The sequence below is a fragment of the Bubalus kerabau genome, chromosome 11, assembly GCF_029407905.1.
Source record: "Bubalus kerabau isolate K-KA32 ecotype Philippines breed swamp buffalo chromosome 11, PCC_UOA_SB_1v2, whole genome shotgun sequence".
In the NCBI taxonomy this organism is placed as follows: Eukaryota; Metazoa; Chordata; class Mammalia; order Artiodactyla; family Bovidae; genus Bubalus; species Bubalus kerabau.
Window position 1 is genome coordinate 63,174,382 of NC_073634.1, and position 576,716 is coordinate 63,751,097.

Here is a 576,716-nt window from a genome sequence, read left to right on the forward strand (position 1 = left end):
TTTTATTTCAAGAATGTTATATAAATGTAATCATATATATTAACTTTTTGGGATTGGCCTCTTCCACATAACATTATTCCTTGGAGATTCATCCATGTTGTTGTGTCATGGCATTTTTTTACCACCTGATATACAAACATATATTTTTATTTGCTTATTAGGCTAAGTGAAGGACAGGGAAGCCTGGCATGCTGTAGTCCATGGGGTTGCAAAGAGTTGGAAACGACTGATCGACTGAACAACAAGGCTAAGTTTCCTGAGAGCAGGGAATCTATTTTGTACACTGTACTATAGTGTAGATATAAAATAAACATTTGTTGAATAAATTAAATCCAGACTCTTTAACATGACTGATAAGACCCAAATGAAGCATGCTTATCTTTCCAACCTTATCTTTCATTTCCATGACTCCTCCACGCTGCCACACCACTCCCATCCAGATACACTAAATAGTGAATAATGCCATTCAATTACACTAAACATCTTGCCATTTATAGCAGATTGCCTATGTGCTCTGATTTTTTTCATATTTACTATTCATAACAATGGGTCTCAAACAGTAGTGTACCTCAGAACCACGGGGATGATCAGGTTTATTAAAACAGACTGCTAGGCTCCAACTTCGGAGAAGGCAATGGCAACCCACTCCAGTACTCTTGCCTGGAAAATCCCATGGACGCAGGAGCCTGGTAGGGTGCAGTCCGTGGGGTAGCTAAGAGTTGGACACGACTGAGCGACTTCACTTTCACTTTTCATTTTAATGCATTGGAGAAGGAAATGGCAACCCACTCCAGTACCCTTGCCTGGAGAATCCCATGGACGCAGGAGCCTGGTGGGTTGCCGTCTACGGGGTCACCCAGAGTCGGACACGACTGAAGCGACTTAGCAGCAGCAGTAGCAGGCTCCAACTTCAGAGTTTTAAATTCAGGAAGTCTGAAATAAGTCCTGAGAATCTGCATTTCTGACAAATTCCCAAGTGATGTTGATTCAGCTTGTTGATGAATTGTATGTGGAAAATCACTGTGTCAGAACATTTTAAAATTTCCCTCCCCATTTCACATGCCTAATTTCTTGGTTAACTTCTAGTCCTTCCCTTACCCTAGAACATGGTGTTCATGGTACACTGTACTTACCCTATCACATCACTTATCACAGGATATTATAATGTCCTATTTATGTGTGCTTCTTTTCCGCCAAACGATATTCTCAGCACTTAGTACAGTCTGATACAGACTAAGTACTCAATGTATATGATGACTGAATAGGTTCCTTAATTTTGACACCTTAAAAGACTCAACTGAAATAGTATCTTTACAGTCATAGGATATTTAGAAGGAAGTGCTTCTATATGCTAGAAATAAAAGATGAAAACACCAAGGATCATTTAAGGCAATTTTTAATATTAAGATTTTATAGAAAGTATTATTGTTTATTGCAGTTCTTTTCAACCAAAAAAATATACCACACATTGAAATAATGACTGATGACAAAGGTTAAAAATGCAAGTTAAGGTACTTTAAACATTATTTTTTCAATAATTACTTCAAAGTCTGTATTTTGTTCTTCTAAAAGTGTACTCTCTTGCCTTCAGACTAAACACCCAAACCACAGACTATCTAACCCAGCCAGGACTTCAAAGAACACTGTAATTGACCCCCAGTGCTCACCAGATGTTGAAATCAGAACATATTCACTTGTACAGATCTATAGACTATTACTAAAATTCCAAAATCCAAAAAATCTTTAGAAACCTAAAGTTTTTCACAAGTTTGAGTCAAATTCATTTAGCAGCAAAATCTTACCTGAACATATATGTGGTTACTATATAGGTTATATAGCTTTATCCAAATTAGTGTTAATACTAACGCATTTTTTGTGGCATGTTTGATGTTTAATTTTAAGATGCTGCTCTAGACCCCACTGAAGTGTTACAGAAAATATGGTATATACACTATATTCCTGCCTAAAATCCCAACAATTTTGAATTCTGAAACACACTTGACCCAGAGGGTTTGGACAAATTTACTTGACTATATTAAGAATGAGAAGTCAATTTCTCTAACCCTTACATTTTTGTCTACTATATTTGAAATATTTATCCAAATAATGTCCCCTACTATTTTATCCAATTTTCTGTTGATGGGTGGGGCTGTGTTCCCTCCGTTATTTACCTGGGGCCAAACTACGGTGGAGGTAATGAAGACGATGGCAATGGTGACCTCCCTCAAAAGGTCTCATGCAAGCGCTGCTCATGACGGTGTGATCATCACCTAGAGCCAGACATCCTGGAATGTGAAGTCAAGTGGGCCTTAGGAAGCATCACTACAAACAAAGCTAGTGGAGGAGATGGAATTCCAGTTGAGCTATTTCAAATCCTAAATGATGATGATGTGAAAGTGCTGCACTCAATATGCCAGCAAATGTGGAAAACTCAGCAGTGCCCACCGGACTGGAAAAGGTCAGTTCTCCTTCCAACCTCAGAGAATGCTCAAACTACCACACAATTACACTGATCTCACACTCTAGTAAAGTGATACTCAAAATTCTCCAAGCCAGGCTTCAACAGTATGTTAACTGTGAACTTCTAGATGTTCAAGCTGGTTTTAGAAAAGGCAGAGGAACCAGAGATCAAATTGCCAACATCTGCTGGATCATCAAAAAAGCAAGAGAGTTCCAGAAAAACATCTATTTCTGCTTTATTGACTATGCCAAAGCCTTTGACTATGTGGATGACAACAAACTGTGGAAAATTCTGAAAGAGATGGGAATACCAGACCACCTGACCTGCCTCCTGAGAAACCTGTATGCAGGTCAGGAAGCAACAGTTAGAACTGGACATGGAAGATGAGTACATCAAGGCTATATATTGTCACCCTGCTTATTTAACTTATATGCAGAGTACATCATGAGAAATCCTGGGCTGGATGAAGCACAAGCTGGAATCCAGATTTCCAGGAGAAATATCAATAACCTCAGATATGCAGATGACACTGCCCTTATGGCAGAAAGCGAAGAACTAAAGAGCCTTTTGATGAACGTGAAAAAGGAGACTGAAAAGTTGGCTTAAAGCTCAACATTCAGAAAACTAAGATCGTGGCATCCCATCCCATCACTTCATGGCAATTGATGGGGAAGCAATGGAAAGTGACAGACTTTATTTTGGGGGGCTCCAAAATCACTGCAGATGGTGACTGCAGCCATGAAAAAGACACCATTAAAAGACACTTGCTCCTTGGAAGAAAAGTTATGACCAACCTAGACAGCACATTAAAAAGCAGAGACATTACTTTGCCAACAAAGGTCCATCTAGTCAAAGCTATAGTTTTTCCAGTAGTCGTGTATGGATGTGAGAGTTGGACTATAAAGAAAGCTGAGCAGCCAAGAATTGATGCTTTGAACTGTGGTGTTGGAGAAGACTCTTGAGAATCCCTTGGACAGCAAGGAGATCCAACCAGTCAATCCTAAAGGAAATCAGTCCTGAATATTCATTGGAAGGACTGATGCTGAAGCTGAAACTCCAATACTTTGGCTACCTGATGTGAAGAACTGACTCATTTGAAAAGTCCTTGATGCTGGGAAAGATTGAAGACGGGAGGAGAAGGGGATGACAGGGGATGAGATGGTTGGGTGGCATCACTGACTCAATAGACATGAGTTTGAGTAAACTCTGGGAGTTGGTGATGGACAGGGAGGCGTGGCATGTTGTAGTCCAGGGGATCTCAAAGAGTCAGACATGACTGAGTGACTGAACTGAACTGAACTGATTGTTTTATCGTTTTGTATCTGAAAGACTGGTCTTAATAAAGAGAGTTTTCAGAGCTGTGGTACATATACACAAAGGAATATTATTCGGCTATTAAAAAGAATGCATTTGAATCAGTTCTAATGAGGTGGATGAAACTGGAGTCTATTATACAGAGCAAAGTAAGTCAGAAAGAAAAACACCAATACAGTATATTAACATACATATATGGAATTTAGAAAGATGGTAACAATGACGCTATGCAAGACAGCAAAAGAGACACAGATGTAAAGAACAGACTTTTAGACTCTGTGGGAGAAGGCGAGGGTGGGATGATTTGAGACAATAGCATTGAAACATGTATATTATCATATGTGAAATAGATTGCCAGTCCAGGTTTGATGCATGAGACAGGGTGCTCAGGGCTGGTGCACTGGGATGACCCTGAGGGTGGGATGGGGAGGGAGGTGGGATGGGGGTTCAGGATGGGGAACACATGTACACCCATGGCTGATTCATGTGAATGTATGGCAAAAACCACCACAATACTGTAAAGTAATTAGCCTCCAATTAAAATAAAATTTTAAAAAAGAAAAAAATAAAAATAGTTTTCAGGAATTCACTGGTGGTCCAGCAGTTAGGACTCTGACTCACTGCTGAGGGCCTATGTTCAATTGCTGGTCAGGGAACTAAGATCCTACAAACTGCATGGCACAGCCAAAAAAAAGTTTCTTCATTTTATCTAACATTACCTAAATACTGTTGGGAACTCAATGTTTCTATTCATATATGATACTTTCTTTTTAAATCAAGGAAACTCTATACTTCTTTGGGATCCTCGTGGCTCACTACCATCAGATGAATCATCATCATCCTCAAATGAATCATCACCAGCATAACTGAAAGTATAGAACTAAAAAAAAAATGCCTTGTGGGAAACATATCATTTTGAAATCCATCTCAAAGGCTAATGTCACATTTACAAGTCATTGACATTTGGCAGACTCAACTGATGAAAGTAGAATTTTTGTAGATTAAAATGTAAAGGGGACAACAATAACAGATTTATCACTGTAAAGAGGAAAAACACCTTAAATTTAGGAATGAACTGAACAAAAAACATATAGGATCTATGAAGAAAATGCCACTGGGAAACATTAAAAGAAAGCTTGGGTAAACAGAGGGCCACGTACTTCTATTCAGCATATTTGGTTTCAAAAGGAAGAGGAATCATTTAGGTGACTTTAAATTGAAAGAGAAGTTTATTTGCAGAGTAGTACCTTGTGTAGATAGGTTTAGTAGGGCAAACCAGGACCCGGAAAGTTCCAGAACCCCAGGCAACTAACTTCTCTACCACTCACTTCTGGGAACCCAGGGCTTTGTAGCTCTTCTGCTCGCTATCTGTCGCTCTCTGCAGGCCTATTTGGTCTATACACTTGCATGTGGGTCAGACATCTCTCCCTCCCTTATGTGCTAGTGTCATCACTTTCTAGGTTGAGACCAGGTAAGACTAATTGCAAATTTCTCAAGAGAGAATCTGATTGGGCCAGTTTGAATCCTACTCCTGGTCCAATCAGCTATGGTAGGGGAAGGAAGAGGGTTAAGTGGGTACCTGCTCACTAACAAAAGATAAAGACTGGAACATGAGGAAGTGGTGCAGGCAAATTGAATGGCATGTCTCTTATAGATGAGCAGACTGCATACCGTGGAGAGGCAATACAACATAAGAGGTTAACAGCACAGGCTCTGGGACCAAACTGCCTGAATTTGACTTTAAGTCAAATTAGTTGCTTGACCTTCAACAAGTTATTCAATCTCTTTATGCTTCAGTCTTCTCATCTGTAAAATGAGGATGATGATAATAGGGTTGCTGTGGGGATTGAATGAATGAACACAAAGAAAGCACTCAGTTAAAAACTACTTATGTATTATTTTTATAAAGATACCCATCTCCCCTAAATTAATCTATAAAATTAATGCAAGTCCCATCAAAATCACAACTCTTTAAATCTGACAAAGCAATTTTAAAGTTACTATGGAAGAAATATCTATGGAGAGGATGGCATAAGTAGAATGGTAAGAATATATAGACTGATGCAAGCTCATGTCATAGATCTTACGATGGTTGTTTCACATTATATTTTTTAATGTACGTATATGACAAAATTTTCTTTTATATACATCAAATATATTTTTAAAGAAACAATTCTTTAAAAATATATTCCAAAAAAGAAGTCTATTAACCATGGATTTACCCTACCAGCAGTTTAAAAATAATTTAAAAGTATATTAAAACAATAATATTATTATCCAATAACAAGTCAATGGAATAGAAAATAAAGTATATGTGGAAATTTAGTACAGTATAAACGTAGAATTTTAAATCAGAGAGAAGACTGGGTGGTGTTCAATAAATAGTGTAGGGCAACCAAGTCATTTAGGGGGAAAAAAAAATCATGCTAGATTCTTCCCTTCTTCCTCCTAACTAAACTTCAGAAGGACTAAATATTGAACTATTTTTAAGAAGATATCTAAAAATGTTAAAAGAAAATACACAGGTAAGCATGACATTAAAGCTGGAAACAGAAAAGACCTACCTAAAAATGTCTTTCTTCACAACAACCCCATCAGCTTTAACTTCTACTCATTTGCACTTATTTATGGATTCTGAGAAGGCAATGGCACCCCACTCCAGTACTCTTGCCTGGAAAATCCCAGGGATGGAGAAGCCTGGTAGGCTGCAGTCCATGGGGTCCCAAAGAGTCGGACACGACTGAGTGACTTCATTTCCACTTTTCACTTTCCTGCACTGGAGAAGGAAATGGCAACCCACTCCAGTGTTCTTGCCTGGAGAATCCCAGGGACGGAGGACCCTGGTGGGCTGCCGTCTATGGGGTTGCACAGAGTCGGACAGGACTGAAGTGACTTAGCAGTAGCATGGATTCTGCTTCTGATTAATTCTATGTAAAATTTTTACATAATACAAAATTGAACACATACAATTTTGTTATATATTTTATATAATCTTATCATGTACTTTTCTTGTACCTCTTGTCTTTCTACTTAGCCCACACATCATTGGCATAGTCCATTCTTCACTCTGCTTCTCTCTCCTCTCTTAAAATAACTTTCTTTTAAAGTTACAAACATGTAGTTTTTCTTAAGTGAATTTTAGTATTGTTTTCTTGAGCTCTATCTATAAAGTATCTTTTTTTGCATTTTAATTGAAATTGATAATGTACAAATAATTTAGAAATGAATTGTATTCTTTGCTATTTTAGTTTCATCTGGCATCATATGTTATTTTCCCTAGGCTGCCTTTTTTCCTTCAATAAAAGTTTTATTGGGGGGTGGAAGCCATACACAGAAAAAGAAGACAAGAAAAACTTCTCAGCAAATAAACACCACAAGCTATATTATAAAAGATAAATTTAAAAAGGTAAAAATATTTGTGATTACATTCAGACAAAAGTTAATATTCCTAATTTACAAAAAGCTCTCATAATTAAAAAAAAACACACATTAATATTCCAGATAGGCAGAAATCATCAACTGGCAATTCACAAAAATAGAGCCAATATATATGGAAGATGCTCAGTTTTACACTTGGTCAACCAGATGCAAATTAAAACAAGATGAAAAGGTGATAAGAGATATTTTTTAAGGTGATAAAGTTCACAAAGATTAACAATACTCAAGATCTGCAAGAAGACCACCTAGCTATCGTTCACCCACTATGTTGGTGGAAAACTACTACTTTTCAAGGGAAGAGTCTGGTAACAACATACAGAACTCTCTAAATGCGCATTCCCTTTGATCCAGTAAATGTATTTCTATGAATTTATGTTAAGGAAAATCAGGGATATGTACAGGTTTATGTATAATAATCATCTAGTATTGTTTGCACAACTGAAAAACTGTAAATACCCTAAAAGTCCAACAATCTAGAAACTGATTGAACATATTAATACTATATCCATATAGCCATTAAATCCATACAGCCATTAAAAACGCTAATGTAACCTATTTTATCTGGAAAGATATAAGGCATATGGAAAACAGAATATGCTCATATTTTCCTATTAAGAAAAAAAAGTTTATGTGTATGTATGAAAACTCTAAGTTTATACAGAACTAAGTTAATACGTTATTTCTGGGTGACGAGATTGTGGGTTTTTCTTTTACATACGTTTATGTACTTACTATTAGACAGTTTTGCAGGGAGCAGGCATTAAAAAAAAAAAAGCAGTATTCTTCTTACAATCACAGACTACAAGGACACTTAATTTGCGGAGGTAAATGGGCCTCGGGTGAGACGATCCTGCTACAGCGGGAGCTGAGGGAAAAGTTCCCAGACCGACGAGCCTCGCCCTACTGCTTAGGCGAGAGCACAGCGACCGGAAACACGCCACGCGAGATCTCGGGGATTCTGGGTATGGACGTACCCGCATTACCTCTCAAGGAAGAAAGTGTTACCGTTTGAAAACTATTTATCTCTTTCCTTTAACACAACACCTATCAGTGCAGTCAGGACGTTTCTATCCTGAGAGGGGTGCGGGGGAGGTCGGCAGAGTTAAAGTTTTTCCTGAAAATGAAAGGCTCCCCTTCTCCCATCCACCCGCCTCTTCCCGTCATTCTGGAGGCGCTTAGAGGCCGCCGCGGGGGAAGGCCGTTTCTCTGGGTGACGATTTACAAGAACGCTGCCAGCGTCAACAACGCTAGCCGACTATTGTGTGTTGCTGCTGCCGAGAAAGGTGGACGGGGCACAGCGCAGCGTGGGACGTGGAGGCGAGGTACACACTGATTGGCCCGCGGCTGCCCAGGCCGCTGCTGGGGGCGGGGCGGCGTGCGAGGCGGGATGGCGCGCGTGCGCAAAGGCTTCCCCTCGAGCCGGACTGTTTCCCGGGTGCCAATGTGGGTGTTCCAGACGCCGAACTGGGAGGAGCGAGGGGTGTGATTTTGGCCTGGCCGCGGGAATGGGGGCCGTTAATCTTTCACATACGCATACCCAGCAGGGCGCATAAATCAGCGAGGCTTTCCTTTGAGGCCTGGCCCACTGCAGGCGAAGAACTGCCGAGGAGTGAGAGGCGAGGCTCAGGCCAAAAGATCGGATCACATGCGGGCCACTGCCTGCGTAGCGTAGGGCGGGGAAGCCCTGCGGAAAAGCCAGAGTGGAAGGACCGACAGCCCAAACACTACCGCTCCCTTTGGCTAGGTACCTAACTTTATGGTGATAAATTAGTAGCTTTGCTATAGAAGTCTAGTTTCAAGTCCCAGAGAGTGGCCAAGAATCACATACTGTTTTGAGAGAGTAATACCTCCATGGGAGACCTCGAAGCCCAGTAAGGCTTCCAGATTTCCTGACCATTTGGTAAATGATGTTCAAAGGAAAAATTAAGATATGTCCATCTATGTAACTCTTCAGGCTTAAATACCTGTTTATCTTAAATTACAAAATTAAGTGAAGGAAACTTTGTAGTAGGTTATAGTGACCCATTGGCTACTATTCATTATCGTTTTAAATTTTTCTTAATTTGTAGGTATCAGAGAGCCTTTTGCTATTTTATTCTTGGAGTATTGTTGTAAATGAAAAATTTTATATCAAACTGCAAAAAAAAACGCTTAAATATAATTACATATATATTAATAAAACTCAGAGGAAAACGTAGGCAGACCACTCTGTGACATAAATCACAGCAATATCGTTTTCAATCTATCTCCCAGAATAGTGGAAATAAAAGCAAAAATTAACAAACGGAACGTACTATAACTGAAAAGCTTTTGCACAGCAAAGGAAACAATATTCTTACTGCCTGAGCCACCAGGGCATCCCAATAAGCAGAGAAAGTACGGGAAATCACATGTGATTTCTTTCATTTCTTTTCCCAATTCTCTAGCACCCAAGCCCCCATGAAAAACTATAGAGGTAAGCTGTGCATGTTTGAATCTGACCTTCCGCATCATAGCAAATGTTTTGGGAACTAATTTTACAAGATAGATTACTGCCCAGGAATTTGGCCACTGGGTGGCAAACATAGTACAGATGCAAATAACACTAATGTGTTTGCAAACATAACTGATATTGAAATCAAGACCTAGAAATTTTGGTGAAACTTACAGTCTAATCCCAGCCAGATGAATTGACTACTAAAACCAAACAAACAAAAAAAAAATCAACGTTTTTATAGGATTTAAATAAGACTCAGTATTTCATAGCACAGTTTTCAAAATATCCAAGCTATGACCTAAAATCTAGCATTCTAAAAACCAGGAAAATCTAAATTGAGAAAAGACAATCAAGAGACACCAATGCCAAAAGGACACAGATTTTGGAATTATCCAACAAAGATTTTAAAGTAGATATTGGAAAAATATTCCAGACACTCTTGAAATGAATGGAAAGATAGAAAGTCTCAACAATGAAATAGACGAATTCCACTTGTGGAAATTGGAGAAAAACACAATAACCAAAAACATGAAAAATACAATAACCAAATTTAAAAGTTCACTAGATAGCTTCAAGGACATAGTGGAGAAAGCAAAAGAAAGAGTTAATGACCTTGACTGCTAAGTTGCTTCAGTCGTGTCCGACTCGGTGCGACCCCATAGACAGCAGCCCACCAGGCTCCCCCCGGCCCTGGGATTCTCCAGGCAAGAAAGTAGATCAATAAAAATTAATGATTTAAAAGATCTAAAATAAAAAGGATAAACCCAAAGAACACCCAGACACATCATAATCAAACTGCTTAAAACTAAAGGCAAAGAAAAGTTATCAAAAGAGATTTTTGTCCAGACATCCAGAAAAGGGGAGGGAAACATGTATTATATAGGGGAACAATTATTCAAATGAAGATGAATTTTTCATTAAAAAACATAAAGGCCAGGAAACAGAACATTTTGAAATGCTTAAAAAAAAAACAATGCAACTCAGAATTCTATATCCAGCAAGAAAAATCCTTTAGGATTAAAGTGGAAAAAACAAACAGACATTCTCGGGTAAATTAAAATGAAGAGAATTTTTGTTTCTAGTGGACTTGCTTTAAAAGAATTGCTAAAGGAAGTTTTTCAGGCAAAAGAGATACGATACTAAAGGGAAACTTAGAACATTGGGAATGAAGAAAGAGCAACATAAATTAAATATAAAATTACTCTTGTGTTCTATAAAGTATGTTTCATTGTTGAAAGCAAAAATAATAATATCTGATGGGATTTTCTTTGTATAGAGGTGTTATACATAGGACAACTACAATACTCTACAAAAGTGTGGCTATATGATGGTATTCTTTTTATAATCCACTTAGAGTAGTATGTTGATTTTATCTAGGCAGTGAAAAATTAAGTATGTATATTATAATCCCTAGAGCAACCACTAAAAATCTGGATAAAGAAATATAGTAAAAAAAATCTCAAAACATTAAAATGGAACACTAAAAAATGTACAAATAAAGAGCAAAAGAGGCAGGACAGGGAAAACAAAGGAACAAAAAAAGAAACAGAAAGCAAATAATAAAATGGTTAACGTAAACTTAAACACATCAGTAATTACATTACGTGTAAAGGACCTATATGTGCTTGTGTGCTAAATCATGCTAAGTTGCTTCAGTCGTGGCCTACTCTTTGCAACTCATGGACTGTAGCCTGCCAGGCTCCTCTGCCCATATACCAACTAAAAAACAGCGATTATCAAAATTGACCAAAAAATTCATGACCCAACATGTGCTATATATGAGAAACTCACTTCAAGTATGATTTAGAGATTAAATAGTAAAGAATTTTAAAAGATATATTTTAAAGATTCTAATAAAAAGAAAATTGGAATGGCTATATTGCAATCAGACAAGGCGGCAGAGGATGAGATGGTGAAATAGCATCACCAACTCAGTGGACATGAACTTGAGCAAACTCTGGATGATAGTGAAGAACAGGGAAGCCTGGCATGCTGCAGTCTGTGGGGTCACAAAGAGTGGGACATGACTTAGTGACTAAACAACAACAAAAACATAAAGGTAGACTTCAGAGCAAAGGAAGTGACCAGGGTAAAGATTATTTCACAACAATAAAGAAGTCAGTTAATTAAGCAGACATTGTTTATGCACCTAACCACAAAGCTTCAAAATACATGAAGCAAAGCCTGTCAGAAGTAAAAGAAGAAATATACATATCAACAATCATAGTTGGGGACTTCAGTACTTCTCTCTTGGTAATATATAAACTAGGGAACAGAAAATCAACAAGAACATAGAAGATATAGATATAAAAGAACACCAAATCTTATAAATTTATCATTCTAAAACTACTGTAATTCAAATAGAATTTGGAAGGATTTGCCTAATAATCATTGTAATCAAGAATCCAAGAAGTAAAGATGCAATATAATAGTGCTAATGAATTTTTTTTAAAGAATATTAGTTAGATCTAATTGACGTTTATACAACACTCCACCCAAAAACACAATATACATTGTTTGCAAGTGCCCAGGGAAGATTTACCAAGATTGACTATATCCTAGGTCATAAGTCATAATAAATTAAAAGAATTAGAAATAATGCAAAGTATGTTCTCTGACATAATAGAATCAATAGCAGAAAGATAACAAGAAGCTCTCAAAACACTTGGAATTAAGCAATATACTTTTAAATAATCCCTGGGACAAAGAGAACGTCTTAAAAGAAATTATAAAATGTTTTGAAGTTAAAAGAGAAAATACAATCCAACAAAATTTGTGAGATGCAGCTAAACCAGTGCTTAGAGGAAATTTTACAGCATTAAAATGCTTATATTAGACAAGAAGGAGCGTCTCAAATCTTTGCCCTCAGTTTTCATTTTAAGAAAACTAGAAAAAGAAAAGCAAAAATACGCCCAAAACAAGAAGAAAGAAGGAAAAAATAAAGATAGGGGCATAAAAATTAAGTTGAAAACAGGTAGAGAAAATCTATAATCAAAAAGCCATTCCTTTGAAAGAATCAATAAAATTGATAAAACTTTATCAAGACTGACAAAAAAAAGAGAGAAGACACAAGTTACCAATATCCAGACTGAAAGAATGGATGTTACTAGACTCTACACACATTGAAAAGATAATAAGAGAATGGTATGAACAAATCTGTACATGTAAACGCAACAACTTAGATGGAATGTACCAATTCCTCAAAAACCAAATACTACCAAAACTCATCCAACATAAAACAGGCATGAAGAAAGAAAAAGCTTGAACTCATTTTATAAGGCTATCGTTATCCTGATTTAAAAGCAAAGATATTACAAGAAAAGGAAACCAGCTCATTGCCCCTCATGATCATAGAAAAATCATCAACAAAATATTTACAAATTGAATTCAGTAATATAAAAAAAGAATAATACATCATGACCAAACAAGATTTATTCTGGGAATGGAGGGGTTGTTCAGTATTGACAATTTAATCTGTGAACTTACTAGACTAAAGAAGAAAAACTACATGACCGTTTAGTTGATGCAGAAAAATAATTTGAGAAAGTTAAATTCCAATTCATGATTAAAAAAATAACTTTCAGGAACCTAGGGATAGAAGGGACTTTTCTCAACATGATGAAGGGCATCCTCAAAAAAATGTACAGCTGACATACTCAGCAATGAATGGCTGACTGCTTCCCCTTAAGATCAAGGCAAGGCTATCTCTCTCATCGCTCTTATTCAACATCATTGTGGAAGACCTAGGCATTGGAAACAAGAAAAATCAATAAAAGGTATATGGATTGTAAAGGAAGAAATTTGAAGATGATTTGATTATCTACAAAGAATATTCCAAAGAATCTATGTCCTCCACCCCAACAAATGTTTAGAACTGGTGAGTTAGCAAGGTTATAAGGTCAAGACACAAAAAAATCAGTTGTATTTTTTTGTAATGAAATGAAAAATCAAAAGTTTTAAAATAATATTTATAAAAATTCCACAAAGTGAAATATTTAGGTATAAGTTTATCAATATATATGCTCTAAAGTGGCAACTATTTTAATTTGTCTCAATCCCCTCTCATAAATGATTTTAGGATCATTGAACATTTATGTTTTTATATTATGCTTCATTTACATTTTTCTTTTTCACATACATTTTGCTTCATTTTCCATTTTCTTCAAAATGGATAGAGTCATCATGTTTATTATTTTAAGGGCTGCCTGAATGCAATTCATGGGGTCGCAAAGAGTCGGATACGACTGAGCGACTGAACTGAACTGAACTGAAGGCCAAAGAATGCTCAAACTACCGCACAGTTGCACTCATCTCACACGCTAGTAAGGTAATGCTCAAAATTCGCAAAGCCAGGCTTCAGCAGTATGTGAACTGCGAACTTCCAGATGTTCAAGCTGGTTTTAGAAAAGGCAGAGGAACCAGAGATCAAATTGCCAACATCCGCTGGATCATGGAAAAAGCAAGAGAGTTCCAGAAAAACATCTATTTCTGCTTTATTGACTATGTCAAAGCCTTTGACTGTGTGGATCACAATAAACTGTGGAAAATTCTGAAAGAGATGGGAATACCAGACCACCTGACCTGCCTCTTGAGAAATTTGTATGCAGGTCAGGAAGCAACAGTTAGAACTGGACATGGAACAACAGACTGGTTCCAAATAGGAAAAGGAGTCCGTCAAGGCTGTAGATTGTCACGCTGCTTATTTAACTTCTATGCAGAGTACATCATGAGAAACGCTGAGCTGGAAGAAGCACAAGCTGGAATCAAGATTGCCGGGAGAAATATCAATAACCTCAGATATGCAGATGACACCACCCTTATGGCAGAAAGTGAAGAGGAACTAAAAAGCCTCTTGATGAAAGTGAAAGAGGAGAGTGAAAAAGTTGGCTTAAAGCTCAACATTCAGAAAACTAAGATCATGGCATCCAGTCCCATCACTTCATGGGAAATAGATGGGAAAACAGTGGAAACAGTGTCAGACTTTATTTTGGGGGGCTCCAAAATCACTGCAGATGGTGATTGCAGCCATGAAATTAAAAGACGCTTACTCCTTGGAAGGAAAGTTATAACCAACCTAGATAGCATATTCAAAAGCAGAGACATTACTTTATCAACAAAGGTCCGTCTAGTCAAGGATATGGTTTTTTCAGTAATCATGTATGGATGTGAGAATTGGACTGCGAAGAAAGCTGAGTGCCGAAGAATTGATGCTTTTGAACTGTGGTGTTGGAGAAGACTCTTAAGAGTCCCTTGGACTGCAAGGAGATCCAACCAGTCCATCCTAAAGGAGATCAGTCCTGGGTGTTCATTGGAAGGACTGATGCTGAAGCTGAAACTTCAGTACTTTGGCCACCTCATGCGAAGAGTTGACTTATTGGAAAAGACTCTGATGCTGGGAGGGATTTGGGGCAGGAGGAGAAGGGGACGACAGAGGATGAGATGGCTGGGTGGCATCACCGACTCGATGGACATGGGTTTGGGTAAACTCCGGGAGTTGGTGATGGACAGGGAGGCCTGGCATGCTGCAATTCATGGGGTCACAAAGAGTCGGACACAACTGAGCGACTGAACTGACTGACTGAATATTTTATCATATTGCTATAGCAGTATAATATAAAAAGAAGAATGTGAGCTTTTTAAACAAGTCTGAATTCAGATTCTAGTTTCTAAAAAACTAGCAGTGTGACTAGAGGTAGGTGACCTTTCTCAGCTCAGTAATGATAAAATGCTGACTTTTCAGGAGTGTTAGGAGTTAAATACAATATGTGTAAAATACCTGATACATGGTAGGTTCCCAACAAAGTAGTCATTATTAATATCTTAATTTTAATCTTTCTCCTATTTTTCGACATTTCAGATTGTTTCTTAGCAGAGTCTTTATTCTGGAGCCCAAGAATTATTATTACTCCCTTTTTCAGGATCTTGGTTTTCAGGTTTTTAAATCTTCAAACATTATGCCAGTTTATTAATAAACTGAGCAATGCTTGTAAGCATGTTTGCCTGTAGTTTAGTTGAAGATATAGGCAGCCCTACAAAGACAGGTGAGGAAACAGAAGCATAGACCTAAGAGGCAGCCCTTCCCCAAGTGGAAAAAGTTAGCATGCAGCAAACCCATGGTGGGGAGGGGTTGGGGGGTGCAGTGGGGGGATGGGGGGGTGCGGTTAGCACTCAACCTTATTCTGCCCAACTAGATAGAGGCTACATTCAAATTCAAACTGGAGCATAGCTATTAGAAGATAATTAAAATCATCGAAATGGAAGTGATAGTCTATTGGCAGCTTTCTGCTATTGTTTTATTTGTTTTGGTTTTGTTTTTCTTTTACTTTCTTGCATTTTAACACTTTTTGACCCTGGCAGAGTAAACGATACTCTTTTTTTTGTAAGATAAATTTTGGTATAAATATTGGTAAAGAACAAGCTAAGTATGGTATTGGGCTTCCCTGGTGGCTCAGACAGTAAAGAATCTGCCTGCAATGCAGGAAACACAGGTTTGGCCCCTGGATTGGGAAGATCCCCTGGAGAAAGAAATGGCAACCCACTCCAGTATTCTTGCCTGTGAAATTCCATGGACAGAAGAACCTGGTGGATGCAGGTTCATGGGGTCACAAAAGAGTCAAACAGGACTTAGCAACTAAACAACAACAAAGTATGTTTCTAGTACATTAAAATTACCTTTAGCAATGCTTTCATAGGCTGTTAATATAAAGAAGTTAATCACACTATTATTATTTGTTCTACAACCATAACCATTAATTGGTTTTTATTAAAAACTTCTTTATATTAATAGCCTATGTGCACATTTTCAGTGAGCACAATATACAATATTTCTATTTCTTTTCATCTTTTCTATGTTATATTTGCTCTGGTTACATTTATTGAAATGTAGAAATAAAGGTACAGCTGATGCATTGTAATGAGAATTTGAAGAAAATCATAAGGTGTTTCTGATACCCGTTCAACATTTTGAGTTGTATTAAACAATGTTTAAGAATTTTAATTTACAAAGGTAGATTAATTTTACAAAGCCAGATTAGAAAAAGATAATGTTTAAGATATAGTCTTTCTAGTGACTTTAAGTAGTTTTAACTAAGGGTAATTTTTTATAGTGCTTAGGAAAAAATACATTTCTCAAATCATAAATCAGAAAGATTTATAGCACTATTTAATGAGTAAAAAATATTTTAATCTTTGAGTTTCTTTCCAGATGTTTTAAGCAAACTGTCCTTATTTGATTAGTCATATTTCAAATCAAAATTGTTAGATATCTAATTGCCAGACAATGAATCTAGTCTAGAAGGTTTTTTGTACAAATAGCTGAATGATATCCAGAAGAAATCATTTTTTTCTAGGGGACCAAAACAGCATGATCCCCCTTTCCATGATGAGCATTTAATTTCTTTCCCTTTTATGGACTAGCAAAGAGGCAAAGGGGTATTTTACATGATGATACTAATGTATGAGTCAAGAAATATTTGAACTTTATATTATCTTCATGTATTAAAAAAATCTTTAAAACTCACAGCAGATATTGTCATTTTTACAAGCATTAAATATTATGTCTTTACTTAGGTGGTTTTCAATTATACTTTCCCTGTGCACTCAAATATTTAGCACAAATAGCTCCATGGAGATGACAAAATGCAGATCAAACACAATTCAGTTCTTTCGTCTCCAGTATGTGTGATCTGTTTCCATGGAAATTTCATGTTGACCAGGAATTGTAGAAATACTATATGCAAACATATCTAAGAAGCAAACCTTTTTGGAGAATATTTGTGATTTAATTTGAGTCACTCCATTAAAACTGTTCAAATAAAAGAAGAACTTTTTTTCTTTAGCATAGACCATTTTACAATTTTCCTTAGCTTTAATGTATTAGTCTAATAGATTTGGAGACTACGGGACCTTAATAAGTCTTCTGATGAGAGTAAAATTAAATCTTAATGATTTAGGTAAATGTATTCATTTGAAAAAGATGATGGACTTATTATGAGCAAGGTATTGTTGGGATGCTGAAAGGAATACAAAGATGTACATAATATGGTATAAAATGAGGTGTCTGCAGTAAAGTTGACAATGTACTTGGTGTGTAGAGGAGGAAGGGAATGTTTCTGATTGGGAAGATCAAGGAACTCTTCTTGGATAACACAGCATTTGAACTGGGTCTTGACCAATTGAGAAATTAAGGAGAGAGTCTTCCTGGTGAGGGAAACCACCTGAGCAAAGGCACAAAGGTGGGAAAGCAGAGGGTACAAGTGGGGAATGATCAATCCAACTGGCTGAAGTGTAAATGAAACAGGGAGGTAAAATGAAAAGGAAAGTTGCAGGTAACTTTTGTAGGGCCTTAAATGCTGTGCTAATTTGGATATTGTGTTCAATAGCAGTAGTGTTCATTTAGGCGCTAATAATCTGGACTATCAACAATAATTGAATATTGGGTAATGTGAAACTAAGAAACGGAGTAGATCACTGTTTTGAGAACCATGGTACTGAAAGGGGTAAGAACAGCAAAGTAGCTTGAAGAACTAGCAAGCTAAAACATTGTTTGAGAGGACATCCATGGTGGTCCAGTGCTTAAGACTCCAAGTTTCTACTGCAAGGGGCACAGACTTTATCTCAGGTCAGGGAAATTCCAAATGCCATGCAGAACAGCCAAAAACAAAACAAAACAAACGAAAAAAAAAAAATGGTTTGAGAGATATAGTAGCTTTAAAACATGTTCACAAGTTTTTTTCAAAATTCCTTTCTTTTAAAGATGGACACTCCCAAGGAAATGGAAATAAAAAACTAAAACAGACAAATGGGACCTAATCAAACTTACAAGTTTTGCACAACAAAGGAAACTATAAAGAAAACAAAAAGACAAACAACAGACTGGGAGAAAATATTTGCAAATGATTCAACTGACAAGAGCTTCATTTCTAAAATATACAAACAGCTCATACAACTTAATAACAACAAGAAAACAAAAAACTCAATCAAAAACTGGGCAGAAGACCTAAATATACATTTCTCCAAATAAGACATGCAAATGGCCAACAGGGACATGAAAAAATGCCCAACATCGGTAATTGTTGCAGAAATGCAAATCAAAACTACAGTGATTCACATTGTTGTACAACAGAAACTAACACAATATTGTAAAGCAATTATACTCCAATGAAAAATTAAAATTTTATTTAATTGCAAAAAACAGTGGCTGGACATAAAGTCTAAAGTAGGTAAAAGGGCATGTGAAACTATAAGGGGATTAATGAACTAAGACTCTGAAACTGGGTCTTCTACAGCAACCATAATCTGTATCACACATTTCACATTTTATTCATAAACTACTGAAATTATCATGTAACTTTTTTTAGGGTGTGAGCCTAGTTGCCCTGACAATATCACAAACTGAGTAGTGATCATGGTTTATACTTTTTGTACTCTCTTAGCAACTAGCACATTGCTCCATTCTACATTTGTTGAATCAATGACTACAATCATTCCAGTATTCTGTGTATTTTCTACTGAATTTTTTTCTTCCTTCACAATAAGCCTCTGATTGAGGCTACAGATCTGCTCCTTTTAGAGAGTTGAATGTGTTCCAGCCTTGTCTCTAAGAGCCAGTATTTCTGGATGTTTTTAAGAAGCATTACATAGTGATGAAAAGGGGGACAATACCTAGTTGGTTAAAAATAATAAGCCTAATTATGCCTATGTGAATTAACTTGAAATAAATCTTGGATGATTTCTCTTCATTCTGACAAAAGTCACAATAAAAGTGAAAAGGTTTGGGGAAAAACAGATAGATGAGCATTCTCTGGAAAACCAGGGGAGGCAGAAGCCCCCGTTAGAAGAATCTCACAGAAGCTAGGATTTGAAGTGGTTCCCCAGCTGAATGGGACATTTCTGTATTCTTTACCTGGTGCACTCTTCTTTCAATTGTTTTCCTGGAAGCAATAAGCTTGTTAAAGTCTGATAAAACTGTTGCAAATAGGCAAAAAGAAAAAAATGCAAGTAGGTTTCTAAATTACTGAATAGAGTCAGTGATTGCAATGATATTAGTATATAAGTGGTTCTTCAGATCTTTACCACCTGCCTTTCTGCTCACACTCCAACTCACCTTTCCCTCAGTTCACATTTTTCTCTATCAGTTAGTGAATGAACATTTTGATGATAGAACAAAGAGGTTCAGTTTTGGAAGTCACTACCTTTGTTGATAGTTTATGTAATCATTTGAAGGTTTTATTCAAATGTTAAGTATTTAAAATCAAATATTTGAATATTTATTTTTATTAAAAGGAAGAGAACTTGGACTTCCCTGGTGGTCGAGTGGTTGGGAATCTGCCTGCCAATGCAGAGGACATGGGTTCAATCCCTGGTCCAGGAGGATTCCATGTGCCGCAGGGCAACAAAGCCCAAGTGCCACAACTACTGAAACCTGCACACCTCAGATCCCATGCTCCACCACAATGAGAAGCCTGAGCACCACAAGTAGGGAGTAGCCCCCACTCACTGCAACTAGGAAAAGCCTGTGTGCAGCGATGAAGACCCAGCCCAGCCAAATAAATAAATTGGAAAAATTAAAAAAATAAACTGCGGAGAAATCAATAAGGAATGCGTTGATTCCAGTGAGAGCAAATTTAGGATTTATACATTCAGTACAATTTAGACAAAAGTCTAAATTATTTGACTGTCTAAAAGGACCAGAACTTTGCCACAAACAAATGCTCATTGTAAAGAAAAAGAAACCAATGAAAGAACACATAAAAAATGCTGGGACTAAATTACTAAAAATTGTATCTGAAATTGAAGTATAATTAGGGATTGTATAATTTTTAAGTCTTCTATCATGTTAGTCCTACTTTCAGCCAAATAATATTTGTGGACAAAGAAAGAACTGTATTGTGTTATTCTGTGTTCCAGGAGGTCACACTGGAGGTACCACAGAGACAGGTAAGCAGAACTGCAGGCCTCCCACCTCTGTTTCAGCTTCTGCCAAAATGAAGCTCATTTTCTGATTTACATTCTGGATTCTGAAAAAGATGTCTTGCAAAGAAAGAGTTTCCGTGCAACAAAACTCTGAAAATTATGGCCCTATCCTGATACAGTGTTTATACAAGAACATATAGTGGTTCAGTTTTTTGGAGGGACTATGTAGCTGCTGCTGCTAAGTCACTTCAGTCATGTCCAACTTCTAAGCCATCACATTGTTTGACTCAGCAATTTTACCTCTAGCAATTGTTGTTGTTCAGTCACAAAGTCTTTGCGACCCCATGTACTGCAGCATGCTGGCTTCCCTGTCCATCACCAACTCCCGGAGTCCACCCAAACCCATGTCCATTGAGTTGGTGATGCCATCCAACCATCTCATCCTCTGTCGCCCCCTTCTCCTCCTGCCCTTAATCTTTCCCAGCACCAGGGTCTTTTCCAATGAGTTGGCTCTTCATATTAGGTTGCCAAATTATTAGAGCTTCAGCTTCAGCATCAGTCCTTCCAATGAATATTCAGGGTTGATTTCCTTTAGGTTTGACTGGTTTGATCTCCTTGCTATCCAAGGAACTCTCAAGAGTCTTCTCCAGCACCACAGTTTGAAAGCGTCAATTCTTCAGCATTCAGCCTTCTTACCGTGCAACTCTCACATCTGTACATGACTACTGGAAAAACCAAGCTTTGACTATATGAACTTTTGTTGGCAGAGTGAAGCCTCTGCTTTTTAATATGCTGTTTAGGTTTGTCATAGCTTTCCTTCCAAGGAGCAAGAATGTTTTAATTTCATGTATTTCATACAAATAATCATTCAAGGATAAAAAGATATATGTACAGGATTTTTATTGCAGCATTGTTCATAATAGCAAAAGGTTGAAAAATTGAAAGTATTTATACATATGGAATTGGTTACATGAATAATGATATTCATGTATTGGGATATTACATATTCTTTTGAAAGAATGACATGGAAAGATGTCCAAGATATATTAAGCCTAAAAAGCAAGTTATAAAACATTATGTTTCCATTTGTAAGTCAAATAATGTCAACAAATAAAACCATTGCTTTGACATGTACAAATGGGTAGGTGTTACCTTACTTCTCTCTCTTTTTGTTTGGCCATGCCCAGTGGCTTGTGGGATCTTAGTTTCCTGACCAGGAATCAAATCCAGTCTATTTGCAATGGAAGTACAGAGTCCGCCAGAGGGAATTCCCTTTACTCCTTAAAATTACTGAAAAATCATAAGTTTACTTATTTTAGTATCTTTATCATTGGGCTTCCTGGGTAGGTCAGCTGGTAAAGAATCCACCTACAATGCAGGAGACCCTGGTTCGAGTCTTGGTTTGGGAAGTTCCCCTAGAAAAAAGGGATAGGCTACCTACTCCAGTATTCTTGGACTTCCCTGGTGATGTAGATGATAAAGAATCTGCCTGCAATGCAGGAGACCTGGGTTGGAAAGATCCCCTGGAGGAGGGCATGGCAACCCACTCCAGTATTCCTGCCTGGACAATCCCCATGGACAGAGGAGCCTTGTGGGCTACAGTTCATGGGATCGCAAAGAATTGGGCATGACTGAACAACTAAGCACAGCATATCTTTCTCATTGGCAAGATATTTTCTTATTTAAGTACAAGATTGTGCATGCATGCTAAGTCGCTTCAGTTGTGTCCGACCCTTTGAGACCCTTAGGAATGTAGCCTACCAGGCTCCTTTGTCCATGGGATTCTCCAGGCAAAAATTCTGGAGTGGGTTACCATGCCCTCCTCCAAGGAATCTTCCCAACCCAGGGATCTGAACCTGTGTCTCTTAGGTCTTCTGTGTTGAGAGGTAGGTTCTTTACCACTAGTGCCACCTGGAAAGTCCAAATACAAGATTATCTTTATTCAACTTTGGAACCATGTTGGGGTTTTCCATAACCGCTCTGTCTGAAAGTCTAATTTCTTGTTATGAAAGAGTGATTAATTAAACTTATAGTATTGTGGGTTTTAGAGAGTGAGAAAAATAACTTTAAAGAGTTTTTGTAATTCTATAGGTTAAGAAGATTATCAATATCAACTTATGGAATTTAGTGACATGGTGTAACAAAAAATAAGTTGACCCCTCAAACCCTCACAAACACAATATCTTAATCACATTCAAGACAACAGTGATTTTTGCAAATTGGCGCAAAAGGGATTTCCATAATTTAACCTTAGAGAGCTGCTCTGTCTTTGTTTTTCAGTCACTAATTGGGTTGACCAAAGATAACAGATTTTGTTCATACAAACATATTGCAAGGAACTGTGAAATCATGAGACTTTGTTGTTGTATGTGTGATCGTCTTTCATGCCTTAATTTCACATTGGAAGATTTCTTTTTCTCTGCCTCACTACCTCCATCACAGAAAAACACAGGAAAAAGGGGTGTTCAGAACACTGGATGTTTCCACAGACATGTGGGGCAGAATTGTCAGGATAAATTTTACAAATCAATTAAACCAACACTGTCAAAAGTAATAACAGAGAAAGGAAAAGTATACATTCCTTGTCTCATTCCAAACCCTAACAGTGCATTGTAAGGGCTTTAAAGACAGTCCATTAGAAAACAGACCATGGTTTTACTTGGCTTATTTTAACTAGGAAGATTGCTGTCTCACTCTATACATTTTGCTCCCTGGAGAGGTCACAATGGTGAGACCATGGAAGGCATAAGGAACGCTCATCATCTGGAAAACAATTTAAACTATAGGTTGTTGTACAACAGAGCTCAGGCAAATTCACAACGTCATAGACAGGAACAGGCTTAAGTAGGAACTTTACCAACCAAGAATCTGCAAGAGAAGGTATAGACAGAGGTCACACAGGGGCAAGGTGCTCTGTGTCATAAGTGAGCATTCCGATGAAGGGACATCCTCTTTTCTTCCAGACCAAAGCTGTAAACATTCTTGTCAGTGGGGTTCATGCAGACCACTTGCTATCAGACTGTGTAGATGTCAACTGTCAAGAATTATCTGAGAGAGCCAGCTGCTTGTGTCTGGACTCCTTGGGTGTCCATGGGAAGCTGTGACCCCTCCTGCAGGGAGGGAGGAAGTCACCTGTGCCAAGGAAAGGGGAATTTGGAAGAAATAGGGAGACTGCTGGTCACAGCTGGTTCGTTGTCCAGACAACCCAGAGTGGTCTCCTGAGGTCATCTGCAGACTATTCTGTTTCACCATTGGGACTGGTCAGACATCTCTTTACATTAAAAGACACAGAGTTTAGAATTATGTTTTTATTAAAAATTTAAAATGCTCATTTCTGCCACAATTGTTTGTAATCCTGAGAACCTTTTGAGGGGCTTCTGTTTTATGCCAATTTAAACAAAATTTAAATATTTTAAAAACTGGCCTTTAATTACGAATTTTAAAGATTCTTAAAGATTTCAATGCCCTTCTGGCTTTGGCTCTCAATATTTCTCCTTGGAGTTTTGTCACTTACTCATTGCCACCTGCTGGTTAAATAAAGAAGTGCAGCTGAACATTTGCCTTTTCTTTAACATACCTGTCAGCCCTTCTCAGTTTATAAATCAGACCCTGTCCTCCAAGGAGTGGCCCCTTATTGCCCCAGGTGAAGGCAGAGGAATGTAGTTCGGACTCAGGAAGAAAGAGGTTCTCTGACCTTTCCACTCCTGAGTGTGTTCTGCAACCTGCATTCATCCCTTCACCCCAGGGGTTGGGGGTGGGTAACTTGATGAACGGGATAGCAGCCGGTAAGTTCACTGACTGCTCCCGAGAGCCAAGAGAAGTGCCTGTGGTGATAATACTGGCTGCTTGCATACATCCGCTGTTGAGATCAGAGCAGCTTTGATAGGTTTCTGTACCCTGTGGACAGGTTGCTGCTGCTGCTGCTAAGTCGCTTCAGTTGGGTCTGACTCTGTGCGACCCCATAGACGGCAGCCCACCAGGTTCCCCCGTCCCTGAGATTCTCCTGGCAAGAACACTGGAGTGGGTTGCCATTTCCTCCTCCAATGCATGAAAGTGAAAACTGAAAGTGAAGTCACTCAGTGGTCTCTGACTCTTAGTGACCCCATGGACTGCAGCCTACCAGGCTCCTCCGTCCATGGGATTTTCCAGGCAAGAGTACTGGAGTGGGGTGCCGACAGGTTAGGTTTACTTATTTAGGCTAATGTCAGATGACCTTAGGAATAAAAATTAGAGAAAGCTATTTTCAAGGCTATTCTTAAGATATAAAATTAGGCTTAAACAAGAGATTTGAAAACTTGTTCACCACAGACCACTAAAAGTTTTCATGGCTCCATGAACACCTTTAACTTTTTGTTTCAAGAATATTGTTGTTGTTCGGTCACTAGGTCATTTCAGAGTCTGCGATCCCATGAACTGCAGCACGACTGCCTTCCTTGTCCTTCACTATTGAAAATTATTGTTCAAATCTGTCACCTTTCCTATTGAGCTCCAGTTCAGGTAACCACAGTGTGTCCCCTGGACCTCTCTCATCCCAGCCTGACAGGTCTCGCTTCTGTCTTAGCCACCACCAATCCATTTTCTCACTGCAACCAGAACAATCATCATAAAATGCAGATGTAAGCATACCATTGCCATTTTTGAAGTCACGACTTCAATAAGCTTGGTGTGGGGGGCGGGGGCGCGTCCCTGGTGGCTCACTGGTAAAGAATCCACCTGCCAGTGCAGGAGATACGGGTGCAATCCCTGATCCGGAAGATCCCACATGCCTCAGAGCAACTAAGCCTGTGTGCCACAACTATTAAGCCTATGCTGCAGAACCCGAGAACAGCAAATACTGAAGCCCACATGCCCTAGAGCCCAGGCTCTGCAACAGAAGAAGCCACTGCAATGAGAAGTTCACGCACCACATCTAGGGCGTAGCCCCAACTCGCCGCAACCAGAAACAAAGCCCGATCAGCAATGAAGACCCAGCACAGCCGAAAGTAAATAAGTAAATAAATAATTAAAAAAAAAAAACATTGCGGCCCACTCAGAGGCTGTCCTAGCCTCCCTCTTTCTTTTATTTTAACCTTTTCCTGTCATTTTCAATTCTTGCCATGTTAACCCACTTCCATTTCCCAAGCACTAGCCTCTCTCTCATTTCTGGGCCTTCACATGCGCATACTCACACACACTGCAGACTCTCTGACCAACTGGCCGACTTGTACTCACTCTTTAGGCCTCAGATTCCTTTCACAAGAGGTATCTGGTCTCCCAAGGCTGGTGGGGCTCTGCTCCCAGTCCACACCCTGGCCAGCACCAGGAAAGCACCATTTTCACACTGTCTGTGAGGAGCCATGTTCTTGTCACCACTCCATTTACACTGCACAGCTCTGGAGGGCAGGGAATGGGTCTTGTTTCCTTTTGTATTCCCAGTGCCTAGTACTGTGCCTGGCAATAGTAGGTGTTCAAAAAACAAATGTTGCATGAATACATGAAATAGCATATTTGAGACACTTTTAAGTTCCAAGAAAAAAAATGTATGCTGTCAATTTTACAGAGTAAATCAGAATCAATGTCTTTCTTTAAAACTGCTGCTGCTGCTGCTAAGTCGCTTCAGTCGTGTCCGACTCTGTGCGACCCCATAGACGGCAGCCCACCAGGTTCCCCTGTCCCTGGGATTCTCAAGGCACGAACACTGGAGTGGGTTGCCATTTCCTTCTCCAATGCATAAGAGTGAAAAGTGAAAGTGAAGTAGTTTAGTCGTGTCCGACTCTCAGCGACCCCATGGACTGTAGCCCACCAGGCTCCTCCATCCATGGGATTTTCCAGGCAAGAGTCCTGGAGTGGGGTGCCATTGCCTTCTCCGTCTTTAAAACTAGGTTTTCTAATTAAAGAGAAATTCACAACTTACTCTCATAATTTTACTTTAAAAATACTGAGGCAAGAAATAAAAATGTACCCTGAGCCCATCATAAATGAAATGACTCATCAGACTCATTTAAATCTTTCTTTCCCAAGACTTAATCAACAGAATGTATTACTTAAGAACGAGATTTTCACAAGACCAAATACTATTATGAAAAATAAGTGTGATTTTACACACTGATTAAAACTGGCCATATTTATCTAATCCATAATACTCTTTCCCACTAAAGAAACTGTCAAAATACTTTGAATAAAGTTGTAGAACACTTGTTTCTTTCTTTCTTTGTTTTTTAGTTTTTTTTTTTTTTTGAGCTTTTCTCCTTTTTCAATCAATGACCACCTTATACAGCTTTGGAAATCTGGACAAAGAAGAGGCTGAGAAGAGGCCTGGTTCTGTGTCTGAGGGTCTCCGAGTGAGTCTGCATCAGCCAGTGGGCCCCAGCTAGGCCTGTCCATGGTTTGGGCACAGCAGTTTCCTGAGTAAGAGCCTGCCCCACCCTCAGGGTAACACCCCAGTCAAAAAAAAAAAAATCAAGGCCCTCCAGGGTTCAGCCTCTTTCCAAGGCCCTCAGGAAATAGGTTAGATTCTGAGCCCGGCCTGGGAGGAGGGAGTTTACAAAGGGCAGGCAGGATCAAGTACCCAGGGATCCCAGTGATTCCCAGGCACTCTCCTGCCCTTTCCTGACAAGGGAGCAAATAAATAGACCTCCAACTCAGGAACAGAGGTGTTGGAGCAGGGACGCCCTCCCCTGGGAGTTAGTAATTAAGTCTTATGTTAAAAACAAACCATCCCCAGCCCCTGCCAGTGTCTACAAAATCCTAAAGGATTGGGTGAAGGGCTAGGCTGCCTGGGGGTATACAGCACCCAGCCCTGCAGGCTCCTGGAGGGGCTCTCATGTCTGTTCTGCAGCTCCTGGGGCTCCCACCTCTTTGGGGGTGGCTCCAAGAAGACTGATGGTGGCTTCTTCATTGAGTAGGGAGAGGCAGGGACACCCACCGTCAGGAAGTGGTTCTTTTTCTGAAACAATCTCCATAGGCCCCGGTGGTTGCCACGCACATCCAGGTCCCAGATAATGGAGGCACTTGACAAGCTGTGTCCAGGTGATGAAGTCATCATCTTTCTCAATTCGGATAAAGGCCGTGTAGGTGTGGCCCTCTGTGCCTGGCAGGAAGAGTCTTCACAAGGGTTCTTGCTGTGGTTGAGAACCTTGGCTTCATTGAGCAGCCTGTGAACTTCCACTACATAAGCGTGCTTCTTCAGACTGTCCATGTTCCTGAGCTGGACACCTGGAACTGTGTTGAATTGTGCTTCCGGAAGTAATCCTCATGGAAGCAGCTGTTCATGTTGAGGCCAATGATGCCCAAGTGGTAGGATCAGGACACATAAGGGATGTTGCACTCTGTACCTTGGCATTGTTCCAGCATCGGCATCCACATATCCCAAGCCCAGAGCTTTTCCAGTGTGGACCACTGGGGCTCAAGCTTCTCCTTGTACAAGGATCTCTGAGCACCCAGCCCAGCCTAGGCATGGTCTCCATATGGTACAGCAGTGCTGGGTCCTCAGCTGTGTGCTCACAGCCCTGGTCATTCCAGTGAGAGATCCAGTACAAGCCGTCATCCTCCTCTAGCAGCTGGATGGATTGGCTCAGGAAACTGAAACTATCCACAGCAGTGTCCAGGTCCTCCTTCCAGAACCACAGCAAACCTGGCTTCCGGAAACAGGTTGAAAGTGGCAGTGAGGCTGGCCTCGTTGTGCTGAGACACAAGGGTATTCTTGACACCGACAGAAGTGTGCTGGATGCCCCTTGGACCAAACAGCAGCCACCACAGCAGTTGGTTCCTCATAGTAGCCATCGATGAAAACTGTTCTCATTTGGGAAGACAACCCCTGGGCTGAGGGTAGAGAGCACAGCATCCTGTACAGGTAACTGGGCCGGTTCCCCGCAACAACAGCCACAGGCGCGTTGAGGACCTTGTTGTCTGGGGCTGGGTCAGGGCTGAACTGGGAAGGTGTGGGGTCCTTGCAGCTGTACATGTTCCCGTCGCCCTTGATTTTGCTGCAGAAGCAGCGGCTGTGACGGTTCAGCTCCATGTCTGCCCAGTGGCACATCTTCATCTCTGCCTCTTCAGCTGAGCTTAGTGGCACTTCTGTCTTCAGCAGAACTGAACCCCCGCAGGAGGAGAGGGCAGGTGAGTCAGAATGTTTCTCCCCAAGGATAGGACCTCCTTTTCATCCCACGAAGGCCCAGGTGTCTCTCCAGCCCAGGGCAGGGCCAGCCTGGCTGTCGCGCCTCCTCAGCAGAGCCTTGGCTGTGTCCTTGAGATGGAAAGAGCCCTTGTCCTTAATGATGCAGATGAACCCTTGGCCAGGTGCCATCATGTTGAGGAACAGCACCACGGCCTCATCTATATGAGGCGCGTGCATGCCTGCTAAGTTGCTTCACTCGTGTCCTACGCTTTGTGACCCCATGGACTGTAGCCCGCCAGGCTCCCCTGCCCATGGGATTCTCCAGGTAAGAAAGTGGGTTGCCATGCCTTCCTCCAGGGGAATCTTCCCAACCTAGCTATCGAACTCAGGTCTCCCATGTTGCAGGCAGATTCTTCACCGTCTGAGCCACCAGGAAAGCCCAGGTCAGTTTCTACTTCCCGGTAAGATACCACTCCACTTTTTCCACACCCCAAAGGGCTTGATGAGGGGACTGGGCTTCCAGTTATCCATGCTGTATTGGGGGGCGGAGGGGGCAGGGGTGGTCACCACTGTCCTGGCCAACCCATACCTGCAGGAATGGCTCAGGGAGCCCAGGCCCCGCTGAGGCCCACACAGCTCTGCCCAGCGCACTGCAGCTTCCATCTACTCCACGCCCCTGGTGGCCCCACCCTGGCCCACACTTGTTTTTAAGAGGCCAAAAAGCAGGACAAGTTTAAATTCTTGGCCTCCAAATCAAATTTTGGAAAGACTTAACAGCATCAAAATTACATTATTGTTAGTCATGCCTATTCTTCTCCTATCGTGGGGGCCCCCAAATACCCCTAAATGCTGTAGGACTCCAGCTCTAGCTGTGAAGCTGACACGGTTCTGTGCCCTGGCACGTGGCAAGGACTCTGAGATCACAACCTGGTTTCATGATGAGGAGATAATGACTGTAAGTGATGAATGGTAAGGGCTTTATGTTCTGTCTGCAAATCATGATGGGAATCTCATGGTACAAGATATAAAACAACTTGTTCTCAAATATTGCTTTGCCATCTCCACTGCTCATTAATTTTGTGGGAGTTTCTGGATAGAAGCCAAACACTTATATGAACGACTCACAAATATTATTATATAAGTCTTTGGAAAATGCAATTCTATTGTTATATTTGAAAATAGTCATTGCCTTTCTTTGTTTTCCAGAGATAAATATGTTTTCCAAGGACAGCAAAGGACAAATGCAAAAAGATACCTCCTGGTATTCTCGTGGGAGCTTCCCTTTAGCTATTAATACAAAAATGTCAGTGTAGTGGGCTAGGTGATGGCCCTGGAGATATCAGGTCAAACACCCGGAACCTGTAAATGCTGCTTTATCTGGATAAAGGGACTTTGCAGATGTGGGGTTTCTTTTTTTTCTTCCAGATTTCTTTTCAGATTGGGAGATAATCCTGGATTATTGGTTGTCCTAAATGCCATCACATACATTTTTGTAAGAGAGAGGGAGACAGATATTTGACAGAGACATAGCAAAGGTGTTGTGACATTTGAACATCACAAGCAAGGAAGGTCACCAGGAGTTGGAAGAGACAAGGAACGAATCTTTCCCTAAAACCACCAGAGCAAGAAGGCCCTATGACACCTTGATTTTTGACCCAGTGACACTGATTTCACGCTTCTGGCCTCCAAAACCACGAGAGACTGTTTGTAGTGATATGTGACACAGCCGCAGGAAACTGATACAACCAGGGTTACCGAGGGGCTACATGGGCTTCCCTGGTGGCTCAGTGGTAAATAATCCGTCTTCAATGCAGGTGACACGGGTTCAATCTCTGGATCAGGAAGATCCCCTGGAGAAGGCAATGGCAACCCACTCCAGTATTCTTGCCTGGAAAATCTCGTGGACACAGGAACCTTGCCGGCTACAGTCCGCGGGAGCTCAAAAAAGTCAAACACGACTTAGCAACTAAACAACAACATGGAGATAAATGTTTATTTTAGTGGATTTTGATTATAATCCTGAGGATTCATTCAACAAATACTGATCACTTACCATGTGTGACTAGACTATAAGCTCCACTGGGCAAAGATTTTTGTTTAGTTCACTATATGCTCAGCATCTGGAACAGTGCTTGGCACATAGCAGATGCTCATAAATATTTTGGAATGATATTTGCTTGCCTCTCTTCTAGGCCCAAGGACACAGCAGTGAACAATGTAGATGACATCTCTGCATTTGGGATGCTTACATGTTAGTGGAGAAGAGACAATAAATACACAAATAAATATGTTACATTATGCCTAGTAATGATCAATGCTTTATGGGAAAAGCAGAGTAAGAGAGACTGGGAATGTGAAGTGGTGCCTTTTTAGATATAGAGGTTAGAAAAGGCTTATCAGAGGTGACATTTGAACAGAAGCCTGAATGAGGTGAGAGAGCAAGTCTGGTGACAATCTGGGGAAAATGTTATAGGTATAAGGAAAGGCATGTGCAAAGGTCCTGTGGTGGTTAAAGGTTTGGTGTGTTGGAGGAACAGGAGGACCAGCAAGACAGTCAGTGTGGCTTTGGAGTGGAATGTCTAACAATGGGGCTCTGGGAAATTAGATCAGAGAGGTGGGCACGGCAGGATCTAGGTCATAAGGGACCTTTTTTTGGTTAGGACTTGAGGTAGGTATATCTAATTCTCTACCAAGAATTTATTTGTTGTTCAGTTGCTAAGTTGTGTCTGACTCTTTGCAACCCCATGGACTGCAGCATGCCAGGCTTCCCTGTCCTTCACTATCTCCTGAAGTTTGTTCAAACTCATGTCCATTGAGTTGATGATATCATCCAACCATCTCATCCTCCATCACCCTCTTCTTCTCCTGCTCGCAATCTTCCCTAGCATCAGGGTCTTTTTCCAACGAGTTGGCTCTTTTTATCAGGTGACCAAAGTATTGGAGCTTTAGCTTCAGCATCAGTCCTTCCAATGAATATTCAGTGTTGATTTCCTTTAGGATTGACTGGTTTGATCTTCCAGTCCAAAGGACTCTCAAGAGTGTTCTCCAGCACCACAATTCAAAAGCATCAATTCTTCGATCCAACTCTCACATCTGTACATGACTACTGGAAAAACCATAGCTTTGACTTTTGTTGGCAAAGCGATGTGTCTGTTTTTTAATACTACTTTAATGACTAGTTTGTCATAGCTTTTCTTCCAAGGAGCAAACGTCTTTTAATATCATGGCTATAGTCACCGTCCACAGTGATTTTGGAATACAAGAAAATAAAATCTGTCACTGTTTACACTTTTTCCCCATCTATTTGCCATGAAGTGATGAGACCAGATGCCATGATCTTCATTTTTTGAATGTTGAATTTTAAATCAGCCTTTCTACTCTCCTCTTTCAGCCTCATCAAGAGGCTCTTTAGTTCCTTTTTGCTTTCTGCCATTAGAGTGGTATCATTTGCATACCTGAGTTATTGCTATTTCTCCCAGAAATCTTGATTCCAGGTTGGAATTCACCACCCTGGCATTTCACATGATGTACTCTGCATATAAGTTAAATACGTAGGGTGACAATATACAACCTTGACGTACTCCTTTCCCAATTTTGAACAAGCCCATTGTTCCATGTCCGGTTCTGTTGCATCTTGACCCACATACAGCTTTCTCAGGGATAGGTAAGGTGGTCTGGTATTTCCATCTCTTTAAGAATTTTCCTCCATCAAGAATTTATAAGTGATCACAGATTTTCTGACTTTAACTAGTTAAATGTTTTCACTTATCTACCTTTCTCCTCATCCTTTTCTCCTTCCAGGCCCTAAGTTTTAAGTTTGTTGTTTGCTTTATGGATGGATGGTGAGTTAGGTTGTCTCTTTTAGTGGGAGCAGAGACTGGATTTACAAAGGCTGTTAATAGTATTGTCTTTTAATGAGTAGCACTGTTGTTCATCATGACACATTTAAAGTATATGAAAGATTCTGCTCAGACCCTGCTTGGTGAGAGGAATTAGAAAAGACTTGCTCTGTGGGATAAATTATTTCCAGAATTCATTTCAAACAGAACATATGATTACTTGCAAAGGTTAAAATGACTTCCCTCGTACAGAAAACACTACAATGCACAGGACTTTTCTCTGTAGCTAGGTCATTTATGTGATAGTATTATTTTCATTACTCAATCCCCTCCCCTTTCCCAGTGGTTTCTGTCAGAAATGGACATTAGTCATCTAAGTTAGGATTTGCATTATTACTGGCTAAAAATATTCTAACGAATAACACTAATGTTGGGAAAATTACTTAACAGTCCAGCATCAAGTGCTCTAATCTATAAAACTGGAGTGATTCCATTTGCCCTATCTACTCAGTATACTCACTGAAAAAGTGCTCTTTTTATTTTGCAAAATGGACTATATCCAGAAGATGGTATTATGTCAAAAGAAAGAAAATTAAGTTGAGTAGCTTGGGGCATTTCCTATAAATCATTAGAGTACTATCAAATTTGCAAATAACAGAAACTGTTTTTTAAACAACTATTTCAAATACATGCATTCAATGAGTATCACAGAATTAGCACCATTGTCAATTTTTGCCTTTATTCAGTCATTCAACCAATATTTACTGAGCACCCACAATGTACCAGGTACAGTAATTGGCAAAATGGTCACAGGCTCTGCCCTCGGGGAGCTTCAGAGCCCAAACACTTACAGATCCATCTCAGAGGTGACTTCTGAGCAAGGTGAGAACACCAGTCTGGTTATTTTGCTGTTAGGTATTTTTTGAAATGAATGCCACTACTTTGACTACTTATCTTATTCACTAGTCTTGTCAAGTTACTTTTGTCAGTGTTTTAAAAAATTAACTTGTTCTCAAAGAAGAAATATTTGGCACCACTGAGATACTCAAAAGAATACACCCTAAGCTCAGAAATCAATTTCAAACCAGAAAGAGTGTTCTAAGTATGTGCTTATCCACAGTGGCTCAAAATATACTGAGAACTATTCCTCTGAAGGAACCATCACTTCTTAAATAAATGGATGTTGAGGTTCTATTTTAAAACTCATGTTACTATTTTTAGCCCCTGCTTAAGACTCTGGCGGTACTTTACATGGAGCAGGCTTCAGATTCGGCAGGGACTGCAGTTGCTCCTTATTATTCTGTCAGTGTCATTGTGAAATCTTCACATTAAACATCTGGGGAATGGCAACATGAACCATGTCTTAAAATCAGAGGAAAGATTAATGGTCTTGCTATTTTAATAATAATTCTCAGTTTTTATTTAGAAGCAAATCTCTAGGGAAACTATTATGAGCAACTGATTTGAAAAAATTTAAATCATGTGTATTTTTCACATGAAAGCAATTTTGCTTTCCACATCTTTATTTGAAAGAATCAAATCTCACATTTGTCAGATGAAATTGCTGCTTAAATTATCTGAGATGATTTTCACATTCTTTTATGGAAATCAAATTTTGTGAGGTTGTAGAATTACTTTAGAAATGACTGTGGAGTGTTCACTCTTCCAGGAGAGATTGCTAATTGGAGTTGAAGCATTATTAATAAACATCCTCCTGAAAGTACTCAAGCTAACCCAAAGCTCAGACAAAAATTAAGCAAAGTAAGTTAGTTCTTGAAATGAAACTCTTGAAACCCCAACTTGAGAAGATAAAGAACCAGGGAAAAAAACATATAGAAAAAAGAAAAAATTGACAGAGTATTAAAATGACAGAATACTTATTAGAAGTATTTTTTAACTACATATTTAGTTTTTCAATTACACACATGGCATAGATTATACTATAGCTTTGAAGTATATCTGTTCATTGTGTCTCTCACTGCTTGAAAATGTAAAACAGAAAAATTTCCACGTGCCTGCACCTCACATGTGCAGAGCTCCACACTGAGATGCCTGCTCGGCCACCTCCAGGGAGGGCTGTCCAGAGTGAGGGACACATGGCCATGCAAGAGTCAGCTGCCTCTGACATCGCCCTTTGTTGCCAGGTGAAGTGCAGGCCCAATGCTGCCAGACATTCCAGATGTTCAGAAGACCACTGTCTTGGTTGGGCTTTCCCCAAAGCAGACCCTGGGATGAAGATTTGGGTACAAGTAATTATTTGGAAGGTGATCCCAGGATACTCAGTGGAGAGGGGCAGCTGCCATCTGACAACCACTGAAAGGAGGGAGAGCAAAAATTGCCTTGTTTTCAAAGGAAGTATTTTGAGATTTTAGTTGTTAACAGTAAACATATTTAAAGCTTCTTAGTAATTGTTTACAGACAATGGAAAAAATTTTCTAATTATGAGCTGAACCCAGGATTTAAGGTAGGCTCTTTTTTTCTTTTAGGCATAGAATGTGCTATCCAGGAAACTACAGCATTACTGTATCTGGGATGCACGATAAGAATAAGTTCAGGCAGGCTTAGAGGGGAAAGGTACGTTGTTACTCCTGGGGGAGAAGAAGGGACTACATCATTAAAATGACATGTGAAAGCGAATTCCCTGGCCATTCAGTGGTTAGGACTTGGTGCTTTCAATTCCCAGGCCAGGGTTCAAGTCCCGGTCAGGGCACTAAGATCCTGCAAGCCACAAGGCACAGCCAAAAAAAAAAAAAAAGTAAGGTGTGAAAAGCACAACACGATAGATGGGTATATGGGGTGGGGCGGGATGGATGATGCCTAATCACAGGGTAGTTGTATATAGATAACATGTTGACTTCCTTTTAAATAAGAATTTTCAAATGGCTTGATCCTCTTGTTCCTTTTTAAGAACTATGGTAACTCCATATCCAGCCTAAAATGTATAAAAATCATGAAAAGTTCCCCCGAGCTGCAGAGACTGGTTAAACTTGTTAGTGTGCTGAATTTGAGGGCTGTTGCCTCTCCTTGGCTCCCTTCTCAGCATTTTCCACGTTAACAGACCCCTCTTCCCACCACCAGTAAATGGTTTCCTTACCTCTGCCTTTGAGGCAATGGCACCCCACTCCAGTACTCTTGCCTGGAAAATCCCATGGACGGAGGGCCTGGTGGGCTGTAGTCCATGGGGTCACTAAGAGTCGGACATGACTGAGCGACTTCACTTTCACCTTGAGTTGTAAAATAATTCTTGTGTGCTAAGTCACTTCAGTCATGTCTGACTCTTTGCGGCCCTATGGACTGTAGCCTGCTAGGCTCCTCTATCCATGGGATTCTCCAGGCAAGAATACTGGAGTGGGTTGCCATGCCCTCCTCCAGGGGATCTTTCTGACCCAGAGATTGAACATGCATCTCTTGCATCTCCTGCACTGGCGGGTGAATTCTTTACCACTAGCACCAACTGGGAAGCCAACCTCCCTAACCCGTTTTATCCCAAGTCTTTCCCATTTCAGCAAGTGGCAATTCCATCTTCTAGTGGCTCAATCTAGAAACTTCATCTGTGGATTCATTAATTTCTTTCACATTCCACCTTAAATTTCTTTTAATGTCACCTTTAAAATAATCCAGAATCTGAATATTTCTCATTATTGCCTCTATTACTACACTGGTCCAAGCCACCATCATCTCTCACTTGGATGATTGGATCATTGAAACCACCCTCCATGGTCTCCTATGCACCAGCCGGAGTGGCCATTTCAAACTCAAGTCCCTCTTCAGTTCTCAGCACTTGCAGAGCACCCCATCTCATTTAAAACAAAATACAAAGGCCTTACTGTGGTGTAGAAGGCTGCAGGGAATCAGGGCCCCACTATTTTCCTAACCTCACATCTTATAACTCTCTGTCCCTCATTGCTCTGGCCTCACTGGTTTCCTTGTAGTTCTTCAAAACCCCAGGCTCACTCCCACCTCAGGGCCACTGGACTTGCTGTTCCTTTATCTGAGATGCCCTTTGCAGTTATCCACACACTTTATGACCAACCTAGACAGCGTATTAAAAAGCAGAGACATTACTTTGCCAACAAAGGTCCGTCTAGTCAAGGCTATGGTTTTTCCAGTGGTCATGTATGGATGTGAGAGTTGGACTATAAAGAAAGCTGAGTGCTGAAGAATTGATGCTTTTGAACTGTGGTGTTGGAGAAGACTCTTCAGAGTCCCTTGGACTGCAAGGAGATCCAACCAGTCCATCCTAAAGGAGATCAGTCCTGAGTGTTCATTGGAGGGACTGATGTCGAAGCTGAAACTCCAATACTTTGGCCACCTGATGCGAAAAGCTGACTCACTTGAAAAGACCCTGATGCTGGGAAAGATTGAAGGCAGGAGGAAAAGGCGACGACAGAGGATGAGATGGTTGGATGGCATCACTGACTCAACAGCCATGGGTTTGGGTGAACTCCGGGAGTTGGTGATGAACAGGGAGGCCTGGAGTGCTGCAGTCCATTGGGTTGCAAAGAGCTGGACATGACTGAGCAACTGAACTGAACTGATACAGTGCTTACTTTCTTCATGTTTTTGCTCAAGTGCTGCTTTATTGGAAAAGCCATCCTTGACTCTAATTCTCCCCAGTCATTTATTACCCCCTTACCTTGCTTTATTTTTCTTTATTCATCAGCTGACATAATGTTTTAATATATATTATTAAAATTTTTCATTGAAGGATAATTGATTTACAGAATTGTGTTGGTTTCTGCCAAACATCAACATGAATCAGCTATAGGTATACATGTCTCCCGGAGAAGGCAATGGCACCCCATTCCAGTACTCTTGCCTGGAAAATCCCATGGACGGAGGAGCCTGGTAGGCTGCAGTTCATGAGGTCGCTAAGAGTTGGACACAACTGAGCGACTTCACCTTGACTTTTCACTTTCATGCACTGGAGAAAGAAATGGCAACCCACTCCAGTATTCTTGCCTGGAGAATTCCAGGGACGGCGGGGCCTGTTGGGCTGCCGTCTATGGGGTCGCACAGAGTCGGACACGACTGAAGTGACTTAGCAGCATACATGTCTCCTCCCTCTTGAACCTCCCTCCCCATCACCCCCGACTAGAATGTAAGTTCCGTAAGAGCAGGGATTCTTTTTTGTTGTTGTTTACTGATGTGTTCTCAGTACCTAGATTAAGCTCTTATTGACTGAATAAATTAGTATGTATTATGGAGCATTCTGATTATCTTATATAGATTATTTATAAGCTAGCTCTCCAGTTAAAATAAAAGAATCAGAAGCCTTCAGTAAAACAGCTTGCTTTAAAAGAAGGATGCTTAGGGGCTTCCCCGCTGGTCCAGTGGTTACGAATCTTCCATGCAAAGCAGGGCACAACAGTTCGATCCCTGGTCTGGGAAGATCCCACATGCCACAGAGCCAACTATGCCTGTGTGCCACAGCTAATGAAGCCTGAGCGCCTAGAGCCTGTGCTCTGTAACAAGAGAAGCCACTGCAATGAGAAGGCCATACACCATAACGAAGAGTAGCCCCCACTTTCCACAACTAGAGAAAGCCTGCGTGCAGCAATAAAGACCCGCCACAGCAAAAAAAAAAAAACAACAAAAAAAACACTAAACTAAAATTAAATAATTTTTTTAAATGCTTAAATCCTGTACTTCAAGAACAAGTTGGTAGTGAAAACCCTTGTGTTATGCTCAAGTAAAGATTAGTGTAACAATTTTAGAAAAAATGTTATTCTTAGAGTAATACTTTTATTGAAACATATTGTGCTTTATATGCTTATTGAAATGTTTATTCAATGTTTATTGAAACATATTTTAGATTTATTCATTAATCAGCCACTCAAAAACACAGACTGAGCCCTTCCTGTATGAAGGGTGATGGGCCAGTCCTGGGGATTGAAAGTTGAAAGAAAAGTTTGGCCCTCAAGGATTGACCATCACTATCAATTACAACAGAACAAGGTGAGGTTCTGAGTTGGCAGGTGTGTATGCTGCTTGAGAGTCAGAGCTGCTACATGTCAAGGTAACATCAAAGGCACCAAAAAGACCCCTGGAAAAAGTGACAGGGGTAAAGATGCCCAGACCCCTGGGGAGTCAGGCAGGGAGAGAAAGCGGAGCTCCAGATGGGGTAAGCAGAAGGCAGCCAGAGAGACGAGGGGGCAAGGTTTGTTGAGGCCGTGAAGTGGCTCAGAATGGCTGGAGGGTCCCCTGCCAGTGAGCAAATGACTGCTTTAAAGATGTGCTGGGATGTGGACTACTGAACTGAAACTGGTGGCTTTAAGTCTACGTGAACAATTTCTGTTACAGGAGATGTAATGAGGTAGCACAACTCTTTGGGAAACTTTCTGGTTTCTTTCGGAGATGTAATTGAATTGTGGTACCCAGTGTTTGAGATTCAGAGGTTTGTTCATTGGTTTTTCAACTGGAAAGCACCTAAGGTTCATCCAGAATTTATCTCCATTTCCTCTGAGTTCCTAGGTTCCTGATAGTTTGCACTTTGAACTCTTTGGCCACTTACTATCAGTTCTGTTAGATTTCAACTGCTTTTTACAGAATGCCTTGATCAATGCATTCACTTCCATGTCTTGTCTTCTCTCCTTCCTCTCTTCTCATTTATCATCTCTGTCACTCATCTTTGTAAGACTTGGATTCTCCTGGTTAGTTGTGATGTCAGTTCCAAATGGTAATTAAACCATTGTCTATTTTAAGGAAAACTCTGAGTAATTGAAATGCTTACTGTAACATTAATTGAAATGCATGTAATAGTAGATATTTTAAAGGATACGATTAGAATTAGAATATAACATTATCTTTAAAGCAATTTTTAAAATACCTTCTCTGTACAAAACATATTATGTAATGTTCAGCTGTTACCACCTGGTTGTCACCCTCTGCAGTAAGATCTTATCTTCAAGTGTCTGAGCAGACGCAGTTTCCTCACCTTTGCACACATTCCCCTTTCAGAGGGTGGGTGCGGCACACACTAGGCTTCTGACCCTTTGTGTGTGCTCTCCTGGGGCAGAACCATGGGCCACCAGGACATCAATCATAACTCGTCCCCTCCTTGAGGCTCATTCAATCAGCAGGTTCCTTTCAGCTCTCTAGGGGTGCCATGAAGCATGCTGGCACAGTTTTCTAAAGTTTTCCACAGGGCCTTGCAATTATACATCACTGGACATGGGGGCAGTGGTGGACCGGGGAGTTCTGGTTGACTCTGCCTCCACCCGACTCACTGCAAAGTGTATTTATCACCAAGTCTAATGATATATGTTGTGTGTATTCCTTGACTTTGAACAACCGGCTCTTTTATTTTCTGCCCTACTTGCCTTGGTGACCCCATCCCTAAATTCACTCTTGGATCGAGCCACACTGACTGACCTCAGCAAGAGGAAGCAGGGACCCAGAGCAGTATTTCTGAAATGGGATGCACACACAGGAGCAGGAGGGAGCAAGATGCCCCATTTAGTGTGGAAAGAAGTGACTACTAGAACATTTCTGCTCATTTTGTTTGAAAAAAGTCAGTTTTACCAAATTGACTGTGTGGATTGTCCCTGGCTATTCACATGGTCCGGTCCTCAGACAGCCAAGTGCCAGTCCGGGACACGGCCTCTACTTTTGTTCCCGTGACTATTGTGGCTATGCAGCTCAGGCTGTGTGTGCCCTGGCAGGTAGCTTCACAGATTGTATCAGCAGCTTTCCAAAACCAATCCTCACAAAACAGACAAGTGGCTTTAAAAGAAAATCCTGCAAAGACACCTCTGACTGAGGCTAATACTCTCAACACAAGCACAAGGGACAGGAAAATATCAGAGTGCTTCTCCTATACCTGGTATGAGCTCTTAATCAGCTACATAAGGAGGCAAAAACAATGATGGTCTAACCAGTCTTGTTTGGAGTGAGCCAAAAAGTTTAAAGTTAGCAGATGATTGAAATAAGCATTTATGTCCACTGTGATCAATAGCAAACCTCATCATACGTGGATACTGAATACTAAGCATGGAGTCTTGTGCAGTATCTTTCTCAGCATGACGGGCATTCAAGCCCATTGCTGAGATACACTCAGCTTAGAACCATCTTTCAGACTGCTTTATTATCAAGTGTTAAACCAACATTTCCAAAATAAGACACCATATTCAACCACCTTCTTCTAATAGGGCAGAAGTTTTAAAAATAATTATTACATTTTAAAAACTACTTTTAAGGGACTTCTCTGGTGGTCCAGTGGTTGAGACTCTGTGCTTCCAATAGCGTTCAATCCTTGGTCAGGGAACAAAGATCACACATGCTGTGTGATGTGGCCAAGGGGGAAAAAAAAAAAAAAACCAACTACTTTCAAGACAGTGTTATAGACTAATCTTACCCAGAGCAATGAAGACCCAGAACAGCCAAAAATAAGGTAATTAAATAAAATAAAGGAATTTATATAACAAAACAGAAACAGACTCAAAGATATAGAGAATGAACTTGTGGTTACCAGTAGGGAGAGGGAAGGGGGAGGAGGAAGATAGGGAAAGAGTTGATTAAGAGACACTAACTACCAGGTATAAAATAAATAAGCAACAGGGATATACTGTACAACACAGGGAAATATAGTCATTATTTTGTAATAACTTCAAATGGAGTATAATCTATAAAAATATTTAATCATTATACTGTATACTGAAATGAATATAATAGTGTAAATCAATTATACTTAAATTTATTAAGAAAAAATAGTAAGTGGTTCAAATATCAGTTCAGTTCAGTAGCTCAGTCGTGTCCTTTTCCTATTTGGAACCAGTCTGTTGTTCCACGTCCAGTTCTAACTGCTGCTTCCTGACCTGCATACAGGTTTCTCAAGAGGCAGGTCAAGTGGTCTGGTATTCCCATCTCCTTCAGAATTTTCCACAGTTTATTGTGATCCACACAGTCAAAGGCTTTGGCATAGTCGATAAAGCAGAAATAGATGTTTTTCTGGAAGTCTCTTGCTTTTTCGATGATCCAGCAGATGTTGGCAATTTGATCTCTGGTTCCTCTGCCTTTTCTAAAACCAGCTTGAACATCTGGAAGTTCACGGTTCACAACTGCTGAAGCCTGGCTTGGAGAATTTTGAGCATCACTTTACTAGCGTGTGAGATGAGTGCAACTGTGCGGTAGTTTGAGCATTCTTTGGCATTCATTGCCTTTCTTTGGGATTGGAATGCAAACTGACCTTTTCCAGTCCTGTGGCCACTGCTGAGTTTTCCGAATTTGGTGACATATTGAATGCAGCACTTTCACAGCATCATCTTTTAGGATTTAAAATAGCTCAACTGGAATTCCATCACCTCCACTAGCTTTGTTCGTAGTGATGCTTTCTAAGGCCCACTTGACTTCACATTCCAGGATATCTGGCTCTAGGTAAGTGTGAGTGATCACACCATCGTGATTATCTGGGTCGGTTCAAATATAATTTCTAACAAAATAATATTTAAATAATTTTCTATCTCATTTAAATAAAAGAAGGTCTAGTTAAAGTTAAAAGTTTATTGAGGACTATTCTGTCCTCTGACACTGTCCACTTGAATACCCTAGCTTACAAAGAACTTTCTGTATATTACGCCAGTCTTACCCACAGCCACCCAAGATAGGTAAAGTGGAGAAAAGTGGAAGTTGCTCAGTCATGTCTGATTCTTTGCGACCCCACAGACTATACAATTCCCATTTTTAAAGAAAACTGAAGCTTGGTCGTGAAACCAAGTCCTATACACTGCCCAAAAAACTGAGAAGAAACAGAATGCAGAATAAATCCTTAGGAAGCAAGTTATGTTTTAAATGTTACAATTTGTGAATTGTGGTTCAACAGGTTCTCAATAAATTGAAAGGAAAATGTTTTCAATCTGTGTGTACTCATTTTGAAGTAATTATAAGTAAAATTTAAAACTATATCCATCTATTTATTCAAGCCTTTATTCAGTACCTACTATATGGACAATCCTGTGCAAAATATTCAAGGAATAGAAAGATGAATTTTTAACTAGTGCCAACTCTCAAGGAGAGTTTTCAATCTAATGATAATGAGTTTAACACAAACTGTAGGAAAGGAATTAGGAGTAAGCATTTGCCCGTAATTGAGAAAAATCACCTTATTTTTGTAGTTTAAGGCATAAATTGCCAGTTGGTAAACAGTACTATTATACATACCTTTATTAGTTCATCATCTTTAAAGGAGGTAGATCTTTTTCTTCTAAAAACATCTTACTCAATCACATCTTTATGACTGGTTTGAATTTTTAAAGCAAAAGTTTGCTCAAAGAGCAAAATAAGATTCATAAAATCAAACTAACATTATGCACAGAAAGACAAGTATCTACAACAGCATGTAACGGTTCAGTATTAAAGGGTTAAATCTGAGTTACTTTGGAGACTTGTCCTGAACAAGTTGTTATGTACAATTTCATCATCTACAAAACAGGAGTGATATTTAATTCCAATTAAGATTATAACTCAGATGCTACAATTATTTCCACCTGTCATAATAAACAGAGTTAAAAAACTAGTATAAAAACTTTTCTAATAATTTATGTTTTAAAAATAAACTGGAATGAAAGGTAAAAGAAAAAGTGATGATGGTGTGGATAATTTAACAGTAACTCTCAGTACATAAATGAATGTAAATGTGCAAGTTATCTATTTTTTCCTACGTCTTATTACTTTTTAAAACATGGCTCAGATAAGAAACTTAAAATACCTAGTAAAATAACTTTGAGGATTCATTTTGTGAGATGTATTGAAGAGAAAAAGAAGGAGAAAATAGTATAATTTAAAAATATTTATTTTTCAATTCATGCTTTCCAGAACACTTTTTCCAAACAAATCACCAAAGGCCAATACCTCTCTCTACTCTCAATGTTAAGTGATTTTTCCACCCAAAATAATGAAGTGATGTATACTTTTATATCTAATCAGTTTCTGACAGCTGTGATTCTCAAACATTTTTAAAAAATAGATCAAAGTTGCAAACAGACCATATATAGTGATTTTAAAAACTGGAAGGCAAAACCTGACTCTAAATGATCAAATGACCCATTAGCTGGATTTGACCTTTGCAGGCCACATGAGGACTTCGCTCAAGAGGCCTGCACACAACAGATGGGTTCTCATAGATGTCCTTAACACCACAAGCACAGCTTCTGATGCCCAATGCTGCCAACAACAGCAGGGGCACAGAGAGGCGACCCTGCCAATTGACTCAGTTTTATTCTTCAACACATTTCTCTTCTCCATTCTCTTCATTGACTTCATCTGTTTCCTTGCAAGAATCTTGGCTGTTGGTATCAGTAAGATAATTTTCTTCCCCATTCTCTCTTTCTTCTATTTTTTCTTCTTCATTAAAGCTAGAGGAAGAAATTTATCAATCTTTCAAAGGAAAATGGATTTGGTTTAAAGGTAAACAAACCCTCTGCAATGTATGCCATCCTGCAGCCAGTCTTCCTCAAGTGTATAAGCTCCAATTTATCAAGAAAAGTCTATAAAATACCAATTGGGAAAGTAAAGATTGACTCTTTAAACTTCATTTGAAACCATGTTATTGTTTTCATTATTTATGTCAGAAATTTACATTATTTGACTTTAAAAAATACTTCATCACCATGTAATATTTTGAAGTGTCAAACATGTTAAAATGTCAATATGTTTTACAACACTTCATGTGTGTTCCATTAGATAAAACAGCTTTTAAAATCTTATAGAACAGATTTTTATGCTTTCCTGCAAGCAAGAATTTTTTCAAAGGTTAACCATTCAGACATCTTATATATGTTACCTTTCTTTATCTTCAGTGAAATTTTTCATCTCTTGATTGCTGAAGTACTCAAATATTTTTCCACTTTGGCCTTTCTTTGAAACAAACTCATCAGATATTCCTAGTGCTTTTAAAGTGTTAGAATAATGCTTTTCTGCTGCCATTCTTGCATTTTTCTATAGGAAAGACAAACCTTTTTAGAGGAGGACAAAAGACTTCAAGTTTCATTAAAAATGTTAAAAGCTCCAGTGAAAATTAAATTCAATAATCACAGCAGGTTGAAAAATATGCATACTCTGACCAGCAATTCCACTCCTAGGTAGGTGCCTAGAGAAACTCCAACCTATGTGCCCATCAGAGACACACCAAAATGCTCAGAATAGTACTGTTTGTAACAACTCCAAACTGGAAACAACCTAAATATCTATCAACACTAGATGGATAAATAAATATTGGTGCGTTCATATAACAGACTAAAATTAAGCAGAAAATGAACTCTAGCTATATGTTACAACATGGATGGACCTCACAAACATTGAACAAAAGCAGCATGCCACAAAAGAGTGCACACGGTATAGAACACCCGAAACAGGCAAAACTAAACCATGTTGCTCAGGGATTGGTACATCGGCGGTAAAACCGTAAAGAAAAACAAGGAAATGCTCATCTCAAAAGTTAAAATGGTGGTTACCTCTAGGTGAAATAGTTTTGATCTGGGCAGGGCACACAGCGTTTCTGGGGTACTGGCAATGCTCTAATGCTATATTTGTTAACATGGGTAATAGTCACATGAGTTTTGAACTATAATTATTCTTTACACTGTACTGTTTCATGACTGTCCGAGGATATCTGAAAGAAAAATCAGTAAGAAAATAAGATCATGTGATAGTTGTCAGAGGGTTCTTTATGTGCCTACTATAAATTTTACTCTTTACAAGCCATGTCTCTAATCCACTGAAGAGTATAAATCATCAATGTTGTTATCTTTACTGTGTGGGGGAAGCAATAGATACAGCAGGAAAAACATGAATTTAGAATTGGGTTCAAATCTCCAGACTGTGACTTCCTGGCTTTGGGGCCCGTGGGAATCGTGATGACCCTCTCATACCTAAAGCAAATCAATTATCACAGCTCCTGAGACCACAGGCTTTACAGATTCACAAGATGACTGAGGTTCACACGAATGCCTTGACTTGAGTCCACTTTTACCTCCTATGCGTGGGTGTGAACTAGCACAGGGCCAAAAATCACTATCTGAACCTGGAACTAAAGGACAGTGATGAGGAATGGCCCAGTCCCAATGCACCAGTGGCATCCCATCCTGAAAAGGGTGTGGAAGAGCACAAGGTCTCACCCCAAAATTTAACACAGAAGAGGAAACCAAGATACTCGGTCCACCCTTCCTGAGGTTAAGTGGTTTGCTTAAAGTCACAGAATATACTGAGGGAAAAGCAAGTCTCCTAATCCTTTCCTGGGTCTTCTTCACTCTACCATGCTGCTTCCTCTAAGTGGTAGTGGTCATCCAACGTGGCCTGAAGCCCGACTTCAGTAATGCAGTGTCAGATATTTTCCTAACCCAGAGATTCCAGGATAAGGAAGGACCCTGGAGTCTAGTGTTCCATGGGAGAAACCAAAATGGCAAGGGCTGATTACAATGGATGAAACTATCACTAGTGCGTTTCTAGAAAACTGAAAAAGAAGCACTCAAACTGCTGCCGAAATGCACCCACTGTGGATGATGATTTTCAGACAAGTAAGTAAAAATGCCACCAGAGGCTACGAGTACCAATATACAAGCCTTGGGCAACTGAAAGGCATGGGAAAGTGACCTGAGAACAATGCCCCAAAGACTGTAAAGCAGGATAAAGAAACCCCAGACCTAACTCAATGTGCTACAAAGAATATATTCTGATTTAAGCAAATGAGGTATAAAAGATTTAAATGATACTACTCAATGTTACTGCTCTTAAACCTTCATCTGAATTTGATTTAAAATTTGATTTAATGCTTTGTTTAATATTTGGTTTGAAAGTCAAAGTCGCTCAGTCATGTCCGACTCTTTGCGACCCCATGGACTATACAGTCCATGGAATTCTCCAGGCCAGAACACTGGAGTGGGTAGCCGTTCCCTTCTCCAGGGAATGTTCCCAACCCAGGGATCAAACCTAGGTCTCCCATATTGCAGGCAGATTGTTTACCAGCTGAACCACCAGGGCAGCCCCAATATTTGGTTTAAAATCTGATTTAACATATTCAGTTAATAAATCCTGTGATTTTTAAGAAATAGGAAAACATGGTTTGTTCTGTCCTAGATCACAGCCTAACTCTGCTAGGGGGATAACTCAACAGCAGCAAGAAAATAATTAACACTTATAAATGGGTAATGCATACCGTTGTGAGTGAATTTATTAAATAACAGCTGTTAATTAGCAGTAATAGTAACTGCAAGAAAAAAAGTACTAATTTATGTTAACAAAACCAAAATAATGGTGAGTCACTGCCAGTCACTCTGTATATAGAATTTATTATCTTTTAATATTTCATATCAAGGTGAATAGTATGTAACTGTTCTTTTTTAAAACAAACATGTCCCCCTCAAGCTTCACCATGCAAAAAGAACTGTAAAGACTATGAACTAAAAGTGGTTAAAATAACTGAATGATTATTTTGTTTTTGTATCTAAGATACTAAAAAAATAAATTATCTTTGTTTCTTCAGGCAATTTGTCTACAATCACTACTCTAGTTTGAAGAGGAAAAAAATACTTAGTTTTAAAGCCGAAGTTTATAGCAATTCTTTCCTTTAATATTAATTACTGACTACTTATTTTGTGACAAGCCCTCATGGGAGGTAGAGGTATATGGGGAGAAGATAGCATATGTGTTGGCTGAAGTTGGTTGAAGAAAATATCAGCTATGAAACTAACCTATGCTTTCAATATTTAACACTTCTTTATGGGTTTAATTTCACACACACCACTATTTTGCCACATTTTCTCTGGTGACTAGAAAGACTGGGAATTCACAGCACTGCAGAACTGCTTCTTACTGCTGAGACTCATCACTACTGTGTTAGGGTAGTGCTCTAGGCCTGGGCTAATCCCAGGAAGAAATAGTCCAGTTCGGGTTCAACAAATGTTTATGAACATGTCCTCTGTGCCATATGCTGTCTTAGGAGCTAGCAACACAAAGATTTGACCAACACCTTTCAAAGTAACTAGCTGAAAGAGAAGAGAGAGCATTAAACAGATAATTTCCACACAATACATAGGAATAAAGACAGAAATGCACAAAGGGTAATAAAAGAACACAGAACAAATAGCATGTAACTCAACCTGGAGACACAGTGCAAGAAGTGATTTTATACTGAGCCTTGAAAGACTCAGAGGAAAGATACAAAGAAGTTATATGGGTGTTGAGAAACAGTCTGAATAAAGATTTCAAGTTTGAGGGACTTCCCTGGTCGGTCCAATGGCTAAGACTCTGCACTCCCAATGCAGGGGGCCCAGGCTCAAATCCTGGTCAGGGAACCAGATCCCACAGGCTGCAACTTAAGAGTTTACATGCTATAACTAAAGAGTTTGCACACCACAGCTAAAAAGATCCCACATGCCACAACAAAGATCAAAGATCCCAACTGCTGCAACTAAGACCTGGCACAGCCAAATATATAAATAAATATTAAAAAAAAAAAAAAAGATTTCCAGTTTGAAACTAGTGGTGTGGTACAGTCTACAAGTAAAGGGTGTACACAGAAGCGGGTGGAGGTGCGCAGTGGTCGATGAACTAAAGAGGTCAACAGGGATCAGATAAGAGAGGATTCGGTACACCATGTTAAGACTTGAGGACTTATCTTCTGGGAGAAAGCAGGACAGCTTAGTGCTAAGCATTTGGAAGCAGGCCAACTAGGGTTCCTAGTTCCATTATTTACTAACTATAGACATTAAGAGTTATTTACTTTCTTTCAACTTCAGTTTCTTCCTCTGCAAGACAAGAATACCCATCTTGCAGCACTGTTTGGAGAAGCCAATGTCAAGCTCCCTTGATACCATTTACTGAAAATGAGAACAAATGGCATCAGTGAAGTGCATGATTGCCACCGTTACTGGGGTGAACACTGTGGCAAGGGAATGGGAATGGCAAAGAGAAGACAGAGTGAGTGGCTTTGCAAAGAACAAGGCAAGAAAACCAGTCAAACCATAATAATAACTCAGAAAATAACAGTGGCTTCACCTAGCATTTCACCATCAGGAATGGAGAAAGGTAGATCCAAAAGTTGTTTAGACAGGAACTTCTCAGGTCTCAGTGAGAAGTGAGAAAAAGTGGGGGGAAAAGTGGCTTCCAGTCATCTAAATTGCAGCCCAACAAAAACACGAAAAATAGAGAGGAAGGTCTATTCTTCCCAGAGAGGAAGGTCTACTTTGTGGCAAGATGAATATAAGATGCCTGTAAGAAATCTGGGTAGATATATCCAGACCAGTGGACATAAAACCTGCAGTAGAGAGTCGGGAAAAACTATGTGAAGCAAAAGTCAATCACTTCATGCTGAGTAACGTAGAACAGCTTATGATCATTTTTCTCCCCTAAAGCTGAAACTGGGATGTGAGAAAAAAAATCCCTTAAAGTGAAAAGTGTTACATAAAATTATATCCAAATCAGTAAGTAAAGGGTTCCCATAATTTTGAGAGACTGTAATATGCCACAGCGAATGTCCTTTGTCCTCAGTGAGACTCTGACAAGGACAGTCCTACAGGACACTCATCTCTCCCAGACACTTGCTGGCAGCAAGCTCCAAATGTAACAGCTTGAAATTCACAACACAGCACCTGTAACCTCTAGTGATTTTGTCTATTTTTAAATTACGTGGCCCATAGGAGCTTTTCCCTTATGGATACAAAAAAGATCACCTGACATCAACACATTTCTCTTAAGGGAAAGACTGAAAAACTGAGTATAAATCTAGTAAAATTATAATTCATTGTTCATAGCACCAAGCTTTTTTTTTTTCCCAATAAAAAGGAAGTCGTTCTCACAGACACAGAAAACAAATTTATGGCTACCAAAGGGGAAAGGGAAGAGGTGGGATTAACAGATATACACTACTTTACATAAAATAGATAAATAACAAGGTCCTACTGTATAGCACAGGGAACTACATTTAATGTCTTGTAGTAGACTATAATAGAAAAGAATCTGAAAAAGAATATATATATATGTATGTGTATGTATCAGTTCTGAATCACTTTGCTGTATACCAGAAACTAATACAACATGGTAAATCAACTATACTTCAATTTTTACAAAAAGGAAGTAATTTCACTAATTATAGCTAAAACTAAAAATTATAGACTCACTTAAAAAAAAACTGATCAACAAAACAAAAAGGCAACCTACTGAATGGGAGAAAATATTTGCAAATCATCTATTTGATAAGAGGTTAATATCTAAATAATATCCAAGTAGAGGAGCTACTCCATGTTCAAGGTCAGGAGGGGCGGCGGTGAGGAGATACCCCTTGTCCAAGGTAAGGAGCAGCGGCTGCGCTTTGCTGAAGCAGCCATGAAGAGATACCCCACGTCCAAGGTAAGAGAAACCCAAGTAAGACAGTAGGTGTTGCAAGAGGGCATCAGAGGGCAGACACACTGAAACCATAATCACAGAAAACTACTCAATCTAATCACACTAGGACCACAGCCTTGTCTAACTCAATGAAACTAAGCCATGCTCATGTTGGGCAACCCAAGATGGGCGGGTCATGGTGGAGAAGTCTGACAGAATGTGGTCTACTGGAGAATGGAATGGCAAACCACTTCAGCATTCTTGCCTTGAGAACCCCATGAACAGTATGAAAAGGCAAAATGATAGGATACTGAAAGAGGAACTCCCCAGGTTGGTAGGTGCCCAATATGCTACTGGAGATCAGTGGAGAAATAACTCCAGAAAGAATGAAGGGATGGAGCCAAAGCAAAAACAATACCCACTTGTGGATGTGACTGGTGATAGACGCAAGGTCCAATGCTTTAAAGAGCAATATTGCATAGGAACCTGGAATGTCAGGTCCATGAATCAAGGCAAATTGGAAGTGGTCAAACAGGAGATGGCAAGAGTGAACGTTGACATTCTAGGAATCAGTGAACTAAAATGGACTGCAACGGGTGAATTTAACTCAGATGACCATTATATCTACTACTGCGGGCAGGAATCCCTTAGAAGAAATGGAGTATCCATCATGGTCAACAAAAGAGTCAGAAATGCAGTACTGGAATGCAATCTCAAAAACGACAGAATGATCTCTGTTCGTTTCCAAGGCAAACCATTCAATATCACAGTAATCCAAGTCTATGCCCCAACCAGTAACACTGAAGAAGCTGAAGTTGAATGGTTCTATGAAGACCTACAAGACCTTTTAGAACTAACACCCAAAAAAGATGTCCTTTTCATTATAGGGGACTGGAATGCAAAAGTAGGAAGTCAAGAAACACCTGGAGTAACAGGCAAATTTAGCCTTGGAATACGGAATAAAGCAGGACAAAGGTAAACAGAATTTTGCCGAGAGAACACACTGGTCATAGCAAACACCCTCTTCCAACAACATAAGAGAAGACTCTACACATGGACATCACCAGATGGTCGACACCAAAATCAGACTGATTATATTCTTTGCAGCCAAAGGTGGAGAAGCTCTATACAGTCAGCAAAAACAAGACCGGGACCTGATTGTGGCTCAAATCATGAGCTCCTTATTGCCAAATTCAAACTGAAATTGAAGAAAGTAGGGAAAATCACTTGACCATTCAGGTATGACCTAAGTCAAATCCCTTATGATTATACAGTGAAAGTGAGAAATAGATTTAAGGGACTAGATTTGATAGAGTGCCTGATGAACTATGGAATGAGGTTCGTGACATTGTACAGGAGAAAGGGATCAAGACCATCCCCATGGAAAAGAAATGCAAAAAAGCAAAATGGCTGTCTGGGGAGGCCTTACAAATAGCTGTAGAAAGAAGAGAAGCAAAAAACAAACAGGAAAAGGAAAGATATAAGCATCTGAATGCAGAGTTCCAAAGAATAGTAAGAAGAGATAAGAAAGCCTTCCTCAGCATTCAATGCAAAGAAATAGAGGAAAACAACAGAATGGGGAAGACTAGAGATCTCTTCAAGAAAATTAGAGATACCAAGGGAACATTTCATGCAAAGATGTGCTGGATAAAGGACAGAAATGGTATGGACCTAACAGAAGCAGAAGATATTAAGAAGAGGTGGCAGGAATACACAGAAGAACTGTACAAAAAAAAAAAAAGATCACCAGCATTAGGGAAATACAAATCAAATCCATAATGAGATACCACCTCACACTTGTTACAATGGCTGGTCTCAAAAAAAAAACAACACATAACAAATGCCGGTGAGGATGTAGAGAAAAAGGGAACCCTTATGCACTGTTTATGGGAAAGTAAATTGGCACAGCCATTATGGAAAACAGTATGGAGTTTCCTCAAAAAATTAAAAATAGAACCACTACACAATCCAGCAGTTCCACTCCTGTGTATTTATTAAAAGGAAGTGAAATCATTATGTCAATTCACTGCAGCATTATTTACAATAGTCAAGACATGGAAAAAACCCAAATGATCATCAAAAGATGAATGGATAAAGAAAATGTGGTAGATATGCAATACTATTTGGCCACAAAAAAGGAAATCCTGCCATGTGTAACAATACAGATGGACCTTGAGGGCATAGTGCTAAGAGAAATTAGTCAGACAGAGAAGGACAAATACTATATGATCTCATTTATGTGTGGAATCCAAACAGACACACAGAAACAAAACTCACAGAAAAAGAGATCAGATTGGTGATTACTGGAGGAATCGGATGCAGGTGTCAAAAGGTACAAACTTCCGCTTATAAGGTAGGAAAGTACTGAAGGGTAACGTACAACGTGATGACGACAGTTAACACCGCAGCGTGGAACATGTAGACGTTGCTAAACAAGTAAATCCTAAAACTTCTCATCACAAGGAAAAAATTTTTTTTGGTAACAATGAGGCTGATAGGTATTAACTAACTGTAATGATCATTTCCTAACATATGAATGTCAAGTCATCATACTGTACATCTTAAACTTATACCTGCCGAATGTCAATTTTATCCCAATAAAACTGGAAAAAAAAAAAACTGGCAGAAATAAATCTGATTCAGTTAGCCATTTTGTTTCATTTTTTAATTCTTCAAAGACTTCCAATTCATATCATGAAGCCTCGCCTCAATATCTGGCCAAGTTGGTACTGAAAAAAGACTAGCCATTAAAAACAAGTTGTGAAACTATTATTTTGAAAATGAATGGATTAGTAGCATGTTCTTTATCAAGCTTATGAACCTCATCAAGATACAGTGCTCAAATTTAAGCAAATTACTTACTGATGTGGTGAAGCTGTCACAGAAATAATAATGTCTCAGTAAATTACATAACACAAAGAAAAATGGACGATGAAAATTAGGAGCTAGAGAGGTTAAAAAAAAAAAAAGGCTGACAATAGCTCTCAAATTCCAACAAACACAACCTGAGCAACTCTTTCAAATAGCAGCGGCCTGTTTTTTAATTTTTCTTCTCTTTCTTCTAGTTCTCGTCGGTATTCTCTCATCCTTTCCTTTTCACTCTTTCTAAAATCAAATAAAAGGAATGGAATTTTTAAAAGAAACAAGAACTTGCACATATAACATTTAGCTTAGATGACAAATCAGAAATTAGATCATGAGCACAGTTTATCACAATTTCTTTTCTGGACTGGTAGATTTTTTTTCCCCATTAGACTGGTAAATTTTTAAGGAATGCAGAATACAAATTCTAGGTTTTGAGAGCACACATTTTACATCTCAGGAACAGTCTGGGTATGCTGTGATTCCTGAAATCTTCAAAACAAGAATGGATTAAGGGGCTTCAAACTGGCCTCGGGAAATTAATCAATGCCCTCTCATCTCATTTATAAACCAAAAAATTTGGTCCAAATTAGGTATCTTCTCTTTGAGGAATTTCTTCTGAAAATTAGACGGTGCTCTTCTTTTTTCCCTAGATGAGATCTCCTATAGGCTGGTGGCACAGTTAATTAAATGGGAGAAGGGTAGGGGAGAAACAAGGAGTATGGAAATAGCACATATAGAGAAACAGGAACCAAAACACAAAAACTCACAGTAAGTATACTCACTGTTTGAACCAGATCCTATAATGAATTAAACTATGCTATTTTCTCTATGTAAAATACACTAATTCTACCAAGATCATGACTTCCTGGATTAGAAAAAATAATTATACCATAAAATGATAATTATGCTTAAATATACACAATTTAGCATTATGGAAAATCCAGTTTACTTTCTAAAGATGAACAGTATATTTCTAGAGAATATTTTGCTCAAGTTCATCAAATCAAGCTCCTTCTATCAATGAGTTACACTTATACGCATTATAAGGTGTATATATATATATATATAATATACATTATAAAGGAATATAATAATTATTATATATAATATACATATTTAAAGGAATGATCACAATTAAAAGCAAATATAGATTTGGGGGGTACTTATAAATCAGATTAAAAATTAATAAATCATATTACTTACCCAGCTTTGAGGGAGATACTTTACTACTTAAACATGAATATTTTTATGTTGCAACATAAAAATATTCCTCTGGAACACTGATTTTCAAACTTTGTACTGCAGAATTCCAGTGTCACATACCACTAAACCTTAACACACATGTTAATTGACACATCACATAACTGATGCTAACATCAATGTGCTAATCTGTGTTATCAGATTTTGTGTAGACCTTAGAACAAAGGTCTTGGACATATTTGTTTACTGAACAATATTTTGAGATTATACAGCAAGCTGTTAAAAAAGAGCTTTGTGTGAATCAAGATTTTTCTCAATATCACACTGTACAATAAAAAATAACATAAATAAAAAGTTTAGATGCTGATACAGGATTACAACTGTGAACTGTGGCCACAGTATAAAATGCTTCTGCCCATCAACACGGCATCATGGTCTTCATTGTGGGGTGAGTATGCATGTTGGTTCTTACCATGAGGTGAGTGAGTGTGTGTGCATAAGTAAACTGTAAGTAATTGATAGTAACTTGAATCCACAAACTGAAATATTAACGCTATTCTTCATTCATTCATATATTTGAGGGGCACACTGATGAAAAAAAAAAGTTTGAAAACCAGTGATCTGGAGGGTCAGGGTTCTCTCGTGATACCTGAGAGCTTTTATTCTGGATTTAGACATTTGAGCTAAACTCTCATGTGAGTCATAAGCCTTAGCCCGGGTTGTCAGGAGTTTCTGCAATTCTTTTATTCTTTGCTTCTGCTTAGTTAAGATCCGATGTCTCTCTTCTTCCAACATTTTCTTTTCCTCAAGTGATCTCCTGAGGGCAACAAACTAAGGCTTAATTCACTTTAAGCCAATGAGAATGTTGTTTAGTAAAGATTTAGCACAGGATAATTCAATGGCTGAAAAAAAAGGGCAACCCTTTGAGAAGGATCTGAGTTGTAACTAGAAATCTATAGGCTGACTGTAACCGTTTCTAGCCCCAAAGATTCATAAAATGGAAAATATATTTAGTTCTTGGATCTTCCTGACCCAGGGATTGAACCCGTCTGCTGCACTGCAGGCAGATTCTTTACCATCGGAGCCGCCAGGGAAGACCTCTAAGCACACCTTCTGGCAAAATGTTCTATATTTTATAGTAAAATATGTTACCAGATAACATAGCATAGTATTTTCAAATCCCCCAACACAAAATCACTAGAGCAACCGTGAGTCAGTCCTCACTGTATTGGTTATTTACCTTGTGGCTTGCTCTCTTCCTCGGGAGGACACCGTGGGCGTTGGAGGGTTGCAGCTACAGGGTGCAGGCTTTGTGTTCGCAGCCCTTACTGGTGACTTGTGCCTTGGAGACAGATAAGGCCAACGTGTTTCTTTTAAATTCTCTTCATCTGCTTCAATGTCTGCCAAAATTTTCTCTCTTTTAGTGGATGAGTGTGAGGCTGCCTGAAGGTCACATGGTTCACAGACTGTCAGGAATTTGTGATACTTCTGTTCTGAGTGGTGTTTCTGATACCTCTCAGGTAGGTCTTCAGAATCAGCAGCCTGGCGCCTAACCCTGTGTTTATACTTGGACTTCTCAGCCTGTTCAGGACCCCTGGACTTCCTTGTAGCAAAAGTCCTGCGAGCTGGACTGTAAGGCAGAGGGGATGGATTCTGTAAAAAGTCTTGGGTTCTCTGCTGCGCCCTAATGTTTTTATAGACTTCTTCTTCTGTTAACTTGTCGTTGATAGTTGAACCGTAAGTAGATCGAGGTACAGGTCTGGCTTTAAAACGATTTGTTTTCTTTTTAGACTTAAAAAAGTCTTTCAGCTGCTTTTCCCGAACTGCTTGCTTCTGTTCTTCCCTTGCAACAAACTTAAAGGGCTTTTGAGAGGCCAAAAGAGCTTCTTTGTTTCTCTCCTTCATAGCCCTCCTCCTTACCTCATTTTGCTTGACTATATCACGATAAAGGGGGAGAAAGACGAACGCAGGAACTGGGTTGGCTCGGAATTTTTTCTTACACTCTGAGTCCTCTTCTTGTTTCTTGAGCAGTTTGTGTACCAATTCAATATCTGATTTCGATTTCATGTTCTCTTCTTTTTTCTTCTGCTCTCTAACTGTCATTTGAAAAGGCTCAGGTACTGTAATCCTTGGCACCCATTCTTTTGGTTTCTTTCTTTGTTTTTCAAGTACTGGCAGGTTGACATCTTCATGCTGGATATAATCTTCTACACTGAAGTTTGTCCACATGTTGTTGATGAGCTCCTTAGCATAGGTCATCATACTGCTTTTCTCAGAATACTTTTTTTCTAAGTTGGGCAACTCTTCTTCAGATGAAGACACAATCAAGGAGGAAGACTGACTTAAATCAGGTTCTGAAATTGATGTCATTAATGAGATAGGGTGATAGGAGTTCTTTTCTGATAAAGACCTAAGCAAGTAAGGAGAATAATCAGGTTACCTTTTCAGTTGCATGTGACCAAATAGAAAAATTTTAAACTACATAATTTCTAAGATCAAGGTAAAATCAGTTAGAAAACAGGAACTGGACAGGGCTGATGAAAACGATCAAATTTTTTTTAGAACAGAGCCTGGGAGATGCCTGAAATTGATCTAAGTTGACTCCCTCATTTTACAGGGGAAGAACCTGAAACAGCAGAGTTTCCTTATATCTAACCACTATTGAACTCTCCACATGTTTTCCAGAGTCACCATCCTAAAATAGACATCTGATCACATCACTTTCTTTCCTGAAACTTTCCCATGACTTGCCATTGTTACCAAGCTTAGATTATAAAGCCCCTCAAGACTAGCTCCTGCCTACCTTTCCAGCTTCACCTCTTGCCTCTCCCTACCCAGGTCACCATTCTTAAGTCAGATCCAATCATAGGAAGTTTCTCCCACACTGTGGTGATTTCTCAAGGCACTTTGTACACATGGTTCCTGGTGCCTAGAAGGGCACTCCCCGCTTCCTACATCTGCTTCAGCTATTTCTCCTCTAAGACTGAACTCCGATATGATACTTCACTTGCCTGTATCCCTCCACTGACACTCTGACATGTTCAACTGCCCTTCCTCTCTCTCCATGATACTGTTACACCATGCTGTATTTCTGGATCTCAGATTGTCTTTGATGTCCTTGAGAGCATCTTGGTTTTGAATCCTCAGTGCCCAGGCAACGTCCGGTGCCCAGGAGATGCACCATCAGTGCTGACTAACTGGAGGAGTGGCCTCAAGTTTCAAAAGGAGGAGGTTTATGGCAAAAATGAACATTTTGAAAACAAATCAGATTTACGTCTTAGTTCTGAACAATCTGTGTTGTATCTGTAATGAGCTCATGTTAATCCACATATTATATTTTAAAAAAGACATTTAAAACTGAATTTTAATATTCAACATTTGAAAATAGCCCAGACTAAATATTTTGATACATGTCTAAGAGTGGTGCACCAGAGAGAAAGGACCTAAATGGCCACCAAATAACCCTCAAAGCAAGAAGCTACCTAGTAGGTTGATAAGCCATCAAACAATCTGAATAAAAACCCACCTCCATATATCATTAAAAGCACAAAGGGATATTGAGAGAAAATATTTTGAAATAATTTGTTTTGCACTTTTAAGTATACATTTTATCTTACAGTCCACAGATAACAATATGGACAAACTTACCCGGAAGAGACACTAGCAGCTTCTTCCCTGGTGACTGCTGGCTGAACTTCCTTTAAATTTAATTTACTCTGGTACAATTTCTCTAACTTTGCCATAGTTTCTATGTGGGCTGCCTTCAGCTCTTCTAGTTTCCTGAAATACTCTTCATTAGAGTGGTAAATATCAGAAAAGTCCACAAAATCCTCATGGCTTATATGCTTTTGTTCATTCACCCTAGAAATGCTGGTGTTAAAATCAGCCTGGTAGGATGAAAAAAACCTGTTATATGATGTCTGGAGTTGAAAGACAAATTAAGTTGACACTTATTCCCAATGCTGCTTTTTTAAAAGTCCACTTAATGAGGTTATATGTTTACTTGTGGACTATGTACATATAACATATTATAAGTTACTCGTGGGCTATATACGTTTTCTCCTAATAAATATTTTATTAAGAATAAGAGAGAGAGAGAGGGAAGGAGAGAGACCAAGTTGCCAGAAAATAAATACTGTTTAATCCATCTTTTAAAGAGTGCTTAGATTCTCAAATTATGTACTAAGAAACACTACGGCAGGATCAAACCATGCTTTATAAAGAGCCTCCTTCTCAGCGCAAGTTTATCTGAGACGAAGAACACAGTTTCTCCTGCTGCAGACCAAGCAACCATAGCCCAGTGCCCTCTCTGAGCTGGGCTTTGCAGTGTGGGCCCCAGGGGTGTTTCAATAGAGAGGAAAACTGAATGAGAATTCTGGGAAATGTGGGAATGGAGGGAACAAAATTCTTGGGGGCTCATCAAGAAGCCAGAGAGAAACTTTCCTCAGTGTGCATGGGGTGGGGGTTGGGGGCAACCTCAGCAACAGTAGGAGGTGAGGGTAGGAGGGACTTCCAGAATAGCCACTCCTGTGGGCAACAAGAACAGTAGCTCCCATGGTGACAAGGACTGTGGGGGTGACAAGAGAACGAGAACACGTAGGGCGGTTATTCTGTATACATGCCTACAAGGGTATGACTGATTCTTTCCCCCTCACTCCCTTCAAAGACCTTTCAACTTCTTTTAACTGAAGGAACTTTAAAGAGGTAAAACCCCATATCCTCCACAAGTTTATAAAAATTTCATATTTTCTCAGGTGAGAAACAATTGAAATTGTTTATGATACTATGCATAAAAGATTACAATGGTTTTAAATTTAGCTTACTGCCTGAAATAGACTCAAAATGAAAAAAGTATATTCGCCAAAGAAAAATAGAGATCCAACCTGATAAGACTCTAGAAAATAAACCTGAATAGTGTCTCCCAACAGAAAATTCAGAAGATTCAGTTGTCCATAATACTTATAGATATAACACTTTAATGGGCTCAAAAACAGAGTACACGAGGCCAGTGTTGTACCATTTGGGATAATTTAAGAGAAAACAAATGAAAGAAAACAAGTTTTCTTCAGTAGAACAAGTGTGCAGAAATTTATTACCATATAAGTTGGAGAATTGCTTTATGAGTCATGTTGCTGCTGTTGCTCAGACACCCAGTCGTGTCCAACTCTTTGTGACCCCATGGACTGCAGCACGTCAGGCCTCCCTGTCCCTCACCATCTTCCAGAGTTTGCCCAAGTTCATGTTCATTGCTTCAGTGATGCCATCCAGCCATCTCATCCTCTGATGCCCTCTTCTCCTTCTGCCCTCAATCTTTCCCAGCATCAGGGATTTTAAAATGAGTTGTCTGTTCATATCAGATGACCAAAATACTGGAGCTTCAGCTTCAGCATCAGTCCTTCCAGTGAATATTCAGGGTTGATCTCCCTTAAGATTGACTGGTTTGATCTCCTTGCTGTCCAAGGGACTTTCAGGAGTCTTCTCTAGCACCACAGTTTAAAGGCATTGATTCTTTGGCGTTCTGCCTTCTTTACAGTCCAGCTCTCACAACTGTATGAGACAACTGGGAAGATCACCGCCTTGACAATATGGACCTTTATCAGCAGAGTAATGTCTCTGCTTTTCAACACACTGTCTAGGTTTGTCATAGCTTTCCTGCCAAGAAGCAATTGTCTTGACTTCATGGCTACAGTCACCGACAGTGATTTGGGAGCCCAAGAAGAGGAAATCTGTCACTACTTCTACTTTTTCCCCCTCTATTTGCCATGTAGTAATGGGGCTGGGTGCCATAGTCTTAGTTTTTGTAATATTTAGTCTTAAGCTGGCTCTTTCACTCGCCTCCTCACGCTCATCAAGAGGTTCTTTAGTTCCTCCTCGCTTTCTGCCATTAGAGTAGTTATCATCCACATATCTGAGGTTGTTGATGTTTCTCCCGCTTATTTAGATTTCAGCTTGTAACTCATTCAGACCGGCATTTCTCAAGATGTGCTCAGTGTATCGGTTAAACAAACAGGGTGACAGCAGACAGCCCTGTCATACTCCTTTCTCCATCTTGAACCAATCAGTTGTTCCATACAGGGTTCTAACTGTTGCTTCTTGACCCGCATACAGGTTTCTCAGGAGACAGGTAAGACGGTCTGGTATTCTCATCTAAGAGCTTTCCACAGTTTGTCATGAGCCACACAATCAAAGGCTTTAGCACAGTTGATGAAACATAGAGGTTTTTCTGAAATTCCCTTGCTTTCTCTATAATCCAGTGAATGTTGGCAATTTGATCTCTAGTTCCTCTTCCTTTTCTAAATCCAGCTTGGACAGCCTCAAGTTCTTGGTTCACATAATGCTGAAGCCTAGCATGCAAGATTTTAAGCATGACCTTACAAGCGTAAGAAATGAGTGCAATTTTCAATGGTTAGCACATTCTTTGGTACTAGCCTTCTTGGGAACTGGGCTGAGGATTGACTTTTTCTAGTCCTGTGGCCACTGCTGGGTCTTCCAGATTTGCTGACATAATGAATGCAAAACCTTGATGGCAACATCCTTTAAGGGATTTGAATAGTTCTGCTAGAATTTCATCACATCCACTAGCTTTATTAACAGCAGTGCTTCTTAAGGCCAACTTGAGTCATACAACTCAATTAAGAGAATTTTCTGATATCTTCTGCTGTTTTTTCTATGTGCTCTTCACCATTACCTTCTTAGCTGTAGGAATGAGTACTTTGTTAATTTCCTCATTCATTCAATATTTAGAGACACTCAGTATTTAGCTAGCTGCTGAAAGATACAAATCAGGTAAAAACTCTACCTTCCAGAAACAGCAACCCACTTTAGTATTCTTGCCTGGAAAATTCCACGGACAGAGGAGCCTAGTGGGCTATAGTCCATGGGGTCGCAAAGAGTTGGACACGACTAAGTGAGCACATCAGCACATACTGTGATCTAAAATGGTTGTTTCTTTTTTGTATTCCTACCACAAAAGTTTGAGACTTCTGGTTCTTTCATATTCTTGCCAATATGTTTAAGTCTTTTTAAACTTCTGACCTTCTGAATAAATGTGTAGCATTAGGGAAAAAAAAAAAAAAAAAAAAGACAACTCCACCTTCCAAAAGCTTCCAGCTAGTTTAGAAGAGGACATGCAGATAAATAATCAATAGCAGGCTCTGAATGAGACAGAACTCCTGATTCCTGCCCATGATTTGCTCCAAGCTGAGCAGGGAGACAGAGAAGTGACTATGTATGTCACGATATCAGGGACCTTGAGAGCTCACAGAAAGAGCGTCTAATTCTGACCGGGGGAAAGAATAGGCAAAATTTGCAGAGATCAGAAAGACTAGAGACACAAGGCTGGATAAGGACAAGGTTTGTGAAAGACAAAAAAACTGAGGCCTAGGGCTCGAACATTCACTGTTGCTTCATGATGATGCAACTGGCAGGTCTCTGTCCTTGGTGAGCAAACTGAGGCTCAGAGGAGTCAGGTGACCTGTCTACAGTCACACAGCTAGTAAGCAGCAGAGCTGGGCTCCAATACCATGTCTGTTAGACTCTAAAGACACACCACACTCCTCCCAAGTGCAGGAGGGTTTTTTCTCTGCAAGTGGAAGTAACAAGCATGCTGTGCTCAGAGGAAGGTATACAGTCCGAGAAGGGGTGGAGAAGAGCATATATGGAGCACAGCGGAGGAGGGAAAACAAGGTGAAAAAGGCAAGTAAAGGGCCCCAGCCAAAAGCCCAGTGGGCCAAGCTACAGGCACCAGGAGCCCTGAAGGATGTGAGCAGAGAGTGACAGTCAGTAACACTCAGAAGGACTCTCTGGTAGCAAGTGAAGTGGAGGGACGGAAAGCAAGGTTGGTGGCAGTTAATGGGCTACTGGGAGATTTAAGAGGCTGAATCATTAACCTGACAATGGCCTGGACTGTGGACAAGAAACTGACAATGTTTTCTGTTTGGAGTGCTGCATGTCTAGGTAAATGACAATCTGCCATTTATCAGTAGAGGAGATACAGGGAAAAGGAGTATTTTTAGGGAAAGGAAATTAATCTCTGTCTTAGACACACTAAGTGTGAGGGGACAGTAGGGTAGCCCAATGTCCAGGAAACAGAGGGGTAAATATATCTGGAGACTTGGTAAGAAGGATGGACTGGAGATGGAAATACAGGAGCCAGCAACGCACACAGAAATGCAGGTGCAGCCCTGCGTGTAGATAAGGCTTCCTGTGGGCAGTGAGAGGCAAGAACTTGAGGATGGAAATGTTGGCAAACACTAGCATCCAAATAAGCAGTGATAGGACTTCCCTGGTGGTCCCCTGGTTGAGAATCCAGCTGTCGATGCAGGGGACACAGGTTCAATCCTTCGTGTGGAATGATTCCATGTGGCATGGAGCAACTAAGCCCATGCATCACGACCACTGAGCCCGCACTCTAGAGCCCACGAGCTGCAACTACTGAGACCCATGAGCCTAGAACCTGTTTTCCGCAATAAGAGAAGCCACTGCAATGAGAAGCCCACGCACTGCAATAAAGAGTAGCCCCCGCTCGCCACAACTAGAGAAAGCCTGCAAATAGCAACAAAGACCCAGTGCAACCAAAAATACAATAAATAACTAATTTTTTAAAATAATGTACAAAAATGTATGAAATGGTCCACTGTCACAAAAGATCACCAAGATCAGGCTGAAACAGCAGAATCCTGTGAGGCCCTCCAGGACACAACAGTCTTTCCATGTCCTTGTTTCAAAGAGCAGATGCAAACAGTTACTAATTAGAGGAGTTGAGGGACTGCAGGAAAAAAAAGGAGAGGCAGTCAAGAAATAGAGTGGGGAAGGAGGAGGGTCCTGGTTCCTCCTTAAGGAAACACAAAACAATCTGATACAGAAACTAGGGCACCCACCCAGGTGGAGGATGGTAACTTCAGGCTAAGGAGAAGCACCCGGATCCCAGAATGGTTGGAACTGGAAGAATGAGGACTGAGCTTCCTTGACCACCACCCTGTTACCTCCCATCAACCAATCAGAGAAAAGGTCACACACCCTTGAAGCCCACCCGCTGAATTTTGCTTATAAAACCTCTTCCCCAAACAAGCTGCCCATTGTCCTTGTTTGGCTCCGCAATAAACCTTTCTCTGCTCCAAGCTCTAATGTGTCAGTTTGTTTGGCTTCACTGTACATTGGGCAAACGAACTTGGATTGAGCAACGAAGTGATACCATACTTAAAGGAAGGGAGCTTTGGTTTTGTTTGAGTTTGGAAGATACTGAAAGACTTCCTGGAGGAGGTGATATTTGAGCTGAGCCAAAGAATGGGAAAACTGGAGGATCAGAGAAAGTATATGGGGAAAGAGGGAGAAGGTACTCTAGAAAGAGGAAATGACAGTAAAAGCAGTGGGGAGGGGGTTGAGGGTGGGTGGGTGGACATGGTGGAAAGCACACAGCTGCAGGCACCTGACCTGCCTCTTGAGAAACCTGTATGCAGGTCAGGAAGCAACAATCAGAACTGGACATGGAACAACAAACTGGTTCCAAATAGGAAAAGGAGTACCTCAAGGCTGTATATTGTCACCCTGCTTATTTAACTTCTATGAAGAGTACATCATAAGAAACGCTGGGCTGGAAGAAGCACAAGCTGGAATCAAGATTGCCGGGAGAAATATCAATAACCTCATATGCAGATGACACCACCCTTATGGCAGAAAGTGAAGAGGAACTAAAAAGCCTCTTGACGAAAGTGAAAGAAGAGAGTGAAAAAGTTGGCTTAAAGCTCAACATTCAGAAAACAAAGATCATGGCATCTGGTCCCATCACTTCATGGGAAATACAGAAACAGTGGAAACAGTGTCAGACTTTATTTTTTTGGGCTCCAAAATCACTGTAGATGGTGATTGCAGCCATGAAATTAAAAGACACTTACTCCTTGGAGGAAAAGTTATGACCAACCTAGACAGCATATTGAAAAGCAGAGACATTACTTTGCCAACAAAGGTCCATCTAGTCAAGGCTATGGTTTTTCCAGTGGTCATGTATGGATGTGAGAGTTGGACTGTGAAGAAGGCTGAGCACCGAAGAATTGATGCTTTTGAACTGTGGTGTTGGAGAAGACTCTTGAGAGTCCCTTGGACTGCAAGGAGATCCAACCATTCCATTCTGAAGGAGATCAGCCCTGGGATTTCTTTGGAAGGAATAATGCTAAAGCTGAAACTCCAGTGCTTTGGCCACCTCATGCGAAGAGTTGACTCATTGGAAAAGACTCTGATGCTGGGAGGGATTGGGGGCAGGAGGAAGAGGGGATGACAGAGGATGAGATGGCTGGATGGCATCACCGACTCAATGGACGTGAGTTTGGGTGAACTCCGGGAGATGGTGATGGACAGGGAGGCCTGGCGTGCTGTGATTCATGGGGTCGCAAATAGTCGGACATGACTGAGTGACTGAACTGAACTGAACTGAACTACAGGCTATAAAGAAAGTAAAAATGAACAAAGCAATTTGGGGCAGAAAGCCTGGAAAGGGAGGTTAGGGCAATCAAGATGTGGTTTCTATCTATAGATGGCTCCCGACCCCTCCCTGGTCATCTGGTTTCAGCCCCCTTACAACCCTTCAAAGCTGAAAGGGTCGGACACTTTGGAGTTTGGAACGTTCATATGGCTTGGGGGAAAGATTACAGACATGGTGTCAGAATTCTCATTCAAGCCTAGGTTCTGCACTTCTCAGTCATGTGGGGAGGCTAAGAACTTTGGAACTTCAGCTTTAAGAAACATAGAGTATGTGAGCCAGTTGTTAAACTATTGTCTCACAGCTCCAAAGTCACCCTTTTATACCCTGCTAAGTGATGCTGGGGACGGGACTCTGCAAACCACATTTCTGCTTTGCCAGAGACTTACCACTGCTCCTGCTGCTGCTGCTGCTGCTAAGTCGCTTCAGTCGTGTCTGACTCTGTGCGACCCCATAGACGGCAGCCCACCAGGCTCCCCTGTCCCTGGGATTCTCCAGGCAAGAACACTGGAGTGGGTTGCCATTTCCTTCTCCAATGCATGAAAGTGAAAAGTGAAAGTGAGGTCGCTCAGTCGTGTCCGACTCCTAGCGACCCCATGGACTGCAGCCCATCAGGCCCCTCCGTCCATGGGATTTTCCAGGCAAGAGTACTGGAGTGGGTTGCCATTGCCTTCTCCGAGACTTACCACTAGATTCTGCCAAAAGTGGGGCTAGAGGGAGACTGCAAGGCTGGAGGAGGAAGAAGGGACTATTCCTTCCTGTTAGTTCTCCATCTATTTGTCTGCTTGTATCACCCCAGCTTCCCTGGTGGCTCAGACAGTAAAGAATCCACCCACAATGTGGGAGACCTGGGTTCAATCCCTGGGTTGGAAAGATCCCCTGGAGGAGCAAATGGCAACCCACTCCAGTATTCTTGCCTGGAGAATCCCCATGGACAGAGGAGCCTGGCGAACTAAAGTCTATGGGGTCGCAAAGAGTTGGACACGACTGAGCGACTAAGCACAACAACACATCACCCCAGCAGTGTTCTTCCTCTGGGCAGCAGCAGCTCACTCTAGCAGCAGGGGCTGATTCCAGTCTGCAGGTTCTCTAGTGCTCACAGAATCAGCAGAATCACCCCGAGGGCTTACTGTTCCCTCCCCCTCGGATGCTCTGCCTCCAGATATCTGCAAGGCCCACCTGCTCACTCCTTCAGAGCTTTACTCAAAATGTCATCCTCTCCACAAGGTCTTCATTGACTACCCGTTTTTGAAATAACAACCTCTCCTCTGAGTCACTGTCACCCTTTTTTTTCCTGCTTTATTTCGTCTCATAAGTACTCACCACCAACTGACATTCTACTCATATTTGCTGATGTCGTTGTGTATTACATGCCTGTCCCTACCAAAAAGTAAGCATTACAAAAGCAAGCATTTGCTTTGTTGTGTCCCCAGTGCCTAGAAGAGTGTCACCGAAAGACACTCAATCAGTGTTTTACTAGATAAACAAATGTCCAGCTAAAACAATACTAAGTCCTCCCAAGGGGAATGAACAGGTATTCCCTCACAAAAGATTGAATCAAAGAAATACTGGCTGCTCTAAAGAGCTATATTCTACTGAGTATTAAGGAAAGGGCTTATCTTCCAAAAGCTATCATTAAAATAGGGTGGATATTCCAAAGAATCGTTTTTTAGGCAAAAGCATCCACCATTCATTCTTTTAGACTCTTCCTTAAAAGAAGGTCTTATAACAATCATTTTCACAAAAAGGATGAAGTTTATTTGAACCTGGAAAAGATGTTTGAAAACGATACAGAAGGATGTGTAACTTCTAAAGAGATGCAACAGGCCTGATAATTATACTTAAGCACTGACTGCACAGTATTCACTCCACTTCAGCTTAATGCTGGGAACACTAAACTTTTCAGATAAACAGATCTCACAGTGTTTTACCCAAAACAGATAAATGGTTAATAAGCGGCTTCCAACTCTAAATTCATCATTGTCTCCACACAGAAGGAAACAGTAGTTCAGATAACCTAGGCCAAGGACATTATTTTCCAAGAGCCTAAGATTGCACCCTTTCCCTTTAACTGTTGAGCTTTTTGTACAATGTTGTACACACAGCCATGAGATTAGAGGATAATCTTCCCTAGATTGGCTTGACCCATTTAGATGACGACTCCTTCCAACACATGTTGCTTCATTAGTAATCAGCATTCATCATTATCTGTGTTAAAGTTATCATGTATAATTCTGGAATTTTTATTAAAAAATTTTTTTTGCATTAAAGGGATTTGTAAGGAATGAGGTAGATCTACATGTAAATGATAAAAGGAAAAAACCAAGTGGCAGGACAATATATATCTACAAAATGCTACCATATATTAAAATATTATGTACACAGGAGATAGGAAAAGGCCTAGGGTATATATCTGATTCAAAACAGTGACTACTAGGACTTCCCTGGTGGTCCAGTGGCTAGGACTCTGGGCTCCCGATGCACAGGGCCTGGGTTCAATCCCTGGTCAAGGAACTAGATCCCACATGCTGCAGCTAAAGATCCTGCATGCTGCAACTAAGACCAGGTGCAGCCAAATAAAACAAACATTTAAAAACAAAACAAAATAAAACCCAGTGGCTACTAATGTGGAGGGAGGGGGGAGCCAGACTCTCTTTTTGCAGGGAGAAGTATTAAAGGGCCTTAGCCTTATTTATAACATTTGAAATTTTAAAAGGAGAATGTTTATGTATTACTTCTATAATTAAAATGTAACAACAAAAAAAATGTTTTGTGAATAGTAATACTAAATTAAAAACTGAACAATTTCTAATGGCTACTTGGTCAGCCTGGCACGTCCTGTGATCCTGGAAGTGGTTCTCACACTGCCCCCACGATCCTGCCTACCTTTTCCTTGCTATTCTACCTGCTCCCACCCCCACCCCCCAACTGCAAATGATAACACCTTTATTTCTTCAGGAAAAAAGAAACTATCACAGGGAGTTCCCTCATCTTTCCATCTACAAAACTGCCCACTTTTGTGCCCCTTTTTGCCTTCCCTCCTGCCTCAGAGACAAAATGTCCCTTCTCTTAGCAGCATCTGAGCCTTCCCCTCATCACTGAAACCAATGAATTGGAAACCTCCATGCTCCAGCAATAATTCTACCACGGGAGCTGATCTTAACCTCTTTTGCCCCATTTTCGCGACCTGACTGTTGCTGAAGGTTTTAAGAGCTCTATACTAGGCCCCTTCTCTTCTTTCTCTGCACTCTGTCCCTAAGTGACTTCACTGTTTCAAAAAGGCTGAAAACTCCCAGAAATATCCAACCCATGCCCCGCAGTTCTCCAGTTTCATAGGCCGAACTGCTTCCTACATCTTTCCACTTGCTAGTTTCACAGATATCTCAAACTTACCTGTTCAAAACTGAAACCTTGATTCCCACCCGGCCTCTGAATGTACTCCTCTTCAAGTTACTCCCAATCCAGTAAATGGCATTATCTTCCATGCAGCTGGTCAAACCAGAAATCTGGGCATGAGCACTCTTGACTTCTTCCTTGGCCTCACATAAGTCCTATACAATCTGTGTCCACTTCTGACCTGGACTCTAGGTCCAAGCCACTGCCTCTGGCCCCTTAATCACTGCAACAGCCTCCTACCCAATCTCCTTTCTTTCGCAAACCCTCCAATCATTCTCCACAAAGCCATCAGAGTCATCTTTAAAAAATGTAAACAGAAACATGCTAGATCTCTTAAAAGCCTCAAAGACTTTTCACTGCACCTGCAATAAACATTAAACTCCTTACCTTGGTCTATACGGACCTCCTTACCTCTCCGACCTTTTCTAGTTCTGTTGGCTGTCTTTCAGATTCTTAATGACACAAAACTCTTTCTCTTCCTATCTTTGGGCCTCTGCATATGCTGCTTCCTCTGCCTGGAATGCTTTTCTCACCCCCACCCCCACCCCCACCTCCAAAAATGGTTGGTCTTTCTCATCTATCAGGCATTGGCTTAAATGTTAACTCATTGAAGTAGGTCCCCGCCTATCGCATTTTTAATTTATAGAAGCCTGCTCACCTCTTTCCCAACATTTCCTGTCTTATAATCATTTGACTGCTCATTTTTTATTGTCCAACCACCCTATCAGACTGGAAGCACTGTGACAACATGAGCTATGTCTGCTAGCACTCACTTCTGAATAGTCCATTACTGGCACTTAATAAATGCTCAAAATTTGCTGAAAGAGAGAAGGCCATCCCATTAGGAAAATCCATGAAATTTTAACTGTGAATTACAGAATATTCCTTTACCCATATCATCATCAACCACAAAGCAAGACCTACGAACTGATATCTCCAACTGAGGCTAGATTCAAGGAATATGCCTTAATGCCCTTATATGGGCACAGAGTCCTGTAAGGGGTGTATATGGAGCCATGGGGGCTTGCGGGGAGTGGCTTGGCAAGCCAAAGGATTTAAAGGGGCCTACTATGACAGTGATTTTTTTGGGCTCCAAAATCACTGCAGATGGTGATTGCAGCCATGAAATTAAAAGATGCTTACTCCTTGGAAGGAAAGTTATGACCAACCTAGATAGCATATTCAAAAGCAGAGACATTACTTTGCCAACAAAGGTCTGTCTAGTCAAGGCTATGGTTTTTCCAGTGGTCATGTATGGATGTGAGAGTTGGACTGTGAAGAAAGCTGAGCGCCGAAGAATTGATGCTTTTGAACTATGGTGTTGGAGAAGACCCTTGAGAATCCCTTGGACTGCAAGGAGATCCAACCAGTCCATTCTAAAGGAGATCAGTCCTGGGTATTCTTTGGAAGGACTGATGCTGAAGCTGAAACTCCAATACTTTTCATGCGAAGAGCTGACTCATTTGAAAAGACTCTGATGCTGGGAGGGATTGGGGGCAGGAGGAGAAGGGGATGATAGAGGATGAAATGGCTGGATGGCATCACCGACTCGATGGACATAAGTTTGAGTGAACTCCGGGAGTTGGTGATGGACAGGGAGGCCTGGCATGCTGCAATTCATGGGGTTGCAAAGAGTCGGACACGAGTGAGTGACTGAACTGAACTGAACTATGACAGTAGATGGGGAAATAGTAGAAACAGTGGCAGACTTTATTTTTGGGCTCCAAAATCACTGCAGGTGGTGACTGCAGCCAAGAAATTAAAAGATGCTTACTCCTTGGAAGGAACGTTATGACCAACCTAGACAGCATATTAAAAAGCAGAGACATTACTTAGCCAACAAAGATCCATCTAGTCAATGGTTTTTCCAGTAGTCATGTATGGATATGAGAATTGGACTATAAAGAAAGCTGAGTGCCAAAGAATTTATGCTTTTGAAAAACTGTGGTGTTGGAGAAGACTTTTGAAAGTCCCTTGGACTGCAAGGAGATCCAACCAGTCCATCCTAGAGGAGATCAGTCCTGAGTGTTCATTGGAAGGAGTGATGTTGAAATTCCAATACTTTGGCCACCTGATGCGAAGAACTGACTCATTGGAAAAGACCCTGATGCTGGGAAAGATTGAAGGTTGGAGGAGAAGGGGACGACAGAGGATGGGATGGTTGGATGGCATCACCAACTCAATGGACATGAGTTTGGGTAGACTATGGGAGTTGGTGATGGACAGGGAGGCCTGGTGTGCTGCAGTCCATGGGGTTGGAAAGAGTCAGACATGACTGAGCAACTGAACTGAACTGAACTATGACAGTTAGTTCTCCGTAATCAATTTTGTGTGATGGCTGTGGTAAGCTGAGTTAACTCCATTTTACAGACGACAAAGTTGAGAGAAACTAGCATTTAAAAATCAAGGTGAGATATCAAGCCAAACTGTGAGGAAGGTAAAGCTTGGCTGCTGCACTCTCTTTCTTGCCTTTTCAGTGCTTTGTCTGCCAACCCCAGTGTCTCCATCAGGTCTACTACCGTGTGCTGCATGCTAAGTCACTTCAGTCGTGTCAGACTCTTTGTGACCCTATGGACTGTAGCCTGCCAGGCTCCTCTGTCCATGGGATTTTCCTGGAGAGAACACTGGAATGGGTTCCATTCCTTTCTTCAAGGGACTTCCTGACTCAGGGATCAAATCCACGTCTCTCACATCTCTCGCACTGGCAGGCAGGGGGTTCTTTACCACTACTACAGTGGCAGCTGATCCAGATTTGCTTTTGGTTCCTTCAAGTACCGTGGTCTTAGAATAGAGTTAAACTTAGCTTCCTTTTTTCTTTTGCAGTGAGATACTGTCCCTCAGAAACTAGTTTATTAGATAAACTGATCTCTCCTAAGGTAATGTTTCTAATACAAATTTGCAATTTTACAGGGTACTCTGGAAGTATACCTGCAACCACAGAAATGACTGACTTTTCCACTACAGCAAGCCAGAAGAGAACTTAATCTCTTGTTGTCTTGTTCTCTTTCGGACCGGTGTTTAAATAACAGCCCCACTGGCAGCTGTTGTTATTACTACTAATTTATACAAACTCTTTTAGCTATCACATATGCTCTCATTTGGTTCTCATAATAGCCCAGTGAGACAAGAAAGACAGTTATTTTAAAGCTCTTTTATAGATAAGGAAACAAACTGAAAGAAGTTACGTCTTAATGTTAACTAGCAAATGAACAGATCCTAACCCAGGACTCCAAATTGTTCTCTTCATTCAAATCATTTTTCAACATCAGTCCACCTCCTTCATTGGGTATTGAAATTTGAAGCTTTATCATGAATGAATTTGGTTGTAGGTCACTCATTCTGGTTGAAGTTCAGGGTCTTAATCTGCTTTACTCTGGATAACCTCAAGCAGTTTATCTGTTGGTAAAATACTGCCCATAAAAGGTGTTACTGCAGATTTTCTCATTAACACTTCTAGTGCAGATTAAAGAGATTAGAATCCCAAAATATCCAGTGATTTTTAATAGTCCTAGGCCACAAGATCCCCTGGAGAAGGGAAAGGCTGCCCACTCCAGTATTCTGGCCTGGAGAATTCCATGGACTGTATAGTCCATGGTGGTCGCAAAGAGTCGAACACGACTGAGTGACTTTCACTAGACCACATGTTTTGAATCTAAGATGCTTTGAGCAAACAGTATTAAGAATTTGGGGGGACTTCTCTGCTGGTTAAGACTCTGCACTCCCAATACAAGGGCCTTGGGTTCCGTCCCTGGTCAGGGAAGTAGATTCTGCATGCCACAACTAAAGAATCCACACAAACGTTGCATGGAGGCAACTGAGTCTCAGCACAGCCAAATAAATAAATATTAAAAATAACAAAAGAAACTTTACCTGGGGTTAAGAAGGTTTATATCTGCAGATTGCTGGTTAAAATTCAAAGTTCTCATTTTTTAAGGGAATAGAGCAGATGGCAGACTTGGCCCCCTACCTGGTAGACAGGTGTTCACAAAACACTTGACACTGAAAATTGATCCGTGAAAGAGCTGTTTCTCCCCACTCTGAAGAGCCGTGTGGCAACACTGGAGCCTCAGTAATTTGCATCTCTGGAGGCTTAACTCTGTTTCTGATCTACCCACTAAACTCCTGCTGGTTTTAAACATCATCTCTCATGTATTGTATTAAGATGCACTAATAACGAAGACATTGAAGTGACAACAAAACACGCCTGACAACACAGCTGATTCACTTGCATTTTTGGATTATTCTCTGTAGGACAGCACAGTTTTCCTCAAGTTAAAAAGAAAAAGAAAAAAAAAAAAAAGAAAAGCAAATATCTACTCCCAACAGTTGCTGGGGCGTAAGAATAAAGTGCTGTACTTTTCATTAGAAATAGCGTAACGTAAATGCCCTCCAAGATATTTTTACAACAATCTCTTTGGTTAAAATTAAGACTTTTCAACACCTCGGTTTTGAGTATTTTCCGTGAGGGCCCAGAGGACGTGATGGGCCAGGGTCACCTGTACGGAGGGTCAGGACAGGGTGCGCATTTCCCAGCCCGCGCCTCACCAGCGGGGGTCGCCGATCAGCCTCCAATTGCACCCGGCGCCCAGCCCCACTCCACTTCCCGCCCCTGCATTACCGGCGCCCGCGCCAGCCGTGCCGCCGCCTCTTTCTCTTCTTCTTCCTCCTCTTCCTCCATGGCCGCCGCCGCCGCCGACAGGGAATTCAAGGGGTCTTTGCGTTCGTACTGGGCGACCCGCGCTCCGGTGTTGGGATTGACCGGGGTTTGCAGACTGCTGGCCGCCAACTTCGCCGCTCGGTGCGAAGCGGCCATCACCGCGCCGCCGAGGCCTGAGCGCCCGCGCTGGCCCGGGGCGGGGAAGCCGGCGTGGCCGCAGGCGCCCGATTGCTCTTTGCTTAGGGTGGTGGTTACTAGGGGCCCGGTAACTAGGGACGCTACAGGGGCCGCGAGAGGCCAAAAATCACTTAAAACCGGCGCCCGCCGCGGGGCCCCTTGGATAGTGGGAATCAGTATTGAGTCTTTGCTGATTTAGAGGATTGGTCGGCGGAATAGGGCACCTGGTCCCTCTTCTTCGCATTTCACCCCCTAAACGCAAACTTCTCACATTACACTAATGAAACGACTTGTGGTGGTAGTGGTGGGGCTTTTTATTCATTGAAATAATATGTTTGGAGGAGGTGGCGGCGGCAGAAGAAAGCAGGGCGTCTTATTGTTTTGCGGTCTCGCGACAATGGTAACGTTTGCATCCCGCGACCTAACATGGCTCTCCAGCGAGCCAGAGAATGGGAAGCCGTGAGTTACTTTCTACCCTGACTTGAAAGCTGGAAATCGACCAATCTGGAGGAAGGTGGAGCCTGGACCACCCACCAGTGATTGACAGTGCAGGTGTGTGACTCGCACATTTGCTGCTTGGGTTCCTCCGCTTTATAGTGGTGGGTATCGGAAGGCGTGAACGCCCACCAGTAGCTACAAACAAGCCTCATCTCCACCTCACCCCCAACATCTCCCACTTGGGATTTGGGCTCTTCAAATGACGCCTTCCCGCTACACCAAGCGCCTGTTTGAGAAGCCTAACCTTAAAATAGCAGGCGTGGTGCTGCTGCTGCTGCTGCTAAGTCGCTTCGTGGTGCAGTGTCAGCCAAACCCCTACTCCCAGTATAACTTAAAACTCCCAGTGGTATGCTGGTAAATGGTTGATGACGGTCTCTCTGGGAGAAAGTGTATGTGTGATTATACTTATAAATTTTAGTAATAAAAAGAATTGTAGCACACAAGTTATAAATAATACATACTTTTTACTGTAAATCCCCCACAATTGAGTCTTCCAGAATACTTTCACTGGTTTTTGCTGAACTCATATCTATAGCCAACCTATGGTTGCAACTGATTGATGAATGCTGGTTGATATTTTTGTTTGTATTAATGACTAAAATGAAAGTAAAACAACCAACATGTACATTAGAATTTCACTTGTTTGCCAATGTTGTGAGCAACTTCCTTGATAGAATACTTTTCTAACACTAGAAGAATTTTCCTAAATTTTTGTACTATTCACAATGTGACAGCTTTAGATACCACACACAAGTTTTTTCTGCATTACTAATATTTTCTTTATTGCGTTGTTTTAAAGTCCAACTTGTAGCACAGGCTGATTTCCATGGTGTCCCCCCACTACAAGGGCCAATTTCAAGTTAACAGTGTCACATCACCAAACATGAACTTGGGGAAAGATGCCCAATAGGACATCATTACACAGTTTTCCCACCACCCAGATAGAGTAATAGTCTCGAGAGCATACTGCTGCTGCTGCTGCTGCTCCTAAGTCGCTTCAGTTGTGTCCGACTCTGTGCAACCCCCAAGACGGCAGCCTGCCAGGCTCCCCCGTCCCTGGGATTCTCCAGACAAGAACACTGGAGTGGGTCTCGAGAGCATAGGTATAAGAAAATGTAGTAACAGAAGAGGAAGTGAAGAGTTTTGAGAAATTATCTTTGTTTTGAATGTAATTTATTTAATTATAATTCAGCAAAACAATTTTTAAGAATGGCTATGTTTAACAACCAGTTTGAAACTATCCTGATATTTTTACAATCAGCTATTTCAAGGCAGTACTGACAGGCCCCTGTACACTGCAGTGTCAACTGACTGCAGTCCTCACACAGAGCCTGTCTTTAAGGGAGATCTAAGCAGCTAAGTTAGATGGCTGCCACATATGCCATGGTGAATAAGGCAGCTATGAATACTCCTGGATGTGTCTTTGATACAGTTATGTATATATGGAGGGGTGTAGATGATTTGAAGAGCACAATTACAAACAGAGAACACATGTCCATGTGAAAGTCGCTCCACCCTGTCTGATTCTTTGTGACCTCATGGAAGGACCCCCATAAAGTCCATGGAATTCTCCAGTCCAGAATACTGGAGTGGGTAGCCATTCTCGTCTCCAGGGGATCTTCCCAAACCCAGGGATGGAACCCAGGTCTCACGCATTGGGGGCAGATGCTTTACCAGCTGAGCCACCAGGGAAGCCCAAGAATATTGGAGTGGGTAGCCTATCCCTTCTCCAGCAGATCTTCCCAACCCAGGAATTGAACCAGGGTCTCCTGCACTGCAGCCATATTCTTTACCAGCTGAGCTACCAGGGAAGCCCTGGTAATATACATATTTAGAGTATACTTATTTAGTAATATGTACATATATGTTTTGGGAGCGGCGGCTGCATGGTGCGGGAGCAACTGTGAGAAGATACCCCATGTCCAAGGGCAGAGAAGCCCCAATAACACAGTAGGCACTGGAGCAGCAGCTGCTCGGTGCTTGAGTGACCGTGAGGAGATACCCCATGTCCAAGAACAATGGAGAAGCTTCAGCAAGACGGTAGGGGGGGCGAAATCTCATTTAGAATCAAACCCCATACCCGCCAGAATCACTCAGAGGGCTCAAACAAACCTTGTGCGCACCAGGACCCAGAGAACCCATAGAGACTGAGACAGAACTGTGTTTGAGTGTCTCCTGCAGAGGTATGGGTCTGCCCATATGTCAGCAGTGGCCTGCCTCAGGGGCAGGGGCTCTGGGTGCAGCAGACCTGGGTATGGCATAAGCCCTCTTGGGGGAGGCCGCCATTGAACCCACCATAGAGCAGCCAGAACTTACACAGGACTGGGAAACAAACTCTTGGCAGGCACAAACAGAACCTTGTTGTGCACCAGGGCCCAGGAGAAAGGAGCAGTGACCCCACAAGAGACTGACTCAGACTTGCCCATAAATGTCCAGGAGTCTCTAGCAGAGGCATGGGTTTGTGGTGGCCTGCTGCAGGGCTGGGGGCACTGAGTGCAGCAGTGCATGCAAGGGACCTTTTGAAGGAGGTCGCCATTATCTTCATTACCTCCACCATAGTTTGGCCCAAGTAAATAACAGGGAGGGAACACAGCCCCAACCATCAATAGAAAATTGGATTAAAGATTTACTGAGCAGGGCTCTGCCTATCAGAACAAGACCCAATTTCCCCCTCAGTCAGTCTCTCTCATCAGGAAGCTTCCATAAGCCTCTTACCCTTCTCCAGCAGAGAGGGCAGACAGATTGAAAACCACAATCACAGGAAACTAACCAATCTGATCACATGGACCACAGCCTTGTCTAACTCAATGAAACTATGAGCCATGCCGTGCAGGGTCACCCAAAATGGATGGGTCATGGTGGAGAGTTCTGACAAAATGTGGTCCGCTGGAAAGGGAATGGCAAACCACTTCAGTATTCTTGCCTTGAGAACCCCATGAACAGTATGAAAAGGCAAAAAGATAGGACACTGAAAGATAAACTCCCCAGGTCAGTAGGTGCCCCATTGGCTACTAGAGATCAGTGGAGCAATAACTCCAGAAAGAATGAAGAGATGGAGCCAAAGCAAAAACAACACCCAGGTGTGGATGTGACTGGTGTTGGAAGTAAAGTCTGATGTTGTAAAGAGCAATATTGCATAGGAACCTGGAATGTTATTTCCATGAATCAAGGCAAATTGGAAGTGGTCAAATAGGAGATGGCAAGAGTGAACATTTTAATAATCAGCGAACTAAAATGGACTGGAATGGGTGAATTTAACTCAGATGACCATTATATCTACTACTGTGGGCAAGACTCCCTTAGAAGAAATGGAGGAGCCATCATAGTCAACAAAAGAGTCCGATGTAGTATTTGGATGCAATCTCAGAAACAACAGAATGATCTGTGTTCATTTACAAGGCAAACATTTCAATATCAAGTAATCCAAGTCTATGCCCCAACTAGTAATGCTGAAGAAACTGAAGTTGAACAGTTCTATGAAGACCTACAAGACCTTCTGGAACTAACACCCAAAAAAGATGTCCTTTTCATTATAGGGGACTGGAATGCAAAGGTAGGGAGTCAAGAAATACCTGGAATAACAGGCAAATTTGGCCTTAGAGTACAAAATGAAGCAGGGCAAAGGCTAATAGAGTTTTGCCAAGAGGATGCACTGGTCATAGCAAACACCCTCTTCCAACAACATAAGAGAAGACTCTACACATGGAAATCACCATATGGTCAACACCGAAATCAGATTGATTATATTCTTTGTGGCCAAAGATGAAGAAGCTCTATACAGTCAGCAAAAACAAGGCTGGAAGCTAACTGTGGCTCAGATCATGAGCTCCTTCTTGCCAAATTCAGACTGAAATTGAAGAAAGTAGGGAAAACCACTAGACCATTCAGGTATGACCTAAATCAAATCCCTTATGATTATACAGTGGAAGTGAGAAATAGATTCAAGGGACTAGATCTTATAGACAGAGTACTGATGAGCTATAGACAGAGGTTTGTTACATTGTACAGGAGACAGGGAGCAAGACCATTCCCAAGGAAAAGAAATGCAAAAAAGCAAAATGGTTGTCTGAGGAGGCCTTACAAATAGCTGTGAATAGAAGAGAAGCGAAAGGCAGAGGAGAAGAGGAAAAATAAACCCATTTGAATGCAGAGTTTCAAAGAATAGCATGGAGAGATTAGAAAGTCTTCCTCAGCAATCAATGCAAAGAAATAGAGGAAAACAATAGAATGGGAAAGTCTAGAGATCTCTTCAAGAAACTTAGAGATACCAACGGAACATTTCATGCAAAGATGGGCACAATAAAGGACAGAAATGGTATAGACCTAACAGAAACAGAAGATATAAAGAAGAGGTGGCAAGAATACACAGAAGAACTATATATAAAAAATCTTCACGACCCAGATAATCAAGATGGTGTGATCACCAACCTAGAGCCAGACATCCTGGAATGTGAAGTCAAGTGGGCCTTAGGAAGCATCACTATGAACAAAGCTAGTGGAAGTGATAGAATTCTAGTTGAGCTATTTCAAATCCTAAAAGATGATGCTGTGAAAGTGCTGCACTCAATAAGTCAGCAAATTTGGAACTCTCAGCAGTGGCCACAGGACTGGAAAATGTCATTTTTCATTCTAATCCCACAGAAAGGCAATGCCAAAGAATGCTCAAACTACCACACAATTGCACTCATCTCACATGCTAGAAGTAATGCTCAAAATTCTCCAAGCCAGTCTTCAACAGTACATGAACCATGAACTTCCAGATGTTCAAGCTGGATTTAGAAAAGGCAGACGAACCAGAATTCAAATTGTCAACATCCTTTGGATCATTGAAAAAGCAAGAGAGTTCAAGAAAAACATCTACTTCTGCTTTGTTGACTATGCCAAAGCCTTTGACTCTGTGGACCACAACAAACTGTGGAAAATTCTGAAAGAGATGGGAATACCAGACCACCTGACCTGCCTCCTGAGAAATCTGTATACAGGTCAGGAGGAACGGTTAGAGCTGGATATGGAAAAACAGACTGGTTCCAAATCGGGAAAGGAGTATGTCAAGGCTGTAAATTGTCACCCTGCTTATTTAACTTATATGCAGAGGACATCATGAGAAATGCTGAGCTGGATGAAGCACAAGCTGGAATCGAGATTGCCGGGAGAAATATCAATAACCTCAGATATGCAGATGACACCAGCCTTATGGCAGAAAGTGAAGAAGAATTAAAGAGCCTCTTGATGAAAGTAAAAAAGGAGAATGAAAAAGTTGGCTTAAAACTTAGCATTCAGAAAACTAAAATCATGGCATCCAGTCCCATCACTTCATGGCAAATAGATGGGGCAACATTGGAAACAGCAACAGACTATTTTGGGGGGCTCCAAAATCACTGCAGATGGTGACTGCAGCCATGAAATTAAAAGACGCTTGCTCCTTGGAAGGAAAGTTATGACCAACCTAGACAGCATATTAAAAAGCAGAGTGAGTGAGTGAATGAAGTCGCTCAGTCGTGTCCGACTCTTTGCGACCCCGTGGACTGTAGCCCACCAGGCTTCTCAGTCCATGGGATTCTCCAGGCAAGAATACTGGAGTGGGTTGCCATTTCCTTCTCCAGGGGATCTTCCCAACCCAGGTCTCCTGCATTGCAGGCAGACGCTTTAACCTCTGAGCCACCACAGAAGTCCAAAAAGCAGAGAAGTGACTTTACCAATAAAGGTCCATCTAGTCAAAGCTATGGTTTTTCCAGTAGTCATGTCTGGATGTGAGAGTTGGACTATAAAGAAAGCTGAGTGCCGAATTATTGACGCTTTTGAACTGTGGTGTTGGAGAAGACTCTTGAGAGTCCCTTGGACTGCAAGGAGATCCAACCAGTCCATCCTAAAGGAAATCAGTCCTGAATATTCTTTGGAGGGACTGATGCTGAAGCTGAAACTCCAATACTTGGTCACCTGATGTGAAGAACTGACTCATTTGAAAAGACCTTGATGCCAGGAAAGATTGAAGGCAGGAGGAGAAGGGGACGACAGAGGATGAGATGGTTGGATGGCATCACCAACTCAATGGAGATGAATTTGAGTAAACTCTGGGAGTTGGCAATGGACAGGGAGGCCTGGTGTGCTGCAGTTCATGGGTTCGCAGAGTCAGACATGACTGAACGACTGAACTGAACTGAACATACATATTTAGTAATATACATATTTTAGAAAATATGTATATAAATATATTTTATATATTTTAAAGGGCTTCCCAGTTGCAGCTAGTGGTAAAGAATTTTCCTGCCAGTGCATGCAGGAGACATGAGTTCAATCCCTAGATCGGGAAGATCCCCTGGAGGAGGGCATGGCAACCCACTCCAATATTCTTGCCTGAAAATTCCCATGGACAGAGGAGCCTGGGAGCTACAGTTCATGGGGCTGCAAAGATTCAGACACAACTGAACGACTGAGCACATATATTATAAAATAATATAAATAAATTTACATAAATATATATATAAAACCATTGGAGAGTATGTATTATTTTAGGAACACATGGAACTTTGTAAAAAGAAACCATAGCACTAAGCCATAAAGCTAGCCACAAGAGACATCAAAGGATTAATATTGTACAGTCAACATTCTCTGATCAGTTAGTGCAATTAAGTTAGACAATAACTTTTTAAAAAAGCTAGAAAAAACCTTTCAGTTTGTTGACTCTGGGCTTCCCTGGTGAGTCGGAAGGTAAAGAATCTACCTGCAATGCAGGAGACCTGGGTTCCATCCCTGAGTCAGGAAGGTCCCCTGGAGAAGGAAATGGCTACCCACTCCAGTATTCTGGCCTAGAGAATTCCACAGACAGAGGAGCATGGCAGGCTACACAGTCCATGGGGTGGCAGAATTGGACATGACTGAGAGACTTCCACTTTCATTTTGCAGACTTTAAAATATTTCTAAAAAACAATTCATGGGTTACAGAAGAATTCATGACAGAAATGATAAAATACATATATATTTAAATTATATATGAAATAAATATATTACAGTTACTTTGAAACCACTTAAATGTATGTCAAATATAAAGCATATATTAATAAGTTTATATATCAATACATAAAGTATACTAATATAAAATTATATATTAATACAATAGTACATTAATGTATTTAATAACTTATTTTAAGCTGTGTTGGAGTAATTTTTTTTAGCCATGCCACGTGGCTTGTGGGATCACAGGATCTTAGTTCCCCAACCAAGGACTGAACCTGTGACCCCAGCAGTGGAAGTGTGGAGCACTAACTGCTGGACTGCCGGGTTATTCTTGTTTTGTTTTCTGATAGCAGCTGCTGCTGCTGCTAAGTCGCTTCAGTCGTGTCCGACTCTGTGCGACCCCATAGACAGCAGCCCACCAGGCTCCCCGTCCCTGGGATTCTGAAAGGGTAAGGAGGTGTTATCTTGTAGTTTTGATCTGCATTTCCCTAATGATTAGTGCTGTTGAGCATCTTTTCATGTGCTTATTGGACATTTATATATCTTCTTAGGAGAAATGTCTATTCAAGTTCTTTGCACATTTTAAAATTGTGTTGCTATGTTGTTTTGGTAGTTCTTTCTTGACATTCTAGGTGAAAAAATTGAAAAAGTGAAGGTGTTAGCCGCTCAGTGGTGTCCGACTTTTATTCTAGGTAGTAATCCCTTATCAGATATGGGATTTGTAGATATTTTCTCCCTTTCTGTGGGTTGCTTTTTACTCTGTTGATGGTGTCTTTGATGCACAGAATTTTAAAATATCACGAAGCCCAGTTTGTCTTTTTCTTTTGTTATCTGTGTCTTTTATGACAAATCTAAGAAGTGATTGGCAAAATCTAATGTGAAGCTTTTGTTCCATGTTTTCTTCTAAGAGTGTTATTGTTTTAGGTCTTAATTTAGGTCTTTGATCCATTTACAGATAATTTTTGTGCGTGGTGTTAAGTAAGGGTCCCATATCACTCTTATGCATGTAGATATCCAGTTTTCCTAGCTCTATTTGCTGAAGACTGAACTTTCCACATTGAGTGGCCTTGGCTCCCTTGTCAAAACTCATTTGACGATATATACGCTTTTGAACTGTGGTGCTGGAGAAGACTCTTGCAAATCCTTTGGACTGCAAGGAGATTCAACCAGTTCATCCTAAAGGAGACCAGTCCTGGGTGTTCATTGGAAGGACTGATGCTGAGGCTGAAACTCCAATACTTTGCCACCTCATGCGAAGAGTTGACTCATTGAAAAAGCCCCTGATGCTGGGAGGGATTGGGGGCAGGAGGAGAAAGGGATGACAGAGGATGAGATGGCTGGATGGCATCACTGACTCAATGGGCATGAGTTTGGGTGAACTCCGGGAGTTGGTGATGGCCAGGGAGGCCTGGCGTGCTGTGATTCATGGGGTCGCAGAGTTGGACATGACTGAGCTACTTAACTGATGAGGGTTTATTTCTGGGCTCTATTCTATTCCACTGGTCTAAATGTGTGTCTTCATGCCAGTGCCACACTATTTTGATTACTGTTGCTTGTAATATAGCTTGGACTACCTCCAGCTTTATTCTTCTAAACGGTGCTTTGGACATCTTTTGTAGTTCCCTACAAATGTTAGGATTATTTGTTCTAGCTCTTTGAAAAAAATGCCATTGGTATTTTGATAAGGGATTATATAGATCACTTTGGATATACTGACACTTTAACAATATTAAGGTTTTGAATCCATATAGTGTTTCCATTTGTCTTCAACAGTGTTTTGTAGTTTTCACTGAGCAAATCTTTCACCTTCTTGGTTAATTTCTAAGTATTTTTTAATGCTATAATGAATGGAATTCTGTAATTTTTTTTCATATTGTTCAGTTAATGTATAAATGCAAATAATTTTTGTGTTGATTTTGTATCGTTATTTTGCTGAATTCATTCGTCACAACAGCTTGTGTGTTGAATCTTTGGGACTTTTTACATATAAGATTGTATCTGCTGAGGCAATTTTACCTCTTCCTTTCCAATTTGCATGCCTCTAATTCTTCTTGCCTAACTGCCCTGGCTAGAACTTCCAGTACTATGTTGAATAGGGGTGGCAGTGGGCATCCTTGGCTTTTTTTTTTTCAGTAAAAAAGCCTTCAGTCTTTCACTGTCAGTCTTTACTCTCTACTGTGATTTTACTTGCATGACTGATTTTTCATATTTTGACGTCCTTTTAAAAACTGAAGTGCAGTTGTTATCCAGTGTTACCTGTGTACAATACAGTGATTCACAATTTTAAAGGTTATACCCCATAGTTATTATTATAAAATATTGGCTATATTCCTGTTGTACAATGTATCTATTTTATACCTCATAATTTGTATCTCTTACTTACCCACACCTATATTGCCCTCCTTCCTTCTTTTGCCACTGGTAACCATTCGTTTAAATTTTTTGTGATACTATAGTTTGTTGTACTCCACATAAGTGGTATCATACAGTGTTTGTCCCTTATTTCACTTAGCAAATGGTCTAGTATCCCATTGTATATATAATACATCTTCTGTATCCATTCACACTACTCATTTTTTTAATCCCAGGCACTGTGAATTTTGTTATTATTATATCCTTTTAAGAATTTTAAGCTTTGGTCAGATACAGATGTTGCTTGGGATTGGTTTGATCCTTTACAGAAATCCTGTGTTGTGATGAGTCCAGAGTGGTCTTCATGGCTAATTCAATCTTGCTATTAAGGCTGTACTCTTCTGAAGGCTCTACTCATTCCCTATTACAATGTTTCTCCAATCTAGTAAGAATTTAAACTATTTCAAGGCCACTGTAAATCCAGTCTACTACTTTTCACTGGTTTTTCTGTGAACTCGATATAGTTTTACCGGACACAGAAATACTCAGCCAAAGACTCAACTACACCTCTACACATCTCTGGGAACTATTTCTGTAAAGCTTCATTTTCTAGTACTCTGTTCTACAGCTTCTAGCCACTCAGTGTATCTGAACCTTTGATCCTTATCTTAATTCAGCAATACTGATGGAAAAGCTATTAATCTGTACCTTTAAAAAGCTCAATAAACTTAAAAAGTGATCTACACCTAAGATACATTATAGTCAAAACCATCAAAACACAAGAAATTTTAAAGTGGGAAGTGAACAACTTCAGCAACATTGTTTAACATTTGCTTGATTTCAAGAAAAGTGACTACACAAAAATGCATCCATCTGAATCAAACTGCCCCATGACACACGAAACTGCACACACCCCTCAAAAAAACCGAGACATTAACCTTTATAAGCCAAACTCAATACATCCAGTGTTGCAACCTAGGTTTCATATAACCCTCCTTCTACTACTTTGCAATGACATTAGCTCCAACAGCCACTTCAATTTTCCGGTGTTTTTTCAAGTGGCATGTAAATGGAATTCTTAACCACTTACTGTTTGTGAAACTATTTGATCAGGTTCCTTTTGTGTTGTTGATGAAGTCTTGGGGTTGTCTCCAACCACATTTCTTCTCTAAGCCCTGTGGGTACAATTTTGCGTACCAAGATTTTTAAGGATACATCATATTATAGAACTGACTTCTATGGCAAAATGTCAATAGTTGGAGGGTATAGGGTGTTCATACTGTTCTGTGAACTGTTTTTTAATGGAAAGCTAGGGTGGGAATTCCCTGCCTGTCAAGTGGTTAGGACTCAGCGATTTCACTGCTATGGGCCTGAGTTCCCTGGTCCGGCAATTAAGATCCCACAAGCCACGGGGTGTGGCCAAAAAAATAAAGAAAATGCGAGTGAAAAAATAAATAGTACTCAAGAGGAAAAAAGTATGCAAAACCTTTGTCTCATTAGGATAGTCATCATTCCTATTTAAAAGCATACCTCTTAAATATTTAACAGGATAATTTTCCTTTCATTGCTTTAGAATTATCTAACTGAATCAGACCACTATTTTTGAGTTTTGTCATTTGGCCTTTCAGTGACAAAGCACCACCACTGCTTCCGAAAACATTTATAAATTTTATAAACTTGTAAAACCCAATCAAACCCTAAGTAGTGGCTTAATTTACATCAAACTTAATGACTAACATTTGTCTTGTTAGCATTCCTGTTACAAATTTTTAAACATATTTAGATATACAGGTATAGCCTAAGACACAGACACACATAAGGGTGCTGAATAACTCTTAAAAGTTCATATATGAAAAATTCTGGCTAAAGTATTTTGACTTAAAAGTTTTTACATTATACAACATTCAGTTTTATGGCAGCTATAAAATGATTCTTTTCCAACAGCAAGGTCCTAATACCCACTAAAGAGAGAAATAATTACTGAATTATTAAATTCCAGACTATCCAAAGACTTATCTGAATTTACCACTTACCAGATTAGTCATTTTAATTAACTACTGGAGTTATCGGATACAAAGGAACTTCATACTGATTGGCTGAAGTTCTCCAAAACCTTTAGGAGTCCCCCCCTCCATCCACTGCTTTCATAATACTCTTTATATATAATACAAAAGATGATGAAAGTAATCACGGATTATGTAAGGCTCAATTTGTGATCCACCTTAAAGGTCTGGCCTTTATCCAAAGGCAATCAAAAGCCATGAAAGGAGTGCTTGACAAGTTAAAAAAAAAAGACCACTAAGCTATATATAGAATGTGTGCAAAGTTGACTAGATGGTGACTAAAACAAGGACAGAACTAGTTAAATTTTATAGTACTCTTGGTGTAAGACTAAGATGTTTTAAACCACTGAGAAAAGACTTACTTATACAAACAAAATTTGCTACATATATGGATATTTTTATTTTTAGAAGGAATCCCAATTAACACAACAGTGGTTCTTAGAAAAAGGGATAAGAATGAGAAAAACTTTCATTTTTCACTCTTTCTGTACTGATAACTTTTCAAACAGCATATGTATTACTGAAAATGGGGGGTTATCAGGGTGATGAGCATATTGGGCCAATTTTCCTTCTCAATACTTCTATCAATAAACACAAAACTGGAGACTTCCCTGGCAGTCCAGTGTTTAAGATTCTTTGCTGCCCATACAGGGAGTGTGGGTTTGATCCCTGGTCGGGGAAGTAAGATCCCACATGCCATGCAGCCAAAAAAGAGAAAAACAACAAAAAACCACAACCTAACACAAAACTTAAGAGTACCCAGCATTAAGTCCTTCAGAATTTAACAGGCAAATGTTAACTCCTTTTTTCTCTCCTCACAGATTTCTAAAGTCAATCAGAAATAACAGAATTTAGGAGTGGGAATAATGCAGACTATAGAGCAATAAATTAATCTGCTTTTTGAAACCATGTGTTTAATATTTTCATTAAACTGTGTCAATACAATTTCAAGCAAATGCCAATTGGAAGACCAGGCCCAGAAATTCATAACAATCTTCCAAACAAGGAATGCCAAGGTGCTCTTCCACTCCAGCTGCACCATTAGTGGCCATGATGGTGCCAGTCAGACAGTGTTAACCAGATTACCGAGTGTTTACCTGAAAAGAGAAAAATTTCAAAACCTGTAAGGACACAATTTTAAGGATGGAACATGTTTAAGGTAGTTATCCAAACTTCCCTGTTTTTATAGGTGAGAAAATACTAGACGTATGAACTGTTTTCACCCTCATGACTAGCAAACTAACAACATTTACTGCTCCCACCCCAACTCCTCAAAAATATGCCTTTCTGCCCTTGTAGGAAATTCACAACCTGTATATACTTACCACATCATCAATCTTCAGAATGCTCCGGACAGTTTCAGTTGCTAGAGTCAGTGCACTGACTGAAACCAACAGAGGCTGGACAACCAGTTCCTCCAGTATGTTGGAAATACCACCCTGCAAACCAGTACAAGTTGCTTTTAGTATTATAATGATACACATTACCAAATACACTGTTACCAGTAAACCTCAAAGCCTTTCAAACTTAGTTTTCCTGTAGTCTAGTCAAGAGTCAGATACTCTCTACTAAGCACTTCCCCAAGTTATAGGCTGTTTTTCAACTAAAATCTGGAAAAACTGAATTAACGCTAGACTCTCCCAATCTGAACTCCAAAACAATTCTTTTATTTTAAAATTCCTGGCAAAAATTAAGTAGATGATATAGTTATTAAAAATGTTAAGATATTTTTTGCTATATACCTGAAACTTGTTGAGTTGCTCAGTCTTGTCTAACTCTTTGAGATCCCATGGACTATAGCCTACCAGGTTCCTCTGTCCATGGGATTTTTCCAGGCAAGCATACTGGAGTGGGTTGTCATTCCCTTCATCAGGGGATCTTCCCAACCCAGGGATCAAACCCATGTCTCCTGCATAGGCAGGCAGATTCCTTACCCCTGAGCCACCAGGGTAGCCCTCAAAACTAACACTCTAAATCAACTATCTCAATTAAAGAAACAAGTTATGAAATTTAAATCATCTGATTCCTAATTCTGAATTTGGCCAAGTCTAGTCTACCTGGTCCTTCACATCATTCTCACTTTCCACTTTTAGATTCTTCCTGCCACTATTCCCTCACCTTTATCCTAGGATTACTGCTGATGTCTTAATAGGCAATCCTGTCTCCATTCTTGCCTCCTTAAAATGCTCTTTCCATCACCTTAGTCTCTTGGTTTAAACCAATACACAAAAACCCAAAAACTCGCAACTACTGGAATTAAAAAACAAACACACACCCAGCCACCCCACCCATTCATCAACAACTCAAGGGACTCTTCATTCTAGCTTTTATCCAATCTTTCCAATCTTAAAGTCCATTATATGATCAACACATCACCTCTGCTCTAGACAAAATGAATTAACTTTTTTGGTCCCTCTTACCTGTAAATCACTGCTTCCCCATTTGACACTTTTTTTATCCCCTACCAAAGTTGCAGCTTCCTAAAACTTTCCCTAACCAGGTAGTGCCCTCGAATTCTACCTGCTTCTACCTTAAAAAAAAAAAAAAAAAATCACCTTGTAGTGTCCATTTTTTCCCATTACATGTTACCTGTCTTCTCAATAAAAGCAGACGTTAATAAAACAATACAACAGAAGAAATCACTACTGTTCTATGTGTTTACCCTATGTAACTACACCAGGCTGGTGCTCACAATAGCAGCAATGGTTAACTATACACCAGGTGTCTTTGTTAAGAACTTTCTATTTAGTGACTTCCCTGGTGGCTCAAATGGTAAAGCATCTGCCTACAATGCAGGAGACCCAAGTTCAATTCCTGGGTTGGGAAGATCCTCTGGGGAAGGAAATGGCAACCCACTCCAGTACTCTTGCCTGGAAAATCCCATGGACAGAGAAGTGTGGTAGGCTATAGTTCATGGGGTCGCAAAGAGTCGGACACGACTGAGCAACTTCACTTTCACTTTAATCCTCACAGACCTATGAGGGAACTATAATAATTCCTGTTTTTACAACCAAGAAAACGGAAGCACAGATTTAAAGTTGTACAATCATAAAATGGCAGGGTTAATGAACAAAATACTATTTCTCACTTAAGGCATCATCTTCATTTTCACTCATTAGCATACATTAACTAACCTGCAGGTTTTGTATCCAAATTGAAGGTTACTCTATTTTTAATTACAAAGCCTTTCATTCCACAGACAATTATGAAGCTTTTAGTATTTTTTATTAATCAACATTTTCTGCAGTAACCAAAGTTTAAATTACTACCTTTCGGACATTAATGCCTGTAGTTTTTTCTCCCTGAGCATGCCGGTTTCTTAGTTCTGTTACAGTAGAAATAGGATTCAGGCCAGCGTTTTCAGCTAGTGTAGATGGAATGACTTCCATAGCATCTGCAAAAGCACGAATGCAGTAGGATTCCATACCACTCAATGTTCGTGAGTATTCAGTTAACCGTAGGGCCAACTCTATTTCTGGAGCACCACCTCCTGCAATAAGAGCTCTGAAATTCACAAGTGTATTTTTAGTTTATTTTATCCAACAGAAATAATAATTTATTTAAAAGCTTAATACTCTTTAAAGTTTTAATAATACAAAAAATCTTTAAAATTTAAAATCTTAATAATCAAAATATGGCAAAACATTACTTAGTAATATTACCTCTTCTTCACTAAACAGCGAATAACACAGAGAGCATCATGGATAGAACGCTCAGCTTCTTCTATCACCAATTTGTTAGAACCACGAACAACAATTGTAACTGTTTTTCCAGGGCTTGCACAGCCTGTAATCTTTAGTAAACAAACTTTGGAATTAGGTTATTTGAAGGATTAAAAAAAAAAACCCAAATCCCAAGCAAATAGAAACTTAATTTTAATAGTTACCTTGATCAGTTTGCCAGAACCATTTAAGCTGACCTCCTCAGCTAACTCAGCAGATCCCAGCATGTCAGCAGTGAACTGGTCAACATGAGCAACTGGTTTGGTTCCAATTGTCTGGGAATAACAGTCACATTCACAAACTCAGACGTCTGACTAGTGAACATTTTCACATATACAGATATTAAGAATATTTTACCTTACAAATGAATTCAATGTCTTCTCTTTCAATATCCTTTACCACCATAATCTTCATTTTGTTCAGGAAATGTAATGCAAGATCACTAAGAGCATCTCTAAAATACAGGAACAGTGATTATGTCAATACTGGTTTGGAATAAAAATTCTGCTATTTAACTCCTTAGGGTTTTCCGTAATTTTACTATCGTTTAAATGGCCAATTATTTAGTTATTTGTGAAAGGAGATGCTTTAAATAGCTTGACCAAGTTTATGAGCTCAAAATTCTTAAATAAGATTTCTAAAGGATAATATTTAAAATGTATTCCAATGGCACTTGTAAAACACACAAAAGCAATTGTCATCATCCTTCTGATAGTTAACAATTAATACTTCATGAATTTAGAATTAAGTATCATGCTAAATTATGTTTGCTGCTACTGCTAAGTCACTTCAGTCATGTCTGACTCTGTGTGACCCCATAGACGGAGCCCAACAGGCTCCCCCGTCCCTGGGATTCTCCAAGCAAGAGCACTGGAGTGGGTTGCCATTTCCTTCTCCAATGCATGAAAGTAAAAAGTGAAAGTTAAGTCTCTCAGTTGTGTCTGACTCTTAGCGACCCCATGGACTACAGCCTACCAGGCTCCTCTGTCCATGGGATTTTCCAGGCAAGAGTACTGGAGTGGGGTGCCATTGCCTTCTCCATCAAATTATGTTTAAGACCCCACAAATTTACACGTTTACACAAACTATCTGAATGACCCCGCACCCCAACAACATTGATACTGAAGGGTAGATATCAGTATCCTTGTTTTACAGATAAGTAAACTGAGTTTTGAGAGCAATTTACTACAGGTTACTAGCTATTACGTAACTTGAATTTAGAACCAGGTATTCCAACTCTTCAACAAGGTGTCTATATCAAGAGATCCACAATACTTTCTGGAATAACACATAGAGTACATGAGAATGTGTCTACACTGAAACATCAGTTTCTTCAAAAAGGCATCAGTTTCAAACTTTGGAGAATTCTTTCAATCTGTGGACTATCCAACATTCCCCCCAAAAGAACTTCTAAAATTTCAAGACAAACTATTGCATGGCCCTTTAAATAAAGAACTTCCCTGGTGGCTCAGACGGTAAAGCATCTGCCTTCAATCTCAGGGTTGGGAAGATCTCCTGGAGAAGGAAATGGAAACCCATTCCAGTATTCTTGCCTGGAAAAATCCCATGGATGGAGGAATCTGGTAGACTATAGTCCATGCGGTCACAGAGTTGGAGACGACTGAGCAACTTCACTTTAAATAAATACCTCTAAAATTTTAGCTATATTAGGTACCTTTTTACTTGATAGTAAGGATCTTGGTCAAGAAGAACATATATCCTACACTTAAATTATCATAACAAGAAGGGAACTCACTTTAGATCATTTACCAGAATACAACAATGGCCTAAAATGCAAATCTGTTCCAGATTTCTAGTGGTTTAACACACCCCTAATGCTTCTTAAAAACTGCTAGAAGGGATCCAAAATCAATTATTGTTAAGAGATGAATAAAATAAAATGCCCTATACCTTAGAATAGACTTCTGTATGAGAAGAACATTACATCCTGTTTTTTTAATTTGCTTCACTAAATTTAGAATATAAGCTCTCTCTTCTCTTAGCACTCGATCCATTTGAACATAGTCAGAAACCACTATTTGATTGTCCATCTGTTCAGAAAAAGAACATATTAATAATTTGGATTTTAAGAGTTCTTAAGCAAAAAGAGAATTTTAATGAAAATATTATGCACAATATAAATCCAACGAAAATCACATCAAACTAGATATTACATAGACACACACAGAAAAAGTCTAGAAAAATGAATATAATGAAATATAACTCAGGTTTTATATTTTTATCTATACACCTTACTGGTATTTTTTTACAATATTTTTGGAAATCATTAAATTTAAAAATGATCATCCTATTTCATGGATATGTCAATTCTCCTCATAAAAACTTACATGTTACTGAAATAACTTCAATTGCATCTCTTTTACTCTATGGTTAAAAAACATTGATATGCTGAAAGCAATTACTAAAGACAAGTACTATAATATTTAAGACCTAAAAAAGAACACTGATTTTTATATGGGTTAAAATTTGGGAAACAAACGACTCAACAGGAAACCTATATGCTAATACAATATGAAATGAGAGCAAACCTGAAATCAGGTGACAAAGATCAGCCACTCCTTCAGGGAATGGTACTTATCACTAAGAGACTTGATGTGTTAAATTAAAAAATCACCTTTTTGGAATAAAAACAATAAGCTGGTTTAAAGTTCTACTATGCAAACATAAAGACAAACATCTGGAAATCCCTCTTACACATAGCCTAGTTTTACTGTTTCATACATATCCTTATGATTGTCTTCATTTGAGAAGTCAATGCTCAATTTCAATAAACAGCCAACTGAAATTAAATTTATCACATGTGGCATCCAATATTTTATACATTTGTCTTGATTTTACTAATTATTTTTAAATCCTTGCTTTCTATCACTAGTATTAATATCAGCATTTTCTATTTTTATAATAATCAGCAAAAATCTTTGTTATTAGAAAGTCAAACACCTAAGGAATCATTTGGTTTTACTTACATCTGTTTTGGGAGCAGATAAGCAGAACTGAATAAGCCCAATCTTAGCCTTTTCAACTCTGGTTATGCCAGAATTTGCTACCTTTTGAGTAAGAACCAGACCTTCCACCAACTCACAATCATCAATTGTCCCACTAAGAAAAAAGAAAATGAAGAGACAGTTAAGAGGGGAGGGAAATCTCCAAGTTTAACAGACTGAAAACAGATAAAAAATCATCAGTCTGATAAAATGTGCTTCAACCTCACTCATATTTATTAATGGCCCATTCCTGAACCTCTCTGATCACACCACTGCTCTGCCATCACTAGGGAATATAAACTAATTCTTGAAACTTCCACATTAATATCAGCTGTCATGAAAACAAAACAACTCAATTTACGTGCCTTTCATCTACATTTTTCATTTAACTATTTTTGAAACAGCTTATGTTTACTTTGAAAATTATTTTTTATTAAAGTTATAATTAGAGATGCTTACCCAAGCTTCTTAACTATTTTAATATCTCTAAGATCTACACTAGTAGCTGTGGCTGGGTCAATCACTTTCATCACTGCATCTACACTCATTGGAGAAAGGAGACTTGAATACTGAGACACAACCTAGTATTAAAAAGAAAAAAAGTTAGTGTCATAAAATGTTGTAACAGAGAAAGTCCCAGTTCTTTAATGATAAAGATATTAAGAGAAGTGATCTCAATTACTTTTTTGAGTGGGGTGGAGAACAAGGGTCAGACACAACTGAAGTGATTTAGCACACACATGGAGTACATGAAAGAAAACATTACATATAAACTATCTTTTCCACTCAAGTTTGACTGTCACCATATAAGAATATATGTTTGCATTCCTCTTTTATTAATAGTCAGGACTGACTAGATTACTAGTAATTCAACAGGAAATCCAAAAGAACAATTTTATGCTGAGGTTTCGTACTTAAACTGAATTTATGAACGATGTTATATATGTGCACCCCTATTACTGAGGGGCTGATAAAAATAGGTAATGGTTAGAACATATTGAGCATGAATTCTATGTCATGCAGTAGCTTTAACACTTTACATTCATATACTCAATCTTCCAATGAAAAACCTAAAACATACAGCTTAATTAAGTGGAGCCAGCACTGAACCCAAGCAGTCTAGGATCTATGACCAATGCTTATAACCATTATGATATTCTGTCTAAATTAGTTCTGGGGACATTTACCAACACCATTACTTAATATCACTAATACGATCTAGATTTCCACTTAACATTTAAATAATACTGATGAAAAGGAAAAAGAATGGAGTGGGCATGTGACACACAACATAACAGAGAATAGGTGACATGAGCTTCTAAGAAACTGAAAATAACATTAATGCTTTATATTTGATTAAAAAAAAAAAAAAAAGCAACATGGTTAAGAGATGGACCATGATGGGCAGCCCTATCTGGGGTTCAAGTCTCATCTCTACCTCTCATTAGTGGGTCTTGGATAAGTTATTTAACTTCACTTTCTTTTCCCATCTGTAAAATCAACTTACCTAAAAGCCTCGATGTGAGTTAATTTTACTTGAACTAATTCAGTTATGCAAATTAGTTTAGTTACCCACTCTTGAGAGTTAATATTTATGAACTATACAGCATGAAAAACCACAGCATCAAAAACCACAGAATAAGAGTGGCAGTTCCTGATGAACTTAACTGTACTTTTACTATGATCGCATTGTGTTTGTCTCACCTTTGAGTTCAATGAAGTGGCCGCACTATTTAACAAAGTTTCTCTGTCACTCAGTTCCACAGGTCGAGACATGTCAGTCAAGATTTCAATGCCCTTTTCCAAAGCCTTCTGGAATGACTCAGAAATGATGGTGGGATGAATCCCTGTCATTTGTGATAGGGTAGTTAATTTAATAGTAACAGATAAACTTCATACTTGACATGACTTAAAATTTCTTTTTTCATTACAACATCAATGCAGTCAAATTTTAAATTCTTAATAATGGTTTGAATAACTTTAACTGCTAATGTCTAATAATTTATTTCTATTTAATTTGAAATAGATAAATTACATATTATGTGATACTTAAGACTAAAACCATTTTTTTACTTTACAAAGATTCTATAAATCTACATCATAGTAAGTGACTGAGGAATCACACACAACTACATTTAGGCAGTATGTACCAAAACAAGAATCCTTACTTTCTCTCCTAAATCACAGTTCTCATCTATAGCCTGTTTAGTAATACCACCAACCAGTCATTTCTTAAAAGCAAAATTTTACGAAGTTCCATTCAAAACAAAGTAGGAAAGCCAGGGGTGGGGTGGGGTGGGGGGAGACCCAGAAGCAAAAATAAAGTTTTTAATCCACATGATAAACATAGCAAAATTAGCTGTTTCAAATTAAATTATTAATCTCATATTACTTAATAACTTTTGCCTTTCTTCAGTAATAAAGCATGTCTTATGTCCTACCCACCTTTCTGAAGAAGCTTGGTACAGGAATCCAAGAGAGAGCCAGCAATAATGACCACTGATGTGGTGCCATCTCCTGCTTCTATATCCTGAGCCTTGGACAGCTCCACCAGCTGGGTGAACAGAACATGTCAAGTCGCTCAGTAAGAACTGGTTCATGAGAACCCAGTAACATCTAACTTTACATCAGTGACATTCACATCATGTTCACTTATAGATCTTGATTATCAGCACTGTAAGAGTCAATATACTTTTCTTCTGATTTTTTGTCCACCTTGGTTTGATTTAAAAATGATGACCTATATATTTGTGGCATGCAAAATTCTACTTACACACTTTATAAGAAGCTATATTATGATTTATAGTTCAGACTATGGGTTGTTTTTTCTTGCCACTACTTAAAAGAACTAGGGGCACTCTGTATATTGAAAAGCTATGAAGTGCAGGATTCAGATGAGAAGAGACTGTTAGTTTGAAATCCTTGGCCAAGTTTATCTAAACTGACCCTGCATGAAGCACAACCTGACTCATTTTCAGTCACCTTTACCTAATCGAAAGGGATTTTTTAACAGGAATTTCTAAGGAATTTGTTTTTGCTGATAGTTTGACTCCTCACTTGACACTAGAATCACTATTATGATTTGTAGTTGAATTAAAAATTATTTTTAAAAATAAATATCAGGGGAAGTTTAAACACAAGATTTTGCAAACAATTAGAATTCTACTTTCAGCTAACACCCACTGAATAATTGGTACAAATTTTTTTTCAACAGTACAATTTTTTTCTCTCTTCCTTATATGTGAGGCACCTTGCTGTGGAAAAGGAGAATTATGTTTTATTATGATTTTCAACAAAGAACATAATGCTAGGGATACAACATATCCTAAAAATATGCCTGATTAGCATAAAAAAGAAAAACTTTCACCATGTTTAAGCTTACCACGTGATCAAATAAAACAAATTTAACTGTTTACCGAATATCAAATAACACACTTAAAGAACACCAAAAAACTCTCGCCTAAAAATTACACTTACCATTCTGGCTGCTGGATGTAACACCTGCATTTGTTTCAGAATGGTGGCACCATCATTTGTAATGGTCACATCACCTTTTCCATCTTGAATCTGCAAAGTATAGTTTTTTAAAGGTTGTTATTTCAAAAAATTTTTTTTCTTTATCCAGTATTAATGTGAAACCCTAAAAGCTCTACTAATTTTAATACTTCTTGTACAGAAGTTAACTTATGTTTGCATAATGCTTAATTTCAAATTGTTTTCCCTTACCCTGGTGTCATGATTAAGAACATGCAGTAATAGTCCCAGTTTACAAGTGAAATACCTGGGTTTTTTCTTACTTAAAAGTGAAGGAACTAAGACACTAAAAAAGGGATACAAAAGATATTATAAAGAATCATCATAAAATATGAATTATAACTAGGTCCCGTTCATCCCAAAGTAATCTATCCCTTTCTGAACTCTCAAAGCCTTTCTAACACTTTACTTTTTAAACAGCACATCTTAACCCTCTAGACAGCTTGCAGTAGGCACAGTAGTACTCAATAAGTAATGAATGATTGAGCCTTTTACCATTTTATCCATTCCTTTTGGTCCGAGGCTTGTTCTAATGGCATCAGCAACAGCTGTAAATAGGGGGGGGGAAAAAAAGAAACCAAGACTCTTTAAAGAGCAAAGCATTTCTTCTACCCGCAAATCATCATTTTGTCCTTATTAGAATATGGTGCATAACAATTCACTGTTTGCTAAAGAAAATTTTATACCTAAAAATCTACTGAACACAGAAATATTTTACTCCTTTAATTGTATGACACTTCACTTTTTGTTGCTAACGTCACTATACGTAGCATTTGTACCCTGCACATATGGCAGAATAAATTTTGAAGTCACCTAATCCTCCTATAAATATCAATATAACTTAAGTCATGCGCTCTCAATGAGGACTGCATTACCTTCCCCATTTTCTGAAACAAAACAAGCAGCAATAACAGGACAAGCTAGATCTCCTAGTATATTCTACAGCCCTATTTGCTTTTGTATATTCCACAACTAGAATAATGCTTTCAGTAGGTTGTGTTAACAATACATAATCTTAAAAAGATTGTAAGAAAATATTTGGTGTAGTTTAAAAAATATTCTACTTAATTATTTCATAATTGGGGGCTGCATTTCCTAATTATTCAGCCATCATTAATTACTCTTTCAGGTGATTTTAGTGGACCCGCATGGCAACGATGCTACAAGCAGACCAATTCACTTTAAGAACACCCTTACAGTCATCTACAGGAAGCCTCTAGAAAGGCACACTATTCAAAAATAAAATTTTTGCTGATCACCTCCTCAAAAGTGAAGTTTAACATACTATGTAGTACACAGTATTATCTGTTAAATGACTTGTGCTGAATAGAACTACCACAACTACTTGTGTGTGTGTGTTGTTTTGACATTGTCAACCAAAGAGAAAACTGGCTCCATGAATTACACTAAAGATGCATCTGGCAACAGCTTTTCCCCACCAGTCTGTAGGGTTCTTTCTGACTTGAACAGTCTAGTATGTTCCAGGAGCTCTCCTCACTTCAGATGTAAAGGTCAGGTTTACAAGTAAGTGGCCTTTTCTTTCTATATGCATTCCTCTCTTGTCCGATTTCAATTCTCTGTGCAGGGATGTTTCCAAATTTGCCGAAGTAAACATCCCATCCTGTTACCTTGTTTGTTGAAAATCTACCATATTCTATAGCTTTTCCAGCCCCCGCAACATGGCACCAGAATTTACCTAACACCTTGTTTCTAATCAAATAAATCTAAGCTTCAATTATGGTCTCTAGATAACTATCAAACAACTTTGATTTCCTGGTAAAGACTCTTGAACTTTCAAACGACTCCTAGATTTACCATGTAGTCATTCTGACATCCTCAACTCATTTAAGCCTGACCAGAACCTATTCTCTCTTCTTCCACCATCCTTCCTTCAGTGTACCTGGTTTTTCCCAGCAGTAGCAGCACCAGCAGCACCATACCCTCAGTCCCCTGGACAGATAACCTCAAATATCTGTAAGGCTGTACTCTATGTAAACATATATATACACCTGGCTCCTCATATGCTTTCTTCTTTAAGCCTTACAGCAACCCTCCAAGGTAGCTATTATTTCATTATATTGAAAAACAATCTGTAGCTGAGGGAGTCGTGTTAAACCCTTTCCAGAACAACAACAAAGGACACCAGGCCTTTAAGATCGGGCCCCACTCTACCTTTCCGATCTCCCCTCTCATTTCTTCCGGCACCTGATGCTCTAACCCAAATGAACTACTCCCTGTACTCAAACACATAACGGGCAAGAACTCTAAGCCCCTGTTCTCACTTTTGCTTCTAGACTCTTCTAATTCAACCCGACGTCTCTTAATCCTCACCAACTTTTTTTAAGCGAACATTTCCATCCTCAATTTTACAGGGAAGAAAACCTTGGTTAAAGGTCACAAAGGCACTAAGTAACGTAACTGAACTAAACCCAGGACTTCTTGAATCCACCAAAAGCCAAACTTCATTTGCTGGCTGTACGTGCAGATAGGACATCAAAGCTCAACGCAGCCTCGTAATTACTCTCAAACAAGGTGGGTCGGTCGGTTTCCCACCCCCAACCCCCAGTTACAATGGACCCCGCCCCAATTTAAGGCGCGGAGAGTTTACCCGAATTCAATAGCTGCCCCTAGAAAAGTATCTCCCTATTTTAATAAAAACAAAAAGACTGAAGAGTATCATACAAACATTCTACGAGTAGACCGCTGCATAAGTGCCCCGGCTGCTTTCTTAAGTATGATGAAAGCAGCACGCCCCGGGACGGAAAATTATGGGCGTCCAAGACGCAGAATGGGGCCAGTCCAAAGGCTTCCATACACTGGGTCGGGAATAACGGCAGGAAGGAGGAACCCTGCACTGAGCTTATTCTATGAGAGGCCCAAAGCGGATCAATGAACGAACAGCCCACCCAAGGCTGGGGGTGAGAGTGCACAGTCAGGCCCGGCGGGCCGCGGCTCAAGCCGGGGAGCGATACCTTTGGCTGCGGAGATGTTGCTGAAGCGGATTTGGGCCGGCTTATCGCGGTCCTGATAGGCGCTCTTCCCGCGGCCGCCGGCAGCCCCGGCAGCCCCGACAGCCCCAGCGGGCGGCCCGGTCCGGGGTGCTACGTTCTCGGGCATGGCAACCTTGGATGGGTCTGCGTTAGCTTGGGAAGGACGGATGGACGCGGATTGAGGCTGACCAGGGACCAACCGTAAGCGCCCACCGCCTTCACGAACCTTCCAGAAAGCGGCGCCGGCGCCGGGAGGAGGAGGAGCCGGAGAAGGGGTCCTTCCTGCAGGCGCGGCGCGGCCATGACGTCACAGACTGCCCGCCGCGCGCCGGGTGAGGGGGCCAGCGCCGAGGAGCTGGGGGCTGGCCGGGGCTCTTGGGCCGGGGTCCTTTGGGCCGGGGGCGCGCTGAGTGAGCTCGGGGGAGGCAGAAAGGCCCACCTGCGATTGTAAAGGCTGGTGTCGGGACACCTCATCTCCCCACTAACTCCTCCTCGGGCCTGAGGACCCCTCTGTTAACTGTAGTTGGAAGTGTCACTCCCTGGTGGGTGGGGTTTTTCCCGGCGGTCGACTTGTGTTTTTGGAAAAGGAAATGGCGACCCAATCCAGTATTCTTACCTGGAGAAAATCCATGGGCAGAGGAACCTGGTGGGTTACAGTCCAGGGGGTCGCAGAGTCGGACAAGACTGAGCGCAGACCTGTATTTTATTCAGTTTTATTCGTTTTGAAAGCGAGTCGGAAAAGAGATTTGGTTGGTCAATTCAGTCGCTCAGTTGTGTCCGACACTTTGGGATCCCATGGACTGCAGCACGCCAGGCTTCCCTGTCCATCACCAGTAACTCCCGGAGTTTACTCAAACTCAGTCCCATTGAGTCGGTGATGCCATCCAATCATTTAATCTTAAGTCGTCCCCTTCTCCTTCCGTCTTCAATCTTTCCCAGCATCAGGGAGTCGAAGGGACTCGCGAGATTTTTTGCCAACACCACAGTTTTAACAAGCATCAGTTCTTCGGCGCTCAGTTTTCTTTATAGTCCAACTCTCACATCCATACAGGACTACTGGAAAAACCATAGCTTTGAAGAGAGAGACCTTTGTTGGCAAAGTAATATTTCTACTTTTTAATATGCTGTCTATGTTGGCTTCCCTGGTGGCTCAGAGGGGAAAGCGTCTGCCTGTAGTGCAGGAGACCTGGGTTCGATCCCTGGGTCAGGAAGATCCTCTGGAGAAGGAAATGGCAACCCACTCCAGTACTCTTGCTTGGAAAATCCCATGGACAGAAAGGCCTGGTAGACTAGCCCATGGGATCGCAAAGAGTCGGACACTACTGAACGACTTCACTTTCTTCTTTCTTTTCTTCCAAGAAACAAACATCTTTTAATTTGATGGCTGCAGTCACCATCTACAGTGATTTTTGAAGCCCCCCAAAATAAAATTTTGTCACTCTTTTCATTGTTTCCCTATCTATTTGCCATGAAGTGATGGGACCAGATGCCATGATCTTAGTTTTCTGATTGAGTTTTAAGCCAACATTTTCACTCTGCTCTTTCACTTTCATCAAGAGGCTCTTTAGTTCTTTGCTTTCTGCCATAAGTGTGGTGTCCTCTGCCTATCTGAGGTTATTGACATTTCACCCGGCAATCTTGATTCCAGCTTGTGCTTCATCCAGTCCAGCATTTCACATAATGCACTCTGCACATAAGTAAAATAAGGGTGAGGATACACAGCCTTGACGTACTCTTTTATGGATTTGGAACCAGTCTGTTGTTGTACCATGTCCGGTTCTAACTGTTGCTACTTGACCTACATACAGATTTCTCAGGAGGTCAGGTGGTCTGGTATTCCCATCTCTTTCAGAATTTACCACAGTTTGTTGTGATCCACACAGTCAAAGGCTTTGGTGTAATCAATAAAGCAGAAGTTTTTCTGGACCTCTCTTGCTTTTTCGATGATCCAGCGGATGTTGGCAATTTGATCTCCGGTTCTTCTGCCTGTTCTAAATCCAGCTTGAACATCTGGAAGTTCATGGTTCACGTACTGTTGAAGCCTGGCTTGGAGAATTTTGAGCATTACTTTACTAGCATGTGAGATGAGTGAAATTGTGTGGTAGTTTAAACATTCTTTGGCATTGCCCTTCTTTGGGATTGGAATGAAAACTGGGCTTTTCCAGTCCTGTGGCCATTGCTGAGTTTTCCAAATTTGCTGGCCTATTAAGTGCAGCACTTTCACAGCATCATCTTTTAGGATTTGAAGTAGCTCAACTGGAATTCCATCACCTCCACTAGCTTTGTAGCGATGCTTCCTAAGGCCCATTTGACCTCGAATTCCAGAATGTCTAGCTCTAGGTGAGTGATCACACCATAGTGGTTATCTGGATCATGAAGATTTTTTTTGTGTGTAGTTCTTCTGTGTATTTTTGCCACCTCTTCTTTATATCTTCTGCTTCTGTTAGTTCCATACGGTTCCTGTCCTTTATTGTGGCCATCTTTGCATGAAATGTTCCCTTGGTATCTCTAATTTTCTTAAAGAGATCTCTAGTCTTTCCAGTCTATTGTTTTCCTCTAATTCTTTGAATTGATCACTGAGGAAGGCTTTCTTATCTCTCCTTGCTATTCTTCAGTGTATGTATAACATAATCCGTGTAGCTTTTTAAATCCCTTAAAGATTGAAGGCAGGAGAAGAGGACAACAAAGGACAAGATGGTTGGATTGCATCACCGACTGGATGAACCTGAATTTGAGCAAGCTCTGGGAGCTGGTGATGGACAGGGAAGCCTGTCGTGCTGCACTCCGTGGGGTTACAAAGAGTCAAACGCAACTGAGTGACTGAACAGCAGCACCCCTGTCTTGCCTCTCTTCCCAGCCCCTTTCCCTCTCTGCACGGGTAACCACTAGTGTTTTTTTTTTTTTCCCCTCCTATATTTACGAGTCTGTTTCTGTTTTATTATATTCATTCACCGGTTGTATTTTTTAGAGTCCCTCACATAAGTGATAACATATAGTATTTATCTCTCTCTGACTAATTTCACTTAGCATGATAGTCTCCGGATCCATCCATATGGTTGCAAATGAGGGAATTTCATTTTTCCTATGGCTGAGTAGGATTCCATTGTGTATATATACCACCTTTTCTTAATCCATTTATCTGTTGATGGACACTTAGGTTGCTTGTTGTAAATAATGCTACTATAAACATTGGGGTGCATATATCTTTTGGAGTTAGTGTTTTCAGTTTTTTCAGATATATACTGAGGAATGGAATTGCTGGCTCATACGGTAGTTCTATTTTTTCATTTTTTGAGAATCTTCCATGCTGTTTTCAACAGTGGCTATACCAGTTTACCTTCTCACCAATATTTTTGCCAATATTTGTAATTTGTGTTCTTTTTGCTGTTAGCATTCTGATAGGTAAGGGGTGACAGCTCGTTGTGGTTTTGGTTGGCATATCTTTGATGATTAGTGTGCCTTTCTCTGATGATTGGAGAAGAGAATGGCACCCCACTCCAGTACTCTCCTGGAAAATCCCATGGACAGAGGAGCCTGGTAGGCTGCAGTCCATGGGGTCGCTAAGAGTCGGACACGACTGAGCGACTTCACTTTCACTTTTCCCTTTCATGCATTGGAGAAGGAAATGGCAACCCACTCCAGTGTTCTTGCCTGGAGAATCCCAGGGACGGGGGAGCCTGGTGGGCTGCCGTCTATGGGGTTGTACAGAGTTGGACACGACTGAAGCTTAGCAGCAGCAGCAGTGTCTGACTGTTTGTGATCTCATGGACTGTAGCCTGCCAGGCTCCTCTGCCCATGGAATTCTCTAGACAAGAATACTGGAGTGGGTTACTATTTCCTTCTTCAGGGGATCTTTCTGACCCAGGGATTGAACCCAGGTTTCCTGCATTGCAGGCAGATTCTTTACCATCTAAGACACCAGGAGGCCCCTACAATGTTGAACATCTTTTCTTGTGCTTGTTGATTATTTGTATGTCTTTTTTGAAAGAATGTCTAGCCAGGTCTTCTGTCCAGTTTTTAGTTGGGTTCCTTTTTTTAAAAAAAGTACTGAGTTGTACGAGCTATTTATATATTTTGAATATTAACCCCATATTGGTCATATAATTTCCAAATATTTTCTCCTATTCAGTAGATTGCCGATTTCCTTTGTGGTGCAAAAGCTTTTTTAATTAATTCATTAAAAATTTTTAATTTTAATTTTTTTTGGTTGCATTCAATCTTTGTTGCTGTGCATGTGCTTTCTCTAGTTCCAGAGAGCAGGGGATACTCTTCTGTGCGGTGTGTGGAAATCTAACCGCAGTGCCTTCTTTTGTTGTGAAGCACAGGCTCTAGGCACACGAGGTTCAGTAGTTGCTACACGTAGGCTCAGTAGGTGCTTGCTGGCTCTAGGGCCTGGGCTCAGAAGTTATGGCACACGGGCTTAGTTGCTCCTCAGACTGTGGAATCTTCCAGGACCAGAGATCGAACCCATATCTCCAGCATTGGCAGGCGAATTCTTATCCACTGTACCACCAGGCAGTCATGTACAAAAGCTTTTAAGTTTAATTAAGTCCTATTTGGTGTTTTGTGTTTTTTTTTTTTCACTTTTGTTGCCTTGTGACTTCTTTTCTTTGATTTAGATGTTGGAGTTGATTGTTGTATATTGATTGATACTAGGTAGCAGTTTAGAGATTTAAATACACAACTGGTTAAATACCAAAGAATCTTAATTTTTGGATCTGTGATTGCCTGCCAGGTCAGGACTGCCTGTGCAGTTAGTACAGTGCCCTTGTTTTACAGTAGCTTCTCCTGCATAACATAGCCACTGACTCTTTGGGAGCCTGAACATTTTAGTAACAATCAGTTATTAGCTCAGTTATGTGCTAATGTGCTAGTTGCAGTGCTAAACCCCTTCATGAGATGAGATTACGTCATCTCATGTAATACTCCCAACAATCCTATGAAGTAAGTGCCTTTATCTTTTTTTGGTAGGAGACAAGGGAATGAAGCACAAAGAGACCTGAATCCCAAGGTAAACCTGTAAATAAATGGAAGCAGTATTCCAATAGAGCAACTTTAGAGGTCGTAAGCTACAATGCTGGGCTTCTTTTACTTCTGTATTTTAGATTGGAGGCTTATGCAGGTGAAGTTCTTTCAATATTTGTTCACAAATAATTTCTTAGCATCCACAAAATGATGGTTGCCTGAAATAGATTCAGTGATAATTTTTCGTAGTTCTTACTCCTGTAATCCTTAGGAGATTTTACTCTCACTCAGGACACTAGCCCTAGAAGATGAAGCTTCTTAGGTGTTCCATGATCTATAAGTCTAGGGTTGATTTCTCTTCAAAGGATCAGATTATGTCTGTGTAGCCTCAAACATTGGAGAAGGCAGTGGCAACCCACTCCAGTGTTTTTGCCTGGAAAATCCCATGGACAGAGGAACCTGGTAGGCTGCAGTCTATGGGGTCACTAAGAGTCTGACACGACTGAGTGACTTCACTTTCACTTTACACTTTCATGCATTGGAGAAGGAAATGGCAACCCACTCCAGTGTTCTTGCCTGGAGAATCCTATGGACGGGGAAGCCTGGTGGGCTGCCGTCTATGGGGTTGTACAGAGTTGGACACGACTGAAGCGACTTAGCAGCAGCAGCAGCCTCAAATGTGCTATAATTATTTGTTAAAACAATTAGTGTAGTATGATGCAAACAAGTATGATGAGGACAATGGAAATAGCATTAATTTGGGAGCTCAAAATTCTGGCTTGAGTTCCATTTCTGCTATATCAGTTCAGTTCAGTCGCTCAGTTGTGTCTGACTGCGACCCCATGGACTGCAGCACGCCAGGCTTCCCTTTCCATCACCAACTCCTGGAGCATGCTCAAACTCATGTCCATCCAGTTGGAGATGCCATCCAACCATCTCATCCTCTGTCATCCCCTTCTCCTCCTGCCTTCAATCTTTCGCAGCATCAGGGTCTTTTCTAATGAATCTATTCTTCGAATCAGGTGGCCAAAGTATTGGAGTTTCAGCTTCTGCATCAGTCCTTCCAATGAATATTCAGGACTGATTTCCTTTAGAAGAGATTGGTTTGATCTCCTTGCAGTCCAAGGGACTCTCAAGAGTATTCTTCAATACCACAGTTCAAAAACATCAATTTTTTGGCACTCAGTTTTCTTTATATTCCGACTCTCATATCCATACATGACTACTGGAAAAACCATAGCTTTGATTAGATGGACCTTTGTTGGCAAGATAATGTCTCTGCTTTTTAATATGCTATCTAGGTTGGTCATAGCTTTTCTTCCAAGGAGCAAGCATATTTTTAATTTCATGGCTACAGTCACCATCTGCAGTGATTTTGCTGTTGCTGCTGCTAAGTCGCTTCAGTCATGTCCGACTCTGTGCAACCCCAAAGATGGCAGCCCACTAGGCTCCTCTGTCTCTGGGATTCTCCAGGCAAGAATACTGGAGTGGGTCGCCATTTCCTTCTCTGTGGCAGTGATTTTGGAGCCCCTCAAAATAAAGTTAGCCACTGTTTCCACTGTTTCCCTGTCTATTTGCCATAAAGTGATGGGACCAGATGCCATGATCTTAGTTTTCTGAATGCTGAGTTTTAAGCCAACTTTTTCACTCTCCTCTTTCACTTTCATCAAGAGACTCTTTAGTTCTTCTTCACTTTCTGCCATAAGGGTGGTGTCATCTGTGTATCTGAGGTTATTGATATTTCTCTGGGCAATCTTGATTCCAGCTTGTGCTTCATCCAGCCCAGCATTTCTCATGATGTACTTTGCATATAAGTTAAATAAGCAGGGTGACAATATACAGCATTGATGTACTCCTTTCCCAATTTGGAATCAGTCTATTGTTCCATGTCCAGTTCTAACTGTTGCTTCTTGACCTGCATACAGATGTCTCAGGAGGCAGGTCAGGTGGTCTGGTATTCTAATCTCTTTAAGAATTTTCCACAGTTTTTTGTGATCCACACAGTCAAGACTTTGGCATAGTCAATAGAGCAGAAGTAGATGTTTTTCTGGACTAGCTGTGTAATCTTGGGGCAGTCATTTAAGTTCTCTGGGTCTTATATTCCTCATCTATAATGTAGGAAGGTTGAATTCAATGGCTTCTAAAGCTTAGTAAACTGTACTATTTTTATCAGTGTGAAGAGTAGACCAGTTAGCTAGAAATGACAAAGCAGAATTTGGAACATGCTGTTGTTGGCTTTTGGGGACAGTCTCCATAGGTGTGATAATTGCCTTAATTATCTGAAAGATTTCAAGTTATAATTACATATTTTTTTCTGTAACAATTGATATCCGAATTATTTTCTTCCTACGATTAAGCAATAATATATACCAAAATCCAAAGGCGGGTGCTAGCAAACTTAGAAGTTCTGTGATCTATTGTAAGTAAACAAGTAACCAGGTAGTCTATCTAGAAACAGAGATGAACTAATGTCTGACTATTATAGCACTCTCCAGAGCCATAAATGTTGCAGATTTGTGGGCAGAATAGATGACTCTTATTTTGGAGGTCTAGAAAGTGTCCCATGGATGGAGGACCTGGTAGGCTACAGTCCATGGGGTCAAGAAGAGTTGGACACGACTGGGCGACTTTACTTTCACTTTTCACTTTCATGCATTGGAGAAGGAAATGGCAACCCACTCCAGTATTCTTGCCTGGAGAATCCCAGGGACGGGGAGCCTGGTGGGTTGCCATCTCTGGGGTCGCACAGAGTCGGACACAACTGAAGTGACTTAGCAGCAGCATCAGCGGGAAGTGTGGTGGGGCACAGAGCTTTAATAGGCAGCAGACACTAGATACTTCCTGGCAGAAAATGAGACAAGCTGAATCTGAGTCTAATCAAATTCCTAGATCTAACTACAAATTTACAAATTTGTAGGACACACTAGGACAGGAGAATATATTTATTTTTAAAAACTGATACCATGCGGATATAGTCAATAAAATCTAGATTATGAGAAACTCATTAGGACAAATGACCTACAAATAAATTACGAGAAAATAAAGCCCAATGAAGCTGGAAGGGGAACCTATAGCTAATTTCATTTGACTGGCTAATCCACTACTTAGACAAACCAGTAAAAAATATGAAGTTTGTAAGACAATTGGGAATTGATTGATTGATATTCTTTCATTATTAAGAAAGTGTTTTTCTTTTAGTGTGGAAAATGGAATAATGTATTATTTTTTTAAGAACCTATATCTTTTAAGAAGCATACTGAAATATTTACACATAAACTGTTATGATGTCTGGGGTTTTCCAAATGTAAGAGAAGGGTCAAGTGGATGGGAGTAGAAAGGAAACAAGATAGGTGATTTATTTGTTCAAGTTGGTGATGGGAACATGGGAGCTCATTATACAATTGTTTTTGCTTTGTATGTGTTTGAAATTTTCCATGAGAAATGTTTTTTTTTTTTAAATGTTTGGATACTCAGAAAGAAAACAAGACTAGATTTCTCCAAGTATGTCCCATCTTTCCAAAATCAATCCCATTTAAAATCTTTGAGTCTGAATTTGAATTAAAATATTTTAAAATGCAGAATGAGAGTTTTGTTTTATGGCAATTTCATTCCAAATGCTTGCTATGCTAGTTATCTTGATTAGCACAGCCCACTAAGGGGTAAAATAACACACCAGATACATGGAGAGGTAGCCTGCAAATAAACGAGCCCCTTTGTGCTCTGAACCATCGTCTACTCTGTCACCAAGGTTCTGTATTTTGGGGGAGTGTGTCCTGAATCCTACTGTTACACTCTGGGGTTCCTAGTGTTCCTCAACACACCACTCTGTTTCATGCTTCCCTATATAAGGACATGCTGTTTCACCTGCAGCATACCTGGATATTCACATTTCTTTGACCTATTCCAAGTTAGTCATTTTTTTCTTTCTCTCACCACCAATTCTGATAGCTACTTCTAGGTACTAGATAGTAACAACGCTTAGTTCATTACATTTTTTTGTTGTTCATTGCATTTTAATAATTTATTGATGTAAAGGAGGAAAAAAGAATTTTCCCTCCCACTCTTCTGTTCTGGCTGGGACACCTGTAACAAAAGACAAATTAATGAGAAAAACAAACAGGTTTACTAACAAGTACACCTCATATACCTGGAGAAGAAAATGGCAACCCACTCCAGTATTCTGGCCTGGAGAATTTCATGCAGAGAAGCCTGGCAGGCTGTAGTCCATGGTCTCATAGAGTTGGACATGACTGAGCGACCGACACACACACACACTCCTTATATGGGGAATTTCCCTGGTGTCTAAGCAGTAAGGAATCCACCTGCAATGCCGGAGATGCAGGAAACATGGGTTTGATCCCTGGGTCAAGAAGATCCCCTGGAGGAGGAAATGGCAACCTATTCCGGTATTCTTGCCTGTAAAATCCCATGGACAGAGGAGCTTGGAGGGCTACAATACATAGGGTTGCAAAGAGTCAACGCGACTGAGCAACTGAGTACAGTACGTGCCTCGTATATGCATGTGACATACCCAGGGAAAAATGAGTAACTCAAAGCAGTGGCTCAGAACTCCTGTTTATATACCATCTTCAGCCAAAGACAAAAAAAAAAAAAAAAAAGGACCATGTCCAGAAGCTCATTTTTGGAGAGATGACAGGGAAAAGCATGATAAACAAGAGTGAGGTTTGAATCACAGATTTAAGTGGGTTTCTTCTCCATTATTAAGGGTCTAAAATTGTCTTCTGGCATTTATTTTTGTACTTCCTGGTAGACAGGGAAGGAGGGACACCTTTGAAAATGTTGTTTTAGTCGCTAAGTCTTTTGTGACCTGAGGGACTTAGCCCACCGAACTCCTCTGTTCATGGGGCTTCCCAGGCAAAAATACTGGAGTGGGTTGCCATTTCCTTTTCCAGGAAATCTTCCCAACCCAGGGATCAAACCCATGACTCCTGCATTTGCAGGGGGTTTCTTTACCATTGAGTCACCAGGGAAGTTCTTTGAAAATGTATGTCCTGCTTTTAAGTGAATAGGAGGAGGGCTGTGAGCTTTCTTTGCATCTGCTTCTCAGTTGTATTCAGCTCAACATAATCCTTATGCCAAAGTGGTATATTTTGGGGTGGCATATTCTGCTACCGTTCATTTACCTATTATTTTTTCTTTCCAGAATGTAAGATTTTAGAGCAGTGTGTCTTATTCATTCTCTGTCCCCTGGAGCCTAGCAGAAAGACTGGCACAAAACTCTGAATCAGTATGTTAGTGGAGAGTGAGTGGTGATTAAAGTACGACTGGAAAAGGCAGAGGAGAGACAGGGAGCAAGGAGTTTACTGCACAACTTAGGGGCCAGGGTATTTCTACATTATCTCGGTTCACATTTTAAATTTTAATATTTTTAGAGTTGGAAAACTTTATAAAAACACATATTGATGGCCTGGGACCAAAGAGCCTGTAAGCCATAAAAGGAGTAATTTAACAGGGCAAGCGACTAGCTGCTTAATGAGACTTAAAATGGGCATCTATTTGGCCACAATGAAAAGCAAACCCATTGACCAGAAGGGCTGCTAGTTAGATGCTTTGAAACAGGGCTCGGAGTGTTTTCCTTGCTGTTGTCTTATAGCAATTAGGCAGTTCTTTTAATAGGCCTGCACCCAGGTTTATCATCTGGAAATCAGGTTGTGTTTTGAGATTTAACAAAGCTTTGTGCTTTGGTCCTTTTGTTTGAAAGGTATTCTAAAAATGCAGTCCTTCCCTGGTGGCACAGAAGTGATTTTCTTTTATCGGTCACCTTGGTGTTTTGGAACCTGTAGGCTCAGGCAGGCCCTGTATTAAAAAAGCAAAATTCAACTCAGTAAGTTTTAAAGATCTTATTGGCTTTCTTCATTGATTGATGAATCAGGCAGCATCCAGTCAAGCAAATAGAAAGTACAATAGCCCCAGGAGCTATACAAAAAAGACTTATAGACAGAAGGGAGCAGGAACATGTGTTGTACTAGACAAAAAAGACTGTTTATTAAAAGATCACCTTTGTTTAGGGGATGGCAGGGATCTACCAGTTTGTTGCTGCTGCTGCTAAGTCACTTCAGTTGTGTCCAACTCTGTGCGACCCCATAGACGGCAGCCCACCAGGCTCCCGTCCCTAGGATTCTCCAGGCAAGACACGAGTGGGTTGCCATTTCCTTCTCCAATGTATAAAAGTGAAAAGTGAAAGTGAAGTCGCTCAGTCGTGTCCGACCCTCAGCGACCCCATGGACTGCAGTCTACCAGGCTCCTCCATCCATAGGATTTTCCAGGCAAGAGTACTGGAGTGGGGTGCCATTGCCAGTTTACCTAAGTAGTATTGATTAGGAGAGTTCCTGATTGGTAATTAAGTCTCATTTTGGTGATGTGACTCCATCCTGGGCCTCCTTAACTTATTTTTAACAAGTGATATGTCCAGGTATTACATACACTGGAATGAGAGTTGAATAATGGTAACGATATACAGAATTTCCCCTGCTTCTATTTATTGTGAGGATTAATTTGACTGGGAGTACTAAGAGAGAGTTCCTAAAGCCAGTGGAAAACTGGCAGGTTTATAAAAGTTTCAGGGGGGTAAATTAACCCCTAGATATCGTAGACTGTATTTGATGTGTATTTGCATTTGGGGGAGAAAATATCTGAGGCTTCTATAAAATTCTGACTTTATCAAAATGTTTAAGAAACACTACGAAAGGTGTATAGCTTTTCTCAGTAATGTAGAACAAGTGTTCTTTAAAGCTTTTTGTTAAAAGAATTCTGATTTTAAGACATAGTTATCTTTTTAACAAACTGAAATAGTTGATTTACAGTATTGTGTTAGTTTCAGGTATAGAGCAAAGTGATTCAGATACACATTTTTCCAGATTATTTTCCATTATAGGTTATTCAGTTCAGTTCAGTTCAGTTGCTCAGTCATGTCCAACTCTTTGCGTGAACCGCAAAGAACCCCATGAACCGCAGCACGCCCGGCCTCCCTGGCCATCACCAACTCCCGGAGTTTACCCAAACTCATGTCTATTGAGTCAGTGATGCCACCCAACCATCTCATCCTCTGTCATCCCCTTCTCCTCCTGCCCTCAGTCTTTCCCAGCATCAGAGTCTTTTCAAATGAGTCAGCTCTTCACATCAGGTGGCCAAAGTATTGGAGTTTCAGCTTCAGCATCAGTCCTTCCAATGAACACCCAGGACTGATCTCCTTTAGGATGGACTGGTTTGATCTCCTTGCAGTCCAAGGGACTCTAAAGAGTCTTCTCCAACACCACAGTTCAAAAGCATCCATTTTCCTGCACTCAGCTTTCTTTATAAGTCAGCTCTCACATTCATACATGTCTACTGGAAAAACCATAGCCTTGACTAGACAGACCTTTGTTGACAAAGTAATGTCTCTGCTTTTTAATATGCTGTCTAGGTTGGTCATAACTTTCCTTCCAAGGAGTAAGTGTCTTTTAATTTCATGTCTACAATCACCATCTGCAGTGATTTTGGAGCCCCCCCCCAAATAAAGTCAGCCACTGTTTCCATTGTTTCCTCATCTATTTGCCATTATAGAATATTGAATAAAGTTCTCTGTGCTATACAGTAAATCCTGTTGCTTATCTAATTTGGTATAGTAAATTGTACCTGTTAATCCCATAATCCTAATTTATCCCTCCCCTGCTTTCTCCATTAGTAACCATGAGTTTGTCTTCTATGTCTATGAGTCTATTTCTGTTTGGTATATAAGTTCATTTGTATCATTTCTTTTTTAGATTTCACATATAAGCAATATTACATATTTGCCTGACTTACTTCACTTAGTATGATATTCTCTAGGTCCAACCATGTTGCTCTAAATGGCAATATTTCATCTTTATGAGTGAGCAATATTTGTGTGTGTGTGTGTGTGTGTGTGTGTGTATGCAAAGTAAAGTGAAAATGTTAGTTGCTCAGTCATGTCTAGCTCTTACAGTTGTGTCTGACTCTTTGTGACGCCATGGACTGTAGCCCATCAGGCTTCTCAGTACATGAAATTCTCCAGGCAAGAATACTGAAGTAGATAGCCATTCCCTTCTCCAGGGGATCTTCCTGACCCAGGGATTGAGCCTGGGTCTCCTGCATTGCAGGCAGATTCTTTACTGTCTGAGCCACCAGGGAAGCCTGTGTGTGTGTGTGTGTGTGTGTGTGTGGTGGTGGTTTAGTCACTAATTTGTGTCCGACTCTTGTGACCCCATGGACTGTAGCCCACCAGGATCCTCTGTTCATGGGATTCCCCAGGCAAGAATACTAGAGTGGGCTACCATTTCCTTCTCTAGGGGATCTTCCCATTCAGGGATTGAACCCACATCTGCATTGTAGGTGGATTCTTTGCTGTCTGAGCTATCAGGGAAGCCTGTGTGTGTGTGTGTGTGTGTGTGTGTGTGTGTGTGTGTGTGTTATGTATATGTATACATATATATATATGCAATGTATATACTACATCTTCATAAACCAGTTATCTCTTGCTGGGCCCTTTATTTATTTCTATTGACCACACAGTGCAGCTTATGAGAGCTCAGCTCCCTGAGCAGAGATTGAACCTGGGCCACAGCAGTGAAAGCCTGAATCTAACCATTAGGGCACTAAAGAGCTCCCGATGGGCACTTCAATATATCATTTCATTAAATAACTTTTTATTACAACAGTATTACATGTACACTGTACAGTTCAGTTCAGTTCAGTCGCTCAGCCATGTCCGACTCTTTGTGACCCCATGAACTGCAGCATGCCAGGCCTCCCTGTCCATCACCAACTCCGGGAGTTTACCAAACTCATATCCATTGAGTCAGTGATGCCATCCAACCATCTCATCCTTTGTTGTCCCCTTCCCCTCCTCCTTCCATGTACTGAGAAGCCTGTCTCGTCCCCTCAATCTTTCCCAGCATCAGGGTCTTTTCAAATGAGTCAGTTCTTCACATCAGGTGGTCAAAGTATTGGAGTTTCAGCTTCAACATCAGTCCTCCCAGTGAACACTTAGGACTGATCTCCTTTAGGATGGACTGGTTAGATCTCCTTGAAGTCCAAGGGACTCTTAAGAGTCTTCTCCAACACCACAGTTCAAAAGCATCTATTCTCCTGTGCTCAGCTTTCTTTATAGTCCAATTCTCACATCCATACATGACTTCTGGAAAAAGCATAGCCTTGACTAGACAGACCTTTGTTGACAAAGTAATGTCTCTGCTTTTTAATATGCTGTCTAGGTTGGTCATAACTTTCTTTCCAAGGAGTAAGCTTCTTTTAATTTCATGGCTGCAATCACCACCTGCAGTGATTTTGGAGCCCAAAAAAATAAAGTCTGACACTGTTTCCACTGTTTCCCCATCTATTTGCCATGAAGTGATGGGACCAGATGCCATGATCTTAGTTTTCTGAATGTTGAGCTTTAAGCCAACTTTTTCACTCTCCTCTTTCACTTTCATCAAGAGGCTCTTTAGTTCCTCTTCACTTTGTGCCATAAGGGTGGTGTCATCTGCATATATGAGGTTATTGATATTTCTCCTGGCAATCTTGATTCCAGCTTGTGCTTCATCCAGCTCAGCATTTCTCATGATGTATCTGCATATAAGTTAAAGAAGCAGAGTGACAATATACAGCCTTGATGTACTCCTTTTCCTATTTGGAACCAGTCTGTTGTTCCACACCCAGTTCTAACTGTTCATACAGGTTTCTCAAGAGGCAGGTCAAGTGGTCTGGTATTCCTATCTCTTTAAGAATTTTCCACAGTTTGTTGTGATCCACACAGTCAAAGGCTTTGGCGTAGTCAATAAAGCAGAAATAGATGTTTTTCTGGAACTCTCTTGCTTTTTCAATGATCCAGCAGATGTTGGCAATTTGATCTCTAGTTCCTCTGCCTTTTCTAAAACCAGCTTGAACACCTAGAAGTTCATGGTTCACGTATTGCTGAAGCCTGGCTTGGAAAATTTTAAGCATTACTTTACTAGCGTGTGAGATGAGTGCAATTGTGCGGTAGTTTGAGCATTCTTTGGCATTGCCTTTCTTTGGGATTGGAATGAAAAATGACCTTTTCCAGTCCTGTGGCCAGTGCTGAGTTTTCCAAATTTGCTGACATATTGAGTGCAGGACTTTCACAGCATCATCTTTTAGGATTTGAAATAGCTCAACTGGAATTCCATCACCTCCACTAGCTTTGTTCATAGTAATGCTTCCTAAGGCCCACTTTACTTCACCTTCCGAGATGTCTGGCTCTAGGTGATTGATCAGACCATCGTGATTATCTGGGTCGTGAAGATCTTTTTTGTACAACTCTATAGACCCAAGGAACATGTTGCAATATAAGTAACAAGCATTAGTATTACTAATGTATAAAGAGCATTTAGAAATCACTGAAGTGACAAACCTCTATAGAAGATGGACAAGGAAATGGGAAGAAATACAAGTAGTCAATCAGTATATATAAAAAGTCCTCACATAAAGGTGGTTGTTTAAAACAAGACAGCAGGACCCAAATGAAGTCCCTTATGCTAAACAAGCTCCACATCACCAAACTGAGAATTACTGTTTCAGCTCTCAAGAAATGGTATCTTAAACCAGTCAATTAGGAATCGCCTAATTGGCACCCCACTCCAGTACTCTTGCCTGGAAAATCCCACGGATGGAGGAGCTTGGTAGGCTGCGGTCCATGGGGTCGCGAAGAGAGTGACTTCACTTTCAGTTTTCATTTTCATGCATTGGAGAAGGAAATGGCAACCCACTCCAGTGTTCTTGCCTGGAGACTCTCAGGGGCGGGGGAGTCTGGTGGGCTGATGTCTATGGGATCGCACAGAGTCGGACACGCCTGAAGCGACTTAGCAGCAGCAATCAGCACTAATTAGGTAATCTGCCTGATAGATCCTTGACATCCCCTAAAGGAAGATGACCTTGTTAATAACCAACCTGATTTTTGTTTTGAGGTATAACTTCTTGTTCTCACTCCCTTTTGCATATAAAAATCTTTTATTTTTGTACAGCTCCTTTGATCACCTTTCTAGCTAAGATTGGATGCTCCCCTATTCATGAATTATTAAATAAAGTAATAAGATCTTTAAAATTTACCAAGTTGAATTTTTTTAACAGTTCAAAAGGTACAAACTTCCATTTTTAAAATAAATAAATCCTGGACTTCCCTGGTGGTACAGTGGATAAGAATCTGCCTGCCATTGAGGGGACATGGGTTCCACTCCTGGTCCCGGAAGAGCCCGGCCTGGAGCCTGTGCTCTGCAGCAAGAGAAGCCACTGCAGTGAGAAGCCTGCACTCCACAATGAAGCATAGCCTCCACTCGCCGCAACTAAAGAAAGCCTGCACACAGCAACAAGACTCAGTGCAGTCAAAAATCAATAAAATAAGTCCTGGGAATGTAATGTACAGCATGTAATTATAGTTAGTAATACTGTATTGTTTTTTTATTTATGGCTGAGCTGTAAGGCTTGTGGGATCTTAGTGCCCTGACCAGGGATTGAACACAGGCCCTTGGCCACAAAGGTGAGTCCTAAAAGTTGGATTGCTAAGGAATTCCCAAGAATTGCTAAGAGAGTTAATTTAAAAAATTCTCATCACAAGAAAAAAAAAATGCAGCTGTGTGGTGATGGATGTTAAATAGACTTACTCTACTGATCATTTACAGTACATACAAATATAGAATCATTATGTTGTATGTTTGAAACAATGTTATATTGTCAATTATATAGATTAAAAAACATTCACTCTCAAAATTTAAGAAATGCATATTAAAACAATAAGATAATATTTCTCATGTATCAGATGGCAAAGATTATAAAGAATAGTATTAGTCAGTGTTAGTAAGGTATCATGGAAATAAATGCCTACAGCTTTTCTCTTGGGTAATTTGGAAGTCATGTGCTTAATAGTGCTTTTTATCCACTTACCACCCTTATATTACTTTTTCCGTTACACAGACCATTCTCTGCAACTCCTGCAGGCACACTTAACAGAATGTATAGTTTATTTCTAGATTTGCTTTTCTTTGAGTTGTGAAAGCATCTCTGAATTTGCTTTTTAGAAAATTAATTCCTTTAGGGAAAGAAGTACCTTACATCTTTTCTAGTACAAAGAATACCTCCTGACTTCAGGTAAATGATGAGTAGATATTAAAGTAGTCTAGACCAGTGATTCTCAACCAGATGGCACTACTTTGAAAGGGGTATTTCAATTGTCCCAATTATGGAAGAGGAAGAATGGCCCAGGCCAGACAGGCACCCGGAATACAAAATGTCTTGCCATGCAAGGGACACTCAGGTAGGTGAAAAACCTACCTTTTTGTTATTGTCTGAGCCTGAAATCTAAAAATTATACCTTGAAATGCATGTATTATAACTTATTTTCCTTTTATTTTTGTCCTAAATTATGGTTAAGACATTGATTTTAAGTTGAGATATAATTCACATACTATTGAAGTTCATATTCTTTTAAAGTTACAATTCAGTGGGTTTAGTATATTCACGAAGTTGTACAATGATAGCCACTAATTCTAGAATGCTTTCATCATCCCCAAAAGAAACCCACTGACAGTCATTCCTCATTCCCTACTCCTCTAGTTCATCTACTTTCTGTCTCTATGTTTCTGCCTGTTTTGTACATTTCATATAAACAGGATTGTACAATATCTGGCCTTTTGTGGTTGTCTTCTTTCACTTAGCATTCTTTTAAGGCTCATCTATGTTGCAGCATGTATCGGTAACTCATTCTTTTTTTTTAATTTATTTATTTTTAATTGAAGGATAATTGCTTTACAGTGTTGTGTTGGTTTCTGCCAAACATTGAATGAATCAGCCATCAGATCAGATCAGATCAGATCAGTCGCTCAGTCATGTCCGACTCTTTGTGACCCCATGAATCGCAGCACGCCAGGCCTCCCTGTCCATCACCAACTCCCACAGTTCACTCAGACCCACGTCCATCGAGTCAGTGATGCCATCCAGCCATCTCATCCTCTGTCGTCCCCTTCTCCTCCTGCCCCCAATCCCTCCCAGCATCAGAGTCTTTTCCAATGAGTCAACTCTTTGCACGAGGTGGCCAAAGTACTGGAGTTTCAGCTTTAGCATCACTCCTTCCAAAGAAATCCCAGGGCTGATCTCCTTCAGAATGGACTGGTTGGATCAGCGATAGGTATACATATGTTTGGGGCTTCCCTTGTGGCTCAGATGGTAAAGAATCTGCCTGTAATGCGGGAGACCTGGGTTTGATCCCTGGGTTGGGAAAATCCCCTGGAGGAGGGCATGGCAACCCACTCCATTATTCTTGCCTGGAGAACCTGGTGGGCTACAGTCCATGGGGTCACAAAGAGTTGGACACAACTGAGTGACTAAGCACAGCACAGCATGCATACATCCCCTCCCTTTTGAACCTCCCTCCCACCTCTCTCCCCATCCCACCCCTCTAGGTTATTACAGAACCCAGGTTTGATTTCTGTGAGTCATACAGCAAATTCCTATTGGCTATTTATTTAACCTATGGTAACGTATGCTTCCATGTTAGTCTCTATATACATCCCACCCTCTCCTTCCTCTCCCCTGACCGGGTCCATAAGTCCGTTCTCTGTGTCTGAGTCTCCATTGCTTAATTTATTTGTATTTATTTTGCTGCACAGGATCTTCAATCTCTGTGGCATGCAGGATCTTTTGTGCTGATATATGGACTCTTAATTGCAGCATGTGGGATCTAGTTTCCCAACCAGGGATTGAACCAAGGGTCCCTGCGTTGGGAACCCAGAGTCTTAGCCACTGGACCAGCAGGGAAGTCCTGTAGCTCATTCTTTTTTATTGGTGAATAATACATTGATTTTTGGAAATTATTTGGGCAGGAAGTTATATTATCTATGCACTTTATTTCAGGCTAGTAAAGAGTTTACAAAATATTTGTTATAGAAAGGAACATTGAATAAGAGGCACTAAGCTAGCTGGAAACACAAGACTATGTATGTAAAAAGGCAGTTAACAACCCAAGCAGACATATTATCAAGGTAGAGTCAAATTTTGGGGGACGAAAGATACACAGGTAAGGGTTAGGCAGAAATCAGATTTGAGTGATAGATCCTATTCAGTTAAAGGACTGGCAAAGCCTGGAGGGCGAAACAGCCACCCAAAACTTAAACCGCCACCGGCATAGCATGCTACTCCATCTAAAGTAATCTTCACAGAGTAATTTCCTCTCTGAGTAGGCCCTAGGGTTGAAGAGGGAAATCAACAGAAGCAAAATGAGGGGTCTGCAACCTAATGAATTGATAGCTCTGCACTGGCAAATGTAAGGGTTGTGTTTTGCAGAGCTTGTTATTGTTGTTCAGTCGCTACGACCTGTCCGACTATCTGCGATCCCATGGACTGCAGCACGCCAGGCTTCTCTGTCCATCACTATCTCCCTGAGTTTGCTCAAACTCATGTCCATTGAGTCAGTGATGCCATCCAGCCATCTCATACTCTGTCGCCCCCTTCTCTTGCCCTCAAGTTTTCCCAGCATTAGGGTCTTTTTTTTTTTTTTTTTAAAGAATGTAGAATATTTTATTAACAATTTTTATATTGATTACATTTTGAAATGGTAATACCTTGGGTATATTTTGTTAAACAAAAAGGGTCTTTTACAATGAGTCAGCTCTTCGCATCAGGTGCAGAGCTGGGAGCTGCCAACAGCGACCTCTGCTGGCACTCCGCCGCCACTTTCCTCTCGCGCGTTCGTCCAGCAGTTTAGGCCCATCTCGGCTGCCGTAGGGCTCTCGCGCTCCGCTGTCGGTGGTCTCTGCTAACCATGGCGGCCGAACTTGAGGGTTCCAAGTCCCTGAGTGGGCTGTTGAGCGGCCTGGCTCAGGATACTTTCTACGGGCACCCGGGCATCACCGAGGAGCTGCTGCGGAGCCAGCTGTATCCGGAGGTGTCACTTGAGGAGTTCCGCCCCTTTCTGGCGAAGATGAAGGGGATTCTTAAGGTACCGCTTCTGTCCGCAGCCTTCGCTGCGGAGCCGAGTCTCTTCCCCGCCGTCCTCCGACTGGTCCCCTCCGAAGCCGAAAGGCTTCCCTCCTCAGACCTCCACTCCAGGGGCTCCATGTTATGCGTCATCAGGTCCCCGGCGCTCGCTCTGTCGCCTCTTCTCACTTTCTGAGAGCTCCCGGCAGCAGTGCTGACCGACACCAACCGAAGACTCGGGTTTTGTCTCCAGGCACTTCTCTGTTGTGCAGGTCACGATTTCGAGTTGCCTCTGCAGATCTCTGCGCTCCATACTTTTTAATATTAAGAGCGATCAAGCCAGCAGTTTTCCTGGGCCGTTGAAGTGTTCAAGAGTGTTAGTGGTCAGGTGTTTGCCGGGATAAGGGGTGGATTAGCCGAGGGAACCCCTGTCAAGCAGTATACTGTACGGTTAAGAAAGCACAGCTTGAAGTCAAAGCGTAGCTCAGCCTTTCCCAATAGAAATGCAATGAGAGCCAAACGTAACAACTTTAAAATTTCTAGTAGCCGCATTAAAAAAAAGTAAAAAGAAAAACGTGAAACTAATTTTAATATTTAACCCAATATATCCAAAGTATTTTTTCCCATGTAATCAATATACAAAATATTAATGAAATGTTTTATATTAGTTTTTTCATTAAGTCTTTGAAATCTGGTGTATATTTTGCATTTAAAGCACATGTCAAATTGGACTAGTCACTACTGCAAGTGCTCAACAGTCATACGTGGCTAATGGCTACCTTATTGGACCATACTGGATTAGACTAGGAACTAGCAATAGGACGGAATCTAGTAATGAAGTATACTCAAGAGATAATGTGTAGAAATATATTTTTGGGGGGGCTTTCTATGTGTTAGGAATTCTTCTAGACATTTTCTGTTTTGTTTAATTTGTTTCTTGCAAAAACCTAATGTGGTAGGTACACCCCCATTTTAAAGATTGGGAAACAGGCTCTGGGAGTCTAAGCATTTAGCCTAATGGTTACACTGATTAAACTCAGTGTTGAAATTTCATCTGTTATCCTTTTGCACTTGCTGTGTTTCAGAACTGCTTATGATACCTTAAAGGGCAGTTGTGTTTCTTTTTTTAAAAACTGCTTTTGCTTATAGGATTTGAATCTGGAAAAAGAAAACCAAAGCAATTATTGGAAAGAAAGTAAATGGATTGTCTTATTGAAATGTAAGGAGTAATATATGTGATTCTGGACATTTTAAGTAATTTTAGTTATGAGCCACTAGTGAAAGTCTTATGTTTCTATCAAATGTTACTCTTAAAGTGATAAGAAAAGATTTCTTAGAGAATTTGACATCTTACCTGAATTTCTGAAGTGTTTGCTAGGCCCGTAAGGGAATGAGGATAAGGGACTGAAGGCCGAAAAGTAAGAACAGCACAATGTTTTAGAATCTCTAAATATTGGGGGATATTTTGAATCTTTTGTTATGACAAAAATTGAAGTATACTGAGAAAGAATATTATGGAAACTGTCCTTTATTTTCTTTAAAATACATTGCCGTGTAATATCTAGTCTTGCTCTCACTGTTCTCAGTCCGCTGCCTGAGGCTGGATTGAGTAGCAGGACTCTTGGTATTGGGAGTAGAACTGAAGATTTGCCTGTGCTTCACAGCTCTGCACAGCTGATTAGTTTGAGGTAGGAAAGGAAAAAGCCTTTGATTGGTTGACTTAGGGCTGAAACTATGGGCTCAGGATAACATCAAGTTCCAGTCTTCATTTACCTTGTAAGCACCACTGAGGGATAAACATCTCTAATGTTTACGAAAACGTAAAAAGTAAATATGAATTTAAACAAAAAGGTTTCGAGCAGAGATGGAATGTCCATCTGCAATAGAAGAGAACATACACAAATAAACATTATATAAGGATGCATAGTATTTGGAAATAGAGGTCTGAGTGGACTACTATGGACAGAAAAGAGATATTAGCTCTTTCTGGCAAATTTCTTGGAGATGCCATTTTTGTTGCTCTTGAAGAAAGTAGAGTATTTTAGATTAAAATGAAGGGCAGCCATATAGGGCATGTAGGCTGAGAAAATAGCAGAGGTGGAGCAGGAAAATGTAGAGCAGATTCAAGAAATGGTGAACAGTCTGATTTGACCAATGCATGGTCATACCCAGTTTGGAGTACTGGTTGAGGAGGCAAGAAAAAAGTGAAACTACTTTTTATTCCTTTATTCCTACTAACTTTTTCCTGCTTTTTAGCAGCTTATACTTTTTTCCCCTTCAATTAAAAAAATTTTAGTAAAGTACACAAAACATAAAATTTATCATCTTAACCATTTCAAAGTATACAGTTCATTGGTATTAAATACATTGATAATTTGTACATCCATCTCAACCATCTCTGTATCTATAACTCTTCACCTTGTAGAACTGAAACCCTTACCCATTAAACAGTAACTCCATATAAATCACATCTCACTCCCTGACCAGCGCCCTCCATTTTACTTTGTGTCTTTATGATTCTGATTACTCTAAGTGTCACATATAAGTGGAGTCATATAGTATTTGACTTTTTTTGTGACTGGATTATTTCATTCCAGCATGCTATCTTTCAGGTCATCCATTTTATGGTGTATGTCAGAAATTCCTTCCTTTCAAAGACTAAATAATAGTCCATTGTATGTATCAGGATGCACCACATTTTGCTTATCCATTCATCTGTCAGTGAACACTTAGGTTGCTTCCTTGCTTTAGCTGTTGTTAACAGTGATGCTATGAATATGGGTGTACTAATACCTCTTTGAGGCCCTGCTTTCAGTTCTTCTGGGTATACACCCAGAAGTGGAATTGCTGGATCATATGGTAATTCTATTTTTAATTTTTTGAGAAACTGCCATCCTGTTTTCAACAGCAGCTGTGTCATTTTACATTCCTACCAACAGTGTACAAGAATTCCAATTTCTTCACATCCTTATCAGCACTTGTTATTTTCTGTGTGTGTCTGTATGTATATTTTGACGGTAGCCATACTAATGACTATGAAGTGGGCAGGGTATACGTTTTTACATAATGATGACTGCAGAAGTCAAAACAGTTTTTTCTTCTGTCTGTGGAGTCTCATCAATCTTGAATTCAACATGCAGGCTAGAAGAAAAGCAGTGAGGAAAAATACTAAAGAAAAAAAATGTAGAAATCTAAACAGAGGGGAAAAAAAACTAAGGATAAAAATGGAGTAGTGTCATACCTTTCAGTGATCTATAGAGCATCAAGTTCTATAAAGAGAGTGAAAATGAAGAGGGACAACAGAGGTAGGAGGAAAGGAAGGAAGGGATGTGTAACTCCCAGCAGGGAATAGGCAGTGGGTATATGTTAATAGTCTCCTTGTTGTCAGCTGCCTGCCTTCATTTATTCATAGGCTATGTTTCAAGTTCAGCTGCTTCCTGAGCTGTAGCCTTTCCCTTTAACCTTCACATTCTGTGCCCAGGTGTAGTGTACTGATTGCTCACATTTGTACTGGTCCCTGTTTTCCACTTGAACTGGAGCTTTTCTATCCTACTTGGCTGGGACGTGAACCCTCTGTAGCTTTGTTTGTTGATAACAGAAGGGCAAACCCTTCATCAGTGTGTAGATACATGAAGCTGACTATCCACTTGCTTTAGTTTTATTTTTTGGTATCTCCTGAGAAGCAGTGAAATCAGTGATTTGAGTTTGGTGTATTTAGTTATATATCCTATATAAATAGGATGCCATTTTTATCTAATTTTTTTGCTCATATTTATAATTTCAACTTCTCATAGATATGTGTTTGCTTAATCTCGGTTTCTTGCTTCTGCTGTTAACCTCGCAGGGATGCTTCTCAATTCTAGTTTACTAGAATTCTGAAGAAAGATCTTAACTATGAAGCTGGATCACAGTTTGTACACTTATGTTCTGTGTTCACTACTGCCCTCTGTTGGTGATGATATTATATTTCCTCACCGAAATTTCATATTAAACAAAAATTTTTAATGAAAATTCTATTGAGTTTTGTTTTGTCTATTGTTGATATAGGGCTTCCCCAGTGGTTTAGCGTAAAGAATCTGCCTGTGGTGCAGGAGGTGCAGTTGACACAGGTTCAGTCTCTGAGCCAGGAAGATGCCTTGGAGGAGGACATGGCAGCCTATTCTAGTATTCTTGCCAGGAAAATACTATGGTCAGAAGAGCTTCTCAGGCTACAGTTGTGGGGTTGCAAAGAGTTGGATGCAACTGAGTGTGCGTGCACACGCGCGTGCACACACACAAACACATATTGATATAATTCTTTGTTCACATTGTCAATCAAAAGTTAATTTTGCCATTTTGCTTTCTTGCTGTCATTTTTTTTTTTTAAATTGAAGTATAGTTGATTTACAATTATTAGTTTCAGGTGTATAGCATAGTGGTTGAATATTTTTATAGATTATACTCCATTTAAAGTTACTAGAAAATAATGGCTATATTTTCCTGGGCTGTACAATCTATCCTATTGCTTATTTTATTTATTGCTTATAAGATCCAGTCTCTATGGTGGCTCAGACAGTAAAAGCAACTGCCTGCGATGCGGGAGACCTGGGTTTGATCCCTGGGTTGGGAAGATCCCCTGGAGAAGGAAATGGCACCCCACTCCAGCACTCGGGTCTGGAAAACTCCATGGATGGAGGGGCCTGGTGGCCTACAGTCCATGGGGTTGCCAAGAGTCGGATACGACTGAGCGACTTCACTTTCACTTTTCATCTTCTCTATAATTTGTATTAAAAATATGTTTAAATTCTGTTTAGAAATCTGTAAATACATGCAGCAGTTTATGGTCTGGCTTTCCTGTTCCACTTTTGTCTCCTACAGTCTGCCTCCTGCCTCCTACAGCACAGCTACCAGTGAACCTCGTTTTCTCCCCAACTTTATTGAGATATGACAAGTAAACCAGTGATCTTTTTAAAACATACATCATACCTACTAACTGCCCTGCTTTCAACCCTGTCATATTCATGAGCTTAAAATAAGATCCAGTCCTTTTTGCCATAGCCTATAGTTTCCTGTGATCTCACCCTTACCAGTTTCTCTGATCTCATTGTCTTATTCCAGCCCCACTAACCTTGTCTTTATTTAAACCTGTTAGGTGCTTTCTGAATCTGTTCAGGATCTTTGCAGGTAGTTGTCCATATGCCTGCAGTGCTTTCCCCCCAGATGTTCATTTGGATTGTTTATTTACTTCATTCATTCTCCAGCTAAAAGTGATTTCCTAAGAGGTCTTCCCTGATCCATGCAAAGAGCCTCACCCTCCCTCCCCGACTCTTTTTGCCCTGCTTTACTTATTCTCATACCTCTTACTAACTGAAATTATGTATACCCTATTGGAATGCAAGCATTAAGAGGGCAGCACTTTATTATTACTTTTTCCCTTTTTTTAATCACTAACACCTGAAAGTGTTTTGGGCACATGGTATGCATATAATAAAAATCTGTAGAATATGTGAATGGATGGATACTGCATAAATGTGGAGATTGCCATTAAAAAAGTAATCACAGAGAGAAAACCTATATTACTTCTGTATGGGAAGAGCTGGAAGAAATCATACTGTGGAAGGTTATAATCAGGGGTCAGCAAACTATGACCCCTGGGACAAATCTGGCCTGCAGCCCATTTTTATAAATAAATTTTTACTGGAACATGGCCATGTACTCATTCATTTACATCTTGTCTGTAACAGCTTTCACCACTGTAATAACAGAGTTGAGTGGTTGTAACAGAGATCTTGTGGCCTTCAAAGCCTAAGATATATACTACCTGAATCTTTACAGAAAAAGTTTGGTGATTCCTTTCTTAGAATTTGTCCCTAAATTCATGTGTAATACTTGGAAACAATCTTGTATATAAATTATACGTTGGTTGCTGCTGCTGATTTAGTTGCTAAATCATGTACGACTCTTTGCGACCCTGTGAACTGTAGCCCACCGGGCTCCTCTGTCCATGGGTTTCCCAGGCAAGAATACTGGAGTGGGTTGCCATTTCCTTCTCCAGAGGATCTTCCTGACTCAGGGATCAAACCTCTATCTCCTGCTTGGCAGGTGGATTCTTATACCACTGAGCTGCCAGGAAAGCCCTATTTATTGGTTACTTGATAGAAATCTAAAATAGAAGTATTTAAGAAATAGTTATCATTTGGTCTTATGAACTCTTGAGGAATTTCACTAATCTTTTCTTTAGGTCATGAAGCTTGTGGTAAATGAGAAATAAGCTTTAATAATTCTGTAGTACTGCATGTGTTCTTGGTAAGACATAATTTGAATTTGGATTTTTTTCATAGTAAGAGGATGTAAAATTTATGTTTATTAATATAAAATGTATAAAATTAATGTTGTAAGCGTAAGAGTCAAGTTATACCATCAATGTATGAAAACTGGTTTACATTTATATGAGAAAATAACATCAGTAACATATTAAGATTTAAAGTAGTAAAAGATGAAGAAATATTTTTATCTATAAAAACCTGCTTTTGTTTCTACTCTTGAAGCTATAAAAATTTGTAATATTTTGAGAACTAGATTGACCGGAAAGGAAGACCTGTGGTAATACAGTTTTCGTGTGTCTTATAACAGAGATAGGTCTTCTGAAGGATGCTGCATTTAGTTAATTTTCAGTTTTGCAAACATTTAGCTACCTATATGCTTTCCCTTAATACTTTTTATTGTAAATATTATTTAACTTTACAGAAAATATAGAAATCAGATGTGTAAAAACACACAAGTATCATCTGTTGACATCAGTTCAGTTCAGTTGCTGAGTCGTGTCGGACTCTTTGCGACCCCATAGACTGCAGCACACCAGGCCTCGCTGTCCATCACCAACTCCCAGAGTTTACCCCAACTCATGTCCATTGGGTCGGTGATGCCATCCACCATCTCATCCTCTGTCGTCCCCTTCTCCTCCTGCCCTCAATCTTTCCCAGCATCAGAGTCTTTTCAAATGAGTCACCTCTTTGCATCAGGTGGCCAGAGTATTGGAGTTTCAGCTTCAGCATCAGTCCTTCCAGTGAACACTCAGAACTGATCTCCTTTAGGATGGACTGGTTGGATCTCCTTGCAGTCCAAGGGACTCTCAAGAGTCTTTTCCAATACCACAGTTCAAAAGCATCAGTTCTGTGCTCAGCTTTCTTTATAGTTCAGCTCTCACATTCATACATTACTACTGGAAAAACCAAAGGCTTGACTAGACGGACCTTTGTTGGCAAAGTAATATCTTTGCTTTTAATATGCTGTCTAGGTTGGTCATAACTTTCCTTCCAAGGAGTAAGCATCTTTTAATTTTATGGCTGCAATCACCATCTGCAGTGGTTTTGGAGCCCCAAAAAATAAAGTCTGACACTGTTTCCACTCTTTCCTCATCTATTTCCCATAAAGTGATAGGACCAGATGCCATGATTTTAGTTTTCTGAATGTTAAGCTTTAAGCCAACTTTTTCACTCTCCTCTTTCACGTTCATCAAGAGGCTTTTTAGTTCATCTTCACTTTGTGCCATAAGGGTGGTGTCATCTGCATATCTGAGGTTATTGATATTTCTTCCGGCTGTCTTGATTTCAGCTTGTGCTTCATCCGGCTCAGCATTTCACATGATGTACTCTGTGTATAAGTTAAATAAGCAGGGTGACAATATACAGCCTTGACGTACTCCTTTTCCTATTTGGAACCAGTCTGTTGTTCAACATCCAGTTTTAACTGTTGTTTCCTGACCTGCATACAGATTTCTCAAGAGGTAGGACAGGTGGTCTGGTATTCCCATCTCTTTCGGAATTTTCCAGTTTGTTGTGGTCCACACAGTCAGAGGCTTTGGCATAGTCAATAAAGCAGAAGTGACGGCGGAGCCTGGTGGGCTGCTGTCTATGGGGTCGCACAGAGTTGAACAGAACTGAAGCGACTTAGCAACAGCAGCAGCAGCGGCAGATATTTTTCTGGAACTCTCTTGCTTTTTTGATAATCCAGCAGATGCTGGCAATTTGATCTCTGGTTCCTCTGCCTTTTCTAAAACCAGCTTGAATATCTGGAAGTTCATGGTTCATGTATTGCTGAAGCCTGGCTTGGAGGATTTTGAGCATTACTTTACTAGCATGTGAGATGAGTGCAATTGTGCGGTAGTTTGAGCATTCTTTCTCATTGCCGTCCTTAGGGATTGGAATGAAAACTGGCCTTTTCCAGTCCTGTGGCCACTGCTGAGTTTTCCAAATTTGCTGGCATATTGAGTGCAGCACTTTCACAGCATCATCTTTCAGGATTTGAAATAGCTCAACTGGAATTCCATCACCACCACTAGCTTTGTTCATAGGATTATGAAATAATTATAGTAAACCAAGGGGAATTTAGCAATGCTTGTTTGTAAGCTCTTTTTTTGGCATTCCTTTGTTTTTGGAGACAAAGAATGGCTGTTTCATTTCTCTAGGTATAGTGAGGGCACCTCTCACATGAGCATTTTATGACCTGTTTTAGAGGAGAAGGATTGGTGGGGAGGGCAGGGCGACCTTCCTACTCTTTATTTCTTAGATTCCTTCACTTTATGATAGTCAATATGCCAGGGTGCCATAATTTGGGGTAGCATGTCCCCATCACCACCAGCCTCTCTCTCTCTCTTTTTTTAAAATACAAGGCAGTGAGCATACAGTACATAATTTCTGCATTTGACTTTTAAAAAATTTGTCTCTCTCTTTTTTTAATGCTATTCTCGAGTATCAGGAATTTAGTGCATTTGTACTCAGCACTGGAGAGAGTTTTTTTGTGGAGGCTTTTGAAGAACATTATATAGCTGTCTTGTTTTGGGGTATGATGTAAATTGAAGAGGTTAAATTTCTATAAAGGGATACCCTGTTTAATCTTTTTAATACTCTAGTAGTTTGATGTTTTGCATACTGTGGTGTGTGTGTGTTTACTTTTATTATTGGTATATGTTGCTGTTATTATTTATTTTAAAAAATTTAATCCTAGTCCTCTGTCATTTTAGCTAACTTGTGTTTGTATGGCAGCTTCCTTTATTTATTTTTTATTTTTTTGGCCATGCCATGCAACTTATGGGATCCTAATTCCCTCACCAGGGATTGAACCCGGACCCTTTCAGCAGTGAGAGCACAGAGTCCCAACCACTGGACTGCCAGGGAATTCCTTGGTATATATTATTTTAAAAGCACAATTTGATTCTAGTTTTGTTGAAAGTATTTATAGTAAAAGCAGAGGCTTAAAAGTGAATTTGATATCAAGTTTATAAAACAACTCAAGTTACTGCTCATTAGTGATTTTGTTGTTGTCAAAGAATGGTTTTACCAGCTTCACTTTTGAAATTTATCTTGTGGCGTATATGCAGTACTGGATTCTTATGAAAAAGCCCGTTGTGAAAATCCATCATGCTTTTGAATGTTGAGCTTTGTTGTCTCTGCAGTACAGTTTTTTTTGGATCTATTATATAATGTAGAAAGATTTTACTATGTAAGATATTTTAAAATCTGTTACTGGCCTCTCTTTTCAAATAAAGAAAAGTACGTAAAGCAGTATCTTTTTGATACTTAACTCACTTTAAGAATGAATGAACTTCACCCGTATATGTTTTGAACAACAAATAATAGGTAATAAGTTAAATTAAGTATAAAAAATGTATGCAAAATATCTGATCTTAAAATGTTTAGATCAAGAGACATGAGTAGGAGAGACTGAATGCATTTGACCTATTCTGTCATATTTTCAGGATTCAGTTGTCTTCTGTCTTAACTATAAGCAGTGATTCTCTTTTTCTACTTTAGGTGGCGGTAGAATATTGGCTTGCTAATACACTGATAAAATAGGTTGGAAGCAACATAACGTTTAAAATGTTCTTCTTGAATTGTTCTTAGTTCAGAAAACAAAGTTGCCTACTCAATAATAAGAATTTGTTATCCAAAAGAGGTCTAAATATTTGGTTAGATATTTTGAATTTAGAAATATCATTTTCTGGAAAATGTAAAGCTCTGTAAACAGATTCCTTTTGCTACAGTTCTCTAGGTTTTGTGTAAATAAATTTTGCTAATTTCATTGATGATTTTTGAGAATTTTTTAAAATTTAATTTTATTTTTATAATATGTTTTTAATTGAGGTATAGTTGATATACCATATTATATAAGTTATAGGTGTACAAGATAGTAATTCACAATTTTTAAAGGTTATACTCCTTCTGTAGTTACTATAAAATATTGGCTATATTCCCTGTGCTGTACAGTATATCCTCGTAGCTAGTTTCTTTTATACATAATAGTTTGTACCTCTTAATCCCCTACCCCATCTTGCCCTTCCCTGACTTTGGAAATTTAGGTGATAACTCATGAGATGTATTCCTGCCTCTCTGAAGGACTGGCAAACAACTGTTTGATGTTATGTTTTTATGTTACTGGACATCATATGATAAAGCAGCAATTGCATATTACCAAGTAGAGTTTGCAAAATATGTGAATAGACTCAAGTGATCTGTAATGAGGTGTTCTATAAGCTTTTTTCTTTCTTTCTTAGTTTAGAGTAAAATTCATATTAATTGAAGGCCTATTTTTGGTTCTTTTCTCAGAGCAAGTTTCTAGGTCTCCTTTTCTCAAAGCAAGTTTCCAGGTCTGAAAACTTGACTTGGATTGAAGGAGTTCCTGGGTAAGAATATATATTTTTTAATTTTAATTTTGGTTATGCTGGATCTTCACTGCTGCATGCGGGCTTTTGCTAGTTAGAGCGAGTGGAGGCTGCTCTCTTGTTGGGGGGCGCAGGTTTTCACTGTGATGGCTTCTCTTGTTGGAGCACAGGCTCTAGGCGTGCAGGTTTTAGTGGTTGCAGCACGTGGGCTCAGTTGTTGCGGTATGTCGGCTTTAGTTGCTCCTTGGCATGTGGGATCTTCCCTAACCAGGGATCAAACCTGTGTCCCCCTATGGCTGATTCATGTTGAGGGTTGACAGAAAACAACAAAATTCTGTAAAGCAATTATCCTTCAATTAAAAAAAAAAAAAATAAATGAAAAAAAAAACCCCAAAACAAAAACCTGTGTCCCCTGCATTGTCAGGCAGATTCTTATCCACTCTACCACCAGGGAAGTCCAGTAGGAATATTTTTAAAGAAAATTTCTATCTTTGATTTACCTATCAAGTGCAGTCAGTCTTGTTTATTCATGCCTTCTGCATCAGAAGATACAGAGGCACAACTATACTGTGCCATTTCATTTAAGAGACTTGAGCATCGGTGACCTGTGGACACCAAGGGATAGCTGTTTTTACCAAGTCTCTAATATGTTATATGGGCTTCCCTGGTGGCTCAGTGGTAAAGAATCTACTTGCTAATGCAAGAGACATGGTTTCAGTCCCTGGATCAGGAAGATCCCCTGGACAAGGAAATGGCAACCACTCCAGTATTCTTGCCTGGAAAATTCCATGGACAGAGGAGGCTACCATCCATGGGGTCACAAAAAGAGTCAGACATCACTTAGCAACTAAACTAAAAATATGCTGTGTACCTTGTTCTGTTTATAGAAGTGATTATCACAGCCCATGCCTTGAAGAATCCTGTATTACATGGTAAATGTCATAAGAAAGGCATAAATGATATGTTCTGCTAGAATGGATCCTTATTTATAATCTTTTACTGGGGTCTCTTGCATTGCAGGCGGATTCTTTTCCAACTGATCTATGAGAGAAGCCCCTTTATAAACTACAGACATACAATAAGTCATGGGTTTTTTGGTCATAAAGCACCTACATTTTTTGGCTTTAACTTAGATGGTAGTTTTTATAAATTTCAACCTCCATTATGGTTCATCTTTAATGAAAAATTTGTTTCAACTAATTCAGTTTTTTAAAAAAAGCCATATTATAGAAATTTTGGTATGGGTTGTGTTATGTGTGCTGTATATATGATTAAATTAATATCTTTATATGCCAGTGTGAAATTATCTCTGAAAGATACTATTCTCTGTTATGACATCTGATCTCTTCCTCAGTTTTCTATAGACCTTTGTTTTCTGTCAAACCTCAGCATGCATCAGCCATAGGTATACATATATCCCCTCCTTGAACTCCCTCCCATTTCCTTCCCCATCCCACCCCTCTAGGTTGATACAGAGTTCCTATTGAATTTCCTGAAACATACAGCAAATTGCTGTTAGCTATCGATTTTACTTGAACTATGGTGTTGGAGAAGACTCTTGAGAGTCCCTTGGACTGCAAGGAGATCCAACCAGTCCATTCTGAAGGAGATAAGCCCAGGGATTTCTTTGGAAGGAATGATGCTAAAGCTGAAACTCCAGTACTTTGGCCGCCTCATGCGAAGAGTTGACTCATTGGAAAAGACTCTGATGCTGGGAGGGATTGGGGGCAGGAGGAGAAGGGGACGACAGAGGATGAGATGGCTGGATGGCATCACCGACTCGATGGACGTGAGTCTGAGTGAACTGTGGGAGTTGGTGATGGACAGGGAGGCCTGGCGTGCTGCAATTCATGGGGTCGCAAAGAGTCAGACACAACTGAGTGACTGAACTGAACTGAACTGAATGAAAGTTTCCATGTTACTCTCTCCACACCCTCTCCTCCCCTCTCCCCATGTCTGTAAGTCTGTTCTCTATGTCTGTTACTCTACTGCTGCCCTGCAAATAAATTCTTTGGTACCATCTTTCTAGATTCCATATATATGTGTTCACATACATGTGTTAGTGTATGATATTTATCGTGCTCTTTCTGACTTACTTCACTCTGTATAATAGGCTCTAGGTTCATCCACTTTATTAGAACTGACTCAAATGTGTTCCTTTTTATGTCTGAGTAGTATTCCATTGTGTATATGTACCACAACTTCTTTATCTGTTCATCTGTCAGTGGACATCAGGTTGCTTCTGTGTGTCTGAAGTGAAGTGAAGTCGCTCAGTCGTGTCCGACTCTTTGTGACCCCGTGAACTGTAGCCCACTGGGCTCCTCTGTCCATGGGATTCTCCAGGCAAGAATACTGCAGTGGGTTACCACTTCCTTCTCCAGGGGATCTTCCTGACCCAGGGATCGAACCCAGGTCTCCCACATTGGAGGCAGACGCTTTAACCTCTGAGCCACCAGGGAAGCCCCATGTGTCTAGTGAACATTTATTGAGCACCTACTGTGTTCCAGATTAAATATTTAATCTAAAGATTTACTGAGCATGGCCCCACCCATCAGAGCAACACCCGTTTTACCCCACAGCCAGTCCCTCCCATCAGGAAGCTTCTATAAGCCTCTTATCCTTATCCAAGAGGGGAGACAGAATGAAAACCACAATCACAGAAAACTATCAAACTTATCACATGGATCACAACCTTGTCTAACTCAATGAAATATAAGCCATGTGGTGTAGGGCCACCCAAGGGTCATGGTGGGGAGTTCTGGCAAAATGTGGTCCCCTGGAGGAAGGCGTGGCAAACCACTTAAACATTCTTGTCTTGAGAACCCCATGAACAGTATGAAAAGGCAAAATGATAGGATACTGAAACATGAACTCCCTAGGTTGGTAGGTGCCCAAAATGCTACTTGAGAAGAGCAGTGAAATAGCTCCAGAAGGAATGAAGAGGCTGAGCTAAAGAAGAAATAGTGCCCAAGTATGGATGGTGAAAGTCCAATGCTGTAAAGAACAATACTGCATAGGAAACTGGAATGTTAGGTCCATGAATCAAGGTAAATTAGAAGTGGTCAAACAGGAGATGACAAGAGTGAACATCATCATGTTAGGAATCATTGAACTAAAATGGACTAGAATGGGTGAATTTAATTCAAATGACCATTATATTCACTACTGTGGGCAAGAATCCCGTAGAAGAAATGGAGTAGCCCTCATAGTCAACAAGAGAGTCCGAAATGCAGTACTTGGATGCAGTCTCAAAAATGACAGAATGATCTCTGTTCGTTTCCAAGGCAAACCATTCAGTATCACAGTGATCCAAGTCTGTGCCCCAACTACTGATGCCAAAGAAGCTGAAGTTGAATGGTTCTATGAAGACTACATGACCTTCTAAAAACAAAAAAAGATGTCCTTTTCATCATAGGGGATTGGAATGCAAAAGTAGGAAGTCAGGAGATACCTGGAGTAGCAGAAAAGTTTGGCCTTGGAGTACAAAATGAAGCAGGACAAAGGCTAACAGTTTTGCCAAGAGAACACACTGGTCATAGTAAACTCTCTTCCAACAACACAAGAGACAGCTCTACACATGGACACCACCAGATGCTCAATACCGGCATCAGATAGATTATATTTTTTGCAGCCAAAGATGGAGAAGCTCTATACAGTCAGCAAAAACAAGACTGGGACCTGATTGTGGCTCAGATCATAAAATCCTTATTGCAAAATTCAGACTTAAATTGAAGAAAGTAGAGAAAGCACTAGATCATTCAGGTATGACCTAAATCAAATCCCTTACGATTATACAATGGAAGTGACAAATAGATTCAAGGGATTAGATTTGATAGAGTGCCTGAGGAACTATGGATGGAGGTTCATAACGTTTTACAGGAGGCAGTGATCAAAACCATTCCCAAGAAAAAGAAATGCAAAAAGGCAAAATGGTTGTCTGAGGAGGCCTTATAAATAGCTGAGAAAAGACGTGAAAGGCAAAGGAGAAAAGGAAAGATAAACCCATCTGGATGCAGAGTTCCAAAGAATAGCAAGGAGAGACAAGAAAGCCTTCCTCATTGACCAATGCAAAGAAATAGAGGAAAACAATAGAATGGGAAAGACTAGAGATCTTTTCAAGAAAATTAGAGATACCAAGGGAATATTTCATGCAAAGTGGGCACAGTTAAAGACAGAAATGGTATGGAACTAACAGAAGCAGAAGATATTAAGAAGAGGTGGCAAGAATACACAGAACTATACAAAAGAGATCATAATGACCCAGATAACGAAGATGGTGTGGTTACCTACCTAGAGCCAGACATCCTAGAATACAAAGTCAAGTGGGCCTTAGGAAGCATCACTACGGACAAAGCTAGTGGAGGTAATGGAATTCCCGCTGAGTTATTTCAAATCCTAAAATAGGATGCTGTGAGAGTGCTGCAATCAATATGCCAGCAAATTTGGAAAACTCAGCAATGGCCACAGGACTGGAAAAGATCAGTTTTCATTCCAGTCCCAAAGAAGGGCAATGTCCAAAAATGTTCAAACTACCACACAGTTGCACTCATTTCACATGTTAGCAAAGTAATGCTCAAAATTCTCCAAACTAGGCTTCAACAGTACATAACTGAGAACTTCCAGGTGTACAAGTTGGTTTTAGAAAAAGCAGAGGAACCAGAGATCAAATTGCCAAGATATGTTGGATCGTAGAAAAAGCAAGATAATTCCAGAAAAACATCTACTTCTGCTTCATTGACTATGCAAGAGCCTTTGACTGTGTGGATCACAACAAAGTGTGGAAGATTCTTCAAGAGATGGGAATACCAGACCACCTTACCTGCCTCTTGAGAAATCTGTTTGCAGTTCAAGAAGCAACAGTTAGAACTGGACATGGAACAACAGACTGATACCAAATTGGGAAGGACAACGTCAAGGCTGTATTTAACTTATATGCAGAGTACATCATGTGAAATGCTGGGCTGGATGCAGCACAATTTGGAATCAAGATTGCCAGGAGAAATATCAATAACCTCAGATATGCAGATGACACCACCCTTATGGCAGGAAGTGAAGGGGAATTAAAGAGCCTCTTGATGAGGGTGAAAAACAAGAGAGAAAAAGTTGACTTAAAACTCAACATTCAGAAAACTCATGATCATGGCCTCTGGTCCCATCACTTCATGGCAAATGGATGGGGAAACAATGGAAATAGTGAGAGACTTTGTTTTCTTGGGCTCCAATATCACTGCAGATCGTGACTGCAGCCATGAAATTAAAAGACACTTGGTCTTTGGAAGGAAAGCTATGACAAACCTAGACAGTATATTAAAAAGCAGAGACATTACTTTGCCAACAAAGGTCCGTCTAGTCAAAGCTGTGGTTTCTCCAGTAGTCATGTGTAAATGTGAGAGTTGGACTGTAAAGAAAGCTGAGCACTGAAGAATCGATGCTTTTAAACTATGCTGTTGGAGAAGACTCTTGAGAGTCCCTTGGACTGCAAGGAGATCCAACCAGTCCATCCTAAAGGGAATCAGTCCTGAATATTCATTGGAAGGACTGATGCTGAAGCTGAAACTCCAGTACTTTGGCCACCTGATGCCAACAACCGACTCTTTAGAAAAGACCCTGAAGCTGAGAAAGATTGACGGCAGAAAGAAAAGGGGACGACAAAGGATTAGATGGTTGGATGGCATCATTGATTCAATAGACATGAGATTGAGCAAGCTCCAGGAGTTGGTGAAGGACTTGGAAGCCTGGTGTGCTGCAGTCCATGGGGTTGCAAAGAGTCGGACACTTTGGGTGACTGAACAGCAACAACAGCAGCTATGTTCTAGGTCCTGTGCTTGGCACTGGAAATATGAATGAACCAAACTGTCAATTGTCCTGCCTCCCAAACCTCACATTTGGTGAGGCTGGGCTATCCTGGATACAGTAAGCAAGAATATGTGCATAAAAGGATGATGGCAGAAAATGTATTCGTTTTTTACGTACTGCCTCCCTTTTGCCTCTAATAATCTTTTTTGATCTTTGAAAGTCAATGACAGACACTCCCTAGGATAATGAATCTTAAGTCATTAGTATCTTTGATTTTCTTCTGCTAGATTTTACTTGAGGTGATAGATATTAACTTTATATACATTTGATGTTTAGAACAGAATCTCCTAGTATGTTATTTTTACCATCCAGATTTGGTTGGTATATAATCAATTTTTTGGTATAGAGATATAAAGTGACTTAATTTTTCTGTTAAGGATTCCACACCTGTACATGAGGTGTATATCATACATGAGATTTACTCTTGTTTAGATCTCTTTAATTATCTGTTCCTAAAGTCAGTGGACTTTGTATCTTTTCTGGCTTTTCAGTTAGTTTCCTAGAAAGAACACTTAAATTTTATTTTAAAAAACTTGTTGAGTATTGCATACATACAGAAAGGTACATAAATCACTTGTGCAGCTTAATGAATTTTCCCAAACTGAATATACCTATATAACCAGTGCCTTGATCAAGAAACCAAGATGCCCATCCAGAGCCCATCTTATGCTTTCTCTGGGCACCTACCTCCAAGGGAGCCACACTCCTAACTTCTAATGACACAGTTTAGGTTTTTTTTTTTTTTTTTTTAATTTATTAAAAAAATTTTTTTAAGTATAAATTTATTTAATTAGAGGCTAATTACTTTACAATATTTTATTGATTTAGCCATACATCAGCATGTATCCACCACGGGTGTACATGTGTTCCCCACCGCACTCCCCTCCCACCTCCCTCCCCATACCATCCCTCTGGGTCATCCCAGTGCACCAGCCCTGAGCATCCTGTATCGTGCATCAAACCTGGACTGGCGATTCGTTTCACATATGATATTATACATGTTTCAATGCCATTCTCCCAAATCATCCCACCCTCGCCCTCTCCCACAGAGTCCAAAAGACTGTTCTATACATCTGTGTCTCTTTTGCTGTCTCGCATACAGGGTTATCGTTACCATCTTTCTAAATTCCATATATATGCATTAGTATACTGTATTGGTGTTTTTCTTTCTGGCTTACTTCACTCTGTATAATAGGCCCCAGTTTCATCCACCTCATTAGAACTGATTCAAATGTATTCTTTTTAATGGCTGAGTAATAGTCCATTGTGTATATGTACCACAGCTTTCTTATCCATTTGTCTGCTGATGGACATCTAGGTTGCTTCCATGTCCTGGCTATTATAAACAGTGCTGTGATGAACATTGAGGTACACGTGTCTCTTTCAATTCTAGTTTCCTCGGTGTGTATGCCCAGCAGTGGGATTGCTGGGTCATATGGCAGTTCTATTTCCAGTTTATTAAGGAATCTCCACACTGTTCTCCATAGTGGCTGTACTAGTGTGCATTCCCACCAACAGTGTTAAGAGGGTTCCCTTTTCTCCACACCCTCTCCAGCATTTATTGCTTGTAGACTTTTAGATAGCAGCCATTCTGAATGGCATGAAATGGTACCTCATAGTGGTTTTGATTTGCATTTCTCTGATAATGGGTGATGTTGAGCATCTTTTCATGTGTTTGTTAGCCATCTGTACTAATGACATAGTTTAGTTTTGCTTTTTGTGAATCTTATGGTACATACTCTTGTGTCTGGCTTCTTTCACTCAACATGTTTATGAGATTCAGCATTATTGCATACAGTTGTAGATCATTCATTCTTATTGCTGTAGAGCAGCGGTCAGTAAACTACACCACACAGGCTAAATCTGGCCCCCTGCCTCTTTTTGTGCAGCCAGTGGGCTGAGAATAGTTTCTATGTTTTCTAATGATTAAAAAAATTTTTGTGACATATGAAAATTATATGAAATTCAGATTTCAGGGTCCATAATAAAGTGTATGGTTGCTTTTGCTCTACAAGGGCAGAGTTAAGTAGTTGCAATGGAGACGGGATGATTGGCAAAGCCTAAAGTATTTATTGTCTGCCCTTTACAGGAAAAATTTACGAAGTCCTGCTGAATATACCACTCCAGTGTTCTTGCCTGGAGAATCCCAGGGACGGGGGAGCCTGGTGGGCTACCATCTAAGGGGTCGCACAGTTGGACACGACTGAAGCGACTTAGCAGCAGCACTGAATACACCAATGTTTGAATATATCGCAATATTCTTATCCATTCTACTGTTGATGGGGATTTGAGAAGTTTCCAGTTTTTGGCTTATAATGGATAGAGGATACTACTTCCCCCCCAAAAAATATAACCATTTTTTTCTCATGTTTCCTCCATTGAGCAGAGAAACCTTTCTTTTTATTTAAATTTTTAGGTATACAATATAATATCACTGACTGTAGGTACAGTGTTGTGTTTCAAGTCCCTAGAGGTTATTCAATCTTACTCATCTCAAACTTTATGTCTGTTGATTAATAACTCCCCATTACCCCCCTGGCATCAGCTTTCCACTCTTTGATTCTATTAATTTGACTGTTTTAGATTACTCATTCAAGTGGAATCTTGTAGTATTTGTCTTTCTTTGACTGGCTTATATCTCTTAATAATATGTCCTCAGGGTTCATCCATGTTGTTGCATATTGACAAATTCTTTTTTAAGGGTGAATAATATTATAATAATATTGTATGAGGACCATTTTTGATCAAGTCACATATAGGTTGATTTTATAAGCTTTTATATAATTTAATTGAGCTGTATTTTGTCCTGACAGATAGATTGGATGTAGGAACCTGTGCCCTGAGGTGTATTTCTTTTGAACTCCTTTATAATGGAGATATGTTCTGCTTTGAAGCTGTAAATAATTAAATATGTTTGTATATTCTTTTCTTCAGGTTTTGTACCTCTGTTATCTCTCATACATTTTAAAGCCTGCCCAATGGTTCTTTAATGGTCTTATGAATTAGTACAGCTAGTGCAGTGTTTATCTTTTCTCTTATTCTTATTTTTCCTTTATTATTAAGACATTTTTATTTCTGCAGGGTCAGGACTTTGTCTCCTATTGCAAACCTATGAATTTCAGCTGGTTGTGGGGCTCTGGTTATAATGAAAGATGACCTCTAAGCAATCTGTTTCTTGAAAAGTTTTTTTTTTTTTTTTAACATAAATATTAATTTAGGAACTTGATTAGCACACTAATCATGTGGTCTTTCCTAGGAGAAGCCTTTATGGTCTGTCAAGAGAAAGGGAAGAATGGGTATTTTTTTTAACTTTGTAATTGCTTCTGGAGACATTCCCATAAACATACCTGAGCTGGCCACAAAATGTTCTTTTAGAAAAGGCTAAATTCTTTTTCCATGAAGTTAAAGGCTAATGTGTTGCTTGGAGTATTTAACAAGAGGAAACTTTCACTGTTCTTCATCATGGATTTTTTTTCCCCTTGCTGACAGAGACAGAAGTCCTATACCAAACTGGAAGAACATAGAAGATGAGTAAGTTATTTGGTAAAAGTAACTTGGCAGAATGAAAACCAATTAGTAACCATGCTGCTGCTGCTGCTGCTAAGTCGCGTCAGTCGTGTCTGACTCTGTGCGACCCCATAGACGGAAGCCCACCAGGCTCCCCCGTCCCTGGGATTCTCCAGGCAAGAACACTGGAGTGGGTTGCCATTTCCTTCTCCAATGCATGAAAGTGAAAAGTGAAAGTGAAGTCGCTCAGTCATGTCCAACTCTTAGCGACCCCATGGACTGCAGCCTACCAGGCTCCTCCGTCCATGGGATTTTCCAGGCAAGAGTACTGGAGTGGGGTGCCATTGCCTGAACTTCTACTAAACAGTATAATTTAGAAGCATCCTAAACCTTAGGTTGTGGCATAAATAGTCACTTAACAACAGATCCAAGTCACTCTTTGGTTCTCCAATGAATAGAGGGAATCCTAACCTAAAGAATTTTTACTAAAGAAAATCCTGGCTTTTACTCAGAAATATATTTTCTATTTTTTATTATAATACTTGAGATAAACATTTGTAATTGTTTAAAACGTGTTACATTCTTGAGTTTAATCATTTACAGAAGCATTAAAGTGTTATGTAAATATATTCTGTTGGTCATTGTTTCTGAGAATTAAACCAACCCAGCCTTATTTTCCGAGAAGGCAATGGCACCCCATTCCAGTACTCTTGCCTGGAAAATCCCATGGATGGAGGAGACTGGTAAGCTGCAGTCCATGGGGTCGCTAAGAGTCGGACACGACTGCGCGACTTCACTTTCACTTGTCACTTTCATGCATTGGAGAAGGAAATGGCAACCCACTCCAGTGTTCTTGCCTGGAGAATCCCAGGGACGGCGGAGCCTGGTGGGCTGCCGTCTATGGGGTCGTACAGAGTCGGACACGACTGAAGCGACTTAGCAGCAGCAGCAGCGGCCTTATTTTGGGGGAAAAGAGTGATTGATGAGTTTGCTTTACCTTTCTTTACTTACCTGGTTTGTGTGAGTGTGTGCATTTTTTTTTTCTTTTATTGAATGTGAGATTCTTTAAATTCTGTAATTCTTTACAGTTTTCAAAAGTTTCACACATGATATCATGTAATCCCATAATACCCCCTTTCTCCCACAGCAACCCTATTTTGTCCCTTCATGTGTGTGTGTGTGTGTGTGTGTATACCACATCTTCTTTATCCATTCATCTGTTGATGAGTACCTAGGTTACTTCCATACCTTGCCAATTATAAATGATGCTGCCAGGAACATTCATTTACTTACCTGTTTTGCATGAATTTTTTTCATCTTAGTCTCTAAGAAGCAGTCCAGAATTGGTAGTGCTATTGCTTCCTTTATTTCTTTTATTCACTTACTAAGTTTCCTTCATTATATGGTCTTTGTTGTTGTATGGTCACTAAGTTGTGTCTGATTTTTTTGCGACTTCTTGAACTGTAGCCTACTAGTCTTCTCTGTCCATTGAATTTCTCAGTCAAGAATACTGGAGTGAGTTGCCGTTTCCTTCTCCAGGGTATCTTTCTGACCAGGGTTTGAACTGGGTCTCCTGCACTGCAGGTGGATTCTTTACTACTGAGTCACCTGGGAAGCTATTATGTAGGTACAGACTGAAAAATTAGTTTTTTTGAACCTTTATTTAACTTGAATATTTTTTTCTTATAATGTGTTCTGAAGAGTGTTTTGGACTTAAATTATATTTGTCAGCAGTTTAATAACAGACTGCATAAAAAGAAACATAGAAGATAGTCATTAGGTTTATAGCCAGAAAATGACTGGGTCTTGGCTTATAGTGTTTCATATTATGACATTAGAAAGCTTGGTAAATTTTGGTTCTTACCAATGACATGGGATTATTTTTTTTGGAAGAATCTGGTCCAATGCAGGAGGTATCCTAAAGATTTGCCATGAAGACAGAATCTTAAATTCTTGGTCGGTTTTTTTAGGTTCTGTTTCCCTCCTGATTTTTTTTTTTTTTTTAATAGCTTTGTGGCTGTTTTATCATCTTATAAAAGTTTGTGAGTTTCAATTTTTTCCCCTTTTGCAGTTTTATGCAACTTGAATTTGATTAAAATGTGGAGTAATTTCAGAGATACTATTAGTTATAATTACTTTAAAAGATCCCTTGCAGAGACATCTGCCCAAAGACTGTTTATTACCTATGTAGGAGAAGCTTAAGATAGGGGTAGACATCTGATCCCTTGGACTGCAAGGAGATCAAACCAGTCAATTGTAAAGAAAATCAGTCCTGAATATTCATGGGAAGGGCTGATGCTGAAGCTGAAGCTCCAGTACTTTGGCCACCTGATGCAAAGAATTGACTCATTGGAAAAGACCCTGATGCTGGGAAGGATTGAGGGCAGGAGGAGAAGGGAGTGACAGAGGATGAGATGGTTGGATGGTATCACCAGCTCGATGGACATGAGTTTGAACAAGCTCCAGGAGTTGGTTATGGACAGGAAAGCCTGTCATGCTGCATTCCATGGGATCGCAAGGAGTTGGACATGACTGAGTGACTGAACTGAACTGAACTGAGACATCTGTTTGGAGGAAAATGATTAGAATCAAATCAATAGAATTACTATTGACTTTTCATGATTTCTGATTTATCATCTAAATTTGTTCCAGAATCACAAAACTTGTAGATCTTTTTGTTGAGTAACAGTGTGATTTAATATAATCCTAATATAATATTCTGTAATTAGACTAGGGTAATATGGAAACAGCAAATTGCTTTCAAGATATCTAACCTCAAGAGATCTTTGCTGAAGCAGATACTCGGCTATTCTTTCAGGTTTTCAGAATATGAAGATTTGAAAGCTGGCATGATTAGTAGATATGGAAATAGAAAACAACACTCTTTCATAGAATATCTTTTAATTGAATTTTATTATTTTGTTATTCTTTCATTATTTTGTTACAGTTCTTTATTAAGTTGTAAGCCCTTTTAACATTCCACCAGGTTAATTTTCTTCTAATTAGGTAGGTACATTGAATGATAGATAATGCAGAATTTAAGTGGTTACTCTAATCTGATGATGAAACAGGTGTGGGGGTAGGAATCTTTCTTTCATTCCATATTCATTAAACTGTGTGCACAGTATTCTGCCAAGTATTGGGGGAAATAAGAATCAAGAATTAGAATTGCTTTTAATTTCACTAACTCTTAGTCTGCTTTGGCTGCCATAACAAAATATCATGAACTGGGAAGCTTAAACAACAGAAATGTATTTCTCACAATTCTGGAACCTAGGTAATCTTAAGATCAAGGTGACAATAAAGTAGGTTTCATTCTAAGTCCCCTTTTGGCTTACAGGCAACTGCCATTTCACTGTGTGCTCACATAACCTCTTTGTGCATGCATGCAGGGAGAGAGAGGATGAACTCTCTGGTATCTGGTCTTATAAAGGCACTAATTCGATTATGAGGGCCCCACCCTCATCACCTCATCTAACTCTAATTTCCTCCCAAAGGCCCCATCTCTAGATAATCACATTGAAAGTTAGGGCTTCAACATATAAATCTGGGGGTTAGGGGTGGGGTGGAGACACAGAGTATTACTCTTGTTTGAGGAGGAAATTAATTTTTGTGCTTACTGTTTAGTTTGTGTATAAACCGCTTCTTTAGAATTGAACAGCCATCAGAATCTTTTAGCTAACGAGTTTGACATTTTCAGATTCACCTAATGAAAACCTGTGGAATGTTCTCATTATAAAGTCAACCAGATCCAAGTTGTTTTTGCATGGGGAGAGTAAGCAGAGTAGGAACTAGATATCTGTTTAAGCTGCGATAGTGACTTGTTCTTATCTTTTGACTTCGCTAAAGACAAAGGTAACAGTGTCTGCTCCTGGGAAACAACTCTGTGTCCTGTTCCCCTAAAAATACAAAGCAAGAGTATGACTTCTCTTTGGACCATGTATGTCTCCTGATATGAAAGCATGCATTTAATGTTCTTTATAGTAGCTAAGATCCTTGAAACACAGTACTGTTGCTTTTTAAAAAATGTAAATAGGCTTAATTTTTTGGAGCAGTTTTAAGTTCACAGCAGAAAGTACAGAGAGTTCTTACATGCTTCCTGCTCCCACACAGGCACAGCCTCATCTATTCTCAACATCCGCTCCAGAATGTACATTTGTTACAATAGATGAACCTACACTGACACGTTACTATCACCCAGAGACCATAGTTTACTTTAGGGCTCACTTGTTCATCTCTCTGTTCCCCTTCTCCTTGGCAACCACTGGAGGGTTTGTTTTTGTTTTTTGTCTCCATGGTTTTGCCTTTTTTAGAATGTCTTATAATTGGAATCATAGAGTATATAGCCTTTTCAGATTGGCTTCTTTCATTTAGTAATATTCATTTAAGATTCCTCCATATCTTTTCATGGCTTGAAAGCTCATTTCTTTTGAATAACATTGAATTGTCTGGACCTGCCACAGTTTATCCACTGATGCTGAAGGACATCCTGGTTGCTTCTAAGTTTTGTCGTTTATGAATAAAGCTGCTATAAATACCCGTGTGCAGTTTTCTATGTGGACATAAGTTTTCATCTCATTTGGGTGAATACCAAGGAGTGCTATTTCTGGATCATATGGTTGAGTATGTTTTCTTGTTTGTTTTTCTTTGAGTATGTTTGGTTTTGTAAGAAACTGCTTCTCTTTCAGAGAAGCTGTAGTATTTTGCATTCCCACCAGCAGTCACTGAAATTTTGCCTTGTTACACATCCTTGCCAGCCTTTGTGTGTAAGAGGTCTGGATTTTGTCCATTCTAGTAGATGCATTGCTATTACTTCTTGATTTGGTGGTTTATTTCTGAAAATCCTAGGGACTGCTTGATTGTGTGAAAGTGTTATTAAATATCTTTCATGACAGAGAATATATTTACTCAGAATAGAATCTAATTGCGGTTGCCAAAGAGTCGTAAGTGTCTAAATGTTTATGTTGCTTTAATAGATATTTATACTCTGCCTCCAACTAGGATCACAAATCATATATGCATATAAAGAAGAACTAGAAGGGAACTTTAAAAAGTGATTGTTGGCCTATCTTTTCTTTTTATTAAGAATTATGTTTGTAATAAAATAAAGGAAAGCCTAAATAGTTTACCTTTAGTATGTGTTTTAAATGTTTAAGATTTGAGTTGATTTTAGTTATAATCCAGGCCTTTTGTTAACTCTTTATGATATCTGTTTTTTTTAATACATTATATGTTGAAGCATATTTTTAAAAATTTTATTTATTTTTAATTGGAGGGTAATTGTTTTATAATAGTGCGTTGGTTTCTGTCATACATCAACATGAATCAGCCATAGGTATACCTATGTCCCCTCCCTCTTGAACCTCCCTCCCACCTTCCATCCCATCCTGTGTCTCTAGGTTGTCATAGAGCACTGGGTTTGAGCTCCCTGTATTATTTGCCTTGTAAATTCCCACTGGCTATCTATTTTTTATATGGTAAAGTATATGTTTCATTGCTACTCTCTCAATTCATCCCACCCTGTTCTTCCCCAGCTGTATCCACAAGTCTCCATTGCTGTCCTACAAATTGGTTCATTAGTACCATCTTTTTAGATTCCATTTATATACGATGCTTATTTTTCTCTTTCTGACTTACTTCACTCTGTGTAATAGACTCTAGGTTCATCTTCCTCATTAGAACTGACTCAAATGCATTCCTTTTTATGTCTGAGTAATATTCCATTGTATATATGTACCACACTTTCTTGCATTGACAGGTGGATTCTTTACCACTAGTGCCACCTGGGAAGTCCCTGTACCACAGCTTCTTTATCCATTCATCTGTCGATGGGCATCTGGGTTGCTTCCATGACCTATCTATTGTAAATAGTGCTGCAGTGAACATTGTGGTACTTGTGTCTTTTTCAGTTATGGATTCCTCAGGGTATATGCTCAGTAGTGGGATTGCTGGGTCATAGGTAGATTTATTCCTAGTTTTTTAGGGAATCTCCATAGTGTTTTCCATAGTGGCTGTATCAATTTACATTCCCACCAACAGTGCAAGAAAGTTCCATTTTCTCTACATCCTCACCAGCATTTGTTTGTAGATTTTTTGATGATGGCCATTCTGACTGGTATGCAGTGATATTTCATTGTAGTTTTGATTTGCATTTCTCTAATAATTAGCAGTATTGAGCATCTTCTCATGTATTTATTAGTCATTTATATGTCTTCTTTGGAGAAATGTCTGTTTAGGTCTTCTGCTTACTTTTTGAATGGGTTGTTTGTTTTTCTGGTATTGAACTGCATGAGCTGCTTGTATATTTTGGAGATTAATCTTTGTGACATCTATTTTTGTTAGATACGTATTTATAAAATCTTCTTTTAAACTTTGTCATTTTTTTTCTCTTTGTTTGATTATATTCCAGAAATATGGCAATAAGAAATAGAATGTGAGCTACCATAGAGTTTAATGATACTGTATATTTAAAACATTGTTGCTTAAAATACCTTAAAACCATACCTATGGGTCTGTAATTCAGATTATTGATGACTTTTCACCTTAAAACTTTTAAATTCCATTGTTACCTGTATTCTTTTAGGTTCCTTTGAAATTTGACAAATGTTCTCCTTGATTATGTTTTTCTTCAAACAAAACAAGAATAAGACTTGAAAATACATTATATCAACAGCAAAAAAACATAAAACAAATTATAATCGCTTATGTGCTAAGTCATCTTACAAGAGAAAAAGATTCAGAATTTAAAATAAAGATTTTGCTTTTATAGGAATTACATTGTAGGAAAGAAGGAGAGGCAGATAGAGGGTGAGCACTGTCATCTCTTTTTATTAGTACATCAAATTAATATTTTTCTTGTTTATAAATAGAGGCATGTTTTGTGTGGAGAGGGGGACAAGGGAGTGAATTGACTTACAGAAGGGAGGAGAGTTCTCTTGATCCTCAGAGAATACTTGAATCTCAGGTAGAGAGGGCTAGAGGGCATGAGACCTCATGGTATTCAACCTTGGAAAGGGACAGGGATGGAGCCAGTAGCAACACATGTTAGCATACGTCAGAAAGACTATTTGTTAGCCATACTGATAACAGACCTTTGAAAGTGAACATTGTGTTTGTCCAGTAAAGCATTATGGATTTATCATTTGATTGTTTTTCTCTAACCATTGAAATAAAATGTTGCCTTATTGTGGAGGACCTGATTTCTTCATGTAAATCAGGGAGTCAGCTTGTCGCATAGAGTGTCAGTTCCTCAAGTTGTTTTTTTTGTAGGGGGAAGCATTTAGTGATCAATTAGAACTGGAAAATGCTGCATACTAGATGTCTTTTTTGGAAATGAGCATTAACATATTAAAGACACAAAGACATCATGCACAAAGAAACATGTCTAACTTTCTTTGACTTAGGTTTTCTCAAACTTAATCTATGGAATCTCAATCCCCACCCCAACTCCTTCCCCAGCTGTGGCCACCATAATAGTTTTCAGTGGAACAGTGGTCTGTAATAGTTAACATTTAAATAGTTCTTACTGTATGCCAGGCTCTGTTTTAAGGACTTTACATATATTAATTTGTTAATCTTTGCTCATCCTATCTTCTTTCTCCCCCCACCCCAAGTACTAGTGCCTCACAAACTGTGATCGATTGAACAAGAGGCAATATAGTACAGAAGCTGAGGGCCCAGACTTGGAGCCCTGACTGGGTTAGAATCCTAGCTAATTAAATCCCATTTACAGCTTGTGATCTTGGCAAGTCACTTATTCTGTGCTTCAGGTTTTTTTAAAAGATAGAAACAAAACTTTGAGTTATTATGAGAATGTTCACTTATAAGAAAAGTAGAGATTAGTATACACTTCACCTAAATTATGAATTGTTAATATTTTTCTATATTTTCTTTCTCTTCTTTCCTTTTTTCCTGGAGTACTTTAAAATATATGCCATGATGGAAGCAACCCAGATGTCCATCAGCAGACAATTGGATAAGAAAGCTGTGGTACATATACACAATGGACTGTTCAGTTCAGTCGCTCAGTCGTGTCTGACTCTTTGCGACCCCATGAATCGCAGCACGCCAGGCTTCCCTGTCCATCACCAACTGCCGGAGTTCACCCAGACTCACATCCATCGAGTCGCTGATGCCATCCGGCCATCTCATCCTCTGTCATCCCCTTCTCCTCCTGCCCCCAATCCCTCCCAGCATCAGAGTCTTTTCCAATGAGTCAACTCTTCGCATGAGGTGGCCAAAGTACTGGAGTTTCAGCTTTAGCATCATTCCTTCCAAAGAAATCCCTGGGCTGATCTCCTTCAGAATGGACTGGTTGGATCTCCTTGCAGTCCAAGGGACTCTCAAGAGTCTTCTCCAGCACCACAATTCAAAAACATCAATTCTTCAGCACTCAGCCTTCTTCACAGTCCAACTCTCACATCCATACATGACCACAGGAAAAACCATAGCCTTGACTAGATGAACCTTTGTTGGCAAAGCAATGTCCCTGCTTTTGAATATGCTATCTAGGTTGGTCATAACTTTCCTTTCAAGGAGTAAGCGTCTTTTAATTTCATGGCTGCAGTCACCATCTGCAGTGATTTTGGAGCCCAGAAAAATAAAGTCTGACACTGTTTCCACTGTTTCCCCATCTATTTCCCATGAAGTGGGATGCCATGATCTTCGTTTTCTGAATGTTGAGCTTTAAGTCAATTTTTTCACTCTCCTCTTTCACTTTCATCAAGAGGCTTTTTAGTTCCTCTTCACTTTCTGCCATAAGGATGGTATCATCTGCATATCTGAGGTTATTGATATTTCTCCTGGCAGTCTTGATTCCAGCTTGTGTTTCTTCCAGTCCAGCGTTTCTCATGATGTACTCTGCATAGAAGTTAAATAATCAGGGTGACAATATACAGTCTTGACGTACTCCTTTTCCTATCTGGAACCAGTCTGTTGTTCCATGTTCAGTTCTAACTGTTGCTTCCTGACCTGCATACAGATTTCTCAAAAGGCAGAACAGGTGGTCTGGTATTTCCATCTCTTTCAGAATTTTCCACAGTTTATTGTGATCCACACAGTCAAAGGCTTTGGCATAGTCAATAAAGCAGAAATAGATGTTTTTCTGGAACTCTCTTGCTTTTTCCATGATTCAGCAGATGTTGGCAATTTGATCTCTGGTTCCTCTGCCTTTTCTAAAACCAGCTTGAACATCAGAAAGTTCACGGTTCACGTATTGCTGAAGCCTGGCTTGGAGAATTTTGAGCATTACTTGACTAGCGTGTGAGATGAGTGCAGTTGTGTGGTAGTTTGAGCTTTCTTTGGCATTGCCTTTCTTTGGGATTGGAATGAAAACTGACCTTTTCCAGTCCTGTGGCCACTGCTGAGTTTTCCAAATTTGCTGGCTTATTGAGTGCAGCACTTTTACAGCATCATCTTTCAGGATTTGAAATAGCTCAACTGGAATTCCATCACCTCCACTAGCTTTGTTCGTAGTGACGCTTTCTAAGACCCACTGGACTTCACATTCCAGGATGTCTGGCTCTAGGTCTGTGATCACACCTTCGTGATTATCTGGGTCATGAAGATCTTTTTTGTACAGTTCTTCTGTGTATTCTTGCCATCTCTTCTTAATATCTTCTGCTTCTGTTAGATCCATACCATTTCTGTCCTTTATCAAGCCCATCTTTGCATGAAATGTTCCCTTGGTATCTGATTTTCCTGAAGAGATCTCTAGTCTTTCCCATTCTGTTGTTTTCCTCTATTTCTTTGCATTGATCACTGAAGAAGGCTTTCTTATCTCTTCTTGCTATTCTTTGGAACTCTGCATTCAGATGTGTATATCTTTCCTTTTCTCCTTTGCTTTTTGCTTCTCTTCTTTTCACAGCTATTTGTAAGGCCTCCCCAGACAGCCATTTTGCTTTTTTGCATTTCTTTTCCATGGGGATGGTCTTGATCCCTGTCTCCTGTACAATGTCACGAACCTCATTCCATAGTTCATCAGGCACTCTATCTATCAGATCTAGGCCCTTAAATCTATTTCTCACTTCCACTGTATAATCATAAGGGATTTGATTTAGGTCATACCTCAATGGTCTAGTGGTTTTCCCTACTTTCTTCAATTTAAGTCTGAATTTCATAATAAGGAGTTCATGATCTGAGCCACAGTCAGCTCCCGGTCTTGTTTTTGCTGACTGTATAGAGCTTCTCCATCTTTGGCTGCAAAGAATATAATCAATCTGATTTCGGTGTTGACCATCTGGTGATGTCCATGTGTCGAGTCTTCTCTTGTGTTGTTGGAAGAGGGTGTTTGTTATGATCAGTGCATTTTCTTGGCAAAACTCTATTAGTCTTTGCCCTGCTTCATTCCGTATTCCAAGGCCAAATTTGCCTGTTACTCCAGGTGTTTCTTGACTTCCTACTTTTGCATTCCAGTCCCCTTTAATGAAAAGGACATCTTTTTTGGGTGTTAGTTCTAAAAGGTTTGTAGGTCTTCATAGAACCATTCAACTTCAGCTTCTTCGGCGTTACTGGTTGGGGCATAGACTTGGATTACTGTGATATTGAATGGTTTGCCTTTGAAACAAACAGAGATCATTCTGTCGTTTTTGAAATTGCATCCAAGTACTGCATTTCGGACTCTTTTGTTGACCATGATGGCTACTCCATTTCTTCTGAGGGATTCCTGCCCACAGTAGTAGATATAATGGGCATCTGAGTTAAATTCAGCCATTTCAGTTCATTTTAGTTTGCTGATTCCTAGAATGTCAATATTCACTCTGGCCATCTCTTGTTTGACCACTTCCAATTTGCCTTGATTCATGGACCTGACATTCGAGGTTCCTATGCGATATTGCTCTTTACAGCATCGGACCTTTCTTCTATCACCAGTCACATCCACAGCTGGGTATTGTTTTTTCTTTGGCTCCATTCCTTCATTCTTTCTGGAGTTATTTCTCCACTGATCTCCAGTAGCATATTGGGCACCTACTGACGTGGGGAGTTCCTCTCTCAGTATCCTATCATTTTGCCTTTTCGTACTGTTCATGGGATTCTCCAGGCAAGAATACTGAAGTGGTTTGCCATTCCCTTCTCCAGTGGACCACGTTCTGTCAGATCTCTCCACCATGACCCGCCCGTCTTGGGTTGCCCCAAGGGGTTGTTGAGTTAGACAAGGCTGTGGTCCTAGTGTGATTAGATTGACTAGTTTTCTGTGAGTATGGTTTCAGTGTGTTTGCCCTCTGATGCCCTCTTGCAACACCTACCATCTTACTTGGGTTTCTCTTACCTTGGGAGTGGGGTATCTCTTTACGGCTACTCCAGCACACTCAGCCATTAAAAAGAATACATTTGAATCAGTTCTAATGAGGTGGATGAAACTGGAACCTATTATACAGAATGAAGTAAGTCAGAAAGAAAAACACCAATACAGTATACTAACGCATATATATGAAGTCTAGAAAGAGGTAATGGTAACCCTATATGCGAGACAGCAAAAGAGACACAGATGTATAAAACAGTCTTTTGGACTCTGTGGGAGTGGGAGAGGGTGGAATGATTTGGGAGAATGGCCTTGAAACATGTACATTTTCATATGTGAAACGAATCATCAGTCCAGGTTCGTTGCATGAGACGGTGCTAGGGGCTGGTGCACTGGGATGACCCAGAGGGATGGGATGGAGAAGGAGGTGGGAGGGCGTTCAGGATGGGGAACAAGTGTACGCCCGTGGCGGATCCATGTCAGTGTATGGCAAAACCACTACAATATTGTAAAGTAATTAGCCTCCAATTAAAATAAATAAATTTATATTAAAAAAATAAAATATATGCCATGATATTTCACTTTAACTTCAGTATGTCTCTAAACTGCATAACACAATATGATTGTACAACCAGTACAATTAACAATAATTCCTTAATGTACAGTGTTCCCGTGATTGCCCCTAGAAATGTCTTGCTGGTTTATTCAAACCAGGATCTGATCATAGACCACACACTGCATTTGGATGTTAAGTCTGGAAGGAAAATAACTAGTAGAGATGAGGTTGAGGGAGTTGTTTTGGGTATTTAGTAATAAAGTAAGACATAGATTCCCTGCAGAGATTGAGGGGTAGAAAGGAGGATTTGGAGTCTGGAGAGGCTAGAAAAAATTTGGAATAAATACAGTCAAAGGTGGATAAATAGGTGCTAGGTAGCTTTGGTGGATGAAAATGCCCAGCAACAGAAGCATTGAGAGTCATTAATGGATATCACCTTAATCAGTTGATCAAACTCAGCATCATTAATAGACAAATTGACATCTCTGCTTCATAGATAATATTTGTGCCCCCAAACCATAAACCAACTCTAATGAGTAATAGCTATTTTTAAAATAGCCACTGTAGACTCTTCCAAAAGTCAAGAGAGACAGGGTCATTGGATGTCATCTTGGAGACTGTAAGGAGGAACACGTTTTCCAAGTAAAGAAAACCATTTATTGGGACATTTAAGTGAAGATTCTAGTGGCTTGAATATTAGGAGTATGGAGTTCAGAAAAGATCAAGATTGGGAGTTGGGATAATGATGTTGATAAAAATGTAACTTTCCAAAAAAGTCAACTTGTTACCCTCCTACAGATACAAAAATAAGCACACACATTACAGAATTCACTTTACTCATATTATGTGAGGCAACCAGGGATATCTAATCCATACAAAGGACAAATCAAGGGACTTCCCTGGTGGTCCAGTGGTTAAGCCTCCAGGCTTCCACTTCAGGGGGCACCGGTTCCATCCCTGGTCAGGGAACTAAGATCTCACATATTGTGTGGCAAAAAAAAGAATAAGTCAAAACAGCACAAATTTTTGTGTTATAAAGGAATAGTATAAATTGTAAATTGAGATTGGACAAAACTAGGTTTTTCCCCACTCCTGTAGGAAGGAGGGGGGATGTCAAATTACTATTTGACAGTACATAATTTGCATATCTATCAGTAGTGTACCACTTATGGAGAGTTGTTAAGTAACTCAAAGGCATTTAACTGGGCTAGAATCTGATAGCCTGGAAAAGTGTGATGTATAGGATATTTTGTTCTGAGTTCCTTATTTAATCCTCACTACAATCCAGCAACCGTGATGCTGGGAAAGATTGATGGCAGGAAGAGAAATGGATGACAGAGAATGAGATGGTTAGATGCATCACCAACTCAGTGAACATGAATTTGAGCAAACTCCAGGAGACGGTGAAGGACAGGAAAGCCTGGGGTTGCAGAGTTGGACGTGACTTGGTGAGTGAACAGCAGCAGCTCTCCAGCAGGGGAGATAATCTTCTCTCCATGTAATTACAAAATTGAGGCTTAGAGTAGATAAATAACTCGCCTAAGATCTTACTTAGTAAAGGGGAAAGAGTACTGAACACAGGTTATTTTGACTCCTTAATCTGTAGTTTTAATCACTCATAACAGATATAAAAATGTTCTGTGTAGATAAAGAGGAGGAAACCATTAGTTTCTGGAGCTGTGTTCTAAAGGAGTTGGAGAAAAGATGGGGGTTGTTGAGGGTTATCGCAATCAGAGGAAACATCTTGAGCCACAGCATTCAGATGTGAAAGATGGTGGGATATTTGGGAAATGGTAAGTACAAAGAAATGTCAGCGACTCCCACCTTCCTACTTAGAAGAAATCATTCTGCTGGTTACTTAAAATGATGTTTGGACCATTTTAGTGAGTTCGTGTGTTTTAGGAAACAGTTTATTACTGTGGAAACAAACAGGATTTAGGAGGCAGAAAGACCTTAGTTACAATTCCCAGTATTACAGTTTACTGTTTGAGTAAAGTTGGGTGAGTTATTTAATCTTTTTGAACCTCTGTTTATTTATTCATATACAGAAAAAGAAAAATAATTTCTAATTCAGCTAGAACTAGTAGTATAATATATGTGATACTGTATATAAAACTCCTAAATAGTGCTTGGCATATGATTTGTATTTAATAATTATTACTCTTGTTATATTAAAATCCTCCCATGTGGTCAAGTGTTAATTCTCTTTAATCCTTCAGAATTCATTTACTTAAGGAATTTGTATTTAGATCCAGTGGATACAGAGTAAATTACAAAGGTCCTTGACTGTGAAAAGAAGAGACCAGTTGTAGAGTTAGATTTTTTTTTTTTTAAGTAAAACATAAACATTTGCATAAGTAATGTACAAGTAAAACTTTCGTCATTATAAAGTTAGATTTTAGTTATTTCTTTCTGACAGCTGTGTCCATCTGCAGTGGAATTAACTTTTAGACACAATGATGACAGTCTTCTAAGAAGCTAAGTCATATGCAGCTGGGGTTTTTTTGGTATCTTTTTTCAATATCCTAAAGAGCTAACTAGAATTTTCAGTTTTAGAAAAAAAAACTTGTCATCTATTATGTTTTTCAGGGGTACCACCTTATCTATATAAGCATGACTACATGTTTTAAAATTCTAGGTGACTGCTTTTGGAGTTCAAGAAAAATAGGAGTTATCCATAGTAGAACAAGCCAGCCAACACCCAAGACAGTCCTCTTTCAGTTCAGTTCAGTCACTCAGTCATGTCCAACTCTTTGCAACCCCATGAACCGCAGCATGCCAGGCCTCCCTGTCCATCACCAACTCCCAGAGTCCACCCAAACCCATGTCCATCGAGTCGGTGATGCCATCCAACCATCTCATCCTCTGTTGTCCCCTTCTTAACCTGCCCTCAATCTTTCCCAGCATCAGGATCTTTTCAAATGAGTCAGCTCTTCGCATCAGGTGGCCAAAGTATTGGAGTTTCAGCTTCAACATCAGTCCTTCCAATGAATATTCAGGACTGATCTCCTTTAGGATGGACTGGTTGGATCTCCTTGCAGTCCAAGGGATTCTCAAGAGTCTTCTCCAACACCACAGTTCAAAAGCATCGATTCTTCAGCGCTCAGCTTTCTTCATAGTCCAACTCTCACATCCATACATGACCACTGGAAAAACCATAGCCTTGACTAGACAGATCTTTGTTGACAAAGTAATGTCTCTGCTTTTTAATATGCTGGCTAGATTGATCATAACTTTCCTTCCATGGAGTAAGTGTCTTTTAATTTTATGGCTGCAGTCATTTTGGAGCCCAAAAAAGTAGTCAGCCACTGTTTCCACTGTTTCCCCATCTATTTCCCATGAAGTGATGGGACTGGATGCCATAATCTTAGTTTTCTGAATGTTGAGCTTTAAGCCAACTTTTTCAGTCACCTCTTTCACTTTCATCAAGAGGCTCTTTAGTTCCTCTTCACTTTCTGCCATAAGGGTGGTGTCATCTGCATATTTGAGGTTATTGATATTTCTCTCTGCAGTCTTGATTCCAGCTTGTGCTTCTTCCAGCCCAGCGTTTCTCATGATGTACTCTGCATAGAAGTTAAATAAGCAGGGTGACAATATACAGCCTTGACGTACGTACTCCTTTTCCTATTTGGAACCAGTCTGTTGTTCCATGTCCAGCTCTAACTGTTGCTTCCTGACCTGTATACAGGTTTCTTAAGAGGCAGGTCAGGTGGTCTGGTATTACCATCTCTTTCAGAATTTTCCACATTTTATTGTGATCCACACAGTCAAAGCTTTGGTATAGTCAGTAAAGCAGAAATAGATGTTTTTCTGGAATTCTCTTCCTTTTTCGATGATCCAGCGGATGTTGGCAATTTGATCTCTGGTTCCTCTGTCTTTTCTAAAACCAGCTTGAGCATCTAAACGTTCACGGTTCACGTATTGCTGAAGCCTGGCTTGGAGAATTTTGAGCATAACTTTACTAACATGTGAGATGCGTGCAATTGTGTGGTAGTTTGAGCATTCTTTAACATTGCCTTTCTTTGGGATTGGAATGAAAACTGACCTTTTCCAGCCCTGCTGAGTTTTCTAAATTTGCTGACATATTGAGTGCAGCACTTTCACAGCATCATCTTTTAGGATTTGAAACAGGTCAACTGGAATTCCATCACCTCCACTAGCTTTGTCCATAATGATGCTTCCTAAGGCCCACTTGACTTCACATTCCAGGATGTCTGGCTCTAGGTGAGTGTGAGTGATCACACCATCGTGATTATCTGGGTCATGAAGATCTTTTTTGTACAGTTCTTCGGTGTATTCTTGCCACCTCTTCTTAATATCTTCTGCTTCTGTTGGGTATATACCATTTCTGTCCTTTATTGTGCCTATCTCTGCATGAAAATTTCCTTTGGTATCTCTAATTTTCTTGAAGAGATGTCTAGTCTTTCCCATTCTGTTGTTTTCCTCTATTTCTTTGCATTGATTGCTGAGGAATGCTTTCTTATCTTTCCTTGCTATTCTTTGGAACTCTGCATTCAGAAGCTTATGTCTTTCCTTTTCTCCTTTGCTTTTCGCTTCTCTTTTCACAGCTATTTGTAAGGACTCCTTAGACAGCCATTTTGCTTTTTTGCATTTCTTTTTCTTGGGGATGGTCTTAATTCCTGTCTCCTGTATAATGTCACAAACCTCTGTCAATAGTTCATCAGTCACTCTGTATATCAGATCTAGTCCCTTAAATCTATTTCTCTCTTCCACTGTATAGTCACAGGGATTTGATTTATGTCATACCTGAATCATCTAGTGGTTTTCCCCACTTTATTCTATTTAAGTCTGAATTTGGCAATAAGGGGTTCATGATCTGAGCCACAGTCAGCTCCTGGTCTTGTTTTTGCTGACTATACAGTTTCTCCGTCTTTGGCTGCAAAGAATATAATCAATCTGATTTCAATGTTGGCCATCTGGTGTTGTCCATATGTAGAGTCTTCTCTTGTGTTGTTCGAAGAGGGTGTTTGCTATGACCGGTGCGTTCTCTTGGCAGAACTCTATTAGCCTTTGTCCTGCTTCATTCTGTACTCCAAGGCCAAATTTGCCTGTTACTCCAGGTGTTTCTTGACTTCCTACTTTTGCATTTCAGTCCTCTATAATGAAAAGGACATCTTTTTTGGGTGTTAGTTTTAGAAGGTCTTGTAGGTCTTCATAGAACCGTTCAACTTCAGCTTCTTCAGCATTACTGGTCGGGGCATAAACTTGGATTACCGTGATATTGAATGGTTTGCCTTGGAAACGAACAGAGATCATTCTGTCGTTTTTGAGATTGCATCCAAGTACTGCATTTCAGACTCTTCTGTTGACCATGATGGCCACTCCATTTCTTCTGAGGGATTCCTGCCCACAGTAGTAGATATAATGGTCATCTGAAGTCACCCTCTCCAGTCCATTTTAGTTCGCTGATTCCTAGAATGTCGACGTTCACTCTTGCCATCTCATTTGACCACTTCCAATTTGCCTTGATTCATGGACCCACATTCCAGGTTCCTATGCAATATTGCTCTTTATAGCATCAGACCTTGCTTCTATTACCAGTCCCATCCACAACTGAGTGTTGATTTTGCTTTAACTCCATTCCTTCATTCTCTCTGGAGTTATTTCTCCACTGATCTCCAGTAGCATATTGGGCACCTACCGACCTGAGAGTTTATCTTTCAGTGTCCTATCTTTTTGCCTTTTCATACTGTTCATGGGGTTCTCAAGGCAAGAATACTGAAGTGATTTGCCATTCCCTTCTCCAGGACCACATTTTGTTGTCAGAACTTTCCACCATGACCTGTCCATCTTGGGTGGCCCCACACGGCATGGCTTAGTTTCATTGAGTTAAACAAGGCTGTGGTCCATGTGATTAGATTGGTTAGTTGTCTGTGATTGTGGTTTCAGTCTGTCTGCCCTCTGATGCCCTCTCGTAGCGACTAAATAAATCATCGCTTTAACAGAAAGCACCTTTCTCTATTTATGATTTAAAATCTTCTTTTATCTATTATATTGTATGTATAGTAACTCAAGGCAACCTTCCAGAGACTAACTTTGGAGGCCTTTTTTTCTTTTTCACATTGGCTACACATCTTTCCTTCTTTCTCTGCTGACATGTTTAATTCTTCTCTGACAGTAATGTCTACATCTGTAAAGTTCTTTGGATAAAATGTATATGAAGGCCACAAGTGGATTTCTATAAAACAGTACTTGCATTCCTGGCATTTCCTTGTTGTTATTTCAGTTTTCTGAGTTGCCAAGAGATTCAGATACCACCCATGTTTTATAGACCCTTCAATAGTAAAAGAGACAGCTATGTTCCATGCAAGGAGATCAGACAGGCAAATACAAAACCTGTTGGCTTTATGTTATCTGCTCCCTCTTTTCAGTCCTAAGTTCAGCATAGACTTTGCAGAGATTGGCACAAAGTCTAAGGAGCAAAGAAAAATAAGGGAATAAGCAGCTTTCATTTAATGCTAAAATACTAAATACTAAAATACCCAAGTCCAATATAACAATCAGCTGCTACGTTTAAAAACAAACTGGGCTTGAGATTTTTTGAGTGTGTACATGTGACATGTAGGGGAAGTAGAGAATGAAAAATAAGTTTTATTGATTAGTAGGTGGGACAGTTGGGAAAGCTCCCCTGAAGTCACCATGGGGGTGCTACTTTCTAAAGACAGAATCAGGAGATGCCCATATCACACACCCTAAATGAGTCTTGCCTCAGGCTTGTGCCATTCTAAAGTATCAATGTGAAGGAATAAAATCATAAATAAAATCTACTTTTCTCCCAAAAAGTCTTTGTAAGTTCATGAATTGAAATTTTCAGTTAAGGGAGAAGGCCAAAGATACGAAATTGAGAAGTAAACATAATGGAAGACAGAGGGCTAGGGTGGTGCAACATTCACTGGTTTATCAGACTTTATGAATTAGTGAAGAGCCCACTAGAGCCAAATATTACTCTTCAGGTGTTCATTATCTTCAGAGCATTGAGGTTATTTTTATTAAGTAGATTATGAACTAGATTATTTAAAACGAGTATCTTTTCTGTATCATTGCTTTAAAATTTTTTTTTGTTTGTTTTGTTCTTGTTTCACTGCTTGATGTTGTTAAGAGGAAAACTTTTACAGTTTGGTTCCAGTGGTTGCTGCCTACAGATTGTGGCAATAGATTAAGAGGAGAAAAGACCAACTTACTTTAGGCTTGCCTGGTATATGTGAGGGAGTATTCAATAGCTAGCGTTAAAAGGTTTATATACCAAACTTAACAAGGGTGATGATGGTTGGGTTGATCTTAGTTTTCTGAATGTTGAGTTTTAAGCCAACTTTTTCACTCTCCTCTTTCACTTTCATCAAGAGGCTCTTTAGTTCTTCTTCACTTTCTTCCATAAGGGTGGTGTCATCTGTATATCTGAGGTTATTGATATTTCTTCCCACAATCTTGATTCCAGCTTGTGCTTCATCCAACCTGGCATCAGCATGATGTACTCTGCGTATAAGTAAAATAAGCAGGGTGACAGTATACAGCCTTGACGAAATCCTTTCCTGATTTGGAACCAGTCTTTTGTTCCATGTCCACTTCTAACTGTTGAGTCTTGACCTGCATCCAGGTTTCTGAGGAGGCAGATCAGGTGGTCTCTAATTCCCACCTCTTGAAGAATTTTCCACAGTTATTTGTGATATACACAGTCAAAGGCTTTGGCGTAGTCAGTAAAGCAGAAGTAGATATTTTTCTGGAACTCTTTTGCTTTTTCCATGATCCAAAGGATGTTGACAATTTGATCTCTGGTTCCTCTGCCTTTTCTAAATCCAGCTTAAACATCTGAAAGTTCACAGTTCACATACTGTTGAAGCCTGGCTTGGAGAATTTTGAGCATTACTTTGCTAGTGTGTGAGATGAGTGCAAACGTACAGTAGATTGAACATTCTTTGCCATTGCCTTTCCTTTGGGATTGGAATGAAAACTGACCTTTTCCAGTCCTGTGGCCACTGCTGAGTTTTCCAACTTTGCTGGCATATTGAGTGCAGAACTTTCACAGCATCTTTTAGGATTTGAAATAGGTCAACTGGAATTCCATCACCTCTAGCTTTGTTCGTAGTGATGCTTCCTAAGGGCCACTTGACTTTGCATTCCAGGGTGTTTGCTCTAGGTGAGTGATCACACCATCGTGATTATCTGGGTCATGAAGATCTTTTTAGTATAGTTCTTCTGTGTATTCTTGCCATCTCTTCTTAATATCTTCTGCTTCTGTTAGGCCCATACCATTTCTTTCCTTTATTTTGCCTATCTTTGCATGAAAATTTCCTTTGGTATCTCTGATTTTCTTGAAGAAATCTCTAGTCTTTCCCATTCTATTGTTTTCCTCTATTTCTTTGCATTGATGACAGAGGAAGGCTTTCTTACTGTTCCTTGCTATTTTTTGGAACTCTGCATTCAAAAGGGTATATCTTTTTTCTTTTTCTCCTTTGCCTTTAGCTTCTCTTCTTTTCTCAGCTATTTATAAGGCCTCCTCAGACAACCAGTTTCCTTCTTTGCATTTCTTTTTCTTGGGGATGGTCTTGATCACTCCCTCCTGTACAGTGTCATGAACCTCCATCCATAGTTTTTCAGGCACTCTGTCTATCAGATCTAATTCCCTGAATCTATTTGTCACTTCCACTGTATAATATCAAGGGATTTGATTTAGGTCATACCCAAATGGTCTAGTGGTTTCCCCTATGTTCTTCAATTTAAATCTGAATTTGGCAATAAGGAGTTCATGATCTGAACCACAGTCTGCTCCTGTCTTGTTTTTGCTGACTGTATAGAGCTTGTCCGTCTTTGGCTGCAAAGAATATAATCAGTCTGATTTTAGTATTGACCTCTGGTGTTGTCCATGTGTAGAGTCTTCTCTCATGTTTTTGGAAGAGGGTGTTTGCTATGAAGTGCCTTCTCTTGGCAAAAGTCTGTTAACCTTTGACCTGCTTTGTTTTGTACTCCAAGGCCAAAGTTGCCTGGTTGGAGTAGACTCTGAACACATTTTCTGTGTTCAGAGGGCATCCAGTCCAGGTTTTAGGTGTTGGGCTCAAAGTATCTTTAGATGGTAGAGACATCAATGTCAGGTTACTTCCCAGAGCAGAGCATGAAAGATCATGTTTTTGGTGACCTTCCCAAGTGACCCAAATTTGAAGTTATAAGTGGTTTTAAGTTGAAAGCAAATTGTCCAGCTTCAGCTTGTAGTCTTTGGAACAGGATTACCTAGAGTCTCAATAAGGATCTGGGCAGTCAGGTTTTAGTTGTCAATGATGTCAAGTCTCACACGCTTGTAAAGTAATGCTCAAAATTCTCCAAACCAGGCTTCAACAATATGTAAACCATGAACTTCCAGATGTTCAAAATGGATTTTGAAAAGGCAGAGGAACCAGAGATCAAATTGCCAACATCTGCTGGATCATTGAAAAGGCAAGAGAGTTCCAGAAAAACATCTATTTCTGCTTTATTGACTATGCCAAAGCCTTTGACTGTGTGGATCACAACAAACTGTGGAAAATTCTGAAAGAGATGGGAATACCAGACCACCTGACCTGCCTCTTGAGAAACGTGTATGCAGGTCAAGAAGCAACAGTTAGAGCTGGACATGGAACAACAGACTGGTTCCTAATAGGAAAAGGAGTATGTCAAGGCTGTATATTGTCACCTGGCTTATTAAACTTATATGCAGAGTACATCATGAGAAACGCTGGGCTGGAAGAAGCACAAGCTGGAATCAAGATTGCCGGGAGAAATATCAATAACCTCAGATATGCAGATGACACCACCCTTATGGCAGAAAGTGAAGAACAACTAGAGCCTCTTGATGAAAGTGAAAGAGGAGAGTGAAAAAGTTGGCTTAAAGCTCAACATTCAGAAAACTAAGATCATGGCATGTGGTCCCATCACTTCAAGGGAAATAGATGGAGAAACAGTGGAAACAATGTCAGACTTTATTTTTTAGGGCTCCAAAATCACTGCAGGTGGTGACTGCAGCCATGAAATTAAAAGATGCTTACTCCTTGGAAGGAAAGTTATGACCAATCTAGACATCATATTAAAAAACAGAGACATTACTTTGCTAACAAAGGTCCATCTAATCAAGGCTATGGTTTTTCCAGAAGTCATGTATGGATGTGAGAGTTAGACCATAAAGAAAGCTGAGCACTGAGAAATTGATGCTTTTGAACTGTGGTGTTGGAGAAGACTCTTGAGAATCCCTTGGACTGCAAGGAGATCCAACCAGTCCATCCTAAAGGAAATCAGTCCTGGGTGTTCATCAGAAGGACTGATGTTCAAGCTGAAACTCCAGTACTTTTGTCACCTGATGCGAAGAACTGACTCATTGAAAACGACCCTGTTGGCTGGGAAAGATGTAAGGTGGGAGGAGAAGGGGATGACAGAGGATGAGATGGTTGGTTGGCATCACCCACTCAATGGACATGAGTTTCAGTAAACTCTGGGAGTTGGTGATGGACAGGGAGGTCTGGTGTGCTGCAGTCCATGGGGTCTCAAAGGGTTGGACATTACTGAACAACTGAACTGAACTGTACAAGTTAAGAGAGTAAGAGAAAAAATGGGAACAATAAGGCAGGATCCAATTTACTTGGAGGTAAAAAATAGCTCAAAGACAATGAAAAGAACTAGAATCTGATAACTCACAAGAGCTGTAGTTTTCTGCTGAAAAAAATTCTCTCTGCAATCATAAAATTTCCCTTTATATTTATCCCCATTTTGATCAATGATATCAAAGTAAGATTATCCTTGTTTATAAAATAACCCTAATCTAATTAAATTTGTCCTAATTATTTACATAAACACAATAATTATATTGATCACTTAAACTTTTTAAAAATTTTCTTTGCTGAGACTTTTATAAGGAATCTCAGATTGGACTTAAAACACGTTTGGGACCAGAAAGCCAATCTAAGAATTTACCACCAGACTTTACTTGCAGTAATCTATAGATTTGGGTAAATTCCTTTCTTCTTGAGGTCCTCTAAATATCTCAAAGTTCCTTAACTTACGACCAATGAGCTTCCTCAGTCACCTGTAAGGCTGGTAACCTGTAAGTTAGGTTACAGGGTAACCTCCAAGAGGACTTTGTAAGCACTGATTCTTTATTTATTTATTTTTTTACAGCACAACCAAAATAATTATATTAATTAAAAAAAAAAACAAACCACAAATACCATTATCACTCTTAGAAGAACTAAAAACAAAATTGACAATAATTCTTGATTTTACAAAATATCATAATTTGATTTAATGGCTATATTTCCCTGATTATCCTAAAAAATTTGAGATCAATAGGTTTGAATCCATATTTAGATAAAATTCATATATATTGCAATTGGCTGAGATTTCATTTTTAACCTATAGGTCCCCTCTTTTAGGTTTTTGTTTTGCCTTTTATTTTTCCCCATGAAGAAATTGGGTCCTATAAAACAGTGGTTCGCAAACTTCAGTGTGCACCTGGGTGCTTTAAAATCATCTGGAGAACTTGTTAAAAGCACAGATTGCTGTGTCTGGTCTCCAGGCATCCTGATTGAGTATTTTTTTAATTAATTAATTAATTAATTTTACTTTACAATATTGTATTGGTTTTGCCATACATTGACTAGAATCCGCCATGAGTGTACATGCGTTCCCCATCCTGAACCCCACTCCCACCTCCCTCCCCATCCCATCCCTCTGTGTCATCCCAGTGCACCAGCCACTAGCACCCTGTATCATGCATCAAACCTGGACTGGCGATTCGTTTCACATACGATATTTTACAGGTTTCAGTGCCATTCTCCCATATCATCCCGCCCTCGCCCTCTCCCACAGAGTCCAAAAGACTGTTCAATACATCTGTGTCTCTTTTGCTATCTCGCATATAGGGTTTTCATTACCTACTTTCTAAATTCCATATATGTGCGTTAGTATACCGTATTGGAAAAAGCAAGAGAGTTCCAGAAAAACACCTATTTCTGCTTTATTGACTATGCCAAAGCCTTTGACTTTGTGTGGATCACAATAAACTATGGAAAATTCTGAAAGAGATGGAAATACCAGACCACCTGACCTGCCTTTTTAGAAACCTGTGTGCAGGTCAGGAGGCAACAGTTAGAACTGGACATGGAACAACAGACTGGTTCCAAACAGGAAAAGGAGTACGTCAAGGCTGTATATTGTTACCCTGCTTATTTAACTTATATGCAGAGTACATCATGAGAAACACTGGGCTGGAGGAGGCACAAGCTGGAATCAAGATTGCCGAGAGAAATATCAGTAACCTCAGATATGCAGATGACACCACCCTTATGGCAGAAAGTGAAGAACTAGAGCCTCTTGATGAAAGTGAAAGAGGAAAGTTAAAGAGTTGGCTTAAAGCTCAACATTCAGAAAACTAAGATCATGGAATCCGGTCCCATCACTTCATGACAAATAGATGGGGAAACAGTGGCTGACTTTACTTTTTGGGGCTCCGAAATCACTGCAGATTGTGACTGCAGCCATGAAATTAAAAGATGCTTACTCCTTGGAAGGAAAGTTATGACCAACCTAGACAGCATATTAAAAAGCAGAGACATTACTTTGTCAACAAAGGTTCGTCTATTCAAGCCTATGGTTTTTCCAGTAGTCATGTATGGATGTGAGAGTTGGACTATAAAGAAAGCTGAGTGCTGAAGAATTGATGCTTTTGAACTGTGGTGTTGGAGAAGACTCTTGAGAGTCCCTTGGACTGCAAGGAGATCCAACCAGTCCATCCTAAAGGAGATCAGTCCTGGGTGTTCATTGGAAGGACTGATGCTGAAGCTGAAACTCCAGTATTTTGTCCATCTGATGGGAAGAGCTGACTCATTTGAAAAGACCCTGATGCTGGGAAAGATTGAGGCCAGGAGGAGAAGGGGACGACAGGATGAGATGGTTGGTTGGCATCACTGATTCAATGGACATGAGTTTGGGTAAACTCCTGGAGTTGGTGATGGACAGGGAGGCCTGGCGTGCTGTGCTTCATGGTGTCGCAAAGAGTCGGACACAACTGAGCAACTGAACTGAACTGAACTACTGTATTCTATGTAATACTGTCTATTAAAGTATACAAAAGCACAGCCACTTTTAGAGGATGCATGCATGTGACAGTGTACACCAGACATGTGAATTACTTATATGGTTTGACATACGAATACACGTTCACATCTTTGGGAGTTTGCAACTTGAGGGTTTGTATGTAGGGGACTTACTGTAGTTTATATAAACACTTCCTTTTCCTATGTCAATTAGAATAGAGCTTCTTTGTTAATTTAGTAATATGGAGATAGGAAAATAGTACATATGTATATCATATTTTTAGACAGACAGGAATGTAGAGAGCTTTATGACTTTCATCCTAAAATTTTAGCTATGTGTCAGACATAAATACTGTAATACAGAATGCACTCGTTTATATGTAAGCGTTCTCATCTTTGTCCCACCTTGTGTTTTTATTGAATAGTGTGTCTGGTAAATGGGAGAAGTTGTTACCTGCTCAGTATAAGGACTACAGCTTTTTGCCTTTATTTTGGAAGAGTTTTAAGGTTTTCTTTTGTCCTGATATATAATCTTGTGGAGAATGTGGACTAACAATTAACCTTTTTATCCAAGTGGTTGCTTTTGTGAGTTCTGAGTCCTTAGAGGGAGTGGGCAGGGGGCTGAAGATCCAATGACTCTAGGGAATTGAGGGGCTCACATGCAGTGGGCAAAGCCTTGGAGAAGCCAGCTTAGGAAATGTTTAAGTTTTTCTAAAGGACCTTTGGAAGTTCTAAATTATTCTTGTAAAGGCATACCAACTAGGGAGAAAGCAGAGAGTTAGAGTTAGTGGTGTAGTGGCAGAGCATATGGTCAGCAGGGGTTTGAGAAGGATGATTTTAGTTGACTTAAAGGTCCCATGATAGGAGCAGGACCTAGTAGTGAGAACAGAGAGGCTTGAAACAGAAATCCAAGAACTCACAGCCTGAGTAAGCATAGCGCCTTCAAAGCAGCAGAGAGACCAGGAAACCAAAGTCAGAAATAACTTCCATCCTAAGGTTTACCTTACAAAAAAGAAGCCTGGGACTCTAACTCAGCTTCAGAAAGTAAGCTAATTCAAAATGTGATGCAAACCATAAGCCTTTTTATGGGTTAGGCATAGCTTCAAGAGATATCCCCCCAGAAGGTACACAGAAGTGACATGTCTATTTAAATCTTCTGCCCATTTAAAAATTCAGTCATTTTGTGTTATTAGTGAGTTATAACAACTTAAAAATATATATATTCTGGATACGTTTGTTACCAGAAATATAACTGGCAAATATTTTCTCCCAGTCTGTGGCTTGTCATTTAATTTTGTTTTGAACTGCAACAAGTATTTGATTTTGATAAAGACCAGCTTATGAATTTGTTTCTTTATAGGTTGTACTTTGGTGTTGCATTTAAGAGCCGTTTTCATGTTGAAAAGTTCTCAAAGATAGTCTATTTTATTTTTTTCAAGGAGTTTTATAGTTTTAGGTTTTACATTTTAGTATATGATCCATTTTGAGTTAATTTTTGTGTGTCAGCTAATATTCTCATGCATTCTCATTGGAGGAGATAATCGGTTCTTGAAGAATGAAAAAAATCTTTCTGTATTTATGTGTAAACCAGAGATAGAGCAGATAAACAGGGACTTCTCTGGTGGTCCAGTGGTTCAGAATCTGCCTTGAAATGCAGAGGACATGGGTTCAATCCCTGGTCTAGGAATGAAGATCCCACATGGCTTGGGGCAGCTAAGCCTGCTGTGCCACATGAAGGTCTTGTATGCCCCAGCTAAGACCCAGTGCAACCAAATAAATATTAAAAAAAGATAAATAGGATATTTGTTGCATTAAAAATTTTTGAGGGGAGGGCAAATTAAGTTCAAAATATCTCAAGGCACTTCTTAGGAATGTGTAATGAAAACTTGAGGAACACAGTCTACATTAAACTTTATGCATGCTATGCTTAGTCACTAAGTCGTGTCAGGCTCTTTGCGACCCCATGGACTGTAGCCCGCCAGGCTTCTCTGTCCAAGGGATTCTCCAGGCAAGAATATTGGAGTTGATTGCTGTGACCTCCTCCAGAGGATCTTCCCAACCGAGGGATCAAACTCAGGTCTGCTGCATTGCACGAGGATTCTTTACCATCTGAGCCACCAGGGAAGTGGGTGCACAATTATGTCAGCCCTATTTATTGAAAAGCCTGTCTTTTCCTCACTGAATTGTCTTTTTACCTTTGTTGAAAAATCAGTTGACCATGAATATAAGGGTTTGTTTTTGAACTCTCAATTTTATTCCACTGATCTATGTCAGATATGACTTTAAGATCACATGTAATTGGTAGAATAACTTTTCAGGTGCTTCAAAAATTAGCACTTTAAAATTAATTCCTTATAATTTTTATTTGAAACAGGATACAAGACTCTGATGCTGGGAGGGATTGGGGGCAGGAGGAGAAGGGTACGACAGAGGAAGAGATGGCTGGATGGCATCACCGACTCGATGGACGTGAGTTTGAGTGAACTCTGGGAGTTGGTGATGGACAGGGAGGCCTGGCATGCTGCGATTCATGGGGTCGCAAGGAGTCAGACACGACTGAGCAACTGAACTGAACTGACAATTTTTCATTGAAGGAAGATGCATGTTTCTAATTTTCCCCAAGTAAAAATTGCATCTGAAAATTTTATTTACAGTGAAATGGGAAAAGTCTTTTGTTTGAATATATTTTATAAGGTCAGGAAACTTTGATTTGTACTTTAAGAATGAAGTTATTTAGATTTTTTCAAATGCCTGTTTAACTCAAAGTATTAAAGAACCAGCAGTGTTTCAAACAAAAAGTCATAAAATCATTCTCATCAATGCATTAAATCCTGTTACTAATTCTTACTCTGCTGTGCTGTGTCTGTTTGCTGCATAGGCTTTTTTCTCTAGTTTCAGACAGTGGGGGTGACTGTCTAGTTGCGGTGCAAGAACTTCTCATTGTGGTGCCTTCTCTTGTTGCAGAGAATAAACTCTAGGGCATGCGGGCTTCAGTAGTTTTGGCTCCTGGACTCTGGAGGACAGGCTCAATAGTCGTGGCACATGAGCTCAGTTGCTTTGTGGCATGTGGGATCTTCCAGGATCGGGGATTGAAACTGTTTCTCCTGAATTGGCAGGCAGATTGTTTACCTCTGAGCCACCAGGGAAACCCTTTCTGAAGTTCTGCAGTGGGAATGCGTGCTTCTTAGCTGTATACCCAGAGAAATCTGTATATCTAGACGTCATAACACTTGTTTCTTAACCATTTTCTCTTCTTTTTGTCATCTTCTTCATTGTATTTTTCATTTTTATATTTGTGATAAAGAATTGAGAGACTGAGTAGTGTTTCTGAACCTATTATTATCTGAATTTTGTTTTTTCAGCTAGTTGAGTGTTTGATATCTAAATAAATGTTCTGTGAATATTCAGAATAGCAGATATATTTACTTTGCTGTAAATGAATATAATTAAAAAATCTAAAGTTACTGTGATACAGTTTTTATTAATATGAAAGCATAAACACGGATGTAAAATTTCATGTAAAATTGTCTGAAGTAGTTTTAATTTCTGTAGTTTCCAGCTGATAATTTCTGATAAATTACATATCTTATTTAATGGAGAGGACTGTATGGCTTAACAGTGTGATTTATCTGCTAGGCCTAGCTACCAAGTAAGACTCTTTAAAAAACCAGAAATGAAACTACTTCAGCAGAGAAAATTGTTAGATGTAATCTGTAGTCTTTCTACTAAACTGTAAATATTGCATGAGCAGGTATTTCAACATAGTGTTGAGCTTTGTGAACACTTAATAAATAGTTGGTGATCAACTGATGACTGTATGTGAAATCTTATACATGACTAAGAAAGATTGAAAAACCAAGTGTAATCTCAGTTAGGGGTAGATGTTTAAAAATTCACCAGAGCAGTTACTAAAATGTGAGGGAAAAAAATGGCTGCTGCAAGGGGTTATCATTAAGGGCAAGGTAGATCTCTAGGACAGGAGTTGGAGCTTCAGAGTTCAGTATCCTTTCTCACAAGGAGACTTCATTGCCTTTTTTTCTCAGTATTTTATTTTTTTGCCTTACAGAAAACTTGTCTGAGAATGTTCAGACATTCAAAAGGGGAAATAAGTATTTACTTTTATTGAAGTTTCAAGATTTGATTTCCTTAAGGAAAGAAGGTCTATAAAGCTGCCCTCAGAGGGACTTCCCTAGTGATCCAGTGGTTAAGAATCCACCTTGCAATGCAGGAGACTGGGTCTCACCCCTGGTGGGGGAACTAAGATCCCACATGCTGTGAAGCACCACGAGCAACAACTACTGAGCTCTTGTGCTCCAGAGCCCATGCCACAGCTAAGTATTTCACAGCTAAGACCTGATGTAGTCAAATAAATAAATACGAGAGAAAAGAAAAAATAAACTGCCCTGAAAATTCTGGGAGGTTGGGTAGGTTTATTTACTAGCTAAGCATACCTTCTGGAACACATAATGATCGGAGCACAGTGACTAAGTGCTGTGTACCCAAGATTTCCCAGTTGTTTGAGGCTGTTTTTAAATTGTTGATGTTCAGAATTCAGTTTTCACAGGTGTTCTGTTACCTGATATGGATATATTTAACCAGATTCATCACTAAATGTATTACAGTGTGTACTTTTATATTTTTCTCACTCCCATCTAGCTCCCTATCACCAGATTCTGGGCTGTCTGCCCTTAATTGGATGTTAGAGCAGCCAGAAAACTGGAAATTTCTTGGTATAGTCACTGTTACATAGTAGTTGTACTTGTCATTGCACTTTGGAATGTATCCAGAGGTACTCTAGGTGAATCCATAATTGGCCAAATTTTTCTCTTAGGAAAATTAGTTTCCTTTTTAATGTGTAAATTTAGGATAGAATATGGCAGTAGTACTCAAGAGACACACTAGTCCATTGTATATCATTTTTTAATTTATTTATTTTTAATTAGAGGGTGATTGCTTTACAATATCATGTTAGTTTCTACCATACATCAACATGAAATCAGCCATAGGTATACATATGTCTTCTCCCTCTTGAACCTCCCTCCCACTACCAGCCCCATCACAGAGCACAGGTTTGAACTCCCTTCATCATACAGCAAATACCCACTGGCTATTTATCAGTTGTGTATTAAATCTAGTAATGGGAAATATGAAATTGCCTTTGAAATATGATTTGATTGCATTTCTATGTTTACCTGTGCCAAATGAAACATGGTTGGATTTTGTTTACAAAGGCTCCAGTAATTTCCCAGGTGTGGAGACATCAGATAAACAGAGACTATTATTTTATCACAGATGGCAAGGAACAGGACTAGTTACACAGATGTGTGAGGAATAAAGTCTCCTACTTACTCCATATCTCTCCGTTTTGCTGAAGTTTCCTTCTATTGGTAATTTTCAATTGCTGAATTGTGTGAATTGAGAAATTCATATGATTGCAGCTTTTCTTTTTTTCCTGTAAGAAGAACCAGGCATAGATAACTGTGATTTATAAAATTTGCTGTCAACGTGAAATATTTTCTTTTCTCCCCTTTGAAGAGTAATAGCATTTTCTCATTTCTTATTTTTAGCTTTGACTTTAATCTTTCCAACTTGTCCATAGCCAGCACTTTATTTTCTTCTTGGTATCCTTGTTTCCCTCCTTTTAAATGTAGCCAGGATTTTTATTATAGTGGAAACAGGGCTGATTAGCTATTAGTTGATGAAGTCAGATATGAGATGAGTGTTTTTAGTTTAAAATACAGCTGACCTAAACTGCAAAAATAATAGACTCAACACCAGTGCTTCTTTTTTTTTCAACTTTATTTTTTTTTAATTTTCAATTTTATATTGGAATCACCAGTGCTTTTTAAATGATGTCTGTTGAGGACCAGTTTTGTTGTGTGTGTGTGTTGTTTTTTAGAATTTTCAATTTCTGACCAAAAATACATAAAAACACAAGGTTTAATCTTTTTGCTAGAATAATTGATCTAAGAAAAAACCCATTACATTGTCAAAAAAGTTTCTGAATGTTTATTCTCTTTCTACAGTCACCTCCCTTATGATTATACAGTGGAAGTGAGAAATAGATTTAAGGGCCTAGATCTGATAGAGTGCCTGATGAACTATGGAATGAGGTTCGTGACATTGTACAGGAGACAGGGATCAAGACCATCCCCATGGAAAAGAAATGCAAAAAAGCAAAATGGCTGTCTGGGGAGGCCTTACAAATAGCTGTGAAAAGAAGAGAAGCAAAAAGCAAAGGAGAAAAGGAAAGATATACACATCTGAATGCAGAGTTCCAAAGAATAGCAAGAAGAGATAAGAAAGCCTTCTTCAGTGATCAATGCAAAGAAATAGAGGAAAACAACAGAATGGGAAAGACTAGGGATCTCTTCAAGAAAATCAGAGATACTAAAGGAACATTTCATGCAAAGATGGGCTCGATAAAGGACAGAAATGGTATGGACCCAACAGAAGCAGAAGATATTAAGAAGAGATGGCAAGAATACACAGAAGAACTGTACAAAAAAGATCTTCACAACCCAGATAATCACGATGGTGTGATCACAGACCTAGAGCCAGACATCCTGGAATGTGAAGTCAAGTGGGCCTTAGAAAGTATCACTACGAATAAAGCTAGTGGAGGTGATGGAATTCCAGTTGAGCTACTTCAAATCCTGAAAGATGATGCTGTGAAAGTGCTGCACTCAATATGCCAGCAAATTTGGAAAACTCAGCAGTGGCCACAGGACTGGAAAAGGTCAGTTTTCATTCCAATCCCAAAGAAAGGCAATGCCAAAGAATGCTCAAACTACTGCACAGTTGCACTCATCTCACACACTAGTAAAGTAATGCTCAAAATTCTCCAAGCCAGGCTTCAGCAATATGTGAACCGTAAACTTCCAGATGTTCAAGCTGGTTTTAGAAAAGGCAGAGGAACCAAAGATCAAATTGCCAACATCCGCTGAATCATGGAAAAAGCAAGAGAGTTCCAGAAAAACATCTATTTCTGCTTTGTTGACTATGCCAAAGCCTTTGACTGTGTGGATCACAATGAACTGTGGAAAATTCTGAAAGAGATGGGAATACCAGACCACCTGATCTGCCTCTTGAGAAATCTGTATGCAGGTCAGGAAGCAACAGTTAGAACTGGACATGGAACAACAGACTGGTTCCAGATAGGAAAAGGAGTTGGTCAAGGCTGTATATTGTCACCCTGCTTATTTAACTTCTATGCAGAGTACATCATGAGACACGCTGGACTGGAAGAAACACAAGCTGGAAGCAAGATTGCAGGAAGAAATATCAATAACCTCAGATATGCAGATGACACCACCCTTATGGCAGAAAGTGAAGAGGAACTCAAAAGCCTCTTGATGAAAGTGAAAGAGGAGAGTGAAAAAGTTGGCTTAAAGCTCAACATTCAGAAAATGAAGATCATGGCATCCGGTCCCATCACTTCATGGGAAATAGATGGGGAAACATGGAAACAGTGTCAGACTTTATTTTTCTGGGCTCCAAAATCACTACAGATGGTGACTGCAGCCATGAAATTAAAAGACACTTACTCCTTGGAAGGAAAGTTATGACCAAACTAGATAGCATATTCAAAAGCAGAGACATTACTTTGCCAACAAAGGTTCATCTAGTCAAGGCTATGGTTTTCCTGTGGTCAAGTATGGATGTGAGAGTTGGACTGTGAAGAAGGCTGAGCACCGAAGAATTGATGCTTTTGAACTGTGCTGTTGGAGAAGACTCTTGAGAGTCCCTTGGACTGCAAGGAGATCCAACCAGTCCATTCTGAAGGAGATCAGCCCTGGGATTTCTTTGGAAGGAATGATGCTAAAGCTGAAACTCCAGTACTTTGGCCACCTCATACGAAGAGTTGACTCATTGGAAAAGACTCTGATGCTGGGAGGGATTGGGGGCAGGAGGAGAAGGGCACGACAGAGGATGAGATGGCTGGATGGCATCACTGACTCGATGGACGTGAGTCTGAGTGAACTCCGGGAATTGGTGATGGACAGGGAGGCCTGACGTGCTGCAAAGAGTTGGACACGACTGAGCGACTGATCTGATCTGACAGTCACCTTGCTGGGGACTTGTAATGAAGTTTGTGAACTGGCGTTGGTCTGCACACTGTACTTTGGGTAGTACTGCTCTAGATTTCCGAGTAAATAAGGAAAGCCAAGGATGCTGCATTGCACTTTTGTTTACACACTGGTTTGTGTGCTCTTCAAGGCATGTTTGTGTTATTCATCTCTTTTTGAGAGCTTAGGACAGGACCTATTGGGAAGTTGTTTGAAACTAGGAGATGAAGATCATACAGTGATAACAGTTGGAGTCCTAAAACTGAGTGGGCTAGAACAAATGCTGCAAATACTTAAAACTGAATTGGGAAGTAGTAACATAGGAGGGGGAGAAGGCAATGGCAACTCACTCCAGTACTCTTGCCTGGAAAATCCCATGGACGGAGGAGCCTGGTGGGCTGCCGTCTATGGGGTCGCACAGAGTCGGACATGACTGAAGCGACTTAGCAGCAGCAACATAGGAGGGTTTCCATATCAGATTATCTTCTTTTTCTTCAGCAATAAAATAGGCCTTAAAATTTTTTTTTAATAAAGTGCATTCAATACTAATGGCAATTAGAGACAGCTGCTTTAAGAATACAAAAAAACCGTACATAAAGTAAACAACACAGACTTAGTATAACACAGGGAACTATATTCAGAACTATATAATGGGAGAAGCGAAAAATATATATAGATACATACATAGTGTAACTGAATCGCTTTGCTATACATCTGAAAATAACACAATGTTATAAATCAACTGTACTAAAAAAAATATACAAAAGCTGCATGAGGCCAAAGATAGTTTATAGGAAGGAATAAAACTTTGGAGATTTAACAAGATTGAACCACTTCAAATTACCATTTTTGTAAGTCAAAAACTGGTAATTTTATGACGCTCAGTCTATAGATGTAGTAACATGGAATGTTAATGCTGGGGGCAGAGTACATAGAGATCATTTGGGAGATCCCCTTCATTTAATTTTAGGGAAATTAAAACTCAGAGAAGTGTTTCAAATAGCAAAACCACTTTCTAACTTCAAGTGCAGTAAATCAGATTTTACTAATTTGCATGCTAAGTCCTCAGATATGTCCGCCTCTTTTCTACTCTGGACTGTAGCCCTCCAGGCTCCTCTGTCCATGGGGTTCTCTAGGCAAAAATACTGGAGTAGGTTGCCATGCCCTCCTCCAGGGAATCTTCCTGACCCAGGGATTGAACCTGCATCTCCTGTGTCTCTTGCATTGGCAGGTGGGTTCTTTACCACTGGGAAGCCCTTTTTACTGAAAGTAAATAAAAGACAAAACTATTTTTCTTTTGGACTATTTCTGCTTATGTTTTGGACAATGTTCTACTTTAAATAATAGCATAAACAAATTCAAAGGAAATATTTAATTTTTAAAAACAAGAAAACTTTTGAAAACACTAATTTACCTAAACCATTTTTTGGGCTGTTTCACTTGCTTTAGCTTATTATGTGAGTTTTTATTCCAAGAGGCTATAGAAATGCAACTAAGATCTTTTGACCTAGTATTGGCCTTTAATTGTGTAAATATGTATTTCTTTTATTATTATTATTAGAAAATCTTTTTTGACTGTGCTGAGTCTTTGTTGCAGCACACAAGCTTCTCTAGTTGTGGCACTTGGGCTCACTAGTTGCAGCACATGGGCTCTGTTGCCCCAAGACATGTGGGATCTTAGTTTCCCAACCAAGGATTGAACCTGGGTGTCCCATGCATTGGAAGGTAGATTCTTAACCACTGGACTGCCAGGGAAGTCCCTAAATATATTTTTGACAGAAAATATTCTTATGAAATAAATCAGGAGAAAAAACATTCTCTTTATGACCCTTTACTACCAAGCTAATATTAATAGTCACTAGAAAGTGAAGAGGAACTAAAAAGCCTCTTGATGAAAGTGAAAGTGGAGAGTGAAAAAGTTGGCTTAAAGCCCAACATTCAGAAAACTAAGATCATGGCATCCAGTCCCATCACTGCATGGGAAATAGATGGGGAAACAGTGTCAGACTTTATTTTTGGGGGCTCCAAAATCACTGCAGATGGTGACTGCAGCCATGAAATTAAAAGATGCTTACTCCTTGGAAGGAAAGTTATGACCAACCTAGATAGCATATTCAAAAGCAGAGACATTACTTTGCCGACAAAGGTCCGTCTAGTCAAGGCTATGGTTTTTCCTGTGGTCATGTATGGATGTGAGAGTTGGACTGTGAAGAAGGCTGAGCACTGAAGAATTGATGCTTTTGAACTGTGGTGTTGGAGAAGACTCTTGAGAGTCCCTTGGACTGCAAGGAGATCCAACCAGTCCATTCTGAAGGAGATCAGCCCTGGGATTTCTTTGGAAGGAATGATGCTAAAGCTGAAACTTCAGTACTTTGGCCACCTCATGTGAAGAGTTGACTCATTGGAAAAGACTCTGATGCTGGGAGGGATTGGGGGCAGGAGGAGAAGGGCACGACAGACGATGAGATGGCTGGATGGCATCACTGACTCGATGGACTGGAGTTTGAGTAAACTCCGAGAGTTGGTGATGGACAGGGAAGCCCGGCATGCTGTGATTCATGGGGTCGCAAAGAGTCGGACACGACTGAGTGACTGAACTGAACTGAGAGGCAAATTGCTTTTGCTTTCCTGAGGTCTTAAGTTCTTTGTGTTAACAACTGGTAGCATTCTGTAGTTCATAGGCTTAACTAAACAAATGTCTGCATGTTTTGCATAGCAAAGTTTTTGGAACCTTGACAGAAATGTTGACAAGTAAATGTTTGTTTTTGGTTACCATGAGTAATTTCTATGGGGGTTGAACTATTGTTAGTTCTTGGTTGGCTTTCTGTGCTTCTAAATCTGTTTTCCTTAGAAATGATGATGAATTTAAATCCCTTTGATGTGTTCCAGTTAACTTACTTCATGGAAATTAGGGGAATGCATAACTTTCTGAAGTTCTTAATTACTGTTCCCATTAAGTGGTTGGAGAAGCAAATATTTATATCTCGTGCAATATCTTGCTTAATTCCTAATCATTTTTTCTTCTTGGATATAACATAGTCACTAAAGAAGTAGCTATTTATTCAAACAATTGCCTTGGCACATTCCAGCAATATTTTTTTCCTTACCATGTTAAAAAAAAAAAACCCACACAATATAACTAGAAAAAGATAGTTATTTCCAAGTAGGATGAGATTGATGGTAAGTATATTATTTGTGGGTGAGAATTTTCTGCTTGTTTTTTTAAAATTATTTATATAAATTGCTAGCAATACTGACCATGATAAGGAATATTTCTTCAATTAAACTTTGTTTCTTTCTTGGAAAAATAGAATTACCTAAATTCAAGGTCATTTATATTTAAGTGAATTAGATACTTATCCTAGAAGTTTATTATTTATGTTTGACATTATTTTATCTAGTTCATTACAAAGAGCTACAAGCTATTACACTGCATTGATTCATCACTTATATTTGATACACTTAAAAAATAGTACTTTTGGGTTATTGAATTTATGTCCCCGATATTCTTCTTCTTGGTAGTAAGAAGCAAGATTTCCCACATTAATTTGTATTTATTATATTAGACTAGCAGGTTTTGCTTTCCTCTTTTCATCCAGAGTAAAATTAGAGATATTAATGATTCTTATATGGTAATTCTAGTTTTGATTTTTTGAGAAGTCTCCATACTGTTTTCCAGAGCAGCTGGACCCATTTATATTCCCAACAGTGCATGACAGTTCCCTTTTCTCCACATCCTTGCCAGTGTTTATTTGTTGTCTTTTGATGATAGCCATTCTGACAGTTCTGAGTTGATGTCTTACTGTGATTTTGATTTGCATTTACTTGATAATTAGTGATGCCCCATGTCTTGTGTCTGTTCGTCATCCATATGTCTTCTTTGGGGAAATGTCTATTCAAATCTTCTGCCCATTTAAACTTTTTTTGTGTGTGTTCTGTTGAGTTGTATGAATTCTTTGGATATTAACTGCTTATCAGACACATTGTTTGAAAACATCTTCTCCCATTCAGTAAGTGGCCTTTTAGAACAAATTTTGGAATTATTTGTTCTGGTTCTGTGAATAATGCTGTTGGTATATTGATAGTGATTACATTGCATCTGTAAATGCCTCAGGTAATATGGTCATATTAACAGAATTAATTGTTCCAGTTTGTAAGCACAGTATTTTCTTTTTGTCTATATTATCTTTCGTTTCTTTCATTAGGGTCTTAAAATTTTTCATGTATAGGTCTTTTACCTCCTTTGTTAGGTTTGTTCCTAGTATCTTATTCTTTTATAAATGGTATTTACAATGCACTCCAGTATTCTTGGAAAAGGAAATGGCAACCCACTCCAGTATTCTTGCCTGGAGAATTCCATGAACAGAGCACCTGGCAGGCTACAGTCCATGGGGTCGCAAGAGTTGGACACTACTTAGCGACTAAACCACCACTAGTATTCTGGTGTGGAAAGTTCCATGGACAGAGGAGCCTAGCTGCAGGGTATAGTCCACGGAGTTGCAAAGAGTTGGACACAACTGAGCGACTGAGCACACACACACATTTTAAAACTTCTCTTCTGACAATTCTGTTAGTGTATAGAAATGCAACAGGTTTCTGTATGCTAATTTTGTATCCTGCAACTTTACTGGGTTCATTTATGAGTTCTAATAGTTCTTTGGTGGTATCTTTAGGATTTTCTGTATATAGTATCATCATCTGTGAAGTGACAGTTTTACTTCTCTTTCAATTCAGATTCCTTTTATTATTTATTTTTTCTTGTTCAACTTTTGTGGCTGGAACTTCCAATTCTGTGTTAAATAACAGTGGCGAGAGTGGGCATCCTTATTTTGTCCCTGATCTTAGAGGAAAGGCTTTCCACTTTTCACTCTTGAGTATGATGTTGGCTGTAGGTTTGTCCCATATGACTTTTATTACGTTGAGGTATGTTCCTCTGTACCCACTTTGTTGAGAGTTGTTATCTTAAATCGATGTTTAATTTTGTCAAAAGCTTTTTCTGCATCTCTTGAGATGATCATAGGATTTTATTCTTCAATTTGTTAATGTGGTATGTCTCTTTGATTTTTGGATTTGAACCATCCTTGCATCCCTGGCTGTGTGGATCACAATAAACTGTGGAAACTTCTGAAAGAGATGGGAATACCAGACCACCTGACCTGCCTCTTGAGAAATCTGTATGCAGGTCAGGAAGCAACAGTTAGAACTGGACATGGAACAACAGACTGGTTCCAAATAGGAAACGGAGTACATCAAGGCTGTATATTGTCACCCTGCTTATTTTACTTATATGCAGAGTACATCATGAGAAATGCTGGGCTGGAAGAAGCACAAGCTGGAATCAAGATTGCCGGGAGAAATATCAATAACCTCAGATATGCAGATGACACCACCCTTATGGCAGAAAGTGAAGAACTAAAAAGCCTCTTGATGAAAGTGAAAGAGGAGAGTGAAAAAGTTGGCTTAAAGCTCCACATTCAGAAAACTAAGATTATGGCATCTGGTCCCACGCTTCATGGCAAATAGATGGGGAAACAGTGGCTGACTTTATTTTTCTGGGCTCCAAAATCACTGCAGATGGTTACTGTAGCCATGAAATTAAAAGACGCTTACTCCTTGGAAGGAACATTATGACCAACCTAGACAGCATATTAAAAAAGCAGGGACGTTACTTTGTCAACAAAGATCCATCTTGTCAAGGCTATGGTTTTTCCAGTAGTCATGTACAGATGTGAGAGTTGGACCATAAAGAAAGCTGAGTGCCGAAGAATTGATGCTTTTGAACTGTGGTGTTGGAGAAGACTCTTGAGAGTCCCTTGGACTGCAAGGAGATCCAACCAGTCCATCCTAAAGGAGATCAGTCCTGGGTGTTCATTGGAAGGACTGATGTTGAAGCTGAAACTCCAATACTTTGGCCACCTGATGGGAAGAGCTGACTCATTTGAAAAGACCCTGATGCTGGGAAAGATTGAGGCCAGGAGGAGAAGGGGACAACAGAGGATAAGATGGTTGGATGGCATCACCGACTCAATGGACATGGGTTTGGGTGGACTCTGGGAGTTGGTGATGGACAGGGAGGCCTGGCGTGCTGCGGTTCATGGGGTAGCAAAGAATCAGACACGACTAAGCAACTGAACTGAACTGCATCCCTGGAATAAATCCCACTTGATCATGGTGTATGATCCTTTTAATGTATTGTTGTATTTAGTTTACTAATATTTGTTGAGAATTTTTGCATATAGATTCATCAATGATACGGGCCTGAAGTTTTCTTTTATTTTTTGTAGTGCCTTTGTCTGGTTTTGTGTCAGATGATGCTGGCCTCAAAGAATGCGTTTAAAAGCATTTCTTTCCCTTCAGTTTTTGTTGGAATAGTTTGAGGATAGGCATTAACTCGTCTTTAAATGTTTAGTAGAGTTCACCTGTGAAGCCTTCTGGTCCTAGACTTACTAATTGGGTTTTTTGTTTGTTTGTTTTTTCAGTTACTAATTCAGTTTCACTACTGGTAATTAGTCTGTACATATATATATATATATATATATATATATATATATATATTTTTTTTTTTTTTTTTTTTCCTGTCTCAGTCTTGGGAGATTGTACATTTCTAGGAATTTATCCATTTCTTCTCAGTTGTCCATTTAATTGGCACATACTTGTTTGTAGTAATCTCTTATGACCCTTTATATTTCTGTGTTGTCAGTTGTAAATTCTCCTTTTTCCTTTCTCATTTTATTTTTTTAGGCCTGTCTTTTTCTCCTGATGAGTCTGGCTGAGGTTTATCAATTTGGTGTATCTTTTCAAAGAATCAACTCTTAGTTTCATTGATCTTTTTGTTTTTATTTTGTTTTAGTCTCTCATTCATTTATTTCTGCTCTGGTCTTTATTATTTCTTTTTTGTCTAATGACATTCAGAAAACTAAGGTCATGGCATCTGGTCCCATCACTTCATGGGAAATAAATGGGGAAACAGTGGAAACAGTGTCAGACTTTATTTTTTTGGGCTCCAAAATCACTGCAGATGGTGACTGCAGCCATGAAATTAAAAGACGCTTACTCCTTGGAAGGAAAGTTATGACCAACCTAGATAGCATATTAAAAAACAGAGATATTACTTTGCCAACAAAGGTCTGTCTAGTCAAGGTTATGGTTTTTCCTGTGGTCATGTATGGATGTGCGAGTTGGACTGTGAAGAAGGCTGAGTGCTGCAGAATTGATGCTTTTGAACTGTGGTGTTGGAGAACACTCTTGAGAATCCCATTAACTGCAAGGAGAGCCAACCAGTCCATTCTGAAGAAGATCAGCCCTGGGTGTTCTTTGGAAGGAATGATGCTAAAGCTGAAACTCTAGTACTTAGGCCACCTCATGCGAAGAGTTGACTCACTGGAAAAGACCCTGATGCTGGGAGGGATTGGGGGCAGGAGGAGAAGGGGATGACAGAGGATGAGATGGCTGAATGGCATCACTGACTCGATGGACATGAGTTTGAGTGCACTCTGGGAGTTGGTGATGGACAGGGAGGCCTGGCATGCTGCAATTCATGGGGTCGCAAAGAGTCGGACACGACTGAGCAACTGAACTGAACTGAAAACATTATTGACCTGCACAGAAGAATTTCAAATAATTTATGTAGATACTTTGCCTCCAAGAAGCTGGAACAGAACTTCCTGTTCCTAAAGTGTGGGCTGCTCATGGTGACTTCCTACCAAACAGTAGGTTATAGAAAAGTGAGAGAAAATAGTAATTTTACAGTGGAGAAACCTGACAAACACTCTGCTAGGCTTCTTGAACAGTGATAAGTTCTGCTAGCATGTATTCTTGATACGGTATCATGAGAATGACAATTTACCTCTAGTTTTTCTCCCAAATCCTATAACCCAGTCTAACCATGAGAAAAGCATGAAGCAAATCCTCACTGAGGAATATTCTACACAGTACCTGACTAGTACTCCTCAAAATTGTCAAGGTTACAAAATACAAGGAAAGTTTGAAAAACTATCATAGCCAAGGGAAACTTAAGGAGAAATGATGACTAAATGTAATGTAACTTGGATGGGATCCTGGAACATAAAAAGCACACCAGGTAAAAACTAAGGAAATATGAATAAAGTATAGACTGTGGTTAATAATAATGTATCAGTATTGATTCACTACTTGTCACAAGTAAGGTGTAAGGTGTCCATAGCCAAGGAAATTGAGTATGTGGTACTAACTCTACTATTTTCACAGCTTTTCTGTATTCTGTGTTAAACGTTTGTTAAAAACATTAAAAAAAAATTGTAGATACTACTAGGGCTTTCTATATGCCTCTCAGATTGCATTCTTCCTATCCTCTGAAGTATCCTCTGACCTGCATTAGGTGTTGATTATCAACCTCATGCATAATATTACACTTGTACTATATATATGTTTTAAATTTATAGTATTTTTCATCTGATAAAATTTTATATAAATAGTATCATACCTTTATGTATTTGAGTGCGGTTGACTTTTCTGTTGTTCAGCATTGTGTGTGCTTTATTCGTATTGATAAATATAATTCTAATTCATTTACTGTGTGTTAGTCCATTGTTTGATTGTCACTGACCATTTTTGTTGTTGTAGTCCTGGATATTTGGTTGATTCTAATTTATTACTATTACTAATATTGTTGAAATAACTGTTCCTGTATGGGATTCCCAGTGCACAGACCTAAGACTTCTTCGAAGGTTTTTCCATTGCAGAAGAGTTGCTGAGTTCTAGAATATGTACATCTTCAATTTTGATAAATAATACAAAATACAGTGGTCACAGGACTGGAAGAGGTCAGTTTTCATTCCACTCCAAAAGAAAGGCAATGTCAAACTACCACACAATTGCACTCAGCTCACACGCTAGCAAAGTAATGCTCAAAATTCTCCAGGCTAGGCTTCAATAGTACCTGAACCATGAACTTCCAGATGTTCAAGCTGTATTTAGAAACAGCAGAGGAACAAGAGATCAAATTACCAGCATCCGCTGGATCATCGAAAAAGCAAGAGAGTTCCACAAAAACATCTACTTTTGCTTTATTGACTACGCCAAAGCCTTTATGTAGATCACAACAAACTGTGGAAAATTCTTAAAGAGATGGGAATACGAGACCACCTGACCTGCGTCCTGAGAAATCTGTATGCAGGTCAAGAAGCAACAGTTAGAAGTGGACATGGAACAACAGACTGGTTCCAAATAGGAATAGGAGTCCGTCAAGGTTGTATATTGTCACCCTGCTTATTTAACTTATATGCAGAGTACATCATGTGATGTGCCGGGATGGATGAAGCACAAGCTGGAATTAAGATTGCTGGAAGAAATATCAATAACCTCACATAAACAGGTGACACCACCCTTATGACAGAAAGTGAAGAAGAACTAAAGTCTCTTGATGAAAGTGAAAGAAGAGAGTGAAAAAATTGACTTAAAACTCAACATTCAGAAAACGAAGATCATGGCATCAGGTCCCATCACTTCATGGCAAATAGATGGGGAAACAATGAAAACAGTGAGAGACTTTATTTTGAGGGGCTCCAAAATCACTGTAGATGGTGACTACAGCCATGAAATTAAAAGACACTTGCTCGTTGGAAGAAAAGCTATGACCAATCTAGATAGCATATGAAAAAGTAGAGACATGACTTTACAATCAAAGGTCCATCTAGTCAAAGCTATGGTTTTTCCAGTGGTCATGTATGGATGTGAGAGTTGGACTGTGAAGAAAGCTGAGTGCCGAGGAATTGATGCTTTTAAACTGTGGTGTTGGAGAAAACTCTTGAGAATCCCTTGGACTGCAAGGAGATCCAACTAGTCAATCCTAAATGAAATCAGGCCTGAATATTCTTTGGAAGGACTGATGTTGAAGCTGAAACTCCAATATTTTGGCCACCTGATGCGAAGAACCAACCCATTGGAAAAGACCCTTTGCCGGGAGCCGGCATATTGCATATTGAGTGCATATTGCATATTGAGTGCAGCACTTTCCACAGCATCATCTTTCAGGATCTGGAATAGCTCAACTGGAATTCTATCACTGCCGGGAGCCAGCGTGAGGAATTCCGCCCATGACAAAGGTCATGAGGAAGGAGGCTCGGCATACGCAAAGGCGGGATCGAGCCTCAGGAGTCCCCCTGGAAATTCTCGAGCATCTACCCCCCAAACCAGAGTCTGCCTACTTTCTGCTTTGTGCTTTCACCTACACCTCTGACTTTACGGGGGGCTGTCCCCACTACCTCTCTCTGAAAAAAGAGTTAGCTTACAGCTCCAGTTAATAATTCCTGGGTGTGACAGTGTTTAACGTACAAACTCCTTTGGAAATCCTCTAGCCTGCCTGAATAGGTTTTTCCGGCCACATGTGATTGTTCAGAGCCTCCCAACTGTGAGAGGCAGGAGATGTTCTAAACTGTCTAAACACAGATTCCTTTGAGTAGTTAAAAGATTGATTAGAAATTGTATTGGTGAAGGGTTTTTCACTTATTGAGCCAATGTTTTCTGCTAAGTCTCCATACTCCATACCTACTGTGTCCTTGGCAGTGTATTGATTGATATAATGGGTGTATAGAAATGTAAGTAGTAGCCTCAATGTTTGTAACGTTGGACCCTTGAGTTAATTCTTTTCTTGATTGAGCCCACCTCACCTTTGCCCTATAGGAATGCAGCTTTGTCCAATGCTTTTTTGGAGGCTGGTGCCTGACTTTGGAATAATCACCTTTAGAGAAAGATAAGTTTCTTAAAATGTTAACAGGCCTCCTGGCCAGAAGATGATGTAATTCACCTGAACTTTTGCATATGATAAGTTTGAAAGCCTGGCTTCGATTAGGACCAGGAACTGCTGTCCTTGCATGACTCCACCCCTTCCCCCATTAGCCTCTATGCACAACTTTAGGTATAAAAACTACTTTGGAAAATAAAGTGCGGGCCTTGTTCACTGAAACTTGGTCTCCCCATGTCGCTCTCTCTTTCAAATTCTGGCTGAGTCTCCATCTGGAGTGCGGAACCCACCATGCTTGCTAATTATGCCTGGGCTTCTAAGATCCGACCGGGGAGGCCTCAGTGTCTCCTCTCCTTCGGGAGAACAGAAGGACGCCTGCGGCCTACGTAAGTGGTGCAAACTTCTTGTCTTGAAGTTTTATTGGTCTCCCGCGTAAACCAAGCTACTCAGCCTCTTTTCTCCACTGAATTTTCCTACTGAGCTATCCTCATTCTATTACTCTTTATATCTTTGATGGATAAATAATTAAATAGGTCGCCGACGCCGTCCCCGCTTCGAATACCCTGGATCAGCCGGGGCTGGACCCCGGCAACCCTTATGCTGGGAAAGATTGAAGGAGGGAAGAGAATGGGATGACAGAGGATAAGATGGTTGGATGGCATCCTTGACTCTATGGACATGAGTTTGAGTAAGCTCCGGGAGTTGCTGATGGACAGGGAGGCCTGGCGTGCTGCAGTCCATGGGATTGCAAAGAGTTAGACAGGACTGAGTGACTGAACTGAATACAAAATTGCTCTTTAAAAATGTTCTGTTCCCACAACAGTATATGAGAGTTGTCAATAAAGTGAAGAAACGACATTTAGTGTTGTGGAGTAGTTTACTTTTTGACAGTTTAATGGATGGGAAGTGCTATTAGTTTCCGTTCAGTTCAGTTCAGTCACTCAGTTGTGTCCGACTCTTTGTGACCCCATGGACTGCAGCATGCTAGGCTTCCCTGTCCATAACCAGCTCCTGAAACTTGCTCAAACTCATGTCCATTGAGTTGGTGATGCCATCCAACCATCTCATCCTCTGTCATCCCCTTCTCCTCCTGCCTTCAGTCTTTTCGCAGCATCAGAGTCTTTTCCGATCAGTCAGTTCTTCGCATCAGGTGGCCAAAGTATTGGAGCTTCAGCTTCAGCATCAGTCCTTCCAATGAATATTTAGGATTGATTTCCTTTCAGATTGACTGGTTTGATCTCCTTGCCATCCAAGGGACTCTCAAGAATCTTCTCCAATACCACAGTACAAAAGCATTAATTCTTTGGTGCTCAGCTTTCTTTATGGCCCAACTCTCACATCCATACATTAGTTTACATTTTCTTTATCATTAGTTTAGGTTGCTTCTTTTAGCCAACTTTTTCACTCTCCTCTTTCACCTTCAGCCTCATCAAGAGGCTCTTTAGTTCCTCTTCACTTTTTGCCATTAGGATGGTGTCATCTGCATATCTGAGGTTATTGATATTTCTCCTGGTAATCTTGATTTCAGCTTGAGCTTCATTCAGCCAGCATTTCTAATTATGTGCTCTGCATATGGATTAAATAAGCAGGGTGACATTATACAGCCTTGATGTACTCCCTTCCCTATTTTGAACCAGTCCGTTGTTCCATATCTGGTTCTAACTCTTGCTTTTTGGTTTAATGAATGAGGGAGCTTACACATCTGAAACAAGGTCCTGGAGCAACACCCCACCATGTGTAGCAATTGGTAGGGCGGACATCGTGGCAGGTTTCACTCCTGGGTGGAAGGGATAGATTAGTCACTTATTTGTGTCCATATGGAAGAGGAGATTGCCAGTTATAGGGGGAATTATGTCAAATTGACTCATTAGTTACCAGGGAAGTCAGAGGCCCACACCCCTCATCAACCTTTTGATAAAAAGAGCCACTAGCTGGGGCCCAGAACAAGTTTATAAGGTCAGTCATGTGAGTAAAGCAGGCGCTGTTAGGCAGGGGATGTACAGAGAACAAGAGAACAGCCATCTTGAGTGACCTGACTGTAGAGTTCTTTTTTTTTTTTTTTTTTTTGTAGAGTTCTTTTTAACCTTAAATGAAATACATATGTAAATGTAATTCACATATAATAAAATTAATATGCATAATTTCTAATCAGTAAGGTGACATGAGTATAATGTAAAGTTATGAGGAAAATAAAAAAGTAAAGTAATTTAAAATATATATTTAAAAATGTGAGTGTTGAGGAACTTTTGCTTCCACTAAGACTTTGTGCTTCCACTGCAGGGGAAGCAGGTTCAATCCTTGGTTAGGAACTAAGGTCCTGCATGCCATGTGGTGCAGTCAAAAAAAAAGAAAAAATGTAAATGTTGAAACATTACTGAATTAGAACATATAATGAATTAAATACTTGTAGGTATATATAGCATCATTGTGAATGTGCAGCAATAAGTGCAGACAGATATAGATGTTTTGGTTTGGTAGTTTAGATATAAAAATACAAATGGTATTGCCTCTGGTAATGAGATTTTGTAAAATGCTTGATAGCCTGTTTATAAAGTTCTGACCAAAGTACAAGCTATGTTAGTTGCATTCCTGGAAAATTCAGAACTTATTAAAACTGTGCAAAAAATACTTTTTTTAATGTAAAAAGTAAAAGACTAATTTCTAGGTCCAAGTAATTATAAACAGGTTTTCTTTCCACATGATCTTAGATGGGACACTGCCAAGTCATGCGGGACATGTGTCGGGTTTTTTTGTAGCATGTTCTTGAGCAGGGGTTGGCAAACTACATCCTGCAGGACACACTGGGCAAAAAAAAAGAAAACTATGTTATAGAGATGGTAACACATTTTTTAGGTGAACTGATTCTAGTTCAAGGTATTATTGATTGGAATCCAATCAAAATAACTTCTGTCACAAGTGAAGTTAAATCAGAGTAGATTTCTTGATATGCTTTGAGGAAAAGAATGATACACATCAGCTGTGTTGTGCTGTGATATTGTGAAGCAAAGTGCCAGTGGAAATAATTTTATTTAATTATAGTATATTATACAAGTTAATGTTTCTGTTGAGTCACATAGCCAGAAATTTTGGACCCTTATACCTGATAAATAGGCAGATATTCAGTAAATGTATGTTGAATTGTTATGAGAAATGCCTTTATGTTCTAACATTTATTGTACAATTTTTATATTAATAGAGGAATGAAAGACAACATGTTTGTCTTTCAGCCTCTGTTCCACCCATTCTACCTATATTCTGTGTGTACACTACCTGCCTTTACATTCCTCTGTTCTCATTTCTAATGCTTAAGTTTAGGTAGAACTCTTGCTTCCAAATGGTAGCTATACAGCTTAAACTATTTTGAATAGTAAATGGGATTTTTTGGTGTCTACAGGTGGAAAAGATGCTGAGATAACATGGAGTTGAAGAGAGGTCTGTAGGAACCAGGGCCTTGGGGATCACAGAACAGGGATAGCACTCCATTAGAATCCATTTTCATCTTTTTTTGCAGTCAGATATTTTGCCAGAAAATCAAAGATGACTGTTTACAACCATCTAGCCTCATATTCTTCTGGTACCATCACACCCAAGAGGCAAAACCACTTCTCCACCTACTCTAAATTGGGAGATTAATTTGGGTCAGTCACTGTGCCCAGAGAAAGGAGGTATTGTATTTTGGTTTGGAACTCTTGGTCAGGGAGGGGAAAGCTTGTTCTGAGATGAAGTATTAAACATCACTGTCCTATCCAAGGCTCCATTGCCTGATCCCTTTGATGATTTCCCACTTCAGTTTAGCTGCTTATTCTTCTCAGAACAGCAGTGGCAGTTAAGGTTTGAAAATTTATGGAAAAACATAATATAGTATAGTAGTATTATTGAATATGAACTATTTGGTTGAAGATAGGCTACAAATCTAAAATAATACATTTAACAAAATTTACTTAGTACTTCTTATGGACAGGGCATCACACATTTATAGTATATCAAACCAAGCCTGGCTATAAGGCACTGTGCAATTACGTAAGATTTCATCAGAGCACTAATTCATTTTACTCTCATCTTATTATTTTATTTTTATATTTTTATTTATTATTATTTTCTCATCATGGAACTGGATATTTATAGATTATAGTTATTAATAGAGAATTTGAGTGATGTGGATTTTTTTTTTCTTTTGGCCATGGCTTATGGCTTCTGAGATCTTTGTTCCCCGACCAGGGATTGAACCTGGGTCCTCAGCAGTGAGAGCATGGAGTCCTGTCTACTGGACCACCAGGGAATTCCCAATGTGAAATTTTTAACAGTAGCTTTTCTGATATTCAGTATTTTGAAAGGGAATATTTTTGTACTTATGAAGAGCTTATTCTCATTACTGTCTTTTGATGACCTTTTTTAAAAAGATGTATTTATTTGGCTGTGCTGGGTCTTCATTGCTGTGCATGGGCTTTTCTAGTTGCATCAAGCATGGACTAGTCTCTAGTTGGAGTGCATGGACTTCTCATCGTGATGGCTTCTCTTGTTGTGGAGCACGGGCTCTAGGGCCTGTGGGCTTCAGTAGCTGTGAGGCATGGTTCCAGTGGTTCTGGCTCGCAGACTCTGGAGTGCTGGCTCAGTTGTTGTGCTGCAGCAGGCTTAGTAGCTCCATGGCATGTGGGATCCTTCCAAACCAGGGATTGAATCTGTGTCCCCTGCATTAGCAGGTGGACTCTCAACCACTGGACCACCAGGGAAGGCCTTGATGACCCTTTGAAAGATTATTCAGTGATTAAGAATCATTTAAAAGTGTGATCTGTAGTTAAGAAACTATCTTTTTCTAGTTATCTTCCAAATTCAAATTTATTCCTTTTTCTGTCTTTAGTCTATTGCATCTGCAGACATGGATTTCAACCAGCTGGAGGCATTTTTGACTGCTCAAACCAAAAAGCAAGGAGGGATCACATCTGAGCAAGCTGCTGTCATTTCCAAGTTCTGGAAGAGCCATAAGACAAAAATCCGAGAGAGTCTTATGAACCAGAGCTGCTGGGACAGAGGGCTTCGGAGCTTGAGCTGGAGAGTTGATGGCAAATCACAGTCAAGACACTCAGCTCAAATACATACTCCTGTTGCCATCATGGAGCTGGAAATAGGGAAAAGTGGACAGGTGAGTTCAAACTTCGATCAATTCCCCTTTGTAAACTATATTTTCTATTACATGTTAGCCATACATTCAGAACAATTTATTTTACAGTCTTTGTTTGCAGAGATAATAATAGGAAAAGATTCTGCTTTTTAGAATCCTTTTTCAGAGATAGAAATCATCGGAAAATGTGGATATTCTCAATTGTGGATTGAGTCTGAAAGCCACCAGCCTCTAGTATAGCTATCTCAGAGGAACAAAATGGATCAATGAGGTGACTGCACAGAAGTTGTCCACTGCTCCCTTTTGGTTAGATCTCTGCATTCAGAATCTCCAAGGCAATGATAAAAATGCTAAATAAAGACCAGAAATTAAGATTAAACAACACAGAACAAAACTGACTCACAAAACTCATCTTTATAGGCATTCAGGTATAAGAGGCCATGTATTTTATTTACAATATTGTCCTAAAGACCCTGAGTATGTACTATTTCTGTCCCTGAGCCTACAAATAATTTTTAATTGATACTGATTATTTATAAAACAGTACTGCTTTCCTTGTGATGGAGAAGGAAATGGCAACCCACTCCAGTACTCTTGCCTGGAGAATTCCACGGACAGAGGAGCTTGTTGGGCTCTAGTCCATGGGATGACAAAGAGTCAGACACGACTGAGCGACTCTCACTCACTCGCTCACTGCTTTCCTTTCATTTTCCAGTGTCGTTATGGCAGACATCCACATGGCTTTTCTTGAAGTCAGTTTGAACTGGCAGTCATGTGACTGCCAGATCAGACTTTTAATGACCTGGTATATGTCTTTTGGGGGGGAAAAAGCAGCAACTTGTAATTAAGAAGAGAAAACCCAGATCACTGAATTAGCTAATTAGATTTATTCCCAGGTAAATAATCAAATAAGTGGTTCTGTTACATGCTATAATAGAAATGTATTTCTTTTCTTCTAATAAGAAGAACATTTTTTTAGCTGGCAGATTTCCTCACATATTCCCTTCTTGAGTTTCTTAGGATTGTTCAGTATTTGTAGTTCCCTAATGACTTTTAAATTTTAATTTAAAGATAATCCCTTTTTAAAAATTGTACTTTTGCAAAATTTATTTTGAGGTCCTTTTATTCCTTTATTTTGCAAGCCTTTATGACTTTGGTTTCTCTGATCCTAAAGTCCATTTTCTTAACCACTCCAATTAATTCCTAGGCCAAAAATCAGACATTTAAAAAGGTGCAGAAAGTATTCTTGGATATTTCAGTTTCACCAGCCATTTGTATAGGCTATTCGTTTTTTATGTTGGCAGTAGTGATTATTTCATTTTGTCTTCTAGTATTTGTTATTTGGGCAAGAAGATGCAAACATATGTATCTGCTTTGACTTTCCGAGAAAACCATGTGCTGTGCTATAAGTCACTTCAGTTGTGTCCGATTCTTTGCCACCCTGGTAGCCCACCAGGCTCCTCTGTCCATGAGATTCTCCAGGCAAGAATACTGGAGTGGGTAGCCATGCACTCCTCCAGGGGATCTTCGCAACCCTGGGATCGAACTGCATCTCTTAACCTCTTCTGATTGGCAGGCAGGTTCTCTACCACTAAGTGCCACCTGGGAAGAAAACTATTATAGTATTCCTTTAACTGGATATTTTCCTAGTATTTTTTGAGCTAGGGTTTTGATTTTATATGCCATCTAAACTTACTGGGTACTGACACAGGGATTTTAAAAATCTATTTTTGAGTTCCTATGATTTTCCTTTCATTTTGTTAGCTAAAGTAAAAAAAAAAAACTTTTTTAAAAATAGTGAAATTTTTTTTGTCAATCAGTAATTCTAAACATCACTACAGATGTTTTTTAGCTAGCTTCAGGAACATTTCATGATTATTTAGAATAAGTTGGTAAGCTTTTTTTAAGAGGACAGATATTTTAGGCTTGAGAGCTATATAGTTTCTGTCACAAGTACTCATCTTTCTTGCTGCAGCTCAGAAGCAGCCACAGGCAGTATGTAAACAAACGAGCATTGCTGTTTTTCGAGAAGGTTTACCTATTTCAGTAGAATCAATAGGTCCTAGAAGTCAGAGAGTCTTTAAGCACTTGTCTAAGGTAAATTACATAGGTGAGGTGACATATATGCCCATTTTCTAGAGAAGGTATACGAGGCAGATAAGTAAGGACTTGCTTCAGACACAGCTGCTAAGTGGTAAAGGGAGAATTAAAATGGGGATCACCAGACCTAGTTTTTCCAAAAATCATAGATGCCTACATCGAGGAGCTTTTTTAGCTTCTCACAATAGTCTGTGCCAAGAAAATATGTTAGGTATACAATGTGGTAATCAAGAGCATTGATAGGAATATCACTGAGCAATAAGAGGGAAAGAACTTTTGATATATACAACAAAACGGTTGAATCTCAAAATCATTTGCTGAGTGAAATAAGCCAGAGGAAACGTTTTTTTAGCATAATGTATGATTCTACTTATATAAAATCCTAGAAAATGCATGAAAATTTTTAAGTGTGGTAGAAATGTTTATGTTCATTGTGACAACAGGTTTATGGATATATATGTATATCAAACTTATGAAATTGCATACTTTAGATATGCAGTTTATTGTACATTATTTATACTTCAAAGTTGTAAAGAAAATGATCATTATGCAAATGATTGGAAATGTACTTAAACCCACAGAAATTCTTTGACTGCAAATATATCCTTAAATCAAGAAAAGTTGTAAAGAAAAAAGTAAACTGTAATAGAAACTAGACAACTAGACTGGTGGTAAAATATACAATGCAGATCCTACCGGAAATGTTTTTGTGAGACCTGGATCCTTGGTTAGTACTTCTGTCAGCTTCTAGGTGAATATTATTTATGACATACTCTACTAAGTCAATTTTTAGAATATACATAGGCAACAAAGGCTAAGTTATTTTCACAGTACTGTCATTGGATGAGTTTGTTAGAGAATTAATGATGCTAGGGTATTAAGAGGTTGCTTCTAAGAAGAACGATCAACTTTTCTGAACTCTGGTGTGTGTGTCTGTTCATATATCTCAATCAACTAAATCACCTTGTTCATTTTGTGTCATTTTAAATCAGTGGTTCTTGGTCAATGCTGCATATAAGAATGAGTTTTGGATCTTTAACAGTTTTCATGCTCTGGACATACTTCACACTAATTAAATAAGAATCTATGGAAGGCTTCCCTGGTGGCTCAGTTATAAAGAATCTGCCTGCCAATGCAGAAGACACAGGCTTGATCCCTGATCTAGGAATATTGCACATGCCATGGAGCACCTAAGCCCATGGGCCACAATTACTGAGCCTGTGCTCTAGAGCCCAGGGGCCTCAACTGCCGAGCCCACATGCCACAGTTGCTGAAGCCTGCATGCCTAAACCTGTGCTCCACAAGAGAAGCCACTACATTGAGAAGCCTGTATATTGCAACTAGAGAGTAGCCTGTCTAGTCTCAACCAGAGAAAAGTCTGCACAGCAACAAAGACTCAGCACAGCCAAAAATATAATAAATTTTTTAAAAAATAAAAAAAAAAAGAGAAGAATCTGTGGGAATGGGACCTGGGCATCAGAATTCTTTAAAATTGGTGATTTCAAAAAAAGGGTGGGGACTTTCCAGGCCATCCAGTGGTTAAGACTCTACTGCAGGGGTTACAGGTTTGATCCTTGGTCGGGAAACTAAAATCCTGCATGCCCTGTAGTGTGGCCAAAATACAAACAAACAAAAAAAAAAGCCAACTAAAACTGGTGATTTCAGTATTCATCCAGGATTGAGAACTACTGTGTTAAAGGTAGCAAAATACTCTGATTTAAAATGTTAATAGAGCTTGGCATTAAATGTTTACAGTGAGAATGATGTTGGCCTGTTAGTTCTACTTGCCATAATTTGTGAAGTGCTTGAGGACTATTTAGAAAAGGCAGAGGAACCAGAGGTCAAACATCCATTGGATCATAGAAAAAGCAAGAGAGTTCCAGAAAAACATCTACTACTGCTTTATTGACTACACTAAAGCCTTTGACAGTGTGGATCACAACAAACTGTGGAAAATTCTTCAAGAGATGGGAATACCAGACCACTTGACCTGGCTCCTGAGAAATCTGTATGTAGGTCAAGAAGCAACAGTTAGAACTGGACATGGAACAACAAACTGGTTCCAAATTGGGAAAGGAGTACATCAAGGCTGTATATTGTCACTGTGCTTATTTAACTTCTATACAGAGTACATCATGCTAAATGCTGGGCTGGATGGAGCACAACCTGGAATCAAGATTGCCAGGAGAAATATCAATAATCTCAGATATGCAGATGACACCACCCTTATGGCAGAAAGTGAAGAGGAGCTAAAGAGCCTCTTGATGAAAGTGAAAGAGGAGACTGAAAAAAGCTGGCTTAAAGCTCAACATTCAAGAAACGAAGATCATGGCATCTGGTCCCATCACTTCATGGCAAATAGATGGGGAAACAATGGAAACAGTGACAGACTTTATTTTTTGGGGCTCCAAAATCACTGTAGATGGTGACTGCAGCCATGAAATTAAAAGATGCTTGCTTCTTGGAAGAAAAGCTATGACAGACCTGGATAGCATATTAAAAAGCAGAGACATTATTTGCCAACAAAAGTCTGTCTAGTCAAAGCTATGGTTTTTCCAGTAGTCATGTATGGATGTGAGAGTTGGACCATAGAGAAAGCTGAGCGCCAAAAAAACTGATTCTTCCAAACTGTGGTGTTGGAGAAGACTCTTGAGAGTCCCTTGGACTGCAAGGAGATCCAACCAGTCCATCCTAAAGGAAATCAGTCCTGAAATATTCATTGGAAGGATTGATGCTGAAGCTGAAGCTCCAATACTTTGGCCACCTGATGCGAAGAACTGACTCATTGGAAAAGACCCTGATGTTGGGAAAGACTGAAGGCAGGAGAAGAAGGGGATGACAGAGGATGAAATAGTTGGATGGCATCACTGACTCGATGGACATGAGTTTGAGCAAGCTCTGGCAGTTGGTGATGGACAAAGGAATCCTGGTGTGCTCCAGTTGCAAAGAGCTAGACATGACTGAGCGGCTGAACTGACTGAGGACTATTTATTCAGGTACTAGATGTCGTGGTGGTAGGTTTTTGGGTTTCCCCCCACCTCCCTGCTTAAGTTTCTCTCTCCTACCCAGTTTGTCTGCATTACTTCTTTCTTTGCTCCAAAAAGTACATTTGACAGTTGGCAGCCAAGTGCATGTATTACCTCTTTTTTTTTTTTCTCTTATTAACTGCAATATATAATACCTTTGAAGTATGAGGAAGCCAAAGTAGTAGAGAAGTTACTAAGGAAGTAAATATTTATGGAAGTATGCAAAGCTAGAGAAAATGACTATGCACTAGTAACCTAATTACTTTTCTTATAGTAAATGCTTTTCTTCAACAGAAATAAAATTTTTGTAGGAATAAAACATGAATTGAGTTGTAAAAGTACACAGAAAAGTTTGAGGTGCACATTTCATGTCCAAAGGGAAGAACATCAGTGCTTTACTTGTATAATTGATATCCTTCTTATTTTATCATAAATCATAGAGAGACCTAAGCCTTGAGGACTGGCGTGTATATTAGGAAAGTTTCATTGTTTTGCTTACTTAGTCAGAACCACTGTTGTGTTTGTCGTTCCTGGAACTGAAACAGAATTTCTCATAGAATGTTTTTCTTTTTTTAAACAGTAACGTTCTTGGGTGGGGGGGATCGTTTATATGCTTAGTAGAGTCTCATATATAGTTACTTCTCTCTTTTGAGCCTCAATTTTGGCTTTTTATAAAGACATACTAGTTTTTCTTTTGTAACTTCTTGTTTTTCAAGACCAGTAAGACATTTTGTGAGGAAACATTTTGCCACAACTTCCATGCTAAACCATGCAGTAGTAAATTATTTCTTCTTTCTTCTGCTAAATTGTTTTTTCTTAAGTATTTAGAGATTCCCTGCCTGTAGAGATCCTGAAGTATAAAGCTCTGTTTCTTTACTGTCATTTTTAAAAAATGGCTAATGTTGCCTTTTCTAGACAAAGTTTTAGTGTATCAAGCACTCTAGTTTTGGGCTATGTTTTTAGCCTACATAGGGAAGAAGTAGAGTCTACCTTTACTGATCTGTTTTTTTTCCTCCCCGTCTCATCAGATATGCAGTCCTGTCGTTTTCAAACAGTTAGATAAGTTAGATAAGATATGTGATATCAAGAGATTATATACAATGGTGAGTGAGTATCAATGAAAGTTGCTCAGTCATGTCAGACCCCAGGGACTGTAGCCCCCCGGCTCCTCTGTCCATGGAATTCTCCAGACAAGAATACTGGATTGGGTAGCCATTCCCTTGTCCAAGAGATCTTCCCAACTCAGGAATCAAACTTGGGTCTCCTATGTTGCGCACGGATTCTTTACCATCTGAGCCATCAGGAAGCCCAGACAATGATAAACATGCTCTCATTTCTTAGATTAAGACAGATTTGGCTCTGGATTAAAAGGCCAGTATTTTATCTGAAACACAGGTAAATATCTAACCTCAAAGAAAGTAATCACTATTTTTAATTTGCACAATTCCTTCTAAAACAATGTACACTGATCTCCTTGTATAATTCTGTCTGGTAAGGAGCAAGAACCTACTAAAACCTGAGTAATTATCAGTTTTATGCCGAGCGCTCTTACTTACTACTGTAGCCTTTTAAGCCTGAGCGCAGCCACCACAACTCCCTGCTTTGTGTCATAGGAGAAGAAGCGAAGTTTAAAACACATTCTCTCTTTCTCATGCCTTTCTCTTTTACATACATATATATACACTTATCTGTATATGTATCAGTATGTGGGGAAATTTGTAAGGATGGGATATAGAGAATTAGCACTTAGTCACCATTTTGAGATCACGTTGCAATAGCTTGGATAATCTTATTTAGTTATACAAGTTGTAATGCTTGGCCTATTTCTGATAATTCTTGTTTTTAAAGTTGGATTTTCACTTTTAACAATGTAATAAAGGAAAGCCTCCAGAGAAATTAGTCAAACTAATCTAACAAACCACCCTTTGTCATTATGGATTGATGAAATTTAACAGCTTGAGGATGCTTTAAATCAATTTAGAATACTTTTTTTTAATAAAGGAATTTTCCATTTTATATTTTATATAAAGTTTCAAATATTGGGTTTATTTAAACTTTAGTTCTAAATAGGTCAACCCTTTTTGTAGCTCTAACATATATTTCATATTAGTTTGTTTTCTAAAGTTGTAGTCCTAAACTTACAGTTCCAAGATATAATTTGTAGAAGGACAGTGCCCAAGGGCACTATAACAACACAGAAAATAAATAGAGTAAAAAATTTGGTCCTCTTTGAAAGCCGTTGTGATTTTTATTGTGTTCATTTTTGTTAAACAAACATGGAGACTGAAAACTTAATATTTAAATTCTGGCTAACTCTGAATTAGCTATTTGCAAAAATACCTTGTACAGAAGGAAATGTTGTACAAAAGAAAAAAGATGCTAGAAAACTTTTGTTAGCATTTCTAATTAGACTGAGTAGAGAATATGTAATAGCCAGTGGGGGAAAAAATTTAAGTGATCATCTAGTTTTGAAACAATTAAAATCAGCACTTTTCAGTAGTCAATAATTTACCAGTTAAAAAGTTGGCATTTTGGGGTATTTTAATGTAAGAATTATGTAGTAATAAGTGGCATTTAATATTTTAATGTGTTAAAGATTAGACTGGTCTACTGTTAATACACTTGATTTTCTTAAGCCTTTGTTCAAAAATTTATATAATATTTTTGCATTTATTTTAGTCTTAAGTGACAACTTATGAACAACTTTTGAAACTTTGAAACTTTGAAACTTATGAACAACATTTGACATACTTGAATTCTCTATTCTTTGAAACACTTGTCTTCTAAGACACCATAGTTGCCTAATTTTCCTTTTAATTTCTAGTCTGTTCTTTTTTTTTTGCCCCCCTTTTCATATTGTTCTTGGTTTCTTATTTCCCCAGCTTCTCAATGTTAAAGTGTCCCTGAGCTTAAGTTTTGGTCTTATTTTCTTCCCTATCTGCAACACACTTCCTGCTGCTGCTGCTGCTGCTGCTGCTAAGTCACTTCAGTCCTGTCCGACTCTGTACAACTCCAGAGATGGCAGCCCACCAGGCTCCCTTGTCCCTGGGATTTTCCAGGCAAGAACACTGGAGTGGTTTGCCATTTCCTTCTCCAATGCATGAAAATGAAAAGTGAAAGTGAAGTTGCTCAGTCGTGTCTGACTCTTAGCAACCCCATGGACTGCAGCCTTCCAGGCTCCTCCATCCATGGGATTTGCCAGGTAAGAGTACTGGAGTGGGTACTTCTCCACACACTTCTCCACACACTTCCTAGGTGGTTTTATTTGTTTAATGGATTTAAATACCGTCTGTTCTAAAGGAGATCAGTCCTGGGTATTCTTTGGAAGGAATGATGCTAAAGCTGAAACTCCAGTACTTTGGCCACCTCATGCGAAGAGCTGACTCATTGGAAAAGACTCTGATGCTGGGAGGGATTGGGAACAGGAGGAGAAGGGGACGACAGAGGATGAGATGGCTGGATGGCATCACTGACTTGATGGATGTGAGTTTGAGTGAACTCCGGGAGTTGGTGATGGACAGGGAGGCCTGGCGTGCTGCAATTCATGGGGTTGCAAAGAGTCGGACACGACTGAGCGACTGAACTGAACTGAACTGATACCCTAAGAACTCCCAAATTTGTATTTCCAAACTGAATTTCTCCCTTAAATGCCATGTATATACTTATGACGTACTTGAGAACTCTAAATGTGGAAGGGCTATCAAAAAATTGAATATGCCTCAGACTAAGTTCCTCTGTTGCCTCCCTTATTTGTTCCTACTTCATTTTTTATCATCTCAGTCAGTGTTACCTCCATTCCTCTACTTCCTATCCTCTTCTCATGCCCACATCTAGTCCATCATCAGATCTTGCTGGGTTTAATTTGATTACTTTTCACTGTTCCCCTCTACTCTGTTCAGATCACCATAACTTCTCTCCTAGATTGTAGGAACATCCTCCTAACTGAACTCTCTGCATCTGCCTTTGGCAATTCTCTACACACAGCAGTGTGTCAACAGTAACTCTGTTAAAGCCAAGTCAGTTAATGTGTTCATCTCTCTGTAGGGCCTTCATATCACAATCAGATTAATCTCTCTCTCCCCTGCTTAGTCTGCTATAGCAAGACCCAGTGGCCTCCTTGCTGATTCATGGCTCATGCTAAGCATGCTCCCTCTTTAGAGTCTGCACATTTGCTGATCTCTCTGTCTTGATTGGTCTTCATTCAAGTATCCTAGAGTTAGTCTTTTCACTTTCCTGAGGTCTTTTTAATCTTATTTCATTTACTTATTTTTCTAAGGTCATTTAAAAAAATTTACCTTCTCAATAGCGCTTTCCCTGAACACCTCTCTAAAGTTTAGTCTTCACTTTCTGTTTTATTTTTTGAAAACTTTATTGAGCTATAATTTCCATACAGTACAGTATATCTATTGGAAGTATCCCATTTGATTAATTTTGGCTGGTGTATATGTGTACTTGTGAAACCACCATGGCAGTCAAGTGACAGAGCAGGTTATTCATCCCTTAAAAGTTTCCTTCTTCCCCTGTACAATTCATCTCTCTCTCTCCAGCACAGTTCCTAGACAACCACTGATCTACATTTGATCATCATCAATTAGTCTTTTCTGCTTTATTTTTTCTTCTTGGCACTTACTGCTATCTACCATGCTATATATTTTATTGTACCTACTATACTTGTCTGCGCTCCATATTAGCATGCAAAGGGATGAGGATTATTGCGGTTTTGTTCATTGCTATATTCTCAAAGTCTAGGATGCTACTTGGCACATAATGTTCAGGAAATAGTTGTTGAATGAATAAACGAATCATATAACTCACTATTTTACTAAGCATCTACTATCAGGCACTATGTAGGTGTTGAGGATATATCTGTGAACAATATGGACAACTCTTATCTTAAGGAGCTGACAGAAAACAAAAAATAGTAGTAAGTAGTGTAAGAACGTGTATCAGAGACTGAAGAGCCTTATCAAAGCTCAGAAAAGGAAATGGCTCTCTTTACCCAAGAAGTTGAGAAAGGTAGTTCTAAGGAGGTCACATTTGCATTTGATTTCACTGACTTCATCTCTGATTCAGTGTTGTGAACTAAGAAAAATGAAAAAGGTGGTACAGATAGTATGACTTCTCTAGAGTTTATGAGCATAACCCTTTTGTTTAGCACATAGATGTGACCTTTGGCACTGGTTTAGTACAGGTTGCCCTTTCTTTCCTTCTTACTTTCTTCCTTCCTTTCTCTCTCTCCACCTCCCTCCTTCCCACCACTTTATTTTTCTTTCCTTTTTTTTTAGGGAAAAAAAAAACTTTTCCTACATGTTGATTTTCCAGTTTCTCAAACCATAGGTAGTAACAAGTACCAGGAAGTAAATTGGCAGAAAAATTGTCTCAAGCAAAAGCAAGACTCATTTACTACAGTAATTTTCAGCATCGCTGTGAATCAGACTCACTTAAGGAGCTTTAAAAAATTATGGACCCCCAGACCCCACCTCAAAGTAAAGGACTTTTGCTTTTGTTTGAGAGAGGGAAGGCTTCTCTAAGAAGGCAGGGTGATTGGAGAGCACAAAATACATAAGAAGGGACAGCAAAGGCAGGAAGTTGGCCGTGGTAGGAAATTTGAATTTTTATTCAAAGTATAGTAGGAAACCACTGGAGGGCTTCAAAACAAGGGACTGATGTAATGTGGTTTATGTCCTCATAGAATTCCTGAATTCATGTGAGAAGGATGGCTTATTATAGAGTCAAAAGTGAAGCCATGGTTCTGAGAGGTTAGGGGAAAAAATCACCAAGGTTGGAACTGTTTTTTTGCACGTTAAAAGCTATTCTCTTTTGCTTCCAAATATCTGTGTGATATTAGTAGGTAAAATGGGATTTCAAGGTAAAAGCAAAAATTCTGAAAACTTCCTCTTTCATTTTATTAGAAAGGTTAGGTATCTAGAATGAACAGAGCCAAAATTAGTACTTTGTTTCAAAATGGGTTTTCGTGGGTTTACCTGGACTTCTGACAGTCTTCATCCCACATTTCTACCTCTTTCCCATAATTAGGACGATCTCCTTCCTTTTCAAATTTTGTTGTAACATGTTTCAAAACTTGGAAAGCCCAGGGATAACTAATAAAAATCATTACAGTGCCAAAAGGGAAAGCATAGTCAGGAGAACACTTAGCAGGTGCTATAGTGGTGGGCCAGGTAAGAATGTTAGCCAGGAAGATGGAGATAATTTTAGCAATCAAGGTGGAGAGAAGTGAGCAGATAGAAGAAATGTTTTAATGTAGATAAGTTGCTTTGGGATGTGTTGGAAGCGATGGAAGAAATGAAAGAATGTGAAGAATTGGGAATAACTTGTTTTTTGTATGAATATGTTAGTATAAATTGGTAACCTTAGTCTTTATTTAACAGTCTTACTTCCAAGTTTGGTGGGGTGGTTTAGTCGCTAAGTCATGTCCGACTCTTGTGTCCCCATGGACTGTAGCCTACCAGGCTCCCCTGTCCATGGGATTCTCCAGGCAAGAATACTGGAATGGGTTGCCATTTCCTTTTCCAGGGCATCTTCCAGACCCAGGAATTGAACCCAGGTCTCCTGCATTGTAGGCAGATTCTTTACCAGCTGAGCTACAAGGGAAGCCCCTACTACTAAGTTGGCCATCTAATATACAATTTGAGTTTTTTGGTAGTTGTTATCACTAGCCCTTCCACTTGGGAAAAAAATAAATCAAAAGAAATTATTTAACATTTGGCAATTAAGAAAATGCTTTTGTGCTGAAGTAATTTTATTTTATTTTTTAAAAAGCCCCAATTTATGAAGAGATGCATTTGAGATTTTTGAACTTAAATTCTTCCTAATGAGCTTTAAAAAATATCATTATTTCTTATGATGTGCCCTTTTCTTTCTGTATATTATGTTTCAGTGTAAAGATTTAAAGAGAGAAAGAGTGATCAGTGTTTGTCTTTGCAAACTTGTTGACCGTGTTTGAGAACAGGGCTTTAGCACTGGTGAAGTCCTCAGCTTCTAATAGCCTGCCAACAGGCAGCTCGTGGACTTCTTTCAGATTGTTGCCATTCAGGCTCTTTGGTTCTATTCTTGTGGACAGATGGGGTATTTGAGAGGAAGCCAGGAAACCAAGCTTTAAGAGAACTTGGGAACAGTTTTTGTGCTAAACTCAGGGTGACTGGGTATCCTGCCCAGCAATGTTGAAGCTGCTTGTGTTTGTCTAGTATTTATGTACTGGCTCAGGGCCTGTGGGCTTCATTCCATGTATGCTGCTGCTTTACAGCCAAGATAAATGTAGAAGGCCTCTGACCCAAGCCCACTCTTAGAACTTTTAAAAAAAGTATGTAAAATATACAAGATGTAAAATTTACCATTTAACCATTTTTAAGTGGTATTAAGTACATTACCACTCTCTATTTCTAGAACTTCTTTATTATCCCAAACAGGAACTCTGTACTTATTAAACAATAACTCTCCATTCTCACCTCTCTGGCCCCTGATAATCTCTGTCTACTTTCTGTGTCTTTGAATTTGCTTGTTATACAAGGTACCTCATGGAAGTGGAGTCATAAGATGCTTACCCTCTTGTGTCTTGCTTACTTTGCTTTGCATAATATGTTAAGATTTATCCATGTTGTAGCACTGTGTCAGAATTTCATTGCTTTCTGAGGCTGAATAATATTCCACTGTATGCCTCCACTGTGTGTGTATATATGTACACACACACACACACACACACACACACACACACACATTTTATTTATCCGTGAATCTGTTCATGGTCAGTTGAGTTGTTTTCACTTTTGGTTTTTGGTAAGTAATATTATTATGGATGTGATGTACAAATATCTGTTTGAGTCCCTGCTTAGGGTGTATACCTAGGAGTAGAATTGTGAGAACATATGATAATTCTGCATTTAAATTTTTGGGGAACTGCCAAACTGTTCTCCACAATGGCTACAACCACTTTTTATCCTTTCCAGCAATGTGCAGGGGTTCTAATTTCTGCACATCCTCATCAACAGCTTTTCTTTCCTTCTTTCTTTTTTTTTTTTTCTTTTTTAATTGCTATCCTAATAGATTTGAGTGGTATTTCATTGTGGTTTTGAGTCACATTCCATAATAATTAGTGATGTTGAGCATCTTTTCATGTACTTATTGGTAATTTGTATATCTTCTTTGGAAAAATGTTTACTTAAATCCTTTGCCCACTTTTAATCCGGTTGTTTATTGTTACTGTTGGGTTATACAAGTTCTTTGTATGTTATGGATATCAATCACTTATTGGATATATGATTTACAAATATTCTTCAGCATTCTGTGATTTGTCTTTTCACTCTCTAGATAATATCCTTGTATGTACAAAAAAATTTTAATTCTGATGTAGTCCAGTTTTTCTATTTTTTCTTTTGTTTCCTATGCTTTTAATATCATGTCCAAGAAGTAATTACCAAATCCAGTGTTATGAAACTTTTCCCATTTTCTTCCAAGGGTTTTATAGTTTTAGCTCTATGTTTAAGTCTTTGATCCATTTTGATTTAATTTTTATTTATGGTGTAAGAAGCCTGGCTGGCTACTGTCCATGGGGTTGCAAAGAATTGGACATGACTGAGCGACTAACACTTTCACTTCCACAAGGTCATTTGTAACATTTTGGGATGGATTTTTAAAAATTTATTTCTCAATTGAGGAAAAATAAAAGTGGGACTTTTGAACTTACAAGCTAAGTTTCAGTTTTATCATGTTTCTCATCTTTCTGTAATTAATTAAAGAGAGTTCAGTAGTATCACCCAAGATACAGGAGGCACTTAATAATAAGTTGTAGTCATTAAAAGTGAGCTCAGATTAACTGCCAAATAAGTTCAACATCTTTTTCATTGCCAGGGTTATTAACTTAAGTAGATTAGAGAGAGTCAATAATAGTGGAAGTATGTCTATATCTGAATTTTAATGTTATTTATCTGTGGTTATAGTACAGAAGTAGGAACTGAATTATGATGATAAAACTAATGAGTGCATAGTTCACTGAGTGACATCCAAACAAGATTGATTACAAAGTGTGTTTGACCAGTTATACTGTGATAAATAACCCCCTCACACATGCCCTAAGTCTAGGAAAAACAGCTTAGCCCTCTAGGAATATAATTTAAGGTTTCCATGCTGTAGCACCTGTTTTCCATGCTCTATCATCTATTGTGCAGTCTAGCCACGTGGGACTATATTTTCCATACATACATATCCTTCTCTGTTGCTACTTGGAATGTTCTTATCCATGCCCATTTTCACTTGGTTAAATCCTCTCTCTTCTGTAGCATTCGTATTGCTTATTATCTCTGCCATGAATTCCTGTCTAGTTATCTCAACTAGATCCGATAATCTGAGTTCTCAGGATATTTGAACCTTTCTTTAAAATTTCTTACAACTTAGACTTTTAAAAAATTGAATTTATTTATTTTTAATAGAAGGATAATTGCTTTACAGTATTGTGTTGGTTTCTGCCAAACATCAAATGAATCAGCCATCAGTTCAATTCAGTTCAGTCACTCAGTTGTATCTGACTTTGCAACCCATGGACTGCAGCACGCCAGGCTTCCCTGTCCATCACCAACTCCCGGAGCTTGCTCAAATTCATGTCCATCGAGTCAGTGATGCCATCCAACCATCTCATCATCTGTCTTCCCCATCTCATCTTTCCTTCAATCTTTCCCAGCATCAGGGTCTTTTCTAATGAGTCAGTTCTTTGCATCAGGTGGCCAAAGTATTGGAATTTCAGCTTCAGCATCAGTTCTTCCAAGGCATATTCAGGACTGATTTCCTTTAGGATGGACTGGTTAGATCTCCTTGCAGTCCAAGGGACTCTATGAAGAGTCTTCTCCAACACCACAGTTCAAAAGCATCAATTCTTCATCGCTCAGCTTTCTTTATAGTACAAATTTCACATCCATACGTGACTACTGGAAAAACCAGAGCTTTCACTAGATGGACTTTTGTTGGCAAAGTAAATATGCTGTCTAGGTTGGTCATAGCTTTTCTTCCAAGGAGCAAGCATCTTTTAATTTTGTGGCTGCAGTCACCATCTGCCCTAAAAAATAAAGTCTGTCACAGTTTCCATTGTTTCCCCATCTATTTGCCATGAAGTGATGGGACCAGATGCCATGATCTTCGTTTTTTGAATGTTGAGTTTTAAGCCAGCTTTTTCAGTCTCCTCTTTCATTTTCATCAAGAGGTTCTTTAGTTCTTCTTCACATTCTGCCATAAGGGTGGTGTCATCTGCATATCTGAGGTTATTGATGTCAGCCATAGGTATATCTATGTCCCCTCCCTCTTGAACCTCCCTCCTACCTCCCTCACCACCCCACCCCTCTAGGTTGTTACAGAGCCCCGGCTTGAGTTCCCTGAGTCAAATTCCCATTGGCTATCTAACAACTTATTTAAAATAAAAAACAGAGCACTTACTATTAGTGTCTAACTTAATTAAGCACAAAAGAAGGTTAGCAGGTTATGTCCTTAAGAAGCCCAGAAGTGGCTGTTGAGTCTCTCCAACTCTGTTCATGTCATTCTGTAAACAAGCTTACTCTCTCTGGCGGTAAAAGGATGGCTCTCAAGTCCCAGCTTATCTTTTCAGCTTAACATTACCAATGGAAAGAGGTATGTCTCTCTTCCCAACATATATATATTGAATAAAGGCTGAAATTCTTATTTTCTCTGCTTAAGTCACATGGCTGTCCACAGAGAAATCACTATATATAGGAATTAAGATAGTTTAAACTTGCAGTATTTGCCCAGCTCTTTAACCAGGAGTAGGGTAGTGTCAAGACTATGGTTTTTCCAGTAGTCATATACAAATGGAGCTTTCCAGCTCCATAAAGAAGACTGAGCATCAAAGAATTGATGCTTTCAAATTGTGGTGCTGGTGAAGACCCTTGAGAGTCCTTTGGACTAAAAGGAGATCAACCCTAAAGGAAATCAACCCTGAATATTCATTGGAAGGATTGATGCTGAAGCTGAAGCTCCAATACTTTGGCCACCTGATGTGAAGAACTGAGTAACTGTAAAAGATCCTGATGTGGAAAGATTGAAGGCAGTAGGAGAAGAGGGTGACAAAGGATGAGATGGTTGGATGGCATCACTGACGCAATGGACATGCATTTGAGCAAACTCTGGGAGATAATGAAGGACAGGGAAGCCTGGCGTGCTGCAGTCCATGGGATTGCAAAGAATCGGACATGACTGAGCGACTAACAACAACAACAAGGGTAAAGTGTAGATTGACTGCTGATACCACAGGGAATAGGTGGGGAGTACGTTCCCAAAGGAATTAGGCGTATTGGACAAACAAAACCAGTATATGTCCGCTATAGTGCCTTGTTCGGAGAAGGCGATGGCACCCCACTCCAGTACTCTTGCCTGGAAAATCCCACGAACGGAGGAGCCTGCTAGGCTGTGGTCCATGGGGCCGCTGAGAGTTGGACACGACTGAGTGACTTCACTTCCACTTTTCACTTTCATGCATTGGAGAAGGAAATGGCAACCCACTCCAGTGTTCTCGCCTGGAGAATCCCAGGGACGGGGGAGCCTGGTGGGCTGCCGTCTGTGGGGTCGCAGAGAGTCGGACACGACTGAAGTGACTTAGCATAGTGCCTTGTTAGTGTGTGCCTTCAAGAAGCCTACAACTTTTTTTGGGGTGGGGGGTGGTTATGCCTCTTGGCATGCAAGATCTTAGTTTGCTGACCAGGTATGGAACCCGTGCCCTCTGCAGTAAAAGTATGGAATCCTAACCACTGGACCGCCAGGGAATTCCCAAGAGGCCTCCAATTTATCATTAATATTTATATCCTTTATGTATGTGTGTTGGTCGCTCAGTCACATCTGACTCTTTGCCACTCCATGTACTAGCCCGCCAGCCTCCTCTGTTCACAGAATTTTCCAGGCAAGAATACTGGCATGGATTGCTATTCCCTTCTTCAGGGAATCTTCCCAACTCAGGAGTTGAACCCAGGTCTCCCGCATTGCAGGCGGATTCTTTACCTTCTGAGCCACCATGGAAGTTTAAAAAAACAACAAATATTTATTATCTCACATAGGAGTTGGGATAGGAATTTGGAAGCAGCTTAGACAAGTGATTTTAGCGGAAGGTCTCTTGTGAGTTGTACCAGGTGTCAGCCAGAGTGTCACCATCCCGAGGCTTAACTGGGGCTGGAGGATCTGCCTCCAGGCTCACCATCAGCTGTGAAAAGAGCCCTAGGCTCCTTTGTGGTTAATGGCCACTAACTAACATAGCACCTGGTTTCTTCCACAGTGGGTGATCCAGGAGAGAAAAAGCAAGCAGGAAGCCACAGTGCCTTATACGATCTAGTCTCTGACTTGTACACCATTACTTCTGCTTTTTAAAAAAAGTATATGTCACAGTTTACTTTTGCTAGAAAATAATGAGGGATAGAGCAGTATAACAATAACAAGTTTGGAATTAATGAAGTTAGCTCTTGTTGGTTTGTTATTACATATTTTAGTTTTCATCCATCTAGTATTTATCTACTAGGTGTTTAATATAAAAATAATTAAACTATTATTTATTATAACTTCACCATGATCCATGTTCTAAACATATTTTATGCATTGACTCACTCAGTTCTCTTACCAACCCTCTGAAATAGTTTTGTATGGGTTTTTTTTTTTTTTTTGGCTTTAACTTTATTTTTGAATAATTTTAGGTTTATACAGAAGTTGCAAAGATAGTAGAATGAACTCCCTTATACTCATCCAGCTTTCCCTGCTAATATTTTACATTACCATGGTACTTTTGTAAAAATAAACTAAAGTTGGTATATTGTTACTAACTAAACTGCAGATTTTATTTGTTTTTCACTAGTTTTTTTTCCATTTTATGTTTCCTTTGTGTTCTAGGATCCAGTCCAGGGTATCACTGAATTGCTAAATAAACTAAATTACATTTAGTTGTTATAACTTCCCACTTTCCTCTAATCTGTGACAGTCTCTCGTCTTCCCTTTTCCATTACCAAACAATCTTTAAGACGACTGACCAGGTATCCTTTATAATTTCCCTCAATCTGAGCTTATTTGTTGTTTTTCTCTTGGTTAGACTGATCTTGTGAATTTGGGGAAAGAATTTATCGGAGATGATGTGCCTTTCTTGTCACACCATATTAGGGGATGAATGCAGTCTACACAGCATCACCATTGGTATTAACCTTTATCACACGTTAAAGTGGCATTTACCAGGTTTCTCTTTTGTAGAGTTATTATTTTCCCTTTCCTCTATTCTATTCTTTGGAAGCTACTTTTCTATAGTTGTTAGAAGTGAGTCACACTACAGAGGGTGGGCCAGTTCAGTTCATTTGCTTAGTCGTGGCCGACTCTTTGCGACCCCATGAACTGCAGCACGCCAGGCCTCCCTGTCCATCACCAACTCCCAGAGTCCACCCAAACCCATGTCCATTGAGTCAGTGATGCCATCCAACCATCTCATCCTCTGTCGTCCCCTTCTCCTCTTGCCCTCAATCTTTCCCAGCATCAGGGTCTTTTCAAATGAGTCAGCTCTTCACATCAGGTGGCCACAGTATTGGAGTTTCAACTTCAACATCAGTCCTTCCAGTGAACACCCAGGACTGATCTCCTTTAGGATGGACTGGTTGGATCTCCTTGCAGACCAGGGGATTCTCAAGAGTCTTCTCCAACACCACACTTCAAAAGCATCACTTCTTCAGTGCTCAGCCCTCTTTATAGTCCAACTCTCACATCCATACATGACCACTGGAAAAACCATAGCCTTGACTAGACAGATCTTTGTTGGCAAAGTAATGTCTCTGCTTTTTAATATGCTGTCTAGGTTGGTCATAACTTTGCTTCCAAGGAGTAAGCGTCTTTTAATTTCATGGCCGCAGTCACCATCTGCAATGATTTTGGAGCCCTAAAAAATAAAGTCAGCCACTGTTTCCACGTCTATTTGCCATGAAGTGAAGGGACCGGATGCCATGATCTTCGTTTTCTGAATGTTGAGCTTTAAGCCGACTTTTTCACTCTCCTCTTTCACTTTAATCATCAAGAGGCTCTTTAGTTCTTCTTCACTTTCTGCCATAAGGGTGGTGTCATCTGCATATCTGAGGTTATTGATATTTCTCCCGGCAATCTTGATTCCAGCTTGTGCTTCCTCTAGCCCAGCGTTTCTCATGATGTACTCTGCATATAAGTTAAATAAACAGGGTGAAAATATACAGACTTGACGTACTCCTTTTCCTATTTGGAACCAATCTGTTGTTCCATGTCCAGTTCTAACTGTTGCTTCTTGACCTGCATACAGATTTCTCAGGAGGCAGGTTAGGTGGTCTGGTATTCCAGTCTCTTGAAGAATTTTCCACAATTTGTTGTGATCCACACAGTCAAAGGCTTTGCCATAGTCAATAAAGCAGAAGGAGATGTTTTTCTGGAACTCTCTGGCTTTCTCGATGATCCAGCAGATGTTGGCAATTTGATCTCTGGTTCCTCTGCCTTTTCTAAATTCAGCTTGGATATCTGGAGTTCATGGTTCACATACTTTTGAAACCTGGCTTGGAGAATTTTGAGCATTACTTTGCTAGCATGTGAGATGAGTGCAGTTGTGCAGTAGTTTAAATATTCTTTCGCATTGCCTTTCTTTGGGATAAGAATGCAATCCTTTTCCAGTCCTGTGGCCACTGCTGAGTTTTCCAAATTTGTTGGCATATAGAGTGCAGCACTTTCACAGCATCATCTTTTAGGATTTGAAATAGCTCAGCTGGAATTCCATCACCTCCACTAGCTTTGTTCATAGTCATGCTTCCTAAGGCCCATTTGACTTCATATTCCATGATGTCTGGCTCTAGGTGAGTGATCACACCATCATGATTATCTGGGTTGGGAAGATCTTTTTTGTATAGTTCTTCTGTATATTCTTGCTACCTCTTCTTAATGTCTTCTGCTTCTGTTAGGTCCATACCAATTTTCTTGAAGAGATCTCTAGTCTTTCCCATTCTGTTGTTTTCCTCTGTTTCTTTGCACTGATTGCTGAGGAAGGTTTTCTTATCTCTCCTTGCTGTTCTTTGGAACTCTGCATTCAAATAGGTATATCTTTCCTTTTCTCCTTTCCCTTTAGCTTCTCTTCTTTCCTCAGCTATTTTTATGGCACTCTTATAAATTTGGCCCCGCACATCAGAACAAGACCCAGTTTCACCCTCAGCCAGTCTCTCCCATCAGGAAGCTTCCATAAGCCTCTTATCCTTCTCCATCAGAGAGCTGCCAGACTGAAAACCACAATCACAGAAAAATAACCAATCTGATCACATGGACCACAGCCTGTCTAACTTAGGGAAACTATGAGCTTTGCTGTGTAGGGCCACCCAAGATGGACGGGTCATGGTGGAAAGTTCTGACAAAATGTGGTCCACTGGAGAAGGGAATGGCAAACCACTTCATTATTCTTTCCTTGAGAACCCCATGAACAGTATGAAAAGGCAAAATGATAGGACACTGAAAGATGAGCTACCCAGGTCAGTACATGCCCAATAGGCTACTGGAGATCAGTGGAGAAATAACTCCAGAAAGAAGGAAGAGATGGAGCAAAAGCAAAAACAGCACCCAGTTGGGGATGTGACTGGTGATAGAAGCAAAGTCCAATGTGGTAAAGAGCAATATTGCATAGGAACCTGGAATGTTAGGTCCATGAATCAAGGCAAATTGGATGTGGTCAAACAGAAGATTTATGTCAACATTTTTGGAATCAGCGAACTAAAATGGACTGGAATGGGTGACTTTAACTCAGATGACCATTATATCTACTACTGCGGGCAAGAATCCCTTAGAAGAAATGGAGTAGCCATCATAGTCAACCAAAGAGTCTGAAATGCAGTACTTGGATGTGATCTCAAAAACACAGAATGATCTGTGTTCATTTCCAAGGCAAACCATTCAGTATCAATGGTAATCCAAGTCTATACCCCGACCAGTAATGCTGAAGAAGCTGAAGTTGAACGGTATTATGGAGATCTACAAGACCTTTTAGAACTAATACCCAAAAAAGATGTCCTTTTCATTATAGGGGACTGAAATGCAAAAGTATGAAGTCAAGAAACACCTGGAGTAACAGACAAATTTGGCCTTGGAGTACAGAATGAAGCAGGGCAAAGGCTAATAGAGTTTTGCTAAGAGAACACACTGGTCATAGCAAACACCCTCTTCCAAAAACACAAGAGAAGATTCTACACATGGCCATCACCAAATGGTCAATACTGAAATCAGATTGATTATATTCTTTGCAGCCAAAGATGGAGAAGCTCTATACAGTCAGCAAAAACAAGACTGGGAGCTGACTGTGGCTCAGATCATGAACTGTGTATTGCCAAATTCAGACTGAATTTGCAGAAAGTAGGGAAAACCACTAGAACATTCAGATATGACCTAAATCAAATCCCTTGAGATTATACAGTGGAAGTGAGAAATAGATTCAGGGGACTAGATCTGATAGAGTGCCTGATGAACTATGGATGGAAGTTCATGACATTGTACAGGAGACAGGGAAGAAGAAAAAGAAAGAAAAAGAAGAAAAATAAATGCAAAGAAGGAAAATCGTTGTCTGAGGAGGCCTTACAAATAGCTGTGAAAAGAAGAGAAGCAAAAAGCAAAGGAGAAAGGGAAAGATATACTCATTTGAATGCAGAGTTCCAAAGCATAGCAAGGAGAGATAAGAAAGCCTTCCTCAGTGATCAATGCAAAGGAATAAAGGAAAACAACAGAATGGGAAAGACTAGAGATGTCTTCAAGAAACTTAGAGATACCAAGGGAACATTTCATGCAAAGATGGGCACAATAAAGGACAGAAATGGTATATACCTAACAGAAGGAAAAATATTAAGAAGAGGTGGCAAGAATACACAGAAGTATATATAAAAGTTCTTCATGACCCAGATAATCACGATGGTATGATCTAGAGCCAGACATCCTGGAATGTGAAGTAAAGTGGACTTCAGGAAGCATGACTGAACAAAACTACTGGAGGTGATGGAATTCCAGCTGAACTATTTCAAATCCTTAAAGATGGTGTGAAAGTGCTGCACTCAATATGTCAACAAATTTGGAAAACTCAGTAGTGGCCACAGGACTGGAAATGGTAGTGTTCATTCCAGTCCCAAAGAAAAGGAATGCCAAAGAATGCTCAAACTACTGCACAGTTGTACTCATCTCAAACGCTAGTAAAGTAATGCTCAAAATTCTCCAAGCCAGGCTTCAGTAGTACTTGAACTGTGAACTTCCAGATGTCCAAGGTAGTTTTAGAAAAGGCAGAGGAACCAGAGATCAATTTGCCAACATCTGTTGGCTCATCGAGAAAGCCAGAGAGTTCCAGAAAAACATCTCCTTCTGCTTTATTGACTATGTCAAAGCCTTTGACTGTGTGGATCACCACAAAGTGTGGAAAATTCTTTAAGATATGGAAATACCAGACCACCTGACCTGCGTCTTGAGAAATCTATTTGCAGGTCAAGAAGTAACAGTTAGAACTGGACATGGAACAACAGACTGGTTCCAAATTGGGAAAGGAGTATATCAAGGCTGTATATTGTCACCCTGCTTTTTTTTTTTTTTGAAGAAAGGAACACAACTTTATTTGGAAACCTAGTAGATGGCAGGCTATTGCCCAGCCTATCATCTTATCTGGGTCTGAATCGCAGTTTCTTTTATAGACAGGGAAGAGTAGGAGGTGAGGAAAGTGAAAGTGAAAGTGACGTCGCTCAGTCGTGTCCAACTCTTTGCGACCCCATGGACTGTAGCCTACAAGGCTTCTCTAACCATGGAATTTTCCAGGCAAGGGTATAGAGTGGGCTGCCATTTCCTTCTCTATCACCTTGCTTATTTAACTTATATGCAGAGTACATCATGAGAAATGCTGGGCTGGATGAAGCACAAGCTGGAATCAAGATTACTGGGAGAAATATCAATAACCTTAGATATGCAGATGACACCACCCTTATGGAAGAAAGTGAAGAAGAACTAAAGAGCCTCTTGCTGAAAGTGAAAGAGGAGTGTGAAAAAGTTGGCTTAAAGCTCAACATTCAGAAAACTACGATCATGGCATCCCATCCCATCACTTCATGGAAAATAGATGGGGAAACAGTGGACTCTGTGACGGACTTGATTTTGGGGGGCTCCAGAATCACTGCAGATGGTGACTGCAGCCATGAAATTAAAAGACACTTTCTCCCTGAAAGAAAAGTTATGACCAACCTAGACAGCATATTAAAAAGCAGAGACATTACTTTGCCAACAAAGGCCCATCTAGTCAAGGCCGTGGTTTTTCCAGTAGTCATGTATGGATGTGAGAGTTGGACTATAAAGAAAGCTGAGCGCCAAAGAATTGATGCTTTTGAACTGTGGTGTTGGAGATGACCCTTCAGAGTTCCTTGTACTGCAAAGAGATCCAACCAGTCCATCCTAAAGGAAATCAGTCCTGAATATTCATGGGAAGGTCTGATGTTGATGTTGAAACTCCAGTACTTTCACCACCTGATGAAAGAGCTGACTCAGTTGAAAGGACCCTGATGCTGGGAAAGATTGAAGGCAGGAGGAGAAGGGGACAACAGAGGATGAAATGGTTGGGTGGCATCACTGACTCAATGGACTGAGTTTGAGCAAGCTCTGGGTGTTGGTGATTGACAGGGAGGCCTGGCATGTTGCAGTCCATGGGGTCAGAAAGAGTCGGACATCACTGAGCCACGGACCTGATAAATCTTATTTAAGCTCACTCCCTTAGGTGAAAGTCACGCCCTAAGATCTCTGTATGATATAAGCCATTTTCTATTTTTGGTTTCTACTAAGAGATGATGGCTTGTAGCATGTTAGGAACTGTAGTATTTGATTAAAAGAATCTATGAGTCATACTTTTAAAATCTTGAGAAAACATTGTGTCTAACTGAATAGTACTCAGAATCATCGTCTTAGAGCTTTCTGAGGCTATAAGAAAGAATTTTGTAGCTCTGCTTTTAACCTCATCTTTTAGACCAGGTTTTCTTGGCAATGTCTTAAACTTTTCTTAGAAGCCATGTCTTACTTTAATATTGTTTGCATCTGGAGAGACTCAGAATCTTCAAAACCAGCAAGTTCTGGCTCCTTTTCGTTGAGCTGTTTTTGAGATGTTTGTTAGGAATTTGGAATTTTGGGTTGGGGTTTCAGTGATGTAGCCTTGGCAAAATGAAAGATCTGGAAGTCATGAGGATTTGTTCAGTAGCCCTTGAATTTGAGAAATCATTGAGGAACAGAAGGAAGGCCAAGAGTGGAACTTTGAGAATTGTGGACCTTTAATGAGCAAGTGATTAAAGACTCTGTGAAGGAGGCAGTGTTGGATGAGGTCAGTGATAGATTGGAGAAATGAAACATACAAGATTGGAGAAGTATTGATGATGATACTTTCTCACTTACTTTACATGCTCAGTTTAGTGGGAAGTTTTCCAGTTTCCTCTTCATATAAATTCTTTGAGTCAAGGAGATCAGTACCTTTTTATAGTTAAATTTATGATAGCTTTTCTATTAAGCTGAAGGATAAAAACACAGCCTTGGAAGCAAAGTTGAAGAACATATCTAAACAGCTTGCCCTCTGTGTCAATAAAGTGTGAATGCAAAAGGAACTCCTATTAGAAAAGAATGCTATATGCTTACATTCATTAATACTTTAAAAAACTGTAAGTTGTCTTTTTTGCTGTGTTTTAAGAGTTCTTTATATATTCCTGATGTTAAACTCTATCAGATATATGATTCACAAATGTTTTCTCCTGTTCTCTACGATGTCTTTTCACTTACTTGGTAATGTCCTTTGATGTACAGAAATTGAAAATTTTTATAAAGTCCAGTTTATCTGTTTTTCTCTTTTGTTCCTCATGCTTTTAATGTGAACTCTAAGAATCCATTGCCAAATGTGGGTTGTGAAGATTTATCTTTATTTAGCTTAAGAGAAATCGGTCATTGTTATATATTTAGTCGTGGGTCCATTTTGAGTTAATTTTTATATATGGAATAATGTAGGGATTGAATGAACTTTTCTTTTTGACATTGTATTTTAGAGTGAAAGAACCTCAACATGTGAATGTGTAAGTTTGCTCTTGAGGACAGTCAGTATCTCATTCAGGTTATAGTTTATTTTATTAATTTTCCTATAGTGTAGTTTTTAATTCTCTGAGACCCTAAGCAAGTTGCTAACTCAAAGTTTTTGAAATTATTTTTCCTTTATTTTTAACCTTTTGAATTTTGATGACAAAGGAGGATAGTTGTAGAAACTGTAAATTAGATATTCTGAGATCAGTCTTCTAATATCATTTGCCAGTGCTTTCTTTTCCTTTACATGAAGTGGGGACCAGTGTAAATTGAGGTACTTGGTGAACAAATCATGACAGTAAAGTATTTTTAGCAGTCTGTTTAAATGTTTTTTTGGAATGTGTTTTAATTCTAGTTTCACATTTTTATTTACCTAGGGCTTCCCAGGTGGTGCTGGTAGTAAAGAACCCGCCTGCCTGTGTACATCAGTAGATGTAAGAAACGCAGGTTTGATCCTGGAGTTGGGAAGATTCCCTAGAGAAGGGAATGGCAACCCACTTTATGCCTGGAAAATCCCATGAACAGAGGAGCATGGTGGGCTACAGCTCATAAAGTTGCAGAGTCAGACACGACTGAAGCAACTTAGCATGCACAGCAGTCTAGTATAGGAGTACTTCTAAATAACATAGTTACTATAAATTTGTATTTTGCACCCTCTTTAGTGGAAATGATAATGTTAATAAAAAATAGAAACTCAAATGCTTATTTGACTCTACCTGAAGTAGAGTCAAAGAGCAAAGTGATGAGTGGGGTTAAAACTGTGAATCTTCGGTCTCCATGGTAAGTGTTGGTAGCTGACTTTGATTCCTGTGTAGTCAAAGGAAGTAAATGCATTTCACATACATGCCACTTACAAATTTTTTAAAAAAATATCCAGATCACTTAAAAAGTATGCGTGAAGTGGTAAATACTAAGTACCTCTGAGGAAAGGACAGAGGAAATTGAGATAAGGGAAGAAAACAGTGGCACCGGGTAAATTTTTATTACTTAAAAAATATCCAAAAACAAAAAGAAAAATTGGGTGTGTGTGTTGTGGGAAAGAAGGAGTACTCATAGAAATTTAGTCTAAGGAAACAACCTGAGATTCTACAAATACTTATTTCTGTTGTTGTTTTTCGGTCGTTAAATCATGTCTGACTCTGTGACCCCATGAACGTCCTTCACTATCCCCCGGAATTTGTTCACACGCATATCCTTTGAGTCAGTGGTGCTATCCAACCACCTCATCCTCTTTCGCCCCCTTTTCCTCTTGCCCTCAATCTTTCCCAGCATCAGGGTCTTTTCCAATGAGTCAGCTCGTCCCATCAGGTGGCTGAAGTGTTGGAGCTTCAACTTCAGCACCAGTCCTTCCAATGAATATTCAGTGTTGATTTCTTTTAGGATTGACTGGTTTGATCTCCTTGCTGTCTGAGAGACTCTCAAGAGTCTTCTCCAGCACTACAGTTCAAAAGCATCAATTCTTCGGCTCTCAGCTTTCTTTATGGTCCAACTCTCACATCCATATGTGACTACTGGAAAAACTATAGCTCTGACTGTAAGGACATTTGTCAGCAAAGTGATATATCTGTTTTTTAATATGCTGTCTAGGTTTGTCATAGCTTTTCTTCCAAGGAGCAAATGTCTTTTAATTTTGCAGCTGCAGTCATCATCCTCATTGATTTTGGAGCCCAGGAAAATGAAATCTGACACTGTTGCCATGTTTTCCCCATCTGTTTACCCTGAAGTGATAGGACCAGATACCATGATCTTCGTTTTTTGAATGTTGGTTTTTAAGTCATCTTTTTAGTCTCCCCTTTCACCTTCATCAAGAGACTCTTTAGTTCCTCTTCACTTTCTGCCATTAAAGTGGTATCATCTGCATATCTGACATTTATATTTCTCCTGGCAGTCTTGATTCCAGCTTATGCTTCATTCAGCCCAGCATTTCACATGATGTACTCTGTGTATAAGTTAAATAAGCAGGGTGACAATATACAGCCCTAACATACTCCTTTCCCAATTTTGAATATTTAAAAATTTTTGAATATTTACATAGAATTTATTTATTTAAATATTTATTATTGTGTTCAGGTGATGGAAAATTAGAAACAGCTTCATGTCCAATAATAGGTGAAGGAATGGGAGGCAGAGGGGGAGAATGAGTGAATAACCATAAAAATGGTTAGATTCACTCTATGAAATACTCTACAATCATTTTTTTAGATCAAAATTTTTAAAGATTGTTTAATGATATTAGAAAATGAAATAGTGTTCCCTGTGGGGGGGAAAAAGCAAAATACAGAGCTGTATATATAGTATGTGTAGTATAATCCATATTTTAAAATAGTTTATTCTTATAAAGTACATGTAACATAAAATCTACTTTCAGTGACATTTAGTACATTCACAATGTGCAACCATCATAACTCCAAATTTTAGAAATACATATTTATTTGCACAGAAAAAAATGCCCTCCAAAATATATAACAAATGTTCTCAGAGAATTATTTTTTTATGTGATGGAGATATCTGCATTTCTTGTTCCTTACCTGTTTTAGTATTTTCCGCATTTTCACGCCCTGTTTTCTTTTTCCTAAAGAGTCATTCTAAGGGTGAAACTAGTAATGTTTATTTCTTTTGTTTTTAAACATTTAAATAAAATGTTTATTTTCTCCTTATTTTGAAATGTCATACAAAAGGCTAAAGGGGTTGCGTAATTTGTATTTGGCATGTGTCCAAGAAAATGCTATACTGCATCAGGTTAATAATAAGGAAAAAGGTTAATTAAGAAATTGAATGAGGTTTAGAGTTAAACTCTTTGATAACGGTTTAGATTCTTTCTTGTTACGGGACAACATTCTAAAAAGTTATTTCATTGAAAATTTAAAATTAATTAATAAATACCAGTGTTTATATTTTCTGGTAATAAAATGCTCTTCATATATATTTTAAACCATAATTAGCAGTATTTGGGTGATAATGTTATAGAAGAAATCTTTGCACTATATTTGGATTTAAATCTGCTGTAGACAATATTTTATTTTACCTTCAATTTGCACAAGGAAAAATTAGATCTAGGATCTTTCTCAACTAAAGGAAATGTATACAAGATTTTTAAAGTGTTAATTATAAACCTAGTGAATTTCTTTATAGTGTATGTTGTTATACTCTATAGATAAGTAAATTATACATGTATCTTTTCTGTTGATGATTACATTCCAGGGAGGTTAAATCAGAATTTTGTATTGAATGTGTTGGGAAGAACTTTAAAGTTATCTATGAATGTTTCAGAGAACTTTGCTTCTTCAGGACCTGTATAAATCCAAATTTAAAGAAGACCTTTCCCTGCCTGTCTAGTCTCTTAAGAATGGTCTTCATTTATAGGCTCCTGTAAGTATGTAATGTGATGTTACCTTATCTAACTAATATGAGTTACCTTAATCAGCATGGTATATGCAAAATTCAGAATATTTACTATAATATTATTTTCTGCCATAACTTACCTAAAATCATTCTGACTTATAATTTCCTCTGAACCAAATGTCAGATGAAACACACACACACACACATGAGAGCTGTGGGTTTAGTTTTATTTGGGGACTTACTGAGGACTGTAACCCAGGAGACAGCTTCTCACATAGCTTTGAGGAACTGCTCTGAAGAGGTAGGGAGGGGAGCTCAGTGGATATATGATTTTGGTGAAGGGGGTAGGGGCACATATCTCAGTAGAAGGTTGCTGCTAGTTACAAGAATGTTGCTGCTAGTCTCAAGAAGTTGATGTCTCTGTTAATAATTTTAGTGCTTTCTAGATTTGAGAAGATGTAAAAAATTGAATTCATAAAATTTTCTCCTGAAAATATCTAACTATCTGAGGCCTGTTCTGCCAGTTTTCCCCATAGCACAGAGTGCCTCATTCCTTGTCTCCACCTTCAGCTCCTTTCAGGGTGTGTTAAAGGCCAGCGACTGTAGTGGCTAGTGACTTAATTCTTGAAGTACCAGATGGCTAGTAACTTTTTTTCATGATAGCAGGAAAGGGTGCTAAGCCCATAATAATAAAAAAGATGTCATTTGCCTTCTGACAGATTAACAAAAGCTCAGTGGGAATGTACTGTTCTTATTCCTACTTTGCATATAGGAAAACATGGTCATGGAGAGTTGATGTAACTTGCCCAGGGTCACACAGCTATTAAAAGATAGAACCAGACACAGGCCAGTTTGAGTTCAGTCAGACCTTATGTCATAACTTAGCAACCCATCTAGGTATCTTTTGCTGTGTGATCAGTGCTATCCCTCACTGTTACCCACTTAGAGCTAGTCTGTCTTGATGCCAGAGCTTATGTGTTTCCTAGGGAGGTGATGTTGTCATCAAAGGTATAGGGGAAAGATGGTAAATTCTGGATCCTACCATTCCTGGACTTAAATTCTATCTCTGATACTTATTGGTAAGTCACTTAACCACTATGATCCTCAGCGTTCTCATTCATAAAATGGGCACAGTACCATGTACTTAATAAAGGTTATTTTGAAGGTTAAAGATAATGTATATTATGGTTAGTACTGAAATCAGATTGATTATATTCTTTGCAGCCGAAGATGGAGAAGCTCTATACAGTCAGCAAAAACAAGACCAAGAGCTGACAGTGGCTCAGATCATAAATACCTTGTTGCCAAATTCAGACTTTAATTGAAAAAAGTAAGGAAACCACTAGGCCATTTAGGTATTACCTAAATCAAATCCATACAGTGGAAGTGACAAATAGCTTCAAGGGATTAGATTTGATAGACAGAGTGCCTGAAGAACTATGGATGGAGCTTTGTAATGTTTTACAGGAGGCAGTGACCAAAACCATCCCAAAGAAAAAGAAATTCAAAAAGGCAAAATGGTTGTCTGAGGAGGCCTTACACATAGCTGAGAAAAGAGGAGAGGCGAAAGGCAAAGGAGAAAAGGAAAGTTATACCTATCTGAATGCAGAGTTCCAAAGAATAACAAGGAGAGATAAGAAAGCCTTCCTAAGTGAACAATGCAAAGAAATAGAGGAAAATAATAGAATGGGAAAGACTAGAGATCTCTTCAAGAAAATTACAGATACCAAGGGGACATTACATGCAAAGATAGTCACAATAAAGGACAGAAACACTATGGAACTAACAGAAGCAGAAGATATTAAGAAGAGGTGGCAAGAATGTCCAGAAGAACTATACAAAAAAGATCTTCATGACCCAGATAATCACGATGGTGTGACCACTCACCTAGAGCCAGACATCCTGGAATGTGAAGTCAAGTGGGCCTTAGGAAGCATGACTACGAACAAAGCTAGTAGAGTGATGGAATTCCAGCTGAGCTATTTCAAATCCTAAAAGATGATGCTGTGAAAGTGGTGCACTCAATATGCCAACAAATTTGGAAAACTCAGCAATGGCCACAGGACTGGAAAAGGTCAGTTTGCATTCCAATTCCAAAGAAAGGCAGTGCCAAAGAATGTTCAAACTAATGCACAATTGCACTCACTTCACACGCTAGCAAGGCCATGCTCAAAATTCTCCAAGCTAGGCTTTAACAGTATATGAACTGAGAACTTCCAGTTGTACAAGCTGGATTTAGAAAAGGCAGAGGAACCAGAGATCAAATTGTCAACATCCACTGGATCATCGAAAAAGCAAGAGAGTTCCAGAAAAACTTCTTCATTGACTACACTAAAGCCTTTGACTGTGTGGGTTACAATAAAGTATGGAAAATTTATTCAAGAGATGTAAATACCAGACCACCTTACCTGTCTCCTCAGAAACCTATCTGCAGGTCAAGAAGCAACAGTTAGAACCAGACATGAAACAATGGACTGGTTGCAAATTGAGAAAGGAGTACGTCAAGGCTGTATGTTCTCACCCTGGTTATTTAACTTATATTCAGAGTGCATCATGCAAAATGCTGGGCTGGATGAAGCACAAGCTGGAATCAAGATTGCTGGGAGAAATATCAATAACCTCAGATATACAGATGATACAACCCTTATACATAACTATTGTAGTTTAATGGCCAGTCACCACACATATGTTTAATGGGTTACTGGTAAGTTTTCTCAATGTACCTAACGTCTGAAGTGTCTTTGACCTTTGAGAAATGGTTTTTAAAAAAGAAGCCTGATCCTGTGTGTTTGAATGCTAGACTGTTGGAGCTTCAGTTTAATCACATGTTAAATAAGAAAACCAAGTGATACTTGACAGCTAGCACATGAGGCCTGAATCACATGCTTTATCATCAGCATCTTTGATGATGAAATAACCAGAAACTATCACTGGGTGCCTCTTCTGTTAAGGCATTATTTCACATGTTTAATTCTTTCAGTTCTTCCAGCAAACAGGAAGCTTAAAGCAAGATTTCAGTATTTGATTTAGATAAAAATTTTGTTAAAGTCATGTATGTCCAGACCTCCACAGAACAAACTTATGTAACAAAGGGCCTTGGACAGAGTGGAGTAGGGGTTCACCATATATTTATGTGAATCATATCATTTTTGTATACTGATATATTTTCTTTCGAAGATAGACTTCTTTAGTACTTTCTTTAAACGTTTACACAAAATATCTCCCCACTCTTATGAGACATAATTTTTATGTTAAAACTCAAAGCTCAATAGAAAAATTGCTCCTTGAGATAAGTTTTTATTGACTGTGACATCTGTTTGGTAAAGATTCTCAGTTCTGTATCTGTAATGTTGAGAGTGAACAAGAGCCTGTGTGTAATCTGATTATCAAGGTAAGATGGTATCCTACTATATAGGTACAGGGATTTTTCTTCTTGAGTCAATACTGGTAAATTAATATAGATTCTTTTCAAGTATAGTTAACAAAGATATATTAAGCTTTCTATTTACTTTAACTGGTAAGATAGGTATATTTTATAATATACAAGTTACACGGTATTTAATACTTTCAATCATGCTTTGATGTATATTATTTTGTCAAATAATTACAGCACTATTGTGAAGTAGGTAGTGTAGCTGTTAGAATTCCTTTTTAACAGATGAAAAAGCTGAGAAAAATTATTTGCTTTAGCTCACATATGTGGTCTGTAGCACAGGCAAGAAGGAAACAAAGTCACATTCTAGTTTGCTGTCCTCTTCAAAAGACTACATAGTCTTTAAATGATCATGTGTTACAATTTCACTATATATTTTTAGGTACAATAGCTAGTTCATTGGATATAATGTTTTTGGCGGTAAGAAAGGAGCAGAGTTGATAATGGCTTCTCTGGAGCTGATACAAAGGTTAATTTTCTTTTCTTACTTTGTGTAATTTTAACTTTGAGATCAGCTCTGACTTTCTCCATGCTTTTTGTATATGCAGTCACTTATTGGTTTTATATGTACAATATCAATCATCTTCATCCTGGTTTTTTCCCAAATTTAAGGTTTATTTTCAAAGGTAAGTTAAGTTTGAGATTTTCTCTCAGTTGGCCCTTGCTATTAATAAACTTGACCTGCTGGTTGGCAATTGTTCAAGCCCAGGAAGGTTTATGCTGGTATTTTGAAAAAATAATATTTCTTTGATTTATGAGCCTTGTGTGTGCTTCTGACAGTAATCCTTTTGCAGAAACGTATACAGTGTTAGCAAAATATGTGATGGTTACTCAGGTGGGTGTGGAAAAGAAGTTTATGCTGTAGTTTGCACTCAAATACATTTATTTATGCCTAAAAATCAATTGTGGCCTCTGCTTCTGCTTCAGGTGTCGGTCCATCAGCAATTCAGAACAGCATGCTGTTCACCATTTATGGTTCAGAAGCTGCTTAGAAATCTTGAAATAATCCTTTCCTTTGGCCAGCTGTTCCTGGTGTTCCTAAAGCCTTCAGCAGCTTTGGAGAGGTTGGCTGCCTCTTCTTGACAGTGCCCCACCCCAGTCCACCTCATTTAACTAGAATAGCTTATAAGATAACTTCCATTTAAGATTTTATTTAAATTGTATTTGAAGAAAGATATCCATATTTAACTTTGGAAACAAAAGACTTAGCTAGTGTCTTTATGTCAGCATTGTAAATGAGGTGACAGTATTGCCAAAGAATGAAGTACTCCTCCTTCCTTCCTGTTATATCACACGGTACTATGGGAGTAGTTCAGTAATTAGTAAGCTCTGCCTATCCATTATCTTTGGAACAGTACATATCAGATGTAATTTTTACTTTTACTGCTATCAATATATAGTTTTGAAAATATGGTAACTATGAAAAATGTTATTTTACTAGTCTTGTTCATATTTAGATTAACTTTATGGATTTCCCAAAGGGAATGAGTCACCATCTGATGATGGTGTTTTACACCGTATTTTTTCTGAGTCATCCTGATCTCCAGAAGTTCTCAGAGTCTCACGGAGGAGGAAAAGTGGAGTATAAGTGTACTGAGCTCTGGCCCCAATATCTACTTCAGTCAGAGCAGGTGCAGTTTTACCTGTTGAATTAGTGAAGTCCCACAAAATATTTAGCTTGAAAGAGAATTCTGGAGCTAAACTTTGAGACACCAGATTAGTAGAAAGACCTAGGAGTTAGGAAATCTAGGTACCAGTTCTGGCTATCCCATTAACTAGTTTTGTAGTGTCAGCAAAATCACTTCACATGTCTTTCTCAGTTTTTTTGTATATACAATTGCATTAATCCTGTCTAAAGTTGTTTTCGAATAGTGGTTTTTAAGACTGAGTCAGAAAGTGTGATAAAGATACTATTATTAATGGGTACAATTCCCACTAACTGAAAAGTCTAAAATGGTTTTTAATTTTATTGTAGAATTCATCATGATAATAACAAAAATTTCCCCTAATTTTCTGTGATCCAGGGCATTGTCATTTCTTCTTCTATTTTTTTTTTTTTTTGAAGGTATGTTGGCTGCCTTCCTTAAAACTTGATCTCTTTCTTTTTTATCCAGCTGTGCTGGGTCTTTGTTGCTGCGCATGTGCTTTTTTTGCACAAGTGGGAGCTACTTTTCTTGCCGTGTACAGGCTTCTCATTGCAGTGGCTTCTCTTGTGGAGCGCAGGCTCTCGAGTGCGCAGTCTCAGTAGTTGTGGTATATGGGCTTAGTTGCTCCACAGCCTGTGGGATCTTCCCAGACCAGGGATTGAACCCGTGTTCCATGCATGGGCAGGCGGGTTCTTAACCACTAGACCACCAGAGAAGTCCCTAAAATGGTTTTTGATGGGAGATAATGATTTCGTAAACACCAACACACACACAAATGTGTGTATGTGTTTAAAAATTTGTATTAATTTTACTTCACTGTTTCTAAGAACATAAGTAGATAAATGAAGCTTCACTTGGAGAAAATTTTAACTGTTCCTGCATTCCCAAGAGAAATCAAGTCCAGGATGCTTGCATTAATTTTCAGCCTTTGAAGGGTCAGAAAATTGTGCCTAAATTGGGTTAGTACATTTCTGACACTGATGGTACTTTGCTTAGTTGAGTTGGATGTCATTTCTTTTCTTCTGTCCTTGAAGCAGAGAGTACAAGCTTCTTGTTTTCTTTAGGGAATCATCCCAAACCTGTAAATTTATTTAAATGCCACATTTTGTGAAATCACAGGGGCATGCATGAAGAATAGATCTTATTCAGAAAAGCTTATCAATTGTGTTCCAGCTGTAAAGAGAACAAGCCTGTCCTCTTCTCTTTTACCTGATGGAGTATCAGAATGGCCTCTCAGTAAGGAGTTGAGTAGCTAACTTGATTCATAGAGAAATGAGAATAACATTGTGAGGTTAGGTAGTGCTGGCTGATTTTTAGCTCTTGAACAGCATATGCATTTTAAATATTGAAGAATTAACCTGTTCCTAGTATCATACCACCAGAGTGGGATTGCCCAGGTTACAATTTTGAGCACAGCTGGCCAGTTTCTATCAGCTGATATGGATGCAGAGGAAAGCCGAGTCCTGTCTGACAAAGGAATAAATCTGTCTATGGGGTATTAAATGTGAGATACATCTATGAGGTATTAAATGTGAGATATGCCAGAAGTGTAATATATCCTATCTTCTGGAAGTTAACAAAATAAAATATCTGAAAAGATACATTCTTTTTCCTTTTTTATAACTTTCTACTAAACAAAAAAAGTCCTTGGAACCAGGAATTCCATAGGAATTAAAGCATTTTTAACTGGTCAGATGTTTCCTTGCACATGCAGTTTTATTGTTCTTGTAACATGTAATATTCCTGAGAAAAATTTAGCTATTCCATAATAATTATAACAGAAGCCAGTTGTTGAGTGCCTCTTCTGTGCCAATTCTTAAAATAATATTTTAAGGATTATAAATGAGGAAAGAGGTTTAGTTGAACAATATACACAAGGTCATACAACTCAAGTAGGAGGGTTAGAGGATTGAGCACAATATTCTCTTGCTATAAAACTCTTTCCCTATCCATGCTGTCTCTCAGTGAAGAATTATTCATGAAATCTCTTAGTTACAGAGTGTAGTTTCCCTTTACAATAATTTTTGTCAAGTGAATCCTACCTTAGTTTTACTTTTCATGGTGAAATTAGATATACCTAAAAATGAAAATCCCAGACTAAATTAAAATATTTCAGGAAGAAAGTTAAGGTTGGAATCCTTGGGATTATGTATCACCAACATTGATTTGCCTTGCTGAGGCTTGTCACTTGTCACCTCTTTTTGTTGTTTGTGTTATGTTCTTTAATATAGAATTTTCCCCTGACCACTGATCACCCTTTTCCTCTTCACACTGCTGTACTCCCCACTCCTAAGAGATTGTGGGGATCTTTAAGGTCCACACCACAAGACACTTTGCTCTTCCTCCAGATACTCATGACTAATATGGGGATGCAATATTTTAAATATTCTAAGTATTCCATTTAAATATTTTAAATATTCTATTTAGTCATAGATGCCATCATCCAACATGATGTGCTTCAGCCTGAAACTTCTTCAATTCATGACTTGAGGTTATTTTAAGTAACTCCATTTCTACTTTCTGGATCAAAAACTTTGGATCTCTTCCTTGTTCACAATGAAAAATACTTCTAGTTTTTCTTGATAGATTACATTTGTAAAGTTGATTTGTATTTTCTGCTATCTGTTTTCTTAATAAAAGAAATTGAGTAACAGTTGAGCTATGTTTACATGTTTTATGTGCTGGCACTAAGGTAATGGTGCCACTGGTAAAAGTAATCCTCTGATGAAGATATCAGGCCAGTTAATGCTTTTACCTTCCAAAGGTGTTTACAAGAAATTGAAATACCTCGTTTTATTTTTAAGGCCAAAGAATACTTCAAACCTATTTTTCTGTGCAGATTTAGGCACTTGAGAAGATTGTCAGATATCCTCTAACTTTGGATTAAGGAACACTGAGTTTATCGTCTTTCACCCAATAAACACAATTTGTTTTATTCAAAGAGGCTAAGCCCTTGTCATTTTGAGATTTGTCAACGAGTCAGAGCCTTTGGAAGTAGCCTTTGGAGCTAAGCCAGTGATTCTGGGTATAGCTTTAGGGAAACAGAATAGCTTATACCTTGGCCCTTTGCTAGTTGGAGATTAAACAAGAATAGCAGTCATGTTCACTAAGGATGTCTACTTAATAATGGCTAGGTGAACTAAAGTGTCTTTTTAAATTCTCAGACTTAACTGCTTTATTTCAGTTAACTGTTCTTTGTTAGATGGCTTCTTTTCCATTTTCTCTCTCTCACTACAAAGGTGTGTCTGTCTATCCATCTATATATGGAACCAAATCAGTTTTCAATACCATAAGGAAAGGTTTTAAATTTTTTCTTGGTTGTCATTTAGTAGTATCTCGCATACAGAAAGTATGTCTCTATTTGCTCTGTGCTTACCTGTAAATTTGAGTTAACTTGAACTTTACTTTTGGAAGTTATGTCCAAATAAGTCCACCTACCAAATGATTGGAAATAGTAGCAGATAGGTTTTTCTATAGTGTTCTACTTCCTGCTCGTATACAAGCTATTCAGGATGAAACTGAAACAAAGATGGCAAACTGTTATAAGAGGGAAGGTGAAGGAATATTCTTCTTCTTCATATGAATAGCAAGGAAAAGGCTTAGGTGCTTACCCTGAGAAATTTAACTTAACCATTAAAAAATTTTTTATTTATTTTAGTTGGAGGCTAATTACTTTACAATATTGTAGTGGTTTTTGCCATATATTGACATGAATCAGCCATGGGTGTACATGTGTCCCCCATCCTGAACCCCCTTCCCACCTCCCTCCCCATCCCATCCCTCAGGGTCATCCCAGTGCACTGGCGCTGAGCACCCTGTCTCATGCATCGCACCTGGACTGGCGATTCATTTCACATATGATATTATACATGTTTCAATGCCATTCTCCCAAATCATCCCACCTTGCCCTCTCTCACAGAGTCCAAAAGACTGTTCTATACATCTGTGTCTCTTTTGCTATCTCGCATACAGGGTTATCATTACCATCTTTCTAAATTCCATGTATATGCATTAGTATACTGTATTGGTGTTTTTCTTTCTGGCTTACTTCACTCTGTATAATAGACTCCAGTTTCATCCACCTCATTAGAACTGATTCAAATGCATTCTTTTAATAGCTGAATAATGTTCCATTGTGTATATGTACCATAGCTTTCTTATCCATTTGTCTGCCGATGGATATCTAGGTTGCTTCCATGTCCTAGCTGTTGTAAACAGTGCTGCGATGAACATTGGGGTACATGTGTCTCTTTCAATTCTGGTTTCCATGGTGTATATGCCCAGCAGTGGGATTGCTAGGTTGTATGGGAGTTCTGTTTTCAGTTTTTTAAGGAATCTCCACACTGTTCTCCATTGTGGCTGTACTAGTTTGCATTCCCACCAACAGTGTAAGAGCGTTCCCTTTTCTCCGCACCCTCTCCAGCATTTATTGTTTGTAGACTTTTTGATAGCAGCCATTCTGACCAGCCTGAGATGGTGCCTCATTGTGGTTTTGGTTTGCATTTCTCTGATAATGAGTGATGTTTAGCATCTTTTCATGTGTTTTTAACCTAACCATTTCTTTTCATCCTTCTTGTCTTGGATGTTACTTGATTATGCAGATTTTTCCTTGACTTCCCTGTCTGGGTTACTGCCGTCTATTACATACCTTCCATAGCTCTTCCTTTTCCCTTGTTATAATACCTTATCCTAGTTGTAGTTGCTTGGTTAACTGTCTCACCAGACTTTAAGGGCCATGAAAGTAGGAATTAGCCTGTTCTTACTGCTTGTTGAATCACAGGTACTTATGATAGTACCAGGCATAGTGGTGCCAAATATAAACTTGTTGCATTAATGAGCAAATGAATAGTCGAATGTTATGAGAGGCTAAGTGAGGACTTGCCTAACTCATTCCCAGTGTTTTAGTTTTCTAAACTAGGAACTCTCCTCTAAGATCTTTGCACTACCTTATCTAAGTAGAGACTGATAGAACATTAAGGGTAAATGTGGAGTAAATTAACTGTTTTAAGGGAGGTCTTATATAATTTTACAGGTGGATGGTAATTTTTTTTTAATAACTACAGGTATACTTTTAGCCATTTGTTTCTAAATTTATTGTGCTGAGCTTTTAAGATATGTGTTTTATTACTTCTGCTTTCTGATTGGGCTCTGTATAAATTTTTTCATGGATATTCATGTCAGCATAGTATTTTTGAGCATTCATTGGTTTGATTTATAAAAAAGGATTACAGATTTATAGGTTTTTATCATAGAAACTACTTGAGTGTACATTGTGTGTGGGTAAAGCCTGAAGGATGGGAAATAACCTTTAAACTGTGCTTTAAATAATGTGTTATTGTTTATGATAGCTTTGTATCACTCATTGTGGCATTTAGGAATATTTATTATATCATTTGTAAAGTGTTTTTGTTTCTCAAGGGGCCATGGGAACATCAAAACATTTTCCACAGGAAACCCATGATCCTTAAGGAGTAAAGATTTTTTCTTTGCTGTTTTATGGCCTTCCTACTGCTAACCTCCAGGTGTTCTTTTCACTTTCTGGCTTCCCTCTAATTTGGGAATAATTATATTATTTTTTTAAATAATTTATAATATAATTCCAATTATATTACTCAGTTCAGTTCAGTCGCTCAGTCATGTCCAACTCTTTGCAACCCCTTGGACTGCAGCACACCAGGCCTCCCTGTCCATCACCAACTCCCAGAGCTTACTCAAACTCATGTCCATTGAGTTGGTGATGCCATCCAACCATCTCATCGTCTGTGGTCCCCTTCTCCTCCCGCCTTCCATCTTTCCCAGCATCAGGGTCTTTCCCAATGAGTCAGTTCTTCACATCATGTGGCCAAAGTATTGGATTATATTATTATATAATTGGATTATATTATTATTATTATATAATTATATTATTATATTCCAATAATTAAACTCCAAAATTTTTGCAAATTTTGGCAGCAGATTTGTAATCCATTTCTTTGTTCTTTTCCTTCATTGTGATTAACCAAGACTAGATTTTAATTTGCAGATTTTCTTGACTTTGTGACTTATGTAACAACTTGTAATATGTCCAGTTAGTTTTTGTAACATTTGGTTGAAGAGGGATGTCATTTTGAAGGTAGAGACATTTATCTTATTTCTGATGGCCTTCTAATCTACTTTCTGGTTCATCTCTTGCTTTTGTTTTTCACTGATTTCATCTTACTTTGATGCTTTTAAGTGATTTCTATGTTGGCCTCATTTTTTAAAACTTAGCAATTTAAATTGTTAATTAGGCATAGAATTTATAAATGTGAAAGTAGCTGTTTGCTATAGTTTATTTGTATAGTGCCTTTCCTGTTTCTATAAGTGTCTTATTTGTCTTCTTGGCATCTTTACAAAGTAGATTTAATAGGACTATTAAACAGAATTATTTAATAGAATTATTCTTTTTTTTATATTCTTTTTCTCAAAGGGTGAACCAGGCATTGTAGACTAGCAGTCAGTGTCAAAGAAAAGCAGAAAGCAGTAACAGAACAGGACTTTAGGGATCAGGGTTCTGCTCCTTCTCCGATCAAAGAACCAGTCTGGTGAGAATTGGCTTCTGCTCATTTGTGTATAGGATCTCCAAGGAATGGGCTTCTGACCATGTGAAGAATGACCTGTTTTCTTCCTGTATGAACAGTTAGAAGTCTTCTGTCACCATATTCACATTAATTTGATTGATGATACAGTCATTTGGGGATCTGGAATTCTTAGTATTGTTTTTATGGAAGAAGAAAATGAGTCCTGGTTAAGTCATATAACTTCATTTTATTTCAGTGCTCCTTTAGCAGGTGCTAAATGTAAATGTGTAGCTAAATCTGTGCTATATAGATATGCTATACAGAATTTGATCTGGATAAGGAGATAAGACAGGTGCTTATGTATGCAGTTCTGACCAGTAAAGTATATGATAATGTGATCTGAAAGACTGTGGACCAAAATGCTAAGACAACTTAAAGTCAAAGGAAAAGAGTTCATGAAAAAGTAACTTTTGAGTTGGATTCCAAAAAAAAATATAGGATTTATCCAGAGCCTCTTGGATTTTAACAGAGCTGGGATTTGTTGTCCATTATGGTATTCATTATATGCTATAATTTTTTGCCGGAAAAATAAAATTAGTATAGAACTCACCATGAAACATTAATTGAAGAAGATAAGCAAAGAGAAGAGCTTAGACCTACTACTTATTGGCTTGATCCTCCAAGCAGTTCATTTTCTTTGCATTGAGTCTTGACAACATGATTCAAAGAATGTAGCAGATGCCAGTTTTGAGGAAAGAAACTTGATGGATTCTTTTTTCTCTCTCTCTCCAATTCATGATTTACAAAGTCTTCATTTTTTCCAATGTTTACTTCTCTACGTAGTCATAGTACTGGAATAGGTAAGTAGGTGAACTAATACATGACTTACAAAGATAGGACTAGTCAAGTGATAATCTTGTGAAGCTAATAAAGTGTTTGGTCTTGCAGTATTATCTCTGAGTGCAGGTTAGAGGTGATTACTCCCACCACCACCCTGAACTCTGGAAATAAGCCAGAGTTTATTGCTTGAGATAGACATTAAGAAACATTAATTCAGTCTTCAGTTCAGTTCAGTTCAGTCACTCAGTCGTGCCTGACTCTTTGCAACCCCATGAACCACAGCACCCCAGGCCTCCCTGTCCATCACCAACTCCCAGAGTCCACCCAAACCCATGTCCATCGAGTCGGTGATGCCATCCAGCCATCTCATCCTCTGTCGTCCCCTTCTCATCCTGCCCTCAATCTTTCCCAGCACCAGGGTCTTTTCAAATGAGTCAGCTCTTTGCGTCAGGTGGCCAAAGTATTGGAGTTTCAGCTTCAACATCAGTCCTTCAATGAACACCCAGGACTGATCTCCTTTAGGTTGGACTGGTTGGATCTCCTTGCAGTCCAAGGGACTCTCAAGAGTCTTCTCCAACACCACACTTCAAAAGCATCAATTCTTTGGTGCTCAGCTTTTTTTATAGTCCAACTCTCACATCCATACGTGACTACTGGAAAAACCATAGCCTTGACTAGACGGACCTTTGTTGGCAAAGTAATGTCTCTGCTTTTTAATATGCTGTCTAGGTTGGTCATAACTTTCCTTCCAAGGAGTAAGTGTCTTTTAATTTCATGGCTGCAGTCACCATCTGCAGTGATTTTGGAGCCCTAAAAAATAAAGTCAGCCACTGTTTCCACGTCTATTTGCCATGAAGTGAAGGGACCGGATGCCATGATCTTCGTTTTCTGAATGTTGAGCTTTAAGCCTACTTTTTCACTCTCCTCTTTCACTTTAATCATCAAGAGGCTCTTTAGTTCTTCTTCACTTTCTGCCATAAGGGTGGTGTCATCTGCATATCTGAGGTTATTGATATTTCTCCCGGCAATCTTGATTCCAGATTGTGCTTCATCCAGCTCAGTGTTTCTCATGACGTACTCTGCATATAAGTTAAATAAAGCAGGGTGACAATATATAGCCTCGATGTACTCCTTTTCCTATTAGGAACCAGTCTGTTGTTCCATGTCCAGTTCTAACTGTTGCTTCCTGACCTGCATACAGGTTTCTCAAGAGGCAGGTCAGGTGGTCTGGTATGCCCATCCCTTTCAGAATTTTCCACAGTTTATTGTGATCCACATAGTCAAAGGCTTTGGCATAGTTAATAAAGCAGAAATAGATGCTTTTCTGGAACTCTCTTGCTTTTTCAATGATCCAGCGGATGTTGGCAATTTGATTTCTGATTCCTCTGCCTTTTCTAAAACCAGCTTGACCATCTGGAAGTTAATGGTTCACATATTGCTGAAGTCTGGTTTGGAGAATTTTAAGCATTACTTTACTAGCGTGTGAGATGAGTGCCATTGTGCAGTAGTTTGAGCATTCTTTGACATTGTGTTTCTTTGGGACTGGAATGAAAACTGACCTTTTCCAATCCTGTGGCCACTGCTGAGTTTTCCAAATTTGCTGGTATATTGAATGCAGCACTTTCACAGCATCATCTTTCAGAATTTGAAATAGCTCCACTGGAATTCCATCACCTCCACTAGCTTTGTTCGTAGTGATGCTTCTTAAGGCCCACTTGACTTCACATTTCAGGATGTCTGGCTCTAGATGAGGCTTACTGGACACCAAAAAGTCTTCAGGAGAATTAAAATATATAGTCACTATTCTCAAGTTCTTTATAATCTGGTTGGGGAGACAAAAATGAAAAACATAAGCTAAGGCTGTGTGTTGTAAGTACTTTTTAGTTCATAAGCAGTTTTTTTTTTCACAGATTCTGTTTTAGATTATCAGGATCACTATACCAACTGTCCAACTGACAGACTAGAAGCTACATGATTTAAGTTGACTTAGATAAGAAACTAAGTTTCACCACTTACTTAAATTGCCAAATTACTATATACTGGTAGTCTTGTGGGAAAAGGAAATGGCAGCCCACTCCAGTATTCTTGCCTGGAGAATCCCATGGACAGAGGAGCCTGATGGGCTGCTGTCCATAGGGTCACACAGAGTCGGACATGACTGAAGCAACTTAGTACGCATGCATGCATTGGAGAAGGAAGTGGCAACCCATTCCAGTACTCTTGCCTGGAGAATCCTGGGGACAGAGGAGCCTGGTGGGCTGCCATCTATGGGGTCTCACAGAGTCGGACACGACTGAAGTGACTCACCAGCAGCAGCAGCAGCAATAATCTTGTAGGAATGAGAGAAACCATTGTCATCAGTAGATTTTAGGCAATTTACAAACACACTCACATTATATAGTAAAGTTGGTTATGTGAGTGCATTTTTCTAGGAAGAGGGTCCTTAGTTTTTATCAGATTTCCCCCCCTTTTCAATTGATTTATAATTATCATTTCATCAGGTTTTGAAAGTGAGTCTGTGGCTCCAAAAAAAAGTTTAAAAACTACTTGTCTAGGTTATTTGGAGAATACTTAGAGAATGAGTCCTTAGTTGAATTCTGAATAATAAGCCAAGTGAAGAAACAGCAATCTGGACAGAAAAGTAACAGCACCTAAAATTTCTTCTATCATCTCTAGTAGGAGTGCCCTGAACTGCTATATCTTCAGCACAGATTCCTGGTGAAGTTTATTTACTTTCTTATGCTAATTTTCCTACTTCCCTTTGCTGTCACCCATTTTCTATAATGTACAGGTAATTGGTTCGGATATCGTGGTTACATCAAAGGTCTTAATAATTAATTTTTAGATCTGATTTAACTAGTAGTTTTTTTAGTTAAAATGGATAGGAGAAATACGTGTAAGAAATGATCAGATCAGATCAGATCAGTCGCTCAGTCATGTCTGACTCTTTGCGACCCCATGAATCGCAGCACGCCAGGCCTCCCTGTCCATCACCAACTCCCGGAGTTCACCGAGACTCACGTCCATCGAGTCAGTGATGCCATCCAGCCATCTCATCCTCTGTCATCCCCTTCTCCTCCTGCCCCCAATCCCTCCCAGCATCAGAGTCTTTTCCAATGAGTCAACTCTTCGCATGAGGTGGCCAAAGTACTGGAGTTTCAGCTTTAGCATCATTCCTTCCAAAGAAATCCCAGGGCTGAGCTCCTTCAGAATGGACTGGTTGGATCTCCTTGCAGTCCAAGGGACTCTCAAGAGTCTTCTCCAACACCACACTTCAAAAGTATCAATTCTTCGGCGCTCAGCCTTCTTCACAGTCCAACTCTCACATCCATACATGACCACTGGAAAAACCATAGCCTTGACTAGACGAACCTTTGTTGGCAAAGTAATGTCTCTGCTTTTGAATATGCTGTCTAGGTTGGTCATAACTTTCCTTCCAAGGAGTAAGCGTCTTTTAATTTCATGGCTGCAGTCACCATCTGCAGTGATTTTGGAGCCCAAAAAAATAAAGTCTGACACTGTTTCCACTGTTTCCCCATCTATTTCCCATGAAGTGATGGGACTGGATGCCATGATCTTCGTTTTCTGAATGTTGATCTTTAAGCCAACTTTTTCACTCTTCTCTTTCACTTTCATCAAGAGGCTTTTTAGTTCCTCTTCAGTTTCTGCCATAAGGGTGGTGTCATCTGCATATCTGAGGTTATTGATATTTCTCCAAGCAATCTTGATTCCAGCTTGTGTTTCTTCCAGCCCAGCGTTTCTCATGATGTACTCTGCATATAAGTTAAATAAACAGAGTGACAGTATACAGCCTTGACAAACTCCTTTTCCTATTTGGAACCAGTCTGTTGTTGCATGTCCAGTTCTAACTGTTGCTTCCTGACCTGCTTACAAATTTCTCAAGAGGCAGATCAGGTGGTCTGGTATTCCCATCTCTTTCAGAATTGTCCACAGTTTATTGTGATCCACACAGTCAAAGGCTTTGGCATAGTCAGTAAGCAGAAATAGATGCTTTTCTGGAACTCTCTTGCTTTTTCGATGATCCAGCGGATGTTGGCAATTTGATCTCTGGTTCTTCTGCCTTTTCTAAAACCAGCTTGATAGTACACATAGAAGTCATAATAGTTTGTCCTGAAAATTGAATAATAATTGACTTCCCAATACTATGGGTAGAATATCTATATAATTTAGTTCATTTAACAGACATTGTCACACATGATCATGGGCCAGAAACTGCTGTAAATACAATACCCAGAAAAAAAAAAAAAAGACCTTGACCTTGCTCTGATAGAGCTTTCAAAACAAATTTCACAAATGTGCTTATAATTATGAACCTAATTACACTCTTTGATGTCTTTTTTTGAAAATCCCAGATAAGATCACTGACCTACATTGACAGGACCTTTGAAGGTTGCTCTCTTCCTCAACCAGTGCTTCTCATTGGGGGCTTGCGAGGAAAGGTTGCCCACAGAGTACATCTGGCAGTGTCAGGAACAGTTTTGCTTGTTCCAGCTGGCAAGATAATGCTGATATTTAGTACATAGGCCAAGGATGCTGTTAAATATCCTCCAGTGCACAGAGCAGTCTCCACAACAAAGAGTTATTCAGCCCAAACTGTCAACAGTGTCAAGACTGAGAAACCCTGCCCTAGATGGACATTTCAAAGTGACTGAACAAAGTTGCCATAATAAGGCAGAGTCAGGACTTAGGCATTTCAGTACTACAGCATCATATCACCCGAAGGTTCTAATGTTTCCTAAGATTTTATTTAAAGACTCTTTGATGTACGCAAAGAGTTCATTTCAGTGGATATGGTTAAAGTGATAGGGGATGGTGGCTTGGGTTTGAAGTTGGGAACTATGCTTTCTTTTAAAAGATTACCCAGACTGTAGTGGTATAATTAATATATTCCTTTTATTATCTCTTTCTATCAATATTTATTGAATTCTATGACTATATCTAATAGGTAAATCCCCAAAAATGATCTTTATAGATTAACAGATAGGAAGGGCTTAGAAAGGAACCAACATAGGTGTTTATTTCTAGATGAATAGTCTAGAACTAGCTTAATGTGCAGCTAGAAATCTTACTAAGATGTAGGCTCATTATATCTGCATTTCTGTCAAACTTCTGGGTGGGAAGGCTAGGTGAAGCATTAAATCATAGCACAAAGTAAGAATGCCTGAAGTGTCACCATTCTTCAGCCAAACAGAAGAAGATTAAAAGGCTTTTTATGCTGTTAACAATTTTAGTTTTACTTTCTGGTTATAATAGTGATGAAACTAATATTGGAGACCATTTGAAAAACATTAAAAAAGTGGGAAATCTCAAGTACTAATCTCTACCATTCCAATAAGGTTACTAGTATTTTGGGTATTTTCTTTCCATTATTTTATCTTTAGGGCTTTAATATATGTATGCTTAACTATAATGTATGCATTATAAAATTCTGTATCTGCTTTTGTTGAAAAAAAGAAGAAAAAAATCCACCCCCCCTTTTTTTCTCATTTTCTTTGTCCTCTCTACTACTGCATTTTATTGTTCAGCTTTGGATAATTTAGTTTAGGAAAGAATTTATCAGTTAGGAAGAGATCTGCTGAGAGGGATAAAGAGTCAAATGCCTTACTGTAAAGACTTCATTTCGTTAGCTGGCTTATGTCATGTGTCAGTTAAAAATATATTTCTCATCATTGGGAAGAACAAAGATGAGAAAAGTCTGTTCCTTAAAATTTGATTTTCTTTTTCCTTGGATAATGCATAATCAATATTCTGAAACTTTACGTAGAAAAGGAACATACCATTACTATTTGAAATTGAACAGTTTTTTCCTTAAAGAACTAACATTTCTTCGTTATAATTGGAAGCTCAGTGATAAATGTAAGATTAAAACACAGGTGTACATTGATGTGCAGGTACTGAAAATCTGTGAGTGAGTGAATATATGTGATGGTGAATCTTATTTTCCACTTACAGATCTTCCCTGACTTACAATGGGGTTCTGGTCTGATAACTTTTACAGCCCATTGTAAGTTGAAAATATCATAAGTCAGAATCATTTAACGCACCTAACTTATCTGTCATCATAGCTTAGACTAGCCTATATTAGAAGTGCTCAAAACAGCCATGTTAGTCTACAGGTAGGCAAAATCATCTAACACAAAACCTATTTTATAATAAAACGTGGACTATCAGTAATTTATTGAATGCTATCAGATCAGATCAGATCAGATCAGTCGCTCAGTCGTGTCCGACTCTTTGCGACCCCATGAATCGCAGCATGCCAGGCCTCCCTGTCCATTACCAACTCCCGGAGTTCACTGAGACTCACATCCATCGAGTCAGTGATGCCATCCAGCCATCTCATCCTCTGTTGTCCCCTTCTCCTCCTGCCCCCAATCCCTCCCAGCATCAGAGTCTTTTCCAATGAGTCAACTCTTCGCATGAGGTGGCCAAAGTACTGGAGTTTCAGCATTAGCATCATTCCTTCCACAGAAATCCCAGGGCTGATCTTCAGAATGGACTGGTTGGATCTCCTTGCAGTCCAAGGGACTCTCAAGAGTCTTCTCCAACACCACAGTTCAAAAGCATCAATTCTTCGGCACTATACTGAAGGTGAAAAACAATAGTTTTCTGGGTACAGAATGATTGTGAATGTATAGATTGTCTACCCTTGTGATTGTGTGGCTGACTGGAAACTATGGGTCTTTGCCTGGTCCAAGGAAAAATCAAAATTCAGAGGACAGTTTCTCTTGAATGAGGATCTCTTTCACACCATTGTAAGGCTGAAAAATCATGAATTGAAACATTATTAACTCTGGAACCGTCTTATATCATTCACCACTAATGAAGGTTGTAAGGAAATTTTACAGGTTGTTAGAGAAAATTACCCTTTGCTCTATGCTTTTGATACAGCTTGTCGTCTTATCTGCTTGCCTTAGTTAGGCTTGATTTGTCTTGTGAAGGCTTCTATTCTAGATTGACAAGTAATTAACTTATACACTGGACTTTTTGGTTATCGTAAAAGTCTATTTTTTTAAGCCATCTTAGGTCTCTGAAGTTTCAGTGAACTATTTATTTCTTTAACTCAATTCATAATTTGTTCAGTTGCTAAGTCGTGTCTGACTCTTTGTGACCCATGACTGCAGCACATAATTTGTAGTGTAACCAATTTTTTAAAAAAAATAGAGTCATTATATAGAGCTGAAAGAACTTTTATTGCTATGCTAAAAAGTTTACCATATTTTCATATTGTATAACTGTCAGTCTAAGTGATTTATAACAAACTGTTTTCTGCTCATCTTTGATCTTTCAAATCTCTTGATAATTTTTGTGTTTTTGGCCTCATGGCACATGGGATCTTAGTTCTCCAACCAGGGATTGAACCCAGGGCCATGGCAGTGAAAGCAATGTGTCCCAATCATTTGCATCACCAGGGAATTCCTGATGCCTTTTTAAAGTTGGCAGATTTATGAGAGTGATTATGTGATGTAAACCAAAAGAGTCCAAAATGCAGTACTTGGATGCAGTCTTAAAAACGACAGAATGATCTCTGTTCATTTCCAAGGCAAACCATTTGATATCATGGTAATCCAAGTCTCTGCCCCGACCAGTAACGCTAAAGAAGCTGAAGTTGAACGGTTCTATGAAGACCTACAAGACCTTTTAGAACTAACACCCAAAAAAGATGTCCTTTTCATTATAGGGGACTGGAATGCAAAAGTAGGAAGTCAAAAAACATCTGGAGTAACAGGCAAATTTGGCCTTGGAATACGGAATGAAGCAGGGCAAAGGCTAATAGAGTTCTGCCAAGAGAACGTGCTGGTCATAGCAAACACCCTCTTCCAACAACACAAGACAAGACTCTAACATGGACATCACCAGATGGCCAGCACTGAAATCAGATTGATTAAATTCTTTGCAGCCAAAGATGGAGAAGCTCTATACAGTCAGCAAAAACAAGACTGGGAGCTGACTGTGGCTCGGATCATGAACTCCTTGTTGCCAAATTCAGACTGAAATTGAAGAATGTAGGGAAAACCACTAGAACATTCAGGTATGACTTAAATCCCCTTACGATTATACAGTGAGAAATAGATTTAAGGGACTGATAAACATCTGATGGATCTGATAGACTGCCTGATGAACTATGGATGAAGGTTCATGACATTGTACAGGAGATAGGGAGCAAGACCATCCCCAAGAAAAAGAAATTCAAAAAAGCAAAATGGCTGTCTGAGGAGGCCTTACAAATAGCTGTGAAAAGAAGAAAAGTGAAAAGCAAAGGAGAAAAGGAAAGATATACGCATTTGAATGCAGAATTCCAAAGAATAGCACGGAGAGATAAGAAAGCCTTCCTCAGTGATCAGTGCAAAGAAATAGAGGAAAACAATAGAATCGGAAAGACTAGAGATCTCTTCAAGAAAGCTTAAGATACCAAGGAAACTTTCATGCAAAGATGGGCTCAATAAAGGACAGAAATGGTATGGAGCTAACAGAAGCAGAAGATATTAAGAAGAGGTGGCAAGAATACACAGAAGAACTGTATCAAAAAGATCTTCACGACCCAGATAATCCCGATGGTGTGATCAGTCACCTAGAGCCAGACATCCTGGAATGTGAAGTCAAGTGGGCCTTAGGAAGCATCACTACAAACAAAGCTAGTGGAGGTGATGGAATTCCAGTTGAGTTATTTAAAATCCTAAAAGATGATGCTGTGAAAGTGGTATATGCCACTCACTATGCCAACAAATTTGGAAAACTCAGTAGTGTCCACACGACTGGAAAAGGTCAGTTTTCATTCCAATCCCAAAGAAAGACAATGCCAGACAATGCTCAAACTACTACACAATTGTACTCATCTCACATGCTAGCAAGAGAAGGCAATGGCAACCCACTCCAGTACTCTTGCCTGGAAAATCCCATGGACGGAGGAGCCTGGTAGGTTGCAGTCCATGGGGTCGTGAAGAGTCAAACATGACTGAGCGACTTCACTTTCACTTTTCCCTTTCATGCATTGGAGAAGGCAATGGCAACCCACTTCAGTGTTCATGCCTGGAGAATCCCAGGGCCAGGGGAGCCTGGTGGGCTGCCGTCTATGGGGTCGCACAGAGTTGGACACAACTGAAGCGACTTAGCAGCAGCAGCAGCACACGCTAGCAAAGTAATGCTCAAAATTCTCCAAGCCAGGTTTCAGCAATACGTGAACTGTGAACTTCCAGATGTTCAAGCTGGTTTTAGAAAAGGGAGACGAACCAGAGATCAAATTGCCAACATATGCTGGATCATCAAAAAAGTAAGAGATTTCCAGAACAACATCTATTTCTGCTTTATTGACTATGCCAAAGCCTTTGACTGTGTGGATCACAATAAACTGTGGAAAATTCTGAAAGAGATGGGACTACCAGACCACCTGACCTGCCTCCTGAGAAACCTGTATGCAGGTCAGGAAGCAACAGTTAGAACTGGACATGGAACAACAGACTGGTTCCTAATAGGAAAAGGAGTATGTCAAGGCTGTATATTGTCACCCTGTTTATTTAACTTATATGCAGAGTACATCATGAGAAACACTGGGCTGGATGAAGCACAGGCTGGAATCAAAATTGCCAGGAGAAATATCAATAACCTCAGATATGCAGATGACACCACCCTTATGGCAGAAAGTGAAGAAGAACTAAAGAGCCTCTTGATGAAAGTGAAAGAGGAGTGTGAAAAAGTTGGCTTAAATCTCAACATTCAGAAAACTAAGATCATGGCATCCAGTCCCATCACTTCATGGCAAATAGATAGGGAAACAGTGGCTGACTTTAATTTTTAGGGCTCCAAAATCACTGCAGATGGTGATTTCAGCCATGAAATTAAAAGACACTTACTCCTTGGATGGAAAGTTATGACCAACCAAGACAGCATACTAAAAGCACAGACATTACTTTGTCAACAAATGTTTGTCTAGTCAAGGCTATGATTTTTCCACTAGTCATGTATGGATGTGAGAGTTGGACTGTAAAGAAAGCTGAATGCCGAAGAATTGATGGTTTTGAAGTGTGGTGTTGGAGAAGACTCTTGAGAGTCCCTTGGATACAAGGAGATCCAACGAGTCCATTCTGAAGGAGATCAGTCCTGGGTGTTCACTGGAAGAACTGATGTTGAAGCTGAAACTCCAATACTTTGGCCACCTGATGCAAAGAGTTGAGTCATTTGAAAAGACCCTGATGCTGGGAAAGATTGAGCGCAGGAGAAGAAGGGGATGACAGAGGATGAAGTGGTTGGATGGCATCACCGACTCAATGGACATGAGTTTGGGTAGACTCTGGGTGTTGGTGATGTACAGGGAGGCCTAGTGTGCTGCAGTCCATTGGGTCACAAAGAGTTGGACACGACTGAGTGACTGAACTAAACTGAAACCATTGGTTATTTAGCCCTGTTATGCTGTTGAGAGTGATTCTTTTATTGATTTTCTCAGATGTGACTTTTTGGAATGGATTTTTAAGTCTTCTATAGTTATATCACAATTGGTTCTTTTTGGGCCTCCCAGAATTGGTTGAAAGCAGTGCTGTAGATAGTCCAAAAGTTTTTAAAGCCATATGTTCACTGAAGCATGTAAATGATTCAGTAAGCTCATGTACTTTATCATCAACATGATTAGGCTTCATAGCAAGTATCAGCATCTGTGAATATGCCAAAGACTTAGCTGATCCACTCTACTGAGTTCACTCTTTAGAAGATTCTCATTTGTGCTACACAGATAACCCTTCCAACCTCTTCATTATATTGTGCATGCTAAGTCACTTTAGTTCTGTCTGATTCTTTGAGACCTTATGGACTGTAGCCTACCAGGTTCCTCTGTCCATGGGAATTCTCCAGAGAAGAATAATGGAGTGGGTTGCCACGCCCTCCTCTAGGAGATCTTCTGACCCAGGGATCGAACCTATCTCCTGCATTGGCAGGCGGGTCTTTACCACTAGTGCCACCTGGAAAGCCCTTGCCTCATTGTATCAGAGGAATAGTAATTAAAAGTTCCTCATCTTTCTCAAAGAATGTATGTATCATCCTCGTTCTGTCTGCTTTAATGGGATGACTCTTAAACTGAATGATAAGGAATCTCTTCACCATCGTATTTTGCTTTACTTATTGTATTAGTTAGGATTAAGTTCAGCTGTCAGTTACAGAGATCCAAATTAACAAAGACTTTAAAAAGATAGGAATTTATTTCTCTTTTATGTGAAAGTCCAAAGTTAGGTTTTGTTCCATTCAGCCTTCAGAGTTCCAGACTTTTCAACAGATCACTCTGCTGTTCCTTGGGTGTAACTCTTGTTCTCCTGTCCTAAGAAGCTATTATAGCTACATCTGAGGCAGCAGGATGAAGGAAAGGGTCAAAGAAAGGAACAAAAGTTACATATTGCCTTTCTATTAAGGAAGATTCCTTGAAGCTGCCAGCAGCAGTTCTTACTTTTATATACCATTGATTGGAGCTGAGTCACATGGTCATACTCAGCTGCAAGGAAGGAAAAGACATACTTTTATTCTAGGTAGCTACGTGTCTCATTTATTACTGTGGAGGAAGGGATGACAGATACCGAGAAACAAATGGCACTGTCACACTCACCATGATTTGTTTCCTCCACTGTCATTGAGTAAAATAAATTTCAACATAATTTCATCTCAGTTTTAACATAGTATCTTTAGGTTATTATTAATAAGAACTTAGTAGACTAAGATGAGGGGGGAAAATAGAACATGAACTATGTGTTAGTGTATTCACACAGCTCTTCTGTTTTTGAATTTTCATATATTGTTACAGTTTATGTTCTCACTAACCACTACAGTTTCTTTACCATTTGGTCCAAAGGGACAGGATTTGTCTTCAAAGAGTCCTGAGCTTGAAACCTAGATTGAGTAAAAAGTGTCATTGTCAATATCTTGTAATTCTGACGCCTTTATCACCTTCTTAAGGTGAGCTCTTGACTGCATCAGAGAATTAAAATGTGAGTCACAAAATAATGAGAGAAAGATGAGTGTGGGAACCATTACAGTTTGTGTCAGAAATGACATGAATGGTGTTAATAGAAAAGTTTTCCTGGTAATGCAGGGCATTTATTTATTTATTTTTTTTTTAATTTTATTCTATTTTTAAACTTAACATAACTGTATTAGATTTGCCAAATATCAAAATGAATCCGCCACAGGTATACACGTGTTCCCCATCCTGAACCCTCCTCCCTCCTCCCTCCCCACCCCATCCCTCCGGGTCGTCCCAGTGCACCAGCCCCAAGCATCCAGCATCGTGCATCGAACCTGGACTGGCAACTCATTTCATACATGACATTCTACATGTTTCAATGCCATTCTCCCAAATCTTCCCACCCTCTCCCTCTAATGCAGGGCATTTAAATCAGGATACTGTCCATAGTAACAGAACATGGAACCATGAAAAGTTGGGATCTCTGGAAAAGAAATCAGGACCAAAATCAGCTAATGGGAAATAATTTATCTCTATATTTGGGAGGTACTTGGTTTGCTTTTTAAGTGTCAAATTTTATTAATAGGGTTTTGTATAGTGGAAGGAAATGGGAGATACTTCCACCTTGCTTTTCCAGTGAATGAGAGAAATAGTATTCTCAACTTTTAAAGATTCAAATGCATTTTTGAGACTGATGAACAGAGTCTAATATTGGGTCTATGAGAAAAAATGTAAACAGGTCCCATTCTTTCTTTTCAGTTGTCTGAATGAGCCCAGTGAATTCCTTTGGGTTTGACCAACCTCACCAATTAGGTTTCAGAGATGACTGAAATGGTTAGCTTGGTTATAATGCAGTCCAGCAGGACATCTGGAAACACATTTGACCAGATTCTGAGGAACAATGAGCATGTCCATCACAATGATGTCACACCTTTACCTCATAGAAAAGAGCTTTTTGTGAATGAGGTATTAGAGTTGTTGTATTTTTTGTTATATTTGTCCATTTAGAATTTTTGTGTCCTTTATTAAATTGCAAATGTTCAAGAAATAATTCTAACACAAGCCAAAAGGTACATTCCCTACTCATGGAGCACTTTTTAGATATTTCAAAGTACTTTAAAAATCATTTTTGAATGCAGAAGTTTAAAAGAACTTAAGTAACTTTCCCAAGACAATATAGTGTTAGTATACTTAAGAAAAAAATGAAAAACACATTATAAATTTAAAATAGATGTGTGGAACTAGTGTAAATGTTAACCAAATTCTATGAAATGTAATTCTGTGTATTAATAGCTTGAATTGGGTAGAAGAATGCAAACCTGTGATGATCTGCATATCACAGAGTTTTCAAGTATCTGCTCTTGGCTGCCCATCTACTTTGTTTTTCTTAAAGTAATTTCTCCGTGATATTTTATTACAAAAAATTTCAAGCATACCAAAAGCTGAAATAATTATACTGGCAACACTTATACTCTATGCATTTTCTACAGTTGTTAACATTTTGGTGTTTTTTTTTTTTTTAATTTTATTTTATTTTTAAACTTTACAATATTGTATTAGTTTTGCCAAATATCGAAATGAATCCGCCACAGGTATACCTGTGTTCCCCATCCTGAACCCTCCTCCCTCCTCCCTCCCCATACCCTCCCTCTGGGTCATCCCAGTGCACCAGCCCCAAGCATCCAATATAGTGCATCAAACCTGGACTGGCGACTTGTTTCATACATGATATTATACATGTTTCAATGCCATTCTTCCAAATCTCCCCACCCTCTCCCTCTCCCACCGAGTCCATAAGACTGATCTATACATCAGTGTCTCTTTTGCTGTCTTGTACACAGGGTTATTGTTACCATCTTTCTAAATTCCATGTATATGCATTAGTATACTGTATTGGTGTTTTTCTTTCTGGCTTACTTCACTCTGTATAATAGGCTCCAGTTTCATCCACCTCATTAGAACTGATTCAAATGTATTCTTTTTAACGGCTGAGTAATACTCCATTGTGTATATGTACCACAGCTTTCTTATCCATTCATCTGCTGATGGGCATCTAGGTTGCTTCCATGTCCTGGCTATTATAAACAGTGCTGCGATGAACATTGGGGTACACGTGTCTCTTTCCCTTCTGGTTTCCTCAGTGTGTATGTCCAGCAGTGGGATTGCTGGATCATAAGGCAGTTCTATTTCCAGTTTTTTAAGGAATCTCCACACTGTTCTCCATAGTGGCTGTACTAGTGTGCATTCCCACCAACAGTGTTAAGAGGGTTCCCTTTTCTCCACACCCTCTCCAGCATTTATTACTTGTAGACTTTTGGATCGCAGCCATTCTGACTGGTGTGAAATGGTACCTCATAGTGGTTTTGATTTTTGTTTTATCACTATCTTATCATCTATCTTTCCACCTATTTTTTAAAATATACTTCAAAAAAGTAAGTTGCAGGCATCACACTCCTCCCTTACATTTTTCTGCATGCATTTTTTTAACTAGATTTATTTATGATTTTTAAGGTAAAATTTGTATATCCTAAAGTGTTCAAATGTTAAGTGTATGATTTCATGAGTTTTGAAAAATGCATACACCGGTATAACCAAATCCCCATCAAGATACAAAACATTTCTGTCATGCCCAGAATTTCCCTCTTGCCTCTTCTGAGTCAGTCCAAGGCCCTAGAAGCTATCACTCTTCTGATATTTTTAAAAATCATGGCTTAGATTGCCTGCTATAAAACTTCATTTAAATGGAATCATAGTATATATTCCTTTGTGAAAGGCTTCTTTCACTCAGCATGTTTTTGAGATTTATCCATATTATTGCGTCAATCAGTATTTCATTCCTTTTTATTGCTGGCTAGTATTCCATTGTATGAATATACTGTACCTTATTCATTCAGTCTTCTGTTGATGACCACCTAGACCGTTTGCAGTTTTGGGCTAAGAGATAGATAATAGCCAACAACTATAATATAATATACAAATATATGTGATACAAATAACCATTTCATGGCAGTAGAATGGGAAAAAGTGGAAGCAGTAACAGACTTTATTTTCTTGAGCTCCAAAATCACTGTGGATGGTGACAGCAGCCACGAAATTAAAAGATGCTCGCTCCATGGAAAAAAAGCTCTGACAAACCTAGATAGCATATTAAAAAGCAGAGATAGCACATTGCCGACAAAATTTCATATATTCAAAGCTATGGTTTTTCCAGTAGTCATGTATGGATGTGAGAGTTGGACCATAAAGAAGGCTGAGCACCAAAGAATTGATCCTTTCGAACTGTGGTGCTGGAGAAGACACTTGTTCCTTGGACAGCAAGAAGATCAAACCATTCAATCCTAAAGGAAATCAACCCTGAATATTCATTGGAAGGACTGATGCTGAAGCTGAAGCTGAAGCTCTAATACGTTGGCCATCTGATGCCAAGAGCCAACTACACATTGGAAAAGACCCTGATGCTGGTAACGATTGAGAGCTAAAGATCCTGCATGCCATAGTGAAGAACGAAGATCCCAAGTACCACAACTAAGACCCAGTGAAGCCAAATGAATAAATATTTTTAAAAGAAAGGAAATAAGAAAGAATAAAACATGGTCTTATATACTTAGTCATATTTATACCACTTCCACTACTTTTTGGTTCTTTTTAAAATTATTTTTATCATTTTTAAGTTCCATTGATTTATTTTCTTTTATCTGTACCAATTCAATGTATAGTTTCTTATTATGTTTATTTATTTAACTGAACTGTTCATTTCTTTTTGAAGATCTATTTCTCCATCTGGCTTTTTCATTAGTTTGAAGAATCTTCTATAGCATTTCTTATTGTACAGGTATGTTGGCAATGAGTTTGCTTTGTTTTCCTTTATCTGAAAATATCTTTATTTCATCTTTTGATGGATATTTTTGCTGAATTTAGAACTCCGTAATTTTCTTTCAGGACTTTACATATATATGGTTCCACTGTTTCCATTGTTTCCAATCTAAGATTCAGTTCAGTTTAGTTCAGTTCAGGCACTCAGTTGTATCTGACTCTTTGTGACCCCATGGACTGTAGCAGTAAGGCTTCCCTGTCCATCACCAACTCCTGGAGTTTGCTCAAACTCATGTCCATTGAGTTGGTGATGCCATTCAATCATGTCATCCTCTTTCGTCCCTTTTGCTTCCTGCCTTCAATCTTTCTCAGCATCAGGGTCTTTTCCAATGAGTCAGCTCTTCGAATCAGATGGCCAAAGTATCGGAGCATCAGTCCTTCCAATGAATGTTCAGGACTGATTCCCTTCAGAATTGACTGGTTTGATCTTGCAGTCTAGTCACATATGTTATTCTGTATGTAATGTACTGATTTTAATTGGCTATTTTCAAAATTTCCTGTTTATTGAAGTTTGCCTTTCAGTAGTTGAGTATGCCATGCATAGGTAATGAATTTCTTTGTAAGTATCCTCCTTGGTATTTGTTGTTATTCTCAAATTTGTACATTTATGTCTTCTATCAAATTTGGGAAACTTTTGGTTGTCATAAGTCCTCTTTTATTGCCTTACTACCTTTCATACCCCATTTTTTCTTATGGAAATCCAATTACACATGTCTTGCATCTTTTAATATTATGCCACCTGTTCCTCAGTCTCTGTTCCCACCATCCCCTTCAGTCTTTTTTTTCCCCACTTTGTTCTTCAGACTGCATAATTTCTGTATCTTCAAGTTCAGTGACTCTTCTGTCATCTCCAATCTTGCTTTTAGAGTGACTCAGAAACAATCTAATGTTGTTTTTCCTATTTATTGAATTTTTTTACTTAAGGTATTATATTTTTTAGTGTTAGAGTTTTCATTTGGTTATTTTATAGTTTCTATTTCTTTGCTGAGATTTCCTATCTGTGCATTATTTCAAACATCTTTTAATATAGGTATCATAGCTATTGGAAAAGGAAATGGCATCCCACTCCAGTATTCTTGCCTGGGAAATCCCAAGGACAGAGGAGCCTAGTGGGCTACAGTCCACGGGGTCAGAAAGAGTCAGAAATGACTTAAAAACTGAGCAACAACAATTATAGCTATATCTGCTAATTCCTACAATTGGGTCATTTCAAATTCAGTCTCTATCCATTTGATTATGTGTTACATTTTCCTGTTTCTTCATATGTTTAATAATTTCTTGTTGCACAGTTGCTCAGTCATGTCTGACTCTTTGTGACCCTTTGGACTGTCACCTGCCAGATTCTTCTGTGTCCGTGGAGTTTTTCAGGCAAGAATACTGGTGCAGTTTACCATTCCCAACTCCAGGGGATCTTTCTGACCCAGGAATTAAACTTGCATCACTTAGGTCTCCTGCATTAGCAGGTGGATTCCTTACCACTGTGCCACCCATAATACAATAGTGCATTGGAGATACTGTTGGTTCTGTTATGATTCTCTGAGGAATGTTGATTTTTTGTTTGTTTGGTTGGTTTTCAGGCAGTTAACTTGACTGAATCCATCACTGAACTGCAGTGGGTAGCAGCTGAAACTTTTGTTCACATTTTAGTTTTATTGGGCTGCGTAGACTCTGTCTCTTGTGTGCAGAATTTACTTATCAGTCAGATATTTCAGTAAAGTCATATGAAGAACGTGGAGTTTCTTTTCTGTGGCATACTCCCTCTGTCTCAAGAATTTTTCCTTAATTTCTGGATGTTGTGGTAGCCTCAAACTCTGTTTTCTTGGTTCCTCAAGCCAGAAAGACTGCAGATTTTGGTATTTTAGCTGTCAATCCAGCATGCAGTGGGGTGTGTCCTCAGCAAAAAGCTGTTTAAATTTAAAAGAGGGCATGGGGCAACAAACTCTCTCAGCTGGTACTGTTCCTAGATGTTGACTCCCCAGCAATTTCTGTCTGCTCTTGTTTTTTCTTTGCCTTTAGATTTTGTTTTTGTTTTGTTTTGTCCAGTTTTTGTGATTCTTATCTGAGAGATGGTAGGTTGAATACAAGGTACTCCACCACTAGTGGAAGTAGAACATTTTTCTTTGGTTTCAAGAAGAAGGAAAAAAAAAAGGTTAACTCAAGTTGTTTTTAGAAAAGAGCATGGGGAAAGAGGCCTTGAAGCAGTGTCTTAAGGTTCTTCTCCTTGGTCATTCTAGACATCAGGGACATAGTCTTATTAATATTTTATATCCATTATTAAAAATTTGAAGTAAGAAAGCAACATGATATAGGGGGGAAACCTGAGAGTGAGTGGGGCGTCAGGAGACCTAAACTATAGTCCAGCTCCTTCATAGACCAGATGGTTTTCTAGTATTTCAAAATTAACTTTTTATTTACTTCAAAAAACTGAGAAACACATGTCTCTATTTATACAATATTTCAAGTTTTATCAGTATTCTAATTTGGCTTTGCCTACATCTTCTAGTGTTATGAAATGTATTTTTAAAATATTTTATGTAACTAATGTTAGTATTTGGATCATGTCTTTGAGTCCATAAAATTTGAATTGTGAGAATAGAAAAGTAACATAGCTTAATGAAAAATAAAAAGTAGTACTTAATGGAAAATAGTACTCCTTGAACAAGAAGAAAACTAGAATAGCATGCTAGTTGCTTACAGTCTCACCTTTCCAAATTTGGACACATAATTATATCAGTAAAATTCATCTCTGTGTTACTACTCCTTAGACTTAAATTCAGAGAAGGCAATGGCACCCCACTCCAGTACTCTTGCCTGGAAAATCCCATGGATGGAGGAGCCTGGTAGGCTGCAGTCCATGGGGTCACTAAGAGTTGGACACGACTGAGCGACTTCACTTTGACTTTTCACTTTCATGCATTGGAGATGGAAATGGCAACCTGCTCCAGTGTTCTTGCCCGGAGAATCCCAGGGACGGGGGAGCCTGATGGACTGCCGTCATGGGGTCGCACAGAGTCAGACATGACTGAAGCGACTTAGTAGCAGCAGACTTAAATTACTTGAGGCTCATCAGAAGTCAGCAGCAAAAAATATTGCAGTTTATGTTTAGCTTTTTCTGGCCATGTGGAGCCTACCAATTTATGAGACTTGTTAAGGTCTTCAGATGTTATCCTTGTGAGGTGCTGCTAAGTACACATCTGCTACCTCTACTGTTCTGTCATCATCACCTAGTAGTTAAAAGAGTACATTGCCCACCAGCTGTACTCAGTTTACAAGACAGCACAACTAGTAAAAAAAGGCACACCTGTTTAACCAGCTTTTGTTGAGTAAAGACGAAACTATTAAACACATCACACCTGAGCCATCCCTGGATAATAAACTATTCTAATTGAGATCTGCATTTGAGTTGTCATTCCAGTAGCAAGCACACACTTGTATAAATTTGCTCTACATTTTCTTGTATCTGGTGGCATGTGTTTATGAGGGAAATTCTCTACCTACTAAAATGTTTTAGAACTCGTCTGTTTTCACATATATTTGATTGTTTACACTTTGCTTTTCGTTGTGGTATTTTTTCCTATTCTTACAACTAAAATCCTTTGGAATGAAAACATTGTTTCAAACAGTAACATTCGTTGCATCTAACATTACATTTTTTTTCCCTTCAAAAGGGTAAAGGAAAGCCAGGAATGAAGAGTTTAAATCTTGAATATTTTCTATTTGTAATGAAATAATGAAAGTGGGGTTTGGCCCTGCTGAAGAGCTCTGATAGGCCCATAATACTGAGTTGAAAGGCCACTGAAGACCATTTCGGAACAGAAGTATATTCACGTCTGAATAAATTGGTTGCTCTGATAACAACATTGGGTTGTTTTAGAGTTAGTGAACTCTAAACAGCGTGTCTCCATTGACTCAGAGTGTTGCGCAAACTAAAGAATAAAGATGAATTGCTATGATTCTTGTCTCTCAAGAACTGTGAAGAATCTGAGGTTTTACCCTACTTACAAGCTAACAAATTAATCTGCCACAGTTTTATGAATGCTGGCAGATTCCTGGGTCAGAGACAAAGGTCACTGTCAGTCCTGCTGGTGGTGGCAGTAGTAGAAATAGTAGTAGCCAGAGTACCAGCAATTGTACTATTTGCCCACTTCGTATCACTCTATTTACTCTATTTACCAGAGTGATACAAAGTGGGTTAAGTGAACCCTGCCCGGGAGGAGAGATTATCATAGTGGACAATAAACACACCTACCCTCTACTCCAGAGGGTGACTTTATCTTCCATAGCTGCTTGCACTAACAATTTTTTAAAATATTTATTTATTTATTTTGACTGCTTTGGGTCCTAGTTGTGGCATGCGCAATCTCTGATTGCGGCATGGTCTTCTCTCCAGCTGTGGCGCATAGGCTCTAGAGCGCATGAGCTTTGTGGTTGCGACACTCAGGCTCTCTAGTTGTAGCATGTGGACTCAGTAGTTCTAGCATGCAGGTTTGTTTGCCCCATGGCATATGGGTTCTTTGTTCACTTGGACCAGGAATTGAACTCCCGTCCCCCCCTGCATTGGAAGGTGAATTCTTAACCACTGGATCACCAGGGAAGTCTCTATTCTAACATTTTGAAAAGAGAGTCTGGAACAAATACAGTCAGTGCTTCAGCTCACAAAATATCCAGAAATGTGAGAGACCTGTGGAAAATTGTTGCTTAATGGTGACCTTTAGTATGTTCTTTTAAAGCGTAATATTATGTAGATGAACCGATATAAAACAAAACACATGAATCAAGTTTTTCTCTTCCTTTTAAAATATTGTTAATATTTGATCTAGAAAAATGGTACAGATGAAATTATTTGCAAAAGAGAAATAGAGTCACAGATGAAAAAAAAAAAACTTATGCTTATCAAGAGGGTGAAAGGGAGGGTGGGGTGAATTGGGAGATTAGGATTTTACATATACACACTACTATATGTAGAATCGATAACTAATGAGAACCTGCAGTATAGCACAGGGAACTCTACTCAATGCTCTGTGGTGACCTAGATGGGAAAGGAATATAAAAAAGAGTGAAATATATATATAACTGATTCACTTTCCTGTACAGCAGAAACTAACACAACATTGAAAAGCAACTATAATGTCAATTAATTTAAAAAATTAAAGATAAAATGGAAAAAATTTTTAAAAAGAAACATGTACCCCAATGTTCAAAGCAGCATTATTTATAACACTCAAGCTATGGAAGCAATCTGAGTATCCATCAACAGATGAATGGATAAAGAAGATGTGGTCTATATATACAACAGAAGACTGCTGCTGCTACTGCTGCTAAGTCACTTCAGTCGTGTCTGACTCTGTGCGACCCCCTAGACGGCAGCCCACCAAGCTCCCCTGTCCCTGGGATTTTCCAGGCAAGAACACTGGAGTGGGTTGCCATTGCCTTCTCCAGTGCATGAAAGTGAACAGTGAAAGTGAAGTCGCTCAGTCATGTCCAACTCTTAGCGACCCCATGGACTGCAGCCTACCAGGCTCCTCCATCCATGGGGTTTTCCAGGCAAGAGTACTGGAGTGGGGTGCCATCGCCTTCTCTGACAACAGAAGACCACTTAGACATAAAATAACAAAATTTTGCCATTTGCTGTAACATGGATGGACTTGGAGGGCATTATGCTAAGAGAAGTAAGTCAGAGAAAGACAAATACAATATATCTCTTATATGTGGAATCTAAGCAATACAACAAACCAGTGAATATTACAAAAAAGAAGCAGACTCACAGGTATAGAGAATAAACTGCTGATTACCAGTAGAGAGATGGTAGGAAGGGACAACATAGAGGTGAAGGAATGGGAGGCACAAACTACTGAGTGTTAGATAGTATTAAGGATTTGTGTACAACACAAGGAATATATTCAACATTTTGTAATAACTATAAATGGAAAGTAACCTTTAAGTCTGTATAAAAATTAAAAAAATTTTTTTAGTGTATGAATCAAAACTAATTATGTAACTTCAGGCTACCATAACCCAGAAGTTTACAGTAGTAACATTTTATATGCACTTACTTTAAGGGGAGCCTGGAATTTAACTGTTATTTTTATTTCAAATACTCTTTTAAGAATAATATTTTTCAGGTATTGAGGACATGTTTATTATAATTGTTAAACTAATATTTAAGAAAAGTCTTCTGAGTAAAACTTGTGATAGACTGTAGCTCAAGGGAAAAATTAACCTGGATGTTTCTTTATAATTCAGAAGAGGAGAAGCTATTTAACTGGAAAATTCTTTGTGATGATTTAAATTCTGTCATGCAATTTGATTATTTAATTAGAGTTAGAAAATCTGTGAAAGGAAATAAGAGAAATAAGAATGAGAAGTGGCTAGTCACCAGGGAGGGAGTATATGACAAACCCAGTGGTGTTTGGGTCTTTGTGTGGTGGTTGGGTCTCCCAATTACCGCTCTAGTTGAAGTGCAGCAGAATTAACAGTGATATTTCCCACTCAGTTTTGCTGGTTATAGGCAGTGAAACTGACATTCAGATTTAATTTGAATTTACTAAGGCTTTTGTTCCCTTTTTTTAAAATATAAATTTATTTATTTTAATTGGAGGCTAATTACTTTACAATATTATATTGGTTTTGCCATACATCAACATGAACCGCCACGGGTGTACACGTGTTGCCCATCCTGAACCCCCCTCCCACCTCCCTCCCCGTACCATCCCTCAGGGTCATCCCAGTGCACCAGCCCCGAGCATCCAGTATCATGCATCGCACCTGGACTGGCGATTCATTTCACATATGATATTATACATGTTTCAATGCCATTCTCCCAAATCATCCCACCCTCGCCCTCTCCCACAGAGTCCAAAAGACTGTTCTATACATTTGTGTCTCTTTTGCTGTCTCACATATAGGGTTATCGTTACCATCTTTCTAAATTCCATATATATGCGTTAGTATACTGTATTGGTGTTTTTCTTTCTGACTTACTTCATTCTGACTTTTTTTTTTTTTTAAAGATAAAGTTGGAGGGAGGACAGCTGGATTCTTGAATTATCATTTCTAATCTCATAATTGTTTCCTGAAAATTGCAAATAGAAAAGAACTCCCCACCCTCTCTTTTTTCTTAACTGTTGTGCTCTCTTAAGATGATCTTTGTTTAGCATTTTAGTACATATACTATATTTTGAGGGAGAAGAGGGCAAAATGTGTGTATGAAAATGCCTAAATTCTCATTTACAATGAGGGGACAATGAGGGGAAATTTTGATTACAACTGCTTCACTCCTGGAATGACTGATCAGGGATGCAAATCAGAACTAAGTGTATATGGTTGTTTTTTTTTTTTTTTAATTTAAATTTATTTATTTTAATTGGAGGCTAATTACTTTACAATATTGTATTGGTTTTGCCATATATCAACATGAATCAGCCATGGGTGTACACGTGTTCCCCATCCTGAGCCCCCCTCCCACCTCCCTCCCTGTACCATCCCTCTGGGTCATCCCAGTGCACCAGCCCCAAGCATCCTGTATCCTGCATCAAACCTGGACTGGCGATTCATTTCTTATATGATATTATACATGTTTCAATGCCATTCTCCCAAATCATCCCACCCTCGCCCTCTCCCACAGAGTCCAAAAGACTGTTCTATACATCTGTGTCTCTTTTGCTGTCTCGCATACAGGGTTATCGTTACCATCTTTCTAAATTCCATATATATGCATTAGTATACTGTATTGATGTTTTTCTTTCTGGCTTACTTCACTCTGTATAATAGACTCCAGTTTCATCCACCTCATTAGAACTGATTCAAATGTATTCTTTTTAATGACTGAGTAATACTCCATTGTGTATATAGTTTTAATAGGCTATTTGTTACTGCTAAAGTCCTAGGTTCAAGTTTCAATATTCAAATGTAGAGAAAAGGATGGAATTTCATGAGTACTTAAAATTAGACTCCTAAATGAAAAATTAGAGAAAATATTTTAATTGTGTAGCCCATTCAAGGCATTTTCCCATATGTTTTCTCTCTTGACTGTCAACAATCCCATGTGGTAGGTGTTATCCTCTGGATACATGGAGTCTTCATTGATGGTAGGATTTGTATTAGAATTAATTTCTACTGATTTTTAGTCCCACATTCTACTTACAGGATGCTGATTGCTATCTCAAAATCCCAGTTATTGAATAAGCACACTGGTCATACTGTAAATAGACATCCAAGTTATTTGTTCCTGGTTGTAGAATAGAGTCCAGTGATAGAGTACCATATACATGGTCAGTTGATTTCAGCAAAAATGCAAAGGTGATTTAATGGAGAAAGGATGGTCTTTTTAAGAAATAGGAGCAAAGGAACATTTGGAATTAAAAGTGACTTCCAGAATTTAATGCAAATATAGTGGTTACCTCCAACAGGACTACTAGAGAACACAGTTGGGAAGAGGGGGGATACTGTGGCTTCAAAGATATTGATATGGTGTTAATTCTTCAGGTGTTTCATTGGGCATCATGTGTTTTTATTATTCTTTTTTTTGTTTGTTTTTATTATTCTTAAAGTCTTACATATATGTTATATAAATTCTTGACTGCATGACTAAATCCTTAAGAAATAAAATTTAATTAACTTTGAAAAGATACTGAAGACCTTTTTGGAAAACAGGAAAACCATTGTCAAAATCAGTCAGTCCTACTTTATTAAATAGTTTTTGTCTAGAGCTGTATTAGTTGTTATTTAGGGGGAAAATGACTTTCCATAACATAGGACAGATATTTTATGTTCTGGTTTTATTTTTACTTTTTTTGGTGGTGCTGCTGCTAAGTCACTTCAGTCGTGTCCGACTCTGTGTGACCCCATAGACAGAAGCCCACCAGATTCCCCCGTCCCTGGGATTCTCCAGGCAAGAACACTGGAGTGGGTTGCCATTTCCTTCCAATGCATGAAAGTGAAAAGTGAAAGGGAAGTTGCTCAGTCATGTCCGACTCTTTGCGACCCCATGGACTGCAGCCCACCAGGCTCCTCCGTTCGTGGGATTTTCCAGGCAAGAGTACTGGAGTGGGGTGCCATTTCCTTCTCTGGTGCTAGCATGATATTAATTCTGTGTTTTTGGACTTTGCAGAACAAGAACAGAGGCAGATATGGGAAATTGGAAGGTTTTCAGCAAGGCCAAAATAATTTAACAACCTGATAGTAAATGATCTATGATAGAACATTAGCCTTCATTTGTTAAGGCCAAGATGTTTATTTGAGAAGAATAATTAGAGCTCAGGTAGTCTTTGTTAGCAGTAGCGACTCAAGTGGGAAGCTTACCTATGAAGGGGGAAGGGGCTGGTAGGAGTAGTGGGGAGGGCAAAGATTTAAGTTAAATAAAAATAAATAATAATATGTATTGCTGGGGCCTGAAAGACAAACTCTCACTGGTTGTATTTCTTTCTGGCAGACTTGTGAGATGTTTGTTTTCAAGGGGGAATAAATATTAGTTTTCTATTTTAAGAAAGAGTTAATTTTTGATTTGACTTTGTCTTCTTAGTGTAACATTTGGTACTAGCTTTGCTAACGTTATTACTTGTGGCTGAAATACAAGCTCTTGAGTATAGGCTATAATTGAGTTTAGGCTCCTGATTACTCCTGAGATTAGAATTCTCTCTGGCACCAACAATTTAGATCTATCAAAATGTGTTGTGTTTAATCTTAAAATTAAAGTACATGCTCTTGTAATACTGCAGTGTTCAATTCTGATGTTAACCATCCAAAATTAGTGCAGATCTCCCAGTTAAAGACATGGTCCTCCAACAGACTGCCCTCACTTCTGACTCTGGTTGCAAGTTTGGGGGGGTTTCAGAACACCTACATTTCTGACCAACCGGATACAAATATAGGAGGTTCCTGCAACAGCCCCCCTCAGATTTGATAATTAGCTAGAACAACTCACAGAACTCAGGAAAGCACTATACTTATGATTTCAGTTTAATTATGAAAGATACGAATCAGGACCAGCCAAATGAAGAGACACACAGGGTAAAGTCTAAGAGGGTTCCAAACACAGAACTTCCATGCCCTCTCCCTTTGGCATCTGAATTCATCTCCCTTCTAGCACACTGATATGTTCATCAACCAGAAATCTCAACTGAGCTTCTATGTCCAGAGTTTTTGTTGGGGTCACATTTGCCAACCATTGACTGATTGTACCATTGGCCACATAATTGAACTCAGTCTCCAGCCCTCTTGCCCTCTGGGAGTTGGGCTGATATTAAGTGGCTCAAAGTCAACCCTCTGATCACATAGTTAATCTTTCCTGCTTGGTTAGACCCCATTCTGAGTCACCTTTTTAGCATAAGCTATCTAGGGGCTTACAATGAATCACCTCTAGAGTGTAAATTATCAGAGCCCACCATGAATAACAAGACATTCCTATCAAGGGGGAAATCCCAAGGGTTTTGTTGCTCTCTCCCAGGAACCAGGCACAAAGACCAGTCATATCTGCATTGTACATCACTCTGGATCCAGAAGGTTAAAAGGTATTCAGGGCCTTTACTCTCTGTTTCTGGTATTGTCTTTCAACAGTAGTATCAATTTATCTTCTCTATTTTGTCTCTCATTATTTTCTCAGTACAGGAAAAACTAGGAATCAAGTGATGAAACCAAAGCCATTACCTTCCCCTCTCACCAAGTCTTTGAAGCTTCTAGCAAGGGAACTCTATTGGCAGCTTCTCCCTTCCCTCTGAGCCATTAAGGCATAGACTGCAAATTGGTGACATAGGTTTTAGCAGGGGCTTCCCAGGTGGCACTAGTGTTAAAGAACTCACTTGCCAATGTAGGAGACATAAGAAACAGGAGTTCAGTCCCTGGGTTGGAAAGATCCCTTGGAGGAGGGCATGGCAGCCCATTCCTATATTCTTGCCTGGAGAATCCCCAAGGACAGAGGAGTCTGGAGGGCTACAGTCCGTAGGGTTGCAAAGAATCAGGGACGACTGAAGTGACAGCGTGCACACACAGGTTTTACCAGGTGTTATATTGGTGCACCCTTTGAAAAAATGTTTTTAAATTACATGCCAATGTTCTTTTTAAAAAAGAAAAAAAAAATGTGGAGAATTCACATTAATGTGAACTTTCAAACTTGTCTTAAAGTTTAAAAATATATGTATCACTGGCCTGTGTTCCTACATAGCAATATTTGGCTGCAGTTTAGGAATCTCTGCGGTTGATCACAATCCTTACCTCCCTCATCCTCCTACTTCCATTGAGCAACTTGATTAAAAAAAAAAACAAAAAACTTTATTTTTTATCATAGTGTAGCCAGTTAACAATGTTGTGATAGCTTCAGGTGAACAGTGAAGGGACTCAGCCATAGGTATACATGTGTCCATTCTCCCCCCATACTCCTCTGCCATCCAGGCTGGCACATTGAACAGAGGTTCCATGTGCTATACAGTAGGTCCTTGTTGCTTATCCGTTTTGAATATAGCAGTGTGTACCTGTCCATCCCAAACTCCCTAAGTGGCCCTTCACCCTGACAATCGTAGGTTCATTTTCTAAGTCTGTCAGTCTTTCTGTTTTGTAAGTTCATTTGTATCATTTCTTTTTCAATTCCACATTTAAGGGATATCATTTAAGGGATTCCACATTTAAGGGATACCTTCTCTGTCTGACTTATTGCACTCAGTATAACAATCTGTAGGTCCACCCATGTTGCTGCAAATGGCATTATTTCATTCTTTTTAATGGCTGGGTAATATTTCATTGAGTATATGTAACACATCTTCTTTATCCATTCCTCTGTCAGTGGACATTTAGGTTTCTTCCATGTCTTGGCTGTTGTAAACAGTGCTGCAATGAACACTGGGGTGCATATATCCTTTGGATCATGTTTTTCTCTGGATATATGCCCCAGAGTGGATTGCAGGGTCATATGGTAGCTCTATTTTTAGTTTTTTAAGGAACCTGCATAATCTTCTTCATAGTAGCTGTGCATATAGTGTAGAAGGGTTCCCTTCTCTCCACACCCTCTCAAGCATTTATCATTAGTGGATATTTTGATAATAGCCATTCTGGCTGGTGTGAGGTGATATCTCATTGTAGTTTTGATTTGCAGTTCTCTAATAATCAGTGATGTTGAACATCTTTTCATGGCCTTTTGGCCATCTGTGTGTCTTCTTTGGAGAAATATCTATTTAGGTCCTCTGCCTATTTGTTGATTGGGTTGTTTGTTTGATGCTGTTAAGCATCATGAGCTGTTTGTAAATTTTGGAGACTAATCCCTTGTCAGTCACATCATTTGCAAATATTTTCTCCCAGTCTATGTGTTGTCTTTTCATATTGTTTATTGTTTCCTTTGCTGTGAAAAAGCTTTTGAGCTCAAGTAGGTCCCATTTGTTTATTTTTGTTTTTACTTCCATTATTCTTGGAGGCAGATTAAAAAAATATTACTGTAATTTATGCTAGAGAGTGCCCTGCCTGTGTTTTCCTCTAGGGATTCACCTTTAGGTCTTTAATCCATTTTGAGCTTTGTTTTTGTGTATGGTGTTAAAGAATGGTCTCATTTCACTTTTTTTCTTATAGGTAGCTATCCAGTTTTCCCAGCACCATTTGTTGAAGAGATAGTCTTTCCAATATTGTGTAGTCTTGCCTCCTTTGTCATAAATTAATTAACTGTGGGTGCATGAGTCTGTTTTTGGGTTTTCTATCCTGTTCCATTGATCTGTATTTCTAGTTTTGTGCCAGTACCATGCTGTTTTGATGACTGTAGCTTTGTACTATAGTCTAAAGTCAGGGAAACTGATTCTTCCAGTTCCATTTTTCTTTCTCAGGATTGCTTTGGCTGTTCAGGGTCTTTGATGTATCCATACAAATTTTAAGATTTTTTTGTTCTAGTTCTGTGAAAAATGACATTGGTAATTTGCTAGGGATTGCACTGAATCTGTAGATTGCCTTGGGTAGTATAGTCATTTTGACAGTATTGATTCTTCCAATCCACAAACATGGTATATCTTTTTATTTGTTTGTGTCTTCTTCGATTTCTTTCATCAGTGTCTTATAGTTTGCAGAGTACAGGTCTTTTGTCTCCTTAGGTAGATTTATTCTTAGGTTTTTTTGTTTGTTTGTTTGTTTGTGATGGTAAATGAAAGTGTTTCCTGAATTTCTCTTTCTGATCTTTTGTTGTTGGTATATAGAAACACAACAGGTTTCTGAGTATTAATTTTGTAACCTGAAGCTTTACCAAATGAGTTCTAGTAGTTTTCTGGTAGCATCTTTAGAATCTTTTATGTAGAGTATCATGTCATCTACAAACAGTGACAGTTTAACTTCTTTTCCAGTTTGGCTTCCCTTTAATTCTTTTTCTTCTCTAATTGCTGTAGCTAGAACTCCCAAAACTATGTTGAATGAAAGTGGTCAGAGTGGACATCCTTGTCTTGTTCGTGATTTTAGAGTAAATGCTTTCAGCTTTTCACCATTGAGTATGATGTTAGCTCTAGATTTGTCATATTTGGACTTTATTATGTTGAGGTATGTTCCCTCTATGCCCACTTTCTGGAGCATTTATTTTTATCATAAATGTGTATGTGAGAGCTAGACTATAAAGAAAGCTGAGTGCCGAAGAATTGATGCTTTTTTTTTTTTTTTAAACTTTACAATATTGTATTGGTTTTGCCATACATCAACATGCATCTGCCATGGGTGTACACATGTTCCCCATCCTGAACCCCCCTCCCACCTTCCTCCCCATACCATCCCTCTGGGTCATTCCAGTGCACCAGCCCCAAGCTTCCTGTATCCTACATCGAACCTGGACTGGCGATTCATTTCTTATATGATATTATACATGTTTTAATGCCAGTCTCCCAAATCATCCCCTCCCGCCTCTCCCACAGGGTCCAAAAGACTGTTCTATACATCTGTGTCTCTTTTGCTGTCTCGCATACAGGGTTGTCGTTACCATCTTTCTAAATTCCATATATATGCGTTAGTATACTGTATTGGTGTTTTTCTTTCTGGCTTACTTCACTCTGTATAATAGGCTCCAGTTTCATCCACCTCATTAGAACTGATTCAAATGTATTCTTTTTAATGACTGAGTAATACTCCATTGTGTATATGTACCACAGCTTTCTTATCCATTCATCTGCTGATGGGCATCTAGGTTGCTTCCATGTCCTGGCTATTATAAACAGTGCTGCATTGAACTTTGGGGTACACGTGTCTCTTTCCATTCTGATTTCCTCAGTGTGTATGCCCAGCAGTGGGGTTGCTGGGTCATATGGCAGTTCTATTTCCAGTTTTTTAAGGAATCTCCACACTGTTCTCCATGTGGCTGTACTAGTTTGCATTCCCACCAACAGTGTAAGAGGGTTCCCTTTTCTCCACACCCTCTCCAGCATTTATTGCTTGTAGACTTTTGGATCACAGCCATTCTGACTGGCGTGAAATGGTACCTCATTGTGGTTTTGATTTGCATTTCTCTGATAATGAGTAAGAATTGATGCTTTTGAACTGTGGTATTGGAGAAGACTCTTGAGAGTCTCTTGGACTGCAAGGAGATCCAACCAGTCCATCCTAAAGGAGATCAGTCCTGGGTGTTCATTTGAAGGACTGATGTTGAAGCTGAAACTCCAATACTTTGGCCACCTGATATGAAGAGCTAACTCATTTGAAAAGACCCTGATGCAGGAAGAGAAGGGGGCGACAGAGGATGAGATGGTTGGATGGCATCACCAACTCAAGAACATGGGTTTGGGTGGACTCCAGGAGTTGGTGATGGACAGGGAGGCCTGGCGTGCTGCGGTACATGGGGTCGCAAAGAGTTGGACACGACTGGGCGACTGAACTGAACTGTACTGTATTTTGCCAAAAGCTTTTTCTGCATCTATTGAGATGATCACATGGTTTTTGTTCTTCAGTTTATTGATATGATGTATCACATTGATTGATTTGTGATATTGAAAAATCCTTGTATCCCTGGATGAATCCCACCTGATTATGGTGTATGATCTTTTAATATACTGTTGTATTTGGATTGGTAGTATTTTGTTGAGGATTTTTACATCTGTGTTCATCAGTGATATTGGCCTGTAAGTTTCTTTTTTTGTGGTATCTTTGTCTGGTTTTGTTATTCAGGTGATGGTGGCCTCATAGAATGGGTTTGGAAGTTTTCCTCCTCTGCAATTTTTTGGAACGGTTTCAGAAGGATAGGTGTTAACTGTCCTCTAAATGTTTGATAGAATTCACCTGTGAAGCCATCAAGTCCTGGACTTTTGTTTGTTGGCAGCTTTTAAATCACAGTTTCAATTTCAGTGCTGATGATTGGTTTGTTCACATTGTCTGTTTCTTCCTGGTTCAGTCTTGGGAGACTGTACCTTTCTAAGAATTTGTTCATTTCTTCCAGGTTGCCCATTTTATTGGTGTACAGTGAGCAACTTGATCTTTAAGAAATCTCTGCATTTAAAAGGAAAAAAAGCCCACAGCCCTCTGTTTATGCCATCTCAGTTCATTCTGGTTATAATCATGTCAGGTGAGCATTGTAACTCCCATTTTGTAGTTGAACAAAACGAAACTGGGATGTGGTCGGGGAAAAGTTGCAGATACAGATTTGACAGCAGTATTCAGATCAGATCGGTCGCTCAGTCGTGTCCGACTCTTTGTGACCCCATGAATCGCAGCACGCCAGGCCTCCCTGTCCATCACCAACTCCTGGAGTTCACTGAGACTCACATCCATCAAGTCAGTGATGCCATCCAGCCATCTCATCCTCTGTCGTCCCCTTCTCCTCCTGCCCCCAATCCCTCCCAGCATCAGAGTCTTTTCCAATGAGTCAACTCTTCACATGAGGTGGCCAAAGTACTGGAGTTTCAGCTTTAGCATCATTCCTTCCAAAGAAATCCCTGGGCTGATCTCCTTCAGAATGGACTGGTTGGATCTCCTTGCAGTCCAAGGGACTCTCAAGAGTCTTCTCCAACACCACAGTTCAAAAGCATCAATTCTTCAGCACTCAGCCTTCTTCACAGTCCAACTCTCACATCCATACACGGCCACAGGAAAAACCATAGCCTTGACTAGACGAACCTTTGTTGGCAAAGTTATGTCTCTGCTTTTGAATATGCTATCTAGGTTGGTCATAACTTTCCTTCCAAGGAGTAAGCGTCTTTTAATTTCATGGCTGAAGTCACCATCCGTAGTGATTTTGGAGCCCAGAAGAATAAAGTCTGACACTGTTTCCACTGTTTCCCCATCTATTTCCCATGAAGTGGTGGGACTGGATGCCATGATCTTCGTTCTCTGAATGTTGATCTTTAAGCCAACTTTTTCACTCTCCACTTTCACTTTCATCAAGAGGCTTTTGAGTTCCTCTTCACTTTCTGCCATAAGGGTGGTGTCATCTGCATATCTGAGGTTATTGATATTTCTCCCGGCAATCTTGATTCCAGTTAGTGGAGGTTGTATGCTATTGGCGTCCAGCAGAGGATCGCTTTATAGTTCCAACTCTGTTTTGTTTGTTTGTTTGACTGTGCCAGGTCTTCCATCTTCATTGCAGCACGTAGAGTCTTCAGTTACAGCATGTAGAATGTTTAGTTGTAGCATGTGGGGTCTGGTTCTCTGACCAGGCATTAAACCTGGGCCCCCTGCACTTGGAGATAGTGTCTTAGCCATTGGACCCCTGGGGAAGACCCTCACCTCTCTTTAAACAGTCACTAAATGGAATAAAGAGCTTCCTTCTCCAGTAAATTTTATTTATCAAGCACCATTTCAAAAGTTACCAAAAAATTCACAAAATTTATTAAAAATACAGAAATATGTAAAACTTTACATATCCCTCAATTCTGCCAATAGTAGTATTCTTTCACTTTGTCTTCCTTGTTAAATTAATCATACTTCAAGGTTTTGAGGAGTAGTTGGATGTTTTTACCAAAATTGGATTATATTGTATGATACAAATTATTCTGCTAACTTGCTTTATTGCTAAATAGATCTTGGACAGTTTTCAAGGTCAGTAGATACAACCATAAGTCACTCTTTTTTTGGTCTGCTGCCATGTGTGCAGAATCTTTAGTTCCCCTACCAGAGATTGAACCCATGCCTCCTGCAGTGGAAGTGTAGCTTCTTAACCACTGGGCCACCAGGGAAGTCCCAAATCACTCTTTTTCTAATAGCTTACTATTAAAAAATAAGCATACTACTTATTCCACAGTCTAGTCAAATATTAGTGATATTCAATATATTTTCATTTCGTTGTTTTTAATTGCTGTTTCTGTCACTACATACAATCTAGCAGAACAATATCCTTATGTATGCTTATATGTCCTTACATACTGGTGCTTTTGTTTCTGTACGAGAATACTAAAAATAGAGTGTTTGTTACCAGAGGCATGTGTACCTTAACTTTTAATAGTTATTGCTATTAAATAGTTATTAATTTTTTAAAGGTAATAATTTACAGTTCTGAAGCAACACATAATATTTCTTTTTTGCCTTCATCTTTACCATCCTTGAATGTTATCATTCTTTAATTTTTCTTATCCTGGATTTTTAAAAAGTGATATCCCATTGTTGCTTTATTCTGTATTTCCATGACCACTAGCAAGGTTGAGTCTGTTGTCATATGTCATATGTCATAGAGATTTCTGGAATCTTTTATCAACTGCTTGTATTCATCCTATGTCTGTTTTTTTTTAATTGGATGGCTTATGATTTATGAACTTGGAAGTTCTTTGTGTTATAGGAATTTTAAATCTATCATGTATTACAGACACTTATCATTAGACCTCAAAATTAACCTTGTATCCATTATTTAATACAACTTATCACTGAGTAGAAGATTAAGAATTGGATATAGGAATCCTCTCCCTACAAAAATGACCAAATTCCAAAAATCTGTTGTCTGTATGTATGATTTGTGATTCTGAATTTCTTTATTTCTCTGTTTTTCTGAAGAATAGAACAAAGGCTTTTCCCCCAGTTTTGAATGTGTATAGCCTTTGTCACCACTCCTCTTTTTCCTGTAAAATGATAATTAAAATCTTAAGATTTGATTAGATTTAGATTAGACATTTTTGTCAAGATCATAGGTGAGTTTTTAAACAAATTTTGCAGAGAGAGGAAGGAGAGATGCTTTTTAGGGTATAGAGTGCTGTGGAACGATCTAGCATCTTAAGAAACTATGGCCAGAAAGGAGGGAGTGACAGAATAGTTCTAGGTACTGGAGACAAAGAAGTTCTTAGTTTTCATGAAGCCATACCTATCTGTTGATTATTCATTAGTGGACATATTGCAGTCAGAGTATTCAGTTAGATTGGCTACTGAAATCCCGACTTTTGAAATTTAATTGAGTATCTCTTCTCTCCTAAATAAGCACAAACTTTAGGTAAACCTGAGGTAGGAAAAATGATACCGGAATAACCCCACTGATCATTGATAATGAAAGCCTTTGATCTGAGCAGTTCAGAGAGCTATGGGAACATTATCTCATAATTCTGAAATGTTCTCTGAAGTAGGAGGGCAAATACTATTACCCTGACTTACAGATGTATTGATAGTGTATGGTCTTTGAAAGGTTAGAGAGGTGCTCCACGTGGAGCTAAAGGCAAAAGGAGGGATGAATTTTTAAAACTTTTTTAATCTTTTGAGGGCACTCTAAGCCCACAGTTGTTCTTTGCAGAACTATAAAGATTATTATAATGTTCCAGTTCAGTCGCTCAGTCATGTCCAACTCTTTGCCACCCCATGAACCACAGCATGCCAGGCCTCCTTGCCCATCACCAACTACCAGAGTTCACTCAAACCCATGTCCATTGAATTGGTGATGCCATCCAACCATCTCATCCTCTGTCATCCCCTTCTCCTTCTGCCCTCAATCTTTCCCAGCATCAGGATCTTTTCCAATGAGTCAGCTCTTCACATCAGGTGGCCAAAGTATTGGAGTTTCAGCTTCAACATCAGTCCTTCCAGTGAACACCCAGGACTGATCTCCTTTAGAATGGACTGGTTGGATCTCCTTGCAGTCCAAGGGACTCTCAAGAGTCTTCTCCAACACCACACTTCAAAAGCATCAATTCTTCGGTGCTCAGCTTTCTTTACAGTCCAACTCTCACATCCATACATGGCCACTGGAAAAACCATAGCCTTGACTATATGGACCTTTGTTGGCAAAGTAATGTCTCTGCTTTTTAATATGCTGTCTAGGTTGGTCATAACTTTCCTTCCAAGGAGTAAGCGTCTTTTAATTTCATGGCTGCAATCACCATCTGCAGTGATTTTGGAGCCCTAAAAAATAAAATCAGCCACTGTTTCCCCATCTGTTTGCCATGAAGTGATGGGACCAGATGCCATGATCTTCATTTTCTGAATGTTGAGCTTTAAGCCAACTTTTCCACTCTCCACTTTCATCAAGAGACTCTTTATTGCTTCACTTTCTGCCATAAGAGTGGTGTCATCTGCATATCTGAGGTTATTCATATTTCTCCTGGCAATCTTGATTCCAGCTTGTGCTTCCTCCAACCCAGCGTTTCTCATGATGTACTCTGCGTATAAGATAAATAAGCAGGGTGACAATTTACAGCCTCGATGTACTCCTTTTCCTATTTGGAACCAGTCTGTTGTTCCATGTCCAGTTCTAACTATTGCTTCCTGACCTGCATACAGGTTTCTCAAGAGGCAGGTCAGGTGGTCTGGTATTCCCATCTCTTTCAGAATTTTCCACAGTTTGTTGTGATCCACACAGTCAAAGGCTTTGGCATAGTCAATAAAGCAGAAATAGATGTTTTTCTGGAACTCTCTTGCTTTTTCCATGATCCAGTGGATGTTGGCAATTTGATCTCTGGTTCCTCTGCCTTTTCTAAAACCAGCTTGAATATCAGGCAGTTCACGGTTCATGTATTGCTGAAGCCTGGCTTGGAGAATTTTGAGCATTGCTTTACTAGTGTGTGAGATGAGTACAATTGTGCAGTAGTTTGAGCATTCTTTGGCATTGCCTTTCTTTGGGATTGGAATGAAAACTGACCTTTTCCAGTCCTGAGGCCACTGCTGAGTTTTTCAAATTTGCTGACATACTGAGTGCAGCACTTTCACAGCATCATCTTTTAGGATTTGAAATAGGTCAATTGGAATTCTGTCACTTCCACTAGCTTTGTTTGTGGAGAAGGCAATGGCACCCCACTCCAGTACTCTTGCCTGGAAAATCCCATGGACGGAGGAGCCTGGTGGGCTGTAGTCCATGGGGTCACTAGGAGTCGGACACGACTGAGCAACTTCACTTTCACTTTTCACTTTCATGCATTGGAGAAGGAAATGGCAATCCACTCCAGTGTTCTTGCCTGGAGAATCCTAGGGACAGGGGAGCCTGGTGGGCTGCCGTCTGTGGGGTCGCACAGAGTCGGACATGACTGAAGCGACTTAGCAGCAGCAGCAGCAGCAGCTTTGTTTGTAGTGATGCTTCCTAAGGCCCACTTGACTTCACATTCCAGGATGTCTGGCTCTAGGTGAGTGTGAATGATCACACCATCGTGATTATCTGGGTTGTGAAGATCTTTTCTGTACAGTTCTTCTGTGTATTTTTGCCACCTCTTCTTAATATCTTCTACTTCTGTTAAGCCCATATCATTTCTGTCCTTTATTGTAATATAGTTTGAAATTTTTTCTAGTCAAAAGATAAAAACCTGAAATGAAAATTTTCGTCTCTTCTGGTTCATGCATTTTATACTCAACTTAAATATTCCTATTGGGTGCTTAATAAGTAGTTAAAGATGGTCTCTCTTATCAAAAACATTTAAGACATTACAGAGAACAATGGACATACTGTCATTTCATATATATCACTTAAATGTCCTCAGTGTAACATTTTGTTCTTAAATGTTCTCCAGGCTGTATAGAGTATCTCGTATCTAAAATCCATTTGGGGAGTGTATTATTACTATTGTTAACTTTTGAATAGATAAATTTCTATCCATGAATGTGTGTTATTCTTACTTTAAACATATTTCTCATTTCCCATTTCAATTAATGGCATCACCATCACACAAATCACACTGGAAATATTAGTAATTGTCATTTCTTTTCTCTCCCTTGCCTCCAGTCCATTTGGTTACCTAGTCCTTGATGTCTGCAGTTTTTTTGTGTCCTCATCTATCCATTTATTCCCATGGGCATTGCCTTAGCTCAGGCTTTTTACTCATCTCTAATCTCTTGCGTCTTAGTCTTTCACACTGCTTCCTAAAATAAACACTTGACCATTTAACTCCTCTTGAATGACTTTCATTCCTGATGGAGTTAGGCATTAAGTCCATATGCCTTACTATGAAATCTCATGGCTGTATCCCTTCCTGACTTTTTGTTCCATCATACTAGACTTTAAAGCTTTATGCAAAAACTCCCCACTATTTTTGTACTTTTGCTGTTCCCTTTTCTTCAAAATGGGCTTACCCAGTGTCTCAGTGGTAAAGAAGTCACCTGCAGTGTAGGAGACCCAGGAGATGTGGATTTGATCCCTGGGTCAGGAAGATCCCCTGAAGGAGGGCATGGCAACCGACTCCAGTATTCTTGCCTGAAGAATCCCATGGACAGAGGAGCCTGGCAGGCTACAGAGTCGGACACAACTGAAGCGACTGAGCATGCATGCATACAAGCACACATGCTACTTCAAAATATAATGGTTTCTTCCATAGAAATCTAAATACACAAGTCATTTCCTTCATGAATCTCCTTAATTCTTTCAGTGAGACGTAATATCCCTCCTGTATATATTGAGTTGGCCAAAAGGTTCTTTCAGATTTTTCTGTAACATGGGAAACCCAAAAGAACTTTTTGGCCAGCCCAATACATTTGTAATACCTGGGCTAAACCTTTTTCTATTATGTCCTTGACATTTTATTTTGAATTGTAGTTCATTGTGTATATACATCACTTTCATGCATCATGAGCCTGCTGTTGGTGGAGACTGTACATAGAGCACAGCCACACTTTAATAACTTTTCATGTAGTAGTCTTAGCTTTCAGCTTTAACTGAAATGCTGTACTTGTTGAGTAGATCAATTTCACAGATTGATTCATCTTCCTACTACTCGTAAAAATTGACTAGAAAGAATAATTTTGTTTCACAGGTGTTAAAAATCCAGAAAAAAATTGCTATCTTTGGACATGTTTCTTGAAATCACCAATATATTGGATTGGGCAAAAAATTCATACAGGTTTTTCCACAAGATGTTGTGGAGCCAGCCTAATAGCTAGAAATGGATTCTTCTTTTGTCCATAGTAAACTATTCTAAACATTTAAAATTTTAAAGCATGTGTTCCACCTGTATTCATTTCTATGAAATTGTTGTAGGACATTAATACAGGCTGACAGAATTCAAAATTTATCCTCATTTGTTCCATTCCTCTGTTCTTCTCGCCAGCTGCTCTTCATAGTTTAGAAGTAAGTGCCTGCTATGTGCCAGGCACAGTTCTAGGTGCTAGAGCTACAACTGTAAAACCAAACATAGTCTGTTTTCTGATTTCAGGAAGTACTCATGTTGTCCTGTTCAGTCACTCAGTCATGTCTGACTCTTTGCCCACCCCATAGACTGCAGCATGCCAGGCTTCCCTGTCTTTCACTATCTTCTGGAGCTTGCTCAAACTCATGTCCATTGAGTCAGTGATGCCATCCAACCATCTCATCCTGTTGCATAAAGTCATATAAAGAAAGCAAATATATGCACTACAGCAGATTAAGAATTGTATGAAATGCTAAGAAATACAGAAGATCTGTTTCTATTTGACTGGGCTAAATTGCTTGCTTTGAGTTTAAATTTATACGTAAATCTTTGCTCGTCTGTCACATTCCTTGCCCGTGCTAATTTTGTTTAGGTTTGTATTTTGGGTTCCAGATTACATAGTAATATGTAGAATTTATTAAACTTAGATATAATTTTAGAAATAAATGTTTTTCATGATAAATTGTATAAGTTCTTAGGAAATCATAAACATCAAATTTTTAAAATTTTAATAATTTTTCAGCATTAGCGGATTATATTTAAAAGCTAATTTTAAAAACTTTAGAAAATGAACAATCATTTTTCACTTGTGTGAAAGTGTTTTTTTACATGAATGGTAGTATGCTTGAATCGTGGTGCACACATACACAGGTATCATATTTAGTCATATGAATAATTTGTTTCCATTGGGTACCAGTTAATCTTACATGTTTGCTAATCTTAAATGGCCATCACATCCACTTGGCTTTAAAAGTTGTCTGTGCTTTCCCTAGGGTAGCTTATTGTCTGCTCTTCCTAAGCTATAGCAAAATACATCTATCATTGTCTGTGCTACCCTGCCAACTAACCTAAGAGAAACTACTTTTCCTATAGTCATTACTCTGTGAGTAGTAAACCATGCCAGCTTTTCATCCCTACCCACTGACCCTCAGTTAATTAGATCAGAGGGAACCCCAAACAGATATTTGTGACATGGTTTGGTGTAACAGGCTGTTCCTGAGCCATGGTTTTAGGTTGAGATAGACTCTTTTCAGAATTTTCAACTTATTGGTGTAGAGAAGCTGCCAGATGGTGATAAGCATTGTAGCTGAGAGGTCACCTAGAACTTGTGTTAGGGTATTAATTATTGGTCATATGTATACTGCAGGACTGTTTTTTGGAAAGAAGAGAATAGAACTAAGATGTATGTGTGTTTGGGAGGGGTGGTGATGTGCGCATGGTTCTGTGTGTGAGTTTGCGTGTAGGTGAGAGAGAATAATAACTGTTCCTGATGGTCTCATAAACATTGAGAGGCCCAATCTGGTTTCCTCACTGTCCTACAGACCTACCATGCTCATTCCCAACTCTGTGTATTTGGATACATTAGTCTACCTATTTTCTCCCCACTTCAGGTCATCTTGAATAGTACCACCAGGTTCAGTTCAGTTCAGTTCAGTCGCTCAGTCATGCCTGACTCTTTGTGACCCCATGGACTCTTTGTGACCCCGTGTCTTTCACTGTCTTCAGAAGTTTGCTCAAAATCATGTCCATTGAGTTGGTGACACTATATCAATGTCTCATCCTCTGTCTCCCCTTCTCCTCCTGCCCTTAATATTTCCTAGCATCAGGGTCTTACCAGTGAACTGGCTCTTTGCATCAGTTCAGTTCAGTGTAGTCACTCAGTTGTGTCCGACTCTTTGCGACCCCGTGAACCGCAGCAAGCCAGGCCTCCCTGTCCATCACCAACTCCTAGAGTCCACCCAAACCCATATCCATTGAGTTGGTGATACCATCCATCCATCTCATCCTCTGTCGTCCCCTTCTCCTCCTGCCCTCAATCTCTCCCAGCATCAGAGTCTTTTCCAATGAGTCAACTCTTTGCATCAGGTGGCCAAAGTATTGGAGTTTCAGCTTCAACATCAGTCCTTCCAATGAAGACCCAGGACTGATCTCCTTTAGGATGGACTGATTGGATCTCCTTGCATCCAAAGGACTCTCAAGAGTCTTTTCCAACACCACAGTTCAAAAGCATCAATTCTTCGGCGCTCAGCTTTCTTTATAGTCCAACTCTCACATCCATACATGACCACTGGAAAAACCATAGCCTTGACTAGATAACCTTTGTTGACAAAGTAAAATACTCTGGTTTCTCTTCAGATCAGACCACCAGGTTAGTGTTCCTTAAAATTTTCTAATAATGATATTTATTTGACCAAAAATCATTAATGGTTCCCATGTTACCTTTGTGATAAAGTTTAATTTCCTTAATTATATGTATATGATCTTTTTCAACTGTTTTCTAGGATGTTTTTTCCAAAAGAACAAAGCCTATTAGTTTGCTATTTTGGTATCTCAGATCATGGTTAAAGTCCATAGTTCTATTCTTTTGGCCATTTGTCTCCAGGAACTTTATTGATAATATCAGTTGGACTGGGAGCCCCATAATCGTTTGTTGCAGAAGAAAACGTAAATGGGTTTGAGGCTAAAACATGGGCTGCCAGCGATGTCTCTGTATATGTTGAATGTAAATGAATAGTGGTGCATTCAGGGGCTAGGGCTCCTGGTGGGAAACTGTGAGCCCAGGCTCCCCTATCCAGCTTCTTGCCAGATGACAGGCAAGTCTAATGTGAGCTTTGTCTGATCATTAACCTGACAATGTTGCCAAAGTGTCCAGTAACTCTTACTTTCCATCTTAAATTCTAAATGTTTTTATTGATCAGAAAGAAATAACCCTTCAGAGATCATTTAATTTTTGCTTTGAAAGCTTTGACCAACAATTCAGTGCCAACAGAATTGATTTATAGTGTGGTTGGTTAAACTGGCATTCATTTGGGAATTTTTCAGGACTCCCAAGTTGTATGGGTCAGCATTCAGCCTTATCCTCTATTTTGTAAAAGTTAGTAAGGATAGAAACATATAACTCTTAGCAAGATACGAAGTACAATGATTTCCCCTCCTTGTTATGGCCTTTATCTTTTAAAGGTTACCTATTAAAATCTTAACTTTTTACTCCAGAATTCAAGATTTTCACAGTCTTCTCCCATCTGCATCTTGTTCGTTCAGTAAAGGAATTCAATTTTTTAGCTGAGCAAGTCTGTCCATTCTCTTTCCTCCCCACAACATGCCAGGCATATTTCTCCCTCAGTGTTTCTGCATATAATGTTTGGCTGGCTTGAAATGTCCTCTCTCCTATCGCTAACTGGCAAGGCCCAACTTAGTATTTACTTCCTCAAATCAAAATAATATAAATTATATATCAGCATCAATAAATACTTTTAAAATAAATGACTCATCCTTTTACTGGCAGAAGGCATATACACTATGAATTTGTAGTTACCCCAGGTGACTGAGCAGTTTGCAAGTGAAAATCTCAGGAGCATCACACAAAAATGTAATTTCTTGAATTTTTTGAAATAACAAAGATTGGTCAACAGTAGGCCCACTTTTCTACAAATAATAGGTTAAAGCTGAGAAATTATTGTCCTTTTAAATGATACTTGTATTTACCACTTTGATCCTACCACTCCCCATTCTCTCCTCATATTGCCCTAGGCTCTTTTGGCTCTCTACTTGGCCCTCTGCCCCACAGGCAATTGAATTTAAGATAATGGTTATGGAGATACCCAAGTATAGTATTCCAAGAAGAAAAGAGAGATTATCAAGGTCTTTGATAGTCTTTGTCTTAACAGCTAAGAGAGGTGACTTCATATTTATTTCTTACCTCCTGAAAAATGAAAGTGAAGTCGCTCAGTCGTGTCCGACTCTTTGCGACCCCATGGGCTGTAGCCTACCAGGCTCCTCTGTCCATGGGATTCTCCAGGCAAGAATACTGGAGTGGGTTGCCATTTCTTTTACCTCCTAATTGATAATAATTAGTGAAAATAACTCATAAAGTAAGGATATTTAATCATGGGGTAAATTACGAAGAAATGAAATACGCTTCAGAAAGTTATGTTCTGATTTTAGCTTAGAGTAAGGAATAATCACTAAGAAGGCTGTCTTGAGACTTTGACATTGCTTTTTAGGATCTATTACCTCCAAAAGGTGAGCCCTTTGGGACAACAGCGGAAGCAAAGATTTCAGAACAGCTAATATACAGGAGTAGGGATTCATTTGGTCTTGAATATAGTTACTGTTCCTTTTCTTATCTGCCTTCCTATAAACATTTTGATTACACAGTACTAAATGATATTTGTCCAATGTTTTAAATAAGTCCTTTTATCATATTACCTCATTTAAATTTCCTGAAACCCCTACACAGTAGGATACAATAAATGAAGAATGTCAAACTCTGGAAGTTTGAGTGAATTACCTAAGTTCATATGAATGTTAAGTGATAGAATTGGAACTAGATCCTTGATCTTGAGATTTCTGGTCTTGTTCTCTATAATTTTATATTGTCTGGGCCTTCATTATTTTCCTATAAATGATCTCATCCTGCTTTTTTTTTTTTTTTTACATAATTGTATTAGTTTTGCCAAATATCAAAATGAATCCGCCACAGGTATACATGTGTTCCCCATCCTGAACCCTCCTCCCTCCTCCCTCCCCATTCCATCCCTCTGGGTCATCCCAGTGCACCAGCCCCAAGCATCCAGTATCGTGCATCGAACCTGGACTGGCAACTCGTTTCATCCATGATATTTTACGTGTTTCAATGCCATTCTTCCAAATCTTCCCACCCTCTCCCTCTCCCACAGAGTCCATAAGACTGTTCTATATATCAGTGTCTCTTTTGCTGTCTCGTACACAGGGTTATTGTTACCATCTTTCTAAATTCCATATATATGCGTTAGTATACTGTATTGGTGTTTTTTTTTCTGGCTTACTTCACTCTGTATAATAGGCTCCAGTTTCATCCACCTCATTAGAACTGATTCAAATGTATTCTTTTTAATGGCTGAGTAATATTCCATTGTGTATATGTACCACAGCTTTCTTATCCATTCATCTGCTGATGGACATCTAGGTTGCTTCCATGTCCTGGCTATTATAAACAGTGCTGCGATGAACATTGGGGTACACGTGTCTCTTTCCCTTCTGGTTTCCTCAGTGTGTATGTCCAGCAGTGGGATTGCTGGATCATAAGGCAGTTCTATTTCCAGTTTTTTAAGGAATCTCCACATTGTTCTCCATAGTAGCTGTACTAGTTTGCATTCCCACCAACAGTGTAAGAGGGTTCCCTTTTCTCCACACCCTCTCCAGCATTTATTACTTGTAGACTTTTGGATCGCAGCCATTCTGACTGGTGTGAAATGGTACCTCATAGTGGTTTTGATTTGCATTTCTCTGATAATGAGTGATGTTGAGCATCTTTTCATGTGTTTGTGAGCCATCTGTATGTCTTCTTTGGAGAAATGTCTATTTAGTTCTTTGGCCCATTTTTTGATTGGGTCATTTATTTTTCTGGAGTTGAGCTGTAGGAGTTGCTTGTATATTCTCGAGATTAGTTGTTTGTCAGTTGCTTCATTTGCTATTATCTTCTCCCATTCTGAAGGCTGTCTTTTCACCTTGCTAATAGTTTCCTTTGATGTGCAGAAGCTTTTAAGGTTAATTAGGTCCCATTTGTTTATTTTTGCTTTTATTTCCAATATTCTGGGAGGTGGGTCATAGAGGATCCTGCTGTGATGTATGTCAGAGAGTGTTTTGCCTATGTTCTCCTCTAGGAGTTTTATAGTTTCTGGTCTTACGTTGAGATCTTTAATCCATTTTGAGTTTATTTTTGTGTATGGTGTTAGAAAGTGTTCTAGTTTCATTCTTTTACAAGTGGTTGACCAGATTTCCCAGCACCACTTGTTAAAGAGATTGTCTTTAATCCATTGTATATTCTTGCCTCCTTTGTCAAAGATAAGGTGTCCATATGTGCGTGGATTTATCTCTGGGCTTTCTATTTTGTTCCATTGATCTATATTTCTGTTTTTGTGCCAGTACCATACTGTCTTGATAACTGTGGCTTTGTAGTAGAGCCTGAAGTCAGGTAGGTTGATTCCTCCAGTTCCATTCTTCTTTCTCAAGATCGCTTTGGCTATTCGAGGTTTTTTGTATTTCCATACAAATTGTGAAATTATTTGTTCTAGCTCTGTGAAGAATGCTGTTGGTAGCTTGATAGGGATTGCACTGAATCTATAGATTGCTTTGGGTAGTATACTCATTTTCACTATATTGATTCTTCCAATCCATGAACATGGTATATTTCTCCATCTGTTAGTGTCCTCTTTGATTTCTTTCACCAGTGTTTTATAGTTTTCTATATATAGGTCTTTAGTTTCTTTAGGTAGATATATTCCTAAGTATTTTATTCTTTCCGTTGCAATGGTGAATGGAATTGTTTCCTTAATTTCTCTTTCTGTTTTCTCATTATAAGTGTATAGGAATGCAAGTGATTTCTGTGTGTTGATTTTATATCCTGCAACTTTACTATAGTCATTGATTAGTTCTAGTAATTTTCTGGTGGAGTCTTTAGGGTTTTCTATGTAGAGGATCATGTCATCTGCAAACAGTGAGAGCTTTACTTCTTCTTTTCCAATTTGGATTCCTTTTATTTCTTTTTCTGCTCTGATTGCTGTGGCCAAAACTTCCAAAACTATGTTGAATAGTAATGGTGAAAGTGGGCACCCTTGTCTTGTTCCTGACTTTAGAGGAAATGCTTTCAATTTTTCACCATTGAGGATAATGTTTGCTGTGGGTTTGTCATATATAGCTTTGATTATGTTGAGGTATGTTCCTTCTATTCCTGCTTTCTGGAGAGTTTTGATCATAAATGGATGTTGAATTTTGTCAAAGGCTTTCTCTGCATCTATTGAGATAATCATATGGTTTTTATTTTTCAATTTGTTAATGTGGTGTATTACATTGATTGATTTGCGGATATTGAAGAATCCTTGCATCCCTGGGATAAAGCCCACTTGGTCATGGTATATGATCTTTTTAATGTGTTGTTGGATTCTGATTGCTAGAATTTTGTTAAGGATTTTTGCATCTATGTTCATCAGTGATATTGGCCTGTAGTTTTCTTTTTTTGTGGGATCTTTGTCAGGTTTTGGTATTAGGGTGATGGTGGCCTCATAGAATGAGTTTGGAAGTTTACCATCCTCTGCAATTTTCTGGAAGAGTTTGAGCAGGATAGGTGTTAGCTCTTCTCTAAATTTTTGGTAGAATTCAGCTGTGAAACTGTCTGGACCTGGGCTTTTGTTTGCTGGAAGATTTTTGATTACAGTTTCAATTTCCGTGCTTGTGATGGGTCTGTTAAGATTTTCTATTTCTTCCTGGTCGAGTTTTGGAAAGTTGTACTTTTCTAAGAATTTGTCCATTTCTTCCACGTTGTCCATTTTATTGGCATATAATTGTTGATAGTACTCTCTTATGATCCTTTGTATTTCTGTGTTGTCTGTTGTGATCTCTCCATTTTCATTTCTAATTTTATTGATTTGATTTTTCTCCCTTTGTTTCTTGATGAGTCTGGCTAATGGTTTGTCAATTTTATTTATCCTTTCAAAAAACCAGGTTTTGGTTTTGTTGATTTTTGCTATGATCTCTTTTGTTTCTTTTGCATTTATTTCTGCTCTAAGTTTTAAGATTTCTTTCCTTCTACTAACCCTGGGGTTCTTCATTTCTTCCTTTTCTAGTTGCTTTAGGTGTAGAGTTCTCAAGATCTATAGGCCCCTTCCTATGTATTCCGTAGTAACCACAGGGTTTTAATCTATGGCCTGTAGCTTCCAAGGCGTTTCCCTCTGTTATAGCTTCTTCTGTTTGCTGGTCTCTTCAGTGTCTGGTTCCCGCCCTGACACAAAGGGGATGGTGGAGGACACTATTTTTTTTATTTTATTTAGGCTCACTTGTTCAGCCGCGCTGTGGGGAGGGAGGGAGGGATGCTGCAAACAGATAACACTGGCGTGCGCTCGCAGTGCCTCAGCCACACTGGGTCTGCCCCCGCTCACGGTGCGTGTAGCGTCCCTGCCCACACTGCTCGGGCTCTAGGTTGTTCTGCCGGGAACAATCAGAGGCCGGCCCTGGGCTGAGCTCCTAGGTCCAAGCCGCTCAGGTTCAGGCACTCGGATAGTCCTCAGAGGCGCAGACTCGGTTGGGCCTGCGTTTTGTGCTCTTCCCAGATCCGAGCAGCTCAGGTGATGTGTTTGGCGGGCGCCAATGCTGCGACTTATCGCCTCCCCGCCGCTCGGTTATCTGGGTGTAAAACCGGCGCACCTTCTCAGGCAGATGTTGACCGTCCAGACCCCCAAGAAGTTTTAGTTAGCAAAGAAGCCTGCTTACAGTTTTATAGATAGTGTCTCTCTTGGGCTGCGATTGCCCCCTTCCGGCTCTGGCTGCCTGTCACCGGAGGGGGAAGGTCTGCAACCGGCTATCTCTGTTCAGTCCTTTGTTCTGTGCGCGGGCCTGGCGGTGTCTTAGGTTGGGGCTGGCTTTTCGCGTGGTAGATATCCCACAGTCTGGTTTGCTAGCCCAAATTATTTCGCTCAGATAGCGCTCAGGACATTCGGGCCGATTCTTACTCTAAAGGACACAGCCTGTGCCCCGCTTCCCTGCCCAGCCCCCGCTTGCTAATGCCGTGTGCAGGCGTCTGTGCTGCTTCTCCGCTGGGGGAGTTAACGTAGGGCTCACAATCTGCGATTTTTAATTGTTTATTTATTTTTTTTCTCCCTTTTATGTTGCCCTCTGTGCTTCCAAAGCTTGGCACAGATTCGGCAGTGAGAAGGTTTCCTGGTGTTTGGAAACTTCTCTCTTTTTAAGACTCCCTTCCCGGGACGGAACTCCGTCCCTCCCTCTTTTGTCTCTTTTTTTGTCTTTTATATTTTTTCATACCTCCTTTCGAAGAGTTGGGTTGCTTTTCTGGGTGCCTGATGTCCTCTGCCGGCATTCAGAAGTTGTTTTGTGGAATTTACTCAACGTTTAAATGCTCTTTTGATGAATTTGTGGGGGAGAAAGTGTTCTCCCCGTCCTACTCCTCCGCCATCTTGGCTCCTCCCAAGACCTCATCCTGCTTTTGTATGTGTTACCAAAGGACAGGGGCAGTGATGCCAAGTCCATAGCAAGGAGACAATAATGTGAGAATTGCATTTTAGAACCGGGTCAGTGTCTTATGGGCTTCCCAGATGGCACAATGGTAAAGAATCTGCCTGCCGATACAGGAGACGCAAGAGACGCTGGTTTGATCTCTGGGTCAGGAATATCCCCTGGAGAAGGAAATGGCAACCCATTTCATTATTCTTGCCTGGAAAATTCCATGTACAGAGGAGCCTGGCAAGCTACAGTACATGGGGTCGCAAAGAGTCAGACACGACTGAGCACAGTACAATACAGCATCAGCATCTTATAATTTATTCAATCTTTCTTCCTTGAATAAACTACCTGGAAAGTGGCTATCAGTTTTCTCAGAATGTCAAGAGTCTATTTTTCCCCCTACACCGCACGGCTTGGGGGATCTTAATGTCCCAACCCGGGATTGAACTGGGACCCTCTGAAGTGAAAGCATGGAGTCCTAACCACTGGACCTCCAGGGAATTCTGAATGTCAGAAGTCTTGATCTACGTGTCTGTTGCACATCAAAAACATTGACCTATATGATCTGGTGAAATTGCTTTTTAAATTGTTTTAATTTATTGCCTTTTTTCCTGTTAGAATGTTAGCTCTTCAAGGGCAGAGGTTCTGTCTGGCTTACCATTGACTCTGTTTAGAATTATACCTAGCAGATATGGGACAGTTAATAAGTATCTGAAGTCTGATTCACTTGCTTAGTGTTTTATGATCTTTATTCAGAACCTGCTGCCCCGCATCAAATGTTGGTTGTTTTTCTGACATTGACTTTATCCTTTAGGTCTGACATGGGTGGTTAGCCTTATGAAGGAGTGTGGACATTGACTTAGAGCAGCTTGGAGTTAAAACAAAGAATTTTATGTGATAAAAGTCTGTGTGTGTGTTTGTGTGTGTGCACGTGTGCACACTCAGTTGCTCAGTCATGTCTGACTCTTGGCAACCCCATGGACTGCAGCCCACCAGGCTCCTCTGTCCATGGAATTTTCCAGGCAAGAATACTGGAGTGATTTGCCATTTCCTACACCAGGGGAAAGAGTCAAGTGGCAGACAGGTTTATATTTGTATACCTTTTTTCTCAGTGCTGCTTGTATTTGGCCCTTTGGGGCCATCAATACTTTCAAGTCCCTTTAGTTCAGAAGTATCCTGTGGGAAAAAAAAAACAAACAAGTGTCCTGTGTTAAGGTCTGTCTATTGCTATGAAGTGGGAGTGGCAGGGAAGTGTTGCTTTATTGGATTACAAGCAGATTTTAGGATTCTGAACTTTAGCAGGAAGTCTTCTACATGGTAGGAGTTTTGTGATAATGCAGGCGAGGGAAATACACAAACATGTTTGAACCAGTGCATCAGCAAGTCTGCTATTTCCAAAAACAGAAAGTGTAAAAGTTGAGATTCTGAAAAGTTAAGAAGGGCTTACTGTTTAGTCCTGAGGCTTTGCCAGTTTCTTCATGGTTGAGCTTGGCTTTTGCTAATTCCTAATATTTGAATCCTTTGGGTGGTCATGTTGAATAAAGACCTCTATTAAGAAGGCAAAAGAGGACAAATCATGTGCCTGATCCTTTCAGGGAGAAAAAACTGTTGAAAGAGCACAAGGCTCTCAGGATGTTAAGTAACACTGTAAAAACATGCAGAAGTTGATTTACTGTTTGGGGCTTGTCATAGCCTGAAGCCGTTGGTGCTGTTTCCCACTGTGAGAACTTTTTTGTTTCTCCAGGATGGTGTTAGGTCCTAGCAGTCTTTCACACGACCGTTTGTCACTATTGAGAGCAAAGTGTCTGTTCTGAAGAAAACAGGGCTGTAGCTGAAGTGTTCAGCAGATCTCCTTTGAAAAGTGTCAGAGGGCAGGATGTGTGTAACACAATAGAAACAAACACTAACATTTTTTGTTTGTTTACGGTTTTAAAATTTTTAATTTATTTAAATTTATTTTTGGCTTCTCTGGATCTTTGTTGCTGTGTGCAGGCTTTTCTCTAGTTGCAGCAAGCAGGGTCTACTCTCTAGATGCCATGCTCAGGCTTTTCACTGTGATGGCCTCTCTTGTTGCAAAGCAAGAGCTCCAGGTGCACAGTCTTCAGTAGTCGTGGCTCATGGACTCGGTTGCCCCTTGACATGTGGAATCCTCTTGGATTGAATCCGTATCCCTGCCTTGGCAGGCAGATTCTTAACTGCTGAACCACCAGAGAAGTCCGAGACTAACATTTACTGAGGGCCTGTTTCACACTAGACGGTGCTGGGTGCTTGCATATGTGCTATCTAATTTAGTCTTTATAAGAGTCCTTATAAGACAGCTATTATTTTTCCATTTTCTAGATTTGGAAACCTAAGCTTGGGAAAATTAGATGACTTTTCCAGGGTTACCCAGCTGTTAATAGTGGAGCCATGTCTAAATGCAAATTGTCTAACTCTCAAACCAGTGATTTTTTCCCTTCATAATATTGCTTTGGGTTTCATGTGTAATCATGGAGAGGTCTCATTTCTTGATCTTCCTATAGGGGGAGACGGAAGCAGAGTATGAAATGGCAGAGTTTACATGTATTTACATACTCCTTTCTGATCCTAACCTTCAAAATGTCTTAAATATACTGAACTTTTAAACATAATACGGAGTAGGATCTTAATGGGTGATCCAGTGGAGTGGCTGAGAAATGCTTTTCTCCCTAAAGATGTTTACAAAAGTATTTATTGCTTTCTGGAAATGTCCAATTATGAGCCATTATGTCCTAAAGAACAGAGGTTAATAGTGACCTCAGGGTATATAGCATTATCATTGTCTTACATTTAGACTTAACCTCCAGTTGAGAATTCCCATTTCTAAAACAGTTCACTTTAATCTGAGTATTTCTTGAAGGCAGACTCAGACTTAAGGTCTCTGTCCAATAAATGACAGAATTATTGGAAGTTCTGTGTTCATACTATAGTATTTTTACTCTTCACTGATGAAGATAAAGGCTTCACATAAAAATTTTCAGACTACAGATGTAAGCCCTCATTTCAGCATGGTGATGAGACCATAATTTTCCTTTTGCTTTGCTGGAGGCCCCTTCTCACAGTTTGAAATGTAGGACACAGGAATTTTCTTGTTTGCTTCATTTTATTTTTTCCCCTAGGGATCATTTAACTTGCATCTGAAGTTCTAATTGAGGGGAAAACATAAAAATGGAGATATATTTGAGATAACAACCTAGAAAAATAACATTTAAATTCGATTCCAAATCTCAAAGTGGATTTGTATATCTGTATCTTTAATACTTTGAAGAATTGGTTCAGCTACTATACTCCTTTTTGTTGTTTGTTTGGTTTGGTTTTAATCTCTGATGTAGAGAAGTTATTTAACAAAAATAGAATAATTTTATTGTATTCTAAGAGAAAGTGGGGAGGATGAGATCATCATGTTGAACCAACAGATTGGAAATACTCTGTACTCAAGCTCCCTTACCATCTCGCTCTGGGCAAGGGAATTATGGAAATGAAGTAAGAATGGCATCTTAACTGTGGACTTCCTGATTTTCAGTGTTATTGTTAAATATTAAAATTATCTCTCAGTTTGACTATAAGAAAATTGCTTGATTTGGGTATTCTATTTTTTCTTAGAATTGACAGAGACAAATTGACAGGAAGGGATAGACTTGAGCCTGAGCTCCTGACACTGCTTTTAGTCACAGTATTTACTGCTGCTGCTGCTGCTAAGTCGCTTCAGTCGTGTCCGACTCTGTGCGACCCTATAGACGGCAGCCCACCAGGCTCTGCTGTCCCTGGGATCCTCCAGGCAAGAACACTGGAGTGAGTTGCCATTTCCTTCTCCAGTGCATGAAAGTGAAAAGTGAAAGTAAAGTCGGTCAGTCATGTCTGACTCTTCGCGACCCCATGGACTGCAGCCTTTGAGGCTCCTCCGTCCATGGGATTTTCCAGGCAAGAGTAGTGGAGTGGGTTGCCATTGCCTACTCTGGCAGTATTCACTAGCAGTCCCCTAAACAAGTTCACATTTTTGGCAGCTGTAACCTGGAGTTGATAGAGATGCTGCTTAATCAACCAATACTATTTTAATGTTCCTGGGGTATGAGATATGTGGTAAAATCAGAGAAGTGTAAGATTCAGTTTACCCCACTCCAAACTGTGTTACTTTGCTTTGGATACGTTATCTCATTCAACCTTCACAGCAACCTGGTCCATTAAATCTGTTAACAATCATCATTTTACAGTTTAGGAATTTAAAACTTAGCCACACAGCTAGAAAGTAGTGAGGTTTTAATTTAGATTTGAATTTAGGTTTCTATAACTTCAGAACCCACGTTCACTAATCACTGGAGATAACTAGGAAATAGATAGGTATTTGCACGTACACAGAATCTCATCGTGAAGAAAGATGAGGAAATCGGACAAACACAAATTGACATTCCATGAAATAACTAGCTTATATCCTTCAAAAATATTGAGATCAAGAAACACAGGAAGGGTTGACTGAAAAACTATTCTAGGTTAAAGGAGACTAAAAATGCATGACATCTAAATGCAATCAATGTGTGACTGTGGGTTTGATTTGGGAACAGGAAAAAAAAAACTTCATAGAGGACATTATGAGGTATTTGATAAAATTTGAATACAGAATGGGTTAAATAGTGTTTATCAGTATTATATAACCATGACTATATATGAAAATGTCTTTTCTTTAGGAAATATATACTAAAAATTTTAGGGATAAAAGGCCCTGACCATCCCCTACTTACTCTCAAGTGGTTTATGAAAGAGAGAGAATGACAAAGCAAATGTGGCAAAGTGTAAATAATTGAATAAAGGGTAAATCTGGGGAAAGAGTGTAGGAGAGTCATATTTTTATCATGTTTTTTATATACTTGAAATTATGTAATGAAAAATTTTAAATGCCTTATGTTCTATAAATGTGGCTAAAATTCTTTAGAAACCTGCAAAACAGAACTTAGGCCAGGAGATGAGGGCCATTCATGCTTCCTCCGTTGGCAAAGAACTTGCCAAAGCAAGTTAAGGAGATAAACACAGACTGTTATTTTAAAGAGGAAACATAAGTCATGCTGTCAAGATGTTTTTCTTATACCTCCTTTGGGGACATCTCTCTTTTCTTCAAAATAGTTAGTTGTTTTCACTAATATTTTTGTCTCATTTCTTTGGCCCCTCTTAGATAGTTCATATTTCTGACTTACTAACATAATCTTGGATGGAGAGGTAAATGTGTTTGTTCTTTTTAACGAAATAAACTACAAAGTAGAATAAAAATTGCTTTTACTACTGTTTTGTTAATTTTCTTTTTTAACAGTATATATGCCACATATACTGTCTCTGTTTTAGGTGGTTGTCAGTCAAACCTTGATTATGTATGAGTGAATTATGCTACTTTAAGCGTTATCAAGGTTACTGTTTTTCTTCACTCCACCAGTCCTGTTTACCCTCGCCTCGGCCAGAGAATGAGTGAAGTCGCTCAGGCGTGTCCAACTCCTTGCAACCCCGTGGACTGTAGCCCACCAGGCTCCTTCGTCCATGGGATTCTCCAGGCAAGAATACTGGAGTGGGTTGCCATTTCCTTCTCCAGGGGATCTTTCCAACCCAGGGATCGAACCCAGGTCTCCCACATTGCAGACAGACGCTTTAACCTCTGAGCTGCCAGAGAATAGATGTGGGACAAATATGAAGGTAACCAAAGTATGGGGGCCTCCCTGATAGCTCAGTTGGTAAAGAATCCACCTACAATGCAGGAGACCCTGGTTTGATCCTGGGTTGGGAAGATCCCCTGGAGAAGGGAAAGGCTACCCACTCCGGTATTCTGGCCTGGAGAATTCCATGGACTGTATAGTCCATGGGGTCGCAAAGAGTCAGACATGACTGAGCAACTTTCACTTTCAAAGTATTAGAGCTTCAGCTTTAGCATCAGTCCTTCCAGTGAATATTCAGAGTTTATTTCCTTTAGGATTGATTGGTTTGATCTCCTTGCTGTCCAAGGGACTCCCAGGGGTTGACTCACTGAAGGGGACCCTGACACTAAGAAAGATTGAGGGGAGGAAGAGAAGAGGGTGGCAGAGGATGAGACGGTTGGATGGCATCACTGACTCAATGGACATGAGTTTAAGCAAACTCCAAGAAATAGTAAAGGACAGGGGAAGCCTGCCATGCTGTGGTTCATGGAGTTGCAAAGAGTCAGACACAACTTAGCAACTGACCAACAACAAAATATGAAGGATGTTAAAGGTTTAAATTCATGATTTAACACATTTTTCTTTTTTTTTCAATATTTTTTCATTCTCTTTCCTTTTTTTAAAAAAATGAGATTATAACTGCCATATAACACTGTATCAGTTTCAGATATATAACATAATGATTTGATATTTTTATGTATTGCAAAATGATCGTATTTATCTTTGTGTATTCTAAAAGTGCCTATAAATGCTGATGTGATTTTTTTCAAGATGAATAATTTGGTATTCATGGGTTAGATAACAAGGCAGAATTGGGAATTCCTTCTAATTGTAGACGGAAAGAACCCCAGATTTAAGTATTTTGGTTCAACTGATTGTGATCTGGGAGGAGTCTCAGGGAGCTCCATACATCAGTCAGTAGAACAGCAAAAATAAATGTTGCCTCCAACACCTGGTGATGGGGACAAGTAGCTATATATATAAAACTAAATCCTCTCTGCCTCCCCTCATAGCCACACACACACAGATAGAGAGAGGGAATAAAAGGCCATCTTGCCCCAGAATAAGAACTTAGTCTCTATAATGCATCTCTGCATATTAACCTTGGGTTATCATACTGTCAACAGTCAGCTTCCTTTTGAATCTTTGTTAAAGTTAGTCATAGACTAACTTTCACATGTGGGTACTTAGTTTTTATGTTGTTATATATCAATGTGAGTCAGGATCGTGAAATGGTTAAGTGCTTGGCCTCTGAAGCCAGACTTGGGTTTTTTAAAAACTGGTTCTACCACTTATTACCTGTGTGGTCTTAAACAAGTTGTTCATCTTTCCTTATCTGTAAAATGGGGTAAAATTCTCACCAATGTGAAATAATACATGTAAAGCACTTAGTGTCATACCTGGCATTTTGCATGTCTTCAACAAATGTTAGCTATTGTTATCACTGCTGTTAATATTATCATTAGTGTCATTTCTAATGACATTTCTTGCATTTGCTTATGTCTTTCAGATTTCTCATACTTTTCCCACAATCTCTCCTACTTCTGCCTTCCAGGCTGACTTCTTTTTAATTGAGGCATTTCATTTTCCCCCAGGGTTCAGAGATCATCCTCGAACCCCCCTCAAGCTTTCCTATTCCTTCCATTACTTCCAAAACCTGCTAAATGAATGGTGACAAAGAAAGAAATTCTTCTTCTTCACCAGTTAGGACCTGACTGCCTGTTCTGTCTTTCGCAAAGGACTGAATTTATAATCCTCGTTTCTAAAACTGTGGGCAGTAATAAGTAAATGAGGCCTTACTTTTCCTCCATAAATTGGATCATAAGTATATCAAGGCTCTTGAGAGTCCCTTGGACTGCAAGGAGATCCAACCAGTCCATTCTGAAGGAGATCAGCCCTGGTATTTCTTTGGAAGGAATGATGCTAAAGCTGAAACTCTAGTACTTTGGCCACCTCATGCGAAGAGTTGACTCATTGGAAAAGACTCTGATGCTGGGAGGGATTGGGGGCAGGAGGAGAAGGGGACGACAGAGAATGAGATGGCTGGATGGCATCACTGACTCAATGGACGTGAGTCTGAGTGAACTCCGGGATTTGGTGATGGACAGGGAGGCCTGGCGTGTTGCGATTCATGGGGTCACAAAGAGTCGGTCACGACTGAGCGACTGAACTGAACTGGACTGAAGTATATAAAAACCCATAAAATCCATTGCATAATCTGATGAAATCTTCCAAATATAGCTGAAAAGATCTGATTTGGGATTAGATGGACAAGGTCTGTCCCTTCTAGTTCAAAGTACCTTTCCTCTGGCTTGGCTTCTTCCTAGTAACAGGGCATTTCTAAGGATCAAATGAGGTAGGTCGTGCGTGGGAAACAGCTTTTTAAACTGTAAACACAATGGTGATGGGAGGGGTGATTATTACATATGGACAAAGGCCCCAGCAACCTAAGTGATGCCAGGATTCAACCTCGACAATAAAGATGCTAGCTCCAGAAGTTCACAGTAAACTCTTTGAGCTAGAGAGGCTAGTGACTAACTTCATTCAGTGACTGCAAGGCCTGTCTTCTTCCCTCATCCTCATATTCTCTGACAGAATGTTGTGTCAGATTCCAGGTCAGTCTTCAGGGATGGACTTTGGGACACAGAATGGCAGAAAAGTACTAAATAGGGACAGGGAGTGAGGATTAGGAAAGATTTCTTTGGTGCCGTTTTCCAACCCTCATCCTGGCAGCCCTTATTGATTAAATGACATTTCAAATTCAAGTTCAGTAAGGATGAGGCCAGATATGGCTTCTGCCACACTGGGCTGGCAGACCTGAGCAGTCAGAAGATAGCTTTTGAGTGTTTGCGTGTGTCTTTCTTGTTTCTAGACTATTAGAAATTCTTTTCTGTAAAGCCTAGACTCGTATGAGCTTATCATCATCATCATCATAACTGCAAACACATAGGTGTGATGCCTGATAACACAGTGCACTCCAAGCATTGGGGATTATTATGGAGTGAATTGTGTCCCCCACAAATTCAAATGTTAGAATGACAGTTCCAGCCTACAGTGCCTCAGAATGTTACTGTATTTGGAGTTGGTTGGAAGCCCAACAAAATTAGTCCCCACTCTCCACAGCCTTGCCAGGAAAAAAACAAAAAAACAAAAAAACCGCATCCCAAACTCTTTCTCCCCAAATCAGTGCTTTCTGAATTCAAAAGTCCCCTTATTCTTCATCATTTCATCCTTTGCCCTCCTTGCATAGCTTCCCTTGCTTCCTCTAAATGGAAGGGAAATGCTGCTTTCTAACTGTGCCTAGTTCTGCTTAATCATGCTGTCATGAATGACTTAAAAGAAACCACATTGAGGAAGCTGGGAATAGATAGGTGGTGCTATTGGCAGAGCAATGGAACTGGGCTCTAATTGGACATCATCTAGTTGTCTTCCTCCTGCCAAGGAGTTTGTAATTCATTGCTTCACTCTTGTCTTTTTATTGGCTGTATTAAGGTGTTTCTCCCATCATAATCTCTAAGTTATCAAGAGCCCCTTAGAAAGCAAGTGCCATTGCTTACTTGTTCCTGCCTAATTAATGGTATCGCCTAAACAAACTACTCTTGATGAGGTGTTTTTTTAAATCTTCTTTATTGCTTTCATGTAAATATATTTTAGTTTGTTTGTCAAAGTTGTTTGCAAATGAGTTTGCTCTGGAAGGTACCTCATCAGGAATGATGAGAGGCCCCAATTTGAACTTCAAAGTAAAATTAACAACACTCTGTTTCTCATGTGCTAAAGAGTTTTGTCATTTGGTTTCTCTAAGATTTAAGTGAAATTTCTCCTTCCCTCAGTGTGATTTGCCTTTTCAGCTGTTTCACAGTTGATCCTCTGGTCCTTTGTCCATTGTCACATGAGAACTAGTTCTACTTAGCCAGAACTCTGTATTATTTCCTGAAGATCAAACAAGAGCACCTTATAATAGTTTTTTACCAAAATATATTTCAGCCACAGTATTTCAAAATACAGAAAATCTTAACAGCTAAGTATTAAATCCTGCTGAAAATGAAGTTATAAAATGAAGTAGAGCACAGTGTTTTGTAGAAATCAGCCAATAATCTCATTGTGTTGAGCTTTTAGTGTTTATATAACTTGTTTCCATTGATTTTTAATATTTATTTATGATTGGTTTACAATATTCGTTTGATTTCTGTCATATGTCAGCCTGAATCAACCATGGGTGTACATATGTCCCCTCCCTCTTGAATTTCCCTCCCACCTCCCACCCATCCCCACCCCTCTAGGTTATTACAGAGCCCTCTTTTGAGTTCCCTGAGTCATACAGCAAATTGATTTTCTTTTGTCGGGTGTTTCTAAAATACTAAGTGTTGTTTAGTATTTATGTAGATCAGTACAAAATTGGGTCTGTCTAATTAGTTCCCAGTCTAATCTGTAAATGTACACTAATCAGGTTTGAAAGAGTCCAAATTGAGGGTCAAATGTAGGTGTCAGTTGGCAGTGGGTTGAATCAAAGAGCTGGGAGTTTCAGGCTTCATGTAAGTGGGGCTAGTCTTTGGATTTCTTTTGTTTTTAGTGGTAAAAAGAAGACTGATGTACCTTTACCTTTCACTGTACACTGACAGAGGCGTCCCAAGGTGGCTCAGTGGTAAAGAATCCGCCTGCCAATGCAGGAGATGCAGGCTCGATCCCTGGGTCGGGAAGACCCTCTGGAGGGGGAAATGGAAACCCACTCTAGCCTGGAAAAACCCCATGGACAGAGGAGCCTGGCAGGCTGTGGTCCACAGAGTCATAAAGGAGTTGGATGTGACTGAGCACAAGCACATACACTGATGGTGAGCAAATAAGTGTCAAATTGCTCAGAAATCTTGGAGGAAGATGAGTAATGATAGTCTTAGTTTAGCAGTACAGAATTTGGCCAATGAAAGAACCTCTCATTCTTGTAAGGTCAAAACTATTTTCTCCCTTTCAGAAACAAGTCAGGTTGCGTGGGCCAAAATACATGCTCCATTTGACCACACATTGGCAGGACAGTCCAGTTTTCTTCTAGGTCATAACTCTGGATTTTTTTCCAGCTAAGAAATCTATAACCAAAAGAATTTTAGGGTCCTATTCTTGGAATACTCCTACTTTCTCTCTTCTTAGAAATTCAAACAGCTTTGAGTGGACAGTGTTCTTGGAATCTCATTGCCTTGTTGGGTCACAGGCCCTGAGCTTGCAGATGAAAATGAAAGCACCCCACGTGTGTGTGTGTGTGTGTGTGTGTGTGTGTATAAATTCAGCCTTTGGTTTTCATTGTGATTATCTTGCTAATGCCCGCTATAAAAATTCACTAGGTTTTCCGGATGATCAGGTGATTAGAAAGGCATGGAGAGTGTATATCTAGGGTAAGACTAGCTTAAGATCCTTCATCTGTGGATCTGTGCATCTGATATGAGAAGGATTTGCTTCTGGTATTTCCCTACTTTTATGTTTCGTGCCCTACCTATTTGTCCCACTTCCCCCAGTTCCTCTTAATGGTAGGTACCATGTGTTTTAAGGCAGGCTACTTGGGTTCATTCTTCCTGGAGGAAAATAAATGTCCTAATTTAAATGATAGAAAGGTGTAAGTGACTTTTTTGTATTACCTCTCCTGGGAATATTTCTGTTTTAAAGACATTAAGCTGAGAACAGTAGTCCTGGTTACTAAAGGAAGGGAAATATTTGGGATAAGAAGATCTTTCTGGCTTAAATTACAACTTTATGAGTATAATTTTCCAAAGTAGTTATGTGAAGTCACAGAGTTCCTCCTAATAGCTCTAATATCCATTTCTAAAAAACCTCCTGCAGAGCTGCTATGATTTGGTCATATTAACTAGTTTTTAAGTTTCACTTCTTTTTCGCATTTTGTAGAAATACTTAAAAGATGGCCCCCAAAAGAGGAAGTCAAGCAGCAGAGACCCAGATAATCAGTTCCTGAATAAAGAAGATCTGATGTTATTTTATTTAAAAATTGTGCCACTTTATGTAAAACCCACGTGCACTACTTAAAAAGCTGAAATTAGGTCCCTTAGATTTGTTTAGCAGTAGCTTACATCAGTGGTAGATCTGAAACTCCCTGGATACCCGATGTCTCTCTTCTCTCTTGAGTTTCTAGTTAACTGATTAAAAATTCATGTTTTCTCATAAAATTTATCTTTTAATGTAATAAGAATTTGTGAGAGAGCAGACTTTTTAATTTTTAAGCACTTTAAACTCCCGTTCTCAAGTCATCTTCACAGAAGTCCTTTGAAATGCCTGAATAATGTAATCAGAAAACTCAGTAATTGTTATCTAGTGATGGTTAATGCTTTTATACTACACCGAGAATACTCTCTCCTCTTCTAGGAGACTGAGGGAGTGTAGATAAATACTTCTGTAGGAGCTGCTCTGGTTCTGAAACTACCATCATCTTAGTCCCATATTTGATCTCAGCACATGGGGACATCTATTGAGTTTTGGGGTAAATCATTTTAATTTAGTTGCTCTGTCATTAAGTTTCAGTCTTAGCTTCCATAAGAGACTGATTTTAGTCTTTTCTGATCTTCAGTAGAATAATTTGCTTTATAATTTATAGTATAATGTTTTTCCCTTTTGGAAAATTGGTAAAGCATGCTTTTTATACAGTAAATGTAGGATTTGTCAGCTATTATATTTGAAATGAGGATTTCCTCATTAAAAATGGCCCGAGTAAGGGCCATTGGTTATATTAATAAGATGTATTGCTAAAAATCTGTGTTGAAAGATTCAAAAACATTATAAATCACAAATGTTCCTTTGGAAAGTATTGTTTTAAGCTGCCGCCTAAGCTATCCATTGCTTTAGATTTAGGGTATAAGGACAGGTTGTAAAGATGAGGGCATTAGTCTGGTATCAAGACCTTTGATGCAGATTCTTAATGAAATGTCACCTTGCACAGTTGTTACTACTATTGTTGTTTTTCTTCTTTTTTAATATCAAAGTGCTATTATATAAAATTTAATATCAAATTACAATAGAAAAAAATTAAATACTGATGCTGGTTCATACTGTCATTTATCACTTAAGAGGGCAGCCTTTCTACCAACTTAGGCATGATAAAAATTCTTGCCCTGCTCATCCTTGCAGTTTGTATTTAGTGGTTATGTACTTTCACAGTCTGAAGAAAATCATCTTAATGTCTATACTGAAGTAGTGATTAAGGCCAGAAAGTAAAGTGGGAGATAAAGAAACGATACCCACACATAGAAAATACTGGAAATAGCCAAGGAAAAGGAGTTGGGAGTAGGGGAATAAATATCCTGACCTCTGTCTTCTCTTGTCAAAACCCAACTGTAAACCAGAGAATAAGAGAGTGACACAATCTTAGAGAACTTGGAGCAAGGCAGAAAAAGGTGGGGAATGGTACGAAAGTGATCGCGGCGAGGCAGCAGTGAGCCGTGGCGTGACACGAGATCTTAATTCCCTGCCCAGGAGTTGAACCTGGGTAGCCTGGATGAGAACCAGGAATCTTAGCCACCAGGCCAGCAAAGGCTAGAGGCTAGGAGTTACTTTCCCCTGGATCTTTGCCCCCAGTGAAGAATGCATTTATCACGGAAGCAGAAACTGTAAATGTAGGTACAAAGTTGATTATTAGAGACATAGCACGAGTGGGAGAGCATACAGAGAAATAGTTTTTTTTAGTTAAGACAGAAACAAGACAGACAGAGATGCACACCCAGAGAGAAAGTGTGTAGGTGTCCCCTTAGTGAGGAGGAGCTCAGTAAAGAGGCGATTAAGCTACTCATACAGGTCAGTTCTTCCGTTGTCTCCCTTCGAGCCTGTTATCTGGTTTCTTTTTCCACACTTGACCTACCCTGGGATCCTTCCCTGGGTTGTGCATGCACCCCTCAGCCAAGATGGATCTCAAAGTGAAGGCTTCTGGGAGGAGCAAGACCAATTATGGCCTGGCTTTATCTCTTGACTTTTGACTCACAAGGAGCCTTTCTGTTCATGTGTAGTGTCTCCCTTGACCCAAAAGAGGAGGAAGTAGAGATCCCTTAATGCTTTACTCAAACAGGGTTTTGCCCCTCTTTGTCCTTGCCATGACTATGACCTTAAGATGTTTACAAGAAACAAACCCTGGCTATTTACCTGGCTGTTTATATTTCAGAGAGCAAACAGGAGGCTGATTGTAAATGACTTACTTAACTGAACCCCACCTATTTCTTGTCTCAAGAAATGGTAACAGTTGTTAAGTAACCAGCCAGAAGCCCACTTCTTTGTGTCCATTGAAATGTAAACGGGAGGCCAGTTGTAAATGTCTAACCTGGAGCCCATCTATCTCCTACATCAAAAGGACAAGTGAAGAATAATCAGCACAGTTTTCAGAGAACTATAAAATTTAATTTTGGACAAGTGGTTCCTTATGAAGTAACTTGGAGGATTCTTTGCTACAGAGAAGCTATTTCCAGGTCTCCTGAAGGAGTTGGGAGCAGTATTGGTATAATTCTGAGAAAGTCGCAGAAAGTATGGGAATGAGTGGTGAACACAGATTTACCTATGAAGCTGTTTTAAACTTCTCTGGTGGGCAGTATTCAAAGCCCTGGCTACCTTATTTATTATCTAATTCCTCTTCAAGACACCATTGTCAATTTTGACCTTTGCCAAGTGTTCTTTCTCTTTCCAGAAGACTCAGAGTGGCAGAGCTGCAGCTCAGAGGATTAATTTCAGTTTAGGAAAGGACAACCTAAACAGAGGGATAGGCTTCATGGCTAAAACTTTGTGCTCAGCTAAGAGTCTCTTTGTGTCAGTAAATGCAGCCAAAAGAAAAATTGGGGAATTGCTTTATGAAAACTGGTCACCAAATGTGGCCTTCTGAATTAGTATTGGTGGAGAAGGCAATGGCACCCCACTCCAGTACTCCTGCCTGGAAAATCCCATGGATGGAGGAGCCTGGTAGGCTGCAGTCCATGGGGTCGCTAAGAGTCAGACACGACTGAGCAACTTCACTTTCACTTTTCACTTTCATGCATTGGAGAAGGAAGTGGCAACCCACTCCAGTGTTCTTGCCTCGAGAATCCCAGGGATGGGGGAGCCTGGTGGGCTGCCGTCTATGGGGTCGCATAGAGTCGGACACGACTGAAGCGACTTAGCAGCAGCAGCAGCGGGATCTTACGGCGCCCTTTCCCACTTTCATCCTCCATTGTCCACATTTGGAACATATTAGAATTTGCCAAAGTTGTATTATAATGTTAAATATGACCAATAAATTGGGATAGATCTTTGTGGAAACTTTGCACAGGAAATAATATAGAAGATATAGGCTATAAGATTTCTATTTTGTCTTATGTTGAATTTATTCTAAATGGTTCCACTTAGATTTTTAATAGGGCATGGCAGCCCAATCCAGTATTCTTGCCTGGAGAATCTCATGGACAGAGGAGCCTGATGGGCTACAGTCCATAGGGTCGCAAGGAGTCAGACACGACTGAAGCGAATGAGCACACAGGTTTTTAATAAGTCACTTTTTGTCACTATAGTATTGTTTTGCCAAAGAATTCATCAGGGTATGCGGCTGGACCTAGATGCTGCTGCTGCTACTGCTGCTAAGTCACTTCAGTCGTATCCGACTCTGTGTGACCCCATGGACGGCAGCCCACCAGGCTTCCCCGTCCCTGGGATTCTCGAGGCAAGAACACTGGAGTGGGTTGCCATTTCCTTCTCCAATGCATGAAAGTGAAAAGTGAAAGTGAAGTCGCTCAGTCGTGTCCAACTCTTAGCGACCCCATGGACTGCAGCCTACCAGGCTCCTCCATCCATGGGATTTTCCAGGCAAAAGTACTGGAGTGGGGTGCCATTGCCTTCTCCAGGACCTAGATAAAAAGGTCTTCTAAATGATAGTACAAACAAAAAGATTATTTAGTATGTAGATGGAGAAACCAAACACTTGCTTAATAACAGCCTTTAATTATTATATAAACAAATAATCAGTTATATTCTCTGACCTTGCTGGGAAATGAGTTTAAGCTAAAAAAGTAAAGATTTAGGCTTGACACATAAGAGTTTCCTGAAAATAGAATAGTTATCTGGGAAAGGAGTTCCTTAGGAACATGTAAGATGTCCTTTTCTAGATGTCATTAAAAGCTAGCTTGGTTTTTTGTTGTTGTTGTTAGTTTGGAGAGAGTAGCCCCTCAAGGATCTCTTGTTAGGATTTTATGACTTTTTAGCTTTTGTACTTGGAAAGAATATTTGAATAGGTTACCTTTGCTTTCTTTTCTAATTTGGAATAGAACCCTTGTGTTTAATACATTGCTGTACTCATGATCAGAGTACAAATTCTTAATGATGCATCTGCTTATTCACCTGCTAACCATTAACCCTTGGAGTGCAAGGAGATCAAACCAGTCAATCCTAGAAATCAGTCCTGAATATTCATTGGAAGGACTGATGCTGAAGCTGAAACTCCAATACTTTGGCCACCTGTTGCAAAGAACTGACTCATTGGAAAAGACCCTGATGATGATGGGAAAGATGGAAGGCGGGAGGAGAAGGAGACGACAGAGGATGAGATGGTTGGATGGCATCATTGACTCTATGGACATGAGTTTGAGTAAACCCTGGGAGTTGGTGATGGACAGGGAAGCCTGGCGTGCTGCAGTCCATGGGGTCGCAAAGACTTGGACACGACTGAGTGACTGAACTGAACTGAACCATTTTCTGACTCTATCTGATGATGTATCTACACTCTACTAAGAAGCAGGTTCTACATTTGATTCAGATACTTAAATACAGGAATTTAGTCTTATCATCTTTCATTATTATGACTAGTTAGGCCCAGATCAAGATAGATAACTTTGAGGAAAAAATCAAGTGTTTCCAATTGCTCTTTTACTTCTTGCATCTGGTGAAAAGCATCATTTGCATTTCTAAAGATATTTTTCAAGTGCTTTAGATGTATTTTCTGCAAGGCACCCCAGCCAAATGCAAAATTTGGACAAAGCTCCATTTGATAAGCCCCAGTTTAAAGGCTCCTGATTTCCTGATAAAATAATTTGGTAGCATAACTAGATGAAGCCAGGCTTTGATAATGCAGTTTCAAGTAAACTGTTTCTTCAAGAGTCATGTATGGTTATAGGTGTCTTTCTAAGACTGTTAGTCTGTGTTGTTTCCAGGGGAGAGAGGTGAAGTTTGAGAGTGCATGCAAAATATTTGTTTAACTTTGGACTCTGTTTAGCCTGCTTCTTCTCTCTGGTATTTGATTTCCCTTAGAAGTGAACTGAGCTTCATGAATACTTAGAGGTCCAATCAAAGATCATTTGAATACTGAAAATTACAACAATAAATGATCTTTAGTCAGAAAACATCCTGGCTATTTATTAAACTTTGTTCAGATTTTTCTATCTCTAGGAACATTGTCCTTGATAAGCTCCTCCCATATAAATGGAAACGCAGGTGATTTATTATTGTAGCAGGCTTTATCTCACTGAGGTGAAACATGGGTTACATCATCTCTTCTGCCAGTTCCTAAATATATATGTCACTGCTGCTGCTGCTAAGTCGCTTCAATCGTGTCCGACTCTGCGACCCCATAGACAGCAGCCCACCAGGCTCCACCGTCCCTGGGATTCTCCAGGCAAGAATGCTGGAGTGGGTTGCCATTTCCCTCTCCAATGCGTGAAAATGAAGTTGCTCAGTCGCTTCCGACTCTTAGCCACCCCATGGACTGCAGCCTACCAGGCTCCTCCGCCCGTGGGATTTTCCAGGCAAGAGTACTGGAGTGGGGTGCCATTGCCTTCTCCAATATATATGTTGTACTCTGGTAATTATTAGTTCCTAGACAATTGTTTCAAAGACCAAATATTTTTAAATGTTTTAAAGTCAGGCTAAAGATCTGACATGGACAATGGACTGGTTCAAAATTGGGAAAGGAGTATGTCAAGGCTCTGAGTGACTTCACTTTGTTTTTTCACTTTCATGGATTGGAGAAGGCAATGGCAACCCACTCCAGTGTTCTTGCCTGGAGAATCCCAGGGACAGGGGAGCCTGGTGGGCTGCCGTCTATGGGGTCACACAGAGTCAGACACGACTGAAGCGACTTAGCAGCAGCAGCAGCATGTCAAGGCTATGTATTATCACCCTGCTTATTTAACTTCTATGCAGAATACATCATGGGAAATGCTGGGCTGGATGAATGACAAGCTGAAATCAAGATTGCCGGGAGAAATATCAACAACCTCAGATACGCAGATAATACCCCTCTAATGGCAGAAAGTGAAGAGGAACTAAAGAGCCTCTTGATGAGAGTGAAAGAGGAAAGTGAAAAGGCTGGCTTGAAACTCAACATTCAAAAAAACTAAGATCATGGCATCTGGTCCCATCACTTCATGGAAAATAGAAGCAGAAAAAGTGAAAACAGTAACAGGTTTTCTTTTCTTGGGCTCTAAAATCACTGTAGATGGTGACTATGGCCATGAAATTAAAAGACACTTGCTCGTTGGAAGGAAAGCTATGGCAAAACCTAGACAGCATATTAAAAAGCAGAGACAGCACTTTGCTGACAAAAGTCTGTATAGTCAAAGCTATAACCATTAGTCATGTTCAGATGTGAGAGTTGGACCATAAAGAAAACTGAGCACCCAAAAATTTATGCTTTAGAATTGTGGTTTTGGAGAAGACTCTTGAGAGTCCTTTGGACAGTAACAAGATCAAACCAGTCAATCCTAAAGGAAATCAACCTTGAACATCCATTGGAAGGACTGATTGTGTAGCTGAAGCTCCAATACTTTGGCCATCTGATGCGTAGAGCAACTCATTGGAAAAGACCCTGATGCTGGGAAAAATTGAAGGCAGGAAGAGAACGGAGCGGCAAAGGGTGAGATGGTTAGATTAGATAGCATCACTGACTCAATGGATGTGAGTTTGAGCAAACTCTGGGAGACAGTGGAGGACAGAGGAGCCTGGCGTGCTGCAATCCGTGGGGTTACGAAGAGTCAGACATGACTTAGCGACTGAACAAAAACAATAAAGTTCTCATAAAACTGAATGAAGAATAAGAGGCTTTCAAATCTGAGACCTGTCCTTAATTTAGCCACGTGAAGTACCTAATTTGCCATACATCTGCATTTATTTCCAAAAGGAGATAACCCTGCCTGTAGCTCAAACACAGGGAACATCTTTCTTGTTCTTTAAATTCAACTAAATAAAAACCTGGCAGTTTCTAAACTCACATATGAGACTATCCCCCTTTCCTATTTAAATACATATTTGAGGAAAAGTTCCTTGTAGTTAAGGAAAGCTGCCTTTCCTCCCTTTGAAAAACTCATCCTCCCTTCCCTCTGTACTTGTTGCTCCTAGGGGATGTTCAGTGCCATCAATATGGACACAGCACAGCTGCTCACCAACAGCAAAGGCACTTTTACAGAATCAAATCCTGAGGGTTCTTCTAGATGATGACAGAGTGAATCCCTGTCTTTGAAGGGAGGGATCCCTGCCACTTTGGACAGGATTGGGAAATGCCATTTATTGATAAAGGAAATATAAAGAAGAGAACATTGACCCGGTGGCTATGCCATCAACAAACAGAAGGATAATAGGCTTGTCATTTAACGTGCCTGAGGCCTCAATTGTTTACCTAAAAAACAAGGTAGCTGGTCTCTAAAAATTCATACTGCCATAAAATTACATGGTTATTGATCTTGAGGACTTTGAATATGGTCCTCAGATTCACTCAGAATCATACTTTTCCCTTGTCTCTGAAATCAAAGTTGACCTAGAATTTGTCCAGTGTACATGAAACTTGTCACACACTTCAAAATGTCACCACACTTTTCTTTAATCTCTACCTAATTCAGGGTAGATTGATCCTAACAGTGATTAAAAGGAATGTGTTTGAGGAAATCTTAGGAGACTTGGCTTGCAGCAAGTGGAAAGGCCTCAGAAATGTTTAAGGCTGTTTTCAAGATCTGGTTATCTTTCAGTTATCTGGTTGATGTTTCCCAAGAAACTTGTTCCAAGCTTGTCATAATTTCTAATATAACCGCTAAATCAAAGAGAGCAATTCCCAGGCAAACAGAGAGTCAAGCCAAATCCTCTTTCCATTGTTTTTATTACAGGGTGCTATGGAGACCGCATGGACTTTGGAGTCAGCCAGAGCAGGGAGTTCACAATCTGACTATGCCTTTTTCTGATTTTGTGGTACATGTTAACCTTCCTGTGTCCCAGAATCTTCATCTATAAAACAGCAATACTTAAGTTGTTTGGTTGCTCAGTCATGTCCAACTCTGCAACCCCATGGACTATAGCCCACCAGGCTCCTCTGTCCATGGAATTTCCCAGGCAAAAATTGAGTGGGTTGCCATTTCCTACTCCAGGGGATCTTCCTGACCCAGGGATCGAACCCACATATCCTGCACTGACAGGCAGGTTCCTTACCACTGAGCCACCAGGGAAACCCAATACTTAAGTACTTACTTTAAAAATTATTTTGTATCTCTCTTTAGCATTTATGAAATATCTCATAGAGGTAGTTTCATTTAGGGGATTGTGTGGGTAAAATATCATTTAGGTTTTGAGACCTAAGTCAGGCTTGCTGGGTATAGGCCCTGGCCTTTGGAGCTAGGTCATACCAGATGCAGAGCTTTGGATAGTTTTGGGGATCTTGTCTAAAATATCCTTTTATGTTTTCCAGGAATCTGAATTTCTGTGTTTGGAATTTGATGAGGTCAAGGTCAATCAAGTCCTGAAGAAGCTCTCAGAGGTAGAAGAAAGTATCAGCACACTGATGCAACCAGCCTAGCTGAAGATGGAGATGTTGAAGCAGAGGTGTTCATGATCCCTCCCCAAAGGGGGATGCTTTTTTTAAAAAAGAAAAATCGTATTCCCCCAATAGTATTAAATCCTCAAGTTCAAATCTTGCCTGCCTCTGCTTGTTGCGATTTCTCTGTCTCCCTTTCATTTACTCTTACAGTTGATCTCCTGCAGAAGTCCTTATCCTTCAGCACACAGAGGCACTCATAAGAGCATTTTTTAAAAAGGACTTAAGGAGCCTATCCTCAGAGACTTGAATCCCCCCTTAGACTAGGGTGGGATCAACTTTAGAAACCTTTGTTATGGTGGGTTATTCCTGGGTAGGATTATAGGAATTTATACATGATCAATCATGTAAGAATTTTTAAAAGGGAGAAAACATTTTACTCATGCAAATACAGGCTGACCAAATGTGGCCTGAAACTGAGGCCTGAGGAGCCTGCCTTCCCTAGAAGAGGTTTACTGACCTTGGTAAGACATGAGATGCTTCTGGAACTGATTCAGGCATTTGTATTAGTTCTGCCTAAATCTAAGGGCCGGGGGGTGGTCTGGTTTGATCTGAGCTACTGGGAAACTTGGACTTTTCTGGAACCTAGAACTAAATTCGGGAAGGCAATGGCACCCCACTCCAGTACTCTTGCCTGGAAAATCCCACGGACAGAGGAGCCTCGTAGGCTGCAGTCAATGGGGTCGCTAGAGTTGGACACGACTGAGCGACTTCACTTTCACTTTTCACTTTTCTTGGAGAAGGAAATGGCAACCCACTCCAGTGTTCTTGCCTGGAGAATCCCAGGGATGGGGGAGCCTGGTGGGCTGCCGTCTATGGGGTCGCACAGAGCTGGACACGACTGAAGCAACTTAGCAGAACTAAATTGCCTCATCATTCAGGGACTCCCTTCACTTAGCTCAAATCAGGATTGTGGGAAGGGAAAATGTCTACTGAAGTGATGGGAGGTCTTTTACCTTAGAAATTTTGAGTCATCGCATAAAACCTCTTGAAGAAAATTTCTTTGAGAAAACTAGGTCCTGTAAAAGTGGTTATACCAAACACCAAGAACATTCTAAGAGGATAAATTGTTAACCAGAACATTGAGGCTGTGGTCCTTGTTGAACAGCTTTTATCATCTGATAATGATAGCATTCAGAAACTTCACTTGTCTTTGGGATATAATGTGTCCCCAAAGTATAGTACTCTTGGTCTGTGGCTACAACATATGTCAGTTCTAATGAATTTATTCCAGGGCAGTAATAATTCTTGTGTTAAGCATTTTCTTCTAAATCAACTTAAAGACATTTTAGGAGCTTTTCCAAAACCCGAGCAGAAAATTTGATTTCTTCCCTGATTAAGACCAATCCAGCAGTTAGCAAACAATGACCAGAAGGTTTTGAATGTAACCTCTGTGGACCCTTCAGAAAACATCTTCAAACAGTATGGTAAACAGAATCAGAGAAGTCGTGTGGTTTGGTGAAAGAGCTATTAAAACTTGCTTTCTGTTCTCAGGGCTACTGTCATTTGATCCAGGAGAATTTAGATAATATTTCCTGCTGTAAAATGAAGGAAAAGAATATCTCATCAGATAATGGAATTCCAGATATCACTGGAAGGGAGAACTGTACCTACCATGTTAGTCTTGGATCACATTTCCAGTAAGTCTGGAAGCCTGAAGGAACAGTCCATGGGTCCACAGGAAGAGGACATCATTGTCGTGGTTTGAAACTCTATTTAGGTCATCCTGTGAAAGTAATAGCCACAGAAGTGGACATAGGCTTGTTCATTATATCATCAAACCCTAAGTCTTTGGGAAAACTGTTAATGTATACTGAATTTTTCAGAATAATAATAAAAGAAACTGGATGCTGAAGGTGGGCCCCACATTTAACACTAAACACTTTTGAGTGCAAGTGGTTTTAGACAGGGTGTGTTTATGTGTATTTTATGTTTACTGCTGATATTTTACTTTCTGATTGCCAAAGGTATATTATGTTTATTATAGTCTTGTGAAAATAGAGAACACAGTAAGAAGAGTTAAATGATCCATCAACCTAATAAACAGAGATAACAAAAAGAAGGCTAGGACTAGAGAGTTGATTTTTCCCTGAAATAAATTCCTGAAAGTGGAGCACATAGGTTTTTTCCCAGGTTTTGTTTTTTTGTTTTCACTGATGTATGATTGATGTACAGAGTGCAGTTTTTAAGACTTTGTTAAACATTACAAATTCCTTTTCAGTTAATATCAGGTTAAAAATCAGTTTGTGTTACCTCTAAGAATATATGAGACTTAATCATTCCCTTTCTTGCCTATTGGATATTATCTGGATTTTGTATTTTCTGGTGAGTGAGTGAGTGAAAGTCGCTCAGTTGTGTCCAACTCTGTAACACCATGGATTGTAGCCCACCAGGCTGCTCTGTCATGGAATTTTCCAGGCAAGAATACTGGAGTGGTTTGCCATTTCCTTCTCCAGGGGGTCTTCCCAACCCAGGGATCAAACCCAGGTCTCCTGTGTTGCAGGCAGATTCTTTACCATCTGAGCCACCAGAGAAATTTCTGTGTTTTCTGGTACTAACCTCTTTTTGTAAATTTTTGTAAGGGGAACTTTCTTATACTAGGACATCTTCCTGGGGATAGTGCTAGCATGGAGAAAGGACCAGAGAAGGAGAAAACTCTTAGAAAGGTCCTGGCAGACCCCACTAGGTTGCCTACCTCTTTAATCCTGGATTAAAACCACCTTAGAGTTCAGGAATTGTGGGGCAAAATAAAAACAACCCTCAGCCTGAAATGGGCCTTGCAGAAATTGTCCATTTGTAAATCATAAGCACTGTAACTTCAGTCTGTTTAGAAACAGTACAGAAAGGCCAAACACTGCACTCAAAAGAAGCTTCAGACTTCAGTGGTTTCATGTTGGTAGGGAACAAAGGCTTTGGCCTTGTTCTCAGGACTGCCTTATCTTGGAAGCTCTGGTTGCTATTGGCTTAATCATTGGAGGCTTAAATTCAACCATTATAGCCTCCTCTTTCCTGTATAGAACCTGTCTTCCCCCAGTGTTATTCTAATGATGCTTCAGAATAAATTACAGCATTTTAAAGTTTAGTTTAGCAGATTCTTTACCAGCTGAGCCACAAGGGAAGCCCATGAATACTGGAGTGGGTAGCCTATCCCTTCTCCAGCGGATCGTCCCGACTCAGGAATCAAACCAGGGTCTCCTGCATTGCAGGTGGATTCTTTACCAACTGAGCTATCAGGGAAGCCCCTAGTTTAACTTAATCTTTCCCGAATGCAAGCAGGTGGTGAAAAACCAAGGATGACACTGAGGATATGAAATCTTAAGTTGCTGACATTGTGTCAAGCTAGTAGTTCTTGAAATTCTTTTTTTAGACCTGAGTGAAAATTTGGAAAACAGAATATAATAGCTATTAAAGGAAAATAAACATTAAACAGATGTTAGAAAATATTGTTTTCTGAAATGCACAGTAAATATCTAAACCAGTGAAGGGACCTTGTAAAGAAGTAAGGCTTCCCGAGTCAGCTCAGAAATAATTGGATATTTTCCTGAAAACAAGATGCTATAAAAGATAGGCATCGGTGGGACAGTTGCCACTTCATAATTCTTAACTGCCCAACTTCCCAGTCAAGGTTTTCAAATATCTTAGATGGTGATTTAGCTAGCAGAAGGGAAAACTAGATGCAAAGTGTGCAGCTTTTTATCTCAAAATTTGAGAAATAGCAATTTATATATAATTGGAGTCAGTTCTCCCTTATCTGGGACAGCTATAATCATCTCTCACCACATCACAACTGCATACCGCACTCATTAGCCTTTGTTGCAAAAGAATCTGCCTCATCCTGCTTCCTGTTAGATAAATGGTGTAATAACTTACAAGTTCAGTACATATATTATCAGAATAAAATACTAAATCTATGCAGGAGAAGATAGTAAAATATGAGTATTTATATGTTTTACTCACCAAGGACTATAAGTAGACTTTTTCTGTCTTACCTGCTTTTTGCTAGTTTTCTGTTTCCTGCTGGTGTTAGTGTTTCAAGTTCTGTTGATTTACAGTATGCAGGCAGGGGAGAAATGGAAAGGGAGAAAATGCAGATTCAATTGTACAAGTGAAATAAGAGATTAAACTACTAGTTTAAAACGTACTTAGGCTGAATAATGAAAATAGGTAAAATCCTTAATGTTCCTATTATACTGGAAAAAAAAAAGTGGCACATGCACTTTAAAAATTATTAAAGATTATTTAATTTTTAAATCAGCATAGAATTATATAGAACCAAAATTCAATCTTCCTTGTCTTTTGCTTTAAAAAAAATCTCTCCTCTGAAGTAGTTACTGTTAATAGTCTAGAATGTGTGTTGCCTTCCAGACACTTTCTATGCGTGTCACAGTAAGGGGTATAAACATATATATACACATATACTGTCTCTTTATATATGTTTATATAGTTATATGTTCAGATTCCTTCAAAGCATCATTTTAGATGCATTTTAGTTAGGTTCTTAACTTTTGGATAATACATGGTGTTTTACAATGAGAGCTATGGTTTCTCTCTCCCAGAAAAAAGACATGCATGTGTTCACTGAGTTTTTCTTTCAGTCTCAGTTTTATGAATTCCCAGAAGGCAATCTGCGCCACCTCTGAGTGAGTGAAAGTCACTCAGTGTTCGACTCTGCGACCCCATGGACTGTAGCCTGCCAGGCTCCTCTGTCCATGGAATTCTCCAGGCAAGAATACTGGAGTGGGTTGCCATTCTCTTCTCCAAGAGATCTTCCTGACTCAGGGATTGAACCTGGCTCTCTTGCATTGCAAGCAGATTCTTTACTGTCTGAGCCACTAGGGAAGGGGCTCCTCTACCAACTCCCTGAGGCTTATGGAGTCAGGGACAACCAAGAGAACAGCAGCAAATTATAGTGGATTTGGGAAGGATTATTATTTATAGCAGAAGCCTCATGAATCAGTATGCTCAGGGTACCCTTAGTTGAATTTTCTGTTCAACAGAGTTTATCACAAAATCTTTTATCATCACAAAACTTTCAATCAAAAACTATATAACAAGTCTGAGTTCCCTCGCCTGTGTGATAGCCAGGGATCCCTCAGTATTCCACCCTCATCACTTTGTGCCTCCGAACTCTCACACCTTCTGTCACAGCACCTGTGGCATTTTAGTACACCTCCTTGTCTGCACCTGTATCTCCCCCATCTCCACCCCAGAGGCTGTGAACTCCTTAAGGGAGGGACCTTATCCCATCATCTTTGTATCCTTCCCCCTCCCCTGTCTGCAAAAGTCTCCACAATTGTGCTTGAGATGAAGGAGCATCAGAGGTGTGATGATCGAGCTGAGTATTAATCAAATCCATGGCTTCCATGTAGTAGGGGAAAAGAAAGTATTAGAGTCAGAGAGATCTAGGTTTGAATCACAGCTCAACACAGGCCTGACTGTGACCTCAGGCAAGTTTAGTTGTCTCATCTGAAAATAGGGAGAACGTTTTTTATATATAAAATGGATGATAAATCACATTCACAGGGTTAGATACTATTGGATAAATAGAACTTAGGAGATAATCTAAAAAATATCTTTTAGAGACCCAAGGGCTCTTTGACCTGGGTCAGATCCTGGCTTTTTTATTTACAAGTTGTGCAAGCTAGAGCAACTTATTTACCATCTCTGTTTCAATTTCATTTGTAAATATGGAATAATAATACAATATACCTATCTCATTTGGCATATTGGAAGAATAAAATGAGTTAGGTAGAAAAGACTTCTCAGGTGGTACCAGAGGTAAAGAATCCGCCTGCTAATGCAGGAGACTAAAGAGATGCAGTTTCAATCCCTGGGTCGGGAAGATCCCCAAGAGTAAGAAATGGCACCCCACTCCTGGTGGGGTGCCCTGGAAAATTCCATGGGCAGAGGAGCCTTGAGGGCTACAGTCCATGGGGTCACAAAGAGTGTGATGTGACTGAGCACAATATATAGAAAACCCCTGGAATAATACCTGCATAGAGTTGGCACATATGTTTGCTGCTGCTATTATTATTATCATTATTATTACTGTTAGGAACTCCTCAGGAAGCTGAAAACCAATACCGTGAAGCAGTTTACAAGCAGTTCAGGTCAGTAGCCAAGTAAGTGCTAAATTGAATGGTGCTAACACAATTGCTATGAAAGTTTCAGCAAAGAGAAAGGTCAGAGGGGGCTGGAGTCAGCAGGAAAGGTTTTAAGCCAAAACTTTAAAATCAGGTGAAATTGTGAAGATTAAAGAGGTGTGTCTTTGGATCTGGAGGTGTAAAGGGAACACGAGTCGAGGAATGGATAGAGTCACTCCTCTTCATGGAAGGGTTCTGCCTTTCCTCTTGGTGTGGATGTTTACAAATCTGAATCATATCTGGCTGTACATCTGGGACTCAGGATCTAGGTGATGAGTTGTTGCAAATGAAGAGCTGAGAAAAGGGAGACTCAATCAGTTGTGTTCCCATGGAAGACAAACAAAGCTAAACATAGCTGGAGTCAGAACACCTGTGACTGCCAACAGACGCGGGACTGCGCAGCCTGCAAACCCCAAGGCTCCCTCCCTCCCTGAGGAGATGAGGCCACAAGCAGTTTCTGCAGCTGAACTGGTGCCCGTTCTGGCTCGACTGGGAAGGAAGGTGAGGTCTGATGTTCTCTCAAGGGTCGTCTACCTCCTGAAGAGAATCCCCAGGGCCTAGATTCTGGAAAGGGAAGGGAAAGTGAGGAAAACATAAAAAGAAACTTTGTCTTGTTTGTCCATGATACTCATATTCATGTTCCCCAAGCAGATTGGAGGAAGGAATGAGTGTTCTTTAAAAAAAAAAAAAATCCTACCTGCTCTTTCCCTCAAAGCAGCGTTACATTGTGGTGACTTGAAGGGGGTGAAGGTTGTTCCTCTGCAAAACTGAACTTTGCCCAGAGGGTTTGTATTTGCTATCAACCAACAGCAGCCGAAGAGTGGCACCCAGGAAGGTGGATGCAACAGGTAACATTCACTCCTCCCTGGAGCTCCAGCCTAACCTGGAGTGACTAGCCCAGGTAGGGGCTAGAGATGAGGTGCTAGATCCTCTGGGCAGTGAAGGTCCACCTGGCTTTGGACCTCAGATCAAGGAGGTACCTTTCTCCAGATCCTTTCTGAGGTGGAAGAAAACACATCACTTTGTGAGTTACTTATTGTGTGATCCATCAAACTGTAGATGTAACCTTTTGCTAGATAGTGTACCACCACTTCTAATATGATCCATAGGGAATTTAGAGAAAAATCCCCCTTCCAATCATGAAGTAAGTAAAATAAATAGTAAATAAGGAAGTAATAACTAACCAGATAATTCAAGCTGAGGAGTATCCAATGGGCAAGTTATCAGACCCACCCAATTCCCTTGCTGAGACAGGTGGGAAAAGTTGATCCTTCTCTTCATTTGTGCTTATGTGTGTAATTTTAATAAAGGGGGAAAGGTAAGGCAAAGGTTTAATAAACAGTTCCCTTTCCTCTCCCTGTACATACAGGGAGCAGTTGAGCAAAAAGCTAAAGAAATTTGATTCTGAAGTTCCCTGAAGAGCTGGAGAAACCTCACTGGGGACCTGACCCTGGGAGAATCAACTTGCACCTCCTGTGGGCAAGAAGCCCGGGAATCACTGCTGGAGGGGCAAGACCCAGCTGGTTCCTGTTGCCCTATGTGAGTCCCCTGGGGAGCAGTGGTTGCTGCGTAACAGCTGGGCCATTCTTTGTCGGTGGAACACCACACCTAGTTTTGTACCTGGAAGCTTAGCAATTAACAAACAACTGTGAACTTCCAGATGTCCAAGCTGGTTTTAGAAAAGACAGAGGAACCAGAGATCAAATTGCCAACATCTGCTGGATCATGGGAAAAGGAAGAGAGTTCCAGAAAAACATCTATTTCTGCTTTATTGACTATGCCAAAGCCTTTGACTGTGTGGATCACAATGAACTGTGGAAAATTCTGAAAGAGATGGGAATACCAGACCACCTGACCTGCCTCTTGAGAAACCTATATGCAGGTCAGGAAGCAACAGTTAGAACTGGACATGGAACAACAGACTGGTTCCAAATAGGAAAAGGAGTATGTCAAGGCTGTATATTGTCACCCTGCTTATTTAACTTATATTCAGAGTACATCATGAGAAACGCTGGGCTGGAAGAAGCACACTTTATATATGTTTATATAGTTATATGTTCAGATTCCTTCAAAGCATCATTTTAGATGCATTTTAGTTAGGTTCTTAACTTTTGGATAACACACTCAACTTTTGGATAGCACACTTGTTCCTTGGAAGGAAAACTATGACAAACCTAGACAGTGTATTAAAAAGTAGAGACATCACTGCTGACAAAGGTCCATATGGTCAAAACTGTGGTTTTTCCAGTAGTCATGAACGGATGAGAAGGCGATGGCACCCGACTCCAGTACTCTTGCCTGGAAAATACCATGGACAGAGGAGCCTGCTAGGCTGTGGTCCATGGGGCCGCTGAAAGTCGGACACGACTGAGTGACTTCACTTTCACTTTTCACTTTCATGCATTGGAGAAGGAAATGGCAACCCACTCCGGTGTTCTTGCCTGGAGAATGCCAGGGACGGGGGAGCCTGGTGGGCTGCCGTCTATGGGGTCTTACAGTTGGACACGACAGAAGCGACTTAGCAGCAGCAGCATGAGTGGATGTGAGAGTTGAACCATAAAGAAGGCTGGGTACCGAAGAATTGATGCTTTCAAATTGTAGTGCTCAAGAAGACTCTTGAGAGTCCCTTGAACTGCAAGATTAAATCAGTCAATCCTAAGAGAAATCAACCTTGAATGTTCATTGGGAGGACTGAAGCTGAAACTGAAGCTCCAGTATTTTGGCCACCTGATGCAAATGAGCCATCTAGGTTGGTCATAACTCTCCTTCCAAGGAATAAGCATCTTTTAATTTCATGACTGCAGTCACCATCTGCAGTGATTTTGGAGCCCCAAAAAATAAAGTCTGCCACTGTTTCCCCATTGATTTCCCACAAAGTGATGGGACCAGATGCCATGATCTTAGTTTTCTCAATGCTTTAAGCCAACTTTTTCACTCTCCTCTTTCACTTTCATCAAGAGGCTTTTTAGTTCCTCTTCACTTTCTGCCACAAGGGTGGTGTCATCTGCTTATCTGAGGTTATTGATATTTCTTCCAGCAATCTTGATTCCAGCTTGTGCTTCTTCTAGTGCAGCGTTTCTCATGATGTACTCTGAATATAAGTTAAATAAGCAGGGTGACAATATACAGCCTTGACGTACTCCTTTTCCTATTTGGAACCAGTCTGTTGTTCCATGTCCAGTTCTAACTGTTGCTTCCTGACCTGCATATATTAAAAGACGCTTACTCCTTGGAAGGAAAGTTATGTCCAACCTAGATAGCATATTAAAAAGCAGAGACATTACTTTGCCAACAAAGGTCCATCTAGTCAAGGCTATGGTTTTTCCAGTGGTCATGTATGGATGTGAGAGTTGGACTGTGAAGAAAGCTGAGCCCGAAGAATTGATGCTTTTGAACTGTGGTGTTGGAGAAGACTCTTGAGAGCCCCTCAGACTGCAAGGAGATCCAACCAGTCCATTCTAAAGGAGGTCAGTCCTGGGTGTTCATTGGAAGGACTGATGCTAAAGCTGAAACTCCAGTACTTTGGCCACCTCATGTGAAGAGTTGAATCATTGGAAAAGACTCTGATGCTGGGAGGGATTGGGGGCAGGAGGAGAAGGGGACGACAGAGGATGAGATGGCTGGATGGCATCACCGACTCAATGGACATGGGTTTGGGTGGACTCCAGGAGTTGGTGATGGACAGGGAAGCCTGACGTGCTGCGGTTCATGGGGTTGCAAAGAGTTGGACACGACTGAGTGCCTGAATTTAACTGAACTGAACCTATCTTCATGTATGCCCATATTTACAGTATTGTTTTATGTATTCCTATAACACAGGTGCATTCACACTGTGTGTATTATGCTGCAAATTGCTTTTTCCCTCAACAGTGTGTTCAGCCCTGTCTGACTATTTGCAACCCTATGGACTGTAGCCGACCAGGCTCCTCTGTCCATGGGATTTCCCAGGCAAGAATGCTGAAGTGGCTTGCCATTTCCTTCTCCAGGGAATCCTCCCAACCCAGGGATCAAACTCTTATCTCCTACATTTCAGGTGGATTCTTTACCACTAAGCCACCTGAAATAGATAGTTAACAAGGACCTACTGTACACCACAGGGAGCTATACTCAATATTTTGTGTGTGTATACAATGGCACCCCACTCCAGTACTCTTGCCTGGAAAATCCCATGGACAGAGGAGCCTGGTAGGCTACAGTCCATGGGGTCACTAAGAGTCGGACACGACTGAGCAACTTCACTTTCACCTTTCACTTTCATGCATTGGAGAAGGAAATGGCAACCCACTCCAGTGTTCTTGCTTGGAGAATCCCAGGGACAGGGGAGCCTGGTGGGCTACCGTCTATGGGGTCACACAGAGTTGGACACGACTGAAGTGACTTAGCATAGCATACACACACACACACACACACACACACACACACATATATATGTATGTGAAGTGAAGTGAAGTGACAGTTGCTCAGTCATGTCCACCTCTTTGTGATCCCATGGACTGTAGCCCACCAGGCTTCTCTGTCCATGGAATTCTCCAGGCCAGAATACTGGAGTGGGTTGTCATTCCCTTCTCCAGGGGATCCTCCTGACCCAGGGATTGAACCTGGGTCTCCCACACTACAGGCAGATTCTTTACCATCTGAGCTACAGGGGATGAAGCCCACATATATGTAGATATGTATGTATATGTCATGCTGCTAAGTCACTTCAGTTGTGTCCAACTCTGTGCGACCCCATAGATGGCAGCCCACCAGGCTCCACCATCCCTGGGATTCTCCAGGCAAGAACACTGGAGTGGGTTGCCATTTCCTTCTCCAATGCATGAGAGAGAAAAGTGAAAGTGAAGTCGCTCAGTCGTGTCCGGCTCTTCGCAACCCCATAGACTGCAGCCCACCAGGATCCTCTGTCCATGGGATTTGCCAGGCAAGACTACTGGAGTGGAGGTTATGACAAAATATTGAGTATAATTCCCTGTGCTATACAGTAGGTCCTTGTTAGTTATCTATTTTATATATTTTGGTGTATATATATTAATTCCATCTTCCTAGTTTATCTACACCTCCTTCTCCTTTGGTAACCATAAGTTTGTTTTCTATGTCTGTGAGTCTATTTCTATTCTGTAAATGAATTCATTTGTATCTTTTTTTTTCAGATTCCACATATAAGTGATATCGTATGATATTTGTCTTTCTTTGGCTTACTTAGTATGATAATCTCTGGTTCCATCCATGTTGCTGCAAATAGCATTATTCTTTTTAGTGGCTGAGTAATATTCCATTGTGTGTGTGTGTGTGTGTGTGTGTGTATACACCACATCTTTATCCATTCATCTGTCAATAGACATCTAATTGTGTCCATGTCTCAGCTATTGTAAATAGTGCTACTGTGAACGTTAATATCTTTTAAAGCGTCTGCCTGCAATACAGGAGACCCAGGTTCGATTCCTGGGTTGGGAAGATCCCCTGGAGAAGGAAATGGCAATCCACTCCAGCACTCTTGCCTGGAAAATCCCATGGACGGAGGAGCCTGATAGGCTACAGTCCATAGGGTCTCAAAGAGTCGGACATGACTGAGCGACTTCACTTTATGGGCTTCCCTGGTAACTCAGATGGTAAAGCGTTTGCCTACAATGCAGGAGACCTGGGTTTGATCCCTGGGTCAGGAAGATCCCCTGGAGAAGGAAATGGCAACCCACTCCAGTATTCTTGCCTGGAGAATTTCATGGATGGAGAGCCTGGTGGGCTACAGTCCATGGGGTCGCAAAGAGTCGGACACGACTGAGTGACTTCACTTCACTTCAATATCTAATTCAAATATTTTTGAATTATAGTTTTCTTTGAATATATGGGATTGCTAGATCATATGGTAGTGCTATTTTTAGTTTGTTAAGGAACCTCCATAATGACCATACCAATTTTCATTCCCACCAACAGTACAGGAGGTTCCCTTTTCTCCACATCCTCTCCAGCAGTTGTTATCGTAGACTTTTTGATGATGGCCATTCTGACCAGAGTGATGGGATGCCTCTTTGTATTTTTTTTTCCCCCTAAATTCTGGCTCTTCTGCTTACACACTTGCCTTTTTTTTTTAATTTATTTTTGGCTGTGGTGGGTCTTCGTGCTGTGAGGGCTTTTCTCTAGTTGTGCCAAGCAGGGGCTACTCTTTGTTGACGTGCATAGGCTTCTCATTGCAGTGACTTCTCTTGTTGTGGAGCACAGGCTCTAGGGCACGTGGGCTTCAGTAGTTGCACCTCCCAGGCTCTAGAGCACAGGCTCAACAGTTGTGGCACACGAGCTTAATTGCTCTGAGGCATGTGGGATCTTCCCAGATCAGGAATCGAACCCATGTCTCCTGCATTGGCCAGCAGAATCTTTACCACTGAGCGACCAGGGAGGCCCCTCATTATAGTTTTGATTTGCATTTAGATTTCTACCCATTGGTGATGGACAGGAAAACCTGGCGTGCTGCAGTCCATGGGGTCTCAAAGAGTTGGACACGACTGAGCAACTGAACTGAACTGAATTGAACCCATTTTTTGATTGGGTTGTTTGTCTGTTTGTTTTGATGTTGAACTATATGACCTGTTTGTATTTTTGGAAATTAATCCCTACTAGTGACATTCTGTGGAGAAGGCAATGGCACCCCACTCCAGTACTCTTGCCTGGAGAATCCCATGGGCGGAGGAGCCTGGTAGGCTGCAGTCCATGGGGTCGCGGAGGGTCGGACATGACTGAGCAACTTCACTTTCACTTTTCACTTTCATGCATTGGAGAAGGAAATGGCAACCCACTCCAGTGTTCTTGCCTGGAGAATCCCAGGGACGGGGAGCCTGGTGGGCTGCCGTCTATGGGGTCGCACAGAGTCAGACATGACTGAAGTGACTTAGCAGTAGCAGCAGTGACATTCTGGGAAAAGGCAATGGCACCCCTCTCCAGTACTCTTGCCTGGAAAATCCCATGGATGGAGGAGCCTGGTAGGCTGCAGTCCATGGGGTCGCTAAGAGTCAGACATGACTGATCGACTTCATTTTCACTTTTCACTTTCATGCATTGGAGAAGGAAATGGCAACCCACTCCAGTGTTCTTGCCTGGAGGATCCCAGGGATTGGGAAGCCTGGTGGGCTGCCGTCTGTGGGGTCGCACAGAGTCGGACATGACTGAAGCGACTCAGCAGCAGCAGCAGCAGTGACATTCTGTGACAAGATTGGTACAGACATTCAGAAAAAGTGTTAGAAACACTTACAGCAGTGTCTGTTGAATGTAATAAGAAGGTTGAGCTTATACAGGCATATTGCTAGTTTGGTTCCAGACCACCACAATAAAGCAAATATGGGTTGACCAAAAAGTTCGTTCAGGTTTTCTGAGCCATGTTACAGAAAAACTTGAATGAACTTTTTGCTCAATCCAATACCACAATAAAGTAAATACCACAATAAAGTGAATCACACAAATTTTTTTGTTTGCCAGTGCATACAAGGGTTATGTTTACACTATACTATGGTCTAAGTGTGCAATAGCATTATGTCTAAAAAAATATATATGCCTTAATTAAAAAATACTTAATTTAAAAAATACTGATAAAAGCTGACCACTGTCTGACAGCACAGGATTTCCATAAACCTTCAATTTATGAAAAATTGAAGTATCTGTGAAGTGCAATAAAACAAGGTATGCCTGTATTGTGTATATCTTTAACATTTCATTTTGTGTTTTACAAAATTATGTTATCTTACAAAATTATCAGAGTGTGATAGCTTGGAAATTTCAAAAGTTCTCTGGTTTGGCAGTTTTGTGATCTTATCAGATCAGATCAGTCACTCAGTCGTGTCCGACTCTTTGTGACCCCATGAATCACAGCACGCCAGGCCTCCCTGTCCATCACCAGCTCCCGGAGTTCACTGAGACTCAACGTCCATCGAGTCAGTGATGCCATCCAGCCATCTCATCCTCTGTCGTCCCCTTCTCCTCCTGCCCCCAATCCCTCCCAGCCTCAGAGTCTTTTCCAATGAGTCAACTCTTCGCATGAGGTGGCCAAAGTACTGGAGTTTCAGCTTTAGCATCATTCCTTCCAAAGAAATCCCAGGGCTGATCTCCAGAATGGACCGGTTGGATCTCCTTGCAGTCCAAGGGACTCTCAAGAGTCTTCTCCAACACCACAGTTCAAAAGCATCAGTTCTTTGGTGCTCAGCCTTCTTCACAGTCCAACTCTCACATCCATACATGACCACAGGACGAGCAACTAAAAGTCAGTGAGCCCCTTCTGGTAGGTCTGTAGGTCATTGAGATGATTAGAGGTAATGAATATATCTGAAGCACCTGGCACCGTGCCTGACACTAACAGAAATTAATGGGATCCCATCATGGAACAGTTCCTAACAAAACTATCTTCCAGTTGGCTGTTGAAGAACACACAAAATTGTGGAGTGTGGTGAATGAATCTCTTTATTCAGGATCATGAATCATATTCTAACTGATGTAGAGTACATTGTGGCCCCAACCTCTCCTTCCTATCTCGTCTCATATTCCCCTTCCCCATAGTCCTTTTCTCTATTTCTTCCTCCAAAGATCCCAGCTGATTTTTATTTCTTAAAAGCACAGTCATTTTCTGTTCCTGAGCCAGAGTGGGGGATGGAAATTTCTGGCCACTGTGGTCTAGCCTCCTGTTCAAGCATCTAAAAATAACCAGACCATTCATACTGGGCCAATTTACCTCCTGCTGGCGTTTCTGCTGTGTCCTTATTGTGCTAAAAGAGTATCTGTTCCTTCTTTCCAGTATTACAGAAAGTGCCTTTCTCTCACCTTCACCTTGGTAGGTATCAGTACCTTTATTACTGGGGGCACTGTTGTATGATGGTTAAATACAAGTACTTTAGTGCCAGAAACTTTGGATTGAATTCTGAGTCTGCTGCTTGTTAGTTGTGTGGCTTAGGGAAAACATAATTTTAAAAAATTATCAGAATTAATATTAGAAGCAATAATATCAGGGCTGTTTATTCTAGGGGAAAATGAGTTTGAGCCATTGCCTAACCTGACTATTCAAGAGAGCGAAATGGAGTAAAAGGCTTTACCAGGCCATCTTTTCTTCCAGGATTCCACAGTTGTTTTGTTTGACAGTACAAGATCACTGGTTTAGTCTGACTCTAATTCTGAACTTTGCTGGTTAGGGTGTTTTAATTTAAGGCAATGTGATTTAAAACTCCTCTGTGCTTCGGACTTCCCTGGCTGCCCAGTGGCTAAGACTCCAAGCTTCCACTGCAGGGGACTCAAGGTTAGTTCCCTGGTCTGGAAACTAAGATTCCACAAACCACATTCCACGTGGCTGAAAAATAAATAAATAAAAAGTAAAAGAAATAATAAATTGTAAAAGGTAAAATTAATCTTTAAGAAGTCCCTTTGTGATTTAAAATTTACTTCCTATAAACCAGAAATTAAGTCTAGAACCTTCACTAGCTCAGATTAAAACTTTGTCTAGAATATGAACATTCTTTTGAACCTAAATTCCTACAGAGATTTCATTCTAACAGCTAACTAGTTAGCTGTTTGTTTCCCCACCTTTCTTCTGTTTATCTTCTGTTTATCTGACTTGTCACCCTAAGCTCAGACATCACTCTCTTAGGGATGCTGCCTCCAGTCCTCCCAGTCTGTTGCATGGACCCCTTTCATAGCTTCCACTGAAGAGGATTGTAATTGCCTGTGAGGGTACCTAGGTGTCCTACCAATCGATGAACTTCTTATAGCCCACTACCCTGTCTTCCCCAGTCCCTACTTGACTTTCACCTCCTTGATACCTGCCCATCCTTCAGTCCTCAGATCAAATGGTATACCCACTATGGAAGATTTCCCCATTATACAGAGCTATAATTTCCTGTGTTTTTTTCTCTCATGGCATTTATCCCATGGCATTTCTCTCATAGTCATTTTTTTTTTTATTTTCATGAACTTCTGTTTCACTTATTAGACTACAAACTCCTTAGAAGCAGGACTATGTTTGCATATAGCTTACTACTGTGTCCCCAGCACCTAGCATGGTACCTGGCTCCCTGTAGCAGTTACTATTTACTGGCTGATAAAGGATGCTGTTTCATTCATTCATCCCCCTTAGGACAAACTGTCTTATTGATATTTGTGGCCTTCACAGACCATACAAGCCCTTTATGGTATGAGAAAGGCAGAAAAATAGGTCTGCATGGAGGCAAGCAAGGTAGGAAACTATCATCTTTTTAAAAAATTTATTTCTGGCTGCACTGTCTTCATTGCTGCAGGCGGGCTTTCTCTAGTTGGGGCAGGTAGGGGCTGCTGTTCCTTGTGATCGGGCTTATTGCAGTGGCTTCTCTTGTTGCAGATCATGGGCTTTAGGGCATGCAGGCTTTAGTAATCGCAGCACCCAGGCTCAGTAGTTGCAGCTCACAGGCTTAGTTGCTCTGCAGCACGTGGGGTCTTCCTGGACCAGGGATAGAACCCACGTGCCCTGCATTTGCAGGTGGATTCTTATTCACTGTACCACCAAGGAAGTCTGGTGAACTATTCTTATCAAAAGTTAAACCTGAACCTAATCAAGACTTTAGACCTAACTTCTATTTTACAAGAAATAAAGAGATAGAAGAATATTTGATAACAACAGTATTGATTGCAAGGAAGCAATCAAGCCCATCCAGAAATTTTAAAACATTCTGCAAGACAACTGGTCTACACAAAGATTGTGACAAGAAAAAGTGGGAAGATTATTCTAAATTAAAAGATTAAACAGGCATAATATCCAAATGCATTATGTGAACCTCGATTTTGTTCCTGGTTGTAAAAAGGCAATTACAAAAGACATCTTAACTACAATTTGAGAAGTTGAAATACTTACTCTATATTAGATGATACTTTGAAATTGTTATGTTTCTTATATATCTTATACACAAAAATGTCCTTATTCTTAGAAGATGTATGATAAAATATTTAGGGTGAAGTGTCATGATGTCTACAACATAGATGATTCAATGACAATAAAATACATGTATAGATTAAACATGGAGAAGGCAATGGCACCCCACTCCAGTACTCTTGCCTGGAAAATACCATGGATGGAGGAGCCTGGTAGGCTGCAGTCCATGGGGTCGCTAGGAGTCGGACACGACTGAGCAACTTCACTTTCACTTTTCACTTTCATGCATTGGAGAAGGAAATGGCAACCCACTCCAGTATTCTTGCCTGGAGAATCCCAGGGACAGAGGAGACTAGTGGGCTGCCGTCTATGGGGTCGCACAGAGTTGGACACGACTGAAGCGACTTAGCAGCAGCAGCAGCATAGATTAAGCAAATATGGGCAAATATTAACAGCCATTGAATTGAATTTGGGTGTAAAGTATACAGAGGATTACTGTAGGAGGTTTTTTCATTTGTTTATGGTTTTTGGATTGAGGGAGTCAGGTTTAATTTACATAGAGTAAAATTCAAAAATTTTAAATTTACATAGTGTAAAATTTTATTTTGACAAACACATGCAATACTGTAACTACCATCATGGTCAAGATCTAGAATATATCTATTGCTTTCAAAACTCTCCTTGCCTCTTTGTAGTCATTCCCTCATCCTGTACCCACAAGCCTTTGGCAACACTGATCTATTCTCCAACACTATAATTTTGTCTTTTCCAGAATGTGATATAAATGCATTTTAAGTCTGGCTTTTTAAACTTGGTATACTAGTTTTCTAGGGCTGCTCTAACAAAGTACCACAAACCAAGTGGCTTAAAACAACAGAAATTTATTGTCTCAGTTCTGGATGCTGGAAGTCCAAAATCAATTTGTCAGGAGGTTCATGCTTTCTGGATGGCCCTTGAGGAGAATCTGTTCATGCCTTTCTCTTAGTTTCTGGTGTTACCAGCAATCCTTGGCATTCTGTATCTCACAGCAGCGTAACTGCAATCTCTGCCTTGACATTGCATGGTGTTCTCCCTGTGTGTTGCCTGTCATTGCGTTAGTTACCAGTGATATTGAAGTAAGGGCTCACTCTATTCAAATGTATGACCTCATCTTAGCTAATTATATCTGCAATGACCCTATTTCTAAATAAGGCCAGATTTTGTGATGTTGGGGTTTAGGATTTCATATTTTTTGGAGGGGAGATACCATTGAACCTATGAGACTTAGCATGATACATTTGAGATTCATGTATGTTTTCACATGTTTCAGGAGTTATCAATGTGTAGTATCCCATTATATGGATGTATCATGCTTGTTTTTATTGAAGGACAGTTGATTTACAATATTATATTAGTTTCAGGTATTACAGCGTAGTGATTCAGTGTTTTTATTGAGTATACACCGTTTAAAGTTATTATACAATAATTGCTATATTTTCTTGTTCCTTATCTATTTTATACATAGTATTTTGTATCTCTTAATCCCCTACCCTTCTCTTGCCCTTCCCCCCTTCTCTTTCTCCACTGGTAATCCTAGTTAGTTTTCTGTATCTGTGCGTTTTTTCTGTTTTGAATATACATTCATTTGTTGCATTTTTAGATTCCACATATAAGTGATAACATACAGAATTTGTTGTCCTTTGACTTATTTCACTAAACATGATACTCCCTAGGTCCATTGTGTTGTTGCAAATGGCAGAATTTCATTGTTTTTTATGGCTCTAATAGCCCATTATATATATATAATTGTCCATTCATCTGTTGATAGACACTTGGGTTGCTTCTTTATCTTGGCTACTGTACATAATGCTGCCGTGAACATTGGGGTACATGTATCTTTCTGAATTAATGTAGCTTTTTTGAGGAAAATTCATAGTTTACCACAGTGGCTGTACCAATTTAATGCCATGAAAAGTGTACAAGGGTTTCCCTTTCTCTACATCCTCACCAACAGTAGTTATGGCTTATGGGCTCTAGAGGATGGGCTAAGTAGTTGTGGCACACCAGCTTGGTTGCTCTGTGGCATATGGAATCTTCCTGGACCAGGGATCAAACCCTTGTCCCCTGCACCAGCAGGTGGATTCTTATCCATTGTAACAAAAGGGAAGTCCAGAAGAATTAATATTGTTAAAACATCTATATTACCCCAAATAATATGCAGATTTAATGCAATCCCTATCAAAATAACATGACATTTTTCACAGAACTAGAAATAATCTTAAAATTTATGTGAAACCATAAAAGACCCCAAATTGCCAAGCAAACTTGAGAAAAAAGAACCAAGTAGAGATATCATGCTCCTTGACTTCAGACTATATTACAAAGCTACAGTAATAAAAACAGCATGATACTAGCGTCCAACCAGACACTTTGATCAATAGAACAGAATAGAGAGTCCAGAAATAAACTCATGTACCTATGGCCAATTAATCTATGATGAAGGAGGCAAGACTATAAAATGGAGAAAAGGACAATCTCTTCAATAAGTGGTGCAAGGAAAGTTGGACAGCTGCACATAAAAGAATGAGATTAAAACATTCCCTCACCACATGCAAAAATAAGTTCAAATGGATTAAAGACCTAAATGTAAGACCTGAAACCATAAAACTAGAAGAGAGCAGAGGCAGAACATTCTTTGACATAAATCATAGCAATATTATTTTAGATCGGTCTCTCAGGGCAAAGGAAATAAAAACAAAAATAAATGGAACCTAATTAAACTTAAAAGCTTTTGCACAGCAAAGCAAACCATTGACAAGACAAAAAACAACATTCTGAATGGGAGGAAATATTTGATATAGTCAAGTGATATGACTGATGGGGTTAATATCTAAAATGTATAAACAGCTTATACAACTCAATATCAGAAAAACAAACAACCTGAGTGAAAAAAGGATATACCACATTTTGTCCATTTATCAGCTGAAAGACATTTGGATCACTTACAGTGTTAGCCAATTATGAATAAACACTATAAATATAATTTATACTTATATAACACTAATTATTGGAGAATGCAATGGCACCCCACTCCAGTACTCTTGCCTGGAAAATCCCATGACGGAGGAGCCTGGTGGGCTGCAGTCCATGGGGTTGCTAAGAGTGACTTCACTTTCACTTTTCACTTTCATGCATTGGAGAAGGAAATGGTAACCCACTCCAGTGTTCTTGCCTGGAGAATCCCAGGGATGGGGGAGCCTGGTGGGTTGCTGTTTATGGGGTCGCGCAGAGTCAGACACGACTGAAGCGACTTAGCAGCAGCAACACTAATTATGACCACAGTATTAAATGTAGCACTATAATTATTAATAAATACTGCTATTGTAGGCATTTGCGTATAGATTTTTGTGTGAACAGAAATTTTCCCTTATTTTGGGTAAATATCGAGGAATGGGATGATTATCTCTATGAGAAACTTCTAGACTTTTCCAAAGTGTTGGTACTATTTTCCATTCCCATCAACAGTATAGTCCTTCTACATTTTCATTAACACTTGACATTGTAAGTTTTTCTTATTTCAGCCATTTCAATGCATATTTAGTGGTATTTCATTTTGGTTTCAGTGTGCATTTCCCTAATGACTTATGTGGGCTTCCCAGGTGGCTCAGTCGTAAAGAATCCACCTGCCAAGCAGGGGACATGGGTTTGATCCCTGGATCAAGAAGATCCCCTGGAGAAGGAAATAGCAATCCACTCCAGTATTCTTACCTGGGAAATCCCATAGACAGGGGAGCCTGGAGGACTGTAGTTCATGGTGTTGTAAAGAGTTGGACATGACTTAGTGACTAAATAACAACAAAAACAATGACTTAGAATATTAAGCATCTTTTCACATGCTTATCTGCCATTTGTGTACCTTCTTTGGTAAAATGTCTGGTCAAATATTTTGCCTATTTTTATTAAGTTATTTGTTGTTTGAATTCTCTCTATATTCTATATACATGTCCTTTGGTAGATATGTGTTTTTAAATTACTTTCTCCCAATCTGTGGCTTACCTTTTCTTTTTCTTAATAGTGTCCTTCAAGAGCAGAAACTTTTAATTTTGATAAAGTCCATTTTATTTTTATGGGTTGCTCTTTTGATATCATTGTACATGTTTTTTAGTTTTTCTGAGTTGGAAGTTTTTCTTTTCTTTTCTGGGGGGTGGCTGCTGAAGAAATAAAAAATGTGAGTGAAGTTCACTCAGTCGTGTCTGACTCTTTGTGACCCCATGGACTCTAGTCCATGGAATTCTCCAGTCTAGAATACTGGAGTGGGTAGCCTTTCCCTTTTCCAACCCAGGAGATCCATCTCCTGGATCTTTCCAACCCAGGGATTGAACCCAGGTCTTCCACATTGCAGGTGGATTCTTTACCATCTGAGTCACAAGGGAAGCCCAAAAATACTGGAGTGGGTAGCCTATCCCTTTCCAGTGGATCTTCCCAACCCAGGAATCGAACAGGGGTCTCCTGCATTGCAGGCAGATTCTTTATGAACTGAGCTGTAAGGGAAGAAATGAGACTTTCACAATAAAAAGTTGGGGAAGAAAAGAAGGCAGAGACAGCTATTTAAAAAAAAAAAAGAAGATGAAGCAAACAGTTATTAAGAGACAAGCAATACAAGATAAAGTCCTTTTTTAAAAAACTCTCCAATTTGGGTTTTTTTCACCCTTTGGTCCTCCACAGATTCAGTCCCTTTCAACCCTACTGTTTCTTCCTCAATTCCTTGTTTAATCAATCTCGAGAATAAGAAAGAGTAGGAGGGAGAGACAGAGAGAAAAATATGATTTTGGAACATTTCAGCATTCATGATGGGGAGTTTTGAACCTATTCTTAGAAGTTCCCCTGAGACTGGAGTGGTAGTGACTCAGACTCCTCAGCTTCAGGAACTGGAGTTGATTTTGGCTGTGAAATGAACACCCATGAGCGTGTGCTAAGTTACTTCAGTTGTGTCCAACTCTTTTCAACCTATGGACTGTAGCCCTCCAGACTCCTCTGTCCATGGGATCTTCCAGGCAAGAATACTGGAGTGGATTGCTATGCCCTCCTCCAGGGGATCTTTCCCACCCAGGGATCGAATCCATGTCTCCTGCATCTTGCAGGAGTATTCTTTACAACTGAGGCATCAGGGAAGCCCCTGAGACTGCAGAGAGATAGTTCAGATCTCTGGAGTCTGACTTGTGCTTCCTCAGTCATTGACGAATCACAGGCCATTGCCAGGCCTGGTGAGAGGCTTACTGAAGCTACATAATCTGTGGCCTGAGAGGTAGTCCTCAGCATGGTAGGAAACTGGTCATCTTGTTGCCTGTAGAAGTTCTCCAAAACCAGAAGATGAACAAAAGGAATTCCAGTCAGTGAACTGGCTTCCTCTCTACCTTCTGCCAGCTGTCTTCCTGCTGTACACATCTGTCCCGGGCAGGGCTTTGTCCATCACATCCTATTCAGATACTGGTGGTGTCTCCCTCATTCCACCACCTGTATGATCCTTTGAAGCTGGTTTGAAGGGACAATAAGAACCTAGGTTAGACTCCCTGTAGATTGTTTTCAAGGTGGTAACCCAGATAGAGGAAGACCTAAGATATTTTTTGGACTCTTTGTGATGACCCTTTGATTTATCTTGCTTTCTCTGCTGTTACACTCAACAAGTTGCAAACACATGGAAGCTTAATTCAACTGGGGTCCTAATTTTCTGATTCCTGGCCTGAGCCTGTGTCATATGTCCTGAGTTATCAGCCTTGTCATAAGTTATATTCTGGATGGTCTTTGGAACAGGTCCTTATCAACGGTCTTTGGAATACTCTAATCTGCCCAAGTCTGCTTTGGATTAAACCCAGCATTGTCACTTGTCCAAAAGTAGGCTTCTTTCCAGGAGAAGGTGCCTCTATCAGAGCCACAGCTAACTTTGAACCCTGCTGACTGCCTTCAGAACATGGGTAATATGGTGGGTTTTGTGTGTCATTGACTTCCCAAAGTTCAGACTTTGCAAACCAGTCAGACTCTATTTCATGCCTAATTCGGCCATATTGGCGTTCCACAGGGGACCCTGTGGCCCACGTTCTCTCTCCCTCAATCAGCCTCAGATGCTTCCCCAGTATCACCAGCTGCTGATCCCAGAGTTCCTGCTGAGTATAGCCAACCTCTGCCACACTGTTAGTACTTGGCTCCTGCTCCCATTAGAACAACCGCTGATGTTGGTATAGTACTTTTCTATTTAGAAAGCATGGTTGAATACAGTCTTACTTAATGCTCAGCCTAACCTTGTGAGTAACCTTATGAGTAATAGTACCTACTCCCAGTTTTCAGGTGAGGAATCTGAGGCTCAAAAGGTCAAGTCACATATCCATGGTTACATAGCTGATGTTTTGAGAGGGGCAAAACTAGATTCAAACCCAGGTCTTCTGAGAAAAGTAGAATGTTTAAGTTGCTTTTATAGAATATTCCTGGAAAGATATATAAGAAACTAATCTCAAGGATGGCCTGTTGGGATAAAAGAACTGGGTGGCAGAGAGACAGCAGTGGCAGGAAGGTTTCCCACAATATACCATTCTACGAACCACATTACTGTATCATCCATTAAAAAAAAAGCGCTTTCCCTGCCTTCCTTCTTTGGGCTGATCTGCTGATTCCACTATCGGTGATCAGCTTAAAAACCACTCATCTACCACTCAGCTGAGTGCATCAAGACATCACACTTCTGAAAGTGGCATCATTTTAGTGTAAAATTTGTGTTCTAGCTTCAGTCTTTCAGCATGAATCCATTTACATTACACTAACATAATGTGTGGAGACACACCCCGTGTCCTTCAGGGGAAAAAACGCTGTGTTCTCCTTGTCAAGGCAGGCCAGCCCTGTCCTCCCTGCAGTGCACCTCAGCCAGCCTCATAGGCATCTGAGGTTGCAGGGAGGCGACAGCAGTTCCAGTCTCATCAGCCAGCGGAGGACTGGGGATGATCCACTGTTCCGGGAATGCAGAATCTGGGGGCAAGATGGGGGGGTTTCCCCTATCAGATTCTTATTCATATCAAGAAACAAGATAGAAGGGTGGGACTTCCAGAATGGCAGAGTAAGGAGCTCAGCAGAGATCTCTGACAAACAACAATTTGGTGAAATATTAGTCTCTGAGAACTGTCCTAAGAGCATACCACAAGTGAAGAAACATTCATTCAAGAAAATCTATTAATTTCAGTAAGAACAGGGTGGGGCTAAGGCATTTGAGGGGCTTCCCTGGTGGCTCAGTGGTTAGAATCACCCTGCCAATGCAGGAGACAGGGGTTCAATCCCTGGGTCGGGAAGATTCCCAGGGGAAGGAAATGGCAGCCCACTCCAGTATGCTTTTTGGGATAATCCTATGGACAGAGGAGCCTGGCAGGCTATAGTCCATGGGGTCGAAACAGAGTTAGACAGGACTTAGGCACTAAACAAACAACATGGCATTTGAGACAGGGACAAGCTCCTTTACCCCTGTCCCCTGCTCTTCACCCCACACACTCTGCTCCATACAAGTACAGCCAAGAAGACATGGGCTCCTTCCCAGAATCTCCCAGTTTGGGATTACAGTTTAACCCCTGGAGGGACAGGTTTCCCTGGGGTTAAACTCTCCCCTTTCATACCCCTTATTGCAAAAGCTCTATATCAGGCAAGCACAGCAGAGTGGACCAGGTCTCCCTTCCCCAACCCAGTCTTCACTCATATAAACTGGATCACTCATACATTCCCAGGAGGAATGTCAAATGGTACAGCCACTCTGGAAATCAGTTTGGCAGTTTCTTAAAAACCTAAATATACAACTACCATACAACCCAGCAATTGCAATCCTGGGCATTTATCCCAGAGAAATGAAGACATATGTTCAAACCAAAACCCATACACATATGTTTATAGCAGCTTTATTTATAATAGCTCAAAATTGGAAACAACCCAAACATCCTTCAACAGGTGAATGGTTAAACAAATTGATACATCCATAGATGGAATACTAGTTAGCCATAAAAAGAAACTATTAATCATGAAATAACCTAGACTGAATCTCTAGAGAATTATGCTGAGTGGAAAAAAAAAATCCCAAAAGGTTATATACCATATTATCTATTTACATAACATTTTCTAAATAGAAAAATTATAGAAATGAGGTAGAGATTATAGTTGCCAGGGATAAGGAGGAGTTGGGGCAGGAGGGAACTGTGTGTGGCTATAAAAGGAAAACATAGGGACTTCCTCGGTGACCCAGTGGTTAAAACACCAGATTTGCACTGCAAGGGGTACAGGTTCAATCCCTGGTTGGGGAGCTAAGAGCCCACATGCCATGGGGTGTAGCCAAAAAAGAAAAAAATATATATAACATAAGAGATCTTGGTGATAATAGAAATGTTCTGTATCTTGACTGTATCAGTGTCAGTATCCTGATTGTGATATCGTATTGTAGTTTCACAAGATGTCACATGGGAAAAATTGTAAAGGATTTTTTGATCTCTATATTATTTCTTACAGGTATGTATAAATCTGCAAATACATCAAAATAAAAAGCTTAATTTTAAAAAAAATGGAAAGGATTTGAATAGACATAGACATTTGTCAAAAGATGTACAGATGGCTAATAAGTACATGAAAAGATGCTCAACATTAGAGAAATGCAAATGAAAACCACGGTAAAATAGTATAGCTAAAACTAAAAGCAAGACAATAACAATTGGTTAGGAGGATGCAGAGAAATTAAAACTCTTATACATTGCTACTGCTACCGCTACTGCTAAGTTGCTTCAGTCGTGTCCGACTCTGTGCGACCCCATAGACGGCAGCCCACCAGGCTCCTCTGTCCCTAGGATTCTCCAGGCAAGAACACTGGAGTGGGCTGCCATTTCCTTCTCCAATGCATGAAAGTGAAAAGTGAAAGTGAAGTCGCTCAGTCCTGTCTGACTCTTAGCGACCCCACGGACTGCAGCCTACCAGGCTCCTCGGTCCATGGGATTTTCCAGGCAATAATTGCTAGTGGAATGTAAAATGGTGCAGTCAATTTTGAAAACAGTTCTTCAAAATCATAAACATAGTTACCATTGACCAAGTAATTCTAATCTTAAGTAAACATCCAAAGGAAATGAAAATATACATTTATCAAAACTGTTTTTCAATGGTAAAAAGGAATTACTGATACATGCTACAAGACAGATGATCCTTGAAAACATTTTAAGTCAAAGAAGTCAATTGCAAAAGACCACATGTTATATTTACAATTATATTATATCAAATGTCCAGAATAGGTAAATCTATAGAAACAAAGATTTGTGGTTGCCTGGGGGCAACCTGGGTGACTGCTAATGAGTATAGTATTTCTTTGGAGGAGAATGAAAATGTCTAAAATTAGATTGTGGTGATGTTTGCTCAAATCTGTAAACTTACTAAAGAACGTTGACTTTTACCCTTTAAAAAGGCAAATAGTATGGTATGTGAATTATATGTCAATAAAGCTCAAAAAAGAAAAAAGCTTGAATTCAACCTATCTCTTTCATACTCGTTTCTAAACTTTTTATTCGGAAAAATTTTTTAAGTCACAAAAAGTTGTACGATTCACCCACCACTGACATTTTGCCTATTTTTGAGGTCAAATTCCCTTGGCTTTGGGCTGATGTCGTTTTTTCTGTAGGCCTGGGTTTTGGATTGTGTTGCTTACTCTACTCCAGTGGTTTGCAGTAGAGCCATCTGGCACGGTTTGGAGACGTCTTGGAGGCAGCTGCTACTGGCACTCAGTGAACAGAGGCCGGGGAGGCTGGGAAACATCCGACAGCACAGGCAGCCCTCCCAACCAAACGCATCTGGACCAAAACACTAGTAGTGCCAAGACTGAGAAACCAGTTGTACTCAGTCCGTTTATCAAAAAAAAAAAAGAAAGATTATGGTCTTGTTAAACAGAGTGGGGATTTTATTCTCAGATTAGAGCTTTCAGGCTTCCCTAGTGCCTCAGGGGTAAAGAATCTGCCGGCCATGCAGGAGACGTGGGTTCAATCCCTGGGTCAGTAAGATCCCCTAGAGAAAGAAATGACAACCCACTCTAGTATTATTGCTTGGGAAATCCCATGGACAGAGGAACCTGGTGGGCTACAGGCCACGGGGTCTCAAAGAGTCAGACACGACTGAGTGACTACAGAACAACAAGAGCTTTGGAGTGTGGAATGTGTATATGATTTATTAGTTGGTCTTTCAGTTGGTTCCCTTACCCTAAACATTTACCTTTTCCCTATGAGGGCAGGAGCCAGAGAGAAAATGCTGCAGCATCTGAGCAACACCATAAACAAATAGGCACTTAAGAATTTGGAAAAGACGATGGGGCAGTAACTGGGGAGTCAAGAGGCAGCATTAACAAGGCCCAGGGGACAGTAAAGCTGGTGGATTGGGAAGTCTGGTCCCAGGTTGAGGCTGCCTTATCATGGCACTGGGATAAACCACAGCCATAAGGCTTAAAGGACCCAAGAGGTCATTTCATACATGACTTATTGCTACTTTGGTTCCCTCATGAAATGCTGTCACTGTGGCCATTCCAAGAGGTTGGGGTTGTCAGGGTGACTGCATGCTAGGATATCTTGGCATCCAACTTTTCAGTGGATGTGCCCTCCCAGTGCCACATGAGGGACCTGTGCAGGGTTTCCATGGTCTCTAGAGAAGATGGGAACCACAAAGGGAATCTTGGGTCCTCTAAAAGGCCTTTGCTCAGGAAGTTGAAGCTTTCATCCACCATTATATATATATATATATATATATATATATATATATATATATATATACACACACACACACATATGTACATATATATGTATGTATCAGTTCAGTTCAGTTCAGTTCAGTCACTCAGTCTTGTCTGACTCTTTGCAACCCCATGAACTGCAGCATGCCAGGCCTCCCTGTCCATCACCAACTCCCGGAGTTTACCCAAACTCATGTCCATTGAGTTGGTGATGACATCCAACCATCTCATCCTCTGTCGTCCCCTTCTCCTCCTGTCTTCAATCTTTCCCAGCATCAGGGTCTTTTCAAATGAGTCAGCTCTTCACATCAGGTGGCCAAAATACTGGAGTTTCAGCTTCAACATCAGTCCTTCCAATGAACACCCAGGACTGATTTCCCTTAGGATGCACTGGTTGGATCTCCTTGCTGTCCAAGGGACTCTCAAGAGTCTTCAACACCACAGTTCAAAAGCATCAATTCTTCTCTGCTCAGCCCTCTTTATAGTCCAACTCTCACATCCATACATGACCACTGGAAAAACCATAGCCTTGACTAGATGGACCTTTGTTGACAAAGTAATGTCTCTGCTTTTTAATATGCTGTCTAGGTTGGTCATAACTTTCCTTCCAAGGAGTAAGTGTCTTTAATTTCATGGCTGCAATCACCATCTGCAGTGATTTTGGAGCACCCCAAAATAAAGTCAGTCACTGTTTCCACTGTTTAGGGAAAACAGTAGCTGTTTCCACTGTTTATCTATTTGCCATGAAGTGATGGGACCGGATACCATGATCTTAGTTTTCTAAATGTTGAGCTTTAAGCCAACTTTTTCACTCTCCTCTTTCACTTTCATCAAGAAGCTCTTTAGTTCTTCTGTATATACTTTCTATATATCATGATGGGCCTAGAGTGGGTACATGGGAGGGTGCTGGTCATGAACCCCTGAATCCTTTATTTATGCATTTTCCTAGAATGTCTGAAAAGTGTATCCTGCTCTGAGAGGGCACGCAACAGTTTTCAGTAAATATTTGAATCTCAGCTCCCTCAGGCACTGCATGAGGCATATTAGTGGACAAGAGAGACTAGACCTCTAATCTCAGACATCATATATTAACAATAATGTTTATTCAACAGCTTATTTTTCTCTGTTGAGAAATTGGCTTTATCACATCTTTGCTTGTTATCATCAGAAAGTTTTCAAGTTGAATAATACTAGTCAATGAGGGCAACTGGAGGGTTGTCTGTTGAGTTTTCTATTAATAGAAGGGTTACTAACCATCAGCTGGAGTCAGAGGCTGTAGAGAAAATCCTTCTTAAAGTATTTATTTAAGTGGATAAGCCACTAAAAGCTCAGTCATTGAAGAGCAAAATAGTGAAATGGAAAATACGGGTGAATAAAGTGAACCTAAAACTTTTGAAGACAAATGGGAAAAGCTGAATGATGGCTTTCTAAAAGAATGTTATTGCATTTGGGTCTTAGAAGCTAAAAGCATTCTTTAAAGCAAGATATAGTCATTGTGGATGATAAATACTAAATTGGCCACATCTATTTTTCCTTTTAACTAATTTTAGTTCTGTTTTCCTTTTTGTTATTCTGTTTTACATAAAATATTTTAAATTTAAAATGTCTTCAAAGTCTATTCGGCATAGGGTGGGGTATAAATAAATACTTTTTTGAAAAATCAGAACAAAGTGTGGACAATAGATGTCCCCTGGGATGAAAGTCAGGAAGGGCAGGGTGGAGACAGGTATGCCAACAAGGACAGAAAGTCCCCTGATAGCATTATGCCTCTATGAGGTCCTGAGCACACTGTTCTATGTCAGTCCAGACAAAACTGGCCTTTGTTTAAAGAGTTTTTAAAACCAAACATTTTTGGTACATCAAGGTCCTCTACTCCTTAGATAACTGAGATCCAGTAACTGTAACAGTAACTATGTTACTGTGTAATTTTATCCATGTTCCCAACCTCCATGCAGTGGACAGAAGTTGAGGAAAATGAGAGACTTGAACTGGGAAGATAATACAGGAATCTTCCTTAACAGAATCTACTAGAAGAGGATAAGGTGCTCTCTCAGGTTGAAAATCAGGTAGAAATTTTTGTTAACTTTGTCCTGTTTCTTTGCAAAGCACAGGCAGAATCTGAAGCCCTTTTTGGAAATCCAGAGAATAAACGCCATTTCTTTTACCTGGAGTTTCAAGCAGCCAACTTTGAGCCTCTGCTGGATCCAGACAGTGACTTCCTCTAACCCTTCCACAGAGTTATGGAGTTTTTTTCCCCTCTGAGCACAAACCAGGGATTTCCCTGACACGGGTTTCTGTGTTCACACATAATTACTGGTGAGCCTATTACTGGTGGCTCATAGGATTGACTTTGGAGGAACTGACTTCCTCTCTTGCTCTTATCTTGCTTCCACAGTTTCTCATTTGTAGGAGCTGAGTCTCCTCCACATTCAGAGAGCCTAGCTTGGAGCCAGGCATATAGACGTAACTAGTTAGTATCGGCTCGATTGTTTTAAGGTGTTTATTAGCTTTCTTAAAGAGAGTATGTACACATCTATTAGAATGGCTAAAGCAAAATTAGAAACAATACCAAATGCTAGCAAGGGTGCAGAAAAACTGGATCACTCATACACTGCTGATAAGAATGTAAGATGGGACAGCCTCTCTGGAAAGCAGTTTGACAGTCTTTTACAAACCTAACATACACTTACCAAATGACCCAGCAGTTTCATTCCTTGGATATTTATCCTAGAGTAATAAAATCCTGTGCTCACACAGAAACCTATTCACGAATGTTTATAGCAGTTTTATTCATAATAGCCAAAAAGCAAAAATAACCAAGATGTTCTTCAACAGTAGGTGAATGGCTAAACTTTGGTACTTCTATTTATTTACTTATCTATTGGCCATTCTGTGTGGCATGTGTGATCTTAGTTCCTCTGCCCAGGATTGAACTTGTGTGCCCTGCAGTGGAAGCCCAGAGTCCTAACCACTGGACCACCAGGAAATTCCCCAATTTCCCCAATTGGGATATTCCCCAAACTTTGGTACTTCTATACCATAGAATACTATACAGCAATTAAAAGGAATGAGCTATTGATTTTTTTTAAAAGCCCATTCAAGAAGATACATCGTATGATTCCATTTATAGAACATTCATAAAATAGCAAAATTTTAGAAATGGAGAACAGATTAGTGGTTGTTTGGGATTAGGATTATAAAGAGAAGGAGTAGGATGATGGATGCAGTTATGAAAGTTCTGTATTTTGATTGGGATGGTGGATTTACAAACCTAATTGTGATTAAATTGTGTAAACACATACATGAATACAAGTTAAACTAAAATATAAGTAGACTAGGTGGATTATACTAATGCCAGTATTCTAGTTGTATTAGTGGTTTTTATGTATTTTTTAACTTATTTATTTTTGGCTACGCTGGGTCTTTGTTGCTGCTCAGGCTTTCCTCTAGTTGCAGTGAGCCGGCGCTACTCTTCATTACGTTGCACAGGCTTCTTATTTCAGTGGCTGTGGAGCACAGGCTCAAGGCCACCGAGCTTCAGTAGTTGCGGCACATGGGCTCAGTAGTTGTGGCTCCCAGGCTCTAGGGCACAGGCTCAACAGTTGTGGCCAGCAGGCGGAGTTGCTCCGTGGCGTGTGCGATCTTCCTGGGTCAGGGATCGAACTCGAGTCTCCTGCATTGGTGGGCAAATTCTTTACCCCTGAGCCACCAGGGAAGCCCTGTTTTAGTGTTTTGAGAACTGTTAACATAAGGAGGCATTGGGAGGGGAGGCTTCCCAGGTGGCCCAGTGGTAAAGAATCCATCTGCCAGTGCCAGAGATGCAAAAGACATAGGTTTGATCCCTGGGTTGGGAAGATATCCTGGAGTAGGAAATGGCAACCTGCTCCAGTATTTCTTGCCTGGAAAATTCCATGGACAGAGGAGCCTGGCGGGCTACAGTCCGTGGGGTCACAAAGAGTCAGACACAACTGAGCAAGCACGCAGCATTCGGGGAAATTGGGTGAACAGTATATAGATCTCTCTATATTCTTTCTTACAACTGCATGTGAATCCACACTTAATAAAATTTCAGCAGTCATTCATACTAAAACAAAACAAAACTCAGCAAACTGGGAATAGAGGGAAACGTCCTCAGAATGATAAAGAGCACCCTTGTCCTCCCCAGCAGTTGGTATTTAGGGTTTCTTGTTTTTTTTTTTTTTTTCATTCTCATAGGTATGTAGTGGTATCACATTGTTGTAATTTGCAGTTCCCTAATGACAAATGATACCCTGCATCTTTTCATGTGCTTAATAACCATTTGCAGATCTTCTTTGGTGAAGTGTGTGTTCAGATCTTTTGTGCATTTTTAAATTGGGTAGTTTATTATCTTATTGTTGAGTTCTGAGACTTTGTATATTATATACAAGTACTGTGTCCGATATATGTTCTGCAAATGTTTTCTCCAAGTCTTTGACTTGTCTTTTCATATTTTAATGATGTCTTTTAAAAAGAAATTTAATTTTAATAAGATCAAACTTGTTAATGTTTCTTTCCTGCATCATGCTGTTGATTTTATATTGAAAAACTCATTATCAGACCCAAGGTCATGCAGATTTTCTCCTATTTTTTCTTCAAGAAGTTTTGTAATTTTGCATTTTACATTTAGGTCTATGGTCCATTTTGGGTTACTTTTTATATAAGGTGCAGGTCTGTGTCTAGGTTCATTTTTTTGCATATGAACATCCATCACTCTCACAAAAACAAAAATCAAAAAAACCCCACAGTGATGGTCATATGTCAAAGGAATATTGGAGCCAATGGAATAGAGTTCCATTGTTCCATCTTAATGGCCAAAGGTGGAACAATTTGAGCAACAAAATTAATAAAGTATTGCAGTATTGTATCATCCATAGCATAAAATAAATATTCATGATTCCATCTGGTATCAATAAATGATGGAATAAATAAATAAACTGGGGAGACCAGATATATCTCCCATGCAAATAACTGATGTAGGTTTTCTGCCTTTAAGAGGATGGAATATAGTTTTCCACTCCTTAAATATGGTTTGTACATGGTAACTTTCTTCCAAAGAGTATAGTATGGAAATAGAGAGAGAAAAAAAGAGTAGCTTTACAGTAGAGAGTGAAAGTGTTATTCATGTCTGACTCTTTGTGACCCCATGGACTGTAATCCCCCAGGTTCCTCTGTCCATGGGATTCTCCAGGCAAGAATTCTGGAGTGTATTGCCATTTCCTTCTCCAGGGGATATTCCCAACCCAGGGATTGAACCCAGGTCTCCTGCATTGCTGACGGATTCTTTACCATCTGAGCCACTAGGGAGGGAAGTCTCTAGTTTTATAGAAGAAAAACCTGACAAACACTGTCTCAACCAGGTGAGCAAAGGTAACATCAGCAGTGATAAATCATATTGTTAGTATGTTCCAGTCCATACTAGATGTGATGAGGGCAGCACTTTACCACTGTGGTCTTCCTCCCCAAAACACATTACACCAGTCTCACTGTGAGGAAAACATGGGACAAACCACAACTAACAGATATCCTGCAAAATATTAGACTAGGAAGTCCTAAATATTAGACCAGGACCCCTTAAAAGTCTTATGGGTCATCAGAAAACAAGAACGCTAACAACAACGAAAAAAGAAAAGTCCAAGAAACAGTCACAGCCAAGAGGAATCTAAGGAGATATGCTGTGAATACAGAGTGAAAGTGTTAGCCACTCAGTTGTGTCCAACTCTTTGCAACCCCATGGACTGTAACCCACCAGGCTCCTCTGTCCATGGAATTATCCAGGCAAGTATACTGGAGTGGGATGCCATTCCATTCCCTTCTGCAGGGGATCTTCCTGACCCAGGGATAGAATCTGGGTCTCCTGCATTGCAGGCAGATTCTTTTACCTTCTGAGCCACAGGGTATCCCAGATGGGATCTTGATACACAAAAGGGACATTAGGGTAAAATGAGGAAATCCCAAGTATGAGCTTTAGTTAATAAGAAAGCATCAAGATTGGCCCTTAATTGTGAAATGCTAATGATAGGGGAAATAGGACATGGAGTGTATGAGAACTCTCTGTACTATTTTCATAATAATTCTGTACATTTAAAACTGTTCTAAAAATAAAAACTTATTTTGAAATAACAGGAACTGGTGTGGTTCTTGTGCCACACTGGAGAAGGTCCCAGTGCACCTGTGCCCAGGCTGGGTGCAACATCACCTCTTGGTCTCTGCTTCAGTTTTTTCTCTTTCCCCTTTCCCTCTGCAGTGCTTGTGCAGAGGATTCAGTTCTGAGACTGCCTAAAGCCACTGGGAAAATGGTGGAAATTCACTATCATCGTTGCCAGATAAAGCAATTTATGGCTTTATTCTTAAGTTCCCAATTTGGCTTCACACTCTTATCTCCTGCGGGCTTTTATTTCTGAATCTTGGCTAAACTCCTCAGGCTTAAGCTTTTGGCCTCAAAAACATTGGACAGTTACATTATCTGTCCACTTCCTATTTCTATAGTAAGGAGCTACAGTAACCAGCTATGTACTCTTATCTGGAGCTCATACAATTACAGCTCAAACTACCGCACGATTGCACTCATCTCACACGCTAGTAAAGTAATGCTCAAAATTCTCCAAGCCAGGCTTCAGCAATATGTGAACCGTGAACTTCCTGATGCTCAAGCTGGTTTTATTTATTTATTTATTTATTTTCAAGCTGGTTTTAGAAAAGGCAGAGGAACCAGAGATCAAATTGCCAACATCCACTGGATCATAGAAAAAGCAAGAGAGTTCCAGAAAAACATCTATTTCTGCTTTATTGACTATGCCAAAGCCTTTGACTGTGTGGATCACAATAAACTGTGGAAAATTCTGAAAAAGATGGGAGTCCCAGACCACCTGATCTGCCTCTTGAGAAATTTGTATGCAGGTCAAGAAGCAACAGTTAGAACTGGACATGGAACAACCGACTGGTTCCAAATAGGAAAAGGAGTTCGTCAAGGCTGTATATTGTCACCCTGTTTATTTAACTTATATGCAGAGAACATCATGAGAAACGCTGGACTGGAAGAAACACAAACTGGAATCAAGATTGCCGGGAGAAATATCAATAACCTCAGATATGCAGATGACACCACCCTTACAGCAGAAAGTGAAGAGGAACTCAAAAGCCTCTTGATGAAAGTGAAAGTGGAGAGTGGAAAAGTTGGCTTAAAGCTCAACATTCAGAAAACTAAGATCATGGCATCCGGTCCCATCACTTCATGGGAAATAGATGGGGAAACAGTGGAAACAGTGTCAGACTTTATTTTTTAGGGCTCCAAAATCACTACAGATGGTGACTGCAGCCATGAAATTAAAAGTCGCTTTCTCCTTGGAAGGAAAGTTATGACCAACCTAGATAGCATATTCAAAAGCAGAGACATTACTTTGCCAACAAAGGTTCATCTAGTCAAGGCTATGGTTTTTCCTGTGGTCATGTATGGATGTGAGATTTGGACTGTGAAGAAGGCTGAGCACCGAAGAATTGACACTTTTGAACTGTGGTGTTGGAGAAGACTCTTGAGAGTCCCTTGGACTGCAAGGAGATCCAACCAGTCCATTCTGAAGGAGATCAGCCCTGGGATTTCTTTGGAAGGAATGATGCTAAAGCTGAAACTCCAGTACTTTGGCCACCTCACGCGAAGAGTTGACTCATTGGAAAAGACTCTGATGCTGGGAGGGATTGGGGGCAGGAGGAGAAGGGGACGACAGAGGATGAGATGGCTGGATGGCATCACTGACTCCATGGATGTGAGTCTCAGTGAACTCCGGGAGTTGGTGATGGACAGGGAGGCCTGGCGTGCTGCAATTCATGGGGTCGCAAAGAGTCGGACACGACTGAGCGACTGATCTGATCTAATCTGATTCCCTGGTGGCTTAGACGCTAAAGCATCTTCCTGCAATGCGGAAGACCTGGGTTCGATCCCTGGGTCGGGAAGATCCCTGGAGAAGGAAATAGCAACCCACTCCAGTACTCTTGCCTGGAAAATTCCATGGACTGAGGAGCCTGGTAGGCTACAGTCCATGGGGTCAGCAAAGAGTTGGACATGACTGAGCCACTTCACTTTCACTTTCACATGCTAAAAATCACAGCAGAACAAATACCAAGAGAAGTCACCCCAGTATTAAGAGATATCCCTCTTGGTGAAGTAAAACACATGTTCTTTCTTGCAGCCAAAAAACTTTATACTCCAAACTTAGTTATATGTAGGCATATATTATATTATATGTAGGTATATATATATATACCACAATTATTTTCACTCTGTCTTCTATTAATACCCAGTATTGATATGTAAAAAAAGTGAGTTGAACTTCTCTTAGATTAAGTTCTATCAATATTGTAAATGTTCTTATATATTAATTATTTTGAACATAAATAAATAAAGTTAAAGATAAAAGGAATGAACTATTGATATACCCAACAATTTGGATAGATCTCAAATTATGTTGAGTGGAAAAAGTCAAACTCAAAATATTACATTTACGTAGCATTTTGTATGACATATAGCAACTTATATTAAAATTTTTTAATAACAAAATTATAGAGATGGAGCATAAATTGATGTTTGCTAGGTACTCTTGCCTGGAAAATCCGGAGGAGGAGGAATGGACGGAGGAGCCTGGTGGGCTGCTGTCTATGGGGTTGCATAGAGTTGGACACGACTGAAGCGGCTTAGCAGCAGCAGCAGCAGGGGTTCTAGAGATGGAGAGCGAGGAAGAGCATGAGTGCCAACAGGGAGCTGGAATGGTCCTTATCTTGACTGTGGTAGTAGTTACATGAACATACATATGATAAAATTTCATAGAATTAATACTACATCCATGTGTGTGCACGCACATATGCACAAGTGCATGTTAACCTAATGAAATTGGAATAAGCTTTGTGGGTTGTTGTAAATCATCTTCCTGGTTGTGATTTGGTACTAAAGTCATGCAAGATGTTACCACTGGGGTAAATGGGTCAAGAGTAAATGAGTAAAAGGTAAATAGAATCTCTCATTACATTTTCAAAACTATATTTATTTTTATTTATTAATTTTTGGCTGCATCCAGTCTTAGTTGCAGCATGCAGGCTCTTTGTTGTGGAGCACGGGCTCTGGAGCACATGGATTCTGTAGTTTGCAGCGTGCGGGCTTAGTTGCTCTGCAGCATGTGGGATCTTGTTCCCAGATCAGAGATCAAACCTGCATTCCCTACATTGGAAAGTGGATTCTCAACCATTTGACTACCAGGGAAGTCCCTCTCATTACATTTTATAAAGGCAATAACTATTGTTTTTACTCATCCTTTTAAAAAAATTGACATATAATTTTTATACTAGAAAACTCACCATTTAAAGCTTACAATTCAATGGTTCTTAGTGTTTGTAACTATCACCATTAATTCCAGAACACTTTCATTTCTCCAAAAGAAAGCCCATATCCATTAGTAGTTGCTCCCCATTCTCCACCCCCATCCTCTAGAAACTATTAATCTACATTCTGCATCTGTAGATTTGCTTATTCTTGATATTTCGTATATGTGGAATCATACAATATGTGTTCTTTTGTGTCTATCTCCTTTTGTCTAGCATGTTTTCCAGAATCATCCATCTTGGAGCATGTATCAGTACTTTATTCCTTTCTGTGGTTGAATAATATTCCATTATATAGATACGCCACATTTTGTTTATTTATTCATTCATTGATCAGCATATAGATTGTTTCTACTTTTTGACTATTATGAATAACGCTGCTATGAATATTTATGTATAATCTTTTTTAAAAAACATACATTTTTCATTTTCTTGAAGACATACCTACAAGTGGAATTTTAAGATGCTTTGCCATTTTACTTTCCCACCATCAGTGTATGAAAGTTTCAATTTTTCCACATCCTCACTAACACATGTTATTGTCTGTCTCTGATGATAGCCATTCAAGTGGGTGTAAACTGATATCTTATTGTGGTTTTGATTTTCTATTTCTTATTGACTCAGTTTCAGTAGCCTTTGTCTTCCTAGGAATCTGTCTATTCCATCTATGTTATCTAATTTGTTGGCATACAATTATTCATAATTTCCCCTTATAGTTCTTTTTATTTTTGCAAGGTTAATAATAATGTTTACTCTTTCATTGCTGATTTTAGTCATTTTGAGTCGTATCTTTTTCAGTCTAGCTAAATGTTTGTCAGTTTTATTGATCTTGACAATGAACCAACTTTTGGTTTTGTTGATTTTCTCTATTGTTTTTCTAGTCTGTTTATTTCCTTTATAATCTTTTTTTCTCCCTTCCTTCACTTGCTTTGAATCTAGTTTGCTCTTCTTTTTCTAGTTACTTTGGGTGAAAAGTTAGGTTATTGATTTAAGATTTTTCTTTTTAAAGAGAGGCACTTATAACTTCTTTGTATATTCTTTTGCAGTTTCCTGTGAATCCATAATTATTTCAAGTTTTTATTTTAAATAAAAACATAAGGAAAAAAGTATGCTCTGCCAGACGAGTTGCGTGTGAGAATGACTCAGTCATTCTCATAGCCTCAGGGAGATTCATGGAGAAAGATACATATAGAGTGATTTAAAAGATGAGATGGCTGCAGAGATGAAAACACTGAAGAATGTCCAGGGAAACCACGCAGGCACAGTTGAGGGCCTATATAAACTGGAGAGTGATGCTTTTATCATGGGAGTTTCATACTCAGAGAAACCAGTTCCTAAGGAGGCTGGCACTTATTTCTTGTCAATCTTTAGGTACCACAGCTGAAGCCATTTGGGGCAGGGATGGAACCACACTCTGATTAAAGCTAATGTTCCCACCTGAGGTCTTTTTCTCTGATGCTCAGAATGCTCAAAGATACCCCGTCTCCTACCAAGTCACTCAAAATGTTCAGCATGGGTAGACTGACTGCCTTTAAAAGATAACAATAATGGTATTTAAACAGGAAGCAAAAACTAGAAAATTTGTTGGGGTTGCTGATATTTTTTAAAATTTCTTTTAACTTTAATTTTTTAAAAATTCCAGATTCACCAAAAAAAAGTTGCAAAAACAGTTAACAGAACTCCAGATACCCTTCACCCAACTTTCCCAACTGTCCCAAAGGTTAACAACTTAACGTTGGATTGCTAACTCCTTTTAATATTTACTAAAAAAAAATTTTTGGACTAGGTAATATATTCTTTTAGTTTATAAAGTAAAACAATATAAAGAGGTACATAGGTGAAAAATCTCATTTTTGCCCCTGCCATTCTACTGTATCAGTCTCACCCCTCACAAACACTCATAATCATCTGTATTTTTTTCTTTTTTTTTTGGTTGTGCTGCACAGCTTGTGGGATCTTAGTTCCTTGACCAGGGATTGAACCCGGCTCCTGGACAGTGAAAGTGTGAAGTGCTAGCCACTGGACCGCCAGAGAATTCCCATCTGTATGTTTCTTTGAGCAAAAGTAATCAAAATATTTTCATATCTCCTCTTCTTCTCTTTCCCGTCCAAAAACAGTATTCTATGCATACTGTTCTGGACCTCACATTTATCATTTAACAATATAGCTTAGAAAGATTTTCAAATTAGAACATAGTAATGCTATTTTTTTAATTGAAAAGGACTTCAGTATTTATCTCATCTTTGCCCCCACTGTCTTCCAGCATCGCTTTAGACATACTTCTTGCTTCCTCGCTCACTTTCCTGTCTAACCTCTATTTAAATCCCCAGTTCCCCAAGCATAGTTCATTCTCTGTGCTGACAAGCTCAGGGCTTTTACAGACCCCAGCCAGTGTAACTGGAGCAAAGCCACCAACCCCGTGGGCCATCAGGACCACAGGGACACATTCAGAAGGGACAGCAACAGGATGATGATTGCCTTAGCATGAGCGATGCCCCAAAGAGAGCACTCTGGGCCAAGAAGAAAAAATGATCTGGAACAAGGCCTTGTTGCTAAGCAACCCCAGAGAGGATGAAATTAACGCAGTCTGTTTTTCATGTAACTGCATCTCAAATGAAAGCTGAGGACAGAGTTGATCCCATGCAAAATTAATAATTACCGCATGATTCTTTCTTTTAAATGGCTGCTGCCAAAAGACTGAGAACTGAAGAAAGCAATATATCCTTCTTTTAAAAGAGGTGAGGAGGCGGGGGGGGGGGGCGGAAAAAACAGAACAAGTATATTCAGAGGCTGTGTTTTTCCATTTGCATTTTAGGTAGGAAATCGGGCATCTTAAACTGCTGTTGAATTTGCCTGGTAGGAAACCTGCTTTAATAGTAGATCCCAAGTAGATGAGATAATATACATCAGAGAACCATGGAAAGGTAGTTTTTTTTAGAGGTGAGAGAAAGCTTCAGATCACATGAGACCCTGTTAATCTCCTTCTCGGAAAATTTTAAATGTACTTTTCTCTCTTGGTATGTTCAGAGAGGGCACATTATCATAAAACGAAAATATCCCTATTGCCTCCGCCCACTCTCCCTAACTCCACTCTAAAGGCTGAAAGAGCACAGCTTGATATGCTCAATAACCCTTGCTTTTTGAGAACTTATCAATATTAAAAAGGCATAAATGACACAGAAAAGATGATTCCACCCCCACTCTGCTTCCACTGCATTAATTTGGGTTAATCAACTATGTGGTTAGCGTTGAGCAATATCCTTCTCCTCAAAAGAACCTTTTGGATTATTATTATATGGTTGTACAATAAAATATATCTCAAAACAAAACATTTTTAGCCAAAGAAACTAATGTTATTAGAGAAGGAAAACTTTCTTCCTGAATGGAAGGTCTGACTCTAACTTCCTGCTACAAAGATAGGTGTCTTCCTCACTAAGTGTTTATGCAGTATATTTACTAACCTTGAGGCAGGACCCTCTCTTGCTTTCCCTCTTCCACCCACCCCCTCAGCTCATACTGGGTCACTCTGAGCAAACACCCTCCCAACCAGCTTGCCTCTGTAAAGCAAAGAGTGTTTGCTGATAGAGCTGAGCAGAATGTACTAGAATGTGGAGAAAACAAGATAGCAAAAAGGGTGTACTTGATCTTTGGAGCCTCTATCGTTTGCAGTCTCAGCAGGAAATAGATGCTACATTCAAACCGGGTGCTTTGAGGAATGTTTAATAAAGGCATTATTTACAAGGGTTGGTGGGGGAACCATAAAGGATTGGTGTTACCTGGGGATGGTAACATTGGGTTGGGAGTCATTACAGGTCTAAGGCCTGAAGAAGAGAGAGAATTGGGAAGCAGAGCAATGGTATGGAGGGGGCCTCCTTATAAGAATGTAGCCCTCGTGGGGGTATGTATTCCCTGGTATCACTTGCCTCCTTGTCTCTGATCTCTGGCTAGGGTTCCCCATTTGGCTGAACCCCACTGGAAGTCAGGGGATAAGGAAGTGTTTGAATGTAGTCAGTATTGGTCAGCCTCCCAGGTATGGAGCATGGGAAGAGAGACTGTGACATGAAAGACAACCAAGGGTAAGCCTTCATTAATCTCTCTGGTTCCCAGTCTTTTCAATCATTCATTCAGCCAGCATTACTGATCACCAGCTTTGTGCAGGTACAGAGCTAGGAGATACAGCAGCAAACAAGGCAGCCCTTCCGGAGCTTATGATCCCTGTGGCTGTGTCAGGCCTGGGCAAGCTTCAAACTACATCATCTCCATTATTAAAGGTCTGAGGTCACACAAGCCCTCCAACTCCTACCGTGGTGACTGCATGACTTCTCTTTCTTCTCTTTCCTCTTGGTCAGGAATAGAAATTCTCTTGTTACTATAAGTAGTGGTGGTAACAAGAGTATGTATGTGTAGGTGTGTGTGCTAAGGTGTGGGTATTGAAAGGTACATATACAGAGGAGCCCAGAAAAAGGAAAATAGTTGGACATCAGGAAAGGGGGGAATAGTGGTAAAGCTGAGTCAAAGGAGCTTCACTCCAGGACCTGGTCTTGAAGGACCGAGCTTCTACCTACAATTGTGTACTCTGCTTCCTCCACATACACCAGCTTCTGTAGATGTTGAGGTCTTTCCATGCCAGTTCACTCCAGGCCACTGCCTTGCTATCTGCGTGGCCCTTGGTCTAGGCCATGGTCCTGGGCAATTAGTGACCATTATTGGACATAGAACAGTTGGTGCTATTTTTCTGAGCAGGGGGCTCTGGCTGGGGGAGGCTCCCCCTCTATAGGAGATATTGAGTGTGGTAGAACCCACAGCAGATAAGCCTCATATGAAAAGTTCCTGGAGATCCAAGGTCAGGGACCTGGGTCTTACATTGGTTTTCCAGTAGCCCATGGCATCGTTTCTTTTAAGTCAGCTTCTTAGTCAATATTTACTGAAGCAGACTGAGCAAAAAATAACCCTTGACTTAACAATTGGATACCTCAACCACATCTGTTCTTGGAGATCTTTTAACACATAAAGACATTTGATATTTGTTGAGAAGGACTTTGTTGATCCACAGGCAGAGAAGGTGACCTGTGTTGGGCTGATGAAAAGACATGCTGGCAAAGCATGTATCCTGTTGGGGACAATGGCTCCCTTTTTCCTGAAATGCCTGCCAGCTGTGTGTGGCCAAGCCAGGGCTAGGCTCAGTTTCTTGCACTAAGTTTCTCACAGCAGCAGGAGAGAAAGTGAGGCTCTGCTTTTCTGCTATGGTAATCCTCTTATTTCGTTTCAGTGATACAAGTTATTGACCTTGTGCAGAGAGACAGACACCATCAGTTCTTCCCAGAGCAAAGATGGCCTTTCTGATGGTGAGCATGGGCCTTGTCGACTTAAAAAATAGTCACAACCTAAAAGTTGAGAGGGCTTCCCAGGTGGCTTGGTGGTAAAGAATCTGCCTGCTAGTGCAGGAGGAGACGGGGGTTCAATCCCTGAGTGAGGAAGATCCCCTGGAATTTGAAATAGCAACCCCCTCCAGTATTCTTGCCTGGAAAATTCCATTGACAGAGGTGCCTGGCAGGCTGCAGTCCATGGGGTTACAAAGAGTTGGACACAAATGAGCGACTGACCACAAAAGTTGAGAGTTATGTTTTATTCAGTGGAAATTTTTAGGACTTAAGCTCGGGAGGCAGCATCTCAAATAGTCCTGAGAGAATTGCCCCATGGAGGCGGGGGAGGAACCAGGTTCTATAGAAATTTTGCAATAAAGGGCAGGTAGTCTGAACATCAAATGATTATTGCTAATTAGAGAAAACCAGATATCCTGGGATTCCCTGGTGATCCAGTAGTTAGGACTCCATGCTCCCAATGCAGGGGCCCTGGATTCAATCCCTGGTCAGGCAACTAGATCCCACATGCTGCAACTAAGACCTGGCATAGCCAAATAAATGAATTTTAAGAAAAGAAAGAAAACTAGATATCCCAAGTTAAGGAATTTAGTACTTTTCTATGTATGGGGAACTGCAAGAGTTTGGGCTAACTTAAATCGTTCCTTTCATATGCATCTCAACCATGGGGCTAGTATCCTGTGATTTTCACATCCTGAGCTTCCTTGGGGCTCACTGTAGGGAGTGACTGCAGCAGTCAGATGGCTGCTAGATAGCAAGTATTCTTCTCCTTCCTGAGTGCCCTTAGGACTCACCACCTCACATTGGAGGGCTGCAGTTCCTGATGACGGTGACATCCTTGTTTACTGACATGGTAGGGAATATTCAATTTCTCAGCCTCAACGTTGTGTATCGTGGGGACATTTTCCTCCTGGGTGGATATGAGGAATAGATTTCTTTTGGCTGAAAAATGGGGTATGAACCATACCAGAAACTGCTAGCAGAAATGTCTTTGGGCTTTCCTTACATTTCTGGCTGAGAACCTCTGAGGCAGAAAACAACTGTTTCCCTTGCAGAAACAGCTGGCCCTTTCTACAGGACACAGCTTTCCAGACCAAATACTGAAGTCCTCAGGAGACTAGCTCATCCGGAAACTACACTGGACAACAACTTGAAGGTTATCCATGAACAACAGAATTTGACCCTTAGGGCAGAGGAAGGTTTTAATTAACTTCATCTGAGAAATTTCCAAGGCCTTTCCAGCTGTTTTGGAATGTTGTGTTCCAGGCTTTAGAGATTAAAACTTCCCTTTTTCTGGCATCCGTAAGTGACTTTTGGAAGCAAAATAGGAACAGCTTTTGGACCCCAATATCACAGCACATCAGCCAGGCCTGGATCTTGCCACTAAATGAGGAAAAACTGTCTCTGGGGTCTCCTTGGGGCCAGAATGTCATGAGGACTTGGCAGCCTTGGAGCAGACTCTGCTAGGGTCTGGGTCTTCTCCCAATATCTGCAACTCTAAGGGGAAGCTGGCAAAAAATGAATAGCCAGCCAGGCAGAGTTGAAATCCAAGAGAGGGGGAAATGTTGGCCCTTTAGTACCCTAAGGCCTGGTTTTCCTGAAATCTTGAAGCAGAGGGTACCTGTTGGGACTAGTGAATCCAAAAAAATCAAGGAATGGAATTTTTTTCTCCACCTGAAGGATGCACCACATCTTTTCATGAGTGGATATCTGGTTCCCTCACTCATAGGAGGTTAATTGAGCCCCTCTGTCCATCAGGACCATCAGTACTGGTGGTTGAAGGAAAGAGCAGCAGTCACACATTTTAAGGGCAAGGGCCATGTTTCATCCTCCTTGGTCTTGCTTGTAACAGACGTTCACGTACTATTTCGCTGAAATGGTCCCCCCAAAGTCACAGCTTTTTCCACTATCCGGTGTCTGTTTTCTTCCCCTTTCGCTCCTGTAACTTATCTCCTGTCTCACCAAGTCAAGAAAACACAGTCATAGTCTTCCCTATGTAAGTTGCTGACTTGCACCATAGTTTACCTGCAAATCAAACCAAAAGAGAATAAGAGGGAAGAGAAATAAAATTTGTTTCCCTTGAGCCCTGCCTTGTTTTCTTCTGGCACAACTTGGTTCTAAGAGGTTGCTGGTCACACTGGCAAGAAGCTTTTTTCACCCTAATGCTTTCTCTCCAACTGTCCACTCTCACTGAAAAAAGTTTGTTTTTGTTTTTTTTTTTTAAGGAATGTGTTCTGATTATGAAAGTAATAAATACCATTTAGAAAAGAGAATAAACTGTCCCCCACCCAATACATCTGTTGTGTTCCCAGCCTTTTATTCCAAATGAGACCTCACAAAAGCAGGCTTGCCCCTCTAATCAATGGTTTTAATTGACATATTCAGTTAATTAACAAGTCTTTAATATACACCTACAATGAACGCAGCAGAGTTTGGCACTCTTAAAAACACAAAATAGGTTTAAGATAGCCTCAGCCTCAGCCTCCCAAGAGACAAGACCTCTGAGGCTGCAAAGCCCTTTGCTGTGTTCTGGTCTACTGCTGACTTCCATGCAGCCAACACTGATGGCCACCTGTCATGTTGAAACCTTCTCTTCCCTGGGCTGCTACATCCCCACATCCTGTTTTCTGCCTTCTGTTTCCAAACTCAAGTTCAACTGCATATTCCCAAAAGCCAGTACTCAAGAGACAAGTATTGGTTGGAAAAGGAAAGATTATTTATCTGGGAGGCTGGAAACCTAAGGAGAAGGTGGACTCATGTCCCAGAACCAATTCCAAACATTCTGCTTGGCCATGCGAGTTTTTAAAGGGCAAAAAAAGAAGAAGCTGCTGCTGCTGCCAAGTCACTTCAGTCATGTCCGACTCTGTGCGACCCCATAGACGTCAGCCCACCAGGCTCCCCCACCCCTGGGATTCTCCAGGCAAGAACACTGGAGTGGGTTGCCATTTCCTTCTCCAATACATGAAAGTGAAAAGTGAAAGTGAAGTCGCTCAGTTGTGTCCGACTCTTAGCTAGCCTCAGTTAATCATTTGAGGAGGGGGTCATTGTCTTCATCATCTTTCACTATGTGCAGACTTGTTGATTCTTTGTGACCTTTCTTTAGACTCTACCTTGTTCACAGAGTTTGCTCATGGGATTACTGCAGGGGGAGCTGGGGGAAAGATCTAGTTATCTGTTAATTACTTATTCTTCATTTCTACATCTTTAAGAAAAGAATCTACATGTTTTAGGCAAGACATTGTGTGATCAGGGATTACAAAACTATCTGATTAGTGAGGCATGGAGTACATGCTATAGGGGTTAGGTTAAATATTGCCTAGTCATCTCACATCTGTACTGAGATTTTACAGTTTGAGGGAAACAGAAATAGGCAAATAGAATAAGGGGCAAAGGAGCTGCTTACACATTCTCTCTCACTTCTTCCTGATCCTCCTTCAGGCCCATTCACTAAATTTGGTCCTCAGCCTTCTTCACTTCTTAGTTTCTTTTCATTCCTTGGACCATTTCAACCATTCCCATGACTTCAGATACCATCTGTATGCTGATAATTCCCTGAAATATGTGTCTTCATTCCGATATACTAATATGCCTGGGGCAGCGCCTGTGATCAAACACATTAACATATTTGTGGTGAAATATGGGAAAAAATGAAAACTATAACTACCCCTGCCTATAAATTCCAGTCAGGTTTTGCTGCCAAACTAACCAAGTTATTTGTAACACCACTATGAAAATTTTTTTTTTTGATTTTCCAAAGCTTTATGGATTTCAGAATTGCAAAAAAGATTATGGGCCTGTATGAAAAGGAGTGGCCTTTGTTAGTCCAGAGGGGGAAAAAGGATAAAGAAAACTATTCTGCATTTTCCTTTCCATAGAACAATGAGTATCCATAAGACTTGAGGTCTTTCCTGCTAGAATGAAAGTGACCAGAAACTTGTAAACAGTTTTTCTTGTTAAAGTAATAAGATAATAAAGTTCTATCATATCTGGCCCTCTACTGTAATATTGGCATTATCAGATGCAAGTCCCTCACTCCACCTAGAGTTTCTCACTTAGCTGAAATGCTTGGGGTTTCTGTAATACACAGTCTGTACTTCCTGCACATATACACAATCATACCTGTGATTGACTTTAATTCTTGGGCATTTAACTAGATACATAATAATTAACAAAGTAAATTCTCCAGCTCCTTTCAATTCAATGACAGCTGTTTTCACACCCTAGTTTAAAACTTTTCTGTGGGTTGGCTCTAAAGCCAGATCAGAAACAGACCCAGAGAATGTTCAAGAGGCTAGGGGTGGGGATGGGGGCACAGGGCAGCATGGAAAGGCAGGATAAAATGTTATTTTAGTATTTTCACTGAGACAGAGGAAAAATTCATGCAAATATCTCCGCTCTCACTACACCTCCCTCTTTGTTTTATAAAGCCTTTCTTTGTCCAAATCTCAATTTTTGGATTAGACCCCTGTTGACTATGTCTGCTTAAGTCCTAGATAAAGGCTTATTTGTTTGACCTGTCATATCCGTAATTGGCCTAACTGTTCGTTTTGATTTTCCCATTGTGTAGATGCTGCTGCGAAGCTTGGCAGGAAGCACACTATGGAAATGTGGAGCTGAACAGCTTAATGTGTGTAATTTGGGAAGTTCAGCGGATGCCAGGGCTTAGCAGGCTCCCAGCTTGTTCAAGGCTGTTCCTGTGGATTTTCATTCTTGTGGGCATCAAGCTCCTCAAGTCTGAGGGCCTGGGTCCCACCCAGACTCAGTGCCCATAGCCATGTCCCTGCTATCCTCTTAAAACCAGGATGGTAGCTGACAGTTGGAGGCTCCTCTGACACCTCTGCCTAAGGAAGTGGAAGGGTAATGAGGTAATTGGGTTCTAGAGATGATTCAGGTAAAGGCTGACATATAAGGCTTTCTCTAGACATGAGTGTGGACTCCTCATTGGTTTCTAGAGGGCCTGAGGTATTGTATTGCAACATCCATCATTCCTACAGTGGCTGACACATGGAGCCACCCAGATCCCCACTCCAAGACTGAAGCACTCATTTCTCCATCTCCTGGGAGGGATGACAGCAGCAATTATCAGCTGAGATTTTTCTGAGGCTGAAAAGAGTCACCTTGTCCATGGTAGTGCTCCCTTCCCAGAGGCAGCCCACATCTAATGTCTGATCTGTGCAGGAGTAAAAAGATCCAGCTCCCTTACCTCAGTTGAGACAACTCTGAGCCATCCCAGCCCCAGAGCTGTCTAAAAGATCAGCTAAGGTTTGTTTTTATTTTTTCCAAATGATTTATTTTTTTTAGTAAATTAATCTCTCCCTTTATTTTTGGAAACTTTTTTTTAACTTTTAGTTTTATACTGGAGTATAGCTGATTAATAATCTTATAATAGTTTCAGGTGTACAGTAAGGGGGCTCAGCCATATATATACATGTATCCATTCTCTCCCAAACTCCCCTCCCATCCAGGCTGCCACATAACATTGAGCAGAGTTCCCTGTGCTATACAGTAGGCCTTGTTGATTGTCCATTTTAAATATAGCAGTGTGGACATGTCGAACCCAAACTAACTATCCCTTCCCCTGAAGGATCAGCTAAGGTTTTTATTGTGATTTCAATTGTAGCTCAACTTCTCCCTTTGTGCATTCCTGCGTACTTCACTTCTCCCAGTTGTTGATGCTGAGAGTACTTCCCAGTAAACTTCCTACATACAGGGCCAGGGAAACCCACCTGTAACACCTGCTTTGTCCTGGTTGGTAGCAGTGACTGTTCTTCATGTGAAGATTCAGCAGTAAACCATAATTAATTTAAACTAGTCAAGGTGGTTCCATTTACTTAGCCAGTGATTGGCATAGAACTCCATCCCAGCAAACAAGTTGGAAAGGGGAATCTCCTGGTAAAGCCTTCTTGAATCATAAAAAAGACAAGGAGAAGAAGAGACCGTTTTCTGTCTGAATGAGATGCTTGTAGAAAAGAACAGAGTTGGGAAGAAGGTGGAGCCAAGAAAATAACAGAGAAATCAAACTGAAGAAGAGGCCACCCTGCTTAGGATCTTTTTGTCATCTGTGATAAATCCCCGTTGACAGAACAGGAGGGATTTGTCACACAAGAACTTAATGATGGAGTTGGCTCTACAATCTGTGATTTTTGTTCCAGTTGTCTGATTCCATTTTCCCACCCTTTGAGGATTTTGCTTTTTGAAATATTTGTCAGGATTCTTTCTCTTGGATGTTTCTTGATAACCTAAACTCTCTTTTTTCCTGACTTCTGGTGATCAGTAATTTGACTTTGGTTGATTAATTAAATTCTGCCTCTTTTTTCTATGGCATTATGGGCTTGGGGTTTATAGAGTTAATGTTATAATGTTATGCATTAATGTGTATATGCAGCTAGGGGTGGAGAGAGGGTGACCTCTAAAGGAAGCTGAGTCTAGAAATCTATGTCCTGGGATGACTTTTGATGAGAAAAGTAGGAAATAGTGATAGAAAGATTTTCAAATTGTAGAGGAGCAAGGGCTTGAACCTAATGGTTTGAACCTTTGGCTCAGAATAGGGTATTCATTTTTAGAAAAGTGTATCCTCTCTGATCTGTAGTTTATTTTGACAAGTCAGTTCATAGCTGCCCTAGAGTTTGGTGCTGAAGAAATTACCCAGCACAGTAGTGGGACTGATGGTGGGGAGCCTCCTTCTTTCTCCCACTTGCCTGTACTCCCCTCTGCCTAAACTCTGAAAAAATGTTAGTTGCTCAGTCGTGTCTAACTCTTTATGACCCCATGAACTACAGCTCTCCAGGTTCCTCTGTCCATGGGATTTCCCAGGCAAGAATACCAGAGTGGGTTGCCATTCACTTCTCCAGGGGATCTTCTCCACCCAGGGATTGAACCTGGGTCTCCTGCATTGCAGGCAGGTTCTTCACCAACGGAGCCACCAAGAAAGCCTCTGCTTAAAATCTGCTGCTTCCTTTTTTTTTTTTTTTTTGCTGGTTGAGGTTTAATCTATAACCAATGAAGCGCACAAATGCAAAGTATGAGTTTTGACAATGGTATGTAATCATTATTCCAATCAACAGATGGAATTTTTTCTCATCTCAGAAAGCTCCCTCAAGCGTCTTTCCAGTTATTTGTCTCCTTATCCCCAAGGCAATAAGTATTCTGACTTCTGTCACTATAGGTTAGTCTTCACGTCTTCTTGTACTTCATGTATATATATTCTTTGGTGTATGACTTCTTTCATTCAACATGAAAGATGTGGTTTTGAGATTCACCCACATTGTTGCATGTATCTTGCTTCCCTTTTAGAGACTATCCATGGGGTCCATTGGGGCTTCCCTCGTGGCTCAGATGGTAAAGAATCTGCCTGCAATGTGGGACACCCAGGTTCCGGAAGATCCCCTGGAGAAGGGAATGGCAACCCACTCCAGTATTCTTGCCTGTAGAATCCCATGGACAGAGGAGCCTTGTGGGCTACAGTCCATGGGGTTGCAAAGAGTTGGACACGACTGAGTGACTAATGCTTTCACTTTTTACATGGTGTCCACTGCTCTTGGATTTCTCTATCATGTTTAAAGAGGAGATCCTACCCGTCCTGGTGGTGGTTTTATTGTAAGACAGTTTGCCAAGTGAGTTTCGTAAGTCACTGGTTCCTGAAGACCAAGCAGGTGGTTTCTTCCAGGGACAGTCAATTAATCTTTCCATGCTATGTGGAGATAATGACAGCTGATGTCTGAATTCTTTGAAGTGAGAACAGACAACTCCTTCTGTGGGCTCCCAGGACAAAGGCTGATAATTCCCAGGATTCTATGCCAAGATACTACCTGAATTTCGACCTAGTGAGTCGTGACCTTATTACCACTGCCAAGGCCACGGGAAAAATGAACATTAAGCACCATGTGCCTAAAGGCACTTGGTCATAAGTGATCTTAACTTCCCTTCCTGGGAACTCTTTGAGATAGGTCTTACTATACTCACAAGGATGCACAGGGCTAAATCTGAATGTAGGTCTTGAACCTGGGTTGGCAGGACTCCATATCATGATTTTTCACCAGCAGCAGCCAAAATGTAAGTTCCTGTGTCCATTTAAGGTGGCGCATGCATATCACCAGGGACAGTTTTGGCCATGACTGGTTTGCTGCAGGGCTGGGGAGGACTCAGGGCTGGATGTACTTCCTTTCTCAGTAATGCCCACTAGAATATGCAGGTGAGTCTTCCTTTTTGAAAGTGTTCTCAGCTCTTCTTAGCCAGGCAGCTCTGACCTTTGGTAAAGGCCAGGATATCTTTGTTATGTCCCTTGGAAATCACTGTTGTGTAACAGCTGTGTTTCCAATTGAGATGGTTTCCAGACCCGGGGAAGCTTTAGAAAGGATGATGCCAGCAAAGAGGCATTAAGTCCTCTAATAAGCTTATGCCCTGATAATCGTATTAATGGCACTGTCTCATGCTTGATGCTGCAATTATGGGCCTCTCCTCTTAAATGTAATTTTGGAGTTTGATAATAATTGAGAATATGATTTTGCATTTCTCTGTGACAAGAGTTCTATTCCCTAAAGCAACACAGTGACCCTAAGAGATGATTGTTCATGCCCTTTCAAACTGCTGACCTTATACCTCACCACAATGTCATGAACAAACTAGACTTACTCACCTGGGAATTCAGAGTTCTTCCAGCATCAGGGCTCTTGTGGGCTATGGAACAAATCCCCTGGGGATCATGACATTGGTTTCTAGCATCTGCATCCAATAAAGAGGCTTTATGTTTTTCTGCTGTTGCAAAGTCAAAGTAACCTTGGGAGAGAGGGTCTGCTTTAGGAGTCAGGTGATTTTTAACATGTGACTTAATTGTCAACATTCAAGATATTATCTCTAGTATCAGGTGTTTGGCCTCTAGAAAACTACTTCTGGGACCTTCATTTTCTCAGCTGTAAGTTCCAAGCAGTTTGGACTAGAATTCTAAGAACTTTACACTTGCCATCAGGAATTCGTATTTTTAGCTATTGACAGGAGGTGGCTATTGTTTTCATGGTCCCAGCTGGAACTGATTAACAGGCTAGCAACTCACTGCTGTCTTTCTGAAGAAACCTTTGTCCAGAGCATATATGAGATCTGGGGATTTCTGCTTCTGATGCTACACATGTGTGCTTGGCTCTGTGGCATGAAGGGATCTTTTCCAGGCCTGCAGTGAAGGGAGGAGGGAGGCCCAGGACAGAGGCACCAACCAGGCCATGGGGGCTAGCCCCCAAGCAAGAAGGCCCTCATTATGAACAGTGTCCACAGAGCTGCAGGAGTTGGCTTCCGTATAATGATGTGGGTGGAAGCCCGCCCTGGGGCTGCAGGTTTTGGATTCTTGGGCAGTTTCATGGGGCCTGTATCTGAACAGCAGGTGGCTGAATGCTTCTGGGGCATGATAGGTAAGGGCAGGAAAGAGCAAAGGAGGCAGGTGTGGGAATGGGCTCAAGGCTTTTGTTTATGGACATGCAGATGTCCTAGGCAGATGGCAGAAGGAGGGGCACCCAGGACTCTATGGTCAAAAGCCTACAGTCTGGCTGGGCAAAAATACCACATGTGTGCTGGCACCAAAGGGCACCGGAAACTTGCTGAAGATCAACCACTGTTTCTTCACCAGGAAATGGGTGACATGAGAGACCCAAACACGAGAGGCCTAGGGCAAAGCATAGGATCCACTGTGTAGTCCCCAGGCTACCCAGCCAGCTCAAGGGAGCCTGGGACTTATGAATGACAGGGGTGATAACAGAAGCAGGGGCGCCAAGAGAGAACTCTCGACCTGGAAACTTTCTGTAGACCCATGTCAGACTGACAACTTTGCAGCCACAAAGGAATGGACATATTTGCAACTATTCTCCTCAGGATAAATGAACAGTCTGAGCCCCTTCCACCCCACCTTCTCCAGGAAGGCTCCCAGACTTCCCCCAACTCTGGTTAATTGTTCCCTTGTCTGAGCTCCGAGCTCTTCTTGTCTGCACCCTACAGTTTAGCACTTAATCAGACACAGCTGTGCATTCCTCTCTAATTGTTTGGGTGTGTTTGTCCTGTCTCCGGGGCAAGATTACGGCTTCCTCTGGGCCAGGGACTCACAATCTTTGGGAGAGAGCTCCTGGGAGAGGTGTGGGTGCACATAAGGGGCTTCTGAAGGAGTGAAATCACTCACATTCCTATAGCACTTTGCAATTTAGAAAGTTGTCTCCTCTATTCCTTACAATTGCCCTGAAGAAGAGAGAACATAAGTAGCAGAGGTGAGGCAAGCCTGGGATTCCTGATTTACAGCCAGTGCCTCATAGGGGTTCTTTTGCTGGACAAAAAAGCCCCCAGTGGAGAAGAGGGGGAGGAGGAAGGGAGGCCTCCACAGGCCTTTCTCCCTGATGGGAATCTCAGGGAGGAGAAAGACGTGAGGGGATGTGGCCCTGGCTTGCAGGGCTCCTCTGACAGGCTCCATAGAGACAACTAGGGCAACCCCACTGGACCCACTGTGTTTGCTTTCATGCCCCCCCTCCCCCCACCGTCCCCCCCCTCCCCATGCCACCCCGCCCTACCCCCAGATCCTCTATGCTGCCATCAACCCACAGTGCCCTCCCGTTTCTGGAAGTTTCCCATCTTCTGAACTGGTCACTCCTTCTTCCTCACTCTTTTAAGACTTTAGCTCCTGGCTCTGTGGCCTTTCACACCACGACCCTGACCCCAGTTCTTGCCCACAGCTTCCTGGATGGCTTCACTATCCGCCCAGAGGATGCACCCAATACCCTGCCTCTCAATCTCTTGACCTTATATTCTCCATTGACTTTCTCCTCTACTCTCCCCCATCACATCCTGGCTTTGTCATCATCCTAAACTTCTCCACCTTCTGAACCACAAACCTAAGCATCCAAACTCTGACTCCATCCCCTCTCCTTCCAGCATGACTGAGCCTTGGCCGCTTTGGTCCTTCCAGCCCATTCACTTCTGTCCTTTCTCTCTGGTCACACATCATGTCAGCCCTACTTTTGCCAAGGTTCTCAATTCCTTGGCAAAAAGAATTTGCTCCTCTGCACTAGCAATTCCTTCATGTGAGCCTGCACCAGAGCAGACAGCTGAGCTCTGCTGGAGGAAATCATAGAGGAGGGCCAAAGGGTGCCTCACAAGTTCAAACCACCAATCTTAGGAGGGTTGCCATGCTCCCTTGCCATCCAGCAGTATCTCTGGTCACCTCAGCCCTCCCACCTTCTGCACTGACAATGTCAAATGTTCTCCACTCTCTTCAGATCCCTCCTTGCCCTGCTCCCAACCTCCTCCCCAAACTGAGAGAAAGGTATGTGGTGGAAAGATGCATCGTCATATACCAAACCTGCTGGTCCAGTTGGTCTCCAACCTCGCCGCTCCTGTTATAATAGAGGAGGCAGCCTACTGCATGAGGTCAGCCTTTCCACTCAGACTCTGTTTCACCCTCTCCCGTGGTCACAGGGACCACCTTTATTCATTGTCCTCTCTCTGCTGTACCTTCATCTTCTTCTTCTCTATAAGGTCTTTCCCATCAGCATTTAAACACATTCAATTTATTCTACCTTAAAATAAACTAAAATAAACCCATTGTTGGCATAACATTCTTCCCCAGTTATTTCCATCTCTGAACCTTCACAGTCAAACCTTTGAAGATTTGCCTGTAGTTAGCCCCTTTCTCCATTTCTTCACCTCTCACTCACTTCTCAATCCACTCCAGTTTATCTCTCATCCCTTCACCCCACCAGATATTGCTTGTAAAAGTCCCAGTGACACCAAGGACACTCAATCCAGTGGATATATTCAGGTTTCACTTCCTTGGGTCTCTCAGCCATTTTGAGTGTTGCTGGCTACTGCCTCTTTATGACACATTCTTTCCTTGGGCTCCATGGCCCCACTTCTGCAAACTCCTATTTTTTTTTTCCCCTGCCTCTCTGGATGCTCCTCCACCTCTGGCCTCTGGCCAGCCTTTAGATAGGGAAGCCCTGGTGGCTCAGCGGTAAAGAATCCACCTGCTAATGCAGGAGAGGTGGGTTTGATCCCTGGGTTGGGAAGATCCCCTGGAGGAGGAAATGGCAACCCACTCCAGTATTCTTGCCTGGAAAATCCCATGGACAGAGAAGCCTGGCAGGCTACAGTCTATGGAGCTGCAAGGAGTTGCAAAGACATGACTTAACGACTGAGCATGCGCACGAGCCTTTTAGATAAGGGTTTCTCAGGCTCAGTTGTAGGTCCTCTTCTGGTAGGCTCTATACATTTCCAGGATGCCATCTCATTCTTGGGACTTCACTGCCACCTCTCTAATAGCCATTTCATCCCCAGCCTCTCCACAGAGAACCAGACCGTACAGCCAACCCCCTACTCAAGGTCTCCACTTGGACATGTTATAGGCACCTCAAACCCACCTTGACCAAATGTGAACCTTTGGAAGGTTTTCTCAATCCTCCTTTCTCGAAGGTCCCCCAACTCAGAACATGGCACCACCACCCATCTGTTTGAAGAAGCAGAGACCTGGAACTTCTTGCTTCTTCCCTAGCTGAGCAGTTGCCACGTCTTGTGGTCTTGTCTGTTATCTACTTCTTTCTATTTGTTCTCCGGCAAAGACAAACAGCCCTTTGCTTTATAGCAGCAGCCCCTAAACTGTTCCTCCACAGAACTTCTCCCTCTTCCCTGCTCCTTCTTCACATCTAAGTCAGAGTGATCCCCCTGAAAATGGTATAGTAGGCCGTGGATGATCTGTCTACCGGTCTCTGCTTACTTCTCCAGCCTCCTCCTCAACCACACCCCTTATGTAGCCTGAACCTGCCAGGAACTCTTCTCCACTCTCTTCTCCTCTTTGCCTGAGTAAATCCAGCTCGCCCTTCAGAGCTCAACTCAAATGTTACCTCCTTTTGGGTTCCCCAGACAAGTGGTCCCTCCACCTTGCACTCCCTTTGACCAATATCACCATTGTAATCATACAATTAGTAGTGCATTTAATTGTTAAGTTCCTCTTTCTCCTGCTAGACTGTGAGCTCCAAAATGGAAGAGTGTGTCTGTGTTCCGCTAGTCACACAGTGACTAGCCCTGTGTCATGCACCTGGTAGGTGGTCAGCTCATATTTGTTAAATAAATGAATAATATATATTTACCTACTCATGATGGACCCAAGCCCCAACCCTAGGGCAGAGACTGCAGCCAAATGGGCATTTAGCATTGAGTAATTTAGCGGAAGAGTGGAATTCAGCATTGAGTAATTTCCCCCAAGACACACTATAATAGTTACAGATACACTCCCAGCTGCGTTAATTAATGGCACTATGGAGAGAATGTGCTTATTTTTTAAATTTCAGGGCCTGGGCAGCTTTTGGCAGCTGCAGAGGATACTGCTTAATTTCCTGTTGGTTGCCAGCTGACATTGTAGTAGCTCCTTTACTAAAACCCCTTGGCTGACAGTCTCTGGAAATACGTTTGTGACTACTAAGAGTGGATTTAAAGGGAAGGCATATGTGTAGAAACAATATAATGATCTGATGGCAGAAAAAAATCTTCAGATGTCAGTCTTGTCCGATCACAGCCTTTAAAGATCAGAAAAGCAGTGTAGAGATATTTTTATTTAAACCATAAACATGGTTGTTGTTCAGTTGCTAACTTGTGTCTGACTCTTTGCGACTACATGAACTGCAGGACGCCAGGCTTCCCTATCCTTCACTATCCCCTGGAGTTTGCTCAAACTCATGTGCATTGAGTCAGTGATACCATCCAACCATTTCATCCTCTGCTGCCCTCTTCTCCTTCTGCCCTTAATCTTTCCCAGCATCAGGGTCTCTTCCAATGAGTCAGCTCTTCACATCAGATGGCCAAAGTATTGGAGCTTCAGCTTCAGCATCAGTCCTTCCAATGAATGCAGGGCTGATTTCCTTTAGGATTGACTGGTTTGATCTCCTTGCTGTCCAAGGGACTCTCAGGAGTCTTCTCCAACACCACAAAAAGCATCAATTCTTTGGTGCTCAGCCTTCTTTATGGTCTACCTCTCACATCCATACATGACTACTGGAAAAACCATAGCTTTGAGCTTTGACTATAGGCCTTTGTCAGCAAAGTGAAGTCTCTGCTTTTTAATATGCTCTCTAGGTTTGTCATAGCTTTTCTTCCAAGGAGCAAGTGTCTTTTAATTTCATGGCTGCAGTCATCATCCACAGTGATTTTGGAGTCCAAGAAAATAAAATTTATCACAGTTTCCACTTTCCCCCCATCTATTTGCCATGAAGTGATGGGACCAGATGCCATGAGCTTAGTTTTTTGAATGTTAAGTTTTAAGCCAGCTTTTCCCCTCTCCTCTTTCACTTTCATCAAGAGGCTCTTTAGTTCCAATTCAGTTTCTGCCATTAAAGCGGTATCTGCATATCTGAGGTAGTTGATATTTCTCCGGGATATCTTGATTCCAGCTTGTGAGTCATCCAGCCCAGCATTTCACATGATGTACTCTGCATAGAAGTTAAATAAACAGGGTGACAATAGACAGCCTTGACATATTTCTTTCCCAGGAACATGGACTTGGAATTAAGTATTTTGACACAGAATGAAAGACACAGGCTCATTTGTTTATTAATTTATATATTCTGTAGAGCTCTTAAAATTTTTTCTAATATCTTGAATTCTTTAAAAATGTTTTATTAGTTTTCTAAATTATGAAAGTTAATATGTGTGTTAGTCCCTCAGTCATGCCCGACTCATTTCAACCCTGTGGACTGTAGTCCACCAGGCTCCTCTCTCCATGAGATTTTCCACGTAAGAAAACTGGAGTGGGTTGTCATTTCCTTCTCCAGGGGATCTTCCCCACCCGGGGATTGAACCTGGGTCTTCCACAATGAAGGCAGATTCTTTACCACCAGGGAAGCCCCATGAAAGTTAATATAACTGGGGAAAAAAAAAAAAAATTCAGAGTCAGTAAGGTTATAGAACTCATCTCCCTTCCTTCTGACACCCCAACCCCACATCTGGAGTAATGGTGGTTGACTGCTTGTCTGTATGCTTCCAGATGTTTTTCTATGAATTATCAAAAGTCTGACTGTTTGGACTTTATGTCCCAGTCTTAGGAGAATCATGTGATCAACGTAAAAGCAAAAAGGACTGAAGGCTGCAAATCAAAGCTTTCCCAGATCTGACTCAGAATTCCTGTTTGTGGAGGACCGCACCCATGAGGTGAGCCTCTGTGCATCCAGCAGCAACCAGGTGCCCTTTTGCTCTGAGTTTGGATTAAGAGTAAGGGCCCACAGTTGAGCTGGCCGAGCTCAAAGGTTCTTGAAATGACTACTTTCGCAATTTCTTCACTTTCAGGTAATTTAGCTTCTGAAGGTCTCCTGAAAAACGCACATAATTGCGGGTGTGGTGTTCTTAATTTCTTAGTCTGATTATCTAAGGGGGGGTTGCTTTCTTTCTGGAGAGATAAATACCTGGGGGAGGAGGGGGCTTTCAGGTGCGCCTCTGGCCAGGCTTACCTCCTGGCGTTGTGCAAGGGGACGAGTTGCCTGCGCTGGCCCTTTCAAACCAGCGCAACCTCTCCATCCGGTCGCGCCGGGTTTATCTGGGGCCCTCAAACTTGTGTCAATAACAACTTAGACTCACGTAAGAATGCAATGCGCTGGCAAGCCGGCGGGGGCGCTGGGATAGGAGGGTGGGTCAGTGGTCCCCGGAATTCCGGCGGGTGCTTGCGGTTAGCGCCAAAACCCCATCTTGCCGGAGGGATGTGTGTCACAGTTCAGCCATTAAGGCTGCACCTAGGTGTCCGCCCTGCCCTCTGGGGCCGCGGCGCGGGTTCGAGGCCCAGCGTCTGGACATCTTGTGTTTCTGGCTTCCCGAGTCTCCCGTGGGACCTGGAGGAACCACCAAAACTCCTCTCCCCACGTCCTGGGCCGCTTTCATAAAACCGAAGATCCGGTGCCGGTGCCAAGTAGGCGTCATTCGGGCACCTAAGAGATGGTGGCAGGTACTGGATGGGCAGAGAGCAATTGTCAAGTCCCCTTTTGGCCTTGTTTCTCCCTACCCCCATCTTCCATAGTGGAACCCCAAGTTCAGCCCAGGCGTTTGGGCCGCCGGGGTTCGGTCTAGGACCTGTCACGAACTGATTCCGGCCAGAAGACACCACTGGAGTCCTCGCTCAGGTGCTCAGTTTCCCAACACCGGATGTATTACAAGAGGGGCGACAACACGAGGGATTTGGGTTAGACTGGAGTCAGAAAATAGTTCTTTTGAACTGAGAGCTGCCCTTTCCCCACTGAGGGTCTAGTTCTTGGCGGGGTTGGGGGGAGTCTCCCTCCCCCCAGCTTAAGACTGCTTTCCAGGTGAGGGCGCCGAGGTTCCCCGGAAATCAGCAGGAACGCCGAGCTCCGGCTGACAGTGGGCGCGCACAGCTAGACAGGCTGGAGCTGAGCCTTACCCAAACTCCGGGCGCCGGGCCTCGGGCCGGGCGGGGCGGCGACGTGAGGGGCGGTGCCGGGCCTGATTGGTGCGTTGGATGGGGGTGGGGCCAGGAGAGCTCCGCAGCGGCGGCGACGGAGCCGGGAGCTGGAGCCAGAGCCGGGAGCCAGGCAGCGGCTGAGGAGGCAACAAGTGCCGGCGCTGAGCCGAGGCTGGGGCCGAGCCGAGTCGAGGCGGAGCCACCCCGCCGCCGACGCCGCCGGGCTGCCCCATAGCGGGCGCCACGCATGGAGCGAGAGCGGCGGTGGTCGCCGGGCTGAGCCGCGCGGAGCGGCCGGGACGTGGATGCAGCCGCGATCTCCCGCCCCCGCCCCGCCGAGCAGGAGCTGCTCCCGGACAAGGTATGGCCGGGCGGGTGTGCACGCCTCACCTCCGCAGGCCGGCCCCGCGCCGTCTTCTCTGTGGTTCCCGGTTTCCCCGCCACGGGACCCTCCTCTCTCCCTCCACCATCCGCTTCCTCGAGGGTGCCGGCTTCGTACCGGCGCCCCAGCGGAGGAATCAGACTCTAGGTGTCTTCCTGCCGCATCTTGGCGTCCGGGTCCTCTCCCTCGCACCCCCCCCCCCCCACCTCCCGCTACCTTCCTGGTCCTAGAGGAAGAGGTTAACGAAACCCGCGGTAGCGTGTCTTTCGAGCCTCTTGCCTCATTCCACTTCTCCCCTCCTAGGACTCGGGAACATCCCCCCTCCTCCCCGCTGCACCCCAACTTCCGGGGGAGCCCTTGCCGGGGTGATGCAGGCGTTGGGAAAGGGGGGCGTCAGAGGCCCTGGCGTCCTCATCTGGGTTGCACAGGTGTTTTGGGGAGGGGGCCCTGCTTGATCTCACGCTGCACCCCCGCACCCCACCCTCGTACTGCGCTGCCTCCGGTGCCGCATGGGGAGATCAGGTGTTCCGAGAGCCGCGAGCAGTCGCTCCCCACCCCCATCCACCCGCCACGGCCAACCTCTGGGTCCCTAAAGGCTGGTTTCTGTGAAACTTAGGAGAAACCTTTCGCGTTGACCTCTACAGAAATATTCCACGCCGCCGGCGTTGAATGATTAACCAGGCTACTTGACCGAAACCTGGGATGGGGGGAAGGGTGGGTGCTGCGGGAGCGGGTCTAGCCGGCCTCTGCGAACCACCTTGCGTGGGGGTGTGGGCATGGAGGGGTGCGGACTCTGCGAAGGCCGCGACCGCAGGTCCTGGAGGCTGCCCCGCGACGCCAGGCGGACCCTTCCGGAGCCTGTATAACCGAGTTACCTTAATTTCCAGGCCACGGTATTTTCCACTCAGGTCTGGGGAGCCCCAGAACCCACTGTCTCCCCATCAAGTGAGGAGGAGCGGCCGAGATAACTCAGCACGAGTGTCACGGCATGAAACCAGATCTCTGAAAATAATGTATGTATTTTAAACCTGGACTAAAGAGGAGGCTCCTTCTCCTTAAAATAGAGGGGTGATTGTCTTTTCTCCCCTGCTCTCCACCCATGGCCTCCTGAACCTCCCTAACTTCGCAGAATGGTAGTTTGGAGCAATTCTACCAGTCACCTGCCGCTCTCTTGTTGTAGCCTTGCTGTAAATTTTCAGATTGTAAAGCCAATTGGTGAATATGGGCTTCTACTTGTTATAACAAATCCTTCCAGTGTAATGTAGCCCCGGGAGGTAAGGGGATAGTTAAAGAAGTGGCCGACAGGGCCTGGACCAACTGGGAAGGCGGAGACCCAGCCCAGCTCAGCCCTGAGGCTCTCAACTGGGAGCCGTCTCCTGGTTTCTCCCCTGTGGATCTGACAGCTGACCCAGAGGGAGGGTAGGGCTGGGCCGTCACTTCTTCCCTCAGTCCTAGTTCCCTCTTCTGTTTCTTTTGAATTGCCGGCCAATTCTTTAGCATCTGAGCCACCAGGGAAGCCACCTTCTTTTTAATAGAAGTTATTAATAAGCTTGGTAGAATTTGGGAGAGTGTCACACAGAGTCCCAGGGCTCTTAAACCAGATTAGATTTTAAGACCAGGGAAGAGTCCCACACTATTTAGCAACTAAACAACAACAGGATGATGTTTGCCAGACTCCTTGCTCTACATCATGGGGGGTTGTGTGCGTTCTCAGTTGCTCAGTGTTGTCTGATTCTTTATGAGAGTCAATGGAAGCCATGGACTGCGTGTAGCCCACCAGGCTCCTCTGTCCATGGGATTATCCCAGCAAGAATACTGGATTGGGTTGCCATTTCCTCCTCCAAGTGATCCTCCCAACCCAGGGATCAAACTTATGTCTCCTGTGGCTTCTGCATTGGCAGACAGATTCTTTTATCACTGAGCCACTTGGGAAACCCATCATGGGGGGCTTAAGAAATGCTTAGTAAGTGGTGGTCATTGTATAATCAGTACAGAAGTTTCTCCAGGCGGCAACTTCCCCTTAACAAAAACAGTAACCATTTAGATTTGTTGGAGACTGAAATCAGCCAAATTTGGCAGATGGCAGATAGTTTTTGAAATCCAGGGAATGAGGTAATCTTTTGAGGAAAATAAGCATAATGTGCTTGTAAAAGTTATAAATTTTTTCCTGGGTTTCTGATGGAGAGTTGAGTGTATATAGGTGGCTTGTAATTTTGAAGATTTCCTTGTTTTTTGCTTTTTAAAGCCCACAATTTAGATTTCTCTGAGATGCTAAAGGTTTGCTAAAAATAAGAAAGTGAAACTGATAATTCATGGTTGATTTTTCATTGTACAATTTACTCAGATGTGAGGCTATTTTTTTTTTAAAGGTTACACTAGGAAATGAATGAAATCCAAAAAAGTTAATATTATTTTGCTTTATCTTACCTGATGCATTGTTGGTATAAAACTAAGATGTTCTGGGTTTCTACCAGAACTTTTTCAGCTGATGCAGGGTTAAGCGAAAAAGTGAATCCTTTGTTTCACAAACTTTTAAACTGTAGGAGAGGAAATTTTTTTTTCCTTTCTAAGTTCTTTGGCTGATCTAATAATTAAATTGATCTCAGACAGATTAATTGGAGAAAAACATTTCTATGTACGGGGATTAAAAATATGCGACCCAAAGAAGTGACCACAGCTTTTTCATACCTTTTCGACAAGGAAACAAATTTGTGAAGAATTGATAAAACAAAGGGGTTTGGGTTTAGGGTAACTAATCAGCAAAGGAGTAACAAGGTTTGTTTGTGCAACCTTCTCAGCCCTGAATTCCCTATCTCTGGTGATAAGGATGCCTTCTGCCCTCCTGGTGCAGGGAGGATACCTTCTTGTGGAAGATTGATCTGCTTTCAAGGGAACAGAGGGAGTCAGAGTGTCATTATACTGGCTGGTCTCTAAGTAACTAGGAATTAATTCAAAATAATCATTGTGTCAAACTGACATATTTAAGGGTGGCATATTCTGTTCCCCTTCAAAACTTCAAAGTTTTAATGTTTTCTGACAATGCTGTTTTTGGGGGGGTTTCCCCCAATCATAATTTCAGTTCATTTGCTCAGTCGTGTCCGACTCTTTGGGACCCCATGAACTGCATAATTTAGGAATGCTGAACCAGGGCTGTGAATGTATTTAAGGCACACCCTGTTCATAACATACTGGGTCAGTGCTTTCCATTCAATATAGCTGGCCTGTTGGCTGTGCTTAGTTGCTCAGTTTCCAACTCTCCGCGACCCCATGAACTGCATCCCTCCAGACTCCTCTGTCCCAGGGATTCTCCAGGTAGAATACTGGAGTGGGTTGCCTTGCCATCTTCGTGGGTTGCCTTGCCCTCTTCCAGGGTATCCTCCCAACCCAGGCATCGAACCCAGGCTTAATTGGCCATATTTGACTCGACTTAGGTTTTATTTTTTTTTTTTTAACAGTTTTATTAGGCAGGTTCTTAAATACTTTAAAAATTAATACATGCAAATGGTTACTTTTAGAAATGTTGCAACTCTTGCATCTGAGATAATATTGGGTTATGTAATCTTGCAGCATGCCCAACAGTGGTGCATGAGTTACCAATGCTGAAAAATTCTCATAAAGTCCTTTTGGTCTTATTTGCAAATACTCAGGAGGAATTAAAATCATTTCAGTCAATTGCCTGGCCTTTTTGGTGTGTACAGGTTGTTAAAACATGAATTAAACTGGGCTCTGAATTTGAAAGTTGGGTTTCCTGGCTTGCATAATCCACGGCACCTAGTAAAGACATACACCCAACATGTGTGGAGTCAGCTGTCCCTCACCACTTCCCCCGAGATGGGATAACTGTAACTAAACGCTTGCCAAACTGTCTCCAAATTGTGGGTGAATAAATTCCTCTCTCAGGAGAGGCAATTACCTCTTGACTGAAGAGGAACATGGATGTGTGGGGTAAGGCTTGGAGCAAATTGATGTAACAATTTCATCATCACCAGGTGATGATGAGATTTTGCTAGTCTGAACAAAGCTTTAGTGGGAAGAACTTGTTACTTGATGGAGAGTTTATTAATCGGCCATATGCGGCACAATGACTTTACTGCTGGGAAAAGTTGTTTGAGTTTTCTGTTACAACTTGCATTGAGATTTTACACTCACTGCCTTAATGCCGCTACTGTGAGTTTTATGCTCTTTGCCCACCAACTTTGTCTTCTTGCCTTGCCTTAGTTTTTGTAGCAAAATCCAAACTTCTCTTGGGTGGGGGTCGGCACTGTTGATAAAGTTACAACATATGTCTTGAAATATTTTGTGTAGTTTTATTTAGGTACTTCCATAGATAACTCTAAGGATTTTGTTACAAATTACTTTCTCTGCATCTATGAACATTCCTTTAGAGCAAGGTTTAAAATTATATTCATTCTGATGTGGCTACAGAGGGGAAATTCCCAGTAGTAAGGAAATTGATACTTTATACTTTTAATTCTGTAACATTTAAAAATAGATTTATTGTTCTAATGCCTCCACTCTGGTGGAATTAGGATGTACTTCATTTACCAAAATGTTTTGAAAAACCGACTGTCCAAGGGAGTCAATTCTAGAGTGTGGTCAGTTCTGTCGAGTGGTTGTGTGATATTTAGTGGTTAAAGAGCATGAACTTGGAGGTGGTGGTGATGTTTAGTTGCTAAATCATGTGCAACTTTCTGGGACCCCATGGACTGTAGCCCTCCAGGCTCCTCTGTCCATGGGATTTCCTAGACAAGAATACTGGAATGGATTGCCATTTCTGTCTCCAGGGGATCTTCCCCACTCAGGGATTGAACCCGTGTCTCCTGAATTGACAGATGGATTCTTTACTGCTGAGCCACCTGGGAAACCCTTAAAGTATGTAAAGTGCTCTAATATTAAGTGTGCAGCTCATGGGTGTCCACTGCTAAATCAAGAAAATTATTTCAGTAGCCCAAAAGGTCCCGGTGCCACTTTCTAGTCAGTCTCCAGCCCCTAGAGGGAACCATTATTCTGACTTACATCATCTTAGGTGTTATGCATATCATCATATGTTGGTTTTGCCTGTTCTTAAACTCCATTTTGGGAGAAGGCGATGGCACCCCACTCCAGTACTCTTGCCTGGAATATCCCATGGATGGAGGAGCCTGGTAGGCTGCCGTCCATGGGGTTGCTAAGTCGGACATGACTGAGCGACTTCACTTTCACTTTTCACTTTCATGCATTGGAGAAGGAAATGGCAACCCACTCCAGTGTTCTTGCCTGGAGAATCCCAGGGACGGAGAGCCTGGTGGGCTGCCGTCTATGGGGTCACACAGAGTTGGACACGACTGAAGTGACTTACCTTAGCTAAACTCCATTTAAGTGGCATTTCCAGACTCATACAGTGTGTAGTCTTGTGAGACAGACCTGGATTTGAGTTTCATTTTTGCCACTTACTCTGATGTGATTACTGTGTGATGATTACTCTAAGCCTCAGTTTCCTCATTAGAGAAATAGCAGAGATTATCTCAGATTGGCTAAGAAAATTAATTTGATGATACACCTAAAATACCTAGCACTGTGCCTGACATACAGTTTTCTTTGTCCTTTTATTTCTTTAAAAAGATGGTAACTAAAGCAACTATATCGTCTGTGTTTTAATGTACTGTTTCACTAAATAAAAGCTGTGTAGGTCTTCTATTGAAAATTAGAAGCCACATCTTTGTCGAGTCAACACTTTGCTGTTGTAGCATTCAGCTTAAATAGGACCTATTATTTGTTGATAGTTGATCACCTATCATTTTTGATATTTCCTCTGTAAGTCATAAAATACCAGTCTTTGAAATGTTCCTTTTAGAGCTGACTAGTCACCTGTGTGATGTGAGCTAAGATGCAGTGATGACAGCTGGTTCACACATGTCTATGAAACCCGTGGAAGAGTTTGATTTGGATAAGAGACATCATTAAGTGCCCAGGGTATCCAGAACAATATTTTACTGCCTTATGTTTTGTAAAATAATTATTTCAGAGTGAAAGCACAGGGCCAGTTAATTACATGCTTCAGACAGCCCATTTGAAACAGTTTCAAGTTTTATAGTCTTCCTTTATAAATGATATTGTATATTCAGTGGTCTCATGTTGCCAGTGTTTGTGCTTTTTAAAAATATATATATACTTTGTATTTTTGGAACCGTTTTTTAAGTGTATCTTGGGGTACTATGGCATTCTTTCTAAAAGACTTTTTTTGTTATGTTTATTTAGGGAAGCAATCAAGATCAAGTGAAGAGAATAAAGTTAATTCCATCTCTTAATACTGTAATTGCTGTTAATTGGTTGAGATCCTTCTAGGTGCTTTTTTTCTACATCTGTATACTTGCAGAATGAGACTAGGAAAAGCCCTTTGCCAATGCTTTAGTCAAATATAAAGCAGATTTTATGGGTCTTGCTAGTGGTGCCTGGCTGAGAGGACAGGAGGTTTTGAAGGCCTGGATTCAGGTTCATCCTCACTCTGGCCCTACTTGTGTCTGGACCATGCAGTCCCCAGAGGCTCCATCATGGAGACCCCTGGCCTCCAGATTACAGTGGCCAAGGGGGAAAACCTGTCACCCAAGATCTCAAGATGATTTATAACAAAAGGGTCACTTCGTTCGCTTAGCCAGCATGCAGTGAATGAGCACTTAGTGGATGTCTAGCATGATGCTTGGCTCCTTGTGTATTCCTCAATGGGCCAGGCACAGTGCTTGCCATTAAGGAGTTAGCAATCTGGTTGGAACTCTAACCAGAAACTGTTGAAGGAGTACTCTGATAGAGAGAGGTGCAAGAAGAGTGCAGAGTTGGGGGCAGCCAAGAAAGGCTCCGGAGGAAGTTGAGTTTGGGCTTAGCCTTGATGGATGAATAAATAACTTAGGGGCAGAGAAAGGAGGGCAGAGGCGGTGGGGATCGCAGGCTTGTGGCCCTTTTTCAGGGAAGTAGTAGGTGATCCCGTGGGTTTGGAGGGCAGGGTCCTTTAGAGAGAGGTCATAGGACACCATGCAGCCTTGATGACTGTGTGAAGAAGTGGTGCCTGGTCAGGAAGGTCGAGGGGAGCCATGAAAAGTCCTTGAGGAGAGGACATGATGACATGTCATGGTCAGGCTTGCATTTATTAGGAAGATGAGCTTGAGCCAGAGAGGTGGGGGTGAGGGAGTTGTGATTGTGGGCCCAGGTCATTTCATGGTCTCCTAATGGGGCTCCCTGCTTCCTGTTTGCCCCACAACAGTCTGTTCTCAGGAAGAAGCTGGGGGCATCTTTAAAAACGGAAACTGCATTACATAACTTCTTTACTCGGAACCCTCCAGTGGCCCCAAGTCTCCCTCAGTAAAGCCAACACTCTCTGCCACCTTTTGGGCCCTTGGTTCAGTTCACCTCCTCTTCTAGTGTTGCAGCTGGAAGTCAATTCTGACTCCACGTTGAAACTGTTTCTTTGACTTGCTTTCTGTTGCTTTTGTTATTGTAGTCATACATGATGGCCTGTCTCAGAGAAACCTGCCCTCTGCCTGACTGTTAAGCTAAAGTGCCTTTGTTCAGAACCCTGTCCTCCTGGAGATGGCAGGAAGAAAGAAATTAACAAACCCCCCCCACCCACCCTGTCCGAGGCTTGCCATTCTAGAAGATATTTGCCTTTCAACTTTGTTTCCTCCCCTCCCTCCTCCCATCTCTGATCCATAAAAGAACCTGGCATCCAAACTGACGAGGTGGTTATTTGAGACTTTAGTCTGCCATCTTCTTGGTCAGCCGGCTCTCTGAATAAAGTCGTGTTCCTTGGCCCAACACCTCGTCTCTTGGATTTATTGGCGTTTGTAGTGGCGAGGAGAACAAACTTGGACTTGATGACATTAGCTCTCCCCCGACTCAAGTCTCTGCAGCCATGCTGGCCTTCGGGCTCTCCTGTCTCTGGCCTTTACATCAGCTGTCCCCTCTTCTTGGAATTGCCTCCCCTCGCTCCTGCCCTGCAACCTACTCGCTGAAAAGAGAGGCTATCTCTAACCCTTTCCTTCCTTTCCCCCATATTGTGCCTTCTATTTCGTCTAAGCATTATCAACCTTGTGATAATCAGCCACATAACTTCATTCTTCTTGGTCTGTTTGAAACATTGCTTGGTTTAAGTAGGTGCTTGATATGTGTTGAATTAGGTCACTTCATCAGACCTGCTGGGGGAAAACTGAGGGCCCAAACCAGGTCAGGGATGGTACAGTATTAAAGTGTGTGTGTGTGTGTGTGTGTGTGTGAGAGAGAGAGAGATTTATTTGAAAGTGAGAAAGGAAAAGATTCTCATAGTGGATGGCTGGAGATTTGGAAGGCAGATGTGAAGGAAGTGGGCTGCATATCCGAGTACATCTGGACGTTTCTTAGCGGGACACTGGAGGCAGTAGTGTGTGGCAGAGGGTCTGGAGGACAGGAGTGTAAGGTGAAGGAAGACCCAGTGTAGGCTTGAGCCCAGAACTGTGGAGAGGGCCCACTTGAGGTGATGGGGTCAGGATCAGAGGCTGCCAAGATGCGCAAGAACCATTAGAGAATTGGGGATAGGAGATGGTCTTGAACTTGTGGTGGGGTAGGGGTGGTGGCCAGCAGTGTTGGCTGCTCTGGGAAGTCAGGAGAGGCTGCGGACTTTGAAGTTTCTAGAGGGTGAAGGGGATGGGAAAGTCAAGGCACAACAAAGGGGTGTGGTGAGGCGGAGAACATTTTCCGGAAGTTGATGGAGAAGGGAAAGCGGAAGTTGATGGAGAAGGGAAAGCGCAGCCTGTGCCTGGAGCCACTGGAGAGGGAGCACGTTGAGGTGGGGGATGAAGTGGAGATTGTCACTGATACAGGAGCCCAGGCAGCAGCAAGGGCTGTCGCAGGGGAGGGCGGTCTTGTGGGGGCTGGGGAGTGACTTACTGAAAAGGGAGACTGGTCCATGTGGAGAACTAGAAGTAGGTTTCGGTCCCTGAGCTGATATTAAGTATCTTTGTATCCATGGCAACCCACTTAGCTTGTTCCCTCCTCATCCCCACCTCCTGCATAATAGGAGAAAACCTGCGCAGCCAGGCTTATGTGTGGATTGTTTGAATCCTATGCAGCCACCAATATGAAAGTGTTATCACTCCAGTAAGGTTATTTCCATGGACCATAAACTTGCTAAGGCTTATAATTTGTGCTTCAGAATTCTGTTGTTGTTTATTTTCTTTGAAAAGCACTTAACATCCAAATGCTTCTTAAAGTGCTTCTTGTTTTTTTGAATCCTGATCAGGAAGTAACACAGTTGTTTTTTAAAAAAGGCAAAACAAAAACCAGCTTCATGTCTGGGTGTAGATTGTTCAGTGGGAAGCCTGGTGTTGTTTTCAGGATCAAGTCTATGTACCTAACAATGAAAGGGCCAAAGTGGGTTTGTTACAAATACCATCCTCTCTATATTATTTAACATTTGGAACTAATAACATGTATTTTACATTTTTTATTTTATGGCTAAATTTGATGCTTGTTTATAAGGAACTTAATGTAGGTTTTATTCTTTAAAGTAATGAGATGCATCCCTTTTATTTTTCTTCTCCCTTCATGACATAAGGAGTTATTTTTCTTCAAATGAACTTAAAATATCTCTCATGAATACTCCTATTTTTAACTGACTGCTTCTCTCTTTTGAATTTTTTGAAGGTTCTGATGGATCCTCTTAAAAAAAAAAGCCTCTTTATAACAGAAATTTTTAAACAAATGCAGATACAGAGAGTGACGTAATGAAGCCCCACAGAGCCATCACTGGTTTCAGCAAGGTGGTCTCCCCTTTTTGGTCCCTGCCCCATAGGTGACTGAGATGCTGTGTGGGCACCACCGAGAGTGAGAGGGCAGGCTCATGTGGACCTCCAGGTGTGGGTGTGGGAGTCATCAGTGTAGATGATGGTGGAACTGGAGTCATTGGTGTAGAGATGGTGGAGTTGGGAGTCATCGGTGTAGAGATGGTGGACGTTCTGGGAGTGACTGGACACCTCGAGGGAGCAAGGAGTGAGCAGGGGGTACATATGGCACTGAGAAATACCTGGATTGCTGTGTCCAAGATGTTTTCAAGGAGGTGGTGGTAATCTATGGTATATGAAGGTGACATTCACAGAGACACTTAAAATTAGGTGATTAGGTGATTGAAGAAAACAAACTTATGTTTCCCAAGGGGTAAGGGGGTGGAGGGATAAACTGAGAGATCAGGATTGACATATACACACTGTGTGTGTGTGTAGTCGCTCAGTTGTGTCTGACTCTTTGCGACCCCACGGACTGTAGCCCGCCAGGCTTCTCCGCCCATGGAATTCTCCAGGCAAGAATACTGGAGTGGGTTGCCATGCCCTTCTCCAGAGGATCTTCCTGACCCAGGGATTGAACCCTCATCTCCTGCATCACAGGCAGATTCTTTACCATTTGAGCTACAGGGAAATAATATACACACTACTAGAAGGAAACGGCAACCCACTCCAGTGTTCTTGCCTGGAGAATCCCAGGGATGGGGGAGCCTGGTAGGCTGCCATTTATGGGGTCGCATAGAGTCGGACACGACTGAAGCGACTGAGCAGCAGCAGCAGATACAAAATAGGTAACTAATAAGGACCTACTGTGTATATAGCACAGGGAGCTCTATTTGACATTCTGTGATGACCTATAGGGGAAAAGAAGATAAGAAAAGAGTGGATATATGTATAACTGATTCTCCTTGCTGTACACCTGAAACACAACATTGTAAATCAACTATATTCCAATAGAAATACAATAAAATGGAGTGATTTAAACTGCTTGGTTAAAGAGGCCCAATTTCTAAGCTGCTCAGCAGTGTGCTCATATACTGAGCAAACAACATGTTCTCTTTTATTTTGGCAACACAAATTTTTCTTGGCAGGTGGCCAGAAAAAGCGATGTTACTATTTCATCCCTTCTTTAAATATGTAGACATTGTCTTGGTTGAACAGCTTTTCCTTTAATAGAACATTTGGACAAAAGGCCAAAATGTCACTGTTTTGAGGATGTATATTTTAAATCCATATGATTTATTTTGATATTTTTAAAAAACCTAAAAACAGTCCTCAGGCACCTGTTAGTAACTTGTTGACAATTAACCAACATTTGAGAAACGAAGAGGCAGGAAAGAAATCTGGGAGATGGAGGCTGGGAGAGAGGGGAACCACTCTGCTTGTTTGGTATCCTGTCCTGAAGTTGCCACCCCAGGGCCACTTATCACTAGAAAGGTTGTCTTCTGGGGCGAGACTGCCCCTGACTCAGGAGAAGTGGAATCCCAGGGGGCTTGCATTTTAATTGGATGTGCTGTGTGCAAGCCGCAGAGCCTGGCACTCACCATTTGGGGTGCTTTGACCTAATAGTTACAGCCTGTAGGTTGGGGAGCCTCTTGTTCATGCCTCCCTCAGGGTTGAGGAGAATGGCTCTCAGCTCACCTGGCACTGTTCAGGTTGGGACGTATTGCTGTAGGTGGGGTGGTTCTGGATAACTAGCTCTTGGTACTCCGTTTGAGGGGCTTTAGTTTTGGGGAATCCCAAATGCTAGAAGGAGAGTAGATTAAATACAGTGCACTGGGGAAACTGAGCCTGTCCTCATGGAGGAGGAGGTGGGATTTGAACCTGTACCTTTAAGCCTGGGGGCAGGATTAAGAAGTAAGAGAATGGATGTTTCCGGAAGCCAGCATGAGTTGTGGTGTGGATGAGGACCACGGTTGTTTTTAAGGGGTGCTGTGTCCCAGGAGGTTTTGAGGATGGCATGCTTGGATCTCGGATGGGGTCTTTGTGAGAGTGCTTAAGGAGGAAGGGGTGCGTCACGCTCCTCTGTCCTGGCTGTGCCAACCCTGCAGCTCTGTGCCTGAACTCAAGTTTGGCGGTAGCTTAGGTGGACTTGCAGGCTGGGAGCAGCCCATCTGGGGTCCCTGTTCATGCCCCCTCCCTCCACTCTCTATCTTGGGAACCTTGAATAAGTTTCTGGAAGCAGATCATTTATCTGTAAAATAAGGATACCTCAGTAACCACCGTATACCCCTTGGGTCTTTGGCACGCATCCAGGCACATGAACCAGTGTTACTGAGTCCAAGCTTGTACTGTTCACTACATGATAGGGCATCTTGAGAGGCAAGATGCTGAGGCAGGGGAGTGACTTTATATGGAAAGTCAGCAGACAGAGAAGATGGTGGACTAGTGTCCCAGAGGATCATCTTACCCAAGTTAGAATTTGGGCTTCTTTCATAGTAAAAGGGGAGAGGGTGTGGTAGGTTATTGCAGACTTCTTGGTGTCAGAATCCTTTGTTCTTGCAGCTGTCCACATAGGTGTCTTAAAGTTCATGGTGCTCCTGCACACCTTCAGCAAGACAAATGTATTCTCTGTTCTGCAACTTTTTATCTTTGTATCATTAGGAAGTGTTATACCTTTAAGGGTTAGAGCTTTGAGAACGGGCTATCCTGTATATTTCAGGCTATAGGCAACATTCTTTTTGTTGTGGTTTAATTGCAAAGTTGTGTCTTACTCTTGGGCCTTGGGCACACTTCCGGGCAAATGGACCAGTGTTACTGAGTCCAAGCTTGTACTGTTCACTACATGACAATCACAATTCTGAGTGATTCAGGCAGTTATCTCAAAGCTGCTGCTTTAAGAGACTCCAAATGTTTAAGCAGGGAGTCCTGGAGCCTGAAGCATGGTACTTTATGCTCCTTGGTGTACTTTATGCTCCTTGGTGTCCCCTTCATTGTACCTAAGGGGAAATACTCTTTAAGGAAATTTGTCACTGGGAAACATTCATACAAACAGCCAAGAAATTGAGACTTCCCAAGGCAATTTATTAAATTACTTAAGTTAAACACAGTGAATATCACTAGTATTAATGCAGTCCCAACTTGCAGCATGTTCAAACAATATTTATTTTGGGAGATTATATTTTTATTTTGGAGATAAATGTACATAGATGTAAACTTTGGTTTTGCAAGAGTTGATGGAGATGTTTTCAAACCCTACAATTCATGGGGGCAAGAATTATCAAATTTAATAGAATTGGGAAGGGCATTGGTTGATTTGAAAGTTTGTAGAGTACTTTTTGCCTGGGGGAGAGCATGGCAACCCACTCCAGTATTCTTGCCTGGAGAATCCCAGTGGACCAAAGAGCCTGGCGGGCTGCAGTCCTTGGGGTTGCAAAAAGTCAGACACGACTGAGTGACTAAGCACAGCACAGCACAGAGTACCTTTTGGAAGTGATATAGGTGAATCTCTGTGATGGTTAGATTAAATTTGGCTGCTCAAATGCTTAACATTAAAGTGATTGTCTTAAAAATCTAAAAGTTTTACTTTATGGTCATTTATTACTGTCTGTGAAATTAAGTGGTGAGGAATGATATGATTTTGAAAGTCAGTCCAGAAACTTTGAGGAGCGTCAACTTTTGATTTTGTTAAATTAGTCTGTGAGTTTTTCATGTATTTTACTACGTAAAATAACAATAATCTCTTTTCAGTGATAGGTGAAAATATTCTTTCTCAGTTGATTTCACCAGCTTTTCTCTATATGTACCTGTAGACAGGAGCCCACATAGCAAGCACCAGATTCTCTCCTCCCCTCCCCATCTCTGTCCATCTACATCACCAGGCCATGGCTGACAACAGCCTGCTTGTTTCCAGAAGCACTTACACAAGGTCAGATTGATAACTTAGTTTATATACTTTATATTAAATAATGATAACTTAGTTTCCAGTCCAGTATTTTTATTAATTTTTAATTACCTTTTTCCCATCTTCCATCCCTTGGACCTGTGTTTGTTTACAGATTTGTTTAACCATATGAGACAAATGTTTCCAGAGATTTTTTTTTAATTAAAAACAATTTTTAAATTATTATTTCTTTACTTTTGACTACACTGGGTCTTTGTCACTGTGTGTGGCCTTTCTCTAGCTGGGGTGAGCCGGGGCTACTCTCTAGTTGTGTGCGCGGCTTCTCATTGTGGTGGCTTCTCGTTGCAGAGCACAAACTCCAGGGCTCGCAGGCTCAGTAATTGTGGCACTTGGGCTTAGTTGCTCCGTGGCACATGGAATCTTCCTGGACTAGGGATCGAACCCATGTCCCCTGCCTTGGCAGGTGGATTCCTAATGGCTGGCCCTCCAGGGAAGTCCTCCTGGGATTTTTAGGTGATGTCCTGCGTTGAGATGACACCCAGTGATGTTGTCCTCGTGGACGAGGCACGGAAGGGAAACCCCAGGATGATAGTTGTGGAGAAAAGTGGCCTGGCCTGGCATATAGACAGTCAGGGGCCAGGGAGGGTCTCTGGGGGACCTGGAGTTACATGGCCTGTGTGTGAAATGACTCAACAATGCTTTGTGTGGAGCAAAAGAGGAAAACGGTGAAAGAGTAAAACTTTTATTTAGTCCTTGTTCCTTTACTGCCCCTCCCCGGTTATGTCCTTCTTGTCCTCAAGTTTTACTGTCGTCAGCCAGACACTCGAGAGACAGAAATGGAATGGCTCAGCTCCTGCTCTGAATGCCCACGTGCCCTGTGAGGTGTGTCAGACTCCTTCCCCACGAGGTGTGATAAGTCAGGTAAATGTGTATTTAGTGTTAAGACACAAAAAGGAAGTAAGAAAACCACAGGCGGCGGGGTGTGGGGTGTGGGGGTGTTTCTGTTCAGGGAAGGCGCCACAGGAGGTGGTGCTCGCCTTGTTTTTTATGTTGCTAGCCCAGAATCAAAGCTGTGAGAAGACTTTGTCAGTGATGGTGATTCTCAGTGCGCCTCCTCCCTATGCTGACCTCGGGTGAGGCTGTGTGCCTTCCTGTGCTTTGGTTTCTTCTCTACAGGAGAAGGCTGGAGTCCCTGAGCTCTAAGGCCCTGGAAAAGAAATGCTTATAGCTTCCGTGGGCAACAAACTCAGGATAGGGTCTGTGTGCAGAATCCATGTGCACATTCTGGAGAGAGGGTACAGTTTGTGACCAACATTGCTCTTCCATCACCCTTTTTTTTTTTTTTTTTTTTTTTGATGCAGACTAGTGTCCCTTCCTCACAGAGCCTGGGGAGCTGGGCTGCTGGCCGGCTGGGAGCTCACATCTAGAAGGTGGCCAGTGGGAGGACCAGGCTAGAATCCCTGCCGTTTCTGGCTGTGGTGCGAGAGTGAAGGGAAAGGCGAGGAAAGACAGCATTTTCTTTCTGTAAAAGCTCTTGACAGAAGGGTTTGCCCAGCAGGTTTGTTAGACAAGGCGGTGCAAGCGTTGCCAGGCTCCCGTTCCTCAGTGTGGATTAACACCTGCCACGCAGGCGGCAGGGACTCCACCCTCAGCAGGGGTGGTGCCCGCCCGAGCGGACCAGGATCTCTGGGCACCTTCAACCAGGGACGGGCTCCCAGCTGGAGATTTTATCTACATTATTCCTTTCTCATGCTTCTCAAAAAACTTGACCGCCTGGCTTTCTTTGGAACTACCTGCATGTTCCCGGGTATCCACAAATGCAGTGACTTCACTTCCTAAGTCTTTTTTTTTTTTTAATTGTAGCTTTATTTGAGGATTCTTGAAATTTTCTGAGCAACAAGGTTGTGTGGTAGAAAGAGTAAGAGTTTAGACTCAGGGTCAGGGTCCAAGGTCCAAGTCCTGGCTCTACTCAGATTAGCTCTACTCAGGCTAATGGTTTCACGTTTTTGAGCTTGTTACGGTTAGTTGAGAATATCCTGACGTAAAAAATGGGCAAAGGGTGTGAGGAGTGGGAAGTCAGGAGGGAAGTACAGTAATGATGAGGGGTCAGTTAAAACATGCAGAGGTTGTTTTGGTGTGAAGATTTAAAAGAAGGACAAGGTCCACAGTCAGTGTGGAGACCTCTGTGCTCTCTGGTGTTATACAGTCTGGCTTTTTTTTTTTTGATGAGGAAGGACATGGAATAACTTGATTGTTCTCTTTGTAATTTTTTCAAAGGGAATAATAAGACAGTGTACAAAGACACACAAATGAGGTTGTTCATCAGATTTTTTTCCCCCCAATTATAGGGAAAGTCCAGAGAAGGCAATGGCACCCCACTCCAGTACTCCTACCTGGAGAATCCCAGGGACGGGGGAGCCTGGTGGGCTGCCATCTATGGGGTCGCACAGAGTCAGACACGACTGAAGCGACTTAGCAGCAGCAGCAGCAGGGAAAGTCAGAAACAACTCATGGGTTAGTGATTGGGTAGTAGTAGTGTTACTCGCTCAGTTGTGTCTGATTCTTTGCAGTCCCATGGACTGTAGCCTGCCAGGCTCCTGTGTCCATGGGATTCTCCAGGCAAGAATACTGACTGGAGTGGATTTCCATGCCCTCCTCCAGAGGATCTTCCTGATCCAGGGATAGAACCTGGGTCTCCTGCGTTGCAGGCAGATTCTTTACCGTTTGAGCTACAGGGAAGACAGGCCAAAGCCTGTACTCCATCAGAGGTACTTTAGAGATCTGTTGGTGGCTTAATGGGTAAAGAATCCGCCTGCAGTGCAGGAGATGCAGGTTCAGTCTCTGGGTCGGGAAGATGCCCTGGAGGAGGGCATGGCAACCCACTCAGGTATTCTTGCCTGGAGAATCCCATGGACACAGGAGCCTGGCAGGCTACAGTCCATGGGATCACAAAGAGTCGGACATGACTGAAGCAACTGAGCATGCATGCGTGATAGAAGGTGAGTCACTCAGATCATGCTGCCTTCCCCGGTCCAAATCTGCTTTACAAAAATTAAATCTCTGAACACAATAGCCAATTGTGTTTGTAATGAACTTGGAGGTCAGATTTGGAGCCGTTCTTCATTTTTTCCCTTATTTCATATTCCTGTGTGATTTAGTCAGGTTTTTTGTTTTGTTTTGTTTTGTTTTAAATAGAGGGGCTGTGAAAGCACATTGCGGCTATCTCTTTGGAAACAGCACTTGTTACTTAGATATAGGCATGGTGCACGCTTATCCCATGGAGAGTCCTTGGGCTTATCTGCTTTCTCCAGTCGCCTCAGAACCTATCTGGCCACAGACTGGCTGCTGCTCTGCAAGCAGACAGTCTGTAGCCCCACCCCACCGCTTGCCTGCCCTGCTTCTCCTCACTTCTCTGAAATCTACCCTGTTTGAAGCTCCACTCAGGTCCTGCCTCATCCTCTGCTGGTGACAAGTGTACTGTCACGTGTTTCTTACTTCTTTATGAGATCGCTGTACAGGACCCATGTTTTATACACTTTCCACCTAACTTCAGACTCAAATAATGATGTTCATGGTTGGAAATGACTTCAGGTTGGTGATAGAGAGATCTCTAACTTGTACCAGTTTTTAACTAATGTCTGTCAGCTCCCAGTCCACCCTTTGTTGTCTGATCTATGATAATGGATCAGAGCTCTTCAAATATTTTTTCTTTGCCTTCTCTCAAGTTGAGGGCTCTGAAGAGGATGTTGCAGGAGAAGGAGGTTTTCCTTCCTGCTTTCCAGAGTCTAAAACCAGGCTCTTACACAGCCTGCTGGTTTTCCCATGGGCTTGCAGTCTGCAGCTTTTCCCAGTGTGTGCCCACCTTGTCCTGTCTGCAGCTCTCATGGCTGTGATAGACTGGGGAGCCTGAGCCCAGCCCAGGTTGCTGCTTCTCCTCAGTCCCCACGTGTATATATGGGAGCCTGGTGGTCCTGACCATCTAGAGAGCTGGCCACGTATGTTTGTCCTGAGCAGTGGCCCTGAGCACTTCCTGTCCAGGCCATGCATTGTCATGCTAAGCTCCTGAAGAGTGAGGTCTCTCCAGCTCCTGGGTCCAGTCGTAGCTGGACTTCCTGTGTGGACTTGACTGCCTCTGCACCCTGTTCTCTCTGCCTAGCTCCCAGCAGTCTCCAAGGTTTGCTTCCTGTCTCCTTCCGCATGGGGATTCTTGTATTTCAGGCTTTGTACTGGCACCCTAGAGGGTTATTCCTGCTTTTCTGGTGACTGGACCATCCTGGGCATCCAGGAACTGCCTCCTGTACCTTCTTCAACAAGATACAAACCTTGCTTCTGTGTTTGTCCTGTTTGGGGTCATATACTTTCATCTAGTATAGGGCACCCTTTAGAGTTCTATTCCATCTTTGTTGTTTAATCACTAAATCATGTCTGACTTTTTTGCAACCTTATCGACTATAGCCCATCAGGCTTCTCTGTCCGTGGGATTCTCCAGGCAAGAATACTGGAGTGGATTACCATGCCCTCTTCCAGGGGATCTTCCCAACCTGGGGATTGAACCCTGGTCTTCTGCGTCTCTTGCATTGGCAGGAGATTCATTACCACTGAGCCACCAGGGAAGCCCTTTATAGTTCTCAATTATAATATTTTATAGTTTTGTCTTTATAGTTACTCAATTATCATATTTTTAAACTTCCCCTGCTTGAATTATGGTGTGGTTTCTGCCTCTTGGTTGGACCAAGACTGAAATACATCCCATGTAACCCAACTCAGCAAACAGATGGATGAGCCAGAGAGAAGTCTAGGAATTTCTCTGAGGACTTGTTGAGAGCCTGCCAGACTGTATTGGTTTGTACATAGGTTCTAGAGCTTGACGTGGAAAAACTTCCCAAGCCATACCCATGTACAGGCTCTTAACAAGGACTCCAAAACATGTTAAGCGCCTCAGGAAGTGACTGCCTGCATTGCAACATTTCATTTCTAACGGTTTCCCGTCTGGGTAAATAGGTGCCCCCAAGCTTTCAGTCTGTACCAGGGGCCTTTATTTAGGCACGTTCACTTTGTCCCTCTGCTATTATGGCCTTGGTGGAACTAGCAATTGCTGGAGGTCCACCCCCCTATCAGAAAGGAGTGTGGAGGTCCCTCTGTTTGGGACTGGAATGGAGGGGATTGCCTGGATGCTCTGCTAGTGGAGGGAGGAAGCCTTCATAGACGCTCTGCTGGATCCCACATGCCTGCATTCCCACTCAGGTGGGTTCAGGGCTGCCTGTGGGCCTAGGTGGGGCTTTTACCACAGTTTACCTCTTCAGATCTAGCCCCTACCCTCCCAGGTCTAGTATGGACTCACTACTAATAGTCTTATCGCCTATAACTCTAGAAAAGCCTTTACATTTTTTCTACTCTAGTACTTAAAAAAGTGAGACAGGTTTCTATAAATACATAGGTCATTGAGCAGCACACATATGGTTCCCAATGTCATCTCTTTGGAGAAGGGTCATGTATATTTATTTAATTTCTACTGAAACAGCTATATTCAGTGAACTCAACCAGATGACCAAAATACCTGTTTGTTCAACAAATGTGGGATAACTTTCAGATGCTACAGCCTGGGGTACTAGTGTTGCAGGGTGAAGACCCTGACCACAGAGGGTACCCTTGCTCCTGGGTGCTTCAGGAGTGACACTTGACCAAATTGAAGAGTAGAAGAAGCTCTTCAGGAAGGCATGGCAGACAGAGGGCACTCTGCGGATGGCAGAGGGAAACTGGGACTGTCTGGAAGGGACTGTGTTTGCTGTGGTCGGAGGTGAAAGTGTCCATGGTGTGGCGGTGGGGGATGCTGGCAGAAGGGGCTGCGGAGGAAGCACAGAGCATCATAAAGGGACTAGAGGGCATGTGAGTGAGAAGGTGGAGGGTGAGGCTGGTGTTGAGGCTGGGGCATATCCCTGGGCAAGAGGTCTCACAGAAGAGGGGCAGAGGCCATGAGGCCCTGAGCTCTGGGAGTGGAGGAAAGAGGCGTTTTAGAAGACAACACAGTTATATTTAGGCTGTGGGGAAGCAGTGCCATGGTGGTGGTGGTGACCACACCAGGAACAGCACGAGCAGGGGTGTGTGTACAAGGGCTGAAGGCTGAGTTGTTGGGAAACAGGGATATTTGGGAGCTGCAGGAAGTAAGGCCTTGGGCTCCTACAGTCGCCAGCCGCAGAGCCTGATTGGAATAGAGGAGAGCTGAGGAGGAGGAGGTGCCGGTGACATTACTGAGGTGGGAACACAGATGTGGAGAGCAGAGGAAGAAGCAGCTCACTGCTGCTGGGGAGTGCACGTGGGCCGTCGGTCCATGGCGAACGCGGGACCCAGGAAGAGAGACTGCACACACATTGAATATCTGGAGTTAGCTGGCTCAACTTGTGATCCTTGGTTTCTTGTTTTGTTGCCGTTGTTGTTTATTTACTTTTGGCTGTGCTGGGTCTTCGCTGCTGTGCGGGCTTTCCTCTAGTTGTGGTGAGTGGGGGCTGCTCTTCACGTGCGGTGTGTGGACCTCTCACTGCAGTGGTCTCCTGTTGCGGAGCACAGGCTCTGGGGTGCACAGGCTTCAGTAGTTGTGGCACACAAGCTCGGTCACTCCAGGGAACATGGGGTCTTCCTGGATCAGAAGTTGAACCCATGTCTCTCCTGCATTGGCCGACGGATTCTTTATCGCTGAGCCACCAGGGAAGCCCTGTTTGTTTGGGTGTTTTGGGGAGGGGGTCCTCCTTTTAGAGTAACATTTAAGGTGATGGATAGAAGGGTTTCTAGACGGAGAATATTTATAAAGAGGCAGTGAACGACAGAACTTGAGAAATGTGCTCAGTGTTTGGTGGAGGAACCAAACCCATCAAAGAAAACTATTGAATGCCTGTTGTACACTAGGCAACACCCTGGTGTGGCAGGTTATATCATCACTTCACAGGTGAGGAAACTGAGGCTCAGACAAGTCAAGTAACTTTGAGGTCACACAGCTAGTAGTAGGGTAGCATTACCAGAATTTAACTCTGGGTTGTTTGGCTCCAGGTGCTATACTAATTTTCCAAAGTGCAGGTGGGTCTGGAACATACCTGTCCTCAAACATCTACCAGCTTTGTTTTATAATGACACAATCTTGTACACTGAAGATCTCTAACCCTTACCAGTTTTAGTAAAGGCAGGGGCAAGATGGCCTCTGGAAAGGTTAATCCCTATCATTGTTTACTAAATTTTCTTCTTTCCTGAAAATCTGAACATGTTTATGTGAAGAATGATCTTAGTGTTTGATTTTATTTTAAATGGTAAGTACCACTTGAGACTTCCCTGGAGCTTCCCTGGTGGCTTAGATGGAAAGGATCTGCCTGCAATGTGCAAGACCTGGGTTTGATCCCCAGGTCAGGAAGATCCCCTGGAGAAGAGCATGGCTATCCACTCCAGTTCTTTTGCCTGGAGAATTCCATGGGCAGAGGAGCCTGATGGGCTACGGTCTGTGGGGTCACAAAGAGTCAGACATTACTGAGCAGCTAAATACACACCATTTTGAGAAAATCAGCCACATTGGGCTTTGGGGGAACTGTAATCAGTGGGGATCAGAGCATGTCCTGCAGACACTTAGATGTATAATGTCGCCTGTGGGGACATATAGGTGAATAGATTCATCATTTATACTTTTCCCTTTAAATTTTGAACGTGAAGGTACTACTGCTGACTTATGAACCAAATTCCTTGAATTCAATTGATCGTTGTTCTGACTTACAGACCAGAAAATGTCAGACATACGTTCTCTCTAGGTGAGGTTGTTGAGGGCATCTTGGGGCTCCCCAACTCCAGTCCTGACAAGAACTGCAGCCAGGCTTCTTGCTCCCATTAAGGAACAAGCTCTAGGTACGGCCTCACTCTTCTGGTCCCACCAAGATGCTTCACTTACACCCTTATCACTCAACCATCTGCCCTGAGCACTGGAAGGTATTCCCCGTCTCCCCCAGAACCACTTAGCTGCAAGCTATCCCTCTCTCTGAAAAGGTCTGGCAAGGACCAAGCAACAGATGTTAGCAGCCTGGGAGGTAAGGATTTAGGAAAGCCACTTTTGTCCGGCTTCTGGAGTGAGGACAGAGGAGGTTGGGCGGGCCGATTAACGTCCAAGTCCCCTGTCTCCGTGTGATATGGCAGCAGGCTTGGGCTCTAGATCCTTGAAGGATTTGTGTATCCTGTTTGGGCAGGAGAATGAGCAGGAAGCAGGATCCTCCCTAGACACGGAGGCTGCTAGATCAAACTCTTGTGACTGAATCAGCAACTTTGGATTTCCAGCCTCCAAGCCTCAGCCTGACTGGATTGATGGCTGGTCATTTCATTTCATGATTACAAGAAGGTCCTGCCTTTCTTTTATCCTTTACATTGGTTCTAGGGATGGGAGAGCATAGACAAAGGTTTTGGATTTGGTCTCAGTGTGGTTGCTGGCTTTGTCCCTGACTAGCTATTGGTGACCATCTAGCTAACATACCTGAACCCCTTGGGATGGGTGAGTGAGTCCCTGACTTAGAGTTTTGTGAGAATAAGTCCTTGTGGCTGGCGATGGCCACATTAAAATGTCTTCTGGCCAGTGCTTCGCTTTCAGAACTGGAGGGAACCTTTGAGAATCATCCTCTTTTGTGGTGCCAGTCTGGCATCCAGGAATGAAACACTGGGATTATTTAAACTGCATTTAGGGGAATAAAATGATTATAGCATAATCATTCAGTAAGGGTTACTTATGACACCACCCTACCTCCCATATCTGACTTTGATGGTAGTTTTGAGGGTTCAAATGTATACATATAAAGCTTTAACATTTTAAAATAATCTTTTAAGAAGATAAACCATTGAAAACCAGACCATCATTTTTTTAGTCCTTTTCGTCATAAGCCTGTGCTGCAGTGTTCGCTTGTATCATGCTTTAAAACTCAGACAATGGAGCTGAACTGCTTAGATTTGAATCCTGGTTCTGCTATCTGCCAGCTGTGTGACCTTGGACAAGTTCAGTCACCTCTCTGAGTATCTGCCTCATAACATCATTGGTGCCCAGCATATAGCCAGTGGTACTTAAGTATTTATTAAAATGAAGCCGATATGTTCATATTTTGCTATTATTTTTAAGAGTCCTCTCTAATACATGGCTTCAGGCAGAGAGGATGGACCCAGGGAAAGATGTGCAATGATCTGTGGGTGGATGTAGTGACAGAACTTGTGCTGAGTACTGCAGGGTCCAGTACAAGGTTGGCGTGTCTGGGACTGTGGGACCGTGGCCCACGCTAGTGATGTGGGCTGCAGAAATGGGGACCTCGCATTAGGATTTGTGTGTGACATGTTCCCCACCCCCATCCCAGCAGTCTGGATGTGTGCAGTAGAGGATGTTGAAGGGAAAAGGTGGTGCGGCAGCATTAAAGAATTAAATTACCTATAATCCTGCCACCCTAATTACACTGGTTTTGGTTTTGTGTGGTGTTTTATCTGGATTTTCACATAGTTTAAGCATGGCATCTGTACTATTTTGTAATCCATCTTCAGCTAACATAAATTTGTGTGTGTCTCTACTTTTCTAAATATTTTAATTGCAAAATAAAGGAAAGTGGAAGTGAAAGTTGCTCAGTCATGTTTGAGTCTTTGTGACCCCATGGACTAATACAGTCCATGGAATTCTCCAGGGCAGAATACTGGATTGGGTAGCCTTTCCCTTCTCCAGGGTATCTTCTCAACCCAGAAATCGAACCCAGATCTCCTACATTTCAGGCAGATTCTTTACCAGCTGAGCCACAAGGGAAGCAAAGAAGGAAATTGTTGCCAAACAAAATCAGCTGTAGTGTTTTAGAAATTTCAAGACTGTTCAGTCTTTGTTGGGGAGAATTTACTCCAAAGTACAAGGTGAAAGCTAAGGCTGTTCTTTGTTTGCACGTGGGATTTTCTGTTTCTGTTGCTCACAGTGAAAATTCTGTGTGTCACAGTGAGGGTTGTATAACATCTTCCCTAGCTGCAGGGTAGATTTTCTTACTCAAATTCTTTGTGAGCAGTGTAACTTCCTGCTCAAAAAAGGACACGGAATTGGTTTTATGTCTGTAATGGGAATATTTAGTCAGATATTCAGAGAGCTTTTTCCCACAGATATTTTTATGGAGGTCACTGCTTTTTCCTCCTTTCCATGAACTCTGGTTTGTTGTAACAGTCTAGTTCTCATGTGAGGGACTGTGCCTTGGTCACAAATGAAAGATGACATTTAAACTTGATAGAAATGTCAAATTGGGAATCTGGGTGGTTTTCCCACCCTTCCTGCTCAGGTTGGTTTGGAATAAATGCCCTTTAGAAATAGTGGTAAGAGTTGGCCCAAGCTGCACTTTGGGGAATTTAGGAAAGGAAGACTGGCCGCTTGTCAGAAGCAGGGCCAGGCATTTCTAGCCTCCCATTTCCCTTTCTTTGGAAAGTCTTGGTAACCACCAAATGTACCATGATCCAGTGCCTTGGGTCTTTTCAGTCTTGAACCAGGCTTTGAGACTTCACTGTTGAACTGGACCAGGTTACAATACTGTGGCCATGCCTTATAGAAAAAGGAGGAGCTCCAAAGAGCGCTGGCTGGAGCCAGAAAACTGTTTCATCTCAGCCTTATCACCTAACTCTGTAACATTTGTGCGATCAGTCGATCAGTCGTGTCTGACTCTATGACCCCATGTACTGTAGCCTGCCAGGCTCCTCTGTTCATGGAATTTTTCAGGTAAGAATAAAATGTTCTGCCATTTCCTTCTCCAGGGAATCTTCTAGACCCAGGGATCAAATCCATATCTCCTGCCTTGCAGGCGAATTCTTTACTACTTCACCACCTGGGAAGCCCTCATTTGCCCAGTTAACCCTCTTTGAGCTTCCACTTTTCTCCCTGGTAAAGTGGTATCCTCTCAGCTTCTCTTAGGGAGCACAAATGAGAAATGGACAGGAAAATGTTCTGGAATCCTTGAATCGAGGACTGGAATCCTTGAAACAAGGGGAGGATGGTGTTCCTTTGACAACCATGAAGCCCTGTCTTGGCTGAGGGGATAGGACGTCCTGCCTGCCTGGTTCTTGATCACAGATGGAAAAGCCTGAGTTGCATCAGTGAAGCTGGAAACCTTGGCCAGGATCAGTATTCCTCAGAGTATTCCCAAAAGAAGTATTGGTACTTTCTGTGATAAACCCCACATCATCACTAAAGATGGTTCCAGTTGAATTGCAGGTATCTGTAGGTCAGGATGCATAACTGGCTTTTTTATTTGGAGTCATATTATTCACCCTGAATCTTTTTCTAGGAAAATTAACTTAGAGGTTCACAGTCTGTGCAAAAAGTACTGTGCTTCTCTTTTTTTCTTCCTTAAGCTGTCCTCTTCTACTCTAGAAATTTCAGGAATATCCATATTCCTTTTCTGAGTTGAAAATTTCTGTCAAGTAGTTAGCTGTTCGTGGCATGTGCTGTTTTCCTCCCAGATCTTCCTCATTGTAGGGTTTCTCTGTTCCCCCTCGTACCTTTCCTTGTCCTCCTTTCAGCCTGTCCACGTGAAGGGCAACCCTCCAGATCAGAGATATTGGGTCACATGCTACTTTAACTTTAGGAGAGTTATCCTGACTTAGAGGAATGGTTTGTTTCTAGAAAGCATATTGTCTGGAATCTGGAGATAAAAAAAAAAAAAAAAAAAGACAGAATGAGACCATGATTTATTTACTAATAGGATGACTGATTCTTTAACTGTATCAGGTACCCACACAGACACATTCACGCTCTCCTGTCCTTGCAAGTCAGTCCCATAGCAAAGAGGTTTAGATTGTCAAAGATGTGTGGGACTGAGACCTTCAGTTTGCTCATGCTGCTGCTGCTAAGTCACTTCAGTCGTGTCCGACTCTGTAGGACCCAATAGACGGCAGCCCACCAGGCTCCGCCGTCCCTGGGATTCTCCAGGCAAGAACACTGGAGCGGGTTGCCATTTCCTTCTCCAATGCATGAAGTGAAAAGTGAAAGTGAAGTCGCTGAGTCGCGTCCGACTCTTAGCAACCCCGTGGACTGCAGCCCACCAGGCTCCTCCGTCCATGGGATTTTCCAGGCAAGAGGACTGGAGTGGGGTGCCATTGGAGGTTTGCTCATAGGTGTGTTCAAAGGCTCTTTGAAAGGAGCTGACCTAAGGAGGAGGGCATGGACCATAGGCTTAGTGTGGATATTTTGAATTGTTGGTTGTATGTGATTTGGCACCCTTTGAAACTATAATTAAGGAGTAGGAAATACCTTGTGGGTTTTTTGGGTTTTTTTAAAATCACTTTCTTTGGAGGAAGTTTAAGAAGGCCCTTGGTAGCTCAGTAGTGGGATTCTTGAGGGCTGGAGGGTGGGTAGTGTTTGAGAAGGGAGGGAAGAATGAGGTGATGGGACACTGCTTACCAGGTGAGCTGAGACCACGCACATACCTTTATATCTGCCATGTTCTCTAGATGTGTAAAAGCTCTGGGGGAGTGAAGGTATGATGTAGGGACTGGCTTTATAAAAACATTTTCACTTATATGTCCTTAGCCAAAACTATCCAGCAGTAATAAATACAAATAACTAGATTAGAATCTACTGGACAGATTTTAAGAGACACAAAAAGTTTGTGAATCCCCATCGATCTCTTCTGGGATGTTCAATATACTGATAACTTCACAGAATTCTCAGCATGACAAATACCTCTTCTACCGTGGGGCTATTTCTTAGAATGAGGGAATTTTAAAATCTTACAGTAAAAAGTAAATACTACTCTTGATTAAAATATATAGTAAATAATAAATAAGTTACAAAGATGTAATGGACAGCACAGGGAATATAGTCAATATTGTATTATAACTTTGTATGTAGTATGATCTATAAAAACATCAAATCACTATGCTGTATATCTGAAACCAATACATTATAAGTCAACTATGCTTCAGTTAAAAAAACAAAAATAAAATCCAGTGCTCCTCCAATAATACTAAATTTGTTTCCTTTACACCTTTCTTTTTTTTTTATTACTAGTTTAGTTTTTAAGTTTTTGGTTTTGGTTGTGCTGGGTCTTCGTTGCTGTGCGTGGGCTACTCTCTAGTTGTGGCGAGTGGGGGCTTTTCTCTAGTTGTGGCGAGCGGGGGCTTTTCTCTAGTTGTGGCGAGCGGGGGCTACTCTCTAGTTTGGTGAGTGGGGGCTTTTCTCTAGTTGTGGTGAGTAGGGGCTACTCTCTAGTTGTGACGAGTGTGGGCTACTCTCTAGTTTGGTGAGTGGGGGCTTTTCTCTAGTTGTGGCGGGTGGGGGCTACTCTCTAGTTGTGGCGAGCGGGGGCTGCTCTCTAGTTGTGGCGAGTGGGGGCTGCTCTCTAGTTGTGGCGAGTGGCTTCTCACTGTGGTGGGCTCTCTCGTTGCGGAACATGGACTGTAGACCCTGGGCCCAGTAGTTGTGGCATGCGGGCTTAGTTGCCACATGACTTATGGAATCCTCCCGGTCCAGGGATCAAACCTGTGTTTCCTCTCGTTGACAGGCAGCCTCCCAACCACTGGACCATCAGGGAAGTCCTAGGTCATTCCTTTTGAATTTCCATGCTTCATATTGAAATTTTAGAAGAATCAATGTTTATTAACTGCAACCCGCCCAAACCCACTTTGTTCTAGAGGTCAGAGAAGAGTGCTACCATTTGACATGGTGGTCTTGAAACCCCATCACCTTGGTTAGGGTTCCAGCTCTGCTCTTAACATAGTTACTTCTTTAAATCTGTTTCCTCAAGTGTAAAATGGGAATAAAAGTAACAGTATCTACCTCAAAGGTTCACTGTAGCAAGATAATGCCCTGGCACCTGAGAAGCAATCCTTCTTCAGGATTCTTTTCAAGGATGAGTTCTCAGCTGTAGAATTAACCTGATAAGAAAATTCTTTACTGGGTATTGCCATTCCACTTTTGAGGATTCTCTTTTAATGTCAGGCTTATCTAACTGGTGGTTCTTGGGTAGGTCATCCATCTCAGTAGTGTCAGAACTCTGCAGTTATAGCACCCGCAAATTGTCTCAGTACTCTTTCTTTGTTGCGTTGCCCACAGCCTGAAGTCTGTTCTTGGTCTTTGATATTTCACTAACATGTCATTTTCATTTCTCTTTTCCTTCTTGCTATAAATAGTAGAGTTCTCAAGGATACAGTTTGAGTTTTGACAAATGTATACATGCATGAAACGATCATCTAGATTAAGAGATACAAAGTACATTTCTGTGCCCCAGAAAGCCCCTCCCGACCCTCTCCATTCAAAACCCCCACCCTTATCACATTCAGATTTCTAGGGCCTAAATTAGTTTTTGCCTTCTTGAACTAACATAAAGGGAGCATGAGGCCTGTCCTCTCCCTCACTATACTCTTTCTGCTCTAGCAGTAGTTTTCCCTTTTATAGCTGGGAGTTGTTCCAGTGTATGAATGTACCACAGCTTCATAATCCATTCTTCTCTTGATGGCATTTGGGTTGGTCTCAGTTGTGGGCGATTCGGATGAAGCTGGTGTGTGTCTTTTTATCTCTCTGAACACTCGGTGTGGTTAGTGTCTCCTCTTAGCCCTGCAGCCTTGGGCAAGTGTCTTAATCTTTGTACATTGGTTTCTTCATCTGTGAAATGGTAGGTTGGGAAATAGTTCAAAGTTGTGGCCATCATTTTTTTATTAAAAAAAAAGGAAATAGAATAAAATAGGTGATTATGGTGAATGACATGGAACTGCACATGCTGTAGGCCACATATATATAGTTATGTGTGTACAGGTGTGTACATAATAACAAATATAAATTGTATTCGTTATTTTGAATTGTGAGCACATCTGTTTGCAGCTCACTAGTTTGTATATGTCCTTGTATAAGCAAGGAAGTTGAAGCACCTGTGAGTTGTCTAGTTAATGTGTATCTCTGCCCTCAGGTGTCTAAAACAGCCACAGTGTTAAGGGTCACTTACTCACACCTCACTGTGGACCAGCCAGTACTTTAAAAGCTTACGAACAAAAGCTTACAGCCCTCGAAACTTTCCTATTCAGTTCAGTTCAGTCACATCCGACTCTGCGACCCCATGAACTGCAGCACGCCAGGCCTGCCTGTCCATCACCAACTCCCGGAGTTTACCAAATCCGTGTCCATTGAGTCGGTGATATCATCCGACCATCTCATCTTGGATCTCATCCAACCATCCCTTCTGCGCTCAATCTTTCCCAGCATCAGGGTCTTTTCAAATGAGTCAGCTCTTCGCATCAGGTGGCCAAAGTATTGGAGTTTCAGCTTCAACATCAGTCCTTCCAATGAACACCCAGGACTGATCTCCTTTAGGATGGACTGGTTGGATCTCCTTGCAGTCCAAGGGACTCTCAAGAGTCTTCTCCAACCCCACAGTTCAAAAGCATCAATTCTTCGGTGCTCAGCCCTCTTTATAGTCCAACTCTCACATCCATACATGACCACTGGAAAAACCATAGCCTTGACTAGATGGACCTTTGTTGGCAAAGTAATGTCTCTGCTTTTTAATATACTGTCTAGGTTGGTCATAACTTTCCTTCCAAGGAGTAAGTGTCTTTTAATTTCATGGCTGCAGTCACCATCTGCAGTGATTTTGGAGCCCCCCAAAATAAAGTCAGCCACTGTTTCCACTGTTTCCCCATCTAATTTGCCATGAAGTGATGGGACCAGATGCCATGATCTTCGTTTTCTGAATGTTGAGCTTTAAGCCAACTTTTTCACTCTCCTCTTTCACTTTCATCAAGAGGCTCTTTAGTTCTTCTTCACTTTGTGCCGTGAGGGTGGTGTCATCTGCATATCTGAGGTTATTGATATTTCTCCTGGCGATCTTGATTCCAGCTTGTGCTTCCTCCAGCCCAGCGTTTCTCATGATGTACTCTTCATATAAGTTAAATAAGCAGGGTAACAATATACAGCCTTGACGTACTCCTTTTCCTATTTGGAACCAGTCTGTTGTTCCATGTCCAGTTCTAACTGTTGCTTCCTGACTTAAGTGGGTTATTATCACCATTTTATAAATGGAGAAGCTGTTTAGACATCAGTTGTTATACAACTTGTCTGAGGTCAGAGAGCTCAAATCGAGGATGGTAGAGCCATGATTTGAACCCAGGTACTGCAAGTCCTGAAACTGCTCTAAACTACTGTTCTGGGGGACATGAAAGAGACAAGGGGACATGAAAGAGACAAGTGACATGTGAGCAAATGCAGTGAATAATAATCTAATCAGTACCATGGTTCTCTCTTTTATTTCAGATATGAGAAATGAGTGTTGGACGTCGAAGAATAAAGTTGTTGGGAATCCTGATGATGGTAAATGTCTTCATTTATTTGATCGTGGAAGTCTCCAAAAGCAGTAGCCAAGAAAAAAATGGAAAGGGGGAAGTAATAATACCCAAAGAAAGGTTCTGGAAGATCTCTGACCTTCCTCAGGCATATTGGAACAAGGAACAAGAAAAGCTGAACAGGAGGTTCAATCCCATTTTGAACACGTTAGCCAACCAGACAGGAGAAGCATCCGGATTCTCCAATATAAGCCATCTCAATTACTGTGAACCTGACCTGAGGGTCATGTCAGTGGTTTCAGGTTTCGACAGTTTGCCAGACAGATTTAAAGATTTTCTGCTATATTTGAGATGTCGAAATTATTCATTGCTCATAGACCAACCAGATAAGTGTGCAAAGAAGCCCTTCTTATTGCTGGCGATTAAGTCCCTAACTTCACATTTCGATAGAAGGCAAGCGATTCGGGAATCTTGGGGCAAAGAAACCCATGTGGGGAACCAAACAGTGGTGCGAGTCTTCTTACTGGGCCAGACCCCCGCAGAGGACAACCATCCTGACCTTTCAGATATGCTGAAATTTGAGAGTGAGAAGCACCAAGACATTCTTTTGTGGAACTACAGAGATACATTCTTCAACTTGTCTCTGAAAGAAGTACTCTTTCTCAGGTGGGTGAGCACTTCCTGCCCAAATGCCGAGTTCGTGTTCAAGGGCGATGATGATGTTTTTGTGAACACCCATCATCTCCTGAATTACTTGAATAGCTTATCCGGGAACAAAGCCAAAGATTTGTTTATTGGTGACGTGATTCATAATGCTGGACCTCATCGGGATAAGAAACTCAAGTACTACATCCCGGAAGTTGTTTACACTGGCGTCTACCCGCCTTATGCAGGAGGAGGCGGATTCCTCTACTCCGGCCACCTGGCCCTGAGACTGTACAATGTGACTGACCGGGTCCTTCTCTACCCCATTGATGATGTTTATACTGGAATGTGCCTTCAGAAACTCGGCCTTGCTCCAGAGAGACACAAAGGCTTCAGGACATTTGATATAGAAGAGAAAAGCAGGAGTAACATTTGTTCCTATGTAGATTTGATGTTGGTACATAGTAGAAAACCTCAAGAGATGATTGATATTTGGTCTCGGTTGCAGAGTGCTCATTTAAAATGCTGAATTATGTGCAAACTATATTTTACATAGAAATGTATCTCAAATAGTTCCCATTTGTGTTCTCTTCCATTAGAGGTCATTTCTATGTAAAACCATCAGAATTGCCTTTATAGATCATGTCCATTTGACGGCCTCTAAACCCTTCAGTTCAGACGGTAAAGCGTCTGCCTGCAATGCGAGAGACCTGGGTTCGATCCCTGGGTTGGGAAGATCCCCTGGAGAAGGAAATGACAACCCACTCCAGTATTCTTGCCTGGAGAATCCCATGGATGGAGGAGCCTGGGGGGCTACAGTCCACGGGGTCGCAAAGAGTTAGACACAGCTGAGCGATTTCACTCATTCACTCAAACCCTTCAGTGTGGTACTTCCTGAAGAGGGAAAGCAGAAGATGCTAATTTTTGATGTAGAATATGAAAAAATGAATGATTCTGACTCTTCCTGTTAGCCAGTGGTCATTATTTTCTAACTTGTCCCCCTCATCATTTGAAATCATGTTTCTAGAATTTGACCATATTTTTGTTTTGCCCGCATACGATGATAATCCTATTTCCCATTATAATGAGTAAATTATCAGTTTAGGTATTCATAAACCTATTGGCAAGAGAGACATTGTTCTATATGACTCAATGGTTTTAGTGAAATGCAATTAAATTTGTTTTCATGAAATTTAGATGAAGTTTTAAAATCATCTAGAAAAAATTGACTTTTGTCCGAATTGCCCTGCCACCCCAACAGTATTCCCTTGTGTTAACCTAATCAATCAGTTTTGCAAAATGAGCATCGTTGGGTGACATTTATCCAGTTTATCATGTTATAGTCTTATGATCATCATGAGAAAGCTTAACTATCTTGCATTTGGTCTCCTGGGTGGTATCATGATAGTTCTCTTTTTTAGTATTTGAAAATAATGAGTATGATTCCATAATCTTCAAACTGAAGATTGAATTGTCCCTGGCAACCATATTGTATTTATAATTTTTCATTGTGGACCAGGAAAGCATATGTAACTTTTGAACTTTAAGTGAAAAGATTGAAATTGCAGACCTTTTCATGAATGGTTTGTCAGTTTAAAACGCAGGATTCTATTCTTGCCATATGGTTACATGTTACTTATACAAAATTATTATCTGAAGTAGTGACTGCTTTCCTGTTTCAGTGTAGAAGTGCCTGTGTTTTTATTTATTGTTCAGATCAAATACCAAACATTTTCTTAAATATATTTTGTGTAATATTTTATTTGTATACAGTGTTGACTTATTTAACTAGAGCATGGTATTTTAAATAGTAAAGTAACATGTTAAATAAAACTAATGGTTATTTTTGAATTTTAAAATCGGTTCTTTTTTGGGGGACTATAAACTAGGATTCTGCCAAACTGTTGCTTATATATACTATCTTGTGACATGCTTTCTTGAGATATTTTTGTGTTGTAGAGATGAAGATTCTTACAGATGTGATAGTGGAAACTGTAAGAAGAGGGAAATAAAGTCACCATATTTTTAATTGTCATGTGTAACGTGTCATCTATAATCTCTATTTCCTGTATTTAATTACATTTTTCCCCAAAAGGCCTTTCCCAAAAAGGCCGCCTTTTCCCCCCAGAAACTATTGACTGCAGTAGTAATATTGGGCTATACCTTTTTCTCTGTCTCCGTGGGTCATTTGTCTTTGCATTTAATATTTTTAAAAGTGCTTCCCCATGTAATGTCTTTAGAGAGGAGCATGAATATTTATTTATGCTTCCACTTCCTGGTAGTATGAAGAATTTAACTTATGAAATGGAGCAGCATCTTAAAGATTATATCATCCTAAGCCATATCCATTTTGGGATTTGTGTGTTTCTGTGAAACTTAGATGTATGTTCCATCTGTGATAACAGAGCAGCCTTGACCACTCATTTTCCTGGGCTTGTGTTGAGAAGAAACTGCTAACGTCCAGTTAAAAACAAGTAGGCATTGGATGAAACTCAAAAAACAGAAGGCTTATTGTGAGAACACAGCACACTGTCCTCTCCTACTGGGAATGCCGAGGCATACGTGTGAGTGGATGTGAGGACACAGATACTCACCCACGGTGGGGTTTGCAGGCTTGTAAGTTTGGTCCTTCTCAAGGGCTCACGTGCTGGTGTCTGACCTCTCGGCTCCAGTGCTTGTGAGTAAAGGGTGGTGGCGCACACCACCACGTCAGGTTTAGAGAAGAATAATAAAGCTCTCAGAACATTCATATGCAGTTGGTTCACAAATTGCTTGTGTCCATATACAAGCATGTGGTTCCTTGACCATGTGTTCTCAAGAAGCAGATTTCTCTCCTGAGGAAGATGTCTTTTAATTTTTTTTCTTATAGGGATTCTCCTTCACTGAGATTTCAAGTCTGCAGAGAAAGAAGAGATGCAGCAAGTTTTGAACCATGTTTTGAAAAGCCACAGAGGGCCTTTGGTGAGCCTCCTCATCACATGTAGCTTCGTTTGAACATCAGTCCTGGGTGCTGATGATGTTTGGTGGGTGAAATGCTCTCCAGATCTTCTTTATTTGGCCGAGGTTCTCATGCAGTCGTTACCTGAGCCCACAACACAGGTCATTGACCTCATGGGATGACCCTTTTTCAGCAAAGGGATCCTAAGTATTGGGCTCACCGTTGGTACTGGCTGATCCTAAACCCAGGAAGCACTTTTGGTGCCCTTGAGATAGACTCTTACCTGAGTGTCCATCTCGGATGTAAGTACCAGATCTAATTCATTCTTAGAGAAACATTCAATAACTGTGGCCTCAATGGAAACTGGTGTTTGAACCTTTTTCATGGTTATTCACAAGTCATGATGATTTTGAGTTTGAAGGTCAAAAAGGCTAAATGAGCATTGCCAAAGTTTGGACTTTTCATCAACCCAACCAGGCTTTAAGAGGAAAAGGATGAAGGAGACCAGAATGGCTCATTTCCATCCCTGACCCTGGTTTCCTGTCTTGAGTTGGTTGAGGGGAAGAATGGAAAAGAAGGGCAGGATGTTTGAGTCACACTTGAAGTTGAATTCAGAAATAAAGACACCCAAAGTGTGACCACCTCCTACTTTTCTACCTCTGATTGGTATGGTCTGGAATGTCTGATACGTACTGGCTTATCTTGTTTTCTCTCAGATGCAGAAAGGAAGGCTGCCCTTACTAAAGTAAAGGATGGCTTATTTTCACTTCCAGGAAAGCTGAAATGAAGTCTTTATTTGGGCCAAAAGTTAACTTCTCTGTGATTTGCCTTAAGAAATATGTCAGAAGAAGTAAGAATTCTTGTTTAGACCAGGAAAATAAATAGTTCATGTGCTGGACTGTGTAGAGTATAGGATACATTGATTTTTCCTTTATGTTAATATTCTGTATTGGCTTTACTTTTCTGATGCCTGGGTCACCTGCCAAATAACTTTGAAACCGAACTTTACCTCTAATTAGCGTTAACAATAAATCTGAAAAATTAAAGTATTTATCATGATGTATTCAGGTCTCAAAGTAATTTGAAAGGAAAGTCTTTTCCCCCCTTAATATCATCTCAGAAGGTAGAGGCCAAAAATTAGGCCCTTTTGTCTTTAAGGAGTCCCTAAAATCTTACTTGTTCACATTACATATGAAATTCCATACTTATTAATTATAAGGTGCAGTACTATTTATACACCACTAAAAAACTCATTGTATCAATTGTATGATATGCCTCAGTTGTGGGAGGTGTTAAAATGTGAACTACTACATTTTAGGATAACTGAAGTACCGCATTAGTGTGTGTGTGTGCCCTTAAATTGAAAGATGGAGCCTTGTTTAGGTTTATTTGAAAGGTGGAGCCCATTTAGGTTTATTTCCTGCTTCTCTCACTTTGATCTGTGTTTAGGATTTTTCACCCAAGCAATCATAGTAGTGGCTTCTGAGCTTTGGCAGTTGTTTTCTTCCTGTCCATTGTGCATTGTGCAAGGGGATGTATTGATTGTGCTGAAGCAGCAGAAGTAGAGTTTTTAATTTGATTGTAATCCAAGGGCTTATTTTGAAGTCAGGGGCCAGGCGGTTGAACAATGGTGCTTGCAGCTTCCCAACAGCTGCCCTGTATCAGGAAAACGCTCTTTCATCTTACACAAGCAGTAAGCGGACTGCACCAGGAGCTTGCCTCCTCAGTGTCAGCATGGGCTTGCTCGTGACTCTCGAATCCTACCATCGTGTATAGAGCCCATCCCTAGCCTGTCTTTAACTGACACTTTCCATCTCATCATCCAAGTCCTCCCCCAGGTTGGCTTCAGTAACCCTGATCCTGGTACCAACTTCAACCACCTCTTCTTTTAAAATAATTTTATCAAAATGAAAAAAGTATTATCTTGCTCTTGGTTGGGGCTCTTCCAGAAACAGATCTTAGGAGGATTCCAGCTCAAGTTGTTTAGGGAAGTGTAGGTGCATGGTTCATGGTGAAGTGATGTTGGGAAGGCAGACAGCCAACAATAATGTGTGTTAAGCCAACTGGCACTACAGAACTGGAGTTAAGTCCCTGGGGCATCTCTAAAGAATAGTCCAGAAAGCTTGCCTCTGAAGGAGCACTTCTCAGGCTTGAAGGGGCTCGGCTGTCTTTTGGTATCAGCTCTGTTGAGACATTCAAGTGTACAATGATTTTGAGTAGGGCTGTGCTGTAACTATCGGCATGGCCCGTGACGGAAACAATTAGGTTTTCAGTGGTAACCATTCTATTACTTAGCCCATTAATGAATTTTTAAATTTTGGCTCTGTATTTTTCCTTTTCTTTAAATTTCCAAAACAGTATCTTGTTCTCTAATTACTCGTCTTTCTGTAGCTGCCTGTTCTTTATGGATGCTATGACTTCTTATAAGAAAATAGACTTTTGGTAATTCATGGATTTTCTCAGGGCTTGGTTATGAAGAGAATAGTAAAGTGATTACTTGCCGTTTTTATGAATGAAGGACTGAACTGACTTGTATAAGTTCCTGAGAAGGATGTCTTTTTCAGGGCTGTTCATCCAAAAGGCCACTTCGCTGCATTTGGAGTGAGGATCTATAATGAGTGTGTGTCCCGGTTTAGGCTGGTGTCCTTTCAGGGACTGAGCAGGTGGGAAGCAGGAAGATTGGACCCCAGATGCTGAAGCTGCCTTTCCTGCATCTCTGCTCAGTTGAGGGAACATTTCCTAGCCTGTAAGCTGAGCTCATGCTCACCGAACTTGTGTGTGTGTGGTTATGGTTGTGGTTGTGGGGCGATGTTGATCCAGCTGTTGTACAGCCGGGCCCTCAGTCAGATCACCCCTATTCCCTCCTCCATGCTGAGAGCTTCTGCGGGGCTCCCTTGGGAGGGCCGGCCACACATGCCCTGCAGCCTTTGTCATTCATGTTCTGGACTCTGCTCTCCTGGTTTGCTCACTAATACAACTCTGTATATTTTCTATTTTTCAGAGACAAAAACTTTCTCTTCCTCGCTGCTGGGGTTTCTTTCTTCCCTTTTGTCTCCCTTATTGTTATTTCAAGGTGATTTTAGTAGTGGGAGGAGGCTAACACTTCTGCCTGTGCACTATTCTGAACCAGGGTCCCCTGACTCCCTCCCCTCCCCGACCTCTGCAGCATCTCGCTCCACGCTGTCCCTCCCGCCCTGTGCGACAGGCGCTCCTCACCCGTGTGTGCCATCATGAAGTCCTCCTGCCCCTTAGTCCTGCCAGCTCCCTGGTTCTGAGCTTCCCATACTGCCCCCACAGCCTCCTCCCTTCTGTCCCCCTCCCCAGTATTTCCATCCCTGAGCCCCACTCTTCAGTCTAGTGAAGAAACCAGTGGGAAACCTTTCCAAGTTCATTTCTCACTCACCTCTCCTCTGCCACCCTCCTCTCCTTCGCTCCTTCTTCTTCTGCAGAACCTGCATGCCTTGTTTCTCCCTGTAGGGACAGATCTGCCTTGAGACCTGGGACAGACTCTCGGGGTCACACTTGTCGACTTTGTAGCTTAGGGTCACAGTCAGGCCCCACAGATGTCCTCCCAGCACCCACTGCCATCCTAGGGAAAGGGGTCTCTGTGTTGTCAGGTCTGGAAGAGGACTTATGAAATGGAAGGCATTCCATTTTATGGTTTCTAAGTGAATATCCCCCAGATTTAAAAGGACTATGTCTTGGCTTCTGGTCTCTCTGAATGCTCTTACCTCTGGGGCAGGTAGGGTGGTATGCAGAGACCTTCAGTTGCCCACGAGTGTGGTAGACTTGTGAATGCCCCTGGGATCAAGAAGATCAGTATGGAAGGTCAGTTCCTTTGTTGTTGGGGTCGGAGCACTTGCTGCCTTGCCCTGTCTTTGTTGATATCCGCCCTGTGCTCCCTTCAGAGCACCCCCAACTGCCTTCATGTCAGGCCTCTCCTTCCCTCCTTCATTTGTCTGTATTCTCCTGAGGGTCACAACTGGAACTGGCCCAAGAGGGCCTGGGACAGAGCTGTCTCCCCCTGCCCTGTCCTCCACGCTGTCCCTTGAAGCTGCTGAGGGGTGGGGTAGGGGTGGGGTAGGGGTGGGGGTGGCCTGGGGAAGGGGACTTGTTCACAGACACCCGACCCTACCCAGACAGCACCCCCTCAGCTGCCAGAAATTCCTGAGTAGGGGAGAAGTGGCTAGGCCTTCCCTAGCCTTGCTGCTGCTGCTGCTAAGTCGCTTCAGTCGTGTCCAACTCTGTGCGACCCCATAGACGGCAGCCCACCAGGCTTCCCCGTCCCTGGGATTCTCCAGGCAAGGACACTGGGGTGGGTTGGCATTTCCTTCTCTAAATGCGTGAAAGTGAAGGTGAAGTTGCTCAGTCGTGTCCGACTCTTAGCGACCCCATGGACTGCAGCCTACCAGGCTCCTCCATCCATGGATTTTCTAGGCAAGAGTCTGGCCCTAATCGAGATCTCCCTGGACAAAGGCCTGGCCCTCACCTCCTCTGTGTCAGTGGCTCTCTGAACTCTTCCTCTTGTTCAAAGGTTCAAGGCCTTGGGTTCAGAATGCCTTTTCCTACTTGTCCTACCTCATTGCAAAATGGGATACAGTCATGAGATGTTAACTAATCATTGGGTGATTTTTTTCCAGTCTGTGGTTAGAGAAGAGAATGGAAACAGAGCTTTGTTGGCACACTGATGAGTTAGCCTCGGGGAGCCTTGGAGGGGCCTGGCAGGAACTTCACTGTGCAGAAACGCAGGGTCAGACAACAGGTACTGAGGTCCAGCAGAGCGACCAGGCTTAAGTCCTGCCTGTTCTGCCCGTTGAAACTTGAGGCCCAACATACCTGGAGCGGCAAGCAGCCAGAAGCCAGAGCCCCAGATTCCCCAGCCTCAGATCTGCTCTTATCCTCCCGGCCAGTGAGATGGGAGAACCCCCGAGAGGCACAAAGAGAAAAGAACCAAGAAACTGATCAAACCTGGACAAACCCGAACCTCTTAAATAGCAGTGATCTCACATGTGACTTTCCTCCTGTGGGATGTGAGACATGAGCATTGCGGGGTAGAGTTGTCGCATTTAAAGTTGGTGGGAAATGCCTTTATTTATTTGATTGCAAAAGCTTCCCAGAGTGAGTCACTGTGGAAGGAATGAAGAAGGAGGGGGTGTGATGCACAGTCAGAAAAGCTAGAGAAGCTTCTGTTTCACTGAGTCCTACTAGATTGAAGAACAAGATGAACAGAAGATGCAGAACAACCCCGTGGAGAGCCCATTGGCCTGTGAGGCAGGGAGGGGCATTTCATGTTCTGTCTTGCTGGTCACACCTCCAGAAACTGCGGAATGAGCTGGCATGGCCCGTGCAACTGAGTACTTGTTCAACAAAGAGGGCCTATTAGAGCCACTAAAAACCCCAGCTGTGGCAGATTTTTAATAATATTGCAAACAAAATATTGTCTGCTTTATTCAAAGCATGGGCATTTTTCATTGCTGCTAGACCAACCCCATAAGTTACTCTTCTGAGATGGGATTGACTTGTTTGGAGACTCTTGCACTTAGAAAACTTGAGATTCAAAAATAATTTTAAAAATAAAAATTTGAATTAATTTTTTATTTAAAGAAACGTAGAGCAGAGAGTACTTGTATATTTCCACCCAACTTTCCATCATGTTAACATCTTGGGTGTGTGTGTGTGCGTTAGTTGGCTCAGTCGTGTCCGACTCTTTGGGACCCCATGGACTGCAGCCCACCAGGCTCCTCTGTTCATGAGGATTCTTCAGGTAATACTGGAGTGGGTAGCCATTTCCTTCTCTAGGAGTTTTTCCCGACCCAGGGATCAAACCCAGCTCTCACACGTTGTAGGCAGATTCTTTACCATCTGAGCCACCGGGGAAGCCCAGCTTCTGACATGACCACATCAGAGTGATCAAAATGAACACTGAGCCAGCCAACAACAGAAAATCCACACTGCTCTAATTCTACTTCCTACGCTACAGACCTTATGGGAACTTTACCAGTTGTTTCCACTAATGTCCACTGGGGTCCTATTCAGTGTCCCACGTTACATTTTGTTGTTTTTCTTTGACCTTCTCCAATCTATTAGTTTCTAAACCTCTCCTTCCCTTTCCTGACTTAAATCCTTTTGAAGAGAACTTGATATTTGTACAGTGACCTTCAGCTTGGACTTGTCTCACGATTGTTTACTCACGGTTAGCGTGAGGTTTTGCATTTTTGGCAATAACACCACAGAAGTGATGTTTCGTCCTCAGTGCATCCTGTTGGGGCTCCTGGTGTCAAGATGTCCCATTCCTGGCAATTTTAACCTTGTTCACTGGATTTCTTCTCTGTAAGGTTCTTTACCTTTGTAGTTAAGAAATGCCTCAGAGGACATTTGTACATTGAAAAGTTTATACATTTAAAACGAACAAATATCTGAGTTAGTGCATGTAAAGCACTTAAAGCCTGGTGTGTAGTAAGTGCTTAATGAAGATAGCTCTTGTTTTTTTCATCATCACTATTATTGCTGCCTCTGTCCCAGGTCTATCCCTGGTTTTCCTCTGGTCTTGGCTACCTTTACTGTTCCCTTCATTATCCTCTGCATCCCCTGCCGATCCAACCAGCACTGGTTACTTCCTCACACTAGGGCTGGCTCTCAAAATATCTGTGGCAGGGAAGAGCTGGCGGTGTCTCGGCTCACGGGGTTGGGGTGATCCAAGAGCCTCTTGTTACTCCAGGGCAAGGGGAAAGCCTTGCTAACAGTAGGGTGTGTCTCTCTTTATGGGAAGTGCTTACAGAACTTATAGAATGTTCTATAATACGTGCTTATAGAAGTGGCCTTGGCTGAGGGGTGCTCAGCTGGCCCATATCCCTCGTGGTAGAGGTCTGGGCCAGAACCTGAGGACCCACGGTCACACTCCTTGTGGACCTGGAGGGACAGGATGATGGAGGGCCCACCTGGCAGAGGCTTGAAGTAGGAGTGAGCTAGAAGCAGATTCCTGCTATAGAAGTCAGTGAAGTTTACTACAGTGAAGCAGTGGGGTGCTGCACTGAGCTGCCGGGGTCCAGCCCCGGTGGATCCAGGGAATTCGAAGTGGGGACTGCGTCGGCGAGGATCAGGAAACAATTGCTTAATTAAACGTTAATTAGGGATATAAAGAGTGGTTAAATAAGGATAGCTCAGTGAGGAAATTCAGTGGAGAAAAGAGGCTGAAATAAGGATAGCTCAGTGAGGAAATTCAGTGGAGAAAAGAGGCTGAATAATTCAGCCAGAAGGTGAGAGAAAGAACGACATGGGGAGACTAAGTTTCGGTGAACAAGGCCCGCACTTTATTTTCCAAAGTAGTTTTTATACCTTAAGTTATGCATAGAGGATAATGGGGGAAGGGGTAGAGTCATGCAGTAAGCCAGGCTTTCTTCCTGCAAACTTACCATATGCAAAAGTTTAGGTGATTTGCATCATCTTCTGGCCTGGAGGCCTGTTAACATTTTAAGAAACTTATTTTTCTCTAAAGGTGATTATTCTAAAGTCAGGCGCCATCCTCCAAAAGCATTAGATAAAGTTGCATTCCTATAAGGCAAAGGTGTGGTGGGCTATAACAAGAAAAAGAACTCAAGGGTCCAAGATTACAAACATTAAAGCTACTACTTACACCAATTATATTAATCAATACACTGCCAGAGACACAGCAGGTAAGGGATATGGAAACTTAGCAGCAAACATCGGCCCAACAAGTGAAAAACCCTTCACCAATACAATTTCTAATCAATCTTTTAACTGCTCAAAGGAATCTGTATTCAGACAGTTTAGAACATCTCATGCCTCTCACAGTTGGGAGGCTCTGAACAATCACATGTGGCCGGAAAAACCTATTCAGGCAGGCTAGAGGACTTCCAAAGGAGTTTGTAGGTTGAAACACTGTCACACCCAGGAATTATTAACTGGAGCTGTAAGTTAATTCTTTTTTCAGAGAGAGGTAGTGGGGGACAGCCCCCCTTAAAGTCAGAGGTGTAGGTGAGAGCACAAAGCAGAAAGTAGGCAGACTCTGGTTTTGGGGGTAGATGCTCGAGAATTTCCAGGGGGACTCCTGAGGCTCGATCCCGCCTTTGCGTATGCCGAGCCTCCTTCCTCATGACCTTTGCCAGGGGCAGAGCTCCTGCTCCCGGCACTGAGCCATCTTCAAGGGTCATCCCAGAGTGGACGGTCTGGTCAGGGCTGGAGGGAGCCCTGAGCCGCCCTCCCTTCCTGCATGGGACAAGGACGCCCAAGTAAAGCAATGCTGGTTCCCACTGGATGAGAGCAGGGGGTCCTTGGCCAAGGTCAGGAGATGCCAGTGCACTCAAGGTTGCCTGCTACAAAGTGCTGTCCCAGAAGTTCCTTGTCCTTCTAACACACACAGCTTTGTGTACAGAATGGCTTTCCTTGGCAGTCTTTTGGACCTCCCAGACTCTTCCCCAACTTTAGAGCACTTGAACTCTATTTTGATGCAGAGATGAAGTTTCCATGTTTGAAAATAGCTGCCATGTGGAGGACGTTGCAGCTACTGTTTATGTCTGTAGCACACTTTCCTCCATTCTCCTCTTTTTGGAGGTAGACTGAGCCCCAGGACTGGAATGTTGAGCACATGACCAATCAGGGCCCGTGGGCATCCTCCCTGGACTGGGAGAAGGGTGTTCTTCTTCGTGGCTAGTGGAGTTGCCTGGCTGGCTCCCTGACTCCCCTGGAATCTTTCCACCAGTAGAGGAAAAGGATAAGGGTGACTTATGTGAAGCAGGAAGACGTGTGGAGGGAGCGGTGGTGACACACGGGAGACTTTGAGCCATGGGTGCACACCCACCACTGGCCTCCCCGGCTCTGAGAGCCAGTGCATTCCCTTTCCTCTCGAGCTCACTGGAGCTGGGCTTCATGGTCAAGGCTGATAACGATGAAGCCTAGTTCCTTCCCTGAGTTCTAGGTTGAGTCCAGCTGTGGATGCCTCCAGGCGCTTACTCCAAGGCAAGTCCATGCCTCCCAATTGCAAGTCAATGGCTCCCAGGAGGCATCTGGGGGTGGGAGTTGATGTCCTTGTCTTAGGCCAAAGAATCCGGGTGAAAAAATTTAGGAATCAGGCAGTGGGGAATAGGAAGTAATCTTTCTTTTCTCCCAGGATGTGTTCAAGCATCAGTCTGGAGATCCCTGGATGAGATAGTTTATAACTTCTCTTTCAGGGTCAAGTTTAACAGCTCAGTTTTTAAGTGAGAGGTCTGGTGACATGTGAAAAGCCAGAAAAATAAAAGGAAGATATGTGTGTGAGCAAGCATGTGTGTTTGCATGTGTAAAATCGAGTTCCTTGTGAGAAGATGCTGGTGGGCTGGGAGAAGATTGAGGGGGAGGTGCTTACTGCCTCTACAACCAGGGCGCGGGATGCAGGTCCCTCCCATATCGGGATCTCAGTCAACGGAGGGAGACCCTGGCAGCTCCTCAGGGGTTAGCAAGCAGCTGGGTCCAGCTGGGAGGAGAAGGTGGGTGGCCGCTCGTTAGGAAGTTCTGTGCTCCAAACTGCATGGGGCTTTCCGGGACCCAAGTGAGCAGAGTCTCAGCTGCTGAGGTTGGAATAATCGATCGTTCCAATCGATGTGATCATTCTTGAAAGCGTGCTTGGTGTTGTCAGATGTGGGGAGGTGAGACCTCCAGGTCTTGCTGGAGGGAGTGTTAGGAGTCTGGTTTTGTGGGGAGCACTCTGGCTGTAGGGAGGGAAGTTCAGTGCCTCTGTGGGATATGATCCTTTGAGCCCATTGAGTGGGATGTAACCCATTAAGTCATGGATCCATTGATCCTCCACTGAGTCCTGGTTTCCTCCTTCATTTTACAGATGAGGAAAGTGAGGCTTAAGAAGTTATGTCAACCCAAGTTCGGGACCTAGAACTTATACCTGGGGTATCTGACTTCAAAGTGTAAGGGCTTTACTGTGCTGTGAGACTGTCTCCCTTGGCCTTCCAGAGGAGGGTGTGTAAGGCTATCACTGTCCCCAGCAAATGCCACCAGCACTGTGACATCCCTGTCTAGGTCCCCAGCCTGGAAGAGCTTCTGTTTGCCCTTTGAACTTTAACACCTCTGTCCAGAGATTTTTTTCCGCGTCCATCAGCCTCCGTGCTCAGGTTTTGTCATTTGAGGATCTGACACAGCCCCACCTTGGTGTCCCACTGTGCAGATACTGGGGCTCTACTTGAAGACCCACAGTGTTTGTTGATGAAGATGTGTTAGTTGGTGAGAAAACTGAGGCTCATAGAGCATGTGACCTTTTCATTTCAAATAGGTAGTTAAAGGCTGCACAGGTTAGTGACTGCCTGGGGCTTAGAGGTGATGGAGGGGGAAACCGGGCAGTGACTGTTAAGGAGTATACGATTTCTTTAGATGAAAACCATTGAATTCATTGTGGTGATGGTGGCACAACTCAGTGAATATACTAAAACCACTGAATTGCACACTTCAGAAAAGTGAATTGTGTGGCACGTGAGTTATATCTCAATAGCGTTGCTGCTAAAAAAAATTAAATTTCACCAAATCTAAGGGGAAAAAAAAGGTAAGGTTCCAAAAAAAAAAAGGTTCCAAATCTTGCACAAAAACAGAGCAAATCAGTTGATTCAGACTGTTGCCCCAGTACCAGTATCGGACACGTTAGACTCTATGATAGTTACTGCCTATTAGGTGTGTCCTTTTAATGCTTCCTGCCCACTTGTCCACTGGGCTCTTAACACCTATGCATGCTTAGTCACATCTAAACTCTTTGTGACTCTAGGCAAGAATACTGGACTGGGTTGCCATTTCCTCCTCCAGGGGATCTTCCTGATCCATGGATTGAACCCACGTCTCCTGCTGCTCCTAAACTGCAGGCGGGTTCTTTACCACGGAGCCACTGGGGAGAAGGAAATGGCAACTCACTCCAATACTCTTGCCTGAAAAATGCCATAGACAGAGGAGTCTGGTGGGCTACAGTCCAATGGGTCTCTAAGAATCATACATGACTGAGTGGCTTAAGCATGCAAACGCACCCTAGTTGTCCATACACTCCTTCCCAATTCTGTAGACAAAGGCCTAAGACTTTTTCTGATCCTGAAATTCTATAGTTCTGATTTCATGAGGCCACGAGATCCCTGTCTTTCCGTGAGCTGGTTGCTTGGAATCAGGGGTACAGTCAGGGCAAAGGCTGTCGGCCTCTGGGCTCAGTTGCTTCGCTGACCTCGCATCCTTCCTGCTGTTAGACTAGGTGCTCACCCAGGAGGAGGCTGGTGCCGTCTTGTTTGTCCTTGAGTCTCAGGTGCCTACTGTCCTGTTCCTCCCCTTTACTGACTTTGGAGAACTGGTTTCTTTGTCTGCACGTTGTCTCCTATCCACACCCACAGGATAGAGGTGCGTCCGTCGTAATTGCCTCTGAACCTGCACGTGACTGGAGTTCAAGAGGTGGATGTTGAATGAATGAATATGCGAACTAATAATATTTGCCGAAGGAAGACGTATGTGAGTGAATAGGCAATAGTTTCAGATTTCCCAAGTTTTTCCTAAGTTTCTTTTTTTTACTAACCAGATTAATGGATTTGAGTTCAATCTTTGTTCTCTTCCCCTCAGTTTTCTAGTGAAAGTAAGTACAAAGTTCTATGAGGCAGATCTCTGTTGTGTTTATCTGTGTATCTTGTCCATAAAGGAGCTTAATAGAGAGTTGTCCGAATGAATGCACAGATGAACAGGTAATATTTGTTGAAGGAGGAAAAGGTAGTGAGACAAACAAAAAGTCTCCAGAGAGGAAAGGAAGAAGAATAGGGAAGTGTTTATTCCACACAGTTGCTAACTTTTTTTTTTCTTTTTTTAAGTTGAAATATAGTTGATTTACAATGTTGTGTTAGTTTCTGGTGTACAGCAAAGTGATTCAGTTATATACACACACACACACAAACACACACACACATATTAGGCTTCCTTGGTGGCTCAGACAGTAAAAAATCCACCAGCAATGTGGGAGACCTGGGTTTGATCCCGGGGTTGGGAAGATCCCCTTGAGGAGGGCATGGCAACCCACTCCAGTATTCTTGCCTGAAGAATTCCCATGGATGGAGGAACCTGGTGGGCTACAGTCCGTGGGGTCACAAAGAGTTGGACACAACTGAGTGACTAACCACACACAGCACATATACATACATAATATACACACGTATATATACTTTTATTCTTTTTCATATTCTTTTCCATGTGGATTATTACACAATACTGAATATAGTTCCCTGTGCTATAAGTAGGACTTTGTTGTTTATTTTATTTTATTTTTTGTTGTTGTTTATTTTAATGTATAGGAGTTTGTATCTGCCAATCCTAAATTCCTAATTTATCACCCCCACCCTCTTTCCCCTTTGGTAATTATAAATTTGTTTTCTATCTCTGTGAGTCTGTTACTGTTTTACCAAAAAGTTTATTTGCATCGTATTTGAAATTCCACATTATAAGAGCTGTCTTGTGGTATTTGCCTTTCTCTTTCCACACAGTTGCTGACTCTTCACTTTTTATTTTATTTGGGAGGGGGTGGCACTTGACTTTTCCCTAGTTTTGTTGAGATTATAATTGAAAGAGTGAAAGTTGCTCAGTCGTGTCTGACTCTTTGCGACCTCATGGTCTATACAGTCCATGGAATTCTCCAGGCCAAAATACTGGAGTGGGTACCTTTCCCTCCTCCAGGGGATCTTCCCAATGCAGGGATCAAACCCAGGTCTCCCACATTTCAGGCGGATTCTTTACCAGCTGAGCCACAAGGGAAGCCCAAGAATACTGGAGTGGGTAGCCTATGCCTTCTCCAGGGGATCTTCCTGATCCAGGAATTGAACCAGAGTCTCCTGCCTTGCAGGTGGATTCTTTACCAACTGAGCTGTCAGGGAAGCCCTGTAATTAACATACAGCACCATATAAGGCAATGGCACCCCACTCCAGCATTCTTGCCTGGAAAATCCCATGGATGAAGGAGCCTGGAAGGCTGCAGTCCATGGGGTGGCTGAGGGTCGGACACGACTGAGCGACTTCACTTTCACTTTTATGCACTGGAGAAGGAAATGGCAACCCACTCCAGTGTTCTTGCCTGGAGAATCCCAGGGACAGGAGAGCCTGGTGGGCTGCCGTCTATGGGGTCGCACAGAGTCGGACACGACCGAAGCAACTTAGCAGCAGCAGCAGCAGCAGCGACCATATAAATTTAAGGTGTACAGCATAATGATTTGATTTACATACATCATGAAATGATTACTACAGTAAGTTTACTGAATATTCATCACCTCATAAATATAAAAAATAAAAAGAAAAAAATATTTTTCCTTGTGATGAAAACTCTTAGAATTTACTCTCTTAAAAATTTCATACATAACATACAGCAGTTAATTATAAAAATTATGTTGTACATTATACCCCTCGTACTTATTTATCTTATAACCCAAAGTTTATATCTTTTGACCATCTCATCCAGCTCTCTCTTTCCCCACCCCCTACCTCTGGTAACCACAAATTTCATCCCTTTTTCTGAGTTTATTTGTGTGTTTGTTTTTTGAAGTATAATTGAACTATAATACTATATTTGTTCCTGGTGCACAACATAGTAATTTGCTGTTTCTATATATTACATAAATCTAGTTACCATCTTTCACCAGATAAAGATATTACATCATCATAGGAACTATATTCCCACACTATACATTTCATCCTCATAACTCATTTTTTTTTTAAAATTTGAAGTTTGTACTTCTTATCTGTCTATCTGTCTCACCTATTTCACTCGTTCCCCTACTCCTTCCCCCTCTGGCTAACTCTTTATTGTGTCCTTTCCGTCTGTCCTATCTTGGCCCCTTGAAAGTGAAGTGTTAGTTGTTCAATCCTGTCTGAGTTTTTGCAACCGCATGGACTTCAGCCCACCAGGCTCCTCTGTCCATGGAATTCTCCAAGCAAGAATACCGGAGTGGGTTGCCATTCCTTTCTCCAGGGGATCTTCCTGACCCAAGGAGCGAATCCAGGTCTCCCACACTGCAGTCAGATTCTTTACCATCCCATCTGAGCCACCAAGGAAGCCCATCCTGGCCCCTTACATGGACTCAAGCTGCCTGCACAAGGATAACCTGAAGATAATAAACTGGCCATAGGTGCCAGTCGCTTACCTCGACTACCTGTATCACTTCTTGCCCAGTCCTCCAGCTCCCATTTGCCTCTGCTCTTAGCTTTGATATCTGTCCCAGTCCTGCATTTAATGACTCATTTTGAGACCTGAATCTTAGCCTGAGGCATTTTACTGGGGTCTGGCATTCAGTCTCTAACCCTGCCTATGGTCACAGTGGATGAGACACTCCTAATTTTTGCCCCACCCTGTAGGCCAACCAGCCATTCTGTGTCCTGTCCAGTGTCCCTGTCAGTGGAGGGAGATAGAAAATTATTCTAGAGACCAACTTCTTCTTGGTGTCTCCAAGTGTCTGAACTTAGTGACTTGCTTCTAACTAATAGACTGTGACAAAGATATGGAGATGTCACTTTCATGATTAGATTATAAATGATTTCCTGTTAGCAAACCTTCCTTTCAATAGCTTTTTTTTTTTTCCTAAGGAAAGATATATTTTTAAGTTATTTATGAATGTTTGGCTGCAGTGGGCCTTGTGGCCACACTCGAGCTTTCTCTGGTTGCGGCGAGTGGGGCCTGCTCTCTAGTTGCAGTCTGAGTTTCTCCTGTTGCAGAGCACGGCTCTAGGGCACATGGGTTCAGGAGCTACAGCGAGTGGGCTGAGTAGTTGTGGCCCTCAGGCTTAGCTGCCCCTTGGCATGTAGGATCTTCCAGGACCATCAAACCCGTGTCCCCTGCATTGGCAGGTAGATTCTTAACCACTGGACCACTAGGGATGTCCTCCTTTTGGTAGCTTTAGTGGAACAAGTTGTCATGTTGGAAAGGCCTATGTGGCAAGAAACTGAGAGTGGCCGGTCTGCCAACTGGGAAATGGAGCCATTAGTCTAAAAACCCTCACGGGAGTGAATCCTGCCAACAACCACATGCATGGGCTTAGAACTGGCTCCTTCCCCAGCTGAGCCTCCATATAAGACTACAGACCCCCGGCCAACACATTTTGGTTGCAGCCTTGATTCCTCTCCCTCAGTAACTGTAAGATAAGTGTACCTGAAAGCACTAAGCTTTGGTGTAATTTGTTATTCTACAGGCGATAACTAATACATTGTGTTTGTGTTTTGTTTTATGCTCTCCAGAAAGAGATAAATTTACTAGGAAGCTAGTGAAATTTAAGTTTGTGGGCCCCTCACTTGCACAGCCCTGGGACTGCTGCTAGCCATGTGTTCACATAGTCATGTTTTTGTAAAGTTTAGGAAGTATTTTAACAGCAATCAGTTAGGGCTGGGGCTTCTTCCTACTTCAGCCTTCCTCTTGAGTCTGGCTGTGTGGCTGTAAATGAGGATGTTTTGAGGATTGACTAAGGGAAATTTGATTTGGAGATACATTTCATGAGACTTGGGGATATCCATGTATGTGACTTGCAGTCCCTTCTGTGTCGAGTCATGTTGCTGGCAAGGTTTCACAGGCTGGTGCTTGGCAGAGTTAGGATTCAATCTGAGGTTCATCTCATGGATTTAATGCTAGACTAGGTTGATTTTCATATTCTCAGTGATTCATCAATGACTTGATTTCTTAACTTAAAGGCATGAGAATCTGCCTTCAGATACTTGCTATATTTGACACTATTTTCTACCTTCCAACCTGGTCTAACATCCTAGTCTTATCACTCATTGACATCATCCCTGATCCTTCTGCATGATCCATGGAACTTCTCTTTGCTGGGCCTGCCTGTGCTCATACTTCTCCCTCAGCCTGAACTGACCTCTCCCAAACACAGCTATATAGTCTTCTAAGTTTTGGCTGTCTTGCTATGAAAAACTGACATTAACATGAAACTCATATTGAGCCTCTATGAGGATATTGATGGCAAAATGGGTGATGAATGTAGTCAATTCCAAGCATAAAATGAGTCACTGAACAAGAAAACTTGAAAGTCCCTGGAATTAGTTTAACTCCTTTATAAAAGGAATTTGATAATTTTCCCCACATTTGGGAAAAGTTTGAACAATATACATAGCATTACAAATAATGAACTGTGAAGCTGAAAGAGACTTTTGTAAACTATCAGTGTAAAGCAAGTTTTCATCAAACACGCTAAGAAAGACTGAGTTATCCTTCTGTTCTCTCTATAAAAAGCCACTTCACAAAATTATTATTCTGTGACATATGATCAGAGTGTACAGACCAAAAAACACAGGGAAAAAGTATGATAGAGGTATCTCAGGCAGTTTATAAAAGTATGTAATTTGGGGGGATGTTATGATCCTTTTATTTCTAAGCTATATACAATTTTTAAATTTGTTGAAATTTTCTTATTTCAAGAAATTTTGTGTGTGTGTATTTGATGTTTTGTGTTCTTTCTTTTAAGATGGTCACAAAATTGCAGCAGCTTCAGGGTTTAGAAAGTTTTTACTCCTGTTTCCATCAAGTAGGACAGAGAATTTCTTGATGCAAAGATTGGAATTCTTTCTTTCTACTCTCCCCACTCTGAGTCCAACTGTATCTTACATATCCTTAGAAGGGCAATATTTTTTTTTTCTAAATTTAATTCATCTAAAAGTGCTTTGGTTTTGAGAAGAGCAGGCAAAAGGAACGGGTGATAGGGATCTTCTGTCAGTGAGGTGGTCAGGTAGAATAGGAAATAGGGAAGTTCTCTTCAAACGGAGAAGATGGCAGAATCAGAATCTCAGGTGGAAGTTGTACTCAGAGACACTTCAGTTAATTGTGAGAAGTACCTTTCTAATAGTTGACCATATGTTGAGGACCCTACCTGGACAGGCAAGATGGACTCCATGACACCTGAAGTCTCCTCTTTCAACCCCTGGATGCTGAGGGCGGCAGTTCAGGCCTGACTAGAGGAGCTGGTACCTGGAGATTGGACTTGGCCTTGGGGCAGGGTGGACTCTGGGGCACAGATCCTATTGTAAGTCTAGTCAAGCAGGTAGACCTCTGGGCCCATGAATGGTATCAAGAAGACCTTGTTAGGAGTGGTGGAGGGATATTTGGAGCTTTGGAATACGAGACTGGTGAGGAGGAGGGCTGAGCAGGTTAGTATGACAGATGTTGGGCTCTAAGCAAATCAGAAGCCCAGCCTGGGGGAGGGAATAGTACTGAAGGAAATAAGGTCAAATGCCAGACTTTGGGAGAATCAGATGGAATCCCCCTGGTTCAAGACCAGCTTGCAGGCCTGACTTGTGGTCTCGTTGGCAATTCAAGTCCGCTATATGAGCAAGTAACCACAGTGAAATATCTCACGTCATTTAAATACAGCTAAAAATTCTGAAATCTCATTTACCTGTTGATCTTCTCTGCAGATCTCTCTTCCTTAACATAAAGGCAGCTACTTGAGACCATCAGAAACAATAGACTGAAGAGAAAGGTAGTGTCCTTAATCTGATCTTTTTGATGATGCTGCCTCTCAAGCTTTTCTTGTTGTTTGAGAAATATCAAAAGGAAGCTCTTGAGAAAGGCTTGGGGCCTCAGTCATTTCCTGACTGTCAGTCCCAATATAGATTGCAGATCACAGGCTGAGAAAGTCCCTTTTAGCAGGGCTGTATTCCTTAACATCTCAAAAGATCATCCACTAAACAAAAACAGTATCAATCTGTTGTAGGTTTATACATATGTAAGAGTAAAATGCATGAAAACCATTGCATAAAGCCTGGAAACAGAGAAATAGGATTGTACTACTGTAAAGTTCTTATATGATACGTGAGATGATATAATGTCACTTGAAGGTAGCTTGTGATAAGTTAAAGATATATACTATAGACCCTGGGTCAGGAAGATCCCCTGGATTAGGAAATAGCAACTATGAAATTAAAAGATGCTTGTTTGCTCCTTGGAAGAAAAGCTGTGACAAACCAAGACAGTGTATTAAAAACCAGAGACATCACTTTGCTGACAAAGGTCCATATAGTCAAAGCTATGGTTTTTCCAGTAATCATGTATGAATGTGAGAGTTGGACCATAAAGAAGGATGAGTGCCTAAGAACTGATGCTTTCAAATTGTGGTGCTGGAGAAGACTCTTGAGAGTCCCTTGGACAGCAAGGAGATCAGACCAGTCTGTCCTAAAGGAAATAACCCTGAATATTCATTGGAAGGACTGATGCTGAACCTCGAATACTTTGGCCACTTGATATGAAGAGTGGATTCATTGGAAAGGGCCCTGATACTGGGGAAGATTGAGGGCAGGAGGAGAAGAGGATGAAAGAGGATGAAATGGTTGGATGGCATCATCGACTCAATGGACTTGAGTTTGAGCAAACTCCAGGAGATAGAGAAGGACAGGGAAAACTGGCATGCTGCAGTCCATGGGGTTGCAAAGAGTCAGACATGACTGCGTGATTGATCAACAACAAGGAAACGGCAACCCACTCCAATGTTCTTGCCTGAAAAATCTCATGGATGGAGGAGCCTGGCGGGCTACAGTTCATAAAATTGCACAGAGTTGGACATGACTGAGCAATGGAGCATGTACTCATGCACTATAAACCCTAAAGTAACCATTAAAGAAACAGAATTATAGCTAATAAGCCAATAAAGAAGACAAAATGGAATAATAAAATATGCTCAATTAATTTACAGGTAGGCAGAAAAAGAAGAAAAAGGAAACAATAGAAAACAGCAAGATGATAGACTTAGAGCCTAATTATGTCAATTATCACATTAAATGAAAATGGTCTCAGTCAGTTCAGTCGCTCAGTTGTGTCCCCATGGACTGCAGCACACCAGGCCCCCCTGTCCATCACCAACTCCTGGAGTTTACTCAAACTCATATCCATTGAGTCAGTGATGCCATCCAACCACCTCATCCTCTGTTGTCCCCTTCTCCTCATGCACTCAATCTTTCCCAGCATCAGGGTCTTTTCAAACGAGTCAGCTCTTCTCATTAGGTGGCCAAAGTATTGGAGTTTCAGCTTCAGCATCAGTCCTTCCAATGAATATTCAGGACTGATTTCCTTTAGGAGAAAATGATCTAAACACACCCAATTGAAAGATAAAGGATGTCAGATTGATTTTCAAAGATTAAACTTTATCAGTTCAATCTTACCACATTATCAAGATCGAACTATATGCTGCCTTGTACGAAACACACTTAAATATCTAGGTAATAAGGTAAAAGTAAAAATGAATGGAAAGATATACATGCATGCACTAATCAAAAGAAAGCTGGAGTGGCTATATTAATATTAGACAAAGTTGATTTCATAGAAGTAAAGTCACCTCATGATGACAAAGGGATCAATTCATCAAGAAGATATAAAAATTCTAAATATTTATGTACTTAACAGATCTTTAAAATACATGAAGCAAAAGCAGGTAAAACAGCAGAGACAGACAGACAAATCCACAGTTATGGTTGGAAGTTTCAGTACTCTCCCTTCAATAATTGATTGGACAAGAAGATCCAACCGACTCCAGTACTCTTGCCTGAAAAATCCCATGGACAGAGGAGCCTGGCAGGCTACAGTCCATGAGGTCACAAAGAGTCAGATACAACTGAGCGACTAAGCACACACACGAAGATAGAACATTATTAAGGATATAGATGATTTGAACAACATTATCAACCAATTTTACATACAACATTCCGCTCAACAACAGCAGAACATACGTTTTCAAGTGATAATGTCATATGTACCAACATAGACCATATTCTAGGCCATGAAAAAAGTCTCAGATTTTACAAGATTCATACTAGGTATCGAGATTTCCTTGGTGGTCCAGTGACTAAGACTCCAAATTCGCAATGCAGGGGACCTGGGTTCAATCCCTGGTCGGGGAACTAGATCCCACATGCCGCAACTAAGAGTTCACATGCCGCAAATAAAGATTCCGCTTGCCACAGCTGAAAAGGGATCCCGCCTGTCACAAGGAAGATCGAAGATCACACACGTGGCAACTAAAACCTGGTGCAGCCAAATAGATATTTTTTAAAAATACTAGGTATCTTCACTGGCCATAATGCTATTAAATTGGAAATCAATATCAGACCTCTGGAAAATCCCCCAGTGCTTAATAGCACACTTCTAAATAAGACATAGGTAATAGAAGAAATCAAAAGGGACGTTAGAAAGTCTTTGAATTGGATGAAAATGAAAACATGGCCTATCAGAATGTGTGGGCTATTGTGAAAGCAGCACTTTGGGAGGGCAGTATCTGTAGCACTAAATGCTCATTTCAGAAAAAAAGGTCTCAGGTCAATGACCCCAGCTTCCACAGTAAGAAACTGGGAAAGGGAGACTAAGCCAGAATAACTAACAGAAAGGAAATGATGACGATCAATGCAGAAATTAATGAAACAGAAAATAATAGAGAAAATTAATGAGTCAAAACCTGGTTATATGAGAAGATCCATAAAACTGATAAACATCCTACCAGGCCATAAGGAAAATAAAAGAAAACATAAATTACCAATCAGAAATGACAGAGATAACATCACTAGATTCCACAGATATTAGCAGGAACATAGAAAACATTATGAACAAGTTTATGCCAACAAGTTTGACAACTCAGATGAAAAGGACAAATTCCTCGAAAGACACAAATTACAAAAGTTCTCTCAAGAAAAAAATAGGTGACCCTAAAAGCTCTCTATTAACAAATGGCATTTGTAGTTAAAAACCCTTCCCACAAAGAAAGAGTCAGGGCTGAATGGCTTTACTGGTAAATTCTACCAAACATTTAAGGAAGAAATAATATTGGTTCCACATAAACTCTTCAAGGAAATTGGAGAGGAAGGTGCATTTTCCATTTCATTTTGTAAGATTAGCATTGTGCTAATATCAAAACTGGGCAGACACTGCAAGAAAACCACAGACCACTATTTGTCATAATCATTGGTACAAAAATTCTAAACAAAATTTTAACAAATTGAAATCCAACAGTATCTGAAAAGGATAATTACAACCAGGTAGGGTTTATCCTAGCATTGCAAGATTGATTCAACATTTGAAAAATGAGTCAATTTAAGTCACCATACTAACAAATTCAAGCAAAAAAGCTATATGATTATCTTAATAGTGTTGACTGAAAAAAAATGCACAGCCTAGAAGTTAAGAGTTATGTTTTATTTGGTGGACAAAATTGAGGACTTAAGTCTAGGACACAGCATCTCAGATAATTCAGAGAGACTGCTCCGAAGAAGCGAGGGGGAGAGCCAGAATATATTGGATTTTTTGCAACAGAAGACCAGATAATTGGAACATCAAAAGATTATTTTTAATTAAAACCAGAGGGACTTCCCTAGTAGTCCAGCGGTTAGAACTCCAAGTTTCTACTGCAGGGAGTGTGGGTTCAGTCCCTGGTCAGGAGAACTATGATCCCACAGGCCCTGGAGTGAGGCTAAAAAAGAAGGGAAAAAAAACCCAAAACCAGATATCTCAAGGAATTTAGTGCTTTTCTATGTATGGAAAGATGCAAGCATCTGGACTCACTGAAATCATTCCTTTGATATTCACCTTCGCTATCTGGGGCCAGTATCCCGTGCTTTCTCCTCCCGAGTCTCCTCAGGTGCACCATCAGGAGGGGTAGGGGGCTGGCTGCAGCAGGTGACTCTGGATGGTGGGCATCTGGTTTCTACCTGAGCTCCTTTAGGGCTCAGCATAGGTGCAGCTGTACTGTAGTGGCTTGATGGCTGCAAACCACCTTTGTTTACTGATATGGCAGTAAATATTTTAGTTCGCGATAGATAATCTTTCAAGGCAAAAATATTTAATTAATAAAGATGACAAGAGAGACAAAACTTTGAGGTCTAGGGCCCTGAGTTATAACCACACCTTTCCATGCAGAATCAGTCCCAGTGCTTCCCCAGACCCCACACAGGGCAAATCCTTAGCATGCATTGTCCGTCCCTGGGAACTTGGGGAGGGACTTATGGTTGTTAAGATAAGTATAGTGGGCCGTTCCCCATCCTTATTGCTAAGAGGTTTAAGGTATTTAGGAATTCCAGGAACCAAGAAACTTTTGGATAATGTGTTCACCACAGTGAAAGATTCACCCTAAGGTGCAGAGGATTTTCAGACCATGCTTAGGCAACAGCACAGAGGCACACACATCCACACCCCAGAACAACAACAAAATGGTATTTCTCCTAAGGGAACAAGCTCTGAAGAAATTTAACTCTGCAAAAAAGAGTCCTTTTACATTATGATAAGCAATTTATTGCCAACATTTCCTGCTTAACATTTGCATAACATTAATGATTGAGGCAGGTGGTTTTCCAAGAAAAAGGGGAGATTCCAAGTCTACTTATTGCGGATAGAAAACTGTTCCCAGCTTTGAAATCACAGCTTTTAGATCTTTGTTTTTCCGTCTTCTCCCAAGCTCTGGGTGGCACCCCCAGCAGTCTCTGAAAGAAGGCAGCTCCTCCCACGCACTTAGCTGGATCTGGGAACCCAGCCCGAGGCCTTGGCAGAAGAAACTTTGTTAGCCCTCAGCACCTGATCCAGAGTTCTCTCCTGCCTTCTCACAGGGCAGCAGGATCTCCTTTACTCCAGAATAAGCCTTTGATGAGATCTGGGTGCTTGTGCTCAACCGTAGTTTATAGGACCAAGGTAGAACTCATCTATCTGCTGGGTGTGGGCCTGTGCTAGAAACTGATAACCACAGGAAATGAACAAGGCAGGACAAGGTGTCACTCACTCCACAAGATACTTATTCATTGCAAAGCAAGGTAGGTATCTGCTGATCGGCACTCAGCCTTGCATTCCAAACTAGTCACCAAGACTGGGACACCTGACATTTGCATTCTGATGGATTCTATGAAATCTAAAGCAGCACCTGTGAGACAATTTTACCAAAAATGGCTTAACCAAGTCGCTCAACCTGTATTTAATAGGTAACAGAGGTGATAAAGGAACAGGTTAAACCGCATCATTCACACAGAGACAGTGGGGCATTCTGTAGGACACGTGACCTTTCAAAAAGTCAGTGTCACATGTAATAAAACAATGGAGATCATTCTATATTAAAAGAAGCTAAAGAACCGAATGCAAGGTATAAACCTTGGTTAGATCCTAGGTGGAAAAAATGAAACAAAACCTAACCGTGAAAGTCAGGTTAAGGGACAGTTGGGGAAAATTCGAATTTGAACTGGATGTTAGATGATGTTAAGAAATCATTATTATTTATTTCTATTATTACCAAACTTTCTTTAAAATTTTTAAAATGGGAGTATAATTACTTTATAGTGTTGTGTTGGTTTCTGGCATACAACAGTGGGAATCAGTCATAATTATATAGGTATCCCCTCCCTATTATTATTGATAATATTATTATGGTTATACAGGCAAATGTCCTTATTTTTAGGAGGTGCATGATGAAATAATTAGTGATAGAGTGTTTAGATGTGCAATTTATTTTCAAATTGTTCAGCTCCTCCAAAAAAGGGGCAAAATGTTAGCAACTGATTTCATTCTATTATCCATTTCAACCAATTATCAACCAATAGCTTGATAATTTCAATAACAATTTTTGAAAAAAAAAAGGAACTAGAGTATTGCTCCTCTCAACGTTTCCTTTTATTCCTCATGTACTAAGTTTTGGGGTGTTTTATGTATTTGTTGTCATGACTGCTAGCAAGAATAGCTATTTGGAGCACCCAAGGCGGGCAGCATCTGGAGTCGATGCTCCATGGAAGACTGGGGTAACAGTTCTCTGCTCTGTTTTCTGATTCTGCTCTGCTCTGCTCTGCTCTGATTCTACCATTAACTAGGTGGTGTGGGTGGGGACGGACACCTTTTTCTTCTACTCTTCTAGGTTTTGAGCTGGGCCTCTGCTACAAAAGACAGATTAACAAGAGAAACAGAAGTTTCTTAACATGTATCTCATATATATAGGAAGAGTAAGTCAGGAAAGAGTAACTCAAAGGGGTGGCTAGAACTTGAGCTTAAATACCATCTTAAGCTAAAACAGTGGAGAAGGCAATGGCACCCCACTCCAGTACTCTTGCCTGGAAAATCCCATGGAAGGAGGAGCCTGGAAGGCTGCAGTCCATGGGGTCGGGTCGCTGAGGGTTGGACACAACTGAGCGACTTCACTTTCATGCATTGGAGAAGGAAATGGCAACCCACTCCAGTGTTCTTGCCTGGAGAATCCCAGGGACGGGGAAGACTGGTGGGCTGCCGTCTCTGGGGTCGCACAGAGTCAGACACGACTGAAGTGACTTAGCAGTAGCAGCAGCAAGCTAAAACAGAGGAATAAAACTGTGGAGGAAGCAAGTTATGGGAATGTGGCCAGGAAAGGTAAATAAATAAGGGTAAGGTTTTTCATGCAGATTTGAGTCTGTGCCTTCTTCACAGATAAGTGTCCTGTGACCTATGTCTACCCTCTTTCCTAGAGGGTAGCCTCTTCCTTTTTATGGAGAAGAAGACACCTGTACGAATGGAGAGAGTTCTTTTATAGACATTAATTTCTGTTATGAAAGGGGTAACTTCTACTCTGTTTTCAGTGCTTCTCTTCTGTCTGCTTTTTCTCAAAATAATCCTTAAACCACAGAGGCATAATTTGGGGTAGCATGTTGTAGTCTCTTGGCAAAACTCTATTAGCCTTTGCCCTGCTTCATTCCGTACTCCAAGGCCAAATTTGCCTGTTACTCCAGGTGTGTCTTGACTTCCTACTTTTGCATTCCAGTCCCCTATAATGAAAAGGACATCTTTTGGGGGGTGTTAGTTCTAAAAGGTCTTGTAGGTCTTCATAGAACCATTCAACTTCAGCTTCTTCAGCGTTACTGGTTGGGGCATAGACTTGGATTACTGTGATACTGAATGGTTTGCCTTGGAAACAAACAGAGATCATTCTCATTTTTGACATTGCTTCCAAGTACTGCATTTTGGACTCTTTTGTTGACCATGATGACAACTCCATTTCTTCTGAGGGATTCCTGCCCGCAGTAGTAGATATAATGGTCATCTGAGTTAAATTCACCCATTCCAGTCCATTTTAGTTCACTGATTCCTAGAATGTCGATGTTCACTCTTGCCATCTACTGTTTGGCCACTTCCAATTTGCCTTGATTCATGGACCTGACATTCCAGGTTCCTACACAATATTGCTCTTTACAGCATCGGACCTTGCTTCTATCACGGTACATCCACAACTGGGTGTTGTTTTTACTTTGGCTCCATCACTTCATTCTTTCTGGAGTTACTTCTCCACTGATCTCCAGTAGCATATTGGGCACTTACTGACCTGGGGAGTTCCCCTTTCAGTGTCCTATCTTTTTGCCTTTTCATACTCTTCATGGGGTTCTCAAGGCAAGAATACTGAAGTAGTTTGCCATTCCCTTCTCCAGTGGACCACATTCTGTCAGACCTCTCCACCATGACCCTCCTGTCTTGGGTAGCCCCACACAGCGTGGCTTAGTTTCATTGAGTTAGACAAGAAATGGCAACCCACTCCAGTGTTCTTGCCTGGAGAATCCCAGGGACGGGGGAGCCTGGTGGGCTGCTGTCTATGGGGTCGCACAGAGTCGGACATGACTGAAATGAATTAGCAGCAGCAGTCGTCCGTGTGATCAGATTGGCTATTTTCTGTGATTATGGTTTCAGTGTGTCTGCCCTCTGATGCCCTCTCACAACACCTACATCTTATTTGGGTTTCTCTTACCTTGGATATAGGGTATCTCTTCACGGCTGCTCCAGCAAAGCGCAGCTGCTGCTCCTTACCTTGGACGAGGGGTATCTCCTCATGGCCTCCCCTCCTGACCTTAAAGGTGGAGTAGCTCCTCTCTGCCCTTCTGCTCCCACGCAGTCACCGCTCCTTGGATGTAGGGTTGCTCCTCTTGCCGCCTCCCCTGACCTTGGGCGTACGGTAGCTCATCAAGACTCTACACACAGACATCACCAGATGGTCAACACTGAAATCAGATTGATTATATTCTTTGTAGCCAAAAATGGAGAAGCTCTATACAGTCAGCAAAAACAAGACTGGGAGCTGACTGTGGCTCAGATCATGAACTCCTTATTGCCAAATTCTTAAATTGAAGACTTAAATTGAAGAAAGTAGGGAAAACCACTAGACCATTCAGGTATGACCTAAATCAAATCCTTTATGATTATACAGTGGAAGTGAGAAATAGATTTAAGGGACTAGATCTGATAGACAGAGTGCCTGATGAACTATGGATGGAGGTTCAAGACATTGTACAGGAGACAAGGATCAAGACCATCTCCATGGAAAAGAAATGCAAAAAAGCAAAATGACTGTCTGAGGAGGCCTTACAAATAGCTGTGAAAAGAAGACAAGCAAAAAGCAAAGGAGAAAAGGAAAGATATAAGCATCTGAATGCAGAGTTCCAAAGAATAGCAAGAAGAGATAAGAAAGTGATCAATGCAAAGAAATGGAGGAAAACAACAGAATGGGAAAGACTAGAGATCTCTTCAAGAAAATTAGAGATACCAAGGGAACATTTCATGCAAAGATGGGCTTGATAAAGGACAGAAATGGTATGGACCTAACAGAAGCAGAAGATACGAAGAAGAGGTAGCAAGAATACGCAGAAGAACTGTACAAAAAAGATCTTCATGACCCAGATAATCACGACGGTGTGATCCCTCACCTAGAGCCAGACATCCTGTAATGTGAAGTCAAGTGGGCCTTAGAAAGCATCACTACGAACAAAGCTAGTGGACCTGATGGAATTCCAGTTGAGCTATTCCAAATCCTGAAAGATGATGCTGTGAAAGTGCTGCACTCAATATGCCAGCAAATGTGGAAAACTCAGCAGTGGCCACAGGACTGGAAAAGGTCAGTTTCATTCCAATCCCAAAGAAAGGCAATGCCAAAGAATGCTCAAACTACTGCACAATTGCACTCATCTCACACGCTAGTAAAGTAATGCTCAAAATTCTCCAAGCCAGGCTTTAGCAATACATGAACTGTGAACTTCCAGATGTTCAAGCTGGATTTAGAAAAGGCAGAGGAACCAGAGATCAAATTTCTAACATCACTGGATCATCAAAAAAGCAAGAGAGTTCCAGAAAAACATCTATTTCTGCTTTATTGACTATGCCAAAGCCTTTGGAATTCCCTGGTAGCTCAGAGGATAAAGCATCTACCTGCCATGCAGGAGACCAGGGTTCGATCCCTGGGTTGGGAAGATCCCCTGGAGAAGGAAATGGCAACCCACTCCAGTATTCTTGCCTGGAGAATCCCATGGACAGAGGAGCCTGGCCGGCTACAGTCCACGGGGTCACAAAGAGTCAGACACGACTGAGCAAGTTCACTTCACTTCTTCACTTCAAAGCCTTGACCGTGTGGATGACAATAAACTGTGGAAAATTCTGAAAGAGATGGGAATACCAGACCACCTGACCTGCCTCTTGAGAAACCTATATGCAGGTCAGGAAGCAACAGTTAGAACTGGACATGGAACAACAGACTGTTCCAAATAGGAAAAGGAGTCCATCAAGGCTGTATATTGTCACCCTGCTTATTTAACTTATATGCAGAGTACATCATGAAAAATGCTGGGCTGGAAGAAGCACAAGCTGGAATCAAGGTTGCCGGGAGAAATATCAATAACCTCAGATATACATATGATACCACCCTATGGCAGAAAGTGAAGAGGAACTAAAAAGCCTCTTGAAGAAAGTGAAAGAGGAAAGTGAAAAAGGTGGCTTAAAGCTCAACATTCAGAAAACTAAGATCATGGCGTCTGGTCCCATCACTTCATGGGAAATAGATGGGGAAACAGTGGAAACAGTGTCACACTTTATTTTTTGGGGCTCCAAAATCACTGCGATGGTGACTGCAGCCATGAAATTAAAAGACGCTTACTCCTTGGAAGGAAAGTTATGACCAATCTAGATAGCATATTGAAAAGCCAAAATATTACTTTGCCAACAAATGTTTGTCTAGTCAAGGCTATGGTTTTTCCTATGGTCAAGTATGGATGTGAGAGTTGGACTATAAAGAGGGCTGAGCGCCGAAGAATTGATGCTTTTGAACTGTGGTGTTGGAGAAGACTCTTGAGAGTCACTTGGACTGCAAGGAGATCCAACCAGTCCATCCTAAAGGAGATCAGTCCTGGGTGTTCATTGGAAGGACTGATGCTGAAGCTGAAACTCCAGTACTTTGGCCACCTCATGTGAAGAGTTGACTCATTGGAAAAGACCCTGATACTGGGAGGGATTGGGAGAAGGGGACAACAGAGGCTGAGATGGCTGGATGGCATCACCGATTCAATAGACATGAGTTTGAATGAACTCTGGGAGTTGGTGATGGACAGGGAGGCTTGGTGTGCTGTGATTAATGGGGTTGCAAAGAGTTGGACACGACTTAGCAACTGAACTGAACTGTTGTAGTCTCTTACAGTGGCCCTTGCTCTGTACCTCAGTCAGCTCCCCTATGACTCAGTAGTCACTGTGTTCAAGCTTTATAAACATGAAATTATTAAAAACATGCCAACAAACACGCAAATGATGCCTGAGACCTGCCTTCAGAGAGTTAATAATCTACTTGAGAGATAGGTCTTTCATCAACTCCCTATAAAACAAAGAAGAAGAGTATCAGAATCACAAGAGTTTCTAAAAGGAGCCATCAACTTGATGGAGAATTTGGGAGGGATTCACAAAAAAGGCAGCTTTTGATCCCACGTTCAAGGATTTTGATAAGCAGGATGTATTGCATGCTTGGATGGAAGATGAAGGTGAGCAAAGATCCACAGATTACTAAAAGCACCAGTTAATGTTGGAAAACCATCTTGTCAGGTGCCTGCTTGGTAGTGGAGAGGCCAAGATTTTTGTAATTGTTGGTGTGGTTGAACAGTTTTCCCCACATTCATGGTCTGTTCATCTATTGACATTTTATATGTTTGGTCTTGGACTTAGAACTCGTCCTTAGATCTTAGCCCTAGAGCTTGATGTTCTTCCATTTCTGTGAATCACATAAGGGTTTCCTTTCATTGTCTTGAAAGAAAATGCTTGCATAGTAGAGCTACCAAATCTGCTTTGATTTTCGAACCTCCTGGTGGCTATGTGGACATTTGACCATCCTACTCTTATTTGATTCAAGATAATTTGAAAAGAGGGGCTTCCTTGGTGACTCAGTGGTAAAGAATCCACCTGCCAATGCTGGAGACACAGGTTCATTCCCTGGGTCAGGAAGATCCCTTGGAAGAGGGCAGGGTAACCTACTCCAGTATTCTTGCCTGGGAAAATCCCATGGGCAGAGGAGCCTGTCAGGCTACAGTCCATGGAGTGACAAAAGAGCTGGACATGACTTAGTGAGAAATCTGTATGCAGGTCAGGAAGTAACAGTTAGAACTGGACATGGAACAACAGACTGGTTCCAAATAGGAAAAGGAGTACGTCAAGGCTGTATATTGTCACCCTGCTTATTTAACTTATATGCAGAGTACATCATGAGAAACACTGGACTGGAAGAAACACAAGCTGGAATCAAGATGGCTGGGAGAAATATCAATAATCTCAGATATGCAGATGACACCACCCTTATGGCAGAAAGTGAAGAGGAACTCAAAAGCCTCTTGATGAAAGTGAAAGAGGAGAGTGAAAAAGTTGGCTTAAAGCTCAACATTCAGAAAACGAAGATCATCACTTCATGGCAAATAGGTGGGGAAACAGTGGAAACAGTGTCAGACTTTATTTTTGGGGGCTCCAAAATCACTGCAGATGGTGACTGCAGCCATGAAATTAAAAGACGCTTACTCCTTGGAAGGAAAGTTATGACCAACCTAGACAGTATATTAAAAAGCAGAGACATTACTTTGTCAACAAAGGTCCATCTAGTCAAGGCTATGGTTTTTCCAGTAGTCATGTATGGATGTGAGAGTTGGACTATAAAGAGGGCTGAGCGCAGAAGAATTGATGCTTTTGAACTGTGGTGTTGGACAAGACTCTTGAGAGTCCCTTGGACTGCAAGGAGATCCAACCAGTCCATCCTAAAGGAGATCAACCCTGGGATTTCTTTGGAAGGAATGATGCTAAAGCTGAAACTCCAGTACTTTGGCCACCTCATGCGAAGAGTTGACTCATTGGAAAAGACTCTGATGCTGAGAGGGATTGGGGGCCGGAGGAGAAGGGGATGACAGAGGATGAGATGGCTGGATGGTATCACTGACTCGATGGATGTGAGTCTGGGCGAACTCTGGGAGTTGGTGATGGACAGGGAGGCCTGGCGTGCTGCGATTCATGGGGTCGCAAAGAGTCGGACACGACTGAGCGACTGAACTGAACTGAACTGAACTAGTGACTAAACAACAACAATTTTAAAAGAAGAGAAGAAATTCTTGAGCCACAAAACCCAAATCATGGTTTCTCAAATTTGCTCCAGATGGGGCAGGAGGTTATGAATCACAGCAACCTGTAAAAGATGTTATATAAAGTTGTTATTTTTTCATTAAAAAGTTATTTTTGTTACTAACTACAAATCTGAGTCAATATCACCAACTCAATGGACATGAGTTTGAGCAAGCTCTGGGAGATGGTGAGGAACAGGGAAGCCTGGTATGCTGCAGTCCATGGGGTCTCAAAGAACTAGACACAACTGAGTGACTGAACAACAACAACTACAGATTTAATAAAATACTGGCCAACTATTGACTGTTTCTTGAAAAAGAGAACACAGCTTTCAGAGTCAAGCTGACTTGGGTTGTAATCTTGGCTCTCCATTTATGAATCATGAACTTGTGGGTATTTAAATTCAGCTTTTCTGAGACTCAATTTTCTCATCTGAGAAATGGATCTAACTAAAATATAACCAAGCCTTCCCAGGAAGCTCAGATCTGGCCTCATCAAATAATGGCACATTAGAAAAAGAGAGGAAAAAACCACTTAAATCTGACTATAAAAGGATTAAAGAATGATTTACCCTTTTCTTACAAATTGGGACATGTTTTCAACACATGGAAACTTGTAATTGATAGCTTTCCTTCCTTCCTTCCTAGCACATGAATGATGTATCTTGCCATTGATTGCATGTGATAGTCAATGGTGTCTTAGATTAAATGAAATCTGGAAGATTCTGTGTTCTAAGGTTTTCCTGAAGCTATAGAAAAAGGAATAGGTTATACTTCATGTACTAGAACTTTGAGAAATCCTCTCCAAATATCCCATTCTTTCCCCAAATTCTCCTCCTCTCGGTAGATAGTGACCTGATACTTTCCTCTTTTGTCTCTAGCCATCTCTCCAACCTACCAGCCCCTGCCAGGCTTCTTCTAGCCCCTAATTGCTGTTCTCAATTTCTCCTTCCCCCTTTAATCTTCAGCTCCCTACAGCCTCTCAGAGTCTCCATATTTTTATTCCAATTTAGCCCTCTCTCTTGGCTTCTCTATTTCCTGTTCCCAACAGCACCCAAATAATGTACCTTCTTAGAAGGCAAAGAACAAGGAGGCAATTATGAATACTTAACACTTAATTTTTTGTGTGTGGTTTAATAGATAATAATACCCTTTACCTCAGGAGGCATTGTGAGGATGAGAAGAGATAGGGAATGTAAACACTTGGTAAGTTGCTAATAATAATTCAATCAATGTCAGCTATCATTATTTACTCTTATTATAAATGTGCTTCTCTGATAGCTCAGTTGATAAAGAATCCACCTGCAATGCAGGAGACCCCTGTTTGATTCCTTGGTCGGAAAGATCCGCTGGAGAAGGGATAGGCTACCCACTCCAGTATTCTTGGGCTTCCCTTGTGACTCAGCTACTAAAGAATCTGCCTGCAGTGTGGGAGACCTGGGTTCAATCCCTGGGTTGGAAAGATCTCCTGGAGAAGGGAAAGCCTACCCACTCAAGTATTTTGGCCTAGAGAATGCCATGGACTGTATAGTCCATGGGGCTACAAAGAGTTGGATATGACTGAGCGACTCACTCACTCACTCATTCTATAAATGATTTGTACAGTCAACATTGTAACCACAAACAAAAGAAAAAACAGACCAAAGATAAAGAACCACCCACTGTCTTACCTTTACCTATTTTCCTGGTAAAGATCATAAAAAATGTCACACTGAAATTTGATTTTTACACTTTTCTAGTGACAGAGCATTCTTATGAATCACAGTCTATAAATGGAGATATAAGAGCGTGAAAAGAAAGTCATTGTACTTTTTTAGTGCATGTTAACATGTAGCATTATGTGATATTTTTAGATCATCACAGAGAGGAACTTACTGTCATCTTCCTGTTGCTAGCATAAATTTCTTTTTCTCAGAAGAAGGCCATTTGGGAGACCTTTTGAAATTCAAAGGAATACTATTATTCTGATGAAGTACCCTAAGAGAACTATAAAAAAAAAAAACTTTGGAAGGTAATAATATTTAAGATGCTGTACCATTTCTAATCATGTAATTTAAAATGCAACCCATAGTCTTGGTTGTCATTTCATATTATGTGATTGAGAATTGAAGAGACTGCCTAAAAGGCTAAGACCCTGTTATAGACTGAATTGTGCCCCCCACCAAATTCATAGGTTAAAGCCCTTTCCCCTAGCCTGATGATATTTAGAGATGAGGCCTTCAGGAGGTGGTTATGGTTAGATGATGTCATGAGAGTGGGCCCTCATGATGGTATTAGTGCCCTTGTAAGAGAAACCAGAGAACTGCCTCTCCCTATGTGCACAAAAAGAAGAGAGAACATAGTGGTAGAAATTCAAAAAGAAGAGAGAACATCTTGGCCAGTGACAGGCCAAGAGAAGGAGCTCAGAATGAACCCTACCTTGCCAGCACCTTGGTCTTGAACTTTCCAGCCTCCAGAATAGTGAGAAAATAATTTCTGTTTAAGTCACCCAGCCTATGGTATTCTGTTATGGAGCCCAAGTAAACTAATATGGTCTGATTCCTCCCATATTTAAAATCAGCAGGAAGGTTAACATGGAGCTTTCTTAGGCCAGCCTCTCCATGCAAGGGAAGTAAGTCTCCTTTTTGAAAGATTTAACAATGTAAGTAGTAATGAATATATGTGTAATATAGGCATATCTTGGAGATAGTCTAGGTTGGTTTCCAAATCACCACAATAAAGAGAGTCACATGAATTTTTCTTATTTCCCAGAACATATAAAACTATATTTAAACTATACTGTAGTCTATTAAGGGTACTATAGCATTATGTCTTTTAAAAAGTACATAATTTAGAAATTTTTATTTATTTATTTATTAATTGTAGGATAATTTGTTGTTTTAGAGATTCTTAATTAGTAATAAATGCTAACTATGACCTGAGCCTTTAGGAAGTGATAGTGATAACATCAAAGGCCACTGATCAGAGATCACTATAACAAGCATAATACCAGTGAAAAAGTTTGAAAGATTGGCAGAATTACCAAAATGTGACATAGAGAACGGAAGTGAGAAAACACTGTTGGAAATATGGATCAGACAGTCTTGCTTAAGGCAGGATTGCTACAGACCTTTGATTTGTAAACAACACAGTATCTGCAAAGTACAATAAAGTAAAACACAATAAAATGAGGTATGCCTGTATTGCAAATGAAGCCTTGATGAAATGCAGAATTAGTTTTAAGAAATTGCAACATGCTGCTTGATTGTTCCTTGATATGTCTGCCGGCTAAAAGGTGGAGATGATGAGGCCATACCCAGGGCAGGATATTCTGCTGTTTCAGCAAGTTTCACGTGGCTGTGAGGGTACTGACTGCTTCAGCAGCTTCTCAGAATAAGGGTCCCCTGGTTCAGCTAAAGACTAAAGTCCATGTGCCTGGGGTAGGATACGAATGACCTAGGATTTCCTCGGCATATCTAAATATGGCAAATTAAAGAGGAATTTCCCTGAGAGCCAGGTGACAGGAAAAATTTCTTCTTCTCTTCTTCCATTTCTCTGTTTGTGTGGTGGGAGACAAAAATTTTGCTTTTTAGAACAAGAAACAACTGCTACCACCTTCTCATTCTTGAGAAATATGTCTTATTGTCTGAGGGGGACTTGGTTCTCAGTCTGGGTGAGTCCCTGGATGCCTCGGTGTTCATGGTGGGCATTCACTCAGGTCCAGGCCAAATGCGTGGGGCCATGCCTTCCCCAGTGGGGTGGGAAGGACTTTGAATCCCTAAAAGCAGCCTTGGAGGAGGGGCTGAGGGGCAGGGAAGAGAAGGGAGGGAAGGCAGAGAGTTTTAGATAAAGGAGAATGGAGGACTTAATGTCCAGAGAGCACAGAGTGAGGCCTGGGAAGCGAAAGTCAGCAAAACACTCCAAAGCTCAGGAATACTCACCAACTCGGCTAGGAGATGTGAATGTGGTGACCCCTCCCCAGCCTTTATAAAGGTCTGTGCATACAGCTTCCCAGGTGGCACTAGAGGTAAAGAACCCACCTAGTAATGCAGGAGACATAAGAAGCGTGGGTTCACTCCCTGAGTGGGGAAGATCCTGGAGGAGGGCATGTCAGCCCATGTATTGGGTTGCAGTATTCTTGGCTGGAGGATCCCATGGACAGAGGAGCCTGGTGGGGTATGATCCATAGGGTCACAAAGAGTCAGACACAACTGAAGTGACTTAGCATGCATGCAGGTGCATACAGCTGCCTTGGGCAAGTGATACCTCTTCGAAATCAACAGGGAGCTGGGTTCCAGGGGTAGGACCCAGAGAATGGGACAACTTGGCGCATGACGTAAGGTGTTCAATGGAAATAGGAAACTGGAAAGAGGTCAGGAGAGGGAATAAAACTCTGGGAAGGCATAGGATGAACCACCAAGATGCAAAGGTTAAGGACAAGGCCACTCCCTGAGGTAGAAGATGTCCTAGCCCACGTTTAAGTCAGGTGTATGAGGATGTGGTTTTACTGCTGGGTGCTGGGAGAGTCCCAGCCAGAGTTCAGAGGAGGGAGGACCCAGCCAGGATCAGTCTTCACAGTCCTGCTCATCTGAGAAAGAGTTGAGCCCCAGATCTCAAAATGGAGTCCCAACCTGAGTGGTAGACTGACACTCTTCGTGGTCTAATGTTGGAGCTACCAAAGGGGTTGGAGTTGGCAGCTGGTCAGATGTTCATTTCTGTACAGATGGGAGGAACTGGGATGGAATCCCAGGTGGGTCAGTGTGGCCTGTTGCAGCAACCACTTGTTGTCTTTGGGGACAAGACAAATCATGAAGCAGATTTAAGACCGGAAGCCAGGTTGTTTTGATACTATACTTCTTAAATTTCTTGTTTATTTTCTTTCTTTCATGTTTGGCCAAGTCATCATGGAAGCCTGCTACAGCTGGGCTAAGAATGTCAAAGTATGATTTTTAAAAAGTTAGAAATATAGCTCTTCATCAAGCATACGGTGAGCCCTTGTTGAATATTTATCTAGCTCACGAAGGAGGAAACCAGCGTGATGGCAAAGCTAGTTCAAAGGAGGATAAACTGAAGTATATACACCCAGTGAAAAGAAGAATGCTAAAATAAGATGGCTGAGTTAGATACAAAGCAGGTGAATGTCCTCATAGTGTAGTCAAACTTTGGGCCTATCTTTTCTACCAGACAGATGTCATTTACATCTTTACTGGAAAGGGTTATTTGCAAAACATATTCTTTTACACACTAGGTATAACTTCACAGAGCCTGGCCTAATCAGTTGTAAATTGAAGGTCAAACAAGTTACATCCCTTAGAAAAATCAGATGACTCACAGGCAGGTGGTTACACAGAATCATGTGGTTTTGAAAGGTCATACAGTAAACTTTCTGCTAAATTTCCAATTTTTGGATCATCTTAAGGGGAAGCAGGGCCCTAGACCTTTGTCCTCACTTAGGTCAGACAACTGAAGGGGAGCGGCAGGGTCCTGAGGCATGATGATGGGGTTGAAGTGACTGACACAGGACAGGAAGCCCCAAGGTGGCTGAAACTCCAGGAAGACGAAAGAAAGAAAGTGAAAGTGAAGTTGCTCAGTCGTGTCCAACTCTTTGCGACCCTGTGGACTGTAACCCTCCAGGCTCCTCCGTCCATGGGATTCTCCAGACAAGAATACTGGAGTGGGTTGCCATTTCCTTCTCGGGAATGGCTATTTAGCCCGCCCTCCTGGGGATTCTCCTTCTGTTTCTAAAATCAGACCTTTCTGCTACGGATACTAGAAAGGTACTGCTGGTCTGTATATATCCACCAAGACCTTCTGTGCCACCTCTTGGGAACCCTTGACCTAGCACTGGTCTCAACCCATTATGGGCAACCCCAGCACTGCCCTATGTATGAGGGGTTGGGGAGTTAAATTGAAGACAATTGGATACTATCTAGCATTTTTAAAAAATTGTAATAAAATATAAAATTTACCATCATAACCATTTTAAGTGTACAGTTCAATGCTACTAAGTCCAGTCACATGGTTGTACAACCATTACCACTATCCTTCTCCAGCATTCTTTTACTCTTTCAACACTGAAATTTCAACAATAACTCCCCATTCCCCCTTCCCCCAGACTCTGGTAATCACCATTCTCCTTTCTTTTTAAAAAATATTTATTTATTTTTGGCTGTGCTAGATCCTCATTGCTGCCCACGGGCTTTTTCAGGTGGGACGAGCACGGTCTACTCTTCATTGCTGTGCGGGCTTTTTATTGCGGTGGCTTTTCTTGTTGCTGAGGATGGGCTCCAGGCGCTGAGGCTTCAGTAGTTGTGGCACAGGGTCTTAGCTGCTCAGTGACATGTGAGGTCTTCCTGGACCAGGGATCGAGCCTGTGTCTCTTACATAGATAGGAGGATTCTTAGCCACTAGACCATTGGGCAAGGCCAGCATTCTCCTTTCTGTCTCTGTGTGCATGTTAAGTCACTTCAGTCGTGGTTGATTCTTTGCAACCGTATGGACTGTAGCCCAGCAGGCTCCTCTGTCCGTGGGGTTCTTCAGACAAGAACACTAGAGTGGGTTGCCATGCCCTCCTCCAAGGGATCTTCTCAACTCAGGGACTGAACCTGCATCTTTTACTTTTCCTGCATTGCCAGGCAGGTTCTTTACTGCTAGCACCACCTGGGAAGCCCTTCTTTCTCTCTAAATTTGGCTACTTTAGGTACCTCAGGTAAGGGAAATACAATAGTTGTCTTTTTTGTATCTGGTCTATTTCACGTCACATAATGTCTTTAAGGTCTGTCTGTGTCATAGTATGTTTCGGAATTTCACTCCCTTTCAAAGCTGAATAATATTCCATTTTTTATATATGCTGCATTTTGTTTACCTACTTATCTACGAATGTCTATCCACATTTTCAATGAACAAACTCTTTTGACCCAACAAGATTATTGTGAAGACTTTGACCCTTGAATATACTTGCATATATACACATAGTTGGATATACCAGAGTGTTAGTGAAGGACCCTCTAGCCTAAAAAAGGCTTAAGAAAGAAAAAGAAAAACTTGCTAGTAGGAGCTTGAGTTGGTTCAGGTTCCAGGCCACATTGTGCTCAGGGAAAGCACATCCTTCCATGGCACTGGGGGATGAATCTCAACTGATATGAGCCAATAATTCTATTCCCCTTTTCCAGTGATTATTTTTATTAATATTTTGTTTATTTATTTATGGCTGTACTGGGTCTTCATCGTTGCTCCCAGGTGACTTCTCTTGTTGCGAAGCACAGGCTCTCGGGCACACAGGCTTCAGTAGTTGCAGATCTCTGGCTCTAGAATGCTAGCTCAGTAACTGTGGTACATGGGCTTAGTTTCTCCGGGGCATGTGGGATCTTCCCGGAGCAGGGATTGAACCACATCCCCTGCATTAGCAGGTGAATTCTTAACCACTGGACCACCAGGGAAGGACCCATGATTGTTTTTTGCTTTGCTTTTTATTTTTTTTCAATAATAGAACTATTTTATTAAACATATGAACATACTTATTTTGTACAACACGCATTTCTTTCTTTCCTCTGCCCCAGGAAGCCAGCGCTCTAGAACCCCATGTTTATAAAAACACACTTTGGCAGCTACTGTGACAAGGTGAAAAAGGTGCAATTCCGAAAGTAACAACGCATAACCAAAGTGGGGAACAAAAAAAGGCAGAGGTGAGTGGGCCCAGTGCTGCTCATCTTCTCTCAAGAGGAAACAATTTAAGAATAGAAACTCTTGAGCATTATTTAAGCAGTACTGCCCAACTCTCTTGGTAGCATCTTTTCAATTCTATTTATCTTGATGTTGTAACTAACTAATCTGTTACTTCTTTAAGAAATTCTGCCCTGGTTTATATCCTTTTCAGTGGCCCATATCCCTTTGAGCTTCAAAAACACAGAAGTCGCTCAGTCGTATCCGACTCTTTGCAACCCCATGGATTGTAGCCCACCAGGCTCCTCAGTCCATGGGATTTTCCAGGCATGAATACTGGAGTGGGTTGCCATTTCCTTCTCCTTGCTTTGCTTTTTAGACCACGCTCTGTGGTATGTGGGATTATAGGTCCTTGACCAGGGACTGAACTCATGCCCCCCTTATTGGGAATGCAGAGTCTTAAGCACTGGACCGCCAGGGAAGTCCCTGCCCAGTGACTGTTTAGACGGGCATGTTCTAGCCAATGATATGTGAGGGGGAGTCTGCAGAAGGGCTTCTGGGACATGTTTTTCTCCTGGAGAAAATGAGATGTATAAGGAGAAATTAACTTCTCTTTGAACAGAGTTGGATGATGCTAGGCTGTCTGGGCCAGTGGCAGCCCTCTTATTCCCAAACCTGGGGGGCAAAATGCCATACTCTGAGCATGGCAAGAGAAATAGGGAAGGTATTTGGTGTCTTAATGGCATTGTTGGGCCACTGACGTAACCCACACTGGGACCACTTAGCTCTAGATCTCTTGTGATGTAAAATGATAAATCCTTATGGTTTAAGCTACTTTTAGTTCTGTATTCTGTTCCTTTCATCCTGAACCACGCTGACACAGTGTTTATTGCAGCATTGTTTGTAATGGCAAGCACCCTAAATGTTATTCAATTGAGCATTCATTAAGTAAGTTATGAAACATCCATACAATGGATTCTACACAGTTGTGAAAAGGAAGTAGATTTATATGCAGATATGGAACAAGCTCTAAGAGATAGTGGGAATAACAAAATGCAAGTGCATATCTGTGCTAAAAAATATATGGACATAAATATATACATACATATATATTTGTATGATTTATGCAGCAATTTGTTAATAATGTCTCTCTGGGGGTGCCAGGATAGAAAGGAAACTCACTTTTTATTATTATTATGAATTTGTATTCTTTTTGGAAAAGACTCTGATGCTGGTAGGGATTGGGGGCAGGAGGAGAAGGGGGACGACAGAGGATGAGATGGCTGGATGGCATCACCCACTCAATGGATGTGAGTTTGAGTGAACTCCAGGAGACGGTGATGGACAGGGAGGCCTGGCGTGCTGCAATTCAAGGGGTCGAAAAGAGTTGGACATGACTGAGCGACTGAACTGAAGTGAACTGATACCAAGATCATGTGTTACTTTTTCAATTAAAAACAAACAACTACCAAAAAACCAGCAGTTCAAAACCACCATCACCACAGCAGCATTAATAGCACTTCAATGTATGAGTTGACAACTTCTGAGCACCGTCTTTGGACCTGAACTAGCCATTGATTCATTCTGAGCTGATTGAAGGCTTAGCTTCGGAAGGTAGAGCCAGGACTTTCAAAAGAGCCACGTTGTGGGCGGAGTCTGGTCCAAGCAAATTCATCACTACGCATAGATCCGATTGAGTCCCCTGATTTGCCCTTTGTAACTATTCTGGGACTGACATTCACCTGGGACACGTTAGCCTGGGTGTATCTACCGTTCATGGCTGGTGTCCATTCTGATTGGGCCAGTGTTCTTTCAGATTGTTTTGTGTTCATAAAAAAACAGTTATTAACTGTTATTAAATATTTTATTTAATTATTATTAAATACTCAAATATTTATTAAATATTAATATTTAATTATTTATTAAATATTTTTAATATTATCTCTGACCTGTCCCACTCAACATGGCCTTTCCCTAGCTCTTCTAGTAGTTTTAGCCATCTGAATATACCCTTAACTCCTGGTTTCTAAACTTATCTCCTGATAGTGAATATTTTTTAGGATTTATTTGGTAGCAGGTAGTAGAATATTAACTAAAATAGCTTCAACAATACAGACAATGATTTTACATAATGAGTCTGACAGTCGGTAGTTTCAGAGCAAATTTGGTGGCTCAATGATGTCATCGAAGACCTAGAGTCTTCTCTTTTCTTTCTGCCATCTCAACCTGTGGTCAGTGTCTCCCCTCTTGGTCACAGCATAGCTGCCATAGCACCAACTATTGTCTTCATATGATAGCATCTTAACAGGAAGGTTAAGAAGGAGAAATAGGGTTTTTTTCCCTTCCTGTGATTCTATTTTTTTTTTTATTTTATTTTTAAACTTTACATAACTGTATTAGTTTTGCCAAATATCAAAATGAATCCGCCACAGGTATACATGTGTTCCTCCTTAACAGATACCAACAGACTTCCACTTATGTTTTGTTGACCAGAACTGGGTTATGTACCAGTCATCCTTAGGCCAATTACTAACAAAGAGGAAGAGCTTTGGACCAATTATAATTAATCTTCTTCAACTGGGCATACCTACCCTGGATCAAAAGAGGTTTTTGTTAATAGGAAAGGAGAGGAAAGGGCAGCTGAGTAAGCAATCATCTCTGACTGCCACTCATAGCTCTTTTGTTAGTGTTTTTTTTAAAATTGGAATTCTGCCAACAGTCTGTTCTTCTTTTTTACAAATAATGTCTGTGTGTTTCTTATTATAAAAATACTATATGCTGATTGCACATTGAGGAAAATATAGAATACGTGCTGCTGCTGCTAAGTCGCTTCAGTCGTATCCAACTCTGTGCGACCCCATAGACGGCAGCCCACCAGGCTCTCCGTTCCTGGGATTCTCCAGGCAAGAACACTGGAGTGGGTTGCCATTTCCTTCTCCAATGCATGAAAGTGAAAAGTGAAAGTGAAGTCGCTCAGTCATGTCCGACTCCTAGTGACCCCATGGACTGCAGCCTACCAGGCCGCTCCGTCCATGGGATTTTCCAGGCAAGAGTACTGGAGTGGGTTGCCATTGCCTTCTCCGATAGAATACATAGAAGAAAATAAAAATCAATAGATGAGTCCATGGGGTCGCTAGGAGTCAGACACGACTGAGTGACTTCACTTTCACTTTTCACTTACATGCATTGGAGAGGGAAATAGCAACCCACTCCAGTGTTCTTGCCTGGAGAATCCCAGGGACGGAGCGGCCTGGTAGGCTGCAGTCCATGGGGTCGCTAGGAGTCGGACATGACTGAGCGACTTCACTTTCACTTTTCACTTTCATGCATTGGAGAGGGAAATGGCAACCCACTCCAGTGTTCTTGCCTGGAGAATCCCAGGGACGGAGAGCCTGGTGGGCTGCCGTCTATGGGGTCGTACAGAGTTGGACACGACTGAAGCGACTTAGCAGCAGCAGCAGCATATATATGTATATATAAACACAAAATTGAGACTGTATTGTATATAATTTAGTTTACAATCCTACCTATTTACACTTAACATTTTTTAATTAATTAATTTACTTTAATTGGAGGGCAATTATTTTACAGTATTGTGGTAGTTTTTGACATGAATACATTGACATGAATCAGCCACGGTGTACATGTGTCCCCCATTCTGAACCCCCCTCCCACCTTCCTCCCCATCCCATCCCTCTGGGTTGTCCCAATGCACCAGCTTTGAGTGCCCTGTTTCATGCATTGAACTTGGACTGGTCATCTATTTCACATATGGTAATATACATGTTTCAATGCCATTCTCTCAAATCATCCCACCCTCACCTTCTCCCACGAAGTCCAAAAGTCTGTTCTTTACATCTGTGTCTCTTTTGCTATCTCGCATATAGGGTCATCATTACCATCTTTCTAAATTCCATATATATGCGTTAATATACTGTATTGGTGTTTTTCTTTCTGACTCACTTCACTCTGTATAATAGGCTCCAGTTTCATCCACCTCATTAGAGCTAATTCAAGTGTGTTCTTTTTAATAGCTGAGTAATATTCCATTGTGTATATGTACCACAACTTTCTTATCCATTTGTCTGCCAATGGATATCTAGGTTGCTTCCATGTCCTAGCTATTTAAACAGTGCTGTGATGACCATTGGGGTACACGTGTCTCTTTCAATTCTGTTTTCCTCAGTGTGTATGCCCAGCAGTGGGATCGCTGGGTTGTATGACAGTTCTATTTCCAGTTTTTTAACACTTAATATTTTTATGATGAACTTGCTGTTCCCCTCTTGGTCCCAGCCTCTCTCCACACATGTCCAAATGAAAGGCAAAGAAGCACAGGATACGTGTTGAGTCTCCATAAAGTGATTAATGAGATGAAAGTCACCTTTAATTTGGGAAGGTCCTGCCTTCCTAGCTCCTAACTGTTCTCCACATGGGGGTCCCACTCAGACTCCCAGGACATCAGGACATTTAGGGAGAGAGAAAGAAAAAGAGAGAGAGAGGAAAAAAAAAGAGCAAGAATACAGTCTTCAGACAGACATGGGCTTAACACTGGGAGTGCCCCTACGTCTTAGAGAGCCCTGGCCTCATCCTTGCGGGCCTCCACAGGACACCTGTATTTCTATATGACCCGACAGCACCAACTGTTGTGCAAGGAACAGGCAGAGCTGGTGTTGGCGTGAGGGGTAATCGCCATCTCCACAGAGCTTTGCTCATACCTTCACCAAGTGTGTCATTATGTTGACCACAGGCAAGTGAGGACAGAAAACTGTCTTCTGCTGAGCCGACCCTTTGTGAGCTCCAAATGAAAAGCCATTTGTCCCTAATGAAGTTCCCTGATTACTCGATGTGTCCACAGCACCTTGTCACCTCAGGGGGCCTTGCTCTAGCAAAAACATTGTCTACAGTGGTGCTGTGGAGTATCTGTTAGCATTATTTGTGACTTTGATCATGATGTCAGCAGAGACCAATGCCTGTTGTCAATAAGACTTGGAGCTACTACCTCAAAGCTCAGAGTGTAAGGGAAAACAGGTGAAGGAGGATCCCTTCTCCCAATTCTAGCAACCCAGGCCATGAAACTTAAATATCATGTTTTAGGTGATGGAGAGCCATGAAAATCTCATAACTGAACTCTCTGAGGACCTACCTGGAAGCACATGGCAGATTGAATTTTCTGAAGATGACCACGATAATATCTCCCAACTCACATGCTCTCTGTAATGTGACCTAACCACTCCCTCATCAAGAAGTGGGTCTCACTCTCCTCACCTTGAATCTGGCTGACCCTAGTGACTCCTATGTAAAGTAAGGTTGTCAGATTTAGCAAGATACCCAGTTAAATTTGAATTTCAGATAAACAATGATTTTTTAAAAATATAAGTATGTCCCATGCATACTTGTATTTTATCTGGCAACCCTCCTCTCATGGGACCAATAGAATGTGACAGAAAGATGCATGTGACTTCCGAGGCTAGGCTGAAGGAAGCTTTGCAGCCTCTGCCTTGATCTCTTAGAATACTTGTTCTACAGATGCTGCCCCTCAAGGAAACCAGCCCACTTGGAAACTAGCAGCCATGCTGTGAGAAGCCCAAGCCTCATGTAGGGAGATGCTCCACTCAAAGATCCCAGCCCAGGCACCAAGCATGTAAGGGAAGGTGCCTCCAGAGCAGGCTTCCAACAGAACTTTCTAAGATAATGGAAGTGTTCTTTGTCTATACTGTCAATATGGTAGCCACTAGCCACAGGCAGCTTTTGAGCCTTAAAATGTGGCTAGTGCCGCTGAGTAGCTGAATTTTAAATTTTATTGGATTTTAATGTAAATGTACATTTGAGTAGTCACCTGTGGCTACTACTGGACTCTGCAGTTCCAAATGATTACAGTAACCAGCCCTTGGAGTTACCCCTACCTGTTTGAGTCTTCCTAGCTAAGACTCCAGGTATTATGGTGTGGAGAAAAGACAGCCGAACAGTGCCCTAACCACACCTGAATGTTAACCCACAGAATCTGGAAGCATAATAAAAAGGTTGTTTTTATGTTGCTAGGTCGGGATGATTTGTTACGCAGCAAAAAGTAATCAGGATGTGAAATATGCCAAGAAGAGGCTAGAGGAGGTTTCTAAGCCCAAATGTCAGAGCCCAGAAATAAACTGATGAATAGAACAGCCCAGGGATGGTAACCAAGGACCAGGAACTGGGCGAGGGATCAGTGATCTGTAGTTTAATAGCATCCTTCAGTTCCTGGTGTCCCGGGAAGGTCTGGGACCTGGGGGCTGAAGCCCTGCCACTGTCCAGGCTCTACTTGACATCCCAAGTCACATTTAACTTGGGAGCCTTGATTTCTTAGTCTATACAGTGGGACTGCAGTGAGTGATCCCAGTTGACTTAGCATGTTGTCAGAAGATCAGATGTAATTAGGCATATGGTTCGCTCCTCACCCTGAGATGGATTCCTCATCTACCTGCTCTGCAGAGCTTTGCAAACTGACTGCAGTGACTCCTGTTTCACTTACAGGAACTCTGTGTCTTTGGAGCCAAGTTCTTATAAAATACACACTGGTCTTGAATTGAGTTGCTGTGGAAAACTGCCCACTGTACCAGAAGTATCAACATTTTGGGCACCATTTAGATGAAACCTCATTCTTACAAAAATGCTTCTTGTTTTTGTGGGTATCCTGGGGCTCAATTTCTATGAGGCTTTGAGCTCTGAGCTGTATACTTTGAGGAAATTGACTTCCAGTGATGATCATCCAGGTGGACTTAGGGTATAAGGCCTTGTTTCAGGGCCTAGGCATCTGAGGGTGGGGTCTCCTGCCCTCTCAGATGTGGGGACATCAAGGGAATTGTTGCTGGGAATGTTTGAATCCTCAGGAAGAGCATGTGACATGTGTACTTAGAGTCAATGCACTCTAAGTCTTAGGAAGATTTCAAAGACCGTCAGGGAAGGGTGGACATGATCCCATGTCCTGAGTTGCGGATGAGACAGTCATGGATGAATGAGACAGTGGTGGGTTTGAATCTCGGCTCTGTCACTTGTAGGGTCAATGATTTCTGAGCCTCAGTCATCTGTGAAGGAGATGTACTACCTACATCCGAGGGTGTTGTGAAGAGTAAATTAGGACACAACAAAAGAGACACTTGATCAACATTAAAGTGAATAGGGAAGGCTGAATGCTGAAGAATTGATGCTTTCAAACTGTGGTGCTGGAGAAGAGTCCCTTGGACAGCAAGGAGATCAAACCAGTCAATTCTAAAGGAAATCAACACTGAATATTTATTGGAAGGACTGATGCTGAAGCTGAAACTCCAATACTTTGGCCACCTGATGTGAAGAGCTGACCCTGATGCTGGGAAAGATGGAGAGCAGGAGGAGAAGGGGCAACAGAGGATGAGATGGTTGGATGGCATCACTGACTCAATGGACATGAGTTTGAGCAAACTCAGGGAGATGGTGAAGGACAGGGAAGCCTGGCATCTTGCAGTTCAAGGGGTTACAAATAGTTGGACATGACTTGTTGACTGAACAACAACAACAACAAAGGGAACAGAGACTTCCCTGCTGGTCCTGTGGCTAAAACTCCAGGCTCCCAATGCAGGAGGACCAGGTTTGATTCCTGATTTGGGAACTAGATCCCACATGCCACAACTAAGAGTTCGCATAAAGTAACTAAAAATTAGAAAAAAAGATCCAACCTGTTGTGACCAAGACTTGGTGCAGCCAAATGTGTGCATGTGTGCATGCTCAGCAGCCACATAAATAAATATGAATATTAAAAAAATAAAATGAGTATAAAGATATCTAATAAATAAGAAAATAAAGTGAATACAAATCCAGTAAAAAGGTATTCAATAAATATACAGATATTGGATAAATACAGATATCCCACCAAAGAGAAGATGGCTTAGGAGGGCTGGAGGTCTAGAAAATGAAATGTGACAACTTAGCAGCAAATTGTCTTGGTGCAAAAGAAAGAGGCAAGCAGCAAAAAGTAGTTAGAAATCCAATAGGAATGTGGTACCACTTTCCCCCACCTATGAATAAGCAAAGATGCGTGAATAAAAGTGCCTAGCATTGAAGAAGATCTGAAGGCTTTCTGAATGGGCCCACAAATCACACAAAATTCTGGGTGGCAAGTTACTCTCTCAACATCTTGAAATTCCAGTGGTCCTCCCTCTGGAAATTTATCTTAAGAGCATAATTAGAAATCTAAATCAAGAGGTATATTCAAGGATGCTGTTGATACATAGTTAAAAACTGGAAACAGCCTAAATATCTCACAATAAGGGATTGGCTAAATAATTGTTTTACCTGTATGACAGTATATATGTTGCCATAAGAGTAGACAATTTATTGACAGATATTCCAAAAATGTTATGTGACAAAAGCAAGGTAACAAATAATGTAAATATTATAATGTAAAAAAAGTCTCTTTGTGAAAAGTACATATGTATGTAATATAGACCTGGAAAGCTATCGAAATATTCAATGCTTATGGTTACTTGTTAGGATGTGCTTTTGATTGTTATATAATTCACATACTATAAACTTCAATATTCACTTTAAAACTTCACCATTTTAAAGTGTCAAATTCAGTAGTTTTTAGTATATTCACAGAGTTGTGCATCACCAGTGTCTAATCCCAAAACATTTTCATTACCTGAAAAAGAAATCCTATAGCCATTAGCAGTTACTCCTCTCCCCAGCCCTTGGCAACAAATAATCTTTTCCGTTTCTATGGATTTGCCTATTCTGGACATTTTCTATAAATGGAATCAAACAATAGGTGGCCTTTTGTGTCTGGCTTCTTGGCATAATATCTTCAAGGTTTGGCCATGTTGTAGTGTGTCAATACTTCATTCCTTTCTGTTGGCAAATAAGATTATGTTGCGCAGATATGCCAAATTTTGTTTATGGGACAATTGATGGAAATTTGGGTTGTTTTTACCTTTTGGCCATCATGAATAATATTGCTATGAATATTTGAGTGAAATTATTCTGTGTACACTTATTTTCAATTCTTTTGGTTATGTACTAAGGAGTGGAATTGCTGTGCTTTCCTGGGGCTTCCCCAGTGGTTCAGTGGTAAAGAATCCACTTGCGATGCAGAAGCTGCAGGAGACATGGGTTTAATCCCTGGGTCAGGAAGATCCCTTGGAGGAGAGCATGGCAACCCACAAGTATTCTTGCCTGGAGAATTCCATGGACCGAGGACCCTGGCGGGCTACAGTCCATGGGATTACAAAGAGTCAAGACACAGCTGAATGGCTAACATTTTCACTTTTTTTAATGGTAATTCTATATTTAACTTTTGGAATAACTGTCAAACTATTTTATACAGCAGTTGCACAATTTTACATTTCCACCAGCAATATATGAGGTTTCCATTTCTCCACATCCTCACCAACACTTGTAATTTCTTTCTTTCTTTTTCTTCCTTTTTTTTTTTTTTTTGGCCACTCCATGAGGCATGGGGGGAACTTCCCCAACCAGAGGTCAAACGCATGCCCCCTGCAGTGGAAGCATGGAGTCTTAACCACTGGACCACCAGGGAAGTCCCAACACTTGTTAATTTCTGTTTTTTGGTAATAGCCATACTAATGGGTGTGAAGTGATGCCTCATTGTGGCTTTGAATTTCATTTCCTGAATGACTAATGGTGATGAACAATCTTTTCATATACTTGTTCATTTGTGTATCTACTTTGGAGAAATGTCTGTTTATGTCCTTTGCCACTTGGTGGGATTTTGTTTGCTTTCTTTTTGTTTTTCCATATTTCTGATTTATTTGTAATGACAAGGGTTGCTTGAGTAATAATGAATGAAAGAATCAGGATAAAGGCTGGATGTGGCTGCACAGAGGCCTCTTTGGAGCCCTTTGAAGGCAAAGCCACTATCATGGTGTTGGCTCCTTGGCAGGTGAATTCTTGGCAGGATTCACCCACTTGGCCAGGTGTGACTCTCCTGGAGTGGCAGAGATCCCTCTGGCCCTGGCTAAGGGGCACATTATCAGAAGGAAAAGAATCAGAGGTGGGTCCTGATTATAGAGGGAAAATTCAAGTCTAAGGTAGGATTCCTGGTGGCAGGTGGAACAGAGGCAGGTCTGGGAGAATCTCAGCAGTGGGGCCAGGTGCTGCCATGGAGGAGAAGTTCTGAGACTAAGGGTCCTCATCCCTGAGTCTACGCAGAGCTCCAGCCTACCCTGGGGCCTGATGTGGGTCATGCCCTCCAAAACAGAGAAGGCATCTTTCCTTCAGTTAGAATTCTCATTTGGAGACATCCACACAATAATTCTGTATAGTTTGCCTGGAATGGTTCCTTTCTTTTCCTTCCTATGGGGACGCACAGAAACTGATGTGACCATTCAGCAAGTCTTAGGTTCTTTTGGTTACTTTGGGATCCTTCATAGTTTACACCGATGCTGGAAACAGGTCTGAAACCAAAGTCCACCATATACATACATGTTTTCCAATAAGCTGTCAGAAAAACAGCTATACTGCATGTTCGGGAAGGCACTGACTGCAAAGGGGCATAAGGGAACCTTTGGGGATGATGGGAATGTTCTGTAACTTGATTGTGATGGGTCTATAAAAATCCATAGAAGTCTGTTTTGCATGCACTATATAGGATCTTAGTTCCACAACCAGGGATTGAATCTGTGCCCCTAGCGGTGGAAGCGCAGAGCCCTAGCCACTGGACCGCCAGGGAATTCAGCTTTCAATTTTAATAAATATTTATAAGCCAAAAAGCCCAATAGAATGGTGCACTAAAAAGGGTACATTTCAATGTGTGTTAGTTACACCTAACAAGTTGCTTTGAAGAGAAGTGGAAGAAAAGGAGAGATCTTTGGAAAAGCAAAAAGAAGGAAAAGGAAAAAAGGAGGACCGAAGGGAAGAGAAGGGGAATGAAGAAGAGGAAGAAGCAAAGAAGGGGAGGAGGGCAAGAGCAAGGGAGAAGGAGGAGGAAGAAAACTAGCACGTAGACGTGTCATACTCCCAGCTCTCTCATCCCTGCCTTGTGCCTGTCACTGTTTTGGTTTTTTGTTTTTTGAAGTATAGTTAATTTACAATGTTGTGTTAATGTCTTCTGTACAGCACAGTAACTCAGTTATACATATTATACATATATATTTTGTTTCATACTCTTTTCCATTATGATTTGTCACGGATATTGAATATAGTTCCCTGTGCTATACAGTCGGACCTTGCTGTTTATCCATTCTATATGTAAGAGTTTGCCTCTGCTAATCTCAAACTCCCATTCCTTTTCTCCCCTACACCCCACCCTCTTTGGGAACCATAAGTCTGTTCTCTGTGTCCATAAGTTTGTTTCTGTTTTATAGATATGTTCATTTGTATGCATTTAAAAAAATTTTTTTATTGGAGTATAGTTGATTTACAATGCTGTTAGTCTCAGGTGTACAGCAAAGTATCAGTTATACATATGCACATACCCACTTTTTAAAAAAAGGTTCTTTTCATGTTGTATTTTAGAATCCAAATCTAAGTGATATATATAGTATTTGTTTTTCTTTTTCTGACTTAATCACTTAGTATGATAATCTCTAGGTTCATCTATGTTGCTGCAAATGGCATTATTTCATTCTTTTTGGTGGCTGAGTAATATTTCATTGTGTGTGTGTGTGTGTGTGTGTGTGTGCACACACTGTATCTTCTTTATCCATTCATCTTCAGTGAGCATTTAGGTTGCTTTCATGTCTTGGCTATTGTAAATAGTGCTGCTGTGACCATAAGGGTATGTATATCTTTTTGAATTATAGTTTTGTCTGGGTATATGCCCAGGAGTGGGATTGCTGGATAATATGGGTGCCTGTCACTGTTAAGTACTGGGGTGGTATTAAGTGACCCCTGTCTATAGGAGCTCATCGTCTATTGGAGAGGTGAAATTTTCTTCAAGATTCCCCCACTCCAGTGTGAGAAATGATAAACATCTCACCTGGCCCCACCTGCTAGGCTTGGTAGGAAAGACAGTCTCTGTCTTTTGTTGGGGTTCCCTCCTTTCTCTCCCACTCCATCTCCCTACCGTCCGTTCTCCACCCAGCCTGTGGGAGTGCAGAGGAACCACAGGCTTGCACAGGCCTGAGAAGGGTCCCTGTCTCAGGCTGACATCGGTGGCTTCTCTGAGTGCCCTCTTTCCACAGCCCTCATGATCTCCTCTGGGCTCTTGGCTCCCCATCTTTTGAACTCTGAGGACGCAGCTTGTTGGAGGATCTCCAGCCATTGCCCTTGGTGCCACCCTCTCTCATCCTCAAGGCACCACCTCTCCTGGGGTGCTGCTGCCTATGTGTCAGGAGCACCTGATGATGACTCAGGCCCCTCTTCCCTTCTGCACTATGGGCCGTTCCCCTCCCCAGCTACCTTGCAAGTCCTCCCACCAGCTTGTTAGCCACTTGATAAGAGCAAAGACTCACCTCTCTGGGCAAGGGAAACTCAGAGCCCAGGACTTAAGCACGGGTTATCCATTAGGAGGAAGTGGGGTACTTGATTTTTTTTCTTAAGAGCCTAGAGCTGGCCAAAAACAAGGGCCAGTTAGTTTCTCAACATGGTTGGCTGTTACACACTGCTGCAGAGGTCTTGTTTACAAAACAGAGAAGGTGCTGGCTGTCCAGTGGATGGCCCAGACAGTGGTCAGTGTGTGTCAGTCAAGTGTGGTGTAACCTGGTAAGGGGAGGGCCAGGGGCAGACAGCCACAGCTCTGGAAACAGACAGCATCTCAGCGTCCTGGCACTGTGCCTGGCTGGTCTGAGGTCAGTATCTTGCCAGTTGAAATATGTGTGGTTACAGGTGAAAGGGAACTGGATTGGGTGACAAAGTGGGCGGTTTCAGGAGGTCTGAGCCCAGAGAAATCCAGGCCTTGAGGCAATAGGAGGAGGTTGCAGTAGCAGAGAATTTGAAAGTTGGCTGGTGATACAGAATCAGATGAGGGAAGGCACAGACCCCACCCAGCCTCTGACCACCTTCTGAGCACTGAAGCGAAGCAGATAGGCTCCTTGAGTGCAGCCTGCCCATGCCAGGATTTCTAAGAAATACTTGGTCTCTATTTCTTGGTTCTCCTGGGACCAGATGTATAATAATGTGGGTACATTTTAACTTGAAAAGGTAAAAACATCCTTCTGGCTATATCCTCCTTTTCCTTCAGAGTCAGGATGATGTAGGGGGAGAGCTTGGTTCTGAAATCAAATGGAAAGTGCTTTTGTTTCTGGATATTAGGAGGGGAAAAAAAAAACTGTCAAAGAGCCAAGGCCTCATCTGTAAAAAGAAAACGTGAAATGGGCTGTGAGTCCTCCTTAATAATTCAAAGACCAAACTGAAATAACAAGAAGGTAGAGTGAGTTATCAGATATACCCACACCCTTCTCTTTTTATCAGCTTGCAAATGTCCTGGTTGGCACATGGTTGGAGAGAAGCAGTAAGTGACAAGTGGAGCTAAAACCATTCATTCATTCAGTAAGAATGTCCATGACTGTTAACTCTATGCCAGCAGACCTAGTGAGGAGCTGAGGATACTCTCCAGAACAAGGCACATGTCCCTCTGCCTCATGAACCTTGGAATCTATGTCACGGTTCTCAAACTTTAATGCACATCAGACTTCCCCCGGATGGCTTGTTAGAACACAGACTGCTAGGCCCCATCCCTGGAGTTTCCAATTTGATAGGTCTGGGATAGCCTGAGAATTTGCATTCCTCAGTCCCCACGTGATGCTGATGCTGCTGGTCCTGGAATAACACTTTGAGAACCCCTGGTCCAGACAACCATTTCACCCAACCATTTTTACCTCTTGGCACGACTTGGTTCAGTCATTCGGGTGAACTGGAGGAAATTTGGAGCCCTGGCCCAGGGTGTTGACAGCCTGAGGTTACCTGCTCAGGAGCTGCGGCCATCCCAGGCCGCAGCCAATCTTTAAAAAAAAATTTTTTTTAATTTAATTTTTTATTTTTCGTTGAGCTGGGTTTTCCTTGCTGCATGCAAGCTTTCTCTAGTGGCCATGAACGAAGGCTTCTCAGTGTGGTGGCTTCTTGTTGCAGAGCACGGGCTCTAGGGCGCAAGGGCTTCAGTCATTGCAGCTTGCGGGCTTCAAGAGTTGTGGCGCACCGGTTTAGCTGCCCTGAGGAATGTGGAATCTTCTGGGACCAGAAATCAAACCCGTGTCCTCTGTATTGGCAGGCGAATTCTTATCCACTGTACCACCAGGGAAATCCAGGCAATCAGTATCTTAAGGTTCATTATCCTCTAAGGAGACCATGCAAAGGCCCTGCACCCACCCTGAGGCAGAAGCAGGTGCAACTCTGAGAGGTCCTCTGTTGACTTCTCTTTGGAAATGAAGGAAGACCTTGTTTACCACCACCCTAGTGCGAGCCCAGAGCTCTGGGTGCCAAGCCTGGGGTGGTACAAGGGCATCTTCCATAGTTTTGTCCTCCCTCCAACTGGAGCCTCTCATCCTCTCTTCCTATCACGTTCTTAACCTAAACAGCTCACTTTTCTTCCACGCTCACAGGCAGCGCAGGCAGGTTGGAAGCCCGTTGGGCCTTTGTAACCTTCTCCACCTGAGTAAACATGGCATCATCGATGGGGCTCCGTGGGACCCTGCTGCAGCCAAGGCTTGGCTCCTGTGAGGGTCATGAGTAGAGGGCGGAGGGTGAGGGTGAGGGACAATAGCCCTTTGTACCATTGCCAAATGACAGATCATCTTTTGAGTCAAAATCTGCCAAGATTATTTTTTTTTCTAACTAGCTTATTGAGATATCATTCATATACCATACAACTCACCCATCTAAACTATATAATTCATGGCTTTTATGATAGTCACAGAGTTGTGCAACCATCTTCACAATCGACTTTACACCATTTTCATCTGAAAAAGAAATCCTGGGCCTTTTAGGGCCCCATCCTTTCATTCCTCCCCTAGCCCCAGGCAACCACTAATCCGCTTCCTGTCTCTATAGATTTGCCTATTCTGGGCATTTCATATGAATGGAATAGAAATGTGACAACCTATATCTGGGTCCAAAACATGCTTGGCAGAAACTCAAGATGGGCACAGATTATATGAATTGTAACTTGACCTTGAGCCTCCCTTGTCTCAGGGTGCTAATTCCCCCTTTCACAAGGCGGCGGTGGGAATGTGAACGGCCAGCCCAGGCCTGGCACCCCTGCTGGTCAGGGGTGGGGACTCTCTGTAGTGAAAAGGAGGCTTAGTGATACGATCAACTATAGAGCAGCCTCAGATCAAAGTGATCTTATTATGAATTGGTGGCATGCTGTGGCATTCCCAAAGTTCAATTGTGAACTAAGGTTGTGTAAGAGGTGTTTCCCCTGCCTTTCATTCAGCAGGCCCTGTCTGGGTGCCAAAGTCAGCAAAGCAGCACGCTGCTCTTTTTCACCGAAGAGGCCCAGAAACTTTCAGCCCCCACCCCACCCAGACGGCTCCTGCTCTCCCAGAGAGAGGAGGCTCCCTGGGGGTCCTCTAGGGACCCCGTCCCCTCTCTGCATTCCCAGATTTCTCCTGGTTGCCACCCAGGTCCCTCTCAATCTCTCTACAAGCCCTGAACTGCCCCCGCCAGGACCTCTGCTGGCAGCTGCACGTGCCAAGGCAGAAGGCTCCTTACCTGATCCACGTGAGTGAGCTGACTGGTTTTTGTTGCTGCTACAGCAACACCTCTGTTCAGCTCCATGTGAAAAGTTTCATCCCCCAGGGATCCTTTCCCTTTGATCTGTTCACACCCCTGCTTGGGTGTGGGGGTGGGGAGACCCAGCACCCAGATCAGTGATGGGCCCTACCCCCCACCAGCCTGTGTCTGCGGTGGACACTGTTTCAGTGACCACTTTCCCCGTCTCAGGCCCCTGACAGGAATGCCAGGAACCCACCCCTTCCTCTGCCCTCCCCGAGGGATTGACATTCATAGGATTCCCTTCCTGCTGCCCCACACTCAGGCCACAGAGCTGTCACCCCACCCCCACTCTCCCTCAGCGGTCTGGGGCTTTCTTGACAGCTGCAGAACAGAGTCTGGGGGCTCAAGTGAGGGGAGGGCCAGAGACCTGCCATTATGCAGGCCCTCCTCCACAGCAGTGAGTTCAGGTCTGGAGACAACAGAAGGGCTGGGATGAGGCAGGGGTGGGGAGTGCGTGGGGTTTGTGGGGGCTGTGGGGTGGGGGGGGGGAGTAAGACAGGGTGGGGAGCCAAGGAGAAGGGCAGGGAGGAAGGGTAATGAGACCGTCCCTTCTTTGAACTGTGTCCAGTGAGGTGTGATTCCAGCCTCCCAAGGGAAGGGTTGAGTGGCTGCCTGAGAACAGTACCAGACCTGGGATGGCCCCCAGGGCCCAGTGGGCAGCAGCTGAGACCAAGGCTGAAGGTCGGTCAGGACGACTAGAGCTGGCGGATGGGGCTAAGGAGGGTCTTATCAGTGACAGAGTTGGCCTAAGACCTCCCCGCCCCCTCCCCCTGCCCCCATAACCTCAGAGGTGAGGGAAGCTGGCTTTGGGATCGTGTGCAGGAAGATCTGGGAAATGGACACCACGGCCTCGGCTCACAGCCTTAGTGTAGGCGGGACCCGCTAGGTTGAGAGGCCTGAATTATTAAGCCCTGGGAGAAAGGCCTCTGGCACTAGTGCTGAGGGGAGCTTATCACCTCTATTCACAGTCCTCCCTGAGGTGAAGAATTCAGAAGCAGCTGAATTCAGCTGCTTCCAGGGCCCCACTGTGACCAGAGTTGTAAAAGGGCATTTGGCTGGCCTTGGAGGGACCCTGGCCCAGGCAGTCCTGTCACCAGGCCCCAGGTTTCTCGAAGCCATTTGTTTACATGCTCCAGTTGACCTTTGCCACACACATTTTCCACATTGCCCTTCCCTGCAAAGGAAGGCCCTGCAGCCACCAGGGCCCATGGAGTCTCCCGGGTCCAGCTGCATTCATGTGTCAGCTTGGGGCTGGCTGGGAAGACCACCCTCCCCTCCCACTTGACCCCCATTCAGCCATAGGTGTAGCAGGGAGGCCAGATCCTCCCAGGTCTGCTATGGCCTTACTCTGGCATTGCCCTCTGAGCAGCTAGGGTTAGGGAAGCCCCATAACAGTCCCACTTCCAGTGCCTGGGGAAGGAGGCAGAGGGATCCACCCGAAGTCAAGATCAGATGGTGCCTGTGAAACCTGGAGGGAGAGAGGCCAGGCCCAAGCAGAAGCCGCTCTGTCTTGGGTCTAGAATCCTGGGCAAGAATGCGTCTGGTGGGCCTGAGGGTGATCTGGTGGTTCTGGGAGCCAACAACCATTTCCTGGTTTTCTTTCCTATAGTCCTTCCTCTCAAGGCCCATATTCCTGAAAACTGATATTCTGTTAAGACGAGGACCAGCTGGGGCGGTATCTCTGGCCCTCACTTCTTTGATAGCACCATTCACTCTTTCCTCCCTGGCTCAGCTCTGGGCCTGATAGCCCCCTGCTTCCCTTCATCTAGACAGGAAAAATTGTCCAAGACTAGCGGATGGGACCAGAGGGATTCCTGCAAGCCCTGGAGTCACGCTGGATGTGGGAGTCACCCACAGGGCCGCCCTCAGCGGGTTATCTGGCTGTCTACGCGAAACAAAGTGAGACTCAGTCGCTCAGCCGTGCCCGACTCTGCAACCCAGTGGACAGTAGCCTGCCAGACTCCTCTGTCCATGGGACTTCCCAGGCAAAAACACTGGAGTGGGTTGCCATTTCCTACTCCAGGGGATCTTCCCTACTCAGGGATCGAACATGGGTCTCCTGCATTGCAGTCAGATACTTTACTATCGGAGTTACAATGTTGTCTGCAGGAGCAGACCTTTATTCTTGTCTGCAAAATCCCATGGGCAGAGGAGCCTGGTGGGCTATAGTCCATGGGGTTGCAAAGAGGACGCGATTTTAGTAACTAAATCACCACCACAGATCTTTGTCTAACTTGTGTTTACTCTTGATTAGGGTATTTTACAACTTTATAAGGAAAGTGTAGAAAACTAATAGCAATGCAGGACTGTTATACAGTGATGCAGATAATATTTTAATCAAATGACCAAGGTTTTATCTTATATACCATAATTTAGCAATCATTTCAATACTCTTCCTTTCAGTTATTATAAATGTTTCAGTACCTCCTGTCGTATTTTGAACCCTCCTTCTGGTTCTCTCATTAATTAATGAAATACATTTTTGTTATAGGTTCATGCTACATTTGTATAAAAGCTATGTTTTAAAATTTTTAATGAAAAAATTACCATATAGGAAAATGGTATATGGTAATTTTTTCATATGCAGTTCTATGCACTTTAACCCATTTAAAGAGTGAAACCACTACCATAATCAGGATACAGAACAGTTTCATCCTCCCTGAGACACTCCCTGTGCCATCCCTACAGTCATGTTTTTGATTTTGTGTGTGTTTGTGTTGATGGTTAAAACCGGAAAAAAAAATCATCAAATTCAAGCATTTTTAAGCGTACAGTTCAGTAGCGTTAAGGATATCTATGTTGTAAAACAGATCTCTGGAACCCCTTCATCTTGCAGAACTGAAAGTTTATACCCCTTAAACAATAACTTCTCTCTGCCCCCTCCAGCAGCCCCTTAAACAATGACTTCTCTCTGCCATCTCCCAGCAGCCCCTGGCAACCACCATTCTACTTTTTAGATCTGTGAATCTGACTATTTCAGACACATCCCTTAAATGGAATCATTGCAGCGTTTGTCCGCTTATGACTGGCTTATTTCACTTAGCATAATGTTCTCAAGGGTCATCTGTGTTGAACCATGTTTTTGATGTTTTGAAAATTATTCTCTGACAGGATGCAGAAAGATGTCAGTGACTGGGATGTTTCTGGCTTGTCTTTGTCAGTCCCCCCAGGCTGTGGGGATTCCCTCTCTGCCCCCTCTGTCAAGCCTGGGGAAAGTCTTGGGGTTTCAGAGTGGTCTCTGTTCTGCTTGCCCCACTGCCTTGCCCTCCCTTGCAGGCTGCACTTAAACTCGACAGAAGAAAACTCCCCGATCAGCAGAGTGCTTTGGGACGTCTCCGGGTGTGGGTGGTGGGGTTAACCACACAAAGGGTAAATAATTGAGCCAAACATGGGCACCCAAGCCAGACGTCCCTCAATTAGCTCCTTTCTTCAGACAAAGGCAAAAGATATTGACGATAAGAGAGCCTTCACCTTTTTCATCCTCAATAAGGAGATTCAGGAACGTGGGTACAGGAGGAGCTTGGCAAGCCTGGGAATGAGCCTGTGTGGGAGATGCAGGGCCAGTGCAGGGCCAGGGCCCCAGACAAAACCTCTAATAATATAGTTGGGCCTCTAAAATGCAGTCAGCTAGACACATTCTTGCCCCTTCTCCTTGTGCAGCACACACACACAGACCCTGAACTCTTTTCCATTCAGCATTCAAAAACTGTGGTGTGTGTAAATGCCAAGTAGTTTCCACAAGTCTAAAATCCATAACTTTCCCTAGTGCCCCCTTAAAGTGTTTTTGAACCTTTTGTTTGTCATGGTTTTTCCAGTGGTCATGTATGGATGTGAGAGTTGGACTGTGAAGAAAGGTGAGCACCGAAGAATTGATGCTTTTAAACTGTGGTGTTGGAGAAGACTCTTGAGAGTCCCTTGGACTGCAAGGAGATCCAACCAGTCCATTCTAAAGGAGATCAGCCCTGGGTGTTCCTTAGAAGGAATGATGCTAAAGCTGAAACTCCAATACTTTGGCCACCTCATGCGAAGAGTTGACTCATTGGAAAAGACTCTGATGCTGGGAGGGATTGGGGGCAGGAGGAGAAGGGGATGACAGAGGATGAGATGGCTGGATGGCATCACCGACTCGATGGATGTGAGTTTGAGTGAACTCCGGGAGTTGGTGATAGACAGGGAGGCCTGGCATGCTGCAACTCATGGGGTCGCAAAGAGTCAGACACGACTGAGCGACTGAACTGAACTGAACTGATGAGCAATGAAAGTAGATTTTCTTGGAATGTGCTGTCTCTACTGCTGGGTATCTCTCTCCCTCTTTGGAAGCCTCATTTTCCCCATGGGGAGAGATGTGTGATGGGGCTGGTAAGGGAAGGAGCCTCAGATACTAGTTCCAGTGATGCCCAAAGGCCTCATGGTCCTGGGGAGCCACTTAAATACCTGGAGCCTCAGTTTCCCTTCTGAGAAACTATAACAACTCTTTACTCAACATTTGATGGTATTTCCACTCTGGATTTCTAAGTTCTCTTCATATGACTGTGCTTCATCTCTAGGGTAACTGTGAAACTTTTAGCCTCCAAACCGTGACATTTTTAAGAGTGAAAGGGGACGCAAATACTGATTATACTGGGAATATGCATAAACTGGGAGCTTCTTCCATGAAGAAGCCTTGTCTATCCATCTTAGAGTCCCATCTGTATCCAGCCCAGAGCTTTAAATTCACAGGGATTCTCAGTGAACACTGACTGGTATCCACCTCCCAGGAAATCTAACTCAGGGTAAATTTAGAGGGAGAGACTTCTCAGTTTAGTTCAAATACCTTAATGTAGGTTGGGATGGCTTTGGTTGTTAAGAGTTGTGAATAAACAAAGAGACAGCAGGGCCCCCATAATTCAGGGTTGGGCTGCTGAGCACAGGGCATGTCTGACAAGTCACAATCGTGTGGCAGAATCCCCTGGGACCATAGCTGTATGCAAGGGAAGGTGTATTTGTGGGATATCCAAGTAGGATTTCAGGTCTCTGCTTTGCATAGACTTAGCAACCTGCTAAGGCCGCTGGAAGAAATGAAAAGAACCTCTAAGTCTTAACTGCTACATCCTAGGAGAGCAGGTTGACATCTCTAGGGAAAAAATAACGGTGACCTTGACCTCTGAAGAGTATGCCCACATCGACAGAGTTCACTCCGATGTTGAAGGCTCTGGCTTGAACTTGATGGGGAGGATTCTCTTGAATGTACCCTTGGATGGTTGATGGTTGAGGACCTCTGACCCAGCTCTGGGTAGAAGAGGCCAGGAGGCCATAAGTAAGTGAATATAGCTGGGGTTTTCCTTTTGGAGTCCTACAAAGAAGCTGTGAATGCTGTGACCCACCTCTTCTGAGGGCAGTCAGAAGGCTGTGCAGTCTGTGCTCTGCCACACTGAAGGAAGCGCATTCACTAACGGACACTGTGGACAAAGCTTAACAGCAAATGGCAGTCAAGTGTGCATCCCAACAAAATCAGGAAATTATGACAGTTCCTGGTAGAGGAAGAGACTGGACATCTTGAGAAAGGGCATCTTCTGGTCTAAGTGGCCCAGGGGCACAGTATGGAGTAGTGGTGGCCATGGTCAGAGAACAGGATGATGACGTCCTTACTGGGCAATGACAATGACAACAAAAACCTGGGAGCTGTGTGGTTAATGGCCAACACTGGCAGTGATGTGTGGAGTCAACGTCATTGACCTTGTGATGGCTAGCTTGGCAATCATGGCAAAAGCCCCAGCAAATCCCACTGAAGCAGAGAGGAGAATGGCACCAAAGAGAAGTACAGAAAGGGTTTATTGGCTGAGGTGGTGTTGATAAGATACTGAAGTCCTGCCTGGGGAAGGACAGAGTGGGGACTGGAGTCAAAGATATTTCTGCCACACTGCAGCTGTGACCTGTTCCCTTAGGACTCTGTGTCTGGGGAGAACATACTGCTCTGGGGTTAGAAAAGCTGCTTTAAAGGCCACGTTCTTGAAATAATGTAAATTTACTATTGGTGGCCTTACCTGTTGCTCAGGGAGACTCACCCTTCATCATTAAATGAATAATCTTTGTTCCTCCTCACCCAGAAGTTATCAGTTTCCCATGTGAAAAGCAGGTTGAACCCCAATCAGTGCCCGGAATTCTGAGCACCTGCTTTCGTGACTTTAGATGCTTGGCTCACACTCAAAACTTACTTTCTTTGTCCACAGGGTCTGATAATACAGGGGAGGTCCTCCTTCTCTGCAGTCATACCAACCTCTCAGTGGACCTCAGCTATAGCCACTCTGGAAGATGCCTGCCTGTTTCTCCTTGAAGTGAATTATTTTGGACATAAAACTTAGTCTATAAATAATGTTAGACAATACTAAATATACTCTAAACATTTGCTCAGAAATTATTCAACTGTTTTCATGTGATAATACAATTGTATTAACTTCTCACAGTTTAACTCATGATTATGGGCTGATTCAGAAGCCCTGCAAACCTCCCCCTATCTTTTTAAGATTAAAATATCTCCCTTATTGATTTTTCTTTTGATAAAATATTACACATTCACTGTAAAAAAAAAAGTTAAAAGATACAGATGGGCAAAAAGAAAATTAAAAATACCACAGTTCATTTTCAGAGTTAACCATTATTCACAACTTGATGTATACATTCCTCCAAATCTTCTATAAATGGACTTGCGAATGCTTGTGTATAAAAAGCACTCACATACCTATAGAACACAAAGAAGGTTATGTCTAGATATCTCAATAACTACCCTTTAAACAATGACAATAACTTCTCTCTGCCCCCTCCCAGCTGGAGAAGGCAACGGCACCCCACTCCAGTACTCTTGCCTGGAAAATCCTATGGATGGAGGAGCCTGGTGGGCTGCAGTCCATGGGGTCATGGAGAGTTGGACATGACTGGTAGCACTGCTGGACCAAACCTTAGGCTAGTGGATCAGGACTGTTTCTACCCATAGCTGGGCTGATAGGTGTATTCAGTACAGCCTCTGCTGTACTGAATGGTCCTCTTCACTTAAGGGCAGAATGGTCCTATCTCCTGACCTCAAGATTCTGCTACATCTGGGGCTCGTGACTCACTGAAACCACAGCAGCAGCCGCCCAGTCTGAGGCCCCTGTGGGTCTTGCTGCTTCAGCTCTTATTTACATCTTTGTTCCTGACACTGAGCATGACCCTGTGGGACCTTCCCAGGGACAGACCACCCCCTTCCCCTGGGTCCCCTGCCTGTTGTTTGTAGAAAAGCTTTATCCTCCTAGGCCTTGCTTGAGTTACAAAGAGCAATTTTAATTAGAGACATGAGAAAATACAGAAACAGATAAAAACAGTCAAGTAAGATGAAATAATAGTTTGGCCATAAAACAAAGTCAAGGACCTTTAGTTCCCCCTCAAGGGATATAAATAATATCCTAAGCCATATCTTTGAATATTTTTGCAAATACTAGAACACCCACCAGGAGGAAAAAGTTAACTACATGATGACCATCATCACATGGACCCCAGACTAGTTAGAGCCAGAAAACTGATAATTGAGATTCCCCAAGCATCACCATCAACCAGAGAATTGTGCCTGGGCTGATCACACACCCCATAACCCTACTCTTCATGCTGCTGCTAAGTCACTTCAGTCGTGTCCCACTCTGTGCGACCCCATAGACGGCAGCCCACTAGGCTCCCCTGTCCCTGGGATTCTCCAGGCAAGAACACTGGAGTGGGTTGCCATTTCCTTCTCCAATGCATGAAAGTGAAAAGTCAAAGTGAAGTCGCTCAGTTGTGTCCGACTCCTAGTGACCCCATGGACTGCAGCCCACCAGGCTCCTCCGTCCATGGGATTTTCCAGGCAACAGTACTGGAGTGGGGTGCCATTGCCTTCTCCGCCTACTCTTCATAATGTCTTTATAAACCCTTCCCTGGAAGGGATTGGGGAGTTTGGGTCTTTTGAACATGAGCTGCCAGTTCTCCTTGCCTGGTGCCCTATAATAAAAGCTGTACTTTCTTTCACCACGACGTGCTGGCAGTAGATTGGCTTTGCTATGTGTCAGACGAGCACATCCAGATTCCATTTGGTAATATTCCTACTCTGTCCTTAAAGATTTGCCTTGCTTCCTTGGAGCTTGGAATAACATTTTAAAATGGTGTTTTTGTATTTTAAAATCAAGCTTTTCTATGTATTTGCAATAGGAAGTTAGGGCTGTAGGGCACTAGTGCTCATCAATTTGACCTTAAATTCAATACCAGTTATCCCTGTGTTGGATGGTTTTGCTTGTCTTCCATAGAGCAACATGTTCTTAATTGCTTTAGTTGCTTTGTCATTTTCCTCCATGTTCACTGTAATTATCTCAAGCTTTCCCTCTGAGCCAGAAAATTTGTTAGCTTCCTTGATGTTTCTAACTTATCTAATAGATCTATAAATTTCTTGTTTTTGTCCTTAATTTTTTGCCTTGACTCTCAATTTCCTTTTTATTTAGTTGATTTATCCACTCATCCTTGGGCTCTTTTTTATTGTTTCAAAAACATACCAAATATGTTTAATTATACACTAAATGGATATAATTTATTAAATGTTGAATTAATGTAATTAACTATTAATATAATTAAATATTCATATTGGTTCTATAGTATGAAGCACTCAGGAGTTTTCTTCTATAACTGGGACAGTGATTACCTCTAGACTTGCTTTGTTTATCTTTTCATATTCTGTTTCTTTTTTTTTTCTTCTCTTCCCCTCCTCTGCCTTCTTTTTGTTCCTTAAACACATCCTGCATGTTGGCTTAGCTTCCCTAACATTTCTTTTAATTTTGCATGAGTAAGTCTGGCCAGACCATCCAATGCTCTGAAAATGTGAGGGCCCTCATGACACCTTTCTACCTACCTGTCATTCCTTTGACCCTAGAGTTTGGAGGATGAGAGTACTTCCTGCTTCACTGAGGTCTGAGTGTTACAGCGACAGGTGGATGACAGATCTGGGCTTGGCTCTCTTTCCTGAAATGCGCTCAGTGCCCCACACCAGGGTCCTCTTCACTTAGCAGTGATGTGGCCTCTTCCTGGGGCTTTGGCTCATTCCTGGAAGGCAGCACAGAGCCCTAAAAAAAAAACAACCAAGTGCAGCTGCTCCTCCAGCTCCTGTTGGCCTCCCTGATGGGTTTTTCCCTGGGATTTCTCGTCAACTTTCCCCAGGCTGCCTGTTCACCCTCTTAGCCCTCTCTGTGCTAAATCATGAGGTGCTGGTGATACTCCTTGGGGTCTTATTCTCTAACCTCCTCTTCTCATTCAGTGCCAGGGGTGTGGAGGGAGAGTGACAACTAACATTCCATGCTAGAATTCTCTGTTTCATTTCTCTTGACACATTTTCAGTCTTATAAGGTTGTACTATTTTCCATATTTGATTGACTCTGATTAGTGTTTGGCTTTTCCCCCCCAAATTATTTTTCAATCACTTTAAAATGAGTGAAATAGAAGGAGGTTGTGCTATCCAGCATCACCTGTACACCCTTACCCAAAGTCTAAGCAGATGCAGCTGTCGAGAATGCCGCACAGGATCCCAGGAACTCCAGGGTTATTGCTACCGTCGGAGACTGATTCATGCTCCTCAGACAGCAGACTCTCTCAGTCTCTCTCTCAGGCCCTCTGACCCCTGCTTTCTCCATCTGTGAAATGAGTGTGCTGTATTATGCTGTTCATCTTTCATTAAATTTCACTGTATCCAAAATGAAATTATACTTCCTTCCTACATTCAAAATGTCGAGTTTCCTTCTTCAGGATTTCTGAGTTTCCTGAGGCACAGCCTGGCGTGAGTGCCACAAAACCTTTCTCATCCAGCCTTCTCACCTTGCTGCCTTGATTCTGCCTCGGTGCTCATGAGACTGGTCCCTTGGTGACCCTGCCAGGCCTAGGGGAGAGGACATGGCCCTGCTCTCAGTCCTACAGCTTCTCTGACAAAAGGCTCCTGAGAGTACTTTCCACCTGCCTTAGAAGAGGAGTGTCTGGTACCCACAAGGGCCTACCAACAGCAGTCTCCAAGCCCACTTACCAAACAGAGAGGAGGAGAAATCCTTTCCTCCCCTAGCCTAAGGCATCCTCCCTTGCCTGCCACAGGATGAATGACGGTGAGAACACAGGTTATGGTAAGTGCAGTATTCCCATGCCCCGCCCCCTCCCACCACTTAGGTAAAGGTGTGGCCTGATCTCCTTGGCTCAGAGAAGATAACCATAATAGTCTCCAGTCTGAAGGTCCTGGTCTCAGCCACAGGCCAGTCCAAGAAGCAACAGTCTCTGTCCAGTGCATTATCACAGCCTTTTCTCTCTCATGGGGTGTGGAGAGGGTCAGTCTGCCATCCTCTGGTCACCTCATCTCCCACAGACACATCCTGAACAATTCAATAGCTACATCTTCAAGGAACCAACAATTATTTTCAGCCATAGAGAAGTCTACACCTGTATTTAAGGAAAGAGGGAAACTAAAACATGTGTCTAATTTGTCTGAGACAGTTCTGCTCCTATCCTCATTGTGTGTTCCCAAGTAGGACCTATCACTTCTTGGAACAGAGCATCCTATCTGGGTTTCCTCCAGAACAACCGTGGCTGCTTGCCTTATATCTGGTTGATTGCAAGTGCTGTTTGACATGATTAAAACTAGACAAAGCCAAGAGTGCACCCTAAAGTAAACTGTGGACTTTGGGTAATTACAATAGATCTGTGTAGGTCCATTATTTGTGACAAACATACCCCTCTGGTGAGGGCTGTTGATAACAGGGAAGGCCATGCATGTATGGGGCAGGGCATATATAGCAAATCTCTGTATCTGCCCCTCAATTTTGCTGTGAACCTAAAATTGCTCTTAATAAATGCCTTAATTAACAAAATTATTTTTGTTTTTCGGCATCCTGGTGTCTGGCTTACAGGAAAAAGTTTCAGAGGTCATGCCTGAGATAAGGCTGCCTTCTGGAAGCCTCTCTGCAGACAGGCACAACTCCCCCAGACCCCCACTTCTTATTGGATAGCAAGTCTCAGAACCCCAGCTTGGTCCTTCCTGCCTGGCTTCTGTGAGCAGTCTGACAAGGCTGCCCTTTTTCTCACCCACCTGGGGTCTGTGCTGTAGAACATTCCAACCACTCAAGAAAGGCAGGAGCAGTGGGTGTTTCAAGACCAATTAAAGCTCCAGCCTCACTTCACTCCCCGCTATTTGTTAGCACCTCTACAATTTGCACCTGCTGGGACAGGCATGGAGGGAGGGGGTCGCTGGGAGGATCATTTCCAGTTACTACCTTGGAGAGGCTGCTGCGGCTCTTCTGACCTCTGTGCTGGGCAAATACATGAGCCATGTCTTAGTGCAATGACCAAGTGAGGGCTTCAGGCATCCTTGGGGCCCCGGGTCTGGAATCAAGAGCCTCACAGAATGAGGAATGACTTTAGGATCCTCTGTGGAGACGGATTGAAAACTTTCTTCATAGCCAGAAAAACTGCTCTTCCAGAGGGAGACTGGAAACCATCTTTGCACTTGAACGCCTCGTTGTTCCTACCTTTCTTGAGTGGTTGGAATGTTCCGCAGCACAGACCTCAGGTGGGTGAGAAAAGGGGCAGTCCTGTCAGACTTGCTGCTGCTGCTGCTAAGTCACTCAGTCGTGTCCGACTCTGTGTGACCCTATGAACTGCAGCCTACCAGGCTCCTCCGTCCATGGGATTTTCCAGGCAAGAGTACTGGAGTAGGGTGCCATCGCCTTCTCCACCCGTCAGACTTAGGGCTCCCCAAAGTCTAGCAGGAGGACTGAGCAGGAGCTTCGAGTCTTATTCTCTAACAAGGGGTGGGGGTCTGGGGGAGTCGTGCCTATCTGTGGCGAAACCTCCAGAAGTCAGCCTTATCTCAGGCACAGCCTCTGAAACACTTTCCTGTGAGCCAGGCACCCGTGTGCTCACATTTTAACAAACATCATCACCTTTACTTAACACAGGGCTGGGGAAAAGCCAGGGCAAGTGTTCCCACTTTGAAGAGCCTCATAAATGCTGTGGCATCTTCCAACATGGGGATGAGGCGCCCACTGTCGCCTGAGTCAATTTTCCAGATGTGGTGGTGGGAAAGGACTGGTGGGGGCATGGGTGGGATGGGGAGGAGGCAGCCAGCTGGTATCATGGAAGAAACCCTGGATCTGAGTCTCGGTCAGAGGCTGGATGGGCTTCCAAGGTGGCGTACTGGTGAAGAATCCTCCTGCAATGCAGGAGACTTGGGAGATGGGGGTTTGATCCCTGGGTCGGGAAGATCCCCTGGAGGAGGAACTGACAACTCACTCTGAGGAGGAGCCTGGTGGTTTCCAGTCCTTGGGGTTGCAAAGAGTCGGACACGACAGAGCACACACGCATGCACAGAGGCTGGCTAACCTAACCGCACAGACTGCAGCTGCTGCGGTCCCACCTCCCGGCAGGGCCTTTTCTCAGCTGTGATGTGGGAGATGAGGGGGAGTGACCCACGCCTGGTATTTCTCACCCAGAATGTATAAGCTCAGAGATGTGAGAACCCTTGAAAAAGCCACTGGCTACTGATTTCAACAGTAGCAGCGCAAGAGGATACATCCTGGACTTGGTGTTTAAAGTCTCAGGTTGGATCTGAGCTACTTCTTGGTCATGTAAATTTAGGCCAGGTATTTCATGCCTCCAACCCTCAGTTTCATGACCTGTTAGATACAAACACCCTGGATCTAACTCCCTTGAGAGGTGGGTTAAATGAGCTGGGAATGCTCAGGAAGTGCTGTTATTTGATGCTGTCAAAGGTCAGGGCCTCTTATTTGGGATTAGGGAGCAGGACACATGTGGCCTCTACAAGCCCGTTCTCTTTCAAGGGAGGAAAGCACTAGCCAGCTGGCAGCTGTGGTTATCTAGACCAATGGCTGGTTTCCTGTGGGGGCTTTTCTGCCTGTGCAGTGTTTCGGTTGCCCCTCTTAATCTTGGTCCAAGGCCGGAAGTGTGGGGGCGCGCAGGTTTCTCAAGCTAGGACCTCTTCAGAGCAGGCTCTGCTCACTGATATTCTTGCCATCACTTCTCCCTGGTTCGTGAACAGAAAGGAGACCCTGGTTACACATCTTACTGGTTTCTCTGTTTTCTTTTTGTGACTCATTTTGGTGAATATTTCAAGTAAACACTTTCGGGGAAGATACTGGTAGCTCAGCTGGTAAAGAATCTGCCTACAATGAGGGAGACCCGGGTTTGATTCCTGGGTTGGGAACAGCCCCTGGAGAAGGGATAGGCTACCCACTCCAGTATTCTTGGGCTTCCCTGGTGGCACAGATGGTAAAGACTCCTCCTGCAGTGTGGGAGACCTGGCTTCAACCCCTGGGTTGGGAAGATGCCCTGGAGGAGAGTGTGGCAACCCACTCCAGTATTCTTGCCTGGAGAATCCCCATGGACAGAGGAGCCTGGCAGGTTGTCCAGGGGTTGCAAAGAGTCAGACACGACTGAGTGACTAAGCACAGCACTCCTTGGCTTAGTTTTCTGCTCCCCCACTTAGGCAATAAGTCTTCCTTTGGTGTCCAGCCTGCTGTCCTTGAGGAAGAGGCCAGGGTACCTGAGACCACCATTTGCCTGGGCTGCCTTCAGCCAAGAACTGAGAGGGTTTGGGCATTTCTATAATATGGAATTCATTCCGTGTCCTTCGTGAAGAGTGGAAGCCATTTGCCTCCCTTCTGTCTTTCCTTGCAGGCAGCTGGTACTGGCTGAAATTTCCCTGTCAGTGACCCACTCCTCTGTGTTTGGGTCTCATGTTCAATGCAGACATCCTGGGAGTTGCCACAGTGTTCAGGAGTGATACTTCCTATTTATAGAAAGTCAAGGCCCAGCCTGGGAGGACTTTGTAACTTCCCAGGTTTGCTATTTTTGCCAGCTCATGTTTCCTATAATCATCATTAGCTGTGAAACTCATACAACAAAAATGAACCGAGCACTTCTGGTGAACATGTGGAGATTTGAAGAGAGTGGGCACAGAGAGGGCCCCTTCCCTGTACCTTGCCCTGTGCATCTCTTCCATCTGGCTGTTCCTGAATTATATCCTCTTAAACCTGTAAGCTAAATGAGTAAATGGATTTTCTGAGTTCTGTGAATCACTCTAGCAAATTAATCAAACCCAAAGAGGGGTTTCATTGAATCTCTAATCTAGAGCCAGTTGGTCAGAAGCACAGGTGACAGTCTGGGCGTGCATTTGGCATCTGAAGTTGAGGGGGGATGAGGGCAGTCTTGTGGGGCTGAGTCCTTAACCTCTAGGATCTGACACTGTCTTCAGGTAGATAGTGTCAGAAGTGAGTTGAATTGTAGGACACCCAACGGGTGTCAGAAACTTGTTTGTTGGTGCACACCCACTGCAGCAAAGCTGGGTTGGTCCAGCTCTTTGGTTAGCAGGCTGGTTGGTAATCAGCCACAAAGTCCCCATAGCCATCCCAGACTGCCATGCAGCTGGTGGGCAGTAACCCTCTCCTGACTGGCCTTGGACTGGCCACCTGTTCCTTCCACATTTACTAGTTGTCTCCTCACTCCTGCACCTATTTTGGGGGTATATGAGCTTGGTCATTTTAAACAAAGGAGGTAAACGTATTCATCAACTGCTGTGAGTTCTGCGTTGTATTCTCACACTCGCAAAATCTCTGTAGATGTAGGTGGAATGCAGTCCCCAGTCAACAGAAGCAGGAACTGCGATTGGAGGGGTGGTGACTGGCCACTCTCCAGAGCTCATGTGGTTTGCCTTGAGAGATACCTTCAGAGAAAGGGACTGAAGTCTTGTGGTTCATAAAGTTGGAAGGACTTTATGAAGTCCTTTTCCATGGAATGAAGTCCATTTCCTCCTCTGAAAAATGGGGATCCTGCTAATACCTTTCTCGTAGGGTCAGTGTAAGGATTCAATGAGTCAATTCAGGTGAAGCATTTTGAACAGGACCTGGCACTAGAGAGTGCTGAGTAAATATTTTTAATTATTGTTCATATCATCATGGTTGCCTGGCATGCCTCCTTCACTTCACAGGTAGAAGGGGAGGTTCAGGATTAGGAACATGCCCAAGGTCACACAGGTACAGACTATGGCACAGTCAGCTCCAAACAGCCAACTCTGTGCTAGGCTTCCCACATTAAATGGCATGATGAAACCATAGGAGAGACCACGCGGCAGTGTGGGTTACAAATGAGTGGTGTAGACTTTCAAACGTCCTATCAATCATCAAAGGCATGTGTTCCCAGCATTTTCATTAAACAGACTTTGGTTTTCAGAGCAGTTTTAGATTTATAGAATTTTTGTCAGCACCACACAGAGAGTTCCCATATGAAACTCCCATATGAAAAAGGAAAAAAGTTTCCCTTTTTACTAACATCTTACCTTCATATGACACATTTGTCCCAATTAACAAATCAATGCTGACACACTACTATTAACTACAGTTCATACTTTATTCTGGAGAAGGCAATGGCAACCTAATCCAGGACTCTTGCCTGGAAAATCCCATGGGCGGAGGAGCTTGGTAGGCTGTAGTCCATGGGGTTGCGAAGAGTCGGACACGACTGAGCGACTTCACTTTCACTTTTCACTTTCCTGCATTGGAGAAGGAAATGGTAACCCACTCCAGTGTTCTTGCCTGGAGAACACCAGGGACGGGGGAGCCTGGTGGGCCGCCGTCTGTGGGGTCGCACAGAGTTGGACACGACTGAAGCGACTTAGCAGCAGCAGCGTACTTTATTCATAGTTCCTTGATTTTTACCAAATTTCCTTTCTCCGTTCTGGGGTCTCATCTGGACACCACGTTACATTTAGTTGTTGTGTCTCCTTGGGCTTCTCTTGACTGCGCCAGCTTCTCGGACTTTGTTTTCGATGACCTTGGCATTTACAAGGAGTACTGGGCAGGTATTTTGTAGATTGCTTCTGTTCCTCAACTGGGATTTGTCTGAGCTTTTTCTCATTGAAAACTGGTGTTTAGGATTCTGGGGAGAGGAACACAGAGGTAAAGTCAGGTCAAGGGTATATCCGTCAACATGACTTATCACTGTTGGTGCTGACCTTGGGTTGACCTCTGCTTGACGTAATGCTGGGCAGGTTTTCCACTGTGAAATTACCTCCACTCTCTTCCATACCGTATTCTTTGGAAGGAAATCACTATGTGCAGCTCTTTAGAGACTCTTTAAGGAGTTATGTTCCCCTCCAGGGTGAAGTATCTGCATAAATTATTTGGAATTCTCCGGCATGGAGAGATTTGTCAGTATTTGTATTTTTAAATATACATGTAATGTTACAGTTAGCTAATATTTTAAGGTACAATTAAAGATATATATATATATATGTACAATTTATGGTATAACATGTATACTTAGGGAGAAATTTATTCTTACACCAAATGTAATCAACCTATCAGAGTCTTCTTCTTGATAATATATATTATTTGTAGCTAAGATCTGGTCAGATCTGACAAGAGCATCATGCTTTTAACACTTAGGAGAGCTGGATTTTATCAAGTGTTTATTCTGTGCCAGTACTGTTCCCAGCACATCATTTGCTGTATTAACTCAGTCTCCCTGAAGTGAGAGCTATTATCATGTCCATTTTACAGATAAGGCAACAGAGGCCCAGGCAGTTGGATAACATGCTCATATGGCTAGGAAGAGGCAGAGCTGGGGGGAACCCTGGCAGTTTGGCTCCAGAGCCCCTTTTGTGGCCTCCACCTCTGCGCGCCTTGCCTGGTCAAGCCTCAGTGCCAGAAACACACTGTCATTCAGTCTTCTCAAGGGAAACCAAGTTGCCATCACCGTAGGAGGTAAGGCTGTGCCAAGGGTGCAGACCAGTGGTAGGGCTGGCCTCGAGCTTCCCCAAGGCTCCTGGCCATTTCCAGGTCTGAGCTAGGCACAGGGCCATCTGAGCTGTTTGAATTTGGCCACTGAGCAGAGGCTCCACAACCTCAGTTTTACCATGGAGGTCAGTGCCCTCCTCAGAGTGCTGCTGGAGCAAGAGAGGAGTGTCCACCAAGCTTTCAGCCCCAAAGCTCCCAGAGCTTCTGCTGTGGGGCTCAGCTCCATGCTAGGGCCCCAGCACAGCCAAGAGGTCATGAAATGAAAAGTCATTTAAAAATAACTCGGCTTTCACTTGTGTTTCTCCTATACGGCTAAATGAAATGAGAGACCCACAGAGCTTCTCTCACTTCCCCCAGCCCTGCCCCCATTGCTGTCCCTGCAGGTGTCCCTGCCCTCTTCCAGGCTCTCAGATCCTCCCCTGGCTGTTTCCTTCCTTCCCTGGATTTTTATGTTAAGAATGGCTGGCAGAGCCGGGCTCCTTAACCTTGGAGGATGGGGTCCAGAGGAGCCGGAGGGGTATGGAGCCACCTTTCCTGGGGATGGGAAAGGCTGGGTACCCGTCAGCCTTGTGTCCCCTCACACTGCCTGGCCCTTGCTTGGTAAGGGACAAGGTGTCTGTGTTTGTTTCCTAGCACTGCTCTAACAAAGTACCACAAGCTTTGGGCACCTCAAAACAGCAGAAATGGATTCCCTCACAGTTCTGGAGGCTACATGTCAGAAATCAAGGTGTTGACAGGACCATGTTCTGTCTGAAGGCGCCAGGGGAGGATCCTCCCCTTGCCTCCTCCCACCTCATGGTTGCTGGCTGCTGCTGCTGCTGCTGCTGCTGCTAAGTCGCTTCAGTCGTGTCCGACTCTGTGCGACCCCATAGACAGCAGCCCACCAGGCTCCCCCGTCCCTGGGATTCTCCAGGCAAGAACACTGGAGTGGGTTGCCATTTCCTTCTCCAATGCAGGAAAGTGAAAAGTGAAAGTGAAGTCGCTCAGCCGTGTCCGACTCTAGCTAACCCATGGACTGCAGCCTACCAGGCTCCTCTGTCCATGGGATTTTCCAGGCAAAAGTACTGGAGTGGGGTGCCATTGCCTTCTCTGATGGTTGCTGGCAGTCTCTGGCATTTCTTGGCTTGTAGATTCATCACTGGTCTCAGACTCCGTCATCACGTGTCTTCTCCCATGTGTGTTTGTGCTCAGACTTCCCTCTTCCTGTAAGGACACCAGTCACTGAATTAGGGTCCACTCCGATCCAGTATGACCGCATCTTAACTTGATTACATCGACAAAGATGCTATTTCTAAATAGGCTCTTGTCCACAGGTTCAGAGGCTAGGGCGTATCTTTGGAGGGAAGACAATTCATCCCAGCTCATAACAGTGCCTTATTGTTCAGAACTATTCAGAGCTAGCCCATTCCTGTCCCCAGACCTGGTTCCCTCAGGCCTATAAATTGTTTCCGTCTCTGTTCAGGCAAACCAGAGTCCCCTGCCGCCCTACAGCAGAACCTTCTTCTGGCTTCATGCCCTCAGCACCTCATTGAAGAGAGATGGACCAAGCAGGCACTTGCCTGATGCTGTGAGGGAAGGACCTGAAGCATAGCTAGTGGGGAGTACATTTTCTGGAACTTATAATTTTTCAACCACTTTTTAAAATGGTAATATGTTGACATAATGTTTTCCTAAGACTATGAGTAAAAAATTTCTCCTGTGAAGAATCAGTATGAAATATAATATTAATAGTTATGTCATATCAGTGGGGAAAAGAGTAATTATTCAATAACTGAAGCTAGAAAAACATTCACATGGATAAAACTGCAACAGGATACCCACCTAACACCACATACATGAAATCAACACTAAATGGATCAAGGATAGCATTAAAGCATGTCTTCATAAGTTCATTTTAGCAAAAAGATAAATGACTATTTTTTTTGCACTAGAGAAAGGAGTAATTTGTTTAATAAAGTGCAAAAAAGAACCAGCCAGAAAGAAGAAAGATTGATAAATTTGATCTGGTTAAATATATTATAAAATTGAATATTCATTCTCCATGAGTCAATGTGTACATCAGGATACACATAAAAGAATATTCTTAATAGATCCTTGCTGCTGCTGCTGCTAAGTCGCTTCAGTCGTGTCCAACTCTGTGCGACCCGATAGACGGCAGCCCACCAGGCTCCTCCGTCCCTGAGATTCTCCAGGAAGAACACTGGAGTGAGTTGCCATTTCCTTCTCCAATGCATGAAAGTGAAAAGTGAAAGTGAAGTCGCTCAGTCGTGTCCGACTCTTTGCGACCCCATGGACTACAGCCTACCAGGCTCCTCCGTCCATGGGATTTTCCAGGCCTTACATAATAATAAAAAACAAACCCAGAAATATCTTAGAATGCCCACTGACAGGTAAATGGATAAATAAACTGATACTTTCACAGTGGGATACTATACAAGATTAAATTTTGCTTTGGGGGTCTAAAGACTTTAGTATTGTTGATCTTCCTTGTAGGTTTTGTAATTCTTATCTATGAACTTATCTTCCACGAAAACTTGTTTCTAAGGACATCTTCCCTCCATTCTCTGGGTCGTGGAGGGGGAATTCCCACAAGGGAAGTTTCAGTGTTGATCTTCAGAATGTTGCACTACTAGACCAAACCTAGGCTCATGTGTCAGGACTGTTGACTCTGTTTCTACCTGTAGCTGGGCAGATGTGTCAGTAAAACTTCTGCCTGGTCCTCTTCATTGAAGGGCAGCATGGTCCTGCCTCCTGGCCTCATGATTCCATCTTGGCCTCATGATTCAAGGAAACTACAACCCAAAAGAGAAACATATAGGTGAAGTAACTTACTGTTAATATTTTATATCTTGGGTTGAGACATGTTTACAGATGTTCAAATATGTATAGTTTTGAAATGAATTAATAAACTAAGATTAAAAAAAGCCTTTTCAAATGCTAAAAACAAAAAGGATAGTATCTGCCAATGATCGAGTGGTCAGACTCTATGACACCAAGAAAAATTAATCAAAGGGAGGCTTTTTTTAAAATGTGCTCTGTTGGGACTTCCCTGGTGGTCCACTGGTAAGACACCAAGCTCCCAATGCAGGGGACCTGGGTTTGATCCCTGATTAGGGAACTAGAATTCCACATGCTGCAAAGAAGACCTGGCAGAACCAAATAAGTAAAAAGAAATAAATACTTAAAAAAAAAAAATGTACTCGATCACCTGCCAGCCAGTGGTGTCAGCTCCATCCCTGGCTCAGCCCTCCCTCAGATAGCTCCCATCACAGCAGAACCCGGCTGTGCTTCCTCTGGCTCTTAGGCAGTGCCATCTGGGAGTCCATATTTGGTGGAGCTGCAGAGGGAGGGTGTTTCTATGGCCTGGGGCCTGGAGCACACCTCATGTGACAGGGAGGAGCTCCCCCTCCTTCCAGAGAAATCAGCTAGGCAGCATCTTCACTGCACACAATGGCAGAGACAGAGATGACGTCACACCATTGTTACTAAGGCCACCCTCCTTTTCAATTAAAGGATTAGTGATGGGCCGGCAGAGAAGCACTTGTGGGGTACTTCATCATTTCCTTTCGCTCTTATATACGTAAGATTTTCCTGCAGCACACATACCCCTGAACCAGGGTAGAGATGACAGGAAGGAAGGAGGCCCCCTGAGTATTGTGTTTACAGGGTACCTGCAGCTGCAACCGCACTCACACACGGAGAGTCCACAGAAGGAGGGTGGGGAGCAGGTGGTTAAGAGACAAGAGAACAGAGAGAGGCTATTTGTATCTCCAAATTTGGCCCCAGACTGTGAGATTTGCAAGTGACTCTGGGAGCCTATTTTCTCCCACCCTATTCTACTCCCAGGCCTAATTTACTTAACAAAATGAATGATGATGGTTCTTTAAAGTTTACAAAATGCTCTGGGTAACATCATCACATGTGATCCTCCTAAAATGAAGTCCTGTGAGGTGGTTGTGATTGTGACCTTTATTTTACAAGTGAGGAAACAGGCTCAGAGTGGCTCAGTGACTAGTCAAAGTTACAGACTCAGTGGCAGAGCAGAGAGTAAGACTTTGACTCCCTGAGTAGCGTTCTTACACCGTGCTGTGGTTTTATCACTAAGATCTTGGCAGTTGCCAGAGAGGGTGCTAGAAAAGCATCGAACAACCACCTACCCCCTGGGCTGGCATCTGGCCCTTTCCCACTGGGCAGAGTAGGAGCGAAGGAACAGGGGTGGCATCCTGGCCCCCTCCCCAGCTGCGAGGAAGTGGTGGCTCTGAAAGGAAATACCCAGAGTTGCCTTCTGAGCCTAGGTGGGGGCTGAGGGAGCTGTGTCCTTGAGCAGCAGAGCTCTATTCCCTTGGTGTCTGTACCTTCTGCACAGTAACCCATGGTGCCTCTGAGTATACTGTTTTCTCTGGTAAATCCAGGGAAGGAGAGCTCAGGAATTATTTCACTGTCATTTAAAACAATTGTTTAAAAGAACTTCAAGCTTCAAGCTTCAGAGTTTAGTGTTCTGGTTTTTGTCAGGTAGGCTCACTGTAAAAACAATTTGGGAAATTACAATCAAATTAAAAGGAGAACAAAAGAGTCACAACCCCCAGAGATAATCATTTGTCCACCAGGAACTTAGCCCCTGGCTGGGAATCTAGCCAAACACAGCTTTTTCTTACCTCCCTTCCAGGCCCCACATAAATTCTAACAGAAAATGTTCTGTTTCTACTTAGGATGTAGAAAGCTGTAAGAGAATAAAGAACATAGCTCCTACCCAAACAATGAGGAAAAAGTCTATATATCATAAGTCTTCCTGAATCCACCAGAGAGAACCAAGGTCACAAGGCAACCAAAACGAGCTGAATGCCAAAGAATGCCTCTGATAAGTACACCACATAGCTGAGGACAGAAACAGTGAACTTGAATATACACCAGTAGAAATTATCCAAAATGAAACACAGAATAAAGAGTGAAAAACAGAGTATTGAAGAGTCATAAGGGTGACATTTCTGATGATCCAGTGGTTAAGACTTCGAGCTCCCAATGCAAGGCGTGTGGGTTTGATCTCTGGTCAGGGAACTAAGGTCCCGCATGCTGCAGCCAAGAAAATTAAAAAATAAAATGCTAAAAAAAGCTGTTTGTTAAAAAAAAAAAGAGAAGGTTGTGGGACACTATCAAAGGCTCTGAAATGCAACTGACTGGAATCCAGAGGAAGAGATGGTGGTATCTGGCTCTGTGTCGGGTGAAGCTAAATAGGAAGCAGACTCCTCCTTACCTGTGAGGCTGGGTGAGCACTGGCCTTTGCAGAAGAAAAGAACAGGGAGAGAAAATCTACCTTTAGTGTCAGAGCCTGTTGCCTGGACAGGGGACGACCACTCGATAGTGGAAGTGGAGACTGCAAGTGTGCGACACCTAAGGAATCCTAGCCAGGTGGACCTGAGCCCTAAAGGTGACTAGAGCCATGTAAGCAAATAAGAATAATACACTCAGAGAGACCCAGCAACCAGGAAAACGAAATCTAGGAGAGGACTCAGAATAAATGGCTCTCAGCCAAGTATAACTGCTGAAGGATACATGCAATGTTTGAACAAAAATTAACCTTCACCAGTATTAGTAGGCTTTTGCTGGGTAATGCTGTGATAACAACCAACCTCAGAAATGCCATGGCTTATGAAAAGAAAGGTTTGCTTCTCAGTTATAATACCTCTCCTTTGTGAGCTGGCTCTGACTCTGCCTATACCTTTTTCATTTTGGACTCAAGGTAAAGGAATATGAGAAAAAGAAATTTAAGAGGGAGAAAAGGAATTGTTGGAGGAGGTGTAGGAATTAAATTAATGATACAGGGAAATGCCTCTGAGTTTAAGAAAGATTTGCAATTTAAAAGGGCTCAGTGACCACTATGGAGAACAGTGTGGAGATTCCTTAAACAACTGGAAATAGAACTGCCATATGACCTAGCAATCCCACTGCTGGGCATACACACCGAGGAAACTAGAATTGAAAGAGACATGTGTACCCCAATGTTCGTCAAAGCACTGTTTACAATAGCCAGGACATGGAAGCAACCTAGATATCCATCAGAAGATGAATGGATAAGAAAGCTGTGGTACATATACACAATGGAATATTACTCAGCCATTAAAAAGAATGCACTTGAATCAGTTCTAATGAGGTGGATGAAACTGGAGACTATTATACAGAGTGAAGAAAGTCAGAAAGAAAACACCAATGCAGTATATTAATGCATATATATGGAATTTCAAAAGATGGTAACAATGACCCTATATGTGAGACAGCAAAAAAGACACAGATGTAAAGAACAGACTTTTGGACTCTGTGGGAGAAGGCAAGGGTGGGATGATTTGAGAGAATATTTGAGAGAATTGAAACATGTATATTATCATATGTGAAACAGACCGCCAGTCCAGGTTGGATGCATGAGACAGGGTGCTCAGGGCTGGTGCACTGGGATGACTTAGAGGGATGGGATGGGGAGGGAGGTGGGAGGGGGGTTCAGGATGGGGAACACATGTACATCCATGGCTGATTCATGTGAAGCTATGGCAAAAACCACTACAATACTGTAAAGTAATTAGCCTCCAATTAAAATAAATAAATGAATTAGAAAAAATAAATAAATAAAAGAAAAGGGCTCAGTGAACTCCAGGCTGGGATTGAGGGGAAAAGCACACATGTAGTAATAGCCTGTAAAATTCCTCAACTCCCAGGATAAAAAGAACCCTCTATAAGCTTCCAGAAAGAAAGAATAAATCACTTATTATAAAGAACCAGACTGTCATCAAGTTTTTCATCTGCAACACTGGACATCAGAAGACTATCAGTAACATCTAATGAAAGAAGAGGACCTTGACCTAAGAATTCTGTAACCTCACCTGGCAGTCTTTCCTGTTAGGGTGGATATGATAGGCTGCAGAGAGTATATCACCCACATGTGTCATTTAAGCAGTTTATTGAAATGAAGAGCCCTTTTTGAAGCAACAAATGAATCAAAGCAAACATCTCAGGATAGGGGAAGATGAAGAAGAGAGGGAACAGTAACAATGAGAAATAAGCCTACTGTGCTTCTGTGCGTACTCAGTCGCTAGAAAGAAAGAAGGAAAGTGAAGTTGCTCAGTCCTGTCTGACTCTTTGCTACCCCATGGACTGTAGCATACCAGGCTCCTCCATCCATGGAATTTTTTAGGCAAGAGTACTGGAGTGGATTGCCATGTCCTTCTCCAGAGGATCTTCCCAACCCAGGGATCAAACCCACATCTCCTGTGTCTCCTGCGTTGGCAGGCAGATTCTTTACTACTGCGCCACCTGGCAAGTCTATGCCTTTGTATATCTAAATCTAAGTGAATAATGGTAGAGCAACTAGTAATTTATCCTCTAAATTTGGATTTATAATTATGGTGAGAGATTTAATAACATTTCTTTATACTAAGAATCAAGCAGGCCAAAAATAAATAAATAAAATCCTAGAGGAATAGAAGATTTTATTAACAGACTCAATTACAGTAATGTAACTAGGCAACCTGTGAATAGAAAGAGTGAGTGAGAATGAGACCAGCTCTTGGTGGGTGGGATGGGAAGGGCCATTTCAGGCATACCAAAAGCCCCTCTGAGAACACTTCTCCTGTCTGCTCACTGATCTTTAAATCAAGATGAGAAATGAGTGCTTTGCTTTGAGGCTTTGTTCTGTGCTCAAAGATCTCCTAGGTCTTGAAAAAGTCTTTATTTTAAACTATGGTGATTCCATCCACTCAGCACAAGTGTGCTTGTTAAATTCCATCCTGAGAAGAGCTTTAATAAGGAATATACAGGACAGAGCATGAATTCAAAGAGAGGGAGAAGGGTGGAGGAAGGACCCAGGAGACATTCAGGGCAGCAGTGTTGCTCCTCCTCAAGCCCACTGATCAGTCTCACCCCCAGCCCTTCCTACCCTCTTTCCCACCTATATTTACATTGTAGTATCATGGGTGATGAGACAAAGCATTCCTTTTTCTTTCAGCATAATTCCTGAGACAAGCAGCTGCTACTCATGACATTTCTCAAACTGAGAGCATAGTGAAATGTGACTTTTAGCTCAGAAAAAAAAAAAATCTGAATTTTAATTGTGGAGCTCCTGGGCCAGCAGTGTCCTTGACATTTGAAAGCGTGAACCTTATCTGGAGCAGCTCTTTGGAGGCTGACAGACCTTGCTGAACTTGAGCTGTTTAGAATCCATTGTAGGGTTATTTCTCATTTCTGTTCTCCAGTTATACAGCAGCAGAAGGTTCACTTAAAATATAAATGCTTTTTTCATTAATCCAGAGAACTAACTTAAAGTTTAAATGACCATATTCTACAGAGAATGTACTAAAATAAATATTGCATTCCCCCCCTCATATTATTGATATGCAGGGAATATATGCCCGGGACTCAGAGTTCCCTCAGATGTCCACTCTCCATCTCCAAATATATCTTGACCCATAGCTCCTTTGCTCTGCTGTGACCTTCAAAAGCCTCAGTCTTTCCCCAACTGTACCTGTTTCTAGCTTCTTCTCTTGCCATGTGTGTATTTATTACAAGAATGACCTCACAATGGATGTCAGTGTTTTTCAGTTATAAAAATTGCTTTATTTGGCTGTGTTTATGTGGACATGCTACTTTTAATACAAATAGCTACTATTAAATGCAAAAGCATTGTGTTAGGCATTTTAGACACATTTTTAGTTTGAGATTATTATTCTCATTTCTCAGATGACATTCTGATTATCTGTAACAATCATCCCCACATCTGATGGATTAAAATAACTCAATATAATCATATGCTTAAACTTTTATTAGCTGGCTGGGTTCAGCTGGGTGGTTCACTCTTGAACTGTCACACATGGTTGCTATTGTAGCCAAAATTCAGCCTCTGTATACCAGTACTGAATTGAATCTCAGAGTTTTGGGTGAAGTAGAAAAGAATAGCTTTATTGCTTTGCCAGACAAAGGGGGGCCACAGCAGACAAATGCCCTCAAACAGTGTGTCGCAACCTGGAGTCGATGAGGCTGGATGTCTAAGCTGCCTTCTTCACTCATATGTCTGATGCCCTAGCTGTGATGATGGAAGCGGTTGGAGGCTGGCTGAGCATCCCTGTCTTTACATAGTCTCTCCCTGTTGGGCTTCCTCCCAACATTATAGTATCAGGTAGTTGGACCCACATGACCGCTACCTGGGGACCACATTCCCCAGAGCTAGTGTTCCAAGGGACCAAGGCTTCTTATGACCCAGCATCACTTTTGCTGCACCCTGTTGGTCATTATATGAAGCCACGTTCAACGTGGGAAGGAACCACAGAAAAGTGTGGATACTGTGAAGAGGCAAGGTTCACTGTGGGGTGGAGGGTGTCTTTACAGACTCGGAAATCAAGGCTTTGATGTAATGTGTCCAAGATGATACTGCCAGCATGTGACAAAATTGAGATCTGAATCAAAGGGGTCCATCTGACCCCAAAACTTGTTTTTCTGTATCACTCTCTACCTTATTGGTTATTCTGGCTCTTTAGTATAGAATGTCTCTAGAATGATCTGTTTTAACTTTTGTCAAGCTGCTTGACAGCATCAAGAGTATTTTAGTTGAGTTTAGATAGAAGAGATCAGGTAAAATGAGAAGCACAGCTACCCCAAACTCCTTCTGGGACTATATTTGTAGGATTAAATCACCCAAGTTTTCTTCAAATCAATGGATGTTTCTTTAGTGACTGGTCAGTACTGCTGCCTTCCCCTAAGGAGTCTAAAATGTCCCCCTTTTAGCTCTACTTTGGGGACCATGGCAAACAGCCCTTTGATCCTTAGGGCACTGATGAGCAGTCATCCATTTAGACAGAGTTTACATTGTCCTAATGTGACGACTTTGGCGATTCAGGAAAAACTTCAGTGAGGGTACATTGAGGGGTAATAAATATCCCTCATATTTGTGTCCTGTAGCTTTTAAAGTACAGTTATACATTTTATCAGTCAGGATAGACTGGGTTATACTTTAAAAAAAGAAAAAAATTTCCTGTACATTGAAACAGCAGAGGTTCATTTCTCACAGCACGTTTCTTGCAGATGTATTAGGTACTCTTGTTCCCTTGCCTTTTGCCTCCTCTGAGACCTAGGACAGTGGAGCAGCCACTATTCAGAACATTGCTAGTATCATGGTAATGTCACAGTAGGTCTCACTCAGAAATTAAATATTTGGCCCACACATGACACGTATTCCTTCTGCTCAAAATTCATTAGCCAAAGGAAATCATCTGTTGGAACTGGCCACAAGGACACCAAGAAGTATAATCCTAAAATGTGTCCAATGACTGTTTGGAAAAAGCACTAATGAATATCACATACAAATGACCTTATAGGTTTTCTTAGCAATTCAATGATGCAAAGAGTTGTGGAGTTATCCTCATTGTCCAGATGTATAGAGGCAACATCAACAGCAGAACTTGTTATATTGTTAGTGCAAATTTGTGTCCCTGATGCATAGCGAGGCCAAACAAACCAAAACATCAGAATTTGGAGCAGAGAAAGGTTTCTTGCAGGGCCATGCAAGGAGATGGTGGTTCAGGCCCTCCAAAACCCCCTGAGTTTCCGGTTTCTACAAAGCATTTTCAAAGGTCAGGTGAAGGAAAGGAGTCATGGCATCTGTGATCAGCTCTTACACAATTCTCTGATTGGTTGATGGTGAAGTAATAGGGCTGTGTTATAGGAATTAACATTATCAGTCCTTGGACACCAGGAGGCCTAGGTCTGTGTGCTCATGGTGATCAAGTAGTTCACATTTTCTGCCATTCTGCATAAGGGATCTTAGTTCCCCGAGCAGAGATCTAACCTGTGTTCCCTGCAATGGAAGCACGGAGTCTTAACCACTGGACTGGTAGGGAAATCTTTGGTGGTGGTGGTGGTGGGTGTTCACATCTGTAAAACAACTCAGGAAATGTGGGAGAAGGCCTGCCCTGGGAAGACTCCATAGAGTACTGCTCAATTACAATATATATGAAGCTGTTATAAAAAAATTAAAGGTTGGTGAAAAAGGGTGGGATTGGTATATGACATACAGGGAAGAATAAATCTCTTTTGCAAGGTTGGTTAATAACAGGCACCCTATATTTCCCACCCCATCCATAGCCCTGTACTCAAGAGAGGCAGAGGAAGTAACGCAGGGGCACTTAACTTAGGTCCATAGATAGGCTCAGACAATAAAGAATGTGCCTGCAATGCAGAAGACCCAGGTTTGATCCCTGGGATGAGAAGATCCTGTGGAGAAGGAAATGGTAACCCACTCCAGTATTCTTGCCCAGAGGAGCTGGTGGGCTACAGTCCATAGGGTTGCAGAGAGTTGGATCTGACTAAGCAACTAACACTTTCACTTTTCCTAGATAGAGGGAGATGATTTACAAACTCACCCCCAAATTGTAGGCAAAATGTGTGTAGATGTTCATTTTTGGTAAAGGAAGGGTACAATTTGTACTAGCTTCTCAAAGAAGTCTATGACCCCCAAAGGTTAATGAAAAGAGTAATGAACCAGTAGTCAAGAACTGAGTCCTAACTTTGGCTGCCTCTAACTAGGCTGGCAAACTTGGACAAGTCATTTCTCTTCTTCATTTGTAAAATGAGGGCCAGGACTTATTGATATCATGCTCTCTTCCAGCTCAGTACACATGATGCTGGATACCTGTGGCCAAGCAGATCTGAATTCACGTCTGGTTCTGCCTCTCAATGGTTGCGTGGCCTTGTGCCAACTCTAGAACCTGTTCACACCTCTGTCAAAGGTGAATACCTATGCAGGCTTCTTGGGAAGATTAGGGACCGTGAGTGGAGAACACCTGGCCATTGTTATTAAATAATGCTTCCTATGAGTCTATGTTTGGCTCAAGTCCTGCTGAGCACTACATATTTTCAGTGAGTAGGCATGGTCTGTCAGGAATTCAAGTTGTACCAAATCCAGATGTCGGCAAGGCCTTGCCCTCCAGCAGTTCCTACTCTAGAAAGGAAGTCTGGGTGGAAGCCTTGCCCAACCTCATCCATGTACACACCATGCCTGACTCATGTCTTGCCTGGGCTTTCCAGTAAGGCCAGCTCCTGTCCCTACTTGCTTTTCTACACAAGTACTGAATCATCATGGGCTAAGTCATGACATGGGCTCATAGCCTCCCCAAGAGGCTGAACCCACCAAAACACCAAATACTGATGGAGCCACGGAACGAACCCCTTGACCTTTCCAGCTTTCTTCACTGGCAGCTTCCCATGTTACTGCTACTATAGCCATCATACCCCAGATTGACTCACTGCTTCCTGCTATAGCTAGGGCAGGAATTACTGCTCCTGGTTTAGTCATGAGGTGTCGCAAGCCCAGAAAGAGTAAGGTAAACGTGACCTCCACAAGGAAATGCAGTGAGCTGGTGGCAGCCCTGAGTCAGGCCTATCTCCTGGTCCTTTGTCACCTCCTTGCAAGATGTCATTATATTAGTTTTCTGTTGCTGTTATAACAAATTACCATAAATTTAGTGGCTTAAAACAACACAAATTAATGAAAACAACAAGTTAAACACTGAGATACCACTACTAAAGTCTGAAAAACTGACCACACCAAATGCAGGTGAGGATATAGAGCAACAGGAAATCATTCATCGTGGGTAGGAATGCAAAATGGTACAGCCACTTTGGAAGATAGTTTGGCAGTTTCTTATAAAACTAAATGTACCCTTACCACATAATCCAGCAATCATACTCCTTGGTATTCACCCAAAGGATTTGGAAACTTATGTCTACAGAAAAACCTGTGCACAGATGTTTATAGCAGCTTTATTCATACTTGCCTAAACTTGGCAGCGACTAAGACCCTTGATAGGTGAATGGATAAATTAAACGTGATACCTCCAGACAATGGAATATTATTAAGCACTAAGAAGAAATGCGCTATCAAAGCCATAAAAAGCAGGGGAGGGACCTTAAATGCACATTACTGAGTGAAACAAGTCAATCAGATAAGGCTACATCCTGTGTAATTCCAACTATTTGATGTTCTGGAAAAGGCCAAATTATGGAGACAGTAAAAACATAAAGTTGTTTCCTGGGGGTTGGGCAGGGAGGTGAATAGGCAGGGCACCGAGAATTTTTAGGGCAGTGAAAATACGTTGTATTAGACTGTAATGATGAATCATGTCATGATACATCTGTCAGAACCCAGCAAATGTACAACACGAAGAGTGAAGCCTAACATGAACTGTGGACTTGGGGTGATGGTGCTGTGTTGGTGTAGGATCATTGTAACAAATGTACTACTTTGCTGTGGGATGTTGGTAATGGGGGAGGGTATTCCTGTGTGAGAGCATGGAGTATATGGGAACTCCTTGTACCTTCCTGACAGTTTTGCTGTGAACCTAAAATCATTCTTTTTTTTTTTTTTTAATGTTTATTTATTTGGCTGCTCAGTGTCTTAGTTGTGGCACTCGGGATTTAGTTTCCCCAACTAGGGACCAAACTCCCTAAAATCATTCTTTAAAAAAAAAAAAAAAATGAAGTCTTGAAAAACAAAACAAAAAAATTTATTATTTAACAGTTCTGGAGATCAGAACCTCTTTGGACTAAAACCAAGATGTCAGCAGGGGTGTGTTCTTTTCTGGGGGCTCCAGAAAAGGTTTTCTTGCCTTTTGTAGCTTCTAATGGCACCCCACTCCAGTATTCTTGCCTGGAAAATCCCATGGATGGAGGAGCCTGGTGGGCTGCAGTCCATAGGGTCAAGAAGAGTCAGACACGACTGAGCGACTTCACTTTCACTTTTCACTTTCCTGCATTGGAGAAGGAAATGGCAACCCACTCCAGTGTTCTTGCCTGGAGAATCCCAGGGATGGGGGAGCCTGGTGGCTGCTGTCTATGGGGTCACACACAGTCGGACACGACTGAAGTGACTTAGCAGCAGCAGCAGCAGCAGAAGCTGCCCGAATTCCTTGACTCATGGTCATCGTCAAAGCTGGCAGTGGCTGGTTAAGTTTTTTCAAGTCATATCCCTTTAAGACTCACTGTTCTGCCTCTCTCATCCTTGTGATTACACTGGGCCCACTTGGATATCCAGTATTCTCTCCCCCACTTTGAGGTCAACTGATTACCAACCTTAATTTTTCCCACAACCTTAATTTTCCCTTGTTGCATATGTTAACATATTCACAGGTTCTGGTGATAGGATGCTGTCGACTAAAAAGATGCACAGTGCAAGAGTTGTGAGTAAAGTTTTATTTCAGGCAAAATGAGGACTACAGCCTGGGAGATAGCACCCAAGATAGCCCTAAGAGACTGCTTCAAAGAGGTAGTGGGGAAAGGTAAATAAATAAGATTTTGGTGAATGGGAAGTTCAATGCAATCATGTGCTAGTCATGAGGAGCCGATGTCACCATGAAGGGATTTAGTGCTTTTCTAGGAATGAAGAGATGCAAGGATTGGGATCATGAAATCAGTTCCTGAACATATCTATCTAAAGACCTGTTACACCAGTTTCCCTGTAGCACAGAATGCCTCACTCTCCACCCTGAATTCCTCTCAGGGCTTGTTAAAGATTGGCCCCTGCAGCAACACAAGGTTCAGTCTCCACAGGGCTCTGCTGTGCTGTGCTTAGTCGCTTAGTTCTGTCCAACTCTGCGACCCTGTGGACTGCAGCCCACTAGGCTCTTCTGTCCATGGTAATTCTCCAGGCAAGAATACTGGACTGGGTTGCCATACCCTCCTCCAGGGGATCTTCCCAACTTGGGGATCGAACCCATGTCTCCTGCATTGCAGGCAGATTTTTTTTACTGTCTGAACCACCAGAGGCAGGTGGCAAATGCCCTTGCTGTTGTTCAGTTGCTGGCGACTCTTGGCAAGTGCCAGTTTGTAGTTGACAAGCCTCGTCAACCCAGTGGCTGGTGTCCCACATTTTCTAGTCTTCCAGAATTACCTTTTACTTAAGTATGCAAAGAAAATAGCTCATGCTTTGAGATCAAGGGAAGTCAGTCCCCTCTTAAATATTGCTAAGGATTCTCGAATGTGCATCCACACTCATGGTCTGTCTTCTCTCACTCCATTCTGCTCCCCCATCACAGGTTCTATATACAGCTCATTCCCTCTGAGCTGCTTTGCTTTCAAACAGGGACATGCCCATTATTTCTGAGGCAGGGCTATCTGGAGAGAACCAGGTTTTAGGATGCTTAATCACCCTTGTAAGGGTTTTAACAACACAGGCCAGGAGAATTCCACATAGTACTTAGCACAGAGAGCCCCCAAATCCTCTGGTCATACTGTGCTGAGGCCTTTATTCAGGGTTTCTCTCTGGCCCTGCTCAAACCCAGTCTTCTCTGAGACTCCAGGCCCAAATTGCTGCTTCCAAGACCATCAAAGGAAAAAGAGCCCTTGAATGTTGACTTTATTATGGGGCGCCAGTTAGCCATGGTTCACTTCAACCTGGCCCCAGGGGCTTACCTTTGCATAACCGAAGGGCACATTAAAGTGTTTCCCAAACAAAAGATAAGATTCTTTGCCAAGAAGAATTCTTCTCCTACTCTTGGAATGTGGAAATGCTGCAGTTAAAAAAATATAACAAAGCACAAACAGCTCCTTTTATTTCCAGTTCCTTTGTTTACAACAGAAATAAAGTGCTAGCATGTGTGTTGTTTTGTAAAAGACTCAGATTTTACATCACAACATATAATTAATACACACCCTCATGCAACATAAATCAAAAAAGAAACAATATCTATACTTAATACTTGGGATACCTATTGACGCTTTCTATTCTCCTAAAATTTTCAAATGGTGATCAGGACCCACTAAATTTTTTTCATAACCTGCTGATGACTCACAACCTGCTCTTCGAAAAGCACTGTACTAAACAGAATAGCCCCTTCTCTTCCCTCCCAAGCATAAGTATTTGTGTAATGCTTTAATGTTTGCAAAGCAGGTTTTAAAGCATAGCTTATCCCACTTAATCCTCACACAACCCTAAAATGGGAATAATAACTCCCTTTTTACAGATGGGGGAACCGAGATCTAAACCGTTAAAGAAGCTTTGCTCAGTTTTGTGACCAGAAGGGAAGACTGTGGATGCAAATCTCTGAATCTAAATCTGTAAGATATAGTTCGGGCCAAGGCAGAAAAAGGAAAGACAACCTCAGCAGAAGTAGGTAACCTTTATTCAGGCAAGGAGGGGCGACAGTTGGCCTAACGACCAGGCTGAACGATGGAGAGGGATCAGGGAGGCTCCATATTTATAGGGAGGTTTGTGGAAGTGATCAGGGAAATACTAATCAGGCAGGATGTTTTGGGTATTCTTCAGTTGAGATGGCATTTGTAGTTGGGCAGGGGGTGATAAGTCTTCTGAGCAGGTGTAGAGGGTGGAAGGTTTCTGGACAGGGGGTGATAACACCCATATAGATGCAACCGGCCTGGAGCATCAGGGCAGGACCTAAAGTTCTGTTTTGTTTTCTCCGAAGTTAGATGATTCAGCAAGGGCCTTTGAGACTGTTGGTTTCTTTTCTAGGCCCAAAAGACTCCTTCAAAATCTAGTGTTCTTTACATTCAAACCAGACCCCTAGTGTTACCAGAAGGGGGACCCCTTCCAGGGCTTGAGAGTGGGCTGTCTAACACTTAGAAATGAATTGTCTGAGGAGGCACTCTTGCTGACAAAAAAAAGACTATTGGCAAGGGGCACCTGGTGGAAAGCAGAAGGGTAAGGGAGCCCAGGAGAAGTGCTTTGCCACATGACTTTCAGTCTTAGGTTTTATGGTAATGAAGTTAGATTCGAGGTTGTCTCTGGCCTGTCCTCTTGCTTGTGCCCATATTTGGTCTGACTCGGGGTCCTTCCTGGTGTCTTGTGCATCTCTCAGCCAAAATGGATTTTTAGCGTGAGGGTTTCTGGGAGGTTGGCGGGACATATTATGGGCTGGTGTCTCCTCCCTCCTTTTGGCCCCTCCTGAATTCTCCTGGTTATTTTTGGTGGCAGCACTGTGTTCCTTATTGGGACCTGTTATGAGACAACTCATGCAAGCTGTTTTTCTCGGGCCTAGCCAAGGTGGGCAGTTTCGGTCAATCATTCTGAGACAGGAAGTGAGCAGGTACAACCTTTAAAAGAATGACATAGCCCAAGGATGGGATATAAACTCATTAGAACCAGCTAGGTCCAAGATGGCAGACTAGTTGACTTCTACTTGACCTCAAGCCTCAGTATGTGCTTACTGTAATATATCAAAGGGCTTCCCAGATGACTGAATGATAAAGAATCTGCCTGCCAATGCAGGAGATGTAGTTTCAGTCCCAGAGTTGGGAAGATCCCCTGAAGAAGGAAATGGCAACCTACGCTAGTTTCTTGCTTGGGAAATCCCATGGACAGAGGAGCCTGGTGGGCTATAGTCTATGGGGGTGTCTCAAAGAGTCAGACACAGCTTAGCGACTAAACAACAATAACACATCAAAACACTAAATGACCCATCCCAGGTGCCATGATGGTCCCAGGGATGACCACAAAAGATCAAAAAGTGGGTGGTGGCTCAATTCTTTATGACCACTCCTTTCCCCAAATAGGCTGGAACACTCCTCCCACTCATCGACCTATGAAATTACCCACCCCTATGAAAACTGACAACCCCAGACCCTAAAGCCTCTCTTATCTCCTGAGATGGCCCACACTATGTTTATGGGTGTGCTTCCTTCCTGAATAAACCTTCTTTCACTGGACTATGGCTTGCTCTGGAAGTCTTTCCTGTGAGAAGCCAAGAACCCACACTTGGCTGCCATCCCAGGGACTCAGATGTGACCTAAAATGTGACCATCCTCCCACGCCCGATTCTTTTTCCTGCAACAGTTCCTTAACATTAGTCTCACTGTATACAACACCCTCAACTCTTACAGTATGGGTTTAGGTTAAGCTAGACAATGTAAGCTCTTTTTTGAGTATGTTGGATTCCTGGTGCTCACAGAAATCTCATACTTCATATCCTTTTTGTTAGCCTGAAGTTGGCATACCTGTCCTCCTCCCCTTCCCCTAGACCAGGTTGCTGAGCAGAGCTAGCAGGGCCCTAGCACCTGCCTCAGGCCTTCACTGTGGCCTCTGAGCAGAGCAGGAGGTCGTAGTCCCTGCCTTGGGCTGGAGTGGAAGTTACTTAGCTCAGGAAACTGAGAAATGGTACTATGAAAGACTATCCCAGAGGAGGGGTGAGCTGACCCTGAGGACAAGGTGCTTTGGGCGGAGCAGGCCCTCAGGAAATGTCGACTCACTGAACTAATAAAAGAAACCAGACATCACAGAACCAGGAAATGCTGAGCAGGCCTGGGTAAATGAAAGAAAATCTGAGGACAGAAGATGTGGATACTGCTTTCCAAGTTTAAACACTGTCTCTTCCTCTTTCTCTCTTTGATAATTCTTCTTCCTTGGGTTTTCGACATAGGGCAGCAGTTGGGAGGGGTTTACCAACATTTCAAACACTTGGACTCTGTGTAGCTGATGGATATGCCACCACTTCGGCATATTGATTAATTAGAATTAAAGTTATTTGAGAAACAGCCTGTGCAAGGAGGACACTATGACCTTCCTCCATCATCTTGAAAGCAGGAAATACATCCTCCATGTGAAAGGTATCCTTCCTGCACCAAGAGGTAAAGAGACAGCCTTATCATCAGAGACAGGGAGTTCAGGGCCAGAAGTCTTGTGAACAAACTCTGCTTCATTTCTTCACCACTTAGTACATAAACCTAAGTTTGTTTGTCTTGTTAGTTCCTTACAGATTTATTGCTTTTTGTATAAAAGGTATATAAACAGACTGCTTTGACTACTTATTTGGTCCTATAGCTATGAGACAGCTGCATGTACAGTTAATTTCTTTTCCCTTCTGTTAAGCTGCCTTGTGTCAATGTAATTATTAGACCAGCCAAGTATTCATCAGTTCAGTTCAGTTCAGTCGCTCAGTCATGTCCAACTCTTTGCGACCCCATGAACTGCAGCATGCCAGGCCTCCCTGTCTATCACCAACTCCCGGACTTTACCCAAACTCATGTCCATTGAGTCAGTGATGCCATCCAGCCATTTCATCCTCTGTCATTCCCTTCTCCTCCTGCCCTCAATCTTTCCCAGCATCAGGGTCTTTTCAAATGAGTCAGCTCTTCACATCAGGTGGCCAAAGTATTGGAGTTTCAGCTTCAACATCAGTCCTTCCAATGAACACCCAGAACTGATCTCCTTGGAAGGACTAATGCTGAAGCCGAAACTCCCATACTTTGGCCACCTGATGCGAAGAGCCAGCTCCTTGGAAAAGATCTTGATGCTGGGAAAGATTGAGGGCAGGAGAAGAGGGGTAACAGAGGATGAGATGGTTGGATGAGTTTGAGCAAACTCTGGGAGATAGTGAAGCCTGGCTTGCTGCAGTCCATGGAGTTGCAAAGAGTTGCACACAACTTAGCGACTGAAAAACAACAAGCCAAAAGAGCCAAGAGGAGTAGGGGGAAGTTTCCCACTCCCTGATCATTTTGGTCCAATTGGTTGTATACAGCTTGGGTACTGCCTGCTCCTGGGACTGTTGCAATAAAGAAATCCTAGAATCTCTGACATGAACCTGGCAGAAATCGAGAATTCTTACCACTTCAGCCTCCCAGATCTGTGGAGTCTGATGGAAGTGAAAGGGGTAAGAGTCCTTTCCCTCCATTTCTCTTTTTTTCTTTTCCTCATTTTTAAAATTTAGACTAGCAGAAGAAAATATTTGTGGAATTAGTCCTTGTCTACAGGAATTCTAGTAAAGATTTGATAAATGAGTACTCTTGGTTTAATTGATCCTTTTCCTCCCAGTGTGTGCATGCCAAGTTGCTTCAGTTGTGTCCGACTCTTTGCTACCCTGTGGATTGTAGCCCGCCAGGCTCCTCTGTCCATGGGATTCTCCAGACAAGAGTACTGGAGTGGGTTGCCACGCACTCCCTCCTCCAGGGGATCTTTCCGACCCAGGACTCTGACCAGAGTCTCTTATGTCTCCTGCATTGGCAGGTGCATTCTTTACCACTAGCGCCACCTGGGAGCCCTTTCCTCCCAGAACTGGTCACTATTTTTCTTTGTCTCTTAGGGCAGAACACAGGCATGGGCCTTATAAACCTGCTGTTGGAGTTGGCCTCACAGACTGCTAAGTTCGTGGTTCTTACCAGACTGGTGTCTGTTTAGACCAACCATACTGTGGGTCCCTTATGTAAAAACCAGATAAGGTTTTTCCTTTTGTCTTGTTCTGTGTTCTGAAAGCTTGGTTTTTTGACCAGTGAGAATATTCTGTCTGGTCTTTCCCATTCTGTCCAGGGTGCCCCTTGGTGGTCAGTTTAATAGACTGGGATTCCAAAGCATGAACTCACAAGCAGCAATGCTAGCATTCAGGGAACTTTGTTATAAAGGGTCCCAATCCATAAGAGGACTTTGTCATCTCCACCTTTCTTGTTTTTGATTAGTACTGGAAAAGTCCCATTCCAGTAGTGCCTGCCTGGTGTCACAGATTACTGAGACTGTCATGGAGGTGTTTCACATTCCTCATTGTCACTACACCATCCTTACCATCTGTGTAACAAAGGCCTTTGCTTTCTTAGGCTACCTGAGAGTGAACTTTCTGGATCTCGTGAGGATTGTATCTCTTTTGCAGCCTTTTGTGGAAGTTTCTTGCGTTCTTGGTTAAGCTATAAAAAGATTTATAGGTTTGAATTGTTATTGAGATTAATAGATACTACTCATCAATGGTCAGATGATGAATCTTTTAGAGTGGAAAAGCTTCTATATTTGAAAAAAATGTTTTTTGGAGAATTGTTAATCATTTTATTTGTTCCTATTTTTTTAAAGACCAAATTAAAAAGTGGACACAGAGAAAATAGCCTTCCTCAGCAATCAATGCAAAGAAATAGAGGAAAACAATAGAATGAGAAAGACTAGAGATCTCTTCAAGAAAATTAGAGATACCAAGGGAATATTTCATGCAAAGATGGGCTCAATAAAGGACAGAAATGGTATGGACCTAACAGATGCTGACGATATTAAGAAGAGGTGGCAAGAATACACAGAAGAACTGTACAAAAAAGATCTTCATGACCCATGTAATCATGATGGTGTGATCACTCACCTAGAGCCAGACATCCTAGAATGTGAAGTCAAGTGGGCCTTAGGAAACATCACTATGAACAAAGCTAGTGGAGGTGATGGAATTCCAGTTGAGCTATTCCAAATCCTGAAAGATGATGCTGTGAAAGTGCTGCCCTCAATATGTCAGCAAATTTGGAAAACTCAGTAGTGGCCTCAGGCCTGGAAAAGGTAAGTTTTCATTCCAATCCCAAAGAAAGGCAATGCCAAAGAATGCTCAAACTACTGAACAATTGTACTCATCTCACATACTAGTAAAGTAATGCTCAAAATTCTCCAAGCCAGGCTTCAGCAATACATGAACTGTGAAATTCCAGATGTTCAACCTGGTTTTAGAAAAGCCAGAAGAACCAGAGACCAAATTGCCAACATCCGCTGGATCATGGAAAAAGCAAGAGAGTTCCAGAAAAACATCTATTTCTGCTTTATTGACTATGCCAAAGCCTTTGACTGTGTGGATCACCATAAACTGTGGAAAATTCTGAAAGAGATGGGAATATCAGACCACCTGACCTACCTCTTGAGAAACCTATATGCAGTTCAGGAAGCAACAGTTAGAACTGGACATGGAACAACAGACTTTTCCAAATAGGAAAAGGAGTACGTCAAGGCTGTATATTGTCACCCTGCTTATTTAACTTATATGCAGAGTACATCATGAGAAACGCTGGACTGGAAGAAGCACAAGCTAGAATCAAGATTGCCGGGAGAAATATCAATAACCTCAGATATGCAGATGGTACCACCCTTATGGCAGAAAGTGAAGAGGAACTAAAAAGCCTCTTGATGAAAGTGAAAGAGGAGAGTGAAAAAGTTGCCTTAAAGCTCAACATTCAGAAAACTATGATCATGGCATCTGGTCCCATCACTTCATGGCAAATAGATAGGGAAACAGTGGAAACAGTGGCTGACTTTATTTTTCTGGGCTCCAAAATCACTGCAGATGGTGACTGCAGCCATGAAATTAAAAGACACTTACTCCTTGGAAGGAAAGTTATGACCAACCTAGAGAGCATATTAAAAAGCAGAGACATTACTTTGCCAACAAAGGTCCATCTAGTCAAGGCTATGGTTTTTCCAGTAGTCATGTGTGGATGTGAGAATTGGACTATAAAGAAAGCTGAGCGCAGAAGAATTGATGCTTTTGAACTGTGGTGTTGGAGAAGACTCTTGAGAGTCCCTTGGACTGCAAGGAGATCCAACCAGTCCGTCCTAAAGGAGATCAGTCCTAGGTGTTCATTGGAAGGACTGATGTTGAAGCTGAAACTCCAATACTTTGGCCACCTGATGCAAAGAGCTGACTCATTTGGGAAAGATTGAGGGCAGGAGAAGGAGACAACAGCAGATGAGATGGTTGGATGGCATCACCGACTCAGTGGACATGAGTTTGGTTAAACTCTGGGAGTTGGTGATGGACAGGGAGGCCTGGTATGCTGTGGTTCATAGGGTCGCAAAGAGTTGGACACGACTGAGCAACTAAACTGACAGAGAAATATAACATCTAGTTTAGCAACTCTTGTAAGAAGATGGAAGACTAGAAATTAAACTTAGAAAAAAATTAGTTCCCATTCTACATACATTTACCTTCTTAAAAATCTGACCCCATCTTCTCAGCAAATTCCTCTAACTCCCCAAACTCCTCTACCTTCCCCAGAAAATCCCTGAAACACTCAGCTGCTTGTTTAACTTCCCTTTGCCTACAAGATTTACAGAGAGCCCTCCAGCCTAATCTCTCGGCCCAGGGTTTAAAAGTAACTCTTATAAATGCTAAAGGCCAGGAAATAAATTTAGTAGAAGCATCTGGGATGGCCAATAAGTCTCATTTTGCTCAGCTCCATAATCAGGGTTTGGGCCTTCCTATGCTATGTCCTTTGCAGATATATTCTAGATCTCCACCTGAAGAAGTTATGTCTCCTGGTCCACAGAACATAGAAATCTTTTATTTCCATTTAGCTGGAAATTTTCTCTGTGGTATAAAAAGGCAAATTCAAGATAGTATGACTGAGTGGGCAAATCAGCTTCTAAACATTATGATGGAAAAGCCTCCCCAGTTCTTTGAAGGTAGCTTGCAGGAATGCAGATGAAAAAAAGAATTAAAATCAAGAACTTGACTCTTTACAAAAACAAAAGCATAACTTGAAAAACAGCTCCAAGCATATTTCTTCCTAATTGCCTTCAGATATTTGCAGATACTGTAAAAAAAAAAACAGGACATTGGAAATACAGTTGTCCTGCACTTGAAAAATGAAAGGAAAATTTAAGATTGTAAATATTCTAAACTACTGGTAATAGAAAAATAAACCCCAAATTCCTAGGAGAAAATTTACATTCTTTCTCTGTCTCTTAAAGTTGTAAATCTTATCATTGTAAATCTTACTTTGAAAAGTAAACACAGCCCTCATTGCCTGGAGACTAAAGAAAAAAATATTTAAAAGGAGGAAGTAGGTCTTTTAAAAATACAAACTGCTAAAAGGGCTCTCTTGCCCAAACCCTAGCCCACAGCCTCTTTAAGATTACTTGTCAAAGACAAATACAAATATTAAAAGTTATCTCCACAAATAGTAAAAAGCTTTAGCTGTCTGAATGGATAAACTCAGCTTTTTCCAACTGTTATTTATAAATTCACTAAGAATATACTGTTGTTACTTGAATCAATATACTTGATTTATGGCTAACATTTTAAAGTGAACATCTCTGTTTTTATGTATGTCTATGTATATGCATTACAGATATAGTATTTTTCTGCTTTTGAATAGCACCGCCACAATTTGTTAAAGAGCTCTATTTAATTGACTTAAATAAGCACTTATGTCTAAGTCTCAGAAATAGAAACAAACACAGATATTTTTCAAGTGCACATGATCAAGGATAATTTTCAGTAAATAAAAAGTAGTTTAGGTTTGTTGACTTAAATAATTCAGGTGTGTTTTACAGTAATCAGCATTAAGTATAATACTTTAATTTACCTAAGTGAAATAAGATCATGTTATCTCTGTTATAAAAGTTTTCAGCAAGAAAAATAACTTAATATGATGATTACCCATTTTAATGTATCATGAGCATTTCATGAGTATAATTGTCAAGAATAAATTAATTAGATAGATGTTAATGAGGTGTTTTTAGGTAAACTTTTTAGCCATGGTTGCTTTGTGATAAGTCTACTTAGCTTCCCATATCTCTTTGGTTACTTTAGGATTTTGCTAAGCTAAATTAAACAATGGGAATTCATTGAATGTCTGTATCATTTTCAAATAAGATAGAATATTGAAACATTAATTGCTAAACCAATCTAAGTTTATCTACTTTGACCTTTTATTACGGAGACTGAAGATATTTGAGTGTATTAGTAAACATGTTTTGTGCCACACTGAAAAATTGAGCTATGAGGAAATGTATGTTTTAAGAAATTATTAAATCTATTCATAAATTTGCCCAACTAAAGTATGCTTGTATAACAGGCAAATCACAATTGCTTACTTATTTTTCACTAGAAATTAAGGCTTTTAAGGATTGAGAATTCAAGTTAATACAGGCATACTTTGGAATTTGGTTCTAGACCATTGCAATAAGGCAAGTATTGCAATAAAGTAAGACACAAGAAATTTTTGGTTTCTCAGGGCTTATAAAAGTAATATTTACACTATACTGTATAGTCTATTAAATATGCAATAGCATTATGTCTAAAGAAACACTACATGTGTGTGCTCAGTCACTTCAGTTGTGTCCAACTCTTCACGACCCCATGGACCACAGCCTGCCAGGCTACTCTGTCCATGGGATTTTCGCAGCAAGATTACTGGAGTGGGTTGTCATGCCCTCCTCCAGGGGATCGTCCCTGACCCAGGGATCGAACCCATGTCTCCTGCATCTCCTGCATTGAAGGAGGGTTCTTTACCACTAGTGCCACCCGGGAAGCCAATGTACATACCTTAATTAAAAATGCTTTATTGCTAAAATATGCTATCATCTGAACCTTGAGAAAATCATAGTTTTCTTGCTGGTAGAGCATCTTGCCTCAATGTTGATGGCTACTGTCTGATCAGCATGGTGGTTGCTATGGCAATTTCTTAAAATATGACAATAAAGTTTGCCACATCAACTGACTCTTCTTTTCACAAACCATTTCTCTGTAGCATGCAATGTTGTTTGATAGCATTTTTCCCAGAGTAGAACTTCTTTCAAAATTAGAGTCAAAACTTTCAAACCATACTGCTGTTTATATAATCTCAGTGCTTTGTTGTTATTTTAGCAGTTATCACAGCATCTTTACCAGGAGTAGATTACACCTCAATAAACCATTTTCTTTGCTCATTCATAAGAAGCAACCCCTCATCTTTTAAAGTTTTATCAGGAGATTATAGCAATTTAGTCCCATCTTCAGGTTCCACTTCTAATTCTAGTTCTTTTGCTGTTTCTACCACATCTGTACTTCCTTCCTCCACTGAAGTCTTGAACCCCTTCAAAGTCATCCATTAGCATTGGAATCAACTTCTTCCAAATTCCTGTTAATGTTGATATTTTGATTCTTCCCATGAGTCATGAATGTTTTTAATGCCATCAAGAGTGGTGAATCTTTTTCAGAAGATTTTCAATTTACTTTGCCCAGATCCATCAGAGGAATTACTATCTGCAGCAGCTGTCATTTTGTGAAGTGTATTCCTTAAATAATAAGACTTGAATGTTGAAAGAGTCCTTGATCCACGGGCTGCAGCATGGATGTTGTGTTAGCAGGCATTAAAACAGTATTAATCTCATTGTACATCTTCATCAGAGCTCTTGGATGACCTGTTACATTGCCAGTGTAGCATTTTAAAAGGAATTTCTTTTTCTGAGCAGTAGATCTCAACAATAGGCTTAAAATAGTCATTGAAACTGTCACGCGAGTGTATGTTCCTCGGCTCTTTGTCTCGTCACAACAAAGATTTGGAGTGATGGACATTAAAGCCCCCTCGGCATGTCACAGCTCTCGGGTCTTGGGTAGACTGTGTTATAGCTCTCAGGTCTCAAAAGGACCATGTTATAGCTCTTAGACAAATCAGTGTTACAGCTCAGTGTTACAGCTCTATTTTATTTAGAAGATAGCAGGAAAATCCATCTTCGAGGCGTGAGGGCACGGCGATCCAAAGACGCGAGGAGAAGAGCGCCCCAGTGCGTGGGAGAGAAAGAGAGAGAGCTAGCTTTGGCTCCTCTATTTATATGTTTATCTCTCCCTGGGCCTGTCCTATGTAAATTGGGCCAGCCAGGAGTGTTGTTTGTTTTACCTGAGGTCCTCACTCCAGTCCTTGGACCTTCTTTTGTTCTATTTTCGTGGGCTTTTCCCTTCCTTGTCTTTCAGCCACCGCCATTTTGGACTCCTTTTCCCTATTCTACCTACCTAACAAAACCATGTGGAAAACAGATGTGCTGTTATCCAGGCTTTATTGTTCCACTTATAGACCACAGACAAAGTAGATTTAGCAGAATCCTTAAGGGCTGTAGGATTTTTGGAATGATAAATGAACACTGTTTTCAACTTTAATGTCACCAGCTGCATTAGCCCCTAACAAGAGGGTCAGTCTATCCTTTGAGGCAGGCACTGACTTCTCTCCAGTTATGAAAGTCCTAGGTGGCATCTTCTTCCAATAGGAAGCTATTTTGTCTACATTGAAAATCTTTGTTTTAGCATAGCCACTTCATCAATTATCTTAGCTAGAGCTGGATAACTTGCTGCAGCTTCCATATCAGCACTTACTCTTTCCCCCTTGCACCTTTAAGTTGTGGAGATGGCTTCTTTCCTTAAACCTCATGAAAAATCTCTGCTAGCTTCAAACTTTTCTTCTGCATCTTTCTTGTTCCTTTCAGCCTTTATAAAATTGAAGAGAGTTGGGGTTTTGCTCTGGATTAGGTTCTGGCTTAAGGGAACATTGTGATTGGTTTGGTCTTCTACCCAGGCCACTAAAACTTTCTCCATATCAGCAGTGAGGCTAATTTGCTTTCTTATTATTCATGTGTTCAGTTTTAATTTCCTTCAAAAACTTCCTTTGCATTTGCAACTTGGCTAACTGGCATAAGAGGTTTCACTTTCAGTTTATTTTGGCTTTCAATATGCCTTTCTCACTAAGCTTATTTCTAGCTTCTGATTTAAAGTGAGAGACAAACAACTCTTCTTTTCACTTGAACACTTAAAGGCCATTGTAGGGTTATTAATTTGCCTTATTTCAGTATTGCTGTGTCTCAGAGAACAGAGAGGTCTGAGGAGAGAGATGAGGGACATTCAATTGGTAAAGCAGTCAGAACACACACGACATTTATCGATTAAGTTCATATCTTATATGAGCATGGTTTGTGGTGCCCTAAAGCAATCGCAATAGTAGCATCAAAAATCTCTGATCACAGATCATAAAAAATATTTATTAAATGAAAAAGTTTGAAATGTTGTGAGAATCACCAAAATGTGACACAAAGTCATGAAGTGAGCAATTGCTCTTGGAAAAATGGCACTGACAGATTAATTGGTACAGAGTTGCCATAAACCTTCAATTTGTAGAAAACACAATAAATCTGTGAAATGCAATAAAATGAGGTAGGCCTGTATATGTAATTAAAGCTACTAAAAATAATAAGGGAAACAACTCTGTATGGAAGAAAAATTCAGTTCAGTCGCTCAGTCATGTCCAACTCTTTGCAACCCCATGAACTGCAGCACGCCAGGCCTCGCTGTTCATCACCAACTCCTGGAGTCCACCAAACCCATGTCCATTGAGTTGGTGATGCCATCCAACCATCTCATCTTCTGTCGTCCCCTTTTCCTCCTGCCCTCAATCTTTCCCAGCATCAGGGTCTTTTCAAATGAGTGAGCTCTTTGCATCAGGTGGCCAAAATATTGGAGTTTCAGCTTCAACATCAGTCCTTCCAATGAACACCCAGGACTGATCTCCTTTAGGATGGACTGGTTCGATCTCCATGAAGTTCAAGGGACCCTCAAGAGTCTTTTCCAACACCACAGTTCAAAAACATCAATTCTTCGGCACTCAACTTTCTTTATAGTCCAACTCTCACATCCATACATGACCACTGGAAAAACCATAGCCTTGACTAGATGGACCTTTGTTGGCAAAATAATATTTCTACTTTTTAATATGCTGTCTAGGTTGGTCATAACTTTCCTTCCAAGGAGTAAGCGTCTTTTAATTTCATGGCTGCAATCATCATCTGCAGTGATTTTGGAGCCCAGGAAAATAAAATCTGACACTGTTTCCACTGTTTCCCCAACTATTTCCCATGAAGTGATGGGACCGGATGCATGATCTTAGTTTCCTGAATATTGAACTTTAAGCCAACTTTTTCACTCTCCTCTTTCACTTTCATCAAGAGGCTCTTTAGTTCTTCTTCACTTTCTGCCATTAGGGTGGTGTCATCTGCATATCTGAGGTTATTGAAGAAAAGTAGAATATGTTTATTTTGGTTAAAAAATGGTATGAGGGATGGAGATCCATTTTTATTGAAGGAAAAGGAAGTAATTTTATCTTAAAGTCATGCTGATTATTTCTCAATGCAAAAGAGAACAACTGACAAACTAAAATAGGCATTAAAATGTATAGAAGTTTTAGGAAGAATCAATATTGTCAAAATGACTATATTATCCAAGACAAATACAGATTCAATGCAAATTACCTATCAAATGACCAATGGTCTTTTTTGCAGACCTAGAATAAAAATTCTTAAAATTTGTATGGAAACACAAAAGATCTCAAATAGTCAAAGCAATCTTGAGAAAGAAAAACAGAGGAATCAGGTTTCCTGACTTCAGACTATACTATAAAGCTACAACAGTAATCAAAACAGCATGGTACTTAGGACTGCCCTGGTGTTAAGACTCTGTGCTCCCTATGCAGGGGGCCTGGATTTGATCCCTGATCTGGGAACTATATCCCACATGCTGCAACTAAAAACCCTGCATGCCACAGCTAAAGATCCCACATGCTGCAATGAAGACCTGGAACAGCTAAAATAAATTTTTTTTTTTAAATTAATTTTTTTTTTAAATTTCCCTTTCCTTAACAAAAAAAAAACAACGAAAAACTAAAAAAATTGTACCAGCACAAAGACAAACATAGATCAATGAAACAGGATAGAAATCCCAGAAACAAAGCTACACACCTGTAGTCAATTAATTTATGACAAAGAGGCAAGAATATACAATGGAGAGAAGATTGTCTCTTCAGTAAGTGGTTTTGGGAAAACTGGACAACCACATGTAAAAGAGTGAAATTAGAACATTCTCTTACATGATATACCAGAATAAACTCAAAGTGGGTTAAAGACCTAAATGTAAGACTGGATGCTACACAATTTTTAGAGGGAAACATAGGCAGAATACTCTTTGACATAAATTGCAGCAATATCTTTTTGAATCCACCATCTAGAAAAATAAAAATAAAAACAAAAATGAACAAATGGAACCAAGTTAAACTTAAAAGCTTTTGCACAGCAAAGAAAGCCATAGACAAAATGAAAAGACAGCCCACAGAATGGGAGAAAATATTTGCAAATGATGAGACCAACAAGGGACTGATCTCCAATACACACAAATAGCTCATGCAGCTCGACATCAAAAAAAACAAAACAAAACAGCCCGATCAAAAAATAGGTAGATCAAAATACATGTTTCTCCAAAGAAGACATACAGATGGCCAAAAATCACATGAAAAGATGCCCAACATCACTGTCAGAGAAATGCAAATCAAAACTACAATGAGGTATCACCTCACAATAGTCAAAATGGCCATCACCAAAAAGTCTATAAGCAATACATGTTGAAGAGGGTGTGGAGAAAAGGGAGCCCTCCTGCACTGTTGGTGAGAATGTAAATTGGTGCAGCCACTATGGAGAACAGTATGCAGGCTCCTTAAAAAACTAAAAATAGAGCTACCATATGATCCAGCAATTACACAACTGGGAGTATTTCTAGAGAAAATCATAATTTGAAAAGAAACATGTGCTCCAGTGTTCATTGCAGCACTATTTACAATAGCCAAGACAAAGAAGGAACCTAACTGTCCATCTCAGAGGAATGGATAAAGAAGATATGGTACATAATATACAACAGAATACTATTCAGTCATGAAAAAGACTGAAATAATGCCATTTGTGGCAACATGGATGGACCCAGAGATTGTCATACTGACTGAAGTAAATCAGAGAAAGAAAAATATCATATATATGTGGAATCTAAAAAAAAATGATACAAATGAGCTTATTTACAAAACGGAGAGTCACAGAATTAGAAAACAAACTACAGTTACTGAAGGAGAGACATGGGGGGATAAATCAGGAAGCTGGGAATAGCATATACACACTTCTATGTATAAAATAGATCATCAACAAGGATCTACTATATAGAATGGGGAACTCAATTCTAGACTCTGTAATAACTTATAATGGGAAAAGAATCTGAAAAAGAATAGATATATGTATATATAAAACCGAATCACTTTGCTATACATCTGAAACTAACAATGTAAATCAACTATCTTCCAATATAAAAGAAAAAAAATTTTTAAAGGATAAGTTTTATAAAAATGGGATCTTGAGAAATGAATTTTATGTGTGATCAAGCTGAATAAGACTAAATACATTTATTATTTGGATCTTTGAAAGTTTGAAACTTGAAGGTTTGTGTACTTATTGTAGTCTTATTATGGTTATTTTTGATAAAAAAATGAGGGTAATTATAAGAGAAAGATTTTTTCAGTAGAAGCTATAATATATACTTATGAATATTAAATTCTAGTTCTGTTAATTGTCTTTCAGCTTTTCTACCTGTAAACTGACTATATCTTAAAATTCTAGTTTCTTCCGATATCTGGCTACAACTTTCCAAACTAACATTTCCAATTTATCTCCCACCCTTCTGACTTATGAGAACTAACACCACGCTTTTTCTGAAGCCATGTAAATTAAGGTTGGACAATGTGATGTGAACTTTGGAGAAAACAGTCCAGCAGCTTGTGTGTGGACAGTCTTCATGCCTGTTGCTATGTGGCCCCTCAGAAAGAACAAGAGACATTCAAACTACAAACCAGGAAAACCTATCAGATTACCACTGCTTGCTGTCACTCCATCTAAAGATGCTTCAAACCTAACATCTAGAAATCATCTTGACTGGCTATCTTCAGAAGTCAAAAACTCGTTCATAGTTTGCTGCAATTATTAACCATTGTTTTTCTTTTGTTTCCATGTAAATGCCTCTTATTGAATACCTGGTTGATCATCCAATTATAGGCCTAAACTTGGGAGCCCACCTGCATCATTGCCTCTTAAATTGAGTTTAGCTGATCTGACCTATTCTCAGGGCTGAGAAACTGGTTTATTGAGATATGGAACAATCTACCATTCAGCTATTAATCTATTCTACTCTCTACAATAAACTCAGCTTTTAATTATGAAATTTCCAGAGATATTTCAGAAGAGGGAACTGATGGATCTCCTGATAGGTGATCAATATTGGCATATTGATGATTTTAAACTTACTTTAGAAACAGCCCATGCAAAGAAAGATATAGTTCTTCCTCTGTCCCCTTGAAACAGATCAGATCAGATTAGATCAGTCGCTCAGTCGTGTCCAACTCTTTGCGACCCCATGAATCACAGCACGCCAGGCCTTCCTGTCCATCACCAACTCCCGGAGTTCACTCAGACTCACATCCATCGAGTCAGTGATACCATCCAGCCATCTCATCCTCTGTCGTCCCCACTCCTCTTGCCCCCAGTTCCTCCCAGCATCAGAGTCTTTTCCAATGAGTCAACTCTTTGCATGAGGTGGCCAAAGTACTGGAGTTTCAGCTTTAGCATCATTCCTTCCAAAGAACACCCAGGGCTGATCTCCTTCAGAACGGACCGGTTGGATCTCCTTGCAGTCCAAGGGACTCTCAAGAGTCTTCTCCAGCACCACACTTCAAAAGCATCAATTCTTCGGCACTCAGCCTTCTTCACAGTCCAACTCTCACATCCATACATGACCACAGGAAAAACCATAGCCTTGACTAGACGAACCTTTGTTGGCAAAGTAATGTCTCTGCTTTTGAATATGCTATTTAGGTTGGTCATAACTTTCCTTCCAAGGAGTAAGCGTCTTTTAATTTCATGGCTGCAGTCACCATCTGCAGTGATTTTGGAGCCCAGAAAAATAAAGTCTGACACTGTTTCCACTGTTTCCCCATCTATTTCCTATGAAGTGATGGGACCAGATGCCATGATCTTCGTTTTCTGAATGTTGAGCTTTAAGCAACATTTTCACTCTCCACTTTCACCTTCATCAAGAGACTTTTTAGTTCCTCTTCACTTTCTGCCATAAGGGTGGTGTCATCTGCATATCTAAGGTTATTGATATTTCTCCCGGCAATCTTGATTCCAGCTTGTGTTTCTTCCAGTCCAGTGTTTCTCATGATGTACTCTGCATATAAGTTAAATAAACAGGGTGACAATATACAGCCTTGACGTGCTCCTTTTCCTATTTGGAACCAGTCTGTTGTTCCATGTCCATTTCTAACTGTTGCTTCCTGACCTGCATATAGGTTTCTCAAGAGGCAGGTCAGGTGGTCTGGTATTCCCATCTCTTTCAGAATTTTCCACAGTTTATTGTGATCCACACAGTCAAAGGCTTTGGCATAGTCAATAAAGCAGAAATAGATGTTTTTCTGGAACTCTCGTGTTTTTTCCATGATCCAGCGGATGTTGGCAATTTGATCTCTGGTTCCTCTGCCTTTTCTAAAACCAGCTTGAACATCAGGAAGTTCATGGTTCACATATTGCTGAAGCCTGGCTTGGAGAATTTTGAGCATTACTTTACTAGCGTGTGAGATGAGTGCAATTGTGCAGTAGTTTGAGCATTCTTTGGCATTGCCTTTCTTTGGGATTGGAATGAAAACTGACCTTTTCCAGTCCTGTGGCCACTGCTGAGTTTTCCAAATTTGCTGGCATATTGAGTGCAGCACTTTCACAGCATCATCTTTCAGGATTTGGAATAGCTCAACTGGAATTCTATCACCTCCACTAGCTTTGTTCGTAGTGATGCTTTCTAAGGCCCACTTGACTTCACATTCCAGGATGTCTGGCTCTAGGTCAGTGATCACACCATCGTGATTATCTGGGTCATGAAGATCTTTTTTGTACAGTTCTTCTGTGTATTCTTGCCATCTCTTCTTAATATCTTCTGCTTCTGTTAGGTCCATACCATTTCTGTCCTTTATCGAGCCCATCTTTGCATGAAATGTTCCCTTGGTATCTCTGATTTTCTTGAAGAGATCCCTAGTCTTTCCCATTCTGTTGTTTTCCTCTATTTCTTTGCATTGATCACTGAAGAAGGCTTTCTTATCTCTTCTTGCTATTCTTTGGAACTCTGCATTCAGATGTTTATATCTTTCCTTTTCTCCTTTGCTTTTCGCTTCTCTTCTTTTCACAGCTATTTGTAAGGCCTCCCCAGAAAGCCGTTTTGCTTTTTCGCATTTCTTTTCCATGGGGATGGTCTTGATCCCTGTCTCCTGTACAATGTCACGAACCTCATTCCATAGCTCATCAGGCACTCTATCTATCAGATCTAGGCCCTTAAATCTATTTCTCACTTCCACTGTATATTTCATAAGGGATTTGATTTAGGTCATACTTGAATGGTCTAGCGGTTTTCCCTACTTTCTTCAATTTAAGTCTGAATTTGCCAATAAGGAGTTCATGATATGAGCCACAGTCAGCTCCTGGTCTTGTTTTTGCTGACTGTATAGAGCCTCTCCAACTTTGGCTGCAAAGAATATAATCAATCTGATTTTGGTGTTGCCCATCTGGTGATGTCCATGTATAGAGTCTTCTCTTGTGTTGTTGGAAGAGGGTGTTTGTTATGACCAGTGCATTTTCTTGGCAAAACTCTATTAGCCTTTGCCCTGCTTCATTCCATATTCCAAGGCCAAATTTGCCTGTCACTCCAGGTGTTTCTTGACTTCCTACTTCTGCATTCCAGTCCCATATAATGAAAAGGACATCTTTTTTGGGTGTTAGTTCTAAAAGGTCTTGTAGGTCTTCATAGAACTGTTCAATTTCAGCTTCTTCAGTGTTACTGGTTGGGGCATAGACTTGGATTACCGTGATATTGAATGGTTTGCCTTGGAAACGAACAGAGATCATTCTGTCGTTTTTGAGATTGCATCCAAGTACTGCATTTCGGACTCTTTTGTTGACCATGATGGCTACTCCATTTCTTCTGAGGGATTTCTGCCCTCAGTAGTAGATATAATGGGCATCTGAGTTAAATTCACCCATTCCAGTCCATTTCAGTTCGCTGATTCCTAGAATGTCGACATTCACTCTTGCCATCTCTTGTTTGACCACTTCCAATTTGCCTTGATTCATGGACCTGACATTCCAGATTCCTATGCAATATTGGTCTTTACAGCATTGGACCTTGCTTCTATCACCAGTACTTCCACAGCTAGGTATTGTTTTTGCTTTGGCTCCATCCCTTCATTCTTTCTGGAGTTATTTCTCCACTGATCTCCAGTAGCATATTGGGCACCTGCTGACCTGGGGAGTTTCTCTTTCAGTGTCCTATCATTTTGCCTTTTTGTACTGTTCATGGGGTTCTCACGGCAAGAATACTGAAGTGGTTTGCCACTCCCTTCTCCAGTGGACCACATTCTGTCAGATCTCTCCACCATGACCCGCCCGTAAATCTCCCATGTGAAAGGTATCCTCCCTGCAGCAGGAAGTAGAGACAACAGCCTTATGATATCTCAAACTGGATGAAATATGAGTAATCAACACCCAAAAGTCTGCATGGAGTGGGTGGGGTGGTCATTGCTGGTGCTAGAAGGAGGCACAGTGCTGGATTCCCTGGGCACTCAGGGCTGGATCCAGAGCCTGTAGAACCCATCCCCTCCACCCATCCAGGCCTCTTGGTCCTCATGAGCCTTGTTCTAAGCTCAGGGGTCACTTCATGGACCTGTACAGTCCTCAGGGAGTTCAAGGCCAGAAACCTTGTAAACAAACTCTGCTGCATTTCCTCATTGTGCTGTGTGATGTGCTTAGTCACTCAGTTGTGTCCGACTCTTTGCAACCATATGGACTGTAGCCCGCTAGACTCCTCTGTCCACAGGGATTCTTCAAGCAAGAATACTGGAGTGAGTTGCCTTACCCTCCAGAGGATCTTCCACAACCCAGGGACTGAACCCAGGTCTCCCTCATCACAGGAGGACTTTTTTTTTTTATCACCTGAGCCACCAAGGAAGCCCAGGAATACTGGAGTGGGTAGCCTATCCCTTCTCCAGGGGATCTTCCTTACCCAGGAATCGAACTGGGGTCTCCTGCATTGCAGGTGGATTCTTTACCAGCTGAGCTACCAGGGAAGCCCTCATTTCTTCACTGGTACTGCTACTGCTAAGTCACTTCAGTCGTGTCCGACTCTGTGCGACCCCATAGACGGCAGCTCACCAGGCTCCTCCGTCCCTGGGATTCTCCAGGCAAGAACACTGGAGTGGGTTGCCATTTCCTTCTCCAATGCATGAAAGTGAAGAGTGAAAATGAAGTCACTCAGTCGTGTCCGACTCTTCACGACCCCATGGACTGCAGCCTTCCAGGCTCCTCTGTCCATGGGATTTTCCAGGCAAGAGTACTGGAGTAGGGTGCCATTGCCTTTTCCGCTTTTCTTCACTACTTAGTACATAAACCTAAGTATGTTTGTCTTATCAATTCTTTACAGACTTACTGTTTCTTTGTCTAAAAGGTATGTAAGCAGCTTGCTTTGGTCACTTCTTGGGTCTCATGGCTATGTATATTATGATCTCTGTACATATGAAGTTAAATTTGTTTTTTCTTCCTATTAACCTGCCTTGTGTCAATTTAATTATTGCACTAGCCAAAAGAACTAAGAGGGGTAGGGGGAAATTTTCCACTCATTGATGTAGGGAAAGCTATTGATGTTTTCAAACACCGACCTGTCTGGAGAAACAGGTGAATAAGAGTTTTTTTGAATGAGGGGCTGGGCTGTACAGGTCCATGAAGTGACCCCTGAGCTTAGAACAAGGCTCATGAGGACCAAGAGGCCTGGATGGGTGGAGGGGATGGTTTCTACAGTCTCTGGATCCAGCCCTGAGTGCCCAGGGAATCCAGCACTGTGCCTCCTTCTAGCACCAGCAATGACCACCCCACCCAGACTTCTGGGTGTTGATTAGTCATATTTCATCCAGTTTGAGATATCATCAGCTGTAAACTGTACCATTTTTTATGTATGACTAAGCAAGAAAAACTGCTGAAGTTGGAGACTCCACATCAGAGCTGGGACACCAGAGATTAAGAAATTTTCCCAAAGAAGAGACTGGCTGCAAACATGCATGTCTTAATCCTGGTACTATGTGGAAGGAGAAAAAATAATTCTGAGAATCTGAACCACAAGTCTGTCCTCATACAGGTTTTATTTCATTCTTAAGTATGTTCTAGAAATATTCCAATACTTTTGTCACTTGATGCAAAGAGCCGACTCCTTGGAAAACACCCAGATGCTGGGAAAAATTGAAGGTAGGAGGAGATGGGGATGAGAGAGGATGAGATGGTTGGATGGCATCACCAACTCAGTGGTCATGAGTTTGAGGAAACTCCAGGAGATAGTGAAGGATAGGGAAGCCTGGCATGCTGCAGTCCATGGAGTCACAAAGAGATGGACATGAGCGACTGAAAAACAACAACAAATGTTCTAGAAAAGTCAAGCAGAAAATTAACTTAAGGTCATTTCATGTTGGTAGGGCCTCAGAAGTGACTGCCAAACACACATCCTCTCCTGGAGAACCAGGCTGCTTTCCTGGCTGACAGCTGTCATAGGATACCATCAATTTCAAGACACATCCCAATCTCAGTGATGTTAAATGTGCAGAAATGTGCTCCTTGGAATTAATAATATTTATGGGCATGAAACAGATGTGCTGTCAGCTGCACTGGTGATCAATTCACCTGGATTTGCCTGGAACTTTCCTGGTTTTAGTCTGGAGTCATCTTCATTGAACTCTCTCAGTCCTGGACGAAGTTTGACCACTCTACCTACCTCAGTCCTCTTCTGGGGTTGTCTCCTCTGGTCTAGGGGCCTGGTCTGCTACCCACATCCTTGCCCAGAGGTAGACTAATTGCACAAGGCTATGGACATGAGTGACTGAACTGAACTGAACTGAACTGATGGACACCTGACCCAGGGCTTTCTGCCCACAGGTCAGCCACATATAGGAGTCGAGGGCAAATGCAGAAGGATGAGAGAATGGAAATCTGAACTTGTGAATCTAAAGACCCGAGACCACGCACTAGGCCTTGCCTTGCTGTCGGGTTCCCTTGGGTTCCTGGGCACTGAAAAATTGCAATAAACTCTCCCTCTTATTTATTTACTTTTTGGAGGGTGAAGGAGTTAACTTCAGTATGTTTTGGGCCCTTCTGGCTTAAGAGGTCCTGACTGAGGCATAGAGGCTATTCTGCAAGGCTTTTTAGAATCTCCATGTCTGTCCTAGGAGCTGTGAAGAGGGGACCAGTGATGCCTGTCAGTGGGTCTGAGTGCCGGGGGCACAGGCTCAGGTGTATAAATGAAGCAGAAGTAGCATGAGCTCCATCCATTGTAATTAGCAGGATGACATGAATTATTTTCTAAACAAAGGCCAAGAAAACAGCTAAACAGTCTGTTTTATCTATGTACTAAATAACTGTACTTGAAGATGTATTTGTTTCCAAGCTCATTTTCACATGTTTTCCATTTTCTCCTCCCCCTACTCCATCAGGACACTTCTCTAGGGAGGAGTTGTGTCTCTTTTTCTCATACCTGCCCCACATAGGACCCAGCACAGATGCCTATTTTCTTGTAAGCTTCCCAGTGACAGGCTTCCCTTGTGGCTCAGCTAGTAAAGAATCCGCCTGCAATGCAGGAAGCCTGGGTTTGATCCCTGGGTTGAGAAGATCCCCTGGAGAAGGGAAAGGTTACCCATTCCAGTATTCTGGCCTGAGAATTCCATGGACTGTACAGTCCATGGGGTTGCAAAGGGTCGGACATGACTGAGCGACTTTCACTTCACTTCACTTCCCCAATGACAGGGAGCAGGTCTTTGTGGCTTGCTAACACTGAGCACTATCATGGCACCTAATACGTTCTCAGTGAGTGAGTATGGAACTGAGATGAGCTTTAGACTCAACATACCTGAGCTGTGGATGGAGTTCTTCATCCATTCCTTCACTGAGTATTTAATGAACTATTATATGCCAAATATTATAGTAGGCCAGGAGTATTCAGTGATGAATGAGACAGGTGCTGTCCTTGCCTCCATACATCTTATACTCTAATGGAAGTTCAGACAAAAACTTAATAAGCAGACAAATAAATAAAGTCATAAGTTATGATAAATGCTATGAAAGGTGGCAGAGATAAAATGGTTAGGGAAGACCCCTCTTGGGTGGCAACAACTGTCAGGGAGGAAAAACTTTTCCTCTCCCGTCTTGGGTTTAGTAATAGGGACCTGTGAATTAAAGTGACAAAAAAAATTCATGAGAGAAAAGACAGAATTTTATTCTTGTATGTATGCAGGAGTTCACAGAAAAATGTGACTCAAAGAGGCTGTTACAATTTAGAACTTATATACTATCTTAATAGAGGAAGGAAAGGGGGAGAAAAGCACTTATGGGAAAATATATGACTTTTAGAAAAGATATACGGCCCTCAGGAGAACAGATGGGAGAGGTGATATAGTTTTGTGACAATGTCTAAGAGATTTCTTATCCCCTTGCAACTTCTGTCTGAGTGAAAGAAGTCAATCTTTCCTGGTGCAAAAGTCTTAGGGAGAAGATTGACAGTTGAGTTCTGTTTTTTTTTAATTTATTTGTTTTTTAATTGAAGGATAATTGCTTTACAGAATTTTGTTGTTTTCTGTCAGACCTTAACATGAATTAGTCAAATGACAGTTGAATTCTTTGGGGAGGCTCTTCTTTTAGGAAGAAAATAGGAGTTCAGCAACAAACATTTTCAGCGTGGTATATTCCACACCCCGTCACTGTGAAGGTGGAATCTCAAAGGGCAAGGAGGAGCTGGCCTCATACCCCTGAGTCAGAAGGTGTTCTAGGCAGAGGGACTGTGGGCAGAGTCCCTGGAGTGGGAAGGGCTTTCTTCCCAGAATATAAGGAACAGGAAGAGAAGTAAGAGTAGATTTGGAACAGGAAGGCAGGTCAGACCATGAGCTGGGTTTGGGAGATTGTGGCAGGATTTGTGAGCTCTGGTATTTTGTGGTAAGCTTTTTAGAAGCCACTAGTCTCGTGATTTCTGTGAGGCCTCCACTCCCAGGTGAGGAAGCCCAAGGCAGCTTCTCTGTGGATTGCAGAACTTTACAGCTGGAATGACCCTAAGCAGTGACAGGTTCCACTTTATTTTACAGCTGTGCCCTCTGCGGGGCCCTGCAGCCCTCCTCACCGTGAAGCCTCCCCAGAGCACACCCGGGACGCAGGAGCAAAGGCCCAAGATGCCTTCACCGACCGAGCCACATGGCTGGACTCTCAACTCAGTGATGGGCATAAAAGCAGGTAACTGGTGAATTCATGAGCAGTCACTGGGTGCTCTGGACCTGGTGCTGAGCTGTTACCTCATGTTTACCCAGGACTTTGTGCTTCTCAAGGTGGTTTCATACAAGTTAAATCATGTAGGCTTCTCTGCAGCCCTGTGAGGGCTACACAATAGGTTGAAAGAGCTCGGGCCTTGGGTGGGGACAGCTGGGCCTGGATCCCAGCTCTCCTTCTCATAAGCAGTGTGATCTCTCGAAGAATCACAGAGAAGAATGTTACCTCTCTTCTCTGAGCCTTATTTTTCTTCAGCTGTAAAATGGGATCCTGGTCTCCACAAGGATCCAGAGAACCTGTGTGTGGAGTACCGTTGGGGTGCTAGCACACAGCAGGTTCTGCTGCAAGGTTCTGAGGTGTTGCTGCCGTGAGAGTGTGTTGAGACAGGTCCCATTAGATAGAGGAAGAAACAGGAAAATGGTCCCCATATTGTTTCACTGAATGTTCACCACCAACTATCAGCTGAGGATGAGCAAAGTCAAGCAGCTTGGCTAAGGTCACTGAGTACAGAAGGTGCCAGCTGGAGTCAGCTCTGAGTCACTTGCGTGGGGTAGGGCAGGGGTGGGTAGGACCACCTAAAGCTTCAGAGGACGGATGTTACACTGATCTCACTATGCCTTCCTTCCTCAGTCACTGCCATCTCAGACATTCTGCCCTAAGGTACCTGCAGGGCTAGGGAGGGGTCCTGTCATGGATACCCCACATCTGTTCAGGTAGGGCAGTCATGTCCTCTTCCTTTCTCCTGGGTTCCTTAACCTTCTGATCAAGTGTTGAGCTTGCCTGAGTATCCTTGCTCCCTGGCCAAGGCCAGGAGTGAACCAGGGGCTGAGCGCAGAGGCTCAGAGCCAGAGGCCAGTGGTGGCCTTAAAAATATGCACAGGAATGAATTCTAAGCCAGGGTAGCTTTTTTCCCCACTCTCTTAAAGTTATTCTTTATTAAATACCTTCTCAAAAAATTTTAAAAATGGACGTGTACCCAATGAAACTATTCAAAGGAAAAAAAAAAAAACAAAAAACTAAAACCACCCTCACCTGATCCACTGTCCCTCAGATGATCAATGTTAACTGCTCGTGGGTCACCTTTCAAAACTTTCCCTATACTCATTGTTATGGACTGAGTTGTGCCCACTGCCCAGTTTGCCCCTAACCCCCAGTGTGTTTATTTGGAGATGGAGTCTATAAGGAAGTAATAAAGGTTCAGAGAGGGTTTGAGAATGGAGCCTTCCAGAGCAGAGGCCATGTGAGAAGACAGCTATCTACAAGCCAGGAAGAGAGGCCTCACGACAAACAACCCTGATGGCATCTTTGTCTTAGACTTCTGGCCTCCAGAACTGCATTTCTGTTGTTTAAGCTACCCAGTTTGTGGCAATTTGTTATGGCAGCCCTAGGAGACTAATATACTCCTAGGGCTAGATGAAAAGATCCAGGCACAAGGAGGAGAGATGTTATTTTTTTTAACATCAAACACATTTTGTGTTGGGGTGTAGCCGATTAACAATGTTGTGATAGTTTCAGGTGAACAGTGAAGGGACTCAGCCGTACATTTACATATATCCCTTCTCCCCCAAACCCTCTCCCATCCAGGGTGGCACATAACATTGAGCAGAGTTCCACGTGCTATATAGAGTAGGTTTTTGTTGGTTATCCATTTTAAATATAGCAGTACGTACATGACCTTCCCAAAGTCCTCAACCATCCCTTCCCCCCGCCGGCAACCATGAGTTCATTTTCTAAGTCTGTGAGTCTCTTTCTGTTTTGTAAGTAAGTTCATTTGTATCATTTCTTTTTAGATTCCAGATATAAGGAATGTCATGTGATATTTCTCGTTTTCTGTCTGACTTACTTCACTCAGTATGACACTCTCTAGGTCCATCCATGTTGCTGCAAACGGTCTTATTTCATTCTTTTTAATGGCTGAGTAATATTCCATTGTATATATGTACCACATCTTCTTTATCCATTCCTCTGTTGATGGACGTTTAGGTTGTCTCCACGTCTTATCTATCGTAAAGTGTTGCAATGAACATTGGGGTGCACGTATATTTTCGAGCCATGTTTTTCTCTGGATATATGCCTAGGAGTGGGATTGCAGGGTCATATGGTAGCTTTGTTTTTAGTTTTTCAAGGAACCTCCATAGTGTTCTCCACAGTAGCTGTACCAATTTACATTCCCATCAATAGTGCAGGAGGATTCCCTTCTCTCCAGAAAGGGTGTTTTATTTGTAGTTTATTTGAGCAGAAATGGGATCATCCTATAATTATATTACTGTGGAACTAGCTATTCTCATTAACACAATGTAAAGGCCATCTGGCTCCTTACTCACACCCACCTCCAATTCCATTATGGCATCCACAGCCCCCGTTCCTCTTCAAAACCTGTCCAGAATCCCTTTGCTTCTCCCAGCTGGCTACTTCCACCTTGGCGTAAGTGCCACCCTCTCTCTCTCTCAGGGCAGCAGCCTCTTCACTCTTATCTGCTTCCAATCTTGCCCTCTTTGGTCTACTGTTCTCACAGTAGCCAGAGGGATCCTTTAAAACTGTAAGTCAGGGGACTTCTCTGGTGATCCAGTGGTTAAGAATCCACCTGCCAATGCAAGGACAGATCCTACATGCCGTGGGGCAGCTAAGCCCAGTGAGCTATTGAGCCTGTGCTCTAGAGCCCATGAGCCGCAGCTACTGAAGCCCGTGTACCTAGAATCCGTGCTCCGCAAGAGAAGCCACTGCAGTGAGCAGCTCGTGCACCACAACTAAACAGTAGCTCCCGCTCGCCACGACTGGAGAAGGCCCGTGTGCAGCAATGAAGACCCAGTGCAGCCAAACATTTTTTTAATTTATTTAAAAATAAAAACCAAAACGACCCTAAGTCAGGTCCTGTTGCTCCTCAGCTCAAAGCCCTCCAGTGGCTTCCCACCCTATGCAGAGTAAAACCAAAATTCTCACTAGGGGCCACAAGACCCTATGTGATCTGGGCGTACACACACACACACACACACACACAGACTCACACCAACTGTACTTCTCTTCTCTCTCATCTCATCTGCTCCGCCCTGGCCTACTTGAGCTCTCTGTTCCCGCCGAGCACACTCCCAAAGCAGGTCTTTGCACTTGCTATTTCCTCAGCCTCAGCTGCCTTTCCTCTGGTTGCCATAGAGCCCCTTCCCTCCCTTTCTTCCAGACTCTGCCTCCTGACCCACCTTTATCATTCTTTATAGCACTAACCACTATCTGACATATTACTTCTTTATTTGTTTATGGTCTGTCTTTCCTCATTAAGATGTGGATTTCATAAGCAATAAACCTTGTCCTGTTCCCTGCTGTATCCCTAGTACTTAGAAGACTACCAGGTTTATGGCTGATGCTTGGTAAATGTTTAATGAATGACAACATGAATAAATCTCTCCAAGTCAATAGATGTAACAATCTTTTCAACAGTTGTATAACATTTGCTAATATGGACAGACCATGATTCGCTTAACCAGGCATTGTTAATGATGTTTTTCTATTTTTTCTTACTTTAAACAATATTTGTGATAAACATTTTTGCATAGCTACTTTAATATATGGGGCTTCCCTGTTGGCTCAGATGGTAAAGAATCTGCCTGTAAGGCAGGAGAAATAAAAGACATGGATTCGATCCCTGGGTTGGGAAGATCCCCTAGAAAAGGAAATGGTTACCCACTCCATTATTCTTGCCTGGAGAATCCCATGGATAGAGGAGACTGGCCAGCTACAGTCCATGGGGTTTCAAAGAGCTGGACATGACAGAATGACTAACACTCACCACTTTAATATATTGGTTCTTTTAATTCTATAGGATATTTTCCCTAAAGCTGGGTTGATGTATCAAGAGATAGGCATATTTTACATTTAATAGCCATTACCAATTTTCCTTAGTCACAGTTCATAGGCAAATCCTGAAAAAAAAAAAGGCCTCAATCATTTCCCCAAACTGAAGCCAGGGTAAGATTGCCCTTAGGTCAGGAAAAGAGGGCTCTGTCCTAGGCCTGTACACTTTAGAGGGCTTTATATGTCACAAAGACAAAAAAATCAAATTTATTAATGACCACACAGGACTTTTTCTCACTTGGGATCCTGCATCGAGCACTGGGTTGGCACAGTGTGATCTGCAACCCTGAACATGAAAGCTCGTCATTAACACCGTCTCCACATTTCCTCCTATTTTCTCGAAACAGAAAACTTCTGAGTCCAAATGCTGTGAAGTCTTGTGGGTTGTACCCCTGCTGACCTAGGAGACAGTCACTACTTTGGAGGCAGAAAGAATTTATTGGGCTGATATTTGTAGATAAAAGACTCATTTGTTGTGTCCCTCCTCTCAGAGAATATGGGTTCAGTAGGTCCTACCATAACCAAATACTATTTTCCAATAGTTCTATGCAGAGTACATTTTGAGAAATGCCGAGCTGGAAGAAGCACAAGCTAGAATCAAGATTTCTGGGAGAAATATCAATAACCTCAGATATGCAGATGACGCCACCCTTATGGCAGAAAGCGAAGAAGAACTAAATAGCCTCTTGATGAAAGTGAAAGAGGAGAGTGAAAAAGTTGGCTTAAAACTCAACATTCAGAAAACTAAGATCATGGCATCTGGTCCCATCACTTCATGGCAAATAGATGAGGAAACAGTGGAAATAGTGGCTGACTTTATTTTTGGGGGCTTCAAAATCACTGCAGATGGTCTGCATCACTGCAGCCATGAAATTAAAAGACACTTGCTCCTTGGAAAAAAAGTTATGACCAACCTAGACAGCATATTAAAAAGCAGAGACATTACTTTGCAAACAAAGGTCCATCTAGTCAAGGCTATGGTTTTTCCAGTGGTCATGTATGGATGTGAGAGTGGACTATAAAGAAAGCTGAGTGCCGAAGAATTGATGCTTTTGAAGTGTGGTGTTGGAGAAGACTCTTGAGAGTCCCTTGGACTGCAAAGAGATCCAATCAGTCCATCCTAAAGGAAATCAGTCCTGAGCATTCATTGGAAGGACTGATGTTGAAGCTGAAACTCCAATACTTTGGCCACTTGATGCGAAGAACTAACTCATTTGAAAAGACCCTGATGATGGATAAGATTGAGGGCAGGAGGAGAAGGGGACAACAGAAGATGAGATGGTCAGATAGCATCACCAACTCAATGGACATGAGTTTGAGTAAACTCTGGGAGTTGGTAATGGACAGGGAGGCCTGGCATGCTGCAGTCCATGGGGTCGCAGAGTCAGACATGACTGAGCAACTGAACTAAACTGAACTGAATGGGTGTTCAATAAAAATTGCTGTTATTGTTAAAAAAAAATAATCTGTCAAACTAGTCTCACAAAAAGAAAGTCATTTGCATCTTTTATGCTCCTTGACCAAAAAAGCAGAAATATACAAGTGTCTTTCTCTCTATAACAGTGGAGAAAGCGAATTAAGGTCAAATTCATGTAAGTAAACATAAGAAAAACATGTTGCGGGGTGGAGGGAGGGGAGTTCTTTTTTAAAATCTAAGGTCCCTTTCATTAGAATTAACCAGTAAAACCAATATATTTATTAATATATTTTAACAGATTGATTGATTTCAAAGAGTTACCACTCTGACTGGTTTAGTAAGATGCAGAATATAGTTGAGGAACTTTTGAAGAAAAAATAAGAAGTCCATCCAAAATGCCATCAATTTCATCCTGTAGATTCAACTCCACCTTAGAATGAAGTTTAGATAAGAATTTGACTGGACCAAGATCAACTAAATGCTAGACTGCTGAGAGATTCTTAAGACCAATCTGTTCAGCAGACTCAGAACCTCTCCTTTCATTGGAACAGGTAGAAAATTGAATCATTCCAGCAATTGGAGAAAAAGTACCTCTCCTGGACCAGAATATCACAGCAGATTAAGTTGTGCTCAGTTTTGCAGTGAATATTCTTGAGATCATATTCTCTGATCTTGGCCAGCTGATGCCTGAGTTTCCCGATGGGACCTGTCAGGACCATCTTGTCCTGCTTGACCAGCTGCCATTGGAGAATTCTGAAGTTTGTTTTTTTTTTTAATATTTTATTTACATATTTGGCTGCACCAGGTCTTAGCTGCAGCACACGGAATCTTCGATTTTCATTGCAGAATGTGGGATCTAGTTCCGCGACCAGAGAGCAAACCCAGGCTCCTTGCATTGGGTACACACAGCCTTAGCCACTGGACCACCAGGGAAGTTCCTGAAGTTTTATTTTTATAATAATATTTAATATGATTTAATTGAAAAGTAAAATACATAAATAATTCATCTTTATTAAATAAAAAATACTTTTGATTTTAAAATTTTATATTTATTAAAGTTGTGTTTTGCTTTGTAATATTAATAAATTTGAATGTTTTAGAAGAGTGATTTTATTTTGTAAACTCTTAGATCACTGGGAATGAGTACAAAGTTGAGTTGGGATCAGTTTAGAAAATATGACAGTGCAACTCAAAAAAGACAAAGCCAGAAAAGGAAAGCCAAAAAGGTAATCTGCTTAAATTCTTACAAACCAAAAACACTAAACATGAGCAATTTTCTGTTGAGGTGGTTCCTCATGAAATATGTGAGCAGAGAAATTCACAAATTATCTAATGTACTTTTTATTATTATTATCCAGTCCATGGGGGTCACAAAGAGTTGGACACGACTGAGTGACTAAGCACACTTTTTATTGCTGATTAAAAACTGAAAATGAACAAGGAAAATATTCTCATCAAATTCATGACTTGAGGGACTTCCTTGGTGGTCCAGTGGCTGATTCCACACTCCCAATGCAAGGGACCCAGGTTTGATCCCTGGCCAGGAGAAGGCAATGGCACCCAACTCCAGTACTCTTGCCTGGAGAATCCCATGGATGGAGGAGCCTGGTGGGCTACAGTCCGTGGGGTCGCTAAGAGTCGTAGATGACTGAGCGACTTCACTTTGACTTTTCACTTTCATGCATTGGAGAAGGAAATGGCAATCCACTCCAGTGTTCTTGCCTGGAGAATCCCATAGGTGGGGGAGCCTGGTGGGCTGCCGTCTATGGGGTTGCACAGAGTCGGACATGACTGAAGCGACTTAGCAGCAGCAGCAGCAGGAAATTAGATCCCCCTTGCCACAACTAAGACCCAGCACATCCAAATACATTTTTAAAAAATTCATGACTTGAACAAGTTGAATGAAATCCCTGCAACTTTATATTTTTTGCTGAATGAAGACTTACTTACAGAATGAGAACGTACTTGGCCTCCGTTTGCACTTGAGAGACTTAGGGGTGGGTGGTGAAAATGTGCCTGGTTAGCCTTTCTCGAGTCTGTTCTCAGATGAGGCAGGAGAACAGGGCAGAGTCATTCCTGGAAGTCTGTGCTTGTCAGACTCTTCAGGAGGGATGCGCCTCCTGGGACACTCTGGGCTCCTGGTGGGGCTGGAGAAAGAGCCATGCAGACTCCTGCCAGAGGGTGGGTCCTGATGTCCCCATGTTTGATGCTCTTGCTCCCTACCTACTCTGCTGCTAAGTCTCTACAGTCATGTCTGACTCTGTGCGACCCCATAGATGGCAGCCCACCAGGCTCCTCCGTCCTTGGGATTCTCCAGGCAAGAATACTGGAGTGGGTTGCCATTTCCTTCTCCAACGCAAGCATGCATGCTAAGTTGCTTCAGTAATGTCCGACTCTGTGCGACCCTATGGACAGCAGCCCACCAGGCTCCTCTCTCCACAGGATTCTCTAGGCAAGAATACTGGAGTGGGTTGCCATTTCCTACCTACTCTGCACCCCTGTCATCTGGAGTAGGTACTGGTGTCACCTCTGGAAATGAAGGCAGCTGCTTTTCTGTTTCCACTTTTCTCCTAACACAGGCAGCCCAGAGCCCTATTTACCCACAGGAATCACCACAAAATGACAGTCCCTGTCAGATCTGGTACATCTAGTAACTGCCACAAGTCACTCAGTATAGTGTTGGAGCATCAGTGCAAAGGGAGGAAGTAGAACAGGTTCCTCATCCCTGGACTGAGGCAATGGAGGCCCAAAGTGGGAAGAGGTTTCTTCAAGATCACATAGCTCTTCAGCAGCAGAACTAAGACTGTCAGTGTCCAGTTCAGACTCTTCCATTGTGTGAATTAGGACTATTGAGCTGTCTTCACATCTTGGTAGAAGCTTGTTGTTTTGGTTTTTCCCTTTTTCATAAGACAACTCTATCTTGGTAGTTAGTAAATATCCACGGGCTCAGGGATTTGGGTACATCTATGGATTAGAATATAAAAATGTTAAATAAATATAATGACATTCTCCCTTTTCTAGGACCCTCTGCTTCCTGAAGCCATCCCACATCCAGTCATTAAACCCTGTAGGAGGCTTTTGCTCAGTCTGGGATGTGGGTTACACTTTCAATTGCATAAATTTCGAACCAAAGTTAGGGAGTCATAAAAATGACCTCAGCATCCTTTTTGTTATGACATTTGAAAAGTATCCAGACTCCTTGATTTTTTTTTAAATTAAAAATATGTGTTTAGCTGCACTGGGTCTTGGTTGTGGCATGCAAACTCTTAGTTGTGGCATGTGGGATCTAGTTCCATGACCAGGGATCAAACCCAGGATCCCTGCATTAGGAGCATGGAGTCTTAGCCATTGGACCAACAGGGAAGTCCCAGACTCCCTGATTTTTAATGGCAGAAGTTTGGAAATAAGCTTAATTGTCCATCAAAAGTGGACCAATGAAATGGCTTATCCTACAAACACACAGCAGCCTACTACAGAGCCATTAAAAAAAGAAATGATACAAGAGCTTTCCTTTTTAAAATCTTTAGCTAACTAATAATCTACACCTTCCCATTCTGTCTCCCAGCCTCCAAGTTCACCTTTCTGCATTGATGAGCTTGGCTTACTCCTTATGTAATCCTTTAAAAGATATTTCATGCACATAGAAGCATATACATGAATAGTCTTTAAAAGAAAAACATAAATAGAAGCATACTGAAAAACATTCGCCAGCATCTTTTTTTTCACATAATACATTCATTTATTCAATAAATATTTACTGAGCACCTACTATGTGCCAAGCACTCTTTTAGTTATTTTGAATTTGGCAGTGACCAAAACAGTTCTTCCCTTCACGAAGCTTCCATTTTTTGTGGGCCATAAAGAAATGAGTATTGAGTGATTTGTGGTAAGTGCTGTGCAAAAAAGCAGGATAAGGGGATAGGTCGTGTGTGTGTGTCCCGGTGTGTTTCTGGGGGGACTGTTGCTATTTTACATGGGGTAATCAGCAAAAGCCTTGCAGATTAAGTGATATTTGAGTCGGGGCCTGAAGAAATGAGGGAGTGACCCATGCGTGAGTCTGGAGTTGAAGGTTGGAGGCAGAGGGAACTTCCCATGCTAAGTCTCTAAGGGAGGAGGGGACTTGCGTAAAGATCAACAAGGTAGCCATTGTAGCTGGAACTGAGTGACTACATCTCAGATATTCTGTATCATTATTTTTCATTATTTTTTACATCTGAATTTTATTCCATTGTGTGTGTGTGCGCGTGTGTGTATGTGTCATAGTTTAATTAAGCAGTCTCTGGAAATTTCAGAGACTTTCAATCTCTTGTGATTGCAATGGATAACCTTATCAAGTGGCCCTTTGCATGTGTGGAAGTTGAGCTGTCTGTAGGATTAATTCCTAGAAGTGGAATTGCTAGGAGGACAAGGCGGTGTGTATTTGTAATTTTTACAGATTTTGCCAGGCTGGAACCAACAAAGAAGTTGTACTATATTTGCCCCAGTGCTAACAACATATTGATTTTTTAGTATTCAACAAATATTTATTGAGCTCTTACCAGGGACCAGATAAATGCAGATCACTGAGAATGAAAGCAGAAACCACAACTTGTCCTGACTCACAGAACAGATGTACTGAGCTGGATCGAGCCATGATGTACTTTACGCACCGTCAAAGCACAAACAGGCAGCACCAGTTTGTTCAGACCCAGAAGTCCAAGATAAGATCAGTGGCACTTCCATTGATTCTCTAGGTTACAAAATATAACCAGTCCTTGCAAAGAGCTCCCTATGACTAAATACTTTCTAGGGCAAAATGCACATGACAATTAAGGAGATCATCTTTTTTAGACTAGGGCAATAGGCGAAATGTTCATGAAGGAGAGAGGTCTCAAAGAAGAAAACTTTTGGCTTTCTAAAGCAAAGGAGTCATGGAGGAAGAGCAGAGGTGGTTCTTATCTTAGATAAGAGCAGTTCTTATCTTAGAACTGTATACTCATTTCCAGTGAACTAGTCCCTGGTTTTTTGTATATTCACAAAGTTGTGCAACTTTCATCACAATTTTAGAATGTTTTCACCACCCCGAAAAGAAACCCTGGGTCCATTAGCAGACACTCTCCATATCCCACTGCCCAATCCTAAGCAACTGTTACTTTACTTCTTGCCTCTATAGATTTACCTGTTCTGGACATTTATTATAAATGGAATCATACAATATGTGGTCTTTTGTGACTGGCTTCTTTCATTTAGCATAATGTTTTCAATTTTCATGTGGTAGCAGGTATTAGCACTTCTTTTTATTGCTTAATAATATTCAACTGTATGTCACATTTTATTTACCTATTCATCATTTGTGTTGTTTCCATTTTTTGGCTATTATGAATAATGCTGCTGTGAACATTTGGGTACACATATTTATGTGAGTGTATGTTTTCGATTCTTTTGGCTCTATACCTAGGTCTGATGGTACCTCTATGTTTAGAACTGCCAAAGTGTTTTCCACTTTGGGTGGTGCACCGTTTTTACATTCCTAGCAACAATGTAGGAGGGTTCCAATTTCTCCACATCCTTGCCAATACTTGTTTACTTATTACAGCTATGCTAGTGGACATCAAGTTGAATCTCATTGTGATTTTGACTGGCATTTCTCTTTTTCCTTCACCCTCCTAGATTTGATGCACAGAGGGCATTTAACAAAGATATGAGACTCAAGAAGGAGGCCAGAAGATGAGGCTTATATTTCATCTTAGGCTAAACAAAGGAAAGAGGGTTTTGGGCTTTTTGAGTTGAGAGGTAGTTATGAATATCCAAGCGATAAGGTCTTATTATTTTCTGGCTCTATAATTAATTTCTAGTTTTGCTACATTGTGATTAGAGAATGGTATCTATAGACTTTTTGGGATTTATTGATATTGTCAATAAATTCTTATTGAAGAATTATGGAGGGTATCAGAATATTACCCCAAAATATGCCACTTTGGCACATACAGATTATTTTGAGCTAATTGAGAGGCATTTGAGAACCAGAAGACCCAGAAAAAGCTCTTTATCTTCTCCACTTGCTTAAAAATAAAGGATTTCCCCTTTTGTAGAGGAAATTTACAGTTATGAAAGATATTTCCATTTGTGAAGATGTCTCCATACCAAGAGGAAAGCCACTTTAGAGACAATGCTTATCACCTGAGACTCTTAACTACATAACAGGACAGTTTTATTTACCTTCAGTTCAGTCACTAAGTCGTGTCCAACTCTTTGTGACCCCATGAATCTGAGCACACCAGGCCTCCCTGTCTATCACCAACTCCCAGAGTTCACCCAGACTCATATCCATCGAGTCAGTGATGCCATCCAGCCATCTCATCCTCTGTCGTCCCCTTCTCCTCCTGCCCCCAATCCCACCCAGCATCAGAGTCTTTTCCAATGAGTCAACTCTTTGCATGAGGTGGCCAAAGTACTGGAGTTTCAGCTTTAGCATCGTTCCTTCCAAAGAAATCCCAGGGCTGATCTCCTTCAGAATGGACTGGTTGTATCCCCTTGCAGTCCAAGGGACTCTCAAGAGTCTTCTCCAACACCACAGTTCAAAAGCATCAGTTCTTCGGTGCTCAGCCTTCTTCACAGTCCAACTCTCACATCCATACATGACCACAGGAAAAACCATAGCCTTGACTAGACGAACCTTTGTTGGCAAAGCAATGTCTCTGCTTTTGAATATGCTATCTAGGTTGGTCATAACTTTCCTTCCAAGGAGTAAGCGTCTTTTAATTTCATGGCTGCAGTCACCATCTGCAGTGATTTTGGAGCCCAAAAAAATAAAGTCTGACACTGTTTCCACTGTTTCCCCATCTATTTCCCATGAAGTGGGATGCCATGATCTTCGTTTTCTGAATGTTGAGCTTTAAGCCAACTTTTCCACTCTCCACTTTCACCTTCATCAAGAGGCTTTTTAGTTCCTCTTCACTTTCTGCCATAAGGGTGGTGTCATCTGCATATCTGAGGTTATTGATATTTCTCCCGGCAATCTTGATTTCAACTTGTGTTTCTTCCAGTCCAGCGTTTCTCATGTACTCTGCATATAAGTTAAATAAGCAGGGTGACAATATACAGCCTTGACATACTCCTTTTCCTATTTGGAACCAGTCTGTTGTTCCATGTCCAGTTCTGACTGTTGCTTCCTGACCTGCATACAAATTTCTCAAGAGGCAGATCAGGTGGTCTGGTATTCCCATCTCTTTCAGAATTTTCCACAGTTTCTTGTGATCCTCACAGTCAAAGGCTTTGGCACAGTTAATAAAGCAGAAATAGATGTTTTTCTGGAACTCTCTTGCTTTTTCATGATCCAGCGGATGTTGGGAATATGATCTCTGGTTCCTCTGTCTTTTCTAAAACCAGCTTGAACATCAGGAAGTTCACGGTTCACATATTGCTGAAGCCTGGCTTGGAGAATTTTGAGCATTACTTTACTAGCGTGTGAGATGAGTGCAATTGTGCAGTAGTTTGAGCATTCTTTGGCATTGCCTTTCTTTGGGATTGGAATGAAAACTGACCTTTTCTAGTCCTGTGGCCACTGCTGAGTTTTCCACATTTGCTGGCATATTGAGTGCAGCACTTTCAAAGCATCATCTTTCAGGATTTGAAATAGCTCAACTGGAATTTCATCAGGTCCACTAGCTTTGTTTGTAGTAATGCTTTCTAAGGCCCGCTTGACTTCACATTCCAGGATGTCTGGCTCTAGGTCAGTGATCACACCATTGTGATTATCTGGGTCATGAAGATCTTTTTTGTACAGTTCTTCTGTGTATTCTTGCTACCTCTTCTTAATATCTTCTGCTTCTGTTAGCTCCATACCATTTCTGACCTTTATCGAGCCCATCTTTGCATGAAATGTTCCCTTGGTATCTCTGATTTTCTTGAAGAGATCCCTAGTCTTTCCCATTCTGTTGTTTTCCTCTATTTCTTTGCATTGATCGCTGAAGAAGGCTTTCTTATCTCTTCTTGCTATTCTTTGGAACTCTGCATTCAGATGCTTATATCTTGCCTTTTCTCCTTTGCTTTTTGCTTGTCTTCTTTTCACAGCTATTTGTAAGGCCTCCCCAGAAAGCCGTTTTGCTTTTTTGCATTTCTTTTCCATGGGGATGGTCTTGATCCCTGTCTCCTGTACAGTGTCACGAACCTTATTCCATAGTTCATCAGGCACTCTATCTATCAGATCTAGGCCCTTAAATCTATTTCTCACTTCCACTGTATAATCATAAGGGATTTGATTTAGGTCATACCTGTATGGTCTAGTGGTTTTCCCTACTTTCTTCAATTTAAGTCTGAATTTGCCAATAAGGAGTTCATGATCTGAGCCACAGTCAGCTCCTGGTCTTGTTTTTGCTGACTGTATAGAGCTTCTCCATCTTTGGCTGCAAAGAATATAATCAATCTGATTTTGGTGTTGACCATCTGGTGATGTCCATGTATAGAGTCTTCTCTTGTGTTGTTGGAAGAGGGTGTTTGTTATGACCAGTGCATTTTCTTGGCAAAACTATTAGTCTTTGCCCTGCTTCATTCCGTATTCCAAGGCCAAATTTGCCTGTCACTCCAGGTGTTTCTTGACTTCCTACTTCTGCATTCCAGTCCCATATAATGAAAAGGACATGTTTTTTGGGGTGTTAGTTCTAAAATGTCTTGTAGGTCTTCATAGAACCATTCAACTTCAGCTTCTTCAGCATTACTGGTTGGGGCATAGACTTGGATTACCGTGATATTGAATGGTTTGCCTTGGAAACGAACAGAGATCATTCTGTCGTTTTTGAGATTGCATCCAAGTACTGCATTTCAGACTCTTTTGTTGACCATGATGGCTACTCCATTTCTCCTGAGGGATTCCTGCCCTCAGTAGTAGATATAATGGTCATCTGAGTTAAATTCACCCATTCCAGTCCATTTTAGTTTGCTGATTCCTAAAATGTCGACATTCACTCTTGCCATCTCTTGTTTGACCACTTCCAATTTGCCTTGATTCATGGACCTGACATTCCAGGATCCTATGCAATATTGCTCTTTACAGCATCGGACCTTGCTTCTATCACCAGTCACATCCACAGCTGGGTATTGTTTTTGCTTTGGCTCCATCCCTTCATTCTTTCTGGAGTTATTTCTCCACTGATCTCCAGTAGCATATTGGGCACCTACTGACCTGGGGAGTACCTCTTTCAGTATCCTATCATTTTGCCTTTTCATTACTGTTCATGGGGTTCTCAAGGCAAGAATACTGAAGTGGTTTGCCATTCTCTTCTCCAGTGGACCACATTTTGTCAGATCTCTCCACCATGACTCACCCATCTTGGGTTCAGTTCAGTTCAGATGCTCAGTCGTGTCTGACTCTTTGCAACCCTATGAATCACAGCACGCCAGGCCTCCCTGTCCATCACCAACTCCCAGAGTTCACTCAGACTCACGTCCATTGAGTCAGTGATTCCATCCAGCCATCTTATCCTCTGTCGTCCCCTTCTCCTCCTGCCCTCAATCCCTCCCAGCATCAGAGTCTTTTCCAATGAGTCAACTCTTCGCATGAGGTGGCCAAAGTACTGGAGTTTCAGCTTTAGCATCATTCCTTCCAAAGAAATCCCAGGGCTGATCTCCTTCAGAACGGACTGGTTGGATCTCCTTGCAGTCCAAGGGACTCTCAAGAGTCTTCTCCAACACCATAGTTCAAAGGCATCAATTCTTTGGCGCTCAGCCTTCTTCACAGTCCAATTTTCACATCCATACATGACCACAGGAAAAACCATAGCCTTGACTAGTCGAACCTTTGTTGGCAAAGTAATGTGTCTACTTTTGAATATGCTATCTAGGTTGGTCATAACTTTCCTTCCAAGGAGTAAGCGTCTTTTAATTTCATGGCTGCAATCAACATCTGCAGTGATTTTGGAGCCCAAAAAAATAAAGTCTGACACCGTTTGCACTGTTTTCCCATCTATTTCCATGAAGTGATGGGACCGGATGCCATGATCTTTGTTTTCTGAATGTTGAGTTTTAGCCAACTTTTCTACTCTCCACTTTCACTTTCATCAAGAGGCTTTTTAGTTCCTCTTCACTTTCTGCCATAAGGGTGGTGTCATCTGCATATCTAAGGTTATTGATATTTCTCCCAGCAATCTTGATTCCAACTTGTTTCTTCCAGTCCAGCATTTCTCATGATGTACTCTGCATATAAGTTAAATAAGCAGGGTGACAATATACAGCCTTGACGTGCTCCTTTTCCTATTTGGAACCAGTTTGTTGTTCCATGTCCAGTTCTAACTGTTGCTTCCTGACCTGCATACAGATTTCTTAAGAGGCAGGTCAGGTGGTCTGGTATTCCCATCTCTTTCAGAATTTTCCACAGTTTATTGTAATCCACACAGTCAAAGGCTTTGGCATAGTCAATAAAGCAGAAATAGATGTTTTTCTGGAACTCTCTTGCTTTTTCCGTGATGCAGCGGATATTGGCAATATGATCTCTGGTTCCTCTGCCTTTTCTAAAACCAGCTTGAACATCAGGAAGTTCACGGTTCACATATTGCTGAAGCCTGGCTTGGAGCATTTTGAGCATTACTTTACTAGCGTGTGAGATGAGTGCAATTGTGCAGTAGTTTGAGCATTCTTTGGCATTGCCTTTCTTTGGGATTGGAATGAAAACTGACCTTTTCCAGTCCTGTGGCTACTGCTGAGTTTTCCAAATTTGCTGACATATTGAGGGCAGCACTTTCCCAGCATCATCTTTCAGGATTTGGAATAGCTCAACTGGAATTTCATCAGGTCCACTAGCTTTGTTCGTAGTGATGCTTTCTAAGGCCCACTTGACTTCACATTCCAGGATGTCTGGCTCTAGGTCAGTGATCACACCATTGTGATTATCTGGGTCTCATGAAGATCTTTTTTGTACAGTTCTTCTGTGTATTCTTGCTATCTCTTCTTAATATCTTCTGCTTCTGTTAGGTCCATACCATTTCTCTCCTTTATTGTGCCCATCTTTGCATGAAATGTTCCCTTGGTATCTCTAATTTTCTTGAAGAGATCTCTAGTCTTTCCCATCCTGTTATTTTCCTCTATTTCTTTGCATTGATCGCTGAAGAAGGCTTTCTTATCTCTTCTTGCTATTCTTTGGAACTCTGCATTCAGATGCTTATATCTTGCCTTTTCTCCTTTGCTTTTTGCTTGTCTTCTTTTCACAGCTATTTGTAAGGCCTCCCCAGACAGCCATTTTGCTTTTTTGCATTTCTTTTCCATGGGGATGGTCTTGATCCCTGTCTCCTGTACAATGTCATGAACCTCATTCCATAGTTCATCAGGCACTCTATCTATCAGATCTAGGCCCTTAAATCTATTTCTCACTTCCACTGTATAATCATAAGGGATTTGATTTAGGTCATACCTGCATGGTCCAGTGGTTTTCCCTACTTTCTTCAATTTAAGTCTGAATTTGCCAATAAGGAGTTCATGATCTGAGCCACAGTCGGCTCCTGGTCCTATCTTGGGTTACACCTCACCAAATTTTCCATATATAAGATCATGTCATCTGTAATCAGAACTAAGTTGGCTTCCTTTTTCCCAATTTGTTTTGAATGCATTTTATTTCTTTTTCACTCTGGCTAAGACATCTAGTACTGCATTGAATTGAAGTTCTATGAAATTTTTTTGTAGAAGCTCATGCTGGTTTTAGCACTGAAAGTCCCATATCCTAGGAAGCCCTCAATCCCTGGAAAACCAGGACAGTTGGTTACCCTAGTTTTCTTTTATAAGCAATAATGGAATTACTATTTTTTATCTTCCTTTCACTTCCTTTATCAGGAAGCTTTTTCTATAACAATGGTAACAACCTTGGTGGCATCTAAAGGAGTTTAAGAAATCCTGATGCCTGTGCCTCACCCCCATGTTGCTGCTGCTGCTGCTGCTAAGTCGCTTCAGTCGTGTCCGACTCTGTGCAACCCCATAGATGACAGCCCACCAGGCTCCGCTGTCCCTGGGATTCTCCAGGCAAGAACACTGGAGTGGGTTGCCATTTCCTTCTCCAGTGCAGGAAAGTGAAAAGTGAAAATGAAATCGCTCAGTCGTGTCTGACTCTTAGCGACCCCATGGACTGCGGCCTACCAGGCTCCTCTGTCCATGGGATTTTCCAGGCAAGAGTACTGGAGTGGGGTGCCATTGCCTTCTCCGCCTCACCCCCATAGAGTCTAATTTAATTGGTTTGGGTGTGGCTTGGGCTTTTAGAACTTTTTAAAGCTACTCAGATAGTTCTAATGTTCAACCAAGGTTGAGAACCATTGGTGTGCAGAGATAGGGAACTATCTCTAAGATATATTGAGTGCAGCATGGTGTGCATAATATACTACCACTATGTATAAGATGGAATTGTTAGGTAGTTAGAATAGGGGAAAGGAGTCCAAAATGGTGGTGGCTAAAAGACAAGGAAGGGAAAAGCCCACGAAAATAGAACAGAGGAAGGTCAAAGGAAGGTCCGAGGACTGGAGTGAGGACTTCAGGTAGAACAGCACTCCTGACTAAGCCCAATTTGCATAGGGCAGGCCCAGGGGGAAGAACAAAACATATAAAAAGAGGAGCCAAAGGGTTCTCTCTCTCCCGCTCCTGCTCTTTCTCTCTCTCTTTACCCACACTCCACCCCTGCTCCGTGCACTCACTGGCGTGCTCCTCCACTCTCTTCTCTTCTTCGAGGATGGATTCTCCTGCTATCTTCTAAATAAAATAGAGCTGTAACACTGATTTGTCTAAGAGCTATGGCATGGTTTGTTCAAGACCCAAGAGCTGTAAAGCGCCGAGGGCCTTAATGTCTGTCACTCCAAATCATTGTTGTGATGAGACAAGAACCAAGAAGCATACACTCGCCTGGCAGAATAAAGAAAATATTTGTATATTTACTTTGTATATAAAACTATCTTTGGAATAACATAGAAGGATCTGTTAACATTGGTTACTGCCAGGGGTATCAACTGGGAATAGGGAGGGAAACTTTTCACTGTGTTCTTTTCTGAACGTGTGAAACTATCACCTATTTTAAAGTTATTTTTAAGTTCTGTCTCTTTAATCTAGAAAAAACATTCACTGTCCTGAAAAAGTAAATATATAAATGAATAGACAGTTCAATCTTTTTTTTCTTTAAAGCCCTCAAACCACACAAATTTAACACCACCACCACTAGCAACAGTTCAGTTCAGTGCAGTTGCTCAGTCATGTCCGACTCTTTGCGACCCCATGAACTGCAGCACGCCAGGCCTCCCTGTCCATCACCAACTCCCGGAGTTCACTCAAACTTATGTCCATTGAGTCGGTGATGCCATCCAGCCATCTCATTCTCTGTCGTCCCCTTTTCCTCCTGCCCCCAATCCCTCCCAGCATCAGAGTCTTTTCCAATGCGTCAACTCTTCGCATGAGGTGTACAGTAGTTATGCATAAAAAACTTCTGAGGAAGGAAATACAAAATTATGTTAAGGTAATATATTACATTATAAAATTAAAATACATATTTATAAAGGTACATGAATATTATGTACGTGTGTGTGTGTGTGTGTTGAGTCTCATTCATTGTGTCCAACTCTTTGTGACCCCAAGGACTGTAGCCTGCCAGGCTCCTCTGTCCACTGGGATTCTCTAGGCAAGAATACCTGAGTGGGTTGCTGCGCCCTCCTCCACGGGATCTTCCCAACCCAGGGATTGAACCCATGTCTCTTATGTCTTCTGCATTGGCAGGTGGGTTCTTTACCACCAGCACCACCTAGGAAAAGTGAAATTGCTCATTCGTGTCCGATTATTTGGGACCCCATGGACTGTAGCCTACAAGCTTCCTCAGAGCTCATGTACATATATATGTGTATGTTATGTGCCCAGGCAACACCAAAGGGAGTTTACTGATAGAATTATAGTGCTTTTGTCTCTTAGATTTAAAAATATGTAAGCCATATTCATTATTTTTATAATTAAAAGGGAAAAGAAACTTGATAATCAGGTTTTACTCTAAAGGTAGAGAGAGCTTTTGCTCCCCTGGAAGGAGTCAGCTTTGCCTTGCTGATGTGGTGGCTTTTGCTTCTCTCCCTTTCTTCCGGTGCTTTGTGGGATCCTCTCTTCTTGCTCATGAGGAAGCCCAACCCCTGAGGTTTCAAAATCAGTCCAGCTACCTCATGGCCATGGCTGGAGGAGGGCCACCCCTGGAGCCGGGCAGCTCCCAACAGATGCCCAGACAGACTTCATTGAATGCCTCCCACACGACGGCATGCTAGGCTGTGTGTGGGAAAAATGATCAGGAGACGGGACTCTGCCAACAAGGCCTTGCCTGTGTGAAGTGGCAGCCAGGACGAATGCACAGAAGCAGGCCTGTCCTAATATTTATGAGACCAGGATGAGAGTATTAATAGAGGCCCACATCCCATGTGTCTAAAGATTTAAACGCTGTAACTCAAGCTACCACACTGTTGACTAAAATATTATCTGTTCTCCTCCAGTAATAAATATAATTTCGAAGCCCCAGAAAAGGCCAGGTTTGAATGTAGAGTTCCCTCTGTGGTTCCTTGGAGTTCTGTATTTGGATAAGGCTGTGGCAGGCAGCTTCTAAGATGATGCCCAGTGAGCTCCATCTCTTACACTCTTGTGTAATCCCCTCCTCTTGAGTGTGGACATGAACCACCACTTACTTCTTTATTTGTTTGTTAATTTATTTACTTATTTATTGGCTGTGCTGGGTCTTCTTTGCTGCAAGCAGGCTTTTCTCTAGTAGCAGCAAGCAGGGGCTACTCTCTAGTTTGGTGCACAGGCTTCTCCTCGTGGTGAATTCTCTTGTTGCAGAGTGTGGGCTCAGGCTTCAGTAGTTGTGGCGGGTGGGCTTAATTGCCTCACTGCTTGTGGGATCTTCCTGGACCAGGGATTGAATTGTGTCCCCTACATTGGCAGGCAGATTATTTTGTTGTTGTTGTTGTTAAATATTTATTTATTTGACTTTGCTGGGTCTTAGTTGCAGCTCATGGGATCTTTAGTTGTGGCAGGTGGGATCTAGTTCCCTGACCAGCGATAGAACCCCTGGCCCCCTGCATTGGACCACCAGGGAAGAATCTGGCAGGCAGATTCTTAACCACTGGAAAGTCCATTTATTTAATTTTTAACTGAAGCATAGTGGTTTTTCCATGAATTGCTTCTAACCAATAGTATGTATTAAATGGGATGGGATATCACATCTATGATTAGGTTATACGAGATAGTGGTTTCTCTCTTGCTAGTAGACTCTTTCCCTTCCAGGTTTTGATGAAGCAAGTTGCTGTGTGGAAAGGCCTATGTGACAAGTACACAAGGGTGGTCTTGTCCAACAGCCAGCAAGGAACTACAGCTTGCAGTCCAATGACCTTAGAGGAACTGAAATTCTGCCAATAGCTACAATCTTAGAAGCAGATCCTTTCCCAAACAAGCCTTCAGATAAGACCTCAGCCCTGGACAGCACCCTGTGAGAGACCCAAAATAGAGTACCCAGCTAAGCTCTGCCCAGATTCCTAACTCACAGCAATTGTGAGATAATAAGTATGTATTAAGTCACCAAGTTTTCAGTAATTTGTTACACAACAACAGAAAATTAAAACAATGACACTGCTGGGAGAGTTGGGCTGCTGTCCCAGCCCCCAGTTAGTTATTCACATTATCTTCCCACCCCTTCTTTATTTTGAGACTTGAGGGACTTTGTGTTCATTCTTATAGACACCCACTTTTCATGTCAGTTCTGTCTCCCCTGCTTCCTGCTCCTAGACATCCTTCAGGCCTAGAGGGAGGGCACATCCCAAGCTGGTGTAACCATTGGGAGCAATGCTGCCCTTGGAAGAGTGGGGCAGGGGATGATTGCAGGACCATTCATGCAGGGAATTCCAGGGCCCCGGGTACTCAGTTCAGTTGAGTTACTCAGTCGTGTCTGACTCTTTGTGATGCCACGGACTGCAGCACGCCAGGCCTCCCTGTCCATCACCAACTCCCAGAGTTTACTCAAACTCATGTCCATTGAGTTGGTGATGCCATCCAACCATCTCATTCTCTGTCGTCCCCTTCTCTTCCTGCCTTCAATCTTTCCCAGCATCAGGGTCTTTTCCAAGGAGTCAGTTCTTCGTATCAGATGGCCAAAGGATTGGAGTTTCAGCTTCAGCATCAGTCCTTCCAATGAATATTCAGGACTGATTTCCTTTAGGATGGACTGGTTGGATTTCCTTGCAGCCCAAGGGACTCTCAAGTACTCCCAGGTACTCAGAACATTCTATAACAGGGGATCCAGGTCCTTGCCCTGTCTCCTTGGCCTCCCAACCCACTGGAAAGGGCATGGCTAGTAAAGGGGCAGAGCAAGGCCCTCCAAAGCCCAGGGCAGGGCCAGGGGCCATTCTCACCTCCTATAAGGCCAGCACTGCCTTCATAAGAAGCCCTGGCTGAGGGCCAGGTGGGTTGGATTAGACCCAGAGTGCTGCCCACAGAGTGTAAATGAGCAGAACCACCCCACCTCTGAGGGAAGTCTTCAAAGGGAGCTGTGGTTGAGCTGGATCATAAAGGTGGGATGGCCTCCAGCAAGGCAGCCGGCATTGAGTTTATTGAGTTTTTGTTCCCCAACAAGGTGGTTTCTTTAGGGTAGGATGGTGAGGAGTTTGACGGTAGCTCAGAACGCATCTGTTAAAATTCTGCCTCTAGACACTGGTTGTGTTGTTTGTTGTTCCATCGCTAAGTTGTGTCTGACTGTTTGTGACCCCATGAACTACAGCATGGCAGGCTTCCCTGTCCTTCACTATCTCCCAGAGTTTATGTAGACTCATGTCCATTGAGTTGGTGATGCCATCCAACTATCTCATTCTCTGTCATTCCCTTCTCCTCCTGCCCTAAATCTTTCCCAGCATTAGGGTCTTTCCCTGCCTTGCCTCTTAGATGGAAGGGAGAAGTGAATTTATTCAGTTGCTGATATTCTAGTTTGCTCAACAAGCACTGATAGAACCTTTCAGAGCCTGGTCGTAACTCACGTCCTCCTTCCTCAGACTCAGAGCCACGATGAGGTGTCAGGAGTGTGGAGGTCTGGGTTCTGTGGTGCCTGCCCCTAAGGAGTGTGCATCAGGCAGGGCACCCAATCTCTGCTGCTTCCTCTGTGAAGTGGAGCAGTTACCGCTGTCCCTCCAAGTGTGGGCCACAGGCCTGCTGCCTCAGCATCAACTGGAGCCTGTTTGAAGGGTAAAATCTCAGGCGCCGCCCCTGACTTACTGAGTCAGAATCTCTGGAGCTGGGGCCTGAGAGTTTCCCTAACACATTTGCTAGGTGATTTTCTATTCAACAGTTTGAGGATCACTGAGATGGACTGTCAGAGGTCTTCACAGACCTGGCTCCACAGACTTCCCTCACTCACCCTTGTCCAGCTACTGATGCAGGAGGTATGAAGGCTGGGCCCCCCAAAGCAGCAGAACTGATGGGGTTCTGAGGAGTCAGATGTTTCACTTCTATTGTTAGAGACTGCTTGTTATGCTCTGAATGCTTGTGTCTCCCCAGATTTGTACACTGAAATCCTAACCCACAAAGTGAAGGGATTAGGAGGTGGGGCTTTGCTCAGGTGCTTCAGTTTTGAGGGTGGGGCCCTCTTGAGTAGGATTAGTGGCTTTTATACAGGAGGCTCCCTGCTGTCTTCACCTGGAGAGGAGACCATGAGAAGTCTGTGGCCTTCACCCACCCATGCTGGTTCCCTGATCCCAGACTTCCAGCCTCCAGAACTGTAACATAAAAATTTCTGTTGTTCCTAAGCCACCCAGTGTGTTCTATTTTGTTATAGCAGCTCAAACAGATGAAGATACTGCTGGGCTAGGAGGCAGGGCCATCCAGTGCCAAATGAAAACGCAGAGTGCCTTGTTCAAAAGGCAGGAGGAAAGCCTTTTTCTTTTCTCTGTGGTCTTCTTCTTGTCTCATCATGTGTTTTAAAATTTGCTATTTAGTGTCATTCCATCTCAGAAAGGGGACACTTTCAGGGTGAGGACAGACCCTCACAGGCTTCTGGGGCTCTGTCTCAACCCCCACCCTTGCTGAGCCCGTGCCCAGGCCCCTGCGGAGGGCACTGCAGCTGATGGGGAGACCTCTGAGCTCTGACTGGAGCAAAAGTGATTGCAGCTGGAAGAAGGCAGTGCAGCCAGCAGCCCCTGGGGTACTTAGGGTGATTAATGAATGCATTTGGAAATTTCCTTCTGCTTCGGCCTCAGCTGGCACCTGAACTGTGGTCGATGCTGCAGTACTTTTCTGTATAATCTCTTTTGACAGCTGGGAGGAGGGCAAACCCACAAGACTAACCCAATTACAGTAAAAAGAGATCTGGCCGCTCCCCACTGACAAGGGGAACACAAGGGCATCCCAGTTCAGAGATGTAATGCTTCAGGACTGGTGAGCTGCTAGCACAGCAAGTACTTGCCTGTCCAGCTCCCTGGCATATTTTTACCTCTTGACAAATGGTGGCTGTCACTGTTCAGCTGTGTCAGGGAGGGTGATGTGGAGGGAGCTGAGGGGATTGGGCTCCCCGCACTCCCATTGCCAGGCCTGCGATGCATCAACCCAAGAGGAGATGCACAGTGATAAGATCCCTGATGAGGGACTCAGAAAAGCTGGGGTCTCCTCTGGTTCTCTGTCTCATGGGGTGGCCTTGGGTAGACATTCAGCCTGTCTGGCCTCAGTATTCTCATCTGTAACATGGAGGTATTCAATGAGATTATACCCCAGGTCCACCTCTTTCATATTTATACATTTTGTATGATTCATATGATGAAAGATTGAGAGAGATTTCAGCCTATGCAGTTAGTTGTACAGGAGGATCATTAAGAATGTAGCACAGAGTGGGATATACCCTGGATGGTGTGTTGGTCACATCACAAAAATGTCAGGAGGATCATTAAGAATGTAGCGCCGAGTGGGATATACCCCGGATGGTCAGTTGGTCACGTCACAAAAATGTCATAAAGAATCTGATGCTTGTTTGTTGGCCATGGGGGACCACTGAAGGCATCTTAAGGGAAAGGGTTATGTTCAGAGTTGAACCTTAGATGAAGTAGAATGCCAAGTTTCAGAGCTGAGGATAAAAAAAGCCAGTTATGGGGCTACGTCCAGACGTCTTTGCCCTTGCACAGCTCCGCTGCCTTCCTAAGGATGGTCCTAATTCACAACCAGCAGGCTGAGTTCTCATTCTGTCCTCTTGGGTTGATGCATCGCAGGCCTGGCGATGGGAGTGCTGGGAGCCCAGTCCCCTCGGCTCCCTCCACATCACCCTCCCTGACACAGCTGAACAGTGACAGCCACCACTTGTCAATCTCACCATCGCTTGTTTCCATCATAACCTTGGTTTGGTCATAACCTCACAATCATTTGGCATTATCAGACCTCTGCATTTTTGCCAACCAAATGGGTATGAATTGATATTTCACTGTAATTTTAATTTGCATTTTCCTGGTTAGTAGTGTGGTTGAACATCTCTTTGTTTATTGATTGGCTAGTTATGTTCCCTCTTCTGTGAGTTTGTCTGTTTTTTCTTATGTTGTTAAAAAATCCACTCCCCTGCCCCCACCATAGATTCTGGTTACTGATCTTTCATCAGTTACGTGCAGTGCAAATGTATTTTCCCAGATTGTAGTTGGCCTTTTAACTTTGTCAATGGTGACTTTAGAAAAGCAAGCAGATAATTGTAACGTAGGTGAATTTATCAACATTTTTATTATACTTATGGTTTATTCTTTGTTATTACTTTAAGAAATCCTTCTTGCCCTCAAATCATAAAGCTATGTTTGATTTCTCCTCTAAAAGTTTTCATGTTTTCCTTTCATCTTTAGGTCTTTGCATACTAAATTTATTTTTATATGGTGTAAGATAAGGAAGAATCAGATTGGCTCCAATTTTCTCTCTTTCAAAAGGATACCAAATTGTCCAGTACCACACAGGGAGTGGCTCAAGGCTCAGCACTCGTGCCCCACCTGGGAGAGGGTGATGTAAGTGAGGTGCCCACTCTCAGGGGGATGAGGGTCTGCAGCACAGAGTGAGCCCTTTCTTCAATTTTGTGTCCTGGGCGCCTTCCTTGCCTCACCCTATTCAGACTCTGAGGTTGCTCTCCCCTTCCCTCCAGGGGACCCAGCCTGTGGCAGGAAGGCTTGTCCTGATAATATGCACCAGGATTTTGGGTCTCCTGCCCAGGAATGTTGGTTCTCCAGGCAGAAGTGTCTTTGTGAGAGGGAGGGAAAGGAGCCCTGAAATCTCCAGCTGGGGAAGGACGAATGTCTGGGACTGGAGGGGGTGGGGTGGGGCGCAGGAGTGCTGGGACTAGAGCCCCGTAAGTGCTGTTTTCTGAGGCTTCCAGGGCAAGTGGCTGGTGCATAGAAGCCTTTCCCCTCCGTGAGGTCTTGAATGAACCCTGCAGGGTCAGTGCTGTGGGTCCCGCCCCTGCCTTCTGCACAGAATGTGGGAGGTCTTGAGGGCACCCAGAGGTTTAAGCTACTGCATAGACTTGGAACAGATAACAGAATAGAGAAAGATTTTTTTCTTTCAATTCTCTTTCAATCCTTCTAATTGTATCCGGGAGAAAGTCTTCCTTTGGTCGGACTTGTCTAATACTTGCTAATCCCCTCTTTTAATCCCAAGAGACTGGACCTCAGGCTTTGCAGCCTTGGTAGCTATGGTATCTGTTGTTGTTCAGTCGCTCAGTCATGTCCAACTCTTTGTGACCCCATAGAATACAGCATGCCAGGCTTGCCTGTCCTTCACTATCTCCCATAGTTTGCTCAAACTCATGTCCATTGAGTCAGTGATACCATCCAACCATCTCATCTTCTGTCACCTCCTTCTCCCTGGTGGCTCATATGGTAAAGCGTCTGCCTGCAATGTGAGAGACCCAGGTTCAATCCCCAGGTCAGGAAGATCCTCTGGAGAAGGAAATGGCAACCCACTCCAGTACTCATGCCTGGAAAATTCCATGGATGGAGAAGCCTGGTGGTCTACAGTCCATGGGGTCACAAAGAGTTGGACACGACTGAGCGACTTCACTCTCTTTATCTGACTAGATAGTTAATCACACTCTTGTTTCACTGTATTTATATTGGGAGGGCTGTCTTCTCTTCTGGCAAGTGATGGCAGTTAGCTGTTAGTGATGCTAACAGAAAGTTTCCTTTTTTGATACATGTATTTTGAGCACAGAATTTCACCTAGATATATAAAGTCACATTTCTGTGTGTATTTGGATAAAGACAGGTATGGTGATGGTGGTGATTTCATGGGTTTTTTTTTGTCTTCCTTAAACTTTGTAGTAGTTTGCATTTTTCACAATGAGCATACATTCTTTACATAATCAGAAAATAACTATTTTTGTTAAGGAAGAAAGAGTGAATGTTTAAAGGAACACATTAAGTGTAGGATAACACAAGGACTATGGGTTTGGCGACATGGCTGACAGCCAGGGTAGGGCTCCTTCTGGAAGACTGAAGAAGAGGGAGGAGCTGACTGAACGCAGGCGGAGGACAAGGACAGCCTCCCTCTTGGGGGAAATTCAGATGCTTACTGCCCTGGGGCTGGGCTTTGTCCTTTCAGCGTTGTTCAGAGGATTCTGTTTCAGAGTCTCATTTACAAGTTTTGAATCATGTAAAGCACTGAGGCCAAGTACATGCCCCAGGTTGGGGTGGACAAAGGGAACCTGGCGGGGTCTAAACGTCTCTTATTTGGGAATGCTGTTCTTTGGTCCATTGTACCAGAGCTGGCAAGTGACAGCCTTCTCCCTACTGGGCTGTTCCCCATCTGTGGTGACCCCTGTCTGGCTCTCTTCCCAAAGAGTCCTGGCAGCCTGTGCCAGGGCACAGGGCCACCCTTCCCCAGTGTAACAGGAGCCCCTGGGGCAAAGGATTCCTGCGACACAGCCCTCTGACTCCTCAGTTCACTGCTCTCAGGAAAAGGCTCTTTTCCAGATCACACCCAGAGTTACTATTTAATCTTTAATGGGGTTGACAGAGTCCAGACACAACACGGAGCAGATAATTAATCCCAGATCTACCCGGGATTTACCTGGCTTCATGGTCTGATTCCGGGGCCTCTGATTAAGGACCAGACCACATGGCCACTAATCAGTAAACACTGCATTCAGCGTGACAAGACAGTCACAGGTCCTGCACTCCTGGAGGTGGCAGTCGGATGGAGAAGGCAGACAAAGGATGCAGGTGTGGAGAGGGTTTGCAGGATGAGGGGGTGGGCAGCCACGGTCAGCACTCAGCACTTATGTCTAAGACAGGGCAGGAGACAGTTAGACAGAGACACATAGAAAGAGTTTTCCAGGTGAGGAGATGTGGGGAGGGGCAATCCAGGAAGAAGGAATACTGTGTGCAGAGATCCAGAGGCCAGAGGGACCCTGCTGTGTTCAGCTGGGGGATACCCTTTAAGTGGCTAAAGAAAAGAGACCAGGGTGGGGAAATGGGCAGGGCCCAGATCCTACAGGACCTTTTTGAACAGTGGTTCTTAACATGGGTGGGATGCTTTTGTCCCCCAGGGACATTTAACAAGGTTGTCATAACTTGTCACAAGTGTGTGTGTGGTGAGGGGTGGGGTTGGGGAACCAGTGAAGTTGCTCAGTCATGTCCGATTCTTTGCAACCCCATGGACTGTAGCCTACCAGGCTCCTCCATCCATGGAATTTTCCAGGCAAGAGTACTGGAGTGGGTTGCCATTTCCTTTGCCAGGGGATCTTCCCGACCCAGGGATTGAACCCAGGTCTCCCGCATTGCAGGCAGACGCTTTACCGTCTGAACCACCACTATTGGCATCTAGTGGGTGGAAACCCACTTTGATGCCCCGGCAACAAAGAATGACCCAGTCCAAAATGTCAGTAATGCTGAGCTTGAGAAACCTTTGTGTGGGACCACTTCAAGGGCTTAGTTCTTTATTCTAAAGCCAGGGGGAAGCCATGATGGGATTTCACACTGGAGAGGGACACGATCAAATCTATGTTTTAAAGCGCTCACTCTGGCTGTTCCAAGGAAAGTATTGATAGATTTAGACCCATTCATTCTTTAGCTTGGGAATTTCCAGCCTCTGTGAATCCCCTCCTTGAGGGCTTAACTTTAACTGCCTTGTAGCCATCTGGGTCTTTACCACGGTCGGGAAATCAATTCAGATACTTAGGAACTGAGCAGGCCAGGGGCTTTCCACCAGGCATAATAGGCACTGCCCTAGAGACTATAAAATGTTTAAGGCCTGTGTGGCAGACAGAAAATGTCCCCAAAAATGTTTGTGTTCTAATTCCCAAACCAGTGAATGTGTTACTGAATATAGCAAAACAGATTGTGATCAAGCTAAGGAACTTGAAATGGGAAGATTATCCTGGGTTGTTTGAATGAACCGGCGAAATACAAGGGTCCTTAAGAGGAGCAAGAGGGTCAGGTTCAGACACGTGGTACCAGAGACAGAGGTCAGGGAGAGATTTGAAGAGGCTAGGCTGCTGGCTTTGAGGATGGAGGAAGGGGACCAAAACGCTTAAGATAATGAATGTGTCTACCACTAAATTAATGGTGATTTGTTAAAACAGCAACAGGGGGACTTCCCTAGTAGTCCAGTAGTTAAGAACCCACATGTCAATGCAGAGAATGTGGGTTCGATCCCTGGAAACTAAGATCCCACATGCCATGGGGCAACTAAGCCCATGTGCCTCACCTAAAGAGAAGCCTGTGTGCTGCAACAAGACCTGATGCAGCCAAATAAATAAATATTTTAAAAAGTACCAAACAGCAACAGGGAACTAATGTAGGCTGGATAAAGTTGTAATTCTGAAATAAAAAAGAAAAACTGCATAATAGAAATTAAGAAATGTTATTTATTTAAAGGGCTTCCCAGGTGACTCTAGCGCTAAAGAATTCACCTGCCAATGCCAAGATTCAAGGGACGTGAATTTGATTACTGGATTGGGAAGATCTCCTGGAGAAGGAAATGGCAACCCACTCCAGTATTCTTGCCTGTAAAATCCCACGGACAGGGGAGCCTGGCAGGCTACAGTCCATGAGGTTGCAAAATAGTTGGACATGACTGAGCACACACACACTTAATTGAAAATTTTATTTTATATTATTTAATATATTCAAAAATGTACATATAACATTTTTGAATGTTATATATAACACACAACCAGATATACTTACCTAACTCAAGAAATCAAGCAGTTCTCATACAGCTGAAGCCCCTTGCAGATCCACAAAATCTGAATCTCATTTCCCTCTCTTCCTTCCAGAGGTAATCAATATCCTAAAATTGGTATTTATTATCCCCATATATTTTTTGTACCTGTGTCTCCAAACACTATATAGTACTGCTTTGCATGCTACTTTATATACATGACATCATAATGCTTGTATTCTTAAGCAACTTACTTTTAGTATCTAACACGTTTTGAGAGCTGTTTTGGTTGATGGATGTAGTGATTGCATATTACCCTATTGTATGAATAGGTCATAATTTATTCTGCTGATAAACATTTAAGTTGTTATCAGTTTCGGCTATTACAATGTGGCCATAAACATTTTTGTGCCTGTGTTTTGGTGCACTTCTGCAAGGGTTTCTCTGGAATTGATTTCCTAGGAGTGAAACCCCGGGGATCTTGGATAACCAGCTTCTTCAGAGAGTTCCAAACTGCTCTTCAAAGAGGTCAGGCCAATCTATACTCAACCAGCAAAGCATAGACTTGGTAGGGATGGTAGTACTGGTAGCCTGTAACAGTTTTATTGATATGACATGTGTAAAATGGTATTTTATTGTATTTTTAACTTTTATTTTCTGGATTCTTATGGAATTGAGTATCTTTTCCTATGTTTATAGATCTACTCTGTTTCTTCCTTTGTGAATTGCCTGTTCATCTTTTTGCCCATTTTCCCATAGAGCTTTCTATTATTAGTATGTAAAAATTTTTTATATTATTTTGGATACTAATCCTCTGAAGCTAGATATGTTGTAATTGTCTTCTGCAACTTTGTGTTTGTGTTTTCATGATGACATGTGTTTGCCGAGGTGGGTATCACTTTACTCGAAGGCAGCTACAAACCCTGTAGGACCCTGATCTCTTACTTTTTTGTCAAGGCTCAGTTGATGCAGATTATAGAGAGCTGCTCCATAAAATGATTTTCAAAGATGAGGATCTTCTGGACATGCTCTGAATTATTAACATAATTTATTATGAAATGATATTCAGTTCAGTTCAGTTGCTCAGTCGTGTCCGACTCTTTGCGACCCCATGAATTGCAGCATGCCAGGCCTCCCTGTCCATCACCAACTCCTGGAGTTTACTCAAACTCATGTCCATTGAGTTGGTGATGCCATCCAGCCATCTCATCCTCTGTCATCCCCTTCTCCTCCTGCCCCTCCCAGCATCAGAGTCTTTTCCAATGAGTCAACTCTTCGCATGAGGTGGCCAAAGTACTGAAGTTTCAGCTTTAGCATCATTCCTTCCAAAGGAATCCCAGGGCTGATCTCCTTCAGAATGGACTGGTTGGATCTCCTTGCAGTCCAAGGGACTCTCAAAAGTCTTCTCCAACACCACAGTTCAAAAGCGTCAATTCTTCGGTGCTCAGCTTTCTTCACTGTCCAAATCTCAAATCCATACATGATTATGAAATGATGTACACATATTTATTTAAACCAGAGATCACAAACTTTATGCCTGCAGGGAACCAGGTGAGTGACATAAAAGATTAAAGTGGGCTGGGTAGGACGTGTGGTCCTCTCAGAGGCACTTATTTGAGGCTGCCCATGGGCTTCCCTGATGGGTTAGTCACTAAAGAACCCCCTACTGTAACCTATGAAGTAGGTTACAGTATTATACTCATCTTACAGATAAGGAAATCTTAGGTTTGGAGAGCATAAGCAACTTACCCAAAGTCACATAACTAGAAAGTAAAAGAGCCAAGAGTCAAAAGAATCCTAAGGGCTGTTAGCATTTTTAACTATGATGCTACAATGCTCATCAGGGTATAAGAAACAGTTGACGTCTCTCTTAACTCCGTGATAAGAAGCATGGCAATGGAGGCAAGAGTGTAACTGGCGGCTGGGATGGGACCTCAGTGATGGGGAATGTTAGCACATAGTGAGGACTGTGGCAAACTGGAGAGGAAAGGCCGTTACCTGGCTTCTCCATTCCAGCTCCCTGATATCAGCAGGGAATGCGGACCAAGTGTTGACAGATCTTTTTTTTCCCCCAAGAAAAGCTGAAAATCCAGATTTTAATGGGAATGGTAATTGATTTTTAAGTATTGGCTATTTGTCAAATTAAATAATTTCATCATAATTCTCAGGCCAAATAAAATAATTTCGTGGGCTGAAACTTTATGACTTTTGATTTAGCCCAGAATAAATTGTTTATAGCCTGAACTACTTTTGTGAGGAACCAGTTCCATAAGAATCATATGAAATAACATTTCCTTCTACTTGCACTAAATAACATCAAGGAAGTAACAAGTGTCTCCCTGTATTATAATGCTTACAAATTTGGAGTCTCCAATACAATCTCATAGACTTCAATCTTATATTTATCATCATCTTTCTAGACAGAAGTTACAACTGATGAAATTAGTCACAGAACCTGGAACGGATGGTCCTGGTATTGACTAGCTTTCCACTGAACTTTATGAAAATGATTTTTTTTTCTCTCAGACCAAGGCAAGTGTCTTGATGTCAGTAATTTACTTGAAACCACTGCAACATTGATGGTGTAACACTGTGTACTTATAAGTTAGATTAAGCTTCAATTATAGGGGCAGTCTGTACCGAGGGTGTCAGCTAGTGCTGTATCAGAAAGGCCGTCTCCCAAGGTGGCCCCTATGAGTGCTTGAGTAATTTATACCTTGATCCACAGCAGACACTGCCAATCAGCACAGTGAATATCCGAAATGGATTTGATGTGATGGAATTAGTGCCTTGGTAATTAGCATGAAGAATGATAGAAAAGGACTCTCACTGATAAAGTTAAAGATAGTCAAGGTATGTGAATAAGGTAAAATATTTTAGAGGTACTCCTCATGTTTGCCTGAACAGAGTATAGGAGCTTAGCATAAACCTGTGAAGACCAGTGCCAAACACTTTGTCCTGAGCTCTTCCTGTCTCCAAATGTAGCTGTAGGAGGATTCTGGTTGTGTGATGCTGCTACCATGAAGATAATAAAATTGTGTCTCTGAAATGTTGTTGGTTCTGCCTCCAACAACATGCCAGGTAGTGGTTGGAACGCCTGAAAGGACAAGAGCTGGAACTTTATGAAATCCATGGAGCCAGTTGCATGAAATATTCTGTGCCTAATTGTTTGTGAATGTTTGTTTTACAAATGTCTGTATAGGGGGTTGAGGGGGTTTGGCCTTCCCAGGTGGCTCAGTGGTAAAGAATCTGCCTGCCAATGTAGGAGATGCAGGTTTGATCCCTGGGTTAGGAAGATTCCCTGGTGGAGGAAATGGCAACCCACTCCAGTATTCTTCCCTGGAAAATCCCACTGATAGAGGAGCCTGGTAGGCTGCAGTCCTTGGAGTCACAAAGAGTCGGACACAACTGAACTACTGAACACACATGCCCACATATAGGGGGTACATTTTGGTCTGAGATTTGCTTTCATTATAACTTAATAGCCAAATAATGAGTGAGCAGCTGACTCTCTCCCACTTCCAAATGTTTGGGCTACTTGTGGACTTAAACAATCTTAGGTCAGTTCCCAACAATAGGAAAATGGAGCCAGACCTCAGGGATGAGAGGTGTAACTGAAGGCCTCAGGAGAATGCATGCTATCATCCTTTCTTCCCATACCCTCCACGCTGCTGCAGCCCATGGGCCTTTGAGACCAGACTGGAGACGCCTCTTTTCTCTCCCCTAGCCTTGGAGGTTGCCTGTGAGGTCTGAGAATGTGCCAGGTAGAATCAAATAGTTCCCATAAGGCTGGCCCCTCCCAAAAAGGAAACACACAGAAAAGCTGGGCTGCAGAGAACCAGCCCTGTGGAATGCTCGCCAGTGAACATTTTAATCTCAAGTCTGAATTAGTCACAGCAGTAGCTTTTCAGTAAGTGTATTTTTAAAAAGTATCCTCCATGCTGTGCCAGATTACAGAAGCCTATAGACATGTTCCTTGCCCTTAAAAGGTTAATAGGATATCTTTTTTGTTTTAATACATAGATTGATAAATATGATAAAGCTCTCCTTCTGTGATCACCACAGCACAAACCAATTCTCCCCTTGGAGAATCTCCTGTGGTTTCCCTTTTTCTTTAAGTCCATTCCTTTTTCTGTGAAATCTTGACTTCCTTAATCATTCTCTTTTCCCCTTTGTTTTTCACCAACTTCCTGTGGTTCCCCTTCAGACTTCAGCCTCCATCGTTCCTTAAGGTTTTACTCACTCTCCGGCCCGAATCTTAGTCTTTGACATTCCACTCAATGCAGGGACTGTCCCCTGTTCTCAAAGAGATGAGTGTCACTGGATTCCCAAAGCATTCCTCTGGATAGATATCTTTTCTTCTCAGCTACATTTTAGACCTATCAAGGACAGGGTCTATTTTTAGCTTCTTTTGTATCTCTCTGCCTTATAGCACCTGTTCTACAAATAAATTCTCAGTAGGCCATCACTTCTTTCCCCATATGGAAGATGTATCCGTAAACGTATGATTCTAGGTAGTGGCGATGGAAAGCTATAGATCTGGGTGGGGGGCACCATTATCATAGATAACATTTTTTAGCATTTATTAATCTAGCATTTCTCTTCATCATTATAAAAAAAATCCTATAAAGTAGTTATAAATGGTATTATTATACCCAATAACCAGTGAAAAAATTGCAGCACAATGAAGTTTAGTAATTTGTCCAGGGTCAGGAGGAGCCCTACACTGAGGGGAATCCCAAACACTGCAAAATCATCTGGTAGAAAACAGGGAAGGATTGTATGGGAGTGGGGGTGGGGTTACTTCTCAGCAAGACTATAAATAAGGCCTCTTAACTGATTTGATAGTTCAAACATATATTCACAAATCCCTTCCAAGTGTGGAGCCAAAATATCTCCCCTTGAGTATGGGTTGGCCTGCTTATAGGAATAGCATATGGCAGGAGTGACAATGTTTGACCCTTGAGACTAGGTTATAAGAGGTATTGTGGTTTCTTCCTTGCTCTCTCTCCTGCTCACTTTCTCTGGAGGAAGCCAGCTGCCATGTTGTGAGGATACTCACGCAGGCAGCCCAATGGAGAAGTCCACATAACAAGGAATGGAGGCCTCCTGCCCACAGCCAACAAGGAGTGAGGTCTTCTGCCAACAGCTGTATGAACAAACCAAATTATTGGAAGCAGATGCTCTAGCCCCAGTCAAGCCTTCAGATGATAGCATCCCATCTGACTTCTTGACTGCAAAATCACAAGAGACCCCGAGCCAAGTCACTTGGCTAGACCTCTCCTCAATTCCTTATCCTTATCACCTGTGAGATGATAAATGTTAGCTGTATTACACTGGTAAGTTTTGGGATAATTTGTTATACAGCATTTGATAACCAATGTGACTAAGTTAACCTCTAAGTAAGTAGTTCTTACTCTTTGGTGAGGTATCAGGAACCCCTTTGAGAATCTCATAAGAGCTATGAACCATCTCAGAAAAATGCACAGACACAGAAACACAGTTTCTTGAAGATCATGTATTCTGATAAAGCCCATTCAAGGATCTCAGGTTAAAAATTCCTTCTCTAAATACTAGAATAGTCCAAGTATAAATTCTTTCCCACAAAATCCTTTTCCTGTGGATGACTAATTTAAAGCATTTTAAACAAATTCTTGCCCTCAATTTATTTTTTCCTTGAGATGGAAGAATTGGTTAAGGAAGAACTCTCCCCACCCCTCATCCCTGCCCCTCACCCCAACCCAATTCCCCAGGCTCTTTCAACCCAGCACATTCCAGAAAGCAAAGGGGTCAATCTAAGTTTTCTCATGGTTCTATTTTTGTGACTCAATTCTTTTGGAAGAGAGAGGGTAACTGGTAAGATTTCCAGAAAAGTCAAACAGTAGTTGCTAGAAATACAGGAAGGAAGTATGTTCTTGAAAGATTAAAGCTCCAAGGCTCAGAACTAAATGAGTTGGCCAGTTTGTATTCTTAGGACACATTGGAGCTTTGGCAAAAATCCTACTGAGCTCACTTTTCATCTACTTGAGCACCCCACTCTGTGTTTTCACATATACCCATCTCCAGGCTGACATCACTTGTGCGAAGGAGAAGCATAGTTATTCTTCTCCATTTTCTATCTGGGAAGATAAAGACTTCAAAAGGGACACAGACACAGGAGGAAGAGCAATTAAACTTCCTGGATGAAGTCAGTATCTGCTGAATCCCTGGAGGCCATGGTTTCTGATCAAACAGTAATTGTGGCTCTGATTCACTTCTGCTTTGGGGACCCAGAATTGTTTTCGATTCTATTCATGGACGCATATCTCTGGGCTGCAGAAATGTGCATAATGTAATGCAAGAAATATAACCCAGGAAGTGAGAGGGAGCTTTCCGGGCACCATGGTATGTTCATTTGGGGGAAATTAAGGCAACCCTATAGGGTTTGGGTATATGGCAGTGATCCCCAATCATTTTGGCACCAGGGCCCAGTTTCATGGAAGACAGTTTTTCCACAGAACAGGGATAAGGGGGGTGGTTTGGGAATGATTCAAGCACATTACATTTGTTGTGCCTTTTAATGCTGCCGCTAATCAGACAGGAGATTGCATGGCCCAGAGGCTGGGGACCCCTGAGTGGAACTGGAACTCTGGAAAGGTCTGCGTTGGGAGATATTTAGTAGTTAAAATGTGAGGATAAAAGAGCTTGCTCATTGAGAATAGAACTCTGAAAGCTTATGGGTTGGAGAGGAATAGAAGCCCACTAAAGAGTGGGAGGAATGGTTGTGAAGCTGGTGAGAAAAACTGACAGAGAGAAAAATGTGAGAGAAATCAATGGTGAAGTGAGTTTAAAGATAGAGAGAAAGTTTCACATGTGAGCAGATGGATTAGGGAAGTGACAGTTGAAGCACGTCAATCATTTTTAGCGTGAATAGGGGCTCGCTGATGGTCTTTGAAAGAGTGTATCAGTGGAATAGAGGGGGCAGAAGCCAATACGAGCAGGCTGAGGAATGAGCTGAGGAATTGGCTCACATAAACATGGCTGAACAGAGTCACTCAAGATTTGAAGCCAGAATGGGCAGAGATTTCTGTCAGTTCTTATTGTGGGCAGCTGGAAGACTATAGTGAATGGACCATATTCACTTTGCTGTTTGTTCATAAAATCTACCTTCACTTGGACTTCTCAGGTGGTGCTAGTGGTAAAGAACCCGCCTGCCAGTGCAGGAGACACAAGAGACTTGGGTTCGATCCCTAGGTTGGGAAGATCTCTTGGAGGAAGAAATGGCAACCCACTCCAGTATTCTGCCTGGAGAATCCCCATGGCCGGAGGAGCCTGGTGGCTTTATAGTCCATGGGGTCACACAGAGTTGGACACGAGTGAAGTGACTAAGCACACACATACTTTCACTCAATGAGTAAAATCATGTTTTTAATAAACTGAGGGAGCTCTCTAGAGATATAAATTTTGGTATAGAGAAGATTTGGCTAAATGAGCAAAAGCCGTCTGCCCAAATTAGAGCTATCAGAAGAAAAAGCCTTGCCAGATAGTGACACACAAGAAATTGTTCAGGAACCAAGTAACTGAAGGGTACAGGGTAGTGAGGGAGCCACAAGTAATCCAAAGGTCAGGGCAGGAGGTAAGACGGCCTCTGCTGCCTTGTCTGAGACTCGGCCTCTCTGAATAATCAACCCTGGTCTTAGATGTATCTAGAGGACGAAGTTCTGGGAAATCCCACAGACAGAGGAGCCTGGTAGGCTACAGTCCATGGGATTGCAGAGTCTGACACAGCTGAGCAACTAACACTTATACTTACTTAGAGGGCAAAGAGGAGACGGACAAATCGCCACAGACAATTCTAGGATTTAGTTCAGAACATAGGCATTATGGGATTTGTAAAATTATTTTGTTTCAAATTGATTTCCTGTGTGTTTAACAAATAATTTTATTATCTTTCTGGCTTTAAAAAAAGTGAGTACAGACAACATTTTCTAAGTTTTTCCAGGCCGCTGGCAGGGGCTGCCCTCAGGCTCCTGTGATGTTTCCCTGTGCTTCTCAAAGGCCTGCCCCGGCCTCTATGACTGTGTTACTTTGACAACCTGTCCAGGGATTCTGTCCCCTGGAGACACTAGTCGCATGTGATCCCCAGCCCAACGGCAGAGCCCAGTCTGCTCTCGGCCTGCGTTCAGGCGTAGGTAGCACTCCTAGGCCTCAGGCCCCACTGGACTTGCTGGTGAAGTCAGACCCTGTTCCCACAGCAGACGGCCTGCCTCTGCGCCCCTGCTTTGTCTCAGTGCCTGCTGCTGCCACCGAGCTGGTGTCTTCTGCCGGGACATCTGTTGTGTTATGCAGGTTAGACAGGGAATGTGAAGGCCAGCACCAACTTTCAGGAAGTAAGGCTGGAAGCCGACAACTTTTTTGGGGTGCACTCTGCCTCACAAAACCTCAGCTGGCTGCCTGCTGTATCCATGGAAACCTCCACTAAAATTCAGGAAGTAGGCAAAGAAAAATTTCTTGTTGAACATTTGGTGACCGCCAGACATAAGAAGAGTAACAATCTAATATGCAAATGATGATGATCGTTATTAGCCCAGAAATCCCTAGCTCGTAGGATGGAGTGGAAACTTGGCGGCACAGCTGTGTCCTGTGGTCACACAGAACAGTCTCATGGGCATCTTTCTTGCTGGGAGTCTAGAAGAATGGAGCCAGCCTCTGGTTTGATTACTGGAGGCGCTGGCTTCTTCAATGTCACAATAAAGCAAAAACTTGGACTTTGTCAAAAATTGGAAGGCAGCCCTGGCTCATTTTGCTGAACTTAAAGCCATGTGTCTTCTTTGGGGACTGGGGTGACTGTGGAAAGTCCTTAATGCCTGTGGTGGCATTTTGCCCTTGAGGAGCTTTCTGCCACAGTTGCTGTGAAACCGGACCCCCAGCTGGAAAAGGGCCTCCTAATAGCCCAGTCACCTCGAGTCGGCTGTCACAGCACGCTGAGATCCCACCCCCTGCCTCCTGGATCTGCCACCTCCTAGGACCTGAAGTTGAGTCCCACTCCTAATGCCTACCAAGCAAGCTTTTGGGAAAATAATGTGAAACAATGATTTTATTCTTTTTTGTTTAAAATAACATATATTCATTATAAAAATTCAAGTAATATAGAAAAAAGTACAATAAAAATAGTAAAAAAAAAACACCTCACTATGAATCCTATAACTATCCCAACATTTATAAAACATCCTTGGAGACTCTGTTGTGTGTATGTGGATAAATAGAATAACTAAAATAATTTTTAAAAATGGGATTATACCCTGCACACCATTTTAGATGAAAAAAATTTAGTATTGTTTTACTTGAATTTAATGTTAGAGGGAATTGAAGCAAAACTTAGAAATGACTAAACTGGTTGCTTCTTCACCACAAGTTCTCAACAGTTTAATTCTCTTAGGATTAAAAACAGAATGAAAAACATTAAAAGATTGAATTTGCTATGCTTTAAAAAATAGAGAAGTTTCAATTTTAAGTATTTAGTATCTATTGACTTTCTGCTTGAATGAGGAGGAATTTCCCACACTTACACTTTAGATCATATCCAACTCTATCTCTTGACTTTTATTATATTCCCTTGTTGATGTTTACCTCACTTAATTTTGTTCTCTAAATGTACTTCTTGCTGTCGTTTAGTGTTAGCTTTATATTTAATGGACTCACTGCTACCTTCCATGTTACCCCATTGTTATATGTTCAATAGTGTCCTCTCCAAAAAGGTATGTTTGTGTCCTAATTCCTAGTACCTCAGCATGTGACCAATTTGAAAATAGAGTGTTTACAGGGGTGATCAAATTAAAATGAAGTCATTAGAGTAGGCTTTAATCCAGTATGACTGGTGTCCTTATACAAGAGGACATTTGAACCTAGACCTGCACAGAGGGAAGACTACATAAAGAGATGTAGGGAGAGCACCATGTGAAGATTGGAGTTATGCTGACCCAAACCAAAGAATGTCTGCTACTAAAAGAAGCTGGAAGAGGCAAGGAAGTATCCTTCCTTAGCTCCTTCAGAGGGAGCATGGCCTGGCCCTCACCTTGATTTCAGAATTCTAGACTCCCAGAATTGTGCAACAATATTGTTCTAAGCCATCCAATTTGTGGTGTTTTGTTATGGCAACCCTAGGAAACGAATGCACCTAGGTTCTATATTCTAGAATTTATTTTCACTCCTTGCTTGGTTGAATAGATTTCATTTAAAAGTTGTTTTTCTAGAAGTTTCTTGAGCACTTTATTCCCTAAAGTTTTTGCATGCCTAAGAATGTTTGTCTATTGCTCAAGTAACCTGAGGGATAGCTTGGCATGTTCCCAATCCTTGAATCATATTTTCTTTCCTTCAGACTTTTCTAGATGTTAGTCTTCTGTCTTTTGGCATTGGGAAGGAGCCTGAAGAAACTTGATTTTTCTCTCTTTATATGGTTTACTATCTGACCATTCACATGAAACTTTCTTTATTGCTAATGTTTTATAACTTCAGTAGGATATATTTGGAGAAGGCAATGGCACCCCACTCCAGTACTCTTGCCTGGAAAATCCCATGGGCGGAGGAGCCCGTTAGGCTGCAGTCCATGAGGTCACTAAGAGTCGGACACGACTGAGCAACTTCACTTTCACTTTGCACTTTCATGCATTGGAGAAGGAAATGGCAACCCACTCCAGTGTTCTTGCCTGGAGAATCCCAGAGACGGGGGAGCCTGGTGGGCTGCCATCTATGGGGTCGCACAGAGTCAGACACGACTGAAGCGAGTTAGCAGCAGTAGCAGCAGCAGTAGGATATATTCTGATGTTGAAGAGTCTATACCAATTTTGCTTGGAATGTATCAGTATATGTCCTTTTGATTTGTAGGTTTAAGTCATCTTTCTTTCAAGAAAGTTCTCATCTATTTTATTTTTGAAAATAATTTATATTTAATTCCTTGTATTTTCCTTCTTCAGAAATGCCAAGGATCCCTATTGGTCTTCTATAACAAGCAGTTTACTCTAGAAACATGAACAAATCTTGTTTTTTGTTGTTGTTCATTTTGTGTAATTTCCTGGATTCTTTCCAGTATGGTTCCAGCTGCTCAGTCAGTTATTTGCATTCTATGTCCTGTTGCATCTAATGCAGATTCCATCTCTATTGAGTCTTACTCTTCCATTTTTATCCTACATCTACTAGCTTGCTTTTAATCTTTTTCTTTCATTTTTAAAATTACTTCTTCAAACTCTTATGTCTTTTCTTTGGGGTCTTTTTCTAGAAAGATGTGTTGGCTGGAATTTCTTTGAGAATATAGAAAATTTATCTGAATATCTCTTCTGTTTCCTTGGGTAATTCCTCTTGTGATATTTATTTTTTTAAGTAGCTTTTGTGTGTATTCCCTTTCTCTACAATTTCTATGTGTAAATCCCATTAAGGTTTCTTTTTGTAAGTAGTTTTTTTTTTTTTCTTTTTGGTGTGGATCATTTTTTTTTAAACCTTTATTGAATTTGTTATGATATTGCTTTATTTTATGTTTTTGGTTTTTTGGTCATGAGACACACGGGATCTTAACTCCCTGATCAGGGATTGAACCCACGCCCCTGCATTGGAAGCTTGAAATCTTAACCACTGGACTGCCAGGGTAGTCCCTATGGTTTCTTTTTGATTATTACTTGTCATTGAATAAGGTCTGCTACTGGCTGAATAACAGTATGACAAGTAGAGAAGCTGGTGAGGGAATTAAAGTCTTTCAACTTCAACAGTTCTTATTGTTTCAAACACCCTTTCAGTTATTTCCTTTCCCTTGGGGACCATCTCTTAGCTTTTAGTATTCTGGAACTCGTGTTAGACTCATAAACTTCCTGTAATGCAGTCTGGTGGCCCCTGCTTCTACTTCCTCTACCACTTACTTCATCCTGTGCGTTGTTGCCTCATGTCTCCCACTCTGGCGGCGAGGTCAGCAGGTGGCTCCTGCAGCCCTGCCTCTTCTGACCTTCTGCAGTATAGATCCCACTCTCTATGGGACATTCTCCAATCTCTACAGGCAGCCTGTGCTACCATATCTCATAAATGCAATAAAGATGTAATCAGCCAACTTTCCATCATAGTCCTTTGAGAAGATCTGGGTCCTACCATGGATCTAAGGAGGTACTTGGCATCTCTCTCCCCTGTTCTGGTTCTGATCCCACAGTAATCAGCAGATTTACTTAACAGCTTCTCATTGACAGGTTTGGTCCTTCCTTGTCCCATTGAAAATGGAGGTCTCCCTCTATTTTTCATTTCTTTTGCTTTGTTCATTGGGTTTCATAAAAGGAGAGTGGGATAAATATTTTAACAGGAAGTTTCTTGTCTTGAAAGGCTAATTGATTATATAGCCTATTTATAGCTTGAGAAGATTTATCGGTATTATATTTATATATGAGTGTGCTATAAATTATAAATAGGAACATAATCTACTTTTCCATTAGTTTTATATTCTTCTGCTTCCTTAGTCTTAAAAGTGTCCTTGTTTGTTATGAATAGCACTCCTTAGATTCTGTTGGTTTCTTTTCAAAATGCAGATATCTTTGTGACTTTTTATTATAAAAATAGCAAATATTCATTGTAAAACATCAAACAATATTGAAAACAAAAATCACAATGAAAATCATTGAAAACCCCACCATCTCTATGTAACTACTATTAAGTTTAAGTGATCATCTTTTGAGAGATTTTCTAAGTATACACAAATGTGTCTATAATTTGACAAAACAGGGTCACAAATGCTGTTCTGTAAAGTTTTAAAAATTATAAAAATTCTGTTTTAATACATTATCATTAGAAGAAATTCAAAGGATGCTTCCCTACTCTTTCCATTCCTTTTCCCTTCTTTTGGGAAAAGCACTGGTCTCAGACTTCCAGGCGTCTCCATTATTCATTTAAATACATTTAGAAACACATGAAACCTACATGATTTTTGAAAACATGAATTAGATCATACTGAATATGACTGAAATTCTAAATTTGGTATTTTCTTTTTTGTTATTGTGAATAGGATCTCATTTTAAATTAATATTTCTAATGAGTTCAAAGGAATTGTGTTTTGAATATACACTGTATCTTATATTCATCCACTTTACTCAACTGTTTCATTAATTCACATGAAGCCTCCATATCACTGCAGTGGCCAGATGATCATTTTAGGCGACTGGGGTGAAGGTGGGACTCATAGGGCTTCCTGTTTTGCTTCTATTTTTAATGACTGCTTTACATTAAAGATAAAACCAGCTTTGTTTTAAGTAACTCTATATCATGTTATTGGAATATATTTCTATTCCTCTTTTTATAAGTGAAAAGTGACTATTGAATTTTATCAAGTGCTGTTTCAGCATCTGTTGAAGTCATCACATTTTTCATTATTTAATCCAGTGAATTGGGTGATATTTTATTGTAATTAGTAATAACAGTTGCTTTTGTGTCAAACACTTCAGTCATTCTTGGGATAAAGCCTCTTTGGCTATAAATAAATGTTAGTGAAATCTATGTTTATTTTAATGTGAGATTTGTGGGTGGCTTTGATCATGTGAAGATTCCCTATGTTGGGGCCAGTGTGAGGAAAGCAGGAGAGACTCCATCTTGACACCTGTCGTCCATTTTAAAGACAGGATGTGAACTGGGCCTGAACCCTGCCCAAGAGTGAGGAAACCATTGCTAGTGGAGAAGACATAAATGGTGTTCTCTCCTGGAGACTCCTGGAGACTTCCCTCCCTACAGAGGACAAATGGAGATTACAGTTGAGGCCAGGCTGCCCCTGTTAGGTTAACCATGGAGACATCCCCCTTGATGTATAATCATCTCCCCCCTTTATTGCTTTAACCTTAATTGCTTATTCTCCTAGCATCTACTTGTTGTAAAACTCAATCATATACAAGAAAGAGGTTGCTAACATGTAAGCAGTCACATAGTGGGGGGTATAAAACTGGGCTTCTCAGAAACATCAGGGTCCTTGTTGGGAACTGATTTCCCTTGGACCCGCTGGTGTAATAAACTATACTCCACTGTCTTGAGTGTCCTCTGAGGTATGTTTTGCAACTCTGGATTCTTACCCCTTTTCCTCATTACTGTACCCATAATAAGGATTTTTGACTTTTTTTTCTTAATTGACTCCCATGTAATTTTAATTCCACAGATATACTATGTATCTGTATATATACTGTCTGTATACCTGCACTTTCTATGTAAAAATGCATAAGATGTTTTAGCCCCCTCGAGAATCAAATTGCTCCATCAGATTGCATTGAGCTGTCCATCCATTGTGAATACATGGCCTATAGTATTCTTTGTACATTACCTTTATTAGATTTCAGGATCAAGCCCTGTGCATTTTTATATCTTGGGATAAACTATGCAATAGGCCACACTTTCAAGGTTCAGAAATAAGGTATGGAATAGCAGAGCTGCTTTAAGTGAAGACCAAGTCTGTTCATCAACTCCCCTGCGAACATCCTAATAAAGACAGACCAAGAAATACATTTGACCTTTGTCATCACTAACAAAGTCAGCCCCAGGGCTTTCCAGTTTCACTCCAATCCATCCCTAGAAGGCCTTTGCTAGGCAAGACTTTGTAAACTGTGGCCCACAGCTCTTCACAATGTCAATCACAGGCCCTTTAGCATGTGGATCAGAGAGTTTGCAATACTTAGTGGAAAAGAGAGGTTATAGGACAGGAGAGGAAAGCAAGAGGTGATGGCCTAGAATGTTATTAGACTCCTAAAGCTGTATGCATTGTGCATATGGTCTTAGCTGGACAGCATGACAGTCAGACAGAACAAGACTCCATAGGGAAAGCTGGTTATAAAGCCAAGAAAGTGAAACCAAAGATTGACAGTACAATAGGGTTTGAACCCAGAAAGAAATGGAGGACAGAGGCTGGAGCCACAGACTGAGCTGTAGACTGGGATGTTGCAGTAAGTATTAAAGTACATATGGATGAGAGCCCAAGGCTGTGTTCTCAGTTCAGTTCAGTTCAGTTGCTCAGTTGTGTCCCACTCTTTGCAACGTCAGGCTTCCCTGTTCATCATCAACTCCCGGAGCTTACTCAAACTCATGTCCATCTAGTCAGTGATGCCATCCAACCATCTCATCCTCTGTCGTCCCCTTCTCCTGCCTTCCATCTTTCCCAGCATCAGGGTCTTTTCAAATGAGGTGATTTTTTGCATCAGGTGGCCAAAGGATTGGAGTTTCAGCTTCAGCATCAGTCCTTCTAATGAATATTCAGGACTGATTTCCTTTAAGATGGACTGGTTGGATCTCCTTGCAGTCCAAGGGACTCTCAAGAGTCTTCTCCAACATCACAGTTCAAAAGCATCAATTCTTCGGCACTCAGCTTTCCTTATAGTCCAATTCTCACATCCATACATGACTATTGGAAAAACCATAGCTTTGACTAGACAGACCTTTGTTTGCAAAGTAATGTCTCTGCTTTTTAATATGCTGTCTAGGTTGGTCATAACTTTTCTTCCAAGGAGTAAGCGTCTTTTAATTTCATGGCTGCAGTCACCATCTGCAGTGATTTTGGAGCCCCCCAAAATAAAGTCTCTCACTGTTTCCATTGTTTCCCCATCTATCTGCCACGAAGTGATGGGACCAGATGCCATGATCTTAGTTTTCTGAATGTTGAGTTTTAAGCCAAATTTTTCAGTCTCCTCTTTCACTTTCATCAAGAGGCTCTTTAATTCTTCTTCATTTTCTGCCTTAAAGGTGGTGTCTTCTGCATATCTGAAGTGAAGTGAACTGAGGTTATTGATATTTCTCCTGGAAATCTTGATTCTAGCTTGTGCTTCATCCAGTCCAACATTTCTCATGGAAGTGGTCAAACAGAAGATGGCAAGAGTGAACGTCAACATTTTAGGACTCAGCGAACTAAAATGGACCGGAATGGGTGAATTTAACTCAGATGACTATTATATCTACTACTGTGGGCAAGAATCCCTTAGAAGAAATGGAGTAGTCATCATAGTCAACAAGAGTCTGAAATGCAGCACTTGGATGCAATCTCAAAAACAACAGAATGATCTCTGTTCGTTTCCAAGGCAAACCATTCAATATCACAGTAATCCAAGTCTATGCCTCGACCAGTAATGCTGTGTTCTCAAGGGCTTAGTATTAATATATTGCCTACAGCACATGTCTCTTTTGAAGAGTTAGTCCTGCCTTAAAGGGCTAGAACTCCTTGATTTCCATTTTTCAAAGTAGGTAGTTAGTCTTGGAAAGTTTGGGAGGATTTAGCATTCACCCATTTTGGAGTGGGGTCTTCCCAGGTGGCACATTGGTGAAGAATCCACTGCCAGTTCAGGAGATATGAGTTCAATCTCTGGGTCAGGAAAATCCCCTAGTTAAGTCACCAGGTGAGAATGCTTTGATTACCACCTGTGAAGCTCTGAGCCAGGAACCCAACTAAGCTGTGCCTGAACTCCTGAGCCAGAGAAACTGTAAGATAATAAATATGTGTTATTTTAAGTCACTGAATTTGTGGTAATTTGTTATGCATCAACAGAACACCATTGCTATACACATATAGATATACCTGTATACTTCTAGTTGAGTAACTTTCAAATTTCCTTCCCCCACCCCAAGTTATTAGTTTAATATTTACTAGGTTAAACATGGACTTTAATATTGTAAAAAAAAATTGTACTTTCATATCTTCAAATTTTATTAGCATGTTTTGTGTTCTATATTTATTTAAAATTTTAAATAATATATTAGGGGCTTCCCTAGTAGCTCAGATGGTAAAGAATCTGCCTGCAAAGCAGGAGACCATGGTTTGATTCCTGGGTTGGAAAGATCCATTGGAAAAGGGATAGGCTACCCACTCCAGTATTCTTGGGCTTCCCTGGTGGCTCAGCTGGTAAAGAATCCGCCTGTAATGTGAGAGACCTGGGTTCAATCCCTGGGTTGGATTCAATCCCTGGGTTGTGTTCGATCCCTGGGTTGGGAAGATCCCCTGGAAAAGGGGATGGCTACCTATTCCAGTATTCTGGCCTGGAGAATTCCATAGTCCATGGGATCACAAAGAGTTGGACATGACTGAATGGCTAAATAGCCTTCTAAATTTCCTTCTTCCTTCCCAAGTTATTGGTTTAATATTTACTAGGTTAAATGTAGACTTTAATACTGTAAAAAAAATTGCATTTTTCATTCATGCATTCAGATTTTATTAGCATATGCTTTTGTGTTCTACTTTCATTTAAAATTTTTATATATTGGTTATTATCTCCTTTCTCAATTCATATTTTATTGAAATGCCTTTACTTTTCAAATACTGAGCTTTTGTTTTTATTTACTGATCCAGAGAAGTTATTTTTCACTTTCAAAATGATGTCCTTCTGCTTTTATGGTCATATTTTCTTCTTCCTCTTTAGTCTGGCTCTCTTCTCCTTTCCTTTCTTGTATTGTCAGTTGAATTCTTTCTAAAATGTTCCCTTTTACCAACCACCAAAAATAAGAAAATTTTAAAACATAAAATTTCCTAAAAGTACTGCTTTCACTGCATTCCACAGAGATTACTGTGGCATTTTTTTTTTATTTTTTGCTTGTTTTTTGTATTTTACTGTGGCATGTTTTAAACATCATTGTTTTCTGAATAAACTCCTTATGTGTTCTTGATTTCCTTTCCAATTCAACTGTTGACTCAGTAAGAATTTTTATGTTTCCAAGTACTTGGTTTATTTTTATTTGTTTTGGTTGTTACTTTATATTTCATCCTCTTTTGGCCTGAGAACGTAGCACGTATCATTTCTGTTCTTTTTGAACTAGTAGAGATCATGTCTGTGGCTTAGCATGTGATGTATGACACCATATGGGCAATTGCCATGAGCAGTTGGAAGTTATACATAGTACAAGATATCTATTAATTATATCTCTAAGAGATTTTTTTTCTCTGGGGCTGGGACAGGCTCAGGGGCTAAAATGAGAGTTGAAGAACATTCAAGGGTGTATTCACAGGGGTATCCTGATTCCAGGCTTATCTGGGAATGGCACCACTCAAACCGCCTAGGAGTATGTTGGTGAAATAGAGGGGACTAGTTAAGAGAAGAGCTGGTGGGACAGGCCAGAGAGATGGAGAAATGGTGTCTCACTTGCATGGTGAGGCAGGTCCAACAGTAGACAAGCAGAGAAGTTGAAGAGGGGATAGGGAGAGAGGGGTGGATCTCTGGCATGTTTCAGGGTGGCATGTTCTGCTATCCTTCAAGGTCACGAATACCACACTAGAGCACAGCCTAAAGTTAGGAGGAGCCCAAACACGTGATAATTTCCATACTCTACTGGTTCTGGAGGCCTGCCAGACTTGCCCTTAGTTAGGAAAAGTACTCTCTGTGATTAAGCTGCCATATTTGCATTTCTTTTATTGTGCAGTTGAATTCGAGCCTCACTGAGGACAGGACAGTAAAATCTCTTACTATAATTGTTTTTCTAAAATGAAATTTTCTTATATTTATGCCCATTTTCCTTACTGTATTTTATAGCTATATTTTAGGGTCATAAATACTCAGTGTTCTTAATTTTTTATTATTAGACATGTCTTTTCCACTATATGATGATCTTTTTCGTTCTTTTGAATACTTTTTGCTTTTATTTGGTAGTCATGCATGCATGCTAAGTTGTTTCAGTCATGTCCAACTCTTTGCAGCTCTCTGGAATGTAGCCTGCCAGGCTCCTCTGTCCATGGGATTCTCTAGGCATGAATACTGGAGTGGGTTGCCATTCCCTTCTCTAGGGGATCTTCCCCACCCAGGGGTTGAACCCATGTCTGCTGTGTCTCCTGCATTGGCAGGCAGGTTCTTTTACCACTAGTGCCACCTGGGAAGCCCATTCGGTAGGCAGTGAAAGCAAAAAACATTTTTTTCTTGTAGAAAAGAATTAAAGTTCTGATTATTGTTAGTTAGGACCAAAGGTAGAAAAGAAAATGTTTATTGTTTGTTTTAAGTTAATTGCCCGTTACTGCTGAAAAAACAATGGCACCCCACTCCAGTACTCTTGCCTGGAAAATCCCATGGATGGAGGAGCCTGGTGGGCTGCAGTCCATGGGGTCGCTGAGAGTCGGACACGACTGAGCGACTTCACTTTCACTTTTCACTTTCATGCACTGGAGAAGGAAATGGCAACCCACTCCAGTGATCTTGCCTGGAGAATCCCAGGGACAGGGGAGCCTGGTGGGCTGCCAGACGTCTATGGGGTCGCACAGAGTCGGACACAACTGAAGCAACTTAGCAGCAGCAGCAGCAGCTAAAAAAAAATTGACTTACCACATATACTTACTTGCAAGATACAAGTAAACAAAAGACTTAATGGAAAAGCGATAAGGAAATATAAAAATTAAAATAAAATATAAACTCAGGAAATGACTAAACATGACAGTAAATGAATATAGTAAAAAATTTTCTACTGTAAGCAAAGTGCCCCAGTTCAGATTGAAAAACAAAATCTGTTAGTAAATTATGAGGTACACTCAAAGGTGTTTTAAAAGTCCAGAAAGTTAGACAAATATTTCTATCAAAGTGTTAGTCTTTCAGCTGTGTCCAACTCTTTGTGAATCCATGGACTGCAGCACACCAGGCTCCTCTGTCCATGAAATTTTCTAGGCAGGAATACTGGAGTGGGTTGCCATGCCTTCCTCCAGGGTATCTTCCAGACCCAAGGATCGAACTCTAGTCTCCTGCATTGCAGACAGATTCTTTACCCTCTGAGCCACCACAGAAAGAAGAGAAAGGAGGATTTCTAGAATTATGAGCAGCCTCTGAGGGCCCCTCATTTCCTCAATCCAGTTCTCCCACAGAGAAGAGGCCACTGCCCTCAGACGCCTCAGCTCTGAGGTGCGCTGTCAGAGGTCTCTCGGGAATCCCCTTGTCATGGATACAAACCTCAGTCTGCAAACTCAAGTGAGGAAACAACATAAACTTCTCTGTTTTCCTTGACACAACTGAACTTCTAGTTCAAGTTTCCCATGCCATCAATGTCTCAGTCTTCATCTCAGCCACATGGGATCTGCTCCTCTTTCCTCGGGGTGTCTAGTTCTGGAGGACTTCCCATGGCATGAGGTGAAGGGGCAGCTGCTCCTTGGTTGCTCTGGGGGCACAAGGTCCCTCAGGACTGGGCGTCCTTCCACAGCTGTGCTGCCCTTCAGTGCCTGCAGATCACCCTGCCAGGCTCCTCCAGGCTCTGTCTGCCTTGACATGCTGCACACACCTCCCTTCTCTAAGGCCTTGATAACCTCTCTGAATGGGATTCTGTCTGAAAATGAGGTGTGTGTGCGTGCTCAGTCATTCGGTTGTGTCTTACTCTTTGCGACCCCATAGACTGTAGCCTGCCAGGCTCCTCTGTCCATGGAACTTTCCAGCCAAGAATACTGGAGCAGATTGCCATTTCCTCCTCAGGAGATCGTCCCAACCCAGGGATCAAACTCGCACCTCCTGTGTCTCCTGCATTAGCAGGCAGATTCTTCACCACTGAGCCGCCTAGGAAGCCCAGAAAATGAGACACAGGTCTGTTATACATGTTCATTCAGAATTTTGTTCTTTCCCTGGGGGCTCTGCTCAGGACAAAGTTCTCTGAACCTTTTTGTCTGTGATCTACTAACATCTAAGACAGGGGTAGCAAATTAGTAGCTTACAGGCTAGATCCAGTCCAAGAGGTTTTTATCTGGCTCAGACAGTATTTAAAGATTCTTTTGAAAAGATTATGAACATTTTTTTTTAAATGAGAGGTTTAGCATTTATATCCAGCTACCAATTTACAAGAAATGCAGAAGACAGAGGAAACATGTTAAATGACACAACAAAATCCAGACTGTAGAACACTCTATACAATAAAGGACCTGCCTTCATTAACAGATATCTCACCAGGGTCAAAAAGGTGGGGAGTGAATCCAGAGATTAAAGGAAACTTAAAAACATTAATCACTTGCCCTGTGTAGACTTTGGATCTTATTTCAAACAAACTACAAAAATAAAAATAATGTAAAATAAACCTTTATAACTACCATGAGAAACTGTAAAGTTTAACACTGACAGACTATTTGAAAATTACTGTGGTTTATCTAGTTATGATACTGTGTTATGGTTTTTAAAAAACGTGAGTTCTTATCTTTACAAAGAAAATTATGAGTCTGGGATTTACTTTAAACTCATCCAGGACTAGAGAAGGGTGGGGTTATAGAAGAAACAAAATTGGTCATGAGTTGATAATTGTTGAAACTTAGTCACGGGTACAAGGAAGTTCATTATACTATTTTCCCTAACTTTATTTTTATTTTTTTGCCTGACTTTAAATATGTTTGTAATTTCCCGTAGTGACCTTTTGTCTTTTGCAGGCAAGCTCCCACATAAAAATTCTAATTTTGAATTCTTTTGGGAGAATGAAAATATCTGGTAATATTATTATCTGGTAAAATAATAAACTATCTGTAACAACTAGCCAAATGGAGAAGTATTACAAGAAGGCGCCATCCAGGGAACCACAGACCCTGATACTCCTTAGTGCCCTGAAAGCCCACTTCCTGTATTTGTGCTGCTGCCTAAACATCAGTGTCTGGTTTGCAAACCACAGAACTTTTCTTTCCTTCCTGTTTGACATTCTACTTCACTCAGCCCAGCCATCATGGTTTAGGTCAGGCTGGGCCAAAGTGAGTGCTTGACTTCCCCCTTTTTTCCATAATATTTTTCTCCTAAATCTTTTTTCTGTGCTCTGAAACGTCTTTGGTCCCCCCATGAGTGAAGGATTTTGAAACTCAAAAGCTAGAAGGAGATACTTCTCCCTCCTCCATCCCTTCTGGTACTTCCGGTGTCACATCCCTTCCCTGAGCCAGTGAGAAAGAACAATGCGGGGCTTTGGAAGGGGAAGCAGTGGGCCAAGACAGGAAGGAAACCCGGAGGAAAATGCGGTTTAGGAGAGGTGGGTCTTACACATGCCAGATTGGCAAGTGTTAAAAAGTTGGCTGATATCAAGTGCCACCAAAGGTGAAGGAAAGCAGAAAGCCTCATGGGAATGTTAATGGGTATAGTCTTTCTGGGAAGCAGATTGAAGCGTTAAGTGAAATGGAATATGGACCAATTAATTCTGCAACCTTGCACTCAAGGATGCTGAGCCCAGAGACATTCTTGCTCAGGCCCCCAAAGAAACTTGTGGGTATGTTCTTGTAGAATTGTTTGTGATGGTGAAGATTTGGAAACACCTAAAAGCTTATTCGTAGGAAAGTAGGCAAATAAATTGTTATATGAAAATGATGAGTACCATTCAGCAGATAAAAGGTCCTTTCTTTTATATTAACTTGGAACCATCTCAAAATCTCATAATCTTGACTGGAAAAAAAAAAGTGAGAAAAGAATGACATGTAAACCAAAAGACCACTTAAGGATGTTGTCAAAGATATGCACAAAATAATATTAATCTTGGGCCTAGATACAAATAGAAATACAGATTGGCTGGACAAAAAGAATGAGAGAAGAGAAAAATGAGATTGGGGATGGAGTGAAGGGGTCAAAATATCAAGTAAAACAATAGTGAGCTCTGCATATGGTAATAAAGATGGCACACGTATGGCTAACCCCTCCTGAGCACAGGTGGTCTCAGCAAACAGAAAACTGAAGCAAAACAAACAGAGTTAATGTTTAAAATATTAACCTGATACCTGTGGGAAGAGAAGTCTGTGAATAACTGGAGGTCTGATGTGTGCCCAGAAGTGACGGAGCAGTCCTACAGGCGCTGAGATTCCCACGACTGATCTCGTGCTGGGTCACCCCATAGCTTGGCCTTGAGCTGTTTCTATCACAGACTTTCAGCCTCCTCCCAGCACTACTGACTGCTCTCAGCAAATCTGCTCGATTCCGAGATTTCCCCACAGAGATTGTCACCATGGGCTGTTTTCCTCTTCTTTCTTTAAACTGGAGTTTAGTTGGCTTTAGGTGATGCAGTGGTAAAGAATCCACCTGCTCATGCAGGAGACTCAAGAGACACAGGTTTGATCCCAGCATTGGGGAGGTCCTCTGAAGGAGGAAATGGCATCCCACTCCAGTATTCTTGCCTGAAGAATCCCATGAACAGAGGAGTCTGGTGGGCCACAGTCCATGAAGTCGCAAAGAGTCAGATGTGACTGAGCACACACACATGGTTGCTTTACAATGTTCTGTTAGTTTCTGCTGTATAGCAGTCAGTCAGCCACACATACACATGTATCCCCTCTTCCTTGTATTTCCTTCCCCTCTTCCTTAGATTTCCTTCTCATTTAGGTCACTGCAGAGCACTAAGTAGATTTCCCTGTGCTATATAGTTGGTTTTTATTAGTTATCTATTTTATACACAGTAATATATATATATATATATGTGTGTGTGTGTATGTGTGTGTGTGTGTGTGAATCCCAATCTCTCAATCCATCCCACCCCCCGCCCAAGCATGGTGTGTTTTCCATCTGTTATCAGCCTTAAATTCCTCCAACAAAGTCAGGATATTCTGGGAACACATACTCTTCCAGCCCCTGAACCCTCCGTTTTTGTGCCCCTTCAGCACCAAACATGATGTCTCTGAGAGTTATATGATGTCCAGCTTGTTTTGTTTGGGGTGTGGAGGACAGAGGAGCGTGGTTCTGACCAACAGTCCTGGTTCCACTTGGAGCCTCACTCTTGGGGAATGAAGGGAAGAAAGAGAGATGATGAGTTATTTGCTATCTCCTGGATACATCTATCTTCTCTCTCTTCCTGTCCCCTACCTCCTCTTCTTACAAACATATATTCAGTGCTGAGTGTGCCAAGGCATATTGAATCTGATTGTCACGTGCCCTTGAGGAGAGTCAAGTCTAGTGGGAAGCAAGCAGCGAGTGTGGTCAAGCATGGTAGGGATTTATGAGACCTCAGAGATGGCCGGCTGTATCAGATGGGGGGTCTTCTTGGAGGTGGTCCTCTCTGAGCTGAGTCTAAAGGGATAAATAGAATTAACAAGAGAGGGTGAAAAATAGGGTAGAGGTTTCTGCTGGTGGGAAGAGCCCTACTCAGACCCGTTCCCTGCTGCCCACTTGTGTTAAGTTGGTCTACGAACCTTTACCTCTGGTTCCTCATGAGTCACTCATTACACTGCACTCAGGCTGGGCACAAACTTCTTTCCTCCTGTTAATCTGGCCCAACCCCCAATCCTTGAACTTAAATCCCTAAATTGGTAGAGAAAAGTTTTTTTCCTATTACTCTAATCCCCATACCTGTTGAATGGGAAGTTCTGGAACTCTTTGCACTGAATTTGCTCTCTGCTCAACTGAACTTTCCTTAAAAACAGTTACCTCTGCAGGGGAGCTGCCCCAGGGATTCTGAACCCCACCCCTGGCACAGGTGGCCAGAGACCCCCAGAAATACAGCTGCTCGTCTTGAGGTCACAGCAGGGGCAAATTCTGACTTACAGAAGCTGCACCTCCTGGTCTGCCTTTCAGATCTTGGCTTATTTAGCAAACTCTTAGTGCTTGCTCTGTGCTAGGCTGTGTTCTAAGTACTTTATGAACATTACGTCTTTTAATCCTCATAACAACCTTGTTGTCTTCATTTTACAGATAAGGATCCTAAAGGCACAGAGAGATTAAGCAGTTTGCCCAAGGTCACACAGTGAGTAGTAGCAGAGTGGGAATTCACACCTGGTCAGCCTGGCTGTGCACTCTGTCCTGAGATGAGAACTGTCCGTTCGGTGACCATTCTGTAGCACTAGGGCACTGTTTCTTGATCAGGGCTCCTGGGGCCAGACTGGGTTAGGATTTTGAGTTCTGGCTATGGGGAATCCAGAGGTCCGCATGCAAGCAGGGCACTGCCTCCTAAGGAAACCAGGCCATGTCCTTACTAGGAGAACCACAGGGGTTTACCCTCTGTACTCAGTCCCCAGAGTCCGCCTGAGCCTCACCTGGGGCAGGAGGACCTCCTCTCTGATCATGCTCATTCCTGCCACCTCACCTTGGCTCAGCCAGGTACCTGTGGATAGGCCCCCACACTTCCCCATCTGCGTAGACCAGTGGTCCTCAACCAAGAGCAATTTTGCCCCCCAAAGGACATGTGGTGATGTCTAGAGACATTTTCCATTGTTGTGACTAGAAGGCTGCTACTGGTACCTAGTGAGTTGAGGCCAAAGATGGTGCTAAATGATGTTCTGAAATGTATAGGATGAGGTCTCACAACAAAAGGATTACCTGGTCCAAAAAAAGAGTCAGTAGTGCTGAGGTAGAGAAACTGATCTGAGCCCATCTCAAGCCTCCTTAAGGCTGGGGATCCTACACATACACACACACACATACACGCACACATGCACACACACATATACATGTGCACATGCGCACACACATATACACACACGTGCATACACATACACACACACACACACAGAGGATCTGATTTCTGTCACAGTGGTGGTCCAGGGTCCTGGGGGAGGCTGGGAGAACATGCATCCTCAAGCAAGCATCTCTTAGAGCCCACATCAGAACATGAAAGACGGTTTGCACTGCAGCTACAAGTTCTTAGAAATAAGAATTTTGAGCTACTGACGTGTAGCTAACGTGATTTTGTATCAGGCTCTGTACTAAGTAAGCATTTTACATCTTTTATCTTAGGTAATTTTCATAAGCCAATCTTAGATGCTATTATTATCCCTATTTCAGAGTTTGGGAAACTGAGGCTTAAAGGGGTCAAGGAACTTAACCTGTGTGTCAAGGTCACACAGCAAACAGCTGATGGGGCCAGGTTTCCAGCCGACCCAGGCAGACTGACTGGCACTTGTGTACACACCTCGGCAAAATCAAGATGGCACATTTCCAGGGAAAGCCCACCTGATACTCACCCTGGGCCTGCCGAAGGTCAGGGGCTTGGTGCCCTCCGCTGGGATGGAGGGATGAGCACCCCTCCCTCCACTCTCAGCCAAGAGTCTGAGCTGGGCAAAGAGCGGCTTGACATGCTGTGGTTCCTAAAGAGCAAGGAGTGGAGAGAAGGGAGAAGCGGGTTGGTTTTGTACACGGACATTAAACACAAAATCCCCGGGAGAGATGGGCGAAGAAGGCAGGCTTGGAAGCTCTTCATTATTTACTGTAGCAGGGGAAAGAATGGGAGGTTTGTTTCTCAGCCATAAATACTCTCCTTTGATCCTTGTGCATATCAGAGATAAATGAGTCACTTAGGCCTCAGAAATTAATGATTGTTCTAATTATTACCTTAAGTAACCTAGCTGCAGTAGTAATTCTCACCACTCCTGGCAAAGTAGCTATGTCAGGGTTTGACCGGGGTTGGGGAAGAGACTGGTTTGAAGTGGGAGTGATTTCCTTCAGTGATGGAGCTCAGTCTGCAAAGAGGAAATCGTGCCTCAGCATTTAAGGCCAGAGAACCGTTAGGCCCAGACCCCAACTTCTGGGCTTTACCTTCTGTCTTTGTCTTCAGGGTCTTGTTGAATCCTGACCCCACTGATCGGGTTGGACCAGAAATGTCTGCAGAGTGCAGGGCCATCGGAAAGCAAGAGGGCATTTGGTGCAAAGTTAACGTGACCTTTCGAAGGCCCCTTCCCATTCAGATTTGAGGAAGAGCTTTGAAGTTTCCTTTGTGTGCATGTTTTTATAGCCCTGATCCTGCTGTACTGGAATTAGCCTGCAACCCTGCCCATCCCTGGAGATTTATTTCCCAGCTACAAAAATCTAGAAAAATACTGCAAGCTCCACCCACCACCCCAAGCCACTGATTTGCTTTTTCCTCAGGCTAAAATACAAAGGAGAATTCAGAACCCCCACCAGGAGACATGCTGTACATGTTTATAGTTTCTCTAGAGTCATTCCGATGACCCCCTAGAACCAGATCTCAGGGCAGGAGCTTGCAAGATGGGTGTGCTGGGAGGTGGGGCGAACATGGTAAGAAGGCCAGAGAGAATAAAAACAGGTGGACTGAGCCTTTGTAGTCATGCTGAATGAACCAACCACTGCATTTTGTGTGGACAAACATCAGTCTCAGGAATCTTTGCTGTTCCGAGCATCACAAAAGGGACTCTGCTGTCATATTGGCCAAGCCCACCAGAAAGTCAGTAATCAGTAAGTCAGTATCGACGTGGCGGGGGAGAGCAGAGGGAGCAGGGAGTGGAGGAAGAAGACTGAAACAGATAGATGAACAGAGGGAAGCTGGCAAACCCAAAGCAGCCTTAGATTTTGCTTACCTGATTTGCTTTTCAAAGACTCTGAGCAATAGTGCCATCTTGTGGCACGATGAGGAATTACAGTCTCTCCGTCTCCCTCCCTCTTTCCTTCTCTATCTGTCTCTCTCTATTGGGCACATAAATAGATCATATAATGGGAAGTAGTAATAAGTGTAAGGAAGAGAAATCGAGTGAGGGAATTGTAAGGCTATTTCAGGTTCTCAGGTAGTAATTGACCAGGCACAACTTTTATAAGCAGCTGACATCTGCTCAGAGGCCTGGATGAGGTGAGGGAGCAGGCTGAGCCATGCAAAGTCCTGAAGCCTCTTGTGGATCTTCTCAGGGCTGTGGCTCCAGCAGAAGCAGCTGTAGGAGATGACACGGAGGTGATCTAGGGGTCTGGAGTCCAGAGGCTAAGAATAGATCTCATATGCATCCCTTCTCTGGCCAGTCCTGTCATTGGCATCCAAAGATACCTTTAGAGAAATCTACCTGCTCAGGACCCACAGATTGCATGGGGAGGCCATGCTTTCCATAGTCAGGCCTGGCTGACTATGGAAAAGATCCACAGTCAGGACATTTTCTGGCTCCAATCCTTCCAAATATGGAAGCTGACTTTTTCCTCCAGATGGAGAAACTTAATTAACATGCAATAAGAAAATTACAATTTCTAGAGTCTCAAATGAAAGATGTCCCTAAAACTCCATAAAAATAGAACTGACCCCATTTCTTAGGGCTTCATTTCTGCTTTATTTCTTATTTCTTTTTTAGCAACATTTAATTTTTGTAAACAAATAATATGTATTCATAGTTTCAAATTCAACAGTGTTGGGTTAGGGTTGTTCGTAATACAAAAGAGCATCCTTCCTACCTCCTAGTCCCTTTCTCCAGAGGCAAGCACATCTAGTACTTTTGGGTATGTCTTCCCCTATTTGAGAATTTGACTTTTTTTTTAATTGGTGGAAAATTGCTTTATAATTTTGTGTTAGTTTCTGTCATATAACAACGTGAATCATGACTATAATTATACTCATAATTATATAGCTATCCCTTCCCTCTTGAGCCTTGCCTGCTTACCCCCATCCTGCCCCTCTAGGTAATCACAGAGTGCCAGACTGGGCTCCCTGTGTTATTTAGCAACTTCCCACTAACTATCCCACTCCAGTGTTCTTGCCTGGAGAATCCCAGGGAAGGTGGAGCCTGGTGGGCTGCCGTCTATGGGGTGGCATAGAGTCAGAACGACTGAAGCGACAGCAGCAGCAGCACTAACTATCTATTTTACATGATAGTGTATATATGTCAATGCCACTTTCTCAACTCGTCCTACCCTCACTTCCCTCGCTGTGCCTACAAGTCCGTTCTCTGAGGTTCATCAGTACCATTTTTCTAGCTTCCATGTATATATATATATATATATATATATATATATATATATATATGTTAATACACAATACTTGTTTTTTTCTTTTTGACTCACTCTGTGTAAGAGGCTCTAGATTCATCTACCTCATTACAGCTGACTCAAATTCATTCCTTTTGATGGCTGAGTAATAATCCATTGTATAAATGTACCACAACTTCTTTATCCATTCATCTTTCCATGGACATTTAGGTTGCTTCTATGTCCTGGCTATTGTAAATTTTGCTGCAATGAACATTGGGGTACATATGTCTTTTAGAATTGTGGTTTTCTCAGGGTATATGCCAGTAGTGGGGTTGTTGGGTCATATGGTAGATTTATTTCTAGTTCTTAAAGGAATCTCCGGGCTTCTTTTTATTCACATCCTCTCCAGCATTTATTGTTTGTAGATTTTTTGATGATGGCAATTCTGACCGGTGTGAGGTGATAGCTCATTGTAGTTTTGATTTGCATCATGTATGGATGTGAGAGTTGGACTGTGAAGGAGGCTGAGTGCCAAAGAATTGATGCTTTTGAACTGTGGTGTTGGAGAAGACTCCTGAGAGTCCCTTGGACTGCAAGGAGATCCAACCAGTCCATTCTGAAGGAGATCAGCCCTGGGATTTCTTTGGAAGGAATGATGCTAAAGCTGAAACTCCAGTACTTTGGCCACCTCATGCGAAGAGTTGACTCATTGGAAAAGACTGACACTGGGAGGGATTGGGGGCAGGAGGAGAAGGGGACGACAGAGGATGAGATGGCTGGATGGCATCACTGACTCGATGGATGTGAGTCTGAGTGAACTCTGGGAGTTGGTGATGGACAGGGAGGCCTGGAGTGCTGCGATTCATGGGGTCGCAAAGAGTCGGACACGACTGAGTGACTGAACTGAACTGAATAATAAGCAACATTGAGCATCTTTTCATGGGTTTATTGGCCATCTCTAAGTCTTTGGAGAAATGTTTGTTTGGATCTTCTGTGCATTTTTTGATTAGGTTGTTTGTTTTTCTGATATTGAACTGTATGAGCTGCTTATATATTTTGGAGATTAACCCTTTGTCAGTTACTTTGTTTGCAATTATTTTCTCCCATTCTGAGAGTTGTGTTTTCATCTTGTTTATTGTTTCTTTTGCTGCACAGAAGCATTTAAGTTTAATTAGGTCCCACGTGTTTATTTTTGCTTTTATTTCCATTAATCTTGGAGGTGGGTCAGAGAGAATCGTGCTGTGATTTATGTCAAAGAGTGTACTGCCTATGTTTATAGTTTCTGGCCTTACATTTAAGTCTTTAATCCATTTTGAGCTTTTTTTTTGTGTATGTGTAGGGTGTTAGGAAGTGTTCTAATTTCATTCTTTTATATGTAGCTGTCCAGTTTTCCACTTGTTGAAGACGCTATCTTTTCTCCATTGTATATTCTTGCCTCCTTTGTCAGAGATACAGTGCCCATAGGTGCATGGGTTTGTTTCTTATTCCATTGGTCTATATTTCTGTTTTTGTGCCAGTACCATACTGTCTTGATGACTGCAGCTTTATAGTATAATTTGAAGCCAGGGCCAGCTCCGTTTTTCTTTCTCAAGATAGCTTTGGCTATTTGGGGTTCTTTTGTGTTTCCATACAAATTGTGAAATTTTTTGTTCTAGTTCTGTGAAAAATGCCATTGGTAATTTGATAGGGATTGCATTGAATCTGTAGATTGCTTTGGGGTAGTATAGACATTTTGGTAACATTGGTTTTTCCAATCCAGGAACACGGTATATCTCTCCATCTGTTTCTGTTGTCTTTGATTTTGTTCATCAGTGGCTTACAGCTTTCTGTATACAGGTCTTTTGTCTCTTTAGGTAGGTTTATACTTAGGTATTTTATTTTTTTTGTTGCAATGGTAAATGAGATTGTTTCTTCAATTTCTCTTTCGGATTTTTCATTGTTAGTGTGTAGGAATTCAAGGGATTTCTGTGTATTAACTTTATATCCTGTGACTTTACTAAATTCATTGATTAGTCTAGTAGGGTTTGTGTGTGTGTGTGTGTGTGTGTGTGTGTGTGTGTGTGGTGTTATCTGCAAATAGTGAGAGTTTTACTTATTCTTTTCCAATCTGGATTCCTTTTATTTCTTTTTCTTCTCTAATTTCCATGGCTAGGACTTCCAAAACTATACTGAATAATAGTGAGGAGACTGGGCACCCTGGTTCCTGATCTTAGAGGAAATACTTTCAGTTTTTAGCCATTGAGAATAGTGCTTGCCATGGGTTTGTCATATATGGCTTTTATTATGTTGAGGTAGGTTCCTTCTTTGCTGATTTATGGACAGTTTTTTTTTTTTTTTAAATCATGAATCAATGTTGAATTTTGTTGAAAGCTCTCTCTGCATCTAATGTGATGACCATATGATTTTTATCTTTCAATTTGTCAATATGGTGTATCACATTGATTGATTTGTGTATATTGAGGAATCCTTGCATCCCTGAGATAAATCCCATTTGATCATGGTGTATGATTCTTTAATGTATTGCTGGAATCTGTTTGTTAGAACTTTGTTGAAGATTTTTGCATCTATGTTCATCAGTGACATTGGCCTGTAATTTTCTTTTTCTGTGGTATCTTTGGTTTTGGATATCAGGGTGATGGTAGCCTCATAAAATGAGTTTGGGAATTTTCCTCCCTCTGCAATTTTTGAGAATGGTTTGAGCCAGATAGGTGTCAGCTCTTCTCTGAACTTTTGGTGGAATTCAGCTGTGAGGCCCTCTGGCCCTGGGCTTTTGTTTGTTGAAAGATTTTTGATCAGAGTTTCAACTTCAGTGTTTGTGATTGGTCTGTTCATATTTTCTGTTCCTTCCTGGTTCAGTTTTGGAAGGTTGTACTTTTCTAAGGACTTGTCCATTTCTTCCAGGTTGTCCATTTTATTGGCATGTGGTTGCTCATATGATCCTTTGTATTTCTGCATTACTTATTGTAACGTCTTTTTCATTTCTAATCTTATTGATTTGAGTTTTCTCCCTTTCTATCCTGATGAGTCTGGCTGACAGCTTGTCAATTTTGTTTAATCTTCTCAAAGAATCAGCTTTTAGTTTTATTGATATTTGCTATTGTTTCCTCCATTTCCTTTTCATTTATTTCAGCTCTGGATCTTTGTGATTTCTTTGCTTATACTAACTTTGGGGTTTTTTTGTTCTTTTTCTAGTTGCTTTAGGTGTAGGGTTTGGTCGTTTATTTGATATTTTTCTTATTTTTTGAGGTAGGCTTGTATTGTTATAAACTTCCCTCTTAGCACTGCTTTTCCTGCATCCCATAGGTTTTGAGTTGTTGTGTTTTCATTGTCATTTGTTTCTAGATATTTTTAAATTTCCTCTTTGATTTCTTCAGCAACCTCTTGGCTATTTAGAAGCACATTGTTTAGCCTCTGTGAGTTTGTATTTTGTACAAGTTTTTGATTTTTATTCCCCCCTGTAATTGATGTCTAATCTTATGGCATTGTGATCAGAAAAAAATGCTTGATACAATTTCAATTTTCTTAAATTTACCAAGGCTTGATTTGTGAGCCAAGATGTGATCTATCCTAGAGAATGTTCTGTGTGGACTTGAGAAAAAAGCGTAGTCTGCCGTTTTTCAATGGAATGTCCTATAGGTCTTCCAATAGATAGACCTAACTTAAGGCTTGTGTTTCCTTCTTAATTTTCTGTTTGGATGACCTGTTCATTGATGTTAGTGGGGTGTTAAAGTCCCCCAATACTATTGTGTCAATGTTGATTCCCCCTTTTATAGATGTTAGCACTTTCCATGTGTATTGAGGTGCTTCTAAGTTGGGTACATATATTTATAATTGTTATATCTTCTTGGATTGATCCCTTGATCATTACGTACTGTCCTTCTTTGTCTCTTTTAACAGTCTTTATTTTAAAATCTATTTTATCTGATATGAGTACTGCTACTCTCATTTTCTTTTGATTTTCATTTGCATAGAATATCTTTTTCCAGCCCCTCATTTCAGTCTGTATGTGTCCCTAGGTCTGAAGTGGGTCTCCTGTAGACAGCATATATAGAGGTCCTGTCTTTGTATCTATTCAGCTAGTCTGTGTCTTCTGGTTGGAGCATTTAATCCATTTACATTTAAGGTAACTGTTGATATAGGGCTTCCCTGATAGCTCAGTTGGTAAAGAATCTGCCTGCAATGCAGGAGACCTTGGTTTGATTACTGGGTCAGGAAGATCCCCTGGAGAAGGGAAAGGCTACCCACTCCAGTATTCTGGCCTGGAGAATTCCATGGATGGTATAGTCCATGGGGTAACAAAGAGTCGGACTGAGAGACTTGGACTTTCACTTTCACAATTGTTGATATGTCTGATCTTATTCCCCTGGACTGCAAGGAGATCCAATCAGTCCATTCTGAAGGAGATCAGCCCTGGGTGTTCTTTGGAAGGAATGATGCTAAAGCTGAAACTCTAGTACTTTGGCCACCTCATGTGAAGAGTTGACTCATTGGAAAAGACTCTGATGCTGGGAGGGATTGGGGACAGGAGGAGAAGGGGACAACAGAGGATGAGATGGCTGGATGGCATTGCCAACTCGATGGACGTGAGTCTGAGTGAACTCCGGGAGTTGTTGATGGACAAGGAGGCCTGGCGTACTGCGATTCATGGGGTCGCAAAGAGTCGGACACGACTGAGCGACTGAACTGAACTGAACTGAACTGGACTGATCCTATTACTATTTACTTTAGGTCTGGGTTTGTTTTTGTAGGTCTTTTCTTTCTCTTGTGTTTCCTGTCTAGAGAAGTTCTTTTAGCATTTGTTGTAGAGCTGGTTTGGTGGTTGTAAATTCTCTTAACTTTTGCTTATCTGTAAAGCTTTTGATTTCTCCATCAAATCTGAATGAGATCCTTGCTGGGTAGAGTAAGCTTGGCCGTAGGTTTTTTCCTTTCATCACTTTAAGTGTATCCTGCCACTCCCTTCTGGTCTACAGAGTTTTTGCAGAAAGATCAGCTGTTAACCTTATGGGGATTCCCTTATATGTTACTTGTGGCTTTTCCCTTGGAGCTTTTAATATTTTTTCTTTGTGTTTAATTTTTGTTAGTTTGATTAATTTGTGTCTTGATGTGTTTCTTTTTGAAAGTGAAAGTGAAAAGTCATTCAGTCATGTCAGACTTTTTGCGACCTCATGGACTGACTATACAGTGCATGGAATTCTCTAGGCCAGAATACTAGAGTGGGTAGCCTTTCCCTTCTCCAGGGGTTCTTCCCAACCCAGGGATCAAACCCAGGTCTCCTGCATTGCAGGTGGATTCTTTACCAGCTGAGCCACTATCCTATATGGCACTCTCTGGGCTTCCTGGACTTGGGTGGCTATTTCTTCTCCCGTACTAGGAAAGTTTTCAACTGTAATCTCCTCAAATATTCTCTCATACCCTTTCTTTTTCTATTCTTCTTCTGGGACCACTTTAATTCAAATATTGCTGCACTTTAATGTTGTGCCAGAGGTTTCTGAGATTGTCCTCATTTCTTTTCATTCTTTTTTCTCTATTCTGCTCTGCTTTAGTTATTTCCACCATTCTGTCTTCCAGCTCACATATTGGTTCTTTTGCCTCAGTATTCTACTATTGTTTCCCTCTAGTGTATTTCTAATTTCAGCTATTATGTTGTTCATTGTTGATTGTCTAGATCCTTGTTAGAGAAGTGAAAATCACTCAGTCGTGTCTGAATCTTGTGACCCATGGACTGTAGCCTGTCAGGCTCCTCTGTCCATGGCATTTTCCAGGTAAGAATACTGGAGTGGGTTGCCATTTTCCTACTCCAAGGTACTTGTAGGTCCTTGTTAAATGTTTCTTGTATCTTCTCATCCATCAGTTCGGTTCAGTTGCTCAGTCATGTCCGACTCTTTGCAGCCCCATGGACTGCAGCATACCAGGCCTCCCTGTTCATCACCAACTCCCGGAGTTTACTCAAACTCATGTCCATTGAGTTGATGATGTCATCCAACCATCTCATCCTCTGTTATCCCCTTCTCCTCCTGCCTTCAATTTTTCCCAGCATCAGGGTCTTTTCCAAAGAGTCAGTTCTTTGCATCAGGTGGCCAAAGTATTGGAGTTTCAGCTTCAGCATCAGTCTTTCCAATGAATATTCAGGACTGATTTCCTTTAAGATGTACTGGTTGGATCTCCTTGCAAGGGACTCTCAAGAGTCTTCTCCAACACCACACTTCAAAAGCATCAATTCTTCGTGCTCAGCTTTCTTTATAGTCCAACTCTCACATCCATACATGACTACTGGAAAAACCATAGCCTTGACTAGATGGGCCTTTGTTGGCAAAGTAACGTCTTCCTTTTTAATAAGCTGTCTAGGTTGGTCTTAATTTTTCTTCCAAAGAGCAAGTGTCTTTTAGTTTCATGGCTGCAGTCACCATCTGCAGTGATTTTGGAGCCCCCCAAAATAAAGTCTGTCACTGTTTCCACTGTTTCCCCATCTATCTGCCATGAAGTGATGGGATCAGATGCCATGATCTTAGTTTTCTGAATGTTGAGATTTAAGCCAACTTTTTCACATTCCTCTTTCATTTTCATCAAGAGCCTCTTTAGTTCTTCTCTTTCTGCCATAAGGCTGGTGTCATCCACATATCTGAGGTTACTGATATTTCTCCCGTCAATCTTGATTTCAGCTTGTGCTTCATCCAGTCCAGCATTTCGCATGATGTACACTGCATATAAGTTAAATAAGCAGGGTGACAATATACAGCCTTGACGTACTCCTTTCCCTATTTGGAACCAGTCTGTTGTTTCCTGTCCAGTTCTGTTGCTTCCTGACCTGCATACAGATTTCTCAGGAGGCAGGTCAAATGGTCTGGTATTCCCATCTCTTGAAGAATTTTCCACCATTTTTTTGTGATCTGCATAGTCAAAGGCTTTGGCATAGTCAATAAAGCAGAAGTTTTCCTGGAACTCTCTTGCTTTTTTGATGATCCAACAGATGTTAGCAATTTAATCTCTGGTTCCTCTGCCTTTACTAAATCCAGTTTGAACATCAGGAAGTTCACAGTTCACATACTATTGAAGCCTGGCTTGGAGAATTTTAAGCATTACTTTGCTAGCATGTGAGATGAGTGCAATTGTGTAGTAGTTTGAGCATTCTTTGGCATTGCCTTTCTTTGGGATTGGAATGAAAACTGACCTTTTCCAGTCCTGTGGCCACTGCTGAGTTTTCCAAATTTGCTGGCATATTGAAGGCAGCACTTTCATAGTATCATCTTTTAGGATTTGAAATAGTTCAACTGGAATTCCATCACCTCCACTAACTTTGTTCATAGTGATGCTTCCTAAGGCCAACTTAACTTCGCATTCCAGGATGTCTGACTCTAGGTGAGTGATCACACCATCATGGTTATCTGGGTCGTGAAGATCTTTTTTTTTTGTATAGTTCTTCTGTGTATTCTTGCCACCTCTTCTTAATATCTTCTGCTTCTGTTAGGTCCATACCATTTCTGTCCTTCATTGAGCCCATCTTTGCCTGAAAATTTCCCTTGGTATCTCTAATTTTCTTGAAGAGATTTCTAGTCTTGCCCATTCTATTGTTTTCCTCTATTTCTTTTTCTCTATTTCTCATCCATGCCTCCATTCTATTTATCTGTGCCTCCATTTTATTTCTGAGATTTGGATCATCTTTACTATCATTACTCTGAATATTTTTTCAGGTAGATTGCCTATTTCCCCTTCATTTGTTTGGTCTGGTGGGTTTTTACCGTGCTCCTTCATCTGCTGAATGTTTCTCTGTCTTTTCATTTTATTTAATTTACTGTGTTGGGGGTCTTCTTCCTCAGGCTGCAAGGTCATAGTTCCTCTTACTTGTGGAGACTGTCCCCAGTGTGTGGGATTGGACCAGTACCTTGTGAAGGTTTCTTGGTTGGGGGCACTGGTTTCTGTGTTCTGGTGGGTGGAGCTGGATCTTGTCTCTCTAAAGGGTAATGTCACACCAAGTGGTGTCTTGTGGGGTGTCTGTGAGCTTGGTGTGACTGGGCAGCCTGTCTGCTAATGGGTAGGGCTGTGTTCCTATTTTGCTAGTTGTTTGGCATGGGGCATCTGGCACTGGACCTTGCTTGCCTTTAGGTGTGGCCAGGTCTCAGTGTTGAGCCTTTGGGAGAGCTCTCACCAATTGGTATTCCATGCAATCAGGCGTTCTCTGGTGGTTCAGCACCCTGGTTTCAAGTATCAGAGCCGATTCGAGGAACCACCTCAGAGGTTCAGGCCTGAACCCTTGTTGGAGCACCAAGACTCCACAAGCCTCACAGTCCAGAAGGGAAAAGAAAGAAAGAAATAGGGAAAAAAATCAAACCAACCTATAAACAAAAAAAGAACAGATAGATGAAACCCCAAAACAAATGGTAAAAGCAACATTAATCAGACAGGAATACACAAAGAAACTCACACTCACAAAAAGAAAAAACAAGAAAAGAATAAGAGGGAACCAAAAAAGAAAAGAGCAGTCAAATCAATAAACAAATCCATAAGTGAAAACAAACACTAAAAACTAGAGTAGCAAAAATACAAAACCAGAAACATGGACAAAATGCAATATAACAAAAAGGTGGTATAGAAATAGGAAACGAAGTGAATTTATTTAAAAATAAAACATTAAAAAAGGAAAAAGTAAGTAAAGGTAAAAAGGATTATTTTTAAAAAGGAACAACAATAGAACAAAATGAAAAAGAAAAAACAAAAATATGTACATAGAGTGATAGTAAGAACAGTATCACCCTATGACGTCAGCTGTCACCACACAATGTGCTCCAGCCAATCTGCCTTCTCCAGAGGTCTTCCGATATTTCTAGGACGCTCTCTCGACCTGCTGTGGGAGCTGTGGGGTCAGTTCAGCCTCAGATCTGGCCTGGGTCCAGCTTGTACTTGCTCTCAGAGCCCACAGTTGCCCCCAGTGTCCACAGTCTCAGGTTACTGCAGGGATTTCGTCTGCTGCCCCTCTGGCTGTAGGAATGACTTCCCTTCCTCTTCTTCGGTCACACGGCCTTTGACACTCTGCTTTGGCCTTGGCTCTACCTCTACTTGTAGGCCACCCTCTGGTATTTGCTCCCTGCCCAGACAAAATGGGGTGAAGGCTGAGGCTTACTAGGGCTCACTTGCTCAATCAGGCTGGGAGAGGGAGGGTTATGGCAACCACAATTGGGATATGCAGTGAGTGCTTGCAGAAGTAGAGGTCTAGTGGATGATGCTACAATCTGAGTTGGGTCGTGCCCTCTCCCAGAGGAATTGGCTCTGATTTGTGGGTAGCTAGAAAGAGCCAACCTGCTTATGCTCGCAGGAGGGTGTGGGTAGTGACCTGCACCTGCTCACAGCTTGGCAGCCACTGTGGTGGCCCTCATGCCCACCTCTGGGGTCACAGGCCCCAGTTCCATCTTGCCCCTCACCTCTGGTGCTCATGTCAGCCTTGGCAGAAGCAGGTCCACAGGTGTGCCCACCTCTGGGGTCAAAGACTGCAGCCAGCTCATCCCACCTTGTGAACGTGAGGTCCTGCAGTCTGGGAGCACACAGTTAGAGGGTCCTTGGAGTTAGAGGGTCCCATAACAATGATCTCTTGCCTCTCTGGCAGGCCCAGTTTCTTTTCCCTGGACTCCCTTGTCTGTGTTGTACTAGCCCCCTCAGAGCATCTTCACAGCAATCAACCCCAGTCTTCTCCCTGGGATCCAACCTCCGAAGCCTGAGCCTCAGCACACAGACCTCAGTTGCTGGGCAGGTCTGCAAACTGTTTCTCAGGTAGGAAGTGCTGGTCAGGAATGATCTCTGTGGTGGATTCTCTCTGTTTTGCCTTCTGAGCACCTGTTGCTGCATTCCCCTTGGAGATTCTGGAGCTCCCCTCCCTGCCAGAGAAGGGGTTTCTGAGTGTGCAGAAACTTTTCCTACTACCACTCCCTTCCTGAGGAGCAGGACCCATATGGTTTTATTTTAACTCTTATTTTCTTATTTCTGTTTCCCTACCATTTTATACAGAGATTATTGTTGTTCAGTCACTCAGTTGTGTCCAACTCTTTGCGACTCCACGGACTGCAGCATGCCAGGCTTCCCTGTCCTGCACCATCTCCTGGAGTTTGCTTAAACTCATATCCATTGAGTCAGTGATGCCATCCAACCATCTGGTCCTCTGTCGTCCCCTTATCCTCCTGCATTCAATCTTTCCCAGCATCAGGGTCTTTTCCAATGAGTCAGTTCTTTGCATTAAGTGGCCAAAGTATTGTAGCTTCATCTTCAGCATCAGTCCTTCCAGTGAATATTCATGGTTAATTTCCTTTAGGATGGACTGGTTTAATCTCCTTGCAGCCAATGACAGTCTTCTCCAACACCACAGTGTGTTGTTGACTCACGTGCTGGAAAAGCCAACCCAAACGGGCTGTGATAATAATCTAGTTTGGAGCAGTTTTACTTGTAAGCAAGTGGCTCCCTGCCTATAGAGACTATAATGCTTTAAAATCAAGAATAAAAACCTAGTTCCCTCCTCCCTGCTGCTGCGCTGCTAAGTCGCTTCAGTCGTGTCCGACTCTGTGCAACCCCATAGACAGCAGCCCACCAGGTCCCCTGTCCCTGGGATTCTCCAGGCAAGAACACTGGAGTAGGTTGCCATTTCCTTCTCCAATGCATGAAAGAGAAAAGTGAAAGTGAAGTAACCCCCAAATAATGTTCCCAGTGATATTTTGTAAACACACCTGCAAACTGCGCTCTGTTTGTTAACCTGGAAATGGAGCAAAACGCACCTGGACCACCAAAACACACCTCCAACACCACTTCTTTGGTGCTCAGCCTTCTTTATATGGAGGTAGTCCTGCCTTTTTGGAAGTCTGAGGTCTTCTGCCACCCTTCAGGAGGTGTTCTCTAGGAACAGTTACACATGCAGCTGTATTCTGATGTATTTGTGGGGGAGGAAGATGATCCCCACATCTTACTCTTCCTCCATCTTCCACCAGGCTTGAGAAGTTGACTTTTGATGTAAGAAATCCAACATGCTTTGCTGTCTGGCTCAGTGTTTTCTTTCCCCAAACTGTTGGCCCCAAAATTGTGGCCAGTGGTGATTCCACAGCTCTGCCTTTACTTATATCAAACAGCACAGATGTCCAGCTGAATGTCCTGACTAAGAATGCAAAGGTGAAAAAAAAAGCAGTCTTTCAGAGAGAGAGAATGCCCAAGTGTTGAAGATCTGCTTGTTGGCCAGTTTGTGCTCCAGGCTGGCTTACTCTTGCCCCTTTCACAAATGGCACACAGTGTCCAGGTGTGTTTTGCTCCATTTCCAGGTTAACAAACAGGGCACAGTTTGCAGGTGTGCTTACAAAATATCACCGGGAACATTATTTGGGGGTAGGGAGGAGGGAACTAGGTTTTTATTCTTGATTTTGAAGCATTATAGTCTCTATAGGCAGGGAGCCACTTGCTTACAAGTAAAACTGCTCCAAACTAGATTGTTATCACAGCCCATTTGGGTTGGCTTTTCCAGCATGTGAGTCAACAAGAATGAGTCAAGAGTTTCCTGAGTGGCCTCTGGGTAGACGAGGTGACTGGTTTAATCAGGTTCTTTGACTCAGAAGGTCTGAAATGCCCGCAACAAGACGCCTGAGGACTTGATAGCTTTTCTCAGCGTTTGCATTCACAATCCTGTGCAAGGGGCGCCGGTCTTTTCCCAGAGAGCATTCGATAGCCTGGGTGGTGGCCAGATCAAATGACTGCTACCAAAGTGAAATAACCAAACCAAAACAAAGGCCCACTGGAATGTTACGAAACAGTGGATTCAATCTTTTCATTTTTGTGGTTTTGGTGACTGTTTTATTTGGGCGTGTTCTTGACAGTTGATGGTTTCAGAGGGTTCTAGCGAAAAAGAAGTCCTTTGATGAGAAAGTGTAAGTTGCTCCTTGTAACATTCCCAGTGTCAGGGAGCTTGGGCTGACTGTAGCTCCAAGCTCTTCCTCTGGGCTCTCCAAGATCAGCGTCTCCTGCTCAGGTACGTTTGGCAGGTCAGTTTGCTCAGACAATACTGTCTTGTCACAGCACTCCACAAGGGGCACCTGCCTGGGTCTGGGAAAGTCCCTGTGAGGAGCTTTGTCTTTGGTTCAGCCTGTACTTGGGCCTGTGTGCAGGGAGGATGGGCTGGTCACCGCTGCCTTGAAGCTAACCCGGTCTGGCCTGGATCACAAGCTCTAATAGGCTCACTGAGAGCCAAAACATTGGCTACCAGGGCAAAGGAGGACGTAGCCGTCCCCTCCCTGCCACTGCCACCTCTCCAGCAAGGGTGAGGATGACATTTACCTCTGTGGTTTTCAGTTTTAGGAAGATGGAGGCTGGGAGTTGGGGGCATGGAGAAGCCTGGAAATTTTGATAAGGGCTTAGAGCAGGATTCTTGGGGCGCTGCCCACAGGTTGTCTGTAAACCACGGCAACATTTCATGAAGGCGGTTTGGTGATATGTATCATGCCCAGGTCCCTGCGGGCTTATTGTGAGTTATCAGTTACTGTTAAGTTTTAAGATTACCCTTTTTCATTCTTAAAAATGTCCTGCTTTGGGGGATCAGTGATGTGACCACCCAGTATTTGGGGTACCTTTGGGAAATGTATCCTAAGAATGTTTACAAAGATGTAGCTTCAGAGATGTTTAGCACAGGGCTACAAGGCACCAAGAAAAGTTAGAGATAAATTATGTGTCCTACAATAAACAAATAATTAAATTAGTTAAGTACATTCCACATAGTGGAAAGCTAGGTAGCCATTAAAAATGAAATGTAGCAAAATAGTAAATAACATAAGAATACTTACATATTATTAAGGAAGATTACTAAACACCATGTTATATATATACAGATAGATAGGTATCTATAGAGTTATGGTATTAATCAAACCTAGTTTAAAAAGAAAAAGAAACATACGCATTTAACAAAGGATTGAATGAATATATACTAAATTGTTTGTGGTTATCTCTGGGAAGTGGGGGCTTCCCTGGTGGCTCAGTGGTAAAGAATTCACCTGCCATGCAAGAGACTCAGGTTTGATCCCTGAGTCGGGAAGATCCCCTGCAGGAGGACATGGCAACCCACTCCAGTATTCTTGCCTGGAGAATCCCATGGACACAGGAGCCTGGTGGGCTACAATCCATAGGGTCACAAAGAGTCAGACACAACTGAAGCAATGGATCCCCACGCACGCTGGGAAGTAGGGTTAGAAGTGGTTCCTATATTCTCCTTTATGCCTTTTTTGTGTTTCTAAATTTTCTACAATGAACATGTGGAAGATTAGTGGCCAGAGATATTCGCATCCTAATCCTTAGTCTGTGAGTGTGTTAGCTTACGTGGCAAAAGGGAATTAAGTTTGCAGATGAAGTCATCACTGATAATCAGCTGACCTGGAGAAGCAGAGAGCTGATGGAATAATCCAAGTGGGCCCAATGTCATCACGGGCGTGCTCAGTTGCCTCAGTCATGCCCAACTATTTGCAACCACATGGACTGTAGCCCACCAGGCACCTCTGTCCACAGGATTTCCCAGACAGAATACTGGAATGGGTTGCCATTTCCTCTTCCAGGGGATCTTCCTGACCCAGGGATCAAACCTGTGTCTACTGTATCTCCTGCATTGGCAGGTGAATTTGTTACCGCTAAACTACCTGGGAAGCTCAATGTCATCACAGGGGTCTCTAAATGTGGGAGAGGGAGGCAGAAGAGACATGCCTTGGGAGAAAGGCTCCATCATCTATCGAAGATGGAAGGGAGCATGGAGCCCAGAAATGCCAGTGACTCCTGGAATTTGGAAAAGGCGAAGAGAACGAGTTCTCTCCTAGAGCCTCTGGAAAAGGAATTCACCCCAGGGAGATCTGTTCTGGACTTCTGACATCTAAAACTTTAAGATGGTAAACTTGTGTTGTTTTAATCTTCTAGGTCTGTGGAAGTTGGTTACAGCAGCAATAGGAAACTTATACAACAAATTTCTTTTTCGAAAAGTCAGAAAAAAGATGATAATAAAAGTCATTTTAGAAGAAATGTTTAGAAATCGCTCTTTATAATTTAAACCAACAGCCATCTGAGGAGGAGGAGGTGGTGGAGGAGCGAAGAAGGAGGCCTGGCGCAATCTTTTTCCTACAAAAAATCTGCAGGAAGTGCCCATAGGCACAGCTGGCTATTGGTTTCTTATTAGTAGAAAATAATAATGCAAGGGAGAAGTGAATAACTTGAGGGGCCAGTAGCTTGAGAACTGCCCTACAGCAGGGCACAGTGAATTGCACAAAATGGGGCAAAAGCAACGAGAACTTGGTTCTCCCAGAGGGGGCGAACCAGGGAGCTGCTGCTTCTGTGAACTCTGGGGTTAGGAAAGGAAATCAGACTTGGAAGGAAACCCTTGTCAAGTGACAAGTGAGTGGAAACTGATGGGTTGTTGTGCTGGCTTGTGCTGGCAAATCCATTCTCGCACCAAGGAACAGAAGCGGTGTGATGGGCACAGCCCATGGGGAGGTTTTCCAGCCCCACCCAGGCAGGGAGCTGAGCATGTTTGCTGTCTTGCCCATTCTGAACTGTTCACTGAAGCACTCTCACGTCGGAGAGTTCAGAGGATCCTTTCTTAGATAAAATCCTTTCCTGTTTACTTTGAAGGAAATTTTTATTTATCTTTTTGGCTGTGCTGGGTCTTAGTTGCGACATGTGGCATCTAGTTCCCTGACCAGGGGTCGAACCTGGGCCCCCTGCATTGGGAGCGTGGCGTCTTAGCCACTGGGCCACTAGGGAAGTCTCTGAAGGAACTTTTAAGAAAATGCCAGACCCTTAGCAAAGGCTATAATGAATAAGGCATCTATAAATGGAAATAGCATTTTTTTACTTTGTTAGTGGCTCCAAAACCACTTCCCTTTCTGGAACAGAGACGACTCTGTGGAGGTGGGTGCTGAGCTGGGCCCACTCCACAGGCCACCACCTCGACTGTGTGGCTCTCAGCCCTGGACACGAGACAGGGTACTTCCTCTCCTGGTCAGGTCCCCAGGCATTCACCTGCCTATTGCTATCCTGGAGGCTCAGTCAGTCCACACAAGTGCTGAACATTCATAATTACTTGGTCAGAGAGGCTTCATTTCATTTGCTCAAGCTGTACGTGCCACAAATTCCAGAAGGTGACACCTTTTCCTTTTCAAATTTTGATGACCAAGTGGTTTGTTTTATTCATGCTGTTCATTATTGCCTATGTGTGTTTAAAAACCTCAATATAGCATACATGCAAAGTAATACATATTATGTACCTAGAACCATGCTTGAGTACCCCCCACCTCTTAGGATACTTACTGCTACCTTTGAAGTTCCCTGTGGTCCCCTCTCTCAGAGAGATAACCTGGGAATCACTGGGCCAGAAATTCTGATGTAGACTATCTCTGGCCACCCTGTTGGCCAACACTGGCCACCGTGCCAGCAAGAATCAGGGGCGTGTGACCAGAAGTATTTTCAACCTCCAAGCATTTCTCTTAGCTAGGTATTTAATGAAGACCTGTCCCCCTGAGCTTTCCACACTGGGCTTGAGTAGAAATAAATCTTCCCTGAGACTTGAATTTCAGCACATCATTCTTTTGTTTTCCTTCACAGCGTTACCACCTTCGTATGCATTCCAATACAATATGCCATCTACTTTTGCTGGTTTTTAAAAATGTGTATAAATAGAATGTATTCCTCTTCTGTGATTCTTTCTTTTCCCTCAGTATTATGTTTTTGATACCCAGCCCTGCTGTGGCATGTCATCTTACATCTCAGGCAGGCCCCTCCTCAGCCTTCATAATTCCTGTGACCCCTGAAGGCTGAAGGGCCATGGGCTTGGGGTTTGCCTCTGTCCAACCATCCTGCTGGAGACCCCCTTTCTTTCTCCTTACCCTCCTCTTGCTTCCTTCTCTGCATCTTCCACTATAACCTCCTTCAAGTGCAAAGACCACCCCCTACCATTCCCACCCACACACCCACACTGGTGCATCCATGCACAGGGTGTTTGGAGACAAAGGCACAACCATAATGATTACTTGGAGAGGGTTAACGACTGTGACTCTTCTTTGCTTGCTCTCCACTGAGCTGTGCTAAGCAGAGATGTCGTACTGGTCCTGGCAGGGTCAGCTGATCACGGGCACCTGTCTGCACTTCCCTGGTGGGGCCAGGACCCAGGCTAGTAGACACATTCGGGCCACCAGTCACACTTATTAGAGAAGAAGCCATCTAAGCTACTGGGATATGTGGCAGGTTTCCTAAGAAGTGGCTAAACTGCCTTTTGCCAATGTAATGAAATGAAAAACAGACACTTGGAGAGCTGGGTGGAGCCTGGGACATGCTTGTCTTGGATTGATGGGGCTGAGGGATAGAGGGAGGGGGCATCGAACCATGAATGAGCCTGGCTCCGCACAGTGCACCTGTGTGCAAACTGCACAGGCAGACTGAACAATAATGTCGTTCAGTCCCTAGGCTGTGTCTGACTCTTTGCGACCCCATGGACTGCAGCACGCTAAGCTTCCCTGTCCTTCACCATCTCCCAGAGTTTGCTCAAACTCATGTCCACTGAGTCAATGATGCTATCTGACTATCTCATCCTCTGTCACCCACTTCTCCTTTTGCCTTCAATCTTTCCCAGCATCAGAGTCTTTTCCAATGATTCAGCTTTTCACATCAGGTGGCCAAAGTATTGGCGCTTCAGCATCAGTTCTTCCAGTGAATATTCAGGGTTGATTTCCTTTAGGATTCACTGATTTGATCTCCTTGGTGTCCAAGGGACTCTCAAGTCTTCTCCAGCACCAACAGAGGCTTTGGTGAGAAAATAAAGGCCCAGGGCCCCTGCCTCCCAGAGCTTGGAGTTTGTAAATGACTGCTGGTGTGTACAAACTGAAGGCTTTGCTAGGTCAGCCGAAAATGCCTAGTGAGGGCATGTGGGATGAGCCTGACTGAGTTGTTAAGGGATGCTTCAGAGAAAGAGAAACACCGGGTCTTACAGGGTGAAAGGGAATCTGAAAGTCAGGAGAGGGCATTGCAGGCAGAGGAAATGTACGGTACCGAGGGTTCTGCAGGCTGCAGAGGATCCGCTCACACAAACCACCTGGAGTTGACAAATTCAAAAAGACAGGAAGCAGAAGGGTGGTTATCAGGGTCTGAGGAGGGGGATGGGGAGTTAGTGTTTAATGGGTATAGTCACAGTTTTGCAAGATGAATAGTTATGTGGATTGATGGTGGTGATGGTTGCTGCTGCTGCTAAGTCGCTTCAGTCGTGTCCGACTCTATCTGACTCCATAGACGGCAGCCCACCAGGCTCCCCTATCCCTGGGATTCTCCAGGCAAGAATACTGGAGTGGGTTGCCAGTTCCTACGCCAATGCATGAAGATGAAAAGTGAAAATGAAGTCGCTCAGTCATGTCCAACTCCTAGCCACCCCATGGACTGCAGCCTACCAGGCTCCTACATCCATGGGATGTTCCAGGCAAGAGTACTAGAGTGGGTTGCCATTGCCTTCTCTGGGTGATGGTTGCACTCCATTATAAATGTTCTTAATGCCACTGGATGAAGAGTGCACCATTTAAAAATGGTTAAGATGGAATATATATATGTGAAAAGTGAAAGTCGCTGAGTCGTGTCTGACTTTGCAACTCCATGGACTGTAACCCACCAGGCTCCCCTGTCCATGGGATTCTCTAGGCAAGAATACAGGAATAGGTAACCATTCCCTTCTCCAGGGGATCTTCCCAACCCAGGGGTTGAGCCCAGTCTCCTGCATTGCAGGCAGATTCTTAACTGTCTGAGTCACCAAATATATATATATATATAGGATATAGGATTGGGCTTCCCAGGTGGCACAGTGGTAAAGAATCCACCTGCCAATGCTGGAGACATGGGTTCAATTCCTGGTTTGGGAAGATCCCGTGGAGTAGGAAATGGCAACCCACTCCACTATTCTTGCCTGAAAAAGTCCATGGACAGAGGAGCCTGTCAGGTTTCAGTTCATGGGGTCACAAAGAGTTGGACATGACTGAGTGGCTAAGCATACACACACACACACACACACACACACATATTGGGTCAGCCAAAAAATTCATTTGGTTATGGAAAGGTTATGGAAAAACCCGAACTTTTTGGCTGACCCAATATATTATTCCCAAGCATGGAAGTTGCTTGGTCCAGGGTGTGGCACTGAGCAGGCCCTTTGGAGAGCTGTGTGTGTGTGTGTGTGGTGGGAGGGGAACGGGGGGGGAGGTGATTCTGTGGGGTAGGAGTGGTCTGAGATAGACTCAGGGACAGGTATGAGCCAGGCCTTCTGTGCCAGGCCAGGGGAGGGCTCAGCAGGGTGTGTCCTGCTCTTGCATCTTGGGATGATCTTCTTGAAGCTGTGTGGAGGGATTAGAGCTGGTATCAGGGCACCAGTTAGGAGACTGTCCGGAAAATGATTCTGAAGTCCTGACTGGTAAGTCAGACAAAGCCAAGAGAGACACCAGGGTTCAACAGGGCAGCATTTTGGTGTCTATATGGATGTATGATCCTGAGAACCTCGAGAAATATGTTAAGAATGACACTCAAAGTTCTAGAGATAGGAGAAGATGTTTACACTATTTAGAGAGCCAGGGAAATTCAGAGCCCCATCCAGTGATGGAGCCCATGGGCTGTAATCTGACTTGGAATTGTAAGCAGTGGTGATATATTTCTAAGGAAGGCAGACCCCTTCTTAACTTACAGTGACCCTGCAGGGGCAGGCACGGAGGGTTGAGGCGTCCTTTCGGAGTTGTTGTTGCTCAGTTGCTAAGTCATGTTCGACTGAAACCCATGTAAGGCAGCACTCCCGGCTTCCCTATCCTTCAGTATCTTCTGTAGTTTGCTCAAACTCATGTCCATTGAGACAGTAATGCCATCCAACCATCTCATTCTCTGTAGTCCCCTGCTCCTCCTGCCCTCAATCTTTCCCAGCATCAGGGTCTTTTCCAATGAGTTGGCTCTTTGCATCAGGTGGCCAAAGTATTGGAGCTTCAGCTTCAGCATCAGTCCTTCCAATGAATATTCAGGATTGATTTCCTTTAGGATTGACTGGCTGGATCTCCTTGCTGTCCAAGGGACTTCCAAGAGTCTTCTCCAGCACCACAGTTTGAAAGCATCAGTTCTTTGGTGCTCAGCCTTCTTTATGGTCCAACTCCCACATCTTAAAAAAAATATCAAGGCCCTGCCTGGGTGTCAGCCCTAGAGATTCTGACTGACTTGGTGCTGAGTGGGGCCAGGTGACATTAATATACAGACATCAGCAATGAGAGCGCATAACACCTGGCTGGCTACCTGGTGTCTCTGTCAGGGTTGAACCCCATCTGCCTGGTTTCTGGCACATGCTCTGCCTTGACATCTGTTGTGTTGGCCCAAGGAGACAGGACAAAGGAGAATGCTGCTCTTGGTATGTCATTGGGTGGTGTATTTCTGGCAGGCCAGGATTTAAAAGCTTCAGGTGAAGAGTGAATTTTCTGCTGTTTCCTTCTTCTGTCTCAGTCTATCTGGGATCTTAATGGCCCATGATGACATCATGTCCTGGCAGTCACTAGATACCCATTAGGCTTTCCCAGTGGATGTGAGTTCCTGAGGCTAGGGGTCATTTCTGGGTGGTAGGGTTACATAGCAGCAGGCTGTGTGGAATCTTGGTCCTGCCATAATTCTGAGCTCTTAATGTGGAAATTCACAACTTGGACTTTCTCTTCTGCTTCTGGTTTGAGATGAGGTAAGACAAGTATAGAGTCATTAGGAAAACTAGCAATTAGAAAGAGATCTAGTGTCTGAACTGTGGGAGAAGTTCCATGGGCAAGGGCATTGGGGAGACCAGTGCAGTCATGGAAGGCTCCACAGAGGAGGTAAGACTTGAGTTGGAAGAACTTAGCTAAAGGGGTCAATAGAAGGTACTCTTTAGCAAAGGTGGGTGTAGATGTTGAAAGAAGAGATGACAAAATTATGAACAAAAATCAGCTATTAGGATCCAAGTAGTGTAACGAGGGGCAAGCATGTTTGACTTTCTTCCGATAAATTCCACCCTGGGATTCTCTGAGCAGAAATGAAAACAAAAAAATTTTTTATAGTTCTCAAAATAGAGGTCCCCAGACCAGAATCATTAGCATTACCTGAGAACTTGTTAGACCTGCACACTCTCAGGCCCCAAACTACTGAATCAAAACAAACTCTGGGGGTGAGGTCCAGTAATTTCTACCTTTCCAAGCCCTCCTGAAGCTCACTTGTTTGAAGGCCACTGTCCTACTCTGCACCCTTATGTGCTAGGTGGTCTCTGGTTATTATTGTCAGAAACAAGGGACATGTTTATTCCGGGATATGTCACAGCCCTTGCAGTGGTCTCTGGTTGGGTGATTACTGACCTTTCGTCCTGTCCAAGTGATACAGAGTCGAATAGTTGACAGACTCTTGTTTTAAAAGAAATATTTTAATTTTATTGGAGTATAGTTGATTAACAATGTTGTGCTAGTTTTAGGTGAACAGCAAAGTGATTAGTTATACACACACACACACACACACACATATGTATGTTCATTCTTTTTTAGATTCTTTTCTCATAGAGGTTATCACACAATATTGGGTAAAGTTCCCTGTGCTATCCAGTAGATCCTTGTTGATTATCTATCTTACG

At 41.4% G+C, this 576,716-nt stretch overlaps 5 protein-coding genes, 3 long non-coding RNA genes and 1 pseudogene across 24 annotated transcripts; 4 read left to right on the forward strand and 5 right to left on the reverse strand.

Annotated features, from left to right (window-relative positions):
• Positions 1-27,403: 27,403 nt before the first annotated feature.
• LOC129623827 (protein O-linked-mannose beta-1,2-N-acetylglucosaminyltransferase 1-like) lies at positions 27,404-28,935 on the reverse strand (annotated as a pseudogene).
• Positions 28,936-43,313: 14,378 nt separating this feature from the next.
• FAM161A (FAM161 centrosomal protein A) lies at positions 43,314-72,684 on the reverse strand. Of its 4 annotated transcripts, none has more exons than XM_055540402.1 (7): positions 72,407-72,684; positions 57,567-57,805; positions 55,159-56,328; positions 54,568-54,735; positions 52,859-52,958; positions 44,317-44,471; positions 43,314-43,888 (listed from the first exon to the last, which is right to left on the reverse strand). In XM_055540402.1, exons 1-7 carry the CDS (start codon positions 72,599-72,601, stop codon positions 43,750-43,752), a joined length of 2,166 nt encoding a protein of 721 aa, XP_055396377.1. In that variant the 5' UTR covers positions 72,602-72,684; the 3' UTR covers positions 43,314-43,749. The 4 variants fall into 4 exon arrangements, with proteins under 4 accessions (XP_055396377.1, XP_055396379.1, XP_055396378.1 ...); XM_055540404.1 differs by lacking the exon at positions 72,407-72,684 and adding an exon at positions 67,786-67,935; XM_055540403.1 differs by lacking the exon at positions 54,568-54,735 and having other exon boundaries at positions 72,407-72,683.
• A 12,699-nt stretch (positions 72,685-85,383) lies between these two features.
• Positions 85,384-98,020, reverse strand: CCT4 (chaperonin containing TCP1 subunit 4). Its single transcript, XM_055540406.1, has 14 exons — positions 97,723-98,020; positions 95,246-95,298; positions 94,694-94,783; positions 93,662-93,770; positions 92,921-93,063; positions 91,676-91,797; positions 91,199-91,331; positions 90,123-90,262; positions 88,569-88,665; positions 88,376-88,486; positions 88,152-88,282; positions 87,759-87,993; positions 85,815-85,928; positions 85,384-85,586 (listed from the first exon to the last, which is right to left on the reverse strand). The coding sequence occupies exons 1-14, from the start codon at positions 97,865-97,867 to the stop codon at positions 85,572-85,574; spliced, it is 1,638 nt and encodes a 545-aa protein (XP_055396381.1). The 5' UTR covers positions 97,868-98,020; the 3' UTR covers positions 85,384-85,571.
• Positions 98,021-117,363: 19,343 nt separating this feature from the next.
• On the forward strand, positions 117,364-295,285 carry COMMD1 (copper metabolism domain containing 1). 6 transcript variants are annotated; one of them, XM_055540412.1, is made up of 5 exons: positions 117,528-117,667; positions 128,229-128,305; positions 164,890-164,984; positions 186,163-186,444; positions 295,061-295,285. In XM_055540412.1, exons 3-5 carry the CDS (start codon positions 164,904-164,906, stop codon positions 295,166-295,168), a joined length of 471 nt encoding a protein of 156 aa, XP_055396387.1. In that variant the 5' UTR covers positions 117,528-117,667; positions 128,229-128,305; positions 164,890-164,903; the 3' UTR covers positions 295,169-295,285. The 6 variants fall into 6 exon arrangements, with proteins under 6 accessions (XP_055396385.1, XP_055396384.1, XP_055396387.1 ...); XM_055540410.1 differs by lacking the exons at positions 128,229-128,305; positions 164,890-164,984 and adding an exon at positions 294,486-294,567 and having other exon boundaries at positions 117,364-117,667; XM_055540415.1 differs by lacking the exon at positions 164,890-164,984.
• Positions 295,286-309,330: 14,045 nt separating this feature from the next.
• LOC129623216 (uncharacterized) lies at positions 309,331-344,715 on the forward strand. 2 transcript variants are annotated; one of them, XR_008700395.1, is made up of 3 exons: positions 309,331-310,132; positions 337,600-337,675; positions 342,279-344,714. It is a non-coding gene; the product is annotated as an uncharacterized LOC129623216 (long non-coding RNA). The 2 variants fall into 2 exon arrangements; XR_008700396.1 differs by lacking the exon at positions 309,331-310,132 and adding an exon at positions 334,835-335,068 and having other exon boundaries at positions 342,279-344,715.
• Positions 339,478-346,488, reverse strand: LOC129623217 (uncharacterized). Its single transcript, XR_008700397.1, has 3 exons — positions 346,347-346,488; positions 341,115-341,312; positions 339,478-339,736 (listed from the first exon to the last, which is right to left on the reverse strand). It is a non-coding gene; the product is annotated as an uncharacterized LOC129623217 (long non-coding RNA).
• A 6,656-nt stretch (positions 346,489-353,144) lies between these two features.
• B3GNT2 (UDP-GlcNAc:betaGal beta-1,3-N-acetylglucosaminyltransferase 2) lies at positions 353,145-387,094 on the forward strand. 2 transcript variants are annotated; one of them, XM_055540408.1, is made up of 2 exons: positions 353,145-353,296; positions 384,392-387,094. In XM_055540408.1, the coding sequence occupies exon 2, from the start codon at positions 384,401-384,403 to the stop codon at positions 385,592-385,594; it is 1,194 nt and encodes a 397-aa protein (XP_055396383.1). In that variant the 5' UTR covers positions 353,145-353,296; positions 384,392-384,400; the 3' UTR covers positions 385,595-387,094. The 2 variants fall into 2 exon arrangements, with proteins under 2 accessions (XP_055396383.1, XP_055396382.1); XM_055540407.1 differs by lacking the exon at positions 353,145-353,296 and adding an exon at positions 354,351-354,489.
• Positions 354,434-360,793, forward strand: LOC129623828 (cyclin-K-like). The gene is made up of 2 exons (XM_055541742.1): positions 354,434-355,523; positions 360,344-360,793. The coding sequence occupies exon 1, from the start codon at positions 354,434-354,436 to the stop codon at positions 355,124-355,126; it is 693 nt and encodes a 230-aa protein (XP_055397717.1). The 3' UTR covers positions 355,127-355,523; positions 360,344-360,793.
• Positions 387,095-440,013: 52,919 nt separating the features above from the next.
• On the reverse strand, positions 440,014-452,862 carry LOC129623219 (uncharacterized). Of its 7 annotated transcripts, none has more exons than XR_008700402.1 (5): positions 452,769-452,846; positions 451,517-451,577; positions 451,185-451,335; positions 450,561-450,771; positions 447,479-448,397 (listed from the first exon to the last, which is right to left on the reverse strand). It is a non-coding gene; the product is annotated as an uncharacterized LOC129623219 (long non-coding RNA). The 7 variants fall into 7 exon arrangements; XR_008700400.1 differs by having other exon boundaries at positions 451,420-451,577; positions 452,769-452,783; XR_008700403.1 differs by lacking the exon at positions 452,769-452,846 and adding an exon at positions 451,719-451,768.
• Positions 452,863-576,716: the final 123,854 nt, after the last annotated feature.

What these genes read in the sequence shown, in the direction of transcription:
- FAM161A (XM_055540402.1), bottom strand. Translation starts at nt 72,601, where the DNA reads ATGGCCGCTTCGCACCGAGCGGCGAAGTTGGCGGCCAGCAGTCTGCAA. An exon ending in GGAAGAGAGCAAGCCACAAG is followed by an intron (nt 54,736 to 55,158) that starts GTAAATAACCAA and finishes TGTTGCCCTCAG; the next exon opens with GAGATCACTTGAGGAAAAGA. An exon ending in TCCAGAATAAAAGCTCTCAG is followed by an intron (nt 52,959 to 54,567) that starts GTATCACGAGAG and finishes ATTTGATTTTAG; the next exon opens with AAAGAGTGAAAAGGAAAGGA.
- CCT4 (XM_055540406.1), bottom strand. Translation starts at nt 97,867, where the DNA reads ATGCCCGAGAACGTAGCACCCCGGACCGGGCCGCCCGCTGGGGCTGTC. An exon ending in CAACATCTCCGCAGCCAAAG is followed by an intron (nt 95,299 to 97,722) that starts GTATCGCTCCCC and finishes CCCTATTTACAG; the next exon opens with CTGTTGCTGATGCCATTAGA. An exon ending in AAAATAGTTAAGAAGCTTGG is followed by an intron (nt 91,332 to 91,675) that starts GTAAGCATCTCT and finishes CTTTTTTCTTAG; the next exon opens with TGGGACAATTGATGATTGTG.
- COMMD1 (XM_055540409.1), top strand. Translation starts at nt 117,491, where the DNA reads ATGGCGGCCGAACTTGAGGGTTCCAAGTCCCTGAGTGGGCTGTTGAGC. An exon ending in AGATGAAGGGGATTCTTAAG is followed by an intron (nt 117,668 to 186,162) that starts GTACCGCTTCTG and finishes TTCTGTCTTTAG; the next exon opens with TCTATTGCATCTGCAGACAT. An exon ending in AAATAGGGAAAAGTGGACAG is followed by an intron (nt 186,445 to 295,060) that starts GTGAGTTCAAAC and finishes TATGTTTTCCAG; the next exon opens with GAATCTGAATTTCTGTGTTT.
- LOC129623828 (XM_055541742.1), top strand. Translation starts at nt 354,434, where the DNA reads ATGCAGCCGCGATCTCCCGCCCCCGCCCCGCCGAGCAGGAGCTGCTCC.
- B3GNT2 (XM_055540408.1), top strand. Translation starts at nt 384,401, where the DNA reads ATGAGTGTTGGACGTCGAAGAATAAAGTTGTTGGGAATCCTGATGATG.